At 39.0% G+C, this 569,586-nt stretch overlaps 2 protein-coding genes and 1 long non-coding RNA gene across 8 annotated transcripts; 1 reads left to right on the forward strand and 2 right to left on the reverse strand.

The window, feature by feature from the left end:
• The first annotated feature begins 1,870 nt into the window (after positions 1–1,870).
• Positions 1,871–98,510, forward strand: CBR4 (carbonyl reductase 4). Of its 4 annotated transcripts, none has more exons than XM_019441037.2 (5): positions 1,871–2,227; positions 4,230–4,350; positions 4,995–5,131; positions 7,703–7,837; positions 98,197–98,510. In XM_019441037.2, the coding sequence occupies exons 1-5, from the start codon at positions 2,086–2,088 to the stop codon at positions 98,316–98,318; spliced, it is 657 nt and encodes a 218-aa protein (XP_019296582.1). In that variant the 5' UTR covers positions 1,871–2,085; the 3' UTR covers positions 98,319–98,510. The 4 variants fall into 4 exon arrangements, with proteins under 4 accessions (XP_019296582.1, XP_019296584.1, XP_019296580.1 ...); XM_019441035.2 differs by lacking the exon at positions 98,197–98,510 and adding an exon at positions 21,535–22,600 and having other exon boundaries at positions 1,880–2,227; XM_019441038.2 differs by lacking the exons at positions 1,871–2,227; positions 98,197–98,510 and adding exons at positions 2,347–3,408; positions 21,535–22,600.
• PALLD (palladin, cytoskeletal associated protein) lies at positions 77,886–484,809 on the reverse strand. Of its 3 annotated transcripts, XM_019441034.2 has the most exons (23): positions 484,671–484,804; positions 464,472–465,463; positions 314,416–314,594; positions 304,215–304,281; positions 302,622–302,727; positions 299,791–299,865; positions 295,311–295,452; positions 294,762–294,785; positions 280,161–280,280; positions 277,548–277,890; positions 119,622–120,302; positions 108,958–109,093; positions 104,968–105,066; positions 103,936–103,986; positions 102,569–102,790; positions 98,505–98,654; positions 89,766–89,860; positions 87,731–87,863; positions 84,869–85,076; positions 81,898–82,063; positions 81,235–81,368; positions 81,029–81,074; positions 79,885–80,090 (listed from the first exon to the last, which is right to left on the reverse strand). In XM_019441034.2, exons 2-22 carry the CDS (start codon positions 465,380–465,382, stop codon positions 81,061–81,063), a joined length of 4,056 nt encoding a protein of 1,351 aa, XP_019296579.2. In that variant the 5' UTR covers positions 465,383–465,463; positions 484,671–484,804; the 3' UTR covers positions 79,885–80,090; positions 81,029–81,060. The 3 variants fall into 3 exon arrangements, with proteins under 3 accessions (XP_019296577.2, XP_019296578.1, XP_019296579.2); XM_019441032.2 differs by lacking the exon at positions 81,029–81,074 and having other exon boundaries at positions 77,886–80,090; positions 484,671–484,809; XM_019441033.2 differs by lacking the exons at positions 81,029–81,074; positions 103,936–103,986 and having other exon boundaries at positions 77,886–80,090; positions 484,671–484,808.
• On the reverse strand, positions 155,516–167,968 carry LOC128776528 (uncharacterized). The gene is made up of 2 exons (XR_008421637.1): positions 167,647–167,968; positions 155,516–156,646 (listed from the first exon to the last, which is right to left on the reverse strand). It is a non-coding gene; the product is annotated as an uncharacterized LOC128776528 (long non-coding RNA).
• Positions 484,810–569,586: the final 84,777 nt, after the last annotated feature.

A 569,586-nucleotide genomic window follows, 5' to 3' on the forward strand; every position in this document is an offset into this window, starting at 1 on the left:
CGTACAGCTCAGTAGTATTAAGCACAGCCATATTATGAAACCATCACCACCATGGCTCTTCAGAATGCTCCATGTTACAAAACTGAAACATTATACTCATTAAACAATAACTCTCCATCCAACCCCCACCCCCCCCAGCTTCTGTCAATCACCATTCTTTCTGTCTCCATGATTCTAAGTACCTCATATAAGTGAAATCATACAATATTTGTTTTTTGTAACTTGCTTATTTCATTTATCATAATATCCTTAAAATTCATCCATGTTGTCACATGTTGCAGAATTTCTTTCCTTTTTAATCCTGAATAATATTCCATTGCATGTATGTGTACCACATTTTGCTTATCCATCCATCTGTTGAAGATCATTTGGGATGCTTGAACTTTTAGCTATTATGAATAATGGCTGCTATGAAAATGGGTATACAAATATCCCTCTGACATTCTGCTTCTGCCTTTAATTCTTTTGGTATATACCCAGAAATGGAATTGTTTGATTACAGGGTAATTCTATTTTTATTCATTTTTCTTAAGTAGGCTCTATGCCCAACCTGGAGCTTGAACTTACAATCCTGAGATGAAGAGTTTCGTGCTCTACCAACTGAGCTAGCGAGGAGCCCAGGTAATTCTATTTTTAATTCTTTGGAGGATGCTGTTTTACAAAGCTAATGTTTACATTCCCAGGAACAGAGTAGAAAAGTGCCAATTTTCCCATGTCCTCACTAACACTTGTTACTGTCTTTCTTTTTTGTTGTTGTTGATAGTAGCCATCCTAAAGAGTGTATTTTTGCAAGCCATTTCAAATCCCTTTTGGATCTAGGTGGAATACAAATATTTTAAAAATAATGGTCAATTCGCTTATAGTTTTTTTCCTCTTTTCCTTTTATTCAAACTGCATCCAGTCCTCAAATCCAGCTTTTCCATGCACTCCTGCATTTTTTCATTGCCCTCTGTCCTCTTTCTTTGCCCTCTTGTTTTAATATCATTTTGCACTTTATGGTTTCCGACTACTAGCTAGTGTTTTGTGTGTGTTAGTCCTGTTGTTCCAGGTTGTGTATTTTTTAGTAGCAGGGCCCATGAAGCTTCCACTTTTTGAATCATCTAATGCATTAAAATTGTATCAAGAAATGCTTCCTTTTAACAGTATAATTTTTAAGGAACCCTCGACTGTTAGCTAATTAACTCTCAGCACACTCAGCACATCCTCTTTAAAATTGTAGGAACCTGTTTGTGTTTGCAGTAGCCATGCTTGTTTCATCATCCTGCAAGACTATTCAATCATTCAATTAACGTTTCTTGAGTTCCTACTATACATGGTGTTTTTGATGGGGCATCTGCCTTTGCAACACCCTTTGAGATGAAGGGTAGTATCTAGATGGGGTGAGGTCTGCAACTTGGGGAGGGACAGATTTTGCATGACTCTGGTACTTGGCGATCACTTCTTCAATAGGCAGGGCATCTAGGCTCTAGCCAAAAACAAATCCTGGATGAAAGGCAGACATTGGAACTCTGAATAATGTATATTCTGGGTTCTAACTAAGATAATCAATTTATCTCGGTTGACAGCACTCTCCTAATTTTAAAATGTTAAGTCCAGGGTCTTAACCCTTAGTTCCAGGCAAACTGGAATGGCAGGTCATCCGAACTCTAATTCCGACTGCCAGGCCCCAACGGGTATGGAGGTACCCTCCCGCCTTGATTCCTTTGAGTACATTTCCCACTGAGCAGTGCGCCCTTGCCCCTTCCATTCTTGCGTGAAGACTACAAGTCCCAGCATGCAGCGCAACTCTAATAGGCCAGTCCTCTGCGCTCGGGCTCTTTCACGCCCGTGTCTCCCGTAGGGCGCAGGGCCTGGAGGCCTGTGCGAGCTGACGTTGATGCGTATACGTCATACTCTTCGCGCCTCTTCCCCCGCCTTCTGGGTGGCTAAAGTCCGGTGGCAGGAGGCGTAAAGCGGTGCTTTTTCCGAGGCTGTCTGGCGGTTTTTTGGGGGGGAGCCCCCGTGGCTTAAAAAACCGAGGGAATCTGGATAGGGGCCGCCACTCCTAGCCCTCCTTCCTCCGAGTTTGCGACTCCGCGGTCCAAGATGGACAAAGTCTGTGCTATTTTTGGAGGCTCCCGGGGCATTGGGAGGGCAGTGGCCCAGTTAATGGCTCAGAAAGGCTACCGACTGGCCATCATCGCCAGAAATCTGGAACTGGCCAAAGCCGCCGCCGGTGACCTCGGCGGTAGGTACCAAACTAGAATTGTCCACTTGTGGGGCTGCAGCCCGAGAGCCTAAAGTCTCCTCGTTCGTAAAACGAGGACTGGCCATTAAGGCTCTGTTTGGCTTCCCGCGTTCAGTAGCAGCCTTTCCTCAGTGTGGACAACAGACTGGGTGGAGAACCCCTTATCACCGTTTCCCGCAGTGTTTCCTGCCACGCTGCCTGCAGCCAAGGGCAGAACAACTTGGGGTTTTCTTTGAGACTTAGCAGTCTTGTGAGGCCCCATTAATTAAGCACTCACCTCCCTGAGGCTAGTGCTAACCGTGAGTCGCTGTTTTGTTTTGGTGTCTGGAAGGAGGGAGACACAAACTTTCTTTGTAGGGTAAAGGGCTCACTGGTGCCGCGAGGTCCCGGGCGCCGCCTGGAGACTGGGCTGGGTGGAAAGGAGTTAAGGCAGGAAGAATAGGCGTGTCAAGCCTGAAAGGCTCTGTATAGTTTTGCTGTGGGCTGTTTTGGCCCACGTGCAAATACACAAAGCAGTGTTTCATAGACAAAACTCTTTTTAGTACCAGCTAGTTTTGAGATATACCTGTTTTGGCTCTTTACCTCCATAAGCATTTAATAGGTTATTAAATTGTTTTGGTGGTTTTTACAAATGGACAAATGAGACTTCCAGGTTCCTTTTTATTGCATTTAGAATTCTTTTTTTTGTTGTTTATTAATAATGGATTAGTAATTACTTTTCATTATTTTGCAAACTTAAGTCTTTTGATCCTAGGGAGAAGTAGGATGTAGGATAGATGCTAAGACGCTGCTATTGTTTACTTACTAGAACGGACAAATGCTCCTTATTCGCTATCATGGAGGCATTGGGAAGTTTAGAGGCCTGGGATGCATCTGGTGGCTGTAACCTTTAAAATAACAATACTGATTGGTTCACCCTAATTGTGCACATGGGTTGGGAAAATATTAGGCTCTTTAAAGAAGCAAAACAAAAAACAAGTTACAGAGCAGGGAGAAATTCAGTGAATGTTTCTTGCTGCTCATATTCACTACCATTATGTTATTCTGACAAGAGAGTGAGAAAGTGATTTTCCTTATGGGGTCATCCCAAGCCATTAGTGTTTGCTGGAATAGATAAAAACTGTTGGTTGAGCTTCCAAGGGTTATTGTGGACCCAACAGGTTTTCAGATGAATGCCAACGGTGAGTCACAGAGGATGCTTTGGGCCTTTCATTTCCTTGAATTATGTGTTCCATAAGTGTTTGGTTTGCACACTGTTTCCAGAGAAATGAGAGTGCAATTTTAGTGTTAACATAATAGGCAAGGTCAGCCAGAAAATAAGGAATTGTTTAGTTTTCAAAAACCCCTATATTTTAGAGTATTAAAATGATGTATTATTAAATAGAGAATGCTTTCTTTGAAGTGTATTCTTTTGATATTTACGCATTTTTTAAAAATGGACACTTAAAAGGAAGTAACAGTTGTTTTTAGTAAAAAGTTATTTTTTTGGTGTGTTTTTTAGTTTTTGCATTTTGTTTTCTTTTTACAGCTTCCTGCTTTGTAATGGTCAGCCTTGAATAATAGTTATTCTAATATATGTGCCATAGTAAAAAAAAAAAAAAAAAAAAGTGTGAGAAACCCTAGGGTATATTCTCAGGATCAGGAAACCAGTTAAACACAACTGTAACAATGAGACATAAATTTATTTTTTAAAAAAATGTTTGTGTATTTTGAGAGAAAAAGGGTGAGTGGGGGAGAGGCAGAAAGAGGGAGAGAGAGAGAGAGAGCCTTTTTTTGTTGATGAAGAAATATTTTTAAGGTTTACTTCCCCACCGACCTCCATCCCAATTTTATTAGACTGAACTCCATGAGTAGAGGAATCTATGACATAATCATCTTTTATCTGTAGGTTCTAAATTAGCACAGGTGTAGGTCCTAGTAGATGCTTAACAAATGTGTATTGAATAATTTTTAAATTCAAGTCATAATTTATAAGTAGTTCTAATTTAACTTTGTTGTTTAGGAGATCATTTGGCATTTAGCTGTGATGTTGCCAAAGAATGTGATGTTCAAAATACATTTGAAAAGATGGAGAAAAATTTAGGTCGAGTTAATTTCTTGGTAAATGCAGCTGGAATTAACAGGTTAGTCACAGACTTAAGTATTTTTCTAATTGTTTTGGTATGAGTAAATATATTAACTTACTTTACTTCTAAGTGGAAGAAAATATGTATTTTAAAAATTGGTCTATCTATACTTCCTTTTATATTGAGATATACAATAAGGGTACAATTTGATCAATTTTAACATGTAATCACATTCATAGTGAACTGTAGAACATTTCTAGCACTCTAGAAGGCTTTCTTTAGTTTCTTCCCAGTTAATACTTATAGATAACCTCTATTCTGACTTCTGTCACCATTATATAAGTTTTTTCAGTTCATGAACTTAATGGTATCAAAGTAGAGATTTTTTTTCTTTTTAAAAGGTGAATTTAGGACAGAATACTTAGAATAGTATATTAATTTTCTTGTTAACAAGGCTTACTATAATATGATGGGATTTGCTCAGTTTATTTAAGCTTTTTTGGCTACTTTTAGCTGATAGGAATATTCACCTCTCAGCCAGCTTCTAAGTTATCTTTTCTAGTTTATCACTTATTTTAATGCCTCTCAAATCAGATTTAAAATGGGACTCTGTAGACTTTCTAGCTCAAATATATACTTCTTGACTTTTTAAATTTGTTTTATCCCGTTTGTAATTTATATGCCGCTGCTGTTTTTTGTAGGGATAGCCTTTTAGTAAGAACAAAAACTGAAGATATGATATCCCAGCTTCATACTAACCTCTTGGGTTCCATGCTAACTTGTAAAGCTGCCTTGAAGACTATGATTCAACAACAGAGAGGGTCTATTGTTAATGTAGGTAAGTCTTCACCTGTGAAATTGTTTATCTCATAGTGCCATAAAAATATTTAATTGACTAATTTGGAGTTTATTCATGTGTGAAACTTGGATGAAATGGGTCTTTTTATTTGTGGAAAAAGGATTTGATTGGGTGATTTGTGGGTAAAACGGGAATCACGGATTCACATCTTTCTAGTGATCAAAATGTTAACATTTTTTTTTAATGTTTTTATTTATTTTTGAGAGAAAGACACAGAGCAAGTGGGGGAGGGCCAGAGAGAGAGAGAGAGACACACACAGAATCTGAAGCAGGCTCCAGGCTGAGCTGTCAGCACAGAGCCCGACTTGGGGCTCGAACTCACGAACTGTGAGATCATGACCTGAGCTGAAGTTGGACACTTAACTGACTGAGCCACCTAGGCGCCCCAAGCTGTTTGACTTTTTAAGAGAAATTGGACACCCTGATTTTCATGTGAAACCTGGTTTTTAAAATACAGATAAGGAAAGTAGATTGAAAAATTTTAGGTATTGGAGGATAGAAAATGATCCCTACAGCAGTTATGTGTGTCACTGATAAATCTAGTACAGAGGTTTAGGAGGAAGTTTTAAGTGAATAATCTTTTTAGTTTTTTTAGAGTGACTGTAACTAACCCCTAGTTTTCAGTTCATCTGACCCATGGAGTAGTAGATAAACCACATAGGTGTGTTCATAGACCTTAAAACGCAAAATGACTTAGAATTTTATTTCAGTTTGGTAATTTGAAAATAGCATATCATCTGCCTTTTAATTTTAAGTGGTCATACCTTAAAAGGCTGCAAAAGGGGAATGCTGCTCCATTAGAGTAAATGACCCTGTTTTTAATATAGGAAATGGCTGTCCAAGCCAAAATGTAGGGTTTTTCTCTTTTGAAGATGAAACACGAATACTGTGCTAATAAGAATTAGAACTATTTTTGACATTTACCCTTAAAAATGCAAGAAATAGATTTTCTTAAAAAAGATTAGTAAATGATTAAAAAGTAAAAGATTTAGTTGACCTTTGCCTTGTAACACAGCCAGGTAATGATTTTGGATTCTCAGAAGCTGGTATACTGGCCTGTATATATCACCTGATAATATGGGTGTTTGTTTAACTCTAAAATATCCCCTTTTTAGATATATTTAAACAACCCACATCAGTCCTTTGTGTACATGCAAAACTTTTAGAATTGTGCGAAAAGTAAATAATAATTGAAAATAAATTAGGAGAATCTTTTTACAGAAAAGACTACTTTAAACTACTAAAAGTTCATTGATTTAGGAGTTAACACTTATTCACTAGATGAACAATAGTGTGTGGCATGAACTAAAGTTTCCTATTTGGCCTTTCTTCCATGCCTATATTTTTCTTTCTTTTTTGTATCTCTCCATATTTCTCTTTCTCCCAAATACCCATTTCTCTGTCTGTGTTTTCTCTGATGTTTTTTTTCCTCTCTTTCTTCTTCTTCTTCTTTTTTTTTTTTTTTTTAAATTGAGAGAGAGAGAGAGAGAGAGAGAGAGAGAGAGAGAGAGAGAGAGAGAGAGAGAATGTGCACACTTGAGCAAGCCAGGGAGGGGCGCGGGTGGGGTGGGGGGGGAGAGAGAATCCTAAGCAGGCTCCACATTGTCAGCACAGAGCCCAACTCAGGGCTCAGACTCACGAACTGTGAGATCATGATCTGAGCTAAAGTTAAGAGTCGGATGCTTAACTGAGCCACCTATGTGCCCCTCTTTTCTCTCTTTCTGTGCTTCACAGTTCTTTTCATCTGTCATTAACTGGCATGTAATATATAATGTAGATATATTAATATAAAAAGTGTTTGGGGTGTTTTTCTTTTCCTAAAATAAAATTACTTTTTCGAAAGTTTTGTGAAGTTCTTGATTAATTTTTATATCATAAGTACAGGTCACTGGTGCAGAAAATTGTTTCCCCACTTCTGTTTTACCAGAATTTATTTGCATACAGTTGATATTTGAATTATAAATTATTCTTTCATATTCATATAAATGAGACCACCCAAGAATCTTTAGTAGGCAGTACTAGCTATAATACATCACTGAAGATAACTAAATTGCAGTTTTACAAAAAGCTTATAATGAACCTTAGTTAATTTAGATTGATGGTAGTTCAAACTTAGTGAGATTTATCTTCAGATGAACTATTTTTTTTAGTTGGAAATGAATATGTCCTTGTAGAATCATAAAATTAATCAGCCTTTGTCTGACTTTTTCTGGTTTTACTGGAAGCCTTTAAAAATACTATAGGATTTTCACCATGTCTCACCTACTAAGAGATGAGATTGGGTTTCTTTCACTTAATGGATCAGTTCTCAAGCCCTTGCCTGACATAAGAAGTTTTACGTAAGCTTCTTTCAGAACCTGTTTTCTGTTTGTATCTGGAGCAGATTCCAACCCTAAGTCTTACCACTCAAATGATGCTGGTTAGAATTCCTAATTTTAGCAAAGGACAAGGTAAAATGCTTTGTGCCTTGGTTTGTTTCCTGTAAGATTATCTAAATATTCAAGTAATCCATTAATTGGTTTGAATTTGCTTTCATTTTATTTTTTCTAGGAAGTATTACTGGTTTAAAAGGCAATTCTGGCCAGTCTGTGTACAGCGCCAGTAAAGGAGGATTAGTTGGGTTTTCACGTGCTCTTGCTAAAGAAGTAGCAAGAAAGAAAATTAGAGTGAATGTGGTCGCACCAGGTCAGTGAAAACTTTTTTCTTTTTTTTTTAAAAAATTGAAGCATAGTTGATATACGCCATTATGTTAGTTTCAGATGTACAACATAGTGATTAAAAAATGATGTATATTATAAAATGATAGGTGTAGCTTTCATCTGTCAGTATGCAAAGGTTTTACAATATTACTGACTATATTCTCTATATTCTACTTTCCATCGCTGTGACTTATTTATTTTATAATTGGAAGCTCGTACCTCTTGACCCTCTTCACCTATTTTGCCCATCCCTTCATCTTCCTCCCCTCTGGCAGCCATCAGTTCTCTGTATTTATGAGTCTGTTTCTGGTTTTGTTTGTTTTCTTTTTTAGATTCCACACACAAGTGAAATCATGCTATTTGTCTTTTTCTCTCTCTTATTCACTTAGCATAATACCCTCTAGGTCTGTCTATGTTGTTACCAATGGCAAGATTTCATTCTTTTTTATGATTGAGTAATATTCCGTGTGTGTGTGTGTGTGTGTGTGTGTGTGTGTGTGTGTGTGTGTGTGTGTATCACACCTTTATCCATTTATCCATCATGGTTGCACATTTAGGTTTTTTCCATTTCTTGGCTATTGTAAATAATAGTAGATTAAACAGGGGGGGCATATATTTTTATGAATTAGTATTTTTGTTTTCTCTGTGTAGATATCCAGAAGTGGAATTACTGGCTCATATGGTATTTCTGTTTTTAATTTTTTGAGGAACCTCCATGCTGTTTTCTATAGTGGCTGTGCCTTCCCACCAACAGTGCTTAATGGTTTCCTTTTCTTCACATCCTTGCCAATACTTGTTATTTCTTGTCTTTTTGATACTAGTCATTCTGAAGGTATAAAGTGATATCTCCTTGTGGTTTTAATTTGCATCTCCTTGATGATTATTGATGTTGAGCATCTTTTTATGTGTCTGTTGGCCATCTGTGTGTATTCTTTGGAAAAACGTTGAATCAGGTCCTCTGCTCATTTTTTAATGGGGCTATTTGTGGTTTTTTGGTGTTGAGTTGTAGAAGTTGTTCATATATTTTGGATATTAATTCCTTGTTGGATATATCATTTGCAAATATCTTCTCCCATTTAGTAGGTTGCCTTTGGTTTTGTTGATAATTTTTTCCTGTGGAAAAGCTTTTTAATTTGATGTAGTCCTAATAGTTTATTTTTGCTTTTGTTTCCCTTGGCTGAGGAGACAGATCCAGAAAAATATTGCTAAGGTGAATGTCCAAGATGTTACTGTCTGGCTTTTCTTTTTTTTTTTTTTTTTTAGAATTTTATGGATTCAGATGTCACATATAGATCTTTAATCTATTTTGAGTTTATTTTTATGTATTGTGTAAGAAAGTGGGCCAGTTTCATTCTTTTGCATATAGCTGTCCAGTTAACACAATTTACTGAAGAGACTGTCTTTTCTTCATCGTATATTCTTTTCACCTCTGCACAGATTAATTGACAATGTAAGAATGGATTTATTTCTGGGCTCTCCATTCTGTGCCATTGATCTATATGTCTGTTTTTGTGCCAGTACCATACTGCTTTGAATACTGTAGCTTTATAATATAGTATAAAATCTGGGATTGTATTACCTCCAGCTTTGTCCTTCTTTCTCAAGATTGTTTTGGCTATTTGGGGTCTTTGGTGATTCCCTATAAATTTTAGGATTCTTTGTCCCTAGTTCTGTCAAAAATTACTATTGGTATTTTGATGGGGATCACACTGAATCTGTTGATTGCTTTGGGTAGTATGGACATTTTAACAATATTAATTTTTTCAGTCCATGAACATGGAATATCTTTACATTTATTTGTGGCATTTTCAGTTTCTTTCATCAGTGTCTTATAGGGTTCAGAGTGTAGGTCTTTTACCTCCTTGGTTAAGTTTATTCCTTAGTATTTTATTCTTTTTGGTATAATTGTAAATGGGATTGTTTTTTAAATTTCTCTTTCTGCTGGTTCATTATTAGTGTATAGAATTGCAACACATTCCTGTATTGGTTTTGCATCCTGCAACTTTACTGAATTCATTTATTACTTCTAGTAGGTTTTGGTGGACTCCTCAAGATTTATATATATCTATATAGATCATGTCATCTTCAAATAGTGCCAGTTTTATGTTTTTCTTTTTAAATGTAATTTATGTATACTTATGGCTTTGTACAGTAATAGCAAAGATTGTTCCTGTGTTTGTAAGTACATCAGCATCATCAGGCACTTCTGAGAGAGTATCAGAATAGGAGCATGGACTCTTCACTATTAATAAATTCTTTTTTTTTTTTTAAGGTTTATTTATTCATTCTGCAAGAGAGAGAGAGCGCACACACATGCGTGAGTGCAGGGGAGGGGCAGAGAGAGAGGGAGAGAGAGAATCCCAAGTGGTCTCCACTAAGCACAGAACCCGATTTGGGACTTGATCCCATGACTCTGAGATCACAACTTGAGCCCATATCAGTAGTCTAATACTTAACCAACTGAGCCACCGAGGCTCCTCATTAAATACTTGGGTAGTCAAATTTGTGAGGGTATGACTATATCTTGACAGGACTTAAATGGCTACATCTGGCCACACTGCCAGTCTGTGCGCCACCTTCAAGAAGGAGACCAAGAGTAATGCCAGTTTGCTTGCATAAATCACATTGCATTTTTAAATAAATGATTACTCTCAAACTGAAATCACAAGAGAAACTTCTCATTTAAAAATCAGTTATAAATTAAGAACTCTTAAGAGCTGAATGTTAAGAATTTCAAGGTAGGTAGGGGGTGAGTATTGGTAACATATCCACTAGTTGAACAATTCAAAATGGTATACTATTGGAGAACTATTTCCATTTTAAGTGTCCTCTCTCTTCTTGGAATATTCTATTGATTTATTGCTCACTGGCATACATTTGCTAGTTAATTTAGACTTTGTCAGTGTCAAAGCAGAACTTTCCAAGTAATGCATCTATTACCTAAATATGTTTCTTAAGTTTATCTTATGGGAACAATACTTATTTATATTTAAAATATTTGAATAGGTCTATAATATGCTTTTAATAAAAGTACAAACCAGAAGGAATAATCAAACAAGGATGCATATGTGATGTCATTTGCACATTTAATCAAGCAGTCATGTACTGACATAGTAATTTCTCTAGAAAGTCAATATTCAGACAGAAAAAGAATTGCTAGGGATCACATGTTTGTTTTCAAAATAGACAAGATGCTCTTCACTGGACTTCGTTGTACCCCAGAGAACAACCCAGGATTCATGTTAGAGTTTCAAAACAAAGAAAAACTTGAAGGGTAAAAAGATATTTACACAGACTCAGGGAAGAAACATCCTTTTTGAAGTCAGTCTATGAAGTAGCAAGATTTTAACAGCAATTTTATTTGTGGTTGTTTCCTTAATGAATGGATGGGGGCTCCGAGGCTCATTGTGCAATGGCATGGGAGGAGGAAAGTGGTAGGACATGGTAACAGAAATGAGAATGTGAATACCCTGGCACCAGAAAGTACTATTACATATGCATGAGGCACTGCTTAGAGGAACTAAGGTTCCTAACATCAGACATATGTTGAAGTGGCCAACAATGAAGATGACTGTTTAATAGATGTGGCTTTTTAATAATTTTCAAAATAGTAGAAGTCACAGTGGGAAACTTATAATAGAGCTAGCCTTCTGTAGGAAATCTATCAGGAACACTTGTCTTTTTGTTAAATATGTAGGAGAAACCAAGCCAGCAGAGATGCAATTCACTTGTAAGACAAAGCAAGTTTGATTTGGGCTAAGTACACAGAAATCAGAGACTTCTCAAGAAAACAAGTAGAACATTATTGTGCACCTGTTTCTTTTAATGTGCTGACTTTGGGCATTCCTCATGGCTTGAAAATACTGGTGGATTAAATGGGATGCAAAGCCAATTAACTTGGTCTGTCAGTTACAGGTAATTGGGAAATATTAAAACAGTGATTAGAATTAATGTAGTTTGGTAAAGGCAAAACAAATTTTCCAATTCTTAACTTATGCTAAGGGTTTAAAATATAAATTCAAATATACAATTTACATCTGGTTTCTCGGTCTTCAAATTAATTGCCTGAGATTTTAAACAAGTTCTATTCAATAGCCATCTGTACTCATGAACAAAAGCATTCTACAGATCACTTAAGTCCCTTTTAAAAATTTCCTCCAATTTAAATTTCCACATTATGCTAAATAATCTGTAAGATGGAAAGGGAAAGAGGGATGAAGTGTCAGTGTGTTGATATAATCTTCAAGATAATTATAAAGCCAACTTTCACGATACCAAATGCGAGCACAGAGTTATAAGAGAAAACTTTTGCCAAAGCTTATCTTGAAGTGGTTTAGTTGCTCAGTTTGAGAAAGGGACCATATTATAGATTCTGGTCTCTGTTCTGATCTACAGATGTTACAGGCCTCCCAGAGGGGACTGAAACAATGCAGCATATAAGCATCTATCAGAAGACTCAGTGCTATGCAGTGTGTTTAGTTCACAGGATAATAGAAGCAGTTGGAATACCTACATAAAAACATATTAAGTTCCTAAACATGAACTGAAAAATGGTCATAACTATATGTCAGTCTTCAGCCAAAATAGGGCCAGAAATGTTGAATAGGTAAGTATTAATTACAATGACTTTAAGATTAGTCAGAAACCTTCCTCAAGTACCATCCCAAAGTGTACAGACCAGTTAAACATGTATAAAATTAGTACTAATCCAGCTAGAAATCCAAAAATGAAAATTATGGATGCTGCATCAAGTATCTGGGATTCCATAAATTTATAAGCAGACAGTATAACAAAATAGACTCTAGTTTTAAGAAAACATTACAGTTCAGTATCCCAAAAATATGAAGAAGTCTCACAATAACATCAAAAATCATTTTATCTGGAAGTTAGAACCATTTAAATGTACAAATTTGAAAATAACAAAATGAATTAAAAAATAAGAGCTGTACAAAGTTGATGTTTAATCTTTTTAAAAAAAGATTTTGACAAGTCCATTATTTCAGCAGATTGGTTAACAAGCTGTTAGTTCTCATGTGAATTATGTGGCAATGCTGTTCACTGGAGGTGCAGAATGGAGAGCTTGGTTCTTTGTGATTTGTCGGTTCAGGAGATCGTAGGTAGTACAGACAGAAGTTTTAACTTACCAAGGACATGAGACCATGGCATTATTATAAAAAGTGTAAACTATCCTTGGACCAAATGGATATAAAAAAACCAAAAACATACACAAATTACCTGGATTAGTAAAGAGGGTGATAAAAAGGTGCTAAAACTCAAATCTACATTATCACTGTTTGGTATGATAGAAGCTTTGCATAGATATTTCCTTGGCTTTTGGATAAAATGATTGTTTTTGTATACCTGTGCCAGTTAGCCATGGGATCTTTGTCCTAGCTTACTGTAGGTATTGAAGAATTGATTATCTATATGAGAAAAGACATTTTGGTTCATTGGTTGGTTGTTTGAGAGTGTTAGGTTGGAGTAGATCTTTGCCACTTTTCCATTTCAAGTCACTAATGACTCCAGCTTGTATATTGGAATTGGTGTTTTATTTGTCAGTGATGCTGAACTAGCAGGGATCAGGGAATTGTCAAAATGTCTTGATAACCCTTGTGCTCTGTAATGTGACTTCATCTCAATGAACATTTGATAAATGACTGTGGTTTCGATACAGCCATTTTGGGGGGGCAGGGGAGGAAAGAAAAGAAAATAAACTAAAACCTGTAGTCATTTTGACACTGCTTTCTGTTTGTGTATGCTTATGTAACCTGGTTGATTTTTGTGTTAGCTTAGTTAAACCATATACAGAATTACTTGATTCTCGATTACTTGAGATTTGGGATGTATGTATTTGCTTCCCTCCTTTAGGGATTGCAGTAGTGTGGGTGGTGAAGAGTTAGTTCTAGTTCATGATGATCTAAAAGTTGAATGATTTAAGGGTAATGCAAGTGTTTCTAACTCATAATAATAACTCAGCAGATTTCCTGAAGTGTCTCCTATATGCAAGGGTTCCAAACTTATAAAAAAAAAGAGTAAGATATTTCTGCTACAAGGAGCTAAGTACAGTGACAAAGACTGACATGTAAACAAATAATTACAATGCCGTATGATGAATATAAAGTAGAGGAACATATATATATATGATGCTATGGAAACACTGAAGAAGGAATGCTTAATTTTGTCAAAGTGAATCAGTCGTCAAGGCAACAGACTAAATAGTGGGAATCCAGTTTGTATACAAAGGGAAGTTTTATGAGTGTTAATGGAAGTGTGTTTGTATAGCCTTTCCTAAAGATTTTACTTTCCAGTGCCAATTTGTACTACAGAAAAAAAACCTTATTGCTAAAAATGTGGCCATTTCATAGGGTGACCTTTCTTATGTTGGGGATACATATTTAGCAGGATTCATAGTCTGAATATGTTTATTGGTCAGAAGTGAAGTGTAAGTGGAAGTAGAAGAATTAAATTGATTCTATGGATTATTTATTTATTTTGGGTAATAATTTCAACCAGATTTGTCATGTCTTTTAATAGAACTGACAAACCTCAGAATTAACAAATATGTTTCTTCTTATGTCAGTTTTCCTGGTCACCTTCAAATGGAGTTTCCAGTTAAGGAAAACAATTAAGAAGCAAATCATAACAGAAAAAGCAAGAAAGGGAAAATAATAAATTAGGCCATTAATCCCTGCCTAATATTATTGACTTTTTAAAGATCAGTTAGTTACTAAGCTTTGGTATTCAAATATAAAATAAATTTCTCATCATGGATAAATCTCACTGATTAGAAAATACTGAATATGAGAAACAATATTTGATAAATTGAAACTATAATGGGTGCATAACTTTAAAAACGTGTTTTCAGTAGATAACACAAACATGGTACAAAATTCAAAAGTATAAAAAGGCATAGATTGAAAAGTGAGTCTTCTCTAATCATCTAGTTTCTTTTCTCAAAAGCAACCACTAGAGTTAACTAGAGTCTTCAGTATTTTACACAACCCAATAAAGTATGTGTGTGTGTATAAATACATATAATATATAAAAATATAAATCTGTATTTATGTGAATATACAATATGTGAATATATAAATATATAAAAAGAAAACACAAATTGTATCATGCTGTTTGTAGAGTTCTGTACCTTGGCTTTATTCATAGTGCAGTAGTGTATCTTGGAGTTGATTCCATATTATTCTATATAGAATTGCTTTACATTTTTAAAATCTCAGCTTTATGGAAGTATAACTCATATGTCATGCAGTTCACCCATTTAAAGTGTGCACTTCAGTGGTTTTAGTATAGTCAAAGAATTGTTCTGTCATCACCACAATACATTTTAGAACATTTTCATCATCCCAAAAGAAACCTGTAGCCGTTAGCATTCACTCCCCATTTCCCTCCAATCTCCCCAGCTTCTAGCAACCACTAATAACCCACTTTCTGTCTCTGTAGAGTTCCCTATTCTGATACAGTTCATATAAATGAACTCATACAATATGTGGTCTTATGTGACTGCTGTATCACTTTTAGTGGCTGAATTAAAAGACAATAATGTCTGTCTTAGGGGTGTACCATAATTTATTTAACCTGTTGCCTCTTGATGGGCATTTGGGTTGCTTCTGATCTTTTGCCATTATAACTAATAATGTGGTGACAGTACCTGTGTGCAATTTATCTTGTACATGTATGAGTATATGAGTATGATCCTGGGAATGAAACTTCCAAGACTCAAAGGGTATATGCATTTTAAGTTTTGACAAGTAGTACAGCATTGCATTTATTTGTGTAGGATACCTTAAGTGTCTACCCTTCCCCCCCTTTTTAAGTTGAAGAGCTTTTACATTTACTGGTTGGAGAAAATCTTGTTGACAAATGCTTGCATAAGCTTTGCAGCTACTCAAAACAGATACTATTTTGGTGCTCTTAATATGCCACTTGATATGGAGATGATTTTTCACACTGCTTTCCTATATGCTTTTACAAACATAATATTAAGACACATGAAGTTTGTTCTGGTTAAAATCTTAGTCTAGTTTCTGACAACCTTATTTGTTCTTCTTTAAAAAAAGTGTCTGGGGTTATTTTAATTCTTTCTGTATACCAAAGACTTGATACCTGAGCTGGTAGGTGTATCAATTAGTTTATATCCCACAATTGTTAATACTGGTGATAGGCTAAAATCCTGGCATCTTATTTAAATACATGGTCTGTGCTGTACATAAAAGCTTTCAAAATTAAAGTAGTGACCAACAGATATGGAAATGAAATGCTGTTTATTTATATAGCTAGCCAAAAATGGATAAAAGAAATATGTTTTCTTTAGAATTTATCAAATATAAATTCTCATCGGACAAGAACCATGTACATGATTTTATGAGGAAGAGTATATCTGTACCTTTTTAAAAACAATTTACTGAGTGTGCTGTCATGTTTGTGGAACTAAAGTGGAAGACATGCACTCGACTTAGTACAAGGATACATTTCAGTTATCTGTTTAAGGAGTGACAGCTTTGTATTTAGCTGGAAACCCTGAATTGCCCAAGTGATCAGTAACATCATTTGCTAGACAGTGGCACCTACTGGTAGTTTGTAATTTTTATAACCCAGCTTGAAAGGCATTGTAAATACATATGTAGTAAAGCAAGTAGGAGAGCAACATTTCCAGAACTTTATAAATAAAGTGATAATGATATGGAAGAGAAGCCTGTGGGGCCAAGGGGAGAGCACAGTTTGTGCAATACAAGCACAAAAATGAGCATGTTTAAGGACTACGGATATTTCTGCTCAGTCTTATGATATATGATAGAGAATCCAACAGGCTGTTTATATGCAGTCAGTGTCTTGGGTTGTGAATATATTTTTAAATGAGGATCCCATGATTCATGAGCTATAGCATAAAATGACATTGAAATTTGGTAGAGCCTGGAGTAGCTTATCATTAGAGACTAGCTACATGTTTTTTATTTGATTTCTGATAAATTTGGGGATGATCTACATGAATTCTTAAAAGCTGAAGGCAGATTTTTAGGGCAATAAAATTATTTTATTTTCTGCTATTGTATGGTGGATACAATTATTATATTGTATGGTGGATACAATTATTATACCAGCCATATAGTGAACGCTAATGTAAGCTACAAACTTTACTTAATAATGTATCAATATTGGATCATCAAATGTACCATCCTAAGGCAAGATGGTAATAATTGGGGAAAAATGGGGTAATGTGCTCAATTTTTCTGTAAACCTAAAGCTGCTCTAAAAATAAGTCTGTTAATTAAAAAAGCTGCTGATAGTGACGAGAGAAAGGTTCTTGTTCTTTGAACTTGTTCTTGGTCTCAATATCAAACATCATATTCAAAGAGGAAAAGCCAGTATTGGTGAATTCATCCCTTCCTTTCAACTTGGCCTCTCACGCCTACTTTATTTTAGGCTTTCGGTGTAGAGTTCAGGGATGGCTATGGGATCCTCAGGGATCCCGTGAGGATTGTCATTATAACTATTCATTCAAAGAGACTCTTAAAACTGAGAACAAACTGAGGGTTGATGGAGGGTGGGAGGGAGGGGAGGGTGGGTGATGGGTATTGAGGAGGGCACCTTTGGGATGAGCACTGGGTGTTGTATGGAAACCAATTTGACAATAAATTTCATACTTAAACAAAACAAAACAAAGACCTGGAGAGAATCTGTGTAGACTTCCCTTCATGAAATAACACACTTATCCAGTCTTGAGCAGTAGAGGGAAAATCTTCACGTAAGGTGGGTGTTTGAACATCATGATCTCAGTTCTGGACTTCTTGCGATCATTGCTGGATTCAGGGGACACACATCTCTCTCCTTCTCAAATTCGACCTAACATGGACACAGATTGTAGCAGGGCTGAATCCAGGTTGTAAAGTTGAACAAGATCTTATCAAAAGCTTCAAGATACTTTTTTCTGTTCCATGTATCTCACTTACCTGGTTGTTTTTTGGAAGACTATAGTCTGCCCTCATGGCCCATAACTGTGGCATAAGACTTCTTTTCACCTCACTGGAATTGTCTACTGTTTTGGGGTGCCTGGGTAGCTCAGCTTGTTAAGTGTCCAACTTTTGATTTTGCCTCAGGTTATGATCTCACTCATGGGCACGTAGCCTGCTTTAAGATTCTTTTACTCCCTCTCCCTTTGCCCCTGCCCTGTGCGTGTGCTAGTGTCTCTCTCTCTCTCTCTCTCTCTCTCTCTCTCTCTCTCTCTCTCTCTCTCTCTCTCTCTCTCAACAAAACAAAACCCAAAAAACCTTGTCTCACTATTTAAATCTAAGATTTGCTTTTCAGTACCTCATGCTCTGTTCTAGATCTGTCTTTTTTTTCCAAGGCGGAATGCCTTCAAATGGCCTCTCACAGATTGTGTGGCCTTATTCTTTGTCTCCAAAAGGACAGACCCATAAGGACTGATATCCACCCGGAAGCTGGGCAAATGAGTTTCTTTCCACACAGAATGAATAAAAACCTAGATTAGCATCAGCGCTTCCTGAATTGGAGCTATTCTACTTGAGGGTCCTTGTAGGGGAGCCCACTTTCCTAATCTTCAAGTTAAGTAGTCATTTAATGAGGCATACTTTTCGTCTTTGAATCATAGTTTTGTAGAGCTAAAGGAAATCTCAGAGGTCCATCATTTTCAATCTACTTATTATATGATACAGAAATAGTCATACAGTTTTAGATAGTACATGACTTTGCTTGGGTCATAGCTTTGATAGTATTAGCAGAGCGGGGAACCAGAATCTAGTTTAATGTGTCCTAATCCAAGGGTCTTTTTTTACCACAAAATGCTGCTTTTGAGAAAAAGTTACTAGAACCAGTTAGAAGTTGAGCCTGGGATTTGCTAACTGATTGTCACAAGGTCTTTCTTGCAAACCATTTTTACTGTAGTTTTTTTGAGTTTTTTCTCTTTCCTTTCTTTTTTTTTTTTTTTTTTTTAAGATTAAAACACATTATTGATTTTCTGTTGAGGGCTTTGAGAGTTAGTGGAGAAACATGCCAGTTTTGCCAGAATTAAAACAACCTTAGATTAAAATAAGTGTATCATGAACTCTTTGAGAAAATAATGTCTTTTAAATGTTACGTTCATAATTTTAATTCCTTCAGCTTTTTTTTTTTCTTTTTTCTTTTTTCTTTTCTTTTTTTTTTTTTTTTTTTGACAGAATGAGCGTGAGTGGGGGCAGGGGGTATAGAGAGAGGGAGAGAGAGAGAGAATCCCAAGCAGGCTCCACACTGTCAGCACAGAACCTGACAGGGTGGCGGCGGGACTCAAAATACAAACCATGAGATCATGACTTGGGCTGAAATCAAGAGTCAGGTGCTTAATCAACTGAGCCCCTAATGCAGATGCCCCTAATGCATTCAACTTCTTAAACATGTGAGATAGTTTTTTTTTTTCCTAATACACTCTGAGGTATCTTTGAAAATAAGTGTGTCCAAAGACCTAAAACTTTGGATATCAAGCAGTCCCATGATAGTGCTTTTTAAGGTAATTTGGATTGCCTGTTGATCATTCTGACTCTTCACTGTAGATGAAGTTTCATTTACAGTTCACTTGAAATTCTGCAGAGGCTGGTTATCCAGTGTTATCTGTGTCAGCTGCTTCTCTTTATTCTTTTTTCCTCTGGCCATCTCATTGTTCTTAAAGATGAAAGGGATTGAAGGAAATGTTGCTGACTTTTTAAATAAATGTAGTAGCAGAAGAGGTCATATTTTACAGTGTAATCTCACAATGAAACAGTGAAATCTCCAAATGTAAAATTATTTTGTTATTCCAGGCCCTCATTACAGACCATCTGAAGTTAGTACCGTGCATCTTTTTCAGTAACTTTTAATTTGAATACCAAAATAATATATATCTGTTGTAGACGATTTGGAAAGTACAGACAAGTACAGAGAAGAAAGTAAAAATCATTACTTGTAATGCTAGTAATTAGTGATAACCACTGTTAATATTTTGGTGGGGCTTTTTTTGTTAGTATATATATTTTTTGTTTTCTTTTTAATAATGGGATAATGCATTTGTAACCACCTTTTTAATATGCAAATATTATTTTCCACTTTTAAATGTTCTTCTATAGCATCTTTCATAGATACATATTGTTCTATCATGTGGATATACCATGATTTCTTTAAACAGTTCCTTTTTGAAAGACATTCAGTTTGTTTCTGGTTTTCCCCTAATAAAGTTGTCACTGTCATAGGCCTTGTGATGGAAGAATCTATGATTATTTCTCATAAGACTTTTCAGAAACTGGATATTTATGAGTGAAATCTAAGGCAAAGAACAATTAAATAATAACATAGTATTACATAATAAACCAGTGACTTAATGTTAATTTTCAGTATAGTGTTTAGTTCACATTTATCCTTATAGTTTAAAATGTCACTGTATTTAGGTTGATTTACAATTTGAGTGACAAATGATTTAATTTTAACATAAGCCACTTTGAAAACTGTATTCTTGAGATTGCACGTTAAAGTTTCACTTCACATGTCTGACTTTTAGTCCATATATTTTTCATGACCTTAACATTTTAAAGATCTTTTCTGTTGTTAATTTCCTGAGGGTTAATTATTTGCTTTCTTTTTAAAAGTTTAAATGATTGAATACTATACAGTATAGTGATTATGTAATTGAGCACTTTATTGGTAATATGTATTTGTCTGAGACTAATCTCACAAGATTTTCTTAATAAATTTAGAATTCTTGCATATATCTACAGTATGAACCATTGAGAATTGGTTGCATAATATATAGTACTTTATACTATAAACCTCTACACGTTAGAACATGTTCTTTTTGAGCTTTATTTCATATACCAATGCCATGTTAAATTTTGAATTTTCAATGTATTATACTTGCATCAGAATTGGATCATTTCAAGGATGCCTGGGTGGCTCAGTCAGTTAAGCCTGTGACTCTTGATTTTGGCCCAGGTCATGATCTCATGGTTCATGAGCTCAAGCCCCACATTGGGCTCTGCCCTGATAGCTGAGAGCCTGCTTGAGATTCTCTCCCTCTCCCTCTCCCTGCCCCTCCCCTGCTTGTTCTCCGCCCCCCCCCCCCCCCGCCCTTCTCTCTCTCTCTCAAAATAAATAAATAAACTTTATAAAAAAAAGAATTGGATCATTCCATAAGATTTTTTTCTTATGAATATTGGAAATATTGGTCTTTCTGATCAACTATCTTAGCTATAGCAAATGAAACTAATTTTTGTCAGAACTGTCGAATCAGTTCATGTCACCACCTTTCTTCCCTCTAACCCTACTACCCCTCTACCCTCAATCAAGTAAAAATTACTTTTTTGTGATACTTTATATATAAGGATATTCATCAGATGTCCTTTTATTATATTTAGGGGTACAAGTGAGTGTTTCTTCCATAAACTACAGGTTCCCCAAGGAATTAAATTTTTATTCATGTTGTATCTACCCACTTGTATTGTGCTATGAATTGGGCGAAATAATTGGGAGTCAAATATTTTGGTGTTATTCAGTTAAACTTAATGAACATACTTGATTGCTAGCGGAACTCTGTATTTCCTAAACAAGTTTATTGATAATCTCAAACTTTCTGATGCAAATTGATTTTTATTTAGAATTGCGCAGATGTCTTAGTGTCTCTAAGTGTCAACTAAATAAACATTTTTCTTTTAGGATTTGTTCATACAGATATGACGAAAGACCTGAAAGAAGAACATTTAAAGAAAATTATCCCTCTTGGGAGGTTTGGAGAACCTATTGATGTGGCACATGCGGTTGTGTTTCTTTTAGAATCACCATATGTTACAGGGCATGTTCTGGTAGTGGATGGGGGATTACAACTCACGATATAATTTACAGATTATTCAATTAAAATAGTGATTATAATCAAAGGCACACTTGGGCTGTTGATTTATTTGTATTTGGGCTGTTGATACCTACATGGGTGACATTTGCTAATCAAACTTATTGATGCTACAAATACTATTTCCATTTTTATATGAATATGTCTAAAAAGATCAGTGTGTGACCAGTTGTGTTTTCTAAATGCTAAGAACCTTATAGGCTGTAGCGATCTTAACATATAGACATTTGCAAGTGCTATAAACAGACATTATTTTAATTTACATATTTTGTTGCAAAAGTGGCAAGAATTATATGGTCTAATGGTCATGAATTACTTCATTGTATCAGGCAAAATTCTCTAGAAGTTAACCTTGTGAGCCATTGCTAAGATAAGAGTATTTATAGGGCGTTGGTTAGTTGTCAATATTTTAGCAGTCCTGCCAAAGTTAAACATTGTATTCCTTTTACATATGCCTTAGAAGATCAATTTTTATACAGGTTGAAAAAAAAACATCAGTTAGATACAGGCATAAATTTAGAATCCAATTTCTTTGAGTGCATTACTCCTGATTAAGCAGCTGGACAAAATAATTTACAAATACAAGTGTAGTACAGTTGATCCATCCTATAGAATTTCTCAAAGTGATGTGTAATAATAACCTTTAAGGTTTTAATATCTCGTATAGTAATGAGCTACATAGATATTATCAACTTAGGAAATAGAAGTAGTTTTTTTGTGTGTGTTTTTTTATCCTCAAAACACTAATTTTAGCAAACTACTTAAAAACAGTGTAAGAAATTATGACATTTTAAAAATTCAGAATATTTTGTATGAGTGAATGTAATAATTTTTATAAAATTTTAGAAATAATTACTTATGAATAGCATAAATGATACTTTACTTATGAATAGCATAAATGATACATAAATGATAAATAGCATAAATATGCAGTAACAGTGAATAAGATGTCTTTATAAGGAACAGTTAAAGCATTAATTTTAAAAGAAAATATTTGCCCGAGAATGGAAGACACAAACTGAAATATCAGGCAACATCTATTTTCCATTGAACTCTTTTCTGGGGAATAGTGTGATATTTTAAATGTCACTGGATTCATGTTGATTTTTATTATTTATCATTTTGAAATATGGTTTAAATATTTACTGCACTTTAAAAAGTAAGTTTTATTGGAGCTGAACATTATTTTATGTAAACAGATTTTATTTTATATTGCAAGTCAGTGCAAAGGTGTGAATTGGATGTACTAAATAAATGCAATGTGATAAAAGTAATAAAAATAAAAAATAAAAAGTAATAAAGTCAGATCTAATTTCTATGTCAAGCTTCCTGATTCCTTAAAAAAAAGATTTTAAATTTATCTTCAACATAATCTTTACTTAAAGAAGTTTAGGAAGTAGGAAAGTTAATTAGTGTGAGTAAAATGAGTGTCACTAATCAAATTGTTTACTAAATGCTAGCATGGTAATACTTGGATTTTATCAGGCATTAACAGTTCCAGGTGCATAAAAGAAATGGAGCAGTCTGGATGGTTTCCAGTGTTGTAGCTGATGCTTTTAAGGTAGGAGAGTTTATGGAGAGGAGTAGGCCATTTTTCTAATGCTGCCTCACCTGCAGGCCTTTAGCTACCTGCATTTCTTCTTTATAACATCCCACGTAGGTTTGAGTTTCTTTCTCTGGATATCACATCTTCTGAAATCATCAGTGAGGGTGATTTGACTGGTGATTAGGAAGAAAGCAATACATTTCACTGACTTAATGACATTAAAGCTACAGATAGGTTTAACCTTTAAGTGTGTGTATTTGTACTTCAAGAAATAAAACCTTTTTAACTGTTACAGCCCCCTCACCCAGGTCATAACAAACTAGTAGAATACGGGAAGAGATCTTGAAATAGGTAAAATAAGCCTTTACTGTTCCATTCCAGGCGAATTCTCCTACTCCCTCTGACCTGGTAGAGTTTGCAATTTAATGCATGCATCCTGTTGCTCAAATCAGTTGGCAGGTGTTTTTTATGCGCAGCCATTCAAGAACTTCAGTGAATTCTTAACAACTTGGCAAATATACAGTTGACCTTTGAGCAACATGAGTTTGAGCTGTGTGGGTCCATTTATATATGGATATCTTATAGTATAGTACTGTAAATGTATTTTGTGATTTTATTAACATTTTCTCTAGCTTTATTGTGAGAATACGGAATATAATACATATAGCTCACAAAATGTTTTCACTCACTGTTTATGTTGTTGGGAAGGTTTCTAGTCAACAGTAGGCTATTAATGGTTAAGTTTTTGGGCATCACAATATGTGGATTTAAGACTGTGCAGGTGGTCAGTGTTCCTAATCCCCTGCATTGTTTGAGGGTCAACTATATTCAAATTATCTAATAATTAAGTGTTTTTTAATATTCATTTCATCTTTCAACTACATTGTGAGCTCCTGGGAATAAAGACCATATGGTGTTTTCATTCATTTAGTTAATTAAGAAACCAAATATTGATTGAATTCCAAGCAGGCTCCAAGCTCAGCGCAGAGCCTGACTTGGGGCTCAACCCCACAACCACGGGATCATGACCTGAGCTGAAATCTAGAGTTAGATGCTCAATATACTGAATCACCCAGGCTCCCCTAAACCACCATGATTTTTTGGTTTAAGATCATTAGTCCATTACTTTGTCCTGTTGTTGGTGATAGTCATTGAGATATATCTGTTCTGACTCTTAGTATGTATCCTGGAATATTCTTTTTCGATCAAATCCCTATGATTTACTTTTTGGTAATTTATCTTTTTTGGTCATTTATTTCTAATTTTGATGCTTACTTTCAATTTAAAACTTAATTTGCTGTGGGGCACCTGGGTGACTCAGTTGGTTAGGCATCTGACTCTTGATCTTGACTCAGGTCATGATTTCATGGTTTGGGAGTTTGAGCTCCCCATTGGGCTCTTAGCTGAATGTGAGGAGCCTGCTTGGGATTCTCTCTCTCCATTTCTCTGCCCCTCCCCCTGTTCTCTCTCTCTCTGTCTCTCTCAAAATAAATAAACATTAAAAAAAAAACCTGAATTTGCTATGCTAAGCCAATCAACTATTTTCTCTTAGGCAATAGACCTTAGTTTGAATAATTACCAGAAATTTAATTTAGAATTCTTGGGCTAATAGTTGAGATAAGGGTAGTATCAGTATTACCTGCAGAACTTTTTTTTTTCAAAAGAATATTTTTAATTGAAGTATAGTTGGCACACAATGTTATGTTAATATCAGCAATTCAACATAGTCATTCAACTACTTTATATTCACAACTGTAGCATCTGTCACCATACAACACAATTATAAAACCATTGACTATATTCCCTATGCTGTACCTTTCATTCCTGTGATTCATTCATTCTGTAACTGGAAGCCTGTACTTCCCACTCTGCTTCACCCATTTTGATTACTTCCTCCTATTAGCTTGACTTCTGTATTTAGGGGTATGTTTTATTTTTTGTTTGTTTTGTTTTTGATTCCACATATAAGTGAAATCATGTGTTGTCTTCCACTGTCTTATTTCACTTAGCATAATACCCTCTAGGTCCATTCATGATGTCACCAATGGTAAGATCTGATTCCTTTTTGTGGCTGAGTGATCTTCCAGTGTGTGTGTGTGTGTGTGTGTGTGTGTGTGTGTATACATACCACATCTTGTGTATCCATTCCTGTACTGATGGGCACTTGGATTTTTTCTCTATTTTGGGTATTGCAAATAATGTTTCAATAAACATAGGGGTGCATATATCCTCTTCAATTAGTATTTTCATTTTCCCTAAATAATTACCCAGTAGTAGAATTACTGGATAATATGATATTTCTATTTTTAGTTTTTTGAGGAACCTCCATACTATTTTCCACAGTGGCTGCACCCATTTACATTTTCACCAACAGTGTACAAGTGTTCATTTTTCTCTACATCCTTGTTAACCCTTGTTATTTCTTGTCTTTTTGATTTTAGGCATTCTGATGGGTGTAAGGTGCTATCTCATTGTGGTTTTAATTTGCATTTTCCTAATGATTAGTGATGTTGAGCATCTTTCCATATGTTTGTTGGACATCTGTATGCCTTTTTTGGAAAAATGTTGAATGTGTCCTCTGACCATTTTTAATGGGATTATTTGGGATTTTATGTTGAGGTGTGTGTGTGTGTGTGTGTGTGTGTGTGTGTGTGTGTGTATAATAATAAAATCTTTATCCATTTATCAGTCAGTGGACATGTGGGCTGCTTCCAATCTGGACTGTTTGAAATAATCCTGTTATAAACATAGGGGTGCATGTATCCTTTTGATTTAGTGTTTTTGTATTTCTTGGGTAAATAGTACAATTGCTGGATCTTAGGATAGTTCTTTTTTTAACTTTTTGAGGAACCTCCATACTGTTTCCCAGAGTGGCTACACGTACAGTTTGCATTCCCACCAACAGTGCAGGAGGGTTGCTTTTTCTCCACATCCTCACCAGCCCTTGTTTTTTGTGTTGTTGATGTTAGCCATTCTGACAGGTATGAGGTGATATCTCCTTGTAGTTTTGATTTGCATTTCCCTGATGATAAGTGATGATGAACGTCTTTTCATGAGCCTGTTGGCCATCTGTATGCCTTCTTTGGAGGCATCTTTTATTTTTTTACCATAACCATAGTGGTTATTTTTTTATTATTCTTTAATATTTTATTTTTATTTATTGTGAAGTTACCTAACATACAGTGTAGTCTTGGCTTCAGGAATAGATTCCTGTGATTCATCACTAACATACAGCACCTAGTGCTCATCCCAGCAAGTGCCTTCCTCAATGCCCATCACCCATTTTCCCACCCCACCAGCCCTCATTTTGTTCATTGTATTTAAGAGTCTCTTATGGTTTGCTTCCCTTTCTGTTTGTATCTTATTTTTCCTTCCCTTCTGTGGTCGTCTGTTAAGTTTCTCAAATTTCACATATGAATGAAATCATATGATATCTGTCTTTCTCTGACTTATTTCACTTAGCATAATACCCTCCAGTTCCATCCACATTGTTGCAGATGGCAAGATTTCATTCTTTTCATCACCAAGTAGTATTCCATTGTGCATTTATACCTCACCTCCTTTATTCATTCATCAGTTGATGGATATTTGGGCTCTTCCCATAATTTGGCTATTGTTGATAGTGCTGCTATAAACATTGGGGTGTATATGTGCCTATGAATCAGCACTTCCATATCCTTTGGATAAATTCCTAGTAGTGCTATTGCTGGGTCATAGGGTAGTTCTATTTTTAACTTTTTGAGAAACCTCCATACTGTTTTCCAGACTGGCTGCGCCAGTTTGCTTTTCCACCAACAGTGCAAGAGGGTTCCCCTTTCTCTGCATCCTCGCCAATGTCTGTAGTTGCCTGAGTTGTTAATTTTAGCCATTCCAACAGGTGTGATGTGGTATCATATTGTGGTTTTGATTTGTATTTCCCTGATAATGAGTGATGTTGAGCATCTTTTCATGTGTCTTTTTGCCATCTGGATGTCTTCTTTGGAAAAGTGTCTATTCATGTCTTCTGCCCATTTTTTCCCTGGATGATTTGTTTTTTGGGTGTTGAGTTTGGTAACTTCTTTATAGATTTTTGATACTGTTTATTCAATATGTTATTTGCAAATATCTTGTCCCATTCTGTAGGTTACCTTTTAGTTTTGCTGATTATTTCCTTCGCTTTGCAGAAGCTTTTTATCTAGATGAGGTCCCAATAGTTCTTTTTGCTTTTATTTCCCTTGCCTTTGGAGATATGTAAATTAAGAAGTTGCTGTGGCCAAGGTCAAAGAAGTTGTTGCCTGTTTTCTCCTGTAGGATTTTGATGGTTTCCTGTCTCACATTTAGGTCTTTCATCCCTTTTGGATTTAGTTTTGTGTATGATATAAAAAAAGTGGTCCAGTTTCATTCTTCTACATGTCATTGTCCAGTTTTCCCAACACCATTTGCTGAAGAGACTGTCTTTTTTTTCCATTGGATATTCTTTCCTGCTTTGTCGAAGATTAGTTGGCCATACATTTGTGGGTCCATTTCTGGGTTCTCTATTCTATTCCCTTGATCTATGTGTCTGTTTTTGTGCCAATACCATACTGTCTTGTTGATCACAGCTTTGTAATACAGGCTGAAGTCCGGGATTGTGATGCCTCTTTGTTTGTTTGTTTTTCAACATTACTTTGGCTATTCAGGGCCTTTTATGGTTCCATTCAAATTGTAGGATTGTTTATCCTACCTTTGTTAGGAATGCTGGTGCTATTTTGATAGGGATTGCATTGAATGTGTAGATTGCTTTGGGTTGTATCGACATTTTAACAGTATTTGTTCTTCTGATCCATGAGCATGGAATGGTTTTGCACTTCATTGTGTCTTCTTGAATTTCTTTCATAAGATTTGTATAGTTTTCAGCATACAGACCTTTTATCTCTTTGGTTAAGGTTATTCCTAGGTATTTTATGGTTCTTGGTGCAGTTGTAAATGGGATCATTTCCTTGATATCTCTTTTGGTTGCTTCATTATTGGTGTATAGAAATGCAACTGATTTCTGTACATTGATTTTTATTTCCTACAGCTTTGCTGAATTCATGTATCATTTCTAGCAGTTTTTTGGTGGAGTCTTTCAGGTTTTCCATGCAGAGTATCATGCCATTCGTGAAGAGTGAAAATTTGACCTTTTCTTTGCCAATTTGAATGCCTTTTATTTCGTTTTGTTGTCTGATTGCTGAGGCTAGGACTTCCAACACTATGTTCAACAACAGTATGAGAGTGGACATCCCTGGCTGATCTCAGGGGAAGGCTCTCAGTTTTTCCCCATTGAGGATGGTATTAGCAGTGGGCCTTTTATATATGGCTTTTATGATGTTAAGGAATGTTCCTTCCATCTGAACTTTCTTGACGGTTTTTATTAAGAAAGAATGCTATATTTTGTTAAATGCTTTTTCTGCATCTATTGATAGGATCATATGGTTCTTATCCTTCTATTAATGTGATGTAGCACACTGATTGATTTGCACTAATCAGTATACTAATCAATATATTAATTGAACTAGCCCTGTAGCCCAGGAGTAAATCCCACTTGATCATGGTGAATAATTCTTTTAACATACTGTTGAATTCAATTTGCTAGTATCTTGTTGAGAATTTTTGTATCTATGTTCATCAGGGACATTGTTCTGTAATTCTCCTTTTTAGTGTGGTCTTTGTCTAGTTTGGGAATCAAGGTGATGCTGGCTTCATAGAATGGGTCTTGAAGCTTTCCCTCCATTTCTATTTTTTGGAACAGCTTGAGAAGAACAGGTATTAACTCTCCTCTAAATGTCTGGTAGCATTCCCCTTGGGAAGCCATCTGGCCCAGAACTCGTATTTGTTGGGAGATTTTTGATAACCAGTTCAATTTCTTCACTGATTATGGGTCTGTTCAAATTTTCTATTTCTTACCTTTTGAGTTCTGGTAGTGTGTAGGTGTCTAGGAATTTGTCCATTTCTTCCAGATTGCCTCAGTTTGTTGCCATATAAATTTTCATAGTATTCTCTAATAATTGTATTTCTGTGGTATTGGTTGTGATCTTTCCTCTTTTGTGATTTTATCTATTTGGGTCTCCTCTCTTTTTGAGAAGTCTGGCTAGGGGTTTATCAATTTTGTTTATTCTCTCAAAAAAACAGCTCTTAGTTTCATTGATCTGTTCTATCTTTTTTATTCTATATTGTTTCTTTCTGCTGTTATCTTTATTATTTCTCTTCTGCTGGCTTTGGGCTTTCTTTGCTGCTGCCTTTCTAGCTCTTTTAGCTGTGAGGTTAGGTTCTGTATTTGGAACCTTTCTTGCTTCCACACATCGGCCTGAATTGCAATGTATTTTCCTCTTAGGACTGCCCTTGCTGCACACCAAGGGTTTGGACTGTCATATTTTCATTTTCATTTATGTCCATATATAAATTTCTTCTTTAATTTCCTGGTTGAGCCATTTATTCTTCAGTAGGATGTTAACCTCCATGCATTTGGAGGCTTTCCAAATTTTTTCTTGTGGCTGATTTCAAGTTTCATAGCGTTGTGGTCTGAAAAATGCATGGTATGATCTCAATCCTTTTATATTTGTTGAGGGTGACCTAGTATGTGATCTGTTTTGGAGAATGTTCCATGTGCACTTGAGAAGAATGTGTATTTTGCTGCTTTTGGATGAAAATTTCTGAATATATTTGTTAAGTTCATTTGGTCCAATGTATCATTCAGAGACATTGTTTCCTAATTGATTTTCTGCCTAGATGATCTGTTCATTGTTGTAAGTGGAGTATTAAAGTCCCCTACAATCACAGTGTTATTATCTATACATTTATTTATGTTTGTGATCAATATATTTATATATTCGGGTGTTTCATGTTGGGGGCATAAACATTTACAATTGTTAGCTCTTTGTGATGGATAGACGCCTTAATTATGATACAGTGCCCTTCTTCATCTCTTGTTACAGTCTTCGTTTTAAAATCTAGTTTATGTGATATAAGTATGGCTACTCTGGCTTTCTTTTAATTTGCAATAACATGATAGGTGGTTCTCTGTCCCCTCACTTTCAATCTGCATGTGTCCTTAGGTCTAAAATGAATCTCTTGTAGGCAGCATATAGATGGATCTTGATTGATTGATTGATCTTTTGATTGGGGCATTTAGTTGATTTATATTCAGAGTGATTATTGAAAGATATGGATTTGGTGTCATTGTGTTACCTGTAGGTTTTGTGCTTGTGATGATGTCTCTGGTCCTTTGTAGTGTTTGCAGCATTACACACACAGTCCCCCTTAGGATCTCCTGTAGGGCTGGTTTAGTGGTCGTGAACTCCTTTTAGTTTTTGTTTGGGAAAGCCTTCTCCTATTCTGAATGATAGCTTTGCTGGATAAAGGATTCTTGCCTGCATATTTTTCCTATTCAGCACATTGAATATTTCCCGCCACTCCCTTTTGGTCTGCCATGTTTCAGTAGACAAGACTGCTACTACCCTTGTGTATTTACCCTTGTAGGTTAAGGCCCATTTGTCCCTAGCTGCTTTCAGGATTCTCTTTGTATTTTGCCAGTTTCACTATGATTATGTCATGGCATTGACTTGTTTTTGTTGATTCTGAAGGGAGTTCTCTGTGCCTCTGGACTTGGATGTCTGTTTCTTTCCCCAGATTAGGGAAGTTCTCAGCTATAACTTGTTCGATTAAACTTCTGCCCCTTTCTCTCTCTCTTCTTCTGCAACTCCTGTTATATGGATATTATTTGCTTTCATTTAATCATATAGGTCTCTACTTCTCTCTTCATGGTCTAGTAGTTTCCTTTCTCTCTTTTTTTTCAGCTTCATTATTTTCCATAATTTTATCTTGTATTTCACCTATTCCCTCCTCTGCTTCCATCCTTGCTCTCACTTTGTGTAGTTTATTTTGCATCTCATTTACAGCACCTCTTAATTCATCATGACTCTTTCTTAGGTCTGTGATCTCTGCGGGAATAGATTCTCTGCTGTCTTCTATGCTTTTTTCAAGCTGAGCTCTTAGTCTTATGACCATTATTCTAAATTCTTGTTCAGGTATATTGTTTTATCTGTTTTGAGCAATTCTCTGTCATTTCCTCCTGGAATTTCTTTTGAGGAGAATTCTTCTGTGTCATCATTTTGGCTATGTTTCTGTCTTTTAAGTGTTTTAATATCTTGTTATGTGTCCTGTACCTGCAAGTACTACTATATTAAAAAGGGGTCATAGACTGTCTAGGAAGTGTTTTTGGAGTGTGTTGTGTGCACTAAGTTGTTGTGTATTTGGCTTCTCTATCCCACTTCTCTTAGTGGTGGATTGTTTGGACTTTCCAGCAGGTGTGTTTGTTGAAGTAACCCTGGAAAGAAGGAAAGGTGTTGGTGGGGGGGAGGGGGGGACATCCCATACAAAGAGAAAAATGAAAGGGGCAAAAAACCGAAACAACACAAAAACAAACTAACAACAACACAGGCAGAGAATCAAAGAAACTATAAGGCTTAATACAGAGAGAGAGGAAAATAAAGAAGGAGGTACAGAAAAGGTATAAAAAGAATAATGCCTGATTAAACAAACAAATAAACAGAACACAGAAAGAAAGAAATAAAGAAATAAAAAATAATATAGGTCTGAAATTAAACATATAATAAGAATTGACCAAAAATCAAATTAGAAACTATGAGCCTGATTCTAAAGGAAAAAAAAAAAGAGTTGAAAGAAAAGGGAAAATAGAAGAGAAGGAAAGAAAAGAGACAGAACTCAGACTAATATACAAAACTGCAGGACAGTTGTCTGTTGATGCCTGGGACAAAGGGCTGTGCTGGTCTGGAGGAGAGGCTGTCTGGTTTGGTCAGTGTCAGTCCCACTCCAGTAGATAAACAGTTACCAGGCAAGAAGGGGCAGGGTTTGGTGTAAGTGGTCCCACTTTGCTTTTTTTTTTTTTTTTTTTTTTTAAGATTGTTTTGGCTATTCAGGGTCTTTTGTGTTTCCATACAACTTTTAGGATTGTTTGTTCTAGCTCTGTGATAAATGCTGATGGTATTTTGATAGGGATTGTATTAAATGTGTAGATTGCTTTGGGGTAGTATGGACATTTTAACAATATTTGTTCTTCCAATCCATGAGCATGGATGTCTTTCCATTTCTTTATGTCATGTTCAATTTCTTTCATCAGTGTTTAATAGTTTTCAGAACACAGGTCTTTCTCCTCTTTGGATAGGTTTATTTTTAAGTATCTTATTTTTGGTGCAATTGTAAATGAGATTGTTTTCTTGATTCTTGGTATATAGAAATGCAGCAGATTTCTGTTTACTGACTTTGTAACCTGGAACTTTACTAAATTCGTTTATTCTAGCGGTTTTTTGGTGGAGTCTTTTGGGTTTTGTATGTATAACATCATGTCATCTGCAAAGAGTGAAAATTTGATTTCTTCCATATCAATTTGGATGCCTCTTATTTCTTTTTGTTGTTTGATTGCTGTGGTTAAAACTTCCAGTACTGTGTTGAATAAAAGTGGTGAGAGTGGACATCTTTGTCTTGTTCCTGACATTAAATGAAAAGCTTTCAATTTTTCACCATTGAGAATGATATTTGTTGTGGGTTTTTCATATATGGGCTTTATTATGTTGAGTATCTAAACCTACTTTGTTGAGGGGTTTTTATTATGTAAGAATGTTCTACTTTGTTACGGGGCGCCTGGGTGGCTCAGTCAGTTAAGTGTCCGACTTCAGCTCAGGTCCTGATCTCACGGTTTGTAAGTTCAAGCCCCGCATCAGGCTCTGTGCTCATGTGGCTCAGAGCCTGGAGCCTCCTTCGGATTCTGTGTCTCCTTCTCTCTCTGGCCCTCCCCCAACTTGTGCTCTGTCTCTCTCTGACTCCCAAAAATAAATAAATGCAAAAAAAGAATGTTGTACTTTGTTAAATGCTTTTTTTTTTTTTTTTTGGCATGTATTGAAATAGTAATATAGTTCTTACCTTTCTCTTATTCATGTTATGTATCAGATTGATTGATTTGAGAATATTGACCCACTCTTGTAACCCAGAAATGAATCCCACTTGGTGAGTGATTTTTAAAAAAAATGTATTGTTGTATTCAGTTTGCTAGTATTTTGTTGAGGATTTTTACATCTATGTTAATCAGAGATATTGGCCTGTAGTCCTCTTTTTTTGTGTGGTATCTTTATCTGGTTTTGGTATTAGGGCAATGCTGGCCTCATAGAATGAATTTGGAAATTTTCCTTCCCTTTCTATTTTTTGGAATAGTTTGACAAGAATGGAATAGGTATTAACTTTTCTTTAAAATTTTGGTAGAATTTGCTTGTGAGGCCCTCTGGTTCAGGACTTTGTTGGGAGTTTTTTGATTATTGATTCAATTTCTTTGCTGGTAATTGGTCTGTTCATATTTTCTGTTTCTTCCTGTTTCAGTTTTGGTAGGTTGTATGTTTCTAGGAATTTATCCATTTCTTCTAGGCAGGTAGTTTTTCATAATATTCTCTTATAATTGTATTTCTGTGGTGTTTGTTGTTATTTCACCTCATTTGTGATTTTATTTATTTGGGTCCTTTCTCTTTTTTTCTTTATTACTCTGGCTGTAAGTTAATCAGTTTTATTGTTTTTTTTTTTTCAAAGAATGAGCTCCTGATTTCATTCATCTGTTATGTTGTTGTTGTTTTAGTTTCTATATCCTTTATTTATGTTCTAACCTTTATTTATGTTCTAACCTTTATTATTTTCTTCCTTAAGCTGGTTTTAGGTTTTTTTTTGTTCGTTTTCTAGCTCTTTTAGGTATAAAGTTGTTGATTTGAGATTTTTCTTGCTTCTTAAGGTAGGTCTATATTGCTGTAAACTTCTCTCTTAGAATCGCTTTTGCTGTATCTCAAAGGTTTTTAACCTTTGTGTTTTCATTATTATTATTTTTTTTCTGTATAACCCATTCATTATTTACTAGCATGTTACTTAACTTCCATGTATTTGTATTCTTTGCAGATTTTTTCTTGTGGTTGACTTCTAGTTTCATTGCATCATGGTCAGAAAAGATGAATGGCATGACTTCCATCTTCTTGAATGTGTTGAGACCTGTTTTGTGGCCTAATATGTGATCTATTCCGAAAAATGTTCCATGTGCACTTGAAAACAATGTATATTCTGCTGTTTTAGGATGGGATGTTCTGTATATGTCTGTTAAATCCATCTGTTCCAGTGTGTCATTTAAAGCCATTGTTTCCTTGTTGATTTTCTATTTAGATGATCTGTCCATCAATGTAAGCGGGGTGTTAAAGTCCCCTACCATTTTATTATTATCCGTTAGTTCCTTTATGTTTGTTTTTAGCTGTTTTATGTTTTTGGATGCTTCCATGTTAGATGCATAAATATTTATAATTGTTATATCTTCTTTTTAGATTGTCCCCGTTATTATTCTATAGTGTCTTCTTTGTCTCTTGTTACAGTCTTTGTTTTAACGTCCATTTTGTCTGGTATAAGTATTCCTACTATAGCTTTCTTTTGACATCCATTTACATGATAGGTGTTTCTCAATCCCCTCACTTTGGATCTGCAGGTACCTTTAGGTATGAAATGATTCTCTTGTAGGCAGTATATAGATGGGTCTTATTATTTTTTGTATACATTCTGTCACCTTATGTCTTTTGATTGGAGTAGTGAGTCCATTTACATTCATGTAATTATTGATAGTATGTATTGATTGCTATTTTATTACTTGTTTTGTGGCTATTTCTGAAGATGTTCTCTAATCCTTTCTTGCCTTTCTGTCTTTCATGGTTTGCTGGTTTTCTTTAGTGATGTATTTGGATTTCTTTCTCTTTATTCTTTGTGTATTTATTAGTAGTATTTTCTTTGTGGTTGCCATTAGGTTATATATAACATGCATATGGCCATCTATATTAAGTTGATGATTATTTAAGTTTCAACCTATTCTTTACTCCTCTCCTCCCCACATTTTAGGATATGTGTCATAGTTTACGTCCTTTTATTTTGTGAGTTCCTTGATTGATATTTTACAGAAATATTCATTTTACTGATTTTTTGTTTCCTACCTTCATATTGCAATTTTTGGTCTTTCCTTTCCACTTAAAGAATCTCCTTTAATATTTCTTGCAGGGCTGGTTTAGTGGTCATGAATTTCTTTGGGTTTTGTTTGGGAAACTCTATCCTTCCTTCTATTCTGAATGTTAGCCTTACTGGATAGAGTATTCTTGCCTGCAGGTTTTTCCCATTCAGCATTTTGAATATATCATGCCACTCCTTTCTGGCTTGGAAAGTTTCTGCTGAAAAATCCCCTGATAACCTAGTGGGGTTTCTTTTGTATGTAACTGTCTTCTTTCTTTTGCTGCTTTTAATATTTTCCCTTTATCGCTATACTTTGACATTTTAATTATAATATGTCTTGGTGTGGATCAGCTTTTGTTGATTTTGCTGGGGGTTCTCTGTGCATCCTGCATCTGGATATCTGTTTTCTTCCCTAGGTTAGGGAAGTTTTCAGCTATTATTTCTTCAAATAAATTCTCTGCCCCATTTTCTCTCTTTCTTCTTCTGAGACTCCCATAATACGAATGTTATTATGTTTCATGGAGACACTGCATTTCCTAAGTCTATTCTCATTTTTTGTAATTCATTTTTTTCTTTTGTTCAGCGTGGTTACTTTCCATTATTCTGTCTTCTAGGTCATTATTCATTCGTTTGCCTCCTCTTGCCTACTGTTCATCCCATTAAGTATATTTCTCATTTTGCTTATTGATCTCTTTATCTCTGCTGTGTTATTCATTATCTCTGTTAATGGTCTCACTGATTTTCTCCACTCTTCTCAAGTCCATTGAGTATCCTTATGATTACTGCTTTAAATTCTCCATCAGGCACGTTATTTATATCTGTTTTCTTATATTTCTGGCCATGACCTTGTCCTTTTATTTGGGAGTAATTTCTCTCTTCTCTTATTTTGTCTATGTTTCTGTGCCTGTTTCTGTGTTAAGAATGTCAGCTATGTCTCCGGTTCTTGAGGGTAATGGCTTTATGAAGAAGACATCCTGTAGTGACCTGCATTGAAGGCCTCAGGGCCTGGCATTTCTGGGAGTGTTTCCAATGTGTGCTGCATCTGCTCTGCTGTTGTGTCATGACCACTTTATCCTTCAAGCCAGTTGTCTGTGGAGGCTCTTTGCCTATTGTAGTCAGTGTTTGGTTCCTGGCCTGAATGTGGTGTGTTTTACTAGCTGTGCTTTAGTCTGCTTGTGAAATGAGACCTGTCACCACCTCCACTGGGACCAAGTCCTTGCAAAACTCCTGGGTTGGGAGACATGACATGGGCAGGAATTTGTGCCTGTCTTTTAGGGGGGAATGCCTGCCATGCTGGGACTGAGGCAAGTGAGACTGGGAAGGGTGGTTCCACCGGAGTGTGGGGTGGGGTTTGATATAAGCAAGTTAAGTAGCAAGTGTTTGTGCTATGCAGTTGGCTCGGTGTTTACACTCAGGGGTGGGGAAAGGAAATGGTACCTGCCAGTTCCTTTATTTCCAGAGGGGGTCTCTCCATGAATATTACCTCTGTGGGATAAGCTCTGAGATTAAAAACTAACCTCCCCACTGGTATCCCAGGTGCTCTAAAGATCATTGTTTTCATGCTATACATCCACAGGCTGTTTGCCCTGCCTTTTCTCCAAGAGCAGCTCTAATGTCCTCTAAGCTCTCCCAGAGCCAAGTACACTGATGTCTCTTGCCCTTCTCCGTGACCACGGCTCTCTCCCCATCCCTGTCACCGTGATCTGTTCCTCCCCCAAACTGCATATCTGCACTTCCTACCTTCTTTCATGGGACATCTTTTCCACCTTTAGTTGTGGAGTTTGTTCTGCCAGTCTTCAGATCGATTTCTGGGGTATTTTGGATGATTTGATAGTTGTCTAGTTGTATTTGTGGGATGAGGTGAGTCTAGGGCCCTCCTACTCTGCTGCCATCTTCCACTTCATGGAGCTACTTGAGATGATCATGATTTTTATCCTTCTTTTTATTAATGTGGCATATCACATTGATTTATATGTGAATATTGGGCCAGTCTTGATTCCCTGGAATAAATCCCACTTGACCATGGTAAATGATCCTTTTAATGTATTGTTGAATGTGATTTCCTACTATTTGGTGAGGATTTTTGCATGTAGGTTCATCAGGGATATTGGCCTATAATTTTCCTTTTATTCTGTGTTTCCTTTTTGGTTTTGCCATTAGGGCAATGTGGTCCTCATAGAATGTATTTGGAAACCTTACTTCCTCTTCTGCTTTTTGGAATAGTTTGAGGAGTATAGGTATTAACTCTTCTTACTTGTTTGATAAAATTAAACTGTGAATCCATCTGGTCCTGGACTTTTGGTTTTTGGGAGGTTTTTGCTTACTCATTCATTTTTGTTCCTAGTAATTTGTATGCTGAGGTTTTCTCTTTCTTCCTGATTCAATTTTAGAATATTCTAGGAATTTATCCACTTCTCAGTTGTCCAATTTGTTGGCATATAATTTTTCATAGTAGTCTCTTATAATCCCTGTCTTTCTGTGGTGTCGGTTGTTATTTCGTCTTTTTCCATTCTGATTATATTTATTTGGGTCCTCTATTTTTTTTCTTCATTTGCTAAAGGTTTATCAATTTTCTTTATTGTCTCAAAGCTGTAGCTCTTGGTTTCATTGTCTCTATTTTTTTTTTTTTTTTGGCTCTGTTACATTCACTTCTTCTCTGATCTTTATTATTTCTTTCCTTTTACTGAACTTGAGCTTTATTGGTTTCTCTTTTTCTAGTTCCTTTAGTGTAAGGTTAGATGTTTAAGATTTTTCTTGTTTCTTGAGGTAGGCCTATAATCACTATAAATTTCCCTGTTAAAACTGCTTTCACTGCCTCCCAAAGATTTTGGACATAGTGTTTCTATTTTCATTTGTCTTCATGTATTTTTCTAATTTGATTTGTTGTTTGACTCATTGTTTAGTAGCATATTGTTTAGCTTATGCATGTTAGCGTTTTCCATTTTTTTTCTTGTGATTGATTTCTGGTTTCATACCATTGTGGTTGGAAAAGATGCATGATATGATTTCAGTCTTATTAAATGTATTAAGACTTCTTTTGTTTAACACGTGATCTCTTCTGGAGAATGTTCCATGTGCATTTAAAGAGAATGTGTTTTCTATTGTTTTTGGATTGAATGTTGGCTCTATATCTTTTAAATTCATCTGATCTAATGTGTTACAGGTCAAAGGCACTATTTCTATATTGATTTTCTTTTTTTTTTTTTTCTATATTGATTTTCTGCCCTGTATGATATATCCATTGATGTAGGTGGGATGTTAAAGTCCTCTACTGTTATTGTATTTCTTTCAGTTTTTCTCTTTATGTCTGTTAATATTTGCTTTATGTATTTATGTGCTCCAGTGTTGGTTGCATAAGGTATTTATAATTGCTGGCCTGGCCTGATTGTTATACTAATCCTCTTGTTATACTGATCTCTTTATCATTATATCATTCTTTGTCTCTTGTGACAACCTTTGTTTTAATTTCTATTTTATCTGATACAAGTATTGCTACCTAGGCTTTTCTTCTTTTCCTCCACTTCCTTTTGCATGGAGTATCTTTTCCATCCTCTCATGTTCAATCTGTATGTGTCTTTAGGCCTGAAATGAGTCTCTTGTAGGCAGCATAAATATGGGTCTTTTTTTTTTTTTTTAATCCATTCTGTCACCCTAGGCCTTTTGATTGGAGTACTTATACCATTCACATTTAAAGTAATTATTGATAGGTATGTACTTACTGCAGTTTTGTTAATTGCTTTCTGATTGTGTTTGTAGTTCTTCTTTGTTCATTCTTTTCTTTTCCTCTTGTGATTGATGACTTTCTTTAGTGTTATGTTTGGCTTTCTTTATCTTTTGTGTGTGTGTGTGTGTGTGTGTGTGTATGTGGTATAGGTTTTAGGTTTGTGGTTACCATGAGGTTTATATATAACATCCTAAATATATAATAGTCTGTATTAATTGATGGTCACAAGTTCAAACACTTTGTAAAAGATATTTTTTAATCCCTATTCATGTTTACTATTCCCTCCCCTCCTTCTAATTACGCCCTTTTCTTTTTCACTTAAAGAAGTACCTTTAACATTTCTTATAAGGCTGGATTAGTGGTGATGAATTCTTTTAACTTCTGTTTGGGAAACCCTTTATCTCTCCTTCAATTCTGAATGATAACCGTGTCAGATAGAGTATCCTTGGTTGTAGATTTTTTTCCTGTCATCACTTTGTGCATATTTTTTCCCTATCATCACTGCCTTTTGGACTGCAAAGTTTTTGCTGAAAAATCAGCTGAAAGCCTTAGTGGGTTTCCATTGTTCATAACTATTTGGTTCTCTTGCTATTTTTAAAAATCTCTATTTTTGACATTTTGATCATGTGTCATGGTGTGGACCTGTTTGGGTTCAACATGTTTGGAGCTCTGTGTTTCCTAAATTTGGATGTATGTTTCCTTTCCTAGGTTAGAGAAATTTTCAGCTATTATTTCTTCAAATAATTTTTCTGCCCCCTTTTCTTTGTCTTCTTATTCTAGGACCCCTATAGTATGAATGGTTTTTTTTTTTTTAATTTTTTTTTAACATTTATTTATTTTTGAGACAGAGAGAGACAGAGCATGAACGGGGGAGGGTCAGAGAGAGAGGGAGACACAGAATCTGAAACAGGCTCCAGGCTCTGAGCTGTCAGCACAGAGCCCGACGCGGGGCTCGAACTCAGGGACTGCGAGATCGTGACCTGGGCCGAAGTTGGAGGCTTAACCGACTGAGCCACCCAGGCGCCCCGAGTATGAATGTTTTTGTTTGCTTGATGTTGTCCAAGAAGTCCCTTAATCTATTTTAATTTTTAAAAATTCTCTCTCTCTTTTTTTTTTTCTGTTTAGCTTGGGTGCTTTATATTATCCTGTCTTTCAGAGAGCTGATCTGTTGTTCTGCATCTTCTAATCTAGTGTTGATCCTCTCTTCTATATTTTTCATTTTAGTTATATTCTTTAACTCTGATTATTTTTTAAAAATATTTTCTATTTCTTTGCTATAAGTGAGTTCATCCACTCTTCTGTCTAGTCTGCTGAGGATCTTTATGATCATTTCTTTAATTTTTTTTTAATGTTCATTTATTTTTGAGAAAGAGACGGAGACAGAATGCAACTGGGTAAGAGGCAGGGAGAGAGGGAGACACAGAATCCAAAGCAGGCTCCAGGCTCTAAGCTGTCAGCACAGATCCCAATGTAGGGCTTGAACTCACAAACTGTGAGATCATAACCTGAGCTGAAGTCTGCTGCTTAACTGAGCCATCCAGGCTATGATAATTTCTTTAAACTCTTTGTTAGGCATATTTTTAAACTCTGTTTCTTTAGGTGTTCCCCCCCCCCCCCCCCCCCCCCCCCCGCCCTGAGGTTTTGTCTTGTTCTTTTTGTTTGGAGTATATTCCTTTGTCTCCTCATATTGCTTGACTTTCTATGCTATGTTTATTTCTGTGAATTAGGCAGAACAGCTACTTCGCCTAAACTTGAAGGGATGGTGTTATGTATACTGTTCTTTGTATAGACTGTGGGTGCTTGGTGACTTAGGCTGGTTGGCTGGAGCTATGACTGGTGTGGGCTGGGGATCAGGTCACTTCTTGCTGGGTCTGCCCTGGTGGGATAGCTGGAGCTGAAGTTGGCATGGGCTGGGGTGGTCCCAGGGCTCTCTGCACAGAGGATGCTCTAGCAAGACAGCTGAGGCTGAAGTAGGTGCAAACCAGGGTATCCTGGGCTATCCATGTAGAGGATGCCCAGGCAGAGGAAGCTGAAGTCAGCACAAGCCAGGGAGTCCTGGGGTGATCCTCACAGAGGCCAGGATGGTAGGATAGCTGAAGCTGAAGTGGGTGCAGACTAGGGTGTCTTGGAGTGCTCACTACAGGGAGAACCTTGGCAGGGTGACTGGAATCAAGGCAGGGTGCAAGTTGGTCCCGGGGCATTTCGTTTATGTAGCGCCCTGGTGGGGCAGCTGGAGCTGAAGTGAATGGCTGGGGGACTTCTGGGGCACTCTTCGTAGGGGGCACTCCGGCAAGGTGGTTGGATGCAAGATGGGGCATGGACAGGTGGTAGTCCCCAGGTGCTCTATACAAGGGTGCCCTGGCAGGATATCTCTAGCCGAGGTGATCTTGGGCCAAGATGCCCCTGGGATAGCTGGAGCCAGTGCAGGTGTGAGCTGGGATGTCCAGTAGCGCCATGTGCCAGGGTTGCCTGTGCAAATTGTCTGCAGCCCAAGTGCTGTGGGCCTGGGGTATTCCAGGGGGCTTCAGGCTGTGGCTTTCTGGTGAGATGGCTGGCACCGTCGAGTGTGCTGGCCAGTGGTGTCCTGATATGCACTGTGCCAAGGCCGCCTGAGTGGGGTGGTTTGGGCTGTGTCACCAGGGACCCAGGGCTTGCTAAGGTGATCAGCTGGCTTGTGTGCTTGGACCCTTGTTCACATCCTGGTTATCGAGCTGGAGGAGGAGCAGAAACTAGCGCTCCAGGCCTTCTGACCCCGAGAGAGTTGCAGCAGTTCCCCTGCCAGCTGGCAGGGCTCTAGGGCAAGTTCTTTTATATTCTAGTTGGCCTTTTAAATCACCAGCTCCAGGGTGTCTTGGGCTGGTGTGGGCTTTGCACCTGGGGCTTGCTGAGACAGCAGGCCAGCTATGACATTCATACCATGTTCCAGTCTGTGCTATCAGGTGGCAGGGGAATGGAAACCGGGACACCCGCCAGCCCTTCTGACCCAGACAAGAGTTCCAGCATCTCCTCTGACATCTGGCAGGGTTCTAGTTCCTTTATATTCTAGTTGTCCTATAAACTGCACCTTTTTTTCTATGCCCCAGGACAGATGAGTCTGCTCACGTTCCTCAGTACTAGCTCTCCCTCCCCACTGGAGTTTGCAGTGTTGGGGGTTTATTACTTCATTTATTACTTCATTACTTTGTCTTTATTACTGTGTCTCCTCCTGCCATTCTCTGTGTGGTCTCTTTTGTTGTGCAGGGGCTGTTCAGTCAGCCATCGTTCTTCAGGAGGAATTGCTCTATAAATAGGTATAGATTTGTTGTGCCCTTGGAGGAAGGGAGTTCATAGTCTTCCTATATTGCCATCTTGGACCAGAACCAGCTTTTTATCCCCCCCCTCCAATTTTAAACACATAACAGGAGCCCCATTTCTGGAAATTTTGTTATGTGTCTGATAGAGTGAGGAAGATGTGGACATCTTTTAGAAAGAAAAGTTTTCAGTGATTCAGAGTGTTCATTACTTCATTAAATAAATACTTATTCATTCTTACTATATACCAGATACTACTAGTCATGGGAAGTACAATGGTGAGAAAAACAGAAATGAACCCTGGTTTCCTGGATCTCACAGACTAATGGGGTTGTGGTGGGGGGCAAGCAAACCTTAAACAATAACACAAATGGAAAATGCCTATTGTGATAAGCATGACAACAATGAGAAGCTCTTGTTACTATTAAGTCATCTGACTGGGGAATTTGACCTATTCTGGAACGTTAGGGATGGCTTCTCTGCGGCAGGGATAGTTGAACTCAAACCTTCCATTTAGAAGGAACAGCATGTGTTAAAATCTTTGGTAAGAGGGAACATGGTGAATCAGAGATTGAAAGGCCATTCATTATGCCTGGAATGCAGAGCAAAAGGGAGGGTGGTGTGAGAAGAGGCTGTAAGTCTAGTCTGTACAGATCTTTGTAGCTCATGTTAAATGTTTTGCACTTTATCCTAAGAGTCATTGGAGGATTTCAAGTAGGAGGGAAATGTGATGCATTTTGAAAAGATCATGCTGGTTTTAGTGGGGAGAAAGGGTTGAAAAAGAAAATAGTGTGGGGAGACCTACATTTGAGGTAATGCAAGTGAGAGATAATAGGAAGTTGAATCTAGGGGTAGTGGGAATAATGGAGGTAAGTGGTCAGAGAAAATTAAATCAGCAGTACTTGGCAATGGATTGATTATAGGAAACAGATGCATTTCTGATTTACAGACATGGATGAGTGGTGGTAGCATTTGCAGAAAAAACTGAGTAAGACCAAATTTTATGGAGGGAGGAGAGAGAAGATCATGAGTTTAATTTCAAACATGCTGAATTGAGGTGTCTTGGAGATATCTAGGAGGAGACATCAAATAGGCATAAATTAGGAACTCCAAGGGGGATGTCTGGGCAAGACATACACTGTAAATCATCCCTGTATAATAGTACTTAAAGTCTTGAACACTAAGAATTGAAGAGCTTGCCCAGGTAGAGAGTTTAGAGTGAAAATATGATGATGATATTCCCCAAATACTTGGAGAGTACTTACTATGTGCCAGGCACTCTTCTAAGTGTGAACATAGGGTGGAGTATTGAGTAACAATGGCATTTACTCACTGGTTAGAGATAGATGAGCCTGCAAAAGAGTTTTGAGGACTAGTCAGAGTGGTAGGTGGGAAATGAGGAGAGAACTGTGTTTTAGAAGCCACTAAAAGAAAAATTTCTTGAAGGAGGGAGTCCTGAATATCAGTACTGCTGAACATGTTAAGTAAGGAAGTAAAAGATGGATTGCTAATATGGAAATGATTGATTTCTTAAATGAGAGTTATTTTTGTGGAATGATGGAAACAGAATCCAAAGGCAAATGGGGAAGGAAATTGAAATTGGTTCTTTTACTTCACATTAAATACAAAGATAAATTCCAGAAGAGTCAATATCAAGAATATAAAATGAGTAATAAATCAGTAACAATAACCCTGTAGGAAAATATGCAAAAGTTACAAAACAGGCATTTTATGGAAGAAGAAACACATAGTCAACATATGTTGAACTTATGTTCTAACTAATTAGAGATATACAAGTTAAGACCACAATGAAATTTCATTTGGCATTTGAGTGGCAAAAATTAATGAGTAGGATAATACTAAGTGATAGTGGGACTTCTCAAATTTTAATATGAATTACTTAAAGATCTTTGAAAAATGCATGTTCTGATTTATCAAATCTGGAGTGGGGTCTGACATATACTGGCTTTCTAACAAAGTTTTAAGTGATGCCTATGCTGATGGTCTTGTGGACCACAATTTCAGTTGCAAGGTTGTAAAGGATATAAGTGAATGGGCGCGTTAAATATGACATTGCTGAAATGAGTATTAATTGGTACACAGTTTGGAAAATAGGCATTACTAATAAAGTTGAACACACACATATCCTATAACCCTACTATTTATACAAGGGGAACTCTTGCATATGTGTACCAGGAGACATACATGTAGCAGAACTGTCAGATCTCTCTTTTTTTTAAACATGAAATTTATCGTCAAATTGGTTTCCATACAACACCCAGTGCTCGTCCCAACAGGTGCTTTCCTCAATGCCCATCACCCACTTTCCCCTCCCTCCCATCCCCCATCAACCCTCAGTTTATTCTCAGTTTTTAAGAGTCTCTTGTGGCTTGGCTCCCTCCCTCTCTCTCTCTCTCTCTCTCTTTTTTTCCCTTCCCCTTCCCCACAGTCTTCTGTTAAGTTTCTCAGGATCCACATAAGAGTGAAAACATAGAACTGTCAGATCTCTATCCATCTCTCTTTGGAACCCTTTACCATACTTGTGCATGTTGGTCCTCGTGTACTTTTCATTCCCAGTAGCCACCACCGTTTTCTTTCTGTTGACCGGCTATCCTAAGGCTGCCAGGACACTGTTTGCCTGCTTGCACAGAGAGCTAAAAGTGCCAGGGAATTTATGTTCCCTAGAGTTATATCCACTAGGGAGTTAGTGTTTTCATTTTGTTCAGATAAATCCCCAGAAGTGAGATTGCTGAATCATAGTGTAGTGCTATTTTTTGAAGAGCCTCTTATTTACTACAGTGGTTGCACCAATTTATATTCCCACCAGCAATGTACAGGGGTTTCCTTTTCTCTATATCTTCACCAACACTTGTTATTTCTTCTCTTTTTGATAACAGCCATTTGGCAGGTGTGAGGTGAATTTAGTTTTGATTTGCATTGCCCTGATGATTAGTCATGTTGAACACCTTTTCATGTGCTGTTCGTGTCTGTTCAGGTCCTTTGCCTATTTTTTTTATCAGATTTTTTTTTTTAACTATTGAGTTGCATGAGTTTCTTTAATATAAAATTTTGGTAGTAACCCATTGTCAGATATTTGCAAATGTTTCCTCCTATTTGATAGGTTGCCTTATCAATTTGTTGATGGGTTTCCTTTGCTATGCAGAAGCTTTTTAGTTTGATGTCGTCCTATGTGTTTATTTTTGCTTTTGTTGCCTTTGATTTTGGTGTCAAACCAAAAAATCATCAAAGAGAAATGTCAGGGAGCTTACCATTTGTGTTTTCTTCTAGGAGTTTTATGGTTTCAGGTCTTACATTCATGTCTCCAAATCCTGAGTTAATTTTTATGTATGATGTAAGATAGTGATCCACTTTCATTCTTTTGCATGTGGCTGTCCAGTTTTTCCACCACCATTTGTTAAAGATACTGTTCTTTCCCCGTTGTATATTCTTGGCTCCTTTGTCATAAATTAATTTGCTATATTTGTCTATTTTTAATTTCTGGGTTCTTGATTGTATTCCATTGAACTATGTGTCTGTTTTTGTGCTGATAGTGTACTTTTTTGATTTCTATACCTTTCTAGTCAGGGAATATGATTCCTCCAGATTTGTTCTTCTTTTTCAAGATTTCTTTGGCTGTTTGGGGTCTTTTGTGGTTCTATGCCAATTTTAGAATTGTTCTGTTTCTGGGAAAAATGCCATTGGAGTTTTAATAAGGATTGCATTGTATTTGTAAATTGCTTTGGGTAGTGTGGACATTTTAACAGTCCACTGGAGAAAGAGATCTATCCAGATCTTTCAAGGATTATTGGGAACTGGGTCAAGCTCACTTGTTACTAGGGGATTTTAGACACTGTAATGATTCCCATGTGTATATGGGGGCATATGGAAGCCAGGTGATAAATGGAGTCCTGGCTCAAGTCTGTCTCACAACTGGGCTCACTGTATCACTAGACTCACTGTGTGGTCATTTTCCCTGTTCCTGAATGTGTAATTATCATGGATACATTTAGTAATTGACAGAACCATCACGTTTAACCTATAGAGTAAGAGTCCTCATGGTAGGAAAAGACAGGTGGAAACTACTGGAACTTCTGCACAAGATAGCAAATCAGAAGCAGTAATCTTTCCTGGTTGAATGGTAGAGATTAACGTTAGTCTCAAAGACTTAACAGTTGAAGGTAGTGATTCCTGTCAAATCCCCATTGAATTAATGAGATTTTTCCCTGCAAAGGAGTGATGGTAAGTGATGGTGAACTATTACACATTTAACCAAGTAATTTGCTGACCACAGCTGCTGTATCAGGTAAGACACCCTTACTAGAGTATAGCAGCACAGCCTGTGGCACTTCATATGCAGCAAGCAAGTGATAATGGAGAATGCCTTCTTTAAGTATCTATCAGGAAGGGGGATCAGAAGCAGTTCATACACACTTAGAATGGACAAAAGTACAGGTTTATGGTTGGTCATGTTCTAGGGCTGTATCAACTCTACTTCCTTCTGTCACAATATATTCCAAAGGGACCTTGATTGTCTGGAAATTCAGTAAAACATTATATTAGATAATAACATTCTTTGACAGTGTCCTACATTCCCTTGTCCTTTTTGTATTTTTATTGCATCTTTCTGGCAAACTCATAAATTTACATGATCAACTCTTGGCTTTCTCTGTGTTTATACTGGAAGAGCTAAAGCCTGTGTTAGGAAGTCATGTAAAAGGGAAAAAATGGTTTTATGTGAAATTCATGACTATCAACCTCAAATGGTGACTTTTATTTTCTCTGTAGAGAAGGTGAGAGACTCTCTAGAATCACCATCAAAGGGGCATTGAGGTTCGAGGAGAGTAGGGGAGGCTTGAATTTGTCATTGTGGAGAGTGAGAATGTGAGGTGACTAGAGGAAGGTAATATAATTGCCAGGTAGTGTTGAGGGCCATGTTTGAAGATTATCTGCTACAAAGTTGAGGAGTATTCTAGAATTATGTTTTTTCCCATCCTCATTTTTAGTGATTTTCTGGAGTTAATAATTGCTTTGTTTTATATTTGTTTGGTTTGAAATATATCCATCAAGGTTCTGTCTCCTAAACTTTTTAACAGAACTCTAAAACTCCTCTCTATAGCATGACCTATTACTTTGAGGTATCTTCCTAGTGCCCCCCTTCCCCCTGCATTGTCCCCTATCCACCTGCTCCAATCTGGACTGAATGCTTTTTAGTGTGATGTACAGTTATCAAACTGGGACTTTCCTTTACCACCACCCTGGAAGTTTCTTTTGGCTTGTTTCTGTCTTGGATGATTTATTATCCTAGGAGAGATTGTTGGTTGTTCTCCAAAGTCCATTATACTCTTCTTTCATTGTAATGAAAGTTTGACACATGGCCTTCTGCAAAAAAACAAAGTATACTTCCCAAACTGCATTGCAGTTAAGTGTAGCCATGTGATTAAATTCTAACCAGTGAGATATAAGCATACGGGTCTAGTTCACTGTAACTAGATCTAGTGTTTAACACAGTGATCAACCCCAATCCACAGTAAATATTTGTTGATTTACTAAATCAGTATGTTGCCTCAGCCTTGGAGCCCCTTGACAGCTCCTTGTCATCTCTTGGCAGAGTTTTTCCCGATTATTGAAATCTTTCTCTTTAAGGCTACTTTCTATATCCTGCAAGAAGCTTTTCTTGTCTGCATTCTTCCCCTATTAGGATTATTTCTTATATTAATGTCTGTACTTGAATTTGAGGAGTTACAGTTGTTAAGGGGTTTCTGTATAGTTGCCATAATGGCTGGATTGGTTTGTTATTAAGAATATGTATTAAGTTCTGTTCTGTGACATTTTTAGCACTGCTTACAACAAAAAGTTGATAAAAAAGAGAAGGTCCCCTGGCTTTGCAGGGGAAAAATATCTTATATTGTATTAATTTAGTCTTTACTTGTCTTCAGTAGTGGGTTGTGTGTTTATATTAAGGGTCCTTTTTTTCCCCTCATTGTTTTGTCCTATGTCTGGCACCATGACAGATTGATTTTGACAAATTTGAATTGTATGGATAATGATTAGGTTAGATGAATACTGTGAATCTTTTCAGTATTTAAGATTACTGATTTCCTGGAAGAAAAGGCAATCAAAGATTAACAGAAACTTCACAACTGTTAATATCAATGAGGGTTTTTCTGGAGAATGAAATAAAATTTTCAGATCACCTTCTTTAAAAATCATAAATGAAAGTGGGAGATGGCTTTTCACAAGGGGGAAGATGGCGGCATAGGAGGTTGCTGGGCTCACTGCGTCCTGTTGACCACTTAGATTCCACCCACATCTGCCTAAATAACCCAGAAAACCACCAGAAGACTAGCAGAATGGACTCTCTGGCGCCAAACATAGATAAAAGGCCCACGGAAGAGGGTAGGAAGGGCGGAGAGGCAATGCACGCTACACAGATGGCGGGAGGGAGCTGGAGCAGTGGAGGGGCAGCCCACCCGGCAAGACAGAGCCCCTGAAGTCTGGCTTGCAAAAGCAGAGGGGCCGGACTCTGTTGAGTTCTGACAGCCAGTGGGACTTAACATCTGGAATGTCAACAGCTCTGCTCGGAGAGTGGGAGGGCGAGAGGACACCGGGAGGGAGAGTTGGTGAGCCTGGAAGACAGAGCTCAGCTTGGCAGGGGAACAAAGGCGCTGGCAAGCGCCATATCCCTCTCCCATTCCCCAGCCAAAATTCCTAAAGGGAACCAGTTCCCATCATCTAACTTGCTTGCACCGTGCAAACGCCCAAGGCTGTGCTTCTGTGGATCCATTCCTCCGATGGGTCTGCCTCCGTCCTGGTGCTGCAGGGCCCCTCCTGCAGGGGACCACCGACTGCAAAGGGAGCTAAGCCTGTCCCTCCTGCCCCTGTGCACCTTGCGGATCCACCCCGGCTAATACGCCAGATCCCATCCAAGCAGTACCACAAGCCTGGCAGTGTGCAAGTAGCCCAGACAGGGGCCACACCACTCGACAGTTAGTCCTGCCCTTGGGAGAGGGGAAGATAAGTTACACACCAGTCTGAATGTGGCCCCAGCAGTGGGCTGGGGGAAGACATTGGGTCTGACTGTGGCCCTGCCCACCAACACAAGTTACTCCAGACACACAGGGGAAGTGCCCTGCAGTTTTGAGCCACCGCAAGGACTACCCAAAATGACAAAACGGAAGAATTCTCCTCAAAAGAAACTTCAGGAAGTAGCGACAGCTAATGAATTGATCAAAAACGATTTAAGCAATGTAACGGAATAAGAATTTAGAATAATAGTCATAAAATTAATCACTGGGTTTGAAAAAAGTATAGAGGATAGCAGAGAATCTATTGCTACAGAGATCAAGGGACTAAGAAATAGTCATGAGGAGCTAAAAAATGCTATAAATGAGGTACAAAATAAAATGGAGGCGGCCATAGCATAGATTGAAGAGGCAGAGGAGAGAATAGGTGAATTAGAAGATAAAATTATGGAAAAAGAGGAAGCTGAGAAAAAGATTAAAAAATCCAGAAGTATGAGGGGAGAATTAGAGAACTAAGTGATGCAATCAAATGGAACAATATCCGTATCATAGGAATTCCAGAAGAGGAAGAGAGAGAGAAAGGGGCTGAAGGTGTACTTGAACAAATCATAGCTGAGAACTTTCCTGATCTGGGGAAAGAAAAAGGCATTGAAATCCAAGAGGCACAGAGAACACCCTTCAGACGTAACTTGAATTGATCTTCTGCATGACATATAGTGAAACTGGCAAAATACAAGGATAAAGAAAATTCTGAAAGCAGCTAGGGATAATCAGGCTCTAACTTACAAAGGTAGACCCATAAGAGTAGTGGCAGACCTATTTACTGAAACTTGGCAGGCCAGAAAGGAATGGCAGGAAATCTTCAATGTGATGAACAGAAAAAAAAAATATGCAGCCGAGAATCCTTTATCCAGCAAGGCTGTCATTCAGAATAGGAGAGATAAAGGTTTTCCCAAAGAAACAAAAACTGAAGGAATTCATCACCACTAAACCAGCCCTACAAGAGATCCTAAGGGGGATTCTGTGAATGAAATGTTGCAGGGACCACAAAGTACCAGGGACGTCACTTCAAGCATGAAACCTACAGACATCACGATGACTCTAAACCCATATTTTTCAATAATAACACTGAATGTAAATGGACTAAATGCTCCAACCAAAAGACACAGGGTATCAGAATGGATAAAAAAAAACAAGACCCATCTATTTGCTGTCTACAAGAGACTCATTTTAGACCTGAGGACACCTTCAGATTGAAAGTGAGGGGATGGAGAACTATCTATCACGCTACTGGAAGTCAAAAGAAAGCTGGAGTAGCCATACTTATATCAGACAAACTAGACTTTAAATTAAAGGTTGTAACAAGAGATGCAGAAGGGCATTATATAATAATTACAGGGTCTATCCATCAGGAAGCGCTAACAATAATAAATGTCTATGTGCCGAATATGGGAGCCCCCAAATATATAAAACAATCACAAACATAAACAACCTTATTGATAAGAATGTGGTAATTGCAGGGGACTTTAATACCCACTTACAACAATGGATAGATTGTCTAGACACAGGGTCAATAAAACAAGGGCTCTGAATGATACATTGGATCAGATGGACTTGACAGATATATTTAGAACTCTGCATCCCAAAGCAACAGAATATACTTTCTTCTCAAGTGCACATGGAACATTCTCCAAGATAGATTACATTTGGGTCACAAAACAGCCCTTCATAAGTATACAAGACTTGAGATCATACCATGCACACTTTCAGACCACAATGCTATGAAGCTTGAAATCAACCACAGGAAAAAGTCTGGAAAACCTCCAAAAGCATGGAGGTTAAAGAACACCATACTAAAGAATGAATGGGTCAACCAGGCAATTAGAGAAGAAATTTAAAAATATATGGAAACAAATGAAAATGAAAATACAACAATCCAAACGCTTTGGGATGCAGTGAAGGCAGTCCTGAGAGGAAAACACATTGCAATCCAGGCCTATCTCAAGAAACAAGAAAAATCCCAAATACAAAATCTAACAGCACACCTAAAGGAACTAGAAGCAGAACAACAAAGACACCCCAAACCCAGCAAAGAGAAATAATAAAGATGAGAGCAGAAATAAACAATATAGAATCTAAAAAAACCTGTAGAATAGATCAATGAAACCAAGAGTTGTTTTTTGTTTTTTGTTTTTTTTTTTTTTGAAAAATAAACAAAATTGATAAACCTCTAGCCAGGCTTCTCAAAAAGAAAAGGGAGATGACCCAAATAGATAAAATCATGAATGAAAATGGAATTATTACAACCAATCCCTCAGAAATACAAGCAATTATCAGGGAATACTATGAAAAATTGTATGCCAACAAACTGGACAGCCTGGAAGAAATGGACAAATTCCTAAGCACCCACACACTTCCAAAACTCAAACAGGAAGAAATAGAAAACTTGAACAGACCCATAATTAGGGAAGAAATTGAATCAGTTATCAAAAATCTCCCAAAAAATAAGAGTCTAGGACCAGATGGCTTCCCTGGGGAATTCTACCAGACATTTAAAGCAGAGATAATACCTATCCTTCTCAAGCTGTTCCAAAAAATAGAAAGGGAAGGAAAACTTCCAGACTCATTCTATGAAGCCAGCATTATGTTGATTCCCAAACCAGACAGAGACCCAGCAAAAAAGAGAACTACAGGCCAATATCCCTGATGAATATGGATGCAAAAAATCTCAATAAGATGCTAGCAAATTGAATTCAACAGCACATAAAAAGAATTATTCACCATGATCAAGTGGGATTCATTCCTGGGCTGCGGGGCTGGTTCAACATTTGCAAATCAATCAATGTGATACATCATATTAATAAAAGAAAACCATATGATCCTGTCAATCGATGCAGAAAAAAACATTTGACAAAATTCAGCATTCTTTCTTAATAAAAATCTTCGAAAAGTCTGCATAGAAGGAACATACTTAAACATCATTAAAGCCATTTATGAAAAGCCCACAGCTAATATCATCCTCAATGGGGAAAAACTGAGAGCTTTCCCCCTGAGATGAGGAACATGACAGGGATGTCCACTCTCACCGTTGTTCTTTAACATAGTGTCGGAAGTTCTAGCATCAGCAATCAGACAACAAAAGGAAATCAAAGGCATCAAAATTGGCAAAGATGAAGTCAAGCTTTTACTTTTTGCAGATGACATGGTATTATACATGGAAAACCCAATAGACTCCACCAAAAGTCTGCTAGAACTGATATATGAATTCAGCAAAGTCACAGGATACAAAATCAATGTACAAAAATCAGTTGCATTCTTATACACTAATAATGAAGCAACAGAAAGACAAATAGACACTGATCTAATTGACAATTGCACCAAGAATCATAAAATACCTAGGAATAAATCTAACCAAAGATGTAAAAGATCTGTATGCTGAAAACTATAGAAAGCTTATGAAGGAAATTGAAGAAGATATAAAGATATGGAACAACATTCCGTGCTCATGGATTGGAAGAATAAATATTGTCAAAATGTCAATACTACCCAAAGCTATCTGCACATTCAATGCAATCCCAATCAAAATTGCACCAGCATTCTTCTCGAAGCTAGAACAAGCAATCCTAAAATTTGTATGGAACCACAAAAGACCCCGAATAGCCAAAGTAATATTGACGAAGAAGACCAAAGTGTGAGGCATCACAATTCCAGACTTTAGCCTCTACTACAAAGCTGTAATCATCAAGACAGTATGGTATTGGCACAAAAAGCATAGACACATAGACCAATGGAATAGAACAGAGACTCCAGAATTGGACCCACAAAAGTATGGCCAACTAATCTTTAACAAAGCAGGAAAGAATATCCAATGGAAAAAAGACAGTCTCTTTAACAAATGGTGCTGGGAGAACTGGATAGCAACATGCAGAAGAATGAAACTAGACCACGTTCTTACACCATTCACAAAAATAAACGTAAAATGGATAAAGGACCTGAATGTGAGACAGGAAACCATCAAAACCCTAGAGGAGAAAGCAGGAAAAAAACCTCTCTGACCTCAGCCGCAGCAATTTCTTACTTGACATATCTCCAAAGGCAAGGGAATTAAAAGAAAAATGAACTATTGGGACCTCATGAAGATAAAAAGGTTCTGCACTGCAAAAGAAACAATCAGCAAAATAAAAGGCAACCAACAGAATGGGAAAAGATATTTGCAAATGAGATATCCGACAAAGGGCTAGTATCCAAAATCTATAAAGAACTCACCAAACTCCACACCCGAAAAACAAATAATCCAGTGAAGAAATGGGCGGAAAACATGAATAGACACTTCTCTAAAGAAGACATCCAGATGGCCAACAGGCACATGAAAAGATGTTCAGTGTCGCTCCTCATCAGGGAAATACAAATCAAAACCACACAGATACCACCTCACGCCAGTCAGAGTGGCTAAAATGAACAAATCAGGAGACTATAGATGCTCAAAGGATGTGGAGAAACAGGAACCCTCTTGCAGTGTTGGTGGGAATGCAAACTGGTGCAGCCACTCCGGAAAACAGTGTGGAGGTTCCTCAAAAAACTAAAAATAGATCTACCCTATGGCCCAGCAATAGCACTGCTAGGAATTGACCCAAGGAATACAGGAGTGCTGATGCATAGGGGCACTTGTACCCCAATGTTTATAGCAGCACTTTCAACAATAGTCAAATTATGGAAAGAGCCTAAATGCCCATCAACTGACAAATGGATAAAGAAGATGTGGTTTATATATACAATGGAATACTACTTGGCAATGAGAAAGAATGAAATCCTGCCATTTGCAGTAACATGGATGGAACTGGAGGGTTCCATGCTGAGTGAAATAAGTCAGTCAGAGAAAGACAGATACCATATGTTTTCACTCTTATGTGGATCTTGAGAAACTTAACAGAAGATCATGGGAGAGGGGAAGGAAAAAAAAAGAGAGGGAGGGAGCCAAACCATAAGAGACTCTTAAAAACTGAGAATAAACTGAGGGTTGTTGGGGGGTAGGCATTGAGGAGGGCACCTGTTGGGATGAGCACTGGGTGTTGTATGGAAGCCAATTTGACAATAAATTTCATATTAAAAATCATGAATGAAAACAATTAAACTGTCGAAAGGGCCACAATAAAGTTGAGGTTAAAGGAAAAAGTTTGAGAGAACATATGTATGCTCAAATTTCTCAGATCCTTATTTTCCACAGTAGCCTAAATTCTGATCATACAGTTGGCTAATCATGGAACACAAGCATGGGGAATGAGTTGAATAGGGTTAATGGTCAGAGTATTGTGCTATGATGACTTAGATGTCATTACCAGAAAAATACCCATGCTTGTTTGATCAGGCTGTTTGATTAAGCATTTTCTTGTTGTGGTGCTTGGCAGAATAGTTGACATTGGAAGAATGATTACTGCATTAAAAACAAAAACAAAAGTGGTTCAACTTTCATACAATATATTGTAATGAAATAATGATTCCATCATAGAAATTCACTTTTTCCACCAAATACACTGTACAAAAAAGAAAGGAAAATTTCTGGTATTGTAGCAAACAATAGGAAATGGGGGAAAATTCCATTTACAATAGTATCAAAGTATTCAAATATTTAAAAATAAATTTAGGGCGCCTGTGTGGCTCAGTTGGTTGAGTGTCTGACTTCGGCTCAGGTCATGATCTCATGGTCCATGAGTTCGAGCCCCGTGTCAGGCTCTGTGCTGTCTGTTCAGAGCCTGGAGCTTGCTTCAGATTCTGTCTCCCTCTCTCTGCCCCTCTTCCACTCATGCTCTCTCTATCAAAAAATGAATAAATGTTAAAAAAATAAATTTAACAGAAGCATAAGATCTCTGCATTGAAAACTACAGAATATTGATTGTTGAGAGAAAATTAAGATCTAAATGAGTAGAGAAATTTACTGTGTTCTTAGATTAAAAGATTCAGCATGTCAGGTAATATGTTAGTCTTAAATTGATCTATATATAGCTTCAGTACAGTTTCAATAAAAAATCCAACAGGTTTTTTTTAAAAGATAGAAATTGATAAGCTGATTTTAAGTTTATATGGAACTATAAACAACCTAGATTAGTCAAAGCAATTTTATATAAGGTGAACAGATTTGGAAAAATTACCACCTTATTTCAAGACTAATTATAATGCACCACTAATGAAAAAGTGTGGTAGTGGTAAAAGGATAGATATTATCGATCAGTGGAACTGAAAAGAGAACCCAGGGCTGGATCCACTCAAGAATGCTCAGTTGGTTTTTGACAAAGCTGCCTAGGCTATTGAATGAAGAAAGGGAAGTCTTTCAGCAAATGGTGTTGTGACAACTGTATAGTCTGTCATATAGAAAAATGAACCTTGACCCTAACTTCACACCATACATAAAAGTTAATTTGAAATGGATAAGATCATAAATATAAACACTAACATTATAAAACTTCTAGAAGAAAATATAGAAATAAAAGTTTGTGACCTTGAGATAGGCAGAGATTACATAGGGCACAAAAGGCAAAAATCATGCAGAAAAAAATGGTAAATTAGGTTTTATCAAAATAAAGAATTCTTGCTCTTTGGAAGATCCTATTAGGAAAATGAAAGGTAAGTCAGAGACTAGTAGAAACTATTTGCAATACATATATGAAAAAGAACTTGTATTCAGAATATGTAATAAGCTGTTACAACTAAAAAGCAGACAGCCAAATAAAAAATGGCCAAAAGATTTTATTAGACACTTCACAAAAGAAGATCTATGAATGACTGTAAGTACCCCAGAAATTGCTCAGTAGCTTAAGTGATCAGGGAAATCTGAATTAAAACCATATTGAACCACAGTGAGATATTACTATGTACCCATTAGAATAGTATAGTGAAAAAGACTGATAATACCTATTGTTGAGTATACAGAGTAACCACAACTCTCATATGTAACTGATGGGAATTTAAAAAAGTTAAAAGCTGTTTGAAAACTGTTGGTGGTGTCTTAAAAAGTTATACACTTAGTGTACCACTCAGCCATTTTACTCCTAAATACTTTCCCAGTATAATAAAAATACATGTGCACACAAAGATTTGTACATTATTGTTTACAGCAGCTTTATTTATCATAGCCAAAATTGTAAGCAACTACACATTCATTAATAAGAGAAAGGATAAACAAAAACTGGTATATTCATACAATGGAATACTGCTCAGCAGTACAAAAAGAATCAACTACTGATACACGTGGGTGAATTGTGGGTGAATTGCAAAATAAGCTGGGTGAAATAAACAGACCAGAAAAAGTACATACTATGTAATTCTACTTATCTAAAATCCTAGAACGTATAAACTAATCTCAAATGACAGAAAGTATGTGAGTAGTTGTCTGGGCCTAAGGGTAGATGAAGCGGGGGGGCTACAAAGAGGCACTGGAAACTTTTCAGGGTGATGGATATGTTTTGTGTCTTGTGGTGGCAGCTTTATGGGTGTATATGTCTTCAGAATTAATCAAATTATACATTTTAAATGAACGAATTATACCTCAGTGTTGATAATAAAGAAAAGGAGGATGGTGGGAGGGGGGAATAAATTTGTGAATTTTGGGTGAGAATACAACTCGGGGCATACCCTTTGGAAAACAAAATTTCCCTCCATTTTCACTAGGGGCACAACAACGTCTTCTTAATTAACAGTCCTATAGTAACATGTCATGGATGTCATCTAGTGTGACATTTGCCAGAACAACCAAAGTGATTATTTAGTTTTTTTAAATTAGAAGCCTCCAAATTGTCTTCAACAGTAAATAAAATCACTTTTATTTTAGTCTAAGTACAAGAGTTTAGTATTAATTTCTTCCTTAAAAAGCTTTTGGTGATCAAGTTTTCAAATAATGCTGATGTGGTATTCAGAATGCTGTATATCCTGAAGAAGCAATACAATTCTTCCTTCCTGAGAGTGATGTAAATCTGTGCTTTATTTTGAAATTAGTTTAGCTGACTAACATATTTTGGTATTGTGGGTATTTTTGAAATTAATACATACAGTGCTTTGCCAGGAGTGTAATAGGAATTGTTTGTGTATATCATACTGGCATTTTGAGTGATCATTTTTTTTTGAATTTGGATTTTTTAACATATATTCTCATGGATCACATTGCACATATTCTTTTAAAATTTCAGATTTGTACGTATATAAAGAACCAGGTAAGCATTTCCACTAGTAGTACACAGCTGTTCAACCATGAAGAATATACTAGGCTTTTAAAAAATTTAATTAATTTAATTTAATTTAATTTATTTAATATTATTTTTAAATTTACATCCAAGTTAGTTAGCATATAGTGCAACAATGATTTCAGGAGTAGATTCCTTAGTGCCCCTTACCCATTTAGCCCATCCCCCTCCCACAACCCCTCCAGTAACCCTCTGTTTGTTCTCCATATTTAAGAGTCTCTTATGTTTTGTCCCCCTCCCTGTTTTTATTTTTGCTTCCTTTCCCTTGTGTTCATCTGTTCTGTGTGTTAGAGTCCTCATATGAGTGAAGTTATATGATACTTGTCTTTCTCTGACTAATTTCACTTAGCATAATACCCTCCAGTTCCATCCATGTAGTTGCAAATAGAAAGATTTCATTCTTTTTGATTGCCGAGTAATACTCCATTGTATATATGTACCACATTTTCTTTATCCATTCATCCATCAGTGGACATTTGGGCTTTTTCCATACTTTGGCTGTTGTTGATAGTGCTGCTATAAACATTGGGGTGCATGTGCCCCTTCAAAACAACATACCTGTATCCCTTGGATAAATACCTAGTAGTGCAATTGCTGGGTCGTAGGGTAGTTCTATTTTTAATTTTTTGAGGAAATTCCATACTGTTTTCTAGAGTGGCTGCACCAGTTTGCATTCCCACCAGCAGTGCAAAAGAGTTCCTCTTTCTCCGCATCCTCGCCAACATCTGTTGTTGCCTGAGTTGTTAATATTAGCCATTTGACAGGTGTGAGGTGGTATCTCATTGTGGTTTTGATTTGTATTTCCCTGGTGATGAGTGATGTTGAGCATTTTTTCATGTGTCGGTTGGCCATCTGGATGTCTTCTTTGGAGAAGTGTCTATTCATGTCTTTTGCCCATTTCTTCACTGGATTATTTGTTTTTTGGGTGTTGAGTCTGGGAAGTTCTTTATAGATTTTGGATATGAACCCTTTATCTGATATGTCATTTGCAAATATCTTTTCCCATTCCGTCAATTGCCTTTTAGTTTTACTGATTGTTTCCTTTGCTGTGGAGAAGCTTTTTATTTTGATGAGGTCCTGATAGTTCGTTTTTGTTTTTGTTTCCCTTGCCTCTGGAGACGTGTTGAGTAAGAAGTTGCTGTGGCCAAGATCAAAGAGATTTTTTCCTGCTTTCTCCTCAAGGATTTTGATGGCTTTCTGTCTTATATTTAGGTCTTTCATCTATTTTGAGTTTATTTTTGTGTATGGTGTAAGAAAGTGATCCAGATTCATCTTTCTGCATGTCGCTGTCCAATTTTCCCAGTATCACTTGCTGAAGAGACTGTCTTTATTCCACTGAATATTCTTTCCTGCTTTGTCAAAGATTAGTTGGCCATACATTTGTGGGTTCATTCCTGGGTTATCTATTCTATTCCATTCATCTTTGTGTCTGTTTTTGTGTCAATACCATACTGTCTTGATGATTACAGCTTTGTACTATAGCTTGAAGTCCGGGATTGTGATTCTTCCTGCTTTGGTTTTCTTTCTCAAGATTGCTTTGGCTATTTGGGGTCTTTTCTGATTCCATACAAATTTTAGGATTGTTTGTTCTAGCTCTGTGAAGAATGCTGATGTTATTTTCATAGGGATTGCATTGAATATGTAGATTGATTTGGGTAGTATTGACATTTTAACAATATTTGTTCTTCCTATCTAGGAGCATGGAATCTTTTTCCATTTTTTGGTGTCTTCTTCAATTTCTTTTATAAGGTTTCTATAGTTTTCGGCATATAGATTTTACACCTCTTTGGTTAGGTTTATTTCTAGACATTTTATGGTTTTTGGTGCAATTGTAAATGGGATCGATTCCTTGATTTCTCTTTCTGTTGCTTCATTGTTGTTGTATAGGAATGCAACAGATTTCTGTGCATTGATTTTATATCCTGGAACTTTGATGAATTCATGAATCAGTTCTAGCAGTTTTTTGGTGGAGTCTTTTGGGTTTTCCATATAGAGTATCATGTCTTCTGCTAAGAGTGAAAGTTTGACCTCCTCTTTGCTGATTTGGATGCCTTTTATTTCTTTGTGTTGTCTTATTGCTGAGGCTAAGACTTCCAATACTATGTTAAATAACATTGGCGAGAGTGGACATCTCTGTCTTGTTCCTGACCTTAGGGGGAAAGCTCTCAGTTTTTCCCCATTGAGGATGATATTAGTGTTGGGTCTTTTGTATATGGCTTTTATGATTCAAGGTATGATCCTCGAGGTATGATCCTTCTATCCCTACTTTCTTGAGGGTTTTTATCAAGAAAGGATGTTGTATTTTTGTCAGATGCTTTCTCTGCATCTATTGAGAGGATCATAGGATTCTTGTCCTTTCTTTTATTGATGTGATAAATCACATTGATTGTTTTGTGGATATTGAACCAGCCCTGCATCCCAGGTACAAATACCACTTGGTCATGGTGAATAATTTTTTTAATGTATTATTGGATTTTTAAAAAATGTATTGTTTAATGTATTGTTGGCTAATATCTTGTTGAGGAGTTTTGCATCCATGTTCATCAGGGAAGTAGGTCTGTAGTTCTCTTTTTTAGTGGGATCTTTGTCTGGTTTTGGAATCAATGTAATACTTGCTTCATAGAAAGAGTTTGGAAGTTTTCCTTCCATTTCTGTTTTTTGGAATAGCGTCAAGAGAATAGATGTTAATTCTTCCTTAAATGTTTGGTAGAATTCCCTGGAAAGCCGTCTGGCCCTGGACTCTTGTGTTTTGGGAGATTTTTGATTACTAATTTGATTTCTTTGCTGGTTATGGGTCTGTTCAAATTTTCTATTTCTTCCTGTTTCCGTTTTTGTAGTTTATATGTTTCTAGGAATTTTTCCATTTCTTCCACATTGCCCATTTTATTGGTGTATAATTGCTCATAATATTCTCTTATTATTGTTTTTATTTCTGCTGTGTTGGTTGTGATCTCTCCTCTTTCATTCTTGATTTTATTTATTTGGGTCCTTTCCTTTTTCTTTTTGATCAAACTGGCTAGTGGTTTATCAATTTTGTTAATTCTTCCAAAGAACCAGCTTCTGGTTTCATTGATCTGTTCTGTTTTTTTTTTTTTTTTTTGGTTTCGATAGCATTAATTTCTGCTCTAATCTTTATTATTTCCTGTCTTTTGCTGGTTTTGGGTTTTATTTGCTGTTCTTTTTCCAGCTTTTTAAGGTGTAAAGTTACGTTGTGTATCTGTGACCTTTCTTCCTTCTTTAGGAAGGCCTAGTTTGCTATATACTTCCCTCTTATGACTGCCTTTGCTGTGTCCCAGAGGTTTTGGGCTGTGGTGTTATCATTTTCATTGGCTTCCATGTACTTTTAAAATTCCTCTTTAACTTCTTGGTTAGCCCGTTCATTCTTTAGTAGGATGGTCTTTAGTTTCCAGGTATTTGTTACCTTTCCAATTTTTTTCTTGTGGTTGATTTTGAGTGATCTCTTATACTAACTTCTCATCTACTAAAAGGTTGTTATGTCACTAATTTTTAGTTCCTTTTCATAAATGTTCAAGGTCTGGCCCCAGTAGAGGGTTTCATATCTTTTGCGCTGAGGTTATTGGAACGATAAGGCCCTTGGGGCTAGAAAGTCTTGGTTTCACATTCTAACTCTGTAAATAGTTGAGTGATTTTGGTAAATTACATTCCTCTTTTCAGCCTGTTTACTCACCTGTAAAAGAATAACAATTTCTAGAATTGCTGTAAGTATTAATAAAATAGCATTAGTGTGCTAGTACAATGCCTGGCATGTAGTAGGTGGTTAGTAAATGTTATTTCCATTCCTCCTGAGAGGATTTCTGGTATCTCTTATTTGGATTCTCTGAGTGCCAGAAGCATTATGTTTTGTACTCCAGTGTTTCCACTTTTATTGATGTACTTTCTCAGCTTTATTTTTTCAAGTCCTGTTTTTAAAATTTATTCATCTTGATCTGACACGTATGGGTTATGAGCAATATGATTTTTGGTTTATTCACAAAATGTTAACCATGATCTATATCTCTGAGAATATCGCAGAGAGTGAAAACTTAATCTAAAATCAGTGTCTGCTGTGTATATTGCATTCTTTACATCAGGCACTTTATTCCCCTTAAAGGGGTCTGTTAGAAGTAAATATTTATGCCGTTAGGCCATCAGGGAACTGGCAAGCCATCATGCAACTTTTTCATGGTTTCTCAGAGTCTGAGTCATTTTAATCACACCTTTCTCTGTGATTCTTTTGTATGAGTTCCAATTAATCCCTATGGACATTGCTGTTCCACAGCTGGCAGCTTTTCTGCTCTTGGCCCATGCTCCATGGCTTGCTCTGACCAGTCTCTTGATATGCACAAGAAGTCAGTTCTAAAACTGGGTGGCCTTAAACTTCAATCCATAGTGAGAGTGGGCTGGGGCTAGGACTGAGAATATATTTCTACAGAATATTTTGCAGTGTATCTTCCATAATGGCCCTGCCTTCTTTCCAATTTTTCACAACTGGGAAAACTGTGTATCAGTCTTGTGAGTGAAAAAGGTGACCTAAGCTACAGATTGAAAGCAATCAAAGAGAAAACCAAAGAAGCATAAAATATATTTGAAAGAGTACCTACTGTCCAAAACTCCAGCACTACCATTTTTATGGTTCAGTATTTAAATTTAGTTTTTATATGTGTCACTTACACATTGACAGAGAGTCATTTGATATTAACCTCCTTATTTGTAATTAACATGTTTGTTTTTTTCAGAATTAGGCATTATGTGACAACATCCCACTAAGAAGATGATTTTCTCTCTGTGAGCTGCAAGCACCCCCAGCATTCTGGATGCAAGCACACTTCCCATTTCACCAGTTCTCAGTATAGTTACATCATAATGAGCAGTTACATTATTATAATTACATAAACAGTATTCATAGCTGAGCTGTGTTAGTATTTGGTGTTTACTTTTCTTTCCCGGCACAATATTTTGTTTTCCTTGGAATGGATAATCTTATTTGTTTAGTTTTCTGTGTTCTCAACACTCACTAATCCCAAACCTTTCCCAATTATATAAATATCCTGTTGATACAGTTGGCCCCTGAACAACACGGGGTTTCGGGGCACTGACCTGCCTCCCCCCATGCAGTCGAAAATGCACATATAACTTTTGACTTTCTCAAAACTTGACTACTCGTAGCGTACCATTGACCAGAAGCCTTACTGATAACAGTTGTTTAACACGTGTTTTCTATGTTATATGTATTATATACTGTATCCTTACAATAAAGTAAGCTAGAGAAAGAAAGTGTTAAGAAAGTCATAAAAAGGGAAAATACATTTATAGTACTGTATTGTATTTATTGAAAAAATTCTGCATATGAATGAACCTGCACCATTCAAACCTGTGTTGTTCAAGGGTCAACTGTGTATGCCAAAACACTGGGTAATGAATCAAATTTATGCTTTCAATAAGTCTTTCTTGCCTCCTGATCTGCTAAGTCTTGACTGGTTATTCTCTAGATTTGCTGCATAACTGTTTTCTTGGGATCTTCCCTCAGTATCATCTTACACATTCCCTTTGCTTCTCCCATCTGTTGGATCCCCTGTGGATCTCATATCTTACTTTTTTGATTTACGACTTCTTTGGTAGAACACATCTTCAGGTAACTTCCTGAGAAAAGGTGCATAGGAGATAACATTTTTGAGAACTTCATTCTTTGTCTTTAATTCTTCCTATTTGTTAAATTGACCGAGTATGGTATACTAGGTTAGGAATCCTTTTTCCTCAGAATTTTCAAGGAACTCCTCCAAAGTCCTACGTCTTCGTGTTGGTATTAAGAAGTTTTAAAGAAAACCTGTGTCTTTGGTATCTATATTTCTCTCTGGAAGTGCTTAAGACCTTCTTTTTGCCCATAGCATTATAAGATTTTATTATGGTATGCTTTGGCATGGGTTTTTTCATCTATTGGTGTATGCTTTCAATCTCTCACTCTCCTTTTTGCCTTACTTTCTGGGTATGTCCCCCAATTTTATCTTGATACTACATTTCAATTAACAGCTTTTATTTTTATTTATTTTTATTTTTTTAAGTTTATTTTGTGTGTGTGTGTGAGAGAGAAGGAGGGCTGGGTGGGGAAGGGGCAGAGAGAGAGAGAGAGAGAGAGAGAGAGAATCCCAAGTAGGCTCCATGCTGTCAGCACAGAGCCTGACTTAGGGCTCCATCTCATGAACTGCGAGATCATGACCTGAGCCAAAATCAAGAGTCAGATGCTTAACTGACTGAGCTGCTATGCACCCCATCGCAGCTTATTTTCAATTCCTAAAATATTCTTTTTGTTTTCTGAATATTCCTTATTCATAGCATCCTGTGCTTGTTTCCTAGATGCAGTGTTTTCTTCTATTTCTCTGAGTTTATTAATAATAGAAATTTTCTGCTTTAGGTACTCTATTTCTCTGAGTCGCTTTACTTTTTGGATTCTTAGCATATTAGATGCTGTTCTCAGATCTTTTGTGATTTTTGGCTGTTTGTTTATACTTAACAGTGGGATATTAAAAACCACAATGGATTGAACTCAGGGCTGATCTACCTCCAGAGCCACTTGCTAATTTGCAGGAAATGCTGGAGACAGAAGAACATGTTGAATTGCACCATGAGTAGCACTTGACAAAATCCAGTCTATAAAACATGGTATAGCCCCAACTGTTTGATTTTTTCAATAAATAAATTATAAGAAAAAGAAAGATGAAAGGAAAACTGTAGATTAAGAGAGACTTTAAAAACATATTAAATTTAAAAACAGGGCAAACTAAACTTTGCACTTAAAAAGATAAAACAGTAAATTTTATGTTGCATCTATTTTACCACAATTTAAAACAACAACAACAAAAACAACAGGGGCAAGATGAAATGATAATATTCATAGGACATGTAGAGGGGCTTCTGGGGTATGTGGCAAAATTATGTATCTTGACCTGGATGGTGATTTTAAGAATGTTAGCCTTAGAAGAAACCACTAATCTACATATTTGTTTTATTGGTTTTTTTTTTCTTTTGGTATATGTGTTTTATTTTGAAATATGAAGGTTTTTTTTAAGTTATTTTAAAAGAAATAGCTTCTTGTACATAGGTGGGGATTGTTGGCTATGGTCTTCACCATGGGATGATGTGGACATTTTCACTGGCAGAATCCCAAGTCAGTTTTTTTTTGCTCATTGGTTCTCAAATGTTTTGGTCTAGGGACCCATTTATGTGCTAAAAAGGATTAAGGACCCCAAAGAATTTGTTTATGTGGGTTACATCTATTAGTATTTGCCATGGGTTACTTCTATAAGTAATTTCCAGAATTAAAACTGAATATTAAAAACATTTATCCATCAAAAATTGTATTAACATTTCATTTTAATATAAATATTTTTATGAAAAATGATGTTATTTTTAAAACAAAAAAAGAAGTGACATTATTTTACATTTTTGTAAATCTTTTTAATATCTAGCTTAATAGAAGACAGCTGGGCCCACATTTTTTCTGCTTTTAATATTTTGCAATATCACACATAGTGTAGTCTTTGAACACTTGATACTTTTGAGAGAATGAGAGTGAAAATGGAAAATAACATTTTAGTATTACGTTGCTTACTCTCTGAGAGGATCTAGGGACTCTTAGGGGTTCTTGGACCATAGTTTGAGAACTAGTATTTTAGCTGGTTTTCTCTTGAGCTGGTCAGATTCTCCAGGAAGATATCTACTGTCTGGAATGCTGGCTGTCAGTATTCTGGAACTGAAAGGAGGGAAGAAAGCTATAAACTTTTACTTGATTCCTCAGTTGTTGGTATTCTATCACTATGGGTGCCTGATTATCTCTCAGACCAGTCCAGAAAATTTGTGTTTTACCATCTAGTCTTGTGTGCAAAGTGTAGGAGAGGATCAGAGAGTCCAGTTGCTTCTAAAATATATTTTCAACCAGTCTTGCTGTTATAAGCTATGCCATCGTCTTGACTTCCAAAAGTACCAAATTCCCTAATTCTAGAAATTTTGTGGGGTCTCTCATGGAAATTGGGTTGTTTTTCAGCTTTCTCATTCTGGCTAGAATTCAGTTTTGAGTCTGCTGTTAAGTTAGTGCCCAAATTCCATTTGTTTCTAGTTATCAAAATGTTCTTTCATTGGTCTCCTCTCCTTTCGCTTTGTCCCTTTGGATTTATACCTGAACAAACAAACAAACAAACAAACAAACAAATGCACCCTTGAAGTATTTTGCTTTTGTTGTCTGGGGACATAGTGGTGCTAAAAATATGTGTTTAAAGTACCATCTGGAATTGGAAATCCCAACAGTTCCATTTATAAGGATGTTTCTCTATAACTTGTTCACATTTTGCGATAGTACATTATTTTCATGAGGTGAATGGACATTCTTAGAGTTTACCTCTTTCCTCAGATAATCCTCTTTCTCACATTGGGAAAGATTCTGGTGCTACCTAGCATCCTGAAGACCCTGAACAGATAGTGAGGCTACCTCTACAGGAGCAGCAACCACTACTTCAGCAAATTAAGACAAAGTTCCTGAGGCCTCTTAAAGATACTCTCATTGGCAAAGAGCAGACTGTCTTATTAGTCTTTTGTTACCAGGTACTGTGAAGAACCACATGCAAACACCACTGTCTTCCTGAAGGAAAATTCTTGCAGAGATTTTTACAGAACACAACAGAGATTCTGTTCAGAACACAACAAGTAAGAACAGCTCTTAGAATCAACTGAGCAGGTAGGGAATTAGGATTTCTGATCCCTCCTAAGACAATGGTTCTTAAGCTCTAGTGTGCCAGAATCATCAGGAGGGCTTTTTCAGCCTCCGATCGGTGGGTCCCACCCTCAGGGTCTGATTCAGTGGGTATGGTGTCAAAAATTTGCACTTCTAGTAAGTTTCTGATGATCTGTGCATCACACTTGGAGAACCATTGCCCTAAGAGGTAAACTTCCCAAAAGAAGGAATTTAGTGAAAGCATGTTAATTTTTTTTTTTTTTTTTTTTTTTTTAGGTTGGTTCCAATTTTTATTAGTACTGTTAAATAATAATGCAATAAACATGCCTCAACCAAACATTCCCCTTTATTTCTGACAATCCTATCCTCTTTGCCTAAGGGTACATCAATCATTTTTTATAAAGCATGTTAATTTAAATATTTAACGTGGAGTTGTTCCTCCTGAAGTAGGCAAACTCTTTAATTAGATAAAATTTTAACATAGAATACAGATCAGTGTGAATAAAAAAGTATCTCATAACATGGGTGAAATCTGAAGTGTTGCATGCTCTGAACAGCACAGGTATTTATAATGGATTTTTCTGGTTTTATATGCTTGACAGACTCTATTTATGAGAATCAGTAAGCAAACATTTGAGAGCCATACCACATAGGAATATAAATGAATACACATAAATTCCATTGCACTTTAGAAGCACAGTGGCATTAAATATCTATCACCTTGTCCAATGCTTTGTTTTATAGATGCGAAAAGAAAGATCTCTAAAATTTTTCCTATTAAATTCTTCAGTGTCCTTTTTCTTTTGAATAATTAACAATTTGTGACAAAAATATAGTCCAAATTCATAATTAAACTATCTCTTGTGGTTGAGGAACTTAAAATCTTATGGAAAAATAAAGTTGAGAGACTAAAAGTGAAGTGAACCCATGAAAGTCCTATAAATAATTTTATATTTACTAAAAAAGTCAAGAGTGTTTTTCAGAAGGGAGTATAAAAATTGTAATAATGTATTCTCAGAGGCGTGGTTTAGCACCTCCCTTGCATGTTCACCTTGTCTCTGGTGTTTTGACTTGAAGTTGTTGATTCCAAACATACTGTGATACGTAAGATAAAAAAAGCGACTGTTTATTTATTTTAATGTTTATTTTTGAAGGAGAGAGAGAGGGCATGAGCAGGGAAGCAGCAGAGAGAGAGGGAAACACAGAATTCAAAGCAGGCTCCAGGCTCAAAGCTGTTAACACAGAGCCCGACTCGGGGCTTGACCCCACGAACTGTGAGATCATGACCCGCACTGAAGTTGGACACTCAACCGACTGAGCCACCCAGGCGCCCCTAAAAAAGTGACCTTTTAAAACTTTGTTCTGTGTGGCGTTGTATTGGCCAGTTTACCAGCGGGCTAGCTTTGTTTTCTCAAACCCCCTTCTATGTACAGGATTATGTATGGCTTTCGATAGCTCTATCTAGGATAGTGGCGTGTGACAGTCTGTAAGAGCAGAGTACTGACATCTGGTGGCAACCATTTTCCAGGTTCTTCCTTCCTGTGGCTCCAAGGTTTTACTTCCGTTTCTTTTATTTTTCACAAGGCTGCATTGCCAAATTCTCTGTTCTTACTCAGGCTTTTATTTTACACCCCCTTTTCTAATTATCCCTTACAGGAGTGATTTAACATCTTTCATACTAAAGCTAAAATTGTCATGGTTTAGGAAAGGATACTGGGTATGATCTGGTTATAATAAGAATTTCATGGGTGGGAAGGTTTTACTGCATCTACAGAACATTTTTCTCCTGACACATTTTTTTCTTATTTTACACATCAAAGGCAAGTATGTAAAATCAGCCAAATAGTCAACAACTTATGTCCATTTCAATCAAGGAGGGGAATTTGTTCTGAATTAGATTATGGTCAATTTATTTGTGACTCCTTTGAGTGTTTTTACTCCCCTTTCCCCATCAATTGTTTTTTATATACAACCTATGTGGAATTTTGTTTTCATAATTTTACTTAGATGTTTACCTTAGCAAGCCACCTTGCCATATTCAGTAATTGAAGTATTATTCCACATAAATTTTTTTCCGAAGATCTCAACATCTTTGGTCATAGGTACACCTCCTTGTACGAATAATTGTTATCCTACTTTTGGTTGAGGTAGAGAGTTGGAGAAATTATCTAATGACCTGCTAACTGGCTCAGAGATTAATCAGTAGCTGTACTGCCTATCACCTAGCACAACCCTTAGCCTTCATATCACGTGACAACACAGTCCCCAGGCTTTAGGCCATAGATCTCTATTTCCAAGTGCTTTCATAATCAAAAGAGCTTATTAGTTTGAATTGTCACCTTTATGATATGTGGTGATAGGTGATTTGCACTTTGGGCAGAGCACTAATTTGAGCCGTTAAATGTCTCAGGCTGGTGTGGTAGCTTCTTAAGTAATAGTGTTACCAGCAGCCCACCTCGTGCCCACATAGCACCACGCTTTTGTATTGTGTTCTTGTCATGTATGTAGCAACTCCCTTGCAGTGATAGAAACACTCTTTCCTAGTGAAATGTCAGTTGATGGTACTTAGGATGAATGAAGAAGTCTAAGAAGATGATGATCATTCCTAGCCTGAGAATCAGAAGTTTTGTAAGGAAAATTGTCCTATATGACATCACTTACTTCTTCAAGCATTTTTCCCAGGATGTTGATCTTATCAGCACTGAATAAAAAGAAAGCTTTTATGAGATACGTCTTGAAAAACATATCCTGTGGCAATTTCTTTGGAATACATTAGATTGAAAAAATTTCTTTATTGCAAGATTTATAATGTTTCATATATTGATGTATTTAATTATTTAATTTCATTTTTGTATCTTGTTATTGAGGCATAATTGACATTTATTACTGCTTTAAGGTATACAACATAATGATTCTTTTTATATTGCAAAATGCTCACAATAAGATCTAGTTAACCTCCATCACCACACATAATTACAACTTTTTTTTCTTGTGATAAGAACTTTTAACATCTACTTCTTTTAACAACTTTTTAAAAAAATATTTATTTTATTTATTTTACTTATTTTTTTAAGTAGGCTCCATGCCCAGTGTGGGGATCGAACTCACACCCTGAGATCAAGAGTCATATGCTCTACCGACTGAGCCTGCTAGGCAACCCTTCTTAATCAACTTTCAAATATGCATCACCATGCTGTATATTACATCCCAGGACTTACTTATTTTATAACTGGAAGTGTATACCTTTTGACCACTTGCACCATTTTGCTTACTCCCTAGCCCCTGCTACTGGCAACTACCAATCTCTTCTCTGTATCTGTGAGTTTGATTTTTTGTTTTGTTTTTGTTTTTTTAGATTCCACATAGAAGATCATACAGTATTTGCCTTTCTGTGCTGCTTATTTCACTTAGCATAATGCCCTCAATATTCATCCATGTTCTTACAAATGGCAGGATTTCCTTCTTTTTTATGGCTGAATAATATTCCATTGTGATATATACCACGTTTTCTTTATCCATTCATCTATTAGTGCACACTTAGGTTGCTTACATGTCTTGACTATTATAAATAATGCTGCAAGAAATGTAGGGTGCATATATCTTTTCTAGTTAGTGTTTTCATTTCCTTTGGATAAATACCCAGAGTGGAATTGCTGGATGATATGGTAGTTCTATTTCTATTTTTTTTTTTAGGAACCTTCATACTATTTTCCATACCATCTGCATCAATTTGCATTCCCACCAGCAGTGCACAAGTGTTACCTTTTCTCCATATCCTCATCAACACTTGCTATTTCTAGTAATAGCCATTCTGACCGGTATGAAGTGGTATCTCATTGTGGCTTTGATTTGCATTTCCTTAATGATTAATGATATTGAGCTTCTTTTCATGTGTTTCTTGGTCATCTGTATGGGGTTTTTTTGGCTAAAACGTCTATTCAGATTCTCTACCTTGTTTTTTTTTTTTTTTAAGATTTTATTTTTAAGTAATCTTTACACTCAACATGGGGCTTAAACTCACAGCCCTGAGACCAAGAGTCATATGCTGTACTGACTGAGCCTGTCAGGTGCCCTATATGCCCATTTTTTAATAAGACTTTTTTTTTTTTGCTATTGATTTATATGAGTTCTTTATAAGTTTTAGATATTAACCATTATCAGAGAATAAGATTTACAAATACTTAATGCCATTCAGTGGATTGTCTTTTTGTTTGTTGATCGTTTCCTTTGCTGTGCAAAAACTTTTTAATTTGATGTAGTCCCACTTATTTATTTTTGTATTTGTTGCCTTTGTTTTTGGTATAAAATCCAAAATATCATCATTAAGACTGATGTCAAGCTTTCCACATAATGTTTTTCTTCTAGGAATTTTATGGTTTTAGGTCTTATGTTCAAGTCTTATTCCATGTTGGGTTATTTTTTTAAATGTATGGTATAAGATAGTGGTCCAATTTCATTCTTTTGTATGTGGCTGGCCAGTTTTCCCAGCACTGCTTATTGAAGAGACTGTTCTTTCCCTAGTGTATGTTCTTATCACCTTTGTCATAAATTAATTGACCATATATGTGTGGATTTATTTCTGGGGTCTGAATTCTGTCTCATTGATCTCTGTGACTGTTTTTATGCTAATACTATGCTGTTTTGACTACCGTAGCTTTGTAATATAATTTGAAACAAGGGCACATGATGCTTCCTGCTTTGTTCTTCTTTTTTTCCCCACTTTTAAAATTTATTTATTTATTTATGTATTTATTTATTTTTAATTTTATTTTTAATTTTTTTAAATTTACATCCAAATTAGTTAGCATATAGTGCAACAATGATTTCAGCAGTAGATTTCTTAGTGCCCCTTACCCATTTAACCCATACCCCCTCCCACAACCCCTCCAGTAACCCTCAGTTAGTTCTCCATATTTATGAGTCTCTTCTGTTTTGTCCCCCTCCCTGTTTTTATATTATTTTTGTTTCCCTTCCCTTATGTTCATCTGTTTTGTCTCTTAAAGTCCTCATATGAGTGAAGTCATATGATTTTTGTCTTTCTCTAATTTCACTTCCTGCTGTGTTCTTCTTTTTCAAGATTGCTTTGGCTATTCATGGTCTTTTGTGATTCCAGACCAATTTTGGGATTATTTGTTCTATTTCTGTGAAAAATGCTGTTGGAATTTTGATGCGAATTATGTTGATTTTATGGATTTCTTTGTGTATTATGGACATTTTAACTATTAACTCTTAAAATCTCTGAGCATAGAATATATTTCCATTTATGTGTGTCTTTTTCATGAAAGTTTCTTCATCATTGTCTTATAGTTCTCAGTGTATAGTTCTTTTACCTTGGTTAAATTTATGCCTAGATATTTTATTCTTTTTGGTCCAATCATAAATGGGACTCTTTTCTTTTCTTTTTTCTTTTTTTTTTAGTTTATTTTATTTAAGAGAGAGAGAGAGAGAGAGAGAGAGAATGCATGTGCACATGAGCAAGAGAGGGGCAGAGAGACAGGGAGAGGGAGAGAATCCCCAAGCAGACTCTTCACTGTCAGCACAGAGCCCCTTGTAGGGTTGGACTCATGAACTGGTGTGATCATGACCAAAATCAGAAGCCGGACATTTGACCTACTGAGCTACCCAGGCACCCGAAGACTGTTTTCTTTATTTCTCTTTCTAATATATAGTGTATAGAGACACAACTGATTTTGTATCTTGAAACTTACTGAATTCATTTATTCTAATAGTTTTATGGTGGAGTCTTTGGGGTTTGTACATATAGCAGTATGTCATTTGCATATAATGTTAGTTTTTCTTCTTTTCCAACTTGGATGCCTTTTTTTTTTCCTTGTCTAATTTCTCCGGCTAGGTCTTCCAGTAATTTGTTGAATAAAAGTGGTGAGAGTGGGCATCTGTGCCCACTAATCTTAGAGGTACCTCTAATCTTAGAGGTAAAGCTTTCAGGTTTTCCTCATTGAGTATGATGTAAGCTATGGGCATGTCATACATAGTGTTTATCATATTGAGGTGCATTCCCTCTGTACCTACTTTTTTGAGAGTTGAAAAAGTCATAAATCAATAATGAATTCTGTCATATGCTTTTTCTGCATCTATTGAGATAGTCATGGGTTTTATTTTTCATTTTGTTAATGTGGTACATCACATGGATTTGTGGATGTTAAACCATCTTTACATACTTGGAATAAATCCCACTTGATCATGTTGTGCAACCCTTTTTATGTATTGATGAATTGGTTTGCTAATATTTTGTTAAGGATTTTTGCATCTATGTTCATTAGGAATACAGGCCTATAATTTTCTTTTCTTGTGATGTCCTTATCTGGTTTTGATACTGGGTCAGGCTGCCCTTATAAAATGACATTAGAGTCCCCTCCTCCTCTTCTATTTTTTGGAAGAGTTTAAGGAGGATTGGTATTAATATTTCTTTAAATGTGTGGGTAATATTCAGGACCAGCCATCTGGTTCTGCACTTTTGTTCGTTGGGAGGTTTTAGATTACTGATTCAATCTCCTTATTAGTATTTGTTCTGTTGAGATTTTCTATTCCTTCATGTTTCATTCTGGTTAGGTTTTATGTTTCTAAGAATATACATAATTTTCTTCTAGGCTGTCCAATTTGTTGGTATGTAATTGTTCATAGTAGTCTCTTATGATCCTTTGTTATTTCTGTGGTATTAGCACTATGTCTCCTCTTTCATTTCTCATTTTATTTGAGTCCTCTCGCTTTCTTGGTAAGTCTAGCTAAAGTTTTGTCTATTTTGATTATTTATTCAAAAACCCAGCTCTTTTCATTGCCTTTTGTATATTTTCTATTGCCTTTTTTGTCTGTATTTATTTTTGCTCTGATATTTGTTATTTCTCTCCTTCTACTCACTGTGGGCTATATTTTGTTCTTCTTTTTCTAGTTCCTTGATAATGTAAATTAGGTTGTTTGAGATGTTTTTGGTGTCTTAATGTAGTCATCTATTACTATGAAATTTCCCTCTTAGAACTGCTTTTGCTGCATTCCATAAGTTGTGATATATTTACATTTTCATTTGTCAAGGTATTTTTTGATCTATCTTTTGATTTCCTCTTTGACCCATTGGTTGTTCAGTAACATGTTTAATCTTCACATACTTGTGAATTTTCCAGTTTACTTTTTGTAATTGATTTCTAGTTTCTTACCATTGTGGTCAGAAAAGATGCTTGATAATGATTTTAATCTTCTTAAATTTGTTAAGACTTGTTTTGTGGCCTAACCTATGATCTATTCTGGATAATGTTCCGTGTGTGCTTGAGGAGAATGTGTGTTCGGTTACTTTTGGATGGAATGTTCTGTATATATATATATCTGTTAAGTCCATCTGGTCTAATGTGTTGTTTAAGGCCACTGTTTCCTCACCAATTTTCTGCCTGGATGATCTATCTGCTGATGAAAGTGAGGTATTAGTCCTTTATTGTTACTGTATTGCTATGTATTTCTCCCTTTAGATCTGTTAATATTTGCTTTATATCTTTAGTGCTCCTAAATAGGTGAGTGCATAAATACTTGCAAATATTATATCCCCTTCTTGGAATGACCCCTTTATTACTTATAATGACCTTCTTTGTGTTTTGTTACCATCTTGACTTTTATCAGAAACAACAGACTTTACCCCACCTTTCCTTTGGTTTCCATTTTCATGGAATGTCTCTTTCTATCCCTTCACTTTCAGTCTGTGTATGTTCTTACATCTGAAGTGAATTTTTTGTAGGAAGCATACAGGTGGGTCTTGGTTTTCATCTTTTCAGTGACTCTTGTCTTTTTATTGGATAATTTAGTCTCTTTTCATTTAAAGTATTTATTGATAGGTATGTACTTATTGTCATTTTGTTAATTTGTTGTGGTTGTTTGTTAATTCTTTTTCCCTTTCTTTCCTTGCTCTTTTCTTTTGTGATTTGATGGTTTTCTGTAGTGGTATGTTTAGCTTTCTTTATCTTTTGTGTGTCTATTATTGGTTTCAGCTTTGTGGGTACCATGAGGCTTATATAAAACAACTTCTGTTGTTAAGTCTATTTTTAGTTGATAATGACTTAAGTTTGCATACATTCTACAGCTTATTTTTTTACTCTCCTCCACCCATTTTATGTTTTTGATGTCACAATTTATGGCTTTTTATCTTGTGTGTTCCTTAAACAATTATTGTTATTATAGCAATTATTGTTGCTTTTTAACCTTTATTCTAGCTTTATAGGTGATTAATCCACTACCTTTGCTGTATTAAATTTGCCTCTGCCAGTGTGATTTATGCTTTCATATGTTTTTCTGCAACTAATTAGTGCCCTTTCTTTTCACCTTAAGTAAGTCCCTTTAACCTTTTAACCTTTTTTGTAAGTTTGGTTTAGTGGTGATGAACTTTAACTTTTGTCTGGAAAACTTCTCTCTCCTTTAGGTCTGAACTGTGACTTTGCTGGGTAGTGTAGTCTTGGTTAGATGTTGTTGTTGTTGTTCTTTCAAAACAAGAAACAACAAGATGATGTTTCTTTCATCATTTTGAATATATTATGCCATTTCCTTCTGGCCTGCAAAGTTTTTGCTGAAAATCTGATAGTCTTATGCGGTTTCACTGGTATGTAACAAGTTTGTTTTGTTTTTAGATTTTAAGATTTTCTCTATACCTTTAACTTTTGACACATTAGTTATAATGTGTTTTGGTGTGGGTCTCTTTGAGTTCATCTTTTTTGGAATTCTATGGGCTTCTTGGGTCTGGATGTCGGTTTCCCTCCCCTGGTTAGGGAAGCTTTTAGCCCTTAGTTCTTGAAATAAATTTTTTCCCTCTTTCTCTCTCTTTTTTCCTCTGGGACCCTATGCTGCAAATGTTGATCAGTATGATGTTGTCTCATGAGTCCCTTAAGCTATCTTAACTCTCTCATTTTTTCTTTTTGCTGCTGTGATTGAATGAGTTCCTGTGCCCTATCCTCAAGTTCACTGATCCTTTTTCTTCATCTGGTCTTTTTTTGCCATGATCTTTTCTAATTTTTTTCATCTAGTCTGCTGTTGAACCCCTCTTGTATTTTTCAGTTCATTTATTGTATTCTTCAGCCTTGTGACTTCTGTTTGGTACTGACTTATATTCTCTGCCTCTTTTTGAAGTTCACACTTTGTTCATTCATTCTTCCTCTATGCTTGGTGAGCATAATTATGAATGTTATTTTGAACTCTTAATAGGTAAGTCACTTATTTCCATTATGCTAAGGCCTTTTTCTTGTTTTATCTGGTTCTTTCTTTGGAATGTTGTCTGTGTTCATTTTCCTTGACACTCTGTATTGGTTTTTATGCTTTGGATAAAGTGGCCACCTATCCCAGTCTTGAAGGAGTGGCCTGGTGTAGGAGATGAATTTTATTGTCCAACCTGCCCTAGCTCGAGCCTTTGAGATTGTCTAAGCAGCCTACTTCATCCTTAGTGGCTCCTAGTAGTTGGGGCTGGTGCCAAGGCTTGTCATTGTGCCAACTGTAGAAGAACCTCAGTCAGCACCTAGATTCAGGCTGTTTGGAAGCCAGATTCTCAGCAACATTTGAAGTATGCAAATATACCTCTTTCAGCGGAAGACTGGGAGAAGGGCATATGTGCTGCCTCTGCACTGAATCCTGGGGCTATAGCCAGTTAAGAGCTATTTCTTTGTGTGCTACCATTCTGTTGAAGCCCTGCTGGTCACCAGGGCTGGGCTAGGCTGTCGAGCGATGTGCCCTCTGGAAAGGAGCCAGAAAAGCAGGGGTACCAGATGTGTATACGAGCTCCTTTCTTGGAAATACCGGTGAACTGGGGCTGGGTGGAGGGGGAGTGTGAAGATAGTGCCTGCTGGCCTAGATGTGTATTTAATTACAAGCCTCCCCTCAGGGCACAGCTATGATGACAAGCTAATTGTCCTCTTTCACAGAGAGACTGGCAGTGCTTTTCAGTCTGCTGTCTCTGTGCTGTGTCTTGTGGGAGGGATAGCTGGTTACGAATTTCCTTCATTACAGCCTTATAGGGCTCCTGAATGTAAATCCTATTGGCCACCAGAGCCAGGCTGTTGAGGGGTGTCCTCTGGGCAGCAGCTGCAAAAACCGGGGCATCAGACATGTGCCCAAGCTCCTTTGGGGGCGATACCAGCAATCTAGAGTGAAGCAGCGGGAGAGTGGGAAGTGATTGGCCTTGCCTTGGAGGTCGTCTCTGGAGAGGATTATAGTTGGCTCTTAGGTGTGTGTGTCAGAAGCCTGCCCCTCTGGCTGCAGCTATGACGATAAGCAATAGTCGTCTCTAGCAGAAAGACGGTTTCATTCTGTCTCTGCTCAGCCCTCAGGCAGTAGGTGGTTGAGAACGGTTTCTCTGTTACGGTCCCATGGGATCTGCTTCCACTAGCCACCACAGCCAGGCAATCAAGGGGTGTTTCCTGGGTGGCAGCAGCAAAAATCAGGGTGCCAGGCATTTGCATAAACTCTTCCTGGGAATACTGGCGACCTAGAGTGAGGCAGGGGGTGAGCAGACAGATGGCACTTAACCAGCCTCCGTCTTTGGAGATTATTTCAGTGGGCCCCTAGATGTTTGTTAAATCAGGTGTCCACCCCTCATGCTGAAGTTTTAAGATGAGCAAATAGGCTTCTTTCACAGAAAGACTGGGCACTTTTCAGCGGGCGGCCTCTGCACTGGTCTCTAGTGTGGGCAACCCCATGGGAGCCTTTTAACAAGTGTTTGGCGGATTGCTATAGCCTTATGGGTCTTGTGGATGTTAAGTCCCGTTGGCTTGTGAAACTAGGTGTTTTGGGGGCTTGTCTCTCAGGTGCTGGTCTTAAAAGGGTGCTCCTGTGGGTTCAGATCCTTTGATCCTTGAAGCACGATTTTGAGCTCCCTCCTGATTGTAGGTTGCCACACCAGGGGTGGGGTTTATGGCAAGATTGTTTCATCCTCTTCTATTTGTTTTGCTGTGGGTTGTCTCTTGTTTGCCTAATGTGTAGCAGTGATTCGGCTAGTTTTTCGATTTTAGAGGAAATTTTTATATAAACTGGTGTGGTAGGCAGAATTCTAAGATGGCTCTCAATGTCCCCACCTCCTGGTGTATACACACCTTCTCTCAGTTATCCAATCAAACACAGATTGAGGTGTTGCTTTGAAAAGATTTTGCATATGTAATTAGATAAAAAAACCAGGTGATTTTCAGGAAAGAGAGGTATTCACTTGGTTTTGATTTAATCAGGTGACCCCTTAGAAGGGGCTGGGCTCCTTACAAGATCAAGGCGTGGGATGGATCTGTCCTGAGGGAGAGTCTGCTGGTTTTGAAAATGGAGGAGACCACATGGCAAGGATTGCCGGTGGCCTGTAGGAGTGGGGACTGGCTCCTAGCTGAGAGATTACGTTGAGACCTCTGTCCTGCAACTGCAAAGAAACGAGCTTGGGAGAGCTCTAGATGAGAATGCAGTCCCGTGGATCTGTTGATATAAGTTAGCCTTCTAGACCTCTGAGCACAGAACCCAGCTCTTCTGACCTATAGAACTATGAGCTAATAAACGTTATTTTAAGCTTCTAAGTTTGTACTAATTACAGCCCCAATATAAAACTACACCAATGGAATGTTTTGCTTCACAAAATTGCAACTATTATTTGTTAAATATTTATTGATGTTAAATCCACATTACACCAGCACAACAATCCAAAGTAGTATGATAGTACTTTTTTTTATAAATACAACATAAAAGGTGGCAAATAATGCTACTTAACCCCAAACCCAGCAAATTAGCAAACAGTCACATTCAGAAAAATTTGGCAAGTAAGATATGACGTAAGTCATAATTCTACAATGTAGATAGGTCCATGAAAGACTTTGTATGGTGTCTTAAATTCCATATTAGCAATGCATATTAAGTGTGGTCAAAGAAACTTGCACCACTCTGCAAAGAACATCTGCCACCCAGTGATTAAGCCTATGAATCATTTAAAACTTGGTTGGTTGGTGTTCTTACAAAGAAGTAGAAAGCTGTACATGTGAAGCAGTAATATGAAATATATGGGGTGGTACACGGATATAAAATTATTTTAAAAAATACTACGTATTGAATTAACTGAGCTAAGACAGTTCAACGTTTTTATTATAAATAATGAAAGATATATGTGTTTTGCATAAGGAATACAGTGTTTTCTTTTCATAGCAAAGTACCATTAAAACCTCATGTCTTGTAATACCATAATATCCGGCCAAATTGTTTTTTCTCCTTTCTAAAGTTTATTGGTTCCGACTTAAAGCCATCAAGTCTGGTCAGAATCCTCTCAATCTAGCTGTTGCAAGGATCAATATGCATTCAAAAAGCAGTCTGTCTTTGCAGAGATGCCTTTACAAACTACCCAGAACCCAGCACCTTCTTAAGGCAAGGTTTCATGGCAGCGTGGAAGTGAACCAATGTTTTTCACTCACCGTATTGGTGTCATTGGGAAAAAAAATAGATTATGGCACAAACCTGTTTTTGTCTCTCCCAAGAATCCATCTCCCTCGAGTAGACTAGCTCCCACAGGCAGTTTCTCTTTGATGCCAATCTTGCAGTCTCGGCCCATTTTCCACTTGCTCAACACATCTAACCTCTTCAGCTACTACACAGACTTCAGACACACTGAAACTTCCATAGCGCATGTGCTCCAATCTCCCAGCTGCCCCTAGATCCCCTGACTTTTGAGTGGCAGTGTTTTTCCACCTATACTTGAATTTTGAGGAAAACCAAAAAAAAGCCTGGCCTCTATCATGTCTCCCGCCCATCTATTTTTATCTCCATGAATACAACGTAAGTGTGCCGGTAGCATTTTCCTTCATTCTTCCTACTCCTTCCAGGCCCGTCTTTCCTCTGAATACTATATGCCTTGGCCATTTGGGTGAGTGGGGTGTCTTTCGTGGAATGGACTGTAATATAGTTCTGCTTTATTCAGAATACTTTATATTATTTATATTTAAATTAGCCTTTTAATATGGTCTGTAAGTAAGCTTCCTACCAAGGTAGCATGAAAAGAAAATACTACACATAAAGAAAAAGAAAGTTAAAAACTAAGGTATCAACCTTGTTAGAAAACTCTTGATATTAATAAGATTTAAGGCAAGTAATTCCTTCCTTATGATTTAATATAAAACAATTTGCAAAGACAAGGCATTTACTTGGATTTGTCATTTCCTCTTCCTTTTCAGCCCCACATATTGCACTTGGTTCACTGTAGCTGTCTGAATACGCTGCCCATTTCGAGTCATTTTAGTATTAACTTGTACAACTGCCTCGTGTTAAGCATTCCACACTGTCATGCTATGTAGCACCTATAGCTAGTGTTTAAAGGCACGTCTGAAAATACAAATTCTGGTTACCTTTGAACAGTGGATTTCCATTAGCATTTTGGCATTTCAGATCGCTTTCATCACAGAAATTCCAAAAGTTTTAAATTGGATGATGAATGTGAATTTTCTGTGCAATGTGTACATTTCTATTAGCATCACCTACTTAAACTCTAAATTTGGTATATCAAGTAAGAAAAATATTATTTTGGTGTTTATTTCTTACAGTCAAAGGTATGTTTTTGCCCTTTACGTAATGTGACAAAGGAGTATGTTGGTCAAGGCAATGGCTGTTTCAGTGTCTCAGCTTTAACAAGAATGTTGGATTACAGGTCCTCACTTTCCACCAAGCCAGTGTTCAGTGTCAGGTGAGACGGGCTGGCTTCAGGTTGGAAGGCTGCTTTAATGTCCAGTCCCTGGTCCGAAAGCGCTGCATAGCGACTGGCTGAGGGCCGTACTTTTTTTGGCTTGGTGCTCTGTGGCTGCTGATGCCACTGGGCTACAATAAAAAAGGAAAAAGTAAAAATAAGATTTTTAAAATAAACAAGATGTAATTGGAAAGCACTTAAATGTTTCAAGTAAATACAGTATGTCTTTATATATGTACCAGACACACGTTCTTTGTCATGGTAGAAATCCTAAAATTTAAGCACAGTTTTGCATTTTCCTCATATGCTGCGGATTTACTGCAGGGTAGTGGGACTATAATAGCTATGCAGTAGTTTGGTGTAGTTTGTTTTAAATACTGCAGCACAGGAAATCTTTCGAAATAGTCACTCAGATTCCTAATTCTCAACTCTTCCCCTCTTAAAAAAATCTTCAAAGCTCAAAATGTATAAATGCTATAATAATTACAGTAGGTGTATTCTGGATGGATGTTTTTAACACTAATCAATTGAAAAAAACTGGGCAGTAGGGAAGGTTGAGGTCACTCAACCTTGAAGAACCTCACAAAGTTACTTCCTATTCAAGAAGAGGTAAAGTTTGAAAATCAGTTCTTAATTTTTTCTAGTAGTTTTCTTTACGTCAACAGATCGCATAATGCTATTGTACTAGTCCGTGAATTCAATAGAAATAATTTTAAATTCAGGATGCATGTACACAAATATTCATACACAAACACAAACCTATTGCTAAGCTGCTTAATGTATATTAAGGAGGAAAGCGCTAAGCCACAAGAAGTATGCATTCCAGGATCAATGGTACACACATTGAGAGTGCATGAAGACGCTGTGATAGGATTATAATACAGGAAGAAATGTTAAGAGGCAGTCATTTGCAGAACACAGTAACAAGAAAATGTGAACAACATGGTTATGTCTTTGCCTACTGTTAATTCCTAAGGATGCTTGAGTATGGAAGCCAACAACTGACTAGCCAAAGTCAGAGAAATAAACATGCATATTTGGCTACTAATGCAAAGTTCCTGAATGATACTTGGGTATTTGTTCTCCTGGTGTAGTTCACTATTAATGTTGAGAAACTATAAATAGAAAGAGAAAGAGCAGTATGAAATTTTTGGCAAATAAAATGCTAGAGTTGTTTATAAGCTTATATAAAAGTAATGTGATTTGCTGTCCCGATGTCTAATTTTTCATGATTTAACGAATAAACGCAATGAGATGAGATGAAGCGGCACTCACTGTAAACGTCCAGCCTGGCAGTACAGGACACAATCCCTGCTTCATTCTTGGCTGACACTGTATACCACCCAGCATCTTCTTTTGTGGCTCCCTGAATGAGCAGGCAGATGTAGCCATGATTATCCTGGTGCATGCTGGAGAAATGGATAAAGTCATTAGCGTTCTAAATTTTTAAAGAGTGGCTTTGGACACGAAGCATCATTTTTAATTAGATCATTAGAAACAGAATTGTGCAAGTAGCAGATAATAGGGTCATACTTATTCTGGAAAGGCTGCTAGCCCCATTAAAGTTAATGGGAGAGAAGAGCAGACATCAAGAGGTTGAATAAATGTGCGCACTTAATTTCTAGTCGAGGATCCGCCTTTACAAAGCCCACTGAATAGTTTCTGTATCGCCACTGAAGCGAATGAATTCATCTTTTCTTTTAGACATAACACTCAAAAATCACGATGAAATTAAGTTAGAATGTGCCTCATCACATGCCATTAGAGCTTCCTTCCAAAAGCTTAATCATACATTAGGGTGAAGAGTGATTTTTGTCTTTGATATCATTAATGGCATGACTCTTACACAGATTTATGTGCTATATAAAGTGCATCTTTATATATCCTTAGGGCCTATTGAGCAGGTGTGGATTAAGTTAAGTCATCGTGTATTCTCACCTTACTCGGTCAGTGCTGTGAGTGAGTGATTCATTTTCTTTCTTCCAAAATATCTGAGGCGGTGGCATGCCCAAAACACGGCATTCCAGTCGCACGGGGTACCCATCCGCAACTCCTGTGTTTTGCAGCTTCTCGAGAAACACAGGGGGTTTGTGTGCCTCTTTAGCTAAGGAAACATGAGATGCGTGATGTATCAGTGATATACAAAAGTGGCACTATAAAGAATCCAGAAGCTTTTAGAACTATCGCTTAAACAGACCTTTTATTTTATGGTACCATTTTTCACTTCAGGTGGTTAGGATGCTAGTCCTCTCTCCAAATTATTCTTTTACCAAGAAAGGTTCCTATGCTTCATTCCACTCATTTATTTCCTCAATTAATTCAAGTCTGACAGGCCCACACAGTCCACTGGCCATCTGGTCCACAGAATGCCTGTCTGACAGGCTGCATGACACTCCTAAGTCATCGCTAGCATCTGGGATGGCTTCACTACTAATTATGTCACCAAGCACTCGCAGCCTTTACCAACCACCGCCACCTAGTGACTCTGAGGAGAACAAGTCTTTCTAGGAATTTGATCCACTCAGATTCCCTTCCTGCAATCTGAAATGTCTGCTATGAAGATTTGTTAAGTCTTGGCTTAAATGAGACATACCATAGGATTTAAAGGGGGAAAAAGTGGGGGACACATCTTTATCTAAATTTGGCAGCTTTAAATTGTTATGTATAAGCTAGGAATATACATCTTCCAAATTATAAACTCCGTTTTGTATTCTCTGAAGAAAGCTATAAAAAGACAACTTTATTATTACCTTGAAGGAAGGAAGCCATAAGAGACAACTTTATGACTTAGACTGAAAAAGTTAGAACTATTTGTTAATAACACTCTGAGTATTACTATCCAATGGGAAATTGTTTTCTTAGATCTGAGGTGTAAACAATTTCAGAAAAAGAATAAAGTTTAATTATTTTCTTCTCAGCTCCCAATAATGAACTTGAGGATGCATGTTTTTATCAACCACCCTCTCCTTTGGGATGACAAATATATCAAGGCAAAACAGCTAGGGGAGAAACAGGTGAAGAGAATAAAAATTCTACCTGAAAATTTCAAACACCTAAGACTCTCTAAGACCTTGAATGATGTAGAGGATTATACTTTTATTTCATTAACCGTATTTCATATGGTTTCCTGCCCTAGGCTGTTTGAGGGAAAGTGGGACCAGACCTCACTCAATATTCTTTTTCTGGATCCCAGTTTGAAAAGAGCATACAAGGCATAAAATGAACCTTAACGTCAAAGCCACTCTCCAGTAGGAAGAACATCCACCATTTGGGAGCATTGCTACACAGGGAACTGATGATACAGAGCTTTGCATGATTTAATCCTTATAAATGACATAATCCTTGGGGCGCCTGGGTGGCTCAGGTGGTTGAGCATCCAACTTCAGCTCAGGTCATGATCTTGCGGCTTGTGGGTTCGTGCCCTGCGTTGGGCTCTGTGCTGACAGTTCGGAGCCTGGAGCCTGCTTCTGATTCTGTGTCTCCCTATCTGTCTGCTCCTCTCCATTTCACGCTGTCTCTCTCTTCTCTCGAAAATAAACATTTAAAATGACATAATCCTTGTAAAAGTTCTGTGAGGCATTATGGTCCCTATTTTACACATGGCGGAATTGGGTTGCAGAGATGTTATATATGTGCCAAAGGACATAGCCAGCGGACGAGAGTGGGGATTAGAACTGAGATCTGACGCCAAAGACATGACACCTGTAATCGCTGTGCACCGCCACCTTTCTAATGCAAGTGCTGACCAGGCACACCAGGATGCCTGTGTCTTTCAGACCTTCAAGTCTCATCCTGAGGACAGATATGACCCAAGGGAACATTAAACAGGAGAACGCTGAACGGTTTTGGTTGGAGGAGGGATGGTTAGAGGAATGGATGAAATTGATCCTAGTTGTGTAGGAATATCAAATACTTGATGTAAAATTTAAAAGCACGGTTAAGACATACTACAACAGCCCAGGTATTTATGACTTTTGTGTGTGAAAAATGTCCTGGTGCCTTAATTAGCATCATTATCCAGGATTTTAGCCACGACCTCCTGGGCTTTATTCTCATTGCTATTTTATTTCTTGAAAGAGAAATAAAGACTCATCATGTGGGGAAGAGCACTAGGAGTCAACAGACTATGGGAATCTGGCCCTCAGTTAATTAAATAGGACCCTGGGAGAGTCGCTTACACTCCCTCATTTCCACACCTGTAAAATGAGGAAGAAAATTTGCTCTAATTATCTCTTAGGGCTTTTATGAGGACCAGGTGATACAGTGGTTAGGAAGCACTTTGCAAATAGGGATATGAGAAATAAACACTGTTTCTTTTTTAAAAGAGAACAGATAATAGATGCTCAACTCTTAAGGATACTATAAACCTTCCTTATCTAAGGGTAAAACTTTATATAACATTATGTACTTCTACAAAATTTAATAGTATGTAATTCATTAAAAAGCAAATCTGAATATGACTGTGACACTGGGGGTAAATGATAATGTTTAGAAGTTTTGAATTTTGAAGCCAATGCCTCTTACTTTAAAAACTGGGTAGCACTTTATGCATCAGCCAAATCCTATATATAAGTTTGGTTCTGGAATCCATGATGCCATTGCTCCTTCTCTATGGAACACTGGAGGCCAACTCACACATGAGACACAGAATGACCAGAACAGCTGCTAAATTCCTCCTCTCTCTTGGCCAGGCTAATGGGAGAAGGGAAAGATAAATAATGATGGCTACACTGAAAACAAGTAATGTTTCTGATCTGGTAAGTCTTGTGTCCTAATTGGCTACTTTGGTGATACACTATTTTTTTCAGCAGTTTTATGTGTTCTCCATACTGGTTAATAATGCAGGATCAATTTACATTTTTACAGCCGATACTCATTCTGAGAGAAAAAAATTCACAGACTTGCTTACCAGCAACCACAAGCTCCAGGCTGAATGAGTTTTGTCCTGCTCGATTAGTGGCTATACATGTGTAGATGCCAGCATCTCGTGATGTGACTGGCTCTATGATCAGAGAGTGCACCCCGTTCTCACGCACGAGCATCTTGTGAGCGCTGTCGGGGCGTATAGGTTTTCCATCTAGTTGCCAGCTTAGATCTGGGGTTGGTAACCCACTGACCTAAACCAGAAAGGAGCATATAAATTTCTCTAATACTGAAACAATGAAATCGTTAATAGCTGGGAAACCACCATGATTCCTCCTTTGGTACTACAAGGATGGGTTTTAGTGTCGGCTCATGTTACTCTTTTGCTTAAACCTTTCAATGGCTTACTGAGCAATCATGGACTCCCTTCTAAACATCTCTTGTATCTCTTAGATCTCTTATAAGATATCTTAGATCTCTTCTATTTCCTAGAGAAAAGGAAAACAGGGGACTTAAAAAAATTTGTTGTCTTACCTCACCAGGGTTATGAAGATTACTGGGATCAGGGCGCTGAGCTCTTTGGAAAAAGGTGTCCAACCACAATAACACACTCAGCTGGCATTTATACACTATAAAGCTTATTATCAAAGGGTTGCCATAGCTATGGAGACATCAGTTAATGCATCCATCAGCACACAGAGCTATTATTATTTTATCATCTTTGAAATTAAGTAACAAGAGCAATATGAAATTACCCAGAAAGCCATCTCAACAAATTAGCATCACAATGGAAACATAAAATCCTGAGAGCATGACAGTTGTGTTGACCAGAGACCAGATAAAAGCACATTTAATTGCTAATAACACATTGTGCTGTGAAGGGGTAGGGATGGTTGCCATCTGTCAGCTCTTTATAGTTTTGCCCTTGATTGTCCAAGGGAAGAAAAGCACCATTAAGGAAGGCTTTTTTTTTCCCCACCCCCACCCCAGATTTACTAGTGGGAAATTGCATACAAAAAGATGTCATTTGGACTGTAAAATAATTCTTTTGAAAAACCAGCTCTGCCAAGTTCCATTCTTGCCGCGTGATACTCTCGTTTAAAAGAGTGTCTATAAGATACCCATCTCTGCACATATAGCAAAGTTCTCGAGAATTTAAGGGAAAAAAGTAAGGAAACTGAAATTACTGGCTAAAAGGATGAAGACAGTTTGGAAACAAACAGCAGTAGTTAGCTTGGCTTTGGAGAGGGCAGGCTCTCCGTTCTCCATCTGGGCACCTGCTCTCCCTCAGCTCTTCACATACACTGCTTTACCTGTTTGGAGGTCACTAGAGGTGAGAGGAGGAGGAGGAGGGAGTGGACACTCCTGGTCAGGCTCCAGGACTTTCCCAAGGTTAGAAATAAGGTGGCACTGCTCACTGCCACCTTGCTAGGTTAGATCCTGACTGAGGTCATGGTATGTTTAGTAGGAGAGTCCTTCAAAGTGACTGTGCACTCTCAAACCACTGATCCACGTGTATTTCTGCCAGTACAGACCTAATCACATTAAAGGCAAAGGGAAAATGCCCACTTCTTCTACCCCTATTCTAATTCCAGCTTTTCTGGTTGTGTAAAGAAGGCCTGATTTCAGAAATTTAAGGTCATTATAAGCAGGTCATAATTTGAACAGATACATGCTCTGAGCTCATATGGGGATGGGAGGCGGGAGATGAGCAGATTTGTTACTAGAGGGATTGGATTAGTCATTTTCCCTTAGCACTTAGCACCAGGTCAACAGTAGTTAGTGTCTAGGAATGCACCTAATGGGTTAAAAGCAGGGGAGTGGTGCTTTTTTGGGGGTAAATCTATCTGTTGCTTTAGTGATATAAGGCTTACTTTGATTTTTTTTTTCTTAAAGCTTACATATACTGATAATTTTTTTCTTTAAAAAATGTAGATTTTTTTAGACCTTTTTACACATGAAGTAATAATCCCTTGGTATCATCTAATAACTAAAATAAAATTTACTCTGTTAAATGTCATCTTACAGGTAGTCTATATGAATTAATTATAGACCAAAAATATACATATAAATACACAGATGCTGAAACTCAACTTTTGTACTTATACTGTAGAGAGAATTATGTTGGAAAATAAAATACTTCTGTGAAGAGTACTTTTTAAAACACATTTCTATAAACCTAGATTTAATACTCAAGTACCTTACATTTGTGTTCTGCAATCCCAGACGGAACCAGCAGAGGGACCCCAAATAATTTTAAAAACCTTTTCCATGTTTAAGAGCTAAAACTTATAATAAATAATGGGGCAAAAAACCAAAACAATCAAAAAAATTTTCAGAGCAGTGGTAATTAAACATTTCTGGCCTTGAGCTCTTTTGAGAAATTGGTGAAAGCTATATCATATACATAATTTTGTATGCAATTTCAAAACTCACACACCTAATGAAAGCTGCCTCCCCAAGGACCCTGGGTTAAGAAGCCTTGCTGTAAAAAGGGTGAGAGAAGGATGTCACTCTAACCTTGGAAATGGGAGGAATAAAAGAGTAGATACATGACTACAAAATTTATATGAAAAAAGAATGAAGATAAATTATTAGGACATGTAACAGATTTAACACATTTACTACTTCAACAAAATTGGAAACTTAAAGGGAAAAAACCTCCCAGTGACTTTGTACAGTATGCTATATAGAGTTCTAAATAAAGAAAACATTTAGTAAAAATTTAAAAGAATGACAAAACAATATATAAACATCTAGTATATTTCATTTTTTTCCCCGATGTATGCTGGAAAACATTTTAAAGATGTATGTATACCTTACATAATTTCCCTAAAAGGAATTCAAGAGTCATGTCAGTGAGGGGAGAAGGGAAGCCAGAGATTTGCAGGCAATAACCAGCTCTTACTTTACAATCCATTCTGCAGAGTTTTCCTTCTTGAACAGTTAGGTCTCCAGGAGCCTGTAAGAAGTGAGGTCTGAAGAATCGCTCCTGAATTGGTTCGTTTTCATCTCCACTGTCCCTTGATCTAGAACGAGGCCTTAGCACAAGACAGATAATAAACAGATAGAAAGATGAAAGGAAAGGAAAGGAAGAAAACAAAGAGGGAGGGGGAGGGGAAGATAGAAGTTATTTTCAGACTCTCAGTCATTTATTTTTTTAATAATATGTGGAGCAATAATATAATTTCCGTACCTAATTCTTACTCCTACAGTTTACACATAAAGTCAAAAAAGCAAAACCTTGTTCATTTCCAAGTTTATTAGAAATTTAATAGTCTGCTACTTTCTGGTGTTAAATAACTCTGCTATCCTAATTCTTAGAGCTAATATGAATAATAAAAGGGGAAATGGGAAAAAATGAAGTACTCTATATTAACCTATTTTTTTCCTAAATCCTTTCGAAAGCTATATGAGAAGTAGCAGCAACTGCTGCTCATTTTTTGCCAAATCTTTTTCAGTAGTAATTACAACTTCCCACTATGATTTTAAATTTATAGGAAATTAACATTTCTTATTACTTTGTAAGAATTTCAGATCTTTCTAATCAAAATTCCTTTTCATATTAACCAGGAAAACATTATGTATTTTTTAGCTTTAAAATAAAATTGTGCAAATCTTCCAGATTTTGTGTACCTCTCTCACTTTTAAGTATGTTGCTAGAGGCACCTTTAAGAGCAATAAAATTTAAAGTAATTGCAGGGAAGATGTAAGAAAGGAACAAGATTGTCACTAATCACTAGAAGAGAAGTTTAAAAACATTTGACCAGAAAAAGTAGAACAAATGAAAGAGCAGTATAATTAATAGGTCAGTAATTCCCAGTTTTAGATAGTTTCCTCTTCTCTAACTACAGGTCTAATTTATGAACAAAATGCTTTCCTAGGCGACACTGGCACATGGACAGTCTTAAATGTATTGAAGACACAAGCGAAGCAGAAGAAAAAAAAATGCAAGAGCATGGATGTGGTACTAACTATGTTGTGTTTACATTCACACATACAGGCACAGGTTCCTGTGAACAGACACTGCCACAAACAAGTTAGAATTAGACCCATGTGTGTTTCAGAGCCAGAATCGTCTTCCAAATTGTTGAACAAAGGGCTCTGTGCATCCAGTCACGAGGAGGTGTAGAAACACCACTTGTTTGGTGCTTACCTTCTGTGAGCCTAACTTAGTATGCATTCTCTTCACCAAAAGTGTTTGCATCTGTGGCCTGTAGTTTACTGTCTGGGCTATTTGAGCATACTGTGTAAAACACCTAAATAGGAACCCAAGATGACAGGCTGGTTGACTTACCATATTCTTTTTTTAAGTGCAATATCCTTTCCTTGTCTCTGCCTACTGTTACTCCATCAACATCCTTGCACAAACTCAGGGTTAACTAGGACTAGAAAGCACACTCTATTGTTAGCAAGTATTTGTTGAGCATTTAAGATAGGACACACCTTACCTACAAAACTGTCATCTAAAATAAACTCTTTAGAAGTGACTGAAATGTGAACATTAGGAAACTAGCTGATTTTAAGAAATCCAGTGGCAATAATTTGTCATGGGCAGTCTAGACAGCTGTTGGTTGGAGAAGTTTGGTTTTGAATATCTGTGTATCGTTTACTGGTATTTTCACATTAATGTGCTGCCATTTAAAGGTGTTGAGTCTTGATATCTTCATACATAAATTGGGCCCCAATTAACAAATTAGTGATAGTATATCTAACTGGGCTTAGCGGCATTGGCAACCGTTTGTTCCTTTCCCGTTTCTGAATTGCAGACAAGAATAATCAGGGAGCTGTACAATGTATCATTTTAAGATTGTATTCACTTTCTTCTGTCTTGCAACTGTGTTCACTTTTGGGGTCCTATCACGGTTCTAGTAGTGTTGAATTTATAGTAATAACTGAAATGAAACCGTAGTAACACCTATGAGAAGCAACGTGTGAAATACCTTCTGACATGAGGATGGCCTGAGGGAGAGCGGGGACTGCGACCTCTTTGGTTTACAGCCTGTACCATTAGCCGTCCCGTACAACTGATGCGGCCCTGTCAGAGACATCAGGAAAAGAAATGATTTGCAAGCAAAACAACTAACCTCCAAGCACCACCGTGTTTACTGTCCTATTCTCCATAAGACATTATTTCTTAACCAATAAATAGACCATATTAGTAATGACACCAATCCCTCTCAGAAATGTACTTTCCCTGAGTTAAACTCCTCAGTGCCCTGTATTTAAGGAACTCAGTGACTAGGTCTGATTTAGGACTCTTAAAAAAGCTTTACTGTTTTATCTAGAATGGTCTTTAAATGACAATCCTTCATGAATTCGTTGTAATCTGCTATGGTCTCCCTAAGACACAATGTTGGATCGTGAACTATGGCAGGGGGACATTACTCTCTTGCGATAATTCCATTTTCATGGTCGAATATCTATTGGTTGTAGCTAATTCTGAAATCAAATGAGATGATTTTAGTTTTCTAACATATCTTTTTAGTAATATATTTTTTAAATGTTAGTAGTGTCTCTTCCAAAAACCATACATTAAAGAGATGCCAGCATGATAAAATGAACATTATGTGAGAATACACATGGGGGTGTCAAGGAGAGTATAATGACCCATACATAGGTCATCATATTCGCATGAAATGAGCAAAATCATGACTTAAAAACCAGAAGTAGTTAAATATCTAAAATATGTGTGTGTGGGGGGTGGTCATATGATATGGGCCTGTGTAATGAAAACCATATTTTCTCTTTCAGATTTTCTCTCTTAAAGTTGCTTGTCAAATTCAAAAATTGATAAATGTTCTCCTAGGATAGACAAAAGTAATACTTAGAGGACTCAGATGATATGAATAAATCACCACTGTTACTCTGGCTTTTTGGTTTAGCCCCTTCTTTTAATTTTTCCCCGATTACTAGCAGAGTGGCAAAATCAGTGATTTTCTTCTCTCACATCTTAGGAGAATGTGAGCAGCTGTACTTCTAAATTCTGATGATGGCCGGAAGGGAACGGCAAGAGAGGAAAAATGATAAGCAGATTATTAATGATCAGACTCAGTGATTTCTAGCTCATAGTGGATGAGCTGCCTTCATGTGCACTTAGAGTCAGAACTGACAAGTGAATCTCCTTTTCATTCCAAGTTGCCAGTACTGGCAGGTAACAGGAGCAAAGGTGTGCTGTATGCTTTGAGGAGCTGCTTTCTGAGTTCCAGCCGATGATGAACTACGTGAGGGGGGCATGGTGCTGGAGGGGACACACAGAAACCCCACAGCAGGACTCAGCGAAGGGCGGGAATCTAGTCAGCAGGGTTGTCAGGGTCTCCCCGCAGACTGGGCTTCTCTGGGGACTTGACCGCTCCGAAAAGGCAAAGACACATAGTGCTGTAATACAGACAGGAGAAGAACCGGGGGCTATCAGATAGAAAGAGGTGGTCGTAAAGAAAGAAAACTGAAGAAGTGTTACCCCACTAGATATGTAACTTCCCCTGGCATTCACAGTACTTGCTACTGAGGTCATATTTAAACATGGCCTTTCTTGAAAATTTCCAAGGAGACATGAAGTAGAACATTATGAGGGGAATTCTTTAAGAAAAAATTTTTTAATGTTTGTTTGTTTATTTGTTAGAGAGAGAAAGATGGAGCACAAGTGAGGGGCTGAGAGGGGGAGACACAGAATCCAAAGCAGACTCTGAGCTGTCAGCATAGAACCTGGCGCAGGGCTTGAATCCACGAAAGGTGAGATCATGACCTGAGCTGAAGTCACACACTTAACTCACTGAGCCACCGAGGCACCCCGAGAGGGATTATTTCTAATTTAGATTTGTTGCGTCTGAAGTTCAGGTCAGTTCTCTCATGCTAATCTCTTGCCAAACCCTTGGGAGGCCCCCCTAAGCCAGCCTGAAATCTGAAAATTAATTTTCTCTAACCCCTCTAAGTCTTATGCCTGCTACAGAAAATCTAGACGTGACTTGTTTAGAAGACCCCCATTAAAATTATGCAATCGATGCATTGTAGTAACTGATTTAACAAGTCAACATGTAAGATCCATGGTTCTTTTGGAAGCCAAAGGCAAGGAATTTTATATTTTGTTTTATACAAATAGCTTCAAAATTGTACTGATATGGGATATGACTTTCTTAGTATTTGCTTTGCTACTTAAGCAAATAATTTTAATCTGAATATCTTAAAATAGATTTATATAATTTGTATACACTTTTCCTCGTTGTGTAAAACCCAGAGGACCCACAAGGGAAGTTAACATTAAGTTATCATTTCTGTGGTTAGAGAAAGATGTAAGTTAAATTCAATCTTTAACTTTGAATTTGAGGAAGCAGAGAAAAAAATTTTCTCTAACCTGGATTTGAGTTTTGACTTTCCGAAGACTTTGGCCAAATCACCAAATTTGTTCAAGCCTTTGTTTCTTCTGTAAAAACCAGCGTACTATATTTGTCTCACATGGATGTTGTAAAGATTAAATGATGTAACCCAAGATGATCTTCATCTTCCAAATATCAAATGGTACTCGATGTCATAAGTTACCAAGTTACCATTATTAATCATTGCTGGTATTTTTACTGTGAGTCTGAGACATTATACATGCACAGACATGCACCAGGATGATTTTCAGGGGTCCCAACAGCTTGGTTGACTGCAGTAAATTTTTCCAAGTGGTTATACTTTGCCTGAGTATGCTTTTACCTCCCCCCCCCTTTTTAATTCCTTAAAATAACTCTTTTAATGAGTGTCTCCCCTGCCCCTCAGTGCTCTTAATGCTGGGATGAGCCTCAGACACCTTTGTATGACACTCCTTAGCTCTGGGGTCAGTCTAGGTTTGTAAACCAGTTCTGTCCCTTATAATTGAGTGACTTCAGGCAGGTAATTTAACCTCCTGAGTTTCCTCATCGATAAAGTAGGACCATATAGTTAATCAATCCTGCAGGGGTTCTTATGAAGATTAAATGAGTTAGTAGGTGTAAAGTACTTAGTATTATGTTTTGTACACAGTAAACACTCAAAATGTTAAATTATTATAGCACTGAATATGGATATAATTATCATAACAACCAGATGGACATGAAGCATCCCTTAGAATTGTTTTAAAAACATTTTTTTTCAAAAAAAATATTTTTTCATATGCAACAGGTTTTCTTTCTTCTTTCCTTCTCTCTCTCCCTCTCTCTCTTTCTTTCTCTCTTTCGGTATTAGGATATAATTTACTCCAAAGGAAAAACTTATGCTGTTGTTTGAAAGGTGCCAAGCACACTGCTATAGTCACTGTATTTATGTAATGGCTGCATTTGAGGTATGAGATAAAAGTTGTCCTACTCAACTCTAACCACTAGACTCCACTTAGGATAAACCCTGCCTCTTCTTCCATCTCCAAAAAATAACAACAGGTTGGTATACTGCTTTGTCAAGATTACACATTTCTACAGTGTTTTCAAGATTTCTACACTACCGCTTAGAACCATATACACAAATAGTGCCACAGAGTATCTTCCTAACTACCCAAATTTAAGAAAAAGGAATATGTCACCATTTGTCACGTTTTTAACTCCTACACCATCTTCCACTTCTGAACATAAAAGGGGAAGTCATGACCTTCAGGAAGCAGAATTGTTAGTTTGATAATACAGTATTATTGGCTAAATACATATCACTAATCAGTAAATGACCAGGAGCATTTAGAAAGCATCCAGGGGCGCCTGGGTGGCTCAGTTGATTAAGCATCTGACTTCGGCTCAGGTCATGATCTCACAGCTCGTGAGTTCAAGCCCCGCATTGGGCTCTGTGCCGACAGCTCAGAGCCTAGAGCCTGGAGCTTGCTTCAGATTCTGTGTCTCCTTCTCTCTCTGCCCCTCTCTGCTCATGCTCTGTCACTCTCTCTCTCTCAAAAATAAATAAGCATTTAAAAAAATTAGAAAGCACCCAAACTCATAAGCTGTATAATTTTGATATTTTTAGTTAGAAAAAAGATCCCAGAATTCACTGTAACACTGTTGAAAGGATGCCTCTGGTGTATGCAATTGAAAGTTCAGATTTTTAAGTCTGACCATCTTATTTATGAAGGTCATACAAAATTTTAATCATATTAATGTGCAAATGAACCCCAGTAATCCTTGTGACTGCTGGGCTCTGATGGACATTAATGCTGCTGCATTTGCTTTTAACTTTCTCATTTCTATCTACTTTATTATTAACACATGAAGGAGTAATGGAAGTGAATGTTTAAAGTTTGAAATGAGCCAGGAAACCTTATAATGCTAAAACAAAACACAAGCAAACCAACTTCTTAAATTTAATTCAGCTGTGTGTTACTTTTCTATTCCAAACAAATCCACAGAGTTTAAAGCTATAGAACAAGTAATAAGCTTGAATTCTTAAAGTGATTATGTATTAAACATTCAGCTTGTAAAGATTATTCATGCCTCACGCAAAGCCAATTATTTGTATAATATGGAAATAACATTTATATTTCCTAGCTTATGAAATTTAACTGTGGCACACAGGTCTTTATATAAGCTTGCCACTTGTATACATAATGCAACTTGAGGAAACATCAAATTGCAAAACAGCCCTTCCAAACTCCAAGTGCAACACAGCGTAACTTAGCAACACAACAAAAAGTAAAACATTCATGTTTAGATTTACTTGCGTCTTAAACCGAGTGTGCGATCCTCATTTTGGCATTATGTTTGGTGTCGCACCGCACAATCACTCATTGTTTCACTAAACTATGTGACTGCTTTGGTCTCTCATGAATTGCCAGAGCCGCACACATGGCGTGTGATACACAGTCCAGTATGTGCTTGGAGCTGTGGGTTCCATCCCAAGTAGAATTTGGATGCAGTCAATAATATCTAACGTGTTTCTTATTCCCCAAAGATTAACCCAGGTGGAAAAATATTCTATAAAATATTCTGGTAACCTTTAGTATTTCTCTCTTTCCTTGGTTCTCACCCTTTCTCCCGGCTGCTTTGTGTAATTATTTTCCACTGCTCAGGAAAGCCCTGCCGTCTGTGTTTCATTACTGAACTCATTTTTCCAGGCCAGCCTTTTCCTCTTTCCCTTGGTCATTCCACGTCATGTACAGTCCAGTGTACCAGAAAAAAAAATAGAAGGAGCTGTCTCCCTTTCAAACCAAATGTTTTTAAAATGTGAAAAAAAAGTTTAAGGTAACTAAATGGCATCAAGGAATTGGGGAATCAACTTAAGTTTTCTTTTGACTATATGTTATGCCTTCATGATTAGTGTATCCTGAGAAATTCAGCTTTGACTCTGTAAATGTTTTCCAGTGCCTTATTATCATGCTTCTTTTAAATCAAATTACAAGAATGGCAAAATACTTCAATATACAATAAAAGATGTTATAAAGTAGAGATGAAATAAAACACTGTTAGACATTTCTATTATGGTATTCCTATAGCAACAAATGATAATGGTCTGCTGTTTGTCATGGTTTAAATACCTCTTTGTCCTTCTAATGAATGGTAGAGTTTGTTCCAATTTCTAGGTGATAACTCACAAAACCTACATGTGGCATATTTGCACATACTTGCTCAGTACTGAAGACGCCAGGAGAGGAAAGGAGTTTTACTCTCGAAACTAAAATCAACCAGGCAACATGCTGAGACTTGGAATGGCATGTAATACCAAGTACCCTAAATCTAAAAATTCTCTCACAGCAATTTCAATCTGAGGCCTGCGTGCCCACTTTAGGATTTCCTCAGATTCTCTTCACAAGTTCCCCCTCCTATGCCTGCCCCTGGTCCTTAGGTAGAAAAGGAGACTTAATTTAGCCTCACCCTCTTTAAGTTAGAATATTGGGTGGATCAACTCACACTGAGAGGTAGTTGGAATTCTTGGTATCAGGAAGTGCTCTGGTTACTGTGGCCTCGGAGCTCTTTGAATCTTTTGCTCCCTCTGACAGACCCAGGGCAGTCACATTACTGTTTGCTGAAATCCCAGGTGAGATGGGACATTCTGTTAGAAGGGCTGGGCTTTTGGCAACCTGATGTAAACTGGTGCACTTCTCATTCCTTTGTCTCCTCTTCAAAGGGTAGAGGCCAAGATTGAGAGAGAGTTAACGGAGGGACTTACCCCGGGGCTTGGTTAAAGCAGCAGAATTCGCTGGGGGCTGGGGACTGAGATGAGGGCCCTGAGCGTGCTGGGAGCAAAGCCACTTCCCAGCTTCCTGTGTGGCTCCCGTCAGCTGTGCTGTGGGTGTGGCCGGGTCTCCTGCTCCCAGCTCCCTCCACCCAAGCCCACAGCTGTGGCAGTTGTGGCACGGTCACATCTGCTGCCTGACTCCTTTCCCATGGGGGTGGTAAGGAGGAGAAGCCAGGAGGTCAGAAGACCACACACCAGCAACATGTTGGGTAGAAATTCCATCCTGAACTGACTTGCCTACTCTCTAACAGTTCTGTAGGGGAGTATCTAGAAACAGAACTGATCCTTCACATCCTGATTCCACAGGCTCCTGCCAACGTTTAGGGCTGCTGCTTTAAGACAGGGTTATTAGTGTCTCTGAATTAAAATAATGACAATAACTAGCTTTTACCGAAAGCATATTATATGCCAGGTAAACCAAGTATATTATTTAAATCCCTATTATCACTCTTATTTCACAGAAGAGGAAATAGGCACAGAGAAATTATGCCACTTGCTAAAGGTCACATAGGTGGTGAGTGGCAGAGGTAGAAATTCAACTCAGATCTGTCTGATGCCAGAGTTCATGCTCTTAAACCCTGAACGACACCATTTAGGCTCTTCGGTAGCATCAACCCTGTCCGACATTTCTGGCCTTTGTGGTGTTATTTCTTTCCCTTCCTCCTCTTCTGTATTACAAAGGGGATCTTCAGCAGCCCTCCTGTATCTAATGACTTCAATAGATATCGAATGACTTCAACTAGTTTGTCAGTAGTTTAAATGCTCAGAGGCTGGCACGCAGTCTCCAACTCTGCACCCTGCCATTGGCCGTGAGCAGCAAGTCCTTCCCCGTTTAGAACTTTTCCATATGTAAAACTAGGTTAGTATAATTTGAAGAAGACTAGAAACAGACTCATAATTGCAATTTTACATTTATGTTCTTTGTTCTATAAAACCGCTGACTCCAGTAACAGTTTAAAACATTCGCTAGGAAAAATGCCTCAAAATTAACATCGGGACCAGCACTGGGGAGTGCTGGAACACAGTTAATTCGATCTCCATAATATATCCCAGGCTTTCTAGGGGACAGAGGAACAAAGGACCCAGCATGAAGAAAAAGTCTGGATTTTGTGGAGTTCTCTATTATTTTAATTAAAGGCAGAAAATTGAGAATTGAAATTTGTTAATAATATTGAAGGAAACATACTGAAAATACAATAAGAAAAAAAAGCAAGTTCCACTTCTGTTCCCCTGTTCCCTCAAATCCTCCAAATAGGAACACAAATAAGTATTAAAATGTAACTTTCAGTAAGAGTTGCGCTTTTGACTATTTTTCAAGGTGATGGTCATGTATTCACCGATTGAAAAATTGGAACCTGGAGAAAGTGCATATTTACCATGGAAACTGTGACAGTGAAGTCGGCTGTGCTCCCTCACAACCTGATTTGTGGAGAATTCGAGTTCCATTCTAATCTTAGTAGTATTGCAGAAACAGATGTTTATATATGACAATGTAATATTAGGACAAACATTGCGCAAACTGTTAGAGGTCTGTAAGCTTTGCTGAAATTATTTGTATCATTTTCTAACATTTCATGCTTCCTTCTAAAGAAATAATGAAATATGGAATGATATAAATAGATCAGAGATTTAAAAAACATAACTGGACAATCTTCATTAGTTCTATAATTGTTAATTTTAGCTTCTTTTTTTTTTTTTTAAAGTGACTTCTGCTGACTTTGTAAAATTACCCTGTCACCTATGGAGGTCTTAAGGTACAGAATCACTCCTTATTCACTTTTGCATCCTCTGTACCCAGCAAAGTGTATCAAATATATACGGTACTCAAAAAGGAATCTGCAGGCTTGAACTGGGGATTTGGTACCAGTAGCTGCCTGTTAAATTCTAAAGGAGTCAGCTGGTTTTTTGACCCTAAATCTAAGGGCAAATACAAGAGAAAACATTTGGATGGAAACAAATAATCCTGAATGCCATATGCAGGTGCTATCAAAATTATAATTTATCTACACTTATATACGACTTAAATTCCAGTGAATTAAGTGTATCTGTATTTCTTTTAAATATCTTACTTTTTTGAGGATTTTTACTACAACATATTTATATATGGCACTCACTACACTTTTCTCCTTTTTTTTCCTTCATAGAACTTAATCCCATCTGAAATTATATTATTTATGTATTTGTTTACTGGCTTACTTTCTATCTCAGGACTTTCTTCTGTCCAGCACTGCAACCCCATCACCTGCATAAGTGTACCTATGAGGCCCTCAGTAACATTGGTGGAAAGAATGCACGTCTACACTGGAATTACTCATGTGAAAAACACCTGATGAAATAGATACTAATAAAGAATTTTTCTATCTTCTGAAATCAAGATGGATGTAAAATTTGGGAAAATCATTTCAAGTCAAAGAAATAAGATTCCACCTTTTTAATTAAACAGTTCCTTTCTTCAAATAAATGCCTGTAAGCACTATGCACAGAACTGAAGCCAGACCTATACCCTTAATCTTTACCTGAGGGTTTGCAGCCATAATTGTGTAATTGCCATCATCATCTAGGGTGGAGGCTGTGGTATGGAGAGAGCAGGTCCCGTCAAGATCTCTTTGAATGGTGTAGTGATCATTCTTTGGAGAGATCTGCTTTCCATCTTTAAACCAATAGATCTGTGAAAGGAAACAATGATTAAAGATTAAGGATGTGTATAGTATTACTCTGTTTGGGGGACTGATAAGGAATAACTGTGTGGTCTGCAGAGCTGATCTGAGTTTTCATGTTAAAATGTTAAACAGAACATCTGAACAGGAAATTGATTTTTGAGTGAAAAAAGTAGGTGAGAAACAGGTTTAATTCTATTTTAGTTTTTAAAAATGATATATCTTGGGGTGCCTGGGTGGCTCAGTCGGTTGAGCATCCGACTTCCACTCAGGTCATGATCTCGCGGTTCGTGAGTTTGAGCCCTGCGTCGGGCTCTGTGTGGACAGCTCAGAGCCTGGAGCCTGTTTCAGATTCTGTGTCTCCCTCTCCCTCTGGCCCCTCCCCTGCTCATGCTCTGTCTCTGTCTCTCGATAATAAACGTTACAAAAAAATTTAAAAATGATATATCCTTATATTTAAAAAAGTATGTATGTAAGTAGGTATTCACATATTACTCACATATTTTTTTACATATTATTTATCTGGAGGGATCTAGATTGAACGTTGACAGTAATAACTTCTGGGGTGGCTTCACAGGCATTTTCCATTTTTGCTTCTATTTTCCAATGTACTGAATTAAAATATATTACTTGTAAAGGTAAAAAGGTATTTTATTTTATTTATTTAAAAAAAAATTTTTAATGTTAATTTTTGAGACAGAGGGAGACACAGAATCCAAAGCAAGCTCCAGGCTCTGAGCTGTCAGCACAGAGCCCGATGCGGGGCTTGAACTCAATTGTGAGATAGATCATGACCTGAGCCAAAGTTGGATGCTTAACTGACTGAGCCACCCAGGTGCCCCAAAAAGGTTATTTTAGAGAACAGTAACAGACTCCTTACTCCATTCCACTGAACTGTGTTAGACAAAATGGCAGTGAGGAGTGAGCAACAGTTAAGGGTTGGTGGTGGGTGGAGGCCTACTGTTTTCATTCTGGGCCAAGGAGCATATGCTCAAAGTTGAGTGTTTGTCAGTTCTCCCCACTATGTTAAGGAAAACACAGTAGTATTTAAACTTACAATAATTTTCAATAATATTTTAACTTGGTTTGATAGAAAATTAAATGTGAAGAATAAAGTAAAAATAAATCTGGACTAAATAACACATTTTAAAACGGTCCAGTTACCTCTTCCCTAGGTCCTCCTACCTTTTGTCACCTTTAAATAAAATCACTGGCCGGCGGATCCCTCATGATTTAGTTATTATTTTGGACGGCTGAGACACAGGGCCATCATGATGAATCACAGTGCCAGCAGCCCTACCATGGCCTAGATGCAGAACTAACGCCTGCATCATCCCGCCTCCAGACTTCTGGCTAGGGAACTAAACAAATCCCCCTCTCTAAAGCCACAACAAGCTCTCTGTTGTCATCTGTGTTCCTTGCAAACTCAAGCTTTCCTAACTCATTCCTAACAGAAGAAACCTCCTTTAGAGCCTTCAGTTTTTAAAATGAGCTTCTTCCTTAATGTAAATCAGAATGCACATTGAGACCACAACTGGCATTCAAATTCAACTCTCTATCAAAGCTTCTGAATCTGAAAAATCTTTCCAAAACATACATTTCTAAGAAAGGACGGGCTAGAAATATATGGCACTAAATAAGGGCATGAATAATCGGGATCTGACTGCTGTAACTCTTCCAACCCCCATTTTTCAATTAGCTCTAAATTTACAGCCTATATTGTTAATCTGCAGAACTAAAGATGAATCATCAACTAGACTAATAACTCTCAGTCTTAAAAATTAAATTATGTAAAGCATGATACTTCATAATTATCATTCTCTGCTTGGTGGTTTTATTATTTCTGATGGAACCCAGAAGCTGTGATTAGAACACAGTTTCCTCCTTTTGCATTCTGGCCACTATGCCAGTTCTTCAGAACTGTTTCTTTCCTTTAATCCTATTCCTCACCTCTGCTATATCTGGACTGCAACTTTCAAATGAGAATTAGGAAACAGTCCAACAATTTTACCAAGACTGTTGATGGAGAGGGAAAGGGAGGATATACAAGATGAAAACAGGGTGAACTAGAAATGCCTTTCAACCTTCTCATGTCTCAGTCAGAACAAGCATGTAAAAGGCAGAATTTTTTTTTTTTTTTAAACATAAGCTAAAAGAAAGGATGTATTTTTTGGAACATGCTGAATATTCCACACTTTGATAGGGAGGGAAGAAAAAGAGCGGCAGTGAGGACAGGAGGAAGGAAGGGGAAGGAGGAAGGAAAGGTGAAGAAGAAAATCAAACAATAAAACGTTCTTAAAAAATTAAGCCTTAAAGCTGTGAAACATTGAAATTCATACCAGAAATGCAAAATTATGTTAAAAACAACAGCTCATCTTTCTGGTGAACATGGTGTTTTTTCAAATAAGAATCGGTGATCTTAGAACTTAAGCAATGATCTTAAGCCTTGAGTAAGATTTAAAAATAACAAGGGATTTGTGAATATTTTGGAAGCTTAAGATATTTGGAAACAACAATATCTTGTTGAGTTTCATTCATAAGCTGCAAATTTATTTTTAGTATGTGCATTGGATATCATATTTGTGAATACACAGCAATTATCCAAATCATGTCAAGAATAAAGAAGCTTTCTCTAACAACAGTTTACTTTAAAAGTCTCATTTTATTAGGAGGGGGATATGTATGTAAAATTTTAACGCTATTTTCTTTGCTTTTTTTTCTATGACACCACTGTTAAACTTTTAATTTCAGTGAGTGTATTTTCCCTTCTATATGCTTATTGTACAAATTTGCCTGGCCTTTGGTAATGTCCTATTTTTTTCATTGAAGTTTCTATTTCTTTTAAAATTGTTTCAATCATTTTAAACATAGGTATTTTACAGTTTGCTTAAGATTGCCCAACACTGAACAATACTTAAGCTTCTACTGTCTTGTTTCTTGTGCTATTGATTCTCCTTATTGTTGCTTATTTTCTCCTATGGTCTGTAAGTTTTTACTGTGAATTTCTTTTTCCTCCCTCTAACTCTACAGAAGTTTGATATGACCCAAATTGTGAGAGTGTTGTATAGGGCAGTGTTTGCTTGCTTCTGCCAGAAACTTAAGGATTTTAATCCATCCTGGACTAAATTTCGTATTAATTTCTCAGCTTTTGGCTCCATATCATGTGTTGAAGTAAATTTGGAGTTTCAATTTCTCATGGGTATCTTTTTTATTCTTTTCTCCCAAGTTCTAGGGAAAAGTGTAATCTGTGCATTGTTTTCTGGGCTAGTGAGCAGTTATTCTTGTCTCCCTTTAGAGACAGGGCAATGTTTTATCTAGCATTTCCATGCATCTGTAGAAAGAGGGCTCCCATCTAGGTCAGCCTAGACCACCTGAGTGTCAGAAGTTCCTTTGATTATCCTTTCTCAACAGTATTCTGGCCTCTAGCCCCTTTATAAATACAGGAAGGCTTGGTTTTGTAGATAAAGATCTGAAGTTTTTATAATCCATGGTAAACTTTATTTCTTTGTATGGTACACAGCATGGGGTTCGTGTTCAAGCCTGGCCACTCACCAGCTCCCTGACCTTGGGCAAGTTGATTAAACCTCACTGAGCGTAGTTCAGTCATCAGTAATTTGGGAGTGACACTGATAATATCACATGAGGAATAAATGATGTAGGTGTATGAAAAGCTCCTTGTCAATTATTTAATTGTTATTCTCCTATTCTATTCTTTGAACCCAAACTCTACCCTTCTTCTGCTCTTTCTGGTTTCTAATGCCTCCTGAGGAAGGCCTTGAACTTAATAGTACTTTAAACATTTTACATCATGGGTACTGAGAAAGGTAGTCTGTATCTCTTCCTCCTATTATACATGCTGTACTTTTGAAGCCTAACTCTTCCTCAGAAAACAGGACTCTTAAAAAGCCATGTTTTTAGCTTACCTTTGGTTTTGGATTCCCAGTCACTCTGCATGTGAAAGTTACAGGCATTCCCTCAAAGATCTTGTAATGTTTCAGTTTCATCTCAAAGAACGGTGCCACTCCATTTTCCACAGGTGCATCCCCATATTGGACATCATCACCTGATTCATCCACAGGAGACCTTTCTAGCCTGTACTCGATTTCACTGATGAGTCTCTGTTCACAGCTGGAGACTTTGTATTCCTACATCAGGTAAAAATAAAGGTCATGTTAGCAACCTCAGTTTCTTGTGGTACAATGTGTCTCATGAGTCTTACCCTCCCCTCCAATAAGGCACTCAGAAGACAGTGATATTTTTACCATGGAGCCTAAAAACAAGTCTGAGCCCAACTCAGTCCCATACAAAACAAAAAAACATCTGGAAGTAAGTATATATGATATTTCAAATTGTCTTCAAGTCTTATCATCCTCCTCCCCCAAAAAACTATGAAGATGAATTTCTTTCTCTTGTCTCTTGGGGGGTATGGGGAAAGAAAGAAAAAGGCAACAGCTTTATATTCTCAAACTGTTCATAAGAATAAAACCTGATGGAACACTGATTTCTTTCTGTAGAGTAAAAGCTGGTGGGGGGGGGTGCAGCTCTTCAGAAGGGTAACAGTGCATGTGGCCAGCAGCTGCAATATTACATAGCATTTTATCAAATGAATAATGGGAAAAATGGCATTTCTTTTCACTCATAACAGTCCTCGGCCACAAAGCCTCTGAACTCCTCCTCAGCCGTGCAGCTATTAGGAACTATTCTCCACCAATGTTTCAAAGAAAAATGGGATTGGCAGTCTAGTCAAAACTGTGATTAAAAAGACAAAAACAAAGTACCCATCAACATCCTATGGTGATCAAGGTGGACCCTACAGTTCTCTTGCTTACAAAGCACAGTGAACACAAGGCAGCCCATTAGAAACTACTCTCTATTTAATTATAAATAAAAGATGTTCCAGCTAGGTTTTCCTTAAAGAAGTTATTCAACCTTTAAAAAAAGTTTGTCGTCTTGAGGGAAGAAATACAACAGTATGAATAAAACTGCAAATGAGTTGTTTTAATTACTATCAAATGAATCAGTTTAAGAATGGGCACATTTATCCCTAGAAAGGTACAACAAATGAGAAACAATTCACAGAGTGTCCACTAGTGACAGAAGCAAATTCAAGTTCGTAAATGTATGACAAAAATCACACTGCAGTAATTTTGTTCATCTGATCTTAGACACTGGTCATAGTATTTACAATTAATATGTGGCAGGAAAGATAGATACACAGGCAAACAAAGAACACAAGATAACAGATACAGTGAAAGACCAGAAGGAGAAGAAAGGTGAAAAGCTTATTAACCTTTTGACCATCCAGAGGACTCCCTACAGAAGCCTGAGGAGACCCAATTTCCTGTAATGGTAGAAAAAAAGAAGTGAAGACTAGTGACAGAAATAAGAATCTAGCAAGATATCTAGTTTTAAGTGAAATTTTTGCAGTAGCAATATTTAACACAGAAAAATCTTCAGATATTAAAGGCAGATCCATTTTTTAACATCTATAAGAGTTGACTTGATCATTTAAACAGGTTTTAAAACGCCTTCTTTAATCTTGAGACTACATTTGGAAACTCCAAGCAGAAACAGTGCAGATTATAAAACACTTTACATCAAATCCATGCAGTGACTTTTTTGGGGGGAACAAAAATAGCATTTTAGGTTTTCTGCTGATTAGTGACTTACAAATGTATATGTGAAGGAAAATAAAGACATAATTTTTCTATAAATAAATAGTTTACTTTGACTAAACATTCACTGGCTGTTTCAAATAATTTCAGTGAAATATGTTTCTCCACACAAAAGGATTTTGTATGAAAGCACAGGACAGCAAAAACAGAAAGATACTTGAAAGGAGAATAAAGTGATCAACAGGAAGATAAAAAGAACAGTTATCACTGACTGCAGTAACTCTAGCAGTCACTTAACACACTGTTTGGCACATGGTATGTGCTCAATAAATATTAGCTATGACCTTGATTGATGATGTTAATACTGCTTTTCTTTGACTTGCCCTCTACTTCCTACAGAATTGGCCCCAAGAATAGTGGCCATGAAGGCTATGGGGAGAGGGAACAGAGTAATTATTATTTTTCTAAAAAGTCCAGATGGGGGTGCCTGGGTGGCTCAGTCGGTTAAGCGTCCAACTTCAGCTCAGGTCATGATCTCACGTTTCGTGAGCTCGAGCCCCGCGTCGGGCTCTGTGCTGACAGCTCAGAGCCTGGAGCCTGCTTCGGACTCTGTGTTCCCCTCTTTCTCTGCCCCACCCCTGCTTGTGCTGTCTTTCAAAAATGAATAAACGTAAAAAAAAAAAAAAAAGTCCAGATGAACACAGTACCTGATTAGCTGTTTCCTCTTCTGGCTCCTGAATATTAAAAACAGTTGCACTGTCAGCACCTAGTAATCGACGAGCCATTCTTTCTTCATATGTTAACCTCTAAACAAAGTAAGTCACAAAAAAGACAAAATTAGAAAAGTCATAATTATATACTGCCTGATGAAAAAGAATTTTTTTTTTTTTTTTAATTTTTTTTTTTTTCAACATTTATTTATTTTTGGGACAGAGAGAGACAGAGCATGAACGGGGGAGGGACAGAGAGAGAGGGAGACACAGAATTGGAAACAGGCTCCAGGCTCTGAGCCATCAGCCCAGAGCCTGACGCGGGGCTCGAACTCACGGACTGCGAGATCGTGACCTGGCTGAAGTCGGACACCCAACCGACTGCGCCACCCAGGCGCCCCAAAAAGAATTTTATTTATTCTTTTTTTTTTTAAACTGAATTGAGAGAGACAGAGAGACCGAATCTGAAGCAGGCTTCAGGCTCCAGAGCTGTCAGCACTGAGCCCAACGTGGGGCTCAAACTCACGAACCATGAGATTATGACCTGAACCAAGTTGGAGGCTTAACCCACTAAGCCACCCACATGCCCCAAACACTTTTTAAAGTTTATCTATTTATTTTGAGAGAGAGAGAGCAAATGTGAGCAGGGGAGGGGCAGAGAGAGGGAGAGACAGAATCCCAAGCAGGTTCCATGCTGTCAGTAGCGCAGAGCCCGACATGGGGGCATGAAACCACAAAGCATGGGATCATGACCTGAGCTGAAATCAAGAGTCAGAGCTTAACTGACTAAGCCACCCAGGCACCCTGAAAAAGAATCTTAAAAAATGAGTTTTGATATTTTCTGTAACTATTTTCCCCTCAACCTTCAGATACCTATATATAAAAGGAGTCTGTTTCTTTCCCTTCCTTCAGTTGTTCAGTCTGTCACCTTTCCTTCTGGTCTTTGTGGCTTAATATAGTGTTGGGATATGAGGTAACTAATCTTGAGAGCCACTGACTGATACAGCACAAATTTAAGGTGAATATAATAAGCAAACAAGGCAGAAACCACATAGGAAATATGTGTCATATACCAATCCTTAATGGTAAACATATAGAAAAAAGAGATATTCAAATAGCAAAGTATTTTTTTAAGGAAAGGTTATTTTCATAACCATCCACAGCTTCAAAACAGCCTGGTCAGCTCCAAGCCTCTGATAAGGAATTTTAGACAGCTGGCAGTGATGATCCTCTCTGTTTCGGGGTTCTCACCTCTAAAGGCACTTCCCAGGCTGTCTGTGTGGCAGGTGAAGGTAGGCAAATATAATAGTCCACAGAGAATGACTGCACACGGCTGAATTAGCAAAAGGACTGTGAGGGACACTTGCCAAAGCTAATCTCCACAATTTGAGATTCTACTCAGATGCAGATTGCTTGCCCATCAGGCAGAGAAAGTGGTAAAGTTTTCACGTCTAGCAGCCAGTGCTCTGGATCTGGCCAAAACATATTTGCGGGGCCATTCTTATGCCAACGTGTTTGTTCTGTCCAGTGGGCTGTTTCCTGCTTTTGAGTGTTGGTCCTAAAAAATCTTAGAATTGACAATTCTAGGAGGAACTTTCAGAGACCCTCTGTCCCATGAAGGGCATTTTACAAACAAGTGTTTTATTCAAAAGAGAGAATTAGTAAGACAGAATCTTAAAAGAAAAAATAGACAAGTTATTTCAGTAAGCTTCCAAACTTCTGAACATCGATGCAAATTCTATTGGAAACTCTCTAATCAGGAAAATATGTTGACTAAATTTACAGTTTCCAGTAATTGCTGGTTCTAGTCCCAGCTGAAACCGGGAAGTGAAACAAGTCAGTGCCAAATGACAAATAGTCCCGAAGTTCAAATTATTTCATTTACTGAAGAAGAGGCAGAATACAAGAAGAGGTAGAGGCAGGTGTTTCGTGCATGGGCTGTCTCAGGCCACTATGTTATTATTTAAATTAATTTTCTCACATCTGTTAAAGAATCATTGAATTCAAGTTTTCAAAAGGAGTTTTAAATACCTGCTCTCTTAAATGCCTCTAATGTTTTCATGGAGAGCTGTAGCAATATCAAAGGTAGGAGTGGAATATTTTCCACTCTGTTTCTTATAAGCAGAAATATCAGCTATTGATACTAACTCCTTTCCCACGATGTACTTGCTACCATTAAAAGCCAGATTTACTTCAGTTTTGTTTCTAAACCACTAGGCTATATGGCTATCCAAGCCCTGTCTACAGAGGACAAAAATAAGTAACAGAATAATATGCAACACTAGGAAAAAGTTGTCCTTTTAAACTCTCAAATGTGGAAATCCATGGAACTTGTGAATATCATTCACTGCTAAACAGATAAATATAAATATATAACATAATATACACAGTATGATATCACAGCCTATAGAAGTCTTAAGACGCTTTAACCAAGAGAATCTTAGCCCATAAGGAATATTTAAACAAAGGTCCAGAAAAACCCAAAAAACTGGAGAAATGCCTTTACCTGGCTTGAATAAGTTCCCGTAAGTATTTGCTTTAATCTTTCAAAGGCTTTCATTGACGGAGCAGGGAAAGCTTCCTGTGTATGTGTATTTACACATGCAATTACTTATTTCAGGGAAAAAATATTTCCCCTTTGTGAAAATCTTCTATTCTCAATGAAATGAATGACTAACACAAGATCTCATTAGAATTTTAATCTTCCTGAACTCAGATTAGGATGCCCTAATAATTAAAAGCAGCATTCAGCACCCCTCCTCTATCCTCCACCTTTCTAATCAAACATGGTCTGTTCTCACATTTTTATTTATCAATGTGAGATAATTAAAATTCCTGGAAAACATTTAACATAGAGAGCTTTCTACTCTGAAAAAGGTATCTGAGAGGGAGATTTTATACAAAGAGGCCCTTTTCTTCTACTTAAGAGCCAGGCAAATTTTTCCAGTGGCAATTCCAAAATAAAGCCACAAAAGGCTCCTTTCCTTCACCTGGGAAATCTTATTTGCGAGACTTGTTCTTCCTGTCCCCTTAAAAATAACCTGGATGTGGTAAGAGGAGGGTCAGTAAAAAACAAAAAAAAAAAAAAACAACTGATGAGGAAACATTTAAGTCCAGTGGAGGAATTATCTATCAATCTATCTATCTATCTTTAATTTTTTTTAATGTTTATTCATTTTTGAGAGACAGAGAAAGAGCATGAGTGGGGGTGGGGCAGAGAGAGGAGACACAGAATCCGGAAGCAGGCTCCAGGTTCTGAGCTATAAGCATAGAGCCTGACGCAGGGCTCGAACTCATGAGCTGTGAGATCATGACCAGAAGTCGAATGCTTAACTGACTGAGCCACCCAGGTGCCCCAAATCTACCATACAGATACTATACTAAACCCCCTTAAAATGTAATTCTTTTTTTTTTTTTTCTTGAGTTTAGTTGTCTGGCTTTGACAAACTAGAACAATATTGTAGAACAAGCATTACTCCTTCATTACTGAATCATTATCTATTTATGGTCTAGTAGGACAGTCCTGGACTTCAGGGGTTGTTTCCTTAGTGAGGATAGTTTTTCTGTAGAAGCAGTACATGTCTTAGAATCCAGATTCTCCTTTTGGTAGATACAAATCATTCCAGAGCACGCCTTCCCCCTCCTACCCAGCCCAGGTCTGTTCCTTTTTCTTTGTAATGTTGCAATTCCTCCTTTGTTTTACTTCCCACCTTAAAATCAGACTTTCCTCTTTATCTCCAACTTGCTATCTTCACTCCCAGAATGTTTTTCATGAATAGGAGGAAACAGTGAAGGCTGAGTAGAGGGAAGCCTTTCTACTTTCCTCCCTTTCCCCCAGATTCAGGCCATAATGCTAAGACGAACACCGAGGTTTAGGGGTAATGAAATCTTTTCATGGACAGATTGCAAGAACCTAAGTCAGGGAAGAGCTCTCTGATGTGGGTAGCTAATATTCCAAGTACAAGCCCCAAATCTGTCTCTCCATACCGGCTGGCCATTGTTCAGGAGGTCCTCCTTGAAGCGAAGTTTTCGTTCCAGGTCTTGAATGACAGCATCCTTTGTGCCTTGAATCTCCTCATCAGAAGCTATTCTAGCGGTTCTATTGACTTTCTTTGGAAATCCCCTGTAGGACAAAAGCACAAGACAGTATGGTCAGTTGTCAGGCATTCAAGTTCAACAAAGAGAGTACAATGTATCAATGCATCCCACTCTTTTCTAATGTTACATCTATTCCAACTAATTATGGAAGGAACCATGAAAGCTGCTTGCAGTGTTCAGGTAACACTAATTGGAACCAGCTTTCAGAGAAAGTGGAAATGCCTTAGGGAGTGTGTCTCAGGTGGTCAGATACATGCCAAGGATAGGGCAGGCCTGTGCTTCAGTCCCAGGGAGGCAGCAATGTAAAGTGAAAAGACAACGATTTGTAATCACAGGTTTAAAATCTGGCTCTGCCTTGGATTAGGTTTGTGACTTTGGATTAGTTTCTTAACATGTTTTATAAACAAATATAAAATATATGCCATATAGGGCTGTTGAGAAGAGTTCAAAGAGAACATATTTCTTTCATACTTCCAGAAGTTCAGTCCTTCTGATCCTTTGTAATCAACTTATTCAACAAGAGTGTCTAGCTCATTCTAAGCAAATATCGTTTGTTACCTTCCCTTCTATCCTGATTTGATTAGAGGAGGCCAATGTTATAAAAGGTCTATTTTATACTAACGGGCCCTGGAAGGTCTGCAGGCTCCGCTCTGCCTGGCACTCCCCAAGCCTCCTAAACCCCCTGGAGAGCCTAGGGCTCTCAGGTGACACCTCAGAATGTTTCTTTCCAAGGGCAGCAACAACGTCGGAACACGTGAGCCAGGGGTCGCTGGGGCTGGATGCTTGATGGGTGTGGTATCGCTTTTGTTGGTGCTGTAAGCAATTTGCTTCCCACTTCTCTTCCTTTGCCCTCACAGGGCTGTGAGTAAAGATGCAAGAGAAAGAGAATACTATACAATAGTGAAAATGAGTGACTCATAGCTACCCTATCACCAAAGATGAATCTCAAAAACATAATGCTGAGCTAAAACAAAGCCAAGTTGAAGAATACATAAAATATGCTTCCAATTATAAACATGCAAAAAGCTAAGCAGTCTTCTGCCAAGGTAGGGGTTCTCAAAGGGTGGTCCCTGGCCAGCAGCTTCCGCATCACCTGAGAAACTGGTAGAAATGCAGATTTTTGGACTCACTCCATACCTGCTGAGTCAGAAACCTTGGGGTTAGGGTCCAGCAGTTTGTGTCTTAACAAGCCCTCCAGGTGATTCTGATTCATAAAAAAGTTTGAGATATAAACTTAGGGAAACACACATATATAAACCATTAAGACAAGAGAAGGATTAACTCTGAAATTCAGGGTAGTATCTTCTAGGGATAGTTGTGGATACGACTGGGGAGGGTCATGTGGGGAACCTTCAAAGATACTAGAAACAGGTATGACTTTTATTATTATTCTTTTAGACTATATATATACATTGTATATGCTTCCTCATTTAGATTATATGTTTTATGATAAGACATTTCTAAGTTAAAAAAAAGGTTTACTGCAAATAATGAGTCAAGGCATCCTGTGCCTGATACCACCTTGCTGATATGGTAGAAAGCACTAGTAAGGCTGAGGATGTCATTTAACACTGAAGTTCACCAAACCCTCTGCTTCTCACCATTGCACCCCAAAATGCTGGGAACAGCCAATCACTAAATATGCAAGAGAAAGCATAAGCATCCTGTAACAGCTGTGTACTCGGCCCTCATCAGTAATACTCTGAGCCCTGAGGCCTGGGCTCCTCCGGTCTATTCCCCTTTGTTTCCTTGCAGAGCTTCCCCTGATTTTGCTGGGTGTTCACCCCTCAGTGTGACCACCTCCCCAAGGTGACCACCTCCCCAAACTCAGGGGTGAGTGATCTAAGTTAATTTGAGTGGTCCCCATCTCCTGGACGGTGATTAGTGTAGCCAGAGACCTGTGATGGAGCCCTGGCCAGTGAGATTGGGGAAATGAGGGTGGGAGAGGGGGAGGTGCTCTAGTTAAAAATTTCTCATCTCTAAAAAGAAGCACACAGGAAGAAATACGCCTCTTCTTTCAATGGCTGCCATTATGTCAAAAGGAAATGCGCAAAACTGCTGCAGCCATGCTGACCACAAGGGGCTAATGATGACAGTCTGGAAGGACAGAGACCCTGGAGCCCTTAACCCACCGTGGAACTGCCTGACCCCATACTAGTTATGTAAATCAATAAACCATGTGCATTTAATCTTGTGATACCTATAACAGAAACTACCCTGACAGCTTTTCCAGGTCCTTTCTTTCTAGTCACTTGCCCCAAAGTTCAAGTGGGAGGGTGTTAAACATTGGTATTAAAGAAAATACTGTGATATCCTGTGTTTGAATATCAAGAACAAGGTCAAACTTCGTTGTATCTTACTCACTGGGAGTTGATCTTGAATTTTAAGGAGCTGGGCAGTGAAGCTGTGACATATTAACAACAAGAGCCATAGAAATAGTGATTTTTAACCTCAATTTTTAGGACCATATAATCGGTTAACAAAAATGTGCACACATTGCCAGCTTCCCTGAGCTGGAGCCTTTCTCCCTTCCTTTTTTTCTCAAGACAGTGTCATCAGCCTTCAGGCTTCAGTTTTTTGTCTCCTTGGAAAGGAGGACCCTGACCCAGTCTACCCATGTTGTATTGTAACATGTTTGTTTTCTTCATAGCACCTATCAAAGTTTATTAATGTACGTTCTTTTTAAATTGTCCCTCTCTCACCATGCCTTTTTTGTTCATGACAATGCCTGCCAAACAGCAGATCCTCAAATAACATTCATGGAATTAGTGAATGGACGCACTATCTTCACTTCTGACCTCTCTCTCCCCTCCTCAGGCAAGAAAAATTATGCCAAAGCCATCCATATGATCAAACCACATGTAAATAAGTTAGGCTCAGAACAAATACAAATTACATAGTTTTGGGGAAAAAAAAGTTCTACACTGCTTTTGACTAAAGCCTTACATCTGAGAACTGGAAGAGGTAGGTTTTGAAGTCACCTGAAAGGCAACATTAAAGCTAGCTCTGTGTTACATCACTTATTATTGGGAACACACAGGTTCCCATTATTTTACACTTGACAACATAAATGAGTTGCACAACTCCGTGATGATGAGCAGCCTCTGATGACAGAAGCTTCACTGTGTTTCTGCAGGCAGAATACACTGAGAGCCATGTTCCTTGCACCAATAAGAAAGAAAGGGGCAAAGGGCGGCTATCAAGGGCAGAACAGATCATCTAAACAATATAAACAGGGAACTGCTTTTGTAAAAGATGGCCCCAAGTCCCCTTGAACAAGTAAACACCTGTCTATTCACAACAGAATAAGTCCTGTTGCTTAAAAAGCAGTTCTCAGTATCTTTGACTCTTTAAGGGACCTGAGAACACCTGCCCTAGGACATTTCATAGAGAAGCCATTCACCTTGGTTTGGATCCCTGCCACCCAGGTATTTTACTGTTTCAAAGAGTACAATTAAAATTACTCTTTGACCCAAATACAAACCCTGGCCATTCTATATTTCTCTTAACAAGGTGATTCCCTAAATGTATCAAGATCACAAGCATTTAGAAGAGCATTTGCTTCATCTCTATTCCCTGCCATTTTAAAGACATTTTCTTTGACTCACAGAATTTAAGGTACACATAATTTCTTGGTTCTGAACAATTAACACTGAAATCAAATCAATCAACTAAAAGATTTTTAAATGTCTAACAGTCACTGACAAATATTACTGAGTATACAGCAAGGCACAATGCTAGGCAAACATCAATATGAGTTCTGTTAAGCCTGAAATTCAACAGTTGGTTTGTAAGACAAGTGATTGTGTCACCTGATGACATCTTGGAATTCTAAGCAGAAGCTCTATACATAAAAACAAAAAATAATAAAACAAAAGCTACATCACTGGTAGTCCCAACACTACTCTATGTGACAAGAAGATAGCCAAATCCTAACAGGTGGCCTTTGATCTCAAGGGGCTGATAAGTTGGAGAATAAATTAAGGAATAAACTATGTCATGGTGATTCTAGGTGCAATAGGAGTAAAAAAAGTAGGAAAGAATGCTGGCTAGACTGACTGCAGAGGCTCTGTGAAAGAGGCAGTATCCAGGATCTTGAACCATCATAAGGATGTAGACAGGTGGTTGGCGGGGGGGTGGGGGTGGGGAGGAAGGAATTCTGAATCAGCATGACTAAAGGTGTAGAAGGGACAATCTCTTATTTTTTACTCCCTAAAACACTGGGGCTTGGGCTAGTTACTTATGTCTATGTGCCTCAGTTTCATCCTCTGTAAAGTGTAAAATGTGGGTATTAATAGCATGTACCTATAGGGTTATTAGGAAAATGACATAAACTAATACATATTGAGTATTTAGATTGTGCCTGGCATACTAAGAGGGGCTCTGGAGAGGCCAACAGAAACTACCCAGTAGGGAAGTGAATCACAGAGATGAAACTGGCCAAGGAGAACGGAATGAAAGACATAAAGGAGTTTAAAAAGATGCCAAGAACTCTTGACCAATTTCCAAAAAGGTGCAAATAACCTTTATTGATTGGCTTTTTCAGTGTTCAGCTGTGTTCTGAGTGCTAGCAATACCATGTTTATTTTCCTGTAAAACTAAGGGACTGAACTCAGAAAAATTATATTGTATGGTGGGGATGGCAGAGAGAGAAAGGAAATAGAAGAGTGAAAGGAAGGGCATAGCAGGAGGTGGTAAGTGCCATGAAAGGACGGGAGTGTGAGTGGATGACTGTATTACACAGTGCAGTCAATCACAGGTCGGAGGAGATGACAGAACCATTGAGGCCCAAGTGACAGAGTGAAGACTAGAGGGAGAGCGAGGCAGTGCAAAGGTCTCAGGGCCTGAATGAGCGTGGCAAGGTCAACAGGGCATTGTGAACCCTGAGAAAAGAGGGGTAGGACACAATATTTCTCACCCTTGTTTTAATACGGAACCTTTTTTTTTCAGAGAGTATCTCATTTGGACTGACATAATTCAGAAAACACTTCAAGCAACTGTGTTAAAAACTGAGCACAGAGTTAAGGGTTCCTATATAATGTTACAGTAGAAAAGAAAAATAGTTGTAAGTTTTTGAGGCAGAGCTTTGGCAACTGAGTTTGTTTTCCTGTAAGACGAATTCTTTGTTGGAGCCTAATGTAAGATGGCTGTGGCTGGTTCTCCCCAGTGGCACCACTTTTGATAAATGAAGAGCAACAACTCATTAGGAAATTTTAACAAGAGAATTTGATGACAAAGAGGTGATCTCCTTTCATGATGGTTTGTACAATTAAAAATGAAATTGCTTAAATGCTTATTCAAAGTAAACTGTTACTAAAACCACAACTCTTCACAAAAACTCATCCTCAGAAGCAAATCTTAACCAGTAAACAATTCATGCAAGCCTCCCACACGAAATATAAATACTTCAGTGTATACACAATTCAGCCCAACTGTGCAAAAAATATTACTGATCTGTTTACTCTAGCTTAAACAGTAAGTCACTTAACATTTTAAAATAATATTCATGTGGTTGGGGGTAAAAACTTCTTAAACACACACACATGCATCTGGAAGGTAAAATCTTCCAGATTCAAACACCACCAAATCTGGGAGGTTTTCTTTCTTTTTCTTTTCTTCTTGGCTACTGAATAATCTTGAAAGCGTCCTGCCCTTGATACAACTTCTGAAAGTCCTCTTATTCTCCTCTTCTCATATTCAGTGATATCTAATAATAACTAAACTCCACAACATTTCAGAGGAAGCAAAATCATTAACATGTTGGCATTTAGGTATCCCTCATATCCACGAATGTAATATGTGAATTAATATATGAAAGAGCCCAAGATACCCAAACTGAATTTTTGTATATCAATTCTATTTTCTTACTAAATTCTATGACAAAGCCCAAGCTGTTAGAGTACAAATGGATAAACTGAGCTCTTAAAGGAAAATAGGTGACTTTATAAAAATATCAAGTTCTCTTCACGTTACCTTTTGGGTTCTTTAAAGGATATACTGACACATGTGTGTTCACTATACCTACTTGGTACAGAGCCATCTGAGATGAGCAGGTCTGATTCTGACCTGTTCCTGGGGCAGACATTTCAGCAGATCATCAGCAGTCACAGCAGACCCCGAAAACTTGCCTACTCATTTGTTAGGAAATACTTGCTCAGAATTGGATGCAACTTTCTGTGCAATCCTCTAGGATACTAGACATTAATGAACCCAATAATGAGACCCTGGGAAGGTCCTCAACCCCTTTGGGCCTCTGCCTCTGATGGGGAGCGACAAGGCCCCCACCTACCCCCACCTACCTGTTTCCTGCAAGGGGGGAGAAAGACAAGAATGAGATAATGTCTGCAGAGTCCAATGCAGCTTTTGTCTTTTCTGTTAGTTACTATCTAACCACTATCTTGACTTCAAAACTGCCTAAAACACAAATAAATCTTTACAAACTGTTTCTTAAGACTTAGGGGATTTTGTTTTGTTGGTCTGCAGCCGTTTTCTTTAATCAAGAAATAGCAGACATCAGACTTAACTGAGATCAACCTGGGCAATACAGCCAAGGTTAAGTCACTCCCTCTTTGCTTAGGCTTATTCCAGAACCCTGGGGAATCGCTTCACCTCTTGGTGCCCTCACCTTGCATGTAGAGTGATGATAGTGTCCCCACCTACCTGTTTCTTATAAATCAGGGTGAAAGAGAAGGACAATGAGATAATGTCTGTAAGGAGCTGGGCGCCTACAGAATAAAAGCTCTCGTTAATACATGTATATAAAAGCTCTTATTGACACACGATTTAACTTTGGACAAACATGGGGTATCACTTCAAACCAAAGGCCTCCTTATACAAAGGAAGCAATTAAGAGTAGGAAACATTGTAGCACTGTGGCTATATGGCACTCCCTTATGAGAACACATTGTAGGAATGTGAAGATGGGCAAAAAATGCAGTGCCAACAAGCGCCAATCTCGTTCTCGGGGACAGTTCTGACCTGCTTCACCACGAGACTTGGTACAGCCACTCAGAGACCAGCAGAGACAGACCTGCTGCACTATTCCTAGGTGGCGTTCCTGAATCCTCTGGATTGCCACCATTTTGCAGGGCTGATTTGCAGGAACAGGCTTACAGCAGTGGAAGCTGTAAAACCAACTATCAGCGACTGAGAGGGGAATAGAACACACTAATTTTTATCAAAGTGCAAACAGGCTTCTTTCTAAGGCATCTTTTCTCCTCATTGCCTCCATCTGAAAAATTTAGTCAACTTAACATTTGTGTCTGTCAACAGCTTTGAGAAGCTGCTGGTGACCCCAGTAACCCTCGGGAAGAATGAAGCTGTTTGAAGAAAGGAAGGCACCAGGGGAACTGGATGTGCAGAAGTTCCCAAACCACAATCAGCCAACAACCAAATACTGTTGTTGCGAGTCTGACCGCAGCCCACTGTCACCGGCCTTCTTGACCTTGTGGTCTATCACTGGCATCCAAGGCCTTTGTTTCCTGACTTGACCTCTGCTACCCAGACATGTGAGAAACAGAACCTTATCTCCACAGACTATTTAAAAACTTAGTGCGTGACCTTTCACGAATTAAAACAAAGACACTGCTAAACAAACAGAATAAAACAACTAGTATGCAACTGATGATTAAGAAAACTAAGACAAGTGACATTTATATGTAAGATTTTGGTAAAACAAGGAGGGCAAAGAAAAAATACCGTATTTCTGCTTACTGAATCATGTATAATCAATCTACTCACCGGCGCTTGATAAATATGGCAAAACCATTCAACTTGAGAAACCATACATATAAGCAAAACTGAATTTGCTATCATAATCACAAATTCCCAGTGAAGTATAAGTGAAAGTAATTTAAAAGATTCATTTGACAACAGTTGGCCAGTTCTTACAAGTTCAAAGAGGTCAGAAATTCGGTCTTGGGCAAATCATTTGGATTATTGTGAAGGATAAAAGCTAACTTTTCATTTTAAAAACAAAATTTTTTAATTTTTATTTATTTTTGAGAGGGAGAGAGAGAGACAGAGCGTGAGCAGGGGAGAGGCAGAGAGAGAGAGGGAGACACAGAATCCAAAGCAGGCTCCAGGCTCTGAGCTGTCAGCACAGAGCCCGATGAGGGGCTCGAACTCACGAAGCGTGAGATCATGACCTGAGCTGAAGTTGGACGCTTAACCGATCGGGCCACCCAGACGCCCCAACTACCTTTTCATTTTTAATTCAGAATACAAATGAGGGATCCCACAAAATACTAGAGGAAAAAATATGTTCCAAAAGTCACATATATTGAATCAGAAGGGTGAATTCTTCAGATATGTATGATTTATTAGCAAAAGGAAAAATTCCTTGAAGACGAAAGGGTAACTGTATAATAAGGGCTTACTGGACCAGCACAGAGCTAAAAATCTGTAGCCTGCTACTGCCACTTATCTTTGGTGTCACAGTGTCTATCTTTGGGTACAGTTTTCCATAGGAGCCACAAAATTAGCATGGCTTCTCCATTAATTTTTAAGGAATGGCAGGAGCTGCTAGAATTTTTAGTGATAACAATTACACAGTATTTTACTCCATAAAATTAATAACTGTGATACATGTTGATAAACAAATGCTTCTATTACTTGAGGTACGCTCTTGAAGTTGCATACCTTCTTAAGAGAATTTCAAAGATCAGAATAAACTATTATTTCTACTTAAGAGGATAAAAGACTATCTACGATGATAAAAGGCATGACCACCCAACACCACTGAGGAGAAATATTACACAGATGAGTACTTATCTTCCTGGGAAGCAAGGTTTGGTACCATTTCCTAGTAAGAGGGACAAAACAGTGTCCTGCAACAAATTACCACTTTTTGGATCTAACAGTGAGCTTCTTTGTGGCAAGATAATACTTCATTTCCTAGCAGCCAAATAAAACAAAAAAGTAGGAGAGAAAAAGCAAGTTTTCTCAGGCAAGTTGACTCACTCAACTTTCAGTAGAAGCCCATTATCACAACATTACTATACAAACTCTCCTCCTTTATTCTATTTACATATTCATTTGACTGAGGTTTTTCCAATACGGATTCGAGAAGCCAGATTTCAAATATAGAATTCATATAATCGACATTTAGAAAGTGCTTATCAAAACATGATATTGCTACCTGAAGCTCCTTCATACACCTTGTCAAAGTCAAACATAGCAATGCTCATCTCTAAGTTGGTGTTAGTACATCCGAGAATGGAAAACTTTTTCATATCAATGAAAATAACCTGAATTAAGGTCTTCTCATTCTTTTTTTTTCTTTTTTTTTTTTGAGAGACTGGGTGCAAGCATGAAGGGAGGAAGGGCAGAGTGAGAGGGAGGGAGAGAATCTTAAGCAGGCTCCAACGCAGGGCTCGATCTCATGGCGGTGAGATCATGACCTGAACGGAAATCAAGAGTCGAACACTTAACCGACTGAGCCACCCAAGGGATGCCCCTCATTTTGTTCTTCAGTAGGGTTTCCTTCTCTCTCTGGACAATATTGGGATTCTGGGAGACTCTGAAGTAGGATCTGAGTTTATTTCAGAGATGTGGGAAATGTCTTGACCTTTGCTGATGTGTACTTGTGTTGAACTCTTCAGTGAAATGAGCATGTGCTAGCTTTTAGTCATCGACAGTATGTGCTAAACACCTACGTTATATATTTCTTTTGAGGGCTTTAATGTACTCTTGTAGATGTTATCTTATTTATCCTCATGGATTTCCTACTTAAAGATTTCAGATGGCTGCCACATCACTGTGACATAAGGGAAGACAGGTATTTAGATAATCTGCAAATAGAAAGACTGAGTTGGAGGTTCCATGTAGTTTACATAGAGATCACTGTCAGGGACAGAACCGGCACGGTCACTTCTTCACTACATTGCACACGTCCTCACTCACGTGCATCAATCACACAAAGACACGTACACGTTTTCCTCTCTTCCGCTCAATCACTACGTCTACGTAAAGGCTGGCTTTTTAATTCTGTTAATTTAGATAATTCAAAAACATGAAACGTACACTTAATAACCCACCCCCTCCACGGTTATTTTAATACTGATCTCAAATATCTGGATAGTTTGTTGGTTAGTGCATGGATCTGAGGTCAGACAGACAGGAACTCAAATCTCAGTTCGGGGGCTAATGTGCCCCTGAGCAAATTCTTTAATTACTGGAATCCTCAGCCCTAAGTGGGGCAAGGACACCTCTCAGGAGTGTATCAAATGAGGTAACATCCGTGAATTGCTTAGCACGACGTCCTATATAGTAGCCAACGCCACTACCATCAAAATCATAGGCGCACCGCATAGACTGGGTAGTTTCTGAGCAGAATCTTGTATTGCTTAGTGCAGAATAGAAAGTACTGACTTGGCAACGGTAAGGTAGCTGGACAAGAAGAGTCTGGGAAAGCTGCTGTGGTAAGAAGCTAAACACCAGCTGGATGGAAATTCGTAAAAAAGGCCCAGGGCTACCCCTGGGTTGCGGATCAGGGGGCACTGCCCCACGAGCTCAGGGGGCGGGGCAAGCGGGGGCGTGGGGCTGTCACTCACGCGGGGGTGACGCCCTTGGGCAGGCCCAAGGCGTTGACGGCCGCCGGGGCAGGCTGCGAGGGCAGCAGGGCGCTGAGGAAGGCCGCGGGCGTCTGGCTGTGGCCGAAGCGGGCTGCGGGCGAGGCGCACATGGACGCCGGGCCCGGGCTGGGAAGCGGCGGCGGAGGCGGCGGCAGCGGGAACACGTCGGGCACCGGGAAGGCCGTCGTCGGGCTGAAGACGGGGGGCGGCGGCGGCGGGGGCGACGGCGAGGACGGGCACCACGGAGCCTCGGCCTCGGCGCCACCGAAGGGCTGTGCGAAGGGCGGCGCGGGCGCGCGGCCGAACTGCTTCAGGGTCGGGGACATGGGCGACGGGAGGCTGGAGGAGCTGGGGCTGGAGGCCGGCGTGCCGTGGCCCGACGCGGGGCCGAGGTTCTGCGCCGCGATGAACTGCTTGGGGCGCGCGTAGTTGAAGGAGCCGGAGGACTGCATGGCGGGCGCGGAGCGGGAGGCGAGCGTGCTCATGGGCTCCGGGGAGGCGGGCGACGCGCAGGCCGCGAGCTCGGGGAAGGCGGGCGGCGGCGGGAAGGGCGGCGAGGGCGGCGCGCTGCGCGGGGCGCCGGCAGGCGGGGGGTGCCGCGCGCTGGCCTCCTGCTCCAGCCGGACCTGGTTCTGCAGCTGCTGGATTTTCAGAGGGTCCCTGAGGGGAGACAAAAGCGACACCTTCAGAGAGGGAACTAGGGGAACGTTCGTGCGAGGCAGTGAGGATCACTTGTGGACGTAACTCCCCACGAATGGCAGCTCCAGGCCACACCCGGCCGGAGTTAGGCACCGGTTAGTAGCCTCACGTGTGCTGCCCGTTATGGATTGTGGACAAAGCGCTAGGTTAACTAAGCGTAACCGGTTATCTCAATGTCTAATTGAAGTTTTACCCAAGATGATCCAAATCAGTTTACAAATAAATCTCAGTGATGGAAATTTTAGGTCTGACTCCCAGGGGCCGTATTTCATTTGAATAGAACCAGAAATATGAAGAGAAAAATTTCCGACAGGAGTCCTCGGTCCTCTCGTTTGCCAATGTTTTGGAAGAAAATTCTATCATAATGAGAAAGTTAAAAGAAACATTTAAGTTGTTTTTGGAAGATCTAGCTTCATCCAATTTGCCTATTTTAGTGCTATCAACTGCATTTTTTTTTAATTTTTTTTTAACGTTTATTTATTTTTGAGACAGAGAGAGACAGAGCATGAACGGGGGAGGGTCAGAGAGAGGGAGACACAGAATCTGAAGCAGGCTCCAGGCTCTGAGCTGTCAGCACAGAGCCCGACGCGGGGCTTGACCTCACGGACCACGAGATCATGACCTGAGTCAAAATCAGATGCTTAACCGACTGAGCCACCAGGCGCCCCTCAACTCTGCATTTAATAAATACCACATGGTGATTTCCACTTTAATTCCTGCATTTGTTACCTACAAAGACATATGCAAAATTTACTATCACCAGAATTTTAGACTCTGAACTGCCAATTATTTATACAAACCTTAATACACACCGATATTTTGTGCCATGTCTAAAATACACAAATGACACCTATTTTTAATATGCAAGTGTTCAATAAGGAATAAATTACAATAATTATTAATAATAATAAATAATGCAGTTTTAATTCCCCAAGTACTTTCCATCGAGAAGAGATAGTCTGAATTTTAGATTTTACAAAAGAAGTTAGTAAGCAGCTAACAATTAGCTAAAATCTTTTACTCAAGCTTTCCTAGTTAGCTGAATTTTACATCCAAGACATTTTTAATTCAGTGCACCAATGGCTGTCAAAAGAAACTTCAACAGAAGGTGGCACTGTAACAACCAGATAAAGCAATCATGAATAGGTAAAGCTAACTTTGCTCTTAACTTTAAACCTTTGGAAACTAAAACACAAAACCCCCAATTTAATTGTTTAATTAATTTAATAAAATTTAATGTTATTAAACAATGAAATTATTGAATTAATTTAATTATTAATTATTTAATTTTCAAAATCAAGCTTTTAGAGATTCAGAGCAATAAAAGGAATTGAAGTTGCTGACAGTAAAAAAAAAAAAAAAACCCAAAAGGATTTTAGCTCTGTTAACAAGTATCATTAGATGTAGGAACATCCTTCCCTTGTTTTCCATTCCCTTCTATAATTATCCAGTAAACTGATTACACTTAAATCCACAAAGAGAGCAAGAAATACTTTCCTGGGAACTGAAAAGTATATATTAGGTGGTTCTAGTGTGTATATGAAGTATAAGGATGATTCTATATGTTTAATCTGTGCAGAGTATCAAAGATTTCAACACCAAAGAACTTTGTGGGGTCAGTCCTGTGGAACTTAACTGGAGCGTTTTAAAAGGACTTTTAACTGGAGCGTTTTTAAAGCTGGAGCATTTTTAACTGGAGCGTTTTTAAAGCCATGACACTGCTAGGATTCACCAGATGCTGAGTTCCAGATGTCAGTGTGGTTTGGGTCCACTGTCCAGCACATGTGTTCCTGCATTCACGTATTTAGAACTGGCCCAGGAATAGAAGGCATAAAAAACCACCCAACAGCTCTAAACCCCATCATCTAGTGCTCATCTTGAATCCCCAAATCTCCTTTCTGATCTCCCTGCCTGTTCTATCACCTTCTTATTTCCTACTTATGCATCCTAGTCCTCGAATGTTCATCTTCAACGTTTGGCTGAGTGCATCTGAACTGGGAGTCATCCGCATGGCCCTCCTCAGAGGCACTGCTCCCCTACTCTGGCCAGCTGGGCTCACCACAGCCAGAGCCTCCGCTGTGTTTTAAGGTATTTTAAGCTCGGCCTGGCATCAGCAAATAACTGCGTGTGGTGGCTCCAGCAGGGTTGCTACAGACAACATATCGTTCCCTATATCTACTGTGAGGACTCCTCTGCCCCAAGATTAGGGAGTGGCTCTGGGAAGCCAGTCTTCAAAGAAGCCAGGGCAGGAAAGCCCAGACCACCACTGTATTCTAACTCTCCTGGGGTCAAGCCTACTCATTCGGCCATTAAAACAACCACCAAGTTTGTTAACCCATGTGGGCTTAAAGCTGCTGACATGCTTTTAGACAGTTCAGTTCAAGAAAGTATTAATACAGCATTTCACAAGAAATGAACAGGCATTACAGTGATTTGGCTACCGACAGATGCTGCATCAAAGAACTCTGCTAGGGTTTCTACTCCCCCATTTTGCACTGGAAGAAGAATAAAATATGCAGGGAACTGGAGAGGTGGGAAGGGAAGTAAAATAGTTATTCTGAATCAGTAAGTATCTGACTTGATTTCTGGCAGATCATCATATTTTAAAGAATACTGGAGTTAAATGGATCTAAAACCTGGACTCTGAGGTGATGAAATGCACAGTTCTAAGTCATTTTCTTCGTCCTCATTAAGTTACAAAGGGAATGAGAGGTTCCAGAAAAGCCTTTGGAAGTTACTTTAAAAGATATACTATAAAAAGTCATCACTTTTCTGGTTTCCCCATTTTTTTTCTGCTTTTTTCTGAAAATGAAACTTAACTTCTTGGAAATACTGGGTAAAGGTTGAGCTGTTAGGCTTAAAGAGTTCTGGGAAGCCCTACTTGCAAGGACAGCACTTTGAGCATCATATTAAAGTGTTTGGCTTTGCACAACTACTCCATCAACCAACACCTCCCCCGCCTCCAGCCTTTTTCCCCTTCCTGTACCACAACCCTCATTCAAAAAATCTAAGAAATTCTCTACTCTTACCCCTCTTGCAATTCTAAAGGCGTCAATAGTTGAGGAAATGAGAGGGCTGGGCTTTTTGTCATGCACTTGTCACACTCCATTTACAAATGAGGACACTTCAGGTAACCTGCTCAAGGTCACAGAGCAAGTAACCTGTAGAGCCAGGTTAGATCTGTGTCTGTGTCTGGCTTCTTTAACTGCACCAGGCATGTCAACATGGAAGAACCCCGACTTCCAATGTGATTTAAAAAAAACTAAAACATTCTGTGGTCATCGTTCCCTTCTAAGAACTTTTTCTCCTCATGCTTCTGTGTCACTACAGCATGAGGGCCTTAAAGATCTGAATCATCAAAGTTTTAAGTTTTACATATTCAAGAATATATTTAAGAATATTTGACCTCAAACTTGATTCTCTTTAGGGTGAAATGGTGCAAAGATGAGAAGATCTGGGCAGCTCAGAAAGGGAATATATAAATACTAACTCAGTGGATTCTCCTCCTGCATTATAGAAAATCAAGAGCCTCCTTCCCCCAATCCTAATGGTTTAGACACAGATTTAAAATTTTTTTAATATTTATTTATTTCCGAGAGAGAGAGACAGAGTGCGAGTGGTGCAGGGGCAAAGAGAGAGGGTGACACGGAATCTGAAGCAGTCTCCAGGTTCCGAGCTTGGCCAGCATAGAGCCCGACACGGGGCTCGAACTCAAGAACGGCGAGATCATGACCTGAGCCAAAGTCAGACGTTCAACCAGCTGAGCCACCCAGGCACCCCTGGACACAGATTTTAACTAGAACAGTTGTACAGACAATTGGATGGGGCCAAGATTTAGATTTGACAGGGATAAAGAGAGAGAGATGTGGAACACAGTTTACTTTCCAATTCAGTCATCTGTCTTGCCACCAGACTAAAGCAGCCTTGGAAAACGTAACCAGCCAAGCGGCAGTGTGGTACAGGAGAAAGAAGCTAGACTCGAGCTGGACGGTACTGGCTTGAAAGCCAACTCCACCCGCTACTAACTGCGGGGTCATTGCGAGGATAAAATGAGCACAGTGCCTGGTTCACAGTGTGAACTCAAGAAACGTTCCACAACAGGAGAGAGCCACCGCATGGATTCTGGTTACTGTACAAAATGGACCTTTAAAAAAATGGAGACGATGTTAGCCTTACTACAAGGGGATTTTCCTGTTTATCTCTTCCCACTGCAAGTAGTGGCTTTCTCGTACTCAGAAAGCCATAGTAGGGGTGGGAGAGGAGAGACAGCACCAATCATGTACCTGGCATTTTCATCCCCCTTTCACAAATTCCCCATAGGTCAGCGAGGTCAAATAATTTGTCTAAGGGCAGAACCTGGATGTGAAGGGTTGGTTGGTGCGAAAGCCTCGTGCTACACCATTCTCTCTAAAGTGCTCGATAAACAAACAAAAAAGGTTTATTAAAAATGTTAGTTTATTATTACTACATATCAATTTTTGAACTGCAGCCCAAGTTTAAAGTAAATGATGTGAAAGCAAACTTCTGGAGAACAACTTTTATGTAAATTGGGAATTCCCAGTATCTCTCTCCGGAGCAATGTCTGGATCGCAAGAAGTAATTTATCCCCTGCTCATGTTAATAAAGATGGAGTATTTATAATTGTCTGGAGGAACTCTTGGGATCGCGAAGCTGGAAAACATTTGTGCTTTCAGAACAAATATGCTGTTGGCTTATGCATTTTCTTTCATTTTTTATTGTGTGATACAGAAGCCATTGTATGACAAAGCGGGGCCGTAGCTGCACCCTCTGAACGGAGAGCTGTGCTGGTCCTGCTCTTTATATGCACTTTGACAGCCAGGGCTGTGACTTCCAGCATCCTCCCAACACCCAGCCGAACACCCGCATAGGGCAGACACATCACTGTCAATGACAACAACCGTTGTTAATTTCCGGTCGCAATTTCGATACCATGCTGGGTTTATCAGGTATGTTCGGTATATTCAGGCCTACAACAGGAGGGCCCCATACTGGACTGGGGAATTTTAAGAATTCTCAAATGAAAGTAGGTAAGTGAATTAGGGAATAAACTGGGTGTTCCCACAACATTCCTCCCCAGCTGGGATTAGCTCAGTATCAGATCTATGAGAGAACTCAATATATTAATTCTGGGAACTTATAAAACAGAATATAAAACTCCTACAAGGGCTTCAGTTCAGAGAGTACTGATTAAGTTCCATCTACTTTATTATATTAGTACTTCAACTGTCTTGCTCTTGTTTCTATTATTCATACTTTATGTCTTCGTATCCTATAAAAAAAGGTCCACTTGGTGAGCGTTAGTATCTAACAACTTGCTTTGGTTAGGACTAATTTATTATTGCCCTTTGGTAAAAGGTACATAAATCACAGTCTTGAGGACAATCATTTACATAATAAAAACGAGTGAATATAAGCCAAATGAGAATGTACTACATTAGGTTTTGGGGAGGTTGTTAAGTGCAAAAATAACTATGAGTTTAAACACATCCCCCCTAAGGTTGGGGGAGAGGGCAGGGATAAAAGATTTGGATTTTCTACAAAGTACCATAAACAAGAGAATGTTAAAATCAAATTAAAACTGACCACTTCTCAGGAATGTGTGTCTAACATTTATTGCAAAATGACATAGGTTTCTTTACAAAAGCCCTGCTCTTTGATCTTTAATTTATTCTGAGCCTTTTGTAAATCATCCTGACTCTCTAGATAGAGCCAGGACTCAGCACAATTAATTACATAGGAGGGTTCAGGGAATAAGTGACCTGAGTGAAATCAGCACATGACTTCAGTCTCTTTTAGAAAGACTCGTCCTTTCCACTTAGAATAAGAACTGCATTTGGCTCTGCTACAGAAAAACAGTAGCTCTTTATGTCTTCGTATATAAAGCTGATGTCTATTTGAAGTCATTCCATGTACCATGAGAAACGGAGCAAGTGCGGACCAATCCATAATCCTCCCGGGAACGTCTCTGGAGTATCAAAGCACGGCCGTGTCCCTCATGTAGCTCAGGGAATAAGGACTAACAGGTAGGGGTGGTGTTCCTAACAGGGGCGGACACTGACCTGAGCTGTTCCTCAGAACGTGAATCCTGCAGCTGGCTTCCCAGACGCACAGGAGTCTCCTTCAGGAGGTCTGTGGAGATGCAACTCTCTATGGGGCACATAAGTAGCAGTTTGGCTTTGCGAAGGCTAAGGGATTTAGTCCAAAGCATTTACAGTCTTACCAAAAAAAAAAAAAACAAAAAAAAACAAAAAAAAAAAACCCGGATTGTATCCTGACTAAATTACATACGATAAGGGACACACTCGGATGGTGTTGGCAAGTCCTAATGAATAAGCCTGATGGACCTATGGGGTGGAATGCTGGTGTCTCAGCCTTAGCCTTTTTTTTTTTTTTTTTTTTTTTTTTACAGGAGGAATGTGAGGTCAGGATCTAAAAAGCATCAATTCCACATCACAGTTAAATGCCTTAAATAATTTTGATTTCTGTTGCTGCATAGGCCAGTGAAAATAGCCAAAAGATAATAGCCACTGATTCTTATAAAAATTGCTAATATAGTGGACATAACAGAAATTAACATGACTGTTGACAACTGAAAATGTTTGGTATTCTTTTTTTTTTTAAGTTTATTTATTTTGAGAGAGAGAGAGAGAGAGAGAGCACGTGCGTGCACAAGAGGGAGAGGAACAGAGAGAGAGGGAGAGAGAGAATCCTGAGCAGGCTCCACACTGTCCGCACAGAGCCCTGTGTGGGGCTTGAACTCATGAATGGTGAAATCATGACCTGATCTAAAATCAAGAGGCGGATGCTTAACTGACTGAGCCACCCAGGTGCCCCAGTATTAATTCTTAACATAGGCAAAGTGTACTTTTGAAGAGAAATCTGGTTTCCAACCTTTTCTGTCAATACCTGGGGCAGAGTTAGTGATCTCATTTCTAAAGGAAACACCAAAAAAACAAACAAACAAACATAAAACCCATTCCCTGTGAGGCGGATGTTGAGGAACTATTCAGGTCTTGAGCATTACATTTCTCTGAGCTTTTAAATAATTGGGGGGAGGGGCGCCTGGGTGGCGCAGTCGGTTAAGCCTCCGACTTCAGCCAGGTCACGATCTCGCGGTCCGTGAGTTCGAGCCCCGCGTCAGGCTCTGGGCTGATGGCTCGGAGCCTGCAGCCTGTTTCCGATTCTGTGTCTCCCTCTCTCTCTGCCCCTCCCCCGTTCATGCTCTGTCTCTCTCTGTCCCAAAAATAAATAAAAAAACGTTGAAAAAATAAATAATTGGGGGGAAAATGATGGACAGATACCTAGCTTTCAGTCTTATAATGAGATGAAGAATTCATATCATATTTTAAGGTTTCGTATGGTGAATATGAATGTTTGCTCAAATTTCCACATTGTCATTGACAGCCTACTGTGTCATCCATTTTAGGTTATGTTTGCTGAATTGAATATATCTAAAACAGTGGTGTGCATTCTGTACTGGTAAGACTGCATTATTACTAAGGGCAAAGTGTCATATCTCTCAAAAGAAATAACCATTATCTACTCACCAAATGGCTTTAATCCACTCAGAGAACAAAAGAACAATTCTCTCACTTGTCTGCCCCTTCCAAACATTTTATCTTCAATATCTCACTGTGCTCACATGTAAGATCAATAAATATTGGCAGAATTTAACTAGAATCCTCGGATTTTGCTAATGTACAAGACTAGCTGTTCCATCAGGCTATGTGGCACTCAGGACACCCGGGTGTGCTGCTCTAAGGGAGTACAGATACCCTGCAGATAAAGCCACTCTCCCACAGTTCTATTTACAGGTAAGAACACAGAGTCAACTGAAGAGAGAAATGTTCAAAATGGGAACTTATAGGGGGCCTGGGTGGCTGAGTTGGTTCACTGTCTGACTCTTGATTTCAGCTCGGGTCATGCTCTCATGGTTCATGAGATTGAGCCCCCACATCGGCCTCCATGCTAACGGCAGGGAGCCTGCTTGGGATTCTCTCTCCCTGGCTCTCTGCCCTTCTCCCACTCTCTCTCACTCTCTCAAAATAAGTAAATAAACTTAAAAAAATAAAATGGGAACTTACAACATAGTATTTGTAAGGTCCTAATAAACTTTCGGATTTTACGATCCTTACTCTTCAGTCCAGTAACATTTAAACATTATAAAGAAACTGATTTTAAAGGAACTCATAAACAGCTACCCAAGCCCAAGTGTGGTGTTTATTCGTATATATACATTCATCCTATGCATATGCTGTTTTCATGTCCAATGAAACAGTTTTTGAAAAATGAATATGTTATTTCCTGGTAAGCGGAAATAGATTTGAAGGCATTGGAGAGGCAAACTAAAATCCTTCCACAAATGACTCTTAAAAAAGGAAGGATACTTTTTAATTTTTTTTTAACGTTTATTTATTATTGAGAGACAGAGAGACACAGAGGGTGAGCAGGGCAGGGGGAGACACAGAATCTGAAGCAGGCTCCAGGCTCTGAGCTGTCAGCACAGAGCCCGACGCGGGGCTCGAACTTACAAACTGCGAGATCTTGACCTGAGCCGAAGTCGGTCACTTAACCGCCACCCAGGTGCCCCCGGAAGGATACTTTTATGCAGTAAACAATCATCACCTAATTAGTGAACATTAACTGCATTTGTTTCTTAATACAGATAAGTTCTGTCCATAAGAAAAATAGCTTTAGGGTTTTGTGTGTCTCAAAACAGCTCCCATGGGAATTGGGTTGGCTATGGTTCTGCTAGAATGTTCTCCCTTAAAGAAATGTGAACTATTTCAGTGGCTCAGGAACCACTCACCGTTCCATTAATAAACCCTTCTCTTTCCACTGCAAAACTTATCCCTTTGGCTTGATTTTGTAAACCTCCTGAAAATCAAGGTATTTCGTTCACCATAAAGATACAGTTATGCTGTGCTCTGGACCTATAATCTGTCAGTGCTGGTGCTTCCTCCGTCCTTCCTCCGCAGCACCTGACAATGCATAGCGATCACCCCCTCCTTCTCGAAGCTTTTCTGCTGCCATCACTACCACCAGCTTCCTTGTCCTCTTGCCTTTGATACTGTGCCTTTTCCTCCCAGGTTCTTCCCTGGCTCTCTAACTATGGGTGCTCCCCCAACATCAGAACTTTCCGATCACTCCCTAATCTATCTCTGACCCAGACCCTAGTCCTGAATTCCACTTCTGTTGCCCAGTTCATGTGACAGAAACTTAGCATGCCTAAGACAGAGTGCTCCCCCCTTCTCTAATGTCTCCCCCTAAATAACATGATAATTCGAAGATTCCCACAATTTGGCTCCAAACAGCCCTAACTTCTTATCCCTAACTCCTGTTCTATCACCACATTTTCATTCTTCCAAATTAGTCTCATTGTCCCCCACACTCACCTTGGGTTTTCCTTCTTGGTCTTTTCTCTTTTGGCTCACACCCCACCAATTTCTCTCCATCCACTGAGGCTGTCTTCATCCTTTCGTGCCCATTTCAACATCTATCTTTCCTTGAAGTCCTCCCCGATAATATCTAGCAACTCTTTCTCCCTCCTCCAAGCTGTGCCTACCCTCAAGGCCGGTAGGGCACTGTCGAGGTTCGGCAGTGACGCTCTCACACACCCACGGGCCAGATCTTCTAGAGCCAGGTTTGTGTGTTCTGTGCTTTCGTTTGCTCGTCAATGTCCCTACCTGTGAGATCAGCAGGTGTCCTTTTATGTGGCATATGGGAAAGGTGAAATAATCAGAGCTCTCATAATAAGACAGTACTTATACTCTGGTTTTTCAGTATCCATAATATGAAACTCCCATCCCCCAGGGGGGAGTGTTTGTGAAGCTGGCAGCGTAGTTCCCAATTTGGCATCTGTGAGGCACTCCATCATGTTCCAGGCAGCGGAAGCCTGTACCAGTGCCCATTTTCCATTTTATTTGGTTTTCAGTCAGAAACGCCTCAAGTTTATGTTTACCTTGAGGAAAAGAGTCTCAGGGATATTTTCAGGACTCGGTGAGAACTTTAGTCATCTCTAGGCATTTCTTTTCTTTAGAAGGGTGCATTCTGCCCATTGCTGCAGTGTTCTTTTTCAAAGCATGGATTGTATCCTGTGATAACAAAGTTGGCCCCCGTACCGAAAGAGGAAATGGTTCCCTGCGTGTCCGTCGTGAGGCAGGTCATAAAGCCCTAATCCAGTGCTACAAACAAAGCTTCGAGGGATGACTGTGCTGGGTCTGGAATCAGAAGCACTGATGTCTGCCCACAACTTGATGTTGATATCTGGACCCGTTTTTCAAGTATTGTGGAAGCACCGCCGGGAGTTCCTAACGGCTGATACTAAGTTAAAGAATGTGGAGGTGGAGGTCATGCTTTATTTCTGGAAGGAGAATGGGGCCAGTGGTTGGCGACATGGCAGTAAGCATTCATAAAAGCAAGTAATGACTCACTAGTTGGTGAACTGGATGAGTTCCCTCTTCAAATGGGTTTCCTGAAACTCCAAGAAGAGTGCACATCTGTTGTCCTTATCTGCCATTCTTCCTTTCATCTGGTAAAAGTAGTTCATCCCTTCCTTTACAGATCTGCTTCTACTCTATTCCTCGTGGGTCTGCCTGTCATAATCCCCCAAGCCTTGGTCACAGGGCGAGCATATGACCCAGGACTAGCCAATCATTGTTGGCTTCAGCAAATCATTCAAGGATAAATATATGACCCAGGTCAGGCCAGGCCAGTCAGGATTTTTCATACTGAAGATGAAAGGGAAATGTGTCTCTGTCCTTGGACAGCTAACCCAAAGGACAGAATCCCTCGGAGCTGCTGTCTGCCATGGAAGAGCCAATACATAAAAAGAAGCCAAGTGGAGAGAAGACAAGAGAGGTAAAACCGGGATGCTATTTTAGCACCTGGATGTAGATAACTCTCAGATCAGTTTTATCTCTGAATCCCACTGCTCTCTTCCACCTTTTTTTTTTTTTTTTTTGCTTAAGTTAATTCAAATGTTCCCTGACCCTTTGAAGGAAGTAGCCTTGGAGACCAACCAGCCTAATTTCCTTCATTTACCGATATGGAAATGGAAATGTAGAGATTAACTACACAAAGTTATCAGCTGGTCAGTGCCAAAGGCCTGACAAGAATATCTTGCTGGTAAGAATCATCTTAAACGCTACTAGCACTATCTGAAGTTGATGAATCAGTGAACAATGAATGCGTATATTGCTCATAAAATGGTGAAAGAAACCATTGGAAGTTGTAAGAACAAATGGCTAATAGTGTTCCGCTCATCTCTGCATTTGATAGTCTCCGCCATTAGTAGTTTGAGTGTTTTTAGCCTCGTGCATAGAAACGATATAATGTTTGCAATATATACAATTCTTAAGACATAGAAACATATTAACTCTTAAAACATAAAATTGCAGAAGCTTATGTTTGAAAGCAGGTCACATCATAAAAGACGACACAGTGCTACTGTCCGAATAACTCAACACCCTGGAAGCATGAGAACATCTATTCCATGTATCTGAAGTCACCAGGGGAGGCCTCATCCAAATATTTAATCAATCATGATGATGATTACTACCACTACTGATAATAGCTCTTATTGAGCACTTACTACGTACCAAACACCGTTTTAAGAACTTAATCTATATTAACGATATTTAATCTTTATAAAAACCTAGATAAGGCCTCTTTTATTATCTCCGTTTTACAGACGAGGAAACGGAGGCACAAAGATGCAAGTAAGTTGCTCCAAGTTACGCAGCTGGACGGTAGTGCCGACGGGCTTAAACTGAGGAAGCCTGGCTCAGGACTATACGTGGTGGTATCTCTGGTCAAGGCAGCAGGACTTACCCATAGTTCCATGTGCACTACGATCCCTTCAGCCGCAGGGGACCTTTCTAATGTGGGTTCCACCCAAGACCGGTTCTGTCAGTCTTACCCCTTTGTTTCTTCATTACTGGAATATAAACATTGCAACGGAGCCCCAAACAGCCACGTATAGAGACAACTTGGCTACGTCCTGAAGATACTCCATATGGACAGTTTTAGGCACGTAATGCCTCATGTCTCACACGCTGTGCTTTACAGACTTTTATTTCTTGCAGACGCTGCCACTGGGCTACTCAGCGTTTTCCCTGGCAGAGGTGATTGTGCCACAAATTATTTGTGTGGCCTTAACTGAGACAGGTCTCAGTTTTTTCTTGTCTGTGAAAAAGCAAGCTGGACGACTGTTAAGTAGTCCCTTAACATAGGTTTTAAAGTTCCTCCAAGCTATAAAATCCACAATCTAGTCTTTCAAGATTGGACACGTGAATATTAATTTGTTTCATACTCCATTTTTTGAGAGGCTACGTTACTGAATATGCGGGAATTAAAAAAAATAGTATCTTTCACATATTGACGAACAACACTAATTTATAAAGAGGACTTTTTAGATTTCTATGTTGGCCTATCGTGGGGTGCATGGGTGGCTCAGTCACTTGAGCGTCTGACTTCAGCTCAGGTCATGATCTCACAGTTCATGAGTTCGAGCCCCACATCTGGCTCACTGCTGCCAGCGCAGAGCCCGCTTCAGGTCCTCTGTCCCACTCTCTCTCTGCCCCTCCCCTGCTTGCCCTGCTCTCTCTCAAAAGCAATGAATAGACATTAAAAAAAAAAATTAAAAAACATATGCCTATCACTGAAGAAGTGAACCACATTTCTGAATAGATCATAAGCTGCCAATAACATTTTGTACATATTTCAGTCTTGCAAAGGTAAAGAAATGAGTGGAAGGCATGGTTGGACCTGAGTCCTCAAAGAGTAATTTGTTTTCATTTGAAGGTTGGCCATTGCTGGTTTATTTTTTTAATCTTTTTAAAGTTTATTTATTTATTTTGAGAGAGGGCAACAGAGCAAGAACACATAGGAGGGGCAGAGAGAGACTCCAAAGCAGGCTCTGCACTGTCACAGAGCCCAACGCAGGGCTTGAACTCACAAACCGCGGTATCATGACCTGAGCCGAAATCCAGAGTCGGATGCTTAACTGACTGAGCCACCCAGTACTCCTGACCATTGCCAGATTAAATGTTAACGGCCAAGTTATATAAGCCAAGGGTTCCACAGTGTGACTATAATCATTGCCTGATCACCAGGCTCCAGTTCTAACCTCTTATCCACAGAGGAAAAAGGTTCTTTTTTTTTTTTTTTTAATTTTTTTTTTCAACTTTTTTTATTTATTTGTGGGACAGAGAGAGACAGAGCATGAACGGGGGAGGGACAGAGAGAGAGGGAGACACAGAATCGGAAACAGGCTCCAGGCTCCGAGCCATCAGCCCAGAGCCTGACGCGGGGCTCGAACTCACGGACCGTGAGATCGTGACCTGGCTGAAGTCGGACGCTTAACCGACTGCGCCACCCAGGCGCCCCAAAAGGTTCTTGAAAAAAACTCAAAAATGCATTTTGGCAAGCTCAAGAGATGTAGCTTAGCAGCATGCACTAAGAGACTTGTGACCACGGAAAAGAATTGCAAATTTTAAATGGCTCTGACCTCTCTTAGCTTATAACCAACTGACCTTGACATTCCTTAGAGGCCAAAGGAGGAGACACAGTAATGACAGTGCTGACTGACCTTCCCCCTCAGGAGGCAGATCCAGTCCTTCCAGCAGTAAATGAAGCTTATCAAAATGTGTCTTGGGAAGAACTGTAATAAATGAGGTTCCCTCCCTGAGAAATGACTAAAACCACGAAAATAATTCTTAGATAAAACAGCCCAATTACTTAATGTAATTACTCTTAAGAAAAAACGAGACAGATTTACCATAGCTACATGAGGTTTCAGCATGGTTATATACAACTGTGTATAGTCAAGAGGCATTTACCTGGCATTTGATTAAATGGAGTTTTCTACAATATGATACTTATGACCTCTCAATACAATTAAAACCCTGCAACATCTTGCAATGCCTTTTGAAAGAATAAAACTTCATAGTATATACAGCTATAGTACTGAGCTTGTCTTATTGTACTTTCTTAATCTTTTCCAAAACATGTAAATAATAAAGTTTATTGCACACTATACTGGGTTTTATGATTAGATTATAAGATTTTACAAATTAGGTGGCCCTTCATTTAGGGAAGTAGTATAGACACCTGGATGAGACTATTCTTTTTAAAATTTAAAACAAACAATGGAAAAAAGCTACTGGGGTATAAATATCTGTAAGATGAGGGGCACCGGGATTGCTCAGTTGGTTAAGCATCCGACTTCAGCTCAGGTCGTGAGCTCACCGTTTGGCTCATGAGTTCGAGCCCTACAACAGGCTCTCTCCCGTCAGTATAAAGCCCACTTCGGATCCTCTGTCCCCCGCCTCTCTCTGTCCTTCCCTTTCTCGCGTGCTCTCTCTCAAAAATAAACAAACATTTAAAACATAAATAATAAATAAATAAAGATCTGTAAGACGATACAAACAGGAGATTTACAGAATGACAGATGGAAGGAACCCGGATCTTGTCAATATCACGCAGGAGGCCACTGACGGAGCTTCGAGTAGTAACTAGGTTTTTGCTTTCAGCTACTCATGTGAAGACACCAAGGTACAGACTTCTTTCACTAACAGGCTTGCACTAACAATTAAACCAGAAAGCCACTTCTAACAAGAATACAGATAAACAGTCCAAAAACCAAAGGAAAGATATGTTATCAATCAGTCAGGCTCCAACAAGGGAACTGTGTTCTTCCCAGAAGAGTAAGGACTAAGCCCTTGCTTAGGAATCACGCACAGCTGTTTGGCTAACAGTGTTATGTCCTAGTAACACAGTCACAACATTCGTGTGTGTGTGTGTGCGCGCACGTTTATTCCTAACCTGACCTTTCAAATACGATCTTCTATCTTGATCGTGGCCACCAGTAAAAACAGAAGCATATCTGTAATCTCAGAAGCACAGGAGGAGTTCATACGAGGGAACCAAAATTAATATGAATTTTTGTTGTTAATGCCTTCTAGATCAGACAGGATTAATGTAATAAGTATAGAAACATGAGTTATGAATTTGCGAGTGATTTTTTTTTCTGGCCGTGGACATATTTCCTGGTCTCTAAAATATATGAGTAAATTAAAGATCCACAGAATTCATAAAAATGTGAAAATAAGCCAGAGGACACTAGTCGTTTATGGTGTATGTTAAACACACACACACACCCCTCTCAAGAGCATTATGCTCTTTAAAAAGTATTACTTTGTAGCATCAGTAGGACATTAGGCCATTGAAGGAGTGACACTCCATCCTTCACCCTGTTTCCACTTTGCGGGGCGGGGGGGGGAGGGTACTTCCATAAGAAGAGAACCCTTTCCAGTGCATGGAAGGTGCATCTGGGCATGCTCAGATCAGCCCTTCCTTCCTCTTCCCCTTTGGACCTGCTGCTTGCAGGGAGAGTGTGTTCTCCTCCCTCTTGGGAAGCGGGGCCTGCCCCAGTGAATGTATAATGCTGCCTGTGAATCTGTGAATGGGCAGCTATGCCTGCTTAACTGCAGGGGGAAGTATTAGCTCACTTGGCCCATATCTCCTTTCTCCTCTAGTTCTCCCCAGTACAAGTCTGAGGCTTGGATCCCTCTCCTTCTGTCTCCTCAGGTTATCCCTCCAATGGTCCCAAACTTGAAAAGGAAAAAGGGATAGCACCCTCCCTACCACCACCGCCTCAAATAGAAATCATTCATGCACTTCAGTGGTCCGAAAGAACCTTCGATATATGGGCTCCCTTGCTACTTAGTGTATTTTCAAACCATTAGTCATTATTTCTCCAGCCCCAGCTCTGCTCAAGGACGGAGAAGGTGTGGTGGCCTCTGATGGGCTCAGTACAACAAAATAGGAGCATTAAATAGATGCATTCCCCCTTGGAAGGCGATTTGATGGCAGGACGCCACTCCTCATCTAAGGGATATGGAAGAGCCCTCTACATCGTGCTTTCCCTGAGGAATTCTGGCAATCACAAATTTATCCATAACCTTTCGTTTCCAGTGAAGTTTTAGTACCCCACCTTCTCCTGGAGACAGCAAGTTTGTCTTTATAACCCCTTTCCAGTCAGCGGATCTAATTATGTAGTTGAAATTTACTCTTACAAAGGCCGGTAACATTTTTAGTTTCTTACCCATAATAAAATACTGCCATCAAGTTTTGATTGGGAAACTGGTTGGAAAAACAAGGCATCAACATAATCTTTTTGACCAACAGAATTTAACTTGTTTGGCTTAGAGAACTAAAGCACAAGGATAATGATAGTTCCTGAAAATCAGCAGGGTAGTCAGAACGAAACTTTTTCCTTTTAAAAGTAGATTTGTAATTATAATGAATAGCTGCAGACATTTCTGTACACTGTTCCCTTTCATCTCTTTTGGAATTAAATTCTTTATATTAAAGTGCACATGATAAAATGCAAAAATATATCCTGCTTGATTTCCATACGCAAAAAAAAAAGAACCCTGACCCCAACTCACACCTTATATGAAAGTAACCGATACGTATCTTCTAGCTAAATTATGAACCTAAAGTATAGAATTTCAAGAAGAAAACATAGGAAAATCTTTGTGACCATCAGTAAGGCAAAGATTTCTCAGGTAAGACACCAAATGTGTGATCTACAAAAGAAAAACATCTGCTAAACTGGACTTCATTAAAAGTAAAAACTCATGCCCTTCAAAATTCAAAAGATACAAAAAGGACACTATGAAAAGGTTCCACCTGTTTCCCTCCCCAGCATCAACTAAATACTGTTAACCATTTTCTGGTTGTCTTCTAAGCCAGGTCCTACACAAAAAACACAGATACACACTACATGGTAGTTCTATTGCATCTTTATAATAAGATATTTTTCAACACAAAACTTTCATATTCCGTACACTTACTAGATTATTCCGTTAGTCCCATATCTTGACAACATTCGCTGCTCATGCACATAGTTGAGACCAAATTCTTTGGAAGTACTTAGTTTTGAAGTTTACTTAAGCAAATGAGGAAAAGGAACAGATAAAAAATTTTAATTTGTTTGCCTCTGTTAAAACAAACATAAAAATCTTTCCTAAATTATCAGTCTCTCTGTGTATTATTTAGGCCATACTTCATATTTTAGCTATGTCAGCTGTTATATCCTGGGGGAGAGATGTTGTCATCTGGGGCCTGGCCCTAAAATATTATTTGAAGTACACAGAAACCATTTTTTTCAGTGGCTTCCATTTCTTTGGGTACTGGTGTTTTTCAATAATGAAATTCTCTTTTAAAGAAAAAAGAGAATCTCTTGAGTCACTTTGATAATTAGAGGAAGTATTTGCCTAAGGCTGAACTAAAAACATTTTTCACACCACACAGCCCAATTCACTTCCTAAATGACTCATGTAATACTCAAATGAGCAAGAAAAGGACTCCCACGTCGCTCTAATTCATTATCCTGTTTTATTTCTTCACAGCATTTACCACAGAATTATTACATTTCTGTGTCTCTTTTTATACTTTCTGCCTGAACACCTAGCCCTCCGGTCCACCCTTACTCTAGCCCTGGGAGGTCAGTGCCTTGGGGGTGGGGTGGGGGGGGAGACCTTTTCTGTCCATTTGTACACAACTGTGGTTCAGGATGTGAAGTAGGTCCTGACACACAGTAGGTACTCAACAGATACCTCTCTGCTAAGTGAACTCCATTTCTACCACCGGGATCGGCTCTTATTCCTGTCATATGGTTTGTAAAATTCATCTCCAGCTGTGAAAAGATGGAGATGACCATTTAGAATACTGAACGCTGTTTCTGCTACACTGATTTAGAGTGTATACGCAATTTATATCCTCTAGACCTGTGCTGTCCAAACGCGGTAGCCACTAGCCACATGTGGCTATTGAACACTTGAAATGTGGCTAGTCTGAACTGAGATGATCGATACGTGTAAAAAACACACCAAATTTTGAAGATTTAGTTCAAGAAAGGGTGCAAAAAATGATCTCATTAGTATATTACTTACATGTTGAAAAGACATTTGTAATTTATGGGGTTAAATAAAAGGTATTATTAAAATTAACTTCACTTATTTTTTTTCTTTTTTTTTTTAATTTTTTTTTAACGTTTATTTTATTTTTGGGACAGACAGAGACAGAGCATGAACGGGGGAGGGTCAGAGAGAGAGAGGGAGACACAGAATCGGAAGCAGGCTCCAGGCTCTGAGCCATCAGCCTAGAGCCCGACGCGGGGCTCGAACTCACGGACTGTGAGATCGTGACCTGAGCTGAAGTCAGAGGCTTAACCAACTGAGCCACCCAGGCGCCCCTTTTTTTCTTTTTAATATGACTATGAAAGAATTAAAACTGCATTTGTGGCCTGTATTTGTAGTTCATATTATATTTCTCTTACACAGCACTCCCCACAGGCCTGGTTCTAAAAGTCCCCTCACTTCTTCTCACAAGAAGATTCTGGACAGGAATCATACTGCAGGGCTTTAGAATCATGGGGGAGCGGTGATGGATGTGTCCATGGTGGTGGTGAAAAGCTGTTTTCCAAATTCTTATTCATTTTCTAACATATTTACTGATTTCTCAGCAAGTGATATCAGAAATTTTTCTAAGATTGTGTTTCTCAAACTGTCCCACTCTGCTGAGACATTCACACAGGTAGGCCTGTTTGGGGCACCCTTGGTGCTACTCATCATGATAGATGAGGGCACTCTACCATCTCGGACAGCATTCTCCTTGGCAGTAAGAGGAGTCTCCAGCTCCACAGAGAGCCATATCCTGTGAACACGCACACTGTAAGGCCGTGGTTATGTGGGACAGTCAGCCCTGCCAGCCGCAGTGAGCGTGGGTATCGACCAGCCACGGGGAAGATCGGTGAGATGCAAGGCGGAGAGAGCAGGCTTTGGGATGGAGATGAATCTGAATTTTCTCTCATATGAAATACAACCTAAGCCTTGGATCATCTGACGAAGCAAAAGCAAACATCATATAACACATCAACAAGACAGGGAATGACCAAATTACAAAGCTGATATTTAAATAAGGCTGCAAATTTTACTTTTTTCCTCTGGTTTATAAAAATGTTTAAATAAAAGTCTCAATGCCAAAGTACAAAAGTCACAGCCTACTGTCTTAAAATGCACAGACTATGCATTCTAGTTAGAGAAAGTTTAGTGGATGGGAGAGAATCTAGATTGAAAATGGCCAGACAGGAGACAGAACATGGCTCTCTAACATGTATGATCTTACTTCTGAAAGACTACAGTCACCAGCTCTTGCCTCCTTAAATTCCATTCTGAAAAACTGAGTCATTTCAACCATGGGATCATCATTAATTATCTATCTTTTCACCCCCCAAAACAGCATCTCACAGAAAACCTGCCAAGTTAAAGAGAGACTGCAAAAGATACTTTCTTCATCCTCAAAGGAGAAGATAAAAATGTAACTAAAAGTATTATTTATCCTTAATCAAACTATATACAAACAGGATGCCTGGAAAAAAACATCATATAGTACACTGGTGAGTATATAATTAAAAAAAAAAAAAAAAAGCCTTCTTCTGGTGTTACTTACGGAGCTTGGCTAAATATAGTTAGCAGCCCTCATGCTTCGTAGCACATTTTCCCCTGGAATTCAGCTAATATAAATAAAACAAACGGAGGGAACCTGGCCCCCCTCCATACACATTACATCATTCTTCCTTATTAGGAAAACTTCTTCAAACCTGCCATTTTGCTCTAAACAATCAGTGTTGAATTCTCAATGAGCAACTCTAGATAGACAGCTGCCCTACCAGCAGAGGGCTGTTATATGGCAGGAGAAATGTGGGTGACACATAGGCTCATTTTCACAATGGTATTTTAATTCTCTAAACAACAGCACCATTATGGAAAACATTAAAAAGGTGCATATAATGCTCCTTGAAGAAGATACCTTTAAGAAAGCATATTAATATTAATATTAAATGTTAATATTTAACATTCCTCAAATTTTTGCTTTCTATTTTTTTGATATATATATATGTTGTGGTGAACAGACAGAGAAGTCAGAAATTGTTAGATTCTTGATTTATCACAATTGCAATATTGGCTGTAACCAAAGATTTTTCTATCTGATTCATCTTACGGTAAAGATGTGGAAGTTAAGAAGCCAAGAAATACCTCTCTTTCGCTCTCCTCAAACAGTCCTCAGTGTGATGTTTACTGTGTTACACAACTTTGGATGATCTTTTTTTGCTCTGAGGCATTACCATATTAACATCATAATCTAGCTACCACAGCAAAAACGAATGAGGGAGATTCTATCAAACTAAAAAGCTTCTGTAGCAAAGGAAACTGCCAATAAAATGAAAGGCTGGCAACCTAGGTAATAAGAGAAAAGATTTACAAATCATATATCTGATTAAGGGGCTAATATCCAAAATAAAGGAGGCACTCATGCAACTCAATTCCAAAAAATACACAGACTCCAGTTAAGAAATGACAGAGGAACTAAATAGGCATTTTCCCAAAGAAGATATCCAAATTGCCAACAGGCAATGAAAAGATGCTCAACCTGACCAATCATGAGGGAAAGGCAAATCAAAACCACAAAGAGACATCACCTCACACCTGTTGGAATGGCTATCGTCAAAAATGCAAGAGATAACAAACACGGCAAAGAGGTAGAGAAAAATGAGCCCTGGCGCACTCTTGGTAGGAACGTAAACTGGCGTAGCCAAACAATGCAATGGAAAACAGTATGGAGCTTCCTCAAAAAATTAAAAATAGAATTATCATATGATCCAGCAATTTCACTTCTGGGCATTTATCTCACACAAATAAACCGCTATCTCAAACAAACACCCTCATGTTCACTGCAGCATAACTGACAACAGCCAGGACATGGGAACAACCTAAGTGTCCATCAGTGGATGAATGGGTAAAGAAAATATAGTTAGTTATATGTATTATGGACGACAGAATATTATTGAGCCACAAAAAAAGGAAAGGCTGTTATTTGTGACAACACGGATGGACCTCGTGGGCATTGTGCCAGGTGAGATAAGCCCGACAGAAAAGACAAAAACTGTACGATTTCATTTACATGTGGAATCTAAAAAAACTGAACTTGTGCAAACAGAGAGCAGATGGGTGGTTGCTAAAGGAGGGAGTGGGGGATGGGTAAAGGAGGTCAAAATGTGCAAACTTTCAGTTATCAGTAAATTCTAAGGATATCATGTACAGCACAGGGACTATAGTGAACAGTACTGTATTGCGTATTTGAAAGGCACTAAGAGAGTAGATCTTAAAAGTTGTCAGCACAAGAAAAGAAGATGTAAGTTTTTGAGGTGATGGATGTTAACTAAACTTAGTGTGGGGACTATTTTGCAGGAGTATATAGGTCAATTCATTATGTTGTATACCTTCAACTAACACACTGTTCTATGTCAATTATATCTCAATAAAACTGAAAAGGAACTGAATTTTGATGTGTTACATAATAAACTTGTTTGCAAAAACAGAAACCATGTCAACTGATCTAGACTTCTTGGTATGAAAGGTAAGATTGATGAAGATGGGTAAAGTAAATACCAATCAAAGCAAACCCTTCCCTGAAACAATTACCTTTCCATGAATATAAATAGGATTATTCATCAGTGTGCTGATTCTAGCTGGTATTTGACCTTTCTTTCATCTTGATATAAGGACTATTTTTATGAGAAATGAGAGAGAGTAGGAAAAAAAAAAGGTTTAAATCTAAAGTCCACAATGGTGCCCGGGTGCTGACAAAGCTAATATGATACTGTAAAATAATTAATTTATAAATGAACAACCCTGAGATGCAATGGATCGTGAGAGTAACGTGCTAATGTGAACACGAGGCCTTCTTTTATAGCCTTCAGCAGGTAGTAAATAACAAACCTCTCAGTTACTGTTCATTTTCACTTTGGTTCACTAACAAAATCAGATTTACCACAAGATCACGAAAATGTGGGAGGTAAGGAAAGGCTTCCAGAGAAGGGTGTAGAGAGAGAAGGAAGGCCAGCCTGGAAAATGAGGGAGGATGGTTCGAATACTTCCGAGTTTATACTTCTAAATCTAGCCTCCTCCAGAACTTTTTTCTTTTAAGTTTTATTTTTTCAAAGGAAAGAAAAACAAGTTCACCTGAGTCTTCTGTGCTCAGTAAAACCGAAACTGGACTGTGGACGGTCCTCGCTGTCTCCATAAAGTACTCAGCACTGGCAAATTGGGAAACCAATTCCATTTAAGAACTCAAAGAGCTTTCTAGTCTAACAGGTGCTACCATCTCCTGGGAGTTTTATCTACACACTTCTTACTGACTTTGGAATTAAAGGTAATGGTGTACTTCTCAGGAGTGTAGACGCCTGAGTTAAATCACCTGTGTTTAAATTAGTGGCTGAGTGTCCTTGATCACTTAATCTTTCTGAGCCTATTTCGTCATCCCTAAATGGGGATTGTAATAGTCCTTCCCTCTGAGGCTGTGAAGATGAAATTCCTTATTACATATGAAGTGTTTAGAGCAAAGCTTGACCCAGCCTTCAATAACTGTTCGTAATTAATATTCAGGATGACCCTGTAATTTAGGGTCCAAATGTGGACCCTGGACTCTCAGCCAACAGGCAAATTGAGAGTCCTGGGAAAAATGGAACTTGTAGTCCTCCCACTAATATTATATAATGTCAAGGTCACATAATGTAGACATAAACTAATGTATAAATTTAACATAATCTGTGCATCAGCAGGCACTAGAGAGTAAGAGATTAGATGGGTTAAGAATGCCTTTATAAAATGAAATCGCTAATAGCAACTTAAAGCATTTATCTGAAAAGAGACCTAACAGTAATATGTTAGTCCATTTTACTGAATTGAGAACATTCCTTTTCAACATTATATCCCAAATATATTGTAAGGTTGAGTTTAAATCATTTCAGCCATGTTTTCATTCTTCCACACAGCCCCTTTGCCACAGACATCAGGGGATCTGGGAGCTGGGGAAGAGGAGCAACATTAAGTAAAAAGGGCAACAGTATCATCGTATTTACCACGGATCCAGTCTGTGCTCAGTACAGACGGACCCAACTGCAGCTCCACAAGTAAGTGAACTGTTTCCCTCCTGACCTAGGGAACTGTCCCCCGGTACACTGTCATTGCAGAAACAGAGAAAACACATCTGTTAAATATGAGCTTTAGTGGAAAAAATTCAGCTGGCATTCTCTTTTCCTCTCTGTCGTCTTGTTTTAATAGCACTCTTATGTAAGTTCTTTACTATATATAGTTGAGAGTGGGGAGCTGTGATTTGACCTGTTCAGAGGCAGTCCGACTTGGGCCATTTCCTTCCACCTCGTGCCCAAAGGCAGCTGTTCTTGAGGTCCAGCAGGAGCGGCCAGGATGCAGAAACCCGTGTTGCTTTAGACCCTGACACTGTCGTGTTGCGGTCTCTCCTTGGAGCTTCGGCCGCCCCACCTATACGACTGGCACCATGCCTATTTCTGACCTAACTCGCTGGGGTTGCCTGTGGAACCTCGAGAGGACATCTGGGAAACATTTTTTTGGCCTAGTCAAAACGCGTATTTTTTCCCCTGTATGTCCATCCAAGATTTATGCAAGAGCTAGAATTCTAACTTTTCAGTCTAAGGGTCCTGGACCATCCTACCAACCTGCCCAAGCAAGATAACAGTTGGTTTATTTATGGTCTGTTTCCTCTACCGGGCTGCAATCTCCCTGAGGGCAGGGTCCCCATCTATTATATTCCCCAGTGTATTTTCTAAAGCTTGGCACACAGTCCATGAATGAATCCAAGAATCAATGGACAGGAAGAGGAGGTGATCTCTAACATTTACTGAATACTTAATAAACGCCAGGCACTGTCCTCTTTTATATGTATGCTTCCTCTCTCTCTCTCTCATATGCATGTGTTTTCTCTCTAGTTCCCGCTAGCTGTATGATCTCAGACTACTTAATCTTTCTGTACCTCAGTTTTCTCATCCACGGGATGGCATAATAGGACCTAGGTAAGAAGGCTAGTGCGAAGATAAAGTGAGACCAGCACTTGGCACAGAGGTGAGCTCTGTTGGCTGTTGTTAGAACCCTCTCTTCCTCCTGAGTAAATGGTACCATCACTGAGCCAGTTTCACAAGTCAGAACCCCAGGAGTCAGCCCTGTCTCTCACCTACCATAGCTAAATTTTTTTTTTTTTTTTAACATTTATTCGTTTTTGAGAGACAGAGAGACAGAGCAAGAGTGGGGGAGGGGCAGAGACAGAGAGACAGACGCACGGAATCCGAAGCAGGCTCCGGGCTCTGAGCTGTCAGCACAGAGCCTGACGTGGGCTGGAACCCACGGACTGTGAGATCATGACCCGAGCTGACTGAACCATCCAGGTGCCCCTCACCGACCATATCTACATCACCACCAAGTCCTGCATTTCTCTCTCCTGACGTCTCCCCTGCAGGGTTCTCATCACGCAGCCCAGAGATTTCTTTTCCAGTTGCACATCTAGTCCTGTGACTCTCTCACTTACCGGGACCCCAGCAGCTCTGCTTGCTCTTGGGATAAATTTTGAATTCTCTAAACGGGCCACCGGGCCTGCTCGCCTGGCTCTAGCCTCTTGTCACTGCCCCCATTCTCAGAGTTTCAGCCTTACCCTTCAAGGTGCCAATCCTCCTGCCTTAATGGCTGTCCCGTCCCCCATTCACCCTTTGGACGTCAGTTCCAATATCAGTCCCTGGGGAAAGGCCCCTTCTTCAGGCCTCCAAACTTTATCAAGTGCTTCAGCCTCCTGTCCTCAGAGACCTGGGCACGTTTTTCACAGCATTTGCCACATGAGCATACTCTGCACATCTTTTATCTAGTCTGATGGTTCCACCTGCCCAGACCCTCAAGGCCTCTTCCCGCTTCAGTAAAATGAGAACTGGGAGGCCACAGGCTAACACAAAGAAATGACAGCTGGTCTAGAAAACACCTGGGAATTGGTGTGGACTTCTCCCAGTGTGGTCGTCTCTGGACTTCATTGTGGTGATCTGTAAAATAACCTGTACCAGACTTTCGAGGCCAACATTTTTTTTAAGTTTATTTATTTAGTTTGAGAGAGAAACAGAGCACACAAGCAGGTGAGGGGCAGAGAGAGGAAGAGAGAATCCCAAGTGGGGGGGGTCGAACTCACAAACCATGAGATCATGACCTGAGCCAAAGTCAAGAGCCGGACACTAATGGACAGAGCCCCCAGGTGTCTGAAGGGCAACATTTCTATTAAAAAACGTTCTCTGTATATACATGGGAAAAGCTAGAAATTATGCTGCATAAAAGCTAAAGTTACTACATGAGATGCTCACATATTAGGTTCCCCCAGGTGCCCCTACATCAGCTCTCATTTTTCTATTAATTGGCTGGTTGTCACTCTTCTCCCTCCACAGAACACTGTGGTCTTTTCTGTTTTCTCTCAAAAGACGAGAATTATGAAAACTGACTTTACTAATTCTAAAAAGTAAACCTGACATTTTTTGCAGAGTTTATCAGTGAATGAACAATTAATATCATCAAAAACAAATGAGGCAGAAGAAAAGGCAATTCTAGTTCAAAGTCCTACTTTCAGGACTGTTATCATTGAGTCATACCTATTCCAAATATGGTATATAATATCCAAACCCAGAAAGCACTAGAGGAAATCAGAAGAAATCCTGGCCACTTAATTCACCTAATAGTCCACAAAACACAGTAAATCCAATTATCAGGGCAAAATTTAATGCCCCCTGGAAAATAACAAAAAACTCCAGCTTAAAGAGCAACTATAAGCTTCTTGTACCTACTATTAATTTTGGGGATGGCCTTTTATTTTTTCATTGTGTCTTCTTACCCATGAGCTTTACCACATGCTGGCACTAGGCTCAGTGCTGAGAATCTAATAATGAACAAAAAACAGACGTGGAGCTTGCCTTCACTGAAGCTACAGGAAGCCAGCAAGCATGGCATGGACTAAAATGGTGTTCGGCTGCATTAAAGCAGTGTAATCACGGGGCGCCTGGTGGCTCAGTCGATTAAGCCTCCGGCTTTGGCTCAGGTCATGATCTCACAGTCCGTGAGTTCGAGCCCCATGTCGGGCTCTGTGCTGACTGCTCAGAGCCTGGAGCCTGTTTCCGATTCTGTGTCTCCCTCTCTCTCTGACCTTCCCCTGTTCATGCTGTGTCTCTCTCTGTCTCAAAAATAAATAAACGCTAAAAAAAAAAAAAAATTAAAAAAAAAAAAAGCAGTGTAATCATGGGAATGCAAGCTGGTGCAGCCACTCTGGAAAACATGGAGTATGGAGGTTCCTCAAAAAACTAAAAATAGAACTACCCTATGACCCAGCAATTGCACCACTAGGTATTTATCCAAAGGATACAGGTGTGCTGTTTAGAAGGGACACGTGAACCCCCATGTTTATAGCAGCACTATCAACAATAGCCAAAGTATGGAAAGAGCCCAAATGTCCACTGATGGATGAATGGATAAAGAAAATGTGGGGTGTGTGTGTGTGTATACATTTGTATATATATACATTGTGCGTGTGTGTATATATACATATATACATTTCCATATATATACATACACACACAATGGAGTATTACTCAGCAATCAAAAAGAATGAAATCTTGCCATTTGCAACTACGTGGATGGAGCTGGAGAGTATTATGCTAAGTGAAATTAGTCAGTCAGAGAAAGACCAAAATCATATGACTTCACTCATATGAGGACTTCAAGAGACAAAACAGATGAACATAAGGGAAGGGAAACAAAAATAATATAAAAACAGGGAGGGGGACAAAACAGAAGAGACTCATAAATATGGAGAACAAACTGAGGGTTACTGGAGGGGTTGTGGGAGGAGGGGTGGGCTAAATGGGTAAGGGGCACTAAGGAATCTACTCCTGAAATCATTGTTGCACTATACGCTAACTAATTTGGATGTAAATTTTAAAAAATGAAAAATAAAATTAAAAAAAATAAAAGCAGTGTAATCACATCGCTGGGTATAGTCTGTATTTCTTCACTACACAATTTATTTAGCTTTAAACGTGTGCAGCACTGTATGTCTGATGTAAATACCTTTGGCATTCCCAGTCAGGTACTGGGGCCCTGTCTGTTCTGTTCCCGGCACTTCACCAGCCTTGCCAGGCAGCTTCTATGTATCTCACTCAGGAGGGCAGGTGATTTCCAAATCAACTTCAATGTCAACAAAAGCTAGATTGTAGCCATAAAGCTGGTGTAAGCTTTGCAAGACCTTGCTCATTACACTCCCTTTCTCTGCTCTTACCAGCAACTCGCTACCCCCATTTTCCAGTTTTCCAGGAGACCACCGCACGTTTCCGGAAGACATGAAAGGTGGTGGAAGGGCTCAACATTGATTAGTTTTCTAGAAAGGGCTAGCATTTAGGTTTCCATTAGTGTCACATGTGCGTTTATCCGATGGGCATAAAGGAGTCATAGTTTTGTTTGTTTGTTTTTAACACCCAGCATTAATGGCTTCTGATAAATTACTTATTAAAATGCTAAGGTATAAGTCTTTCAATAGAAATGGGTTCCGAGGAAAACAAGAAAATCCATTGAATTTCAATTCAATTCCCAAAACTGCACAATTGTCCTGTTAATGTAACAAACAGTTTTGGGCGGCTACTTTCTCCTATTTTACAGAAAATGCAGGTTTACTTCTAATTTATGGGGGTATGAGGGAAAGACATATTCCGGAGACGGAGAAAGGTCAGCAGTATCCAAAGTAGAGAATCCATGCTGGTGCGATTGGCAGGCTTGGAACACGCAGGAGGAAGGGAAGAGAGGCTGTAACGATGGAGACAAAGCAATGAAAGAGACCCAGCATAGGCAATGGTGCATTACATGGCTGGCCTGGCACATGGCCGCCCCGCTAACCTGCCCTCTCTCAGTGTCCGGGCCACACTCACTCTTGCTGTGCATGCGTCTTGCCCACCCACGGTATGCCAGGTCCTACGATCACATCTGGGGACATTCGTGCTAAGCATAAGTTAAAAGTGTACGTTTTGTACGACACCTGTCTTCTTCTGATCTAGATCCAGGAGAGCATATTACAGATGACAGACTTAGAAATCATACCATTAGAGACCATATAAGTGACAAAGAGACGGACTTTCCCCAGTGGTGGACTGGATTTTCCAGGCTTTTTGAACAGCTTCGGAATGTGAGGAACTGTCATCTTTTAAAGGACTTTTATAAGGAAGTTTAACACTGCAGGTCTAGATACATTAAAAATAAGCCATTTTATGGTCAGGGAAAGGTTTTCCTCTTATCCTCTGAATTTTTGGAAGGGGTGGGGAGGGAGAGCATCTGTTCCCTCCAGGAGCCAGGTGACAGACAGCAGGAAGGTCTCTCACTCGGGAGGCAGAAAGGCCGCAGGCCTCACAAGCTACCACTCACACTCAGGTTCCAGCAAACACGGATACCTCGGGAGCTAGGAAAATTAAGTTTCCTGGCTCTGCGGCCAGACACAACTTCTGCTTGTCATCAGATCCTCATTTCTTAGTATGCCTCAACTCTGAGGGAGGATTAAAGGAATCGATTGCTTTTTAGAATTAAATACATTGAACAACTGGTCAGGAGTTTATTCACTGTATTTTAGGACACCAAGTTTTAGCAAATTCATTCATATGTGTACATAATAACAGAGAATAAATATGCCCCAGGATCTCTCTTTTAGTGGCGGGGGCGGGGGGCGGGGGGGAGGGCGGGTGTGGGCATGAGAGGAGGGAATGGAACCCGCGGCTTGGTTCTCCGTGCTTCTCTTACCACATGCGGTGTGATCGGTAAGCCACGTGTGCTCTGAACCTCACCACTGCCAGCTACTTAACCTCTCCACGCTTCAGTGTTCTCTTCAAGAATGGGAATGATACTACCACTGAGCTTTCTTATAAAGTTTCAGTTTTATTCTTACTTAAAGCCTGTTTTAAAGTTTATTCTTAGGAAGTTTAAATGAAGTCCTGAATGTAAAAGTAACGCCAAACCTGGCTTCCACAGAATTTTAGTTTCCTTTTCCTTTCCTTCAACACTGATGAAATGTAAAGTTTGGTTTGTACCGAAATCTCTTCTAAGATCTCAGAATCTAGCAGGAATTCAATTCAGACTTTTAAGAGCAGACATCAGGTTCTCTGCAGCCCTGTCCATGAATTCAGCGTTGCTACAGAAACTGTCACATGTCAAAACATACTGTCTCCTCCTTCCTCCTTTTCCTCTCCACAGCTAAGTGCGCAGGAGCATGAGACATCACCTTAAAAATGTATACCTCGTCTCTGGCTGCAGTTTCTACAATGAAGCAAATCTGATCTGGCTGCTTGAGCAGCAAACAACAAAACCTCCCAAACACTTAACGTAACCCCGAGTCTTCAAAAGAAATGCTTGCGCAGAGGGCATGTCCAGGTCTGGAACCCATTATGGCTCAGTTCTCCAGGGGCGGCTTATCTCTTCCTCTGACGCTATCAGTTGCCAAGGAAAGATAAGGACGAAAGTCTACTGCCGTGCCCGGTCGGAACGTGAATATATTCAAGAATAATATAACAGGGGTTGGGCTGCGGCCGAGAATGAAAAGAGAATGTTGTAATACACTGGACTCATTTACGTTCAGATGTTAAGTGGCTCTCATGCTGAGGACTGAGTTGTATACTCTGATTTAAGGGAAAAAAAAAAACTTCTTACACCCTACAGGAACAGTTGCAAAATAACCTATCCCTCTCTACTGAGTGCAAAGTACTCTTCTGTTACATTTTAAGGGGAAGTTCATTTGTGTCTGCAGTGACCTCAAAGGTTAATCATATTACAAGGGTGCCTGGGTGGCTCAGTCAGTTAAACGTCTGACTCTTGGCTTCACCTCAGGTCATGATCTCAGGGTTCATGAATTCGAGCTCCTTATCAGGCTCTGTGCTGCAGTGCAGAGCCTGCTTGGGATTCTCTCTCTCCCCCTCTTCTCTGCTACTCCCTCACTCTCTCTCAAAATAAACAAAGAAAGAAATAAACTTCAAGAAATTAATAAAATTACAAATCACAGTGGAGAACAAATATCTTGAAATTCTTTCTTTCTTCCGGAAATAAGAGTTCCAAGAGGGTTTGACATTGATGAAGTTCAAAAATGAAATATAGTCACAGAGTAGAATCTTTTCATTCCTTTGCTAAAGACTATGATTCAGGACAATTATTCAGCACAAAACACATTTTGTGAATCTAAGCCTTTCCTTTCTACTACTAAAGGTACAGAACGAAAGTATATTCCATACTGAGGGTTTGAATTCCACCAGAACGCAGAACTCCGATGAGCTTAATTCTAAGTTTGACAACTACCTGGAGTTTTTACTTTCAGAACTGTCTCTTTCCTATACTGAGTTTGCTTACATTTTCTTCAAATTATTTTATCATCTGTAATGATATGAGAAGCCTTCATTTAAGATGAGAGGGAGAGGCGGGGCGCCTGGGTGGCGCAGTCGGTTAAGCGTCCGACTTCAGCCAGGTCACGATCTCGCGGTCCGTGAGTTCGAGCCCCGCGTCAGGCTCTGGGCTGATGGCTCGGAGCCTGGAGCCTGTTTCAGATTCTGTGTCTCCCTCTCTCTCTGCCCCTCCCCCGTTCATGCTCTGTCTCTCTCTGTCCCAAAAATAAATAAAAAACGTTGGAAAGAAAAAAAAAAAATTTAAAAAAAGATGAGAGGGAGAGGCAGTGGGAGAAGAGAGGAGTTCCAAGTCAGGTCGTTCTATATGGTATACTTGCCGGGTTGAAAGGCAGTTAATGAATACTGGTTCTTGCTCAGTAGCCCTGGCTTCCAGTCACCACCCACCAAGATAATAAGTACATTCAATCTTTAAATTACACAAATTTCTGGCTTTCGTTATTAGTCTTGGAACCCATCAAGGATAGGCCCTAAGAGGAGACAAAGCGGGAGGCTCATATTCAAGAGTGACCATGAATTTCAAGCATGATGCCTCCCTTTACTTTGATTCACCTTCATGTCTCCAGGGGGTTGGGAAGGGCCTCTACTTGCTTCCACCCTCAGCCACAATCTGAGGAGACCCCTCTCCATCACTCAGCCCCACTAGGCTCAGTCTCCTACAAGTATAATTAGTAGATTAGGCTACATTCTTGCTCTAAAATTCTGAGTAACTCCGATATGGGGAAGTGAAAAATAATGCCGAGCAACACCTATCGGGAAGTAGATCAGGGTGCCAGAGTTTGTTCTACTGCTAATTAGCTCTCTCTTAATATTCTGAGGACTTAGTTTCTTCCTAATTATTGTCCCCAAAGGAATACATACTCATTGTGGGAAATTCAAGTATAAGAAAGTGAAACTACTTGAATCATAAAGTAAAAGTGAAAATTCTTCCCCATCACCACCCACCAGGGAAAACCACTGTTAATACTTTAAAGCTCTCCTTCCAGAACTATGCAAATATAAATACATATAACACATTTATGTTTATAGTTTGGATTTTTGTTTGTCCACAAACATTGGATCGTGTGTCTGCATTTTCCCTCAGGGATCTTTTATCTTTCAACAACGTATCATGGCTATCCATGCACGTCAGCACACACAGATGCACTTCACGATTTTCAATGGCCTCACGGCATTCCATAGTACAGATATGCCATTCTTTATTAACGACGGACATGTTCTCCTCAAGGACTCATTAGTACAAATAGTGTTAACAATGACGATCCTTGCACAACTTGCATATTTGTTTTGAGTTTTCTGTGGGAAAAATTTCTAGAAATTGTCAGGTCAAAGGGTATGTGAATTTTACATTTCAATGATTACAGCCAAATTGCCCTCAAAAAGATCTTACGACTGTATCTTTATCTGAAAAAGGAGGAAAGAATAGATGATCTTTTTCCAACTGAACTTTCAAGTTAATTAAGAAGCTTTTAAAACCAGGATGGAAGATGGGGCAGCTCTGAAAGCCAGTCTGCTTTTAGCTAGTCCACTAATTTCAGGCTTTTTCTTCATTAGCAAGCATTAAAACTTTGTTTGGCTTTGGTCTTAATTGCCAAATTGACATTTTTTCGCGGTAATACGGCCAGCCAAAAATGAAGGTACTGTTGGGGCGCCTGGGTGGCGCAGTCGGTTAAGCGTCCGACTTCAGCCAGGTCACGATCTCGCGGTCCGTGAGTTCGAGCCCCGCGTCAGGCTCTGGGCTGATGGACGGCTCGGAGCCTGGAGCCTGTTTCCGATTCTGTGTCTCCCTCTCTCTCTGCCCCTCCCCCATTCATGCTCTGTCTCTCTCTGTCCCAAAAAAAAAAAAAAAAAAAAAATGAAGGTACTGCTTTGGGTAAGAAATGGACGTCCTGGCATTTGGTAGATCATCATTTTCAAATCTTACTTATTTAAGGAACAACATACTCCTTTCCAGGACTGGTTCCCAAACGTTTGTAGGCATCAGAATTATCTAGAAAGGTTGAGAAACCAGATTGCTGAGCCCCATCCTCAGAGTTCCTGATTCAGTAGATCTGGGATGGGGCCCAAGAATTTAAATTGCTAACAGTTTTCTAGGTGATGCTGATCTTGTTGGTATGGGGACCACATTTTCAGAATCTCTCCTTTTCAGAATAGTCTTTAATTACTGGCACAGACTTGCAATGAACAGACCATTAGCTTACTCAGGGTAGACGGTGCCTTATAGGAGTCTGAATGACAACCAGTCACTTTAATTACTGCAATAAATCTTCTTTCTGTTGCAGTTTCACTACCATGACATACAGGCCACCTGCAAAGAGCAAGCTACAAATTCCACATGATTGCTCCCCAAGGTTATATCTTATGCCCCAGACCCGCTCTCCCTACAGGACCAGTACTTAAAATTCACATAAGACAACTACAAAATAATTGTACCTCTTTCTCCCTCTTTTTTTTTTTAAATGCTTATTTAATTTTGAGAGAGAGAGAGAGAGAGAGAGAGAGAGAGCGAGCAGGGGAGAGGCAGAAAGAGAGGGAGACAAAGAATCCCAGGCAGGTTCCATGCTGTCAGCACTGTGAGCCCGATGCGGTACTCGAACTCATGAACTGTGAGATCATGACATGAGCTGAAGTCAAGAGTTGGACACTTAACCAGCTGAGCCACCCAGGCGCCTCTTCTTTCTTTCTCCCTCTTATAAAGGAAACTCTTTGTTGATCAGATACTACTACTATGGATACTGATGCCTTGTTTGTTATTTAAGGCCTTAAGTTTAAGATGATCACCAGGTACTTACAGCCACTTACATTACACATATCAAATAGAAAAATTTAGCTCTCAGTTATTCAAGTTATAAAAGAAAACATGAGAAAACAAATGACGTATGAACTTGAATCTTCACCATGACTGCATATAGTGGATCCACAGAGCACTTCCAATGTATTTTCCTGTTCTGGATCTTATATCTAAGAATGAAAGTGGTAAAGCGTGTAGAGGTGTAAAATTGCACCAAATGTACAAGTTAATATCTGCACATTCGTGATAAAAGAGTGAATTTTGTTGGAGAAGGGAAGGAGGGAGGTTGCAGGAAGTACTGTTTGAAGAAGAGATCTAATCAGGATGTGTTGTCAAACTAGAGGCTTTTTCACCAGTTGTGCTATACCTGGTTCATGGGGTGTTTTAAGAGTGAAGTCATAGCATTAGTAGTTGAATTCAGGTTAGAGCAGATAATTTAGTAATGAACTGGCCAAAGGGCCCACCAGGAAGGGAAAGAAGTGAGAGGAGTAAGAACAACGATCCTGGAACAACTATTTGCTATCTCCAACTACAGGAAGAGGAAGCTTCACTCATTCAGATTACTTTAATTTAAATTTGTGGTACCTCTGAGAGTTTTTCACAAATCACTCTGAAAAGGACTCTCAAGTCCTTTGGAAGAATACATCACGTTAATATTTAAAACCATGGCTCCAGTTCCCACCAACATTTGTCGAATTCTTTATATAATCTTTCTTAAGAAAGTTATGATTTTAGAGTCTCTTAAACTCATAACCACCTGTCTTATGGGTAATCAAAATCAGATAATGTTACTGAAAGAAGAATAAAGGGGTTAGTAAGAAGTGATAAACAGGCCCTAAAATACTAAAATAAATACTTTATAAAAGTATCTGGAAAGATTTCTCACATTATATAGACATATACGATATATTTTGACCAATCTGTGACTGTATCCCTTCACAGAAAAAGTGATTTGCATACTTTCCATGACACTTCAGTGTGACAGGCAGGGCCTGTCTCTCTCTGGTGAAGCCTTCCCCAGCTCCATCCATGTGGGATCCTCTCCAGCCATACAAGTGCCCGCCACCCTCCAGGCACATAACCTTCTCTCCACCTCTGAGTTTTTGGGTGTGGAGCCAAGCTGCCTTTTCCACCCAGCTTCAGCTTCTTTCAGACTGGTCTGCGGTCAGGTCTCAGCTGTCTCCTGAAGCTTCCCCTGGTGCTTCTGGGGCTGAACACGCACCCTTTCCTTTGAGGGCTTTGCATCCCCTTATCCGCTTCAATGCATAGTCCTCACCAATGCATTCTGCTGCAGGCTCGTCTCTCCCCCAACCTAAGAGAAGGCCTGGCCAACGTTTCCTTACTCATTCGGGGACCTGCTGAGTGCAGGACACATTGAGTAAGTGTTTGCTGAGTAAATGAATAATACCGGATTTATTTGCTAGCTTTTTAAAAAGCATATGGAAAGATTTTAAAGCATGTCATACTCCAATGGTAACTTTTTAGTGTTTGGAACTCACCCTTCATTTATTAGGAAGTTGGCAGGGAAAATTTGCTGTAGGATGTTTTAGTTCAAGTCCCTGTGGCACAACTTTTTTTTACCTCATATATTCTAATAAATCTTAGATAAAATTAGAATTCTATGGGTTAAAGAATACCACAGCAGTCACACAGTCTTGTACATCGAGGGTATGTGGTTGTGAGTGGAGTCTAGGACACGGTGAGGGAAGCTGAGTGAGTGAGCTCTATGTTACCTGACCACTCTGGGAAATACTTCCCCTTCTCAAGGTTCGTTTTTTCCTCCTCTAAAACAGAGGTGTGTGTATGTATGTATGTATGTATATGTGTCTGTGTGTATTTTATCCTTTAAAAATGTCATATACATATGAATTTTCACATCTATATTCATATATATATATGTGACATTTTTAAAGGATAAAAAGGATTTCACAGGATTGTTGTAAGAATATAGAATGTATATAAAAAACACTTTGAAAATTAACAGTACCATTAAATATTTATTGAATGAATGAATAAAGCTATTCATGTGGATTTGGGTAGAGAGAAAGACCAGTCAAAAGCAATCTTGGGCACCTGGGTGGCTCAGTCCGTTAAGCGCCCAACTCTTGGTTTCACCTCAGGTCATGATATCATGGTTCGTGAGCTGGAGCTCCACACTGGGCTCTGTGCTGACAGTGTGGAGACTGCTTGGGATTCTCTGTCTCCCTCTCTCTCTGCCCCTCCCCTGCTTGGGCTCTCTCACACAGACACAAAATAAATAAATAAACATTAAAAAAAAAAAAAAGCAACTTTTACTTCCAGGCACGGTCATGATTATTAATTTTTAATGGTAATGTAGTCATTGTTTTCTGGAGGTAATTGTGGTCTGAAACCAAACAAAAGACAAAGCTATTTGATTCTCACAGCTAGATACATTACTTTCTCATGGATAATAGTTCACAGTAAATGCACACTGTAAAACCCTCATTTTTATTTATTTTTATTTATGTTTTAGAGAGAGTGGGGGGTAGGGGCTGAAGGAGAGGGAGAGCGGGAGGAAGAGGGAAAGGGAGAGAGAGAGAGAGAGAGAGAGAGAACGAACCTTAAGCAGGCTCCATGCTCAGCACAGAGCCCGAGGTGGGGCTCAATCCCATGACCCTGGGATCGTGACCTGAGCTGAAATCAAGAGTTGGATGCTCAACCGACAGAGCCACCCAGGTACCTCTAAAAGCCTCACTTTTAATGGGCAGGGGAAGCACATCTACACTGTCCTCTAGTCTGCTAAATTACAAGCATGACTGATTCCTTCTTCACTTTCACGGAAGTTCTTGGTAGATGTGCTGTAAAGCTGTGATTATTCTTGAGGCAATAGGAGAGGTACCCATGCTTGGGCAAGGTGTGGTAAATTTGGCAGGGAAGTTCCATTTCCGTAACATTGTTTCCAGCCCAGGAAATGTCTCAGGTGGCCTGGTATGGGTAAGCTGCTGCCAGTTTTTCGGGCATGGGCTTGCTTCTCTGGGATGACATCATTTGACTGAATTCTTTACTCTGCTTGCCTCTGCATTCAGTTAGGCTCCATTTTTCTTGAAGACCTCATGTGTTCCCCAGGATGGCTGTGTCTCCAAAAGCCTAATATGGAAGACCTCTAATTCATGTGATGAACCTACTTGACTATTAAAACAGCAAAAGCATTTACTCACGTACAGTTCAAAACCACTGTACAATGGGAAGACTTTCTGATTATAGTATAATTATTACCTAGAATAATGGGCTATGGCTGCAGCCTTATGTCAACATAACTCACACAGTACATAAGTACTATATGCAGTCTGTTTATCCTGAGGTCTAGGAACTGGGATCGCTGAAAATCAAATGTAAACTATAAATGCTCTTTCTAAACTATGTAAATTTCCTCTGACTTGAGCTAAACAGAAGATAAACTGACCAGATGGAACCTATGATTTTTGCAAGCTAAACTTTCTGTTACCCTAGCTCAGGGGTTGCTCCAACTCATTAATTATCCTCCGTTTCCCAAATTACAGTATACCCAAAGGGTATTATGTCCTGAAATATAAATTAGCATACAAAATTCTAAAACGTTTGTAAGGAAATCTTTTATTTATGCTACATGGCCTACTGATGGTAAACCTTGCTGCCTTTAGAATCCCTTCCTGGCAAAGCCACAGAAGCTAGAGTGAGGTCAGATGACATTATATACTTCCCTGGTCTTTGAGTACTATGATATCTACACAATCACACATTTGTTTCAACATCTCTATCATTTTGGGGGGGGGGGGGGGGCGCGTAACTGGCACCTGGGATTTCTGTGAAGCTTTTACATCTAATACAGTTTTACTGATCACGCTCAGGCTTATGATGTAAACAACAATGTGTCATTTACTGATGTCTGAGATACAGCTTTCTACTTCTCCAAGACTAGGGAATCACAACCCATCAAGTCATCAACTTCTTAAATGTTTTAATCATGCCCTCCAAGAGATCATGGAAAGAAAATGAAGAGGAAAGAGGCCGAGTTGGATGGGAATGCCCTTTTGTTTCTCTCCTCACATGGCACCGGGAGAGTAAAGCTAAGGATAGTGAAGCTCACCTCCTCTAGTCGCTAGTTTAATGAGAGGCCAGCAGAGACCCAGGGGCAACATGGGTTGCCTGGGAAAAGACGGCTGGCTGTGAACAGCTTGAGCGAGAACCCCCAGCACATCAGAAGACAGACGGGATGACTGCCATTTCCTCAGCTAGTTCAGAAAATAAAAGGAGGCAGCATGAAAGCAACAGGCCTGTGAGTCACTGACACATTTCTGAGCCTCACTACACCAAGATGCAGACAACTTAAGACAACTACACCACGATGCAGATTTCTGGGTGGTCAAGGAGAACACCAGGTGTATGTCAACCTTGCCAGGATATGACCCACAGGTTCAGTCAGATCCTGTGGTTTCATAATACTTTAACCTTTAATCTGACTGCCGAGAGCTAGAATGCCCTATTTTTCTGATTCATAATTTTAGTTGAATGCCTCTCGCCAACAAAAGCGATTCTTTTTTTAATGAAAACTGCAGAAGGGATACGGTATTTGAAGCCAGACCAAAAGCAGCAATGAAAGGATGAGCTGATTAGCTCAAAGTCAGAAGAGAATCCATTAAAGCCATCGCGTGAAAGAGAAAATTACACCCACATTTCAGAGCAGAGCCAACCATATCACCAAACTTTGTCTCAAGATAATCAGTCTTCCTCATATTCTTTGCTAATTCTTCAAATGAGTAAATTTAACAATGTACTGTATTACTCTGTGAATGCTACATAATTTATTTTGCTTACTTCGAACACAGTGACCCAGTAATTATCGTACCACACAGGCTGTGAAATCATTCATTATCAATGTCATTCTGAAAGGCGACCTGATTATAGATGTAAGTAGAACATTACAGTAAAATGAAGCAACCGGAGCCACTATTTAAAAGTCCAATCTGATAAGCCTTCTCTTTCATTATCAGATTTGCATTTGGCTTAATGAGTAGACAAAATCAAAATGATATGGTCAGAGAGACAATAAACACCAGGCAGGTCAAGCTCGAAGCCGAGCTGTAGAAGTCACCTGGTGCCTGCCTGGGAGCTCCCGACATTATAGGTACACAGCGGGGACAGACGCGGAGCAGCCAGAGCACCTGGTACACAGGGACTGTCACTCCATGGCTGAGCCGTCCACTCGACACCACTGTGACACTTTCCCCTCAGCTGCCGGCCAGGGCAGGTGGCCAAGTTGCAGAAAGTGTCATTGTGTGGTTCCCTCGGTAACCCAACCGGATTCTTCCGTTGGGATTCTTTTCCCGGGTAAACTGCTCTTTAGGATCTGAAGCATTTAGCATTTACCCTGAAAACCTTTCCTCCTGAACTTGTAATCAGCGTTCTTACATGGACTTTGCCAGATTTGCCATCTGTGCTTAAGCTTTCAGAAAATTCTGTAGTTGCCCAGAGTGCACACTTTCAGATGGTAATATCACCTTGCATCTCAGGATGCTTGGTGTGCTGGAAAGAAAAACAGAGTTGGGAGTCAGGAGGTGCAAGTTCCCACGATAACTGCACCTTCAGAGTCAACCAATTACACACTTTATACTTTTTAATCTGTAGGGCGGAGGGAAGGACAGCTGCCCGACCCACCAACCCTACTGGGATGCAGCAAAAGCCCTGGTATTTTTTTACAGGAATGAGAACTTGGCCCTTATCAAAAGAAATGGATTTCATAAGTCTCAACCTTGGTACGCTTGTGATGGGCCGGGATCTAAATCTCTAAATATAAAATAATTCCCAGTAACTTCCTCGAGTGCACTGCCAGATTTTATCACTTATTTGTCTCCTGAAGCAAGGAAGCCAACTTGAGTACAGAAAAGGTCTGACAGCTTCACGTACCTGGTGGTTTACCTGACCATCCACCACCACCTTGAAGAGTTCTGGAAAAGCAGATGCACTGACAGTAAACAGTAGAATTCTGTGTGTTGCAAACTGACAACTCTTGCTGGTTGTGAAGATGGGCCAAGGAATAGCCTGCACTTGGACAACTGCCGTCTTATCCCTACATGATTTTTCTGCCTTTCAAGGAGATTCGCAAGTTCTTATGTAGCATTGTCTCTTGCAAATACAAGCTTCCCCTTGGAGAGGCACGGTCTAGCTCCTTATCTACTGTCCCTGGGTATCTCCGGTCACTTGCCGGGATGGATCTGTAGTTGCTGATGTGAACAGTATGTGCTCCAACACTCTGTTACACAGCACAGTGACGTGAGGTGTAGGAAAAGTATGGAGCACGTGTGGATTCACTCTATTAATAAGTGCCTAAAATAGATTTTTTTAATCCACCTATCACCTTCCATATAAATGCATCCATGTATGGTTATGAACACAAGTAGGAAATGAGACTTGATCAAGAAAAACTACAAATTCTTCCAACTCCAGTTTTGAATTAGTTCATTTGTGGGTTTACACTGGGATATGCTTAACTTCAATATTCTGTTAGTAGGCAGATGTTGCAGACGACAGCTTAGTCAAATGACAGGATCTTCACTCCCCCCGCCCCCCCCCCCCCCAAATACTGAGTCAGATTTTCTCTTTTCACTCTCTTTTTGGGGCAGCCATCTTCCCCCAAGGCTTTAATTACCACCTGTGGAGATAACTGCCAACTCACTGTCCGCACTTTGATCTCCCAGAACGTCAGATCTAGGCATCTAATTGCCTGCTGGATACCTCCACTTGGTAGGTTCAAAACCAAATTTGCCCCTCCTTCAGAGCTGTCCCACCTTTTGTCCCTCTTGGCCCTATCCAGCCACCATCTGGCAGGACCCTGGGAGGAATCCTTGATGCATCCCACACTCCCTTACCTTTTGCATGCCATCAATACCAAACAAGTGCAGTCAATTCTATCTTTTAACTTTGCCTGGACCCAACTACTCCAATCACTTCCTTTACCACTAATTTAGCTGAGACCACCAATATCTATTTCCTGCATTATTCTAACCATTGCAATTGGTTTTCCTGTTTCCCAGCTGACTACCTATAGTGTGTCCCTGCAGTGTGCTAACCACCCAGCAATGATACAAAAGTAGAAGGCATCTTTATTGCACTCAACAAAGGCATAATATGGTAAAGATGAGGTTTGATTTATGTAGCCACTGCAAGGTAATACAAAAAAAAAAAAAGCATACCATTAAGAGCTCTTTCAGAGTCTAAAAAACTCAGTCTTAATGTTAGAGAGATGCAATTAACTCAGTGAGGGGCGCCTGCTTAGCTCAGTCTGCTAAGCATCCAACTTCGGCTCAGGTCACGATCTCTCAGCTCGTGAGTTCAAGCCCCGCGTCGGGCTCTGTGCTGACAGCTCAGAGCCTGGAGCCTGCTTCTGATTCTGTGTCTCCCTCTCTCTCTCTGCCCCTCTGCCATTAGCGCTCTGTATCTCTCTGTCTTTGAAAAATGAATAAAACCATTAAAAAAATAAAAAAAAAAAAAGAAATTAACTCAGTGAAATAATCAGGAATAGAATAAATTGGTATACCAGTGCTGTTTTAGGAAGTGTATGTATCTGAGCATTTCAGAGTGGAATGAGATTAATGTGATTAGGATAGGACATTTTTTAAAAAAAGAAATTTCTGGACAAGTGCATAGGTAGGTTATTACAGCAGCCAATCAACAACACAAACCACACATATACTAAGTGCAGGGCTCTGTTCCACTGAAGTGATGTGTAAAGAAAAAAACAGTAAGACAGTCCTTCTCATGACTACGGAATTCAGAATTCTGAGGTACAGTATATTGTGGATGCCGAAGTCAGAATTTGACCTTAGGCAGACCCTGTGTGTACATTTCTCCAGCCAAACTCAGGCTTCTCCTCTCCCAAGTGTCTGTTTCACACCTTCCTCTCTCCTCAAAATTCCCTCAAATGCTCTTTTCCCCCTGCCCTCAACTGATGACCATGCTTTCTGAGTTGCATGAGAAACTCAGTTCACTGAGAAAAACAGAAACACGCAGTAGAGAACTGCCATGAGCTCCCCCTGTCTCTTCCGTCCACTTTTGCCTCTGGCCCGCAGACTGCCTTCTTCCCAGGGTGACTATGGGGACACCTCTGTGTCGTTTGCAAAGCCCAAGCGCTCTGCTTGTGCACCAGATCCCTCTGGCCTTTGGACAGACGATGTCAAGCCCTTCATCCTTTGTTCTTGGATCCCTCCCCAATCGCTTGCTGGAGTATTCAGTGACTGATGAAGATGGCACACACTCAAACATTTGGTGTTACAAAATAATATGGCTTGCTGTGAGAAACAATTGTGTCAGCACTCCTGGACTCATCTTGTGGACTTTGAGCCACTTTTCTGCTATATTTGTCTCATCAAGCTGCAACCCCCACCTGGCATTCCTTGTCCTCCTCCCTGGCTTCATTTCCCCCCATAACACATAACTCCACCAGAAGCACTGGGTGTTTAGTTTGTTTATGGTTTGTCTCCCATCCCACCACTGGAAAAGAAGCTTCACAAGGGCAGGGGTTTTTGCAGATGTGTCCACTGCTTTATTCCCAGAGTCCAGCCAGTTCGCAGGGCACTTGCTCAAGGATCTTCAAATTAATGAGGCTCCAGCCCTGCCATTTCTGATCCATGTGACTCCAGGCAAATTACCCTCTTGAAATCTCCCTTTTGTCATTTTTAAGATGGTGGTGCTGACAGTACCATGGGATTGTGGGATTGGGTTAAGGATTAAACGACAAAGTGTGTTAAACATTTTAGCACATTTTCTGGTGTGAAGTGTCCAACAAATGGTTCTTATTATATGGTTACTTACAATATAATAATTATACATTAGCATTCAAGGTTACGCTAAGTTTACCTAGTCCCAAACAGGTACTTGTTTGGGAATTTGGTGGACTGGCATCAAGAAGAAAAATAAAAGGTCTATGAATATGTTTTCCTCCTATTATTAAAGACTCCATTCAAAACCTAATCCTGACTTTAAAAATAATGAGCATATGCGGTGCCTGGGTAGCTCAGTGAGTTAAGCGTCCGACATCGGCTCAGGTCATGATCTCACGGTTCATGAGTTGGAGCCCCGCATCAAGTTCTGTGCTGACAGCTCAGAGCCTGGAGCCTGCTTCGGATTCTGTGTCTCCCTCTCTCTCTAGCCCCTCTCCTGCTTGCTCTCTTTCTCTGTCTCCCTCAAAGATAAATAAAAACATTTTTTAAAATAAGAAAATTTAAAATAAATAAAAATAAAAATAATGAAATACAACTCAGTAGTACTAATGTCTAGACTGAGGTTCTATGGTAAAAATTATGTTCAGTAAGGAAATAACCAGTAGGCATCTCGCATTGACTGGCCATCCAAAATAGGTCCCATAGCTGACAAATGGGCCTCACTTCTGCCCTACTGCCTGGGCCCTTTTCCCATTCTTCTCTTCCCCCTCTGCTGTTAACAAAGACAGCTATTGCTGGGACCCTCTCTTCCCGTGGCTCTGCAATTCCAGGGTGGGGTCTCTTGTTAGCACAAGGGGAGTATGAAAGGAAATGTACTTCTCCGTACCTTTATTTTCCCTTTAGGGTTTAAATGGAAAAAGAGAAGGTGGGGTCCTTTCAGCCATTGTTGCTAGGATTAAAAACCTTGGGAAAAAAAATCAAGTTGGAGCTTTGAGTGCATGTTCCCACAAAACCCATGTTATATATAGTGGCTCAGTTCTATGGTACTATTAATAAAGCAGAATATTTCAGCTATGATTTCTGGGCTGTCCTGGGAACCTAACCACAAAGTGGGACATAATTTCAATAAAAAAGTATGTTCAGAATTCTCAGCAACTAATTTACAAATCCACATTCAGAATCTAACCCATCTGAAAGGAGAGGGTTGCTAATTCTCAGTAGGGTTGGCAATTTCACAAAGATATCACAAATGTCATGAAAAGGAGGATCAAGTTGAAGAGTCTTATGTATGGTAGTCGAGTGGAACTTCATTTCTATTTGGATGGGGTACCTGATCCTAGTTCTGTAATACCAGCAAATGTGTTGGGTCTAGCTCAGAGAATTTTGTGAGAACTGAGTGTCGTAAAAGAACATAACATGGGGAGCTTGGGTGGCTCAGTTGGTTGAGTGTCTGACTCTTGATTCCAGCTCAGGTCATGAATTTGTAATTCGTGAGTTCATACACCCAACTTTGTGCTGACAGTGAGGTGCCTGCTTGGGATTCTCTCCCTCTCTCTCTCTCTGCCCCTCTTCTGCTTGCAAACTCTCTCTCCCTCAAAATAAATAAGTAAACAAACAAACAAACAAAAGAACCTGACGCATCCGGCAGAGCCTGGTTAGTGATAGCTATTTAACAAAAGTTAGTTCTCTTCCTTCCCCTTGGTGAAACTTCAGTGTCTATTCTTTTTACTTGGTTTTGTGTGTCTTCCTATGAATCTATTTTTAACACTTACATAGAGAAAAAAAATGCAACATTTTGCCAATAGAAACCAGAAAATGGTTATTTGCTCATTTCTTCTGGCTGACACACCTTGTCTGCAAATGGCAGCTTCTCCCTCAGGAGGAAATCTTTTCCATCAAATAAGCCTTTATGCCTTCCAAAAGTCCATGCCAAACTGTGAAAATCACCATCTTAGCTTCCCAGAGTGGTGAAGCTTTGGCAGTTGGGCCAATGCTCATTGAGTGGGAGACCGGGAACAGACGTTAACTAACCATCCCACATTTTCGGTTTCTGTCCTTGCAGTCGTTATCCAAAATATACAAGTAAGGGAGCTCGCCTAACTGGAATGGCATATGTTACATATTACGGTTAACCCTAAAGCACATAACCATAAGACAGCGAAGACTTACTGCTCAGGAAGAAGTCTGTGCCATTAGTAGTTAGTGGAGTTGGGCAGAAAGCTGTAAACGCCCTGGTGTCAGAATGGCGTTTCTCCTTCCTGGACACCTCAGGCTTTCCTTACTTCCACCATATCTCCAGACCTTCCCCACAAGAATGGGCTACTGCATGTTATTCATAAAATCTCCTTGGATGAAACCTTTCTCAGCTAATTCTTTATCCTTTGACAAAATCCTTTTTAAAACAGCTCTTGAATAAGTGCAGCCTCACAGGGATTTTCTAGAGCCAGAAACCTGGGACACAGAACTAGGCAGAATTAAGTGCCTCAGTTTTATCTTTGTATGATCCTGGACAAAACTCTTATGTTCCCTACACCTGTCTTTAAAGTCTGGTAGAGTTTCACTTCTTGTTCTGTGTCTCAAAAGAATATTATTAGGATGAACCAATATATTTGATGTGTTTAATTATTAGGATGAACCAATATATTTAACTTTCAAAAAAGAGTTGAGTGCTCTTTTAAAATAACTTTAATTTTTAAAGCTTATATTTAGTGTCTGTCCTCCTCCCCCCCAATCTCCTTGAAGAGAATTATTTTGCAAGATACTGAACAATAGGCAATTTTAGAAGCATAGTGAACTTTGATTACCCAATGTTTATCTGGATCTTCTGAAAGAAATGTTGAAAAAGTACAATACCTTTTGATATGAAATTGTTTATGTTGAAACATACACCGAAGGGAAGATGGTGTCTAATACATATTTTTACAGTTCTCAATGATTGTGAAAAAAGATCTGGAAAGTGGGAGTAAAAATCAAACAACTGTTGAACAGATTAATAACTTCCTCTTGAAATAATATCCTCACCACCTTGAGCAGTGCAGACTCCTTGACAATTTCCAGGAAATTTCAGTAATACATAGTTGTTTCAAATATAGTAGAGTAGAAGAATTACTACAGTCTAGGGAAAATAATATTTTGGGGGTAGAAAGAAGCAACTATTCTCCAAGTAGGACAAATACTACAGCCCTTCTACAGAGATGACAATATTGTACGGTATTTGAGATCAACCACAGAGCAATGTGGTGAGTGGCATTCAAATTTCATTCTGTTAATCTTAGAAAGTCTTAAAAGTCAACTAAAGCACACAAAGACATACTGAAGCATACCAGGGCTACTCCACACAGGACATTTCCCTATTGTTTACTTAGTCAATGTCCTCACTTGCGACAGACTGGACATGCAGTCATTACACTATTCAAAGCAGGTGAGCTACTTTATTACACGAGCTGTCAAATTAGGACTCATGGATTCCAACAGTCCCCCAAAAGAAAGCTATGTTACTTTCTTAACCATCTACCCATGCTCTTCACTCGGATCAAGTTTTCACACAGCTGAAGAGATGGTTAGAATGCTGGCACGTTTGTTATCTGCTGTACTTGCCTAGTTTCTGATTAATGGATGTGGCATGGGCACTGGGCAACCCTCATTCTAAAGACAAAAAAAGATAAGTATCAAACAAATCTTATTTTATATAAAATAAATAAAAAATAAAGCTCAGGAATTAGTTGAAATACCTGCTGGTTATATAACTCTTGCCTATTTAGCATACATTTATTGTTCAAAGTACAAGAAGGCACTCACTGTAAGGCATACGGATGCGTATACTTCATACTGTTGCCCGTATCAATCAATGTATACAGACTAGGAGGAAAAATTCACTTATCACGAAATCGAAGTCTGCCAGATCTTGCAAGTAATATCCCCTTTCCTTGAGGACGTGAAAATATAGTAAAAAAGCTAATGTACTGTGAGCTCCAGAAGCAAACCAAACCAAAATGCCTGGACAATTAGTGGGACAATTTTTCCTTAGTGGCTGTTGTTGATGCAGTTCTGACAGGAGCCTCATAACACAACTAAGAAGGTGTCCTGAAAGGCAAAACTTGGCAGTTTCCAAAGTTGGTTAAGACCAAGGCTGAGCCTGGAGGATGGGGGAGGTGGGGGAGTGGGTGTGATGGTTAGTTTTTCAATTCATGCCTCCAAAAATCGGGTCCGTTCATTTCTGCCTTTCTCATACTAGTTCTCTTTGACTACAAATCAAAACGTAGATCCAGCTAGCACGGGGCTCTAGAGACTCCCGGGTCTGAAGAATGCATACCCTCCTGGTGTTTGGCCTGCAGACCAGCAACTGGGCTAGGCTGGTCCCAGCTCAGCAGGGTGGAAAGATGCCTGTGCGCCCCCTTCAGTCCCCAGCAAGTGCAAAACTCGCTAGCCTGACTCAGGGCTCAAGTGGCCAAACTCTCCCATTCTGGAGTCAGAACCACTCACCATTCCAGACAGAACCTCCCCGAATGTTAAATAAGGCAAACAGGGAAGAAGCCCCCAGACCCAGGGTGGGGTCCGTTTCCTCCGGAGGCCAGCTCCCAGCTCTGCAGACTTCTGAACACACAGCATACCAGAGTGGGCCAGCCTGACCGTTCACAGAACCCTTTCTCGTTGGCCCCGCCGTGGCCGTCGCTGCACGCCGCTAACTCTGCAGCCACGTCCAGGGGCCCGCGCCCGCGCCCGCCCAGCGCAGCTAACAAAGCAGCTCCCACCGGGAACTGCAGGGGCGGAGCTGCAGACCCCCTCTCCACCAGCGAGCCTCGCAAGACCAGCCTACTGCCTTCCAGCCACAGCACCCTGGTCGGGGGAAAGCCCTCAAGTGACAAGCAAACTTTCTTTGAATGGTACTGAGGTGAATTCCCCCCAAAGAAAGGAGGATGGGGTTGGGGAGGGGCAAGGGCGCAGTGCTCTGGTATGGCTCCAGATGAACGGACCCTATGGACCCTTTCTCCCCCGCTGCATCCCCCTCCAGCGGCCAGGGAATGAGGTCATCCCCTCATCCCTTAAATCTCCGCCAGCCTCGCTTTCTCTGCCCTTCCACAACAGGTTTGATCCCCGTTTGAGTGGGGCCACGATAAGCGAGGGATGGGGCCAGAAAAGTTTATGAGGGAGGGATCATCCGTGGCAGCAAAGCATCTCCAGTCCCGATCCTGTTAAGATGAAGCAAAATTCCCATCTGGAACTGTTTTCAGTGATTCTTGCTCTGATCAGGCATGGGGGAGGGAGAGGGCTCCGTGAAAGGACCCTCCTCGGGTGGAAAGTCTGCATTTAGAAGTTACTCTGCCTCCCTGCTCCCCACCCCCTCGTCCACTTTTAAAGCCCTCCCACCCTAGCTCGCCGACCACCGAACCCTCCGCTCCTTTTAATTCATACATTTCTACCAGTCAAGGGGCCAACTCCCCCCGCGCCTACCTCGGGTCTCAGAGCCTGGGGCCCCGGGGCTCCTTTACTCCCAGTCCTGCCGGCTCAGCGGGCTGTGGCCACCAGCAGGTACCGGCGCTTTATACGGAGCTGCACAGCACCGCTGTGTGACTCAGTGAATCTCTGAAAGGCTTGTGTCTATGGTCCTTCAAAATAAGAGTCCTCAGAGGAGGCGTGGCTCGAGCCTAACTAAGCTAGCGGCCCCAGGTTAGCCAAGGCTTCCCGCCCCCTCCTTCTGGCCACCCTCCTCCGTTTGCATCTTTCTGGTGCCCCTTCCAAGGGCAGCCAGCGATGAACCAGGCTTTCTCAGAAATTTCAGGAAGAATTGATAATGGGAAAGAATTTAACTCCCCCCACCCCCGCCCCCAGGCCAATGGAGATGTTGGCTGCCAAGTCAGGATGATTTCCCCCCAGTTTATGATTGTTTTTCCTTTATAGACTAAAAAGAAAAGAAATGTCCAATGACTCTGACTCCAGGGCAACATTCCCCGGGGCCAGGAATGGAAGCCGGAGGTGTAATGGAAGCAGCCCCGAAGGAATGAATCCTCCGGGCTGGAGCTTGGGGTAAGGGAGGGTCCAGTTCCCGAGGGCTACTCATATTTAACTGGGGTGCTACAGATTTGCAGGTACAAGCAGAACGTGCAGCATTTAAATTAAAAAGTACAAAGTAACCTGTGATACGCTCTTTTAAAGTAAAAGGATAATTTCTAGATTTCCATTAGTTTACTCTGTTCTGAGTGTCAATGAATAACTAAATTTAGGAACCCTTAGGGTAAGAAGTGTAACTCATTCTGATTTAGCAACATCTTAGGAACGCGTTCCCTATCGGCCTTTTTCTTCTGTCATAAACTACAAGAGGCCCTGAGTCACTTGTTTTAACCTACGTGGGGATGACTCTAGAGTGTTTTAAAGTAGGAAATGGACACATTAATTCCCAAATTAATTTCCTGCATAAAATTTGTTTGATTTATTGTGGGCCCAAACCTAAAGCCAGCCAGATCAGCAATTTTTCCTTTCACCAACCCTCCCTCTGTGCGTAATCCTCCAGTAGTCAGTTTGGCACACGATTATTTCTGTCCTATTTCTCCTACAAGCTCCTTGACCACTGTGACCAAATTTCTTTTACACACAACAAGCTGTCAGTAAAATAAATGAATGAATGTTAGTACCTAACATTTACTGAACATCTACTGTTGGGGCAGGTCCTTTCAAATAACTGCCAATAATGCCAACTAGATTTGAATAGCCAGTGGACTGCATATTTAAAGTACCCAGTAATTTTATCCCTACCTTCATTATTAGTATTGAGCAGTCGGGTTTCTAGGTTCACAGCCCTGAGCCAGATATTCTACTTTCCTCTCTCTGAAATAGATCTGTAAATTTAAAATATCTGTAAAATATTCAAATAAACCAAAAGTGGATATTTCACCGTAATTCTACCAGAGATAAACACTGTTAACAGCCTACAGTCTTTGCTTCCAGACTTTTGTATGTGTATTTAAACACATTATAAAACCGAGATGAGATCATCATTTACATATGAATCTGTAACCTACTTTTTTTTTTTTTAACCTACAATATAATGCAGTCCTCTTTCTAGGCAGAGCCCGAGGCACTGCCATCTTTTCAATTTTTGAGAAGATGAGCAGGTAAAAACCTCAGTATTTCACTATTTAACTTTGCCTTTGACTTTCTCGGGTGCTCATTCCCGTGTCAAATGGCCATGAGGGCGGCAGCAATGACATCACTTGGCGCATCACAGGGTTTTCTTTGCAGGCTGCAGTGGGACAGTGAAGAATGAACTCTAAAATGGGAGTTAGGATTTAGTGATCTGTGCCATTAACTGTGGAACTCTGTGAAGTTTTCTTACTTCCACCATAATGGGATTAATTTGATGAATTTTAAAGTTTCGGTTCTTAAATTTTAAAATATTATGATCTAAGAGTCCATTCTCAGCAAGAGCACAGAAGGAATAAATTAGATAAGCATGAGTTACTACCACCTCACATGCTTCCCCACCACGGGAGGGTGTGGAGGGTGGAACAGACAGGTTGATTAGCTGCAAGAAAACATCCAATTCCTTTACTCTCAAGAGGCAGCATAAGAAGGGTGACCCCTTAGATCTGCCATCTCTGCCTTATTCCTTCCATAGGAGCCCAGAAAGCAGCATTCGTGTGGACCAGTTTTCATTTCTCAGAGCTCAAATCCAGGGGGATTTAAGGAACTGGTGCAAAACACTGAATATTTTAACGTTTTCAACTTTTAAGGCTCTTATGCATGAAGCGTGGGAGGCGTGGATACATCTTAGCTATCACTCTGGCAAGTCCCAGAACTGTGAAAACTATTATCTGTAGAAGCACTGATAGGAATTTCTGCCGAGCCTGAAAAAGAACACTCTATCCTCTCGTGCATAGTGAGGATTTTGATCAACAACCTTCTCTTTAGATGGTTCTTCTTCATTCTCCCTTAGCTAAACCTTAAAGTTCTACGGTTTTAAGGTAAGATGAAAGGCATAGAGAACAAGTATGCAATCAACTTTTATTTGACCAGGGGCTGCACTCTTTGGATTCTGTCTGGCCACACTGGAAATATTTGACATTTAGGACTTAAAGGGTTGTGTTTTAGGACTTTTGACTAGCTTCACTGTTAGCATGCTTTGGCTCACAGACCTATGGCTTCAAATGGGCAAATTTAATTGTGGAGATGAAATAACTTGCTCAAGGGCCTGGTTGTTTGGGGAGAAATGTGGAACGGGTAAAAGTAATCCTTCAAACCATTCCTTTTCATATTCTTTTCATATTCTCTCGCACAAATGAAAAAGGTGAAACATAGGTGGTTAAAAACTAACAGAATGACAAAAGACAACTAAAAACAAATGGCGTTCACTGAACAAACAAGATCTTGGCGGTGAAGCTAAACCATAGAGTATATATATAGATATACAGATATAACTGCTAACTGGTGCCACACAGCACCTATCTCAGATATGCACAGCATAGGGAACAATAGTTTATAAAATGGATAGCATCAGCAAATGCCCATTCAAGAAACAACAACAACAACAACAAAACTACCAACTCTACACTGATTGCTCAACCATGCTTTTCTAACATATAAATTAAGGCCAAAATCTGTATTTTCATTCCCTTTATTTACATGTAGCAATAAAAGAATGTTAGTATATCTTCAGGCATTTTATCTAAAATAATATTTTAATGAAAATTACCCAAACCTTGGGATTTTCTTAACTCTTGGCTTTGGGGTTGGCACATTTTCTATATGGAGGCTTTTGCTACGTATTCTCTCAGAGTGATCAATGCTGTGCACAATACGTTCTGATATCAATTCAGCATAAGGGAATATTTCCATTCATTTCTGTCACTTTGATATTATTTTTAAAAAGTTGCTGATTTGGCTGTTGCTATACTTTTAAAGGTACAAAATCGTGGCTGAATGGACCATTTCTTTCATTATAGGTAACTACTTTTGCAATGCTTCCCAATCACATACAGCCAGCAAGAACAAGCCTAGGAAAATAGTATACAGCCAGTATAGATTTTATCTGATGTTGGTTCCAATTAATATTATTTCTGTGAAAATGTTTCTGGGAGTAGAATGCTTCAGATTAACTTTAATCTGTATTCATTTTAAAAGATGTACACCTTTAAAAACTCTTGGACCACTTTGAATATGGACCTTTTCTAATGAAGTGCAGCATTTTATACGAAACACATTTGTTTCCATAACAACAACTACCAAATTATTTTAACAAAAGAAATCTTTAAACATGAAAATGTGCATCTTCTCAAGAGGCTAAACACTGTGCATTATTTGATCATGAAGACAGACCATTAGGGGAGGAGGTACAGGGCAAGCCTCCAAGGACAATTCATAGTTTCAACATAAAAACAAATTAATGTATTTCATTGGCCAAGAGAACTTTCTGGCTCTTTGGTTTGTACATAGCTTTTTATTAAGAGGAGGGAGAAGGGGAAAAGAAATGGACTGTTTGTACTTGTGTAAATGTGACTAGAACCCAATGAACATAAAAGAGCATGTGAGAGGGAACACGACAACCAGAAGGTCTGCAGTTGTGGAATGCAAAAAAAATTAAAAAAAAAAAAAAGATCCTGCAATTGTAAACAAAAGAACGGATCGCATTTGTGTGAGCAAAGTAAGCCTTGAGCCTCCAAGCAACTCGAGAGGAAGCACAGAATCTGAGCCAGCAGGGGCCTGAAGGGATCTACTACAAGGGTACCCTGTAAAGGGCATGGGCTGTGGAGCCAGACAGATTGGGGTCAATCAGAGGCCGTCTCCATGACCTTAAACTCACAGAGCTTTTGTTTTCTCATCCGAACAATGGAGGTAAATGTATTTACCTTGGAGTAGTGTTGAGAATATAAAGTGAGAGGCTGCGTGTATAGTGCCTAACATGGTGTTTGATATGTAGAAGGTAGAGGCTGGTGTTCTTCCCCTTTTAATGTGTATATTTATAACCTTCTAGTGTCTCAGGAATGTATTTTACACAATACAGTCTTTAGTTAGGAACGGACTAGAAAATAATAACCCGAACTTTACTTTGTGCTGACACTATGCCAATTACTTCACACACGTTCTCACATTTTATCTTACTCTACAACCCGTGGGGAGATATGGTTGTTATGGCCATGACCCTCTTCATGGAGGAAGAAGGTGAGCACAGGGAGGTTAGGTAACTTATCCAAAACCAAACAGTGGGTAAGCAAGTGGAGGAACAATGAATGGCATAAATTGTTAACTCCAGAGAACATAAATCTGGAGTGAAAAGTGCATAATTATGGTGAGTCCACTAACAATCTCAGGACACTACGATGTCCAACAGTAAATCGGCAATTTATTACTACAAAGTTTAACTGTACACAGTGTCAGTGTGACCTGAAATAGTTAAGGCAGTTTCTAACCATGTCCTGCTTCACCCACAGAAGAATCTGACTCATTATTGAGTATCCTTTTCCAAATCAAATGAGTTATGCTGGCTCTGATGGAATCATCCACAGATTCCACGTGGATTACTGAAAAGGCATAGTTAAGAGCCGGAATTTGACTTTTATGCGACTCTCCTGAGTCAATGGCGAAATACTGTTATCAGTTGACTGGTTAGTTTAACTTCATCCTACATTAGAAATACCTTAAGCTGTGCCTTAAAAATACAGTGACTGATAATAGATAAATATGACATAATCAGTTTAAGATTACACATTTTCAGATTTTATACTAATCCCAACGGCAGCTCAGGAGGTTATGGGTGAGATGATTCTCTTGATACTATTACTTCTGGTGACAGCAAAATAAGGAAGCTTGTGTTACATTTCACATAGATGCTTTGGACACTTCGAAAACAAACAGATCAGCCAGCATTCCATTGTTGCTCCCAGAAACACAGGAAGTGAAACTACCTCAGTAATGGAGCTGCTGTGAGTGTTGCAGTGCCTTTCTCAGGAGGACAATTTAAACGCAAACGTTTGCCAGGAGGAGGGCACTGGGCCTGTTTTCCCTAACTCCGAAACCTTTCCTCGACCAAATCCTTTACATCCTAAACTTGAGCATCCATCCCCTTGAATTAATAAACTAATCCTTTGGTTCATATTAATAGGATTATGTTCTCTAAAGTACTTAATTTTTCTCATTAGGGAAATACACAGGGATTTGGTTGAGGGCAGCAATGAAAAGTCTGTGGGCAAAGATACCTGACTACTAAGAATTGGGGAGATTATTTTATGGTAGAGTAAAACTTTGGTTTGCGAGCATCATTTGTTCCGGAAACATGCTTGTAATCCAAAGAACTTGGATATCAAAGCGAATTTCAAGAACCATTGGCTCAGTTGTGATCATGTGACATTCGACATATATCACTTGTTTACCAAGTTAAAATTTATTAGAAATGTTTGCTCATCTTGTAGAACACTCACAGAAGTTACTTGCAATCCAAGGTTTTACTGTATACATCTTTGACACAATAAAATGTGCAAACCAAGGCTCTAGCACAGAAAGGGAATGAGACAAGGGAGAGAATAAGGGGTAAATATTCTAATTAAATTTTCTTTAAAAATAAAAACTTAATAGACGCATTTTACAATGGAAAACTCTTTCACTGTAGATCATAAAACTCATAAGAGGAAATATTTGGTAACTAAAATATTTGGTAATTAAAAGAATGAATTTATCTGATATACAGTTTATATGATGGACAGTTACAACAACTGACAATAACATTGATACTGCCTGTTATAAGCCTATTAAAGGATGGGTCCATTATACTGTGTTGCCACTGATACAATGAAGTAAAAGATTTCAAGAGATAAAAATAAAGATTTTTATGTATGAGTTCACTAGATGCGAATGAGAGTCCTATGGTCCCAAGGAATTAAGATCATTATTCTTGTATCAGTATATTTGTCTTTTTTTTTTAATGCTTTATTTATTTTTGAGACGGAGACAGAGCATGAGCAGGGGAGGGGCAGAGAGAGAGGGAGACACAGAATCCAAAGCAGGCTCCAGGCTCTGAGCTGTCAGCACAGAGCCCGACGCGGGGCTCGAACTCACAAACCCCGAGATCATGACCTGAGCCAAAGTCAGATGCTTAACTGACTGATCCACCCAGGTACCCCGTCTTTTTGTTTTTAGTAACCCAAGACAAAGGAAACTGATTCTGAGGTAATGTGGTCACTTGATCGGGATGATATCAAGTGACATTTCAAAGTAAACTTTGGTTCAATCTGCTTTATTCAGAGAAACTAGCGACCTATTAAATGTTTTCAAATGGCCACATCTTTCATAATATGTGACGAAATTTAATGAAATGTGGCACATAAATAAAGTTCAAAGAGAGAAGATCTGTGCTGCGAGTCATCGGAGCTGAGAGCACCAGTTTAAAAAGTGTCATTTCTGTGCAAAGTTGACAAGGTTAAGATTCAGAAAGTAAAGTTTTCAATTCAAGAAAGAAAAAGACAGGGGCGCCTGGGTGGCTTGGTCGGTTAAGCGTCCGACTTCGGCTCGGGTCATGATCTCGCGGTCCGTGAGTTCGAGCCCCGCGTCGGGCTCTGTGCTGACAGCTTAGAGCCTGGAGCCTGTTTCAGATTCTGTGTCTCCCTCTCTCTGACCCTCCCCCGTTCATGCTCTGTCTCTCTCTGTCTCAAAAATAAATAAACGTTAAAAAAAAAAAAATTAAAAAAAAAAAAAGAAAGAAAAAGACAGCAATCATAAGGACTAAATTCAGTCTTGCCTCCTGAAAACCAAGCCTTCTGCCAATCATTATCTCAATTTTTGAAAAGCTTCAATAGAGATTAATTTATTAGCAACAGGTACATACATGTTTAGCACCACAGCTGCATTTAGTTCATTAGCTTATAGATGGCAACATTATTCCATCTTCACTTGTGGGTGGCACGGAAGAAGCCTGACATAACTTTGGTGTCATTGTTCCCTTGTTTGTTTGCCCAAGTGGATGACACTTAACAAAACCTTGCGTTCCAGCAATGGATAAACTGGTCTGACAAAAATGATCCTCTCAAGTTGACTCCATATCAGAGAACAAAGGCACAGTCTTTCAGCATCACAGAAGGATTCATTCTGGATTCAGTTACCTGCCTCACAGTCATCACGACATGGCTGAAAGACCGCGTGAACAGCTCTAGCAGGGTGCAGGCTGCGGGGCAGCCTCCGGCTTTTCGGGGCCACCTGGTGCTACTTAAGGAGAAGGGAATTGCAATCCTGGAAATCCCTGAACCACCTGTTACTCAGAGAGAAGCATCAGGAAAACCAGAAGAAGTTACAAGTGGCTAGCAACGTTCTTTACTACAATGACAGTAAAAATAGATAGATGAGGACATTTGTGGTTTATGAAGCTCCTGCATCCATAACCTTAGGGGTGGCCAATATACTCATCAGGCACTCTGGACACAGTGGCTAGGGCCCACAACACTTTTGGCAGCCCACAAGAAACCTTTTAGTTTTAAGTATTTTTATACTTAGGAAAAACTAAATGTAAGAATTATAATGAGGACTACTATACAATAATGAACCTAACTTGGGTTACATTCATCTCTATACCAATGCAGTTAACAATACAATTCTAACTTTTTTTTAATGGACAAAGGGACACACCAAGATAAAAGAGCCTAGGGCCTATAAAAGTCATAATGTAGCTCTAATCTTAGGTAGCTGATGTTTGTCTGAACTCTTGACACTTTCCTTTCGTCAGATATAAAGACAAACTCTACCACTTAGTCTCTATTCACGGCGTATTCTGTGTGAACCTAAACCAGTAGGTGTCACAAGGTTTTAAAAGAAGAAAACACAGTCTCATATGCTCAAGCTCGTTATAATCCAAGTGAGGAGACAAAATCAGCTGTTAACAACAGGTGCTTTGCAGTTGTTCATTCATTCGGACATTCCTTTTACGAGTTAATTACTCATAACTCGCCTGTGAACAGACTGCACATCTGGGAAAATAAAACTGCCCACTGAAAGTAAATTACGGGAGTGTAGGTAAAGCACACTAGTTAATTCATGTGAATACCCTTAAAAGGCTCAACAAAAATCCCTAAGCACTTAGAAGTTGGACTTGCGTCTGAAGAACGAGTTGGCCTTGCGTCTGAAGAACGAGTTGGCCTTGGGTTGCAGGCTAACAACATGGTGATCTGTCATTCCAAGTTAGCATTGCAGCTCCGGATACTTCCTGGGTTACCACGCTGTCAGTTACAGTTATACAGCCACTTGGCCCACAGCTTCTACTGATCTGGTGTCATTCAACCTCATCTGCAAAATGTTCTACCTTTCACTTTTTAAGTTCCTAAGGAGTTCTTTTTCCATTTCCACTGTTCATGGTGAGCAAAGAGCTCTTTTGCTACCAAAAAAGCTCAGCTATTTGCTAAAGCAATGGCTACACTCAGTTCATTGTTATCATATACCTACTCAGACTTATTTTTTGAAAACTGATTTCTTTCCTAGCCTCATTGACCTGTGATTGGTAAACAAAAAATTGTATACATTTAAGGTACACAACATGGTGGTTTAAAATTTTTTTTAAGGTTTATTTTGAGAGAGAGAAAGAGTGTGCATGTGTGTGAGCATGAACGGGGGAGGGGCAGAAACAGAGGAAACAGAGAGAATCCCAAGCAGGCTCTGCACTGTCAGTATGGAGCCCAATGTGGGGCTCGAACCCACGAACCATGAGATCATGACCTGAGCTGAAATCAAGAATCCGTTGCCTCACTGACTGAGCCACCCAGATGCCCCTTAAGAGCTACCACCTTAACAAATTTCAAGTATACCAGGCTCTAAATATAACAAATCATCTCATCAAGTGCTTAGAAATGAGATATTCAGGCAAAAGTCCCTTAGTCTCATGGTCTCTTCATCTATTCATTGAAGAGGCTGAGCTGCATGTTTTCTTCAGCTAAATGGTTCTAAGATGAGGCCTAAGGTCAACCCACCCTGAGCTTGGTGTAGGATTTTTGTGGCAACATTTCAAATGGGTATTGGGGCATTACAGAGAGCAGTAGTTTTCAATGATAATCCACTGAGAAGTAAAAAACATACTAAAATCTCTATATTCATCTTATCCTTTAAACCTTTCTATCTTTGTGTATATTTACAACATATGTCATACATAATACGTACATATTTTTTTCACATACACATGCATGAAATACACCTGTATGTACATATTTGTATATAGATGTACACACACATTCACATAATATATACAAAATATTTTTCTAACAAGGATAAATGACCAAAAAACTTAGTATCTCATGGTTTTAAGCAAAGATAGAAAGGGGTGGAGAACAAACAGGTAATCAACTCAATTCACCAGACACTATCTGGCTGAGGGTATGCTTCAGACTTCCATCTCCAGCTTTACCTTTGGCACAATTTGGTTCATAGATACATAGCTTCGAACATGAAAATTTAAGATGAAGCCATTTGGTCCACGCTAATTTGGGGAGGGGTATGGAATGAGTCAAAGTAATTCCTTCCAATTATTCCCTTATAAGAGATTCAACTAAATATTCCAGACAGTTGAAGACGAGAAAGCACAGCAGGGGTCTAGAGTTCCCCTGCCACTGCCTGGACCCCCTCCCATCCTGTAAGTTACAGAATAATTATAATTACAGTAATAATGATAATTATTATAGCTTTATGTCTCCTATGCTTGGAGTTTGGAAGTTGTACACAAGCAGAACATTTGACCTGCCAAATCTTTTTTCCTATTGATGTGGCAGGGCCCGTAACATAAGAAGATGCAGAGACAATCAGTTCTCAACCATTTAAACTGAAACCCTCCCTTAATACAAAAAAAAAAAGTATCATTTCATTGCTTCATGGATTTATATTTCAAATTTTATGTATCGACTTCCAAATTTTTATTCATGCAGGTAACTTTTGGAGCTGTCTCTGTAATTATCATTCCCATATTCAAACTGACAAACTGCCATTTGGATACCCGGCTTCTTGAAGCCCAAAGTTTTATTTTCTGAATTAAAGTGGAAGTTCTTTCTCATACTTGTGGTTATTTTGAAGAGAACTGCCACCTGCTCGTGATATTTTAAGTGTACCCTCAAAGTTTTCACTGAAGTCATACAATTTCATATTCAAATGCCCATGCTTTGGATATGAATCCCAACTCTGTCACTTGTTAAGCAGATGTTTTTGGATACCCCATTCAACCTCTCCGTGCCTCATTTTCCCTCTCTGTAAAATGGAAATAAAGCTGTGAGGGTTCACTGAGACGCTGTAAATCATTTGGCACAGTGTGCACGGTACTGTTGCAGCAGTTTAGCAATTTCTATTGTTATTACTAAGAAACATGGCCATCAAGGAGTCTATATTCTAAATAAGAAACTAGATGAAGCAAGGTTGCTTCCACCTTGACGAAGGTACCACCTTGACTAAGAATATAGATTAAAGCTCCTTCCAACTCTTAGTCTATCAAAACAAAACTGATGGAAGTGTCATTTAAGTTCACCACAGGAAAAGAGCAAGAAGGGAAGGGCAATAGAGACTGGACAGAAAAACATCCATTAGGGACTTAAATACTATATTCAACAAACGAATGGGCTCCACCATTAACTCTCTTCGAGTCCTGTGTCTCAATTTTCAAATGTGCACTATAGGGAGTTGGATGAGATTATAGCTAACATCTCTAATTATTATCCGGTTATTATAAATCATCACAGGAAATTCTATAAAGATAGATTTCTTGGCTTCTCTGCTTTTTGACACCTGGGTATATAAATAATTTGTGTACTGTTTCCTGTGAATAATGCAAATGAGTTGCTTTATGCAAAGTACTTCCTCAACACTTGGAAGTCTTTATAATTATTTTCAGTAGCAGAGGGATCAAAAACGAAGCACTGAAAGATGAAATGAACTGCTCTGAGGGCAGAGACTAGAATTCTGAGCTCGTAATGCCAAGGTTTGTTACCGGGTACCATCCAGTGCTTTGAGAAGGAGATCTCTGTGGGGGTGGGTCCAGTGTCTTCTCTTTCAACTGGAGCACCGTTGGTAAGGCTTTTGAATCCTGTACCAACTCTGCCAGAGCTATTCTGGAGAGATCACAGAGAAATGGTCCAGGAGCCTCTGAAGTTATATTTTGTCTGTGTCCCTCTCAGAGGACTACAGCTGGCTCTGCTGTTTTGCAGATAAGTGACAGATCGGGTCAGTACATAAAGCAGTTCTCTAAATCACTAACTTTGTCACAGTATCATGATGCGCACTGAGCTCTGTGATTTATATTTGCTGTACAGATAAACTCTGAAGCCTCAGTTCTTTCTTACCCTGGAAATTGCCTTAGTTTTTTTTTTTTATCATTTTTTTTCAGAAATGTTTATTATGAAAACATACAATAAAGGCAACAAAAAATATATCCATAATCAGAATACACTAGCATGATTCTTTTCCCCATGTTCTTTTCCAGTCTTCAAAGCATAGCTACACTGAGAGTATTTAATTTTATAAGCTAAATTTACACCCTCATTATATTATTTATCATTAATGTTTTCACCTTCATAGCCTTATCATTGCTAGTTTTAGTGGCTGCATATTATTTACTTAATCAAGACAAGAGGACTAACATTCTGTGTGTTCTTTGGCTCTATGTTTCTTTCTTTGTTTTGAAATTTTAACAAAATGCTACAGTGAACATTTTCAGGCTTATACATCTTTCCTCTTATGAATTATTTCCTCAGGGCAAATACTGAAAAGTATAACTTTGGGGTCAAATACTGTTTGTATAACTCTTGACACTTATTGCTAAATTGCATGTTTTTAAAAATTTTAATTCTTTGCTAGTAATGATAAACATTTTTCATGAGGCTGATATCTTCCTGAAGAAACTGATAAATTACAGTGGCTTATTAAATAGGGCTTGGGGAGCCTGGGTGGCTCAGTCGGTTGGGCGTCCGACTTCGGCTCAGGTCATGATCTCGCAGTCCGTGAGTTCGAGCCCCGCGTCGGGCTCTGTGCTGACAGCTCAGAGCCTGGAGCCTGCTTCACATTCTGTGTCTCCCTCTCTCCCTGCCCCTTCCCTGCTCATGCTCTGTCTCTCTCTGTCTCAAAAATAAATAAACATTAAAAAAAAATTAAATAGGGTTTAAATCTAAATTTAAAAGGACTGGTTATTCTTGGGGACGCCTGGGTAGCTCAGTTGGTTAAGCATCCGACTTTGGCTCAGGTCATGATCTCGCGGTTCATGGGTTTGAGCCCCTCACTGGGCTCTGTGCAGACAGCTCAGAGACTGGAACTTATTTCAGATTCTGTGTCTCCCTCTCTCTCTGCCCCTCCCCCGCTTGTGCTGTCTCTCAAAAATAAGTAAACATTTAAAAAATTAAATTTTTTTTTTTTTTTAAAAAGAGTGGTTATTTTCAGAAGTAGATTGCACTGCATTCTAAGATCACCTCCACGCAGTGGTCAGTCTGCATGCTGTGGTGTTCCCCTTTTCTGCCCTCCACTTAGCTCTACATGCAAATTCTCCTACTTACTAGTAAGCAGTGTTCTGGTAGTTTTTGATTCAACTGAGGGCTAGCCAACTGTGTATTTGGGGTAGGAGCAGAAGGGTAGGTTCATTCACTTATCTTACCCTAAAGTTGTTTAAAACTTAGTTAAGATTTAAAAAAATTCTGATACAAGATTAATGCCCTCTATCTATTCCTGGCTATGAACATAAATTAAATGATTTCTTGGTTATTGGAAACAATTTCTCTATGTCGTTTCTATAGCACAAAAAGGTGTTTCTAACTATGTTTAGGAATGTCCTGAAATTCTTCCAAATCTCTGTTCTGCTCCACCCACGCTACAAAAAAGTATCAAAATAAAATCAATGTTAATTCATATTATTGGTAACAAATATTATTTGCCACTATAGAGAATTTGGGAGATGAGACTGGGAAGATTAAAACAGGCACTGACAGTTTCTCTGCATAATTGCCTCCTTTGACATCTTCTTCAGTAACTATCAACATATTTAATTAGACAATATGTCTAATGGATATTTAATGAACTTGTTAAGAGGTAAGCTTTTTCTCAATGGACACAGTGGTAACTCAGTGTTCAGAGCACATCTGAAAATGGGATTCAAGATATTTTTGTGGCTTCTTGGAAACTTTTATCATCTTTGACAAGTTTCATAAATTATACATAAAAGGAATACTAGAGTGCTTCTAATGTACAACTTGCATTTTTTCATGTTTAACAAAAAAATGCTTATTATTTCAGCTGCTCAAAGAGTTTCTAAACATCTCTTCAGACACATGTCTACAAAAAGCCAACAGAAGGGGAAAGATATGCTTTGCATTTCTATCACTGCTTAAGGACCAGAGATACTTTTTTCCTTCTATATTTTGTGTAAGTGGAACAAAAATCCTTTGACATTTTTCTTTGCTTGTTTTTACTCTCCCAGATTGCCTTGAGTCTCTGACACACTTCTATTCTGAAATCCTTCGGCGCTGACTTCCTTATTTGGTTGCTGGAACTGCTCTTTGTCTTGTTCAAACATTCTGCTAAGCTTGCAGCCTCCCTTAACCCCCGCCCCTTGCCCACTGCTCCCCCCTCCTACACACACACACACACACACACACACACACGCACGCACATGCACACATACACACAAGCACACACACACACACACGCACACGGACACCCGGCTGGCTTCAGCAGGTCACTCTGACTCAGCCTTCTCTGTTGTTCACTTGCCAATCACCCATCAGTTATGCCCATTTAAGGAGTACCTTTTGGAAATCATAAGAGACCAGAGAGCTTTCAGCTGTTTGGAAGACTGCTCTGTTGCGTACACTCTAAGTTACCACAAAGCATGCATTTCACACAACTGCCCTCCTCATGTGGCAGGGTATGTATTTAAAAAGAAACAAAAGCCCAGAAAAAACTCCAGGCTGCCTAACTTGTGATTATTTTATTCTTCTGCATTCTGGCTCTTCAATTTGGCTCATAGAGCGGTCCTGTTTTGTTTTCAACTTTCACCAACCTATATATAGCAAATGGCAAATACTCCCATCTAATATTCTAAGAAATCTATAACATAGGCTCAAATGGATATTCCAATTAACATGTAGAAAAGCTTCCTAAGTAAAGAACACACCCCTTTCAGTTACTGTTAATTCACTTTGCTCTCCGGAGTTGAAAACAACCAGGCATTTGGAGTGTGGAAGGGTCTTTTCTGGTTTCTCTGTGTGTGGGGAAAGTACAGCTCTCTGCATTCCCTATTTAAGAAAGAAGTTGCAATGGCTCCATCCAATAAAACAGAGCAGTGTTTCCTTACATATAAACAACTGAGAAATTCCTTGGGCAAGCACATAGCCTTTTGGTTCCTGGAACAAAGCGGATGGTGGTATTTATTATGTCAAATAAACACATCATCCACACTCCAAAGGGAAACCTGAAGCAATAAGCTGAACAAAGCAGTTTTCAAGGTTTTAATCCTTTTGCAATTAGCTCTTGTCTAACTCGGCAGAGAAATTAAGAATGAGCTATTTTCCCAGAAGTACCCTTAAGTGATTAAAGAGCCACAGTTTGTTCCCAACACTTGCCCTGAAAAAGAATCAGCGCTGGTTTCCAAAGGTAAGTAATATAAACATACAGGATATCCTATCGCTTAATGTGATTTCTCATTTAGCCACTGAAAATAGTCAGTACTTTCCCTCGTCCATTGTGCTAATTACCGAAGCCCTGTTATTTATCAGCCATTGGACTAGATGTTGCAACCAGCCTTTATGGTCACCACTGATCATTCCTGAGAACAGATCAAATTCTATAGAAAGCACATTTTCTTTCCGCCTTGTTACCATTCCGTCAATTTTGCTTATTTGTGTTCACCATGGTGACCAATGTGGAAATAACATTCAGCTTACCAAATTCCCAGAGTGTATTACCCTCTGATTTTGAACAGTTTCAAACCGGCTTGGATGAATTCTTGTTGACAGAAGCCCTAAATCTTTCTTGGATACAGGCAGGATGTACGTTATAGACGTACTTTCTTCCATCACTCCCATTGGCTGTAACCTTAAGGAATCTGGATGTGCCATACAACGTGGCTTGTGAATTCAGACTCGTTCAGGTTTTACAGCACATGGAATTTGTGACACTCTACACACCATTCTATTTAATTCCACCATAGGAACACCACGCAGTTCTGCTAAAAGAAACCGACTTTGCATGCCTGCAGTACTGAAGCACAGTCACAGCACATGTCCGTGAAAAAGACATCTGTGAGAGTCTGTTTCCGAGGTTTTGAAATTAATGTTTACATTTGCACATTCATCTTGTTGTCATTAAGAAGGAAAGTGGTAGCAGTCCTTAAAACATCAAAAAATTCATTGTTTTATGGGAGAAAAATTCTAAATTGAGAACATTCTATCAAGATTTGGGAAAGACCATCATTGCTCACTTTAAGCCCAATGTTCTGGGAAGTATCAAGGACAATCACTGACATCAAGAAACTAGCCCAAGACTGGGCTTGGGGACCTGTGTTCTGGAGCCAGTTTTGTTGCAAAGCAGCTGTATCACTTTTGGGGAAGTCATCTCATCCCTCTGAATCTTACTTTCCACATCCTTAAAACGCAGATATTTTAAATCAGAATTCCTGATGTGGTAAGAGTTCAACAATCCTCAGAAGCCCAGCAGAAACCGTATATTTGCTCAAGACAGACGATCTTAGCCATCACTTAATGGATCTCCACCTCCACTGTCCCTGCTTTGCTGGTAGACACATTTGGTACATTAGTGAAGGGATTTAAAATAAGAGTTCTTAAGTGAAAAAAAAAATCAGGAATTACTGGATTAAAATAACTTCTAATAATTTCTAAACTTCTAACTCTCAGAAATAAAAAAGTTATTGGTTCCTAGATTTTGATTCGTGGTCTTGACATGAGCGATTCCCAAATTCAGCCATAAATTTGGGGTGACTTGACTGACCTTCCTCTTCATGTTCTTGGGATCATGTATTTTCTGAGACTGGTCTGGAACTTCTAAAAAATGCTGGCAAAACCTATTATTGACAGGCTTAAATACATTTTTTTGTTGTTGCCTCATCCCATACATTCCCGACTGGATTCAGAGTTCGCTTTAGCTTGGTTCTTTCTCTGCCCCATCCCTGAGCTTCCCCGACCTCTCATCTTACCTCTGGGCTCACGGCACACCATGAGGTGGAGCTTGGAGGTGGCAAAGAAGGTTTCTGATGAGCACACATGATTTGGTCATAACAATAACTTTCAAAACAGCTGAAAGGATGATTTTTTTGTTTTGCAGAGGGGAGTCAAAATAATACATACGTCAAATTTGCCATTTAAGTATATATTTGAGTTTGCTATTAATTTTTCATCCTAAATTGACTGTAACCATCTTGCTCTGAGGCAGGGGAGGATTCTCAGAACAGGTCCTTCTTGTACGTTCCTACAAGAGTGTTCGTGGCATGATGCAGTAAGAAGAGCACTAATCTGGAAGTGAGAAGACAATTCCATGGTTCCAATAGTCAATAATATCATCCCCTCTGCAACCCCCCCTCCCCAGGCCTGAATCTTTACTTGGAGTTACCATTATTTTGAGGGGGGGAAAATGCATCATTTGGACCTTCCCCCCTGGGGCAGGAAATGGATTCCAATTTATGTTTTTTCAAAATGATTACCTTTTACAAAAGAAAAAAAATCTACCCCGAAAGAGCCCTAGAGACAATGAGACTTTCCACACTAGCATTCCAACCATCTATTTGCCTTTAGGGAGGTCCCTCCTTGCTAGCCTTTCTCCCAGAGAGCCTGGCATTCAAACCCTTAAGTGGATGTGGGGGTTGGGAGTCTGTGCAGTTTTTAGGCCTGCTGTAATTTCCACACCCGTATTTATACTCCAGGTTTTGATGGGGAAAGAAGGAAAATGGTTGCCATATGCTTCTCCACATTTGTTTCAAATGCAAAGAGAAACACACACATAACTCTTCATTATACAACTTCAAGTAAATGAGTATAATTGGAAGCTGATTCCTCAGATTTGACTCTGAACCTAAATACTCATCAAGGAGGCCTAATTGTGAATGTAACAAGCTCATAACATAATGTCTTCACATTAAACTACTATTAGGAAGAGCTGCAGAAATCTCCCCTGAATTGGAAAATCTTTGCAAACTAGCAGGCAGGAGAATGAGAGAGAGTGTAACTTAAATTATTACCAGCAGTGTGTTGGAAATGTATTCTCCCCTTACATCTGGTCATGACTCAGACTGCCATCCTGGACGCTTCCTTGTTGAAATTTCTGCTAAACTATGTTCCACAGACCCCGCCCTCCTTTTCTATCCAGGCAGATCAGCTCTCTATTTGACAGGTTCTGTGATCAACCATATGAGGTCCGAGAGAGATGTTTTTACATACACAGTGTCTGGACAGATGAACGTAAACTAACGAGCTTCATGAAATGGCAGACAGCAGGGAATCTGAGCACACGCCGGATACCTCTTATTAATGGTCTGTACTGACATATTTCTAAGGAGCTGAGATTTGGACCGAGAGGGTCAAGAGTAGTCCTTGCTTGGCTCTTAACTGGTTTCAAGCCACAGTTCGAGGTTAGTGTCCTGTGGACCGAAGTCTGGCTTTTGTCTCACCAATCTAACAGAACAAGGAGAGTTTCATGAAGTCATTTACTGACACGTATCTCATCTGTCGTCATAACCATTTTCACCTCATGCTCTTCCTTTCCTTTTATTGAAATACGTTTTCCTACTCTTTGATGTACCACTTCATGCCTTTGGGCTTTTCCATGTTGTCTAACAAACTTCCTGAAAACAGCTCTATGGCAACCACCTCTCCTATCTCATTCACCAGATCTTCAGCATGTAGCTTAGGGTAGGACTGTCACCTTTAACCCATATTTCTATTTGGTCTTTATACTCCTACTCCAAACCCCTAACACCCAAAGCTGAACATATCCTTTTCTCCTTGAAATCTTCTTAATATTCTGAATTTCCCATTTCTTTTCGATAAGCATTTTTTGAATACCTATTGGTTAAAAAACACTTCCCTATCTACTGATGACAAAAGTGGATCAAGATACTTATCTTCCCTTCCAAGTAGACAATTCCACTCAGGTGAGTACTAATGGAGAAGTGAAGGAACAAGAACGTGTTGAACCCAGCACAGCTGCTATGGGAGTACTGGGGAAAGACCAAGTAAGAAGATCAGAAAGGCATCCTGGAGAAGTCACATTTCATTTTGTTAGCTGAACCATAAACCCAGGCAATTCTGTCTCTTTTGGTTACTCACAATCTTTTGTTTTTGGTACAAAGTTGATTCCTTAAAAGAGTCACCATAATAGATGTTGTTCTCCTCGCCCATTCTCCTCAAGGTACCATCTCTCTCCCTGTCCCTCCACACCTAGTCCATCTAGGAGGTCACTCAATTTTCCCTCCTCAACCTCTAACTTGGGAGGGGAAGTGCTTCCATTCCCTTGAAATACTATCCAAGCCCCAACTGGTGTTCAAGGTCCCATTCCTTCCATCTCCAGGGCCCACATCCAGCTATCATGCTTTCTTGAACTTCCAATCTTCAAATCTCTTCCTCTTGTCAATGGGAAAATGTTTCTCATCCTAAGGCCACTTCCCACTTCCTCAATGACCTTTGGATCATTGAGACACCATTTTTTCTCTTTCCTTCCATCACCAAATATTTTATTTACTAATTAATTTAATGTTTATTTATTTGTTTTGAGAGAAAAAGAATGAGAAAGCAGAGAGTGGAGAGAGAGAGAGAGGAGAGAGAATCTCAAGCAGGCTCCACACTGTCAGCGTGGCCCAATGCAGGACTCAATCCCATGACCCAGGGATCAGGAACTGAGCCAAAACCAAGAAGAGTCAGTTGCTCAACCGACTGAGCCACCCAGGTGCCCCCATCACCAAATGTTTTAAAAGCACAGTCTCGATACTTGCTGTCTTCACATACCCCTTTTCTATTTTCTTCTCACCCTCTTACAATCTTGCTTCTTCCCTTTGCGCTGTACTCAAATGGCCTTGAAGAGGTCTTGTGTGGCCACTGAAGCACCAAATCCAATAGCCTCTTCCTAGTGCTCCCCCCCACCCAATCTTAAACCATGTTAGGAATGAGCCCAGCCCTCCTCAGAGGCTGACACCAACCACTATTGTTTGCTACAACACCCTGTTCTCCCAGTTCTCTTGTCTACTTATCAGACCACTCCTTCTTAGTTTTGTTCACTAACTTCACTTTTTCCTGCATCTGATCCTTAGATGTAGGTTTTTCTCAAGTATCTGCCTTCAGCCTTCTTCTTTTCTACTTTATAGACCCTCACTGGGGTATTTCTCCCATTCCATAGCTTTAATCACTCTGTCTATGTGGATGACTGAAATATGTCTTTAGTCTCAACCTTTCTTCTGAGTTCCAGAAACATCTTTCCAACCACATATTAGGTATGTCCACCAGGATGCCCACCAGCACCTCAAACATAAGTCCAAAACTGAACTTGCCATACCCTTGTTTCTACTCCAAGTGCCTTGTTTCAGATCCCCATTACTTGTTATTTGTACTATCATAATTATCCCCTAATTTTTTTCTCCCATATATCCTCTACATAGCTAATTACCTAAAATGCAAATCTTATTTTAGAATTTCTGTTTCACGTAATAGACCTGCCTGGGTATCTCGACCCTTCACTGAAAACAATAACAAAACAGATGATAAATTGCAAAAATCATTTTCTTAAAACACTGTAACACTATCAAGAAATAAGAATTTATAAGGGGAAATTTAAATAAAGATGGGAACATAGAGTGGTAAGCAGAGTACTTAAAGGTGCTTTACCCTGGGGGAATTTTTCAGAAGCTAGAAAATGAGCTTGAGTCTTCATGGCCTCATAAAAACAAGAGACAAAAGAAAAAATCCCAAGGCTGTCCTAATAACCACAGACTCTTTCACGTTGAAACTCCTCACCAAAAAGCCCTCAGTAGAGGGTATACCAGCAGGTAAAATGACCTACAGACACATCTAAGGCGAGGGCGTTACAAAGGAAGTTACCTTGGTATCAGAAGACAGGGGAGAAAAATAGTCCCAAGAAGCTGAAAGTTACAGGGGGCTGTTTTTTTGTTTTTTTGTTTTTTTTTTCTTGAAGATTTACAACCCAGATTGCCAGCATCAGGATGATTTAAAACAAAAACAAAAAAAACAACAACAAAAAAACACCCTCAGGCCTTGGATTTAGTTTAAAATAGCACCAGACTGGTGCTTTCTTTAGACATCTGGCAGGACAAATTCTCTCTGGAAGAAGGCACCTTCATCGCAGGCCTCTAGGAATTCTCACACTTTCCTAAGGAATACCAGTGGCTTACAGCAAAAAAATTTTAAAAAATGAAATATATATGTATTTATAAATATATAAAATTTTTTTCTGAATGTGTCACACAAAGTACTTGCACAGTGCTTTCTATACAGTCAGAAATCGACATGTGTTTGCAGAATTAGGTTCAGTTAAATATCACTCACCTTGCTCAACAGTCCCTCACAGCTCTCAAATTCTTGCAGCATAATATAAAATTTTGCTATTTACAGCTTTTTATTGGCCCTCAAATAGCTCTATAAAACCTTCAATCTTGTCAGATTCCTCACTGCCCTTTGTAAACTCCATGCTCATTTTTTAACTTGTAACGTTTATTTATGTTGTTTTCCCCTCTTGCTAAGCTCCTCCCCTTCTGTCTGCCTCTGGATCACACCATGCACTACACTGGTATTTAAATGTTGGGGCCAGGCGCCATGGTATATGCATTTGGATCTCCAGTGCCATGTGGCACAGTTCCAGCCACATGGTTAGCACTCCACATGCACTTGCTGAAAGAGCAAGTAAAACTGTATATATGTAAGTGTATGTACATAGACACACACACACACACACACACACACACACACACACACCCTGTCAAACAAGTTGTAAGCTCCAGGAAAGAACTATTTTACTTTTTTTTTTAATTCTTCAACTCTAACTGCTCACTTCTTGATAAAAATTATCCATGTTCAATGACCAGTTCTCCCAGTTGGAAGGAGACCCTTTATATCACATACATACATATACATATACATACATATATATATATATATATATATATTTTTTTTTTTTTTTTTTTTTTTTTTGAGAGAGGGTGAGAGAGCAAGCATGAGAAGGGGAGGGGCAGAGAGAGGGAGGGAGACACACAATCTGAAATAAGTTCCAGGCTCTGAGCTGTCAGCACAGAGCCCCATGAAATGTGAGATCCCATGAGATGAAGTTGGACACTTAACCTACTGAGCCACCCAGGCGCCCCTTAAATTATATTTTTACTCAATTTGGAGCAAACAAGAATAAGTGAATAGCAGCCTGATTCTGTATTCAAAAATGATAGTTGGGGCACCTGGTCACTCAGTTGATTAAACGTCTGACTCTTGACATTGGCTCAGGTCACGATTTCACAGTTTGTGAGACAGAGCTCCACACTGGGCTCTGTGCTGACTGTGCAGAGCCTGCTTGGGATTCTCGCTCTCTCTGCCCCTCCTTCACACTCTCCGTCAAATAAATAAACATTAAAAAAAATGATAGATGATTGGATCTCAAAGGACTACACAATCAACATTTACTGAATATCTATTACGCTGTGTTGGACCCTGGGCCAGGTTTAAGGGGTACAAATATAATAAATGAGATAAAATCCCTTCCTTCAAAGATCTCACATTCTAATAGAGAAACAGAGATAAACTATGCCCTATAATTATAAGGTGCTAAATGCTATAACTCACCAGGAGGTAAAACAGATAAGGTCAAAACAATTACCTCTGTAGGGGGAAGAAGAGGGAGGGTCTCAGTTCACAAAGGTCTCTTTTGAGTCCCCAAAAGATGAGTTAAGTAGGAGTTTAAAGGGTTGGGTGGGGGAAGGGGCATTCCAACTTACGGAAAAACTATGCACAGAGAGGCACGAAGTTGTGCAAGAGCCCCGCATGCGCAGAACTGTGAAAATGAGTTTGGACATAACCCTAAAGGAAATTTGGGCAAGTTTAAGCATTGGATTGGACAGAGGAAGGGAAAGAGTGCTTCAGGCCTCAAATGGGGGGAAAATTCTCTAAATATTTTTATTTGTCTTACTCTTATATTTGTGTTTCCTTCCAAACAGTGCCCATGCTCAAGTCTCCCTCCCTTAATGCAAAGTTTCCTCCAATCTCACATTCTTTAGGAGAGAGTGTACTTAACTACCCACTGTATTAGAGACTCCGCCTACAGCCTAGGAAAGGCTTGGTTACCTACTGAACACCAACCCTTAAAACGTATGGCAGAGTGATGTTAGCTTCCCACCTCGATCTGTCAGCTAATGCTCTCGTTTTGGAAACGAGCCACTCCTGGTCCTTTTTCTTCACAGAGAAAACACATAGCATTCATTCACATTTCTTCTCAATATGTGGCTCTTGGCATGAAAACACAATTCCTTTTAAGACACTGACAAAGATTTGATGTTGTGCACCATCAAATACAATACTTACCTGATCACAACGAACAGGAAACCTAATTTATATGCTTATTTAATAATAGGACAGGTGTGGGCATATGGCTCTATAAACAGATATTTTGTGACTGTTTCACCACTGCTCCCCAGAAATGCAGCCCCAATTTAAGTTCAAGTGGGGATACTTGGTTTTGGGGCTCTGCATCCACATTTGTCATCATCATGAACCAGAGAGATCATACATGTCCAGAGCCACAGAATCTTACAATGTGAAGGGACTTTAATTATTAGTTTTTTAAAGCTACTATGTACTGAAAGATAATGGTTTTGAAATTCTGAAGATTGTCCTGAAACATATCTATTTGTTGACCCTCAGCTAGCTTCTAGATGATTACCAGATCTGTGATAAGCCAATGGTTTGCCGATTTATACAACTTTTGGACAAATATGGGAAATTATCCCAGGAACCTCACTAGTGAGCTGTAACGTACAGCATGTTAGTTTCCGAGTTAATGTATTTCCAAATGGCTTCACTAAGAAGTAACACACTTCCTTTTTTACTTCCATCAGAAAAATAAAATCTGCAAAGATAAATTTCCTACCCGGTGCTGTTTTGGGCAATACTGAGCAAAGCAATATGCATGTCATTAACATACGCTGTTCCCACACACGGTGAGTAATGATTTAAAAAGTCCAGGCTGTTTACACCTGTAAAAGCTATATACTGTAAATGGAAAAGAGAAAGATGACAGCACATCACCAGCAGGGACATGCCTGAACAGCATTCCCAGGAATCCTGTAAGCACAGGAAAAACAACTCCAAACAAGCAGGCCTCAGTCCCGCACGGGGTGTAAATTAGCTTCCACTGACAGCACACGCTGTTCACCTTTCTGCGCCAAAGTCCTCACCGAGCCAAGGTCAGCAGAGTGCTCTCTCTCTCTTTCTAACAACACAGGCCTTGAAGCTGTTCTTTAAACCCTCACGGTCATGGCCCATGAGGGAGCCGAAAATAAAATTAAAAAAAAAAAAAATCCCTGAGACAATTCTCAACTAAAGAAATCCTTGTTTCCCTGGTGAGCCAGAAAGCAGTTTCGTAGGTCAGGTAGATTCTTTTTTATAGATCCTTACTGTTGAGTGGTGTTTGTTCATTTGTGTTGCTGGAACAATGAACTCTTGTTCGGGACCTAGAATTGAGGACCTAGAATTCAGACATTGGGACAGTCACTGTGCAAATAAGTGAAGCAGTTTTCCCCTTCTTAGAGAATTCCTAGTAGGTGACTCCTCACTGCTGTAGGCAGTGAATCGGTGAATGGCCAGAGGGGAGCAAAGGAATTTTGCTGAGGTTGCTGGCTGGGAGCCAAAAATCCATGTTTCCTTCTTCTTCATGGGCACAGAGTTCGATTACTTTCCCCAGCCTCTCCTATAGTTAGAACTCCTATAATCAGTAAGAAAAAGGCGGTACCAACCAAGCATTGTCTAGATATTGGCCATGCTGTTCTTGCCCCCTGCTTCTGGAAGAAAGTCTTCATTTGCTCGCATGGACCCTATTCACAGCTGCTGTTATTGGTATAGTGATGAGGCGGCCACAGAAGGTTTGCCAGAGCGCCAGCCTCCCTGAGCACAGCTGGGTGTTACTAGTAACAAATGAGACAGATTCTAACTCTATTACTTTCCTTGGGCTGCAGGTACTTAGTGTAGCCTAATGTATCTGGGGGCTCTGGGGGATAGCTCTCTCTCTCCCTCTTTTAAGTAATTCTTAAATTTGTTTTCTATCTACATGTCTTTTTAAAAATTGTTTAGGGCTCAACAAAGCTTTATAAAGCAAAGAAGTCATGTAACCTTTGCCCAGGTCAAAAAGTAGAACAAGTCAGGCACCTGGGCACTGCAGAAATGTCCTGCATGTGCTGTCCCCATCAGACCCTTGGCCTCCCTTAGTACCTACAATCCTGACTTGCAAGATTTTCTTTACAGTTTTACTATTCCATGTATGCACCTCTTTGTCTCTCCCCTTTTTGGGCATTATTTAAGTGGAGTCATACTGTATGTATCCCTTGTCTTGCTTCTTTTGTTCCATATCATGTTGGGAGTATGGATCCTTGTTGTTTTGTTTAGGTATAGTTCATTTATTTTACTCGCTGAATAATACTGAACTGGATGACTCTACCACAATTTCCCTATTTGTTCTACTGTTAATGGACTTCTGGGATGCTGCCAGCTTCTGGCTGCTCTGAGCATTCTGATCCATGACCCTGGGTGCACACCGGTAAGCACTGCTTTGAAGAATATACTTAAGAGTGGAATTGCGAGGTCACAAGGTTTGTGTAACACCGGGTTCATCAAATGATGCCAAACTCTCCTCCAATGTGGTTTTTACCAATTTATACTCCCACTGGCAGCATATGAAATATCCTGTTACTTCATACCCTTGTCAGAACTTGGTATTGTCAGACTTTTAAATTTTTTGCCAATCAGGTGGGAGTGTAATGATATATCTTTGTTGGTTTAATTCATATTTTCCTTATTACGAATGAGGTTGAACATCTTTTCATGTTTCTTAGCAATCTGAATTCCCATTCCCTCTATGGGGAAGCAGCTGTTCATGTCTTACACCTTTTTTTGTTTTAAATGCCTGACTGCCTTTTCCTTTTGTAAGAGTTATTTGCAGGCATTTTTTATTTTGTAAGCTACATATTGTGGTGGATGGAGGTCTGGTATTGTCTACAGGATTTAAAAATATTTTTCACTCTGTGTCTTTTTACTCTCTTGTAATGTCTTTTGATGATCATAAGTTTTTTATTTTAATGTATTTGAATTTATCGAACTTTTCCTTTTATGTCTTGTGTAATCAATCTGGAATTAATTTTTGCATAAGGTACAAGGAAGAAATTTATCTTAGAATGTAGAAGCTTAGAAGTTAGCAGCTAATATTTATAAAAAGAGGAACTTTTAAAGCAAGTGTTTTATATTTTCTTCCTTTATAACAGACATGCACTCTGCCTCTGATAAGAGGCACACAGATTATATGCCTTCTTTAGGGACAACAAAGTGCCAATCTGCTAATTCCCTTAAGAAGTAGGAATGTTACAGAGGCACCTGGGTGGCTTGTCTGTTAAGCATCTAATGTTGGTTCAGGTCATGATCTCACGGTTCGTAGTTTCGAGCTCACAGAACAGACCGTGAGATCATGACCTAAGCGGACGTCGGAAGCCTAACCGACTGAGCCACCCAAGTGCCCCTACATATGCTCTTTCAAGAATTTACCTGTCAAACAGACATGCTGATTTTCAATTACTTCACATGTGCTTTTTATACACACACACACACACACACACACACACACACACTACTACTGGTTACTTAAGAAGTACAGAACTACATGGGTGCCTGGGTGGCTCCATTGGATGAGCATCCAACTTCGGCTCAGGTCATGATCTCATAGTTCATGGGTTGGGGCCCACCATCAAGCTCTGCACTGATAGCTCAGAGTCTGGAGCCTGCTTCACATTCTGTGTCTTCCTCTCTCTCTGCTCCTTCCCAGCTTGTGCACTCTCTCTCTCTCAAAAATAAACAAACATTGAGAAAAGAAGAAAGAAAAAGAAGTACAGAACTACATTGAAGTACATGGTACACACTCTTCCATTAAGAGACAGAACTTGAATTTCCAACACCAGTCCCAAATTCATTATCTAAATAAAAGATAGGTTAGTACAAGTGACAAGGAATTTGCCTGTATGTTCATGGTGACTAGGAATAGTATGGTTTAAAGAATGTTTTAGAAAATTTTTTAAGGTTAAGGGGCTAGGATTATTTTTCAATTAACTGCCTACTCTGGATGAAGCAAAGAACAGGGGTTTTCTCTTTTTCTTCCATCTACATTAGCTGGACAATTTAGCTGTACTGGAATGATGATTTTTTTCATCCTTTAAGAAATGAGCCCCTGTATTTCAAGTTTGAGAACAATAGAAAGCAATGAGTTACTTGAAGTATTATAATTGCAGCAGAATAAGTTAACTCCTTCCAAAACTACCAGAGGACAGTACAACAGCCAAACTGAATGTCGGTCATTAGTCAACACTGACTGTGTTCTCCTTGGCTGGGCCCTGGGAGAAGCCCATCAGAAATGTAAAGCACGTGCTTTGCGCCTCCTGTTTTGGGGTACACAACGCTTGTTCTTAAGAAACTATTAGAACAATAAAATGGTTCGATATTATCCACAGATTAACTACATTCAGTGCAGAGACCTGTGAGAAACAAAGTGCTCTATATTCCTTAGAGTTTATCAACACACCCACTTGTTTTAGTAAGACCACCCTGATTCTCTCATGTTAATTACTAGGGAGGAAAACTTCATGTTTTATTAAACATGAATTTAAACAAGAATTAACAAAATTTCTCCTGTTAATTATTGTGGAGGAAAACTTCAGACCCTGTTCTACAGCCTGGTGGCTTTCAAATGTTTTTTGTTTTTAGTTTTTAAAACTTTTTTTTAATGTTTATTTATAATTTTTGAGAGAGACAGAGCACGAGTGGGGGAGGGGCAGAGAGAGAGGGAGACACAGAATCCCAAGCAGGCTCCAGGCTCTGAGCTGTCAGCACAGAGACTGACTTGGGCTTGAACTCACAAGCTGCAAGATCATGACCTGCGCCGTAGTCGGGCACTTAACCGACTGAGCCACTCAGGTGCCCCTCAAATGTTTTTGATTGAAACCTATAACAAATACATTTTTTTAACTAAAAATTTTTAATGTTTATTTACCCTTGAGAGAAAGAGAGAGGGCACAATCAGGAGAGGGGCAAAAAGAGAGAGAGGATCCGAAGCAGGCTCTGTGCTGACAGCAGAGAGCCCGACGTGGGGCTTAAACTCACAAACCGTGAGACTATGACCTGAGCTGAAATCGGACACTTAACTGAGTCACCCAGGTACCCCTATAACAAATACATTTTTAATCACAATATATACATACGTATGTATACATATATATATATACATACATACACACACACACACATACACACACACATATACATATACGCAGATGGATGACACACATTTATTTAAAAACAAGAATTTTGCAAAATGATACCTGTTTAGACCAGTGTATTCTTGATTTTTCTTTTCCTACTCTTATTTCATTTAAAAACTGCCACTTGAGAACCTTTAAATTGATTTCACAACAGTGGTTATATAAAACACGCCACAGACTATATTTTTCAAACTATGGTAAACCTATATACATAGTAGAGATTTTACAAGACCAAAAGAAAAACTACTATTGCCAATAACAATGACAGCTAGATTTACTGAGCATTTACTATATATCAAACCCTGGGGGTTAAGTGCCCTCACATTTACTACAGGATGTTAAATGGCAAACCTTTGAGCTTCAGTTTTGACTAAAGCCTCACAGGCTCTGAACAATAAAATAGATGCCAGATAGATGCCCCACACCCTGAAGGCAAGTTTTAAACCACCTGCCACGAGCCCAAAGGCCTGAGTGTAGGATGTGTCTGGAGACTGAAAAACCAGTTCTGCCACCCTTAGCCATTGATTGCCCCCTCCAGCCAATGAAAAAGTGGGATCAAGGCTGTCAAAGGAGAGAGAGAGAGAGAGAGAGAGAGAGAGAGAGAGAGAGAGAGAAGGGGGTGGGGGAGGGGGAGAGGGAGAGGGAGTTAGTTTTGTCTTTAGACTTCCACCCTGGGGGAAGGGAGGGTCACATTCCCCTAACTTTCAGATAAATGAGAGGGGCTTCAAGAGCTCCTCTAGAAGGGCTTAAGCCCCTTGGAACTTCAGGCTGTGGCAGGAGAGGGTAGCACTCCCACTGACCACTGGACAAGCATGTATGAAGTCCCCCTTGGTCCCAATAAGCCTGGGAGGGAGCCTGCCTGGATCATTATAAACAGAACCCCCCTTAAGAAGACTGACAGAGTGAAAGAACCTAACTGTGTGGAGTGGCCTCTAGAAGCCCAGACAGTGAGGCCTGGAGAAGAGGAGGAGTCTCCTGTGTTTGTAGGAGCAACAGCAGCTAGGAAGTTGGGGAGCAGGTAAGGGACCAAGAGCCAGAGAGGGGAGGCCAGTCCTGTGCCTCCCTGACCACAGGTGTCCCAGGCAGAGTTGGGCCTCACTTGAGATAGGGTTGGGGGTAGGACAGATTTTATGTAGGACTGGACCCAATTTTGGATTATTGTAACAGACAGGATTTTAATTACTATACTGAGAATGTTCTAGTTTGTGATGAGAAAACTTGTAAAACTCTAAAGCTATGGGATCTTGTGTGATTTCACCCAGTGCAGGGGAGCACCAGAAAAACAGAGCAAGAGCTTAGCAATCGAGGAGGGGAAAGATTAGTTATGTCCTTATTGAACATGTTCAACATTTACTGAACACATTATAATTTTAATCCTTCTAACAACCCCATGACATAAGTACTTTGCTACCACTTTCTGTGATTAGGGAAACTGATGCTCAGAGAGAGGTTAAGTAATCTCCAGCCAGAGTTTCATACTAATGAGTAGCAGAGCTAGGATTCAAACCCAGGCAGAGTCACTTAAATACTCTCTGATCCTTCTTTTTGCAGCAGTATGATTGGGGTGGGAGGCAGCAGGAAGGCGAAGTTAAACATTTTAATTAGTATACAGTGAAAGTACCAGGGTCCATTTTATACATTTTTATTTACTTATAAAATACATATATTCCTGTACTATTAGGTACATTAAAAAATAAGTCCTCCCCCTCATAAAGTTTAGAGTAGTAAGATCAAATATATACTTTTTTCTGCTGGGTACACACACTCAATGTACTCGGACAGACCTTGGAGTAGGATTCTTGATTGTGGCAGATCAGTTTAAAATCTGTCCCTAGAGTTAGTTCCTGCAGTATAAGGGCTCACCCCTCTCCTCTGTTTGGGTTTCTTTTCTGGGAAAGTCTGATAACTGAGATGTTTAAATTGAAAGATGAAGGAAACCTTCTCGGAATGGAGAGAACTTAGGTCATCTTAAGGGTACCCAAATTTGGGGTAGATTTAGGAAGGCAGAAGGATCACAAGAAAGACTCAGAAAGTGGGGGGGGGGGCTGTCAACTAAGGACAAATTTCTTTCACTTGGTTATATTCCTTCGTTAGTTTTTTTTTTTTTTAATGTTTATTTATTTTTGAGACAGACAGAATGTGAGCAGGGGAGGGGCGGAGAGAGAGGGAGACACAGAATCCGAAGCAGGCTCCAGGCTCTGAGCTGGGGACTGGAACCCAGGAACTGTGAGGTCATGACCTGAGCTGAAATCAGACACTTAATGACTGAGCCAACCCACGTGCCCCCCTTTGATTAGTTCTAGTAGTTTTCCTTACCTCATTAAATATCATGTAATTTATGATTTTTTTTTTTTTTTTTTAGCAACTCTGTTCTGAACAAATTTCTAAATTTTCTAAATATTCTAAAACAGGAGTGGAGTAACTTTTGGGAGTTAGGCCCTAAACAGTGGCCTCTGTTCTGTGATGCAATATTACGTGTGACATGGAAGCTGAAAGCAATAAAAACCTCCACAAGTATCTTAATTCAGTGGTATGTACCTTACAAGACACCAATTATGCACAGACCCTGATCTCCACTGGAGTGCAGTGACCTTGCTTCCCTGAAACTACACAAAACTGTGTGTCTATGTGCATTTTCAGGGGTAAGTGTCCACAGTTTTCACCCAATATTTGAAGAGTTCCTTGATCCCAAAAGAGAAGAATTACTGGACTAGCTATTCATTTGAGTAGTTCTTCCTTTAAAACAGAACTCATCGTGAGAAGGAGAAGGCATTTTTGTTTAAGACTTTGTATTCTCAAAGAATACCTATTTGGAGAAAAAAATGAAACAAAACAGTAGGGAAGCATACAAAGTAAAGCATCCTTTCCCCCAGAAGGCATTTTTGTTAACAGTTTATAGTTTGATGTATGGAAGCTTCAAGTAATCTTCAGAGGAATTATTTCAATCAGATAATCAATAAATACCTAGCTTAAAACCCACAAGAGTCCCAAAGGGGAAATTGGAGCTTGACCTTATGGTGGTACTAGGAGAATAAAAAAGGGCTGCTCTGGAGAGGGACACCTGGTTAGGATTCCAGGGGGGCTTTGGGCAGGTGGGAGATCACCATGTGGAGGAGATGTTAGCTCAGAACGATCAATGCACCATTCTCTGCAGCCCTGGTGGCAGTGGGAGCAGAAGGCTTGGGGATCACTCCTGTGGCCCTGGATGCCAGTTGCTGATGGCAAGTGACAGGCCTGAGAGTAACAGAAATATGAGACATACAAGTTCTATATGAAATCTACAAAGTCTATACATGGGGGCATGATTTTTTTTTTTTTCACACTAAACTTTACCAAGGGAGTCAGAAGAATTAATGGAGGAGTCATCTTTGCGGATGGTAAGATTCAGTGACCAAAAGATGTCAATTCTCCACAAAACCAATTTAAAATTTTAAGTCCATACCTCTAAATCGTAACAGAATTCTTTACTGAAACTGACATATATATGCAAAAGCTTATCTGAGAATAAAGAGTAGAAAAAGAGGAGTATTCAGTGTATGTGTGTATATGCCCGTTAAGGTATTTGTACTAACAGATACAAACAGGTACAATAGTTAAAACAGTGTGATACTGGCTCAAGTGTAGACAGAGGTCAGTGGAATGGAAGAGAAAACCAGAAACATCCACAAGCACACAGAATTTAGAGAATGATAAAGTTGCTGTTTCAAATCAGTGAGAAAGTATGGATTATTCAATAAACCACAGGAAATAATAAATTTCAATCTGTACCTCACACTATATGACAACACAAATTCCAGATGGTTTAAATTCTTGAGTTAAAAAAATTTTAACCACAAAATCTCAGTTTAGAGCAGTAGCATAATTTTGAGGCTTTTGCATTCCTGGTCCTCACAAAACTGGAGAGAGCCGGGCCTGGGTTATTTTGCAAAAAACTGTTTATACCTTTAGCCAAGAGCTACCCATCAATAATATGATATTTAAATATCATTTAAATCTATCATTCAAATTTATGCATTTCAAAAATCATGCCTCTTCAAGGACAGATAGTGTTTACTTATGAGAAGGCAGTACATTTTACATAATAATTTAAAAACTACACGAGTTTGGGGCGCCTGGGTGGCTCAGTCGGTTAAGTGCCAGACTCTTGACTCATGGTTTATGAGATTGAGCCCCACATTGGGCTTTGCTGACAGCACAGAGCCTGCTTGGGATTCTCTCTTTCCTTCTCTCTCTGCCCCTCCCCCATGCATGCATGCTTACTCTCTCTCCCTCTCCCTCTCTCAAAAAAACAAAAGTAAACAAATTTTCTACTTAAAAAAGTAATGCTGTATTTTTTTAAAGTTTATTTATAATGAGCGAGCACAGAGCCTGATGCAGGCTTTGATCCCAGGAACTGATATATCATGTCCTGAGCTAAAATCAAGAGTCGGATGCTTAACCAACTGAGCCACCCAGACATGCCAGTAATGCCATATTTAAGCACAAAGAATATGCTATGTTTAAGAACAAATTAATAACTGTCATATATTCTGCTTTTCTAGACATCTTCCTAAGGAAGATCCAGTTCAATGTAAACATAAGGAACTTGTGAAAATTCTTGGGTAGTTATTTAATCTTTAAGTTACTACTCAGAAAGTAGAAATTAGGTCATTTCTATCTATGGGGGTGAACAACACTTGTTAAAAGTTTGTGAAATTTTAAAAATAGTTTGCTATAGAGCAAAACCAAGTGAAAGCTAGCTATTTAACAAAGATGCTGGATTATAGTTTAACAGTTTGACATTACCAAACATGTTTTAAATTAAAGTTATACAGACTTTTCTGTTGTTCCTGCAAGCCTCAAATCTCATTTACAATCATTTCAAGTTAATATTTAATCAAAAGTACATACATATACGTAAGTGTGTAAAGAGACTGATTTGGCTTTTGATGCCTATTCTCGGGAGCGAGTGCTAACAAATGTTGAAATTCTCAGAAGCTTATCGTTTAGAGAGCTTGCAGTAAGAGCGTACAGAAAAAAAAAGGAATAAACAAAAGTAGTTACCTACAAATAAACATCTGAATTTTAATAAATGAAGAGAAAAATTGTGAAAAATGCCCCCATACACACGAGTTTCTTACCAATTAAGTTTAGACCGGCACTGTCCAAGGGAACTTTCTGAGACAGTGTGCATGTCTTATGTCTATACTATCCAATATGGTAGCCATTATTCCCATGTGGCTATTCAGCACTCGATACGTGGCCAGAGTGCCTAAAGAACTGAATTTCTAATTTAATTTAGACTTAAATAGCCACACGTAGTTAGTAGCTCCTGTATTGGACAGCACAAGTTTGTCCTTTCCTACTGAAAAAATAGTACATTTAAAATAACTTCTATAATATTTCTGGAGAAACCACAAGTACCATAAATCAAAATTTGTGGTAACTTCTCTTGATGTCTGCACTCAAGAGGAACACAAAAAAGATGATCTCAAACAGAATTCTTGAACAATGAAAATTACTGTGGCTGTTTTATTGTAGGATTACTACCATGCAGTTTAATAGTAGGTTCTGAATAAATTTTGGGGAGAAAACGAGTAAGTAAGTTCATGAATGAATTGGCAGGCAACTTCTTTCACTCCTTGATTGGAGAATAGAAAACCTTATGGCAAAGGGTAAGAATTTCTATGAAATTTAGAGCCATTATCGGTCAGTTCTTTTTTTTTTTTTTTTAATTTAAATCCAAGTTAGTTAACATATAGTGTAATACCAATTTCAAGAACAGAATTTAGTGATTCATCACTTAACTATAACACCCACTGCTCATCTCATCCAGTGCCCTCCTTAATGCTTACCACCCATTTGGCCCATCTCTCCATCCAACACCCCTCCAGCAACCCTCAGTTTGTTTTCTGAATTTAAAAGTCTCTTACAGTTTGCCTCCCTCTTCATTTTTATCTTATTTTTGCTTCCCTTCCCCTATGTTCATCTGTTTTGTTTCTTAAATTCCACATATGAGTGAAATCATAAGCATTTCTCTTTCTCTGACTTACTTTGCTTAGTATAAAACACTCTAGTTCCATATCTCTCATCTTTTTAAAAATGAGTTTAACGGTAACAGAGGTGGATGGATAGAAAATTAGCTAGATAGACTGATAGCTAGTTTGATATATGGACCTTAGTAAATGATTTTTAAATGCAGAAACTCCCACTGGGATGACTCTATCTTGCTTTGGTACTCTATTAAAGGTTGCAAGCCAAGACTTTACATGTTCTCTCAACCCCTACATTATTTTTTTCTGCTTCAGGAGAAGGGAGTCCATTTTATATAACAATTTTAAAATTACACAAATTTTCAAAGCCCTCAAAAGGAAAATAAAACCATCTGCAGTATCAGGACCTAGAGATAATAGTGGTTATAATTTTTTTGTCTATCCATCACTTTTTTGTTTTGTTGGTTGGTTGGTTGTTGTTTTCTTTTTTCTGACTATACATACATGTGCATGTAATATTCTAAAATTAAAATTGGATTGTACTTAATAGTTTAACTTGTTTTTCAAATGTTCTAATACTGGTGAACATATTTTTATGCCAGTCAGTACACTATTTTAATCAATTATATTATCTGTACAGCATTCCACTGCCAAAATATTAATGTGAATCGCAATCTATCTTTTCCTTCTATGCATTTTTCTATGTCGTTTTTCTTTTTCTTTCTTTCTTTTTTTTAATGCTTATTTGAGAGAGCACGCACGAGCGAGGGAGGGGCAGAGAGAGAGGGAGACACAGATTCTGAAGCAGGCTCCAGGCGCTGAGCTGTCAGCACAGAGCCCGACGTGGGGCTCGAACTCACAGACTGCGAGGTCATGACCTGAAGTTGGACACTCAACCAACTGAGCCACCTAAGCACCCCTCTATGTAGTTTTTCTGATACTACTTCAACAATTTCGTCTAACCAAATTGGTTTTAAAACTCTACGTAATTCTCCATAATGCATTAGAACTGACTCTACCCTTTCCCCTTAGATTTCCCAATTATGTTACCATCTTCCTGTGAGATGATAGGACTTCAGATTTGAGACTGAAATTGCTAATGGGGTTTTCTCCCTAACCAGTAGGGGGTTGGTAAGCAAGACCCAGAACATCAGCTGCCAGATCTCCCAACCTAGAGGTGGGATTTGGGAGTAAGGAGGAAAACAGTTTTGTCCCTGGAGCATATGTGGGAACTTTAATAAGACTCCTGTGGAATTTCCAAGGAGTTGCTGCTTCCCAGAGTATTGAGGAGTCTCTGCATCAAAGAGTAAATGTTCAAATTGCTCACTATCGTTCAGGGCAGAGTTTTTGATCTGACTCTGAAAGTCTGTGTTCATCACCATGAAAAATGAATTTCTGCTGGATTTATTCAGAAACCCAGCCATATTTGTACAGAAGATAAGGGTTTGATGATGCACAATTTGTTCTAGCCAAGTCACCAACCTGGAACCAGAAGGCAGGAGCAAGGCTGGGATTCTCTTTCATCTTTTAGACAAACAACAAGGTTCCTTGTACTGCACATTCACACACATAGCAAGCATTTGGAAACACACAGTACTCCCCTTGTTAAAACGGAATCCCACTGGCTAATTGATTCACAAGTCTGCTAACTAATTCCATACTAACAGCTTAAATTAAAAGTTAATGAAACACAGTCAGGACCCCATTATGTTCCACTTGTAACAACCTTTCTTTTTTAAAAAAAAAAAAAAAAAAGAGGGAGAAAAGAGCTGGTGCTTCATTAAAAGGAAAATGTCTGGGACATCATCCTGAGCTGGAATGCACCCACAGCCAGAAGCATTCCTCAGACGGGTCTCTCTGCCAAGTCCTGGGGAAGCCGTTTCTCTGAGGCAGGAAAGAAATCCCCACAGGTATCCCATGACCAGACTGACCAGAGCTCATAAGGCAGCATTGTTTGCAGCTCTGTGGGGTCTGCTCGAGATGGGAAAAATCTGTTCACATAGACTACTGTGTACTTTACAACTTCACACCCCATTCTTCTATGAAACTCACATCTGACTCACACTTACAAAGTAAAGGGGAGGCAGGGAATGCTGTATCCTCTTTTCTTCCCACAGATCTGGGTTAACAGCAGTTTATTTCTTCCAAATAAATAAAGGTGTGTGTAAGGTCAATAGTCAATGCCCTGTTCTCTCTCTTGATCTGGTTTCCTCGTCTTAAGACCTCAGTGGTCACCTCTGGGCTGATGGTTCGCAGGTTTCCACCTCCAGCCCCAACTCAAGCAATCCGCTGCCATCAGGCTGCCTCCACTTGCATGTTTTTACCAGTACCCCCAATACCATGTGTGCAAAATCATTCTCCATTCTTTCCCATGAATCAACTTTCCTGACTTGGCTTCCTTACAACTTTAGTGGCACTGGAGGCTGGAAACTGTGATTTACCTCTTACATTCCTCACCTACTCATTGTTCATTTAGAATCAGAGGACAATCACAGATGCCCAATGGAGGAGCTTGGCCCTTGTCCAGAAACTAGTTGACACTGCAGATGCTTGACTGTGTAACTACCTGATAACGTATCTTGGGAAAATTATTTTGTTTTCAATTATACTCCATCTTACCATATCTTATTGACCAATCCTTACCTCTAGCATTTATTTATTTGACAAATACTCATATAACATTTACTATGTGCCAGGAATTGTTCTAAGTGCTGTACAAACATCCACTTCTTAAATCTTCAGTCGTAGCAGGAAGCTACTATTGTTATCCCTCTCTTACTGATGAAGGTTAAAAGGCACAGACAGCACAATCCATCACCTTGCCCTGGCTAGCCTGGCTGCCTTGCTCCACTTTAAATATTCGTTATTTTTTTCCTGAACACATAGCCTTTGTTCATGCTCTTCTTGATTTCTTCACCTCTTTCCACTTTACATATACGCTGGCCTCTAGGACTCCTTAAGAGCCACACCTCCTAATGAAGACTCAACCAGTTCACATTAGTCTTTCCCCCTCTGACAGTCTCCTTCACTTATTCTCTGCATGCTGCCTCTGCTGCTGCTTTGCACAATTACCTGTGTCATCACCCTACCACACCAAAAGCTCCTGGAGGTCAGAGGTCACCAAGATACTCTCCCACACCACCGCCCCCCAGTACTGAGTAAAAACATAACCGGTACTCAGTATCTATTATTTAAATCAAAATGATAAATATTGCCTCTATCCAAAAAAAAGAATAAAAATTACCTAAAGGTGTCTTTGGCTCTTTGTGGCTACAATATGCTTTTTTTGCCGTTCAACGAGAATAGGACGTTACATGTATTTGTGGGTAGAAATGCTGTTTTCTTGTTTTCATTAGACCATGGGTCAACAAATGAGGGCCCATGGTCCAAATCTGTCCCACTGCCTATTTCTGTAGATAAACTTTTAGTGGCACAATGCCATGTCATTTATGTCCTGTCTATTGCTACTCTCACAGCACAAGGACATAATTGAATATTTTGCCATAGACCATATGGCCTACTAAATCCCAAATATTTACTATTTGGCCTTTAACCAAAAAAGTTTGATCTCTGTTTTAGACAAAAACTAAACAAAGCGTCTGAATAAGGGACACATCTGCTCACTGCTTTTTATTTGAATTTACTTTTCCTTATTAATTTTCTTGACACTATCCGTATACTTTTCAAATGAAGCATCTACCTATGGTTTGGGATCAAAATCCGTCAGCATAATTTGCTCTGCATCATAATACAGTTGCAAGTACACTAGAAAAAGAGTGTGCCAAGGCAGTGTGCTCTGAAAAGTTTCTTCCCCTTTTCCAAAGTTTCTCTTGAACCTCAGTGTTCTGCTGGGATCCACACCTTTGAATGTTTCACACAACTGCAGGAAAACATGAAGTCTCAGTGACTGTTAACAGTCTGGTCAAATTTGCTTGTTGTTACCTAGATTTTCCATGCCAATGGAGGCAAAAAGAGACATGGTTAATAAAATCTCTAAGCATCGTTACCTGGTTTCCAAAGGCAGGCAGAGACAGCATTTAGCTCTAATGGGTGCCAGGGTAGTTTTTTTCTTTTGTTTGATTTTGTTTAATCAAAAGCAATGACAGGAAGAGTGGGCCAATAATGCAAAGCAGAAAATCACATATTTTCAGTATAGTGATGGAGTGACTTTAAGTTTTTACTTGAATTTCTTTTGGTCCAGCCTCATCCTTGGCCTCTGGGAACTATGATTGCGAACTGTCTTGCTCCTTATTTCTGACTCTCTTCCTAAGAACCTGCCTGGTTACCACTGCTCCTTTGACTGTGTAATCCGAATAGTCCTTGGGAGTTCTGACTCTGACTAGCAGCCCAGTGGCTGGGTCTCTACTGCCTGCTGACAAGTTTCTTCAATGTTGACAGCTTGCTCAACTCTTGCAAACCTCCAAACAGCATCTGCTTCCCGACTTCCTGTCATCATGTCACCACGGTGTGCTGTGATGGGCCACCTGGCCTCTGCCTTTGGCCCTGTACCATGTCGTGGTTATCCTGACTGCTGCACCAGCCATGCTAAGCACCTGCAGCTGTATATGCCCAGTGCACAGCATAGTTCTCTACCTGGCCACTCGCCATCTGCCCTGCCCCACTGCACTCAACTGGGCTCTGCCCAGTGTTGACTGGAGACTGGATGACATGAAGGGAAGGAAAATAGCTCCAAACCCTCCTAAGTCTTCTCAAATACCACAATGTTCAACAATCACAAACCTGCTACATATATAGCCAGAGTCCAGTAGTTTTCCTCATTTTTATTCTACATTGGAGTTATTAAAGGCCCCAAGGACACACTTATCAGTCAAAAATCACATGCAACAATTTTCTCATCACAAAAACTAGAAACAAACCAATAAATATGTGTAGCTCTTTTATTCTGGGTAAATATCATTATGTTGGCATCTGAAAAACGTTTTTTGAATGTTTTCAAATACAGACTCTTCTCTATGACTCTTTTTAGAACAACACATGTATACAACACGTTACACATACAATCTTGTGGGTGTAAGCATTAGCTTGTGGCTGATTCCTACAGCTAACCACTGGGTTTATCCGTGGCCACTCCTTTCTTAAGAACTGGCTATAGGGGTACATGGGTGGCTCAGTTGATTAAGGGTCCAACTCTTGATTTTGGCTCAGGTCATGATCTCACGATTCTTGGGATGGAGCCCTGCATCAGGCTCCACAAAGTCAGCTTGCTTGGGATCCTCTCTCTCCCTCTCTCTCTGCCCTTCCGCTGCTTGTATTCTGTCTCTGTCTGTCTCTGTCTCTCTCTCGTCTCTCAAAAATAAATAAACATTTCAAACAAAAGAACTGGCTACAGAAAGGGAAAAGGATGAGGTAGGGTAAGAGACAATACCGCACAATTTTGTGTGAAAGAAGAAATCGCAGAACAGTAAAAAACATGACAGATATGAGTAATATACCGTAGCAAGAAAAAGCACATGTTTATCTAGTTTCATGAAGAATAGGAAAATTGTATTAAAATCTTCAGAGAGTGAAACTACCAGTGAGGGATTGCAGCTTCTTAAGTGACAACTTGGTCACTCTCCTGGTACAGGGGAGACAGTACAAAAAGCTTCTAACAGATGGATTAACAAGACCATATTAAGAATTTACAGTACATTAGAAATAAAGAAAAGGAGGCATAGAAAAATATATACCAAAATAAAGAATTATAGAAGAAATCTGAAGATAAAGTGGTAAGGGTATTTATTAGAAGAGAAAACGAATCTCCTCGGAGTCATTGCATACGAAGTATTTTGGAGAAATATCAGAATCAAGTAGTTGGTGAAGAATATTCCAGCAGTGTTCACATAATTACAGGCTTTAGTAAGTGGGTAAGAACCAGAAAAACATGACAGAGTGGCTAGACTTTTCCTATGCAGTGCATTAAAATCCAAATAGAGCACAAAATCTAATAATATGTGTTCACAGCTATGCCAGAATCCGGAAGTTAGATGAAGAGCATGTAGGAGATACTCAAATTGAGTTTACACCTGTGAACTTTGAAGCCAGACACTATTCACTATCAAAATAAAACAATGTTTTCTCCCCAACATTCTTTATATAGGAGAGTTCAAAATTAATGGTTTCTGAAGAAAAACAAGTGATTTCAGATCTGTAATGAGGTACACAAAAAGCAAAAAGACAAAATGGCTGTAGGATTCTTTTATTTCCATAGAGTAAGAAAAGCAATGATGCTCTTTTAACTAAGAAAGGTGATATAGGGTAAGGGCTATGCTGCAATAAACATATGACTACTAAGGGATCAACCAGATTGTAACCAATAACCTGTATGTAATTTTGGAAGAGAAGATATGTTCTGACGTCTGGTGCTTCATTCTTTTAGATCAATGAAAACTTCGTCTGATCCTCATTTTTCATGCTGAAACCATATCACAATCTCATAAGCATCAACATTAATGATTAAAAATTCCATATCAATATATTATTAGCTAAGTGTAAGAGCCAGTCTGCTTGGGATCAAATGCTAGCTCCTCCCTTTACTAGTTGTATGACCTCAAATTGTTCCATCTCTCTGGATGCCATTTTATCATCTGTAAAATGCAGGTATTAATAGCATGTTTCTTATAATGAGTAAGGAACAGATGAACTTACATTTCTGAGTTATTTAGAACAGTGTTTGGTATATAATCAGTACTATGTAAAGGTTTGTTATGTAAACACTTATTGAGTATCTATTGCCCTAAAGGGATTCAACAACAGCTCGATCATAGTTATAAGGCACAAAAGAAAGACGAGTTTAAGTCTCTACTTTGATTTTAAAAACTTATATTCTAGTGCCCATAAATGGGCCAAATACATTGAATATAGTAATTATATAAGGTACTTCATCCATCTTATGGTTTAACATAAGCCTATGAACAATTTGGATTACCTCCTTAGAGACTGGGATGTTCTTTTGGAGAAGGCTGGGTGATGCATGTCTGCTAAAAAGTGTCCAGCCTCCCACTGTCTTCTAGTGCTAAGATTCTGTGAGTTAGAAACAAAAATATTCTACTAATCATTTTTTTTTAAAAAAAGCAAAACAAAGTTTATTTTTTTATTTTGAGAGAGAGAAAAAGTGCACAGGCATGAGTTAGGTAGGGGCTGAGAGAAAGGGAGAGAGAGAATCCCAAGCAGGCTCCATGCTGTCAATGCAGAGCTCTACACAGGGCTAGATCTCACCAACCATGAGATCATGACCTGAGCTGAAGTCAAGAGTTGGACACTTAACTGACTGAGCCACACAGGCACCCCACTAATAATTCTTTTAAAAAGCAGAGACTAGAGCATTCAGAGCCTTTTCTAGAGAGAACAAATACAAAAGAGGTTAAGAGTAAGGAAGAGCTCTCTTGGCTTTGGCTTTCCTACTCATTTCCTTTTCCTTGTTCATCCCTCACTGTGCCCTCTCTCAAACACATGAAGTTCATCCATGAGGGAGAAAAATGGATACAAAAGGACAGTCTCAGGTGGAGGGGAGTCTGGTACCCTCTCTGGGTTCTTTGGGCCTGATTATAAAATCATCTGAGATCATTATGAACTGTTGGCAGAGGTATGTTCTTTTCCTCAAGCCAGCTGGCTCCCTGACTTATAGTGCAGGACTGGTGATTCAAAGGACAGGTGAGGGCCTAGAAGTGAGTGCTAATTAGACAGTGTTGACTGAACAGGGTGGTGAGAGTCCCGGGAAGTGCAAAGTGCCATTGTGTGTACTAACCTAAGGCTTGAACATGTGTGATGAGGCATTATTTTCCAAGGAAATAAATTATGGCTAAACTTGGGTGGGAGGGAGTATTTTCTGATCATACCGAGAGAAGAAAAAAACAAAACAAAACAGGGATGTTCTTGAATTAACAGTCTCATCTGTGAACTGAGGGAGGAGGTAGGTTCGAAAGTTTCCGTGGTCCCTGCTCCCACTGATACTCTCTGAATCTATGCATAAAACACACTGGAACCTACTGAGTTTGTCTCCTGCTTGTCTTCTAATTTTTGCCTTCCAACTTCTACTGTCACATGGATATCATATTATCACTTACCGCTTCCTGCTTAAATCTACAAATCTTGAGCCTAGTTCCCCTATGGTCAGAACCTAAGTCGTATTGAAATATACTGATGTTTGTTGATAAGCTGAAGACAACAGCCAGAGGGCAACCCTCTAGTCTAAGGTAGCATTTGTACATTTTTCCTAAGGCCTGTCTCCTCCATCACATTTACCTTGGGACAGGGACTCTATTTCAGTCCAAGGCAGCACGAAGGCTTGTGTCAAGGATGGCCTATAGAGCAATAAATGGATGACACAGTATTTACGGTGTTACCCCAATCAGACCCTCTATGAAACTCAATCAGACCCCCTATGTGAGATTGTAGAAATTACGTGTGTGTGTGTGTGTGTGTGTGTGTGTGTGTGTGTGTGTGGCGGGGGGGGGGGTCTCCTTGATTTTCAATGGTCCTAGGTCAAAATCACATAAATATTTAAAGCAGAGGAAAAAACTCTTACTTGTAGCCATTAAGTAAGCTCTGGCTAGCTTAGCTGGAGTTTAGTGCACAGACTCATAAACCAGATGGGGGGCCCCAAATTATTAATATATGGGAATATTTAAAACTATAGAAACTAAGCAAAATTATAGCAAGTCAAACCCAATAATATATATAAAGGATAATATGATGAAATGGGGTGGTCCAACATTTGAAAATCAATCAGTGTAATTCACCATATTTTAGAAAACTATTTGACCATCTCAACAGAGGTAGAAAAAGCATTTTGCAAAATCCAACATCCTGATACAAATTCTCAGTAAACTAGGAAAATGAAGGAATTTCCTCGACCTAATGGAGGATATCTATTAAAAAAACCACAGATAATACCATACTTAACAGTGAAAGACTGAATGCCTTCTCCTTAAACATCAAGAATAAAGCAAAAATGTCCACTCTCACCACTTCTATTCAACATTAAAGGCACTGCCACTACAATATGGCAAGAAAAAGAAATAGTAAACAACTAGTTTGTAAGGAGAAGTAAAATTGCCTTTTTTAATAAAACACTAGAGTCTATGTAGAAAATCTTATGAAAGTTCAGAAAAAAAAAAAAAAAAACAAAAAAACTAAGTTAAGAAAGGTTGCAACTTACAGGACCAAAATATAAAAATCAATTTTATTTCTGTACACCAAGAATGGACAATCAGAAATTGAAATTTAAAAACAATTTATAGTAGAATAAAAATATAAACCACTTAGGAATATATCTAACAAAAGATGAACAAGTCCTATACACTGAAATTAGACCTAGTTAATGGAGAGATATACTTTGCTTATGAGTTAGAAGACAATGTTTTGAAGATGTCGGTTCTCTGAAATTGATCTACTGATTCAACACAATCTCAGTTCAAATTCCAACAGGATTTTAGACAGAAATTGACAAAATTCTAAAATTCATACAGAAATGCAAAGGACTAAAATGACTGGTTTCAAGATGTACTATAAAGCTACAGTAGTCAAATCAGTGTAATATTGGCATAAAGGCAAACAAAGAGACTAATGGAAGGGAATAAAAGCCCAGAAAGAGACCTATAAATATACAAACAACAAATTTTTGACAAAGTTACAAAGGCAATTTAGTGGAGAAAGGATAATATTTTTTTAAGTGTATTTATTTATTTTGAGAGAGAAAGAAAGAAAAATTCAGTCTATACCTCACACCATATACAGAAAATAATTCAAAACAGATCATAAGGGGGGGGGCAGGCTGGCTCACTTGGCAAAGCATGACTCTTGATCTTAGAGTCATGGGTTTGAGCCCCACGTTGGGAATATAGAGCTTACCTAATAACAAATAAATAAAATCTTTTAAACAAACAACAAAGTAGATCACAGGTCTGAACCTATGTATATTATCCATGCCTCGAAGAAAACAGGAGGAAATCTTTGTGAGCTTGGACTAGATAAGAACTCCTTACATATAACATCAAAAATATGACCCATTATGATTTGACTTCATGAAAATTAAAAACTTCAGCTGTTATTATTGAGAGAATTAAAAGGGAATTCATAGATAAGGAGAAAATATTTGCAAAGCATAATCTGATAAATGTCTTATACCTAGAATATATAAATAATACAATGAACTTGATAATAAGAAAATAATAAGGAAACAATTCAATTAAAAAATGGGCAAAAGATGTTAACAAGGTCACTAAGGAAGATATATAGATAGCAAATAAGCACACGAAAAGATGCTCTAGTCATTAGGGAAATGAAAATTAAAAATCACAATGAAATATGACAACACACTTATGAAAATGATAAAAATTAAAAAAAACTGATGATACCAAATACTGGCTAGGATGTAGAAGGACTGGAACTCTCAAATACTGATAGGAAAGTAAAATGATATGCCACTTTGGAAAGTAAAAGTAAGACTTTTACTTGGGGTAAAGGTTTAACATTCACCTACCATATAATTTAGCTTTCCATTCCTAGTTTTTTATTTAAGAGAAAAGTATAAATCCATTTAAAGACTTGTATACAAGTACTTTTGTTTGTAATATTAAAAAACTGAAAACAATTCAAATATCAACTGAATGCATACACTGGGATATATATCACATATATAGATATATGTGTCATATATATGTGTGTACATATATATGTAATGGAATTCTATTCATCAATAAAAATAAATTATTCATACAATGCAACATAGATATATATTTTAATAATGCTGAGTAAAAGAAGCCAGGTCAAAAAAAAAAAAAAAAAAAAAAAGGAAAAAGGTACATACTGTATGTTCTATTTACATAAATCTAGAAAATGCAAATAAATGCCTAGTGACAGAATGCAGATCAGTGGTTATCTCAAAGTAGTGAGTAGAAGGAGGAGGGGATTCCAAAGGGTAGCAAGAAACTTTTGACAGTGATGGACATATTCATTACCTTGGTTGTACGGATATACAGACATATGTCAAAACTTATCAAATTTTACCCATTAACTATGTGTTATTGTCAATTAAACCTAAATAATGTTAAAGAAATGATGAAATCCAAAAAAATCAACTGGAACATGAATACTGTAAATTAAAGTAGAGTAATAACTTTGTGGGATGGTGGGGAGTTGGGTACATCACATAGACGGAGGTTCTTGGGCTAGTAGCAAAGTTCTATTTCTTGACCTGGTGGTGATACCAGGGCACTTGCTATAAAAAGCAAGCCATTCATTATATGTGAAATCATCACGTATACAAATTATATAATAAGCTATATTTCTCAATAAGTATTAAGCCACATATTTGTTTTGTGTGCCATATATTCTGGATCTGTGTTTTATTTTACAATAAAAATATCTCTTAACCCTAAAAAAAAAAAAGTTAAGGAAATAGTGGCTTGAGAGGAAGAGACACATAAAATATGACTCAGCTTACGATAGGCACATTTCCAACTTTTATTCCCAGGACTATACAATACTGAGGAAAAGGAAATTGAAATGATACGTGGTTAAATTGAAAATGAAGTTAAATAGACTTGTTAAATGGCTGGAGCATTTAACGAACATTTCCTAAATGTGAGAGGGAAGCTTGCTTAATGCTATCTCAAGTTGGGTGTGTACCTGTGACCTTTCGGACCTGAGTGGGAGAACTGGCTGGGAGGTTGGCAGGGGCGCAGGGTGGGGCTCAGCAGATGCCATTGAAGCTAGGGAACAGACATTAGTGAGAAAGAAAGGGAAGGGGCCAAAGATCAGCAGGTCTTGGCATGTTCTAGATGAAATCCATCATGGGGTGGTACAGGACAACAGTTTACAGTGAAGGCTCTAGAGTCAGATTGCCTGGATTTCTAATTTCATTCTACACTTAGACAAGTATTTTCCTGGTGTCTGCCTCACTTTCCTCATTTGTAATGTCCTGACAATGATGTGAAATGCTGTGAAATTTAAATGAGATAATACCTGTACGCCACTTAGAAATAATGCCTGACAGCCAGTAAGCAAGTTACCAATTGTTACAGCTAAACTTACAAATCTTAGTAGCTAACTGAAGGAACATGAGTTTAAAAAGACCTTATTGCATTCAGGCTACTTCTAGGACTTGCCATGATAAACACCTGCTAGGAGCTCCTGCCAGGAAATCCGTTTAAAGTATGTTTCGTTTTGGGCTTCCTCCGACACACCAGCACTTTGAGAGACAGGAGGCAGGCTGAGGTGCTCAAATCACATATGGCTTCATAAACAGCGATTCACTGCAAGGCAATCTTTCGGTGCCTGGATCCTAAACCTACTGATTTCATTTGTTACTGTTATTTCCAAATAATACTCTTATACTCTAAATTCTTAGGAGAATGTCACAGACAAGCCAGCATGGAGCCCTCAGAGATGGGATGCCTCATTTTGAAACAATAACTGTTAAGGAATAATGTAAACCCACCATATGCGCAGTCAGCGGATTCTTCTGGATTAGGAACAGCTAGATTATATGGTAGGTGAATTCTACACACTCTTTCCCCTTTCTTTTTTTCTGGGGTATGACAAATGTTGGCCTTTTATTAATACCTTTATTCATTCATGTGCTCAGCACATTTATTGAGCACCTTCTAATGCTAAGCCCTGGAAACACAAAGATGAATGGGATGCATGCTTCCTGCTGCACCGTTGGGGTGTCAGGTCTGTTAATATGACGAGGACGTGTACAGGCTGCAGAGAAGACAATTTGAACTATATACGTGTATCATTCACAGAATATAGGAACTATCTACTTATAGGCTTTCAACTTAAAAGCTTCCATAGATAAGATCAAATCTCAGCCCCCTAACTATGTGACCCTGATTAAGCATGGTCTTTTTAGTCTGGGGCATCATCAGTCCACTGTTGTATGTGTTTTGAGGATGTTTCATAAAGATCAGCTCCATTTTGCAAAGTGAGAGACTTGAAAAAGACATGTAAGAAGAGGTACACAATTAAGTTGAAAATAAGAGCAGAGACAATATAAAAATTGGAAGAGGGAGATGATGGCGAGTGTCTTTTGTATGGGATCACTTTGGCGCTAATCTGGCATGCTATGTGGTGTTAGGAGCCTACACTCTGACGCCCCACAGCCTGTGTTCAAATCCTAGCTCTGTCATTTGCTAACTCTGTAACTTTAAATATGGTATTACCCTGTGTCTCTGTTTCCTTATCTGTAAAATGGGAATAAAAACAGGGCTGACTCATAGGGCTTCTGTGAGGGCCAAATGCTTGCCATATACTATTATTGATAATACACTTCAGAAGAAGAGATTCTATATGTCAATCAACCACAAACCGACAGAGTGTGCCTGTGCTAAAATTTTTGCTGTCAGCAAAATGGCTTATTAATGGAAAATATATTTCTATCTATAAAAATATATACTGTTTCTACCCTGCCCCCCCCCCCCACATCAATCTTAAATACCACTTTTCAGAGGGGCTGTCTTGATTAGCAAGTGACAGTGGCATTGTGCTGTCTTCCCTAACTTTCAGGGGACACAGAGTAGATACCAAAGACCAGATGACAAATGGAACTTCAAAGTGTCCCAGGACACGATTCTGGGCAGAGGCCTCCGAACCTACAAGCAAGAGGGACAGAGGGTAGCCCTGATGGAACCAGATGGTAAAGAATCCCTGTTGGGAGTGTTTGGGGGCAGAGAGTGATGGCTGAGAATGAGTGTAGACAGGCCCTCATATGTGTGTGTACCCAGAGTTAGGAACAATCCCCCTGCAAAGAACTGGACTGCACTATATTGACTCATAGGAGGTCAATTCTGGGCCTGGTGATCTTTGGGAAAATGACGTAATATTTGTCACTGTGAACGTGGGGGTGCCCACCTTTTACTCGTCCTGGGAAAGACACTTTTGAGCAACAATTGGGTAAGCAGGACCACACAATGGCAAGGCTAGTTGAGCCCACCTCCCGAATGTCTCTTCCAGGCTCTGGGCAAATACAAGTTTTTAAAGTTCAGGCCAGAGACTTTATGTTGTCTTCATGTTCTAATTCTGCATATAAAATAGGCTTAATATTGAATGTGTCATGCTTTGAATATTTTAAGTACCTCTGCAGGAGGGGGTACTCAGAAAATTTTCTATTTATTACATTTTACACGCTTTCACCAGATATTCATACAAATGCATGCCAAAGGGATATGCAAATCACATATTTGAAATAAAAGGTGTATTTTGAGGTAAGAGTTCTAGGACCTTGGGAGGAATATCTATTTGCATAGTTGGTTTTAGAGACTACGTTTTGATTGTTGGGTACTTGTTAATTGGTTCCTGAAGCTCTGGCTTCAGAGATTTTATAGAATTTTGAAGATGTTCATCTAAAGTCATGGAGACCCACTTGATTTAGTGAAGAGCAGAAACATCAATGGAAAGAAAACGCATAAAAGTACGGAAAAGACTTAGTGCTCCGTGAAAACCAGAGATACTTTCTTCTCACAGGCCAAGCTGAACATTCAGACTTAAGTGGGTTAGCTTTGGGGATTCACATGGCACATCAACCCTGGCCCCTTTCTGCAAGGACTCATCAAGTCAGGAGGCAGTGTTGGAGAGCTGCCAGGGTGTGTGGCTCATTGATTATTGATCTCGAACCTTCTATAGCTCAGCAATCAGAGCTGAGCAGTGCTCACAGGAGGCACAGGGCATGGCCCCCACTTGAAGGGATACACACTTCTCTGCTCTAAGCAGCCATCGAACATCTGAAGTCATACCAAATCCTCGAACTGAGCTTGTGGGTAATCCAAGTCTGAATATTGCTAGAATGGGCCTAACTCTGAACAGCTGGTTTAGGAGTCTATGCTGTTAGGGATAGAAAGGAACCACTGTGATTGGTTTCTCGGTGTGTTAATTTTTCCCTCTCCCTGGGCTCATCCTTGACCTTCTTTTAGGACCCCTCCTCCCTGACCCCCACCCTGTCTCCCACAGAGATAGTGCCGTTTAACTTCAAAAAAAGCAAGAGTAGACTTTGGATGCCTTCCCAAGCTGTGTATGGATGTTGCCGAAAGTCCTGCACATAGAAGGAAGTTTGTGCAGGGCCTCATCTGGGAGAGATGAAATATTTTAATAGCAGTGTTTATGTTCTCAGTCTGCAGATAACCAAAAACCAGCAAGATTTTACATCAGGCTTTGAAATGAAAAATGTCACCCACTCAATGGAAACACAAATTTCATCCCTTTTGCCCTCTGGCCCTCTCAACGCTATTAGTGTTCCTAGATTTTCCTGCTCTCCTTGAGATTTCTGAGTCACCACAGAGGGAGACCCAATGTGATGTCTGGCCAAGTTTTGCAGGTTTTGCGTTCTCAAGAAAAGCAGACTTAAAAGGTTTCCTTTCTGAGCTCCCCAGGCTCCTCAGACAGTCTGGAGCAGAAACTGTCTTGGGACCCGTGATAGAGTAGAGACCAGAGTTGTAGCAGGCAGGGGGAGTTCAAAAGGGCACCGCCAGCTCACAGTTAAATTCTAGGCAGCAGCTCTGAGATCGGCGATCCTGCCTCTCACAGACCAAGGGAGAGTTCCCAGGCTCCACGCTCAGTCTTAACCTTACAAGTCTGGCCCTTTGAGGGATTCAAGCCTGTGATTCCCAATCATTTTTCCTCTCCCTAAAGATGGGAACTTACACAGACAAAGCAAATTTTTCAATGTCACTGTGAGGACAGTTTTAACGAATGTCTCTGGTTCCATGCTTGTGGGCAGACATATGCACATGCACACTCTTCTAAGATTAAGTGTGCTTGAAAATCTGATTTATAGAAGCAAGGAAAACAGCTCATTTTTAATAATTGACTGGGTTAAAATGGATGTTCTTCACTGAAAGAGTCACCAAAGGCACACTCAAACAAAACACATACCATTCAAATGAGCTGCTTTGGCTGAACTTATTTTTATATTAGTCTGTGCTCTCCAAAAATAAATTGAGCCTATGATACACATTACTAATGAAAACAATTTTAATCAACAGACTGTATGCATGCGAATCATGAACACACAAGAGTATAAATGTTTGTAAGAAACAATTTTTTGAAACCCACTGCCTTGAGTCTCTCAAATAGAACATATCCTTTTCTCTTCCCTCTAATGTTAACCTTGACCTTTATTCCAATATCTAATCTGCCACGTCTTAGAGCAAAGTGTCTCAGGGATAGGGTAATTAACATGAACATCAAAAGAGCAGCCATAACAGGCAGAGAAGCTGTCTTAGCTCTTTCTCTTTTGACAGAGTTTTTAGACACTACAGTTTAGATAATTTATATAAGGCTCCCAGGGTAGGACATAATCTTCGTCAGGGATCTCCAACTATACACTTGCATGTGCTGTAAAAGAGTTGTGTCAAAGATCAACATACATATAGACAAGGGAACAGTGAGTTCTCATGGAATGGGGATGGGAGAGGAAGTCAGGTAAACTTCAGGGAAGAGGTAATATTTGAGCTGTCTCTTAACTGATGAATAGGCATTTCCCAAAAGGACAAATGGGGGCAGGAGGGCTGGCAAAGATTCTAGGAGGTTACAGTACATATGGAAGTCTGAACCGTGGCGGGCATGGGTAATAGCTGGGCAATGGTTGGAGACAAGGCTAGAAAGAGAGGCTGCAGTAGGGTAAAACCCAGCTTTAGATTGAGGTCCTCTGCTCAATGGGCTATAGGAATACTCAGAAACAGAATGATATGCCAAAATCAGAGACCAGGAGTGATACAAACATCAGCATGTAAGAAAAACCATAAATGCTGATATTTTTCTAAAAAATAATTTACATGTGTTAACGTAAGAAAATTTCACAATGTTATCTCCGGGTATTGCAATTTCAGAGGCTATTTTTCAATTTTTTAACATTGCTAGGTGTATGTATTACATGTATAATAAAAAGGGGGGGATTACTCAATGTGCATGTACACAACAGGGGAGAAGAACTGGCTGAAGAGCAGCTCATGTGGAAAGAACCCAGTGGTTTTCTGTAGCTGGCCACAGACACAGCCTGTGCTAGGGAATGGTTATGGCAGCTCGAACACCTGTGTTAAATGCAAACTTAACTAAAAGCAGCACACGGTCTAGATAAGGACGCAGATGAAGATGGTTGCTATAGTCCTAATACTTCCTGTGTTTATGAGAACGGTTCTGAAATGTTCCATCCAGTTCTGGGGACCACAATTTAAAGAGCTGAAACTGAGTTTGTCCGGAAGAGGACTATGAGAAAGATAAGGATGCCCAAAAGCCAAGTCATAAAAGAAAGATTTATGGTATCTTGAGATGTTTACACTCAAGAAGGGACAACTTACGAAGGTCACTGGAGCCATCTTCAAATACTTGATGAGCTGCCATGTCAATGAGAGAGAAAACTCATCCCCTAGAATTCTCAGAGTCAGAACTAATACCAATAGCCAGAAGCTACAGGGGGCCAATTTTGGCTGGACATAGAAAAAACAATTTTAAATCACAATGTTGTGGCTAGAAGTGACTGAGATCTACCTAACAGCCTCATAGTTGACAAGAGTGACTCATCTTGGGGCACAGTGACTTATCCCTAAGACCCTTCAGTAGAAGAACAAGAGCCAAACTAATTCTCATGCCTCCAAGTCTAATATTCCCTCACACCATGCCCCACCCCACCATCATGCTGCCTCCAAGCCACTGCAGACACCCAGCAATGTTTGATTCTCCCAGGAAGTGGGTTCCCAGTTTCTAGAGGTTTCTCATGAGCACAGGCTAGATGACCACCTGTGAAGGGTGCTCCCAGGGAATGCCTGTGATAGTCAGGATGTTGGAATGGATAATCTCTAAGACTGCTTTCAAATTTAAGCTGCTATAATTTGAATTTGGGGAAATGACCTGAAGATTAGGGTTGTGTTTAAAAAAGGGCTCTAATATTCAGTAAAGAGAAGTCTAGGAACTTTGGAACAGTGGCTGCAAAATGAAGGTGGAAGACACTTCTTAGTAGTTTTCCAGTGTCTAGCAGGGCCCATCATGGTTATTATTACTCTCATTACTTCGGTACATCACTCCCACACCTCACATTTGGCAGGAACCAGGGATGTGTTGAGTGGGGAGAAAACTATCTTTTTGCTTTGGTCCCTACCCTGCCAACTAGAAAGTGTGATATCCCTACAGAAAAGGATTGAGTCCATATGGGTGTGCCCAGAGTAATGGCAGAATGCCACCTGGAAATCGTCACAGAACAGACTATAAAAACACTCAAAGCATTTTCATTCATTTTGGCCCATGCCAAGAAAAGACTCACCCTCTTCTGCTCCCCACCTCCACCCACCACACTTAAAACAAATCCACATACCCATTAGTAAGTCAGCCATTTATTTGGCTCACAATCATAGGAAAAGGGCTGAATTGCTTACCTCACTAGTTGCATATCCAGATCCTGAATCTATACTTAAAAGAATGTTCAGTACAGGATTTCCCTCATTACCAGTGAACTGTAGACGACAAATTCATTAATTAAAAGCTATTTTCTGGCTCCTGGTATGTCTGTTCTTTGGGAAAGAGATTAAGATCTGTGGTGCACAGTAAGTTGGCCCACAAAACCGGAACCTACTTCTGCAGTGTAAACTGGCCCCAAGCTTAATGTCCACGAGCATGGGACTAAATTAGTCTAAGACAAAATAGATGCTATTGCGATATGATATCATCTTCACTCTGCACCCCAGAGAAACCATTCTTACTTGCATTTACCTCGAGCCCTTTTTATAGTACATTCCCTTTCTCTACTAAAATGTAGCCATTCCTAATCTCCCCTCCTCAGGGCCATGCCCTAGGCCTCCCAAGATGGCTACTAGTTACTCAAAGCAACTTTCTCCTCCGTCTTCATCACCACCTTCATCATTGCTTCTATTTACTGAACACCCTCTTTGTCAAATGTTGTGCTATGTATTTTACATGCATTATCTCATGTATTCATTACTTTTTTTATCCTCATCTTTTAGATCATTGAAATAACTCACACAAATCAAAACTATTAAGTGCTGGAGATAGGATTCAAACAAGATTTTTCTGACTCCCAAGTCTGTTAACCCCCACACTACCCTACAGGACTTGGAGAGAAGCCTGCCTACCAAGATGAATAGTCTTTTCTCCAATATATATTGGAAAATGTATATTAGACACTGTATCCCTGTTCCAAGTGAGGCAAAGTGAGACTTGATGCTAAAATGAGGCTTGACAAGAAGTTAGCTTGGAGTCTGCTCTGATCAGGAGGAGGGCAAGGGAAAGACAAGACAGAAGGTGGTGCTTATGAATAATGGAGGACAGGAGAGGTGCAGGGACCCCAGAAACAGGTTAGAGGGAAAGGGGAACTTGATTAGAGATGGTATGATTTTTTTGAGGCCACACAGGATAGTTGGAGAAGCCTGGAGAGAATCTTTCTGCCTGACACACGGAAGTCAGCTAGAAAGGGTTTGAGGTAACATTCTGAGGGGAACTTTTTTTTCTTTGGAACAGAAAAAAAAGTACAAAATGTTCCAAAGGGCCAAGGTATAGAAAAAGGTTTCTAGCCTAGAGATGATCTATTTACAAAATATATTTTACATTAAATATCACGTATACTATCGAAATCATTCTCCTATAGGGAAATGACATAGAACAAATTGGTCCCATTCTAAATCATGTTATTCTGGGTCAAGGAACAAGAATTAGTCACTCATTCCTCTATTAATTTATTCACAAATATCTACTGAATACTTACTATCTCACTATTTACAACATGCTTTATCTGTAAGAAGATACGTAGTAAATGCATTCCTTACATAGAAAATTTGTAGTATCTCCTTCTTTCCCCAGTGGGACTGCTACCACCTGACGATATGAAAGAGTATCCGGATGTGAATTTGATAAGGAGGCTCTGTGGCTAGCCTTTGGGGAGAGGGGAAAGGCAAGGGTCTTTGAGAGCCTGACAGTGCCCTGACCTGAAGGAACCTGAGCAGAGTGAATTTCTCTTTGGTTCTGCACTTCTATAACTGGTGCGGACCTGAAACAAAAACTTTGCCCAGGCTATAAGGACCCCCTGCGCCAGCATTCAACCTAATCTCTCTCCCTAGAGTAGTCCTCAGGGTCTTGACTCAGAGGAGAATATGGCTTGTCCCAACTCCAACCGATGCGGCACCAACCCTGTGGCTCCCCCAGGGTAATAAGATCTTCAGCTCATCTACTAGTATTTTTTCTGTAAGCATGCAATTGTTGAAAGAAAAAAAAAAGTTTGTCATCTACTTCACATGTATTAAAATATTTTATATGTAATGTGGCTTAAAAAAGCCCCTTACTCAGTGTATGACCTGGAGCTCTGTGATGGCTCTGACCCTGAGTTTCCTCATACATGCAAAGGAGAGAATGTGTCCAGTTTGCAAGGTTCTTGTGAGAATTTGATTGATGACGGATACCAGTTAGAGTAGCTGGCACATAATAGGAATCTACACTGTCTGGAGATTGGGTCCAAATTCCATGGAAAGACATTGAAATAATTTTACATATTTCAAAACAATGGCACTACAGATTTCAAGCTCCAAGATTAAAAAATATATCAAAATCTTTGTGTAAAGAATGGCATTTTTATGTGCTTTGAGGTCAATGTTTAAATGTTCAATAAATATTAGTGAGCATATTATTAAGAAGCAATTAAAAAATTTTTTAATGTTTATTTTTTGAGAGAGTGAAAGAGACAGAGCATGAGTGGGAGAGGGGCAGAAAGAGGGAGACACAGAATTGAAGTAGACTGAAGGCTCTGAGCTGTCAGCACAGAGCCCAGTGTGGGGCTCAAACCCATGAACCGTGAGATCATGACCTGAGCCAAAGTCAGATGCCTAACCGACTGAGACACCCAGGTGCCCGAAGAAGCAATTTTAAATCATTAGAATTTGTAAGTATACGTATTTGAGTCTTAAGTTACCTCACCAGTGTTTGCAATTATTATGAAATGAATTTTTAAAAAAATTTTTTTAACGTTTATGTATTTTTGAGACAGAGAGAGACAGAGCATGAACCGGGGAGGGGCAGAGAGAGAGGGAGACACAGAACTGGAAGCAGGCTCCAGGCTCTGAGCCATCAGCTCAGAGCCCGACGCGGGGCTCGAACTCACGGTCCGTGAGATCGTGACCTGAGCTGAAGTCGGACGCTCAACCGACTGAGCCACCCAGGCGCCCCATATAAAATGAATTTTTTAATGATTCCTTAACATAGACTTGTCTTTCTCCCTCCCTCTCCTTCTCCCTCTTTCTCCATCCCTCCCTCTAAATAAAAATCATGGGGAAATAAGACTTCTAGTTTAGAGAATGGATCAAGAGAGCATTACAAAGTAATAAAGCCTAAACATGGTTCATTAGGGAAGAATGACTAGAATTCTAATCCTTTGCAGGTTAAGCATTAGGAGAGAAACAGAAAGAATACCATATTCCTCTTCTGTCACCAGGCAGAATATTTCCTTAAGCCATTTTCTAGCTATCTTACAAAGAAAGGTGCCACGTATGATACTGTAATTCATGAAAATCAAGTGACTAATTTTAACCCAAGAGAAAGAATCCCTAAGTTTTATGTCAGGATAAAGCAGAGACTGAAGAGTGTCCCTACAGGAGTACAGAAACCCGGGGGACTCGTTGGTGAAACTTCCAGTTGGAGAAACGCTGTTGCTTCAGAGCCAAAGACCAAGTCTTTGGAAAATATTGTGGGAAAAACATATTCCATGGAAATGTGTGTCCTAAAATTTTTCCGTATGAAAAAGTAAGAGTGCTCCTTCTTACCCAGCAATGATCTAATGTATAAGTAGCTTAAGAATGAGAGGAAAGAACTACTGTGAGATTTTAGGTTTTGGTTCAAGCTTAACTTTTGTGAATCCTTGGACTTCTGATTTGTTCTTTAGTTGAAAGAATGTCTGAGAATTAAAAATGCATCAGAGGATATTCTAAACATTATGTGGCACATTTTCCTCCTTGGTAATTCCTATTGCCCTGTGGAGGGTGAACCATGCACACGTCTCAAAAAAGGCAAAACTCAATGCATGACAAGAAAATCATTGCTCAGCTCTGACTTTCAAAAGAAAATTTGTAAAGTTGTAAGAAAAACCCATAGGGACAACTGTTCTGGATTTCAGTTCTAAGAAGGCACCCAAGGGAGAAAATCTAAGTTTTCTTGGTCTCCCATAGCTGGGCAATGAATTTCCAGACCCGATCTTGGGACACAGAGGATTAAGAACTTTCCAGTATGCTCATGAGTGAGGCAGATGTTAGATCTGGTTGTAGGGGGTAGCTTCTCTCCTCAGAGGTGGTAAAAGTCTCTCCTGGGCAAGGGGAATATTTTCCTGAAGAAATTTAGAAGTCATCAACTAAGGTTAATTTGCTATTTCGGTCCCTTTTCACATAGCAGTACCCCTTGCTCCCCCGGGCCTCATGTAAGAGAGGAGGAAAAACATGAAAGACATATAGAAATCTCAGACAGGTTGAGGGGAAGTCCAAAATCAGAAAGGCCCCACATCGCAATTTGGTACTTGGAAGTAGGTCACCCAGCCTCAAGCCAAAAGGAATTAGTCACACAGAGTAGCAAAAGCAATCGTGTGTTCCAGCCCTACACCTGCTCCCTCAGGGCCGAGAGCCAGAGCATGGCATGAGGAAGAGTCAGAAGTTTCCATATGCTCCAGTGGATGTGAGATAAGCAGGCCAAATATCCTGAAGATCCTGGAGTCAAGATGAGGAGGGCAAAGGATGTGAAGGGTTTGAGGCTGGAAGCCAGAGTAGGTTTCCAACAAGGACTGAAGCTAATACCCAGTGAGCAACACAGAGGGAAAAGTCATCTCAATGAAGGCCACATCAGACCGGAAGTGTCTTCCTCTGCAACCACTATGCTGTGTGGCTCTCCTCCTGTCACAGGCTCCTCCTGCCTCACAGTAGAGAGGACAGGATGGATGGGGCGGGTCCTTTGAGCCTGAGTATTTACCCCCTAGAGATCAAGTTAACCTGGAAAAGTCTACATTTGAAAAAGGAAGTGACTGTTTACTTTGAATAGGAGAGCTGAGGTCTAAGTCCCTTCTCATCAAGTAGAGCAAGTTGTGTTCATATGGTATAAATAAAGGTGCTTTTCTACAAATGAATGGTTGCAGATTTAAAAAACCTAGTACATATGATTATTTAATGGGTTACTGGAGAACTGGAGAAAGGATAAGATTGGTGGGGTATCACCAGCACACACTGTTTTTGGATTCTAATCTAAGAAATACATTTGCATGGGCCGAACCCATTGATCTGCAGTCTAGCATTTATTTTTCGGTGAGAGGAACTAGGGATTTAAAGTATGCACAAGTGGGGTATGTGGGAGGAAAAAAAAAACATTTAAAACCTTTTAAATTTACTGTGCGTGGTTACAAGTTTCCTTAGGAGACATAATATTTTTTTTCTCCCGTCTAAAAAAATGATTTGGACCAACCTCAAAAAAGCTGGGTTTAATGTTTCTCAGACTGTTTCCAAGCAGACTAAAATACCAACAAATTCATATCCACAGGGAGAGGTTTACGGTTCACCAATTTTGCATCATTCCTGCTGAAGAGCTTATGGGCCTGAGAGACGCAGGATGAACCTTCAGAATGCAATGTATGGAACGCATACCAGAGCAGAGGACTCTTTACCAAGGCTGCCTGACCCGAGGGGGGTCACTGTTCAAAGTGGAGTCGCTTCTGAAAGGGAGACCAGGGCAAGAGAGTGGGCAATATTTCCTAATCACTTCTGATCTGCACGGGGAAAAGCATTCTGGTAGCAGCTTCAGAAATTCGAGTTAGATCAATCTCAGGACCAACAATTTCAGATGCTTATTCAAACCTTCTCTGAAGCAACGGTTCTTGAGGTTGAAGACATGAGTTGTGAACTTTTTTTTTTTTTTTTTCCAAGAAGGTAAAGTCAGGAAACAGTCATCAGGAGAGCAGAGCCGTGCTCAAAACCATCAGAGTTAGAGAATTTAAGGTATATAAAAGGGCATTTTAAATGGTCCATAGGGGGGGCGCCTGGGTGGCTCGGGCGGTTAAGTGTCCGACTTCGGCTCAGGTCATGATCTCACGGTCCGTGAGTTCAAGCCCCGCATTGGGCTCTGTGCTGACAGCTCAGAGCCTGGAGCCTGTTTCAGATTCTGTGTCTCCCTTTCTCTCTGCCCCTCCCCTGTTCATGCTCTGTCTCTCTCTGTCTCAAAAATAAATAAACGTTAAAAAAAAATTAAAAAAAATAAAAATAAAAAAATAAATGGTCCATAGGATTACATAATTTTGTGAAAATTATTTCAGAGTAGTAGGATATTACCAGTTACTATTGCTATTATTTTCACTTTCAGTCATCGGCAGCTACAACAGGCCAGAGATCCCTGGTCACACTTCCACCTGCTGTGGTCCATTTGGCCATGGGGCAGTGTGGAGGCTTTGAGGTCTAATTACTAGCACATAGCTCTGCTCTGAGATTGACCCTATTATATCAGAAAATGTCACAATACTTACTTGAGTCACAGAAACGGCTGTAAATAAAGTAATGGGTGTAAGATGTTCTGATAATAGAATATTCAAATCATGTCTTAAGGTTTGTATTATTATCCCAAATCATTACATGGGCATCTGAAGCAAATGATGCTAACACGATCCCTTGGCAACGATGATGCCATTCAACTGGGGCCAGGAAACTGAAAGGCAGTTTAAGCCTTTCAGGCTATTACTCCAAAGATATTTAACTGAAAAACATAGTCTGTTGGCATTTAAAGGTCATATAAAACCTCTCTCCTTGCAGATAAGAAATGTAAGGAAATCAACCTTTCCAGGTAGGTACTACATTATTTTGCTATGTGTCTTCACGGCACATGCTTAAACAGACTTGTTTATGTTCACTGTGTCTAGCTTCTTACCTTCCCTTTTCCTTCCTCAACACACTTCACTCAGGTTTTTGTCCCCACAGTCCTTAGAAGCTTCAATTGCCTATGTCAATAATGACCTCCACCTTGCCAAATCCAAAAGATAATTCTCAGTCCTCTGTTTTTTGTTTTTTTACCACTTAGCAGCACTGACAGAACTGATTGTTCATTTCTTTTCTTCTGGAAACACTTTCCTCATTTGACACCCCACTCTCCTGGGTTTCTCCTGCCTTACTGTGTATTTCTTCACATTTCCTTCCAGACCTCTAAATGTTGGAGTGCTTCAAGGCTCAGCTCTTAGACCTCCTCTCCATATACATTCACTCCCTTATAAGACAACACATAGTCTCATGGCCTTAAATGTTACCTTTTTGGTGGGATCTCTCAGATTGTTAGCCCTACTTCCACATCTTTGTGATTTGTATTTCTAACTGTCTACTTCACACTTCCATATGGAAATGTACAAAATACGCCAAATTTAACATGGCCCAAACAGAACACTTGATTCTCTCACCTTCCAAACTGTTCCTCCTTTACTGTTTACCACATCCACAATGACCACTTTTGCCCTGTTCTTAGACCCAAAATCAGGAGTCATCCTTTTTTTCTTTCCCTTACATGCCAGATGTTACCCAGCAGAAAATTCTACCACCTGTCTCCTGAATCTCCATCACTTCTATGCCCTCCACTTTCTACCATCATCCTCACAAGCCACCATCATTCTTTGCCTGAACTACAATAATCTATCAAGTGGTCTCCCTTTTTGTTTTGGCTATGTCCAGCCTATTCTCCATGCAGCTGCCAGAGAGATATTTTAAAAATTAAATTAAATCACGTAACTTCCTTAAAATTTCCCTTTAGCTTCCCACCATACTTTGAATAAACACCAAACTCCTTACTCTGGCCTGCAAATTTTCTCTTCATTTTTCCAATTTCATCCTCCACTTCTATCCCTCTTTCCCGTCATACTCTACCTACTCTGATGGCCTTTCTATAATTTCTCTTGACTCTGAGCTTCCACACGTCAAGCTTCTTTTCACCTCAGGGCTTTTAAACTTGATCTTTCTCTGCTGGTTAATGTTCTTCTCCAAGATCCTTGCATGATCTACTCTTTTCACATCACCCAAGTCTTAGCTCAGTTTTTACTTCCCTGACCTTCACCTAACATAAATCCTTATAGGGGCACCTGGGTGGCTCAATTAGCTGAGTGCCGACTTTGGGGGTTTGGGCCCCATGTTGGGCTCTGTGCTAATAGCTCAGAGACAGCAGCCTGCTTCAGATTCTGTGTCTTTCTCTCCCTCTGCCCCTCCCCCAATTGTGCGCATGCTCTCTCAAAAATAAATAAACATTAAAAAAAAATAAATCCTTCTATGTGTCATTCTCTTTATATCCCTGCACTCTGCCTTTTTCTCCTTAATACTTGCCAATATTGTTTAGTATTTGTTTATCTATTGTCTCTCGGACTAAAATGTAAGCTTCATTCAGGCAGAGAGGCTTTGTCTTGTTCACTGTTCTACCCTCCAGGCCTAGGAACAGTGCTCAGCACAGCTGAGCAATGAGTCATGCACATTAGGTCCTCACCGAACATTTGTATAGTGTATGTAAAATAAAGACTGAATGACTTTGAGCCAAACATTGTTTAGGATGATGGGAGTGAGTCAGTGAGGTGGGTATAACACATTTTACTCTGAGGTACTCCATGATATTTTGGTTGAATCCTGGTTTTTGGTTCTATCTAAAATCATACAAGTGTTTTTCTTTAGACTGTTCCCATATAAAAATCATCACCATGTAATAAGCTTAAGAAGCACCAGAACGGAAAATAATAGTCAGCATAATTTAACAGTATTTGGAAAGCAATATTTGGAAAACCACAATTATGATCTTATCTCAGATTTGTTCTGGAAGACATTAATAGTAATTTCACTTCAGAGCACTGAGGAATTTGCATTCAGATCAACTCATATGAATAAACATAAGTGCAATCACTACTTAGGCATATAAAATAAGCATTATGACAAAAGGACATAAACTAAACGTTATACTCATAATAATCTTAACTAAGTAAGGATGACTAAAACTTTAAAAACACAGAAGAGATCAGCATTGATAACTTGCCAAAAAAAGTGAGTAGTGGAGAGGCTTTTCAGATACAGATTAGCAGTGATTTCTTATAGAGCGTGTATACATTTCAGTTTCTTCTAACAAACACAGAGAAAAACACGGAGGCAGCCTTCTTAGATTTATACAAAGACAGTTACTTAGGCTCCAAACATTCGAGGGAGATACAATTTTTATTAAATAAAAAAAAGTTTTAGACTTAATCCTGTATTTCTGAATTTTTCTTTCTTTTAAAGTATTTTTAGCATTGCTTATTTGTGTGTACATATTGTGTAAAATGTATTTGTTGTATAACATTTCCCCAAACTGGCTTAAAATCACGATAAACACTTATTATCTCCTTGTTTCTGTGGGGCAGGAATTTGGCAATGTTCTAGCTGGTTGATTCTGGCTCAGCGTCTCTCACAAGGCTGCAGTCATGATGGCCAGGCCTGCAGGGGACACTTCCAAGGCGGCTCATCCACATGGCTGGCAAATTGGTGCTGGTTGTGGGTGGGAGGCCTCAGTCCCTATCCATGTGGGCCCCTCCAACTGGGCTGGTGAGTGTTCTCACAAAATGGAGGCTGCCATGGAGGGGTGAACCAGGGGGCCACAATGTCTTCTATAAGCTAGGTGTGGAAGTGATCCATTGTCACCTCTACTACATTCTATTGGTCACACAGACCAACTCTGAGTCAATCTGAGAGGAGACAACAGAAAAGCATGAATACCAGTAGGCAAAATTCATATGGGTCCATCCTGAATGCTAGCTATCACAGTTAATATGAGCTCATTCCTCTCAAATACCTCCCAACTGAAAAGGAGGGAATATAGGAACAGAGAGAGAAAGAAGTAAGGGGGGAGGGAGTACTGGGGAGAAAGAAAAAAGGGAGGGAGAAAGGGAGGAAGGAGGAGGAGGAAAGGAAAAGGTTACTGGTAGAAATGCTGAGGTATCTGAATCTGGGACCAAAATGGACTTTCAAATGCTAAAAGAATTAACTATATGCAAACTCCATATTTTCTCCTTCCACTTAAAATGGCATGATAAATTGAGACTTATGTGATTAATATTAAGAGGGGAAGTCTGAAGAGTCTATCTAGCATTAGCTAGTTTTTAGTAGTCAAGTGGTTGCCATATGGCTTCTAAGGGTAAGCGATGAGAACATTCTTAATTTCAACTGAGATTTGTCAAAATTCTTGGTTTGTTCACTTTTCCTCTACACTATTAATATATTTTAGTTTAGGGTTTTCATCCTTATACCAAAAGGTTTGGTCACAAGTCTAGGCCACTTCCTCTTTCTCCTTCTCCACTTTCTTCCTGTCTCACTCTCCAAATTCCTCCTCTAAACTATTTTGTAATTGTTTACATTGTAAGCAGTAACAGCCAATATACATTGGGAATTTAAGTAAGTTTTGTGGTCACTAAAAAGCACTTCTGAGTTGTGGAGGTTACCAGTAGATGTAAATGGCAAATATATGTATGTAAAATAAAAATTCATATATAAGTAAAACCATATTTTCAAACCATATAGATGCTGATGCTAATATATCCATTGGGTAGTTAGCAAGGATCATTTACAAGTGTCTATATAGCCCTATCATGTGAAAACAGGAAAAAGGGAGGGGGTGGGACCACAATCTCACCTAACCCACAAGCACAGAACTCTACAACAGACTTTTGAAAGGCACAAATTCAGAGTCATTTTAGCACCCACACCCTCACATATCCAATTTGGCCAAGAAAACACTTCCTCCGTTCTAGGGAAAAACACACTAACATTTGCCTTTTCATTGAGAAAGTTACAGGAACCCATTAGATTACTGCAAGGAATGAAAATGACTTCAGCGTGATACCGAAGCAAAGGACTTTTAAGTTTGAGCCTGACCTTGTGAATTTCTACACTTGGCAAGGCTGCGGGGAAACGCCGTGGGACTCTGGTGTTCAACAGAGAGAGCACTGCTCTGTCGAACATTCCAGCCCTGACTCACTGGAAGCCGCTCCTAATGTCTGTGTAATCCTCAGGGCAGCATTTAGGAAAAAACGCTTATTTCATCTCCCTCGGTTCTCTGAACGGGACCCGTCTTCCCATGCTACTGACCAAAACAGAGTCCCGATATCCTGTCACTCCACCCACTCTTTTCTCTATTCTTCTAACCACTAAAATCACCACCAAAGATGGAGAATATTTATAAATAACCCCCAGAATGATACAATGTCTATTGAGTCTGATTGGCCAGAAAGTCACTATCCTCTCAAACGAGCATGATACATGTGCATGCTATCCTTCCAGAACTGAGCTGAAATTCTAGAGCCCTCGCCCTTGCGTGAACTGTGCTAAGTGTTGTCAAGAAATTTTAATGCCTCCAACTTGGTATTAATAACGGCTTGATATTTATTAGGTAATGACTATATTAAGGAAAGTGAGGTTTAGAGACATTAAGTATCATGCCCAAGGCCACACACAGTCATTAACTGGAGAAGCCAGGAACGGAGCTCAGGGGTATCTGATTCCAAAGCTGCTACTACATACTATTGTACTACATCCCTAATGTGGTACTTTACACTGAAGAGACTTTAGTAAATCAAGACACCTAAAATTAATTAATTGCTTTCATAATTCCACAAACCTGAATAGTAGCATATATTATGCTGCTTGAGTAGCTCCAGAGATGTAAAATGTGATCTCATTTATGTAACATCTATTTGTTCAGTTTCCCTTACATCCACTTAGTGAGGCTTCAATGACACAGAAAAGAATGACAAAGAGATAAATCATCTACCCAGATGACTAGTAAGCCAGAGGAGTACAATAAAATGGTGGGGATTAAAATGAAGAACAGTCCTAGTTAGAAGCATCAGGAAAGGCTTTGTGAAGAGAAGATATTTGAGTGGGGCCCTGAAGAACAAGCAGGATGTGGGTATGGGAGAGCAGGTGGGGGGGAGAGTGTTTAGGTCAAAGCTGGTTAAGTAGGATGATTTTTTTTTAAACAGCATTAAATTTTACTTGTAGTTGGAAGAAAATCTATCTTTGACCTCAACCTGTTAAAACTATAATGAGCAATGACATTACTTTTTCTTTAAAAAGATACACTTTTCCAAATGTGCTTTATTTTATTTAAATTTTTAAATGTTTATTTAATTTTGTGAAAGGGGAAGTGGGAGCAGGGGAGGGGCAGAGAAAGGTGGGCAGAGAATCTGAAGTCAGCTCTGCACTGACAGCAGTGAGCCTGATGTGGGGCTTGAACTCACAAACTGTGAGATCATGACCTGAGCTGAAGTCAGACGCCCAACCGAGTCACCCAGGCGTCCCTCAAATGTGCTTTATTTTAAATAAAAAGTACACTAAAAGTTGTGGTCAATTTCGTAAAAAAAAAAATAAATAAATAAATTATATAATATATATATACATATACATATACATACATATATATATATATATAATTTCTACAGGTGGTGAATATACCCATAAGGTCCACTGTAAGTCACACATGTCTGCCCTGGAGCGCAGGCAGAACCTGTAACTTGTTTCTAACCAACAGAATATGGAAAAGGTGACAGGCAGTCACTCACTTGATTAGATTACAGTTTATGGCAAAAGTGATGGGACGTCCTCACTCCCAAAATTATGTTACCTTATATCCGACTCCATCTTAGCAGACTAGAGACAGACTCTACTGCTGGCCTTGAAAACTTTGAATAAGCAAACTGTCGTACCATGAAGAGCTTTTGGGGTTGTCTGCAGGGCAAAAATTTCAGGCAGCCTCCACTCGGTGGTATGACACAAGGGTCCTCAGTTCTACTACTGAAAAGAAAGGAAGTCTAGCAACAACCTGAAAGGAGTTGAAAGTAAACTCTTCCCCAGTTGACCCTCCAGATGAGAGTGCAGCCTGGCTGACACCTTGGTTACAGCCTCGTGAGACCCAAGCAGATGACCCAGTTGACCTATATGTGGACATCTGACCTATGAAAACTGTGAGATAATAAATATATGTTGTTTTAAGCCACTAAGTTTGTAGTAACTTGTTACATAGCATTAGAAAACTACTACACTGCCGGAATAAAATTTTTTTTTTTTTTTAAGGACTTGATGCATTCACTCTAGTCTTGCTTAGAACTATCTTCTAAACCAATTGTGTTTGTCTGAATGATTCATCTATACCAGTGGTTAAAATCATCTGGTAAGCTTTTAAATTACAGACTGCTTGCTTCCTACCCCCACCCCCCTACCCCCCAGAGTTTCTGATTCAGGAGATTTGGAGCCTGAGAATCTGCATTTCCCAGAAGTTCCTAGCTGGTACTGATGTTGCTGGTTTGGGGGACCACATTTTCAAAACCACTGGTCTCTATCAATTTATTCTCTAAACATATTCTGCGTTAATTTACATCTCTAAAGCAAAAGGACTACAGTATATACTTTTCAAATGTAATCTAAAATACTGAAGCCTTTGTGTCAACATTACATTAACATATTCTCCTGTCCCTCAATCCATCATCCATATTTGTCTTGTGAGGAAACAATTAAATAAATGCAGAAAACCAAACACAGTAGGAATACAAAATCAGAAGTGATGAGAAAAGGGATCCAACTGTTCCCAACTTTTGAGCTGTGACTTGGTAGCAAAGACCCTGCACTACTATTAAATTAGGAGCAAAATATCCATGGCAAAAATAATTATTCTCATTCTAGCAGTTATAATCTCTCAAAATGTTGGAAATCCTTTGATGATATTTACCGTATCTCAACCGTTAGGTTCAATATTCGCTAGAAAGCCTCTGACGACAAGCTAATATGTAGCTTGGGGAAGTTGCTTGCCCTCCCCAAAATTAGGAAAACAGGAAAAATTAGAGAAAATTAGGAAAGATCTGCAGGTCTTTGTAACTCTTTATCCCTTGGCTTAATAGATTGGAGGCTTTGGCCTCTTTTTCTACATGCAATTAAATTTCCCTCTCTTTTCTACATATAGTGACCATACAGCCTCAATTTCCTCAGACAGTTGTAGTTTCAAATATGCGGTCTCATTGTCATAGCATGTGTCTGATTTTTTTTTGACTTCAAAATATGGTCATCTGGGGTCCCTGAGTGGCTCAGTCAGTTGAGCTTCCAATTCTACATTTTGGCTCAGGTCATGATCCCAGGGTCATGGGACTGAGCCCTGTGTCAGGCTCCATGCTTAGCATGGATATTCTTGCTCTCCCTCTGCCTTTCTCACCCACTCATACTGTTTCTAAAAATGTGTGTGTGTGCGTGTGTGTGTGTGTGTGTGTGTGTATGTATACATACATATACGTATGTATATACATATGCATACATACAGTCATCCTACAGTCATCTGTACACTTTTAAGAATAATACCTACAGTTGAAACTAGGCTACATATCCTCTGCCTTTATGGTCCTCTCTTGATTTCCATGCCTTTGTTGAGCCTGGCCACCTTTTACACAGGAGTGAAAACTGCCCCTCAAACTGAAGGACATCTTCACCCAAAGCCTCAACCTCAGGGTAGGGTCCCAATGTGTCCCCTCCCATGGGCCTCTGACCATCTGTCTACTTTTTATTTGTTCATTTGTCTGGCCCGTGAGAGTGGAGCACCCACACCACTATGCAGGAAAGTGTGAGAAACCTCAGGATACAAATGACAAATAGTAATAATAAGCTCTCTGTTACTGTGTATCTGCTGAGTCCCTCTCCCTGTCTATACACTGATGCAATAGGTAGTAAATAGAATCCAACTTGATCTAAAATCTGATTCTTTTCAGTCTTAGCTCCGAAGTCTCTACCTATCAAGTGAACTCTACTTTAGCCATGGTACTTTATGGCTGGCTTCCAGGTGTAAATTGCTTTCTCTGGAGACATCTCCAACCTGAGTGTGGTTACTTGATCATGCAGATTTCTCGCTCAGAGAAATGGCAAATACTTTTTCTTAGATCCTACTCCTACATTACTTTCATTACTCTTCTCCGGCATTCAATTATTATTATTAATTTTTAGAGACAGAGCACAAAGGGAGGGGCAGAGAGAGAGGGAGAGAGAACCCAGGCAGGCTCTGCACAGTCAGCACAAAGCCCAACGCGGGGCTCAAACTCACAAACCGTGAGATCATGATCTGAGCCAAAATCAAGAGTTGGACACTTAACCAACTGAGCCACTCAGGTGCTGCTTTGGCATTCAATTATTATTTCTAGCTTTTTGGGTTGTTTTCCTTTTCTAGGCATGATCTTTTTAATGTTTTTCAGTGGTTATCATTCATATTGTTTGCCCTCTTTATATATCAACTAATTTATTCCTTATTTTTTAATGGATTCTATTTTTTAGAGTAGTTTTAGGTTCATAGCAAAATACAGCAGAAGGCACAGAGATGTCCCATATGCATAGCATGCAACACATGCATAGCTTTCTCTATTGGAAGGAAGTGCTTCCTTTCACCAGAGTGCTACAGCACCAGAGTGCTCCAGCAGAAGGCTACATTTGTTACAACTGATGAACCTACATTAATGTGTCATTAGTCCAAAATCTACCCCACTATTCACTCTTGGTGTTGTACGGCCTAGAAGTTTAGTAAATGTGTAATGATGGGTATCTATTATTATAGTATTATATGGAGTAGCTTCACGGCCCTAAAAATCCTGTGTTTTATCTCTCCCAAATCCTGGCAATCACTGTTCTTTTTACCTTCTCCATAGTTTTGCCTTTTCTAGGATGTTATATAGGTGGAATCATACAGTATACAGACTTTTCAGACTGCCTTCTTTCACTTAGTAATATGTATTTAAGGTTCTTGCATGTCTTTTCATGGCTTGATGGCTCATTTCTTTTTAGTGTCGAATAATACTTCACTGTCTGGATGTACCACGGCATTAATTCTAGGAGTTAATGTCTATGCCATTAAAAATTAAAAAAAGTCTCATACAACTCAATAGGAAAAAAACAAACTGATTAAAACATGGGCAGAGAGGGGTGCCTGGATGGCTCAGTTGGTTAAGCGTCAGACTTCAGCTCAGGTCATGATCTCATGGCTCATGAATTCAAACCCTGTGTTGGGCTCTATGCAGACAGGGAAGAACCTGGAGCCTGCTTCAGATTCTGTGTCTCCCTCTCTCTCTGCCCCTACCCTGCTCATGTTCTTTCTCCCTCTCTCAAAATTAAAGAAACATTAAAAAATAAAATAAAACAAAATAAAAAAGGGCAGAGAAACTGAATAGACACTTCTCCAAAGAAAACACACAAATAATCAACAGGTACATGAAAAGGTGTCCAACCAACATTACTAATCATCAGGGAAATGCAAATCAAAACCACAATGAGGGATCACCTCACACCTGTGAGAATGGCTATCATTGAAAAACATAAGAGTTAATAAGTGTTGGTGAGGATGTGGAGAAAAAGGAACCCCTCATGCACTGTTGGTGGGAATGCAGATTGGTGCAGCCATTATGGAAAACAGTATGGGGGTTACTCAAAAAAATTAAAAATAAAACCACCATATGATCCAGAAATTCCACTTCTTGATATTTATCCAAAGAAAATGAAAACATTAATTCAAAAATATTATCTGCACCCCCATATTCACTGCAGCATTATTTACAATAGCCAAGAATGGAAGCAACCTAAGAGCCTATCAATGGATGAATAAAAAAAAATCGTATATATATATATATATACACGATGGAATATTTTTCAGCCATAAAAAAGAATGAAACCTTGCCATTTGCAACAGCATGGATGAAACTTGACGGCACTATGCTAAGTGAAAAAAGTCAAACAGAGAAAGACAAATACCATGCATTACTTACATGTGGAATTAAAAAACAAAACAAAACACTGAGTTTATAGAAACAGAGAACAGATTGATGGTTGCCAGAGGTAGGGGGGATGTGAAATGGGTGAGTAGGGTCAAAAGGACAAACTTCCAGTTATAAAATAAATAAGTCACATACAGCATGGTGACTATAGTCAATAATCCTATATTTCCTATCTGGAAGCTGCTAAGAGAATAAATCTTAGAAGTTCTCATCACCAGAAAAATTTTGTAACTACACATGGTGATGATGTTAACTAGACTTATTGTGATCATTTTGCAGAATATGCAAATATTGAATCCTTATGCTGTATATCTAAAACTAATACATGTTAATTACCCCTCAATAAAAGAAATAACTTTCACAAGATTCATAGGTTCGTAAATCTTTTATGAGAATTGTTACAACTCATAAACTGGAAATCAAGAAAGGCTTGTTATTCATTCAAATATACATTGAAATGTACTATGTGCTAAAACACTGTGCTAGTCCTGGAAGCATGCCAATAAATAGAAAACTGTTCTTGCCCTTAAAGCTTTATATTTTATGTCGCAAGGGTTTTCCTTCTCAGGTTTTAGTGCCAATGCTAGAGTTTCAAGTCCTTCCTCTTGATGAAGGGAATAGTTTGATGAGAGTACTCTGAAAATCCAAGCAGGATATGCACACACTGCTCTTAAAGGGAGAAGAAAGAAAGAAAGAAATGGTGTCAGATTAGGAGACTTAATCCAAGCTGGTGAGAGAGAAAATTGATAAAAAGCAGGGACATTTAACAGGCCAGAATGAGGTAGGGCTCAAGTCTGTTTTTACTTGGATCCACGATTTCCTGACCTTAGTGTCGTTAATGATAAAGCAAAAATAATGAACAAATCTGAGGGCAAAGATTCAACATTCCTGAGCACATGTGGCAGTAAAAAATTTACAGTTGGGAAGGTTTCATTCAACTGTCCTTTTCTCTCCCGTACACAGTCCTTAACATTTCCCCAAGTAACCAGTTTCTTGGATTTAGATCACATGCAGAACAGCATGAGTAGTTCCTACATCAATAATGCTTTCACTACCAAAACAATCATTTGGAATTTCGTTGGTGGAATGCATTCCATTTTAGCAGTTTACTGTGACAATATTGGAATGAGAAAGGAACGAAAACAGTAAGTAGGAGAGAACTCTTCTTAATACATTAGAGAATGTGTTTTTAAAAGCAAACATCATTAAAATAATAAAGAGAATGCAATATGAAGACATAATTCAATATAAAATTCAGGTTATATTATCTTGATTCTCTAAGTGTTATATCTTTATTTATTTATTTTAGGAATTACATCATCATTTGCCCAGCATCTCATGGTCTCTAATGATATCCCCACTATTTGTGCTTCAACTAATACAAAGTGGGGTCATTCAATACAGTATTGACAATATATAAAGATGATTCACAGAAATGTAATAAAAGAAGTGGTGAACCAGAAAACTTGAGTCCTGGGTTCTGGCTTTGATGGTGGTGATGGTGATGATGATGATGATGATGATGATGATGATGATAAATGGTTGCTACCAACTTGTAGTCACTTACTGAGTGGCAGACCTTATGCTGTGTTTTACATGACTTTCCTCTAAGGTAATCGTCTCCATAATCCTTTAAATGCTATAATGATATCATTTTATAGATAAACCTGAAACTTTGAGTTTGAGAATGAGTATGAGTGACTTATTCAAGGTCATAGCTAAACTAATGAGGTAAGTCAGGATTCATGCTCATTCCTGACCCCGAAGCATGCAGTGTCCTTTTTACCACCACTCGATTATATCTATCAACTCACTGAAGTTCTGTGGTCTCATTTTGTTTCCTAGAAAAATGGAGGAGTTGGACCAGGTGACCTTTGCAGTTCCCTTTGGCTTTAAAATTTTATGAATCCTTTGATTCATTTCATGAATCCTTTCATTCATCTCATGCTGCAAGACCATAAGAATTGAGGTCTAAATTTCCCAAGCCCTCATCATGGCTGTTTTGTCCTGTTCTGTATTATGGAGAAACTGGGGTAGTAGGTCTATAACTCCAAGGTTGTGGCCATTGTGCTGGTGTTGTAGACAGACTGTGGTACAGAGAAAAAAAAATGGCTGTGAAAGGGACACCTTAGTCTCCCTGATCCATATTCCTACCTAAGCTGATCCAATATGTAAGCAGAAGCAGAAAGGAAAAGAGGGCTACCAGGAGTCATTCCATAGTAGCACCCTTTTCCTGGACACAAAGCCTTCTTGAATCTTAATTAGACACCACTTTTCCCTGACAAGTTAAGTTTTTCTTCTGGGTTATCTGAAGAGGGAAGTGATTTCACAGGGAAACATCCTAGGACTGAGGTAGCTGCCCCAGAGTTGTATTCTCTGAGTTGAGAGCTATCAGGATGGAGAGGTCTTTGCTGGCTTCTGACATCTGGTTGCTGCCTTCCCTCCCCCCAGCCAGGGAAAGCAAAGGCAGAGAACCCTGTGGAGATTTCAGACTTATGTTTTCCTCTGGGATTCCCCCCTCTCTGCAGCAAATATTTCTTAAACAAAGAAAGTAAGTTCCCATCTGTTACAATTTGGAAATTTCCAAATTCCCCCCACTTGTGTTGTGTTTGTTTTGGAAAACCCAGGAGATGTCCACAGATATATGGAGGTCTCCTGAAGGGTGTTTTGAAAAGATTGCAAAACTGAATCACAGCAAAAGTCAAACTGCAAGCACGCTTTTATTTTTAGGCTCCAGGCCAGACCTGAACAAACAAAACAAGCAGAAAATAAACAAGAACAGCAAGTTAAAAGGTCCAGTCAGCAACCTCATTCAAACTCTTTATCTACAACAGGGATTGGTAGGACCATCTCTAACCAAAACTCTAAATTTAAGCTACTTACAGACCTAAAATCATGGTATTACTCACTTACTAGAAATTGAGTAAGACCATAGACTCATCACAATTGAGTGGAATTTTGGGCAAAGGATCATCTTTTCATAGGACTGCCTAGTGATAAAATAAGAATCATGATCACTAAATTCTTTATCAAAATCTACAGTGTCCCCATTTTTTAAAATCTCAACTGTAGTTGAATTAAATTTCTGTCCTAGATATAGTGCTAGTTGCTGGGGATTAAAAAATGATTGATACCTCCACAGGTACCATACTCCTCCAGAATATGATCGCCTAGTGATGGAGTCAGTCAAGCATTCAAATAAATAAATGCCACTCAGTTTGACAATGAATGCCATCTAGCCATTAAACCCACTGATATTTATTGTTTATGATGTGCCAGGCACTGGGGTAGGGATAGGGCAAAGTGAAGAACAGGAGTGATACAAGCCTGATGTCACAGAACATATAATCTTGTGGAGAGACAACCCTAGTGAGTAATTACATGGGGGTTATCATGGGAGAAGTCCTCAGTGCTGGTGGAGGACACACAGGATGACCTAATCCAGTCTATGCCTCCTGAAAAGCAGGGCATGGCATTTGCAAAAGAAGAATAGAGGAGAAACAGCAGGTGGGAAGTTGGGAATCTAGAAAGAGAAAATCAATCCTTGAAAATAGAAAGGAAGGAATGAAATAGGCAAGGCATTTTTTATAGTTTAAAGGAAATCCAACTACATCCAATAAATTACTTAAAGTGTTTTCTCATTTAGTGCTAAACAGAGACTACACAATTATCAATCAGCATACGTTGGGTTACCATAATGAATTAATATGATTGCAGCTAAATGGAAATAAATCAGTAATTTCAGTTGACCTGTGCAACCTACTAGATGTTTTGAAATACTGGAAGCTATTTAAAAACTACTATTACTAATTTTTTTAAAAAACCATAGTTGGGAAACAGGATCCTGGTAAGTTAGGGTCTGGAGCATCAGAATGATGTATCTGGTATGTTCACTAAGGAGGAAGTGTTCTTGTCCTCAAAACACTATGCACTTGGCTTTCTTTCCAAATGAATTATTTGTAAGATATTAAGGGAACATCTCAATACTACCATAATACATTAAACAAACCTTTCTTTAAAACACAGAGTCTTCTTCTCCACCTAACTTCTTTCCAATTTACTTTTTCCTTCTCCAGGACAAATCTGGCCTCAATACTGAGCCAGAGGTCAGAGAGCTAAGGTCACCTCATTTGAGGTTTAAGTAGGAGCTGGCAGAATGAAACCAGCCCAAGTCAGATACAGAAGACAGATTTTTCAAGAAACACTGGGTATGGAACTCAAGGAAAATGAAGGAACCGGCAGCACTTGCCAGGCTGAAGCAGAGAAGCCATGTAAAAAGTGACTAATTAAAGCTCATTAACTCCTCTGAATAGAAAAATCAGGTCTAGTACAATCCACATTGCTTTCTCAGAAACTACTTAGAATAGCTAAGCACATAGGGGTAAAGGCAGCTGATCTGCCAGCTTCTGTCCACTTTGGAAAGCCAGAAACCCAGTAGGCTTTCTCTAGTGAAGCCAGGACATGTTGAAATGCAGCTATTTCCCTTTGTGCCCTGATCTCAGGGCAACCGGGCTGTTGTGTGCTCTGGCAAACAGAAAAATACAGTCTGTTGTTGATTTAATGCTCTGCTTTGCCTTCTAAGCCATGTCCAGTATGAGCTTTCTAGGACCACTGAACCACAGCAAAAGAGGCATTCATGTCCCAGGTTTTTACGGGATGTACTGACCTTTTTGTCCCTCTTTCTCTTTCAAGACAATTATTCTCATCAAAAAGATCACCTTCATTATAAGGAAGGAATAGTTTTCACAACTTGACACCCTCACTAGCTCAGAAGCCCACGAGACCTCATATAATAGAGATAAGGACAGGAATAGTTTCTGAACTGTCACTATTCTCTTTGAAATTTCTTCCATTTTGCCATCTTAGAAATATGACTTTGGCACCAGCCAGATCAGAGTATTCCACCACCCTAAGTTTTATCTGGTTGTACAGAAATGAGCCATACAGGGGAAGAGACCTTGAAGCCAAGGGGAAAAATCTGAAACTTGGGATGAAGTTAATCAAGCCCATATTACACTTAACATTCTTCTCTATTAAATAAGGGTCACTTCCTTCAAGATACTATTTTGAGCAAAAAAGATTTCCGCAATTCTGCAAAACTAAAGTTAATCAAACAGCCTAGCAAAAATGGAAAACAGATGTCACAGAACGTTTTAAAAAGGTCATAATGACAGTCAGCTTGTCTTCTTAAACTCATTTGCAGTTGCTATCATTCCCTGTACTTAAGTTCACGAGTCCCTGGAATGGGAGCATTTAGATCAATTTCATATAAACAGCAGTAGAGAGGCGATTCAAAGAGAAGTACGCCGGGCGGGGGGGTGGGTCTTGTAGAGTTTTCTTTTGCTATACAACCTGACCAGCTCTTTTGGCTTAAACTCTCGAACTCTTTTAAATTAATGTTTTCCATCTTTCAAAAGAACTTTCCATACCACCAACTCTGACTGCAGCTTTTTTACAGTCCTTTCCGGTAGTCTCATGTTCAATTATCTTGAAAGCACCTGCAAGGTTAACTAAGAAACTTAATACCTGTCAACTCCAGCTCAGGACAAAAAACATAGCATCATGAAATTTTTTTGAGAAAAAGTCATAGTTAACTTAAGAACGGACATCCATTATTAGACTTTCAATGTATCTTTTAGGATATCCAAAACTCAAAATTACAAAGTTTTCTTGAAATAACCAAAATTTCAAATCAGGATGAAGAAATGAAGCAGGTTTACTATCTTAAAAAGTGCATTCATAAAAAGGAAATGTAGAACTTGTAAGAGTGACCAGAGAGGGATTACTGACAGTCTCATCACTATTTTTCATCCAATTTATCTTTTAAAATATCTTTTGGGATGTCTGCCAGGATTTGAGACCATCTGATAATTGCTGACATATATCCCTAGAATTACAAAATTTACGAATACTTTTTATAGAGTCAGCCCCATTTACTGTAAATGGCATGCACCATTTTTTAAGTTCCTACAGACATGGTAATTATGAGGAAGCAATGAATTGTTATGCTGTCTGTTGTTTATATAAGCCTCCTAACACAACTACAAATCAGGGGCTGTTTCATTCATTCATTCATTCAGTCACTCATTTTTTTTTTTTTTTTAGTTTATTTACTTTTGAGAGACAGAGTTCTGGCAGGATGGGGCAGAGACAGAGGGAGACACAGAACCCAAAGCAGGCTCCAGGCTCTAAGCTGTCAGCACAGGGCCCGACATGGGGCTCGAACTTATGAACCGCAAGATTATGACCTGACCTGAGCCAAAGTCAGATGCTTAACTGACTGAGCCACCCAGGCATCCCTTTATTTATTTTTTAATGTTTACTATTTATTTTTGAGAGAGAAGGTACACATTTACGATTAGGGGAGAGGCAGAGAGAGGGAGACAGAGGATCTGAAGCAGGCTCTGGGCTGACAGCAGAGAGCCTGATGGAGGGCTTGAACTCACGAACGGTGAGTTCAAGTTGAAGTTGGACACTTAACTGACTGAGCCACCCAGGCACTCCAACCAGGAGCTGTTTTGAACTGAAACCATGATCTCCGCTACATCAGGGAAGAGAGGACATAAATAAATGCATATGGACAGGGAAGAATTCTAATGAGAGCATTAATAAAGTAGATGAGAAACAAAAACTCACACAGTAGGTGGGTACACTTATGCTGGGCTTGCTTCTAGTGATGCCCTTCACACGTGTGATGGGAAGGCCTGCTGCTTCTACATTAAGTATCCTCAAAACAGACCATTTTTTCCTGCCTGGACTTTATGCTTGAAAGCCTTCGACTTGTTTTCCAAGAAAGCTTTGTGATTCAAGCTATGCATTCAATAAATGATATACTTATTAATGTTGCCATTAGTAGCTTGTAATATTCTAAGTATTATTTGTAAAAATATAGAAGTAAATAATGAAAACTAAATAAGTGCTCTGCTATTCGCTGGGGTAGGAGCATGCATGTGGGGTGAAGAAGGGTCCACGTGAGGAGAGACCGGAGGTAGAAAGTTCAGTTTAGATATTGTCGGAATACTTGGAAATGAGGTGCCAAGGCCTATAATGAAGTGAGGGCAGCAGAAATGGAATGTCTGGAAAACATACATTAAAGAAGCAAAATGAAAATGACCAGACACTGCAGACTATTCATGATACTTGTCACACACAAGTCTCATGGATGTCCTCTGTCTTCCACAGAGGCTCTCTCAGTCATCTTGCACTCTTGAGGTACCCCCGCACCCCCACGCATGGTCATGTTATGTCTATGTGTGTGTCTTTTGAGAATGAGATCTTAGTTACAGAAAATGACTCCTGAAGGATACTTACTTTTAAACCCTCACTAATAGCAGGTTTTAAGTTTTCCATTGCCTCATCAGTTTCTGGCCACAAATCAACGAAAAATGCACAGAGAAATGGCCTTGAAGGTTGAGGAAAAGGACAAAGGTAATGTGGTTTAAAAATGAGAAAGAATGGTCAGATTCTTTGCATGCTTGGAATTCACTGATGCTACTCCTCCAAGCAGACATCATAGCTCAGGAAATACATTGGGAAACAGATGAGCCACACAGCTGTTGCTGTCTCTGGTCCGCATGCTATGTGTGTTTTGCTCAGTCCCAAACCACTGTCGCAGCATCTCGGAAAATCATGCTGTCTTTGGTCTTTGAAGTGAGACTACGTAACTTCCAATAAGATAGGCTCTTTTGAAGGCTTAGGGGCATGGGTTAAATCATTCCTTCTTTCTCTTACTTGGTCTTGCCTGTTTCATGACCAACAGAGGGTCACTGTAGACATAGGGATCAAAGAGTTCTACCAAACAGGTTCTTTGTAAAGCTTGGTTATCTATCTAGGGATTGACAGAGCTGCCCTGTATTAATGGAAATAACCAGAATCTCACTGAAGAATAGAGAAAAGAGCACAGGGGAAACCAGATAGTATACTTTTGACTTACGACAAAGCACCTTGTTAGTAAAGAAAATTCTTAGAAAAAAAATTGGCATCTGCCACTTGGGTGATCCATCAAGTAAAGTGAACCTTCTGTATGTAGAGAAAATATTTTCCTAACTCCTCATTAGTAACAGAGCCAACAATTTTCTTCTAAATGTGCCTTAATCTTGCAAGTGTGTTTTCTTTAGTTTCTCACTCTACAGATGTCTTCTCCATCTGGCACTCAAAAATATTGTTACTTGCATACAATTTTATTTTTAAAAAATTCCCAAATATGTTTTGTATCAACTATCTTTGAATTATCTTAGAGATTTGAGTATCTGGTTAGTCTCCATTCCATTGTTTGATAAGTACACTCAATGTTTAATCCTATTCACTTTGTAGGTCAGATTAAGGCTGAGTGTTCAAAAGAGAAGGGAATACAAGCTGGCATTCTATTTTGCATGCATAGTATCTTATGTAACAGTCATCAGTTTGCATATTCCACTTGTGCTCCAAAAGGCACATAAAGCTGCCTCTTGAAAGAATGAAGTTTAGAACAACCCAATACAGACAAATCCTCTTTACCCATTGTACACAGATTAAGCTCCTTGTTTCCTACGTTTCAATGTTTCACACTTCATGTTACTGACCATTGTCCTCCCCCCACCGCTATTTCTTCGAATGGTCTGCTCTTCTTGGTCTCTTCATCACAACTGGCAGCATATTTTTGACACCAACGTCACTAGCAAACGGAAGCATGAACTTGAGGGCAACCTTACTGAATGTTCTTAAACATACTGTGGCAGACGATGTTTCACTGTTAGCTCCCTAATGGCCATCCTGTTCCACCCAACTTGAATTCCAATGTTTTCAGATAGTGGGTGAAGAATCGTTTGAATGTTGGGCCCTCTCCAAGCCCCAAGAATGGTTAGGTCTTAGCCAGTCATGGTGATTCCATTCCCCTTTGCAAAATACTCACTTTCTCATCCTTTTTTGGAACGAAAAATGGACCCAAGACACAGTTGTGGTCAATGACGCTCAAGGGAAAATTGGCTGGAAAGGATCTTCTTCAGAATAAAATAAACAGAGACATACAAAACTTCTTGCCTCTCCCCCATAGTTCCTGGTCTAGAAACTGGTGTGAGGACATTTGAGCAGCTACATGGCATTTGAGCAGCTACACCCATCTTACAACCATGAGGGAAAGGCAAAAAGATCCCAAATGCAGTCTGACATCTTGAAGCTCCTTAAATGGGCCTATATTCCCAATACATAGATACTCTATGTGTGTGTGTGCGCATGTGTCTGTAATGTTTGCCCAAGTATGTATATATAGCAACATTAAGGCATATAGTTAAGGCAAAATTTCATACAAAATGATGCCATTTTTGAAGAAGGAGAAAAGAAAGAAAAATTGCATCAATGAATAGAGCCAAATTAAAAAGTAGCCAGACTTTCCACAGCAGAACTCATCCACTGATACTAAATCATTGGAGAGTTTCTGGGTCATTCTCTCCTGTTTCCTTTCAGTAAAGTTTATGTTAATCTATGGGATATTAGTCAAATGTACAGCATTTAGTAGGAATAACTATGTTTCACATAGTAACAATAAAAGTAATTGTAAATGTGGGTGATAAAAGTGAAGGGAAAGAGAAAATCAGAGTCAAAAATGATAAGCATCGGACTCTTGATTTCAGCTCAGGTCATGAATCTCATGGTTCGGTTTGTGAGATCAAGCCCCCAGTCATACTCCATGCTGCTTGGGATTCACTCTCCCTGCCCCCCCCCGCCCCTCCCCCACTTTCATGTTCACTCTCTCTCAAAATAAATAGCCTTTAAAAAACGATACAGGGGCGCCTGGGTGGCTCAGTTGGTTAAGCATCTGACTTCGGCTCAGGTCGTGATCTCGCACTCCGTGAGTTTGAGCCCCGCGTCGGGCTCTGTGCTGACAGCTCAGAGCCTGGAGCCTGCTTCTGATTTTGTGTCTCCCTCTCTCTCTGACCCTCCCCCCATTCATGCTCTGTCTCTCTCTGTCTCAAAAATAAATAAAAAAGGTTAAAAATAAAAAAAAAAATTTTAAAACAAACAAACAAAAAAAAACAATACAATTAATCCCTGCTTTTCTACAAGAGACACTTCCAGCAACCACCAGGCACAAAGACCTAAAGCTGAAACTTACTGCTTCCAGCCCTTGCAAAAATATTTCCACCAACATGACTGTTGGTTGTATATACAATGAGGCAGACTACTGTTTTAAAAATTAGAGAAAAGGAGTGTTGTGTTTTTTTTTTAAGTTTATTTACTTTGAGAGGGAGAGTGTGCAAGCCAGGGAGGGGCAGAGAGAATCCCAATTTCTTCGAAATTGCCAGCTCAGTGTCAGCACGGAGCCTACCATGTGGCTCTAACTCACAAACCGTGAGATCATGACCTGAACCAAAATCAAGAGTTGGATACTTAACCAACTGAGCCACCCTGGAGCCCTGAAAAGGAGTTTTAAAGTATGAATGGGTTTTTGTCCTCACCCTACATCTTTCACCCTGACTCAGGGGTCACAACATGATAGGAATGGAAGGGTTAGAGGAAAAGAGCCAGATGTAGTCAGATTACTAATTTATTCCAATTTTAATATAATAGGTGGTTAATATGAGGAAGAGAGGTCTTCCTTTCTCATGGTTGTTCTCACAGCAAAGTGAAAGACCTCTTCTAAATACCTTCCTTATTTCTTACTGACAGCCTGGGGAGAAATACTAAATGGAACTGATGAAGTGAGGGCCAGGACCCTGGAGCGAAGGGCAGGGCAGCAAGGACAGTAAGGGAGGGACAGATGGGCTTCCTGATGTAAAATGGATGGTTTGTCTGTTAATGAGAGAAGGCACACAACTGTTTTGACCTGTCTTTTGACCTCAGTGGGTATGCTGATTGTGCAGGAGGAAGATCTTGTTTAGGGGCCCAATGGACCTAAATATTATATTGTCAGAGCTCTTCAACAGATAACAGGATTCATCTCTGATATTCATGAAAATGATCCTGGGCCTCCAAGAAAAGTTTCGGCTACACAGAAGGGTAGACATTTCAGAACATTTCTATCATTATTACACTATTACCACTACTATTATTCTCCACCCCGTCCTGCCCACTTCTTTCCTCTTCTACTTCATTTTGGTGCTTAAGGGAATAGTGTCGGTTTTCTGGAAAGTTCACTTTTGTAGAATAGTACATTTTGTAAGGCTGATTTTTAAAAACCTTCACAGTAGCTTATTCATTAAAAAAGGCTAATAAAGATGGAAGACAGAGATGAAATAATATGAGGATGTGGGTCCCTTGAACTGAAAGGAGGTCGAGCTAGTAAAATGCTCTAAGTAGGAAAAAAGAAAGGTGGTGACTATGCACAATCTCAAGCTGCACCATCCCTCCTCCATGCTCCCCAAACCTTTTATAACAAAAACAATGCAGGAGACACAGAGATTATGGCCTCTGAGACACTCTGTGTTGGATGTTTGATTGCAGCTGTCGAACTACTGATTAGCTTTGTGTGAGCAGGATGTCTACTTGGTTCCCTCCACCTATTGAACACAGATAACTTTCTCAGCTGAAAAATAAATGCCAGGGCTTACATCGCTACTTAATATTTAGCCTTAAAACAGTAAATGCTGTTTTTAGAAATAAACGAATTGCTAGAGTTAATACTGGTCTGCCTCATTGAGAGCTGGATTCAAATCCTAGCTACAATTTTGAAAAATGTTTCCAGAGCTCACAATTTTCTAAGTATATTAAACTGGTACCTCAGATAATTAGGATTTGAGGTTTTGCGGGCAATAGTATCAGTGATTAAAGCATTTCATTTTGGCTTAATTGTTAATGACTGAAGAACACTAATATTTTACAATTAAAATTATTGCATTGGTCAAACTTTTCAACAAATCTCAACAACTTAAAAAAAAGAATTAGTTGGGGCACTTGGGTGGCTCAGTTGGTTAAGCATCTGACTTCAGCTCAGGTGGTGATCTCATAGTTAGTGGGTTTGAACCCTGCACTGGGCTCTCTGTTGCCAGAACTGAGCCCGCTTCGGATCCTCTGTCTCCCTCCCTCCCTCCCTCTCTCTCTTTCAAAAATAAACATTAAATTTTTTTTTAAATGAATCAAATAGTTAATAAAATACAGCTAATATTCAGCACTTTCCATAAGCAGTAAACTTATCAAATTTCAGGATCAAAAACAACAGTATTTTGTATTTGAGTTAAATAATTTAACAGGTTAAATTAACAGGCTCTGGTTCAAGATGGTGACATATGAAGACCCTGAACTTACATGCTCCCACAGAAACACTGAACGTACAGTTGCATATGGGATAATCTCCTGTGAGAAAAATTTAAAAAACGAGCCGAGCAACTCCTACACATCACACTAATGAGAAAAAAACCCCACACCGAAACAGGTAGGAGAGTATGAGACTCGGTCTCACCATAAACCCCAGCCCCCCTGCCATGATCCCCGATTGGGAAGGAACTAGAAACTAGGAGATTCTCCCTGAGGAGTAAAGAGCTGCAACCCCATGTCACGGACCGCCCCCCCCCCCACTTTAAAACTTGCACCTGAGAGATGAGCCCCCAAAATTCTAGTTTTGAAAACCAATGGGATTCCCATCCACGAGATCCACAAGGCTATGGAGAGCTGGGAAACAGCACTAAAAGGGTTCACTCAGGGACACAACTCTAGGGGCCTACCTGCCACCATATTCTCCAGGGGTAGAAGTTCTGCCTCACTCCAGCTTACCAGCCTCTCCCCAAAAGAAGCTTGTACCCTGCAGTGCCTAATTTTCTGTGGCTGCCACCAGGGTGCATCTCTTGATCCCCCGACCTAGTGGCCAGCAAGACTTCCGTCTGCGGTTCCCACAGAACTGTAACCAATGGAAAGAAAGTTCTTAGCTGGCCACCACCCCCAAGGCACAGGCAACAGAGCAAGGAACTCAGTCTATGAAAGGCCAATCAGCTTATCTTCACAGCTGCAGCCTGAGGGGCGGGCCTCTAATTAAACACACACCTAAGGCCCTACTATAATCCTATACAGAGACCTCAGCAGGCAGCTATTTTGGCATTCTCCCTGTGCCACGCTCCAAAGTGCCAGCATCTCCCAGAAGGGAACTTTTATATGTGTCTGGTGCCCCAGTTTCTGCGGCTGCCACCCAGGGAATGCATCTTGATTGCCTAGCTCTGGTGGCCAACAGACCCTGCGTTCCTTAGTCCCACAGAACTGTAAGAAATGGAGAGACAATTCTTGGCAAGCTACCATTCCCAGGGTACTGTGCACAGAGTAGACTAAAAAATATCCCCAGTCTTTCTGTAAAAGAGGTCTAATTGCTTGTCCCAGAGTTTCAGCCTGAGGAGTGGTCTTATGGTTTAGTACACATCTAAGTGCTCCTGAGATACACTCCAGGGACAGAGGCTGCTGAATGCATCTTTGTGTTCTCTGTCTTACTCCAGGTCACTGGAATTTCCTGGGGAAGAGTTTATACACTTATCTGGCATCCTGAGTTTTTTGAGATTGCTGCCCATAAGATGCCTCTAGAATACTTAGCTATCATGGCCAGTGTGACTTACTCTTGAAGTCCCACAACACTGCACCTATATTGCCATACTTTAAAAGTGGCTGTCTGAGGGTCTGGCTTCTAATCAGCCTGAATCTAGGTGCTAATATCCATCCTTTTGGGACACTGACAGGTCTTGGACACCCTCAACTACTGGGGGCTGCTAAAACAAAAGACGTTTGCTTAGGCAAAAACAAAGGCTTGAGAGACAACTAGGAGCTGGGGCAGCGTTGAATAATAAGGTTCATCTATGTGAGGCCACTCCTTCAAGAATGGGACAGCTGGATATTTTGTCTAATGAATAAAAACCTCAGCGAGACAAAGAAAATGAAGAAACAGAAAACCACTTCCAAACAAAAGAACAATATTTTTATATTTATATATATATATATTATATATATAATTAAATTTAAAAATTTAATAATTTAAGTTTTTAAATTTTAAATTTTAAATTTAAATTAAATTTAATTAAAATTTAATTTAAATTAATTAAAATTAATTTAAATTTAATTTAATTTAAATTTTAAATTTAAATTTAATTTAATTTAAATTTTAAATTTAAATTTAAATTTTAAAAATTAATTAAAAAATTAAAAAATATATATTTTATATATTTTATAACCTCAGAAAAAGTCCTTAATGAAATGCAGAAAAATGACTTCCCTGATAAAAAGTTCAAAATAACTGCCATACAGATGCTTGCCAAACTCAGGAGAGGAATGGATGAGCACAGTGAGAACTTCAACAAAGAGATATAAAATGTATGAAAGTACCACAGAGAACTCAGAGCTGAGGAATACAATAACTGAACTGAAAAATACACTAACAGGGTTCAACAGCAGACTAGCTAGATGAAACAGAAGGCAGGATCAGTGAACTCAAAATTAGGGCTGTGGAAGTCAATGAATCAGAATAGCAAAAAGAAAAAATAATGAAAAAGAGTGAAGATAGCTTAGGGGATTTATGGAATAACATCAAGTGGACCAACAGTCACAATATAGGGATTCCAGAAGGAGAAGAAAGAGAGAAAGGGGAAGAACATTGAGGGAATAATCGTTAAAAACTGGCTTAATCTGGGGAAGGAAAATTCAGATATCTCCCAAGAGAGTTCCAAAAAAGATGAACCCAAAGAAACCCACTAAAACACATTTGTTAAAACAAAGGACAGAATCTTTTTTTAAAAAAAGTATTTATTTATTTATTTTTGAAAGAGAGAGAGAGAGTGCAAGTGGGAGAGGGGCAGAGAGAGAGGGAGACAGAGAATCCCAAGCAGGCTCCACACTGACAGCACAGAGCTCAATGCAGGGCTTGGATCCATGAACATTGAGATCATGACCTGAGCTGAAATTAAGAGTTGGATGCTCAACCAACTGAGACACCCGGGGGTCCAAAAGATAAGGACAGAATCTTACAAGCAGCAAAACAGCTTGTTGCATGCAGGTCAATAAAGGTAAACATACAGTAGAATTCAGAATCTAATGTTGGAAAAGTGATGGATTAATCACTTATAAAGCTAGTATGAAGATTAAAAGACAAAGACAGTAAAAACAACTATAGCTACAATAATTAGTCAGGGGTGCATAAAATAAAAGATATAAAACCCAAACCAAACAAAACCATAAAACATGGTGTAGTAAAAATGTGGAACTTTAAAATGCTTTCAAATTTAAGTTATCAACTTAAAATAGACTTATAAATATAAATTATTTTATGTAAGCCTCATGGTAAGCTCAAAGCAAAATCCTATAGCAGATACACAAAAGATAAAAAGAATGGAATGATGGCATACTACTACAGAAAATCACAAAATGATAAAGGAATAGAATAAGAAAAGAAATAAGGAACTATGAAACAGCCAGGAAACAGCAAAATGGCAATAAATACACACCTATCAATTAATGAAATGTAAATGGACTAAACTGTCCACACACAAGACACAGAGTAGCCAAATGGATTAAAAAACAATACCTATCTAGATGGTGTTTATAAGAGACGCACTTCAGATGCAAGAACACACACAGACTCAAAGTGAAGGGAAAAGATAATGAAAGTGAAACCATGGAAAATGGAAACCAAAAGATATCTGGAGAGGTTATACTTATATAAGAAAAAATAGGTTTTAAAACAAAGACCATAATTAGAGACAAAGAAGGGCATTACATAATAACAAAAGGGTCAATCCAATAAGAATATATAACATCTGTAAATGTTTACATATCCAACATAGGAGAAACTAACATACAAAATAAATATTAACAAGTCTGTTAGGGAGAAATAAACAGCAAACCAGTAATAGTAGGGGACTTTAACACCTCACTTAAAACAATGGATAGGACTAGACAGAAAATAATAAGCAAACATCAGCCTCAAATGACATGTTAGACAAGACAGACTTAATGGATACATACAGAATATTCCATTCAAAAGCAACAAACATTTTTCTCAAGCACATATGGTACATTCTCCTCAATCAATAATACATTAGGCAACAAAACTAGTCTTAATAAATTTAAGAAGAGTGAAATTGAGCATTTTTTCTAATCACAATAGTATAAAAATAGAAATATATTACAGGAGAACTTGAAAATTTACAAATATGTGGAGATTAAACATAATGCTAGCGAATAACCACTTTGTCATAGAAGAAATCAAAAGAGAAATTAAAAAATACCTTGAGACAAGTGAAAAAAAAAACTCACACCAAAACTTATGATATGAAGCACAAGTAGTTCTAAGAGTAAAGTTCATAGAGATAAATACCTGTATCAAGAAACAAACAAAACAACCTCAAACTGTCTAACTTTACATCTCGAGGAACTAGAAAAAAAAAAAGAACAAATGAAGTCCACGGTTAGTGAAGAAAGGAAATAACAAAGAAAAAGGAGGAAATAAATGATAATAAAGAGAATACAATGACAATAAAAAAGATCTATGAAACTATGAGCAGATTCTCTGAAACTAAAGAGAGATAAACTTTTAGCTAGACTCACCAGAAACAAAAAGAGAGGACTCAAATCAGAAATGAAAGAGGAGACATTAAAACTGTTACTACAAAAATACAAAAGATCAGAAGAGACTACCATGAACAATTATACATAACAAAATCTGACAATCTAGAAGAATGGATAAAGTCCTAGAAACACACAACCTACCAAAAAAAAAATCAGGAAGAAAAAGAAAATTTGAAAAGACCAATCACTAATAAGGAAATTGAATCAGTAATCAAAAATATCCCAATAAACAAAAGTCCAGGACCAGATGACTTCTCTAGTGAATTCTACCAAACATTTAAAGAAGAATTAATACCAATCCTTTGTGGACTTTTCCAAATAACAGAAAGGACAGAAGACTTCCAAACTTATTTTATGAGGCCGGCACTACCCTCATACCAAAACCAGACAATGACACTCCAAGGAAAGAATTTCACAGACCAATATCCCTGAAGCATATAGATGCAAAAATTCTCAACAAAATTAGCAAACCAAATTCAACAATACCTTAAAAGAATCATACACCACAATCAAGTAGAATTCACATCAGGGATGCAAGATCGTTCAACATCCACAAATCAATCAATGTGATACACCATATTAACAAAATAAAGAATAAAACTCAGGGAGCCTGGGTGGCTCAGTTGTTTAAGTGTATGACTTTGGCTCAGGTCATGAACTTACGGCTGGTGGGTTTGAGCCCCACATCAGGCTCTGTGCTGACAGCTAAGAGCCTGGGGCCTGCTTCAGATTCTGTATCTCCCTCTCTCTCTGCTTCTTCCCCACTCACACTGTCTCTCTGTCTCTTAAAAATAAATATAAAAAAAAAAAAAAAAGACTCATGTGATCATTTCAATAGATGTAAAAAAAGAGCATTTGATAAAATTCAACAACCATTTATAATAACAACTCTCAACAAAGTGGCAGAGAAGACTGTACCTGAATATAATAAAGGCCATATATGCCAAGTCCACGGCTAACATAATCACAGGTAAAAGATCAGTAACAAGCAAGGCCCACTCTTGCTACTTTTATTCAACATAGTATTAGAATTCCTAGCTACACCAGTTAGGCAAGAAAAACAAAAAAAGGCATCTAAATTGGCAAAGAAAACGTAAAACCGTCACTATTTGCAGATGGCATGCTATTATATACAGAAAACCCTGAAGACTCTATGAAAAACTGTCAGAAATAATGAATTCATTAAAGTTGCAGGATACAAAATCAATATACGAAAATCTGTTACATTTCTATACACCAATAAACAAACTGTCAGAAAGAGAAATTAAGAAAACAGTCCCATTTACGAGTGCATCAAAAAAGGCTAAAATACCTAGGAATGAATTCCTAAGGAGGTGAAGGGCTTGTACACTGAAAACTATAAGGCACTGATGAAAAAATTGAAGAAGACAAATAAATGGAAAGATACCTTGCTCATGGATGGGAAGAACAAATATTGTTAAAATGTCCATATTACTCAAAGCAATCCACAGATTCAATGCAATCACTATCAAAAGTCCAATGGCATTTTTCACAGAAACAGAATAATCCTAAAACACTCTATAGAACCAAAAAAGACTCAATAGCCAAAGCAATCTTGAGAAAGAGGAACAAAGCTGGAGGTACCACACTCCCTGATTTCAAATTGTATAACAAAGCTATACTAACCAAAGCAGTATGGTATAGGATATTAAAAAAAAGACACACAGAGCAATGGCACAGAATAGAAAGCCCAGAAATAAACCGATATGTAAATGGTCAATTAATTTATGACAAAGGAGCCAAGAATATACAATGGAGGAAGGAGAGTTTCATCAATAAGCGGTGTTGGGAGAACTGGACAGTCACATGCAAAAGAATGAAACTAGACCACTATCTTACACCATACACAAAAATGAACTCAGGATTAAAGACATGACTGTACAACCTAGAAACATAAAACTCGGAGAAGAACACATGGTGGTAAGCTTCTTGACATCTTCACAATGATTTTTTGGATTTGACACCAAAAGCTAAAGTGACAAAAACTAAAATAAGGAAGTGGGACTACATCAAACTAAAAAGCTTTTGCACAGTAAAGGAAACCATCAACAAAATGAGAAGGTAATCCACTGAATGGGATTAAATACTTTCAAGTCTTATATTTGATAAGGGGTTAATATCCAAAATATATAAAGAGCTTATACAAATCAATAGCAAAAGAATAATCTAATGAAAAAATGGGCAGAGGATCTAAATAGACATTTTTCAAAGATGATATAAAGATAGCCAACAGGTACATGAAAAAATGCTCAATATCATTAATCATCAGGGAAATGCAAATGAAAACCAGAATGAGTAGCACCTCATACCTGTTAGAACAGTCATTATCAAAAAGACAAGAAACAACAAGTGTTGGTAAGTGGAGAAAACAGAATCCTTGGGCACCACTGGTAGGAATGCAAGTTGGTGCAGCCATGAGGGAAAACAATTTGACGGTTCCTCCAAAATTAAAAATAGAACTAGCACACTGATCCAGCAATTCCACGTCTGGGTGTTCATCTGATGAAAATGGAAAAACTTAAAAAGATATACCCACTCCCACATTCACTGAGCATCATTTATAAAAAATATACCCACTCACGTTCACTGGATTATTTACAATAGCCAAGATATATAAATAACTTAAATGTCCACCAATGAATGAACGGATAAAGAAAACATATATACACAGCAGGGTATTTTTCAACCATATAAAAAAGAAGGAAATCTTCTCGTTTGTGACAACATGGATGGGCCCTGACAGCACCATGGTACATGAAATGTATCAAAGAAAGACAAATACCACAGGATTCTAGTTACATATGGAATCTAAACAAGCAAACAAACAAACGGGAAAAACCAAAACCCAAAACCGAACTTACAGATACAGACAACAGACTGGTAGCTGCCAGAGGCAGGGGATTAGATGGTGGGCAAAATGGGTGAAGATGGTCAAAGGATGCAAACTTCCAGTTATAAAATAAATGAATATAGATGTAAAATACATAGCTTCGTGACTACAGCTAATAATACTATTGCATATTTGAAAGCTTCTAAAAAAATAGGTCTTAGAAGTTTTTATCACAAGAAGAAAATTTTTCGTAACTATGCATGGTGACAGATGTTAACCAGATTTATTGTGATCATTTGCAGTATATAAATATTGAATAATTATGTTGCACATCTGAAATATAATGTTAAATGTCAATATACCTCAATTTAAAAAAAAAGCTAAATTAAGGATACCAACAACCTATGCCTATATGAGGTCCTAAAAGCTTCTTTTAACCATAAGTTTCCATTTCATATGTAAGAAAATCCACTTTCTCTAGGTAAGACTGAGGAATTTCTACATAAGGTTTCTAATCTATCCCACCACTGAAATTGGAGTGTCTAGTTACATGGCAATATTCTAGTTAGGACTATTCTTTTTGTGAAATTGTTTTAAAAAGCAAACCATGAGCTGTGAAGAATATACAGGCACACCATGTTTTATTGTGCTTTGCTTTCTTGCACTTTGCAGATACTGCCTTTTTTTTTTTTTTTTTTTTTTTTTTTTTTTTTTTTTTTTTTTACAACTTGAAGGTCTGTGGCAATCCTGTGTTGAGCAAGTCTACTGGTGCCATTTTTTCCCAATGGTATTTTTCACTCCGTGTCTCTGTGTCACATTTTGGTAATTCTTGCAATTTTTCAAACTTGTTCATCATATATTCACACATTTCCTTTGTTATGGTGATCTATGATTTTTGAGGTTACTACTGTAACTTTTAGGGCACCATGAACACGACCATGTAAGAGAGGAAACTTAATGGATAAATGCTGTGTCTTGTGACTGTTTCACCCACTAGCCATTCATCCATCTCTTTCCCTCTCTTCAGGCCTCCCTATTCCCTGATATGTAACAATATTGAAATTAGACCAATAAATAACCCTACAATAGCCTCTAAGTGCTCAAGTGAAAGGTATAGTCACAATAAATCAAAAGGTAGAAATGATTAAGCTTAGTGAGAACGTATGTTGAAAGCTGAGACAGGCTGAAAACTAGGCCTCTTGCACCAAATATTTAGCTAAATTGTGAATGTAAAGGAAACGTCCTTGAAGGAAATTCAAAGTGCTACTCCAGAGAACACTCAAGTAATAAGAAAGCAAAACAGCAATGATATTGCTGATATGGAGAAAGTTTTAGTGGTCTGGAGAGATCAAACCAGCCACAACATTCTCTTAAGCCAAAGCCTAATCCACACCAGGGCCCTAACTCTCTTCAAGTCTATGAGGGCTGTGAGAGAGGTGAGGAAACTGCAGAAGAAAAGTCTGAAGCCTGCAGATGTTGGTTTATAAGGTTTAAGAAAAAAGGCTGGCTCCATAACATCAAAGTGCAAGGTGAAGCAGCAAGCACTGACACAGAAGCTGCAGTAAGGTTTCCAGAAGATCTAGCTAAGATATTTGATAAAGGTGGCTGCACTAAACAACAAATTTTCAGTGTACATGAAACAGTCTTCTATTGGAAGAAGATGCCATCTACTACTTTCATAGTACAGAGAAGTCAATGCCTGTTTTCAAGGCTTCAAAAGACAGGCTTTCTTGTTAGGGGCTAATGCAGCTGGTGACTTTAAATTGAAGCCAATGATCATTACCATTAGAAAATCCAAGGGTTCTCAGGGAGCCTGGGTGGCTCAGTTGGTTAAGCATCCGACTTCGGCTCTGATCACGATCTCATGGTTAGTGAGTCTGAGCCTCGCATTAGGCTCTGTGCTGACAGCTCAGGGCCTGGAGTCTGCTTTGGATTCTGTGTCTCCCTCTCTCTGCCCCTCCCCCACTCACACCCTGTCTCTCTCAAAAATAAATAACCAGTAAAAAAAAAAAAAATCCTAGGGTTCTCAAGAATTATGGGAAATCTACTCTGCCTGTGCTCTATAAACGGAACAAGTCCAAGATGATAGCACATCTGTTTAAAACATGGATTACTAAATATTAGAAGTCCATTGTTGAGACCTACCCTGAGACCTGCTGAGAGAAAAAGATTCCTTTCAAAATATGATTGCTCATTGATAATGCATCTGGTCACCCAAGAGCTCTGATGGAGATGGACAATGAGATTGATGCTGTTTTCATACCAGCTAACACAACATCCATTCTGTAGGCCATGGGTCAAGTATTTTGGACTTTCACGTCATGTTACTCAAGAAATATGCTTCACAAGTCTAAGGCTGCCACGGATAGTAATTCCTCTGATGGATCTGGGCAAAGTAAATTAAAAACCTTCGGGAAAGCTTCACCATTCTAGATTTCATTAAGAATATTTATAATTCATGGTAAGAGATAAAAATACCAACATTAACAGGAAGTCTGGAAGGACTCTGAGGGGTTCAATGGAGGAAGTAACTGCAGATACTGTGAAAAAGGCAAGAAAACTAGAATCGGAAGCCTGAACATGTGGCTAAATTGTTGCAATCTTGTGATAAAACCTGAATGGATGAGGAGTTGCTTTTTATGGGTGAGTAAAGAATTTCTTGGGGCACCTGTGTAGCTCAGTCGGTTAAGTGTCTGACTCTTGATTTTGGCTCAGGTCATGATCTCACAGTTTCATGAGTTCAAACCCTGCACTGGGCTCTGCGCTGACAGTGAGGAGCCTGCTTGGGATTCTCTCTCTCCCTCTTTGCCCCTTCCCCACTCACACTCTCTGCCTCTCTCAAATAAAATAAAACTTAAAAGAAAGTGTTTCTTGAGATGAAATCTACTACTGGTGAAGAGGCTGTGAAGATTGTTGAAATGACAACAAAGGACTCAGAATATTACATAAACTTAATAAAGCAGTGGGGGGCTTTGAGAGAATTAACTCCAGTTTTGAAAGAAGTTCTACAGTGGGTAAAATGCTATCAAACAGCATCACCTGTTACAGAGAAATCGCCCCTATAAGGAAGAGTCAATCCATGAGGCAAACTTCACTGTTGTCGTATTTGAAGAAATGGCCACAACCACACCAAAGTTTAGCAACCCCCACCCTGATCAATCAGCAGCCATCAACATCAAGGCAAGACCCTCTACCGGCAAAAGGATTACAACTCTCTGAAAGCTCAGATGATGAGCTTTTTAAGAAATAAGGTATTTTAGCATTTTTTAGCAATAAGGTACTTTTAAATTAAGGTATGTACATTGGTTGTTTTGTTTTTTTTTTTCAGACATAATGCTATTTAAGTCTTAACAGACTATAGTGTAATCATAACTTTTATATGCACTGGGAAACCAAAAAATTAATTTGAGTCTCTTTATTTGCAGTATTTGCTTTATTGCAGTGGTCTGGAACCAAACCTGCAACATCTCTGGAGTATGCCTAAACTGTCAGATGACAATAAATCTATATAATATACATTTTAATGTTCTGATGAATCAAATTCTAAATCAGTTTAACACTTTGATTTGCCTTTAGATAGTTTCTTCTTAACAACTGAATTAGTGGGGCACCTGAGTGGCTCAAATGGTTAAGTATCTGGCTCTTGATATTGGCTCAGGTCATGATCTCACCATTGATGGGTTCAAGGCACTTATTGGGTTCAGCACTGACAACATGGAGCCTGCCTGGGATTCTCTCTCTCCCTCGCTCTCTGCCCCTCCCCCACTTTCCTGGGTGCAATCCCTCTCTCTCTCTTTCAAAATAAATAAATAAACTTAAAAAACAAAGAACTGAATTAGGACTAAGAAAAGGGAAGAATTGTACTTTGTGCTCATGTTTACTTTTGGAACCATTCTTAAACACCCTATGCTTTTTTGAATTTTCTGGTCATGATCCCTGGTCTGAAGTAACCTTTCTACACACACCTGGCATGATTCTGAACTTCTAGTGATGTTGTCTGGCTTAGCAGCAGAGAAGAGTGGAGGAGTGTTTGGCTTTTTCCAAGAAAAGGCTACTGGATTCCTTCACTGTCAATTCAGGTTGTTCTGGGTTTATCCCAAATAACACATATTCATTTTCTTTTTGTGTATAATGATTCAAGCTGTCTCCAGATCATCTCCAGATTTGATTCTCAAGTTATATACTAGTTATATCTGCCTCTAAGTCAGTCAAATACCTAACAGGAGGGGAAAAGGAAAAGTGGGAACTTTAAGAGAATGGGAAAGAAAAGCATTAGTTTGCAGGAAATTCTGTACACATGATATTGTAGAATAGGGATTTCTTGGATGCCAGACACTTGGATAGAAATTCTAAGTATATTTTATTTTGCACAGTTCTTTGTCATAGGAGAAGATGTCTCCAGGCCTCGGCACATTTACAAACATCTCCCTAATGAAATCTCAGTTGGTTATTAAAATAAAATGTTTTGAAGTCTCCAATATTTCAAAGCAGAAAGCATGGTGAGTATGAATTTTCAGCCTTTAGCCGTGAGTATGTAACATATCACACAAAATGGTCTGTCAACACTGATTTCTGCATGGCTGCATATCTAAGCTTATACAAAAGAACAAGATGTCTATCAACATTTTGTAGCCTGACATCTGTAGCCTACTATTATCACTACCCCCATTTCTGATATTTAGCCCACTGGAGTTAATACGTATACGTTCTAGGAACCCTAGGGTGATGTGAATGAAAACAAAAACTTGTAATTGGTCAGTGGTTTTGCTGTTAATATGTTTTTTTCCCTTACCATCTTTTTAAGGTAGAGAAAGGAAAAAAGAATATAAAGAATTCACTTGTAGTTTTTTGCAAGCTTTGTGAGTTGCTTATTTCAGAAACTTTTTATATGTAAGGTAACAATGGATTTATTGTTAACATTCTCTTATAATAAGAAAACAATGATAGCTAATATTAGCTGAGTACTTGCCCCATGGCATGTTCTAGGACAGCACATTATTTCACATGACCACCATTCTATGGAGTAGGTACTGTCATAATTCCCTTTTACTGAAGAAGAAACTTAGGGGCAGTGGGATGCTTATCCAAGGTCACCTCGTTTGTCAGTGGTAGAGATTCTGTCTCTGTCCTATACTGCCTCTGAGGCAGAAAAAAATCTTCCTTTAAAAAGAAGGTCCATTCTACATAGCAAAGGAAATAATGAGACTAAAATGCGATCTATGGAATAGGAGAAGATATTTGAAAATGACATACATATCCAGTAAAGGGTTACTATCCAAAATATATAAAGACTTATAAACTCAACACCCCCAAATCAAATAATCCAATTAAAAAGTGGGCAGAAGACATGGACAGAAATTTTTCCAAAGAAGACATACAGATAGCCAACAGACACATGGAAAGATGCTCAACATCACTCAACACCAGAGAAATGCAAATCAAAACTACAATGAGATGTCACCTCACACCTGTCAGAATGGCTAAAATCAACAACACAAGAAACAACAGGTAGGTGTTGGCAAGGATATGACGAAAAAGAACACTCATGCACTGTTGGTGGGAATACAAACTGGTGCAGCCACTCTGGAAAACAGTATGGAGGTTCCTCAAGTTAAAAATAGAACTACCCTATGATCTAGCAATTACACTACTGGGTATTTCCCCAAAGATTACAAAAACATGAATTTAAAGGGATACATGCACCCCAAGGTTTATAGAATCATTATTTACAATAGCCAAGATACGGAAGCAATTCGAGTACCCAACAGTTGACAAATGGATAAGGAAGAGTTGTATGTATATACAATGGAATATTAATCAGCCACCAAAAATAATGAAATCTTGCCATTTGCAATGACACGGATGGAGCTACAGAGTAAGATGCTAAGTGAAATAAGTCAAAGAAAGACAAATACCATATGATTCCAGTTATATGTGGAATTTAAGAAACAAAACAAACAAGGGAAAAAGAGAGGGAGGGAGGGAAAGAGAAAGGAGAGAGAGAAAAACCAAGAAAAAGACTCTTAACTACAGAGAACTGATGGTTACCAGAGTGAGTGGGGGATGGCTGAAATAGGTGATGGGGATTAAGGAGTACATTTGTTATGAGCAGTGAGTGACATATAGAATTGGTGAATCAGTATATTGCGCACCTGAACCTAATATAACATGTATATTAACTATACTTGAATTTATTTTTATTTTTTTATATATATTTTTTATACTCGAATTTTAATAATTAAAAAAGAAGGTCCAAAGCCATAAATTTGCATCTATTTAAAAATGGTGGACTGAGGGGCGCCTGGGTGGCTCGGTCTGTTGAGCGTCCAACTTTGGCTCAGGTCACAATCTCGCTGTTCATGAATTCGAGCCCTGCATCGGGCTCTGTGCTGACAGCTCACAGCCTGGAGCCTACTTCGGATTCTGTGTCTCCCTTTCTCTCTGCCCCTCCCCTGCTCATGCTCTGTCAAAAATAAAAAAAAAAAATTTTTAAATAAAAATAAAAATGGTGACTGAATGGATGCATTTATTTTTGCTCATTCCCTTAAATCCTAAATAAAGGGAGGGGGGAGGGAGGCAGAGAGAGAGAGAGAGAGAGAAAAGAAGTAAAATGTTGTAAGTCCATTGGAATAAAAAGTGAATGGATGAGTCGTCATCAACTTAGCAGGAGTGGAAAATGGAAATCTAAGTGCTACAGAAGGTGAAGCACACAAGAAGGAAGCTAACTTGAGCAACAGAAAACTTGATCACTAGAATCCTCTGAAGGTGGGAGAAAGGGATGGAGCTGAATTTAAGAGGATTGGTTCAAAGTCTGTAGGAGACCAGCCATCTCCACTCATCCCCCTACTCTTGCAGCTGGTCCACCATTCCTCCTCCACCATGTTAGGAGACAGGAGGCTTCCATTATAGAGTCACAGAGCCAGTGGGAAACAGATCCAGAAACACCTGGTACAACAGAATGAAGATGCAAAAGAAGAGGTTGAAAATGAGGACACAGAATTAAATGAATGCATCTACTAAATGATGAAAGACAGCCCCTTCCCCTCTTCAGCTCCCAAATGCTGTCCACTGAGCAAATACCAGTCCTGTCCACAGTTTCCCAAGGAAGAAAATCGAGTGCCTTTCTTTCTGGCACAACTGATTAACCTCTGAGAAAAGACCTATAGATATTAGCATCTGGGGTCCTTGTTCAATCTTAGGGTAATGCCTACCAGCTGACAAATCCCAACCAATCACAGTTCCCAGTCAATTTGTTGGTGCCAAAGACCCTCAAACATGAAATTCAGTCCAAATAAATACTGAGAAGAAAAGGAACTTGAATAGAGACAATACATGGAATGGAGTGAGGGAGCTAAATTATAACAACAGTCACCCTACCCCAAAAAAGTAAACTCCAATGATTGACATCTGTAAAGAGATGGATGCCATAAAAAAATTAGACAATGAAAGAAAGTCTTGGGGAAAAAATAAGACAGAAATAAATTCAGCAGAACATTTGGAAGACAAAGGTGAAGAGATCTACAGAAAGTGCAGTGAAAATTGGCAAGAAAACGAAAACATCAGTTTAGGAGTTCTAGCATCAGGGTAACATACAAGTTTCAGGAAGAGAGAACAGAGAAAGTGAAGAGGAAATAAAATATAATAAGGAAAATTTTCCTGAATGTATACATAGATTTAAGATTGAATGTATACATAGCTTTAAGATTGAAAGGGCCACTAAATATCCTCTACCGTATCTGAAAAATACTGTATATCTTCGAAGAAACTTCAGGGTACCAGGGATAAAGAGAAGATTTTATGTATTCTAGGAGGAAAAAAAGTCACACACAAAGGACCAGAAGGCAGACTGTCACTGGACTCCTCAAACACAAGAAACTGTAAGAATCTAAAGCAATTCTTTGAAAATTCTTGGGCCAAATCTAGAATTCTAAACCCAGCCAAACTATCACTTCAGTGTGAGGATAGAATAAAAAATTTTTCAGAGAAGTAGGGTCTAAAAAAGACTTTGTCCTACACTCTTTCTCTGAGAGCTACTGGAAGGTGTGCTTCTGGTAAATAAGAGAATAAAACAAAAAAGTGAAACAGATGGCCTTTAGGAATCAAGTGAGCTGGCCTAGGAAAAAAGGGGAAAACCACTTCCAGGATGACACTTAAGGGAAGTTTTAGGGTACCGGCTGTATGGCTGTGCGCTAAGCCTTGAGACGGTCAAGAAGGGGCAGAGGATGGGGAATTCCAAGAGGGAGACCTTCTGCATTTCAGAGACACTCCTTTTGCAGCAGGAAGATGTCATGAGAAAAACAATATTTAAGAAGATGCTGACTAGGGGCACCTAGGTGGCTCAGTCGGTTAAGCATCCAACTTAGGCTCAGGTCATGATCTCCTGGTTTGTGGGTTTGCTGGGCTCTGTGCTGACAGCTCAGAGCCTGGAGCCTACTTTGGATTCTGTGTCCCCCACTCTCTCTGTTCTCCCCCGCTCATGCTCTGTCTCTCTCTCAAAAATAAACAAACTTAAAAAAAAAAGGCTGACTAGGTGCACTGATGGTCCCAATGAGGCCCGACCAAAAACAGAAAAACAAAAAAAAAACAAACAACCAAAAACAAAACAAAACAAGACCAAGACTGGAAAATAAAGCAGAAATGTGCCAAATATGTCAATAATAATTAATAATGATCGCTTGTATTTGTACAAAGCCTCTGAAGTAATTTTTTGTACTAAAGGAATAATCCTTTATTTTAAAATGTCATATCAATATGAAACATGACCAGGTTACATAACCAGGAGCAGTAAGAGTTTCTGGAGAAAAAAAAAATGTCAAAAATGTTTACTTGTCCTAAATACAGGATGACAACAATGGCTTCTATCAGAATAAATATCCAAACTATTACTTGCCTTTATTAGGGTGGAGTGCTTGGTTCAAGGTAAAATCTCTTGGCTTATGACTGTATATAGTGGTTTCTCAATTTTTATAAATTCCATGATAATCCTATTCTACCTTTAAACAGTGTACTGAAGCACATGCTGAATTCACCAGAACCTAGAAATGAGTAGTTTGTTTCCTAGAATAAAAAATACTGATGTTTATAAATTTCCTCTGAAAATAGATCATGGAGGAAATTTGACATGAGGGGGGAAAAAAGACCTATTCATCTGGGCTTATATCTGACAGACTGCTCATAAACCAAGGGGAATGCAGTTAGCAAGAGGAACATGTCTATTTTCTCATATCATCTGAAATTTACTTATTCTTGTTGACCTGGAGTATATAATTCAGACTGATATGGATCTGGAAGAAGGACATGAATTCAAAATTTTCATTTATACATCCATAGACATCTACAAAGTTGGGGTAACTTCTGGTCCCTTTTCAGAGGTTACACTCTTACGAAAATGTCAATTTAACTCAAACCAACCTCCCACCCAGCCCCATGACACAGACTTGGAGTCGCAGCATGGGCTCCCCCCAAATACTCCAGATTCTCAGATGTCTCCCACTAGCATGGACCCTTTGCATTCTCCTCACTCCATCCAAATCCAGATGTCTATGTTTGATGCCCTGAGCTGGACCTAGGTTCCAGTCTGCTTATTTGCCTGCCTGCATTTCATCTACTCCAAGATCTTCCCGTATGAGAAGACAGCAGATCAGCTACAGCACCAGATACAAGCAAACGCAGAACTGCCGCTTATGGGATAGCACCAGGCAGAACTGTAGAGTCAACAGCTTTTGTTCATTAGTTATGATGCAAAATAACAACATGCAAATTTCTCTCCAGCTAACAGCATGGTGAAATGGGGACGGGGTCCCTCAAGTAAAAGGATGTTCTGGAGCCATCCAGTTGCTTTTAGAAACCTCTGCCAATTTTTGGTAAAAACAAAAAATTCTTTATTTCTAATAAGGCAGCTGTTTAGTATCAGAAAAATTTAATGACACAACTAAATATAATTCTGCTTTCTAATGGTAGAATAATTAGAACAAACATGCAGTGAAACTCTTGATGTTATTCCAGAATGCTTCATCATGAATAATCCTCTCCTCTATGTGAAAAGTTGCTTTGTGGTAGAATACAAATAAATGTGAACATTTTGCATTTCTTTTAAAGGATGCCCTTTGAAGAAAGCAAGAGCTATGAAGGAAAGAAGGGCACAAGACATGAAAACACAATCATCCAGAGCAAGGATTTACCTCTGTGGCTAAAAGTATTTGGAAGTCCAAACTATAAACTCTGTTTTAGAAAGTACAGAGAAGAAAAGACGTTTTTACTTTGCAGTGCTTTGTACTGAGGCCATCTTTTATGGCTTTTTTTTTTTTTTTTTTTGCTATAAACATTGCATTTAATGATACATTCCTGAAACCAGATGGCATATGAACTATTTCAACAAAGAAAAAAACAAGGACAAGAAAATATTTTGCAGTCTTTCCAAAAATCTTTCACAACCTTCACATTTAATGGCAATTACTAGGAAAGCAGCAAGTTTAAAATTATAGCTGAGGCATATAATTACCCATATTTGACCTATTTACAAACTCTTTTGAAGAAAAAGAATACCAGATAGCTGCACCTACTCTTTTTGGTTCCTGACATATATAATGAAGCAAAAATATTTGGATGGTAGGTTAGTGATTCCACGGTTCTACTAGCCTCATATCAGGAGGCTTGCAGCTGGAGTCCCTCACTACCTACTGTAGATACATACATCATTCAACTTAAATAAAAAAACAGATGTAAAGAACATTGTGAAATGGAGGAGGGCACAGAGCAAATACATTTCTAAGGTTTCTGAATTGAGATGGGGTAGAGAAAAAGTGGGAATGTGGATGCAGAAATTAAATAGATGGATATATTTCCTAAGGTATTTCGCTGAGTGTCATCAAAAACCTTTACAATCAATGTGTGTACTTAAAAAAATTTTTTTGTGATGTTAATTTTTCAGAGAGATAGAGCATGAGCCAGGAAGGGGCCGAGAGAGAGGGAGACACAGAATCTGAAACAGGCTCCAGTCTCTGAGTTGTCAGCACAGAGCCCGATGCAGGCCTTGAACTCACGAACTGCAAGGACATGACCCAAGCCAAAGTCAAAGCTCAACCGACTGAGCTACCCAGGTGCCCCTACAATCAACATATATACTAACAAAAGCCTTCATAAACAGAGGAGGCAGTATTATACCAGTGGGAACCTTCACATCCAGAGGTCAGAAGACATGAACCTAGTTCAGCAAAGTTCGAGACTCTACAATTAATGTACAGTTCTCTTTTGAACAATGAAGCAAATTTATGTGCTCAATTTTGTATGTGATTTATCCAGCCACCTCGTTTCATGAAAATCTGCATATTTTGTTAAATTAGCTTCATGTATGAATTATTCTTAAAACCAAATGAAAGAATATCTAATTCCTTGCCACATATGGAAAAGGTTTTCAAAAATCTGCATCAATTCCAGTGTTATCCACAAGGTTTGTATAGTCATAACTGTAGTCAAGTAAGGAAGCAGTCATTCTTAGGTTTGTTGAGAAAGTGAATAGTCCGCTTTTACACATGTAATAGAAACCAACTAAAATAAACTTCCCTATTACTAATGTTCTCACCATTAGGTGATGTATTAGTTTGAATGAGAAACTGACATGTTCACAGAAAAAATAAATCCATGGTAAAAAATTGGCAACCTGACATATTTTAGCCTAAAGTGCACGGAAATAAATTCTCCAATAGTAGAAACTGAAGACACAAAGTGAAATTCAATATATATGGCTCAGAGACTCATTAATTGAGAACAATTGTTTTAAAATATCCAAATATAGGAAATAGGCTTATTCAATAAAAACCCAACTCAAGGTCTTCCTTGGATAGAAAAGGTTAGGAACTCCGAAATGGATCATGGTGCTGAAATGTAACTGAAATAAATAGGGCACTAAAAAGAAGTATGAATTATACTAGAAATGGCTCTATCAGCTTCCAACTACAAATAATCTTCATGAAATAACAGCAAGTGATCCCCTGGGATATTCTTGTTGTCTTATTCTCTCACCTCACCTCTCTGGATGTAAACCTCTACTTAGAGCCCTCTTGTGGTGTTTCCTTCTTCAGCTGTCCCCCGGATCCTTCTCCAGATTCCTTCCATTGTCTATGGGCTTCTTTCACTATTTCTAACCAATATCCTCCGTTTCTATTTTCAATAGAAATGCTTTTGCCTTAACTGAAACCTGTCTTTCCTTGATGTTGTCACTAACTTCATCAGGACCTTCTCTGAGCACAGAGGGCTCTGCATGCTCCCTGTTCCCCAAAGCTATTCTTAGAACAGTTTTGCCATCATCACCCAGCATCTCTTCTTTATTGAAGTTTGTGTGCTCCACCTATAATCACTCTTTCTTCCTTGCTTTTCACCAACAACCTCTGCCATTTCCTCACTTTTCTCAATGACTTTACTATTTAGCCTTTCATTTCCTGCCATCACCTTTGGCCATCATCCATGTTAAGTTCTTCTAGCATCTTGACTTCATTTCCTCTACTCCTGTGACCTTAACTTCCACTTAAACAGACATCTGTTAAATTCCTTTATCACTTGAAGGTTCGTTCTTTCTTAAGGTTTTGAACTTTCAGAGTCTTCTGATCACAACCACTGTCCCCTTTTCCTATTTTCCCATCTCACCCTCCCTTTGAGTCATTTTCACTCTTGGGATTACTTCCACTTTCTGAAGTCAGATCTCTTTCCCCTGAAGGTCCTGAATTTGCCTAATCTGCCTTCCCTTCTGACTCCACACACTGCTTGAGTGATGATTTCTTTTTTAAATTTTTGAGTTAAAAAAAATGTTTATTATTTTGAGAGGGAGCAGAAGGGTGGAGAGAGAGGGAAAGAAAGAATCCCAAGTAGGCTCTGTGTTGTCAGCATGGAGCCCGATGTGGGGCTTGAACTCATGAACCATGAGATCATGACCTGAGCTGAAATCAAGAGCTGGCTGCTTAACTGACTGAGCCACCCAGGTGCCCTTTAAAAATAAATTTTTCTAGAGTTGTTTTTTTTTTTAAACAATGATAGATATCAGTGACATTTCTCAAGGATCATAACATTAAATATTACAGTGTCCCCATTGTTCCAGCTCCTCCCTTCAGAGTACAGTCTATGACTGAAAGAAAGTCACAGAACATGCTCACTGAGTCTAGTATGGGTTTTCACTCTTGCTAAGAAATACGTGATTCCTTTCTATGTACTTGTGATCACTTCTCAGAGTTCTCTTCAGCCTTTTCACTCTTATTTTTTATTTATTTTATTATTTTTTAATGTTTATTATTGAGAGACAGAGAGACACAGAGCATGAGTAGGGGAGGGGTAGAGACAGGGGGAGACACAGAATCTGAAGCAGGCTCCAGGCTCTGAGCTGTCGGCACAGAGCCCGACGCGGGGCTCGAACTCACAAACCGCAAGATCATGACCTGAGCCGAAGTCAGTCGCCTAACCAACTGAGCCACCCAGGTGCCCCTTTCACTCTTATTTTTTAAGCTATTTTTAAAATTTATTTATTTTGGGAGATAGAGTGCAAGCAGAGGAGGGACAGAGAGAGGAAACAGAGAATCCTAAGTAGGCTCCATGCTGTTGGCACAGAGCCCAGTGTGGGGCTTCATCCCACAAACCATGAGATCATGACCCGAGACCAAGAGCCAGATGCTTAACCGACTGAGCTACCACGGTGCCCCACTTTTTCACTCTTCTTAATCTCATGGTTATCACAACATTATTCCTATTTCAGCAGGTGCCTTCATCACATATTTTACTGATAATATTGTTATTTGACTTGGGATCTCAGTTTTCTTTTACCACATCTCTTCTCCTTCACTGCTGTTCTTGAGGGTAACGTTTTCATCCTACTTTCTGTGCAAGGCCTTGTATGGACTATACATTAAATGCTGGTCTTTAAAATAGCTGGCTTATTTTGAGCTTTAAAGTGAAAAGTTATTTTATTCCTGTCACTTTTGAAATGTGCAACTGAAAGAAAGTTTTGGTTGGTGTGGGGGTGTTAAAGAGAGTGTTTATGGAGAAGTGAAGTCATTTACGAGTTTAGGACATTGTCTGTGGAGAGCTTCCCGGGGTGTGTTCTAGAAACCCATGTGGAATCCTGAAGTCACTGGCTTCTAGAAGAGAGGAGCTCCAAGAGGGGAAGCGAGAGCATTAGATGCCAGAACATCCTGCTTCCAACTGTGTGCAAAATCGAGCTTGGTTACTGTTAAGGAGAAGGGAGCATCTATGATGAAGAGAAAAATGAGCTGAGGTTAAAGCAAAAGAGACGATGGAGGAGACAAAATTGGAAGTGCTTATTTCCTTCAAAATAATTATTTTTGTTTAATTACAAAAATAATAAACCTTATTGTTGAAAAGTTGGAAAATCAGGACTAGTTGACAAGAAAAGATAACCTGCTCAAAACTCCACCAAAAAACCACTGGTAGTATTCTGATGTACTTCCTTCTAAGATAGAATACACATTTTAGTTGATTTAGGTGTTTATTTTTCATAAAGTTCATATTAAGCTGCACATATAATTTTGTTTCTAGTTTCTTGGGGCTTAACACTATATTGCTATTTTGACAGGAGATCCACAGCATAATCTCTGGGCATACTGTTCATATGTGGCTCCCTCTTATCTCTGAGCTGAGCCCCTCTCTCTTCAAAAAAGCCTCTACCTAGTAGGGACTTCTTTCAACTTACTTTGTAATCACTGAAGGAGCTCTCGCACATAATGAGACAAGATGAGATGCAAATGTTAAAGAAATATTACGCCATCATGTTACTCTTTCATGGAAAGCATCTAATATTTGAAATGTACATACAGTATTTCTTATAGATGGTTGAGCACCACTTTGAATGTACATGGGGTATCTGTAAGTATCTCCAACTATATTTTAGACACCAAATAAGATGACTAGCCATAAAAGTAAGGACTCAACCTCTTTTTGTAAGTGTAATGAAAACATTACATTCACCGAAACACCAGCAGAGCAGAGCACCGTTATCCTGATATCTAAGAATGTGACACTGAGAGCCAATTTTTACATGAAAAAAAAAACATGAGGAAGAATACATCAAAATGTTATTCCTTAGTTAAGTTTCACACTTCAGGAAATTCCTTGATTGAATTTTCCATTTCAGGGAGGGGTTGTTTTTAAAGTGATCCAACACCAACAGTGTTAATGCAAAGTCATCATTATACTGTATTTATGAAGAGCCCATATCTACGTGCACAGCCAGGTGCTTCAGAAGAAGGCCCATGATCTTGCCTACATTCCTTATTCACTGTTCTCCAATGTGCTTGGTGAGTGTGAGCATGAGTGTGTGTGTTTGCAAGCATGTGATTTTATAACAAATTGAAAATACTTTCAGCCCTATTTTTTTTTTTGCCCTAATATTATTTTGAAGGCCCAGCTGATTCCGTAGTTTGCACTTTCACTATTAAACTGCTTTGCTATTTGACTAGACTCAGCAGATAACAAAAATCACTTAACCAGAAACAGAAGCTGATGCCTATTAAGTTTTCAGGATCAAAAGCAGAATGGCTTATCTTCCAAACATTAAATGGGAAAAGAAGGCAACTGGATTGCAATGCAATTCATCTAGGAATCCGTCATTTGTCTACAACATTGACATGATGTTAAAAGATGGGTAGAATTTTTGTGTATGTGCTTGCCAATATGATCTTAGAGATCACTAGATTATATAGATTATTCAAAGGCGATGCTTTTGTCTTTTTCATCTTTGTGTCTTCAGTAGCCAACACTACCTAACACTTTATAGATGCTCAATTATTAATGAGAGGATGAAATGTGCTAGATTTTTAAATACATTTATGTACACTTAAGGACGTCTTCACAACTGCTTTATGATTACATCTCCTTGACCTTTGTTGCTTAGTTTGCCTCAAATTGTTGTGCTGACCTTCTCCTTGCCTGTGTGTGTGTGTGTGTGTGTGTGTGTGTGTGTGTGTGTGTGTGTATGTGCTCGTGCACATAAACCTATAAGGTAAGGCTTGTAAAATAGAGCCTAAGAAACCATTTATATTCTGAGGTCAGTGATATAGTGAGTTCTTCAACCCCAACTAGTAGAGGTGGAAGGATGGAAAAATGTTCAACTTTCTAAGTTATACTGACCAAGCCACACAGTGGAGTTGGAGCAGGAGTCCAACATCAACAGGACAGGAAGGGAGTAGCACAGAAGCTCTCAGCCTTTCATCAAGAGTCTGGCATCTGATGGGGGTGTTAACATGTCAAGTACACACACCTTGAACTAGCAGTTCGATTGTACTGTGGCCAACCAACATTGCAAGTATGTACCAGAGAGGAAAAATGTCCTTCTGGACCTTCCAAATGTCTCACTTTCTCCATAATGTTTTAAAGTAAGATGTTGATCAAATGAAACAACAGGAGAAATGAAGAAGAAGTTGAAAAGGGTTCCCAAATTGAGTAACTTGGCTGGATGAATTTTTCCAATGTAATTCTATTCCATGGGATTTTTACTTAATTCTTCATACCATCCCATTTATAAGGTGAATGATATCAGTTGGAAAAGTATGACACAGTGGGAAAACTCTGGAACTGGTGAGGTTTGAAAACAGAAGTCTTACAGTGTATCTAGGTATGAAGTTAAGTGGAACAAATAGGCTTGCTCTAAAAGTGGGAGAGCTCGCTCTTCCTTTTCGTTGGTCTAGCTTTGCTTCATTCAGTCAAAAATGTTTTTGAGCATACTATTCGTTGGGCCCTGATCTAGGTCTGGTTAAAAAAGCAGTGAAAAAAGGTCAAGGTTCCTACTCTCAAAAAGCTCACATTCTAAGAATGGGGCAAAAGCAATAATACACATGCTAACAAGCAAGTCAACAAGAAGCTATCAGAATGAGTTTCATGCTCTGTGGTAATTAAAGTGGATGATTTATTAGAGAATGGCTGGGTAGCTGCTTTAGTTTGGGTGGTCAGGGGAGGTGGTGACATGTAGCTGGGAGTTGAAAGCAAAAAGGAGCCAACTATTAGTAGCAGAACATTCTGGGGAGTAGAACATTCCAGGCCAGGGAACAACTTGTGCTTGCAGTGTGGAGGAAACCTTAAGGAACTTCCAAATATAGCAAGCCATGCACAGTTCAATCACTGATAAAGACAGGGATACAGGCTGCTATTTCCTCATCCTCGATCTCTCAAACCTATCATCCTCCTTCCTGCACATGCAGTCAAAGGATGGGAGTCTGATTTACACAGTGCTTATTATCACAAAGATGTAGCTTCACTTTGTCAGTCCACAACTGCACTGAGGTGACACATAAAATCCCCACTACCTTCAGTATGAGTTTACAGGACACGCCCCTCTCTTGAGACAAGAAGTGCAGAACAATTAGGTGTCTAAGGGTGGGACTGAGAGAAAGAAGAAAGACATAAACAAAGGTAGTGAAATGCAATTATGTCGAAAAGCCTGATTCAGGCTGAAATCATTTTACCCCTTTCAGATAGGAAATGATGCTGTTTTCTCTTTAGAGGTTAGGCGAAGAGAAAGCAGGAAGAACAGGTGCAGAGAGAGTTAAGTCCCTATCTAGTTTTGCTGTTGATTAAGCATGTAAAAATTCTGAAAACAGTTTACTGCCATCCTTCCAGTCAAAGGGCATGGATTTTTTTTTTTTTTTTTTTGGCATTTAGGAATTTGTTTTATCAGCAATACAGGAGAAAGGGCATGATTTTTCATGCTAAGGTGCATATTACTGGCATCAGAGTGGCAAATGTGTATCATTTTATCTGCTGACCTGTCCTGTTTCTGGGTGTAAAGACTTGTCCATTGATTCATCCTTCAGAAATCTCCCTTTTGACTTCTCATGTTGCTTCTTCCACAAGTTTATATTCTACATCCCTCCCACAAGATGGAGGAAGAATATTCAAAACAAAGAAATAAATGAGATTTGAAAACAGCCTGTTATTCATATATTGTTTGGTCAAATTTAGGAGGTGAGCTCAGTGGAAAAACATGACCATGCTTTTCTATATGCTTTGCAAATCACCTACTAAATTTGGCATTCACAAGTCTCCCTCCACGGTTTATTCCTAGGGATCCAACACATATCCATGCCTTTGAAGGACTATGTTTTGGCAGGAATAAAGAGAAGCAGGGATTTTGTTTCCTCTTAACAAACTGAGCCCTATGTTTATTTTGAACCTTCAGACACAATTTGCAGAGAGTGGGAGGCAACAGGCTCATCTGATGCACTCTGAACAAGGAAAGTAATGTAACAAATACTTCATAAGTTAGGTTTATATTTATTCCTTTCTCTTTTTCTCTGATAAGAAGTAAGATTTAAGCACCATGTTGCTTCTTTTCTTTGCATTGTGACAGAAGATCATGAGTATCAGACACTCGGTCACATAACTAACTCTCACGCATGATACTTTTTCCTGTGTAGTGTTCTAAGTGCACTTCTGTTCCTACAGCAAGTGGTCAGTTATGCCACAAATGCACCGTGCTTAGCATATGGCACTTACTGAATAGCCTATATTGAACTGTGTTAAACTTCTACTTGAGGGACAGTATCTGAGACAAAGACACTGAGAGATGCAGAAACTGAAGTAGAGGCCAACATGACACCAAACCAGGAAACTCACCCTCAGGACGGGTGGGAAGGACTCAGCTGGAGGTCTGGGAGGGTTGCAAAGCTATTGGTGAGGACTTCTGTTGGGTAATAAGGGATTGTGGTTGGGCCTTGCTAAAGAAGAGAATTCATGACATTTCTATCTTTTCCTTTTAGTCTTTGATTTTTTTTTTCTTCTCATGATCAGTATTGGAACTACTGAGAGAAAAAATGCAGAGATTTCCTTTTTGAAAATGATCTTTCCTCAGGAGTCTGTTATGTCAAAGGCGATTTCCAGGTTAGCATATTACAAGAGTAAATGTTTTAATTCCTACTATTTGCCCCCTCCTAAATGTTTCCTATTTGTTTGGTTACGAAGGATTCAGAAGAACAAAATGCCATAAAGCCCCAAAGTAGAAGCCTCTCCTTTCATAAAAGGGAATAAAATCACAGGCTAATGGAAAAAGATTAGAGTGATGCATAGTTTTTCACTGTCAACCATAAGAGGCAAAATTTCATTTTCCCAACATACGAAAAGAGACAGACACATGTAAGAATTTTACTCGGTAGTTACCTGTAGTCACTGTTAATAACTTCAATGCCATTCTAAGTTATTCATAGATGTCATTCAATGGAATGATCGAGCATTCCTCTATCAATGGATACAACTTTTAAACCAACGATAAAACCTTTTCAAAAAAGATGATGATAATAAAGGAGGGAAAGACCAGATTAAACCAGTAACACTGGTTATTTGAAAAAGGCGGGATGGAAGAGGAAGAACAAATAGCATGAACTTTGTCTTTAATTACTTCTGTATTGTTTGAATTGGCACATTGAGCATGCATTTACTTTGTAATTAAAACAAATCCAAAAAAATGTGTTATACCTCATGTAATTTTTTTTAATGTTTATTTATTTTTGAGACAGAGGGAGACAGAGCACGAGTGGGGGAGGGGCTGAGAGACAGGGAGACACAGAATCTGAAACAGGCTCCAAGCTCTGAGCTGTCAGCACAGAGCCCTGATGCAGGGCTCGAACACATGAACCATGAGATGACCTGAGCTAAAGTCAGACGCTCAACCGACTGAGCCACCCAGGTGCCCCAAAAGTATTATACCTCATAAGAAAACTTTGAAATATATATATTTTGAAAGTGTCATCACAAATTATTTTCTGCCTAGCAAACGGCAGGTAATTATACAATATGAAAAGCATTAAGTGATGTTGTAAGGATATATTTAAGCACATAAAAATTTGAGAAAAAAAACACAATGGCAAAACCTGGTATGAGTAATGTTACTTCTAAGCTACCAGGTTTTGTGATTAGGTACTCTGCCTTTCCCTGAATTTCCTTATGAAGGGGGGAGTAACCCCTTTATATGGATATTAAAACACTGAAGTCCATTTCTCCTATAATTTAAATTGTACTGAAAATCTGACTACTAAGCAAATCATGGTGTCATTCCTCAAACCTGTGCTTAAGCTACTCATCTTCTTAATCCACACAGAACTGTTCTCTTTTGTGGACATGTCCGCCCCCGTCACGCACATGAGCATCCCTGTAAAGCAGAGCGACAAGCTGACGAGCTGCTGAAACTCCTGAGATAAGAAGGGCTATAAATGCCTGTTCACAGCTCCTCATGTTTGCTCGCCTGTGATTTATATCCAATTTATGACAGCCATTATGGTCGATACACTTCATTTAATCAAAGAGCACAGTCAAGTCCTCATCATTAAAAGTCTTCCCCTGGAGACAGCAAGTCCCTCATTTCATTAAAAGCACTACAACAAATACATATTCAAAATACAAAGATAAAAGGAGTCAGCAGCGGCAATTAATTTTATGGGCTGGAGCTACCAGGGTATAAATCTCTTTTAAGGCTGCCACTTTTGAGTCCATTCTACCTGTCTGGCATCTCAGGGGAGCTGGAGCACAGGTATTAAATGTTTACCTGGTATCTTTCACAGTACTGCACACAAACCTAGGAGCCTTGCTACCTGAAAAACGAACTTAGACGAAATGCAAAATTAAGCGTGGTGTAGTAATAGATAGATTTTTGAAACTGCAACACAAGATTGTTCAGAAGTTTATTTTTCTAAACCTGTCTGCCCATTTGCTAACTTAAGACATTCATTTGGCTGGTTGATCAGTCTAACAAGGTTCATGAAATCAGTAAACAAAGCAACATACACATGTAAGATATTCTCATTGAAATATCTTATACATTCTGACATTTCTAACAAATGAGCTGATGACAGAGAGAAGAGAGTAGGCTGTTCAGTACCAGAAAAACAAAGAATAACTCCTAGATCCTGGCAAACTCATTCTCATGGAAATATGACCTCACAGAATATATGTACGTTTTATAGGACTCTGACATTTCCAATGACCCCTATCGGGGCAGTAATTCAAGGTCTGTTACGCTATGATAGAACCTATTGAGTTAATTGATTTCTGCCTCTCTCTGACATTGTAATGGCTCCATTCATAACAACTCTCTGCTTGTGTGTGCCAACGGAAACAGCTCATGTCAGATTTATCATGCTAAGAAAATAATGGATATCCAATATGAAGATGGTATTCACAAAAATACGCAGCGCTATGGAATCCCAAAGCCAAGTAGGTTGCGTTGTGAGGGGCACTCTTCTTCCTGACGAGCCTGGTTATCTCTGGTTTTGTTCCCTTCCCCAGGTTCTGCACACTGAATTTCCATCCTGAGCTTTCAGTCTTCCCAGGCTGATCTCTATCCGATTTCCTTACTGATTCTTAAATTTAAAACATTTGGAAGTGTTTTTAATAGAGAGCTCAAAGTAGGTCTCCTTTCCCATCCCCTTTGGGGAGTGGCTACATCCTTGCTATACATTGGAAGGCCAGGCCATGGACAGATATTTTCACAGCTGAAACCAGTTATAGCTTTTAGCAAAAGGTAGATTTGACCAAGCATCTCACTTACCTTCCTTATTTTTAGGTATCTTTTGTATTACTGAAGGACATCCCTCCCAACCCCTACACCCCCGCACTTGTTAGCAAGGTCACATCGGCCAGGGACAGCTTGCCTGCAGAAAAGGCAACTTGCCACATAGTTGAGTCCAGGCAAAAAGTTTTCCCTGGCCAGAAAGGCAATTTAGCAGGGGTATGGAAAGTATTATAAAACCATGCAGAAATACTCACAGTTTGGGTTTGGCAAGCAGAGGTGGTGGCTCCTTAGTGGGTGAAAGGAGGACAGCTGGTGTTGGCAGAGATTTATTACTGTTAGCTTTGCCGTTAATCAGTCCATTTACTCCATGGCTGGGATGGACTCCGTTCGTCTCCCTCTCAGCAGAACTGAACTGCATTTGAAGGGCTGCCATGCTAAGTCCTAATTCCGGGCTGTTCACCTGCTGGATCTCGGATGGCTTCTTTGAAGCCAACTCAAAGGAACTTGTCTCCAAGATGGGAGGGGGAGGTGGAAAGTGTTGGAAGTGATCGCTGTTGGATTCTCCCACTGAGTCATAGTTGCAGTTTTCAGCGTTGGCTAAGGAAGGGGAAAGAGAGGAAAAAAAATAATAAGATGTTACAGTTCAACTGTTATTTTTGTGCTATCATAGACTACCTGAGCATCCCTTGCGCCCCGTTAAGTTGTTTAAACATTGGGAGCTCTGCTGTGCTTCTATGGTACAGAAGCAAAGCCAGCTGGAGGACCTGGTTCTTCCAAACTGGTTTTCAGGGACTGTTAACCTGTTTCATTTCCTGACTGGGGCCACAAGCGGGGAGACCAGCTACCAACTCATTATTAACAAGTTTCAAACAGGATTAAAGACAGAAGTTGGTAAAAAAAAAAAAAAATGACAATACAAATAACATCAATTAGACAAAAGTTGGTAAAAAAAATGACAATACAAATAACGTCAATTAAAGACAGAAGTTGGTAAAAAAAAAAAATGACAACACAAATAACGTCAATGAATAATGCTTTGTTTGCTCACATTTCCGTGCGGATCTGCACGAACCCGCCACCCGTTAGCTCAAACTATAACGGCTTTATGTGGTACATGATGGGTGTGCATTTTATTTAAATCTAAGGAAAGTACAACTCTGAGTTTAAGTAAAATGTCTTATGATCGCATCATGTTTTTCCGATTCAGATAACTGCCACAGCTGTAATTCAGTACAAAAGAAACTTACTTGTTAACTCTCAACAGACAGAAAGCATCTTGCGATAAGATCATGTCATCCTTGGATTCCCCACCTTGCCCAGAGCCCAGCAGAGCTCCAGGAATGAACTCAAAAAGGTTTACTGAGGTCAACTGAACGCTCAAAACTATTTGTTGATTATGTTTGGCTCCCAGCAGATTTACCCCAGGTGAAAATGGGAAATACCGCATGCCAATTTTTGCCACATAAGATGCTTAGAGCCCAGAGTTTTGGCCACATTGCTGGGATACTGCTATGCCCATCTGACGGGACAGTCTTCAAGCCAGCTCTGCAACAAACCCTGCGGGCCTCCCTGCTCTGCAGCTCCAATCACGGCACTGGCGTTTCTGTTGCCCATTTAAAGTACCGATTCCTATCGACTCCATCACCAATCCAGTGAACTTGACATTTCTTAAGGAGACGAGGAAGCATTTACAACTTCCATTTTAATATCCTTAAGCCAGTCTTGTTTGTGCCTCTGCTGCCACCTAGCACCAACTTCTTACTCTTCCAAAGAGATCCAAGTGCAGTTCCATTGTTCTCCCCGAGACTATCTCATGCAGCTACAACCTGTTTCTTGGTTCCCTACTGTATGTACTACGTGCCAGCCTTGGCCAAAGCACTATTTTAAAAGCTACTGTAAAATAACAGAAATGAGGCAATAAAAGCAAGCTAAAGTGGGGCACCTGGGTGGCTCAGTTGGTTAAGCGTCCGATTTCGGCTCAGGTCATAATCTCACAGTTTGTGAGTTTGAGCCCTGTGTCGGGCTCTGTGCTGACAGCTCAGAGCCTGGAGCCTGCTTTGGATTCTGTGTCTCCCCCTCTCTCTGCCCCTCCCATGACCATGCTCTGTCCCCGTTTCTCAACAATAAATACATGTTAAAAAAAATTTTTTAAAAAAGCAAACTAAAGTGAAGCTACTTACTAATAGCAGAAAGTAATCAAGTAAAGTTCTAAGAAAATAAAGGAAAAAGTCGTTTCATGTTATCTTTGCTAGTGGTACATTTCTGAGTTTTAAAAAATATCCAAGCAGTTCTGAATATTGGTTTCAACAGTATAATATACTGCTTTAGTTTTTCATATCAGAGTTATAGCCCACTTTCAATGATAATTTGATTTCTAAGATCTTTACGGCTTCTCCGGGTTACATTAGGTTTATCTTGTATTACCTTTTCAGAAGTTTCAATCGAGGCTTAAATAAGGATTTGTTTGTAGGAGTACCGGCTCTCCAGTTGGAACTGCTGACAGTAGTGACCGCGCCTCTGATGCAGGGGTGGCCTTCTGATGTCAGCATGATTCTAGGTTGTATGAGGATGTTTGGAAACCAGATCCATTGTTTCCAAGACCAAGTTGCATGACTGAGAAAACAGCCCCATGTGTGTTCAGTTGCTGCACTGTCATTATCTTTTTGTTCTTCATCTCCATGTCTACGCCCTCTCCCCACAAAGCCTTTGTTTCCTGACCAGACGTTGGTTTGTCAGGATAACTCCTGGAGTGGCAGCAGGCATTCCTAAAGGCTGAGCTCTCCTCTGCGGTAGTTCTTCCTGCTGTGGTGAGCCACACACTAAATGCTAGGGAGCAGAACCCAGTTGATCTCTTACTGCTCACATACCTGAGGTGACAATCAGCTGGGCAGTACTGGTTACTGAGCCGTAATCATTTCTTGCGGAGCACGTAAAGACCCCTGCATCTTCAGGGAAAGTCTCAGCGATAACCAGGGTACAGATCTCCTCTGGAAGTGAAGAGAACAGAAGAACTCATCAGAGTGAAACCATGAAGTCACCTCGAAGAAGTCGGACACCCTGCCTTTCTAAAACAAACAAATCAGGCAACAATTGGCGTAGAATCTCTTTACCTACTATTCACAACAGAGTCTCTACATTTAATTTAGCAGTTCAGTGTAGCGGCAAAAACCTTGGAGTCAGACCTGCGCTTTGTGATTTTTGGACAAGAGCAGCCTTGGTTTCCTCACCTATAAATTGGGGATAATGTATACCTAATGGGGTATCTGTGAAGATGAAAGGAGATGTCTGCAACGTGTGTATCTCTGCACTTGGCTTGCAGAGATGCTCAGTAGATTCCGGCTCCATTCTCCTCCAGCTAGTTTGGTTCAGTATGTGTGGAAGCTCTTTCAACTACAACGCAGCTGCCTTTTACATCTGCTCAACTGAAAAGCAGTTAGTGGGGAAAATCAACCTTCTCTGAAATGCTGACAATGGGGGGGGGGGGGGAGAACAAAATATGTAAATGCTGGGCCTACGGACAACTACTTTGGAAGCTACCATTACACAGTGTGGCAGTGTTGCACTTGTAGAGCGTGAAAAGCCCAGACTCTGGAACCAGCTGTCAGGGCTTGGATAAGGGTCCTGCGTATCTTGCCTCTGTGACTTTGGTCAACGTTCCTGAACGTCAACATTCTTTCTGTAAATTGGAGGAGAAAATAACAGAACCTACCTATAGGGTATTAATCATGCCTCATAAAATTAAGAAGCATTAAGCATCACAGGGTTATTGTGGGTAATGATGATCATGACCGTGACAACAGCTGATGGTTACACTGCCCTCGTCAGGGACCAGGTACAGTTATCAGCACTGAGAATAGATTTAGACTTAAGCCTTTTGTCAACCTTACAATTTAAATTTATTATAAGCCCATTTTATTGATAGGAAACTAAAGCACAATAAAGCAAATTGGTTTGCCCAAATTGGTTTAGGAGTGGCAAAATTAGAAATCGAGCCCAGTCAAGTTCCAGACTCCACACTCCCACCAACCACCTATTCCTGTGACAGGCTATACGTTGCGCTTAGGCCACTGCCTGGCACATGGTAAATGCTTTGTTGCCAGTACATATTCCCTCCCAGTTAGCATTAGAAAGAAGCTAGATCTAGAATGTATTAACTAATTTCAAGTTGAATAATTATCTATGCTTTACCAGTAAAATAAAGATTATATTGGCAAATGTTAAGAGAATTGATATTTTTCTGATTCCCACACTCTATCGATTATTCCCATATTATGTAGGTAGGGTAAGACTTCGTAGACTTTCTAGAAAAATGGCCGCAATTAACCTCCTCTCTGCATCCACGTCCCTTTGTAATGTGACTTGGCAAATTCTTCCATCACGTGCACCATCTAGTTGCCCTAACCCTTGAATTCCGGCTGGCCTTGTGCGTTGCTTTAACCTAGAATGCAGTGGAAGTGATATCGTTGGTCAGTTCTGAGCCAAAGCCTCAAGGGACCTTGGTCATCCTGCTCCATCTCTTGGAGCTCTACTGAACTCCCAGGTGAGTAAGACTATGCTGGTATGCTGGAGGAAGAGCTACCAAGAGCAGAGGTAAGCCATTTCAACAGGTACCATCCTAACCTAACTCCTTCCCAGCCAACCTGGAAGCTGACCACATCCCGAGCAAGTTAGTCCAACTGAGGTTGGCTGAGCCTGGTGCAGACCACAGAACTGCCCAGCTGAGGCCAAGCCAAATGGCTGACTCCCAAAATTATGAACTAAACGAATAGTTGCTGCTTTAAGCCACTCATTTAGGGGATGCTGTCCTGGGGAGCAATAGCTAACTGATGTAAATGGAGAAGAGAAAATATTTCTCTTCCAACCTCCTTTTCTGAAAGCCCACAAGGGCAGACTTTTGAGACTTGTAGAATAATGTACCTTCCTTCAACTATCAGTAATAAAAACTAGCAAATTGGTCTCAAAGCATATTTTATGCTTTAAACACTGGAAGAAAAAGTGCTAACTGCAGGTTAAAAGGGCTACCTTACAATAAAAACATCTTTACCTATTAAAAGGATCTTTAAGGATCTTATTTTTAAAACACAAATAAAAGTAATAAATGTAGGGGCACCGGGTGGCTCAGTCGGTTAAGCATCCGACTCTTGATTTTGGCTCAGGTAATGATCTCACCATTGTGGGATGGAGCCCCACCTGGGGTTCTGTGGTAGGTGTGGAGCCTGCATAAGATTTTCTCTCTCCCTCTCAGGCTGCACTTACCCCACTTGCTTGCACTCTCTCTCTCAAAAAATACTTAAAAAAGTAATAAATGTAAAAGTAAATAAAAATATAAAATGAAAAAGACTCCCTTTATATTCTATTCATTGACTTTATTCAATTATACCTTGCCTTCTTAATAATGTCACTTTGTTTCAAATGGAATTATTTTCTTTTTGAGATGGTGGTATCCCTTAAGACTTCCTGTGTTAAAAATAGTGAAAAATACTGGTTAATTAAAAACTCAGCTCTGGTGTTTCCACAAGTAACTGGGGTACTTTTGGCAGGCAATATAACGTGATCACACTGGGTTATACTGCAGCAAGCAGTTTTATATATGGCAACATCGGGCCTCAGATGACTTAAGACAAGATGACTTTGATAACTCATTTCATGTCTCACCTCTGAGTGACACACATTTTTGAAATTTTGCAATCAAAATAGACTTTAAGAGGCACATTTGGTGCGCCCAGTACAAATGTAGATTTATACAGAGACCACCAAAGAATTTTCTGGCTTTCCCAGTATTTACCTTGGTGGAAGACAAAGCCAACTGGGCTCAATAATAGCAAACTATTCAGTTCCAATTGCTGTAGTGTTGATATATGGCACAAGAAAAATTCATTCAAATTCTGAACCTAGGTAATATACTATGTTTTATCATTTCAATAATGTATTTCCATAAATCGTGCTCAAATTATGACCGCATCTCATAAAACAGGAGTTGTGGTGTAATGGGTTGGGTAGGTATGAAGTCAGGCATGCTCACCTCTGCTCACCTTTGTCTCAATCAGTGTAAAAGGTTCCCTGTCTCAGGATGCATCTTGGAAACTGGAAAAACACCATGAATACATGGTGGAACTATGAAATGCAATGTATATTTCAAGTATTTTGATATTTTTAAATCAGCAATTTTATTTAAAAAGACGAAAAACTAAAAAAATAAATGACAACTATGAAACTGGCAGGGCTCTGCATTACTCTGGTTTTACTTATACCTTACATCTGGCCTTTCATACACAAAGATCTAGATATAATTATTATTTAAATTCAACTGCATGTCTTAGCTCCTCAATAAGATCAGGCTATTGCAACGGGGAGGAAGGAGGGCTATTCATAAGGTTGGGTGCAGACTATTAATTTTTTTGAATGTTGAATTATGATGCTGTTTCCCAAACCTGTTAGATAAGAATCACCTGGGAGGCTTGTTAAACATGTTGATTACCTAACCCTCTCTTCTCCCCTAGAGATTCTGATGCAGTATACTTGAGGTGGGGCCAAGGATTTAAAACACAAAAAAACACTTTGCAGTTTATTTTTATCTTCAGAAAAGTATGGAAAACTTTGCCCTCAAAAATGGATTTCACACATTTTTTTTTATTGCAACCCACAGAGGGGGAAAATACATTTTGTACTTAACCCAGTCCCATGCATACACACACTTGTAAACGTTTCTCAAAACAATATTTAAGATTATATGAAGTGTACCTGACTATTTTCTTTAAAATAATGGTGGTTGTCCTCTGCTTTCATGGGTCACGATCAGCAGTTTAAAAAACATGCTCTATAGTACCTAGCACAGCTCCTGGCTCAATAAACACCAATAAATTCTGACAGAGGTGTCTGGCACATTAAAAAAGGGGGGGAGGTGGCTTCAGGTAAAGGTTTGAGAGATATGGATACATTTGAAGTGCACAATTATTATTTGATTAAAAAGTTCACTGAATAGAAGAAAAACAAGAGAATAAGAGAAACCATGAGGTAATCCTGTGGGGTTTTTGTTTTTTTTACTGTACTGTACACAACTGTTGGCCTTCCAATTGAAAAGGAAGATAGAGGGGCATCAGTGGCTCAGTCGGTTGAGTGTCTGACTTTGGCTCAGGTCATGACCTCACGGTTGGTGGGTTTGAGCCCCGCGTCGGGCTCTGTGCTGACAGCTCAGAGCCTGGAACCTGCTTTGTATTCTGTGTCTCCCTCTCTCTGTGCTCTCCTCCACTCACTCTGTCTCTCTCTTTCTCTCTCAAAAATAAACATTAAAAAATTAAAAAAAAAGGAAGATAGTGTGGAAATAATTCAAGTTGGAGCTTCATATAAGAGTAATCATTTGGAAAGTGAGATATATCTAGAAAGGTACAGGGGATAGGAAATTTTTTAAAAATTTTCTAAGATTTATTTTTGAGAGAGAGAGAGAGAGAGAGAGAGAGAGAGAGAGAATGTGAGTGGGGGAGAAACAGAGCGAGACACAGAATCCGAAGCAGGCTCCAGGGTCTGAGCTGTCAGCACAGAGCCTGATGTGGGGCACAAACCCACGAACTGTGAGATCATGACCTGAGCCGAAGTTGGACACTTAACTGACTGAGCCACCCAGGTGCCCTGGGATAGGAAATTTTATAACTAAATACACAGGGCTACAGAATGAGTTAAAAGTGTACTTAAACAGAAAGAAAAAAATGTACTTAACCAAAGAAGGGTAAAACTTAGGATATTAGTACCATAAGGGATTTTGGAGTTGTCTAGCCCAAATCTCTCATTTCTTCAGGTGAGTTCTAAAGTGATTTTCTCAAGGTCATGGTTAATTAACATTAAAGTCAAAATGTGGAAGACTGTCATCCTGCCTCCTATGAGCAAGCTTTTTTTTTTCCCCCTCAGAGGACAAAGCCTCTCAGCTTTTTTTTTTCCCCCCTCAGAGGACAAAGCCTCTCTAGTAGTTCTGCATTTTTTCCTAGTTCAGGGCACAAGGAACTCCATGTAAAATGAGGTAAGGAAAGATTTAAGATAGGAAACAAGGAGTTTTCTGAATCTGAAAATTTTAATTACTCTCACTACCCAAGTAATTCAATAGGAAATTCATCTGCACAAGGAGATGTGCCGTGTGTCTTCAATGATAAATTGGAATAGGATATAAGACCAGTCAAAGGGCTTGTAATGTGGACATACTGGCATCAGAAGAAAAACAGCCTAATCTTTTGAGATTTGAGGGAAAAAAAAACCCTCATATACTGGCAGGCCTCTGAGAGATGGGCTTACGGCACAGGTAGGTCACCTCTGTCCCCTGTAGCAGATGCTGCTGGTAGCCATGAAGCCTTCCCAGCTTTCAGCTGCACCGAGGTGCATCCTGCCCAGGGAGCCACTGCCTCAGTCCTACACTATCTCCCCAGTGTTTGGCGTTCTCCGGAAAGGTCTTCTCTCAACCTTGGATTATTCATACCTAGAAAGATGGAGTTTCTGGAGACACTTGGAGAAACTTCCATCACCAGTTCATGCCTGAGAATGCCTTAACTGTAAACATAGACATAATTCTGTGCCTTGAAACCTACATTCAGAAACAGGATAAAATCTTATCTAGCAGGGATGATGTAAAGTGGTTTTGGAGTTGATGATCTTGCCAATTTTAAAGTTCCTTATGCTACCTATGATTTTGTGATTTTTAGTTATGCCATTAAAAAAACACCCTGACCTACTATATATAATTACCCCTTCTAAACCATAGGGCACTTTTGCGAATGAAATTTTATCATCACCCCATCCTTCCATGACTCTGGGGACAGATTACAAATCCTCACTGTGGTCACAGAACCCTAAATGACCAGGCTGCTGCTTACTTGCCAGGTTCCTTTTGTGCCTCTCTCCTTCCTTCATTCTGAGCTTCATGCACTCTGGCTCTCCCCGCAAAGCCACATTTCTTTCCGTCTCTAAGCCCTCAGCCTGATGCTTCCACCTAAACATGATTTTCTCAGAGGAGTCTTTTTTGATTAGAGTTGGTCAGATCCACCATCTATATTGTAATTTTAGGACGGCAAACTCTCCTGGGAGACAGCTCTCACACCTATAAATATTTTTTTGTGAAATTAGCGTGTTCATTTCTGGTACCTTGACTACAGCCCCTGTGAACATGGAAAGCATTTGGTCTGTTGGCATGTTGTCAGCATCTCTCCGTGAATATTTCTGAATAAATGTATGAATGAAATTTAGTTCCCAGGAAAAAAGTAAACATTTGCTTTACAAAAAGACTGTTTCACATTTGACTGAATAAAACTCATTGTATGCGAATTTACAGGAATACTTCCATTGCATAAACGTACAGTCACGTACAGATTGACTAAACTTCTAGAAAAGGCTACAACCTCACTGAACACCAACACCACCACCACCACAGAAGGACAATCATTGGGATGTTCCTCTAGTGATCTTCACACATTGCTATGTCTCAGTGACTTGTACTAGATAAAATTTTAGTCAAATGCCCCAGAGCTTGTTTAGCTTTTCTGCTCTTGGAAAATTTCGTCCCAAAGTGACAGTAGGCTCACATCTTGTTCAGAGAAAGTAAGCATCATGGCTTGTATGGTTCTGACACGACCAAAATGAAGAAAGCCATGAGGAAATGAGACGAGCTAGGCTGTAATATTGCATTTTCATCTGGATGCATCTTATTTGAACAAAGTCCTTTAAGACATCTGTAAAATACATTCTGGTCAGAAATGGAAGTCAAGAGATGACTGTTTATCTCCAACAAAGGTGGTTAGAGGCTTACTTATCTATTTAAAAAACTGTCCATTTTAAAAAATGGAAAAATTTTAAATTACCAGTAGCTCTATGATCCATTTTAATCCATTTTTCTTAGATGAAAGGTTTTGATTGGATGGCATGTGATAAATTACTAAATTGGAAACTTTTACTGGTGATAAATTTTTTTTATAGTTAGCTAAAAATTACTTAATCATGTAAATATCTCTCAGAACTCAACCATGAGTTTCATTCAAATTTTTGGACGTACTTAACACTTTGTTAAATACAAATAACTTTGTTTGCCAAACCTTATAAAATGATGAGGCAGCAAGGATAACATTACTTATGTCCTTTGGGTGATAAGGGGACATTTTCATAAAATGCCTTCTTTCGCCAGCCTTTGGAGTCCAGCCTAACTAAAAAGAAATCCAGCTTTTACCTTCCAAACCCCAAAGTGGGTTTATTTAACACAACTGATAAAAACGAGTCTGGGTTAAAATCAACAAGATGAGATTCAGTGCTGGTAAATGTAATGTTTGCATAAATTTTCATAAAGGATTTTTTTTTTGCAATTGCAAACTGTATCATATATAGAGGATATTTTAAATGCACGGTTTAAGGAATAACAATAAAATGAACCCCTGTGCACCCATCAAGTCTAAGAAATAAAATATTACTAATACTTTAGAAATGCCCCCATGCCCTCCCCAATTGAATCCTCCCCCTTCTTTTGAGATCATCAGTCCTTTGATTATGTTTCTTGTATTTGTATCCTTCAAAAAAATGTGTTTGGTTTTTAAAAATTGAGTCCTAACCACAAGTTTTACTGTGCAAAGAAAAGGCAAACTTGTCAGAAAAAGTTTACAGGAACTATCTTGGGGTATAAACTGACTTCAACCTCCCCATGATGTTTACAAAAACCACCACAGGAGTAATTGGCAGACAAGTAATCCTGAATGAGTCCTGGGAACCTTAAGGCTTACCTCCATGAGGAAGTCTGGTGGGGCTAAGTGTGGGCAGGAACTGGACAGCCAGCACGAATAGCTGGGGAAATAGGTGTCCCCATGCTTTCTGTTTTTAAGTTCAACATGGCCAACTTCCAAATCTCAGCACCAGAACAAGTGAGAACGGTGGCGGAAGGGAGGATGAAATGAGTGTTCTTAGCTGAACCAGGAGGCTGTGCAGGGAGGGGAGAGCACAACAGGCCTGCCACCCTGCCATTCTGTCATCAGGGTAAAGGAGGAAGCAGTGGCGATGAGCTCTTAGTGCCGAAAACTTCAGTGTGTCTGTCTCTTGTATCCCACAACTCCAATCTGGACCTATCCTCCATTCCTGATGCCTAGCTGTCACCCGCCTGCAGGGCTCCCTTTGGCTCTCACCTGCACTTGATCGCCTGCTTCCCATCCACCACATTTTCCTCTTTCTAGGGGAGTTCTCTTCCTGGGTAGAACACATCCCACCTGAAGAGTTGTAGAGGAAAACCTCCGAGACCTTGCAAGTCTGGAAACTCTTGACTGTATCTTCACAAAGAATTGAAGGTATAGCAGGGTGTAGGATTCTAAGTTCGAGGTAATTTTACTTCAGAATTTTGAAGGTTTTGCTTCATTGTCTCTTCATGTCTAGCATGACTTCTAAGAAGTCTGAAGCCATTCTGATCTTGTTTTATGTGCCTTCACGTTTTTTCCCCTGGACACTGGCAGAATCATCTCCTTGTCCTGGATATTCTGAATTTCATGATGCACACTGCTGTGAAGTTATCTTCATCCACTGTTCACACAGTGAGTCCTTTCAATCTGGGAACGGTTACCTTCAGTTTAGGGAATTAAACAAATATTTCATTGATAATCTCGTCCCCTTATTTCTCCTCTCCTCTGAGATTCCAATATATAGGTGTAGTCTACTTAAGCAGGTTCTCTAGTGTATCTATTCTTCTTACCTTTGCTCTTATAGTCCTTTGCTGTCTTTCTGCCCTACTTTGTGAAACATTTCCTCAACTTTTATTTCTGCTACCAGCTTTCCATTCCAAGAGCTTTTTTCTGAATGTTCCTCCCCTCTTCTTAAAGCATTTTCAATTTCACTTTTTGGATGCGCTGATTTTCTTATCTGAGAAGAGGGTTGGGTTTTTACATTTTCTTCTCTCTGCAAGTCTGTTTTATTCAAGTTGCTTTCCAGGGAAGATGCTTCTTTTCTTCTAGATCATCCATGATGCAGGTTTCTTCAGAGGTCTTTTCTCTCTTTTTGTTGACACGGTTCTGAGTTGATTAGATGCTCAGAGGAAGACAGAGGAGCTTGCCCACTTCCCGGTATGGTGATCTAGATGGCCTCTTTGTTGGAAAAACTCCCATATCACACATATGGATTTTTTGTTTCTCTTGGGATGTTCAGATTGCCCAGAAAGCTCTGCCTGGAAAGGAAAGGCTCACAGGCCAGCATTCTAGAAGATCAGTGCAGAAGATGACTGGGAGTAGGATCACGGAGAATTTAGAATTCTAAGAGTCACTCAGTTTCCTTTTTGATGCATTCTCAAATGTGCCTCTCTCCCAAAAGATTAAACCAAACTTTCTTGGTCCATGGGATCCTAAGTGTCTCAGTAATAGTTTTTGGTTTTTTTTTTATGATGCTCCTAAGCCAAAATATATACCTTCATTTGTTACGTAGTTATTTTGAAAGAACACAGTAAGTACTTAGGTCTTAACAAGTTAGTTACTATTTGAAAAAACACATATAAGTTGAAAGAAAAATATTATTTTATTCTTAAATAACCACAATTACTAACTAATGAATGCATGCATCTGTTGGGTACTGCAGAACTCTTGAGATCAGATGGGACACAGCCAGCCTCATTTCATGTTCCACATTGATTTTCACGTGGCACTTACTTGTTTAGCACATGTACACATCAAAAACGCAGTTTCACATAGATATGATGTCATAGAAAAGAATGTGGAGTGACCTCATGTTGAAACCCTGAACTGTTTCAAGCTAATAGCTGTGTCTATCAAATGCTGAGTATCATTGTACTTGCATTAAAACTTTCAAACATTACAGTACCTCTGTCAATCTGTGTGGTGCCCCAGGGCACCTCGTCACACAGTTTGAGAATCACAGGTTTCACACAATCCACTTTTGTTTAAACTTTGTTTAACCTTTAAGCTCTTAACTATGTATAATCTACTGGGATCTCAAACATCCTTACCATTGCTGTCCTACAACTCAGCACCTTAGTACATCTAACAAGTATAATTAACTTCACATTCTGAATCACAGAATCAAAACATGGATTCTATTATAGAAGACCTAAGATGATGGGTGGCATTTGGTTAGCAGAGATTTATACTGAAAGTACAAGGCATCATATTTTTATATGTGTAACTTCCCAGCCAGCAAGACACGGGATTTTTAATTTCGCATACCACCAGACAATGCTATAGAAGTAACTCAATACAGTTTGTGGCTACGTCCAGACAGCTGAGTAAGGGCCTGAGTATTAACAGCTGTCAAATGAGTGTTCTGTGCCCTCCACACCACCTCCACCCCAGACTAGTCTTTGAAGGATTCAATCAGTATAAAGTCAGAATGTCAAGGAAAGAGGCCAGAGCAGGTAATATGACAAACGGATGTTGGTCTTAAGTAAGCTGACTAGCTATTAATTCACAAAACAGTCTGAAAAGATTTGTGATGCAAGCCGACTTCTGTCTAGACAGAGAAGGGAGTGTAAAACACATTAGACAGATACAACACAGTAGTGACAAGAAAAACCTGTTTCAGTCTCTCAAATGCATTAGGAGAGAATCTGGTGGTTCCTTTTTTTATCTGAATATCTAATCCCTAATGGAGCTATATCTAGGTACTAGTGAATTTCATTTCTATAGCTCTAACACATGATTTTAAAAGGGAAGAAGCACAAAGAGATAAAAAGAATGAAGTAGGGAAAAGCAGAGAGGAAAAGAGAGATTGAGCACCAACTAGGGAGGAGAGAGCAAGAGTGAATGTGTCAGAGGACTGGAGAGTAGGAAGAGAGGGTAATAAAACCCAAATGCTCAGATATGTTCCTGAATTTCAAAGACTATTTATGTTTTAGCATTTGGAAAACATCACTGGCCTAGTCCTATAAAACTTATCTCTTTCCTCAGATGTACTGTAGTCATGTCTGTTTTTCTGCTTTCCACTTAGCAGTGGCTAAAAAACGGCGATCAGGGAAGTCAGTTCCTGCATCCACTTTATACAGTTGAATAGTTCAGTGGCCTAATGGATAGCCAATCAGGTCATTTAAGGAGAGTACGCAGTTCAAAATATCTTTTGGGTTTTTTTCCCCCAACAATGTCGATGGTCAACTTTAAGCTCAGGGTAAGGAAAACAATTGGCTACTAGTAAAAGAATCAGAATCATACTTAGTTTTGTCAGGCATGCCAAAATACTGTTTAAATACAAATTATATTTTAACATTTGCTTCTTCTGAAGTTCTCATAGCAGCAGCTCACAGAAGCAGTCCACTTGAATTCATTTGTTTAAAGGGTTTTTTTTTGTTTAAAAAATATGATCATGAGTTTTATTTAACACTACATGCCTATTGTAGATTGCCTGATGGAGAGCATTTTAATGCTCTGGCATAAAAGAGAAATGAGCAATTCTAGTAATGTAATAAATATAATTGTGGAGAAGTTATCAGTTCAGGGAAAACTAGCTGTGTGTGTGTGTGTGTGTGTGTGTGTGTTTTAATGTTTGTTTTGAGAGAGAGAAGGGGGTAAGGGCAGAGACAGCAGGGGAAGGGCAGGGAGAAAAAGAGAATCCCAAGCAGGCTCCAGGTGGTCAGCACAGAGCCGGATGCAGGGCTTGAACTCATGAACCTTGAGATCATGACCTGAGCCAAAATCAAGAGTCAGACATTTAACCAACTGAGCCACCAACGCCACACGGGTTTTGTTTTTAATAGCTCCTGACTGTATACAAGTTTTTTTTTTTTCTTTTCTATTATTTTTTTAATGTTTATTTACTTTTGAGAGAGAGAGAAAGAATGAACGAAAGAACGAACAAGCAAGAGAGGGGAAGAGAGAGAGGGAGTCACAGACTCCGAAGCAGGCTTGAAGCTCTGAGCTGTCAGCCCAAAGGCCATTGCAGGGCTCGAACCCATGGACCACGGGATCATGACCTGAACCGAAGTTGGATGCTTAACCAACTGAGCCACCCAGACACCCCTTTTTTCTTATATTGACAGATTTCATTGACATATTTCTGTACCAAGATATATTTGTTCTCAGCAAATTCTATTATTGTGCTTAGAATGGAAGAGTCCATTTTCTTTTCTTTTCTTTCTTTCTTTCATTTCTTTCTGAGAGAGAGGGACATTGTGAGAAGGGGAGGGGGAGAGGGAGAGGGAGAGAGACAGTCTTAAGCAGGCTCAATCCCACGACTCTGGGATCATGACCTGAGCCAAAATCAAGAGTTGGACACTCAACAACTGCACCACCCAGGCACCCCTGTTTTCTTAAATGCTTCCAGATCTAACTAAAGGGGGAAAAATAAGAAAATTCAGTGAACATGAAAGGAAAAACTTATATTGCTAGGATATGCAATTTAAAAGGAAGTTCCCCTCATTATCTTGCTCTTTTCTTCATGATTTTGCCATGTTAAAAAGGCACCGATGTATGTCTAGAGGTCATTTTATCCACGAAGCTGAGAACTAATTTTATTAAATAATCATGATCAAATCATGATTGTGCTAGAAGCAAAACAGAAAATCATAATTGAAAAAGAGTTTGTAGTTTGAGGGATAAAAGGGAAGAGGATGGAAAAGGGGGGGGGGGTGGTAGCAGACATTTTTGTTCTCCCTCCACACCCAAATTTATTCCTTCTTAGCCAATATATTGAGTATTTTCAATTTTCAAATACATATGTACTCAGAAACTAAACTATGCAGCTTCTAACCAGTGTTATGAGTTTTTAGATGATGGTTAGTTATGAATTTCCAACACAGATCATGGGAGATATTTCATAAATCATCATCACCTCTGTAGGTAACGACAAGGGATAACAACATGATGAAAAAGAATTGCATGAATTTGCACAAAATCCACAACACAACATCAAAAGCAGTAATCCGTTCCAGTAATAATGCTTTTAGAATTTGTGGCTCAAAACTTCAGTTTTATTTGCACATAAAGCATCGTAAGATATAAACTGCCCGTGACTTTTTCACATCAACTTTTTTGTAGATAGAGAGGTATCTGGCTCCTACTTTTATATCAATAAGTCTATTTAAAATAGTAAACACAAGATGTGCCCTAACATCTTAGCTCATGCAGCAGATGGACTCTCAGAAGTTCCATGTATCAGGGAACCAGCAAGATGCAATTTTTTAATTTGTAATTTTTTAGTATTTATTTTGAGAGAGACAGAGACAGAGTGTGAGCAGGGGAGGGGTGGAGAGAGAGGGAGACACAGAGTCTGAAGCAGGCTCCAGGCTCTGAGCTGTCAGCACAGAGCCCAACATGGGGCCTACAAACAGCAAGATCATGACCTGAGCCGAAGTCGGACGCTTACCAAACTTAGCCACCCAGGTGCCCCAAGATGCAATTTTGTATAAAGACCTATCACAGAATATGAAGTTGTCTATGTTTTGGAAAGTGACTACAGTATTTGGGTGATGACTGACACATTAAGTGGGGCAACATCTCTGGTTGTAATCATGACAAGAAGGCACTAGATCAATTCCAATTGTTCCTTAAGGATGCTACTCAGTACCCTTTAACCTTTGGATCCTAAAAAGATCACATCCTATTTTTAATGGCCCAATGCTCGGATGTGAGAGGTCCGGGACTAACCATAGTAACCTGACCTGCAGTAGCCCACTGAGAACTTTCAAGTTGTCCAAGAAGGGACAGAGCAAAGCCATGGCTCCTAAGGGACATGATGGCAGAAGCTGCTCAAAGCTGGAGAAAAGCACAAATCAGCTTTTCAACCTTTTGTCAAGGAGTAAGCGAAACTGTAATTTTGCCAAAGGGAGAAACACAAAAGAAAGTACTCTTGAGGTGGGTGTCCTGTAAAATACACAGAGAAACATTATTGTTTCTTTTTCAAATGTTTTTTAGTTCATGAGGAGTCATAAATATCCACAAAGTCTGAAGCAGAAGAGTTGGATCTGGTGCTTCCAGATAACATAGCACTCTGATGAGGTCAAATGACCCGGTAATTAAGAGAGATCCTAGGGCAAGATGACTTTCTTCATGCTGGGAGAACGGTACAAGTTTATGGCTCAGGCTACATAAATGAGAAATACCGGTGGTCAGTTTTGCTTACATCTCTGGGCTGCTCTCATGTGAGACGCATTTCTAAGCTGGAGGGTCGATCTGTTCCTGGGCTTTGGTTAGCGAAAGTATGTAGCAGATGGTTCTTTTCTACTGGAATTTCAGGACGATTTTTTTTATCAACTCGCTTTGCTTTCTGAATATAAAAGACTATATTTAAAAAAGCCTTAAACCACTGAGCTTGACCTTCTTGTCTGAATGGAACTTAATGTTTTACTAATAAAGAAGTTGATGTAAAATGCAGTGGACACACCCCATGATAAAGAAGATATTGTCTTTAAGGGGGTTTCGTATTTCCAGGGAACTGCAAAAACATTGTTCTGCTTATGGTTTTAAAACTGAGACAAAGAACTATTGAAACCCCAAAGATATGTTACCAACAAACAAAAAGAAAAAGCTTCTTACCAGGTTCAGCTGTAGATCTAGGTTCTGTTTGCCACATGAGGAAAAAATAAATCAAAACAGAGTATTAGAACGGGATTCCATTAATAATAAATCCACCTATCTTTTCTCTGTCTAGGACATGTCTACAGAATATAGGGAACTCCACAGTACAAAAGAGTAAAGTGATAGATCAATTTATATTTCTAGAAATACAGAAACCCAAATTCCACCAGTAACAAACAGCTTATACTAGGAAGTTTTGTAAACCATAATCCATAGAGGGGCTTATAGGAGGCTTATACCCCTCCTCAAATTATTTGCCCTACTTTGAGTTCACAAGTCTGTAACATTTTCTGACGTATATACAACTTTCATTAGACCTTCAAAGGGTTACACAAGTGACCACCACTGCTTAAATACACTGGACCCCACATATTTGCAGGTTATCTGGTCTTACTACTCTCCCAAAAATAGAAACCAATTCATCCAAATGACTAAACCCTTCTTGGTTTTTTGGAAGCTTGAGGGAAGAAAATGAATGAATGTGGGAGAATGGGCACCTCTCCTTACTTTTCTGTAGAATTCTGAAGTCTGGAGAGTCTTGGATTTCACTCCCTTGTCGGAACCACTTGACCTGCAAAGGGGGCGCTCCTCGGACCCGGCACTCCAGTACCACCACCTGACCCTCTGATGCAGCTATGTTTTGCAGTTCCTAAAATTCAAGGAAAACACTCCCTGTTAGACTGGTGCACATGTCCACAATTTCACAACAGACAATAACGCTTCCAAAGCTTCCCGGGGGAAAAAAAAAAAAAAGGCAAAACTTGCATCATAAAATAATTACCACTAACTCAGATAAAAAGAAACACCTTTAAACCCATTGGTTGTCAGCTTTTCATAATCTCCATGTAATGACATTAGTAAGGTTTACTACTGGGCCTCTAGAAACTTCGTGTCTCTGCAAATTTATTGCCACTTCATATTTATGGAATTTTATGGTAATGCCTGTTACCTTTATCTACATTTAAGAGTCAGCTGGTGGAATGCAAACTTCCCCAAACCATTATATTTCATATGAACGTAGATTCCTGGGAAAACCAGACAGGAAGGAAAAAAAAGGCATACATTTGTTTTCACATGCTCCAACTTTCCATGTACTCCTCCCCCCCACCCCCAACACACCTTTGCCAATGGGTTTCCTACGTCAGGTTTATTAACATGGTTTATTAACACAAGGGGCTTGGGGATTTTCTCATTTTAAAGTTCTGAGTAAAACAATAAAACCCGTAGTACATCTCCCTTCATGACCTTCATTTCCTCTTCCTTTGCAATTACCCTTGCTGCCCCGGACCCCACTCCAATTCCAGACCAGTACATTTTTACAGTCCGACGGATTAGAAGTTAATTTGGCTTCACAGATGCAAAGAGGTAAAAGCTTTTATACTTGTTATTAAATATCAAAAGATGCCCAGTCCTCTTCCATAGGTTCTCTACCTTCTTTCTCCAGGAGGACCTAGCAATGGCTTAAACTTAACTTTTGACTTTTTAACTAAACTTTTTGACTTTTTAAACTTCTGACTTCATAGCATGAGATCTTACATAGGTCATGTAGAAATCTTGAAACAATTCAAATATGACAAAGCAATTCACCTGTACATCAACCAAAAGCAAACAAACTCACATCAAGAAGTTGTGTGGTTTTTTCGGTTTCATTTATTATTTATTTAAGATTATCTGAAGGGATGACAAATGGCCTGTTGGGAAAAACAAATGTTGTGGCAAATGGCCTTCGGTGAGTGTGTTAGAGCTCTAAGGAAATTCTCAAAGTTGATGATGTTGGCAGAGGAACTATGAGAATCTAGTGTTAAGTCGGAGAAGGCATTTGATAATTTCGGTAGTTAACAAGAACGCCTTTTTTAAGTAAAAAGGTTAAGATTATTAACTACTTCTGACTGCATTCTTCAACCCCCCCTTTTTTTTTAATGTAGGAAATCTCTGGTTTTAAATGGACTTTTTCACTTTGTGATCGGGTCCAGAGAAGAGCCAATTTAATGGACCACAGCAGGCAAAGTGCTGCTCACAGGCTCCACGTTGTGTGGATTCATTATTAAACACTTCCAGGCTTGTCCAGGAAATTGCTTGTGGTAGATTTCAAAGGGTACACAAATATGTTTCATATTTGACCTTTCAGGCACCAAAGGAGACTCTGATTTATTAGGATTGTGTGTTTTGTTCAAACTTTGGAGAGTCAGAGATAGAGAAAATGGGCAGGATGCCAAGGACCTGAAGAGTCAAAACTCCAGTTATTCCAGGATCACAATTTGACTCCACCTGGAGCAAACTTTTTTTCTGTTTTTAATTTATTTATGCTGAGAAATAGAGAGGGGGGCAGGGGTGGAGAGAGAGGCAGAGAGAGAGAATCCCAAGCAGGCTCCACACTGTCAGCACAGAGCCCGATGGGGAACGCGAACTCCCCAACTATAGGATCATGACCTGAGCCAAAACCAAGAGTCGGATGCTTAACCAACTGAGTCACCCAGGCGCCCTGTAGCAAACATTTTTATCTTGAGAAAAGCCACAGCCAGGCAGAATGAGCCACTAGGAGAACCTGCAGGAACATGATGAGGAGCACTGAAGGAGACTGCATTCAGAAGTTGTGCTTGGCAATCTGCACCACCCACTCTGTAAACTTTGGGACTCCTGAGTGTGTTTCAGGTCCATATAAGGGTATCTCACGTCATATACCAAGCCCACCGGATACTGCGATTCCTTGAAGGGGTCCAACTATTTAGCAAGAAATGCCACATGAGGCCAGCTGCTCTCCCAGTCTCTCATGTGTCCCTACCGCCCAAAGTCCCACAGTCCATGCCAGCTCTGCCGTCCCAAGCAAAGCCCGGTGGCCCACAGGCAGAAGTGCTGCTCCGCCTCTGACCAGCTGCGAAACCTGGGAATCTTTACCAGAGTAGTAGGAGGAAATAGATGGAGGCACCTCTTAAACTGGCAAAGCCCACCTGGCGTTCACTGTCACCATCATGCCCCCAAAGATGCTAAGGGTGACAAAGGGAAAGCTAGTTTGAGATACAAAGGAGATCAGCAGATTTATTTTCTACACCTGCCCCTCCAAAACCAAAGCTCAGGCCCAAAAAGGACCCAGCAAAGCAGGGAGAAAAGATGCCCAAAGGGACAAAGGGGAAAGCAAACGCAAAGAAGGAAGAAAGCAATCCTGCAGAGAACAGAGATGGTCTACAGTCTAGACACAGAGGGTAGAAGGCACCGAAAATGCCCAGGGAGGGGTGCTCTATGCTTCCAGTCACTCCATAGTTTGTGATTCCTTTATAAAAATATAGAATTCCTTTATAAAAATATAGAAGTTTGTTTATGTTTGTTTTTACTACACTGTGTGTTTGGCACACAGTATGGTACATGGTTTTCTTCTGGAGAAAGGGGATATACCACTAATATGTCACTGATTCAGGAGGAACAAGGTTTTGTGTCTAGTTTTCGAGGATTTCTCTTGGTGCCCAGGAGGAATTCCCTAACATCTCCATATGCCAGGCCCCAGTGGTGAAGCCCCATGGGGAGGGAAAGCAAAACCTCACATCTTCTTTATCTACTTAAATCAAGAGGTGCATTGACACCCTCAAAATCAGCCATGTCTTGGGTAGCAATACAGCAGATAACAGATTTCCTGGTGATGATCTGGTGAAGCTGTTTTCAAAAAGCTCTAAAGTCACACAGCACCTGAATTATCCACACCTTGGTAACATGTGCTGTTCTAAGCAACGAAGGACAACTTCATGGACTACTAGAGTGGCACTGTTTTTGGTAAGGTTTCACACAATCTTTTTTTTTTTTTTTTTCTTTTTGTAATCTATCCAGGAGGGGGCTTTCAAAGTTGTTGTCAGATATCATTTGTTGCCATGTCTTAAAGTAAATATTGTTTATGGAAAGATCTTTAATAAAGCTGGATTCAGGCTGGCTTAGAAGAAAAAAAAAATCATTCCCTCCAGGAAGACAAGCAAGATGCTCTTCTCCACTGCCTTGCATGTTTTATGGATTTGCTCTTTACATTTGTCTTTAGTTTACTGGGAGTATATTTTTGTAAAAAGTATGAAATAGGAGTCCAAAATATATATATTTTTTTATCTCTGCTGAGGAATTCATTCTTTACCCAGTGATCTGCAGGTTTCTGTAAATACTGGAGTGTCTTTATGGGCTCTGTTCTGATTACCTGGTCTTACGCCAGCACCATACTGTCCTAACTACTATATTTTTACAAAGTCTTGACATCTCCAAGGACTAATCTCCTGCCTTCCTTACCATCATATGATTTTCCTTCTTCAGGAGTACCCTGGCTATTTTTGGGTTTATCTTAGAGTCAAATTGCCAAGTTCTAATTCAAACAAACAAATGAAACAAGGAACCTGTTAGAATTTCAGCTAGATTCATTAAATTTACAGATTAATCTGGGAGTCATGATTTCTTGACCATTTTCCAGTCCACAGACATGGTATTTCTCTTCACTTATTTAGGCCTTTTTAGAGGTCTTTCAATAAAGGTTTGTAATTTTCTCAAAACAAAACAAAGACAAAAAAACAAAGAAAGAGAGAGAAGATATGCTACATGGAACCATTTTTGAGTTGAGCAGTTGACAAATGAAATGGAGGTCATTCAGCTTGGCAAGGCAAAACACAAACTTAGAACAAACTGAATTATTACCCATTTTTTTTATTTCTATAAAACTTGTTTCTCCCAAACAATTTCAAACACAGCATTTTGTCTGTTTTCCCACCTGTCTTGGCTTTCCCACTCTATTGTAAGCTCTATCAGGTCACTGACCATGCCCACATTTTTTAGACCCTTCACAAGATTATAATCACCCAGCAATTTTTCGGTAAATACCTATCTAGCCCCAAAGGTAACCATGACAGCCTACTGATCTGTTCGTTTTCATTTTTAAAGACTGCCACATGAAGCCACATGTGAATCCATGTGAATGGAATTTCAGGACCAAAGCAAACACAGAGAATGAGACTTGCAGATGTCAGACCTTTGTAAAAATAGGAGGAAAGGAGGCAGGAGTGGTTGCATCAGGTCGGCAGAGATACGAGGTTGGACTGTGAACCTGAAAAAGCAGAGACACAGGGATCAAATTCTGAATATATAAATTGCTGAACAGATGGGCTAAAGAAACCTTTCATTATTGGGATCACTCCACATGAATGAAACAAGGGAAAGAAAACATCGCCATATATCATTTTGCTGGTCTACTCTTACATACAGTACAGACATTGTTCTACACCCTCATTTCACATCTGTTACTCTTCTCTACTCAAAAGGATATTCAAGGTACAAGTTCCCTGGTTCCTTAGGGATCCATGAGCTTTTAAATGCTATTACCAAATGGATTTCTGTGTGTGGGGGTTTCACAGGGGCCTTTTCCAAAGTTCTCACAGACATTATATTTTATTTTTAAACACGGTCTGGATTCATTGAATTAAAAGCACAAGTTACTGGCAGTGGAGGGTAAATTATCAAACATCCCCCTACCTTATTTTTAACTTGAACTCTTTTTTGATATAAGGAATTATAAGAAGTTAAAAAGAAGGATACTGTTTTTTCTTGATATGCAAAAAATAAAGGTGCTGAAATACTTACTGAATGGAACTCATCTCTGGGGAAATAGAAGGATTCCAGAGTAGTGAATGGAAATGGTTTCTCCTTCTACATTCATTTATTTTCAAGTGCTTTGGGTTTATTCTGCTCTATATAGGCAATTGTTAGCTTCTTACCCCGAGATGATAGTGATCTGATATTATGTGTCTAAATATGACAAGATGTCATCAGGAATGTTGGCAGTTGTAGAGATGCTAGGATGGAAAGGGCCTATTCATTATCCTTGTAAGACTTTTCATTGGCTTGTGATTTAGGATTGGGTTTCACTTTTCACTGTCTTTTTATGTGCATACACTATTTGAATGCTTATACAGTAGATAGTCTGTGCCAGCCGCTGTTCTAAATGTTATGTGGAGATTCACTCACTAAATCCTCATGATAATCCTATGAGATAGATAGATGGTATTATCTTCAGTTTACAGATGAAGAAGTTAGGCATAGAGAGGTTACATCACTTAGTCAAGGTCTCTTCGAGTTAGTAAGTGGTAGAGCTGGGATTTACACCCAGGCAATCTGGTTCCAGGGTGTTAAAATTTTATATGACCGTTGCTGATGATAATAAAGCAACGGAGTTTCTGTGAGCCCTTCAGCCTCCTGCCTATACTGTCGGAATAGATTAGATTACCTTCCATTTAGTGCTCCTGTAGAATTTAAACCACTTAAAATGTACTGTTTACGTTATTATGGTTTTACATATTTAAATACGTATTTTCTGCTCTTAGGCTTTTTTCTAAATTTTTTTAACGGTAATTTATTACTGAGAGACAGAGAGACACAGAGCGTGAGCAGGGGAGGCATAGAGAGAGGGGGAGACACAGAATCTGAAGCAGGCTCCAGGCTCTGAGCTGTCAGCACAGAACCCGACACGGGGCTCGAACTTACAAACTGTGAGATCATGACCTGAGCTGAAGGCGGATGCTTAACCGACTGAGCCACCCAGGTGTCCCTGCTCTTAGGCTTTTAATGTGTTCTGCAATATTCATATTTTTATATTTCCTATTTCCCCATAGGAAATAGGATTAGCATAGTCTCAATATTCATGGAGTTTTCTGAAAAATTCCGGTAGGTTTTATTTTATTTTTGCAAAAACTTAATTATTAATACCAATTTACATAATAATTAATAATAATTATAAACTGGGAATGAAGATGGTGACAGATTTTTTTTCTCCAATGAAATGCCTAGCATGGTGCTAAGCATTCATCACTTATCAATACTTAAATATCAAACACCAAAAAAAAAAAAAATCTACATATAATCAGATATATTTCTATAGGTTCCACTCTGATTTAGGGATTTAAAACAAATATTTAGACCATCTTTAAGTGAGTTATACTGGCTGGTTCTTTTCAAGTTTCAAATGTCTCTTCTCTATGGTTTCTACATACCACAGATCCCAGAGTATTACTCTACAATACCTGAGTGCTCAATAGATAGAAGGCCTGGTGATGATGCTCACAGAACATAGTGATTAGTTAGGAATTAGTTTACACTTCAAGGGTGGGGGCGGGGAAGGCTTTTGTGAGTGTTGTTTTTAAATATACACATCATAGCACAAAGGCAAAGTAACATGCATCTAATTAAAACATTTAAAGATTCCATTTTTTTTTTTTTTTTAATTCCTGTTGTATCTGCAAAGTAAGCTCACTATTACCTCAGTAGTTTGTACTGTTGTTCTTTTTTGGACACGGCAGTCTTGTAATGAAATAAAAGCAGGGTTAAAATGCTTGGTTAAGCCAATAATAATAATAATAATAATAATAATAATAATAAAAATTATTATTATTATAGCATGATTATGTTTAGCTCCTGGAAAAACTTTTGTTGGTATGTCAACTTTTCTTGCTTCTATTTTAAATGAGCTAATAAATTTGGCTAAATGGAAGAGGGCACAGTTGTGGAAGAATAATCAAATAGTCATAGCTCAAAGAGAGAGCGTATTATCAGGTTATTGGCTGTTAGAGATGTTCCCAATGGGAAAGCAGATGTTGACTAACTGGTAATAGGTTTTTGATTAAACATTATTTTTAGTGCTTAAAAGGAAGAACTTTACCTACCGTTTTCTTTCCTCCCCCCGTTGTGCTCCCACTTAGGAAAATATTGCAGGGAGTGTACTAGTTGGAATCGAAGCTGTAATCATGAAGTCTGCTTCACAAAGTTTGCTAATGAGTTTGACTCCTTGTGGTTTCAAGTACGAGGACTTACCTGTTGAACAGGGATGGATAATGGCTGAATCACAGCTGTGGTCACTCCTGTCTTTGGAGATGATGATCCTATTGTCAAGGAAACAGAAGTTGTTTTCTTTTGAGCTCTGGAAAATAAAAAGGCAAGTGGGTTCCATCAGAAATTTTTTTTATGTTTATTCATTTTTGAGGGAGAGAGCATGAGCCAGGGAGGGGCAGACAGAGAGGGAGGCACAGAATCTGAAACAGGCTCCAGGCTCTGAGCTGTCAGCACAGAGCCCGACACGAGGCTCGAAACCATGAACCGCAGGATCACGATCTGAGCCAAAGTCGGACGCTTAACCAACTGAGCCACCCAGGCACCCCAGAACTTTTTAAAATCAGGAATTATTCTTTGAAAGATTTCCACAGAATATTTCAGTTTCTTTTTGTGTACTCAGTCCACTTCAATTGTAAGTGCTTCAGAAATGGGAAACCACAACCTACAGTTAGAATGGCTATAGTCAATACATACACAGAATGGGCCTTATAGATTTTACCAAAATAAATACACGGGTAAGAGAAAAGGAGCTATATATAATTCAGCCATTATCAGAGAACCTACAGTTTGATGTTGGAAATCCTAAGAGAAAAGAAAATGTCTGGAAAAAGTCCTAGGGTTTGGGTTCTGTATTTAGTTCATGGTTTTAGTGGTCTATTTTAAGTCTAGCAGCTCTTCTTTGTCCTGGTTCCTCATTTTGTTGAGAATGTCTTGGCATTTTTGTCTCTTCTTACCCATGAAAGTTAGTGAGGTGTAGAGAAAGGTTAAGAACAGTTGGTTGGTAGGCCCAGCTTTGCTAAGAGGTTGGCTGTACAATCTCAAGCAAGTCATGTAACTTTACTACGCTTGAGATCTTTATCTGAAGTCAGAGGTGGCAGAGTGTGTGTATATATATATATATATGTATATATATATATACACACACACACACACACACACACACACACACACACACATATATGCTCCTGGATAGATATAATTGTCATGTATATACTAGCAGATCAAAGAAATTGATTAGCACAGTCTCAATATTCATGGCGTTTTCTGCAAGATTCTGGTAGGTTTGATTTTATTTTTGCAAAAACTTAATTATTAATATCAATTTACATAATTATTATTTTGGGAAATAACCCATCTGTCTTCCTAAGAATAACTAAATTTTACCATTTTCATAAGATCTAACCAGTAATAGACTTTATCCAAATGGAAACCCATTTCTGGCTTAATCAGACATTTTCCAGTTTGTATCAATAAAGTGGTCCTCCTTTATATTTTGGTAATGATTTAACTAGTTTCCTCTCGATGTGACTGTTAGTTTTACATATTTATAACCAGTTAGTTGTCATTGAGACTAACATTGTATATGGTTTGATTTTGGCATCTCAATGATGAAATGCAGACTTCAAAGTCTACATTCCTAAGTAAAAAAAAAATGTGTTCACGTTCAGATATTTGATCTTTGACTGACATCAGCAGACCTCTTCCTTCAAAGCACAATGCATGCTGCTTTGTACCCCAACGATTCTCGTGACATTCTTTGTTATACAGACAATTGATGGGATCATAGGCACTCACTGTGGCATGGCTCCAGGTTTTGATTTGAAAGCTAAACTTTCACTCTCTGAATCTGTTGAACTGGCACCTGAAAAAGTAGAAAATGACAAAATTAAGATTTGAGGGTATCTAGAACTGCTTCAGAGAGTACTATTTTTCATTTTTAAATAACATACAATGTCTTATTTTGAAATAGGGAATGATTCAGACCATTTTTATTTGGACTGTTTTTTCAGAAAACTACTTAAAGATCTACTATAAAAAGCTTTCTTCAAAGCAATTGTTTTGAATGCCAAATTTACTATTAATTTCATTTCTTATCACTTTGGCCACCACAACCAAATTTCTAAGTGGCTTATAAACTATGAAATAAATGTATGTGTCTGTGTAAAACATCCAAGGTTTTAAACTTTAACCCTTTCTTGGGAGATTACATTGTGTGGATTCTCAATGTCTTCATTACTCATTAATTAGGAGATGTTTTCTGAGTCTTTGATAAATTAGAACAAAACAGTGGCTTCATTCTTGACTAAGAATGTCTCCAATTTTGGATCACACTCTCCCAAATTCATTCGCTTCTTTACTGTTTGTGAATTGAGGGTCACCTTATGTTTTTAGTCAAAATACAAAACGTACTTAACATTTTAATGCTCATGTGTTTTGTCACAAGAGATTTTAGGTGACAGATTTAAAATAAGCGTGATTAGAGGTATACTCTTGGTATTGCTTTTATGAGATGTATTTAACTTGAGTTAAAGATACCTTAATATAAAATAATACATGCTTACAGAAAAGTAACCAAAGAGAGAATTGTGTGACATAATACTACAGTATCTTCCTTAATGCCATTCTGCACATGCTAATGTATATTTGTCAGATAAACTTATTAACATACATTTATGTATATGTCTATACAAATGGAATCACACTTGCTAAGTGAAATAAGCCATACAGAGAAAGACAGATACCATATGGTTTCACTCTTATGTGGATCCTGAGAAACATAACAGAAACCCATGGGGGAGGGGAAGGAAAAAAAAAAAAAAAAAAAAAAAAGGGGTTAGAGTGGGAGAGAGCCAAAGCATAAGAGACTGTTAAAAACTGAGAACAAACTGAGGGTTGATGGGGGCTGGGAGGGAGGGGAGGGTGGGTGATGGGTATTGAGGAGGGCACCTTTTGGGATGAGCACTGGGTGTTGTATGGAAACCAATTTGACAGTAAATTTCATATATTAAAAAATAAAAAAAATAAAAAAAAAAAAAAAATGGAATCACACTATATGTACTCTTTGCAGTATATTTTAAATACATTTAGAATATATGCATTAACGTAATTTCTTGGATGGCTACCCCATGCTACTTTCCATGACTGTATTTTTCTAGTCTTTTATTAATGTTTTAACAGTCATGTTTAAGTAACTCTGCTGCAATGTTTGCTGTCCCTTCGTATTTATTTAATACTTAGTATAGACTTTCTTCACTTAGTTCCTGCACTACCACAATAGATTCTTATCTTGTCTTCTTAGGTCAGTCTTCAAACTCTTTATCATTTTTTAATGTAACATGTTAAAAAAAAAAAAAAAACTAAGATGATGAGTTTCTATTCCGTAAATTTAAAAACCTAAAACCCTGCTATTTAGTGACTCGCATGATTTCCAACCAGATTTTCTAGCTCTATCGGCCAAATTCCATGTCCTAGAACCCCAATGCAAAGAGTTGAACATAATGGCGTGCACTCCACTAGGGAATGGGAATATAGCAGCAAATACCCACCCACCAACCCACCCCTGCCCTTGTGGAGTTGACATTCTTTTGAAGGCACAAATGACAAGATAAATACATGACATGGCATTGAGGGAAATGAGAAAACACACATCAGAATAGGGAAGGAGGGAAGGAGGGAATGGAGCGGGATGCAATTTGAAGTAGGGTAGCAAGGAAGGTTCCATCAAGACGGGAACTTTGAATAAAGATCCAAAGGAAGGGAGGGCTTTCCCTTCTTGGTCTTTTCTTATGTTTGTATGTTTAATTCTATTATTCACTCTCATAGGAAACTCTTACCTTGTCTTCTCTCGATAGTGTTTTAAGATCAGCCCAGTAATTTTTTCTGTGCTTTGTCTTCTCTGAACTCCCCATGTTCTTACTTTACTACTCAGGTCCTTTATAACATCCTATATGCTAGAAAATTGTAAGTTCTTTGAAAAATTGAGGTGGAGTTAGTTACCAATTTTTGAGTACTTACTACTTGCCTGGCAATCTGCTTTGCACTTTATAACATTATATATATATTTTTAATGTTTATTTATTTTTGAGAAAGACAGCACAAGCAGGGGAGGGGCAGAGAGAGAGGGAGACACAGAATCCAAAGCAGCTCCAGGCTGTCAGCATAGAGCCTGATGCAGGGCTCGAACTCACGAGCCGTGAGATCTTTACCTGAGCCGAAGTCACATGCCCAACTGACTGAGCCACCCAGGTGCCCCTATTACATTATTTTAAATGTTTATTTTTGAGAGATACAGAGAGAGACAGCATGTGATCAGAGAAGGGGCAGAGATGGAGGTGGGAATAGAGGATCTGAAGCAGGCTCTGCACTGACAACAGAGAGCCTGATATGGGGCCCAAACTCACGAACCGTGAGATTATGATCTGAGCCGTAACTGAATGCTTAACTAACTGAGCCACCCAGGTGCCCCAACATTTAATTACAATAACTCACCTAAGAGGTGAACTATGTCCAATTACACATCAGAAAATTGAGGAACCGAGAGATCAAGTAATTTGCATAAGGTCACATAACTAGAAAGCAGTGGTGAGAGGCTTTTTGAACTTGTGGTCCATGACTTCCCTCGTACCGTTATGACCTTCACGTGCCATGGAGGTCTGTAACTCCTCTGAGGGCTTATTTTCATGCCTCGCTAATGGCAGACCTGCAACTTTTTGTAGAATGAGTGAATGGAACCTTGGGAACTGCGACACTTGTCTGGGGTTGGAAAGTGAACTAAGCAACCACAGAAGAGCAGCATGCTAGGGGGCAGCAGCGGGAGGCAAGTCTAGAAATGGAAGGTGAGATGTAGAAGACAGGGCCACAGTGTTTGGACTTCGTTCTAGGCACTGAGATCGGTGATGGGGAAAGTCAGTCATGCAGGATGAGCTGCGGGAGTAACAAAATGAAAGAGCAGCACAACCAGCCAACCGTCACAAACAGATGACAGAGGGGCACCTGGGTGGCACAGTCGGTGGGGCTCTTGGTCTTGACTCAGGTGGTGACCTCGCAGTTTGTGAGTTCGAGCCCCTTGTGGGGCTCTGGCTGGTGGCACAGAGCCTGCCTGGGATTCTGTCTCTCCTCCTTTCTGCCCCTCCCCCGCTTGTGTGCAAGCTCTCTCAAAATTAAAAAAAAAAATTTTTTTTAAATAGGTGATAGAGATGGAAGGAGGAGGAGGTATGGGAAGGGAGCTGGGGAAACGTGAGCAAAAATCAGTAGACTCCATTACCAGAAAATCATGGGTCATCTGAGATCAATTTTACTAGAGTCACCGGAGTTTTAAAGAGGGAGAGGGTAGCAAAAGTCCTACAGAAGTTATCACAGATGCTCTCAAAGTGGCTAGAAATTGGGGACACCAATAGTTTTTCATCTGATTCCAAACATTTAATAAATCTTAAAAATAAAATCCCCTGATTATCTACTTAGAAAGTCTTTCTTTTTTTCAAATTCCTTTTTTCCAGCTGATTTTCAGAGAAAGGTAAAGGGCCAAAAAGGTTTCAACCCCTGGAAAAGAAAACCCTTGCTAGTTTTTGCACACCTGTCCAACCCTCGTGAAATCTCAAAGTCACCTTGTGTCTCAGGTGTCAGAGCAGCTCTTGCAGACGGTGGTGGATCAAATCTCCCTCTCTGTGCCAGCAAGTTCCCTTCCCCCCTCAAGGATTCTTCCCTCCCTCTCTCCTTCTGTCTCCTCCCTTTGGTCATCTGCTTTGCACCTGCTAGTCAGGAAAGGACATTCCTGACTCTGGTTAACATTTTCGTATTCATCGAACCACCACTTTCAGTTTTTGATGGAAGCTCCAGTCTGACATGTTCCAGAACTTACAATTACTATCCGTCTATCTGTTCATCAGCCTAAATGCTATTTCTATATTGCTCCCCACACAGAGGGAGGGAATCAAATGCCCATGATCTCTGCTCTATTCTGAAGATACAAGTGCCAGTGCAAATGTCACAAAGATACACCTGCTATCTTGCCTTTAAAAGGTGTTCTCTTTTCACTTAAAGAACGTACCCTATTTAATACTTCCTCACAGGAAAAGGCCCAGAAAATGCCCAATAGCAACAATTAAAGAAAAAAAAATCATTTGGAATACCACCACTCAAGATACTTTGGGGTATATCCTTCCAAAGTCTTCCAAAGTCTGTCTAAAAATGCATAAACATTTTAAAAGATGATGTTATGCATATTGCTAAGTTATTGCTCGTTCCCCCTACTCAATACATTGTGAAACACCTTTCTATGACATCAGATACCTACTTTATAATTTTCTAATGGCTGCTTTAAATACACATGGGCAGCTTTACAATAATTTTATCTCTGCACTAGGAATGGATATATTATTTCCATTTTTAAGTATTCTCCTAGAAAGGTGTGTAGAATAGCAATACATCAAAATGCCCATTTGCCTCACCCTCATGAAAACACTAGGTTTTCATTGTTTTTGTCTATTTGGCATCTTCCTTGATGAAGGAAAAAAAAGCCACATTTCTAGGTGGAAGCAAGCTGGAAGTAAATGATACAGCTTCAACTTCAGCAAACAGGAAGTCTTCATGAAAGCAAGTATCAACCATTTGAAACTATATATTCACATATTAAATATATATTTGAGACCTTGAGAGACTTTAGTGAAACCAGCCTCACAGAGAAACTCCTGGAGTTCAGCCCGTGTGCATATTCTGCCTTTCAAAATTTAAGGAGTGACTATACTCTGTCCCCATACGAGTTACTCATTTTCTCCCTCCCTACTCTCTCAGTTGCTATAATCACCAGTGCAGCAATAATCATTTAAGACTCAGATAAGACCAACGGAAACAATGCCAAGGGTTTAAAATTTTATAAATGATGAATGACTATAAAGACATTAAAATGATTTTTAAAGATTGTTTAATGCCATGGGTAGATGTTTGTGACAGGTTAAGTTTAAAACAAGGTACAAAGGAATACGTAGAGTAAAATATACACATAGAGGATAAAGACTGGAAAGATCAAAATATTAAGAGTAACCGTCACAGAGCAGTAGCATTACACTTGATTTTTATACCTTCCTTTTATGTGTGTGTTTTCAGTTTCTAAAAATAAAAATGTGCTATTTTTATAATAGTAATCATAGCTCACACTCTGTATCAAGGCACTGCTCTCAATCCTTATAGCAATCCAATTTTCTCCCAGAGGAGATGGAGGAAATGAAGCATAGAGCCACTGAAAAACTGTTCAAGGTCATGGAACTAGAAGCTAAGCTAGCCAGAAAATATTATAGAAATATTTAAAAATAAATAATGTGAAAAATGGCCAAGGCTGTGCTTAGATTCCTTCAGCTTCTCTTAGTGTATTTTTAATTTTTTTAAGACATTTATTTATATTTGAAACAGAGAGAGACAGAGCATGAGCAGGGGAAGGGTAGAGAGAGAGGGAAATGGAGAATCTGAAGCAGGCTCCAGGCTGAGCCATCAGCACAGAGCCCGATGTGGGATTCAAACTCACTAACTGTGAGATCATCACCTGAGCCGAAGTTGGATGCCCAGCTGACTGAGCCACCCAGGTGCCCCTTAGTGTATTTTTAAAATCCAGGAGAAGAAACCATGTACTCAGAGGGGCTTTACCCTGCTGAGATCAACAGGAGCCACTACTCATACAACATCTCAGCATGTTTCAAAATGTCCCTTAAAAGGGGCACATGTTTTACCTGATTACTCGAAGCACTGAGAACCTATAAATGTCACACAAGATCTGCCACGGTGCATTACACTCGCTCAAGTATCCCTGCCTCTTCCCCACATTCCTGCCCTCCTCTCCGTCCAACTCCTACAAGGCCAGGTTTAATCCCACTTCCTTCATCCCAATTTCACGACCACCATCCTATCCCGCCTTCTTTGCAGTTCCTAAAGCTGTAATGATCTGTGTAACCCATTTTACAATCAGAAGAGGGTGACAATGATGGAAACTGGAGGTGTCTGGATTTCACATGCTGACATTTACCTTTCCTGTTTATATTATGAATTTAAGATTATCTCTTTGCCATCTAGTCCTGGAGGGTACCCTCCTCACCATCTAGGCCAGATTCCATCTCCTTTCTCCTTTTCCAAGACTTTGGTCTCATTCTTTCTTGCCCTTCTACATGATCTAGGTTTTCCCTCTTGGATTATTTGCATTAGCATAGGACACATACTCTAGTTATTTTGGTATGAAAACAAATAAGCAAACAAAGTGAAAGAAAAAAAATATTTTTTACCCCACAGTTCTTCCCAGATTCTGGCTCACACCTCTGCTGATGGTTGAACAAAACTTCCGCAACATGATCTATTATTTGTTGCTTCTCTTCCCATATTTTGCACACATTTTCTCAACTCATTCCATTTGACCGTTGTGCTCTCCAGATTCCCCAAACCCCTCTTGTTAAAATCACCAACAACATCCTCAGTGGTTTCCTCCTTGTCCTCATCTCATTTGGGCTCTCAAGCATCTGGAGAGCGAGCTGGCATCGTCCTCTCTCCCGAAACAGGTCTTCTGCCTCCTCTTACACCACCCTGACTAGTTTCTCTCCCATCCCAGGGCCATCCTCTTGGAAGTTCAACATGTAGGAAAGATTATCCCAGGCGCAGACTGAGATTTAAGCTGTAATTTATTTTGTGTCATTCTAAAACTTGCTGCAGAAGACAGTGAAATTTAGACAGTTTCCAACCACTACATTAAGTTTTTAGAGGTTTTGTTGAGACTCTGAAGTTCTATAAAAATATGTCCTACCCTCAGTAGATCCTGCAAATGACTGCATGCTGACACAGTAATAGCAGCGTGGCTTAGGATACAATTCAGTAGGGATGTGTCTGAGTCTAATTCAGTGCTGGAATGAGTACATATAAAAATTTCTTACTTTCAGTCATAATATGAGCATAAGAATTTATGTGAAATTCTCTTCTATTACATGTAATTGTTCTTTGGGATGAAAATACACAAAAATCTCATTTTTTTTCCCTGTGAATTATGATCCAAACTTTACAAGGCCAAGGAGCCAGTTTTCCGAAGTACCTTGCATTAGGCTTAGGAGACTAACTCCTAATGGATCTTTATTCTTGCTCTGCCCAGGTCCCTCACCCTCTCCTCACACACAGTCTGTCTGAACTCACAGATACCTGCTGGCTGGTTGGCTAAGTAAGTCCACTGTTACAGCGCACTGGGAAAAAAATCCATCATCTTTGTTAAAGTCCTGACACGGTATATAGAACCAGAGATTACTTCTCACATATTGATAACTCATCCAAATGATTTCAAAGGCAGAAGTGGACCGGCAGTTCAGGAGCTTCCATACAGAAGAGCCCAATTTTTTTTTTTCAATATATGAAGTTTATTGTCAAATTGGTTTCCATACAACACCCAGTGCTCATCCCAAAAGGTGCCCTCCTCAATACCCATCACCCACCGTCCCCTCCCTCCCACCCCCCATCAACCCTCAGTTTGTTCTCAGTTTTTAAGAGTCTCTTATGCTTTGGCTCTCTTCCACTCTAACCTCTTTTTTTTTTTTTTTTTTTTCCTTCCCCTCCCCCATGGGTTTCTGTTAAGTTTCTCAGGATCCACATGAGAGTGAAACCATATGGTATCTGTCTTTCTCTGTATGGCCTATTTCACTTAGCATCACACTCTCCAGTTCCATCCACATTGCTACAAAAGGCCATATTTCATTCTTTCTCATTGCCACGTAGTACTCCATTGTGTATATAAACAATTTTTTTATCCATTCATCAGTTGATGGACATTTAGGCTCAGAAGCGCCCAATTTACTGAAATAAAAATACAGACTGTGGTGGGAATGTTTTGGGTCTACCAGAGTTAGATATTAAAACTGATTTTAGAGGTAGAGAAATATTTCCTTTCATTATATGAAAAGTAGGTTTATCTTACATATCTTCCAGTTAACCTTTTTAAGCTAATCTGTATCCCTGTAACACGGATACATTTTTATTATATCACTTATTATAACATCACTTAGAATCTAGTTATTTTTTTTTAACGTGCCCATCTCTGCTGTTAGATTGGGAACTCCTTGATACTTGAAGAATGGGTCTTAATCATGTTTGTACCTGCATTATCTGACCACAGGAGGACATTCAATGCAGGCTGAAATGATCTGGTAGTCCATTCAACTGCATGTGATTTCACATAACACCTATAGTATAACAGCAATAAACTCTAAAATTCACCATATTTCACCATATTTCACCATATTTCAGCAAACCTAAAAGCAAATAAAGCATTTGATTTTAAGAGGCTCTATCTGAAGTCGGATTTAGAAGACAAATCTGATCATCCTTAGCAAACAGGTTTCTTAGGCAAGTTTAAGTTCCCTTCATTGTATTCTAAAATACTTTACCATGTCTGGCACACAGCCCACCCATGGCTAAAACCGTTAACTTATTAAATTTTAAGTCTTTTTGTCATTCATTTAGCACTCTGAAACATGTATGACACAGTGGTTAAAAATCTGGGCCTTGCTTGGAGCAAGACTGCTTGGGTTCAAATCCCCAGGGGGCTTTGAAAGAGTCGCTTTAACCGCTCTGGGTCTCAGTTCACCATTTATAAAAAGGAGATACTGTACTAATAATATCTCATGGGCTTACAGAGAGGTTTTGATCATTAGGCATGAGTATGTACACACTTATAAATGCCATGTAAATATTATTTATTGTTCTATAAAAAGTGTTTGCTTTCATTAACAGGGCAAGGTCCCTTGAGCTCACAGATATTCAAAGACAGTGCAGAGGATCCTTTTACTGAAAGTAAAGATACACACTTTTAGTCAGTGGTAATAGTTCCTCTAAAATTTCTTTTGTCAATTCTTGAAAGAGTCACAAATTATGATTCATATCTTGATTTCTTCTACTTTAAATAATAAAGAAATTTAGTGATATTAAACAGTTAAAAAACATAAAAAGATGAAGAGTAAGTTCATGAAGACCTCAAGGATTTTAATCTTTTTTTTGCATTTCAACTACTATTTTCTCTTCTGATTTTTTTTCTTTTTTTTGAGAGAGAGAGAATAAGAGGGAAAGAGAGAAAGAGAGAGACAGAGAGAGAGAGAGAGCCCGCACGCAAGCAGGGGAGGGTCAAAAGGACCCAGACAGAGAATCCTGCGGGAATGAGGGCTGGATCTCAGGATCTCACTACTGTGAGATCATGACCTGAGCCTAAATCAAGAGTCGGACGCTTAAGTGGCTGAGCCACCCAGACTCCCCTTAACTACTACTCTGAAAAGCAACCAATTAACAGAGTACTCACCAATTTATGGATATAGAAACAAAACATGTACTGTGGGTGCTTAAAACGTTTCCAACTTAAATTATAGGTATTGATCAAAATCCAATAATAGTGTAAAACTATATACTTTCACGTCAAGCTTTCTAATTCCCCACAGGCTGAGTCTTGTCAAGAACAAAAGAAATATTCTACTCTCTGCCTACCCGTTTTCTAACACAACACTGATCCTTGAAGTTTTTTCATCCTGAGATTGCAAGTTCACCATACATTTAGCTGGAATAACGGAATTTCACAAAAGAGGCAAAAATTCTAGAATTGAATACAAATGAGAACATTTAAAAATATTCAATCATTTAGCATTCCCATGAATGATTTCCCAAGTCATTTATAGTTTAACTCTATCTGGTCGATAGACACGGTTTTTCTAGATGTTCCCATTCTCTCTTCACTAGAGAAATCAAAAATGAGTTAGACACTTTACATTTTAAGTAAATTCAAGTTAACGCAGCTGAAATGTTTTCAATTAAAAGGAACAAATATTGACATTAGCTGATGTATGCCCAAGTGTCAGACTGTTCATTATAAAATTCTCAGGAGAAATGAGGTTTGAATCACGCCATTATGCTGTTTGCATTGGGAAGGCATGTTCATAGGGAAGCTCTACTCAAGCTATCAGACCCCAACCACCCCTTTAAATCATGCACCTCTCCTTACCTTCGATGAACACCTCGGCAGATGTTGTGTCTGAGCCGCTGGGGTTTGTAGCCAGACAGGTATAGCGACCTGTGTCGTCCTCAAAGGCCTCGGCTATGACCAGGGTGTGGAGGTCCCCACCCTCACAGCGGATCTGAATGTCGGGAGTGTCCTGTAGCTCCTTCCCCTCACAGAACCATCTGCAGGCCAAATGGAGGTCAAAGGACAGGAGAGAAAGAAAGGAAATGGTGATGTTTAAAACAATAAAGCAGAAGTGAAAGGCTGTAATAAGATGCTTGTTTGATTAAAAAAAAAAAAAAAAAAAGATCTGTGCTGATGTTACTGAGGGAAACCTTAGAGACCGTGAAATTAATGACTAGACATTGCCCATAGGTTTTCTTTGTAAAGCATCTTGTACATTTTATCAACTTCAAAATAAGGGATATCACCAAACTTGGAAAGACCGTTTTAGTTACAAAATAAAAGGAACAGAAATTCAAAGTGTCTTCTTATAAAATGTTTTATCGTAGATGCCTCTTACAACTTTATGATTCTTACCTAAAGAAAAATATGAAATCTAAACATTATGCTCAAAATATCTAATGTATCAGGGGAAACTAGTCATCATGTTGAAAAATCGTAGGCAGCACTATTTTTGTTGACCCTAAGACTCCCGATCAGCTGAGCAATAGCAGATTTAATGGCTTCCACATTTCTGGTATTTACAAACCTTTCTAGCAGACCGCCTGGCCTCCACGAGGTAGAGAGATGCTGGCTGTGCTGTAATTCATTCTTGCTGGTCAGCACTTTTCCTCCTCCAAACAACCAGGACCTGGGTGTAAGAGGCTGCAGGCTGCCAGACTGTTTTAGCACATGCTCTCTCTCTCACACACTTGCCTTATTCCCCCAGCACCTCATACTCTCAACAGGATTTTCACAAAAAAAACATGAAGCTGCCCTAAAACCTCCCCTAAATGTGATTTATTTTTAAAGAAATATGTAGGAATGTACCACTTGCAACCAAAAGCAATGAAGTCTCTGGGACAGTATTGTCCGCTTACCTCTTAATCAGCACTCAGATTTCCTCTGAGTCTCATATTCTATGAAATTCTTTGGATTTTGCGTCCTTTTATAAAAATAGGGCATCAGAGACTTTTTTCTATATTGAGATAGAATATAGGTATTTATATTTAATCTGAAAATAAAACCAGTTTGCTAATACTACTCAGGGGATTAATTCCAGAAACTTAAAAATTAAATATGGGTTAGTCGTAAAAGGACAGATAAGACTTTGGGAATTAGAAAACATTTACCACCACCACTCAGTCAGCAGAGCATCCTCAGCAACAACACACACACTACTTCTGAGACTGTTGAGAAAGGCAGGATTTCTTAATTCTAGGGCATTTTCTCATTTCCTGTGTCTTCATACAGTCCCAGAGAACGTTCCAGCCTAGAGCCAGCTTCCAGTTCATTCTATCCTGTTCTCTTTCCACAGTCCCAGACCAGATCTTCACCCATGAGAACTGACTGTGGATTAAGTTGATTTCCCCATCTGCAGTAAACTATAGATTCTTTCTCTATTCTATATCAGAATAAAGCTCTTCCCTACATACTTCAGTCTTTCAACTTCAGACCTGTCATTGAAGCCATTCATATACCTGGCCCTGATTTTACTTTTTTATCATTTTCCTATACTAACACTCTGCTTCTATTAAATATTTGCATGAATTTATTATTTCCTACATAGTCCTCATGTATCACTTGCTGATTTTCCTTTGCCTATCCTTTCCCTTCCTTGGGATTCTCTCCTCCCCTCTTCATTAAACCCACCTAGGAACCACTCTTCCTCATAGTCAAGCTATAGGCTCCTTTAACAGACTAAATTCTACTGAACACATGCTTGCTGGGCACCTTCCATGTGGAAGGCGCTACATTACATCCTACAGGTAATGCCTGGTAAACTCTGCAACTAGTTGAGTTTATACTGTCAATAAGTGTCCTTATCTTCCATGGAAAAGATACAAACCAACATTTGGATGTGAAGTTAAGCATCATAAGTACAGTGGAGGTTTAAGAGAAGGAAAGAGTAACTGCTTTGGTTAGATATGCTTCATAAGGAGACCTCTGCCTAGTACTCGAGGAGTGTGATATCTGGTCCTCTAACTCCTGGGTCTGCAAACCTACAGCCTGCAGCCCCCATAACCTGTTTTTGTATGGCCCATGAGCTGAGAATGTTTTTTAGATTTTTAAAATTTTTAAGAAAGAGGATAAACTTGTGATATATGCAAATTATAGAATGTCCAAATGTCAGAGTCTATCAAGTTTTTTGGGGAACACTGCCACGCTCGTTCACTAACTCATGGTCTCTGGCTGCTTTTGCATTACAGTGACAGAGTTGAGTAGTTGCATCAGAGCACATGGCCCACAAATCCTAAAATATTTACTATCTGGACTTTATAGAAAAACTTTGCCAACTCCTGCTCTAACTTCTTGCTCCTCAAAGTGTGATCCTTGGACCAGCCGCATCAGCATCATTTGGGAGTTTATGAGAAATGCAGAATCTTGATCCTCATCCCAAATCTACTCCCGTCAGTTCAGATCCTCCAGGAAACTCATGTGCATGCAAAGGTTAAGCAGTTCTGGCCTTTTAGGTTTTGACCATGCTAACCTGCATCACTGGGTCCTGGCTTTCCCTCTAGGATGCTCATTTTTTTAATATAGCAACCGTATTTGATGGGTCTTGTACCTCCAGTCCCTTGCACAAAAATGCATGCAGAATTACGTTGTTTCTCCTACCTCTGTACTAAACACATTTGAACATCTTTCCTTTGACAGTTGATCACACAGCACTTTGTGATAGCTTCTATACTATTTCCTCATACTGTTATTTGAGGCCTACTGTATTCGTGCTTTATTTTCCCACCTAGGAAATAGGCTTCCTCATGGCAGAAAAAAATTCTTAACTTTTTTTATTGATCCATTGTGTATTGTATACTTGATGCTTTCAAAATACTATCTGCCACTTGTTATTCTGGAATATGCTTTCCATGAAAAACCCAATAGTGAAGGATCTATGGACTACTAGATCTGGAAGATGCTATATATTCTCACTTCTTGGTGTCTGCAATTCCCATTTTCTCATTAAAGGCCCAGAAAGTCTTGCGGAAAAGAAATTTAACGCTGTCTAATCTAGTATTTACTCAACTTATTTGACCATGAGATTCTTTCTAAATTTAGCATCTACTTTCTGAGTATATATTGCAGAATGCTTTCTAGCATACTTATCCCATACAATCTGTAGTTTTTGAAAAATGAAGACCATTTATAACCTGAGCAATGAATACGTATACGGCTGAAGACACTAATCTGTAAGCACAATAAAATACTTGAAATATACTTTAAAAATGGCAGAAGGAGTAAGGCATTTTCTGCAACGGTCTATTTTGTCTTCTGAGATGGTTCACCCTTGTCTTCAACAATTGCATATGGTGACACGGTTGGTGCTTTGCTTACAAACCATTAGATTGATCTGCTTCTTGCTTTCTAAACACTAATGCTATTTGTTCTCCAGCTCCATGAATAAAATTTAAAAAGCATCTCCGATTGTAAAATACAGAAGACCCAGTGCAGAGAAAAGATGAAATTTGTCCCATTTCAGCATTAAGTACAATAATGAATGTCAGTCATTTATATTGCTTTGACACTCAGGAAAGTCAGATCGTTACTGATATTAAGTACCTGTCAAGTGACCAGTTCTATGTTGTTAAAATGTGGTTAAGATAGGGTGTGACTCAAGAGGGGGGGAAACTGCAAATATTTAGATGGCAGACTCCCTGTAGCAACAAGAAGGGCAGCGTGGTTCCTGGCCAATATTTAGATAAATGTGTTTAATTTATGATTGGAACCATTTGCACGCTGGAGCCAGCAAGGGCCTAGCAGAGGCTCAACTGTGACTTTAGGGAAGTTAGCTAGCCTTCCTGGTTCAGGTTCCTCATATATATGAGAACATGAGACTTTATAGCTGTAAAATTTCATGATTCTAAGGTTCTTGGTGAAATGGAAGGGTTTTATATTTAGGACTACATTTGAAATCTTTCCAGAAGTGATACAGAAAATTTTTTGATGAAAGGTCCAAGTAATTAATGGCTTCGCTTCTATGAAATATACTAAATGCAATAGCACTTCTAAGATTATATACCCACATTGGGTCCTTAAATGTGTCAAGGGACTTAGCACCTTGTCTTTATCACTACTGTGGTACTTGACTTCCAACATTCTCTTGAAATCTGTTCTTCATGTGCCTCTCTATCCTACTAGAATACAACTTTTCCCAGGGTAGAGGCCTGGCCTTTTTAACTTATAAGCATACTATATGTTCCAGCACAATGTTTGGTATATGGAATGTATTAATCATACCTTTTTATTTTCTGTAATTCTGAGGCTTTGACATCTGGGCCTTGCTGATCCCAGAAAGACCAGCCATCCCAGAGCTAGCCCATTCTTCAAAACGGTAAATGACTCCTCTGGGTGCACATTCCATATGAAAGCTAATCCTTCTAGAGCCACATTCCCACCACCCCTTCTATTGGGCTCTCACACTCAGGGACACAATTGCCCTGCTCTAATCACCCCAGGGCCAGAGAGCAAAACACTAGGGGCAGCCCCTATGCCCAGGAGTTCCCTGTGATTATTCAAACTAGCCAATCTTAAATCTACTTACCCTGCTTCACCTCTTCCTACCTGCAGAAAATCCATAAAAGCTCTTACCCATGCTTCCCTCTCCTAGGGGGTACCTGGTGATTCCCCTGTGTTCTCCCATGGTGTAGCTCCTTAATCTTGGGAACTATGAAAAACTATCTTTCAATGGCAGTCCTGTCCTAGTCTATTGGCCTTACCATACCTGATATAAAATGCAGGTTTTTTTATTATTCTTTTAAATGTTTATTTTTCGGGGGGGGGGGGGGAGGGGGCAGAGAGAGAGGAGACACAGAATCTGAAACAGCTCCAGGCTCTGAGCTGTCAGCACAGAGCCAAACGCAGGGCTCAAACTCGGGAATGGCAAGACCATGACCTAGGCTGACGTTGGATGCTTAATCAACTGAGCCACCCAGACACCCCATAAAACCTACATTTTTTTTTAAAGTTTATTTATTTTTGACAGAGAGAGAGACAGAGACAGAGACATAGAGACAGAGCATGAGTGGGGGAGGGGCAGAGAGAGGGAGACACAATCTGAAGCAGGCTCCAGGCTTTGAGCTGTCAGCACAGAGCCCGATGCAGGGCTCGAACTCACAAACTGTGAGATCATGACCTGAACCGAAGTTGGATGCTCAACCGACTGAGCCACCCAGGCACTCCAAAACCTACATTTTAAAGCACTGAACTGATCAAAGAATTAGATTACACATGAAGAAAGGATTGAACCAATAGTTGAAATAATACCTATTATAGTTTTTGCCTTAAGGCATATACAGAGAGATGTCTATCTACCCTCACTTGCTCATTCCGAAGTACATCTTAAAAATACAAAATTAAACTCAAAATCATCTACTTCAAAACAGGAAATCAGCATTGTCTGATTCTTTATGTAATAGACAAAATACAAATCACTTTCTTGCCTAACCTAAGAGAATCCTGGAGATTTTAAGTACTGGTGCAACAAAGGAGATGGATGAGATGTACTCATGGCATGTTTGTTTTGCTAAGTTTCTTGAAGGTCATACTTCTATCAGCTTTCTGGAAAGGACTTAAGACATTCAGTATTCTTTAAAGAACAGGTAAAAGGTCTGTTGATTCATTTCTGACCTGAAATTTTTCCTATCTTACATTCTGGTTGCCAGTACAGTTTAGGAAAGGCAATACTGGTGTGGCAAGCCAGAAAAGAGAACAAAAACACAGGTCTGGTAAATGCGTGGAACAGGTAATGACACTGTGTTCTTTGCATACCCTGTGGCAGACATCTCTAATTGGTCGGAATATTCTTTGCTAGCGAAACTAGAGGTCTCAGGATTCTCAGCATGGCTGTTTGGGCAGGCAGGGTACAAAGCAACTGAAGTTGAAGTCTTCTGAAACAAAACACATTTGTCATACTCAATGTGGTGCCTTCTTGGAAGATACATTTTTCCCTTTCCTCCAGATCCTGGAAGCTGTTCCTATTGTAAGAGTGGGGAGAGGGTTTGGTGGAGAGAGAACACGTGTGGAAGTGTGTAATATAGCTGGGAGAGTCTACTTAGGTAAAGTTCCACTGAAAGACACCCCTGGACTTTTTTTCATTCTATTCATTACACCTGGAAGTCATTTAACTAGTGCGTAAAACACTGGTTAGTATATTGGAAAATCAAAATGCTAATTATCTACATTCCCATTCTGTACTTCTAATAAATTTCAACTTGAATCAGACCTTGTCCATACTTCATTTTAACTATTAAATGGTTAAAATATATAACTACAATCTCATAGTTAGGATGAGGATGCAATATTTGGGAACCATGATAGTCATAAGGACTTATACAAATTCAAATCGAGAGAGTAAATATGTATATATTTAATGCCTATTTTATGCCATGCACTTGGTAAATATGGCCTTATTTCCCTCAAAACCTTGTGGAGTAGTTCTCATTTTATCTTTAGATAATGGCTACTCTTATTTATGTATAGAAATTTAAAAAGGAAACAATGTGGATAATTAAATCCGGATAATCTTCACAATTTAATTTTCTTTAATACATTTAGTTTCATCTTTCATCAAACTTTTTATTATAGCTATAAACAAATTTTAACAAGTTTTACAGATTCTTCCCCTCTAATCAGGTGGAGCTAAGCAACCATGTGATTGCCATGTGATGGGGAGCTAAGGCGCAAACACTGAAAATTAGTGGAGTAAATCTCTATTCAAAAGAATTAAGAGTTGCTCGTATAGGAGTAAGCCAGTTGAGACTGATTGCCAGATTCCAAGGTCATAAACAGGGCATGAAAAGAATCTTGCATTAATCGGAAATAAAATGTAAAAAGGATTAGGAGATACAGTCATATTCATTCATTCATCAATCATTTATTCATTCATCAAGGGGTTGATGGCACCTTGACTCCAATCTAGGAATTCCTCGAGGGTACCAATGTCAGCTAAGTTGGATTTCTTATTTCATGAGGCCAGTGCTAGGCAAATAGAGAAGAAAACCCAACTATAGACCTAGGAAATACTGAATACACTTCATCTAATGAACAGAGGCTCTTCTATCACATGGAAGCACGTACGGCTTTCAAAAATTTTTAAAAATTGGCTATACCTTGATACATATAGATTAGAGGTTAGTTTTGGATAGAATACTTAGGTTAAACTTAGTTTATTAGAGAGGGGATAATGTTGATGAACTTTACAAGACTGGAATTTTTTTTTGTTCATAAGAGATGACAGAGAAAAAAGGATCATAGTATTTAAAGGTCTGTAAGATGGCACATTTCTTTATATTACTCGTGCTGGGATTTTTTTTTTTTTGAAATCTACATTGTTTTAATAGATATATTTCTTTTTGTTGCATAATGTCTTTTTTTTTTCCGAAATTTTCAGACATTCCAGACTAAAAATGAGACAGTGCCAAAAATTCAAGGATCATATTATAGCACCAGCAGGATATGGCAGGATTGAAATTCAAGAAGGTGTTTTACATAGAAACGTTCAATATTTAATTGTTCACTTTCTACATTTCAAGGTGAGGTCAAATGTAACCTCTGATTTGGTTAGAGTTCGACTGTTGGAAGAGAGTGGCTGTATCTGACTGCAGTCACAAGAAGTGCTTTGGTTAAGGATCAAAAGGGGTCACAAGGGTAACTAAAATCAGGGGGATCACAGCTGCTTCTGAACAAGAGACCTCCTTTGAAAACTAACAATCGTTTCCATTCTTGGGCAGTGTAAGAAAATTTTTAAGTTGACCTCTCTGATGTGGCCTTCCTTTTTTTCTTCTTAGGACCCTGGCAACTGGCAGTGAGGCTCAGAACTGTATTTAGGAGTGGGATACACATGTGGGAAAGCCCAGAACACTCTGGTTCTCCAAAACAGGACAATACTGTTGATTTTTTGATAATAAATTCAACTGTTAAATGGAAGGGACTAGCAAATCCACAGGCAAAGTGGAATATGTACTACCCAGCATGATATACTAATACTTTGTTTAAAAAAATCACATATGGCATCGCTTGGTTTAACCGTTGACTAGTACTATCTATTCAATACACAAACAGAAATACAGATTTTATGATTGACAGCTTCAGTATCTTTCTCATTTTGAACAACAACTATGTATTGTGGAAATTTTCTGTGCCCTGTATTTTAAACATCAACAAATTTTAAGATGGAAAAATCGGATTTATAAAATTTATAATGCTTCATCAATGAATCTTGGCTAATACTTTCCAACTCTAAGGAAAATGGTAAATCTTGGAAGCCAGTTAATAGAAAATTGAGTGCTTATTAAATAAAAGCCTTTAAGAATAGTTGAGTTTTCATTTTCTTCTCTAAGTCACGTTTCCGAATAGTCATGGAAAAACAAAGTTATGTTGAAAGATGTGTCTCCACTTTTACTTCCCAACTCCACTGATTTGTGCTTCCTACAAAAATTTATCTTCAAAGGGATAGCAATGATTATAGGAAGGCAAATTTAGCCTGCAGCTGCCCCTTTCTCCCTAAGTACAAGCAGCCACATGACTTCACAGAAGCACACGGTCAAAGAAAACTAAAGGAACTAGTTTTTAAGATGCTATTATAATGGAAATCAAGGGGCCAGGGTGGGGTGGGGGGGACCAATGGAACAAAACCCAGAGACATCAGTGGTTCCACAAGGGGTTCTATTTTCTAGGTGTTCCTTTCTCCCAAAAGAATGATAGGAATGACAGTGCTCTCCCATGAAATGGGCATAAGTTCCCAATTTTGGTGATTGTCCAAGATGAATTTTATTTATGCCTGAGCTCAAAGTCAAGCCATCCATAAATAGTGCATTTCATACATCCTCAATTAAACACCAATTAATTTTTATGGAGTATTTTTTGTCTTGTCACCAAGTATTTCTTAATTTTTTACACATGTTCACATTAACCACAAGACACACCATGTTTATTCTGTCATGTGAATTTATAGGCAGACCAAAGTGAAATTAGTCCTTGTCTAAATTTACTAGAGTTATCATTTCATGCCTTCTTAGCTCAAAGGACAACAGCTAAATTTGTGTGGACAACAGATGTACTTTAACCTTCTGGTCAAAAAGAGACCAATAGACTGAGTTTTTGAAATTCAAAGCCCAGGAAGTGATAAAATGGCCTTTGAACCAAAACCAGACTCATGTCTACCAATTTTTTCCTCTCATAATCATTTATCTCGTAAGAAAGAAAGATAAAATAGAGAGAGGAGTAAATGCAGCTCAAATAAACCGAACTTCTAAAATGATTTTATCTTGTTTTGACCAGAAGAGGTAGCTTCTTCATATCTGGACTCAAGGAGCATGTAGGTGTTAATCAGTATCCCTAAGAAACAGCATAGAAGTGGGCAGGTAGAATCTACACTAAGTATGTGTGCTGAAGCTCTTAAAATCTTAGATTATGTCCAGTATTTTCCACGCTGGTGATGTAGTAGAAAGGGCCTAGGGGCCGGGAATCAACAGTCCAGGATTCTGGTTTCACCTGGTCAACAGACCAGCTAAGCTGAATGAAATCCAGTTGTCCTCTCTTTTAGGGCTGGAGTTGATTTGTGAAATGTGAGGCATGAACTAGACCAGTGTTTCCTCAAATGTGTCCCAGAAAACTATTTCTGCAGCAAGTTAACAGATAGCATTGAAAAAGGGTCCTGTGGCACAACAGGTTTGTGGAGCAAGGAGTTAAACATCTGTCTTTACTATAGAACTTTCTAGAACTTTGACTATGCCAATATACACTAAATTTCCAAGAGAAAAACTGCAGGCATCATTCTCAATCTTATTTGACCATAGAACATATTTTGAGAATCACATTGAAAGATTAATGGTACATGGAACACATTTTGGAAAACACAGGGTTGAATTATCACTAAGATCCCATCTAACTCTACAATAGTGACACTGAATACCTGCCCTACACTTTACAACTACCTCTTCCAGTGCTCACGACAGGCATCAGTAACGAAGCAAAACTTCTCTTTCTCACTGGCCCCAGACTTAGTTCTGGAGTCCTCCAGCAGTGCTCTGGGCAACCACTACCAACCATTTAGACAGAGCTGGCACTTGAGTTGAAACATATTGGCCATGTCTGATTTAACAGTCTATGTTTACGTATTATTTTCTTAGATAGGAGTCAATGTGAAATGATGACTGCTGGCTCTGTTAACTCTAAGAATTTTTTTTTTCTGTTTTGGACAAGCAGCCATTTTGCCATGGCACATGGCATTACTGGGCCCTCCCTCACCCCCCACCTTTGGAAAATGCTCAGGGTCAATGTACAATATGATGTCCAAATCAGGTCATTTCAAAGAATGCAACAGGCTACCATTATAATTACAGGAATCAATAGGAACATGGCTACTTTACTTCATTGCAAGAGCAACTCGAAAATGTGATTTTGGCTTTAGTGGATATTTTGACTCTGCAAATGTGATTCATCCCCATGAGTAGACAAAAGTAAACTTCACAGTCTATGAGGGGGAAAAAAGTTCCCACCTTCCTGTCACTCATTCACAAGTTCTTGTTACACCTGTTAAAAAACAGATTCATCCTTACCAGTCCTCTATGCGGGCAGACAAATAAGTAAGCATGACCTGACAAGTCATACTTCAAAGTCACCTATACTGTGAAAATTGGTACTGAATGTTTCCAAGCCTTCACAGCGTTGAGGGAAAGAATGGATTAGAGAGAGAGCCCGAGAATGAGAAATTGCATACATAAAACAGCTAGAGGTGCACATTCAGCTATTCTGTTGTTACAGTTATGGCAGGTAATTACTAGCCATTGTTGTAACTTGGATTGCATTCCAAAGGAAATAAAATGGGAGATGTTTTATTAGACAATGCTGTCAGTCTTCTATGCTTTTGGAACCCATCCATGGAGATACAACGATTACCTCAGACTTACGAAACCCAGAAGGACTAAAACCAAAGTAAGGATAGGGAAATAAGACTTCTTGGTATCTTCAACTCGACATAAATACAGAAACCCACATAAAACAGTTGATGTATAGACCGTTAGCAAGCCCAGTAGTTTTCTCTTTGCATGTGACAAGCAATTACATTGAATACAACTGTTCCCTCAAGAGTGGAACATTCTTCCCCCAAATCAAAGTACAGGAGGATCATCTATAATTTTTCCTAGTTTATCAGTACCTCCATTTCTTGCTTTAATCCCGCTGCCAGCTAACCATGATTAGGGGTAAGGGAGGAGAAAACAGGTGAAAGTGGGGACAGAAAATGAGTGGGAAATATCCCTCTTTCTGAAAAAGCTAGAACTTCAGAATTCCAAGGGCTTTGCTTCTCTCTCATCCCCTCTCCACAAGAGCTTTCAGCTAATACTGCACTGGTTGATAAGTCCCCATCAGCTGAACCAGGCTCAGCAGGCAAAGGTGGGCGCTTCAGCCTCTCAGATTTGGTGGACAATCTGGCTGAGGTGGAGGGGAGGCTTGGTGGCCTCCTCGCACAATGTTCTGACCCTAGTCTAATGGCGTTCAAGCCTGGCTAGCTAGTGTGGTCCCGTACGAACCACAAAACCAACACCAAAAACAGAGCATGCGAGCCAGCAAAGTTCAACCATACACTGGTCCCGTCAGTCCGTAACTACTTACAGAAACTGGTGTTCTTTCTTTTTCCAAGATTTTCCCAGCTAGCTCACATCAAAGCCACCCCCCTTTTCTAAGTGCTTTTCCCTTTTTCTTATTTTGTGTTCCTTCTAGAAGTCTACACTTGGAGGTCAGCTTTCCTAGAAGAACTGTAATAAATGAAGCATCCACCAAGCAGGGAACTGGGAATGAGACACTGAGGAGGTAGGTATAGAGGGAATTCCAGGGCTGGCACACAGCACTCACATGCCTGCACCAACTATCTTAACAGCGAATGTTTTCATCAAAACGTTGAGCCACATTTTATACCCACACACACAGAAACCTGAATTAAACATCTGACGCGCTCCTGGAATCAAGTTCCTGAAAGAGTCACAAACACCCAGCAAACACTGCTGTGCAACTACCCTTTCTGACTCTGATTCACACAGGTAATTCCCTAAATAGCATCTGTCCTACCCCCATCAACTGGGATCAGATACATACTTGTGAGTCTGTAGAACGGTGAGCCATTTCCCAAGAAAGCTGTCTCCACTGCTTCCCCTTACATCCTGGGTGTGTGGAGCTGTGGCTGGAGCAGGGAGGGGCCTCAGGTGTGTGAGCAAGAGCAGGAAGTCAGGACTAATTATACTTTGTTTTATTTGGATATTTGAATAACAAATAAACTGGCAGGTTTCATTTCAGTTGCTTTTTCAGAGCAAATGACCTCAGGCTGGCATTTCACTCCAATCGACTCTAAGTTTTCAAGTGTTAAAATTAATGTTATGATTAGATACAGACTTCAATCTTTTTCTTTGAAAAATATGGATTTTCGTGATGAAAAAAACCTCTTTGCTGATTAGAAGTTGAGCACCCACCTGGCTCCATTCCATCAGTCAGTGCTCACATCCTGCGTGCCCCAAAGCTACTTTGATGGCACAATACACAACTTTTAAAAATTGGCTTCAGAAGTACTTAAAGACTTGGCAAAAGACAAAACCAAACAAACCTCTAAAACTATTATGTGGTACAGGGTAAGGGGTGGGGGAGACTTTAGCATATTATATTTGCTAGTTAGAGGAAGTTATAATAGTTCCTTCGCTTGCATAGCAAATAAAAATACGTGTTTTTGTAATTTTAAACTGTCCCTGATAATGGCTACATATGTTTGCTGTGGCTGAAAAGAACAGTATATTCAAAGTTTGCCTTGGGGAGCCTGGGAGGTGCAGTCAGTTAAGCGTCTGACTCTTGGTATTGGCTCAGGTCACGGTCTCACAGTTCTCGAGTTGGAGCCCCACATTGGACTCTGTGCTGATGGCACGGAGCCTGCTGGGGATTCTGTCTCTCCTTCTCTCTGTCTGCCCCCGCCCCCATCTTGTGCTCTCTCTCAAGGTAAATAAATAAACTTTAAAAAATTTTTAAAAATACTTTATCTTGTGGAGGATTTTAATTCTCAGAGTTCACTATGTGCATATCCAGACATCTAGATAATACTATCTCCAACTCAGCTACTCCTTTCTTTGGGGGTCCTCAAGAATTGCTTGGGACAAGGAAGAGTTTTGGCCAACAGTTCACTCTTTCAAGCTGTGCACGTTAAGAGAAAGCCTTTCTACACTACCTTATCATTTTGGCAATTTGTGGATGTTGAGAAATTTCTAGCACAGTTACCCTGTGCTAGAAAAAGACAGAGGGAGTTCATGCTGTATGTAAATGCTGTTTCACATTCATAGTCTTTTCTCAATCCTCTTGGGCAAGAAAATCCTAGTGTCCCTCCAGATTTTAATATTCTATTGATTCATAGTTTCTCCAAGTTATCTGAAGGTAGGCTTAAAAAATATGTGTCCAGGTACTGTGTTAAGTCAATGTTGAAGGATCTAAAGCAATTCCCTGAGGTTTCTTATGACTAAAATTACTCCACATGCCCAAAGATGGAATGGATTGGAATGAGTGGGTTCCCGGTCACTAGATACACTCAAGATGGAGGAAAAAAGGTAGGAATCTTGTAGAGAGAATTCAAGAACCAAATGGCTGATTGATGGAGAGTCTACCATGATGACTGGTGCCATGATCTTTCTTTTAGCAAGCAACTGACAGCTGACGCATGAAAGTGGGACAAAACATCTAAGGCCTGGTGTGCTGAATACTAAAGACTGGCATAATCCTCTTAATTATGATGCACTTATTAGATTAGCCTAATTTAATCAAGGTAACTCTTAAAGTTTCCAGGGGCTTTTTAATTAGAATGGTTTATTGGGGATATATTAGCTGTTAAATGGAACTTATGTTCAGCACACAAAATGCTACATTTCCATGTTTGCAAATAGTCTGTCACAAAATATACTTTAAAAAACAATCGAGGCGCCTGAGTGACTCAGTTTGTTAAGCCTCCCACTTCAGCTCAGGTTGTGATCTCACAGTTCGTGAGTTGGAGCCCTGTGTCAGGCTCTGTGCTGACAGCTCAGAGCCTGGAGACGGCTTCGGATTCTGTGTCTCCTCCTCTCTATGCTCCTCCCCCATTCACCCTCTCACTCTCGAAAATAAACAGTAAAAAAATTTAACAAGAAAACAATTTCACACTTCATACAAAAACCTGGGTGAATACAGGATACTGGACCATTTCTTCTAAAAGAAAGACTTCCTAAATTTAATCACCTTCATCGCTAACTTGCTTTGTATTAAACTTTCTACTTTCTCTTTGCTCAAGTTCACATTTTAGCCTTATTAACGTAGGACCTCTAACTTTCAAAATGTCTGTTAGATAATCACATACTAAACTTCAAATCCAATGAGGTATAATTACATTTTTCAAAAGCACGTTTGAGAGCCTTAAAGGTAGATTTTTAAAATTTTGTCATTTAACTAAAGACTGATTTTCATGAAATTTTGCAAATATATTCTGATAGTTTTCTGAAAATCCTCCCATTTCCTACCTTTTGATATCCTTTTGCATTTTTCAACACTCTTCTTGGAGAAGAATCACATACCACCCAAAGGGTGAAGATAAATCATGATTTCTGCTGGGGACTGGCACTCACATAAAAATATCCGTTGGGAGAGGAAAGCACAGTTCTCTACAGAAGGAGATCTCTGCCACAGTCATGCTGTGTAGGACTCTTCACAGCCTCCGTCTGCTTCCTCAACATTTCCACCCTCAGACCCAAGCCTCTGGAGGGTGTGCCCGCCTTCCAGCTCCTGTGCTGTGTTTCGTCTGTCTCTGTCCCATCAGGTATGGTCTATTCTCAGTGTTGAGAAATAAAACCAAAACCAGAACAAAACACGAAAAAGAAAACCCACCCTTTAGCTAAAACCTGTGATTCTGTACAACCAGTTATTTACTTTTGTCCAAAAGCAACTCTCCTGAATAAGACGTAAAATGTGTATTTTTGCTCAATATACATAATATGCGGATATCCGATAATCCTGACCTCCCATTTTTCTCATTTATCCTCACATCCGTCACTGAGGTGGAGCTCAAATTCCTCCCTCTTTCCCCACCTCTTCTTCCCACAAAGAAAATATCCTATGATTTCTAAGTGACTAAGAATTGAAACACTAAATAGCTCTAAGAGTCTGGTGGCATTAGAGATTTTCTGGCCAGTAACTAAAGAGTTAATTTTGGACATTACAAAGAAAATGTTAAATCCGTTGCCAGGTCATTTACTGCAATGTTAAAAGCTAACAGAATGAGTTTGCCCAGCACCCTGGAGTCTAATAATGTAATTGTAACTAGTGCACGGAGAAGAGGGAATAGTCTTCTAACACTGCTTTAGAAGTGATTTATTGATCCCTACACAATAATTCTTCAGCGATTCACAGAACCAGAATTTATAGATTTATTCCCAACTTCAGGAAAAATTGACTTCACTCTTGAACCCTTTGCCTTCTTCCATCAATCTCCGAACTGCAATTAGCTAAGTTAAACTGTGATCCTGGAAAGGCATTCCCTCACCACCCACCCCCAACAAAATGTATATACTTTACATAAAGGAGGAAAGAAAAGGATATTCAGACAGCATTACTATACACGTATGACTATGCAGAGTATGTATGCTTAGTGGAGGTGGGTGCAGGTGGTTTCCAAGTGGGAGCTCTATGAACATCTAAAAAGAAAAGGAATACATTTAAAACATGAGCTAAGACTCCTGTATATGGAAAGCTGTTGAAACTAATGGGGAAATATGAACTGGTATGACCTTTCAAGAGAAGGATCTGGCAATACTAACATTTAGAGTACACATGCATTTGACCCAGCAGTTTCGTTTCTAGGAAGTTATGCTCTGCTATGCTCATACAAGGGCACAAAGACCCACGAAACACGGTTGTACAACAATGTTCATTTCCGCACTTTGTGAGTAACAGAAAACACTCATCTTGCCCTAAATGTCCATCAGCGAGGAGAAAAGGAGCAAATCAATTATGGTATTCCACCCAGGGAAATACTATGCAGCCTTCAAAAATAATGTCAGGTGAAGCTGTCAAAAAAACATACTGTGTCTAGTAATGCCACAACGGTGTTTACCTGAAGAGTAAACTTCCGGAGAGTCTTATAAGAAACTTAAAACTCTGAAGTTATGTGGAGGGGAGGAATGAAGCAGAGGCAAGAGAGAGAAGTTTCACTTTTCATCTTGGAGCTTCCTGCAGGATTTTTTTTTAACCATAAGCAAATATTACTTTATATATGCTAAACTTATTAAAATTACCAAAAAGAAACCTACAGAAAAGCATGAATTTGAAAAGCCATCTATGCACCATTTCATTTAAGTTTATTTTTGAGAAAGCGCACATGCACAAGTGGGGGAAGGGCAGAGAGAAAGAGAAGGAGACAGAATCCAAAACAGGTTCCAGGCTCTGTGCTGACAGCTCGAACCCACGAACCGTGAGATCATGACTTGAGCTGAAGTCAGAAGCCCAACCGACTGAGCCACCCAGGTGTCCCTATGCAGCATTTTAAAAGCTGAAAAAAAAGGATACGCTTCGTAGGGCAATTGTGCTCTATTAAAAGATACTTGTATTACCACTTTATTATTCATTAACTACTAGGCTTTTAACCCCTATTTTATTTGCACCACCTCATAACGTTGTTAGGAAGATTAAACACAGCAATGCAGTTCTAACCTTTGGCTCGGGGCTTCATTCATTTTACTCAAAAGATTAGCCAGTTATTCCTTACAAAAGCTAAGGGAAGGGTGCATTGTGGGGGCACAGAAAGCAAATTAAGTCTCGGGATATATTCAATTACTTACTAGTCTTTCATTTTTGTTCCTTTTGTTCCTATTCGAGAGCTCCTCCACTTGATCTGGGTTATAAATATGTTTGTAACATGTGCCCTTATTCCTTTGTCTGTCCAGGAAGGTTCCCCCTGCTATGAGAGCCACTGTGCCTTCTAAAGCCATAGTCACGCTAAGAATTAAATGGACTTGATTAAAGAAAACAAATGTTGGCATATTGTCCTATACACTTAAGTATTTAATCCTAAAACTCGATCTATTAATGCAAAAAGATGTTAAAAAAAAAAAAAAAAAACAAATTCACACCAGCCAGGGATTATCTCATCTTGCTTCAGACAGTGGGTGAAAAATATCACAGTGTATCACAAATTAGGATCTGTAGAATGTGACATGTTAGGGTTGTATTCTGTTGTGTTTCCTTAACGACCAAGCAACAGCTTATAGGAAAGTTCTTGGCTCTGCTGAGTCAGTGTCCCAACAACAAAATGCCTTTTAAACTATGAAGTGATTCTTGCAGAGGTCAAATGAATCAAAGTTCCATCCCTCAAGCATCCTCTGGGTTGGAACCTGAAAATCTTGCTGGAAGAAGAGAGAAGCTAATTGAGAGAAGCTAAAATGAAGACCTGGCTACACAGGAAAGGACCAGATGTGCCTACACACATGTAGCTTTTACTCCAGATGGGGAGAGACACAATAATCACTTAAATTATCACGTAAGTAATTTCAGATAGGGCAATGCCATGAAAAAAACAAAACACAGTGGGAATGATCAGAGCTACATTTGGTAGGGTAGTTATGGAAGAGAGTGAGGTCATTTCATACTACCCCGCTACAGTATTTTTCACCAAGATTGTGTAAGGAAAAAGATACCAGCACATAAAAAGAACATTCATGAAGAGACCTTGAAAGCAGATACTTGATGCAAAAGTATTCACGCCAAGACATTCTCCATTAATGAGCATCATGTCACCTATCTCCAAAGGGGCTCCTCTCCCTCGTTGGATTTATTAGGACTAACTGGCAAATCTCTCACCTTCTGGGCAAACAGAACTTACACTTTCCTGAAAGCATTCTCTCATATTAATTTATACCCATAAGGACCAAAAACTTTTCACTTAGATGACTTAATACAGAATTCGAGTCCCTCTCTACAGTGAAATGGCCCATTTTCTCCCACCCTTATGCCACAGAATTCTAATTTTTCTCTCTCAGACTGTAAAACAGCTGTTTCTAATACATATGGACAGATTTCAAGTTTAAGCTATTACATTGTGAGCATTTCTCTAGTAGTTTTTACAAACTGTTCAGCATTCTCCTCTGTCTTAAATGTTGGGGGTGGGGGGAGCGGGGGGACTCTGGTGAATGGGAAAAGAAGAAAAGTAGCTTATAGGATTCTTGGTTAAGGACCACCTCTGGTACTCTCTGGAGCACATTAGCTCTTTAGAAGAAGCAGACAAACCAAAACAACAACAACAACAACAACAAACCACACACCAGGATAGAATTCATGTCAAGGCCCCAGAGAATGGCCTTAATGACCTGAAAGGGGAAGAGCAAAGAGGGTAATGATTGTGCCTTGTTCTAAGTGTACAAGTTGAATAAATAAGGAAAATAATGTAATTTTTTTTTTTAGAAAAGTGCTAAACGCATGAAAGTTCCTTAATCTGAGGGGTACACTGGAATACATGGAGGGGCCTCTGAAAACCCGCGGGGTTTTGTCCCCAACTGCTTCTGAGGGTATGTGCCACTGTCCCATGCTCAAGAGGTCGTTCACACACAAGCATATTATTGTTGGGGTTGACTGTTAAGATATGCCTCCACAGCAGCCTTAGAAAACATCTTTTTCTTTCAATATTATAATAACTAATCCTGATCTCTGAAGAAAAAAATATATTCCATTGTAATAATGGGGCCAGAATATCTCTATATATTTTGCACTGTAGTCAATGCAGTCTGCCAAACCTTTCCAAAGAACCTAACCAAGCTAGCCAGATCCTTCTAAAATTTTAGATGTCAGAGAAAAGAATTCTGATCTTTACTTTTCAGGACTTCTAGGTTTAAAAGGCTACTGAAATGTTCAAGCCTTTTCATATTTGATGATACCGTTTGAAGCTAGTTGCAGAAAGGAACACGAGAGAGAATCCTATCTTCTTGAGTGGTGGACCTTTCACAGTTTCGTTGTTTCTCAAACTGTTCTTGCTATGCAAACTGAGGGCAGGCCAGGTTTTCACAATATTTTATGCATAAGTATCGTTTAATGTGTTATTTACATAAATGCCTTAATTGTTTTAGTTTTAAGGACTGAGATCCTATGGTATGTGTACCACTATGTAGAGAAGTTATCTGTATTTTTAAACCGTATTGTTACCAGAAAAGTATAAAGGTTATGTGTCGTTAAGTGCTGAATTCCTGAGTGATGAGACTTACGTAGGTATCCTGATCTTCTGAGACTTCATAATGAAAGATATCATGGCTGAGATACTATTTATTTTGTGGCAACGGGAAATAGGCTGTTTCTATAATCACTGCTTGGAGCCATGGAAATTAATCTTATGCCACTTCTATCAAGGGGAAACCAGAGGCCTTAAGCTATGTGGTGGCGGTGGGCCAGATCTTGATTCATTCTTGGAAGCCTCCTATACACCATTTCACAAGTGATACCTGGAGACCACTTTAAGTAGATTTCATTTTGGTGTTAGCATTGGTTCTGCAGAGAATAACGTTTCAGGGGTGGGTGGTAAAGTTGTAAATAGGGACTGATGGCCTGCTATCTCCAAAATTACAGAGCTGTGTGCTCTCACACACTTGTCAAAACTTGGCAACAGAGCCCTGGGCTTGGCCCAGATGGGGACTGGAGTCCTGCTGTGGAAGCAGATCGCTGGTGGCCCCTGAGTCACCTGCACTGGTATCAAAGGGAATTCAGCATCAGCATTCTGCTCCGTGGGTCCTAACTTAGAATACCACCTCTCAGCTCTCCTCAAGGAAGCCCCTTGGTGATGGTACACAGGAGGTCGAGTGGGGGCAGCGGGGGGGCGGGGCGGGGCACTGGCTTGTGACCAGGGACCCTGGCCCTTCTTCTTCCCAAGTCTGTATGGGAAGGTTGAGATGCCTGCAGGCAGGGAGAGGTTGTGGATGACCTAGGATCTGCTGAGGTGAAGCTACATGCCGCCGTCCCGTGAACAACAGCCAGGAGACCACTTTGTCACCTGGTGATGAAGTTGGCTTCCTGCCCCAGTTTCTTCTTAGAATAGCAAATAATATACAAGGCTCAGCATCCCTGTGAGGTCGTCTCCTAGTTTTTAATAATTCCTTGTATTTATTTAGTGCCTTTTCCTCTCCCAAGAGCTAACTGTAAGAGTTTTCCATATGTTACTTCAATAATCCTCATTACAGCCCCGTGCCTGAGCTGGTTAGAAAACGGTGCTAATGGGGCCAAGGTCAGCACTCAGCCTCTCACGAGCCCCCTGTGAGCAGCCCCATTTGCACTGAGAAAATCTGTTTCATGGCCTCACCCTGCACAGCTAACCATAACCAATTATTTTAAAAAGCTTACAAGGGGCCACAAAGATAACAGGTAATAATAACGACATTTAATGAGTGCTCACCCTGTGCCAGTTATTTTCTAAGTGCTTATTATATATTAACTAATTCAACTCTCCCAAAAACTCCTTGAGCAAAGTGCCCATTGTTAGACCCATTTTAAGGAAGAGGAAATGGAGGCCTAGGGAATTAAGTAACTTGCCCACGGCCACACAGGAAATGGCAGAACACAGATTTCAACTTCATTAGTCTCCTTAAAGGGATCATTCTCTTAACCACTACTCAATACTGCCTCCGTATAAGCAACATTGTGGATGGCACAACTCAGGACACAAATTCCTTATCATATCAGTATATTAAACACAACTCAGTAATACAGACTACAAGGGCGTAGAGGAAAGGGACACAGCTAACATTTAAAGGTCAGTAGTCATAACACCCCTCTGGTGCCGTGCTATGCACATCACAGGCATTGTCTCATTTTAATCTTTACAACACTTAGAGATAGGTACTCCTGCCTCCATTTTACAGATCAGGATACAGAGGATCAGAGACACTAATTTGAATACTGATTTTTAGTTGGAAGAGCCAGAATTAGAAAAGAAATACGTCTGCTTCTAATGCATATGCTATTCCCACAGAACTTCAGGTGGCACTCTCAATTTACATAAAGGAAACAACTGTGAGTGAATAAGAAATAGAGGTCTAGAGCTGAAGAGAGCTATCATGAGCTATGGTATCCAGGATTAGAACCACGCTTTTGGACTTCTATTGCTGGGTCCTCTTTCCTGCAACTATCAAAAGCCTATTTCTTCTAGCCCTACTCATATACCACAGCCAAACAGAAAATGTGAACCCCTATGGCCATGGAAGCCGATTTGTTTATTGCAGGGTATTCAATGATGTAGCCTATCTAAACCCTTGGGACAGTCAAAGCTCAACAAATGTTGACAAGATGTCAACATCCAAAGAGCTCCTATCACTTGAAGCAAATGGGAGTAACTACTTAACTATTTTCCTCTGTGGAAGCACCAAATGGCTTTTTAAGTTTTATTTGAGAGCGAGCGAGCAGGGAAGGGGCAAAGGGAGAGGAAGAGAGAGGGAATCCTAAGCAGCCTCTGCACTGCCAGCACAAAGCCCCATGAGGGGCCCGGACCCACGAACTGCGAGATCATGACCTGAGCCAAAGTCAGACGCTTAACCAATGAGCCACCCAGGTGCCCTACCAAATGGCTTTGAAAGAATGGCCTCCAGATAACATGGGCTCTGGCATCAGTCACACCTAAGTTAGAACCATGGCTCTTGTCATTTCCTCCTTGAGTTTGGGTGAGGTACTTAGCCTCTCCGAAACGGTTTCCTCATCTGGAAAATGGGGACAATAATTGTACTTATGACATGGAATTACTAGATTAAAGGAGAAACTAAATGGAAAGAAGCTCCCAATCAGACCTTAGTAAAGGCTAACTTATTAAAGTGAAGATCTTCATGAGAAACTACAATATAAAACTCGGCTTTTATTTCCCAGTGTTCTCAAGATCACCCGCAACCTAGAAATGGGAGCTCACTTGTGTTGTCACTCTGCTGCTTCAGACACTTGTAACCAAGTCTTCTTTCCTAAAAGAGTTCATCAGTGGAGGGAAATTTTTCTTTTTCAGCAGATAAAGTTTCAAAGTACATGGGCAGGGCGTGCTGGTGCTCTGACGAACAGCTCAGTAGCTATCCGTATTGGTAGTAATAACCAGCACGTGTGTATTAGAAATTGTCCACGGAATATTGTGCACTCACAGTAAGACAAATAGCAAGACCTTAAGCGGGGCTATTCTGGCTAGTGCACCGTGGTAACTGATGATGCTACAATATCAGTTTCTGGATCAGCTTACGCAAAGGAAGAAAACCCCCAACTGCTTCCTGTGTATTATCCTCGAGTCAGACAATGCAATCTGGATATGAATTCCACCTGAAAGTAATACTTCCAATGTGGTTAGCAAACCAGACTGTTTTTCCTTTTCAGTTTAACTTGACCTAATTAAGGATGGGGGTAGAATTTTGCCACAATACGCAGAGACCCTTTACCAAGTCATTTAACATTAGTCTTATTCCATAATTTGCCAAGTTATAACACAAGGTAATGGGATATTTCAGCAAAACCTCAGCTTTTATGTATGGACAATAATCCTAAGGCTCTAAGCCCAGGCTCCAAAAAGGCTTCAAGCATCCCTCTCCCTCCAGCACCAAATATTCTGCTATAATCTCAAAGAGCTCTCACATCTACTAAACATAAGGCAAGGTATACATCTGACAATCAGGAGGTTTATGTTCAGAAATTTTTCTTCAGGGTGTCACAAGATAGCAGAGACCAAGATGGAGAAAAAACACATTTCTTTGCACTGTGTCATCTGCTATCAAAGTAGATTATTTCCTGCCCTCACTATCACAATCTGGATACATTTCTTAAAAAGTGTGGGGAGAGTCAAGCCTGTAGAGTAGAAGATGCCCACTCTTGAAAAGGGGAAGACAGAAGAGGCAGTGAGTGGAACATCTATCAAGAGCAGGAATCCAGTTGGGTTCCATATAAATTTTCAACCACTGTTAGTCTGCTTTGACCCCAGAAACATTTTTCTTCAGGACTGGACTTCCTCCTCAATAAATCAAGAATTTTATATATTACATATAATAGTTCAAGAATCTAGCCAGGGATCTCTCATAGGTTTGGGGAGCCTGAAAGACTCAAGTAACTTGTACACAGTAGGACTCAGTATTGATAATTCAATAAACACATAATCCCGAGACTGGGAAATGGCACCATGCATAACCATCCTGGATGTGCTAATCAGTGAAAGGTAGGTAATAAGACACAACCCATGAAAAGGAGTCAGCACAGTACGTGCTGTGTTGGGGGTGTTCAATCAATGCTGATTGTATCACCCATTCCCTAACCTACAGGAGTAGCTGGGTTTTCAAGTAAAAAAGAATTGTGAGCTTTATTGGGTGGTAGGAATGTAAGAACCACAGTGTCTCTAAGGGGGCTGGCTGTGAATCTTTCCCCTAGAAAAGAGATGCCCAGCTAGGGTACAGGTGATTAGAAGGTTCCCCAGATAAAGACCTCCTGGGGAGTTATCAGATTCCCTCTCAAGATTTAGTGTTCAAGTCTATTATATGGTCGCGCCTGGAAAGACCTCAGGGAGATATGCTTTCTGATCTGGAGCCGTAGAGAATGACAAAACCAGGGGCCAGAGGTTACCAAGAGCTGAGTGGGGAGTCAAGACAGATCACTTGGAGGAAGGAAAGTTAAACAGGTTGGAAAAGTGAAGGGGTCAAAGGCAGGACCGAATAAGAGCTGGGTAGCAGGTTCTGAGAGCCACAGCCATGGGTCCAGGGTGCCTTCTTGAGCAACTATCTCATTAGGAGAGGTCTGTGGCTGGTTTTCATGCAAGAGCTTTGTCACAGTACAAAGGCAGATCTGATGCATTTAAAGATTCTGTTCTAGAAAGTGTAGTTTAAGAGAGGGCTTATTCAAATATAATCTACTGACACTTGCCCTCAGAACCCTCTGAAGTGTCACTTAAAATGTAGATTCCAAGATTCTACTCAGTCTTCATGAATCAACAGGACTTGGAAAGAGGGCCCCAGAATCTGCATTTTTGTAAGCATTTCTCCACCCTATCCACTCAAGATCTTTAAGAATTCTAAGCTTTTAAAAACACTAAAATATGGTAAAGTGTAAGAATATGTTTAATTTATTTTTGAGAGACAGAGAGAAAGTGTGAGCAGGAGGGGCAGAGAGAGAATACTATCAGGCTGTATACAATCAGCACAGAGCCTGATGTGAGGCCTGAACTCACAAACTGGAAGACAATGACCTGAGCTGAAACCAAGAGTCAGATACTTAACTGACTGAACCACCCAGACACCCCAAAGCATAAGGAATTTAAGGACAGAAATCTTGAGTTCTAATCTTGGTTGTGTGATCTTGGGAGTCACTTGACTCTATTGGGACTTTGTCTCTTCATCTGTGAAACACAGATAATGTATTTCTTCAGAGGAGTTGCTTAAGTCGATGGAGATCAATGTAGTCTGTGAAGGCAAATGTTTGTAATTATCACATTTCTGAGCCAAAGTGAAATCTTGGAGACCCCTGCCATTGTACCTAGGACAGATCTGGGTTTGGTTAGTTATCTCTGAATTGGCCAGTGTTTTGGCCTTAGCTAGGTGTCCCCTGGAAGGCTCTCCAATGGAAGTGCTTACCATAGCCAGAACTTAAAAACTGTCTGATGGTTTGCGGGCCTGGTGTTGGGAGGCAGACTGCTTGCTTTTCAGATCCTGGAGTCATGAGGGAGAAGTGCTTTGAGCAGCCAGAAGTCTCAGGGGTCTGCTTCTCAGGGGTGAATTCCAGGGACATTTAATGTGCTAAGCTACTGGGGACAGTAGCTGGGTTAAGAATTAAGCAGTAGGATAGGATCAGAATCCCAAATGAGTTCATGAATTGGAGAAGTAATCAAGAACAAACGAAAAAAAAAAAAAAAAACACTCAATAGGAAAAGCTCTGAATAATACTTTGAGGAAATGATTATCACAAACACAGGCTAAGAAATGTCCAGCCAAATGAGGATAATAAGCTGAAAATGATCCAGTGAGGTCCGGCTGTCACTTAAAACATGAACATGAAAGCTGGCTGCACTAACTGAAGCACAGTTTGAAGGAACTGTGAGGTAATCGTCACTTTATCATACCTTTATGAGACTTCTTTGTCCAGTTCTGGACTTCACAGCTTGAGAGGCATGGAGTCCTTGGACATAGTTCAACAGATAGAAATAAAGATGATGAAATTGTTGGAGAACAAGAACTATGAGAAAAAGCAAAAAGATCTGGTATTATTTAACCTAGGGAAAGAAAGCTAAGGGGAGACTTAACTCTTCCCATCCATGAATTACAGTTGAGAGTGATCAACTGTTCTTTGTATCCTGTTGAGGAGTAAACAGGCTTAAGTTCAGCAGAAGGGATGCATGTTGCAGAAAGGAAAACTGTTCTTGTGTTGAATGTTAAGGGTCTGAACAGGCTTTTGTAGCAAAAGAAAGACTTATTTCCAAACACTGACCAAAGGGCCACACCAGACTACGGTAGGTGGATGTGACAAAATGCTAATTTACACTATTTCTAAAGTTGGGAGGAAGGATAATATTGACTAGATTTGGCATCAGCCATGGCTCTGGCCCAGAGCTACGATTTGGTGCTGGCAATTCTCTGGGCCTCAGTTTCCGTTTTTTGTTTTCTTTTTTAAACACTTATTCTTGAGAGAACGTGTGCGCACGCGCACTCACACAAGTGGGGAGGGGCAGAGAGAGAGGGAGACGCAGAATCTGAAGCAGGCTCCAGGCTCTGAGTTGTCAGCACAGAGCCCGATGTGGGGTGCCAACTCACAAACCGTGAGATCATGACCTGCGCTGAGGTTGGATGCTTAACTGACTGAGCCACCCAGGCGCCCCTGGTTTCCACATTTATAAGATGACCTCCATTGCTTTCTTTCTCAGCTCTCAAAATTCATTCTGTGATGTTCTAGAGTAATGTGGTAGCTGTATTTAACAGGTTAAGGTTTTCTTTCCAATGGAGTGAAAACAGTAAGCCTGCTGAGGGGGTGGGCATTTGATCTGGACTTGACGGGCCCATGTCATGGGTTGGGGCAAACTGTAGAGAGCTACAAGGTCTTTATGGGGGAGTATCTGGTTCTGAGAGAAAGCTGAAAAGAAGGCAGGATACTCCTGAGGAAGAATATTGCCTGGAGCAGGAGGAGAACATAGGGGTTCCCTACAGGCTACCTAGGAATAAGAAGATATAAAGGACAGAAGACCATGGGGCATGAATCAGGATAAGCTGGTGAAGATGAAGCCTTAGCTAAGGGATCCAGCCAAGCCTAAGGAACTGATCTAGAGTCAACTACTGAGGAGGCCAGTCAAGCAACTGCCTGATCAACGCAACCTGAAACCAAGAACACTGGTTCTGTATTTGGGTAGCGAAGTCCTCAGTTCTCAAGGTCTGAAAGCACATTGGCTTTAGAGCCAAACAGACTTGGTTTCCATTTTACCTCTGTTATTTATTGGCCATGTGATCTTGGGCAAGATGCTTCATTTTGTTAGAACATAATTTCCAGATAATAAAACGGGGATAAAAGGTCTACTTTATAATATTTTGGTGAAGATTAAATACATGATCACATTCCTGACACATAGCAAGTATGGAAAAACTGCTGTAATTCTCACTTGGGCCTGGGAATGGAATTAAGGCAGAATAAAAAGAAACTTCAGTGACCTCACGATTTACGGAAAGGGCCTGACACTACCACCACTACTCATGATCCAAACTAACTTTCACAGCATGTTTTCCTATGTTCCTCCATCGATCCTCAGGAATAGTTACCTTTAACGTAGGTATTATTACTACCCCATTTCAAAGATAAGAAATTAAGGCTTAGAGTAGATAATGCCTTATCCAAGCTCAATCTGTAAGTTGTGGACTTGTGGTAGTCACTTAACTCTTCTGGCTCCAAAGTCATCGCTTCCCCCCCCACTCCCCCACCCCCACTAACATCTACTTCATGGGAGAGAAACAGGAAGAACACTGAGAAACCAAGGAGTGTTTTTATTATAATCAAGTTAGCGGAGTAATGGAAGCCAGGATTTGTAATCTTGTCTGATTGCTGGTAGTTGCCCATTGACAGTTCACGGTCTTTGAAAGGCTGCCAGACCCTACCTGGAGCTCCAGCATGCAGAGAACAGTGCTGTGAAGAAAGGGAGACACTGAGGTAAAGGTCTCAACTCATAGGTTCAAGGGTACCACCTTTCCAGAGAATGTTCTTCTCCCATCCCTATTCTTGGGCCAACCCCACCAATACAAGCGAAGTCAGAACTAGATCAGCACAGCTTTCTGTTGGTCACATTTACTGAATGAAGAAGATTCTTCTGTTTGTATCTTTAAATAGAACCATTACTGATTTGAAGTCACTCTGTCTCCAGGAGCCCTTAATAAACTTTAAGATCATTACTGAGTCACCTAGCTCTTTCTTCCTCTTAGCAGAGTAACCACGTCTCTGATCTCTCCTTACAGAATTCCTTGCCAACCAGCGAAGCACGCCTGTGACTCTGATCTCTTACTTTAGACATCAATCCCAGGACTGGACATTCACTTCTAGTGAGGCAAGCACTGCTGCTGATCCTAGAGAGGGCTTTCCCCATGAGGCACTGACATTGTAGCTCCTTTTTCCTTTCTTACCCCAGAAGGCACTCAGATACCTTCCAGGGCCCCTTCCTGTTCTGGGTTAAAACACACATACATACCACCACCACCAACACAAAAAAACAAACCAAAGATCTGACATTTTCTTCTCAAAATAGTTTAGACAGTGTCCTCCTGGAAGCAAGGAGTATGACTAAGTGATTTCTTAAAGTCCCTTCCAGCCCGTGATTCACCAGACATAGAATTTTAAGCTGGAATGGACCATTATATTCTGGGCCAAAGGCCTCATTTTTGTAAATAACGAGAGTGAGGTCCATAGAGGTTAAGAGTTGTGGAAGCTGCTTGCTACAGTGGAAAGAGCGAGCATTTGAAGTTAGAAGTTTTGGATGTGAGGTCAAACTTTACCAGTCACATGCTACGTGACCTTGAGCAAGTCATTAACTTCTAGAGATTCAGTTCCCACAGCTGTAAAACACAAGGAACACTACCTACCCTACCTGCTTCCCAGTGTCGTTCTGAGCATCTTATGACATCACGTTTATGAAGGACACGATAAACGTGACCAAGCAGCTTTATCTATGTGTTGCACTCATACGGTGGCAAAAGGAGGACCCTCAATTCCAGTGTAGTTCCATACCCTTCAAACAATACCACCTTCTTGACCTTTCTCCAATTCTCCAATTATAAGAGTTTCTCATAAGCCACCACACCAATTTGATCTCCATACATTTTCCTTTTAAACCCTGGATAGGCACAGTCTCAAACCGTGGAAATCCAGACTGGCACGGATGGCTTATAGGCCAGCAACTCTGAAGGCTTTTGGGGGGATGCCTCAAGCAGCCTTCCATTACATCACAGTTATGGCCCTCAGACCCTGGACTGACAGCTTCCAAGGGACTGGGGACATTCATGAGCTACCTTTCCCTGCAGTTTTGCTAGCCAGTTTCATAGAGATGGCTACTGGATAGTTTGTAATGGGCTCTCAGGCTATAGTATGTACCCTGAAGACTGAGGTAGAATGAGCCACAAAGTGAAATGATAAGTACCTGAAGTTCATGCTGGACAGAGATTCAGGAACTTGTTCGGTGGAAATAGGGGACTTACTGTGCCAATTTGTGTCCACAGAGGAGAAGCAGGAGATGGTAGCTTAGGAAGGAAGTGTGGACCTAAGGGTTATGTAGTCCCATGGATGACTAAGAGACATGGTCACTAGGCTCTGAGTTCTATCATCACTATTAGTGCACTGGAAATAATCGACTCCATTTTATTTGGCCCCATTATCAATCACAGGGAATGAGTCCTCAGTTATAAAAATCAGCTCTCCTACTCATCGAGAGATATACATGCCCTGCCAGTACTGAGATTCTGTGCTCCCTCTGCTATCATGGGGTGGACTGACCACATGTCTTTCTTAACTGATGCCTCCCCAAGAGTCACATGGCATAACTTTCTTCAGTTACTGAAGAGACTCCAGTCTCTTCTCCAACAATGGTCTTTGGCTCTTGAAGAATGCAATGGAGAAATCCAACTTTTACTGTTTTCTTAGGCATAGAAAAGGTTTCAAACTTTCAGAAAAAGTGGTGAGATCAAGCCTACAATAAATAGAAAGTATACTTCTTTGCTCTAGGCAATAAAAAAGAAAAATGGCGGGGGGGGGGGGGGGGAGACACTGTGAGCCAGTTCAGCCAACAATTTCCATGTTAAAAAAAAAAGTTCAAGTTGGAGCCATGTGGTCTCAATAAAGTAGTAAAATATATTTTCTTTACCCTACACTTCATGTGCCCATAACCTTCCTTTTAAATCATCTCTAACCAGCCCCAAATCACTCTGACCGCAAATCATTTGGTGGCTTTGGTCTCCAGGCAATGGAATGTGCTGGAGTAGACGGGGAGTCGCTACCAAGAGTGCTCAGAGGGAGCTTCCACTCCCTTTGCTCAGGCACACAGACCCCAGCAAAGCCCTGAAAGGGTTCCGCGCTGAGATAGCACATGACATCATAGCTCAATCATTCAGGAAAAAACTGCAAGGGCTGCAGAATAGCACAACATGCCACAAACCACAGTGGGCAGATAAAGCCGAAGAACAGCTTTTCTTATGAAAACATTCACGAATACCACAGGCAGCTGGCAGAGACGCGTTTAATTACATTTACAGAAACCCATTGTATCCATCAACCCCACCATCTTTGGAGCTGACCAACAAATGGGAAGGTCACTGAAGCCCGTCTTCAAAATGAGAAAGCCAGGAGGGCCTGAAGTTTAGGTCACCGCATTTCATAATGTGTATTACAACTAGATTTGACCCAGCTGTAAAATCGTTTGATAGGCTTTGAAAGCGTTTCCAAGTGAACTAGACCTTAATAGTAACCTATCTTTAAATTTACAGCTGGAGATTAAGAGCAGCCGAAGGTGTGAGAAATCAATTATTCAATTCATGATTAATTTAAGAGACACCGAGCTTGTCCTGGGCATAAACAAAGCTCAAAAGACTGCCATCTGCCGTCACATCAGAGGACCCAGCCTTGTATTTTGTAAGTGCCATTGGAACTTTTGTTTATTTATTTATTTTTTTTTAAAAGGAACTGCTCAAAGAGTTAAGTCTATAGACTTTGAAGGGATGGTAAATGGATTGGGGGTGCCCTCGGGCATCTCAGAGAAACAAAGTTCAGCATGCACTGGTAAAGTATGATTAAAGCTCAAGAGGAAAAAAAAAACTGTCCAAATAAAATGCTTTAAAAGGAGTACTTAAGCATCATCTTACAATAATCTCTAAAGTAAGAGTTTTAAAGGAGACTGCGGAATCTGTGTGAGACAAGAGAGATATGCCTGAAAAGCCCCATGGACTTTTCTAATTTTAGCCCCAGAGAGCTATCATTGCTGCTAATTCTAGTCTGTGATTTCACCTAGAAGAATGGAGATTTTCAATAGCAAAAAGAAAAGACCCAGCAAAAACCGCACAACAAATAAACAACAAATGAAAACACTATGATGATCAAAGTAGGTCTCGTCCCTAAAGGAACAATGAAAAATTATATAGTAGCCAGTGACCACTAATGTCTAATAGCCATAATCTTTTCAGAAAGATGGTATTTTGTAGCCTGGTATCATATCTGGCAGTAATCTTTTTCATCAGACACCCAAGGATAACTTTCCATTTCAGTTGGGGGGTGCGCGGGAGATGAAAGCTCAAATGCATGCTCATAGTATGTTCTGTTCCTGTAATGGTCGGAGAAAATTCGAGGCTCTTGGGTTACTGAAAATAACCTGTTTGCCATTATGTGTGCAATTATAAGCTAGGACCTGCTTTTTTAAAATTGCTGGTTTCAGCAGAGATTTCCCATGGATTTATCAGCAACAGAAATAAACAAGCATTCCACCGAGCTCCACTTGGAAGTGTGAGAAGGGCTATTGAAAGTCTTTTTCATCATGTGGACAAGAATTCAACTTAACCTACCAGGATGTTAAACTGCATTCCAGTATCCTGAAGACTTTCTTCATCCTCTGAAAACTGAAAACGAACTTCATCCCCCTTCCCAGGTGGTCCTCCTCCCTGGCCCTTGCCACAAAACACATCACCTATCTGTTTCATCAGTAGTCTGTCAAGTGAGAGGTGACTTCAGCATCCCTGGAAAGCACTGGTGTCAGGCAGGGTCTTTATGTTCATACTGCAGGTAGACTGGGGGAAATCTCTTTGCAAAGGTCACGCTGGTGACCTGTGGATTAGCAAATTTCAAGACTTCTCCAAAATTGAATATTTCTAAAACTGCAACAGCAATGCTTTCCACAAAAACCACTGTAGAATTGTCAGTTTTTCACTTTAGTCTTTCCATGGTAGACAAGCCATCAGGAATGCATTCCTCCTTATTGTATTCTGCCTGCCACTTGTTCCCCCAAGAACCACGGCCAACTGAATGCTAACGAAGGGGACCCCATCCAAAGGGATTCCAGGAGGAGAACGAGAGAATGAAAACGTAGCATTTGATTTTGTTAGACAAAAGACTGCAATCAAGTGAAACCCAAGAAAACAAACAAACAAACAAACTTTCAGGCAACTGAAAAGCAACAGGTGTGAAAACGCCCAAACTTCTCATGGGAAAAAACACCAAACCCTTCCGTTGAAGTGTTTCCAGCTAAAATTCATTCAGCAACTGATCAGCGATTAGAGGCTGTCCTACTGCTCCCTGTGTGAAAGTTTTCCTTCTACTTCAACCAGGGATGGAACAGATTACAAAGAAACTAGAAGGAATACAAACTCGGCGCAAGTCGCTCCAGGCATATAAACGCCTGAAAGAGAAGCTTCTCTCAAAGTATCATTTTTTTTAAATGAATAAAGGCGGGGGGGGGGGGGGAATTCCACCCCGCGCCTCCAGCCCCTCCCCCACCCCAACTCTAACAACAGAGAAGTCGCGCGCGGAGCTGGACCCACCACCCCCGCCCCCTAAGAACGATCCCGGGAAGAATTAGGAAAACCGTGGCGAAAGACGGTCTTCCGAGCCCACGACAAGCAAACACCCACAACAGTACGTTTCACTGAAGTACCTGCCCTCCACTGCGGGGAAACGCCGCCAAGCAATATTTCCTGCCCTTCTACATGGTATTTAATGCTCTCACTTACCAGTTGAGCAGGAGACACGCTCTGCCCCCTGAAAAAAGCTCCCCTCGGGGGTCTTTCAGATCTCAGCTATTCCCAGCTTGCAACTTCGGGGCTCGGAATTCAGCCTAGCTTGCTGAATACAACGGAGAAAATGAACGGGCAGCTGAGCCGCCCACAGCCCGGCCCCTCGCAGGCTGCGAGGAAGACGTCTCGGCGTGCCGGGGCTCCCGGGAAGCCTCCCAGCGGCCAGGCCCTCGCGAGCAGGCTGGACGCGAGGCGGGCCGACTGCAGCCGCGCCGAGTGCGCCGCGTCTCGCCGAGGGGCCGCGTGTGCGCCGTGCGCGTGTGGCAGAGAGGGGGCTGCTGGGGAGGGGGAGAGGGTGTGTCCTGGCGAGGAATGCCGCTCACTTCCACAAATAACCCTGAGCTGGGACGCGAGGCGATCAGCTCCTCTCGCTCCAAGCCCTTATCACGCTTAGGAAGGCTTTGACTTTGGTCGGGGATTGCAATCACCGGTGGAGAGGGTAATAAGCAAGTTCCACCCACGGTTTCTAAAGCCCGCTCAGCTGCGGTTTGAAGCATTTCCCAAAGACCTCGTTCCTATAGTCAACACCGCGTCTCTGAACACACCTTGGGGGGAAATCCAGGTGGTAACTAGTAGTGTATTTGTAGTAGTTATAAAAGAAATCAATTCCTATCTTGCTCTTCCTTATGTACCTACCCTTTCACGCAGGGGGTACCTCTCAATTACATTCTCCATCTACATTCTGGTGAACTGAACTGTTTTCTCTGATGCTGCCTTACTGTAAAGCTATAAATTAATTACTACATTACACATGAAGCCCCCAGGAAAAAGAAGGCTGAGAATAAATCTGGTTTTTGTTCTTTTTTATGTTGAACAAGTCTGCCATTAATCAAGTCTTTCCACCAACATCTAGGGAACAGACCCAAGATTGCGACTCATTGAGAGATGAACATGTGCATACGTCTGGTTGTTTTACAGTCTTTCTCTGCTGCATTATGTCATAGTGACTCAGTTACCAACCACACAGACAGATATAATGGAGAAACAATAGGAGAAACAACACCAACTATTTAATAAAGACCTACCTACTTGCCAACTGTAACAGATTTCAGACAGGGCCTAAAGTTTAAACATTTTTAAGGATTATTTCACCACTTCCATTGTTTCCCCATCTTAGAGTCACAGAACTGCTTCTCATTGGTCAGTCGGAGAAACAGAAACCCAGGATTGTATTTGGAAGTTTAAGGAAGAAACTCATAAGGGACCCATGACGCTATTAATTTTAATGTAGCATGTAAAATGTCAACAGCATGACAGATTCTTGAAGTCAATTAGAAAACATCAGAAAGTGTCTTCCAGAAATAGAATAATCTTGAGAGGCCCAAATAGAGATAGTGCAAAAAATGTTTTTTGAAATGGAAATAAAATGTTGAGACTTTGGTGTATATCTTTATTTTTAGCATCTTGAGGAAGTAATGGGTCACAAAATAATTGAACTTTTTCCTCACCTATTAAATTTCCCCCTCCTTTGAGAATCAATGTAAAGTTAGTAAGAATGAGTTTGCTTTTCAAACTGAAAATATTCTGGGTTTGGCAGGTTCAGTCCCTTCTTGTATGTTATTAGGTTCTTTCATTTGTTAACTACACTTCATTTATAGAGTTTTGCTGGAGTCACTGAATAACAGAGGCAAATACTTTTGTTTGTCTGAAAGGCATCACTGTAAAGCAGGGTGGCCTAATTGGGTGAGTGTCTCTAAGATACGTTTCAAGTCCTCACCACCTTTCTCATCTCCAGCAAAAGGGTGGTAGAACAATCCTTCCTCTGTGAATTAGGGGGAACATTTTATTGATTAAAATGCCAAGGTGAAAGAGAAGGAATAATGGGGGCAGGGGGTGGTTAGTATATGATCACCACGAGCACAAAGACCTGAATATCCCTTTTAACTGCCTGTGCTAAAACTCTGAACTTTTTGAACTCTGAAGTTTAGTTGAAATATCCAACATGCATAAATATCTCAGGCAAAGACGGCACCCCTTTCTCATGGCTCTGTGTGTGCAGATGAGACTGAAGGAAAGGTGAAGTTTCTGCAGGCCTTCCACATCATATACCAAAGGAGACCACCTTTTGAGTTGCACCTATTAGTGGTCCCAGATGTTCCTGGAAATTGCTTTTTGTTTCTGTGATCTGCCCACTTGCTTGTGCTCCAAATGACAACTATTCCAATGTTGAATGTTCCGCAGGATTTCTTGGGTTAGGAGAGGGAGTGGTGAAAGCGTTCTCACTGTGTGTGGTCCTTAGAGCACCTGTCTCAGGAGTGGGGGGAGGGGAGCTTGCTGAAAATGTAAATTCCCTGGGCCCTTCTCAGAGCTCCCAAATTAGGTCTTTCTCTGGGGGCTGTGCCATTATTCTGTGTGTGTGTGTGTGTGTGTGTGTGTGTGTGTGTGTGTGTGTGTAATTAAAGGTTTTGAATAAGTAATATGTTCACATAATTTGAAAAGCAAAAGGTGTGAATACTTTTATTCAAGGTATATACCTTGAGTATATGTTCAAGGTGTAACCTCCTTCCTACCACTGTTTCCCATATGTCCAGTTCATACATCTCCTCCAAGGCAGGAGTTTTTTCCTGTAGATTTTCAGGTTTCTTTATCCACCTACCAGCAATTATAAATTCTTACTTTTTTCTTTATTTCTTAAAAAGACTGTATGCAGAACAGTTACTGTCCTTTACTTTTCTCCTTCTCTTAAATATACTTTAGGATCTTTTGTCTATATCATATGTTCGATTATTTGTTAACTTAGAGACAAACACTTATTATGCACCTACTATATGCCAAATACTGTTATATATGCTGGGGATAGAGGTGTGGACAAAATTGACAAAAATTTCTACCCCGCAGCATTTTTTTAACGTTTTTTTTGAGAGACAGAGAGAAACAGAGCACGAGAGGGGGAGGGCAAAAGAGAGGGAGACATAGAACCTGAAGCAGGCTGCAGGCTCTGAGCAGCACAGAGTCTGATGTGGGGCTCGAACCCTGGAACTGTGAGATCATGACCAGAGCTGAAGTCAGATGCTTAACTGATTGAGCCACCCAGGCACCCCTGCTCCATAGCATTTCTATCTTGGGAGAGGGTACATGAAGCAGACAACAAACATGATAAGTAAATTATATATTGTATTAGAATATAATCAGAGCAATTGAAAAACTAGAACAAGATAGTAGGGATTGGGAATGTGGGGTGGCGGATTGTAATTTTAAATGGAGTGGTCAGAGGTGACCTTATTGAAAAAATGAGGGGCGCCTGGGTGGCGCAGTCAGTTAAGCGTCCGACTTCAGCCAGGTCACGATCTCACGGTCCGTGAGTTCGAGCCCCGCATCAGGCTCTGGGCTGATGGCTCAGAGCCTGGAGCCTGTTTCCAATTCTGTGTCTCCCTCTCTCTCTGTCCCTCCCCCGTTCATGCTCTGTCTCTCTCTGTCCCAAAAATAAAATAAACGTTGAAAAAATGACATGTAAGCAAAGACTTGATGGCAGTGAGAGAGTGAGCTTCGGAATCCTTTGGGGAGTATGTGATCCAGACAGAGGGAACAGGTAGTGCAAAGGCCCTGAGGTGGGAGTATGACTAGCATATTTAAGGAGAAACAGAGGCCAGTGTGACTGGAGCAGAGAAAGTGAGGCAGAATGTCACAGAGGGTCAGAAGGGCAACAGGGGGCAGATCACATAGGCTCTTATAAGCCAGTTTAAGGATTTGGGCTTTTACTCTTAGAGCAATGGACAGCCATCAGGTGGGTCTTGAGAAGAGGAGAGACGTGATACAATTTACATATATATCAGCACACAGGAAACATGCTCATGTTTAAAGTTGCATAGTATTCCCTTGGATAAATACACTGCAATTTTATTCCATCAGGATGCAACTGATAGATGTTTGAGTTGTTTCCAATAATCAGCTCTGAAACAAACTTCCACATTTGCCATTTTACACTTGTGCATCTATGGTATTAACATCCACAAGTTGGATTATTGGATTATGGATTTCTAATTTTTGATAGATACAGCCAAATTGCCCCCCAAAAGGCCTAAGCCAATTGACCCTCCCACTAACAATATTGACTTGTTCTTGTTTTCCCACAGCCTTGCCAACAGAGTGCATAATCAAACTTCTGGGAGTGTGCCAATCTGATAGGTGAAAAGGATGTCTCACGATGGTTTAACTTGCGCTTCTCTGATTCGGGGTGAGGTTGAGCAATGTCTTCGTATGTTGAGGCTCCAATTCTATTTCCTTTGTTGTGGCTTGTTGTACTTTGCCCATATTCTACAGGGCTCTTGTCCTTGTTCTTTACAGATTTATTTAAAGTTGATACATATTAAGGAGATCATCTCTTTGTGTATGAGCTGCAGATTGTTGGCTCCTTTGGTCATCTGCCTTTCGACTTGGCTGATGGTACTTTGCCATGTGAAAGTATCTCATTTTTATGTAATAGGAGGAAGTATATAGAAAGGCCTTTTCCATATCATCTACTTTGATGATTTTATTTTTTGACATTTAGATATTTGACAGATGTGCATTTTATCCTGGTTTAGTTGATAAAGTATGGACCCTGCTTTATTTTGTTCCAAGTAATGATCCAGCTGCCCCACTACCACGTTTTAAAATAATAATTAAAAAAAATTTAATTGTGGTAAAAAGCAGATAACATAAAATTGACCATCTCAACTATTTTTAAGTGTTCAGTTCAAGGATGTCAAGTATATTCATATTGTTGCTCAATGGATTCCTAGAACTTTTCATTTAACAAAATTGAAACACTATACCCAATGAACAATAATTTCTAATTTTCCCCTCCCTTCTGCCTCTGGCAAACACAATTCTTTCTTTTCTTTTCTTTTTTAATGTTTTATTTAGTTGTTTTGAGAGAGAGAGAGAGATAGAGAGAAAGGGTGTGCACTTGAACAGGGGAGGGGCAGACAGAGACAGAGACAAACAGAGAGAGCAGGAGGGAGAGAGAGAGAGAATAACAAGCAGGCTCCACGCTGTTAGACCAGAGCCCTGCTCGAGGCTCAAACTCACAAAACCTGAGATCATGACCTGAGCTGAAATCAAGAGTCAGGTGAGTAACTGAGCTACCCAGGTGCTCCATCTACTTACTTTCTGTTCCCATGAATTTGATTATTTTAGATACCTCATATAAGTAGAATCATTTTTGTGCCTGGCTTATTTCATTTAGGATAACGTCTTCAAAGTTCATCCATGGTATGGCATGTGACAAGATTTCCTTGCTTTTGAAGGCTAAACAGTATTTCATCGCAGGTTCAGAGCACATTTTCTTTATCCCTTCATTTGTTGATGCATTTGGATTGCCTATACCTCTTGGTTATTATGAATAATGCTACTGTTAACATCAGTCAGTCAATGTGTATTTGAGGTCCTGCTTTCAATTCTTTTGGATATATACCCAGAAGGGGAATTGCTGCATTATTTGGTAAGTCTATTTTTAATTTTTATTTAAAAATTTTTTTAATGTTTTATTATTTATTTTTTGAGAGAGAGACACACACAGAGCACAAGGAGGGGCTGGGGGTGGGGGGGGTGGACGGAGAGAGAGGGAGACACAGAATCTGAAGCAGGCTTCAGGCTCCAAGCTGTCAACACAGAGCCTGACACAGGGCTTGAACTCACAAACCGTGAGATCATGACCTAAGCCAAAGTTGGACACTTAACCGACTGAGCCACCCAGGCTCCCTTATTTTTAATTTTTTGAGGAATCTCCATACTGCTTTCCACAGCAGTTGCACCATTTCACATTTCTACCAATAGTGCACACAGAGTCCAATTTTCTTTTCAAAGTTTATTTATTTATTTTGAGAGAGTGAGAGAGCACAAGTGGGGTAGGGGCAGAGAAAGAGGGAGAAAGAGAATCCCAAGCAGGCTCTAAGCTGTCAGCTCAGAGCCTGACATGGGGCTCGATCTCAGACACCATGAGATCATGACCTGAGCTGAAATCAAGAGTCAGATGCTTAATCAACTGAGCCACCCAGGTGCCCCTGGGTTCCAATTTTTCCACATTTTCACCAACACTCGTTAACTTATTTTTTTAAATTTCTTTCTTAATTTCTTTTCTTCCTTCCTTGCTTCCTTCCTTTCTTTTTTCTTCCTTCCTTCCTTCCTTCCTTTCTTCCTTCCTTCTTTCCTTCCTTCCTTCCTCTCTTCTTTCCTCCCTGCCTTCCTTTCTTTCTTCCTTTCTCTCTTTCTTTCCTTCTCCCCCCAACCCCTGTCTCTTTCTTTTTTGATGGTGGCTCTCCTAATAGGTATGAGGTGATATCTCATTATGGTTTTGATTCGAATTTCTTTAATTATTAATAATGGTGTACATTTTTTCATATGCTTATTGGCCATTTGAGTATCACCTTTGGAGAAATGTCTATTCAAGTCCTTTGACCATTGTTTTTATTTAAAAAAAAATTTTAATGTTTATTTCTTTTTAAAGGAGAGAGAGACAGAGTGTGAGTGGGGGAGGGGCAGAGAGAGAGGGAGACACAGAATCTGAAACAGTCTCCAGGCTCTGAGCTGTCAGCGCAGAGCCCGACGCAGGGCTTGAACTCACAAACCGTGAGATCATGACCTGAGCAGAAGTTGGACGCTTAACCAACTGAGCCACCCAGGCACCCCTCCTTTGCCCATTTTTAAGTCAGGTTGTTTGTGGGGGGTTTTGGTTGAATTGTAAGAATTTTTTATCTATGAGATATTAACCCATTGTCAGATACATGATTTGCAAGTATCTTCTCCTATTCCATAGGTTGGTGTTTTACTCTGTGGTTTGTCTCCTTTGATACAGGAAAGTTTTCAATTTGATGTAGTCCCACTTGTCTGTTTTTATTTTTGTTGCCTGTGCTTTGCTCTGCTACCACTTTATGATGATAATCTCCTACCTACTGTTTTGAGGTGTCATTTTTAACATGTATTACATTCCTGTATATAGTGAGTCTATTTCTGGACATTTCATTCTATTTTCTTGGTTGATCTTTTAATTTCAGTGCCACTACCACACTGTTTTAACTATTGAGGCTTTTAATTTTAATATCTAGTGAGCTTAATTCTCTCATTGCTCTTCTGTTTCCTGTGTTTCGTTTTTGTTTATTTTTCTGCGTGAATTTCAGACTAAATAATAAATAATGATAGAAATCCTTATATTTTTATTACTATAAGTGCACTTAGATAAATAACAGAGAGAATCAACAGCTTTTATGTTGTCAGGTTTTCCTAGCCAAGAAGGTAGATCTTTCCATTTGTTCAAATCTTATTTTGTGTCCTTCATCAATGTTTTATGGCTTTATTCAGATGTGTCCTGCAACATTTATTGTTACAGTTATTCTTAGGTATTTTATCCTTTTATTATTATTGTAAATGTGGTCTTTTCTCTCATTACATCTTCTTACTGGATATAATCAATTTATTACAGTGTATTCATTTTGTGCCATTTCATCTTACTAAATTCTCTTATTGTTCATAGATATTTCTCAATTCTTTTATATTTGTAACTATATAATGATATCATCTAAAAATAAAGATTAACTTTCTGCTTTCCATTTTTTATACTTTTCACTTTTTTTCTAATTTCATTGTCTATTAAATCTAGTACGATGTTAAATAGCGGTAATGATAGTGGGCATTCTTGTCTTATATTTGATTTTAATGGAAATGCCTCCACTGTTTTCCCAGTAGATATAGTATGGGCTTTGGGTGGGGAATGATATATTTTATTATGCTAAGGAAGTGTTAATTTATCTTTATTTCCTTGAGGCCTTTCTCTGGGGTCAAGTATGATTACTGGCTTTTGTGCAAATGTTTTTTTCTAGTATCTTTAGAAATAATCATATAATTTTTCTCCTTAGATCTATAAATTTGATGGAATATAATAAATTCCTTAGTAATGAGTTATCCTTGCATTCCTATAATAAACTCCACTTAGTCATGGTAACTTTTTTAATGTGCTGGTAGATGCAATCTGCTAATACTTAATTTGGAATTTTTCCATTGATATTCATATTCATAATTATATTCATTTATATATATATATTACATAATCTATATAATATATAAATATACATACTCAAATGGCCAATAAGCATATATTATATTATATATACCATTACATTATATTAAATATAATATATATTTACACATATAAGTGAATATAATTATGAACATGAATATCATTGGAAAAATTCCAAGTTAAGTATTAGCAAATAGCATCTACCAGCACATTAAAAAAACTACCATGACTAAGAGGAGTTTATTACAGGAATTATATTTATATAATTACATATATTGTATAAATAATTATATTCAATTATATTCATAAATGAGATTTTTATAATAACTTTTTGTTTCATTGCATTGTGATCAGAGAATATTGTTCATAATGTTGCTATTTTTGAAATCAATTATCTTTTACTTTGTGGCCTAATTTATGGTCAGTTTTCATGTATGTTCCTTAGTGACTTGAAAAAATAGTAGTTTCTATATTTTCAGGATACAGAGTTGAATAACATATTTTATTATCAATTTTGGTATTTATGTCTACTTCAAAGTTCATGTATTTTTACTTTATTTGTCATAGACTGAGAGAGTTTACATTCCTTTGTATTTGTCCTCATATCTTTTGTAATTTCTGCTTTATAGGATGGCTTCGATATTTTTTGATTACTATATATTCATAATTGTTACAGCTTCATTTCAAGTTTTTTTTGCTTAGCATTACAAAGTGCCCATTTTCTTACTCATTTTCTGGCTCAGATTCCACCTTATCTGCTAATAGGGTCATAACCTTACTTTATTTGCAGTTCCCGTTGCCTGGGGTGTCTTTTCTCAATCTTTCACACTCCTACTTTCTGAATCACTTTGAGCTACCCGAGTACCTTATGTACAGGGTTCCATTCCGTGATGCAGTCCACTGCCTCCCTTCTTGCTCGTCCAGTACCTGCACCAGGCATTATAAAACATCGTATAGCTTCCGGGTTCTGTTCTTCAAGTGAGTCCCTCATCTTTAGGGAGAGAATTTCCTTCTGGGGGCTTTGGGTGATCCCCATACCTAGTTTGCTTAGAGAAGTATTTACATGCTAGTTCATAGACATAAAGTTTGATCCATTAATATAAGCTTATATTCACAGTAATTTTTTAGGAGTTCATATTATTTCTATAATAGACTAAATTTGAATAATTATTTCCAGATTCAGTTTAGAATGATTATTTTTTGGTGGTGATACAAATAATACCTTACTTGGGCAGCCTGACACATGATTTCTTTTGATATTCCTAATAATACTGAGTTTGGAAGAACAGGTATCTTTATTAAACAGAGATACTGAGACGAGATTTCTCAAAATTTCACTTCCTCATCATTTCTCATACAAATAGACGATTCAGCTTTCAGATACACTGCAGAAAGACCTTGATACGGGGAGGGATGTTTTCTGGTGCCCAAACGACAAAGTTTCAAATTAATGATAAGTCATAGTAGATTTAATTCTCTTCTGAAAATGCTAACGTTGTTGCAACACTGGACAGTTTACTTAAGGAGGTCATGGAATCTACCTTCCTTGGGAAATTTTAAAAATATCTCTTTCCAAAAAAAAATCTCTTTCTAACAGTTTGAGTGTGGTCCTTCCCCAAGGCACAGATGACTGGATAAAAACCTCTGGTGTCCCCTTCCTCCAGAACACTCACCAAGAACACCTCAGGGGTCTGGATGATTCATTTTCAGACTTAAGCCCCAGAAGTATGATCTAGCAGGCGATTGTTATCAATGATATTCAGATTTAAAAGCATAAAGTATTTATGTAACAAGATGCTATCTGATGGAGAAATTTAAGTAAAGACCCAACACAGCACAATAATGCTGCTTCTCTTTCGGGGTTAGGGACAGGGAGATTACAATCAAATTCAAATTGCCTCATGTTAAAGGAAACATAAGAATTTCCACATTTCTTTTTCTGGACTGAAAGAAAAAGGGTAAAGGAGGAAGAGACAAGAAAATCTTTCACATTGAGACATTTCGGGATTATGTTTTCTTCTAACCAGAAATTCCCGAGTTGTCCTAAGTTTCAACGTCTGAATCCTGCTGACTAGCGAGACATTGTTTGAGCAAGACTGGAATTCTGAACATTCTTAGAGGCTTCATAAAAATCCCAAAGTGATGGACAAATGCTTATGTTGTGGTCATGCAAAGAAAAGCCCCCTCGTGATTTGGGATTGAGTTTGTTCACTTTATATTTATAGTATCCACACCAAAGGAATGTAGAATTTGGCATGGGGAGAGGATGGGGAAGTAGGGGGAAAAGGAAAGAATGGAGACCAGGTTTTGTCTGTTTGCAAGGGGTGTATGTTGTGACCTCGAGCCTATGGAGTATGGGGAGAGGGAGTGTTTGATAGTTTAGTTAGTTTTTAAAGCAGAATCCTCTTCAGGTTTCTTGTGTCGGAGAACGACTGAAAGAATTTTTAACTTTCCTTATTAGCAGCACCATCTGTTTACAATGAAAGCTTGGCTTCTGTGTTTTGGCCCAAATGAAAGCCGTAGGGTGCCCATAGAAGTCAAACGGATAAAGCATGTGTTCACAGACCTGAAGAATCACCCTCTTTTGCCTGTACAAGGCTTTCATGGCAGATTTACGCAGCATCTCATCCCTACATAAATTCAAGATGATAAGCTTCTGAAAAGCAAAGGTGGGTCGTAGGTCACTGCAATTCACAGTCCAGGCACCTCATCTGCCACCCAACGAAATGATGGACGTCTTGGGTCACACTTGCCGAGAGAGGGGGGCAAGTGGCAAAAGAGCCATGCCTTTCACCATTTGTCGTGGGATTCTTATATACTTGGGACAGGGACTTCTGCATAAACACAGTCTTTACATAATTGCTAAAATTGGGAACCCGAGTTCCAGATAAAAACAGCAAAGGATAGAGTGAGTGAATAAGAAAAACTTCCAGTACCGAAACATCAAGCCTGGGGTGGAGGGTAGAGGCTGGAAGGCTAAGGAGTTGAAAATAGCAGTCAGGTCTCCCCGCCTCTCTCATTCTGATTTGTGTTGTGTCCTTGTTGCCAGGTGGGATTCCACAGCTCTCTTCCTGGAGGCTAGGAGTTTTCTCCCTTGCCCCAGAAATGAACTTTATTTATTTAAAAAAAATTTTTTTTAATGTTTATTTTCGAGAAGGAGAGAGACAGAGCATGACAGATAGATAAGATAGATAAACCAAGACATTATGTCTATGGGTGAGGGGCAGAGAGAGGAGACACGGAATCTGAAACAGGCTCCAGGCTCTGAGCTGTCAGTACAGAGCCCAATGCAGGGCTCAAACTCACAAGCCATGAGATCGTGACCTGAGCCCAAGTGGGATGCTTAACCGACTGAGCCACTCAGGCGCCCCCCACCCCCAGCAATGAACTTTAGATGAGGATTTATAGGACAGTTACAACAGTGAATAAACTGTAAGTCTTGAAAAATTTGGGTAGTGATGAGAGAAGTTTCCCATAACAATGTGATTTGCATGCCGTTAGATAAACCAAGTGTTTATTGAACCCAGCTTCTGCTGGATTATCTGATGGAAGGCCCAGGGCTGAACTTTCAGAGGTTTATCAATGGCTGGGGAAGAGGGAAAAAGTACAACAAAACAAACCCATATGCATCTGAAACAGCTGCAGAACAATTAAGTATGTATAGGCATACCTCGGGTTCACTTCCAGACCATTGCAATGAAGCGAATATCACAATAGAGCAAGTCAAATGAAATTTCTGGTTTCCTAGTGCCTGTAAAATTTATGTTTCCATTATACTGTAGTCTAATAAGTGTGCAATAGCATTATGTCTAAAAAACCAATATACATACCTTAATTTAAAAATTCTTATTGCAAAAAAAAAAAAAGCTCACCATTATCTGAGCTTTTAGCAAGTTATAATCTTTTTGTTGGTGGAGGGTCTTGCCTCCATGTTGATGGCTAATGACTGACTGATCAGGGTGGTGGTTACTGAAGGTTGAGGTGGCTGTAGGCCTCTTTTTTTTTTAATTTCTTTGTTAATATTTTATTTATTCTTGAGAGAGAGAGCGCGTGCGTGAGAGAGACAGAGCATGAGTCGGGGAGGGGCAGAGCGAGAGAGGGACAAGCCGTGAGATCATGACCTGAGCTGAAGTCAGATGCTCAACTGACGGAGCCACCCAGGCACCCCTGGAGCTTCTTATTAAAGTAAGTTAGCAGTGAAGTTTGCCACACTGATTGGCACTTCCTTTCACAAGACTTCTCTGTAGCATGCAATGCTTTTGGACAGCACTTTACCCACAGTAGAATGTCTTTCAAAACTGGAGTCAGTCCTCTCAAACCCTGCCCCTGCTTTATCAATTAGGTTTATGTGACAGTCTAAATCCTTTGTCATCATTTCAACAATCCTCACGGCATCTTCACCAGGAATGGATTCCATCTCAAGAAAACACTTCCTTTCCTCATCCATAAGAAATAACTCCTCATCCATTATAGTTTTATCATGAGATTGCAGCAAGTCAAATAATAATGAAAGCACTTTGAAATATTGCAAGAATTATCAGAATGTGACCCAGAAATACAAAGTGGACAAATGAGGAAAATGGTGTCCACAGACTTGCTCAACACAGGATTGCCACAAAACTTGAATTTGTGAGAAACGTGATATCTGCAAAAGTGCAGTAAAGCAAAGCACAATAAAACTAAATATGCTCGTATATGCTAGTCTGGAATGTGGTTCTCAAGTACTGTGGATCAGAATCAAATGGGTCTTGAACAAATGCAGATTCCTGGCTCGACCACTTGAATTCAGAGGTTCAGGGCATGGACCAGGGATTTGTATTATATTTTATTAATTTTTTAAATGTTTATTTATTTTTAGAGAGAGAGAGAGAGGCAGAGAGTGGAAGACAGAGGATCCAAAGTGGGCTTAGCACTGACAGCAGAGAACCAGATGTAGGGCTCAGTCTCACAAACCATGAGATCACGACCTGAGTTGAGGTCCGACATTTAACCAACTCAGCCACCCAGACACCCCAAGGATTTGTATTTTAAATTAGAATGCTCAGTGATTTCACAGAAATGAATATCAAAACCTACTTTGAGAATTGCTGGTGTACAGTATTCTATCACTTTATTCAAAAAGAGGTAGAAGTTTGTTGAGTTCTTACTGTCTGCAGGTTTTGTAAACACTATGCCATTTAATTCTGTCAGATGTTTTATGAGGACAGTTTAGTCAGGAATTTAGTCAGGGTCTGCATCTAAAGTCTGCACTCTTCTGTTGGCAAGCATGTTGTCGCTTCTTTCCAAGATGGGAGAAAGTCAGGGTGTGCAGGAACAGACTACACAGCCTGGGTGTGGTGTTTCTTGTCCCAGGCTGTCTCCCTAAGCTGGCCTCCCCATGGCCCCCAAAGTGATCTAGCAAATGCAAATCCAACCATGGTATAACATTATACTCTCTTCATTACACTGTGGCTTACTTTTTGCATTAAGCAGTATAATTTAAACATCTTTCGGGTTGGGTTCGCTGAATTTTGGCACATTGAAGGACATTTTTTGGAACTGCCATCAGCATAAAAAAGAAATATTGTAGCATTAAGTCTATTGACTACATTGTAAGCATGGAGCTTGGGTGGTTTATGTCTTAGATTCAGTTAATTTTGTTCTAGAGTCAGGAAAATGTGTGGATGGATTTGCACAAATTCATCCTTACCACTGGAAAAGCTTCAAATACACACTCTACTGCCCATTGTTTAGGAGAACTATACTTTTCATAATGAAGCACCATATTTTTGTTTAAGACTAAGTTTGCTCACAATTACGTCCGATGTTCTTGAAAGCTTGCAGAAGATAAGACCTGGCATGGCCCCAGACTGGTGGATTCTGTGCTTTGCTGCTGTTGTTATTCTTTTAAGACATCCACTAGCCATAGGAGATTCAGAAGTGTCAGTTCAACTTAATCAGACCGATTGTATGTGTAAGAACCCTGGAGCTTGTTATAAATACTCTTCCCTTAGTCATTCTCATCCCTCACTTTTAAGCACCATAGATCGAGATGGTTCTACTCACTGGAAGATCTCCCACTACCATGTGAGAAATGGCAGACCCCAAATTTCTCCAGCTCTATTGCCAGCCCAGTCTGAGCCACAGTTCTTTCCAGTCCAGACAACTGAAGAGCCTCCTATTTGGTTAGCCCCACAACAGCCAGTATCGCCATCCTTTTTTTTAAATATACTTAAGAATTTTTAAATTTATTTTCATTAATTAATTAATTAATTTTTAGAGAGAAAGCATGATGCGGGAGGGAGGCAGAGGAAGAGAGAGAGAGAGAGAAAGAATCACAAACAGGCTCCGACTCAGGGTTCAATCCCATGACCCTGGGATCATGACCTGAGTCAAAATCAAGAGTCAGACCCTCAACTGACTGAGGCACCCAGGCGCCCCAGCCAGTATCACCACCTTAACATGCAGATGGGGGTAGGTCATTTCCTTGTTTAAAACAACTAAGTGGCTGCCCGTTTTGATTACATTAAAAACAAAAGTCACTTAAGTGACATTGAAGTCATTTAAGGCCATGGGTGATGCGGCTGCTGCCTACTTCTCCAACCCCTCCATCTCCCATCTGCATTACAGTCTGCTGGTTTTCCTTCAGCTCCTGGTCCATACTGACTGCTTTCATACTTATGGCCTTTGATCCAGTTTCTATGCATCCTTCAGGTCTTAGTTCTTAAGTCATCTATCTCTTCGGAAGGTCTTCCTCCATCATTAGACTTTGCTTTCCCACCTCTTATCAAAGATACTTTGCGTCTTTGTTTAAACTGACTTTCCTGCAGAAGGGTGGTTCGTGAGCATGTTCTTATCCATAGCTCAGTACCCAGTGGAGACATGGCACATATCAGAAGCTCAAAAAGGAGGAAGCAGTCAGGGCCTGGTCATGGCTGACATGCACCTTATTAAAAACTGCATATAGTGCACCAAACATCCAGATATGCTGGATGTTGAACTAAGAGCATGATACAAATTACTGTTGCCTTCTAGAAACCTAAAAATGAATCTGAGATAACACACCGTGTGGGGAAAAAGGTGTACAAGAACTTATAGAGACCTACCAAATAATGCAACTGGGGAATGAAGCAGGAGTAAAGCTCATGAATAAGCAAATACATATTTCATAGCAGCCAGTATTACCTTGGAGGAAAGAGCTCATTCTCTTGGCTAGGCAAAGGTGACAGGTAGTGTGTTTGATCCCTGATGTTAAGAGCTTCAGATCACGATACAGTAAACCCCGTCATGTACTCCCATCATATTTAGAAGAGATTTCTGTATCTCTTCCTATTATTTGAATATGGCTGGCCTTTCAGAACTCTCCCTGTGCCAGAAAAGGAATAAAATAGTGACTAAGGTGCGTGTGTCACTGAAAAATTTCAGAGATGTAGTTACATTTTATTCTGGTAGGTTACCTGTAAGAGTATGGCCAGTACAGCCTTGGAAAGCTAGCAGCTGGAGATGTCCAAAGTCTCTGTCGATAACCTATGTCAGAAGCACAGGTTAGTTTGCACAGAGAAGACTTAGACTTTGGAGAGTTCCTGCCACCCCTGGGAATGGAGTGTGGAGTCTAAATATGTAATAAGACCCTACGTATCCACCATTCTTTGTAATTTACAAGGCACGTTTACATGGTTGTTTCATTTGCTCATCTCAATTATCCTGCGGCATAGCTATAGTGATCACCATCCTACAGAAAAGGAAACTGAGGCTAGGAATATAAGTGACTTGGTTGAGACCATCCAGCCTGTCAAATAAGTGGAGTGCTCACATCCCTTTTTTTTTTTAAATTTTGTTTATTTATTTTGAGAAAGAGAGAGAGAGAGTGAGCGCACAAGCAGGGGAGGTACTAAAAGAAGGAGAGACAGAATCCCAAGCAGGCTCCAGACCATCAGCGCAGAGTGCAGAATCTGATGTGGGGCTTGATCCCATGAATCGCGAGATCATGAGCTGAGCTGAGTTTAAGAGTCAAACGCTTAAGTAACTGAGCCACCCAGATGCCCCTCACATCACTTTTTATAGCTGCCTCTCATTTCCCTTCCCTGTTCTCATTAGAGTTACTTCATTTTCTTCCCTGAGAGCAACACAGAACTTTACTGGTCATTTATTTGCATTGCAATAGTAGGAAATTCAAAATCTTATTTAAACATCTCTTTCTCCCTCCAAAACTCAACCCCTTACAGTATCTATTTTGCAAGTTTGAAGAAAGTCAGGCTGTGAGGGAGGTGGTAGAGGGAACTTCCTAACTATGTTTCCTGATGTTTCGTTTTCTTCTTACTATTTCAAAAATAACAACCACAATAGTTACTTACTTGGAGAAATTACTACTGATATTTTGTGTCATCTACTTGTCATTATCACATTGTCAAGTTGGTTTTATAAGTGTCTTCATTTTAAAATAAAAAAATGTTTGTTTATTTATTTTCAGAGAGAGAGAGAGAGAGTTGGGGAGGGGCAGAGAGAGAGGGAGAGAGAATCCTAAGCAGGCTCTGTGTCATCAGCACAGAGCCCGACACAGGGCTCAAATTCACGAACTGCGAGATCATGACCTGAGCCGCAATCAAGAGTCAGATGCTTAACCACCCAGGTGCCCCTGTCCTCATTTTATAGTACAGGACATGCTGTCTGAAGGAATTGGATACCTTGCTAAAGAGTACATGGAAAATTACTGAGGGGCCAGGACCCGACCCAGGGAGTCTGACTCAACCTGTAGGCTTTGCTCTTTGACTTCATTGTACTCTTTCTGGACTCCTATGGTTTTCACAAGGTTGTGGAGCACCCTACCCCTGCCTCAACTTTTGATCAGCCCGTTTCTTCTCTGTGACCCAGGAGCTGCTAAAACTGTGTGTCCCAAGTGGAGGAATCCATCGCCAAACCTCTCACAACAGGTGCTTGCTTATAAGAAATCAGCTTATTAGGGGCACCTGGGTGGCTCAGTCTGGTAAGCATCCGACTTTGGCTCAGGTCATGATCTCATGGTTTTTGGGTTCTAGCCCCACATTGGGCTCTGCACTGACAGTGCGGAGCCTGCCTCGAATACTCTCTCTCTCTCTCTCTCTCTCTCTCTCTCTGCCCCTGTCCTGCTCTCACTCTCTCTCTTAAAATAAATAAATATACTTAAAAAAAAAAAAGAAATTCGTTTATTGGTAATGGGTAGGCTCTAGGACTGTTTAGGGGAAAGAATATTTTTCTTGGTGTGTTTATCACTTAGGATTAGGTTCAGCTTCATACAACATCTATCCTACCCCACCCCATGACTAAAAACAAAATGAAACACAAAAATGAGTGATTAAAGAGGACATCATGTAAAAGAGATGTAAAGTTAGCATGTTTGGGAGCTCATGATCATCTGCTCATGATTGTCAGGGACTCAAGCTTCCTTCTCCTCTGCTAATTTGCCCTTATTAGCATATGACCTCATTTCTAAGGGTGGCTGCTGGTGCACCACCATTGCATCCCCCTTCCAGCCAGGAAGAAGGAAGAAGCAGTAGGGGCCTGTGTCAGCTGTCTTTCAAGTGCCCACAACACTTCTGCTTACATCCCCATGGTGGTCTGGTCTTAACTGCCCCATCTAGTGGTCAGGATGTCATACACCTTGGTAAGACGCAGGCTATTATTTGAGGAATACTGGGGTAAACAACAAGGAATCCTGCCACTGTCTCCCCACGGCAGTCATCCCCCAAACTTAGGGACTTAAGAATCACCTGAAAGCTTGTTAAAAAGTCAGATTCTTGGAGCCACCGTTAAAGATTCTGGTAGGAAAGGGGTGCCTAGGTAGCTTAGTTGGTTAAGTGTCCATTCTTGGTTTTGGCTCAGGTCATGATCTCATGGTCATGTGATGGAGCCCCACATCAGGCTCCACGCTGGGCATGGAGCCTGCTTAAGATTCTCTCTCCCTTCTCTTTCCTTCTGGCCCCCCCCCCCCATATGTGCATAGGTGTTCTGTTGCAAAGGGTTAGGGACACACCTGCCCCTTGAGAAATATCATATGGGGTTCAATCAGAAACCAGGAACAGAGAACGGATGGTATGGTATGATGTAATCTGGTGAACTCGGTTTAAAAAATAAACCCCATTTGTTTCTCCTGTAGTTAAATGATATACAGTATCTAACCTGCTTCTCTAGTAGCTGCAGTGAAGTTTCCAAGCTGAAAGAAATGCAAGTAAATTTTCTTTTGTAAGAAAAGGGGGTGAAACCAATAAATTATTTTTGTTTGTGTTTTTTAGTTTTTAAAAAATGTTATTTTATTTATTTTGAGAGAGAGAGAGAGATTGAAAGAGAGAGAGAGTGAGTGTATGCATGCATGTGAGCAGGGGAGGGGCAGAGAGAGGGAATCCCAAGCAGGCTACACGCTGTCCGCACAAAGCCCAGCACAGGGCTCAATCTCACTTACTGGGAGATTGTGACCTGAGCCGAAATCAAGAATCTGGCATGTAACCGACTGAGCCACCCAGATGCCTCCATAAAATATTCTTTTAATTCTATGAACTACCCTACTCTGAATTAATTTAGGATATTTTTCAAATTTCGGATTCATTTTTTGGAAATGATCTAATGTAGATAAGGCCTTATCCTTACGGCCTGAAATGAGAAAACGTTTAATAACCGTATCAAAAGATGGCATGCAGCTATTAGAATCCTTTCTCCACATGATTTAAAACAAAACAAGTTAGAAAGAAGACAGGATGGGGAGTATACAAAATGAAGGCAAGATATCTATGGTTACAGATTCTTTGGTCACAAAATTAAGGTTGACTCCTTGAAACATGACCCAGATTGCTCTCACAGCCAAAAGCAGTATATGAAGAGTAGGCAAAAAATACTGTGGCAGTCATGAAAACCCAAGACCTCTTAAACAAATTTTTTTTGAGGAAAAAATGGTAACATTATCATTCCTTCCTTAACAATCACATCATAAATAACCTTCCTCAGCTAGCAACAAAGTCTTTTCATCCAGAACTTGAAGGCAAAGACCTCATAAATTGACTGGGATATTCCTCCCCTGTTTGACCACAAAGCAGTGATTATTTGAAACTATAGGTTCCTGCTGGTACGTTTTTCAGAGCAAGTCACTGGTGGGGTTGAGAACAGTTGACATTCATTGCTTTGGTGACTGGCACCTCAAAGACAATGTGAGAAGAATCACAAGTACCCCTTTGGCGAGGGATGCAGCGGAGTGGGCTTTCAGATGTCATCTCAGACCCCTCTGAGATTCGCCTTTGAGGATCCCTACCATTGCCTCGCATCCAATCTATCCCTCCTGGAGGTGGCAAGGTGTGGCCACACGTGTGTTTGATTATCTAAAGAGAGTGAATATAAGAAACAAAACCTAACCCAAGAAGGAATGTAAATCCAGTCTTCTCCTGCCTTGTTGAAATGTAATGTTAGTATTTAAGAATTTTTTTTTGCCACTAAATACACTTGGGCCAGAAACTAACACTCAGACCCCAATTTCTGCTTTTTTTGTTCTTGTTTTTTTTTTTTTTTTTTTTTTTTGTGAGGCAGTAAGAAGAATGTCTTCATGATTACCAAAAGTATGTGTGGATAAGTGGCAATGAAGATCAATCATTTTTCCTTTGTTCAGTACCCAAGCTGTTTGAGGTATAGATCACAAAGTAGCTTTTTTTTTTTTTAATCACACATGTATTTCCATGACTAGACAAGACAGAAGGCGTGTGAAACTGAAGCATGTTTTATATGGATTTTTAAAAGTAGTGTCTTATCAAAGTTTTTTTTTTTTTTTTAACTTAGCATCTTCCTTAGGAATGAGGGCAAAAATATCCAAAAGGTACATTACAAGAAATATGAGCCATTCATTCTCTTAGTCTATTCCTTGAATCATGTGACCCTAATCCACCAACTTCTTAACATCCCTGCATTAGCGCTTCTTGGCTCCAGCCACCTGTCACTTTGAGATATCTTGCTGCCATTGTATTTTAAAGACCCACAGCCTATTGACAACATTGCTGCTTTGCAACATTTCATGTATGCAGTTTTGGACAATTCGAACAGCTCATGGAAATGGCAGTGTCCCACACTGATGTTAACCCTGCAGAGCTGTGGATGAACACATGTTTTGGAAAGAAGAGTGTCCTTTGTTACTCGGGTTGATTTCATTTCATTGTACTTTTGGTTCCTTTTTCAGCACTAGGTTCTTATGAATTTTTTAACAAAATAATTAATGGTGAAAAATATACCCAAGTTAGTGGACAGCTTAGGGACCCAACCACATCTGGACGTGTAGATGAGCAATGAGAGTTCGCTATTCAAAAGCAAAGGCAAAATGAGACCATTGAGTCAACACTTGTAAAAGCATGCACAATATTTATAAAGGATTTTTCACCAGAATTCCATTTGTTTATTGCTGCTTTATGGTTTTCCAAATTGGAGAAAACTATTTCAAACATGTATGATACACATATGAGCAATTTCCAGAGAGGAAATCTTTGCCAAAAACCACCTAGCAGCCAGCCAGGGAAGCTGCTCTCTCTCTTGGTTTGAGGGCTGTTTTGGGGGGCCTGCAGAGCTCCCCAAGTACAGCATGGGCCTCCTGTTAATTTATGACTATTATTACATTTTAAATATGAGTAACAAAGTACACATGTCTTTTTTAATAATAGTAAAGTCCAGGACTTTTAAGAAAAGACGATTAAGACCAATGTAGCACTCAGATGATAGAAAAAAATAAAAATAAAGACAACAAGGGGCAGAAACCAAGCCAAGAGGTAGAGACTTTGCACTTTCTTCCCGAGACTGGAGTTTCTCCATGAAAGTAAAGGCGTCATCCACATAGACAGAGTTACATCTGATCGACATTACTTGTGACATTACTTAGGCAGAAAAAGAACAGCCGAAACCCAGTTCTCCAGCTTTTAAATGAATTCCCAGCTATAAACCAGAAGAGTAACACTGTTAGGTTTTCAGGGCAGCTGGATTGGTGCTATACTACTCAGGTTTCTTTTCACAATGTTGGCATGACTTTGTGGGATCCGTATATTATTTATGTGGCACCACTACCATGTTTTTAAACAATCTTTGGACATATGCCCATGAATTAGTTTTATCTAATTCTCCCTCTTTTATCCATAATGAGTTCTAGCCTTCATAGCCAGCATGACTTGGGCACACTCTGTATCCCCTGGAAGACTTTGGGGTAATCCCAGGGGCTCATTATTTCTAATTACTTCATATCTGGATGTGTAGGGCTGAGCTCACTCCACAAACCAGCCAAAAGAAGTAGGATTCTTCTACCACTTTCCTCTCAATTATAAATATGTATGTTTCACAACCAGTCCCTTGCAGCCAAAACCTAAAACCTACATCAATTTCTGGCATTATCTGGAATACAGGATGTAGCACAATTAACTCTAGGGAGTGTTGACACATACCCAAAAGATGAGGAAAAGATGATGTGGACAGGTAAAGATCAGGACAGGATATAGGGCTGGAGGAGTTCTGAAAAGAATTATGGTACATGCTCCTTGGTGCAGCGTGGCCATCAAAAACATGATGCGTTAGTCGAGACATTTAGCTTAGCAATATTTCAGTGGGCTTGCAACTAGGGTGACCGATTCCTCTGAGTTTGCTGCAGATTTTCTTGGCTTCAGCACTAAACATCCTACATCCCAGGAAACCTCTCAGTCCTAGTCAAAACTGGGATGATTGGTCACCCTATAAGAAACATAGACATCGGTGTTTGAGAGATGTAAGTTAATACAATGCACTTAAAAATGACATTAGAAATTAGTTGTTTCTGTCATGCCACCCCTGAGACTATTTCCATTATTCTCCACTTGTTACTGAAGGAAGCTAGCAAGAAAGAGGCATTCAAGAAGTAGAACTTTCAGCCATTACACTGGTAAGACGGACATTTTTACAACTTAAACTCAGTAGTTCTGAATATTATGAGAGAATAGTGCAGAGAGTTTTTTGAATTCCATGGTTTCAGAGACATCAATCCTAAAGTAGGAACATTCATTTTTTTCCAAACCCCCCTTTCTAAGGAGGATCCTGTGCTGTGCGGTTTAGCTCAAGGGCCCTATGAGAAGATTTCTAGGAAGTTCAGCTCTATGGAACACTGTGCAAAACCCTCCACTCCATATCTAAAGAGCTTCTGGTAAAATAGGCAAATATTTTTTCATTAAGATATTTGGGGAGACACACCTGTTTCTCTTGGATGAGTCGCCATATCGAGACAGACTTTGCAGTAGGTACGTGGCAATCTGGTTTAATTCAGCTTGCATTTGGAGCAAATGCCTTGTATTTGGGACCCAAAGAATAATGCATTGCTGCACCTTGCATAAAATCATTATGCCAGAATTCAGCCAAAGAATACTTTCATCATTGTTCAGCTGTTGAAAATGTGGAGCAAGCGAGTGGAGGGTCAATTTGGCTCAAGCTGTGATGGTTCTTGAAGTATCATCCCCAAATCAGAGATAACGATGGAGAGTTCTCTGGGATCAGTGTTGCCAATATGTGCTGAGGCTGGATAAATCATGGGAACTGCCACATGCAGATGGTGGCATATGAGTTCCCTTAATTAGGAGGGGTTGAGAAGATGATTTTAGAAATTATAGGCTGGTTTTTTTTTTTTTTAATCCAGACTTCAAAGACACTGCTAGGGACTGAATGTTTGTGTCCTTCCAAAATTCATATATTGAAACCTTAATCTCCAATGGGAGACGAGACCTTTGGGAGATAATTAGGTCGCAAAGGTGAAACTTTCATGATGGGTTTAGTGCTCTTATAGGAAGAGACTGGCGAGGGCTTGCTTCCTCTATCTCTGTGCAATCTGTGTGATGTGGACACACAGCAAGAAAGCAGCCATCTGCAAACCAGGAAGAAGTGTCCTTAGCAGGAACTGACCACAATGGCACCTGAATCTTGGACTTCCAGCCTCTAGAACGGTGAGAAATAGATGTCTGCTGTTGAAGCCACACAGTGTATAGTAAGTTGTTATAGTAGCCTGAACTAAGACAGACGCCTTATGTCTTAACAAAATTGAGCCATTTTAGGAAGCAGAGAAGTTTGTAGTAGGCATGTTAGGATTGGTGTCTCTGATTTCATTAAATGAGACTGCACCCTCTTAGGTCTTTTGGTAAGGCAAAGAATCAAGCAGACTTTGAAACCACTGGTGAAGGCTAGCTACATCCTACCAGAAATGAGAAAAATCTGCAAGGAGTGTCAGACCAAGTTCCAGGTAATCATGCATTAAAATGGCATTGGAAAGGCAGAACCTCAAAATAGATCAATGCCAGAAATTAAATGTAGCCTGTATGATTTATCATTAGGATGTGGGCATAGAATAAGACTTTCTAGACCTCAATTTTGGTTATTGGCAAGTTAACAGTCCTGCAAAATATACATATCAAGTTGAAGAGTTGAGGAGATTCCTATGTTGAAGGTTTTTTTGTTTATTTGCTTTGTTGTCATTTTGTCATTGATAAACAGGATGGGGAGAGAAAGGTCCTACTTTCATGTTTGTATTTCAAGGACTCTGGCAGATGGTCCCCTGGAAAAGTATGATGGAGCACAGCTTATAGGATCTATAGGAACTGAGACACTCAGTTCAGGCCAGTGGGTAGTGATTTACAGCAAAGAGTTTCTTGTCAAGCTTAGACTTCACCACCAATTGGTGAAATGACCTGAATTTTCACTGTTGGTGGAGCTCATGTGAGGGAAGAAAGAGAATGAAGTGACTGTGGCAACCTTCAGGAAAACAAGATCAGATGATAGAGTTTGGCTATAGCTCTTGGAGTAAACTTGGGAACTAGAATAGAACTCAGTTTGCTGTTATCAGATTCATACTAGCAAGAGCCTGGTCACTGGTGACCAAGGGGCCAGCCAGAGTCATCTTTACCTAGTCACAGGTATTTCCCAGGATTGATCACAAACTGGTCAGGGGCTAAACTCTAGATATTCGTTGGTGGGAGACAGATATGACAATAAATCTGTGACCGCACAAGATTTGGGGAAATGGAGTCACACACATAACCACCTTATTTGTGCTAAGGAGTTTTCATAAAAGAACTCCACTAACGCATGATCTTCCTTTCCTTACAGACCTGTCAGAACAGGAACTAACCCAGGCTGCTCATTGCCACTCTGGAACCCGACTCTGGAGATGCACAGAAATGGGGAGGGGGATATTGAACCCAGAGTTAACATAAAAACTGGAAGAAAGCCCCTGGGAGCCAGAAGGAAGCTGGATCACAACATGTGTGTGAAAATGTTGACCCAATATGGAGGAAAGGCTGGACTCCATGAGGAGGACCTAGGTTCAGGGAGCAATGCTGTATCTACCCCTTTCAGTCTTGTAGCTGGGATTGAGAACACTTGGTGATGTGACAATCAGCTGGGGTGGGGAGCTGATAACCAAATAGTCAGGCCATCTGGCCAGCTGTATGCGTTGCCTCCTTAACAACCCTCCACACAGAAGCTTCCATGGTGAAGGGAGAGTCCCCAGGGGCAGGGTCACCTGTTTGAGAAGGAAGGCAGGCTAAACAAAAAGTGACTGTGTCCAGAGAGTAACATTTAGGCATTCCCAGCCCTAAGGCAGCTCTCTGGAAAGGGTACAGACTGAGGTCCTGGCCTCTACCCCTCTTCCCAGAGATGCTTTATCCACCAAGGAAATGAATGCCCTCAGAATAAGCGCTCTCAGGAAAAACACAGAGACTGCTGAGGAGAATAAAAAGGAAAATCCCAAGTGGAGAAATAATCCCAGATGAAACATACTTGATGGACTGGATAAATTAAGGGGCTTAAAATAAAGACGCATCAAATATTCTCAAAGGTGAAGGAAGATATTGAAGAAAAGAAGAACAAATACACAGTTACACGTAACCAATTGGAGATACTAAATAGGAAAATATACTAGTTTAAATAAATAGCGTAAATGAATCAAATGACGAATTGGACATAGATTAAAAAAAAGAAGTAGTGTACAAGGAGATTGGGGTACAGAGCTTGTTTGAAGGAATTGGAAAGGAATAAGGAAATAGAATCTATAAAATAAAATGAAGCATTGTGGAGGACACGATAAAGCACCCTGGTACAGAAGCGATCCCAGAAGGAGAGAATAAAGGGAGGGGATGACGGAGAATTTCCCAGATTTAAAGAAGCATGTAAAAATCTCAAGTTCAGAAGATTCTGAGCTGCATGAGGCACGTCTTGGGTCCCACATCACACCATCATAGGCTACCTTTTACTCCAGCCAGTGCTTGCAGCTCCCTGCAAGTATAACTCCCGGGACAGCATGTTCCCTAAACTACCCTGAGTTCCTCTTGCTTGCAGCTAGCAGGCCTGTGTGAGGCATGAATGAGGGCCTGCAGGAGCCCTCTCAGCAGCTGGAAGTACTGATCCCACCCACCGAGTGTGGGTAGGTGGGGACTGACGGATAAATGCGCCTTTCTTTCACCTGCTGGTTGGACAGTTCTGAGTTAGAAAGTTCAGATATCTTCAAGGGGTCCCGGTAGGGACAGGCCCTAGTCATGCAACTAGAGCACGCTTCCTTGCACCAGCTTTTGGTCCCCACCCCCTACTCCATTCCTATATTCTGGGATCACCGTTTGATGAGTCAAGCTGCTTTGGAATCAACACCAGCAGCTCCCTCAGGTCATACTTCTTGTTCTTGGAGAAAACAAAGCCCCTATTGATTTAAGCCACCGTAAATTGGGTTTTCTATTATTCACAGGTGAACACAATTGTAGCTAGTCTACATTTGACAGGAGACGCAGTGGCTGCCTGAATGGAGGAAGCCGGACCCTGCCGTTGCATGTTTGAGTTCAGGATTTGATTCCCTGGCTTTACAGAGAGGCAAGACTCTCAAGGGCCTTGGAAAGAATTTTACTCAGCTCAGCAGAAGACAGGAAGGAAGAGGGGGTGGGTGTTGAGGCAAGAACTGGAAGAAGCCCTGGGTGCCTCCTGGGATGGCCCATTCTTTGTGGAAAACTGCAATGATTTCAGCAAGACAAAATTTGGTAAGGCCAAAAGTATTTCCAGCTTTCCCCTTCCTCATCTGCTATCCTATGCCTGTTATACTGATCAGAGCAGGGCGTGGAGAAAAATGACAGATACCCAAAAATGCCAGAGTGATTCATATAAATCGGGGCATAGAAAAAAAATAAATGAAAAACCAAAATAATAACAGAAACAGCTGTGGATGTGGGAGAAGGACTAAAAGAAAAGAGGGAGGTTGGGAGAAGAAAAAGAGAACTATCTAGTGAGGATTTTTAAAAGTTTTGATGTGTATTATATGATGTCATTCCTCCTCCCAGCTGCTCTTGGGAGACTTCGGTAACCACTTAATTATATTTCAAGGATTTGGGTTATGGATTTATGGATTTGTGTTCGAGTGGCAATATCACGGTGATACAAGTCATGAAGTGTCAAGTCTCATGAAGATTAACAGTATAATATTTCATGAACATTAGAGCATTTGGGAGGAGAAAATTAAGCCATCTTGAGATATAGATGTGGGCTCACCAGGTGAGCGGTGAGGCTTGCTGTGGGCATGCTTCAGACTTGTGCCTATGAAACACTGCAGACCACTTTGGTTATAAGCCATGTAGGTACAGTAATGGACTCAGTTGTTCACTCAAGAGCCTCTTCCAGATGCCATATTGATAGGTGCTGTTCCTGATATAATGTGATCCTGCTTTAAGGACCACAGCTAGTTAGTTGAGGGATGGGAGCCTGATGAGATGGACCAACCAGAATCTTCTTTCTGGAATTGTAGAAATAAGACTCACATAGAAGAAGATGACTCTTTAAGTGGTATAATATGCAAACTTGGGAGCAGCTCATTAGCTCAGCGTCTTCCTATGCCTTATATCTTTGGAACTGAATGTTATGAGCAAGAGAAAAATCTCAGCTTATCCTCTTAAGATATTTCCTTTAATCTTCTCCCCCCAGGCCTCAGCATTGTAGGTTTTACAGGATGGGTATCAGTTACCCCTAGTGTGTGTAGTCAATGTTCCTAACCCCTGTACAACCCCAAGGGTTCAACCCCAAGCTCTCATCCTTTTCTTTTCTTAAATGTTTATTCTATTTTTGAGAGAGACAGAGAATGAGCAGGAGAGGGGCAGAGAGAGGGAGACACAGAATCTAAAGCAAGTTCCAGGCTCTGAGCTGTCAGCACAGAGCCCAATGTGGGGCTTGAACCCACAAAACATAAGATCATGACCTGAGCCAAAGTTGGACACTCAACTGACTGAGCCACCCAGGTGTTCCTTTCATCTTTTTCTAGAACAAATAGTTTGTGTGAGAAAACTGACTTGGAGGGAGCCTCATTTAGAATTATGGAAGCCTCATCCATTCTAGCTGAGCCAGGGCAAGTAGATCATAGCCCAGATGGTCGTCTTGGGTAGTTAAGAGCAGCAACAGCCACCAGTACTAAAATAGGTAAGAGACACCAACAGGCAATTAACAAAAAGATGGCTGCAAATCACATTTAAGGCCACTCAACTTCCCTGATAACCAAAGAAACACAAATTAAAACAGGCTTTTATTTTTGCCTCTCATACTGGTAAGGATTAAGACAAATTCTACTTTGTAGGCAAGAACATGGAGAAGAGAAAGAGAAGTACTTTCAGGCATATAAGCAACTACAATGATTATGGAAGGCATTTTGGCAATTACTATCGGAATTTAAAACAACTATACCCTTTAATTTAAAAAATTACATTTCTAGGAGAGCCTGGGTGGCTCAGTGAGTTGAACATCCAACTCTTGATTTCAGCTTAGGTCATGATCTCACAGTTTCCTGAGTTCGGGCCACAAGGAACCCGCTTGAGACTCTCCCTTGGATCTCCCTCTCTCTCTGCCCCTCCCCTACTCATGCTCTCTCCGTATCTCTCAAAATAAATAAATAAACTTAAAAAAACTACATTTCTAGAAATTTGTTCTAAGAAGATAATTAGGCAAACTTAAGAAATGCACAAGAATCTATGCATTTGCACAGCAAAAAGTCTGAATATGAATTCATATTTTGAATTCATAATATGAACAGTATGTTCCTCTGGTAGCAGGAATTTATATTTAATATATTTTATGCTATCTAAAATTGCTTGTGAGACAAAAAAGATTTGATTTTATTTTGGGGGGTAATAGTGGTGCCAAGAATATAGTTGGTAGCAGCTACAGAGACCAGGGGAAGTGAAAATGCCATTACAGCCCCTGGATGTGTGAAGTCTAGTCTCGAGAAAGTTCTGTGGGGCCCTTCCTTGGTCCAGGCTCCATTGTCTAGTCTGTGGATCATTTTCTTGGATTCTACTGACTAGCATTCATCATAGCTCTCAGGTTCTGTTGCTTCAATACTGGCCTCATGTTGGTTCCCAAGCAACTGACTATATACTGACCATTGGCTGGCAGCATTTTCTTCACGCTTAATTTTTTGAAATTTTTTGGATCATTCGTCAGAGACTAGGCAACCTACTTACTCACCAGTCATGAATGAACAGCAGCTTTTGGAGAATCTTGACTTTTACTTAGAATCACCTAAAGAACTTTTAACAGATACAGATTCCATCCCCAGAGAGTCTATCTAACTGGTCCAGGATGGGGGCAAGGCATGGGTAATTTAAAAAATCTCCCCAGTGGATCTGATGAGCCACCAAGCTTGAGAACCTCCAAGGAGGTTGCATCTCCAGAGGAGATTGCATAGACCTTTCGAGTGATCGGCAGAAATACCCCATTAAGGTGGGTGATTACCTGCTTGATCATGCTCTGAACCGGAGGAGCAGTTTCGACAAAAGGATAGTTTCAGAAGTATCTAAATGAAGGATTTTAATAGTAAAAAAAAAATTACAAAAACCCCTCCTCACTTTGTGGTGTTCTTCTGTCTTCTGATGACCAAAGTGGTAGATGGCAGTCAACTAATCATTTGACCAAGATATGCCATATCTCGACTTGCAGGAACCACACGGCGTCATGGAAAACTCTATCAGTTGAGAACTTTTGTTTTTTACCCTCTATTTGCCTCACTGAATAGGACTGAGTCTGCCAGGCATTCTCTCAGAGCCTCATTAGGCCTCTGTCTGAATTTTGGATGAGTCACCACCGATGGCATTGTTCGGTAGCAAGCATTTCCCCAGCAAACTCTTTTGCAGTCTCTCACAGCAGGAATTCTCAGAGACACGCACTCTATTCAACCTTTTTGCTGTTAATGTTCATAATGCAGCACAATAAATTTCTACTTTATAGAAATACTCTCTTAGTTTCCCCTAATTTCTCTGTGCTTACCCAAGATTAGTCTACTAGTGTAATTATTCTTTATTTGTTACATCTCGAGATGCTTAAGTTCAGATACTATTGTATCATTTTGTTCAGGTAGTGGGGCTTACTGTTAAACTGGCCATGTTAAGTTTTCCATGTGTAACATTTTAGGAGATTTCTCTGGGTGTTGGTTGCTTCAAAGATGCCTCCTTTGATTGGCCTCTGATCTTGTTTAAACCAAATGAGAACTCAGAAAAATCAAGAGGATGGATGTATAGTTTGCACTTAGTTCCTGTGACAGTCCTTTACTGAGAGAGAAATTTGGCTTGAGATAAAGAGTCTTTTTGTTCTTGGTTTATGCGACTCTCCTGAAGTTACTGTCTGAGCCTCAACTTCTATGGCATTAGTCAGGCTTGCTTGCTTTCTTCCTCTCCTTGTTTCTCACTGTAGCCCTCATAAACTCATTTCTTAACGGAGGGTTTTCAGTTATTTTCTTGAATTACTATAAGATAAGGAGCCTCAGGTAGGGTAGCATTACCAGATTATGTTCCATGATTAATCGTATAAGATACTTCTGGGTATCAAAGATTTCACGCTCAAGCATGTTTGAAAATGCTGCAGCCTCTCTCTCCTTGGAGATTTACAAAGCACATTAGCACATATCCATTCTCCGAAATGTCTGCAGTGTAAAAAGAAAAAAAAAAAAAAAACAAACTATCTGGCTTTGTTTAATTCCAACATTTCCCAAACTACTTTGACCACAGAACCCACCCCCCTTTTTTTTTTGCATCCTGTGGACATTTGGGGAGACACTGAAGGAGCAGACCAGTTCAGCTTTTTTTTTAAGTTTATTTATTTTAAGAGAGAGAGAGAGAGTGTGTGTGAGCAGGGTATGGGCAGAGAGAGAGGGGACAGAGAATCCCAAGCAGGCTCTGCACTTTCGGACTGCACTTTCTCACAAACTATGAGATCACGACCTGAGCCGAAGTCAAGAGTTGGACGCCTAACCAACTGAGCCACCCAGGCATCCCCAGTTCAGCTTTTACCAGCTGCACAGTATAAGGCAAGTCACTAAACCTTTTAAAACTTACTTGCCTCATAAGCCTATGTGTGTATGTATATGTGTGGCTATGTGTGCACGTGTATATACACACCTCTCTCAAGCCCGCCTGTGCATTTTAAGTCCCACAGTCACAGCTAGTTTTCAATGGCATCCTTGACTGAGCAGTGGTCTCCTGTCCTCACTGCACATCTTGGAAAACCTGGCCCCCCTGGCCCAGCTAGATATTCTGACACAGCAAGCTGACCTGACTTAGCTGATCCTGTGCAGTATTAGCGGGCCACTTGGTGGGAGCCCTGCAGCGACTCAGCCCAAAACACCACACTAAGGGCACAAAACCCCTCCAAGAGTGTGTACTTCCCTGAGGTCAGGAACCACTCAGAGGGGCTCCCATCTAACCACGCAGGAGGTAATTTCCCCTTTGGGGAGCCCCCATGGATGTGTTGTAGCATATTTGAAATCAGGCCAATCCACACTATCCCTCCCCAACCAGTTTTAGTGGAAAAAAAAAAACAACTAAAAACCCCCCAAAACTTACTTGCCTCATTTGCAAAGAAAGGAATAATACCTCACCCTACCAGCTTGTGAAAATGCTTTCTAACCTGAGGATTAGTATAAAAATAGTAAGAAACATCCTAAACAAAACATAATGAACAAACTTAAACTGAGTTAAGAGGTAGAATTTTTTTATATTTTGAAAAGTAGTTCTTTTCTGTAGTTGTTGATAAGATGTAACAAAATTATTGATAAAAAGATATATTCATAATTAATGAGACACATTTTCATTTGATTACTCTCCTGTAAGTCTAGTCAGAAGCAAATCAATAGCCTTCAGAATACTTCAGAATACTTCAGAATGTAAAGTTTACTGTTATGTATTCTGAGATGAAGAAAAACTGCTATATATTTTTTTCTTGGGAAAATAAATCCTGAGACATTTTGCATTGTAACTTAGGTCAAGAATGTTTAACCGGCCTATTAAAATGTTGATAAACGCTGGAAGTTTCCAGATGGCACTGGGTTGCACAAGGTCTTTCAAAGATAGTCAGTCCGTAAGTTAGAAATAAATGGACTTGATAGGAACAAAATTTCTATTTAGAGTGGCTAATCTATGCCTGGGATATCACTGCATAGTTGAATACATTCAGCCAGGTACGTTTCTCCCCAAAGCTGCCCTCCGGAAACCACATATTTTTTTTTGCAGTTCTTTGGATGGTAATAATTCCTTATTTTTCAAGGTAATTTGTATTTTTATTTTCCTTACAGTTCTGAAATGATTGAAAAGGAGTCTAGACACGGAGCATAATAAAGAGAGGTGAGGTTGAGGTGAGCAAAATTGTTGGAGTTCAGCCAACACAGTGGTAAATCCATTTGTGTCTTTACATCCAGTAGTATATCTATGTGGGTTCCCTTCCCACTTCGCTCTGTCTAATTATTGGAATGTAGGGGCGCCTGGGTGGCTCATTCGGTTAAGTGTCTGACTTCAGCTCAGGTCATGATCTCGCAGTCTGCAGGTTTGAGCCCCGCATCGGGCTCTGTGTTGATGGTTCAGAGCCTGGAGCTTGCTATAGGTTCTGTGTCTCCCTCTCTCTCTGTCCCTCCCCTGCTCATGCTCTGTCTCTCTCCTCCCTCTCAAAAATAAATAAACATTAAAAAAAAAAATAATTATTGGAATGTAGCTCAAAGTTCACATCCTACAGAAAGTCTTCTAGATTCCTTGCTTCTCTGGGTTCCTACACACCCAATACATTTCTCTATAGCAGTTGTCACACTGGATGATATTTATTTACCTGTTTATCACCATCATTAGACTCTAAGCTCCTGGAGGTCAGAGAACTGTTGTGTTGATGTGTGTTTATTTCTAGTATGTAGCATTGTGTTTAACACTTAGTAAACATTCAATGAAATGATTAAATGGCCAAGTGAACGAGTGGTCTGCCCAGAGCTTTCCAGGCAAGTACATTGCCCTCTTTTGACAGATACTTGTCTTTTCCAAACCTCATTCTCAAGGATCTTCAATGCATTGGTGCCATACTTTGTACCTTATGACAATGTTACTCTTGCCCCGCTGGCCAGACCAACTCTCTGACCCAAACATTGACCTCTACAGTCTTGCCAGTAGCTGCAAGAATGCTCTATTCTGAATTGGGACTTTCCTATCCATTTGCCCCCTCTTGTCTTGGTTTGATTCAGTGGGAAGCACACAGAAAGTACAGAGGGCAGAGGGCAGAAATGGAGAAGTTCTGAAAGATGGCCCCTGGAAGGCAGAAATCATGCTGTGGGACATGAAGTAGAGAGCTATTGCTGAATCCTATAGCCCTGATGTGTTTTTTTTTTTCCCAGCAAGGAATGAATTCCCACTTCTCCCAACTGGGTTGTGCAACTAACTCCCAAAGCTTTGCTTTCTTTTCTATCCATTTGTGTCCTGGCATTAAATTTCTATCATTTAAACTAGCCTAAGCACTTTAGGTTACCAGACAATCCATTTTCATTCCTATTTTTACAGATCGGGGAGCAGGAGCAAGACATGGTGACTTTCCATGGGGTACACCTAAAGCTCTAAGGCAGTGTGTTCCTGAACCATGTGTTGTTGTTGGTGGTTCTTTCTAATAAGCTCTGTAAAACGTTCTTACACATGTGGAGTTTAAGAACCAGTGCTCTTGGGCGCCTGCGTGGCTCAGTCGGTTAAGTGTCTGACTTCGGCTCAGGTCATGATCTCATGGTCCGTGAGTTCAAGCCCCGCGTCGGGCTCTGTGCTGACAGCTCAGAGCCTGGAGCCCACTTCAGATTCTGTGTCTCCCTCTCTCTCTGCCCCTCCCCCGTTCATGCTCTGTCTCTCTCTGTCTCAAAAATAAATAAACATTAAAAAAAAAATTAAAAAAAAAAAAAGAATCAGTGCTCTCTAATGACATGTAGATTGAGCTAAAGCCCCAGAGGTTTTCTGGACCAAAGTGACCAACAGCTAGTCTTGTTGCCCTGGGAGCCATTCATGCCCAAACAGTTCCTCTCTGAAACAAGCCATTCCATCTCTTTTATTCTTTCAAGCTACAGACCCATTATGTATTGGATTTTTTAAGTAAATAGTTTGTCGAAAGGCTAGAGTTCTTGGACCTATGTTGTAACTAGCTAAGATTAAAAAAAAAAAAAAAGTTCTATGGCAAATCCAAACTTGCAGAAGAGAAGACATTGAGACATAAGGAAATAGTGATAAATCACTGATTTCTTAATATCCTTGCGTCATTTAGTAAAGTATGCTAAAGACGGCTCACAGGCAAGCCTGCACGTTCCCCTGTCTCCCCAGGCAAAGTTGACATTATGTTATAAATATTATACCCTTCTTTAGGAGTTACCTTTTTCTTTTTAAGGAAGGCTCTCTCGCAAATGTTCTAGAATACAACCATCACTCTCTCCTGAGATGACTGTGAGTTTTCTGGTCTCTTGTCCTCCCTTAGTAACCACTTGAAGGCTAGAATTTCTTTATATCCTCTATTTGATCATGATGTCTACTCAATATAATATAATTTCAGAACAAAATACCTTAAATCATTCTGATCACCCAGTCAACCATATTTTATTCCACTAAGGCATCATTCAAGAAATCTTGACAAATTCTGGGTTTGTATTTGTCCTAAAGTTCTGGTCGCAAGATTGAGATTAATACAGAGCAATCAGAAACAAAACCAAAAATAAAAAAGAATAGCTAAAACTCAGGTCATGTGCAAGCAGGGATTCTTGAAGAAATACCCTTTCATTTTAGGTTTTTAAAAAAGATGAGTTTAAAAAGAAAAAGTAGTAATTGATGCACGAGAATCTTGAGCAGCAGTTGTAAATATTTTTTATTATAAAAACGAAATATTATGTTTAAAAAAGGAAGGGAATAGTATTAAAATATACAAAGATTTATAATTAGAAGTTCTCTGTCCCCTCAGTTCAATCCTTAGAAGATAAATAGTCCAGAAATTTTCTACATAAATATAATTACATAGGAACTCAGTTGTGGCTGAACTCTATATACTGTTTTACAATTTACTATTTCCATTTAAAATATAATTTGGGTGTCTATGTATATATAATATATATTTGTGTATATGTAACTTATTCTTAATTATTCATTTAATAACTACACAGCATATCATAGCATAGACATCTATAACTAAGTTTACTAATCCTGTATTAATGCTTAGAGTGTGTCTGTTTTTTCCCTCTGTTACAAGGAATCCTTCAGGGAATATTTTTGAAGCATAAAGTTTTGTTCATTTGTGAGAGTCTATGTAGAATGAGTGTAGAATGAGTAATTAGACATGGAAGTGTGGGACCAAAGGATGTGTGATTCTAAATTTTGGTAACACATTGTTCTACAAATATATGATTAGAATTTGTACTTTCACCATGAGGGTGTGCCGAGGAGTATTTACAGCAAGCTAATTAATCTTTAGCTTCAGATTGCCTCGCTTCCATGGCCTTCGTCCAAGGCCTGGGATCTTGAAATGTGTAGATGTTTCTAATAGTTTTATAAAATTAGCAAAAGTAAGATATTTTAACGACAGTTGATTATGACTACTGTCTCTTTACTTTGACTTTCCTGCTGTCATACCCGTCACATGCTAGGTGGAGTTAGATTGACTCTTGGGTATTTTGGAGATCAGACTTAGGGAAGATTGAGTTGGGAATACACCATTTTAACTGAAATTTGTAAAGACCTTTTAGAAGATTTCGATATAATACATGATAAATTATAGACTCCTGATATTGACATATAGGAAAAGGGTTTTTTTTGGCCATCTTTAAAGTTATTTATTGAAGAAATAAAATTAAATTCAGATTAAAAATTAATGGAATATGAAACCAAAGCAATAAAGATGAGTGGTAAAACCAATAAAAGCTATTTTGAAGTAAAAAAGTAAATTGTTTAGGAAATAAAAAAAGGAGACATTCAAATCACTCCAAAAGCAGTAATTCATTAAAAGGCCACAATGAATTTTAAGTAGGAGTAGTGAATTGGCTATTGGCTTATTTGATGATTGAATTTATGAAGAAGAGTGAATCATAAATACATTGAAAATGATTCAGTTTCTTGTTGATTTGACAGGAAATACTGGCATGGAAAATAACAACACATACCACCATGACAAAGATATCAACTACCAAAGAGTCATTAAGATTGATTAGTCACTATGTAACAACATTTGAAATTCCCTGAAATATTACAGATCTTATGTGAAAGAAACTTTCTAGATGTTTTTGAAATTTACAAATTTAGGTCTCCTGGAGATTTATAGGATATTTCCAATAAGTTGTGAGTCTGAAAGAAACTTTTCTGAGCTATCAAAAATGAAAAAAATTTTTGATCAACCGTGACTTATATTTCCATTTTCTTTGTATAAAATGTTATAAAATTGTCACATGAAATGATAATCAGAAAGTATGCAATAAAAAAATATATAGGTAAAAAGGTACTATAGAGGGGTGCCTGGGTGGCTCAGCTGGTTAAACGTGTGACTTCAGCTCAAGTCATGATTTGACAGTTTACAGGTTCGAGCCCTGCGTGGGGCTCTGTGCTGACAGCTCAGAGCCTGGAGCTTGCTTTGGATTCTGTGTTTCCCTCTCTCTCTGCCCCTCCCCTGCTTGTGCTCTGTCTCTTTCTCTCTCAAAAATGAATAAACATTTTTAAAAAAAGGTATTATAGAGATATCCCAGACAGTAAATTAATACAAACATTGTTATTTTTCTAGATTTTGCAATGTTTGTGGTGTTTGTCATCTTTTGAAAGGTTATAGTTCATTGGAATTTTTCTCTTTATAAGTAAAATTTTAAGGTTGCACTTAATAGTGTAAAATAGTTATTTTTCTCAAAGAGGCCTCCCAAATTGTATGAGCTTTAGGCACAAATGCTGGATCCTCCCCTGAGTTTATGAAAGAGACTGTTTCCCTATGTTCTTGACAATATTGGGTAGTATTAAATTTTTGTACTTGCTCGGGCACCTGAGTGGCTTAGTAGGTTGGGTGTCTGACTTTGGCTCAGGTCATGATCTCATGGCCTGTGAGTTCGAGCCCCATGTCGGGCTCTGTGCTGACATCTCGGATCCTCTACCCTGCTTCAGATTCTGTGTCTCCCTCTCTCTCTGCCCTTCCCCTGCTCATGCTCTGTGTGTCTCTCTCTCAAGAATAAATAAACATTAAAAAAAATTGTTTGTAAATGTTTAAAATTTTGTACTTGCCAATCTTTTTAATATATGGTATGTACCCAGTGTATGACTATTATTCTAATTTATATTTCATTATGAGTTAAATTGAGCATTTTTTTTGTATGATTATTTTCTCTAGAATTTCTTGCTCATTATCTTTGCTTTTCACTTGTCTGTATATATATTTTTAATGTTGTCTGTGAGAACTCTGGGTATAGCACAGTTCTCCACTCTGCCAGTCATATTGCAAATCCTTTCTCCAGTTATATTTTTGTCTTTTAAAAAATTTTTTTTAACGTTTATTTATTTTTGAGAGAGAGAGAGAGAGAGAGAGAGAGAGCACACGCAAGTGGGGGAGGAGCAGAGAAAGAGGGAGACACAGAATCTGAAAGTGCCTCCAGGCTCTGAGCTGTCAGCACAGAGCCCAATGCAGGGCTTGAACCCATGAACCGTGAGATCATGACCTGAGCCAAAGTCAGACACTTAACTGACTGAGCTACCTAGGCACCTCTGGAGTTTTGTTTTTTAACTTCGCTTAGGGTGTACTTTTATTCTCTCATTCAAAAACATTTCATTTTTATTAGACATACCAACTGACAGTGGCAGTTTGAAAACAGTAAAAGTGCTGCATTTAATATATTGAAGCTCAGGTCAGGGTTGACTCAATTAAACACCTTTAGTGTTAAATGAGATAAGTATAATTTAAGAAACATCAATAACCTGGATACTTTGGTTACTTTCTTCAGGCGGAGAGATGGTTAAATGTATTTCCTTAGAAATCAAGGATTCTAGCCATTTCCTCACCTTCATTTCTCTACAAGGTCAAGTTACTCTGTACTTGGAATGATGCAGAGAATAGACCCAACATATAGGACTTGCATTTTCATTGCTAAGGGGTGACCTTGAGGAAATACTCCTGCCTTTATTCTCTCTGGATGAAATGTCCAAAGGGCACTTCCCCAGGCTTTTAGCTCTGTATGAATTTTGATGAATGAACAACGCCAACCTGATACAAAAGACAAGAATGCCTTGCACGGACACACATTCTGTTTATTTAGCAACCTCCCCCAGGATGACAAATGTTTGTTGTTCACCTGACTTACAAGCCACTTCTCACCTTTAAGGCCCACTTTAAATGCCACCTCAATAAAACTTTTCTGGGTCCCTAAGGAATAATTAATCACTCTCTCATTGATGTTTTCAGGGCATTTGGGTCCTAGTATCCCTGTAGCACGTGAGATGTATTACAAGATAATACACATTATGCATATCCTTTCTTTATTCTACCCTGAACTCCTTGTAGGTAGGAGTGTGTCCCATTCATCTTTAAAGCCATAGAACCCAGTATAGGCTTTGGCACATAATAGGTACTCAAAAGACATTTTTGTGGAACATGCGTACAATCTACAAGTGTGATTTCAATGGAGGATGAAATGATATATACCCAAACCACCAAAAAATCTTATTTCAGTTCCATTTATAACAAGAGAAGTGTAGCATGGGTTGTTCTGGTGATAAACAAAGTAAGGATACTCTGTCGAGTAGGCAAAAGTCACACATTGCAGGGCAGATTTTTATTCTTAGGTTTACCAGATCCTGCACCCTCATGACTGAGTACATATCCATACTCTCAAGTTCCAAGGACCACAGAAATCTGGAGACACTGTCTTGCTTCACTGTAAGTGGGTTAATGCATTTACTCGAATATAACCACACTTTGCATTAAGTGAAAACTGCTAGCATTTATAGAGAGGCATGGTTTGGGCATTAAAATGACAGCACACTTACTTTAATAAATATGCCTTTATTTAATTAATAAATGTCTTGGACAAAGTCTTCAGAGCCTTTTAAGCATTTGTAGTAAATGATGTGATCTATAGAGGAAAGAAGGTCTCTGGGGGAACCACCATCCCATGTGCTTCTGGCGTCATCCCATCTGTTTATTATGTAGTACAGATCTTCTCAATAAATCATTGTGCTTTGGAAGTGTAAGTTTCTCATTTATTCTGCCACACTTGCCAAAGTACAGCAGAGTTAGGAAAGTTATAATAGCCTGGTATTTCATTGGTTCTAGACGTACGAACTGACAGGTATTGTTAAAGAACCCAAATCACTGATTCAATAAAAAGAGCAAATAACCTCAGGATCTAACACTATGCATCCTCATGGAGGTCAAAGACAGATACAGACTCATTTTAGGTCTTTAATGACATCCAGTCCATTTATCTAATCCACAGCCTTTTGCTCATTTATCATTCACTTGAGAAAATGAGTCTCACAATGACAAGTTCAAATGCATTTGACCTTTAGCTATAAAAGAGATAATTCGTTTACTTGGAATAGATAACTCTCTGAGAAGATTCTATTAATTAGGATTCCTTTTGAAATTCAGAAGCCCAGCCAAATTTCTATAGCAACTCCAACAATCCCACATAGAGTGAGTTATATTTATTGTGTTCTTGATCTACTATGCATTTAAATATATTACAGGATAAAAATATACTGGATTTGGTACAGGTTCCAACACCACAGGTAGATCACTGAACATATAACCTGTCAGGCATTACTGGCAAATTTCAGAAAGCTGATAAATGTCAGTTATTGAATGCTTGTTCACCAGCAACATAATGTCTAGTTCACCAGCAAACATAAAACCCTCACAGTGACATTCTATACTGATTTGTAATATATCCCAACTGAGGATCACAGGGGTTAGACCATTCGTTCAAGATGACATAACAGAGCTGCAATTCAAATCCAAGTTCGTGTGACTGCAAATACATGCCCTTTCCACTCTGCTGGTTTCATGAAGTTCTATACAAGCTTATCAAAAGGAAAAAAAATTCAGTTCCTGTGTTACAAATGTCTGATTTGTGAATATTTTATAGGACACTGCTTCCCCTTCCACTCCGCTGCTTTTTTCAGGTTACACCTTAAATACCATTCTGTTTACTCTGCCTAGTAACTAAATAGGAATGGTGTTGTCACCTGGAAACCAGGGTAAGGAATTGACCTCTTTTCCTAACTTTTCACATGCCTTGCCTTGCCTATAACCAGGTGCCTTTCTTCAACCTCTCACTGATAGGCAATAGGTGAATTCTACCCTCAGTCTCTTTTACTTGTATTTGCATCATCAGTAAGCAACTCCTTACTTCCCTCTTTTTTTCAAAGCTTGCCCAGTTTTTTAAAAATAATCAAACAACCCCTTTTCCCATAACCTCTACCTTGCATTATTTAACTTGTTATTTCAAGAGTTTTCCCAATTGTGACCGACAAATGTAAGAGAGCCAATACCACCTAAAACCAAGGGGCCATTAATGCCCAATGGTCTGAAACTACCCAGATGTCCCCTTCCTGCAAGCCTCTGGTAAAATTTTCTAACCCAGTGTCGTTCCACAAGCACAGCACTTCTGAAAAATAATAATAAAAAAACACTTTTATGTCTTAAAAATTTGTAATGACAATAATTGGAACGGCACTGTATTCTTCTCTTTATTTCAAACTGAACATAATAAATTAGATGGATTTTGGGGATATGCCTGCTTTGTAACATTACATCTAATGGGAAATATATTCTCATTCCAAACAACTGACTGACAAGTAAACTGTAATGTGCTATTTTTTAAAACAGGGACTCCTTGTATTCTATGTTATTAGAGATGCATATTTCCACTTTGATTGTCTTTGGATGATCAAGTTGCTTTCGGTACCCTCCTGTCTTCTGGCCTTTCCCTCCTCCAGTTCCTGAGTAGATGATAACTTCACAAAAGAGACCTAGCTGGGAAAGATGGAGCTTGCACATGGAAGAAAACATGTGCTTTTTGTGTGCATTTCAAACCTAAACTTTTGATTATCCATGGCTTTGTCTATACCATCTTCCCTTTCCTTTTGCTTGGTGATTAGTAATCTCTTTATTAAACAAAGTATACTTTTCTTGGCTGAATAGACATATACTGAATAGAAAAAGTAAGCCAAGGGATTTCTCTTACTGCCTTTAATTAGAACAGACCCAGCGGAGAGAAGCCGGAGTGAATGGCCCACTATGTTTGAAAGAATTCAAGAATCTAACTATAGTTGAAAAAAAAAAAAAAAACCTTTGTAAAAGAGATGAGAATTTATAAGAATGGTGAGGGAAACCCTTATGAAGGCATTAGATTAGATTAACCATAAACATTTTTTAAAATGCATTTCATGATTTTTAAAAATCCAGAGTTAATAAAATAAAACTTACAGAGAACATTATTTGAGAATCAGTAATTTTGCTGTGTGTTATACTTCATTAAGTCTCTTGTAGTAATCTTTGCATAGTTGACTATTTTTTAAAGGAAGGGGTCAATTATATTGCATTTTACTCAACTGTAAATCTCAGAAGCAAAGCCTCAAATCACATGACTACTTGGCATGGTTCTAGACATGTAGGTGTCTTTAAATATTAAAGCTCAGATCTGTCAGAACAATGACCTAGATTCCTCTTCAAGTTTGGTCCTGTAGGGCTCATTGCCTCATGCAGTATAATAGCACTATTCTTTATACCTTGGCTTCTAGACAGATCAGACTAAGTTAGAAAAGACATGTTGTAGATTAAGATGAACTTAAAAGAAATACTTCAAATTGCCACCTCTACAATAGTGACTTGATATCTAAGGAATTAACTACAATAGAAGAAGTGTCAAATGGCAAAATCAAATAAGAGATTTTAACCTGATTTTTTGCTATAACTTGGTGATCTCCATGCAGTGAAATCCCTGAATTTTAGGAACAGATCGGTTTATTAAATTGCATTTTCCTCTTCAAAAAATTGGGTTTTGAGGCACAGTTTAGCATGACTCAATCAGTTTTTGAGGTGTCAAAATAAAAACACTTCCAGTACTTTAGGTTCTGAGTAAAGCTTCTCTTCTGTTTGGACAGTATTGTTTTCCCCGCGCTGTAAACATTTCTTTTATATACATTTCCTGTGGTATTTTGGGACTCCTCTCTCTTCAAGTTCATAATGATCTACAATAATACTATTAGGAGCAGTATTTCCATGGCTTATTTCAATCATCCATATTTTCAAAATTATCTCTCAAATAAATAAATGACTTCTTAGGATTATATACTTATTACTTTGAAGTCTTGTCTCTTACCCCCTTCTCATTCTCCATGGAAAACATTCAACATTTCTTTAAAGCTAAATGAAGACTAGTATTTTCTGTCACTGATATAAAAGAAGGTTTAGTTATTATTATTTTTTTAGGAAAGAAGATGTAATAACATTTTTGGCCAGGAGTTTTATACCAAAAAGCATACCATTTTGGATTTTCTCAAAATACAGTTTAAAAAGATATACTAACATTACGTGGAAATAGAAGTAATCATACATAAATGTACAGTTGATATTATTGAGATTATACTTAGGGTTATAAGTGAGATTTTTATGAAAAGTTGTCTGTACTGTTGACGAGAAAGAATCTGCAGTAGTAAAACTTGTGATTGCCTTTTATGGAGTGTCTGCTATACCCTAGTCTATGTTATACACCTACATCTCTAATTTTCACACCAATTTTGTAGGGAGATATCATGATCTCTTCATAAACTGAGAAATCCAAGCTTAGAGAGGACAAGGACTCACTTAGAATTAAATGGTAAGTATCTGGCTCACTGAGATTTAAACCCATCACCTGACTATAGAACCCCAGAATTTTTGTATAGAGCCCCATTTAATGCAGATTCATGGTATTACGAAAACCTCTTCAATGCCATTCACTGCGTAGGAGGAGATGTTACAGTAACTCTTCTGGCAAGAAGCCGGGAGGTGCTTAGACAATGAAATGGTGGAAAGTATATGCTTTCTAGATCCCCTTCTGAGTGAACAGAAAATGCTCTCCATCATTTATTTCATCCCACTCTTTGCTCCATGATGTTCTGTCCTTCTACACTGAAGTGTAGTTTTGCCCAGTAATCAATAAAATCAGTTAAATCCGTTATTACCAAGACTACGTTGTGCTATAAACATCTGCATGCTTACCCAGTCCTTGAACATCTTCTTCCTGGTGGTCTAGGCTGGTCACCAGGAAGCATTCCTTACTCCTACTGCCAAAGATAAAATTCAAGACCACATCTCCTGATACTTAGGAGGCACTAAATATTTGATTGGTAAATAGAGGACATGAATTAGTTCTGTGGCATAGTTAAATAGAAATCCCCAGTGCTATCCTTGTGAATTCCTAATGATATTGTAACAAGGATGATACCAACTGGTCTCAAAATTTCTCTGAGGAAGAGAACTATATGCAGGAAGAGATTTAAGACAGATAGTAGGAGTTTGCTACATTAGGACCTCTGCAGACAGGTCAAGACTTCTGGTCAACCAGGGGAAAGACCTTGGGGCTAAGTGTGCCAGTCCTGGGGGCTACAGCAATTTCTATCATCATGTGACGTTTGGTGCAAGGGGACTTCCTCGCAAAAATTGGTGAAGGGCTGAGTTTCATGCTTGGGTAGACCTGGAGCCAAACTGAGGCAGCACCCATGTATGCAGAACAGAAGCAAAGGAGATCATGTGAGAAGGAGATCATGTTGAGAGTTTTGAGAGAACTTCAGGTGTTTAAGTCTTTCCCAGGCATGGCACTGGGCAAAGGAGCCCATTAGGCTTGATTCTCTCAGTTGCAAGAAGTCTCAGCTAATGTCTGAATTTCAATATAATTTAACAGCTAAACGTCTCATCCTCAATAACCCCCACAACCTCTCTTTCCTATCTTTAATATGGAGTGTCAGTTCTGAACAGAATTTTTAACTTGATCTCCTCAGTCTTGAGCTTTCAAATATGAAGGGATTGGCTCAGCAATACTTTTTTTTTGGTAACGGGGGTAGGGATACAGGGAAGAGTGGACTGGGTTATTCCAGGAAAGAAGATCTCACTGCTGTAGAACACTTGACTGTGAAGCATGGGCACAGGTAGTCACAGGAGGAAATGAATAGGGAATCGCCTTTAAAAAAAAAATGACTCAGAATTCTGACTCAGAGGGATTTGGGCCAATAGCTGATCTCATCGTGGAGCTTCCTAAAGCACCTGGGCTTTCCTTGGAGGTCTCCTACCTAGACTGGGGCTAAGGCCACACCTGTTTGGCCCTGAGGGAGTAAGCTAACAAGAACCCTGCCTGCGGTATGAAGCAGCTGGTCCCATTAGATCAGACATGGATCAGAGCGATAACTTTTCTAGAAGCATAATTTACCATATATTTCAATTATGAATGACAAATTATGGCACATTAAAGTGCTTTAAAAATGATGCAAACTTTCCCTGCTCAGGGAGCCAGTTCTGGGAACCAGTAAGTTTGTGTTTGACAATAGCTAGCTTTACTCTGGCTGTCTCGTAGCTGTCCTACTATCTAGACTTTTACAGAAACCTGTTTCAATTTCAAGTTTTGATCCAAACATGAAAACTCACTGTCAGGAAAAAAATGAAAGCTCCACAAATTAAGAAATGAATTTTACCAAAGATCGTAAATCAAGCTTTTCATAGGAAATACTTGAAAGAAGAAACTGGCTGAAGGAAAATAATATTACTTGAAGGGATATTTGATAGAGACTGAACAGGCTATTCCTTAATATATCTTGTTCTTCCTACATCAAAACATTTTAATTTAGTGAAGTAACCTGAGAATTATTAACCCAGCGTCTGCTTAAAAGAAAGAGTATCTGAAACTATTTCCTTTTCTCCATAAAAATCTACAGACAATCTATCTGGGGATGATGAGGTGGGCAAATAGACTTTAAGAAACTCCCATCTTCCCTTTCTAATATTTCTTTAACCTTTGAAGATTCTCAGAATAATGGGCCAGTTTTATAGCTCATGGGGTTTGGCTCTAGGGAGTTTTCACAAATTCAAATTCCCAAACTCCCAAGGCAGCCAATGATCCTGGTAGGAAACTGGGAATGGGGTCAGGGGAGAAGAAAGCAAATCGGTGACTCAGAATTGCACAGACGTGTGAGATCACCACTGCTAGGAATGGACACTCCATAGCGTTTTCAGACCATACTCAAGGCTGACCCAAATCCAACAGTTAGCACCAGATTCATCTTAAGAATGACTCAACCAAGTTTCCAAATAAATGAATTTGGCTCTCCAGATGAGCAGCAGGAAACTATCTTCCTGTGACAATTCTCGCAGTGTTATATCCTCACCCTTCCCTCTCCCCTTCAGTCTCCCCTTGCCATTTGAATCTCCCCTCACACACCACACCCTCTATATGCTCTCCATTGCCTTGTAACCGAGCCTTCTGAGTACAATTAGGCTAAGTGGTGACTCTTCTTTGGCTATTGAGAATGGCAGGAGAGTTCCCCCAACTCTAGAGTAGATTCCCATGTGGAGAGAATGCTGGCATGGGGTGGGGGAGGAGCCAGTGAAATTCTTACTCCTCAGTGGTGCTAGTTAGAGAAATGGCACGCTAGGAGAGAAGTCGAATAGGTAAGAAGGCAGCTGGTGAGGGCTAACCTCAGCCATGCACAGGGCAACCTGATTTGGGAGAAATTGGCAAAACGGCCCCTGGCAATCCCCTTCACCTCCACTCTCCCCAGCACCAAAGCCTCCCTGCACTTTGGAGGCCCTGGCAGAACCTGTGCTGGGTAGACTTTCCTGGGAGATCTGGTGAACTGTCTGCTGCTTCAGCCAAGCAGGGCTGCTACTGGATGATGTAATCAGTTCCTGTTCTTCAAGGGCAAAGGGTGTGTTCTAGCAAGCTAAGTAAAAGGTGAAAACTATTTTAAATTTTATGCAATCATTTGACCAGATGCCACCTATATGGCCTTCAAGTTTTTTTTTTCCTATGGTGATACATTATCATGACTCTAGAATTTTCCAAATTCCTAGACTTCTGAAGACCTTCCCAGCTGCCATCATTTGAAAGACGAGCAGGTTGTTGTTTCTATCTACACACCCGGGTTTCTCAAAGTCAGCACTATTGACATTTTGGGGTAGAAAATTCTTTGTTGTGTAGACTTCCCAGTGTATTGTTGGATATTTAGCAGCATGTCTGGCCTCTACCCTGCAGGTGCCAGTAGCAGCCTCTTTTCCCAGTTGTGATAACCAAGAATGTCTTTGGACATTGACAAATGTTTCCTGGGAAGCAAAATCCCCCTGACATTGAGAAGCACTGCTCTATACAGGTACCATCCAGGATGTTGCACTTGGTCTTTTCACCTACCCTCTTGCTGTAAGGGGTTCCTGGCCATAGCGCCTTGCCCTGAGGAAGGCATTTGATTTTTTAAAAGGAAATCCAGGAGAGAATATCTTTAAAATTTGCAAAAAAAAAAAAAAAAAAAAAAAACCATTAATGGGGAATTGAGAGACTGAACTGATGATTTGGTGAGTTAGGGTTTTAAAGACTCCTGGTATTTACAATTAGGCCCATTTCACATAGCCCGAATTGCTCTCATAAGCATGGCTGCTTTGAACCCAGGAAGCAACAAACTCTGCTAGGACCAGTGGCTTGGCTGATGATCAGAAACTAGGTTTATAATTAGAACCTAATTCTGGATTCTAATCCATACTTGGACACTGATTCACCTTCCATTTTAGCTTGATAAGTCTATAAATTCCTGTCTACTTCAATTTTACCAGTTCTGAAGTAAAGGTAGAGAGTTGCCACTCTCCTCTCCTCCTCACAATTCCTAAATCAATGATCAACTCTAGCTAAGATCAATGGGGCCTGCATCCAGACAATAGTCAATTCTGGGCTATGCTGGGTGAAGAAATGTCAAATTGAGGCTCAGTTCAGAAGTCTAATGAGGTGTATAAAAAATGTGATCTGCATTCTAAAAAAGGAGTGGCTACATAAATTTGGGATGCTTCCAGTCCATGATGGTTTGCCATGAGTGTGGAGAATCCTAGCATCAAGGAGTGGAGAAGCTCAGCTTTCTTTTTCATGGGGTTGGAAATAGAATCCTGACTGGCACTGCTTGGATAGAAAGCCATCTTTCTTTTTCAGGTCTCTTGAGGACTGGGAGAGATGATGTGGTATACTAGACCTATCTTATAGTGCTCACTCCAGCTAAGCCAAAAAATTTCAAAGACATTTATTCCCAATTGCAAAATTACCAAAATACAAGCCAAATTGGTAACATCTAAACACATCTTTAATGCAGTTAGACTTACAATAGTTAGCAACATTACTCTATTGGGTTTCAGGGAAAGGAGCTTATCTAGCCAATGCTGTTTTCTTGACATTCTGCTCAATAAAGGACTCGAGATCCAATATTTTTAAATAGTATGTCATAGTGTGAAAATCACACAGTCTGGTCTCCGAAGGGTGCCGAGAGGATTCCCCAAGTCAACTCTTAAATTGTTCTAAAAACCCTGCTCACATAGGTAGTGGGTAAGCCACTTGGATCCACCCTCAGGTGGGGAGCTTTTCATCAGTTGCTGTGTCCACAATGCTCCCTCAGCTGGTGTCTCAGAAAACAACAGGCTGCTCATCAGACTGGCCCTGAGCTCCTAGAATGAAAATGCTCAGGTCAGGGGCACACATGGTACCTGCACTGGGAACTGGATTCCGGTCTCCCTTCCCTTTCTTCTTCTATGGAAGGGTGCTTGCATGTGTAGTCATTACTGTGTAGGTGACCTGTGAGATGGCTCTAATCCCTACTTCATAAAGAATCTTAGAGCTTTTGGGTTAGTGGAGAGAAGTGGGGTGCCAGTGCAAGACTGGTTTCAAATCTTTTTTCTGGGACCTACCAGTACTACTGAAGTTACATTGTTGGTCACACTTCTAATGCCCTCATCTATGAAATGGGTTAATAATGTCTTGTTCCCCCTTCCTTCTCCTGCACACATGCATATGCCACAACACATTCTCACATATTCATGTACACTCACATATTCTATTTATATTGATAACACAAACCACTGTCAAGGATGCTGTGAGAAATGAACTAGATACTGGTCACGAAACCACTTGGAAAACTGCAATGTGCTATAAACTCAGTATTATATTTATTATGCATCATGGATGGCGTATCCTTTGCTCCTTATATCTTTCAGAGGCTTCTCAGTACATTAGGGATGCTGTTACATTTGTTATAAAATAGATTTTTGTAAATTTATTTAGTTTCTGTTTTACTTAGTATTTATTTTTATTTATTTATTTATTTAAAAAAATTTTTTTTAACGTTTATTTATTTTTGAGACAGAGAGAGACAGAGCATGAATGGGGGAGGGTCACAGAGAGAGGGAGACACAGAATCTGAAACAGGCTCCAGGCTCTGAGCTGTCAGCACAGAGCCCGATGCGGGGCTCGAACTCACGGACCGCGAGATCATGACCTGAGCCGAAGTTGGACGCTTAACCAACCGAGCCACCCAGGCGCCCCAACTTAGTATTTATTTTTAAAGAGAAAGAGAGAGAGAGCACATGAGCAGGGAAGGGACAGAGAGAGAGAGGAAGACAGAGAATACCAAGGAGGTTCCACACTGAGAACACGGAGCCCAATACAAGGCTTGATCCCAGGAACCATGAGATCATGACCTGAGCCAAAATCGAGAGTCAGATGCTCAATCAACTGAGCCACACCCAGGTTCCCCTCAAATAGATTTTTTCTTCTAAAACCTGAATGTCTGTCTTCTTGTCAATTCAAAATTCTACCATATTAGCTAATTTTAATTTTTATCATAAAAAAGTTTACAGTTACATTGGAACTGGTATAAAATAGATAATAGAAGGTGTGGGGGGGGACTCCAGTAGGAATTCCAAATAAATGTACTCTGCATGTATGTGTGTGTGCGCATGTGTGGTACTTTATGGAGGGAATATTTTGCTCACCACCATACTCCTAGTACCTGAGCCAGAGTAAATGTTAAAGAAATGAATGAATATACACAATGACTTTCCATCAAACTATCCATCAAACTATCCAAACTATCCATCAAACTATCCCCCCCAAGTCTATCCACATCCTCAGCCATCAGAGAATTTTCCATCACACATGGTCCACATTTGACTGTTCATATTCAGAAAACAGCTGGGTGTTCCTAAAGTTTATTCATTTTTGGATGGCAGAGACAAACCACAGATTGAAATAGAAGACATTTAAATAATGTCTCTGACATGTTTTGGTGATTAAGATGGCAAACAATTCTTTAGATGCTTTAAAAGTGACTTTATTTTATATATCCTACTTTTCATTAAGCAAATCATACAAATTAAGAGTGTTAACACATACTCTAATGAAGGATTAAGTTGAAATCTAAATGAAAAGATGACAAAATATAAAATAACTGCTTGGGGTTGAGATCCAGGAAAGGTGATTCATGATCATGTTTCTTTAAAATTATATCTATTTAATGTGAGAGACCCAATAAAGGTATCACCTTTGTTATTTGACATTAGATCCATATCTGCTAGTGTTCTAAATCAACCTAGACTATAATATTATAATTGTTTAGTAGAGGGATGTTTATAAGGTGTAGAAATCAGACTTTAAGAATATTAATTACTATAAATTAAAATTGAAGAAAAGAGGTGAAAAAAATCTCGATGGTCTCAAGCTAGGGCTAGAAAGTACGTGATGTCTACCTGTAATGGTTTAAGATTATGCAAAAGCACATTAGAGTGAAACAAGACAAGGGGTATAGGGATGGGATCTGGTACCATTTGGTACCAACTTTGTGCCAGCCATTCTGTAGGCACTTTACATGTCTTGTCCTTAACTTCATGTACTCCCAGTCTCCTTATTTCAGTGAAGAAAAGTTTAAGGCTCAGTAAATGAAAGTATGCTTACAGGACTGGTGGACAAAAGATTGGAACTGTGACTTTCCCAGGGTTAGGAACCCTACCACCTCAGTTTGGATTTGGAAGGTTGGGTGGAAGGAAAGAGACTGCAGGATAATAGACAAGGAAGATAGGTTTGGTTAACAGGTGAGGCCACTGAGCAGCAGCAGGAATAAATACACATTGGTGGCTGGGTGGCTTAGTTGGTTAAGGTTCCAACTCTTGATTTCAGCTCAGGTCATGATCTCATGGTTTGTGGGATCGAGTCCCACATTAGGCTCCACACTGAGCATGGAGCCTGCTTGGGAGTCCCTGTCTCCCTCTCTCTCTGCCCCTCCCCTGCTTGTGCTGGCTTTCGTTCTCTCTCTCATATATATGTGTGTGTGTGTGTGTGTGTGTGTGTGTGTGTGTGTGTGTGTGTGTCTATCTCACTAATATCCCAACAACTGATATGTGTAAAATTCAGTCCAATTAGTTCTTTAGCCTTACATGGAAGATAGATGTTTCTTTTAAGCAGGTTCAGTCTAGACTCTCCTTTAGCCAACTCAAACTGATCAGTAGATTGTAGCTTTTACTTAGATAAACCCAGATTAGGAAATAAATGGTCAACACAAGATAGCAGCTTGTGTGCTTTAGGGCCTTACTGCTCAAAGGGTGGTCTGCAGACCAGCGGCATCAGTGTCATGCAGAGTCTTGCCAGGAATGCAGAATCTCAGTCCCCAGCCTGGACCTACTGAGTCAGAATCTGCTTTAACGAGATCCTCAGGTGATTTGTATGCACATTAATGTTGGAGAAGCACTGATCTGGGAGATAACTTCTTAGTTTCAGCATCATCTGTTCACACTGACATTTTTTTGATAACTTTGGGTAAAACCTCACTTGATTCATTCACAACATACACTTAACGAAATATCTAGGAATAAGGTCAGGTTTCACTGCCTCTCATCCTCCTGCCTTTCCCTAAAAAAACACAAAGAAATGTCTCTATATTTATTTTAGTTTTGGACATCTCTTTTTTTTAAGCTTGTTTATTTGTTGATTGAGAGAGAGAGAGAGGGAGAGAGAGAATGAGCAGGGGAGGAGCAGAGAGAGAGGGAGAGAGAGAATCCCAAGCAGGCTCTGCCGTCTCAATGTGGAGTCCAATGTGAGTCTCAATCCCATGAATCGTGACGTAATGATGCGAGTAGAAATCAAGAGTCAGATGCTCAGCCAACTGAGCCACCCAGGTGCCCCTAGTTTTAGACCTATCTTACTTGTCTTTTCTCTTGTTCCTTAGGCAAGATGATACGTACATTAGGATTGAAATATACAGAAAAGAGTTCAAATCCTAATAGGGAGGGAAAAAAGAGAACATTCACTAATGAGTATCCTTTTATTATCAACTCCAGGCATTTGTTTGCTCCAGTCCTTTCTGGCCTTCAATGAATGATAAAGTACTAGAACCAAGTAGTATGAAATCACTCAAGAGTGGAAAGTCTTCCATGCTTAGGCACTGGCTTCAGTTGGAAGCAACAATGAGTATAACATAATATTATGTTTAAAATTTTTTTTTAACATTTATTTATTTTTGAGACAGAGAGAGACAGAGCATGAACGGGGGAGGGGCAGAGAGAGAGGGAGACACAGAGTCAGAAGCAGGCTCCAGGCTCTGAGCCATCAGCCCAGAGCCTGGCGCGGGGCTCGAACTCACAGACCGCGAGATTGTGACCTGAGCTGAAGTCGGATGCTCAACCGACTGAGCCACCCAGGTACCCCGATAATATTATGTTTTAAACAACAAGTAAGAAAGTATTTTGAAATAATTTTCTACATAATACAAAGAATGCCTCCTTAGGCTACCAAAGGTTGTTCTTCACAATAGAGGTATAAACGTAATTCTGGTGTTTTAAAAAGAAAATTGTTGTTTTTTCACTATTTAGTTAAGGAACACTGCACTATCTTTAAACATCCAATATTATATTCACATGTATCTACCTGGAAACACATTGATTTACATCTGCTTGTGCATGTACATATTGCCGTGTATAAAAGGGATTGATGAAATATCTGAGTATTTCCATGTTTCCCAAATTCAATTCTGAAACATTCATCTATTGAACCTTAGCCATTGGTTGCATTTGATGATGATAGCTGACAGTCATGATTACTTAACTCTGTGCTTCAATATGGCATTTCAGTTAATATTTGCAATGTCCCTCTGGGGGAGACATCCTTTTCACCTGCATTATACAAAGGTAGAAACTGAGGCTTAAGGAGATTAAGTAACTTTCAAACAACTGGACTTTACATGGTGTGACCAAAGCTTGTGTTAGTAGCTATCCCGTTCAACTATTTTGCCCTCCCACTGTCGGGAGACTTAATGGGACTTCCAAAGGATTGAAAGCAAGGTCTGCCTCAGGCAAAAGTATAGAGCTGAAGTTTATTTTAGATGCTCTTGCCTTTATCCCTTTCTCTGGGCTCCATATGCTCTTCTTTTCCAATAAAAACCCTTTCCCCAATTTGACAAATAGAAAACTGCTAGACATTAGTTAAAACTGGAAATTGAGATCTACAGAGGGCACCAACTGGAATTCTACAGAACAGTGTTACACTGAATGTTAATGAGTGTGCATCTCAGTGTTCTCTGCTTAGTTTGAAAACACGAAGAACTTTCTCTACCATATGTGTTTTTTTTTCCTTAACACTAGGAATCTGTATCTATCTATCCATCTCTGTCATCTGTCAATCACCTATTTATCATCTATGTGTGCAATTTTCCTAGAAAACACCGATTTGGAAAATCCTTTGTAATAGGCTCTTTGATTCAGGCTTACATTTTCTGACGCTCTAAATTAATGGAGGGTAAGTTCAGCAACAGTGTTTACCCTAGAAGATAATGTTGAGCAAGCAAATGTTATTTTTCAATTTTAAATTAACAAGTTGTTTGTGAATATTCCAGACCACCTTGTCTCAGTATGTGCACATTGAAAGGAAGCACACTCTAAGCTTAAAAAACTTTGAAAAAGCCCAGGTCTTTGTAAAAACTCCTTCAGGAAGCGAGGGGATTCATAGTGCCTCCACACATCCCTTAACTTCCTCATGCACACCTCTCCTCCTCCCAAAGTTCCACTTCCCAGGCCGGTGCAGCTCGGCTTTCCTACTGCCCATTTCCTCCTGCCAACTTTCTCCTTTTACCTCCCTTCTTTTTTCTTTGTCAAGGCTCCTTCAAGAGCCCCTGGCACTGAATTTCTCTTTTAAAGATCAGTGTCACCTCTCTTTTTCCAAACTGCCTCTTTACCCTTCACTCCTGTTCCTAGAACCACAAATATCCTCTTTCGTAGAAAGAGAAGGAGAATTGCAAATGCTTTTGATGTTTTTTTAAACTCTCATATAAGGAAAATCTGAATTAAACTATGCCAAAAGATATTGTTATATTATGGGTAAGACCTGCTTATTATTTTTTTTTAATTTAAATTTTAGTTAACATACAGTGCAATATTGGTTTTAAGAGTAGAATTCAGTGATTCATCACTTACATACAACACTCAGTGCTCATCACAATAAGTACCCTCATTAATACCCATCACCCCTTTAGTCCATCTCTCACTCTTCTCCCTCCATCAACCCATAGTTTGTTCTCTATCATTAAGAGTCTCTTGTGGTTTGTTTCCCTCTCTTCTCTTCCTCCACCTTCCCATATGTTCATTTGTTTTGTTTCTTAAATTCCACATATGAGTAAAATCATACGGTATTTGTCTTTCTCTATTGAATTATTTCTCTTAACATAAGACATTCTAGCTCCATCCACATCATTGCAAGTGGTAGATTTCATTCTCTTTGATGGCTGAGTAATATTCCAGTGTGTGTGTGTGTGTGTGTGTGTGTGTGTGTATGTATACCACATCTTTTTTATCCATTAATCGATCAATGGGCTCTCTCCATAGGTTGGCTATTGTTGATATTGCTGCTATAAACATTATGGTGCATGTACCATACCTCTTTGAGTCTGTATTTTTGTATCCTTTGGGTAAATATCTAGCAGTGCAATTGCTGGATCATAGGCTAGTTCTATTTTTAGTTTTTTGAGGAATCTCCATACTGTTCTCCAGAGTGACTGCACCAGTTTGGAATCCCACCAACAGTGCAAGAGGGTTCCCCTGTCTCCATATTCTTGCCAACACTGGTTGTTTCTTATGTTGTTAATTCTGACCACTGTGAGGTGGTATCTCATCATGGTTTTGATTTGTATTTCTCTGATGATGAGTGATGTTGGGCATCTTTTCATTTTTCTATTAGCCATCTGGATGTCTTCTTTGGAAAAGTGTATATTCCTGTTTTCTGCCTATTTCTTAACTTGGTTGTTGGCTTTGGGGGTTTTGAGTTTGATAAGTTCTTTACAGATTTTGGATACTAAAGGTTTATCAGATATGTCATTTGCAAATATCTTCTCCCATTCCATAGGCTGCCTGTTAGTTTTGTTGATTGTTTCCTTTGCTGTGCAGAAGCTTTATATCTTAAAGTCCCAACAGTTCACGTTTGTTTTTGTTTCCCTTTCCTTCAGCGATGTGTCTGGTAAGAAGTTGCTGTGGCGGAGGTCAAAGAGGTTGCTGCTTATCTCCTGTAGTATTTTAATGGTTTCCTAAGACATGCTTGGGTTTCTTCAAATCATTTTAAACTACTGAATTTTGCAGAAAGTAAGAACTCCCTTATTTTATCTACCAACCATTTTGTGTACCACAGAGAAATAAAATGCTACCAAATCTTGTAAGCACTACTGATTGTAAAAGGTCTTCCAATTTTAAAGATATTAAAATATGGAAAAATATATCTTAAAAACAATGAAATATAATAGTATTTCTTTATATATTCTGTAAGTAGTTTATATATTTTTGCAACAGTTGTGTTTGTATAAAAATTCCACAGATGAGGGCCGCCTGGGTGGCTCAGTTGGTTGGGTGTCCAACTTCATCTCAGATCATGATCTCATGGTTTGTGAGTTCGAGCCCTGCATGGGGCTCTGTGCCTGGAGACTGCTTCGGATTCTATGTCTCCCTTTCTCTTTAACCCTCCCCAGCTCACATTCCGTCTCGTTCTCTATCAAAAATAAATAAACATTAAAAAAAATTCCACAAAAGCTTTTATTCTTTCCAGATCAGTTTTCCTCCATATACAGACCATGGATCGACTATAACAGAATCATCTGAGGTTGCTCATTAAAAATGCTGGGCCCTGAGCTAAATCTATTGAAATAGAACCTTGTGACAGCATCTGGACAGCAATATATTCTAAGCTTTTCAGATTTTAGTATGCAGCCAGAGAAGAGAACTTGTCAAAAGTCATCCCTGGACCAATAGCCATGACACCACTTGAGTGCTTCTTAGAAAGGCAGAGTCTCAAATCCCTCCCCAATCTTCAGTCCTATTGACACTAAGTCTGAATATTGACTAGATGCCCAGGTGATTCATTATTGTTACATCAAGGTTAGAGAAGCATTGTACACCAGGGTTTCTCGAAGTGTGGTTTCTGTATCAGCAGCAGCATCTCCTAGGAACTTGTTTAAAATGCAAATTCTTAAACCTCAATCCAGATATAGTCAATCAGAATATCGGGGATGGGGTGGGGTGGAGCTCAAGTTATCTGTGTTTCAATAAGCTTCCAGGTGATTCTGATGCATGCTAAAGTGAGGGAAACTCTGCTATAGCCCAGCCTTTTCTTAAACACACCTAAAGGCAAGTTGCTCATTAGGTTAACTCAAGGCAAAGGGATTCAGCTGGGGACAGATACCTGTTTTGTTGTCATGATGATTAAAAGACATTAACTAGAGTCTCAAGGGCTAAGTAAGCCATTGATCCTGAATGCTAAAATAATAGCAGACATAACAGTTGGGAAAAGACAGGTAATACAAAACAGATGAATGTCAATCTCTCATTTTTAAGTGAGTCAGAGAATGATAAATACATTCTAAGGTGGAGAAATTTTTCTAGCTTTAATCTTTTACTTTATCATTTTTTCCCTAACTCTTCAGAGCATCTATTGACAAAGCCATCATATCGTGAGCTCTCTCTTGTATCTAATAAGTTCTTTCAAATGCTACAAACCTTCGACTCAAATTTAGGGGAAAAGATTGGGTATTGAATATTTCCCCACTTATACAAAGGGGAAAGTTGATATGAACGTTTTTGGGAATGACTCATCATTCGACTGATTATCGAACACCAACCATAAGACAGATGATACTGGATACTAAGAATTCAAAGACAAAAAGGCAGTTCCTTCCCTCAAGGAGCACACAGTCTATTAGGGAGACAAACACAGCAACTAAATTGTTTTATTGCAGTATGATGCGCGGTATATGGAGGCATGAAGTGATCATTTATTGTAAGCACTGGCCTAACAGCAGTTTGAAGATGGATTTGCGGAAGGTGAGAATAACAAGGAGAGAGATCCGTAAGAAGCTACCGTAGGAGTGTAAGCAGGAGATTGAGCAGTAGCAAAACATAGAAGGGACATCCATATAAGTGTCTACTAAAACACAAGTACTTACAATCAGCCATTGTTCCGTTACATTCACTAGGGGTATGAAGTGACTCAGGTGATTCAAAAAATTTTTAAATCTCTGACTTTGGAAGGTTTTATAAAAATCATATTTTAACCTATCCAATAACTGTCTGATGCTTTTCAACATGCCCTTTTTATTATCTCCAGCATTCCATGACTATATTGTTTATGCCAGTATTACGCTTAATTAAGCACCATGACACTATCAATAAGAGTCAGAAAGCAAGATGTGACACAGACCATCCAAAAATGCAGCTATCCTGGCAAGCTAAAGATAAACCTTATAAAAGAGGGAGATGTTTCCCATAAATTGTTTTCCCTTTAACTGATAGATTCAAAAGTAAGACATTATATTCCAAGGATAGTTGAGCATAGTGATGGTGATTGTGTTAGTAGTCTCCAGCATTTAGAAACAGAGTATCAAGGTTTGTATTCCACACCAATGATGTTATGCTGCCTTGTACATTTTAAGAAGGATACCCTTATGCTTTCCTGTTACAAAATGAACAGACCTCAGGAAAGAGGGCCTCCTATAAGTACTACTTTCTCCAGAGAGCCCTGACTGTTCTAGCCTGAGGTGGTTCCTCCCCAACTTGCCGTATTCCCTTGGAAGTCTTTGCATCATGGTGCTCATCCTTCTTAACTGTGGCAACTGATCTATTGTCCTTTTCCCCACAGATCAAAGCCAGAGGGTTTGAGGTTATATTTACTTACATGGCCATCAATCTTCTCATTCATTCATGCATTCATTCATTCTGTATTTTAGGTGCTGTTTTAGGTACTGGGGGTATAGCACAGGAAAACACAAACTATCAGTTCTTAAGGAGCTAAAGGTCTTGGGGAAGGAGATGGATAAACACAGAGGATAAATAAGTAATTCTAGATGGCGCCGAGTGATACACAGTTAACAGAAAAAGGCAATGGGATGAAGAGAAATGGGGTAGAAGAGGGATCCTTTAGCCAGGGTGTTCAGACAGGCCTTCCCGAGATGGTGACTTTTGAGTTGAGACTTGTGATCATAAGAAGATAAGGGCTTTAAAGAGCATTCCTGGTAAAGGGAACCATAAATGCACAGGTCCTGAGATTTCCTGTGTTTGGAATCCTAAGGCATGGAAAGGAAATCAACTTACTCAACGCATAGCGATAGGAGTAAGATGGGGAAAAGGGTGTTAGATGAGGTTGGAGAGGTGGATCGGCTCTAGCTGGGCTTTACTTGTCGACCATACTGAGAAGAGCAGGTTTGTGCTAAAAGCAATGAAAAGCTTCTGGTGGGTTACAAGCAGGTGAATGTCATGATCAGATTTATATATTTAGAAGACCACTCTAATTATGCATGGAAGACAAAAGGAAGAATAAAAAGGCTATTATTGGGGTGCCTGGGTGGCTCAGTCGGTTGAGCGATCGACTTTGGCTCAGGTCATGATCTCACAGTCCATGAGTTGGAGCCCTGCGTCGGGCTCTGGGCTGACAGCTCGGAGCCTGGAGCCTGGAGCCTGCTTCGGACTTTGTGTCTCCCCCTCTCTCTCCCCTCCCCCCTCATGCTCTGTCTCTCTCACTCTCAAAAATGAATAAATGCTTTAAAAAAATTTTTTTAAAAAAAAGGCTATTATTTAGGAGGTAGCTGCTGAGGTCCAGGGAGGAGATGATGATGTGGAGCAGGGGTGGGCAGAGGAGTGTTTACATGTGGAGGGTGTACCTGTAGCCTTGCTGCTGGAGTGGACTGTGAAGGAGGGAGAGCCTGAGTCCTAGGCTCGGGTTAAGCATCTGGGGAGATGGTGATGCCACTTAACTGAGACTGTATAAGGAAGGGGTTGGGAAGTGGATGTCAACTCAAGTGTTCATTTTTGGACAAATTTAATTTGAGAGGGCTCTTAGACACCCACGTCTTCGGAAAGGATTCCAGACCTCAGGGCAAATCAAATGTGGACAGTCCCCTTAGTATTTTTCTATCACTACAGAAAAGTAGTTAAGATCCTGGCCTCTGGAGGGAAACAGACCTGAATCTGCACCCCAGTTTTCCTATTTAATCAAATATACCATCCCGGATAATTACCTTTTTTGAGTCTTGGTTTTTCAGATCTGACAAATACCTGCCTCATGGGATTTCTGTGAAGATGAAATTAGACCGTGGGTGCGAAATGCTTAGTGGAATGCTTGGCTCATAGCAAGTGTTCAACAGTGATACCCCCAAACTGATGATTATAATCACGGTCACGACGAACTGGGTAAAGGGACAAACGCGGTGGGGAACTTCACTGACAAATAGAGAGAGACTTGTGTCCGCCGCACTGACAGTGGCATCAGGAAGAACAGGAGGTCTCCTTGTCAGTGAGAAGAGCCTTTTTCCTCATGCTTTAAGTTTCTGTTATTTCAGGTCTTATGAGGACCACACTTATCCTCCAAGTTACTATACTATGTGTATCATGTGTTCTCTGGTCATGAATACAATATTTCTCTTTGGATACGAGATTTTTAAGAATGTTGCTAAAATAGACCTAACAAAAACATACCATGTTAACCTTATTTTAGTGTGCAGTTCAGTGGTATTACGTGCACTCACACGGTTGTGCAACTGTCACCAGCATCCGTCTCCAGACCTCATTCCATCTTCCCAAACTGAAACTCCGTAACCATTTAGTAGTAACCCCCATTCTTGCCGCCCCCAGCCCCAGCAACCACTAAATACTTGCTGTTTCTATGAAGTGACTACTCTAGGTACCTTATATCAATGGAATCTTACAGTATTCGTCCTGTTGTGACTGGCTAATTTCGCTTAGCATCCTATCTTCCAGATTCATCCACGTCATAGCATGTGTCAGAGTTTTCTTCCTTTTTTATGGCCAAATAATATTCCTATGTTTATCCGTTCATCTGTCAGTGGACATTTGGGTTACTTCTACTTCTTGGTCATTGCGAGTAATGCTCTTTTGGATAGGGGTGTACTGTATAGGAGGTTTTATGAGACACTATGAACATTCAGTTGCTTATTAATGCATTTACTCATTTTCTCCCTCAGCAAGTATTTCCCGAGTGCTTACTGAGGCTGGCACTGAGGATGCTTATACGTGAAAGTGCTGTAACTCACTTGTTTGCAGTACTCTCAGGAGGTAATAGAATTATTCAGCACATTAATTTATCTCCATGTTTAAAATGTGCAGAGGAAACTTTAAGATCTTTTGGTTTGGCAATCCACTCAGCAAGCAATTTTTGAAGATTGATGTTGTACGCGGCATGAAATTTGCCTCCAAGAATCTTGCATTCTGCCCCACAAAAACCAGAAAATGAAGTACAAGAGAAAAACGCAGCAGTGGTAATAAAGAGAAGAAAGGAGAAAGGAGAAAGACATGGCAAAGACCAGAAGGGTGGATAGGATGAAGTGCAAAGTAAAGTCATGGCCCCAAAAGGTTTTAAGATCTCTGTGCTGCTTCCTTCGAAGAAGAATCCTGCGATCATTTTCAAAGAATAGAGCCAAAGAAATAAGCTCGAGAGAGTAAAAATCTAGATTACAAAACTGAGTCAGGCATAAAGCCTATATAAATGCTTCCCAAGGCAGACATTTCTATCCACCTCTTTGTTATCCCTGCAATGTTTGGATGAGAAAACATTTCCAATTTTAGGTATGTTGCAGGGTAAGAACTGATCAATATTTAGGAATTAACGGAGAGTGTCAACCCAGGACAAAAATGAATGTGAACAGCTGTGTTCCACAATCTGACCTCAGGCCATTGGATCTTTAGTATTTCCATAATATGACTGTAAAAAATATGTCCCTCTAGCCTTATTTGCTTTCCTTAATGGATAATGCTTCTGGCTTGGATCTTTGTGTGGAAAAAAGGATCTTTTGTCTCATAAAATGTTACAGATGCTGCTATGGTAACACACTTTAATTTTATTCCTATCTCAGAAGATAAACATGGAAAAATGCAATTGGCAATTTAATCCAATATTTAGCATTAGCTTTACATCCACAGAGCATTTGGGTTTTTGTTTTTAAGGAACATTGGCACTTTTGTTAACCTGCTGTACTCAATTAAGCAGAATCCTCAAGCGCTGTCTAAAAGGTATTACCCTGCCAACTCAAAAATACCATGTGGCCAAGTTTCAAAACCCACAAGGGAAAGAAAGCATGCTGCTTCTATGACAAAATTCTTAGGTGGCCAGAATGAGTTTGCATTTGTGGGAAGTTTCTTCTGGACGAAAAACAAAAACTGAACATCCCAGCATTTACAAGGACAGTATCAATTTGTTTGAAATAAAACTCATCAGTTGAATAGAGACAATTATTCAACTTTTTTTCTGTTAGGAAACCCTGTGACAGATTGCATTGAAACCTTTAATATTAGAGCGAGTTGTTTACTTTGCACTCAGTAAATAACCAAGGTTATTGCACCCTGAGGACGTAACTTGAAGCCCTGATTCCCTGCCGAGTTATAACCATATACATTTACGCAGGAGGTAGAAGCTTCCAAGCTTGCCAGTATCATAAAAACAAAGCAAAAAAGCACAAGTAGAAGGAAAGACACAGGAAACACAGTCAATGTTGTGCTGTATGGGTTTAAATCCTGTGACATTTCCTTTAGGATTGAAAAGAAAAACCAGCCCCCAACTGTGTTTTTTAAAAGCTCATCTCTGCATTTACTCTCACTTCATAATTGTTATTATGTTTTCTCTTCTGGAATATAAAAACTTGGCAGCAGAAGAGTTAATGAAGGGTGGGGTCAATTTACACAAAGTTTCAATTACAAAACAGTGGAGGTCAAGTCTAATCCTGATTCACCATGTGTCACTCCAACCCATTAACCTGCTGCAGAGTTATTTTCTGGCAGAAGTCTCAGAACAAGGTGCCTGGTTCATTTATTAAGTGATTAGAAAGCGTGCTGTATGCTTAATTTTAGTTATTCTAGCTCTTTCTATAGTAATAAAAATCATCATTCTTATTAATTCATACACTAACATTTAGATATATCCATAAGGAATTTACTAACACTACAATACTTTTCAAATACCACAACGTATACAAATTGCTAGTAATTCAACTAAAGTGCCTACCTAAGCTGTTCTTGAAGCAAACTTCGGCACTTTGTAATATTTTCCCTTCATAAAAGTCCCCAAGTATTTACAGTCTGTAGATGAGATCATACTCTTGAAACGGTAAAGATTAAATGTGAGGAGAACGAGAGTGAAAGAGAGGTTGTTCACCCTAACACTACTTGTATTGAAAAGATTCGACTGCGCTGTCGTGGTTCTCATTGGTCACTCAGGGGCTGGAACAATATTTGCCCAGTTGCTATGTAGGGAGCGGTGGCTGCCAATTCACTTCACTAATAAGCCTGAGCCTGGCCTTTGCAGATAAGAGTGGTTATTGTTTGAGTTCATGCGTTTGCTGATAAGATGCTCTCCGATGAAGGTAAAAGAGGTATGTTTCTTTGTGGTGAACTGTGGAACTACTACAGACATTTCTGCGATCGTCTCTGAATTCTAACAGCTGTTGCAAAAAGTAAACCAGCAGAGATGATTTATGTTTTGTTGTTGTTGTTGTTGTTGTTGTTTTAATTAGATTTTCCCCTTTTCGGGATGCACATATAAAAAGATTACATTTACATGTTTTCTTTAAAAGGATACTACACCTGAAATATAAAATAATAATTCACCGACTCTAACTCTGAGAACCCATTAAAACATAATTAAAGCAATCCATGATGCTTTTGTGTGTATGTGTGTGTGTGTGTAAATGTATTATATGTACCTATATAATAATTATTATTATTTTTACTGGAGGTTTACATTAGGAAAATTTTCCCCAGATTTCAGTTTGGATTGACAGGTGTGCGTGTGTGTGCGTGTGTGTGTGTGTATGTACACCATCACTAAACTGTGAGCACACAAAATGCACACATATGTATGTATGCAAGTTTGAACACTATGGGACTAATGTAAAGCACATGCCAATTTAGGCAGGGTTTAAACAAAGGCAGATGATTTTTTTTTTTTGTATTTAGAGAAATACCCTACTATTTCTTCAATTTACACTGAGTGTGAGTGCATTTTTTGTGAGATTGTGTAAAGACTATTTAGACTCTGAATTTAACTTCTTGAAATGAACAGAGGCTCATGAAAACAAACGTATCAGATGTACCTTTAACAAATAGTTTTTTTTTGTAGTGATTTTAGTGTGCCAATTACTAAGAGAAAAAATGGAATAAATAATTTATCTTAACAGGTAAGATGTTTGGGGCACGTATCTGCCTCAGTTGGCAGGGCACGTGACTCTTGATCTCACAGTTGTGAGTTCAAGCCCCATGTTGGGTGTAGAGATTAAAAAAATAAAATCCTTAAAACAAAATAAAAAACAGACAATTTCTCAGGACTAGTATTAACTATATGACAGAAATTATCTGTGTGCCTCTAATTTGCTCTTTATCACCAATGGATTTTTTGCTATATGCAGTAAAACCTTGGTTTGTGAGCATAATTCGTTCTGGAAACATGCTTGTAATCCAGAGCACTCGTATATCAAAGCAAATTTCAAGAGCCATTGGCTCAGTTGTGATCATGTGACACTTGGCCTCACATACTACTTCTATTGCAAGACATCATTTGTTTATCAAGTTAAAGTTTATTAGAAACATTTGTTCGTCTTGCAGAACACTTGCAGAACAAGTTACTCACAATCCAAGGATTTCCTGTATTTGCTTATTGGTTATTAATAGAAATAAAAACTAATAATAGATTAACCAAATTTTTCATACAGCCAGAAGGGATCATACTGCCTTAAATTGTGCACTAGAGGGGCCCCCTGGGTGGCTCAGTTGGTTACGCATCCGACTTCAGCTCAGGTCATGATCTTGTGGTTTGTGAATTCAAGCCCCCATGCCCGGAGCCTGTTTCAGATTCTGTGCCTCCCTCCCTCTCTCTGTCCCTCCTCTGCTCATGCTGTCTCTCTCTCTCTCAAAAATAAATTAACATTAAAGAAAAAACTTAAAAAAATTCTGCACTAGAATACTCAACTTTCATCTTGGGTAGTTTTCAAAATTAAAATAAAAAAATTAGATAACTGAAAATAACCTCAAGGACAACTCAACAGGTTTCTGGCATCTAAAAAAATAATTTCTTGAACTCAAACATATGAAGATCATGTGATGCTATTAAAATTTGGCTATTTCTAAGATGGAGCTACAGGAAGCTACTGGCAGGGCAAGTGAGAGGATGTGCTCACAGCTAGAAAGAGTGTTGCAGAATACGGTTCCAGTTGTTTTTCTGAGTTGCCTCCCCAATTAAGACAAGATGTTTCTTTCCTTCTTCTTTTTTTTTTTTAAATGTTTATTTATTTTTGAGACAGAATGCAAGCAGTGGAGAGGCAGAGAGAGATGGGCTCCGCACTGACAGCACAGAACCCATGCGGGGCTGGAACTCTTGAACTGTGAGATCATGACCTGAGCAGAAGTGGGAAGCTCAACCAAGGAGCCCCAGGGCAGTATGTTCCAAAGGAACAATGTGGTGAATCCCTAGGCTCAGTGCATTTACTTATCTCTGCTGAGCCTGGCCTATCCACAGGGACTCTATGTGGAAACGCTTCATTTTGTGTCCATGAAAAACACATATGTAAATGATCCCAATGTTTATATCAATATACAAATTTCTTTTGCTTAGCACTCCACTGCGATATCTGGTTAAGACTGAAGCTAGAAGAAAAGAATAGGTTGGTAATCCTTACGTCATGTGGGAAGAAACATGCTAAGAAGCAATATATTTTTGAAACAGAACAAGTTTATATTTTCATGGACTCATGAATCATACAATTTCTAAAATATATATACCTAGAACTGGTAATTATAGGTAGGAGTCTTCCTATAAAAACAAAGAATTTTATTCTTTATAACAAGGTCTAAATCTAGAGAAGAGTGTGAGCTGAAGTTAGAGTCTCTAAAATATATTACTTTTTAGTAACTAATACTTTTGCACTCCCAGAGAAAATTTTCTGTTGGATGATGACCAAAAAGATTAGCTAAATGCTAAGAGACCATACCCTTTCTCTTACATTATCTCTGATCTATTTCACACTATTATAATCAAAATACTCCCTTTGTGTCCAGAATTTGGTCATAGGACAGGTCAAAAGTTTTGTGGGTATTTTGAGGAAGAAGAAAAAAAAAAACACTATACAACACACACTACCCTAATTCTGTGACAGACACTGGCATTATTTGGCTTGACTTAGAAGACAAAATTTTCTCAAGGCTAAAAAATTTCACAGAGAATATATATACATATATATATATATATATATATATATATATATATATATGGAATCTGCTTTTTGATTATGACAGCTTTTCCTTTCAATTCAAAGCAGGTTCCCTGAATTTTTAGGTTTTTTTTCCCCATAAAGTAGCCTGACGGTGACAAGGTAACAAATACAGGTCCAATAACAAATAAGAAAAAATAAGAAATGTTGTGAAACAACAGCATCTTGCATCTAGGAAAGGTCTTTTCAGAGCATAAATCTGACCATGAGCTTTTTTTTCTTGAGGCCCTCATGGCTTTCCCTTGCCTTCCAGACGACATTAGAACTGACCACCCCCTAATTCTCCAAGTCTTATCCCATCCCTGTTTCTGGAGCTCACCCTGCTTCAGTCAAGTTGGAGCGGTTTTGGAGGAATGAATATGTGGTATTCTTCCTCACCCCCAGCTTTCACACATACATTCTCTTGGCCTGAAACATCTTCCTTCCTTATTCCTTTTCCTGACTTTTCTCTAAGAGTCCTCCAGGTCTCAGCTTGGGTGATGTATTTTCCCCTTGTTCCATGTTGCCGTAGTACTCACGCAGCATAGATCACGTGTCTAATTGCTTGTGCACAAAGGACAGGAATTGGCTCTAAACATACCCTTCCATATCCCCAGAGCCTACTATAATATCCACTGGCATATAGAAAACACTCAACAATTATTTGTTTAGCGACCACGGGTTTGAACAGGAATAGATGCTTGTTTTGGTAGCATTGGTCAGGGAAAAAAGTGAAGGACTAAAGATTCCTCGAGGGTAATATCATATTGACTTTAGGAAGATGCAGGCATCTTTTTGGGAGCAAAGACGACCAGGGTGGATCTGCTTTTGATCCATCTGGAGATCTATGACTTAGTCTTAATCTGCAATGATTTTCTCTAAAAACATGAAGATACAGACCTAAAGCTAATAATGACATAAACCCTCTTGGAATCCTAGAGAGACTAATTTACATGTAGTATATATCATTAGCTAGGCTGCTGTTTTCATTTATGGCCATTTCTAGGGTCAGCCCCTAAACTCCAAATTCCTCCATGGATTTCTGCCTATTAATCTCAGTCATGAATTTTAATAAGCAAGATATATTCCCTCCTTGGCCATATATAGATAATATCTTGTGTCTATCCATATTTTTAGATTATTTCATCTTTTTGAATAAGCTCTTGAAAAGTAACATATCTCATGTGTATTTCTATCTGTGCCTAACACAGTGTTCTTCTCTGGAAATTCCTCAGATTCTTACTAACTAGATGAATGAATGAATAATAAGCAGTTATATTTGTCTAGAAGGAATTATAAAGAGGTGAAATGTTGAAACTCACCGTAGACTGAGGGGAGTAGGTCACCTCACTTGGGACCTGGTTATTTTGGAATCTACATGGCCTTACCTAATCTCACCTTAGTAAGAAACACCGGCTTTATTAACATTTGAACAAGAGACCTGGAAATGCTAATTCAGCTGTCTCAGTAAATGCTGAGTGAATTCCCTGTGAGTCACATTTGAATAGTGTGAACTATGATAACGTCATAGTAAAGGACAGCAAGGCTTAGAATGGAGCTTTCATCCTCTCCATTTTGGTGAAGATCAGGTAAATTTTCTTTCATGGTGCTTCCTTCTAGAATTGCTTCACAATTCTTTTGCTTCCGTGGAACACGGACTGCAAGAGCTGCCATAAGGCAGAGCTACCTAGTTCTGGGAAGACTTTAGTTTGCAACCCACATCACAACAGGCAACAAATTTTTAATGTGTTGTATCTATAAATAGGGAACACCACCACCTCCTTACATGCACATTGAAGATGAGTTGTTTTTCTTGCTATATTTAGTCACACGTCAAAATCTACATTCATTTAAAACACACATGAGTTAAAATCACTAACACAAAGAAAAGCTGAGGGGGAAAACTTATAGTTTCATAGGTAATATTTTGGGGGTTTCTCAGTATACTCAGTTACACTGAGATTTGACTTTAGTCCTTGAGGTGGGTGGCGGAAGATATCTGAATAACTGCATGGTGGCTTGGATTTTTTTCTATGTGTCCTTAAATAATAATTTCATTTTCTAGCAGATCAGATTCGTGTGATGCTATGACTTTAAATGCTATCTCCCAATCTTTTATTTCTAGCTTTATCTGTTCCACTGAGCTCCAGATTCTTATGCCTAACTGCTGAGATAACTGGTCAGAACACTGATCTGTAGCTCCGGTTTAACATCTCTGAAGCATAAATCTTGATTCCAACTCTCTTCTTGGTCATCCACCTGTGATACATGCCGACCCCCCTCCCCCCGCATTTTTCCCATTTCAGTTAGTAGATCTACTATCCACTCAATCGTGTAGGCCCCACATTCTCTTTTGTTCTCTCATCTGTCAATTCCTACAATCAGCCAGAAAGTTTTTCCAGCTATACCTCCAAAAATATCTTGTAAATTCTACTTCTTTTCACCATGTCCATGGCTACAACAAGTCATTCTATTTTCCTGTTGAACTCACTCACCTGTCTTCCTTCATATACTCTCCTATATATAGTCCATACACAGAGTATATGGAGCCACAGGCATCTTCTGAAAGCAAAACTCAGATCACTTTCTTTCTTAGAATCATCTAATGACTTTTTGTTGCAATTAAATAAGAGTCACTACTCCTTTTCCATGGCTTAGGACCCCACATGGTTTGGTTCTCTCCATGCTCTAGCGCAACTGGGCTTTCTATTCTTCAAACATGCCGCTCTCTGGATCTGTCTCCACTGGTTTCTGCTTCCAGTAGAACTTTCCTCTCTCAGGAGATTGCTCCCAGACCACACCATCTAAAGTAATCCTGCATCCCTTGTTACTTTTCAGCCTATATCTTTATCTTCCTCAAGCACTTAACATTATATCACTTAAAATTATATCACTCACTCATTTGTTTATTTGCTGCCTTCTTCCTCTTCCCAGAGCATAAGCTCCCTGAAGGCAGGAACTTGACCCCTGTTGTTAATAAGCGTATCCCCAGTGCCTAGAATACCAACTTATTTCTAAGCCTCCTTTAATAATGAATGAATGAATCTCAGGCATTACTTATGTCCTCTGTGCCTCTGTTTCCTACTTTAAGTATTGTAAATTTTGCAATTATATATGTAAATCACCTAGTATAGTGCCAGAAACATAAAAGACACTGAGCAGATATTTGGTGATTGTAGTAAGAATGTTCTTCCTGTAATACTCAGCACGTACTAGGAGATAAATTAGTAGAGTGAAAGAAATACTTGGAGTTACAAGTATTGGGTTTGAATTCCTGTTTATTTTAGTATCTATGTGACCTTTGAGCCAATCTGTTAACTTTTCTAAGTCTCAGTTTCTTCACCTGTAAAATAATAACCTGGTTGTAACGACAGTAAGTGCTTAGGCAACATCTGTAAAAGTGGTCTGCAAATTGTAAAAAGCAAAATAAAGGCATGCAATTTAAATGTTATTATTGTGGGGAAATGTCTATAGATTAAGGGTAGGAAGGAGTGAGGTAGATCTTATTCTTTCCACTGACATTTCTCCTAAAATAATTAGGTGTACATGCGGCAAATCTCAAAACTGATCCCATTTCGGATAGACTAGTCCATCGAAATGGATGGAATCTCCTTTAATTCAATGAAAGGGAAGCTTTGGTAATCTCCTTTAAGAGGTTGGAAAAATAATACAAGTTTGAGCGATCTGTGAGTTGTAAACATGAATGAAGGTTTTTAATAAGTTAAGAAAGAAGCTTATGAATATGTTTTGAACTTCCTTTTTCTAACTTAAAAAAGATACTTGAAATTAGTCATTTGCTTATCATCCTTTACCAGGTGGCCTGCTTATTTATGAGTAGCCCGTTCCAGCATCTGTCTGTGGCAACTCTGGGAAAAGGGGTCCCGGAAGTGATTTGGGTTTCACTGGCTCATCCTTGACCGCATCCAGAAAGGCCTGGGAGCAATGGACTCTAAAGGAAAGGGTAGACATTAGAGCCTGCCTGGGTCTCACTGTCATCTTCCTGGCTCCTGGGCAGAATAGCAGGTACCTGAAATGCTTCCCTCTAGACAGTCGATGTGTTTTCCTACTTTTCCACTAACAGTGCTTCCTCTGTTATGGCAGGTAACTCTGCTTTCCAAAGCAAATGAATCCTTACGGTCTTGGTCAGTTTGGGCTGCTATGACAAGTTACCATACACTGAGTAGCTTATAAACAAATTTATTTCTTACAGTTCCAGAGGCTGGAAGTCCAAGACGAGGGTGCCAGTGTGGTCTGGTTCTGGTGAAAGCCTTCTTGGAGGTTGCAGACATTTCTTGCTGTGTCTTCACATGGTGAAAGGGCAAGAGATCTCTCTGGGGTCTCTTTCACAAGAGCACTAGTCCCATTCATGAGGGCTCCACCCCCATGACCTAATCACCTCCTAAAGGCCCCACCTACTAATACCATCACCCGGGGCATAAGTTTTCAGCATATGAATTTTAGGGGGGACACAAATGTTCAGACCATAACATTCTGTATGCAGTAGTCAGTGTTCTCCAGAGAAACAGCCAAGAGGAAATATGTAGACATATAAGAGGAGATTTAATGGATTGGATGATTCTAGCCCACAAAGGTGAGGGCAGATCTCCTTTACTCAGTCTCCTGATTCAAATGCTAATCTCTTCTGGCAACACTTTCAGGAGACACAGCCAGAAACAATGTTTTATCAACTATCTGGGCATCACTGAGCCTAGTCCAGCTGACACAAAAAATTAATCATCATAATACCCAACAGCCTAGTTTGCTAGAATATTTGTGTGGGTATATACTTTTTTTCAATAGAATAAAATCTTTGTCCATTTCTAGATGGATATCCAAATGGCAAATCAACTTTCTGTGGAAATGTATTTGAGGACTAAAGTTCCATTAGGGTAGATTGGGTCTACTTTCCACAATGCTAATAAGCCTGGTGCTTAAAAAGTACCTGGCATTTATTAGATGCTCAATAAATGGTGATTGAATGGATGTCCAAATGGTTTAATGAGCTTTTTTTCTCTGATCCCCTGACAGCTTGATCACAGAAACAGGGACTTGGGAACACACACTACTGGGAAGATACTATGAATGACTTAACTCATTTTATTTTCATTTAATTCATTTTGATTAGCAAGAATAATTTCTTTCCTGATAATTGTACTCTTTGCCTTCCAGCTAAAGTAAAACCTTTTAGAGAAAGTTTCAAAAGAAATCTGTCTGTTTCAAATTATGTGTGAACCTGATACTAGAAACTGCTGAGTAGTTTCAGATTACACTGTCAACACTGTGTACAATTCTAGTGCTTTCTACTGTCTGCCTGCTTTCCAGCTGCAGTTTTACTGGATGAGAAGGACTTCATTCTTAAAGGATTATGTAAGGTGATGGGTGTCATTGTGGAGAGCTAGTGAATGGCTTTATAGAATGAGAGGGGAATTTTTTAAAGGTCAGGTATTTATTTTTGTAATTATTTTTTTAGAGGTCAGGGTTTGTTTTTTTTTTTCCAATTTTTAAAGAATGTTTATTTTTGAGAGAGAGAGAGAGAGAGAGAGAGAGAGAGAGAGAGAGACAGTGTGAGTGGGGAAGGGGCAGAGATAGAGGGAGACACAGAATCCGAAGCAGGCTCGGGGCTCTGAGCTGTCAGCACAGAGCCCGATGTGGGACTTGAACCCATGAACCATGAGATCATGACCTGAACTGAAATCAGACGCTTAACTAGTACCACCCAGGTACCCCAAAGGTCAGATGTTTCTTTTAGGATACCTAAACTATTTGATTTCAAAGTAAACTACAAACCTAGTTATTGGTCTTCAGAAAGAACATTCTGTAACCTGTTTCAGTTCATGCCTATCATGAAGTTACTGCATTGATAATCCCACTCTTTCATATTCCACCTGACTGTATTTTGAGGGCAACTTTTATATTTGAAATATATGTTGAAATCTATAAAAGATGTTATTTAAATTTTATATGAACTCAAACATAATTTTAATACGTGTCAGATAAAATGCACTGGTTTATAGATCATTTTCTTTAAGATGCTTATTAATTACAAATGGCTCTTATGTTATCATTGCAATAATGTTTCTTTGTTAGAAACATGCATATTTATTTATTTCTAATATTTTTTTAAATGTTTATTTATTTTTGAGAGAGAGAGAGAGCACAGGAGGTCGTCAGAGAGAGAGAGAGAGGGACAGAACACGGAGCAGGCTTCAGGCTCTGAGCTGAACACAGAGCCTGATGCTGGGCTCAAAATCGCAGACCATGAGATCATGACCTGAACCAAAGTTGAATGCTTAACCAACTGAGCCACCCAGGTGCCCCCAAAACATGCATATTTAAACATGCTATCTTAAAATATTTCAGGTATGTTCTGGTGATCAAAACCAAGTGTCAAAGTAGGGCCATAGTTTACCCAGTTTGGAAGTAAATAGTTTTTGTGTCATCTGTCAAAAGGTCATTGCCCATGCTCTGTACCCTTAATGACCCTTCTTTTCAGCAAAATTCTTCTGAACTTCTCCATTTTCTTGTAGTCTTGCTCTGATGTTGGCTGGTTAACTTGTCAAATAATTTGAGCTTTAGAGATTAAAACCCCGGTATGAAAAGAACCTTAATAAGGCTGATACTTTATGGGCAAATATAAAGTGCTGTGAAAAACCCAAAAATTCAGGGTTCCTTTTGTACTTGACCACATTCTTCCAGAGAAAATATTTGTGCATTTGTTGTCAACGGCTTTTGTGATTCAGAGTAAGTCAAAGGGGGGATTTGTAGCATCTAAAATAAGGAGCTATTTTAGAGTAAATCAATCATATGGGCAGTCCATCCACTCTAACCTAGTCCTGTAGTAACCTCTTAGTCTGGGATTTCAATTGCTACGTGGAAAGTTACATTACAATGTGAACCTTGGCATTTGATAAACACAGAAAGAAGACACACCTAGGTCATGTTTCACAATAAATGGCAGATCATTATTGCTTCCTTTGGTATTTCCTTTGTAACACTGATTATGATGAACTGGCACCATGACAATAAATGCCATTCCAAAGAAATTCCATTTTCACTTATGTAATAGGATGTTCGAATGGGGCTCTTCCAGCCTTTGCCTCAACTGAAGCACAAATGTGGTAGTAAGGGGGATACATATATCCACATATGTAAAGAAAATAATTAAGAACCAGTTTCAAGACCCAAGCCCTTCAGGTAATGAAGTATGTAAACAGTGGTCAGGGTTCGGAGAGAGAGACAAGACTGGGGAAGAGATTCATTTGAAGAGGGCTGTTGCCGGATGCGTGTCTCCCTTTGTGAAGGGGGTGATGGAAGGTGCCACCTCCCCACCGCAAACCTGGTGATGGGGGAAAGTGCCACCTCTAGAACTCTGAAATGTGCTCCTTACACCGGGGATACACAGATGATTGGTACCTGACTTGTGCCTGAGGAAAGCTGAAGTACACTGTGGAGCCTATCGTGTCCTGGAAAATGTTATGGAGGCAGGAGGTCCAAGTTTCTGCATGTGCAGGAGCCAAGGAAGAGCTGATCATGTCTTCACTCCCAGTTTGTGGGCCTGGGCCAGCGGGCTGTGTACCTGGGGGGCTTGTAGAATGGAGCTGCAATAGGCCCCACCTCATCCCGGAGGGGTGAGGGGAAACCTCATCAGTACGGGGCTGGAGATGAGTAGCCTGTTTGCAGGGGATGAGGAAGGAGTCACATGTGGCCACCGGACAGGAGGAGACTGCCTCGGCCTGGCTGTTGCGACCGGAAGAGAGAGGGTCAGCAGAAGACTCCAGTGCACACAACTCTCCGGTGAGAAAAAGAGCTGACTGTAGCCATCTACGGGCCCAGAGAGAGCAAAGTCACCCAGCCGAGTAAGGACCATCTTCTCCTGTCTTTCCCATTTCTACCCTGGTGGGAAGTATAACCTGAGGGGGAGGGAAGGAGGTGAACACGGAGAGATTAAAGAGCAGGTGGGAGGGGCGTCTCGGTGGCTAAGCCATGATCTCATGGTTCATGAGTTTAAGCCCCCCTCCCCCCCCCCCCCATGGGGCTCTCTGCTGTCAGTGCAGATCCCACTTCAGATCCTCTGTCTCCCTCTCTCTTGGCCCCTCTCCTGCTGGTGAATGTGCATGCGCTCTCTCAAAATAAATAAATAAGCTTTTAAAATTAATTAATTAATTAATTAAAAAAAATAGCAGGTGGGAGTCTCCCTCCCCACTGCTTGCTTGAAATAGGTCCTAAATGGGGGAGAGGAGATGATGTCACACTGTGTCAAGCTCAGAGGTTTGATAGTTACATCAGGTTAGGCCTTCTTTTCTTTTTTTTTTTAATTTTTTTTAACATTTATTTATTTTTGAGACAGAGAGAGAGAGAGAGAGTATGAACAGGGGAGGGTCAGAGGAAGAGGGAGACACAGAATCCGAACCAGGCTCCAGGCTCTGAGCCGTCAGCACAGAGCCTGACGTGGGGCTCGAGCTCACGGGCCGCAAGATCATGACCTGAGCCGAAGTCGGCCACTTAACCGACTGAGCCACCCAGGTGCCCCAGGTTAGGCCTTCTTATTACCGATAGCAACTGTGCTTGTGACTTCAAGCAGATGTGAGGAGTCTTCCCTAGGAGTGGCCAGTGTCTCTGGAGTTTTCATCCAGGGACAAGGGAGCATCACCCCAGTACAATGGAATAAACTTAAAGGGACAGTGGAAGAGAAGAATACGCTGTGATACGGTTGCACCCTGTGTTGGGCTAGATCAGCATATTGCTTGTGTCTAGGATGAATATGGATATAATCGAAGGGCTGTGGTTTCAACGTTAGTCTGCCCCTAGGGAAACATAAAAAATAGACAGTTCAATAGAGATTCTGTTTGCAATGGACTCAGATCTAGTGAAACATCCTCAGATGCATGGAACACTTTAGGGCAACATATATTAAATAGCAAGTGGAACTATGAGTTGAGAGCCCATTGGATATGGATGCTTCCTGGGGAGGATGGTCACAGAAACACCTGCCCTGCTGCCTCTAACCTGTGCACGGCAGGTGCCTTCACAATAGAACAGGGCTGTAAATTATTGACGGTAGTGGCTCATTAGACTTTACGCTTTGGTCACGAGAGTATGGAGCATCCTATACTTTAGGAGCAAGAGAGCATCAGGGCATTGCCTCAAACTCGGAAACTTTTCCTCCCTAGCATAAATTTCTGTGCTTTTCTGTTTTTTCAGAGTCTTTTTTTCCCCAGCTACTTTGAATTAGGATGTGAAGACTGATATTGACAGTGATGTTCCTCTTAGACATGACTTATGTGACTTAAAAAATAACACAGGGTAAAGGTTTTAGGCTTGTAGTGGGGGGTGGGGGTGGATACTTTTGGCTTTTTAAATTCAGTCTACCAAGAGATTCATTTGCACACATTGAAAGCATCCTGCTGTGCTCTGCTTGCTCTCCTGTAGGACTTTTACTTTCAGAAAGCCTACTTTTAAGAAATGGAAAATATATGTACATGCAAGGAGGAAAGTACTTCACCCTCTTAGAAATTCCCTATTTTGAGAGGTATTAATAATGTGAGCTACCATTTATAAGCACATGATATGTGCTAAGAACTGTGCTAAGAGGTTTTAAGCATTTTCTCTCTGATCTGATCTTTAAGGTTGTTCTGGCTCCATTTTACAAAAGAGGAAATGGAAGTTTAAGAAGGTTAAACCCTGCGCCCTAAGTCACACGACTTATTTACATCGGAGGCTGGAATTGATCCTGTCTTTCTGACCGGATCCCCAGCTCTTAACAGCTATGTTATACAGAGCTTTTGAATAAATTATTAATAAGGTGTCAAGACAGGCCGTGATGCTGAATACATAGATGGATAATGAGGGATTAAATCAACTGCCTTGGAATGAACTGCATTTTGTTTCCAAATCTGTTATACTTGGCAGGAGTGCTCAGACATGGAACAGCTGCCCTACTTACTCGTGTGGCGAGCTACCTCACCCCCTGGTTTAACTGTATAACAGAAAGCAGGGATAGAGATGATTGATCTGCTAATACTGAATCTTTCCTTCTAATACTCATACCCAGACTTCTAAAATAATTTGAACATAGCCTTGTGGCCGTTCTGGAAGAAACCCAGCAAGCAGCAAGATTTCCCAGCAAGCAGAGTCAACGCAAGGCTGGTTGCAATGCAGTGGTCTCAGTAAAGTGGCTCCAAACCCAGTTATACCTCTGCCCCCTAGGCAGATCCTGGCATCTCCCTCCTGCTTAGGCTGCACACCAGTGAGGGTTTTTCTCAGGCCTCAGACTTCCGGAGCGGTGTTAGTCTCCTTTGTTTCTGTGATTCCACTCGCTATGCTATGCTCTGTTCCTAACCAGTATTAACATGTCTCCACATAGCACTTAGGGCAGGTATTCAGAACTTATCAAGTTCAATTCATTGGGGGAAAAAAATGGGAGAAATCCTTAATAATGCTAGATCTACATGTTCTCCCTTATCTTTTATTCCTCTTTAGAAGAAGACTGGACCCTAGTAAAAGAAACTAAATACAGTAAAACCTTGGTTTGCGAGCATATTTCATTATGGAAACACGCTTGTAACCCAAAGCACTCGTATAACAAAGCAAATTTCAAGAACCATTGGCTCACTTGTGATCATGTGACATTTGGCATCATGTTACTCATATTCCAAGACATCACTCACTTTATCAAGTTAAAATTTATTAGAAATGTTTGCTTGTCTTGCAGAATGCTTGCAGGACAAGTTATTTGCAATCCAAGGTTTTACTGTATTTTTATTGTTTATGTTTTTCTCATGATAATGTATCTTATTGCATATAATTTAAAAATATAAAAACATATGCAGAGGGGTGCCTGGCTGGCTCAGTCAGTAGAGCATATGACTCTTGATCACAGGGTTGTGAGTTCAAGCCCTACATTGGGTGTAGACCTTGCTTAAAAACAAAAAAAAGGTATGTAGAATAATCACTGAAAATCATGCTACCTAGGGACAAACACTGTTTTTAATTTGATGTATTTTCTTCCAGTTTATACCATTTATATTTTACTTAGGGATCCCTGGGTGGCTCAGTCGGTTAAGCATCTGACTTCAGCTCAGGTCACGATCTCATGGTTCTTGGGTTGGAGCCCGCATCGAGCTCTGTGGTGACAGCTCAGAGCCTGGAACCTGCTTCGGATTCTGTGTCCCCTACCCCCTCTCTCTGCCTCTCCCTCACTCATTCTCTCTCTCTCTCTCAAAAATAAACATATTTTACTTAATTGAAATCATACTGCATAAAAGGATATGCATTGATAAGTTTGCCCTTTAAATATCACTGAAGCTCTTGAGATAACCTGAAAGCTGATGGTTTATTTTGAGAAGCTCCAGAATTAAATTCTGGTACTTTCTGGAATCAGGATTATTATTAAAAAACTATAAAAGCAAAATATTAAAAAAATTTCTTTACATATAAAATACTGAGGACTCTCATATTGCTATGTAATATAAACCATTTTTAAAAATTTAATTAAGGGCTTACTTAGCCTTAAATATTTCAATCTGTTTATATCCCCTCCACCTTCCTATAAATGTAGAATACGTTTTGCAGCAGAGGTGTAATAATAGATTCGCAAGTCTGTTTAATGATTTGTTAAATGATAGTGATTTTTATTTTTCAAAAATTCTAAAGATATCTCATAAGTAACACTATGAGGCTATGGATGTCTGCAGTGACAGTGGAGGGAGAGACACGGAAGCCTTTTGCTGTAGCTTTTATGATACAAATTTCACCATATTGAGTTGTTGCAGTGTTGGTAACACTGTTAGTAAGGATTTTCCCACTAACTGTTAGTGACTTGAAGCATGAGAGACGCTGAATAAGGCACTGGAGAAAGTGAAAAGTGGGCGAGCATTCCTTGCCAATCAGGAATTACAAGAAGTGACATTTTCTTTCTTTTTTTAAGAAAAAAAATTTTTTTTAACATTCATTCATTTTTTGAGAGAGACAGAAACAGAGTACAAGCGGGGGAGGAGCAGAGAGAGGAGACAGAATGGAGAGCAGGCTCCAGGCTCTGAGCTGTCAGCACAGAATCCCACATGGGGTTCGAACTCACGAACCACCAGATCATGACCTGAGCCTAAGTCAGACACTTAACCAACTGAGCCACCCAGGTGCCCCACGACATTTTCTATACAAGGGAAAGTCACAAAAATAAAGCAAGGAACAAGGAATGACCTAATAACAGGTTTTCAAATACCATATATTTTATAAAGAATGCTGACTTGATATTTCCCATCCCCATAAAATGTTGTTCATCTGCAAGTTGAAGGGTGTCTTGCATTTAACAAGGTTTTAGTGACAATACACTGTGTTCCAAGTGCTGTGCTGAGCACCGAGGGGGCAGGACAGACAAGGTCTGTGCTGTCATGGGCACTCATATGCAGACAAGTTCAAAGGATAATCTTAAAAAATCACCATTGTCATAAATACCAGAAGGAGAAATACACTCAACAGAGATTCTTCCCAGAATTTAGGGTTGTCTGATTTAGCAAATAAAAATACAGGATGCTCCACCTTACCCAGAAGACCTCCCCATTGAATGATAGTGGGGGGAGGGGTGGGAGGCAGGAGGGGAGGGTATTTGAGACAAAGGGAAATGCATATTCCAAGGCATCCAGTTGGGGAAGCAGTTTTGTGCATATAGAAATCTAAGTTAAATATAAGAAGAAAAAATTAAAAAAAACAACTCCAAAAACAAAGCCAGGCCAACTGGAAAGAGTTGGGTAAACATACCTGGTTATAGTTTTTAAAAGGATAGATTCAGGGTGCGCCTGGGTGGCTCAGTCAGTTGAGCATGTGACTTTGGCTCAGATCATGATCTCACAGTTCGTGGGTTCGAGCCCCGCGTTGGACTCTGTGCTGACAGCTCAGAGCCTGGAGCCTGCTTCGGATTCTGTGTCTCCCTCTCTCTCTCCACCCCACCCCTGCTTGTGCTCTGTCTCTGTCTTTCAAAAATGAATAAATATTAAAAAAAAATTGTTTTAAGGATAAATTAAGAAACATCACACAGAAACTTAATTTTATTCACCCTAGTCCTCCTTTCCTGATCCAAGGGTTCTGTTGTGGGCAAACATAGTGATCTGTCTTTACTGCCAGCCCAAGTGTATAGATATTCTCTCCAGTAATCTTGTTTTCCTCAATCCCTTGACCGCAAGTATGTTGCTTGTTACTTTGTCTGAACATTTTACATTTTAAATATTTTTCAATTGTTGTTATCCCCTGCATTAATGACTCTCAAGAGGCATTACCTTCTTCTGGAGTTAGCGCCCTCCCTTTGCCTTAGCTTTATCCGTCCCTACCTTTTGTAGAGTTTTACAAGAGCCCTGGTGAAGCTCTCTCTTTGTAGACTGACTTACCCTCCTCACAGTCTCCTCAGGTCCCTTCACGGATGTGGTTCCCCCTTCTATCACATAGGAGGGCAGTAAAGGATAGACTCAGTCTGGTGTCAATTCCAAACTCCTTGCTTCCTGTCTGGGTAAAGCTTGGCCACTTACCTAATATCTCTGAGACTCAGTTTTCACATCCTTAAAATGGACCAATGATACCAAAGTCTTACCTCATGAGAATGTGTGGCTTTGATAATTCGATACAACATGCGTGGTTGTTAGCTTGATTCCTAACACATATTAAATACCTAATGATGATTAGCTTTAAAATTTTTCTCAAGATTTCCACAGCTTCCTTACTGCAGAGGTGTTGTGATTTTGTTCCGGCTAGGATAGTGTGTGCCATTGGGTTTCCAAACAGGAAAATTTAGCTAATAAACCGGATGGATTTTTGCTGGCCAGCTAGTATTCAGAGCTCACATACCAACCTAATGGGTGGTTTTGGACAGCCCATAGGTTTGAGGGATTCATTGTTTTGCAGTATTAAGCTTCCTTAAACACGTAACCTTGCCCTTGTCCACACTTACGTCTACCTGCCTCTGTTCTGCCAACTTAAAAAACCAAACAAACCGACTTCTCCCATCTGCCCCACTTGAAAAGAAAGCTCATGGGAGCTCAATGTTAGCTGCAAATTGGATGGAAATGTTACTGCGTACCTCACCTTCCAAATCGTTATCACAATATTAAAATCATACGTTTGTAGCAGTGGTCATAGAAACCCTACTAGTTAATTCCACTTCATTTGTCCTTGGCTTCCTACCGTTAATCAGCTCACTATTTGCAGAAAGCTGTTTGAAGTCCATGATTCACATCACCTGTTTCTCAGCAAGTTACAAACTGTAGCTCACAACTTCCTGATCCAATTAAAAGAAAACAAGGCAGTAAAAAACAAAACAAAACCACTTTTTATTATGAACTGCTGTCAAAGGACTTTGAAAGTCTTAATAGATTTATCTTCACTTTTACTTTTATCCTCATGCATATCTCCTTCAGCAAAGAGTAGGTAAAGAATTAGTCATGGTTCCTATTTTTGAAGCTTTACTGTGTTTCTCTTAATAACTAATATACAAAGTACTCAAGAATTTTACTACATGCACATGTAACATTGTGACTCCTGAGTTTCTAGTTATGAGATACACTCATGGAATCCTTCCTCTGAATGAGGTCATAGTTCTTAAGCAAGGTAAAAAAAAAACACAAAAAAAAACCACGTAGTCAACAGCTTCCTAATTTGGGCCTTGAGTTTCTTTAATTTACTGAAGTGATTGACAGAACACCTGAGCAAACAATTCACAAAGAGAAGAATCAAATGATTGATGAAAAATTTTTAATGTAATTAATGTCCAAAGAATGAAAATAAAAACAGATTTGTGTTTTGTCTGCCAAATTATTAGAGTTTGAGAGAATAGATTATCCAATTCAGGCAAAAAGGCAGTGATTAGGCTTTCTCTCGTACAGGCCAGCGTGAGAATACGTTTGAATAACCTTTTGGAAAACAGCGTTTGCAACAAGTACAAACATTTGAGGCACAAAAATGTGTCATGTGTTACAAAGACACAAATTATAGTGCATAGATAACGCCACACCTTTGTTCCTGGACTTACAAAATGTAAAACTTCCCGCAGCATTTGAGAACTTTGTAAGAGATACATACCAGTGTTGGCAAATTCTCCACTAATTCAAAGTTGCCCATTAGCACTCATAGCAAGATGTATAGTTAGAAGCCATTTTTTCCCCTACAAGATAATGGTGGCACGTAGGTGAAAGGTTACAGTTCAACGAAGGAACATAATTTGGAACAGAATATCAAACCGAAGAACAAATCTGAACTGATAATTGAAGAATTCATGACATGTGTCCTTAAGCTAACTAAACACCGACATCTTCCTATAAACGAGAATGATTTCTTGTAGAGCAAAAGTTTGACTTTGAGAGCCCAGTGTGATTTGTAAAGTTACAAAAGAGTATACCCACATGGTGAATGATGAATGTAAACTCAGAAGTCCAGGTGAATGTCTGGCAGAGGGGGACTCTTCTAGTGCCTCTATAGAAACTCATAAATAATCTCAAGCTTGATGTCCAGCCTGGTTCTAGGGACTTACTGTGTTTTGTCATTTTGCCAAAGAGGCCAATTTTGCTTCAGTTCTACATTTGGTTTTCCCTGTGAATCTTGCAAGGTTTTACTCTATTTTATCCCAGAGGAAGATAGAATACAATAGCTGAAATATTGTAGGCTTTGGGGAGGGAGTTCAGATGACTTGGATATGGTAACTCTCCCCACCGGATGGTGTGATTAAAGTCCTGTGTGTTTTACTTTATTTTCATGTTCTGTTCTGATGAAGATTTTGTGGTTTCATACTGTCTCAGAAAAAGGAAATTCATCCTTTTAAAAATGACGATAATCTCTGAGGACCTCTTCTTTCCCTTTTATTATCTAAGCCCTTTTCCCAATCCCTCTGGAATCCTAGGCTCACATTGATCCTAGGCATTTAATAATATGTCTTTATACCAGGGAAAATAATATGTCTTTATACCAGGGAAATTGTTTTGAAAGAAACAACCTTGAATTTTAATCTCCAATGATTTATATTCTCTGTGGCTAATGGGTAAGTTATTTAATTACTCAGACTTATTTTCTCTATTCATGAAATGATTACACAAGGATGTTGGGAGGAATAAATGTACGGAAGTGTTTTATAAATAATATAATTCGACATAAGTGGATTATCATCAGCATCATCAACTTCATTTAGGGGATAGAATTTCATTGCCCTGCCAAATGCCTCTATAAAATAAGATATTTAAAATTCTCTTGGTTTTCTGAGGGTTAGAGAGCTCTTTTCTAAATTCCAAGTCTCATTTTTTTTCCTTGAACGAATGGCCACAGATGTCTAATAGTTACCTTCTCTAAAATTGAATAACCATTTGATGGATATCTTGGTTTTGCATCTCTCACCAGAATATTGAAATAAATTGTGGGATATATTTTTCCCTAGAAACAGGATACTCGCTGTTTTTTGGGGAAATAGTTGGGTGAATAAAGCGGAGGGATTGGTTTAGGTTAAGAACAGCAAGATTCTGCGCTACTAGATGTTTGAAAAATCCATAGGAATAAAAGGTGGAAAAGATCAATTAATCAAATAATTTATTTTAATAATATGTGGCTTGCCTAATTGACATTATCATATCAAACAGTGAGCATTTAAAAATACAAACTGTTAGTTCGAGTCTGTGTTTTGAGACTATACAAACACTTACACAGAGACATCTGACTTAAAAAAATTGTTTTGAACACCCACCAGGATGAACATCTGTTTTCCATTGACTGTCCTTATGCTCTTGGTTTAGATGCTCTAACACTGATTTTTTTTTTTTTTTGAGGTGTGACATTGCAATCGCTTGATAATTTTAATCATTACAGTAATATCTTTGTGAAAGAGGAAAATTCATGACTCAAGAAGCATCTGTTTAATTAAACAGATGGTAGGTAATAGTCATTTGGTTTAAATCATCAAGTGGGTATTTTTTCTGGGATATTTTCTCAAGCTTTAATAAATAATAAGTTTCCTTTTACTTACTATGTTCCCCAAATTATATTTAAATAATTAACTCCAATAATAAAAATAGTCAAGGTAATAATTTTAAAGAAGCTTTAAAAGAAACCAACATGTAAGACCATGTTTTATAAGAATTTTATTATATCTTTATTGTCTCACATCATAGGACTTACATCCAGAGAGCTTCCAACTTAAACTTTTGCTAGGGCTTTATCACCTATGCAGTGATTCTCAATTGGGACCTCACATTAGATTTCCCTGCTGATGCCCAGGCCCCATACCAGATCATTTCAATCAGAATTTCTGGGGGTGGGAATCTTACATCACTATTTTATTTGTCTCTTCTGATACTCAGCCTCAAGGAATCTCTTTAGATCAAACTAATCACTAGGTGGGAAGAACTTAGTTTTCAAAAATCATCTCAAATGGTCATTGCTTTTCTTCTTATACATCAAAAAAAAAAAAAAAAAAAAAAGCAAAAAACAAAACCCAAAAAGTGTAAAGATAATTTAGAAGCAATAAGATCTGCTGAGAGCATTAGTTTTTCCCTGTTTATTTTTTTCCTGAGTCTGAAGGAAATGATCCCTTTTCCCTTTTTTTTTTTTTAAATCTGATAAGAGCAGAGAAACAACCTTTTACCTCTTTAAGTCAGAGCAATAATAGTAAACATTAGCTCCTAGTGGCTCAACTCTCTCCTCCTCTTTCATCTTTCAGAATTTCTTATCCTTAGCTTGAGCTAGGACACTTGTGTCTTGCTAATTTTTGCATATCAAACACCTGGTGCGTTTGGTCTGGTATATAGAAGGCGCTCAAGAAGCAAAAACGGGATAATTGTGTGTATCAAGCATTCACCTAGAAGAAGATTTTTTATAATTTTACTTATTTATTTTAAGTAATCTCTACACCCATTGTGGAGCTTGAACTCATGAGCCCAAGATCAAGAGTCGCATGTTCTTCTGACTGGGCCAGCCACGCACCCCTGAAAGGAGATATTTATAGGTATCCCAGAGGGCTTTATATTCTTCATAGCTGTATTGGCAGTGTAATCTTTTTTACAGAATACAGGGATGATATGCATGTTAAGAATACATACATTTACATGACAATTATTTTAATTCAAAAAGCTGATTTTGCAAGTTTGTGTGTATATTTTTGTGCACACCCACACATATCACTTGATTTTCATAATAATCTGAGGCAAATTTGCCAGAGATTGATTGTCCTATGTTACAAGTGGGTAAATTGAGGTTCAGAAAGGTTAGGTACTAGCCCAGTGTATGCAACACCCAGCTAGCGGTAAATAGGGGTTGACAATCTAGGGCTTGAGATTCATATTCCCTTTCTTTTCCCACAACACCTTATAACCCCTTGCAGGGTGAAGGCATATGGATCAAATCTGCAGCTGACTCAAGGGATGATAGAATCAGAACTCTAAAATATTTCAACAGGTTAGAATGCTGGCCAAGAAAACCCAAAAGATGAAATTTAATAGGGAAAAATATAAGGTCCTAAGTTTAGATTATAAAAGAAAATTCTCAAGTGCAGATTTGGGAGGGGAAGAGGGGCCCTAGCTTGTTCATGTGAAAAACTATGATTATGAGATAAGCACACTGTGGACTAAAATGCATGGTGCAAAGTTACGTTGCTTTGATAGCATTGTCAAAAATATAGTATGGTCTGTGAATGAGAAGAGTCCCACGTTCCCATGTTCTTATCCATGTTGGAAATAAACCACTTAGAATTTTGTAGTCATTTTAGCCACCATATTTTTTAAAAAGTTTATTTATTTTGAAAAAGAGAGAGAGGGAGAGAGGTAGAGAGGTAGAGAGAGAGAGTTCCAAGCAAGCTCTGTGCTGTCAGCACAGAGCCCCATGCCAGGCTCCAACTCACAAACCAGGAGATCATGACCTGAGCCGAAATCAAGAATCTGATGACTGAGCCACCCAGGAGCCCCTTAGCCACCACATTTTAAACAAAACAGTGACAAACTGATGTTTGTTTGGAGGAAGGTGACCATTGTCACCCACACGTTAGCTGACATCCTCAACATGTAGATCATCCTGGACCACCTCCTTCCAGTCCAGGATTCATGGGCAGTTTAATGGCCTTAAGAAACATTTATGAATTCACAGGGGCTTAAATTCTCTTGTAACTTCTGATTCTAAGTTCCTGATTCTTTAAATATAAATAACAGTATTTTTTCTGTACTACCCTTACTCTATTCTTCATGAACCCAGCTAGATCAGGGTTGGTTGTTTTTTTTTTTTTTTTTTTTCCCCACTTCCACAGAATTCCACTCACACAAGGCTTTTAGGGGCTAAGAGATTTGCTGGCAATTAGGGGAGAAAAGGAAGGTTTAAGGAGCAGGAACAATAAAAATTTTAAATTGAAAAACAAACATTCCCGGGGCACCTGGGTGGCTCAGTGGGTTAAGCCTCCGACTCCGGCTCAGGTCACGATCTCGCGGTCCGCGGGTTCGAGCCCTGCGTCGGGCTCTGGGCTGATGGCTCAGAGCCTGGAGCCTGCTTCAGATTCTGTGCTTCCCTCTCTCTCTGCCCCTCCCCCGTTCATGCTGTGTCTCTCTCTGTCTGAAAAATAAATAAACGTTAAAAAAAAAAATTAAAAAAAAAAAAAGAAAAACATTCCCTTTGTTAAAAGTCCTTTTCTTTCGCTTTTTTCTTCCTTCCTTCCTTCCTTTCTTCTTTCTTTCTTTCTTTCTTTCTTTCTTTCTTTCTTTCTTTCTTTCTTTCTTTCTCATCCTGCTTCTGGAAATTTCTTAACATCTGCTGATATGTTCTCAGCACTCTGATCTTACTGACTGCTCTCACTCCATTTCATTTTTGTTCTTCACTCACTTCCTCTTAGATTTCTTGCAGGAATTCCATGTTTCTCAGATTACTGCATACACCAATTCACTTTTTGTCATTTCTTACTCTTAAATTCAGTTGTAGCCAACCTATACATATACAAAGAAGGCTAAGATGCTGAGTTAAACAAAAGGGCCACTCCACGATTTCTTCCCTACCAGAAGCCCTCCTTTCTAGAATAGAATTGTGCATTTAACTAGCGTTTTATCTGTCTGTTAAATCAAGTAAATGAAGGGTTTGAAAATGGCAGCTTCCTAGCACATATTTTAACTAATTTAAAATAATTAACTCATTTAAAATTGCTGTGAGGGCTCATTCTACCTTCCCCATCATAATTTATATGAATAGAAACTATTCTTCTTTTTGACCAGAGATAATGCATGTTATATAAACTCAGTTGCTTTGTCATTACAAAAAAATACTGTTGGTTATGACCATATCAACATTAGGTTAGGAAAAGAATAGTGTAGTAACTGTACAAATGGAATGGATCTAGGACAGAGAAGTCAATGACATTTGGAATAGAGATCATGTGGGATTTGCCTTGTTATAGAAATGAATCAAGGGATTGTTTCCAGTGTTCAGGCAGTAAAAATAGAAAGGTTATATATATAAGGCAATTATTTTAAAAACATATGTACATTTCAGGGGCGCCTGGGTGGCGCAGTCGGTTAAGCGTCCGACTTCAGCCAGGTCACGATCTCGCGGTCCGGTCCGTGAGTTCGAGCCCCGCGTCAGGCTCTGGGCTGATGGCTCGGAGCCTGGAGCCTGTTTCCGATTCTGTGTTTCCCTCTCTCTCTGCCCCTCCCCCGTTCATGCTCTGTCTCTCTCTGTCCCAAAAATAAATAAAAAACGTTGAAAAAAAAAAATTAAAAAAAAAAAAAAAAAAACATTCCAAAAATTAAAAAAAAAAACAAAACAAAACAAAACATATGTACATTTCAAATACATGTGAATACATGAATATATCTATACATAATACATGTGTACACCAAATTCATTCATTTACCTTCCACAATTTTAATGAGTAAACACAACTAGAATAATCTCTTCCTTCATGGACCCTGCTTTCTCTCTAAAGATGGTGGATTTTTTCCCAAAGATGCTAACATGCCTGGTGAGAACTAAATGTTTGTGAGACTTTAGCAATGAAATATGACCTGCAAATGTAGTATTTGTTAAGACTACTTGAAAGATTAGAGGAAACCAATGGTGTCTGTAAGGCAGGGCAACTTTTCCTCAGCTCAGATGGGTGTGGGAAGGCACCCTTCAAACAATGACTCAGTCTCTTGGGACAGAATATAATAAGTACCATATACAATGACTAATAAAATTAGGGCTTTAGATCATCTCATCTACCTCGTTATGTTGGTGGTAATGCTTGTTCCTTATAACAGCAGCAAAGGCAGAGTAAGCAAACTTCCTGAAATCATGTTTTCTACATTAAACTAGCTGTCCCATTTAGTAGCACAACTTGCCTAGCCCTGGACATTGGAGGCAACACTATGTGGAGAAGGAAGACATAAAAAAGAAGAATGAAGATGATTTACATAGCACATACTGTGAATCAGACATTGTCCCAAACAGTTTTCGTCTATTAACTCATGCATTCCTCTCCACAATATTATCACCTGTAGAGGCCACTTTTAGGCAATGGACTTGAGCAATGGAAACCCGAGTGAGGTAAAGGGGCCACAGTGACCACTGGCTGAATGCAAACAGGCCCATCAGGCGACCCACCTCAAAATATCCACTAGCAGTAGCTCACCAATAGGCTACTTACAGGTGCCAAAAAAGGAAAATTCCATACATTCCCATACCTCTTCACCTCCCCCCCTTTACTACAGCCCTCCTCACCACCGCCTTTTGGCAGGTGGTCTCTCCTTTGCTGTCCTGGCCGCTGCTCCCTTGCAGCGTGTTCAATAAACTTTTATCTCTTTTGTTCTGCCTTCAGTAAATTCTTTCACTGCCCGAGCCACGACCTCCACCCAAGCAAGTCACAACGCATCCTATCCATCGTTCAAATGAGGAAAACGAGGCGCACACAGACAAATGATTTTCCAGTGTCCCATGGCTAGTAAATGGTGGAGCTGGGAATTGAGTCCTAGCTGACAGGTTTCAGGGATGTACTTTTAACTACTATGTTATTCTTTCATTTAGAAGTAGTCGACGTAGTACCAGCTCACAAGGATCTAAGCTTTATTCCAGTAGAAGTGGCACAAAGTCTTAGCATAACTAAAGACAGTGTATGAATATGTGATATGGAAATGGTAGAAACAAGAGGTCTGAGGAGAAAGGTGAAGCAAGGCGGGCTGGTGGAGAAGCTTACTGGAAATGGTTCTTGGTCTCCATCCTGAAGAAGGAAGCATGAAGCTGCATTTTGGCCATCTGATTTGGTGAATGTGTTCAGGATGCACTGAAGGCATTTATTTACCTCCCCTTATGCAGTGTACAAAGTGTGCTTTTGTTTTATTATTTCATTAAAGTAAAATTTTAATTAAAATAAAAATTTGAAATTTCACTTGATATGCAAAAGAACTCGCAGAGGTATTATCTCTGTGTTTTCCAGATGAGAAAAAAAATGGCATCCCTTTGTCCCCAGAAGTACCAAGGTTGTGGCCTGATTCTGGGCCAGGCCACATCCTGGGCGGAGGGGGGGAGGTGGGGCGGACCATGGTGCAAGTTGGGAGGCTGTTATATAAGTCCAGACTTTTCTAAGAATGTGAAAGATTCTCACCCAAGGTTGCTGTCTGCCTCAGTTTTTCTGATATAAGATAAATCAAAAGAATTAACTTTAGAGTCACAGGTTTAATTCCTTTATTTATAGAAACTGCTGGGTTGTGTTTTATGCCGAGTGTCAAGGTCGGTAAAAGACTAGCTTCCCAGGCGAGACCACTTAACAAACTGCTTCAGAATTCTGTGCCACTAAAAACCTGCCACATAGTGATTAATCAGAGAAGGGCAGTTTTATTAGGGTAAAAACACACACGACAGGGTCAGATTGTTGGGCTGGAATCCTGGCCTTATCTCTCACTACCTGTGTGGTGTTGGACACATTACTTACCCTCTCTGTGCCTTAGTTTTCTCATTTGTAAAATGTGGACAATTACCGTGTAATTTTAAAGGTGTGTATGCGTGTGTGTGTGTGTGTGTGTGTGTGTGTGTGTGCTTAATGATGCTATGAGCTTAAGAATTTGAGCATATAGTAATGTTAAAGGTGTGTTAAGTGTTGTATCCAACCCCACCTTCCCCCTTCTTCCCGCAACTAAAATGTCGGTTCCAGGAGCAGAAATTTTTGTGTGTTTTGTTCACACTGTATTCCAGGCCCCTTGAGCAGTGTCTACACTTAGCAGTTGCTCAGTAAATATCTGTTGATTGGGAGGGTCTCTTTTCAACATTTTTTTGCAGGAAGTGAATTGGGTAAACAATTTACTTAAAAAAATGTATCTAGTATCAAACATGTGAAGAAAGGAGGAAACTAAATAAAAATCCAATTCGTAGATGTTTTTAGTTCACAATAAAATTTATATCACAATTAAGACAATGAAGAGAGGACATTTTTCTATGATAGGAATCTGAATTTTGTTGTTGGAAATGCTGTCATCTGAACAATTCACCTATGAGAGAAAAGCAAAAATAAAGAAAAAAGCAAAAACCTAAGTAACAGACAAATGGACAAAGAAGGAATGCAGTTGCCTCCCTGACTATTTATTCCCGTCTTAAGTCCTGCAGAATAAGAAATGAACTACTCAGTTCATTGACTCCTAACAGTGAGTCAACATATTTGCATAAACACTGCAGTGTGTTTGTACCACATTTTCCATTGTTTTCTTTCAAGTATAAATTTTGTTGAAATGAACTGTATTCATTAGTGGGAGACTTTGCAATCAACTTTGTCCCTAGGGAATTCTGAGACCTAACTGCCGTCTCCAAGATCAGTCAGCAATTTAGAGTACATCTATGGTCCTTTCACAAAAATGTAATGGGAGATGAAGGCTGAAGTGGGGAGGAAAGAAATGTCAAAGAAAAACTCCAGAGCCTTGTGGTTAATTCAATAATGTTATGGTGCAAAATGACCCTTTATCATTCCAGCAGCAAGTGATTTTCTCTTCCAACCTGCTGGAAATTTTCCGTTCAGGGAGAGGGATCAGAGACACAGGAGAATGTGTGATGCCCACAATGCTTCTTGGCCAGGAAGGAATTTATCATCTTTTTTTTTTAATTGATTTCTTTTGAGAGAGAGAACGAGAGAGAGAGTGAGCATGAGCAGGAGAGGGGCAAACAGAGAGGGAGACAGAGAATCCCTCTGTGTTGTCAGTGTAGAGCTCAACATGGAACTCAAACCCACGAACTGTGAGATCATGACTGGAGCCTAAATCGAGAGTTGGATGCTTAACCAATTGAGCCACCCAGGTATCCCTGTTTATCATCTTTCAATACTACTGAGTCATTACAAGGTAAGACAAGAAGACAGAGAATGAAGAATGCGAAAACAAACACAAAAATACTTCTACTTGTTTTTGTTAAAAATGCGTATACTAAGTAAAAACTGAAACTCATTTTAACTTCAGCTTGAACTCAGGCTCTTGGCTAACTGAAATAAAATTGTCATCATTTGACACGGCCCTTCACTCTCACAGCCTGTTTCAGGATGAAAACATCATTAGGGCAATCTTGAAGCAAAGAAGAGGGTGGGGTGCTTTCTGCAGTTTTGTGTTTCAGAAGCAGAGGAGGAAGCCTGGAGAAAGACAAAATTACTGTAACAGACACAAATCAAACTTAATCACCCACTCATATAATGTGAAAGCCTTTCTGATCTTTTAAGCTTGCCTGTAATTTATCTTTGGAGTCTCTGCCTGTGAAAGTGAAAAGTTGAGAAGGAACCTGATAGAAGACCCTATTAAGCTCAGTAACTGTGGAAAGCCTTCATGGAAACCAGCGAAAGCATCTGCTAAAGAGAAAATCATAAAGGCTCATGTTCCCAGACAAAGATTGGAATGACCCGGTCATATTATGGTGTCACAATTAATGTTCTTTTTAAGCTTCAGGTGCCTTTAAGGTTCTTGGAGTCCAACATGGTTTCCTTCATAAAAAGTAGGACAAAGCTGAGTATATGCAGCTGTGTTTTAGTTCATAAGAATCAACAGGGAATCAACAAAGATGACAAAGGTAATTTGGAGCCCTTAGATGATGAGACTGAGTGCGGCATTTCACACAAATTAACTGTGAAAAGAAATTGTAAGAGGCCTTTATGGAAACCTTAGGTTTCCCAATGAATCCTGATTTTTAAAATTTTATGTATGTATGTAATCTCCACACCATACATAGGGCTCGAACTCATGACCCAGAGATCAAGAGTCACATGCTCTACAATGGAGCCAGCCAGGTGCCCCCAATGAATACTAATTAAACTGGAACAGTGAAACAACTTGACCTGGGGTCTGACGACTAAGATTTGAACTCAGTTTTCTCATTTTCTACCTGACAAACTGTGGGAAAGTTACTTCATTTCTCTAAGCCTCAGTTTTCCTCATTTGTAAAATGGGATAGCACAGTTGTGAGAATTAAATGAAATAGGTATAAAAACCCATCCTCTATTTTGTAGGTACTCCATATGTTTAAAAAGACAAACCCCAAATTATAATTCTGGAAACTAGCTTTATCACACATTAGGAATTTATCTACATCTGTGAAATGTCTGGTTTTTTTTAATAGTCCATAAGATGACTCCTTTTTGTGGGGACAGAGGGAGGGCTAAACTCTGAACAATATGAGCATGAAGCCATAGCATCCCAAACTTGGGAGATTGTTGTAAAGACAGATTCTCTTTATTGTTTACCTTTTCACTTGAAAGGAAAGGGCTTTAAAACATGTTACTGTATTCCAGATAGAAAAAAGGGAGTGGATTGTTAATGTAGAATAATTAATTGACTGGTTCTCTACTTCCAGTTATGAGGCACATTTCATAACTATATACAGTATCAATATATTCACTCCCATTTTTCCCAACTCATAGTTTTTTTTTCTTTATCTTATTTAATACCCTACTTGCTTAAGTAAATATTTCAATAAGTATTTATGTACTATGTCTATATAGTAGGGCAATTCAAATAAAAACACAGCTTATTTTGGTATTGTCACTCTTGTGTGTTAAAACAGGGAAAGGATCCAAGAATATAAAATATCTCACATAAAGTTTCTTGAATGGTTATTCTCACTTTAAGAGAGAGAAGTCCAATTTATGACTATAGTAACAGGTTCAACATGAATGTGGCAATAGATATAAATTATGTTGAACTGGTTTTAAAGAAAATAAACTGTTCCTTCCCATGAACCTTCACCCATTTGAAGCTTTTGAAATATTTAGATAAAATTTTCTCTCTCATTTTCATCTGCCTTTGTAGTCTGACTTTGAGCCAGGACTTGAAGCAGACATACTGGGCTCTTGCGAAAAAGCTTGTTCCCACAAGATTGCCAGCCAAATTTTGCAGACTCAAGATGTTTGGAGAGTTTGAATAATCATCACAATTTTTGGACGTCTATCTGAGGTAAACATAAATGCCAAACCTTGAGGGTCTCACTATTAGTGTAAGTATGATTCAGTATGAGGTATTTCTGTCCTTGGCCGGTTGATAGAAGATAATTATAAGATTCCTTAATTGAAATTTAATTAGAAATACAAAGTGATACATGTTAGTTTATAAAATATCACAGTGAAACAATTTGCTCCGGTATACCAGATGAACAGAAAACAAATGAACACATTCTTAGAACTAAGTGACCCTCCAATCTTTGGAAAGATTTTATAATTGATTGATCGATTGACTAAAACATTTGTTTGTTATCACAAGTAACACTTTAAAGGGCTATAGCTGTTTTACATTCTCCCCCTAAACAACATAACAAAATTCCCAAAGGCATATCCTTTTAAGAAATGTGTCTGTAGTAAAGGCAATTTGTAAATGCTAAAAGTCGAGGACATTTTTTTTAATGGTAAATATTTTAAAAGGTAATACAAGGGAGGTAATAGTGGGAAAGGGACTAAGAGGGGTGGCTTCATGTCTTCAAGGCCAAGAGTGCTTTATCCTGACCGGGATAAAAGTTGTTAGAGAGTTTGTGGCAGTGAGAAAAAGAGCCTTCTCTAACATGTCATTTCCCTTCATTTTGTTTTGCTGAAAGGGCAAAGGGAATCCATTTGGGCTAAAGAAGGGCTGATGTGAGGCATCAGAAGTCAGGGGTCTTCTATGAAAGTCCTGCTCAGGAGAGAGTTATATGTCTGAGGTAATTCAATTATTAAAGCTAACAGTCGAAGAAAGAGGAGCGGGAAGCTTCCAGCCTTAAGAAAAGTTTCAGGATACTTCTACGTAACTGTCCTTTCTATTAAGAGAAGTAAAGGGTGATTAACAAGTTAAAATTTAAGTGAAGCCTCTAACTGACACCTTGGTGCTTAGAGTTCTTTAAATCTTGTAAATTACACACCACGCTGCTTATGTGATTATTTATTCGATAAAGCAGTAGTTGTATTTTTACGTAGAAAGAATATGAGCCTGGATTGTGTGCTGAATTCCTGCTTTTGCTTAGTTACCTCCTGTAAGACTAATTTTTGGACTTTTGCCATTCACGTGTTCACCTTCTTTTGTTTTAAGAATAATGACTAAAAAGCTTTGACTTTTACTTTATAGATTTTTGTTATGGATCTCAAAAGGGGAGATTATAAACTTGAAGAGGTGACTATAATTCACTTTGCCTAAACTTGCTGAGTTTCTCAATAGAAGAGCAATTGGTATTCAGATGGGTTAATTCTCATTGTGCTGTAGCCAGTATTGCAAGATGTGCAACATCCCATCTCATTAAATGCTATAAACGTTTCCCACCCACTGTGGTAATGTGCAGGGTAATAACACCGTACATTTCCAACTGGTCCTTGAAGAGTAGTATATGCATAGCACTCCAGTACCTGCCCCACCCCCCACTCCAATCTCCCTGCCACAACCACATAAAAACCACTGGCAGAGGATTTGTAGGTTTAGTTCTTCGAATCTCAATTATTGTAGAAAATTAATGAGCAGCTCTGATACTAAAGGAAAGACCCAATTAAGAATCAAAAAATTCAGGGGTGCCAGGGTGGCTTAGTCGGCTAAACATCTGACTCTTGATTTCGGCTCAGGTCATGATCTCACGTCATGAGACAGAGCCCCGAGTTGGGATCTGCACTGGGGGAGGAGCCTGCATAAGATTGTCTCTCTCCCTTAACCCCTCCTCTGCTTGTGTATACACACACATGCGTGTATGCACGCCCTCTCTCTCTCAAAAAAAAAAAAAAAAAAAAAAAAGAATCAAGAAATCTAGATTCTAGTTTTAATACTGAATCTGTTGGAAAATCTTTGAATTCCTTGAATGTCAGTTTGCCTATCTATTAAATGGTAATCAACTTTCCTATTTAATAAATTCTTATGAAAATTAAGAGATCTTATGTACACTAAAACACTTGTAAAAGTATAAAAATCTAGGGGTGCCTGGCTGTCTCAGTTGATAGAGCATGTGACTCTTGATCTCAGGTTGTGAGTTCGAGCCTCACATTGGTATCGAGATTACTTAAAAAAATAAAATCTTAAAAAAGTATAGGGGCAGCTGGGTGGCTCAGTCGGTTAAGTGTCCACCTTCAGCTCAGGTCATGATCTCACGGTTTGTGGGTTCGAGCCCCGCATCGGGCTCTGTGCTGACAGCTAGCTCAGAGCCTGGAGCCTGCTTCAGATTCTGTCTTTCCCTCTCTCTGCCCCTCCACTGCTCTGTCTCTGTCTCTGTCTCTCAAAAATAAAGAAAACATAAAAAAGTTAATAAAAAATTATAAAAGTCTATATAAGTAAGTATTACGAATAATCCTCAGCAGTCATCTTTTGGTAATGTAATAAATGATAATCAACTTACATGAAGAACATGTTATGTTTTAGACATTGTTCTAAGGACTGTAGAGGATTGAAAGGAGAGTAACTCATGAGTCCTGTGTTTATCTCTTGTACTGCAGAAGGGAAGATAGAATGTATTTGCGGTAATAAACAATGAGAGCCAGATATGTGATGTTAGCAATATGTACTAGAAAGGTTTAGAATTACACTATATGTTAACTAACTTGGGTTTAAGTAAGAAAAAAAAAAATAAAGTTTTAGAAGAGAAAACATATTCAGTGAAAGATGTAAAAAGTTGAAAATTGTGAAGGAACCACTTCCCTTATTACAACAATGGAGATATATGGTTCTCTTTCATCATAATACACATTAGGAAAGTATCAATATTCTCCATATGGATATTTGTATAGGTAATAGATCTTGGGGATATAAATGACTAAAACTTTCTTCTGTGGGAAATACTATCAGATAACTAATTTGCACTAATAAGACAGAGAAGGAATGGTTGAAGAGAGCAAACATATTAGAATCAAACACATAGGGCAACAGATAAAATATCCTCTGACTGATTTTCAGACCATCTTGTTGCTCTTGGTGTCCTTGTATTCTCTGTCCTTCCTCTGGCTCTGGTCTTGCCCCTATTGGCTTTGGTCTCTGTGCCCTGGAATCAGTCCTTGCTTCTCCTTGGACTTGGCACTCATAGATATGTAGTTTGACCTCAGCTTGGAACCCTGGAAACCCATCCCTAAGGGGCTGACTCTTTGACTTCAGGTTTCCTTTTGAAATCTAGTATGCACCCTGGAAAGAGATTTTCTACCCTTGTTTGCTAACATGTTAGAAGCCTCTCAGCAAAAAGACATACCCATGTTAGAAAAACCCAATGAAGCATTCAATATACCCTCCAAGATTATTTGACTATTCAAATATTTATTAACCTGAAATTTCTCAATGACATTGTCAGTTGCCAAAACTTGCATTTCTACTCTTCCTTCTTTATCTTTTGATGTAACAAACACTTCCCCTCTTTGTTGAAAATGACCTTCTTTAGCTGTGACATTGAACTCTCCAGATTCTTCTTTGTTTCTGAACACTCCTTCTCAGGTAGCACTGGTTTTTTTTTTCTCTCAGCTACCCTGAGTGCAGGGCTTCCCACAAGTCTCTGTCATCAGTTTTTGTCTCTCTTGTTTATATATCCCATGGCCCAGCTATAGTCACACCTGAAATTCCTCCCTAGCTCCAGCCTCCATTTCAGACCATGGGCAAGACCTTTTATATGAATGCCCTACCTATAGTTCACACCCAAAATAAATGTACGATCAACTTTTCCCTAATATCCAGTATAAATCTCTTCCTCCTCTGTCTTTCCTAACTGGATGGCATTTAGTCGTTCCGACTAAGAATTTGAAGAATCATCTTCATTTCTTTCTCCTTTATTCTTAATTTCAATAACTGACCAAATCATCAAAAATATCTTCAAAATGCTCCTTGAGTCTGGCCTCCGATTTTTATTGCTGTAGCCTTTTCTCCCTCAGTTTCTTGCTGGAAACTAGTGTAACAACAGTCTAATTGAGTTAACAGCCTCTAGTCTCTTTCCCTGGCAATTAATTTTATTCACTGCTACAGAGTTACTATTTTCTTCTAAATTAATTTAATTATGAAAGTCATAAAAGACCATTCTAAAAATTAAAACAACAGCAGGGTAGAGAGGTAAAAGTGAGTCCTTCTCTCTCCTTCCCTCAACTCCCATAGGTTTGATGTATATTCTTCCAGACCTCATTCTAAAACATATACACTCAAATAAGATTTGCATTATTGCCCTCAAGGGTTCAGTACTTCTGTGAAATGTCAGGTGTTAGACAGATTCTCCATTTTGAGTAACCTATTTTGATTCTTTAGAAGCTTTTAGAATTTTCTCTTTCATCTTGAGAGTTTATCAGGAGCCCTGTAAGTCTTTTAACCTATATTCTACCCAATGCTTCCTTCATGTGTCTTTCAACGCAAAAATGCCTGTATTTCTTCAGCTAAGACTAATTTTCTTCTATTGTTTCCTTCAGTAAATTATTTCCCCTCCATTATTTCTTTCTCTTAATGGGAATTCTATTGGGTGGATCTTGGCCTCATGAATGTCCTTCCAGTCTCTACCCTTTTCCTTATATTTGTCATTTCTTTTTCTTTGTGATCTGCATTCTAAGAAACTTCATAGCTTTCTTTCCATATAATTAGTCCTTTCATTTGATTTTTCAGACTATCCATCGAAATTTTTACTTTTTACATTCTATTTTATGCATGTATATATGTATGTATTTAAAGATTTTATTTTGGGGGCGCCTGGGTGGCTCAGTCAGTTGGGCGTCCGACTTCAGCTCAGGTCATGATCTCTCAGTCTGGGAGTTCAAGCCCCGTGTCGGCTTTGTGCTGACAGCTCAGAGCCTGGAGCCTGTTTCAGTTTCTGTGTCTCCCTCTCTCTGACCTTCCCCCATCCATGCTCTGTCTCTCTCTGTCTCAAAAATGAATAAACTAAAATAATAAATTAAAAAATTTAATAATAAATTAAAAAAATAAATAAAGATTTTATTTTTTTATTTTATTTTTTTATTATTTTTTATTTTTTTTTTTATTTTTGGGACAGAGAGAGACAGAGCATGAACGGGGGAGGGGCAGAGAGAGAGGGAGACACAGAATCGGAAACAGGCTCCAGGCTCCGAGCCGTCAGCCCAGAGCCTGACGCGGGGCTCGAACTCACGGACCGCGAGATCGTGACCTGGCTGAAGTCGGACGCTTAACCGACTGCGCCACCCAGGCGCCCTAAAGATTTTATTTTTAAGTAATCTCTACACCCAACATGGGGCTCGAACTTACATTCCCAAGGTAAAGAGTCACATGCTCTACCTACTGAGCCAGCCAAGCACCCCTTTGCCATTCTACTTTAAATTTCACTGTCTTATTCTTTTTTCTTTTGCCAAAATAAACACATTTTTACTTTATCAGAACTATGTCTTCCTACTGTTAATTAGAAGTAAAAAATATATATATCTGTTTTTAAATTTTTCTTTAAATGCCTTTGCTTCCTCTTGAGATTAGCCCTATTTGTTCATCTTTATGAAAAGAGAGAAGGAAAGTTCTTTCATGCTACTTATTTCCCTGTAATACCTGGTGATTCTTGGTGGTTAGATAATACTTATGAATAAAGCACTAGGATGACTGGTGTAAGCAATGTGCTGTGGTTCCTTTGAGTAGTAAAGATCTTATTGCCTTGCAGGTTCTTTGTAATAAGGGTAAGGCTTATGAATGGGAAGATTCCCCTGTAAGACACCCTACCCTTACCCTCAAATTGCCAAGTCGGGAAAGGATTTGCTCCAGTGCGAGAGTACTTTTCTGTTACACATGTCTTCAGTAGGGTAGCTGTTTCTGTTGACCTGATGGCCAGCACCAGGTTTATATCTGCCTTGTATCTGCACTGTATGAGCATTTCTATCAGCATTTATAATTTTCCTGGTAGGTGTTTTTTCAGTATGGCCCAGAGTTTTGGTTCACTTAAAAGCCTCATATCTTGAGTTTCTGAGGCCAAGTTCATTGGAAATGAGACAGAAAATACGTGATATGTGGCATCACCTATTGTCACACCAAGTCATTCACTCCTTCTAACCTTATAGCTCTGCTCCAGACAGCCTTGGCACTTTATCATTCCCCCTGCTTTAAGATGAATTACATCCATACCTGGGACATTTTCTCCAGAGATTTGGAGACAGCCTTTAGTCTGTATAATTTGTTCAAGCAAAATAATCATAAGGATCTGACCGTTGATTTTGGATTTATCACAATCAGCTTAAAAATCATATGTAGTCTTTTGAAGCGATGTATTTTGTTACTCCAAAACAGTCTTATTACCCAATATTCTAATGAACGGTAGAAAAAGAAAAAAATCATCACATAGTCCCAGTTATACATGTTCATTTCTATCTATGTATAGATTTATAAATTTCTCTTCTATAAGCAATAGCTAATAATATAATGTGTTATTTTCCTTTGCCTTGAATTAGGAGTATGTAATAAGAGAGAGAAAACTTTTTAAATATGGTTTATAGTTTGCACAAGAATTTCTCCCAGGGAGAGAATTCTCTGTTGAAAATATCTAGGGGCCAGATGATGCCAAGACTTCTGAGGAGGACAACATTGCCCTGACCGGTAGAGGAAAAACAATTTGGAGCTTCTGCTGCAATGCAGAAGGGAAGAGAAAGTTGAGAAGTAGAGAGGATTAGGGAGAGAGGTGACAGCGAGATGGGGAGAGGAGAGGGCTATGTGTTGAAATCTCACAACGGCATGGTGGTCATTAGTGGCTATCGGTGAACACGGATGTCTTAAAATGGCACAGAGCTCCCCAGATGATCTGCCCTCTTAGCTCACTTATATATATTGTGGATATTCCTGTGATCTCTCACCTGCCTCCTTTGACACCATTTTCTGTGAAGGTTATTAAGCTAGATAATGTGAATGAAAGCATTTTAAACATGGAACTTAAAGAGATTCTGAATTTTCACATCTGAGTCTACTTAGTGCATCACAGAAGCAGCATGTACAGAAACAGTAGCCCAGTTGGTGAGGAAGGAAATGGAAGAAATCTAGGGTACATTTTAAACTTTCACAAACCATAAACTCAGCAAGAGTAGGAGACAGTTATATTTGTGTCTTGAGAGGCAGAAACTTCCAATTACATTTATATGCATTGTCTATCTCCCTCCCCCAATTCTAGGTTTACTGAAGTGATGGACCAAACTGTTGTGGTACCCTCTGACACCTGACAGAACTTTACCCTCAGGGAGTGTTCTATGAATGTTCATCACATGAACAATATATTTCAAATTCATGCAATAGACGTTCAATAACACTATGGGAACAAAAGGGCAAGGGACCTATTTGCAATGAAATATTTTGTTTAGTGAGAGGGTTGAGATTACTGATCTTAAGACCTAAAGATCTTAAGATATTTTTTTAAGTATATTTATTTATTTTGAGAGAGAGTGCAAGCAGGGGAGGAGCAGAGAAAGAGGGAGAGAGAGAATTCCAAGCAGGCTCTGTGCTCTCAACATGGAGCCCAAAGCAAGGCTCCATCTCATGAACTGTGAGATAATGATCTGAGCCAAAACCGAGTTGACTGCTCAACCGACAGAGCCACCCAGGCGCCCCTCTAGTTTTTTAGATCTTAATTAACTACTTTCTTTTGTTGACAATTGCAGTGAATAAATTAGTTAGCTATTGCTGCTCTATTTCTATCACATTAGATACATACACAATTCCAGAAAGTGAATTGTCATCAAGGATTTTTTCCCCCATTTTTTTATAGCATGTAATTATTCCTACATAGAACCTGAGGACCACAGCAAGTTGATGAAATAAAATATTATTAAATTGTATACCATCTGCACTGGTGGGAAACCTGGTTGAAAACATAAAATCAGCTTGAAGTTTTCATTAACACAAAAATACACATTTAAGGCAATATTTTAGGTGAGTACATATGTTTAAACATTATTTTCATTTCTTTAATCTGGTATTTATTTTGAAAAACAAAAATGTCAAAACCCAATAAATTCATATGTAATGTTTTGGTTTAAAATTGCACCTCCCCTTGGGAATGCAAGCTGGTGCAGCCACTCTGGAAAACAGTATGGAGGTTCCTCAAAAAACTAAAAATAGAACTACCCTACGACCCAGCAATTGCACTACTAGGCATTTATCCAAGGGATACAGGTGTGCTGTTTCTTAGGGACACATGCACCCCCATGTTTATAGCAGCACTATCAACAATAGCCAAAGTATGGAAAGAGCCTAAATGTCCATCAACTGATGAATGGATAAAGAAATTGTGGTTTATATACACAATGGTGTACTACGTGGCAACGAGAAAGCATGAAATATGGCCCTTTGTAGCAACGTGGATGGAACTGGAGAGTGTTATGCTAAGTGAAATAAGCGCAGTGAAATAGTACCCCAGTGTTTATAGCAGCACTATCAACAATAGCCAACATATAGAAAGAGCCCACATGTCCATCGATGGATGAATGGATAAAGAAGATGTGGTCTATATATACAATGGAGTATTACTCGGCAATCAAAAAGAATGAAATGTTGCCATTTGCAACTACGTGGATGGAGCTGGAGAGTATTATGCTAAGTGAAATTAGTCAGTCAGAGAAAGACCAAAATCATATGACTTGACTCATATGAGGACTTTAAGAGACAAAACAGATGAACATAAGGGAAGGGAAACAAAAATAACATAAAAACAGGGAGGGGGACAAAACAGAAGAGACTCATAAATATGGAGAACAAATGGAGGCTTACTGGAGGGGTTGTGGGAGAGGGGATAGGCTAAATGGGTAAGGGGCACTAAGGAATTCTCTCCTGAAATCATTGTTGCACTATATGCTAACTAATTTGGATATAAGTTAAAAAAATTAAATTAAAATAAAGTAAATAAAATAAAATAAAATAAATAGGTCTAATCAGAAAAAAATAAAAAATAAAATTAAAAAAGAGAAAAGAAAAAAGAAAAAATGATTTACTGATAAAAAATAAAATAAAATAAAATAAAATAAAATAATAAAATAAAATTGTACCTCTCTTATTCGATTTTGTATCTTCTGCTGTCCCCTGAGAGCTTCCCCCAGAGAAACTGTGGTTGAGCTGGATCTTAGATAATTTTTGAAAATGCCTCAAAAATTTTGTTATATTAAGTGATCATTCTCAAGTTTTAATAAAGCAGATACAACTTCAACAGAGCAATTTACCAGTCTAATTTTTTGGAGGAGAAAACCAGCTCTGGCATTTCTGTGTGCACCTTGGTAATGAGTTCCGTGAGAGTTTGAGGAGGTCATGGCCTTTTTAACTGTGTGATGCTCTGCTCTCTTTCTTCCTCTGGCTCTCACACTGTGTTTACACCATGCTGCAGGCTACATGACTGAAGAAGGGAGTCTGGGCTCGAAGGGCAGAGCACAGTTCTTAAAGGCACTCCTGATTCTTATGCTAGGCATTTCTTCCTTACCATCAATCTGGATTCTCCTTCCCGCCTCTATTTTAACCCCTAATTCAGACTGTAACCCTGTTGTACCTACCACCCTCCTCACCCTTCCCCCCACAGCATCCTGTGTTCTGTACTCTCCTTAGAGTTCACTCAGTCCAGGAGAACACACACAAAAAGGCCTGAGAATACACCTGTGGTAGCCGCTCTTCAGATAGACTAGTGAGTAGAAGAAAATAGTAGGTTGTTGTTTTAAGTCACTAAGTTTTGGAGTGGTTTGTTATGCACCATTAAATACATAAAACACCGCTTCAAATACGTAAGCCATGAACAGTTAGGAAGTCTGCCAAATAGCCAACTTTTGCAGTTAGTAATCCCAGAGACACCACTAACCAGGTCTATGTCCTTGGGTAATTTACTTATCTCCTTGAGCTTCAGTTTCCTCAAATGTAAAATGGTAGTACGATAATAAGAGAGCCCACTCTTTAGAGCTCTTGGAAGGATTGGATGAGAGAATGGATATAAAATCCCTAGAAAAATGCCAAGCATATGGAACGCCCTATTAAGTTTAAGTCATTATTGTTCTCATTGACAGAGAATGCATAAGGAAATTCCACCGATGATATAAAATGTGTTTTTGCACCTTCACATCCTTTATCAAATTTACAGAATTGGAATTGGCTTACTTAAAAATCCTTAAAGCAAACAATGAGGAGTAAAAGGGAGGATAGGGTTGGAAAAATAATTTCCAAGCCAGATAATTTGCCGGTGAGTAATCTAGAATTTACCTTAGCAATTTCAGGGTAAAGCATTTCAGGAATTGGTCATGATCCCTTATCTAGATTTTAAGGATTATGGGTCATCTTATCTCAAAGGTGTGGGAAAAATCAGAAGATGAAGTTATTAGTTGAAGTTATCAGGTGCCAACTAGGAAGAGAGGATAAACTAAATCCCAGATGACTCAAGGCAGGCTTCAGGAAAGGACTGGATCCAAAGGTGTTGTCAAGGTACAAGGAAACCACAAGGGATAATGTACTGCCCTGGGGCTATAAAGCCATGTTACCATTCTTGAGCCTGCAGAATTAGAAGTAAAAGGGAGGCTGCAGATTCCTGAACACAGAAGAGAGCATCATTCTGAGTAAAGACCTTCTTTTGATGGGGAAAGTTGGCATAAACCCACAGGGAAGAAGTGAGGGAACCAAGTCCCTTGAACTCCCACGACCTGTCATGGCTCCCCGGGGCTGAACCCAAACAGAGCCTGAAGGAATCTGTTGAATTGCACAGGTCAGCTTCTGAGGGCAAGAGTGGGATGGAGGAGAGCGGAAAGAGAAATCTATCGGGCCTCAGAAAGATACCAGTCAGAGGATCCTGGGGGACAAAGTGACAAGAGCAGACTGATAGATCCTCATATTTAAATACTCGTATTTTCATAACCTTAATACAATTTTGTGGCAGCTTGGACTAAAGGAATATTTTCAAATTTCTTTTCTGATCCATTAAGAAGACATAGGGAGCCCAAAGGAGGTATTGTCTTCATTTCCTTCCATACGTAATATTCCAAGTCATAAGGAAGCAATCTGTGAGCATTACTCTTTTCAGCAATGACTCATGTCACTTCAGGATTGCTGTCACATAAATGTTGTGGTGAGCAAACAACTATTGGTTCACAAACAGCTTTGTCACAAACAGACAAATGCCACAACTGGTCAGCAAAGCAGGGGACTCTTGTTTATTAATTTGTTTCTCCTGGTGGTTTGATCTGGAAATGTTTTATATATGGCTGTCTTGATGGTCTCTAGCACTCAGCCTTCTTGGAACAGTGTCGGATGTCATCTGCTTCAAATCCTTCAACCTTTTTTCTTTCTCCAATTCTCTTTGTTGAGCCTTCGTTTGTCTATAATTTTTTAACCCCCGACCTCAAGCTTGCTGACTGCTTTGATAGTCTAAGATCTGCTTACTGGGTTTGGTTGACCAAACATAGCCATGCAGGTGAGGTTTTGAGAAAACACTACATGCCAACAGCCTCAGGTAATTTCTGACAGTCATCACCCATCATCCCGTGGACATTAAGTAGAAGAGATTAGTGCAGGTATGGCATTTTATGTGAATGCTGAAAGGCAAACTAAGTTGGGATTCTAGAAATCCACCCAAGGGATGAGCAGTCCTGCTAGACGAAAGTGCAGCAAGAGGGCAAAAGATACATTAGGTGAGGCAATGTGAAAAAGAAGTTATTTGCAATGTGGATGTGAGTGAGAGAGAAGATGAACCCAACTCATCTTTCAGTTTGGATCATAATTTACTTTAATTCCATGCAAGTGAGAAAATTTAACATTTCAACTAGAGCAAACTGTAATGAAAGACAGGTTCTCGGCTGGGTTTGATCTTTTTCTGATTTGTCAAAATCTGAAAGCCTGAAAACCATCAAAAGAAGAGAAGAAACACATGTGGGCAGTTGAGGCCTTGAGGAAGACCCCATGGGGTCAAGAAACTGCTGAGACCACATAGTGCATTCTGAATCGGCACTAGTCTTGTGTTCTGAGGAAAATACGGCTTTGTGAGCTCTTGAGGTATGTGTGGGAAGCTGAACTCTGCTGGAAGGCAATGAGCTGCTTCTAGCTCTTGTTAGAAGGCACACCTTTAAATTCCAGAGAGCTAAAGCCATGTTACATAGTATCCTAGATGAATAAATGTTAAGATTTTAAGATTTACAGATGAAAGAGACTAGGTAAGTACGAAACATTTTAATTGGCAATGTAGGCTACAGGTATACATTATCTATTATACAGTGGTAGTAAAATTACTTTGATTTGGAGTAGGATAGGCACACCTCGTTATAATGGATTCATCATTCTACCTGCATTGGCCTGTTAGGAATTGAAAAAAAAAATACAATCAAAACACAACAATTCTCTCATATGAGAGTGATTTTATTTGTTGTTTTTCTGTGAACTATCTGCTATTTAACAAAGAGTGATGGCCTCTCTAGTTTGAGGTAGCACATTGGCATGTTCCATTAATCAATAGTTAAACAAATGGGTACTTAAAACATACGTCCCAGTCCCTCCAATTAAAATTTTTTTTCTCAACTATTAGGACCTAGGATAGAAATGAATGGGTCAAGATATTTGTAGAACTGACTGTGTACACGTGTTTCCTGTAAACGAAACTGACTCAGCCCTGAGGTAGGAGGGTGCTTTTCTAGAGAGCTCTCCTGATTACGCACATAATGCCCACCCCTCTGTAATCACCACCCCACGTGGCCCCTCATGAATTCTCTGGTGAGCTGAGGATTATCTGCCATTTTGATGTGTGCATTGATTTTCAACGCTGTAACAGCACTCATCCTACATACTGTCCAAATGTCAGTTTGATTTCTTCCATACTGATACTTCCCTTTTAATAGCTGCCTGTTCAAAGTTAAAACTGTGTATTCTGTAAACAAAACAAAACAAAACAAAACCCCAAACCCTATTGTATTGTATTTTACAATGGCCTTTTGTTGAAGATGTCTATCAGAAATCAGTTGAACTAACACGTTGTTGGTGTTGTTGGGGCCCGTTCCTTATTTCAGGCAGTGATAATTTGTCCTTGTTCTTGGAGCACAGAATGATTCCATGTATCAGGAGTCTGGCCAACATATGCCAACACATTCTTAATTAAAATGCTGGCCACTACGCACAAGAATTAAACAGTACCACACCGGATTACAAATCATATCTGTTATGTTCTGTTTGGGATTACTGCTCTGTTTACGAGAGAAAGAGAGAGACCCGGCTAACTGGCTCTGAAAGTGGAAGTTACAACCCATGTTTTCACAAGCTGCAGCAATGGAGATTGCTCCTGTTAATAAAGATGCCCAGACTCCCTCATATTGACAATACAGAGTGGCTAGAAGTGTATGTGATGTAAGGTTTTGTCCCGAGGACCAGGAAATCATTGGTCATGGCTCTTTTCTTTTCCAAGTTTTTTGTCTGGAGCAATGGAAGGAAGCAATTCATGGACATTTCACTTTTCAAGAGATAATGGCTACCGCAGTAGGTGTTTCTAGTGGCATGCTGGGGTTCACCTGAACTTTATTGGGGCACGATTCTGTAAGCAAGGCTGTGTGTCCCTCTGATTTTATGGACACTAGAGTAATAATGGTTGAAAAGTAAAGACTCTGGGCAGTTGGATGATTTTTGTAAGCTATTCATCCTTTGTTTCTTGTTTTAATTTTATTTATGTATTTATGTATTTAATTATTTATTTTGAGAGAGAGAGGGGAGTGCAGGTGGGCAAGGGTCAGACAGAGAGAGAGAATCTCAGGAGGGGCAGAGAGAAAGAAAATAAAAAAGAGAGAGAGAAGGAGAGAAGGAGAGACAGAGAGAAGAAGAGAGAGAGAGAGAAGGAGAGGAGAGAGAGAGAGAGAGAGAGAAGCAGGGCTCACCCGATACGGGGTTCGTGCTTACCCCAAGTGGGGCTCAAGCTCACCCGAAATGGAGCACAAACTCACCCGAAGCAGGGCTTATGTTCAACCAATGAGGGCTGGAGCTCACCGATGTGGGACTTGAACTCTCAGACCCTGAGATCATGACCTGAGCCAAAGTCAGATGTTTACCAACTGAGCCACTCAGGTGCCCGTCTTGTTTTTATTTTTATTTTTATTTATTTATTTATTTATTTATTTTTAATTTTTTTTTTCAACGTTTTTTATTTTTATTTTTGGGACAGAGAGAGACAGAGCATGAACGGGGGAGGGGCAGAGAGAGAGGGAGACACAGAATCGGAAACAGGCTCCAGGCTCCGAGCCATCAGCCCAGAGCCTGACGCGGGACTCGAACTCACGGACCGCGAGATCGTGACCTGGCTGAAGTTGGACGCTTAACCGACTGCACCACCCAGGCGCCCCTTATTTTTATTTTTTTAAATATTTACTTATTTTGAGAGAAAGGGGGAGATTTCACAAGAACACATGCATGCATGCACTAGCAGGGAAGGGGTAGAGAGAGAGGGAGAGAGAGAATTCCACGCTGACAGGGCAGAGTCTGAAGCAGTTTCGATCCCACAAATTCTGAGATCATGGTTCAATCCCAGGAACCATGAGATCATGACCTGAGCAAAAATCAAGAGTTGAATGTTCACTGACTGAGCCACCCAGGCACCCCTATTTCTTGTTTTTAAAATGGAGATAATATTATAGCTTAGTGAAACTAATATACCATTCATTATAAGACATCATTATCTATTAAGAAAGGAAAAAACCAGTATGTAATACCAAAAGGCAAACAACTCAATTAAAGTGAAAAAAATAAACAGTTCTGACCAAATTTGTATATGCACAGGTAATCACAACCATATCACAACTAGGGTCAGATAGTGACTGTAAAATGCTCTCCACTGCAAGAGGCATTCTAATTATGGAGATGCTAAAATGTGACAAAATATATGTCTTAGAACCCAAGAAATATGGTAGCATCTACCTTGTAGGAATAGTGAGTTTATATGTGGGAAGAATGTCTGGCATGTGCTAAGTTCTCAAGAAAGTCAGTTATTAATATCATTTTTTCCATTATTATTATTAGGAGAATGACAACAACATTCATAAGGTCTCGATTTCGGTAGTTCTCTAAGAAAAAGAAAGAGGAATTCTTTTAACTTGTGACTTTAGCACGATAAGCAAAGGGTTTAAGAAGAATGGAAATGACATTCTAGCATAAGCTTCCTACAGTTTAGTGGTTTAGTGATGACTTCATAGACATGTATGATGTGGTTGAATGCTATAGTAAGTTTCTGGTGTTAACTTCCAAAGGCTCCTTGTGAGGGGATGACAAAGCCTGTAGACAGGAGTGACAAGGCCTAGCTAAGTCCTTGGCCTTGACCAAATCCTCCTATTGGTGAATTATACCTTTTCAGTACTATTAGTCCAGAAAGCTTACTGGTCCATGATAGTTGCTTCATCATAACCAACTTCATATAATGATGTAGAAAATTCTTAATCTCTGTCTGTGGTGGCTCAAAATCCAAAACTGAAACAAATATTTTCTACCTATCTCCTTAGCCTTCATCAACTATGTATCTATTGCCTTCCCTATGCATAAGCACAACTGAAGTGTTCTCTGCTAATGAAATTGGTCTGTGATAACTTCGGTGATGGTAAAAATGATTTTTTTACCACAATGTGTATAACAAGTCTTTTTTTTTAATTTGTAATTTTATTTTATTAAAAAAATGTTTTTAATGTTTATTCATTTTTGAGAGTGAGAGACAGAGCACGAGCGGGGGAGGGGCAGAGAGAGAGAGAGGGAGACACAGAATCCCAAGCAGAATCCACGCTCAGCACAGAGCCCGACGCAGGGCCTGAACTCAAGAACTGTGCGATCATGACCTGAGCTGAGGTGGAAACGCTTAACCGACGGAGCCACCTAGGCGCCCCGAGTCTTGTTTTTTTTAATGTTTATTTATTTTTGAGAGAGCTCAAGTCGGGGAGGGGCAGAGAGACGAGGACAGAGGATCTGAAGCAGGCTCTGTGCTGACAGCAGCAAGCCTGATGCAGGGCTTGAACTCATGAACCGTGAGGTCGTGACCTGAGCCAAAGTCAGACGCTCAACCAACTGACGGAGCCATTCAGGGGCCCCCGTATAATAGATCTTTCAAGTAATATCTTGTTTCCTTAATATATAAATGTTTATCAACTTATGTGTAGAAGTGTATGGAAAAAGCCCTGTGTTTAACTCATTGAACTACACTGTGTATAAACCATCTTTCAAGGTTTCAATTAACATCTTCTTTCATTAAGATGCAAGTATTTGTAAACTTAGGTATAGAATGTGAAGTAAAAATGATTTTGAAGATCTCCCTGGCTTTTAAAGAAAGAACCAATTAACTTCAAATGAAAATTTTCTTTCTCTCCCTCCCTTCCTAACTTATTTCTTCTCCTTTTCACCTTTATCTTCCTCCCCCACTCTCCCCACACTCCTCCTCCTTCTTCTCCTTCTTCTTCAAAGATTCTCCTTCAATACTTGGAAATCCTTTTAACCAGACTTACCTTCTATTCTTCCATTAGAAAATACTTTTCCAGTTCCAGCAACTAAGGCTAAAACTTCACCTTAGGGAAAAAGAAATCCTATTCGGTAGGGTATTTTTATTTAGGTTATCTGGCCCACATGTGGACCGTATAACCATTGATTAGAAACTTGTTTTATGGCCTGATTTCCCATATGCTATTATACAGAATCAGACTTCACTGTTAGAACTCATAATCAAGAGAACAATGTTTCTACTCAGAATTAATAATTTTTCTTCCTTCCTTCCTTCCTTCCTTCCTTCCTTCCTTCCTTCCTTCCTTCCTTCCTTTCTCTCTCTCTCTTTTATTTTTAATTTTTTACCAGGAAAGGCTTTTGATTGCCGGGAAATGCTTTTCTCTATCAGTGCTCAGGTGACTAGCAGTTTACTCCTGTTCCAGCAGATATTAAATATGGCCCTATTTCTTGGCTCAAAAACATTAAAACTGCATAGGAGAGAATCCTTTCTGTTGCTACACATCATTTGAACATGCCAGCTGGTAGAAAAATTTTGCATTTTGGTCAGCAGATTCAGCTGCATCAAGTTTCAGACTTATAATTGTATTTGCTACACTTATACTTATAAAGTAACTCCTTCTAACCGTCAAAAGAATGCAACATGGAAGTGGAGTGCTTGAATTGCTGTAATTACGCCTAAACAGGTTCAGTGATCCGTGAGGCGGCACTGCCCTAAGGCAAAATGAAGAAACAGTCCAGAAGTACTTTAAGCAACTCTACAGAAAAGACTTGAGGTGTTGAGCAGTTTTGACTGAAAGTATCCATCCCAAACTTCAGTCAAATTCTTTCAAAACAACTGTTTCACAGGATTTTGCATAATAGTAAATTAAACTTCCAAAAAGCACATTCTTTTCCTTTTGAGAGCTTTGCTGTATGGTATAATACTTAGCAGGAAGAAAATACGAAACCAAAGCCAATATATCTAGCTGGGGGAAAAGCCTGCATTTGTTACTCAAATTATTTTTAGAGTTTTCTTCCTGCTGAAATTATTGGAATACAAAAACAGGGAGTGGTTAGTGTTGGGGAACCACTTTCAATTGGCTTTGGCAAATATTTAACAAGGAACCATGAAGTTAACTCAGGAAAATGGCTAAACAATTTAAATGCAGCAAGAAAACAATAGTCAGAGACTTGATTTTTAGAAGGCTTTCCAAGTTGTCGGTAGTCCACAAGAAGGCTGACCTTCACAGCTTCAAAATTTAGGAAGAGAGGATGGGGAGATAATTAGTTGTAGGAGGGAGGGGTAGAGATGGAAAGAAATGACTTATCTTTGGCTTTGATCCCATCCTTTGAGGCTGTGAAGGAACAGAAGGCCAAGTGAGGTAAAAGTTACTAGAAAATGACAATAGCCAGAGACCAGGGCACAATATCCCAACACCCCAAGGCAGCCTGGGTATTGATTCTGACCTTGAGATACAAATCTAAGGTTCATGGTCCAAACAGGATCAGAAACACCTTTCAAGATATATTGTATTCCTTACAAATTATGGTTAGTCTATAAAGTTGAAGTGTTCCTTCTCTATAAACCCTCTACCACTGGGAATACTTAACAGTACAAGAGGGAATTGTAGCATGAAGATTTTGAAGAAAGGAAATAGATTTAAAGATTTTTGAGAAGGCAGAGTGTAGGGAGCTTATAGCAAATCAAAGAAAATAAACAATAAAGGTGAACACTTTGTAATAATAATTACTTTATAACAATACCTTAGTATTTATTAAGCTATTACTATGTGCAGGCAGAGTTCTAAACTCTTTCCTTGTGTTAATTGACTTAACACTCATCATAACACTAGAGGTAGGTACTTTTATTATTCTCATTTTGCCAACAAGGAAACTGAGGCATAGAAAGTTTAAATAACTTGCCAAGGTGACTGGACTGATATGTGATAGAGGCAAGATTCACACTCTTGCTTCAGAATCTGTATTGTCAGCCCCTAAACTTCTGCTCTTTGTTCCATAGCATTTTTTTTAAATGCACAAGCATTATTTTTAATTCTAAAGGGATTCTCTGTGACTCCCCTTATTTCCTCCGAGAATTTATGTTGATGTTTGTTTATTGACTGCTTTTCTTATAAAATCCAGAAACTTGGCCATTGAGATGTTAACTTGAAATGATGGAATCAATTCTTAGAACAGATGCTGCTGTCTGATTTGGCTACTGCTACCTCATGCTATATATCAATACTGTTATAACCAATTCAAATTTATAACCGTAATAACATTTCACACTTGCTGTGAATATCAAGCTTGCTTCTTGATTATTTCTTGAGATATCCCTATGAGCAGCATTATGTGCAGTGGAATTGGAGTATCCCAGCATCATGGCATCATGGGTTGACCAAGAACAGGTAATAAGGTAGTTGCTGTTACTCTGTAATGTTCAAATCAGTAAACAACAATTCCACAAAACAGGCAATATTTCCTGGGTTCAGTGATACTGAGTTATCCTATTTCACTCACTGATCTATAGAAGCAGATTCTATATTCGCATTAATGATGGTTTTTTGGCAGTTAAAGCATCATAGAGGTATAGCTCACTTTTCAAGTGGGAATTACAAGTGGGTAGATATTGGGATGGAGATAGGGGCTGAGAAAGAATGGAAAGGATAGGCAAGAGGACAAAATAGCATGATAGGTCATAGTGCCTTAATTTATTAACTCACAGAAATCACCTGTGAGGAGGAATCAGCGATAAGGTTTTCTTCATCTCAGTGAAATTAAAGGTGGTATTCTGTTGTTTAATCTCTTTTGGTTTCTAGTTCAATAGTAATTTGATGTCCTAGGAAACGTTGTCCTCTGTAAAATATAAAAGACTTAGTTTTTCGAGTCAATGCAAATGTACAGAAAAAGAAAAAAATTAAAAGATTTAGAAATGAATAAAGGGAAATGATAGAAGAAAAAGAAAAACAGGAAACTATAAAATTAAGTGGTGTTGTTTCCTTTGGATTCTACTCCATTTTGCTTGCTCCCATTTACCAAACATGATATACATTGAGTATAAAATTAGCACAATTTACATCTGTGTCTCTACTACCCATCTTAAGCTATGAAACGTTGCAAACACAGTTGATGCCCTCTACACACCCCTTACTAATCACGTTCCTCTTTATCTCTACTATTATTGCTATCTGGATTTAGTATTTGTTATTCCCATGCATTTCTCTATACTCTTATCATATCCCCAGGCCTGGAATAGTACTGTTTTGCAAATTTAACTTCATATGGATGAATTTATTCATGTAATCTGTATCCATTTTTTGGCAGCTTTTTTTTTTTTTTTTAGATTGCTATTATATTTGTGAGTTTCACACCTACTGACTCATGAAACTAGTTCATTCACTGTGTGAATATATATCACAACTTAGCCATTTTATTATCTTTTTTCTAACTTGATTGAGACACAATTGACCTATAACGCTGTGTAAGTCTAAAGTGTGCACTGTGATGATCTGATACATCTATATATTGTGAAATGATTACCACAATAAGATTAGTTAACATATCCGTCATCTCACATGATTACAAGTTCTTTTTTTTTTAATTTTTTTTTAACGTTTATTTATTATTGAGACAGAGAGAGACAGAGCATGAACAGGGGAGGGGCAGAGAGAGAGAGGGAGACACAGAATCTGAAACGGGCTCCAGGCTCTGAGCTGTCAGCACAGAGCCCAACGCGGGGCCTGAACTCACGGACCGTGAGATCATGACCCGAGCCGAAGTCGGACGCTTAACCGACTGAGCCACCCAGGCGCCCCTACAAGTTCTTTTTTATGCGTGTGGTAAGAGTGTTTAAGATCTAGTCTTTCAGAAATTTTTAAGTATACAATACAGTATTGTTCACTGTACTGTGATATACGTTAGATCCCCAGAACTTATTTATCTTTTAACTGGAAGTTTGTATTCTTTGACCAACATCTCCCCATTACCACCATCCCCCAGCCCTTGGAAACCAGCATTTTAACTCCCTGTTTCTGCAAGTCTGCCTTTTTTTAAGATTCAATGTGTAAATGAGATCATATGGTATTTGTCTTTCTCTGGTTTATTTCACTTAGGGTAATGCCCTCAAGGTCCATCCATGTTGTTGCGAATGGCAGGATTTCCTTCCTTTTTATGGTTGAATAATATTCCCTAGTATATATGTGCCACGTTTTCCTTATTCATATAGCAATGGACACAGAGCTTGTTTTAAAATGGCTACTATCAAGAAGACAAGAGACAATAAGCACTGGTAAGGATGTGAAGAAAAGGGAACTTGTATACCGTTGGTGGGAATGTAAGTTATAGTCACCATGTAAAATGGTATAGAGGGTCTTCAAAGAATTAAAAAAATAACTACCATATGATCCAGCAATCCCACTTCTGGATCTATATGTGAAGGCAATAAAATCACTGTGTCAAAGAGGTGTCTGTTTTCTTTTTCATGAATATTTAGTTTATTTCCAGTATTTTGAAACAAACAATGCTGGTATGGACATTCTTATATATGTATCCTTATACACATGAGCAAAAGTTCTTTTCGGATACGTAGCTAGGAGTGAAATTCATTTATTCAATACATATTTATTGAACATCTGTTATGTGCCAGGCACCATTCTAGGCCCTAGGGATATAATAACAAGAATCAGATGGCAGTCCCTGTATTCAAGGGTCTTATATTTTACTCAGGGAAATGGACAATGACAAAAACAAGTAAAATGCAGAGTGTATCAGATGAGGTCTATGGAGAAAAACAAAACAAGAGAGAAGAATAGAGAATAAGGTGGGCAGGATCTGTTCTTTTACATCGAGTAATCATGGAAGGCCATACTCTGAAGGTGAATTTAAGGAGAGATATGAAGGAGATGAAGTATCGAATCCTGCATATATCTGAGGGAAGAGAACTTCATAGAGGGAACAGAGAGGAAACAGCATGTGCACAGGCCCGAGACAGGCCTGAGACAGGAACATCCTGGCATATTGGAATACAGTAGGGACACCATTGCGTCTGGAGTCGACTGAACAGGAGTATAGCAGGGGATGAAATCAGAGAGATGGTGCCTAATTATTAACGTTTATAAGGCCTACAGATTTTACTCTGGGTGAGATGAGAAGGCACTGGAAAGCTTTGAGTTATTGATCATAGTTTTATTAAAAAGAGTCATGCTAGGTGCTGTATAGACTGTAATGAGTAAGGATGGAAACAAGCAGACAGATCAAAGAGGTAATACAAATACCTTAGGGGAAGATGATGGTGGCTTGGACCAGCTAATGATGACAGCCTGATTAGTGCAGGTGGTGTGAGGTGGTCTGATTCTAGATTCTATATCAACGGTTGAGCCAACTGGATTTGCTGGATGCATTGGATGGTGTGAGATGCGAGTAAGAGAGGAGCCAAGGATGACTCTAAGGTTTTTCCCTCGAACAGCTGGAAAGAGGTTTGTCACTTGTTGACATGGAGAAGACTTAGAAAGAGAAGGTTTTTGGAGAATAACCAGAAGTTCAGTTTTGGATATATTAAATTTAATAAACCTATTAGATATCCAAGCAGATATATCAAGTAGGCAATCGGTTATTAGATAGAAGTTTCAGGTATGTACATCTTCAACTTTATCATGTATCACAAAATTGTTCTCCAAATTTTGCGTATCTATTTACATTTCACGTTGCTGTAACAACACTTGTATAGTCAGTTTTTCATACTGATAATCTAATGGTATTATCTGGTGTTGCATTGTGACAATATTCTTTAACAAAAACAAACAATACGCCTGGAACTAAGCCATCTGGATCTTAATAAGCACCGCATATTCATAACCTACTGGCTAGTGGTACTGTTGCCATGCTTTCCCAAGCCAAAGCAATCCATGACCAGAATATACTGATGTCCTTAGGAAGAAAAGTGAATCGGTGGTTTGTTTCTATTTCTAATTTCTTTTGAGGAGATGGAAATTTCTACAGACAGCGTTGCATAGATTTGATGTGGTTAATTCTCTTGTTTTGGCTTTTGATGATGATCAAAGTCTCACTAATGTAAACTAATTGGAAGCATTGGAGGTACTGGGTTTTGATTTTATAAAGAAAGAATTTAATTACTTTTAATTACATATATTAATTGAAACTTTACTAAGCTAATAATGATGAACGAATAGGCATCTTATGAGATACGAGTAATTGTACTGAGAATATTCGATATGTTTGGACAACTGCTGGATTCACTTTTTTTTTTTAGAAAATGTTTTTAATGTGTATTCACTTTTAGGAGAGAGAGAGAGAGAGAGAGAGAGAGAGAGAGAGAACGAGTGGGGGAGGGGCAAAAAGAGAGGGAGACACAGAATCCGAAGCAGGCTCTAGGCTCTGAGCTGTCAGCACAGAGCCCGATGTGGGGTTCGAACCCACAAACCGTGAAATCATGACCTAAGCTGAAGTCGAACGCTTCACCAATTGAGCCACTCCGGCACCCCTGGATTCACTTTCACTGCAATAAGTCGATGTTTAAAAGTGTTTTCCTCCCTTATGAGTATGTACACAGTTACCTCACAATACAATTTGAATATGAGGATGGTTTGGACTAATGTTCATAAACTGGGAATGATTCGTTTTGTTTGTAGTTATTTGATGGAGAATATCTACTTCCCCCCACATCCTAACATTTTTTGGTTTATGTTGATTGACTTACTTTGCAGTATTACCTTACTGCAAATAAACAGAATGACCATGAATGGCTATTTTTTTTTTAACATAGAACATATTGTGAAAATTATCAGGGTATCATTTTCTTTAAAGATATTTGGAATATGAATTCCAGATGGTAGCCCCACTCATGTCCTTTTCTGGAGCTTTTCAGTAATCACACATAACAAGCAAAACAGCAGTGACAGTGGCTAAATCTTCTCATGAGTCACTCAGTGTCTGATTAGGAATCAGAAGACAGGAGTCTGGTCTCTATGGTTAATTAACTATTTTTCTGTTACTAGGCAAATAATCTCCTAGTTTTCTGAGTTCCCTTATATGTAAATGGTTTGAAATATATGGTTGCCATAATAAAATATTTTGAAAAACATAAAGTGAAAATATGAGGTCTCATTTTAATAATACTGGAGGTACTTTTGAGCTAAAATTCTTCATGAATTTTTCACCAACTCACAAAAGTGGAGAGAGGAGGGAATAGGCAAGGCGATGTCTGCATACTATTGTAAAAAAGTACATGAGAAATGTGAACCACTGGGACATAATCACAAAAATTTATGAATTCTGACTCAATTTTATTTAATGTAGTAATTCAAGTTGTTAACGAATAATTTGTGGGTAATTTGAGTAGTATCTAAATTGTATATGACCTCAGTTATACATAAGCTTTTCTTCCATTAGTTTTTCTCTTTTGTTGAGGTTTTGTTGGAACTTTGCAAGAATAAAGAAGGCAAACAGATTTTTTTCAGTCCTCTTTGTGGTTATAACTGGTATCTGTGCCAGCTATATTTGTGGGAGGGTGAAGTAGAAAAGCCTCGAAATGACTGGTCTGGCTTCAATCCTACTGTTTTCACCAGGCCTCCTTTTTAGTTGGGGTCACTTTATCTACATCTGCAAGTTTCACTATGTCCAGGTTCCCAGACCAAATGGTTTCTATTTAGGCCACATTTAAGAAGCTCCAGGCCAGCAGCTTAGTAGCCCAGTCTTGTCAGTGTAACAATTTGTTTCCCGATTCTGAACCCAGCATGAGTTTAGTCCCTAAAGTCCTACCTCATTTAATCATACCTGAGTCTCTATTTCCTGCACTGTCCTATTGTTCTTTGGAGCAGCAGCCTCACCTCTTCCTTAACCAAACTCTTGAAGGGTAGAATTTTCTACCTGGGCTCCTGTCCCTGTGTCTGGATCCTGATACCTGCTGCCATATTTTCCTGTGGTGCATTCCTTTGAAGTACGTCTGGACCTTACCATTGGCAATGGCTCCACATTGTGTTCACCTGTCGTACGGTTGCTGACTTTTCGACAGCTGAATGTCTCCATGCTTACCAGTCAGTGCCTGTTAGGCCTTTGCTGATTGCTTGCTTTGGGTTCCTCTGACATCCCCTTACTCTCTATGGGTTCTGTTACCTGCTTCTGGGATCTTAGACCAATCAATAGGTCTGTGCAGTCTCTGGGTTTAGAGTCACTTGGACTGAGTCTGAGCCAGGTTCTAAAATGCCCCAGTATAGCATATTAATATTTTATTTAAGGTTTTCTTCTATTTTAAAAACAAATTTTTTATTTGAGAGAGAGAGAGAAAGAGAGAGAGAGAGAAGGAGAGAGAGAGAGAGAGAGAGAGAAAATGAGCGACAGAGGGTCAGATGGAGAAAGAGAGAATCTTAAGCCCAATGCAAGGATCAATCCTACAGACCCTGGGATCCCAACCTGAGCCAAAATCAAGTCAGACACCCAACCGACTGAGACACCCAGGTGCCCCAGGTTTTCTTCTTCATGTGAAATTTCCTTCAAAGAAGGTTATTTCTATAGACCCTCAAGTCTCATGTGGAAAAGGAACTCAATGTTCCTAGGCATTTGGTATACTGACAAATGCATGGAAGAGAGTACCAAGATCTTTGGAACAGAAATTAAGAAAATCCAGCACCCATGTATACTCCCCTCTCAAAATACAGAACAAAACAAACAAAAGCTCCAAAAGGATATAAAAAAGACCAGCTAACTTTAAACAATGGAGCATTTCATCAAGGACTTAATTACTCTAAAAGGGCATAATTTGTAATCTCTAATAGGCATTGGGCATGGACTTTGGTAGACCAGGAGATGACAAGGGAAAACTAGTTAATAATCCTGTGGTTACTAGCTAAATTAATGCTCCCCCTGCACACAGCCTCCCCCCACCCCCAGCAAAAAGGAGACATAAGCATGAATTTGATGTCCTCCAAATTATTAAATAGTTCAATGAACTTTAATATAGTAATTATGGTCTGCTCACCTAAATTAATCCTTTAATGTTAAATGGATTGTTTTTTGTCATTTTTGACAGGGTGTGGTAAGTCTACTTGCCACGATAATACGTCTGAAAGGGGCTTGTTTGGGTAAGGCAAATGTGAGTGGAGTCATATGTAGTTTGAAAACCTGTGGATCTGTTTTGAAGGACTTGTGAAAGTATTTCTCCTGCAGAATTATTTGTCCCAAGATTAGTAGGTTAAAAACAACCCAAATAGAATCCAAAAGAATCACACGATTTCATTTCCATCATAGGCAAAATGATAAGGAAAATTCTTTGTGGGAAATATACATAAATGCAGAATTTAGGATCACGTAATGAAAGGAACCCATTAAGAAGTTTTTTACTGCCCCCTGCTGTCAGTTTCTAAGAGCAATATTGTAAAATTACTGTAAAGGGTGACTCAAGAAGAATTAGTTGAACAAATTGGTTGGAAAAAAATTCCCTGCCTTTAATTACACCACGTTTTAGTCAGTAATGCTAATGCTTACTTCATGTTTGTGAGCAATACCCTGTCAACCCAAGAAACCAACTCTCGCTAAGCGTGTACTAGTGGATGTAGGGTAAGAGGCCAAGTCTGCGGCTTGTGAAATGCTATATTGATAAGAATGTACCAGCGTTACAATTTTTAGCGGATGAGATCTACTTTACTGTTTGTCCAAATTTCACAACGTCAAATTTACTGTTTAATATTTACATAATCTAGGTAAAACACTCTTCATAACAGCAAAACTTTCAAAGTAAATGAATGAATGGCTTATTTTTGTAGTGCAATCCAACTTGAAATGTTATTTTCACTTTGGCATATAAAATTAAGACATGAGAAACAATAAAAATAATAGATAATACTAATGCAGCCGTCACTAGATGCAAGGCACAGTTTTATTTTTTCACACGTGTGATGTCGTCCTCATAAAATAGAAGGAGGGAGGTATTAGTTTAATTCCCATCTCACAGATGAAAAAACTAAATGACAAAGTAACTTGCCTAGGTGACACAATTGATAAAAGGTGGAGCCATGGCTGGAAACCCTGCAGTCTGACTCCAGAGTCACTCCTCTTAACCTCTTTGCACAGAAAGTACGAACTCGGCAGTGAGGGAGGAAGAACTTAACAGAAATTAGAATGGTCATGGTGACGTAAGTGTATATTGCCTCCAACCAACCACACACTCGTCGAATCGTGACCTTTTTGCTACAGCCATGCTGTAGTGGCCGGAGCCTGTGTATAAACATCACACCTGCATTGTTTTCAGTTGGCTTTATCTTTCTTTGTTTCCTTGGTTGCATTACACTGAAGGTGCGTTGGGGGTGCTTTTTTTAAAAGTGAATATGTGGCCCCTTAGCCCATGCCTTAGGTCAGTTTATAGAGTTGAGGGTTAATCTTGTGGTTGGCCACTGCACACCTGTGCCTTTCATCTCTATACAGCCAGACAACTTCTAGTTTTAGCCACACTTTCAACCATCTTCAGCAACTCGTATTCAAATTATGCAATAATTTTCACACTTTCACAGTGCTTTGAATACATGAGTTGCACATTTTAAGTTTCCTTGGATGCTATTAATTCTGGAGTCCTGTTTAACAGGACATTTGTGCCCCTCTATGCCTGTCCAGTCCTTTGCCTTACCTTTGGTAGCACATGGTTCATGACAACAGATACATTCCACCCATGATAACTGGCAAAGCTACTATTTGCGATTCTAGGATGCTTTTGCCCGGCAGCTGTTTGAAAACACGACTTCAGGTTCCAGAGGGCTAACTATCCAGGAAATCTCATTCCACATTAAAGTAAAACCAAAAGTCAACACAGATCATTTGATCTTCATAATAAAAACGTTCTTACCTGACCCGAGGAGTTGGGTTTCCAGTGACTCTACACTCCAAGTAAACTTTACTTCCTTCTGCCACTTCTTGGCTCCGAAGCTTCTGGATGAATCTTGGAGCTGAGGGCAAGCGGAGTGCATTCTGAGGCTGTGGGTGAGGCATGTTATTGCATGGCACTGCCTTGTTCTGGTCTTTCTGGTAACGATGCCTGGCTTCAGGCAACTTGACCTCTGCTTCCATCTCCTGTTGGTCTCCAGTGGGGCTCTGGCTGGCTGAGGCACCCATCAGGGCTGATGGCTGATTTTTAGGAGACAAGTACCCACTGTCTGGTGATGAGGACTCCCCATTTGGGCTTCTATTTCTCGGCTTTGCTGCTTCTCTAAATATGGACGTCAGCTCCTCAATGAAATTAGCCGCCTTGTCACATAGCTGGCTCTGGGGGCCAGTCTTACTTTGATATGCTGGTTTGGGCTTTACACTTGGGTTGGGAGTTTTTGCACCACGTTTTCCAGACTTTCGGAGGCTCCGGATATAGCTGGGGCTGGCAAGCAGGGGTGATATGGCAGGTTTCCTCTTTGAAGCAGGTGAAGAGATAGGAGCGGTTTGTTCAGGCAGAGGCTGGACAGGTGTTGACCTATTATCATGAGGTCTTCCTGAGGAGGTTGACTCACCAAACTTGGTCTCCTTATGGGAAGGGTTTTCACAGAGGCTTACAGGAGAGGTGTTGAAAATCTGCGAGATCTCCTTTTCTGAGTCAAAATCTTCTGTTTCGGAGTTGGCGATAGATCTCCGGGCCAGGTCAAGACTCTTATTTATCTCTTCCTGGCTGAGAAAAGCAGATAGCCCAGGGAAGAAGTCAGCATTCTTGCTTTCTTCCTGCATGTCTGATAGGGAATCATAGAAGGAGTCATGAGAGGAAGTCTCTGACATAGTTGAATAGTCTTCATACACTCTTTGTCTGCTCTTAACAGGAAGGCCAGGGGCACTGGAAACCAGTTTACTTCTTGTGTTCTGAAAAACAACACCAACAGAATTGCCATTAGTAGTATTGGGTGTGTGTGTGTGTGTGTGTGTGTGTGTGCGCACGCGCGCGCGCGTGCACACGCACGCGCAAACGCTCACGTGTGCGTCTATTATAACACTACTAATCTACAAGTTGGGAGAAACATGAAAGTGAAAAATACACTTTTGTAAAAATCATTTTTCTCTATCCTTTCAGTTGGAAGAAACATCAAGTATACTTGTGTTTATAATTTATCATTTTAATTTAATATTTTCTTTGTGAGTGAATATTAAGTGTCTTACTAACCAGCGACGAGTAATTCAAAAAGAAAATATCTGCAGTAGAGTCTAAAGAGTGTAGTAGGGCACTCTGCACTTCTCAGAGCCTCCTTCTTTTCTGTCTCCCCCTGCCACTACGCACCTCATTAAAGCTCTAATTTCATTAATGTATGAGATTAGTAGCTTGTTGATATTTTAGTAAATCTGATTCTGCTTATCTCACCATAAACCACAAATACATTTTGATTCCAACTCTTATTTGTTTTCAGTTTTCAGTGAAATATTTGAAATCTTACTGGTTCACTTTTTCCTTGTGTCCACCTGTGTGCATTCATGTTTATTCATTCAACAGTTATTTCAAGACATAGTTAATAATCACTTGCTGAGTTTCAGGTGCTAGAGGTATAGTTATGTTCTAGACTGGAGACATAAAATGTTTTGTAAAGGGCCAGATGTGAATACTTTTGACTTGATGAACTGTCCTGTCTCTGTTGTAATTATTCAAATTTGCATGGCAGCATGAGACCAACCATAGGCAATACATAAATGAATAAGCATGGCTATGTGCCAACAAAACTTTGTTTATGGACACCGGTATGGTATTTGAACTTTATATAAGTTTTACATATCAAAAATATTGTTTTTCTTTCGAATTTGATTTTTTTCAACAGTTAAAAAATATATTAAAAAACATTGTTAGTTTGCAGGCCATACAGAAATAATAGTAGGATGGATTTGGCCTAGGGGCTAAAGTTTGCTGACTCTTGATCCAGACTAAGGACATAGTCCTTATGTTGAAGGAGTTAAAAGTCACGTGAAGTTGTGAAAGCAGGGAGGTGGAAAAGATATTAAACAAATAATATAAAATTTGGACAGGGTGTCAAAGGAAAGTGAAAAGAGCTTCATTGCTATGAGTGCCTAACTTAACCTATTAAGGATATATGAGAGTACTTTGTGCCTTGTATAGGACATTTATATGGAAATACCACCAGCATTTCCATTTTCATTGTATGGAAATACCACCACTAGTTTCATTATCTGCAAAATAATTGGGCAAGAATTGAAATTCCACTGCATTTTGAGCTTCTTTTTCTGTATATTGTTCATAGAATGATAGAGGGAAGATCTGGAAAACTTCAGAAGGGAACTTTGCCTCAAGATTGAGTCTAGGAGTTAATAAAGGAAGCTTCTTGGATGTGGTAAAACTCAACTTTATAGGTTGGGTCAGGCGTAAACTTAGACATTCATTCTCCATAAGGTAAGTGGGCTCCATTAGGACAGAACTGAGTTGCTTATCCAGAAGCAGTTTCCCACCTACGGATTCTGCTTAGAGTGATGAGATTTTGTTTGATTAAGTGAAATGTTCTTTTCTCTCCTATGACCAAAAAAGAGCCAGCTTGCATTTTTGACCCCTAAAAGTCTCTAATCTCAAAGAGCATTATGTAGAGGCATTCCAGAAATCTACCTTGAAGATTTACCATCACATAGGATGCAGGGATTCATAGAATCTATCAATTCAACAGAAGATATGTAATCAGATTTTAAAGCTCAATATTAACCTATGACATCTTCTTTAGTTTAAATTTGTACTTGTGTCTTAGATGTCCTCTTGGAAAGTTACTCTGTTTTGTGGGCATCATGAGATTCTCCACATTCTAGTCCTAGTGTACCTACTAAGATATATTACCCTCTATTCTCCTAGTAAATCTTACAAATCCATTAGAGTGGTCTTGTCACTTTATATAAAGACATTATAATGTCCTTATAACATGAATTTATTTGTCCTGTCTGTGCTCCAGAATGGAATCATTCTGATTCCTTACCAGTTTTTTAAATTTTTTTAAAACATTTTTATTCATTTTTGAGAGACAGAGAGAAACAGAACATGAGCAGGGGAGGGGCAGAGAAAGAGAGGGAGACACAGAATCCAAAGCAGGCTCCAGGCTCTGAGTTGTCAGGGCTTGAACCCACGAACTGGTAGATGATTTAGGAGCAGCCAACATAGGGGCCAACTCTTAAATTGTGTGAGGGTTCAAGTCATCAGGCAACATTGGCCCAGAAGAGACATGAAAACTGGAAGAGATATGCTTGGGCCAAAAGTATACAGAAGGCAAAACACCACATTTCCATTTCTTTCTTTTTTTTAAAGTTTATTTTTTGAGGAAGAGAGAGAAAGGGAGAGGGGAGAGAGAGGGAGAGAGAGAATTCCAAGCAGGCTCCATGTTGTCAGCACAGAGCTCAACGCAAGGCTTGATCTCATGAACCATGAGATCGTGACCAGAGCTGAAATCAAGAGTCGATGCTTACCTGACTAAGTCACCCAGGGGTCCCCCTATTTCCATTTCTTGCAAATTTTATTTTTCTTTGCAAGAGAAGCTATTGGGCTATTGGTCTGTTTATTTGTTTTTGGCCTTGGAGAAATTAATATTTTATATTGAACTCAGTGTGAGAGAGATGGGGAAATGTGATTTTGAACAATATGGGTTTCTGCCTTCATGGGACTTAGTCCATGAGGGATACAAATAAGTCATAGCATATATAATTTAGTGTTTCAAGTGCCATGATGAGAGAAGAACAAAGTGCTATGTTAGCACCTAGAAGGAATAATAGGATTAGGACCAAGACAAGTTTTACAGAAGATGAAGCCTATTGGATAATATGTAAAGGGCACGAAAGAGTTAGGCAGGTAAAGAGGGCAGCGGCAGAAGCATATACAAAGTCTTGGATCCCAGGGAGAGTATGGCAGACTCAGGTGACTCAGCTCCAGTGAAACAGAAATCTATCTGGAGAGGGGAGGTATCACCAGAGACAAATTTAAAAAGCAGGAGTGGGGTTAGAGGGTCTGAAGCCATGTGAAGAACTTGAATTTCATCTTTGGTGTGGTTAAAAGACACAGAAGACTAAGTATGTGGGAAACATCACCAGAGTTGCATTTTAGAGAGATAACTCATGGTAGCCTGACTTGATGACTGACTCAGGGGAAGAGGAAGGCAAGTTGAAAGAAGGAAGTCATTGAGAAGGCTTTTGTCCTATTCTCAGAGTTATGTACATTTCTCATTGCTTTAACTTTGGCACTCATCATCTGAACCTCCTTTTTAGTCTTGGATAATTCCTCATATTCTGAGCCTCTGTGAGAAAGTAAGCTCACTTATCATAATGGAATGTGAAACCTCCAAATATTTGCTTTCCCAGCCCCTTGGAGCCTGGGTGCAAGTCTTGGCACATGGCAATTACATGCATCCGTCTTGGACTTTGAGGCAGGTTCCATGGAGAAAACACTCTAGTTTCTGGCAGTGGTAATGGATGCAGCAGCATGGAGTACGGAGGGGCAGCTGTGGTGGCTGTGCAGAGGGCTGGAGGTGGAGCTGAAGTGTGGACCAGTCAGCTGTGACAGCAGTGGTAGCCACACGTGAACCTTTTTCTGGCCTTGTGGTCTTCCCTCCAGAATACACTCTGGGCCTCATTCTGTGAATTGCCGTAGCTCCTATCAATCATTCGCTTTGCACTCAAATTGACCAAAGAATATTTCTGTCACTTGCCACTAAGGAATATGAGTGATAGTAGATAAAAAACATGACAGAAGTCAAAATAAGTGACATTGGGAAGAAAAACAGTGGACTAAAGCGATAGAGAGAAGATAGAACAGAAACGTGTGATTGACTAAATACCAGAGACAAGATTATAGATTTCTTATTCAAACAATGGGATGGGTGATGCCACTAACTTGGCATGACACAATGGGGGACGTTTTGAGGAAAAAAACTTTAATTTTGATTTGCACCTTTTGCAACTGGGAACTCTGGTATTGCGTGGAAGGCAAGGTGAGATGCTGGTACGTGAGAGAAGAGAACAAAACTAGATTGGGAAGTATTAGCTAAGGGTGGCACTATAAGACATGGGAGTGGATAAGGTCAAGGAAGAAAGAGAGAGAAAAGGAAACAATCCTCCAGAGAGTTGGGGGGAAACCAGGAGACAGTTGTTAGGGAAGCTAGGCAAGGAATCTCACAAAGGAGCTCCTTTTTTCCTTCTGACTTAGCAACTGGGAACATTTAGCACCATTGGCCACAGCAGTTTTGATGTATGTGACAGAGATATAAGCCAGATTCCAGATACATTGAGAAATTATGGAATGAAAAGAAGTATAGATTGCAAGTGCTACAGACTATTCTAAGAAGTTTATAGAAGGGAGGACAGATAGGGGTAGTAGGTGGACAAAAGTATGAAATCTAATGGGTTTATTTGTTTAGGATGTGGCACAGGTATGTGTTTCAGTGCTAATGGAATTAGCCAATGGAGAGGGAGAAGCAGAAGAACCATGTAAAAAAGTGGGGATGATGTATAGACCAGGGCTTCCAGGATGTGAGATGAAACGGGTTATTATAGTACAAATGACTTCAGGTTGGAAGGGAACATTGTTCTTCCATTGTCAAAGGAGAGAAGTAATGGAGTAATTAAAGTGTGTGTGTGTGTGTGTGTGTGTGTGTGTGTTGGAGAGAGAGAGAGAGAGAGACAGAGAGAGAGAGGGAGAGAAAGGGGGAGGGAGAGAGAGAGGAAGAGAGGACCAGGGGGAATCTTGATACATGTATAACTGAAAGAAAGGAGAGTTCCTAGCTTGAGACTTCTGAGGATTTGGAAGTTTATAAGGACAGGAGATGATTTGAAATAGCTGTTGTAGAGAAAGGGAAAAATTTCCTTAAGAAAGATTTATGGGCAGTGGTGAGGGTTTAGTTGAAGTTAAATGTGATGTATTCTAATGTCATTAATCAGTGTGATTGCTCACTCCTCTTCACTGGAGCTCAGCAGTCCAGGTGAAACTGTGCAAGTAAGATGCTCCAGGTTCTGAGGCACAGGTAGGATGGAAAGAAAATGGACAAGGTTGTTGAGAATATCAGCAAGATAGGGGTGGATTCTAAAGTCTATGCTGGATTGGGATTCATGGGTAGGAGTTTGATCATAAAGAGATTAAGGGACTGAAGGCCCAATGAAAGCAAAAGAAAGATGTAGTATGAATGACTGAGTGAAGATCTGGAAAGATGTATTGAGATAGTGAAATGTCTGAGTTGATCATTTCAGAGTCACAGCCTTTTGACTTCCGACTGCATTTAGAGTGTGGCCACCTGACTGTTTTTGACTGTTTTTGTGGAAAAATGCAAGAGTTTAGTAGTCTTTATGATTGACAAAACCTAAAATATTTATGCAGACTTTACCAGGAAAAGTTTGCCAACTCCCGCTATAGAAAATCAGCTACCTAATAAATTCATCTAGCTTAAGCACTAATAATACTAATCATGATAATGATAATGGCTAACAATGTATGGCTCACCATAGGTAGGAATTGCCTCAAGAACCATTATGTAGATTATTTCATTTAAAATTCCCACAATAGGTCCCAGTTTATAAAGAAGGAAACTGAATCAGAAAATGTGACTAGGAGAGCCAAGATTCAAACCCAGGCAATGACTTTAGAGCTCATTATCTTAACCATACACTTTCCTACCAATATATTATAGCTTCACAACCAAGAATCCTAAGCAATATTATCAGACTCATAAAACTGGATCAGTTTTCTGCTATTTCTGCTAATATCAGAGTTCTGCCATTAATTTAATTATACTTAGTGCAAAGTGAACATGATAGGATAAATTTTAAGCCTTCATAAAAAATTATATGAGATAGTTTAAAGGAAACTTATGAATGCTGAAACACTTTTTAGTTCCTTTTTTCAAATAGGGAGTGTTTGCTGGAGGCAGATTAAATCACCTGCTTATTAACTTATATTTTGGTTTTAAAGAGGCGCCATCTGACAGGATCCAGTTGTCAGGATTAGGTGTAGCTTAAAAACTGCTTGCACAGTGAAAAAGAAGATAATAGCTCTATGGCATACATGGTTTGGGTTTAATTTGCAACCCAGTTATTGCTGCTAGAACATGCACAGGGTCTAGGGAAAATGCTCATTGAATGCGGATGAACAAGGGAGGTTTCCAGGTGGCCCAAACTCACTGGGAAATCATGCTTCAGAGATTTTCATGTCAGTCCACACCCCAAAATTAAAAGATTGTAATCAAAAGAAATACAACTGCAAACATCTCCATTATTTCCCTCAGATTATATGTTTTATTTCAAACGGTGTTTTCGGTAATTCTCTGCTGGTGTGATAGATACAGAACACGAAATACACTGAAGAGAACTAATTATACTGTCTTTAATGAATAAAGAAGTGAGATGAATGCCAAAAACCTTAACAAGTTCCAATTTAGCAAAGAGAATTGAAAGATATTGAAATTTTGAGGAATAAGGTATTCTCCTACATCTTTAATTCTTCCCTGCCTCCCGCCTCTATCCTCTTCTGGAATTTGAATTGCTTGGAAATTCTTCTCTCCATCTTTTTCTCTTTCATATATTCTTCAACCATCATTAATAATTTATTTTAATTGTTACTTCCCTTAACGCTCTCATATGCCACAGCTATTTCCTAATATCTTGGAATTTGTATAGTTCTAGCTTCTTCCCTTTGAGAGAAAATGGCTCTTTGCTAGCCCTGCACATTTTATAATTACTCTTCCTTTCTTCCACCTCCCTTTCCTGGAAAGGTAACTTGAACGTGAAATCAATTGAATGCTGTTTATTTATCACTTAGTATGTTCCAGGGAAGTTTCAAGGAGGGCAGAGATGAACCAGGCATAGTTTCTCTCCTTTAATGTTTTTGTAATCTAATAGGAGAGATTAGAGGGATAAGACAAGAGTAAAAAATAACTCAAATACAAGGAGAACCATGATAATTGTTATTAAACATAGTTTAAGCATACTGCAGTAAGAGATCGAAGATGGTGGGAGAGAACATGTTTACAAATTTGGCCATGTCATTCTTTTGGTATCTGTTTTCCAATGGTACAAGCTCCATTGGATAAGAGAAGGTCCAAAACGTGACATGCAGTTTATCTGTGGGCTTCCAGACAGCCTGCCCTGAGGGAAACTCTCCAGCCTCAACCTCTATCTTCATACTGACACATGCTGCAATCATGCCCTACTGCTTTCTGTGCTATTCTTTGAAAATTCCACGTTCTGTCATGTCTTCGTGCTTTGCACATGCTTCCTTTCTGTTTTTCTGTTTCAAACTCCAGTTTGTCCTTAAAAACTTGATTATTTCACTTGTTTTTGGTGCTTTCTGATTCCCCAGTCCGTGTACTTTTTTCTTCCAAACGTGACACTTTGCATAGTATTTTAACATTCATCTTATTGAGTTATTAATATGAGTTAGAGAACCCTTTGTCCATTAGACTGTGAACACCTTGAAAGAAGAGATGTAACTGACAGTCTTTGAATGGCGAATGCTTGGCACAGTGTCTGGGTCATGGCAGATGACGAAGAGAAACCAAGAAATACTTGGTACTTGAGACATGGATTGAACCCTTCCTAGGATTTGATGGGAGACAGAGCCATGTGAACGAAGACAGGAGGCAGAAATGTTTCATTCCCTCCCCTTGCTCTCAGCCATCCAGGTCCCACTGCAGGATTTCTCTGGGACCAGCTGTCCTCAGTGAAACATTGTTCTTTTTACCCAGCTGTTTCACCTGTCTTACCAATAGTTACTCACGCCCTGGGCTCTGTTTTCTAGTAAGAACTTGATAAAGTAATCCATGCTATCTGTAAATAGCTGTTAATGTAAAAATATAAAACACACACAACATGCTCGTTTCACCAATACAAGACAGTAAGAGGTCTGACACTACAAAATAAAAACCTTGTCTCTAAAGACATTGGTTTTTGTGTTTCTCAGTACTGGCCAAGAAAGTTTCTCATGAAAAAATTCAGAACCAGAAAAACATTTCTTTTGTTTTTTGGCATTCTTACTACTAGACAAAGAGGATTCTGTAACCCTTGATAATGCTCTTTGGCATGATGCTAGCAAGCTCAGAGTTAAATTTTGAATCACAGAAATACAAATCTTTTTAGACGCCTCTCCCAATTTTTTTTTTTTTTTTTTTTTTTTTTTTCGTTCTCTGTTGACTTATTCAGTCAGCATCTTTGCTGTGTGCCCACTGTGTTAGGCACTTCTACAGGCTGGGACACAGCTGTAAGACAGAATTCTCTGCCCTAAGGAGCTAACATTCTAATAGGAGAAAAGGCAGAAGTAGGAAACTGAGAAAGTGTCAGATTCTGAATTTCTTATATTTGATTTATCTTAAATCTTTGAATTGCTTTCGGGCGGTTGCACTGTGCTTTTATTGTATACAGCCTCAAATTATCTTGCAAGTTGTTAAGGTACAAATGAAAAAAAAATACTAAAAGAAAAGAAAAGAAAATGCATATTTGTATGTTAATATTGGTATTTGCAGACCATGACTGTTTTATTTTATCTTTTTTAATGTTTTATTTAGTTTTGAGGGGGAGTGGGAGCACTAGCAGGGGAAGGGCAGAGAGAAAGGGGGACAGAAGATCTGAAGCAGGCTCTGCACCAAACAGTGAGCCTAGGGGGTGCTTGAACTCACAAACTGTGAGGTCAACCTGACTTAAAGTCTGACGCTCAACCAACTGAGCCACCCAGGCACCCTGACCATGGCTCTTTTGGAAGGCATGCTGTTAGTGGGAGGGTGGTGACAGTCACAGGAGGAGGACACTCTCAGGCTAATGGTGCTTTAGGTTCTCTCAGATTGTACCATGCAGGCAGCTGCAGGTATCCTCATGGCGTTCTGAAGGTAAAGTCTTCCAGGTGAGCTTTGACATTTACGCATGATGCCAGACTTAAGCAAATATTTGGTGAAGCAAAGTTTAGGAAGGTCAGCAAATGCTATGAGGCATTATAGATGTCCTTCCACCTTGAACTTCAGTGGACAGCTTATCAGCATCTTGACTTCTCCCAAGCAAATATTGCTTTCCATTATAAACTTCCATGGTCGCCTATTTTGTTCAATCCCTGTGCATATTTCATCCATTCTGAAGAATTTTATGCTGCTTAATTTATGGATTATTTCTAAATATAATTTTATGGCTTACAACTTCTTCCTAAGTTAAGCATTTGAATTCTGTTGGACTCTTGATCTATGAAATATAGAGCACTCATGTAAGTTTTCATTGAACATTTTAAATTTGGTATGTACATCACTCATTCTAACACAAGCCATTTTATCATCTTAAGTTGTCTTGGCCTTACTACCCTAGTATTTGCAAAAGTATTTACTTTTGAGTTCCTGAATATAAACATAAATAAATATGTATGATTCACAACATATATGAATATACAGAAATAAAAGAAAAGAGAAAGAGAGACAAGTTTAGGAACTATGAATAACATGTGTTTTGAGACTTGCTGACTTTTGGTGATAATTATGTGAAAACCAGATCTATGACAATCAAGATAATCCTCTATTTTGTCGGTTAAAAAATATTTGTGGAACACCCTGTGCACGATCCCCATGAGACAAGGCACTATAGGCTGTTGACATGTAAAGATTTCCCGGACTGGGACCGGGAAGGCAAGGCATATGCATGAGAAACAGCAGAGTCTAGTAGAAAGAATTCAATTAGAAACAATAAAAGCTAGCACTTCCTACACGACAGCTTCTGAGTGTGGCCTATTGCCTGCTTTCATGTAGTGAACTATTTGATCCTCAGAATAATTGATGGAGTAGTCATTATTTTTCTTTTTTATTATTTCTGTACTCAAAACTTCAGCATAAAAACATTAAATTATTTGGCTAAAGTTGAACTGTTAGGAAATGGTGGATTTAGGGTTGAAACCTGCATTTAACCACAGTTTTCTTTTCCTGTTGGAGATAGTATGGGTATTTACTTTAAGAATTTAGATAAGGGGAGGGGCGCCTGGGTGGCTCAGTCGGTTGAGCGTCCGACTTCCCCTCAGGTCATGACCTCACGGTCTCTGGGTTCCAGCCCCGCATTGGGCTCTGTGCTGACAGCTCCCAGCCGGGAGCCTGCTTCGGATTCTGTGCCTCCCTCTCTCTCTGCCCCTCCCCTGCTCAGGCTCTGTCTCTCTCTCTCAAAAATAAATAAACATTTAAAAAAAATTTTTTTTTAAATAATAAAAAAAAAGAATTTAGATAAGGGGAGAAATTTTGCAATCTGCTTATGCAATACCTTGTAGAGACGTTGAGAAGGTACTATAATTTTGAAAGAAAAAATATTTGATGTTAGGAAAGTACAGATGGGGTAGTAACATTTCGATAGGCATTTTAAAATGCATATTAGTTAGGAATAATTACACGAAAAAGATTGGAACAGCATGAACCAACAATTAATGTTGATTATCTCTGTGGCAGGGCTTGGGCAGAAATGCGGTTCAGGCGTGGGACATTTAGGAACATTTTTTGTTGTTTATTTCACATTCTTTGAAAAACAAACCAGTTAAATTATGAGTGATTTTACAATTTAAATTAAGCATTTTAATTTGTTATTTGTTTAATTATTTTAATTGTTTATTTAAACAATTTCTAAAAAAGTAAAAAAAAATTGTTGGTAGCAAATTCCAATGCTAAAATATTTCAAAATAAAAACTACACCATGAAAACAAAAGTTGAAAAAGACTTAAAACTTTTGTTGCTGTTATTTTGAAATCACAGACAATTCTTAGACTAAGTTTCTTCCTTTCATTTTTATTGTTTGTCTTTTAATATTTTTCATTTATTTATTTTTTAAATTTCCAGTATAATTACTGGAAATATACAGAGTTATATTCGTTGTAGATATACAATATAGTGATTTAACAATTCTATGCTTTCCCGGAGCTCATCACGATAAGCATCACAATGCTTGATCCCCTTCACCTATTTCACCCATCTCCCACCCACCTCCCCTCTGGTAACCATCAGTTTGTTCTCTATAGTTAAGAGTCTGGGTTTTTGGAAAAACTACAAAAACAACCACAAAAAAAAGTAACAAAATGGCAATAAGTACTTATTGATACTTATCTATTGATATTATTTTGCATGTGAATGGACTAAAAGCTCTAATCAAAAGACATAGGATGATAGAGTGGATAAGAAACAAGACCCATGTATATGCTGCCTACAAGAGACTTCATTTCAAACCTAAAGACACCAGCAGATTGAAAATGAGGAAATGGAGATACATTTGTCATGCAAATGGTGTCAGAAGAATGCTGGAGTAGCAATACTCATATCAGACAAAACAGATGTTAAAAAAAGACTGTAACAAGAGCAAAGAGGGACACAACATAATAATAAAGAGGACAGTCCCACAAGAAGATATAACAATTGTAAATATGTTTGCACCCAACGTGAAAGCACCCAAATACATAAAAACTATTAACAGGAAACATAAAGAACTAATCAATAGTAATACAATTATCGTGGGGACTTTAGCCCCTCACTTACACTGATGGATAGATCATCCAAACAGAAAATCAGTAAGGAAACAGTGGCTTTGAATGACACACTAGAACAGATAGATTTAACAGAAATATTTTAACAGCTGTGGATCCTCTCTCTCTCTCTTTCTATGCCCCTTCCCTGTTCACTCTCTATCTCTCTCTCTCAAAATAAATAAACATTAAAAAAAAGTACACACACACACACACACACACACAGTATATATAAACAAGCAAGCAAGCAAGCAAATCCCAGAAAGGTTCTGGGGGTCCTGCAAAGGTTTGGGGATAGTTATACTGGGTGGCAGTCATTACGAGACTCACAAAGCTTGAGGTGAGTTCACAGCATAAATTACTGGGGTTCTTGGGAAAATAAATTAAGATAAGAAATGAAGACTGTTTAGACCATCAAAACCAAAGTCTAAGTAGGCACATGTAAAAGCCATTATGGTGTCTGCCATTATAAAGATATCTTGTAAAAAGAATAATAGATTTATTGCAAATGGGAAACTTGGAAGCCAAAGCCACAAAATTGGAGGGCAGGGGTGCCGTTATCAGCACTTACCACCTAATTCTGAGACTCCCAGGCTAGGATAAGTTGGTCATGGACTGTTAGATTGATGCTATTTTACCAACCAACCTCAAGAAAATTTTTGTGAAATAAGGCATATTAAAAACACCGCAAAGCTCCCAATCCAGTGGCACATCACTCTTAGGTTTTAATTTGACTCTGAGAGAACCAAGGCTGAACTAAAGAAATGAGATTCTCAAGATTCAAAGAACTGAGCACACCACATTTTGGCATAGATACATATTTAATGTCTAAGATTTATGGTCCTAGAAATTATAGATATCTAAAAATATGACAAAATCTTACTAAAACAGCCTGGAATTACAATGGCCATTATGGGGAACATTCCAATTAGACAAGATCATTCATTTAAGAAGTGTAATTGAAAGCAAGAGTTTCCAAATCAACAAACAGAATAAGATACCTATTTTAATTGGCATGCAGAAGTCTCCAAAATGTTTCAAGATTCCAAACAGCTTCATTGAAATATTCACTGCAAAAGTCTAATGAAAAATTATCCCACTTTACCTAGGAGAATTTATCCTCCGTCTCTGAAGAGACCACAAAACTATAAAAAGTCTGAGCTATTAGCATTATGAATGCAATAGCCCTAAGGCTAGAAACCTAAAACAACTGGGCCTTTCCTATTGCATTCTCCTTTGGGGGGCCATAATCAAATCTCTGGCCTAGAAAATGGTGTCTCATTTGCAATCAACTGGAACACTGGAAAAATGAATGTTCTTGAAGGTATGATAGGAAAAGATAGGATTCAGTAGGCAGAAAGGGAAAGATTAGGACCTGAGCTACCTGGGTGGGAAAAAACATAGATTTTGGAACAATGCTGGAAGTGTCTCACCACAGCAAACCTCCCCAGACATAAGGTTCCTCTTAAGGATGTAACAGACTCCATCTACTTCCACTCAGATTTCCCACAAGAATTTGACAAAAGACCTAAATATGGCCTTAGGCCACCTCTCATACAATGGAAACAAGCCAATCAGGAATGGACTACTCAGCACCTAGAGTTATCCAGCCAATGAGGGTAGGACCTGAGAAGGAACAAAGGGGAAGGGAAGGCGTGGGCAACCAGAACCTTATAAAACAAGGACCCTTGCCTATTGTCCAGTGGACATTCACTTTTGAACATCCCCTCTCTATAAAGACAGCTTTTCTACTATTCCTTTCTGATCTTATACTCTAATAAACTTTTGCCTGCTGCTCATTTTGTGTCCACCTCTTCATTCTTCAAAGCAGCAAGACAACGGATCAGGTATTGAGATAAAAAATCCTGCAACAAAGGTTTGTCGAATCCTTGACACCAACTCAAATACCCCCATATTTACCCTCAAAAGAGGGCCTCCATATGGGCCCCTCCCAGGATTGAGGGACTCTTGAGAGATTCTCTAGTCAACTGCTATCACTTATCCCTTAAACAACCAAGGGGAAACTAAAATGAAAATGAATGGGCTATGATGAGGGACCATAAGGTAAGCTGAGGACCAAGCACAAGCTAGCACAATTCCCACCCTCCACCAAACCGCCCACCAAGTGGGATATGTATGATATTCCTTAGGCACTTCTGGCTCCCCAGGAACAAAGGAAAGGACAGAAAACAAATGGTTAAACTGATAAGAATCTCCATCAGTTTACAAATATCTTAGTACAATTACAAAAAAAGGGGCAATCTTATCAATAGCCTAAAGTCCAGGAACTTCCTACTGTCTTAATGTTAATGCTTTGCTATAGGGAAAAACAACCTTAGCTTCACAATAGCTAAGCCTCCAGTAATCTGAGTCTTCTTTAGCATATGGAAATCCATTTAAGAAACTTCCTCTTGACCCTACCTCCCCCAACTCCATAGTATGTAACCAGTCACTCTTCACAACCCCAAAGCAGTTCTTTCTGCCCACGGGTCCTGTCCCTGTGCTTTAATAAAATCACCTTTTTGCACCAAACACATCTTCAAGAATTCTTTCTTGGCTGTCAGCTCCAAACCTTACCATTACCCCAAAACCTCATCAGGCTACACTTTCCATGTTAAACTTACTCACTCAGGAGCTCACAGAAAGAATTCTGGGGAAACTGGAAGAAGTTGGTGAAGGGTGAGAATTATTAGCAGAATCAGCTTCCTTGGAACTCTATAGTGCCAGTCAGAGAGGAAGGTAAATTTCACACAGTTTCTTCCTTTCCAAATCCAGACCCATTGGTTATTGATCCTTTTGATGAGGAAGCATGAGGCAAGCTGAGGGCAAGTACAGGCTAAAAATACAAGCTAACAACCCCTCCCGCTCAAGGTGGGATATGTGTGATACTCCTTGGACACTCTTGGCTACCCAAGAACAAAGGAAAGGGCTTTAAGTTTTTGGCATGGTAATGTGGGAAATAAAGGCAAATGAAAAATTAAATTCCTTTACTGCCTACAGCTCATTGACATGTCTTTAAAACCAGCAGAGTGACCTCCCTTTAAGAGCTCAGCTGCCCCAATGATGACACTTTGCTAGGGGTAAAAGGGAATCTTAGCTTGACATATCTCAACCTTGAGGATCTTATAAGTCTACTTTAACATGTAAAAATTCCTTGGAAACTTGCTTTTATCTCAACTCACCTGAGATATATGCTGACAGTCATACTCCAAGTTTATGGCCCCCTGATATACATCTAAAGGGTTTCATGACTGAGGTTTTACTAAATGGTAATAAATGGTGTTTCCCTAGCAACAGCTAGCTCCTCAAGGTTCTGGAAACCTTGCTTCCAAACTTCCTTAGAGACTTACTCTATCCTTAAACCCCTCCCAGCCTGAGGGTGTAACATCAGTTACCCATCACAACCCCAGTGCAGCTCTGCTGCCCATGGGTCCTGTCCCTGTGCTTTAATAAATCACCTTTTTGCACCAAAGATGTCTTCAAGAATTCTTTCTTGGCCATCGGCTCTGGACTACCCCTCACCATCACCCTAAAACTTCATCATTTTCTCTCCCAGGAACAACTATTGCCTTCTTGTTTGTCTTGCTTTGTGATCTGAGAATTTGACTTGGCAACTATCAGTTTGTGGGCCTCCAAAATATGGTCAGACGGAAATGTGTGTTGCACTCCAGTTTGCAGCAGGGGTCTTACTTATTGTAGCCAGCTTTCAACAGAGTTATCTAAGTCTTACTTTTGGGGGGGGGGCTATCTTTAGGAGTGGCTGTGGAACTTGCATAGTATCTTTTGCATCCTCTTTGAGGGTACCTCTTGGGTCCATGATGTTGTTCGATACTTCCAGGAATATTTACTGTTTTTCCAGCTGAAACCCAACAAGATATTTGAAAGGATTTTTTTAAGTCTGTCTATGGTCAGAAGTTGGACAATTGAGAGCTAATATTCAAATCCCGATAAGAATGTCTTCAAAGGACTTTTCTCCTAAGCTAAATAAAACTATGTTGGGTGGGGGGGCATTCCAAGACAAACAGCTCTAAATCCAGGACATAAGAAACTTCTGGTTTGTATCTTAAAGATCTCTCTGATATAAAGTAGCAAATTGAACATAATGTAATTGACTGGGTTGATCAGTGCCTTGACATATTCAAGTTGCAACCCAATCCTTTGAGGAATTAAAAACAGCCGTACTGGGGCGCCTGGGTGGCTCAGTTGGTTAAACGGCCGACTTCAGCTCAGGTCACGATCTCGCCGTCCGTGAGTTCGAGCCCCTCATCGGGCTCTGGGCTGATGGCTCAGAGCCTGGAGCCTGCTTCCAATTCTGTGTCTCCCTCTCTCTCTCTGCCCCTCCCCCGTTCATGCTCTGTCTCTCTCTGTCTCAAAAATAAATAAACGTTAAAAAAAAAAAACAAAAAAAAAACAAAAACAACAACAACAACAAAAAAACAGCCGTACTATCAATTGAGGGCAACTTGTACAAATGGTCTTACACGCGTCGGGCTCTGTGCTGACAACTCAGAGCCTGGAGCCTGTTTCAGATTTTGTGTCTCCCTCTCTCTGACCCTCCCCTGTTCATGCTCTGTCTCTCTCTGTCTCAAAAATAAATAAACGTTAAAAAAAAAATTAAAAAAAAAATGAAATGCAAAATTCAGAGAGATAATTCTTATCAGAAGAGAAAAACAAACAAAAAGGAAAGTCTATTTGGAAATAGAAAAATCATAAAAGTCTTCTCCACAGATATCAGTAAAAAGTTTCAGCCATCTGAGCAGATAACTTATTCCATCTTCTAGAAACACTATTTGGACCTAATTGCTCTTTTATAAACTCATGAGTTTTGCATTATTATACCTGTCTCATGGCTAAAATTAAAAAAAAAAAGCTATTAAGATTTCTGTTTGCATATGTTTATATGTTTATGTATGTCTATGTACCTATGTTGCAGATGAATCAATTTTTTTTTACCTCCTGATAGCATTGCCAAAATTAATTTGTAAAGAGCTCTACTTAATGGGCTTACAGAAAATTAAGTGTTTATATAAATCAAGTATATTCTTGAAAATATAGAAAGTAACCCTAATATTTTTTAAGTTCACATTATTGAGGATGATCTTCAGGGGGGAAAACAACCCTGCTATAATTAAAATTGGTTTAATTATAATAGGAATGTCTTTTGAGTTATCAGCATTAAATATAAGGGGACACACAACTTTTATTTCACCTTGATTTACAAAAAAGTCAAATAATCTGTTAGCAAGAAAGATAACGTGATGGTTAGCTATTTAATGTCTCATGAAATTTTCACAAATAATCTAAACATAATTGTTAAGAAGTAAATTAAATATACATAAGATAAAAGTTTATAAATGAATTTTAAACCATAATTATGTTTTATGGCATGTCTACTTAAAAATCATTCCCAAAATCTTTTTAGTAACTTAAAACCTTAAAATTACACTGAGATAAGTTAAACGATGATATGCACTGAATATCTAGATCAATTCCCAATAAGATAAAATGCTGAAACATTAAATTACTGAACATAGGTTTATACACTTTTGGCCTTCTTTTACAGAGGAACTAAAAAGACTTGGGCCTATTAGTAAATAAACATTTTTTGTGCCACTCTGAAAAATTTACTATGAAGAATATACTTCTAGAAATCATAAAGTATCTTTATAAATTTGCCAACCCATAGAATGCTAGTGTTATAGCTAGTCCACAATTACTTCTTACTTTTTATTAGGAATTAAGGATCTTAAATGTTAAGAATTCTAATTAGAATATGTCATTAAAACCACTAGAAATATTAAGGGAAACATCTCTATGCGAGGAAAGTAGGATGTGTATTTGCTAAGCAAAGGTGTGAGGTATGCAGGTTGTTTTGTAAAGGGGGAAAAAAATTTTTTGGTCCTAAAGTATAACTACTAATTGATTGTTTCAGAAAAAGAAAGAAAGAAAAAAAAAGGGACAAAACATGAATGAACATAAAAAGTTGAGGTCTGTAGAAAAGGAATCTTGGGAAAGCAATTTTATGTGTAGTCAACCTGGCTTAGGTTGGAATGGATTTATTTAAATTAAAAAAATAAGTTTTAATACCAAAAGTATGCAGGTGAAAAATTATTTACCAAATTTGTTTCTCTATCCTCTAATATGATTTAACAGTTACAAATTACAGTCAGAGTTGCTTTACTCAGTATTTGTTTTCTTTGCTAGAATTTAATCGGGTCGTAGCCATTAACTAACTCTAGATGACTGAAATTCCTGACTGGAATGCCGTTATCACAATACTCTTTGATATTCTTCACACATATTATTAATAATGAAGTGGAGTCTCTTGTCTTGTCCTTGCATATTTCAGTTAGTATATCTTTAAGAATGCATCATAGTGTTTGAAACCTGACCAGTGTTGCCCCTCTACATTTTTTTTTTCAATGAAGAAATCAAGGCAGTTGTAATTGTCCAGTATAAACTAGATACTTAGTCTATTGTGAGGTATGCTATAGGAACCCTTCAATTTTCAGTTTTAGCAATAAAACAGAAGCTCAGACCGAACTGACATAAGAGTCCCTAAGAAATGAACCCTAATCCATATTAGATGCTGGAATGTGAGGGCTAATTTGTATTCTAGGAATGTGCAATCACATATTTAAAAAAACATTTATTGGTATAAGAGAAATAAGATAAAACTCTTATACCTTGTCTATTGTTACCAGTAGTTTGTCAAATACACTCTGATTTTTAAAATCTGAGTAATCCAAGTGAACATTCAACTTTGTTGAGAAAAAATACTGGAAAGGACAATTATCATGTAATTTCTGTACATACATGATCAAACAGATTTTGCGTAGTATTACATTGTCAGGGCTTTCTATGTGGTCACATTATTCATACTAGAAGGCAATTAGTATTTTTAGCAAATGTTAAAAAAGTAATATGAGCCTCAAATCATTCTGTATCAACCTCATATATTGGATTCAAGACAATTTCATACGTAACTTCAAACAACATGATATAAAATCATACCGTGATGTTTAAATTTGACTGTAGTTTCCCTTAGTAAGCTTTATCTTTTTTAATAAATAAACATGTAAATTTTATTCATAGGTATAATTTAAAATGTCTGCTATTACTATCTAAACTGATTTTAAAAATCCTTTGGAAGTAGAGTTAACAGCTTAAAATGTTACTAAAACCTAAAGAATATAATTTTAGGCCATCAGTATTTAGCTTAAGTATGGGTGAGGTTTTAAATTAACTATATTCATATTTTCTGTGAAACATAACATATATACAATCTTGACAAAGTTTGCTTCCATAATTACATTTAATCCTTTTGGAACTGATAGCACAAACTTAGCATGCTTAAGATTATAAGAGAAAATTTAGTTCTTTGATAGTGTAGGTAGAAATAAAGCCTATAGGTAAATCTGTATTATCTGTTTCTGGAAAGACTACAAAATTCCCATTAGCTTTTCTCTCCAAATAAAAGAAAAATCAAGGCATCTTCTAAACACTACTATAATTTCAGGCAAACTATTATATTTTTAGCTTTTTAAAAAAAAAGTTTAAAAAATGTTGCCCTAATAGTTTATTAAGAAATATGTTACAAACCTTTTCAAGCCTTGGTTACTTTGAAGACTCTGAAAAGGTGATGGGTTTCAGATGAGCATTTCTTCTTTTCTGTGGGAGCAGAGGTTGGTCTTGCCTATTCATTAGAGACTGCTTGGTCCTTGGTCACTTTGAGGCAACTGTGGCCTCAGACTTGCATCTGTCCTCTTACTCCACTCAACTATATTTGGTAACTGAACTCATGTTTCAGCAGACTGCCACGATCAGGAATTCCAGCCGCGGACTGGGAAGCAACCCTGGGTCTGAGGGCTGGGTTCTTAGAAATTAAAGGCACTTAGTGTAGAGAGAACTGTATTTATAGATCTAATAAACATAGGATTTACACATATCCTTCTACACCCTGACCTTGTGGCTGGAAATCACCACCTGCCCTTTTAACATATTCTTAATCAATTAGAAGTACAGTATGTGATTCTAAGTAGAAAAAGTGATACTCATAAGAAATGCTCTTCTTATAATCATCTGCTCTGTGCATTCAACGTTTAGTCATCTGGAAGATTGTCTTGAAATAGTAAATCAAATTAACTATTTAAAAAATTAGCCACCTGTCAAATTGAGTGGAGAGTCCCACTGTTCTCTTACTTCTAGTTGTTAATTAAAAGTTATTATGGGACTATCATGTGTATTAAAGGCACAGTCCATAGTAGGTTAAGTAGGCATAAAGATACAGGGACTGAATCTTATAAACACTGTTACACTGAGTTCGTAGCTCAATGCCTAACACATTAGGAGCATCCAATAAATATTTGTTGAAGAAAAAATAAAAGTTAAATGAATATTTTTCAGGACAATCATGAGCCCTCTCACACTTGTAAAAGAAAATCTTCACAGCCATTTTATTACTTATTCGATAGCATCTCATCGTAACGTATTCTAATATTTTGAACTTCCAACTAACAAATAGAGCTAACAAGAACAGAAAGTGTTTATGTGGCAAGGTCAGGTAGCAGAGCTGAATCTAAGGGGAAAGTAATCACAAAACCTTCCAGTTAAGTTCAGTTGGAAATGAAGCGCTGCATCTTCTTTGTCTAAATAAGACCATCAGAGTAGGTCCACTTTCTTATCTCAAGTTTTTTCTGATGGTGGAAAACTTAGGAAGTTCTGCTCTTGTGCTTTTTCTTCACAGGCAAAACTGCCTCTTTATAAATGGTTCTTGAAACTGGATACTTTTGTGGGCTGTATCGGCCATTATACTTGTTAATAAGTGTTTTTAAAATTTATATTTATGGGGAAAGACCCTCGGACTGACGAAATACATGCACTTGTCTTCTTTTTACTAAAACCCTGTAAGATAGTAGGAAAAATCTAAAAGGACCTTCTCCAGGTAGAGAAGACAGTAGAAGATGCCAGAAATGGACAAAATTGTTGGAAAATGGTTAACATAAAAATGAGTGGTCTAATATCATTGGAAAACTTAAGTGTTTGCAGAAGGATATGCCTATGAGAAGCAGTGATCAGCCCCACAAAGTCCCGGAAAGGCTCAGGAATTGTGGGCACTAGGTCCCTCCTTGGAAATAATTTTCATTGGCAATTTTGGATATTTCTGGAAGTGAGATAGGATCTGACAACAAGTATTGGTTTGAAGAATCCCTGAGGAAGAGTTAGATGCTACTATCCCATATCCACTTCAGGAAGCCAGGAGACTACCCTTTCCTACACCTGGAGAAGATGTGAGGTATATTCTCTGGAAAATTTAAAACAGACAATCTCCAGCCTCAGGAACACAAAACACAGATGAAAAGGATGAGGCACTGGCAGAAATTTCTGGGAGGTTGGGTTAGAGAAGGGACAGAGGCTCCAACTGTATTAAGCGGTATTATTTCTAAAAAGATAGCAATGATAGGAAAATATGAAAAAGTGGTAAGATTTGATACATCTTGGTGTGGGTGTTAGTTACGTTAATATCTGTACTCTTTGTGTTTAAAAATGTCATAATGAAAAATTAAACAAAAATCTCTATTGTGTCCTAACGTAAACTGAATATGGAAGGGATTATAAGAATCAAAATGCTGTAACCTCTCCATGATATTACCTTAATTGTGGACAGAATTGCTGAGATTAACGAGGCAACTTGTTAAAAATGACATGTAAAACAAATATATTAATGCTATTAAGATAAATGGATGCTAGACATATAACTCACCATTCATCTCAATGTTTTAAAAAATTTTTATTGTTGTATTAATAGTAAACCGTGCAGGAGTCACCAAGTATATTACTTCTCTAGACCAAAATGTATCTAGAAATAACTTTTGTATATCCCAGTTTAATTTTACAATCCCACCTAAAGTGTATGTTGAGGACATGCACACTTGTGCTAATATTTTTCTCTTATTTAAAGACTGCATATTTTAAAAATGCTGAGAGTTGATTTTAAAAGTTCTCATCACAAGAAAAAAAATTGTAACTATGTGTGGTGATGAATGTTAACTAGATGTATCATGGTCATTTCACAATATATTCATATATCAAATTAGTATGTCATACCCCTAAAACTAATAGAATGTTATATGTCAATTATGTCTCAATAAAAAATACCAGAAAGATAAACATTCTTGAAGTTCCTAAAAAGAGAAGAGATGGGCATGCAGTGCAATAAATATTCACTGCACAGAATAACAAAAATAGAGAGTTATGAATAAATTAATGACTCATTCTTTTTTTGTTGTTGTAGAATCATTCACAAATAAAAAAAATGTAAGTTTCCCCTTCCTTTTTCCAGGAAGGATAGCCAAATTTTGTTATATTTAGTGTTCCTTTGTCATAAGAAACTTTTTATAGAAATAAAAGGTTTAAAGTGTAAAATCTCTCAAAGTGATATTGATTTGCATGTATTATTAAAACAAACCTGTTGAATTATCTATAGGGAAATGAGGGCTAGTGTTCTTAGGAAAAGATGCTGGTTTCAAGCCTGGGAGAGAGTTGGGTTCTCAGAACCTAGAAGGACAGAGGGGTGGTGGGTTCTGTAGTCAACAGTGATGGTCATGCAGGGGAGGACAAGCACCCATTCCTTGAGGGGCTGATTGAAGACACCTGGGACTGAGATTAAGCATCATGGTTTTTGGGGCTGCATTGAAAGAGGTAGATGTCTCTACTTTCTAATGGTCATAGGGGCTAGAACAATAAATCTCACAATGAATCTCAATGGTGAGCATGTTGGTCTACTGACCAGAAGGGGTCTTTCCCACATGTGCCTGGATTGCCTGGTTCCTATACCCTGCTACAGCACCACTGTAACACCAGAGAAGTGATGAAGTCATAAGAAGGAGAAAATCAAAAAAGGTAGCTTGTGGTCCTGAGATAGGCCTCCAAGCTAGATAGGATTCTATTTAAAAAGATACAGAAATGTGACTCTTCTGGTATATTGTGAGGAGTGTAGCAAATCATGCTTGTTTTAAAAATATTATAAGAATCTGAAAATCAAACCTTCTTTTCCCTGGCAAAGTCTCTTAATTTATTATAACAAGGTTTCATTAATACCAGAGATGAGATTAGTACATAAACAGTAATACGGTTTCTCTTGTACTTTTATTATTTACCCCCAGAGGCCATTTCTATGTGTACCAAGGTTGGGAAGTGGGGTCAGTGGCCCCTTCAGTGTGTCTCAGTTCAGCTTTCAAATGATTACTTTTTTTTCTCATCAAAATTCCTGCTGTTTTGATTTGAAGTGCATCTTCCATCCATGTTTTTTTTTTCAGTTAAGACTTTGGATCTAGTTGGGGTCTTGATTCTCTTTACTTCGAGTGCTTCCATCATCCAGAGCGAGGTCAGCATCTATTTGTTTATTTACTCCACACGTAGCATATTGGTCCTTTGACCTGCTTATTTCTCATGATCTTCATCTCCATTCTTCTTCTTATAGATGTTATAAATGGACCTGCTCCATTCTAACTAACTCATTCCAACTAATACATGATTCTCTCAAATCATGTATTAGTTCTCTACTGTTTCATAACAAGTTATTGAAAAAATTAGTGTCTTAAGGCAATGCATATTTATCATTTCACACGGTTTCTGTGTGTCAGGAACCAGTAGGGTCTTAGCTATGTGATTCTGGATCGGGGTATCAAGAGATTGCAATCAAGATGTTGCCCATGGCTACTTTTGTCTGAAAGCATGACTTGGCCTAGAGATCTATTTCCAGGGTGGCTCACTCGTGTGCCTAGAAAGTTAAAGCTGTGTTGGAAGGAGCCTTGTGGACTTCTCCATATCATCGCTTGAGTTTCCTTAAGAAACTGGATGGCAGCTGGATTCCTCTAGAGTTCATGATTCAAGAAAGAGGAAACTGTAAGTCACAATACATTGTCTTTTATGACCTAGACTTGGAGGTCATGTTCTATCTTTTCTGCAATATCCCTTGGTTACACAAGTCAGCACTATTCAAAGTGGGAGGGACTTCACAGGGGTATACCAATTGGTGAGATCATTGGTGGTCATCTTGCAGGCTCTCTAACACACCTTTAGTCCATTGGCTACACTTGCATGCTCCATTTTCAAAACCGTAAACTTTCATCCTCCAGACCTCTCACTCAGTGACTACACTGACTTTTCTTCTGTACTGAGACTTCCAAGCTATAAACCACTCTATTTTCATGTTATCGATCAGTCTGCCTTACAGTTTCTGATTAATTAAGGACATAGTATATTTTAGTGCACTGGTTTACAAATGTCCTTTTAGAAGATGCAGACCCTCGTTGTTCAGACAAACAATACTTCTTTGATGAAAGGGGTATGAAAAGCAGTGTGCAGACTTGCCTCCCTCGTCTCCCCTGGTGGCCCAGGAAGCTCTGAAAATCCTCTGGCTCTCAAGGAACTGAACTATTTACCTCCACTTCTGAACATTTTACTCCCCTCATTCCTGGCACTCTCTACCAGCAAATGAGGATTGTGGAACAACAAATAAAATAGTAACTGAGAAATCTGATCAAGAAACAAACTAAAAATTGAGGCACAAAATGCTCAGTTTAACACAGAATTGTCCTAATGAGCTGCTTATTGGTCTATCTGGTGATCCTGGTGTGTTTTAAACCACGGTGTCTTCCTTCTACTTCTTTCTCTTACTTTGTTTTTATTTTTTATTTTTTAAGTTTATTTTTGAGACAGCGAGAGACAGAGCATGAATGGGGGAGGGTCAGAGAGAGGGAGACACAGAATCCGAAACAGGCTCCAGGCTCTGAGCTGTCAGCACAGAGCCCCACGCGGGGCTCGAACTCACGGACCGCGAGATCATGACCTGAGCGGAAGTCGGCCGCTTAACCTACTGAGCCACCCAGGCGTCCCTTTTCTCTTACTTTGTATCTGGCTTGGACACATGCCACAGAATCAGCGATGCCCCCAAAGACTTGTTTGATTAAATGTTATTTCCATCTCTTACATATTTCCATTATCTTACATCCAACTACCATGATGTAAGGAAACTCAAACAATGATTTGGAAACAGTAAACTTCAGATTTGTGTCTCATGAGTTTTATTTTATAAGCTGTAGTTAAATCTGCTGCACATGTGTAGCCCAAGCCTACGGGTGGTCTTTTGATCACAGACTTTCTGCTAATCAAGATATTTGCAAATTTGTGTATGTGCACAAAAATGAATAGAGAAAAATAATTTCATAACAGTAAAAAAAGTAGAGTTCATGTATGAGAATAGATTTAATAATCCATGTTTTCATATGAGTATTTGGGCACTATTATAAATCTTAATCTGAAATAATCTCATTTTCAACTTGGGTTATAGGGCCCAAGTATAAAAGTTTTTCTTCTGGGATTAAAAGCCAGTATCACTAATTTTAAAAGCACCTTTGTTGAATTTAAGCAAACTAACTTTAACATTTCTTTATAAAGACAATAACATAGATGTCAAAATGAATAAAGAGAGAAAAGTACAGATTGGTGTTTTGAATATAATATAAAATCTGGAAAACTCATTAGTAAAAAGAAGTCAGTAGTATATTAAAAGAATATAGCATGGCCAGTTGGGTTTTATATTAACATCTGAAGATCTAACATTAATTCCCACATTAATAAGTCAAAAGAGAAAAGCGATATGGCTATCTCCATAGATTATTAATGAGTCTTTGCACAAAATTTAACATCCACCCTAGATGCAGAAAACAAAAACAAACCTTTATGATCCCATAAAGAAAAGAATAGGAAGAACTGATTTTGTAACAACTCTTTATAAAAATAATCTGTAAGTGTCATATATTTCAATTAAAGCAACTTTTTTTTTTTTTCTGGTGGAACTAGAAAAACAGATATAGGGTTTATCTAGAGGAATTAGCATGGCAAAATACCCAGGACAATTGTCAGAAAAGAAATAGTATTAGAGGAGGAGCCTTTCAAGAGTGCTGGAGTACTAACAAATTCCTTATGGATAAGCAATAAGGAATGGGAAAATGGGAAGTGGAATGACAGATCTTATTCTTGTATAGGAAGAACATTATGTTGAAATGGGAGCATATATTAAATAACTACATGTATTTTGGTCTATTTCCTGGCCTTGTTCAATTTCACAGATGCCTCTGATAGTTTAAGGAAACTGGATTCCTATTTCATTTCATTGAGCAAAATAAAAGTTGTTTAAGCTCACACAAATTGGAAAAAAAAAAAGAATGTAGAATGAATAAGTGTGCAGTTATGAGACTCTAATAAAGATAGAATTAGGATAAAACCAGTATACATAACTGTGCATAGTATCATCATACATATCTATGTGTAATTCTATCTATATATCTATATCTACATCTACATCTATATCTATATCATCTATGTCTTTAATTTCTCTTATTTTTCTGGCATATGAAGGAAAGGACTTTACTCTAATGTGCATGTATTGCTACTTTTAAAAATGGCATCAGAGTGGGGCTCCTGAGTGGCTCAGTTAGTTAAGTGTCCAATTCTTTTTTTTTTTTTAAAGTTTATTCATCCATCTTGAGAACGATTGAGAGCATGAGCAGGGGGAGAGTAGAGAGAGAGAGAGAGAGAGAGAGGGAGAGAGAGAATCCCATGCAGGCTCTGCACAGTATGGAGCTCCATGTGGGACTGGAACCCATGAACTGTGAGATCATGACCTGAGCCGAAATCAAGAGTCAGATGCTCAACCAACTGGGCCACCCAAGTGTTCCTAAGCGTCAAACTCTTTTTTTTTTTAAATTTTTAATGTTTATTTATTTTTGAGAGAGAGACAGAGACAGAGTGTGAGTGGGGGGAGGGACAGAGAGCAAGGGAAACACGGAATTAGAAGCAGGCTCTGGGCCCCGAGCTATCAGCACAGAGCCTGATAGGGGCTCAAAGTCACAATCCTTTGAGATCATGACCTGAGCTGAAGTCAGGCGCTTAACCAACCGTGCTATCCAGGGGCCCCCTAAGTGTCCAACTTTTGATTTCAGCTCAGGTCATGATCTTGTGGTTCCTGAGTTCGAGCCCCGCATCAGGTTCTGTGCTGACAGTGCAGAGTCTGCTTTGGATTCTCTTTTTCTCTCTTTCTCTCTCCCTTTCTCTCTGCCCCCCCCCCCCCCACCCCCCGCTCTAGCTCTCTCTTTCTCTCAAAATAAATAAATAAACTTTAAAAAATGGCCTCAGAGGGAAAAATTGGCATCAGAGTTTATCTTGACCATTACTCCTTGTACTCATTATATTTTTCCTTATTAATAATAATAATTTTTAAAATGTACTTTCTAATATAATATAAGAAGAAGTGATATAGAAACATATCCCAAATATACTATTAAATGAGATAAGCACATTGTATGTTAGTTATTGTATCTGGAAGATAAAATTAAAAGAAACTTCCAATTAATCTTTTTTTTTCCTTTTTGTATTTCAAATTTGTATGTGCTTGATATACTCACCATTAAAAAAATTTAAGACAAAAAAGTTAACCACATAATGAGCTTACAGTCATTTTAATCTTTTAAAATCCTTTTTTTTACTGATGAATCTACTACAGAGTAAAAAATTTTTAAAGTCCTTTGTGTTGTAAATAGAGCATAATTAATCAAAGAAATTTTGATTCCAGTATGTTTTAATTCAGACAATTAAAAATAAATTTCATTGACTTTAAATATCTTAAATAAGGTTTCTTCTAACCTTGGTCCGCTTTTGCCTGCTGATTGGCAAATCATCAGATCCATTTATAAAAGGACCGTATTCTGCACATATGAACATTCAACTTCACCTGGCTAACTTTAAATGTCATAGCCTTTAGATGGTAGCCTACACTTGTGGTGAGCACAGCATCATGTATAAACTTGTGGAATCACTGTCTTACACACCTGAAACTAATGTAACATTGAGTTTTAACTGCAATTTTTAAAAAAGTCATAGCCTTTGGCCCAGTCTGTCCTAGATCTGCTTTGAGAACATAATCTTAACTATAGGAAAGGCTTTATGTAAAAACACTCCAGTTTCACGCTGCTTATAATAGCGAAAAACTGAAGCAACTTAAATGCAATTTATGGAACAGCTTAGTAAACTCATGGAATTCTCAAGTGGCCATAAAAACTGATTTTTCTAAAGTGTTTATATCAACTAAAAAATGCTCATATTACGCTAAGGGAAAAAGAAAGAAAACCAATAGTTTTTATAGTTTGACCATAACTTAAACTTAAGAACCTTTGCATGGCTGAAAATTTTAATGATTCGAATTGAGTTGGGTTGATATTTAACAAAAAAATGAAGTCTTCACCAAATTGTATGAAGTCATTTGATTTTTTTTTTTTTTCTCCATTTGGAGGGAAAGACAAAGCCACCAAAATAATTGACTATTTAAAACTGGCTTTGAGACTCATTTGATCTAAATAAAAACTGACAGCCTTCCATTTGTTTCTCTTAAAGTTTGCATTTTAAATGCCTCATGGAAATATTTAGTGAGGGAATATTAAACTTGAAAGTGCTCACTGCCAGACAACTAGGGACAGCTGTAGAACAATTTCAGAAGCTGCTTACCAAAGAAAGTCTAATGTGGAAGGGTGTGGCTGTTATTCCCTGGGAAAACAGAAAGGAAGGAAGAATATGACAAAGGAGGAAATCAGCTGTTAGACCAAAGGAGGATTTAAACACTGAAAAAATGCCAACCGTTGAAGACAGTTGCTCTGTCACACAAAATCCTGAGGTCTGTCCATCCTCTACTTCTGTTGGCCTAGCAATTTGCTTAGCTATTGCTATTTTGGGAAGGAATTTCCACAGAGCTGGCATGCCTTCAGCCCCTGAGGTTTCCTCTGATTGACTGATCAACAGGTGTTGAAAAAGCCTGTGGCAGAAATATCACAGACCCAGTGTGCTCATCTGACTTCTGTAACTGTGACTGTAGTTTTGCTTGAGTGTATCATTGCTTTACCAAGGAGCCTCTCTGTAAGAGAAAACCTAAGCAAATCATTTATGACATTTTTAGCTAATTGCTTTTCTATAGATACAGCATATGCATTTGTTAATTCTGTATGTATTTCTAATTTAGAAATTAAATATTGTGCTGATGATTATACAACTAAAACCTAAATATGATACAGAATGAACTTTTCGAAGAAATGCTGTCGACATTATAATCCTAAAAAATATTAAACTATCTTGACTTAATTTCGTCTTGCAAGCAAATTGTCAGAAAAGCTATGAGAACAACGGTCATATTGGTAGCAGGGGGAAAAAAACCAACAAAAAAAGAAAATAAAAGCATATATAAAGTACTAGGTTCTCAAACACTTAAGGAATATAATTGGTTACACCATTTTTATGCTAAACTTCATTTGATTTTTTTCTTTAAATTTTATCCAAAGCAAAAGAAACATGTATACATGAATCATTCCAAGTTTCAATAAAAATAAGAAAATTTAAATAAGGCCCAAAATTTCAATGTATTCACCATGCCATGACTTTCTATTGTATTCAGAGTAAAAGTCAAGCTCTTTATTTAGATCTCTGGGGTCATACATAATCTGCCTCCTCACTTCATCTTTGTGACTTTATTTTCTCCTACTCACCCTGATCTTTTAGCTTCAGCCACACAGACCCTTCTGCTGTTCCTTGAACCCATGGGGCTCATTCTACCTTAGAGTTTTGCTGTCTCTCAGTCAGGCATGGTGTTTCCCAGATAACAGAATGGTGGGACCCCTTCCTTCCTTCAGATCTTCAGTCAGTCACCTTCTTTGCAGGACTTTCCCTGTCTATTCTAAAATTTAACCTTTCTCCATCAGTATTTTATATCCCTTCTTCCTTCTTTTATAGCTTATCTTTAACAAAATGTTCTTTTTACTTCTCTTATTATTGTTTATACTGTCCACTAGAACGTAAACTGTGAAGGAAGAGATTTTATATTTTGTTTACTATTTCATTGTCAGTGTGTAAAAAGCGCCTGGGACATACTAGATCCTTCATAAATGCATGTTTAGTGAATGCCTAAAAAGGAATAACTAGAAAGTTATGATGTTTGAACGCAGTCGGTTGGTACCACTGCTCATAACTCAGGCAAGAACATGGTATCTAGTGCTCCATTCAGCTTTCCCAGTATTTACTGAAGATAATAATATCTGTACCCTATTGCTTTGTACTTGACTTCTTTATAAAAAAACGAGTTCATTTAATTCTTTAACAACACTTTGAGTTAGGTCTTATTATCCCCATTTTACAGATGGGAAATTGAGGCTTGTTAACTATAATTCACCATGTTGAAGCTAATATGTGGTGGAATTGGTATTGGATCATGTGAATCAAAATACTCGTTTGTCACCATAAAGCTGTGGAGTTTGGGAGGTCTAAAAAGCGATGAAATGTGAATAGGCAGAGCTAATCTGAAAGCAATGAAGTCGTGTTAATGGATTTTATAATTTTTTTTTTTTTCTCAACGTTTTTTATTTATTTTTGGGACAGAGAGAGACAGAGCATGAACGGGGGAGGGGCAGAGAGAGAGGGAGACACAGAATCGGAAACAGGCTCCAGGCTCCGAGCCATCAGCCCAGAGCCTGACGCGGGGCTCGAGCTCACGGACCACGAGATCGTGACCTGGCTGAAGTCGGACGCTTAACCGACTGCGCCACCCAGGCGCCCCAATTAATGGATTTTAAATCGGGGAACGACAATTAGGTTTACCTGCTAGAGAAATTACCCTGGCAGTAGAGTAGAAAATGAAATGGAGAGAATAGTCTGGAGTCAGGAAGTGAACAGATTGTTGCAATAAGCCGGATGACAAAGCATGAAGCTCACTAGTCAGTGGAAGATGTAATAGAAAAGAGAATATACAGAGGCGCCTGGGTGGGTAGCTCTGTCGGTTAAGCAGCCAACTTCAGCTCAGGTCATGATCTCATGGTTCATGAGTTTGGAGCCCGCGTCAGGCTCTGTGCTGACAGGTCAGAGCCTGGAGCCTGCTTTGGATTCTGTGTCTCCCTCTCTCTCTGCCCCTCCCTCCCTCTCTCTCTCTCTCTCTCTCTCTCAAAAATAAACAAAAAAATTTAAAAAAGGAAAAAAGAATATACAATTTAGATATGTCATGAGCTAGAATTCACTGAGTGTTGAGGAAAGTGAGGCTTCCAGGTTTCTTACTTAACTAGTAAGAAATATATAATGGTGACATTAATCCTGATTAGGAATATAAGAAGAAATATAGATTTGGAAGAGGATAGTGTAGCTGAAATCAAGAGATACTGGCATAAAATCTTGAATATTGCCAAGATGCTAGTAAGTCAGTACTAAACAGTGTTGTTTGGATTTGGCAACCAATAGATCATCAGTGGTACAATTTGGCTGATGAGCTGTAGGGAAGATTTTGGTCTAAAGGTAGACCAGATTAATCACATTTGGGTATCTGAAAGGGACAAAGTTGAGATGGTGAATGTATACTCCTATGAAATATCATGACGGAAAGGAAGAGATGAAATAGGGCACGGGGTCATTCTTATCATTGTTGCAAGCATGAAAGTGATTTGATTATTTTAATGGAATGGATGATAAATGCCAGTTATACTGAATTCCTGTTTCTGCTGTAACAAATCACCACAAACTCATTGGCTTAAAACACATAAATTTGTTCTCTTATAATTTTGTAAGTCAAAAGCCTAAAATGAAGGTCTTAGCAGGGCTGTTACTTCTGAGGGTTTCAAGGGGGAACATGTGTCCTTACCTTTTCCAGCTTCTAGAGGGTTGCCTGTATTTCTTGGCTTGTGACATCCCCCTCTATAAGCCAGCAGTGTCTTCTCTCCCCTCTGACCTCCTCTCTAAGGATTCTGGTTCACCCTCAATAATCCAGGATAATATCTGCATCTCAAAATTCTTAATCACATATTCAAATTCCCTTTTGCCATGTAAGTTAACATATTCACAGGTCTGAGAATTAAGACATGGACATCTCTGGGAGAACAATATTCACCCCACCACACCAGTAGACAGATTAATGATGTGGGACCGATTAATGATATGATTAAAAGATAATGGGGTGAGATTCTTGAGAAAGCTGGAGTCAATCAAATCCAAATCAAAGGGGGGTAGTTGTTTTGTGTATGGCGTACCATATGATCTTCTCAGACTAAGTAAGGATATAGAGGAAAGCATCAGACAGTTGAGAGGATTCTCTTTGAAATAGATATGCATGCTGAGGGGATTTGAAGAGAACAGTAAAATGCTGTAGAGTTTTAAGGACCACTATAAAAAAATAGAGCAGTCATGGTCATAAGCAATAAATTTGAGGTGATAGCTATTAGGCAATTTCTCTCAATGTCCTGGCACAGGAGAAGGATGGTTTGATTGGTCCAGATGATCAAATTGCCCGTAAAGAGGAAAGTCACAGGGTGAAGCAGCTGAGGATGTTAATGAGAGAAAGGTTAATGAGAGAAAGAGCGCCCACCCCGCAGCTCTTCAGGTCACAGGTGAGGAGTGGGGGGTGCCCCGGGGCTCCTGGTGAGCTAGTGGGAGGGTCAAGGTAAAGGGTGTCCTTAGGGATGGGCCTGGAACAGAGATGTCCTGTGGGGGTTCTATATCTTCTTTGTCACTGGAAAGATTCAACGCGGAGGTGGCCCGAGGCTGCTCTGGGGGCTCTGATGGGGCAAGGTGGGGGATCTGGGGGGTGCTCACTAGGCGAGTGAAGGCCCTGGAGGCGTGAGGAGAGGCAGAGGAAAGGGACGCAGGTGAGGAGCACAGGGTCTGGAATCAGAAGGAGAGGGGCGAGCGTTCAGGCTTTTAAGGGGACCTCTTCAAAGAAAGGGTGCTGGGATCTGGGGCCTTGAGGGGAAACTAAGGGAGGTCGGATCTGAGCAAAACCAATATGACCTAGACATCGGTAGCAGCAAGCAGCTTCCTCTTCCTGTCCTCGACATAGATCTTTTTCATTGCGGAAATGAGCTTTTATCCGGTGTTCTCCCTCTCTCTTCTCTTGTGTTTACAAAGTTGCATTTATAAATTCATATTTAATTTCCCAAGGTTTTCCATAATCAAAGAAGGTGACATCAACTACGAAGGGGCCTTGGGAATGGAGCGCCTAACAAACTCTTCTGGAAGAAGCAGGGCAAAGGAGACTACCACAGGCAGAAGCAGTTCCTGTAAAGGCAGAATTAGAGGTTCGAAAGATAACACGGAGGTAACACGGATCTTTACGGTTTTGAGTAGTTTCCCTGAAAGCCATAACAGATCAGTCAGTGAATCTTGGGTTTGCAGTTTGAAGTTTAGTACAGGTGCTGGTAGTTGAGGGTGCTAAAATGATTCCAGGATGAGTTTCAGCTTCCAAGGTCCTTACCTCTCTGCTATATCCAAAGCTTTTGGGAATTGTTTGGGATGTATCCTGCCTGATATTCTACTCAGAAACAGGTTTATGTATATATAGCTTCTCTCATTCTCTCTCTCTCTCTCTCTCACTCTCTCACTCTCTCACTCTCTCATCTATCTATCGTCATCATCTATCCACTTACCCATCCATTTTCTTCCAAATACCATCACGTGGGGGTTAGAGCTTCAAGATATGAATTTGGGAGGATATAAACATTCAGTCTTCAATGTCCTCTTTGGGTGATATTTCTGGACTCCCTGTTGTAAAAAAAAAAAAAAAACAAAAAAAGAAAAAGAAAAAAAGAATGCTAGAAATAGCATACTTACTTCTTTTTCCACCACTCTTTTCTTTTTATGTTTCCTAAATTGGTTAGTAATATTGGTCTCTTTATATTGTCAGTGTTTAAAATATTACATTGCATTCTCTTAAGTTCATTGTTATTTTCCTATAAATTGAGTCTAAAACTTAAAAAAAACAATAAAAATCACTATAACATTCTAACTATATACACATTCATTATGGAGTCAAGTTTTGTAATTAGACCCAAATAGTAGGAAATGTATCCTATGTCATGAAAACTTGCTTATTGTAGACTTTTCAAAGCATGAAAGGATGTTAAAGACATTGGTCATGTGTCAGAGCTTTCAGTGTTCATCATGATGATAAAAGAGCTTACATAAATCAGCTCAAATTATGTCCAGGTACTCTTTAAGCAATTTATGTATTAACATATTTTATCTTGACAATTCTCTAGAACAATATTATTCCAAATTTGCAGATGGGGGGAACTGAAGCAAAGAGAGTAAGCAACTTGCCTCAGTTCACACAACCTATTAGATGGAGAATTAAGAATTCACTTCAATCCAGACATCCTGGTTTCAGAGTTCATGCTCTCATTTGCCTTACTGTACTGCTTCTCATTTCTATTCCTTCATAGCTAAAATGTCTATTTGGAAGATTTTAGATTTTCTCTTTATTTCTGGTGCACTGAAATTTTACCAGGATGTATCTAGTTGTGGGTTTCTTTTTTTCATCAAATGTGCCTTGTTTTACAAGAATTTTTAAAATCTAGGGACTCGTATCTTCTTTTAGCCCTGGGTCAGTCTTCTTAAATTACATTTTGTCATATTATATTTTTGATTACTTTTGTTACTCATTTTGGTATCCCAGTTGTTTCCTCCCGTTAAATGGGTTATGTATTTCAATCTATCCTTCAAATGTCCAAATGTTTCCTTGGTTTCTATTTCTTTGTCTTTTCCTCTGTGTTTTGGGAGATTTCTGTACTCTATATTTTAGTCCCCAACATGGGACTCAATTTTATTGTTCAGCAAACTATTTTATATCTACAATTATACTTTTACTTTTCAAGAACCCTTTCTTCTTCCTGTATTTTTTCTTTTCACTAGCAGTATATTCTGCTTCCTATATTCAATATCTTTTTGTTTCTCTATGAGACTACTAGTTGGAATTTTCTATAGTTCTTTTCTGACCTCTAAATCATCTCTTTTCTTATAAAGTAGGTGTTTTTCAATATGTTTACTTATTTTGCTTCTCTTTATTTTTGGTGTTTATTTTCTGTCTGATCATTATTTTCTGTCTGACGATCCTTTTATATTCATATTATAAATAAATGCAGTGGTTAGTAAAATGACTGACTTGGGTTTCCCTAACCTGTTTCTCCCTTAAATAGGATGAAGGCTAATTATGGACTCTTAAGTGTGTGTTTGGGAATTTTTAGGGAAACTCTCCTGTAGATTGTGTGTTTAGGACCCCAGATCATCACACAGAATTTAAAGATTAGCATAAATATCTGAAAATAATTTTTAACATAAATTTTTATAATGGAAATCTTTGAGCATGACTAGAATAATGATGTGTTCATATATTATACTTACATTAGTATTATCATGAATTTAACAACTACAAATGGACTATACTGGTATTTCAGATACCTTGGGTCACTTTATAGTAGATGTCGTAATATTTTGAAATGGTGAACAACTCTTGGGTTAAGTTCCAAATAAGACAAAGGATAATCTTCTTTGGTGTACACAGGATTGCATAAACTCCATTATATCAAAACTGTGTGAATAAGCTGTATTTATAAGTAATATAAGGTTTAATTCTAGGATTAGAAAATTATGTCTATTTGTAATCTACATGAATGTCCAGTGAGGCAGTCAAAATTTGTACAAGATACAGGGAAATTCTTTACAATAGGAACTATCTGTGATTTGCAAGACATCTAATATTTCTGTACCCTACCATTAAATGCCAGCGTCACTTGGAAAATTTTCTAAAATGTCCCTGTAGGGCATTGCCATGTTTGGGAACTGTAAGGCTATAATTTTATCTCCTCCTGTTTGTCTACCAATCTTATCCCATTTTATTTTCTATGGTCCAGGAATTCCTTTTTATTTCCTGTACAATTATGAATACATAATACTAAACATGAGTACATTTTCTGAAATTTCAGTGAAATCTTGGGAGGAAAGGGAGGCAGAAATTTCCTTCATCCTACAGAAAGTCTTCTGTATCTGTTCTTCCCTCTATCTTCCTTCTCCTCACAGACTGCCCAAACCTCAAATGTGCTCAAGTCTTTTCCATCTTAAAAAGACTGGCATGGATTTTGTACTCTCCTCTGCCTAGATTTCTATTTCTATACTTTAACTTAAGGAACAAACTTGTTGAAAAAGTAGATGAGGTTTAACATTTCTGCCTTTTCTCTTTCACTTTTTCTTCAAAACTTTCCTCTTTTACTGTCAGTTTTGCCCTCCATATAGCCATGCTACAAGGAACAGCCAATGTCATCTTTCAAAAATATAAATCAGATCATGTCACTCCCTCTCTCCATTGTGCCCTGAACTCTGATTATACTTAGAATGAAATTCCTACTCTATGCCCTATCCTGATGAGTCAACCCTGGCCTAACTCTCCAGTCTCAGCTTATGTCACTCTACTTATTTCCCTCTGCGCCAGTCACAGCCGACTTCTGTCATTTCCTAGAGCATAAGTAGCGTTTTCCCTACTGACGTGCTATTTTGAGTTTCTTGCTGAAATGCTCTGTCCGTGGCCCTGGGCATGGCTGTTCCATTTTTTCCTTCCGTTCTCATCTGAAATGTCATTTTCTTGGAGGTATCTTTCCTAATAATCCCATCTAATTCTTTATAACCCTCTTATTTATTTATTTTTTCATGGCACTTAATAGGGTTTTTAAAAATGTAAATTTTGTTTATTTTTTCCTGTTCTCTGACCGCAGGGACTGCTTTTGTCTTTTGTGTCACTGTATTCTTATCCCCAAGCACAGTGCCTGCCATAGCAGTTGCTCACTAAACAGTTGTTGAGTAAGTGCATTCCGTCCCTTCTATTTCACAGAGCATGTATTTGCTTTGGTATAAATACCTTCCTACTTAACTCTTTCATTTCTTCGTGGCATTTGCCACTATCCTTTTGAAAAGTCTTTCCATTCTGTACTTTTCTTGGGCTTCATTTTCTCTTTTCTGTTTAATCTCAATGACTCATCTTCCTCCTCTAGTCCCTTAAGCATCTGTGTCCTGAGGTGGGGAAGAGCTTAGTACAATTTGAAGAACTAGAGGGAGAACAGCATGGCTAGTCTGAAGTGAGAAAGTGAGTTCTCCCAGAAGCAGATCCCAAGACAAGGGATTGAGTGCAAATAGTTTATTTTAGGAGTGGTGGGGAATTTATTTTGGGAATGGCAAGGAGTCATCGGTAGGCAGATGAGGTAGACAGGAAAGGGAAGGCAGCTTTTAACAGTTTTGTCATGAAGCAGGTTTCACAGCGGGTAACTAATCCTTAATCCTACTGGGAAACTTTAGAAGCCAAGGTAGAATCTACACCACACAAATATTTCACCTGGGGATGAGGGAGCTGGGTTATTTATACGCGGAATTCTGTTAGTGACCCTTTGTACAATTGTGAGTAATTAATTTCCCACGCTTTTTGTCTGAAAGGCAAGCCCATATTCAGAATAGATATCACTCCCAATAAGGAAGAATTGCTGCTTTTATCAGTGTGGAAGGGATCTAATGGAATCAACTTTTCCCAAGTGGCTGGTTGGTCTCCATGGAGGGTAGTACCAGATCAAGGGCTCTACTTAGGTCTCTGCTGCTGGTAGGTTTCATATTCAGCAGTGGAAACAGCCAAAGCACTGTGGTGGAAGAGGGCACATTCTGTTGGGCACTTGCGTAGCCTCCCTCATTGCTCCTACAACTACTCTGTTCACGGCCCATTGCGCAAGCTCTAGGAGGCAGAGGACAGAGACTGGCTGCTATCTACTGGATGTATCATCCTATCTACTTGATTGTTTAGGCTCCTGACTAGGGAATGATCTCTAATGGGTGTGAACTTGAGACACAAAGAACTGCACAGTTTGTATCCACTATCGTAGTTTGAGCCACAAACTTGTCTCCTAGATAACTTTGTCTGCAATTTTTCAAACTTGCTTCTTCCAGGCCCCTGATGAACTGGCCAAATTATTTGTTTGTTCCTGCTTATGAGGATGTGTGTATGTGTACCTCCAACCACTTTTCCTTCCATAATCAAATGATGACCAGAAGTACTGCCAGAATCCTGTCCACCAGGAGGATTTCCCCTCAGCACTGTCTGTCATGGTTACTGCTATTTAAGCTTGTCATGCCAACACCTGTTCATCTTGGTTTACAACAACATATTGAACTGATAAACCAAGAACTGGGCTCAGGCTTTTTCCCTTCTTCTCTGTCAGCTAGGAGTAGGGGACCCCATATTAGGCCAGAGGTTGACCTGAAAGAGAGAGAGGAATCAGAACAACAGAGGTGACACGTGTTATCTGTTTGTGTAACCCACTTATGCCCCTTGGGTATATTTGGCCATGATCTTTAACGTATCATTTCCATCATTCAAGTGGATACTGTACTGCCTGCCTGTGATTTGGAAGATCTGATGACATTCAGCCTTTGATAGGTGTCTCTCATTGCATAGTCACTTGATATGCCATGGTAAAAAACAAAAACAAAAACAAAAACAAACTCAGTTGCATTCAGGGCCAGCAGAATACCATGAGTTGCTGTGTAATAACTTTATGGTATTCCCTAACACGCCCCAACTTCCCAACACTTCTTTGAAGCTCCCCCTCATCAGTGCAACTTTCCCTTTAAAAATTAGCAACCAAAACCCGTCCTCTGATGCTTCTAGTCTGATGATGGCACTCCTGCTCAATGCTCCTGCAGATTTTTGTGCTATGCTACTTCTGTCAGAGTCTTCAGTGGATTGTACTATAATGGTTGATTTGCTTCTCTGTAAAGCTCATGCATTTTTCTTATTTTTTAACAAGCACAACACTCAGCAAAAAGTAGGTGTTCTGTAAATGTTTGAAGGGGGATAGACGTATGAACAAGGAACCAAGCCCAAATGCTGCGTCTATGAATTATTCCCCAACCATCCCAGCCCACAGTGATTTCTTCTCTTATCTACACCAATTTCTGCAATTATCTTTAGTACTCAAGTGACTCACATATTTTTATGTCTGAACCTGAAGCTGGCTCTATTTTCAGGGTTCTTGGTCCCAAGATCCACCATGCATGCTGTTGCCCCAGCTGGGATCCAAGGGGTCATCCTGGATACCCCCAACTCACCCCTCCCTCTCTATATGGACTTATTACCAAGTCATGTCAAATTTACCTTCAAAATATCCCTCAAATAAATCCATATCTCTTAGTTTTAAATATCATATTAAACGCAAACCACCATCATCTTTCCCCAGAACTATTTCAATAGTTTCTACACACCTCCCCATCCAATATGTTCTCTGAATGGAAGCCAGAGTAATGTTTTCCAGATGCAGTACTGTCTAATCAAATTACAACTACCTTAATACCCATCAATGGCTTATCTTTGTTCTTAGGGTGAAAACGAAACACCACTGTAACATTCCTCAAAAGACTCTGCAGAGCCTCTTGTCTCATCTCTGACACAAACTGATTCTTCACTTTCTCTGCTGCAGCCACACTAACTTCTTTTTTGAATCTAGTACTTTCCACCTTGTTTCCTGTCATAGGAAATGCTGTTCTCTATGTCAGAAATACTTTTTTACTGACTTTTTTTTTTTTGACACATTAACTATAAGGCAGTCCTGATTCTTCAGACCTTAGCTCAAGCATTAATTCTTTAGGGAAGCCACCCGTGATCTCTGTGCATTTTGTGAATTTGTGGTTTAAAATTTTTGGTATGATTATTAATGTCTGCCTGTGCATTAGATCTTTTGCTCTGTGAAGGATGTTACCATACCTTTTTTTGTTCATTCTGTTTGTTGTAGGAATAAGTGCATTTCTTATTTTTCTTCTTTTATTCCAGGGCTGCCATTTACATAAAATATAGCCATCCTAGAGGTGCCAGAATAAAAGACATTAGCCATATTTAGTAATTGTCAGTTCTATTCTACAGCCCCAATAGCAGTAACAATCAGTGATTTTCAATCTTGATATTTACACTTTATAAAAAACAACAATCTTGTAAGAAGCTCTGATTCAATATATTAAAAATAATTGGATTGCCATCTCTCCTTTCCCTAACAGTAACTCATAATTAACTTCATCACATAATTAACTCATCATTAACTTCATCACATTGCAGAATCTTCTAATCCTTAAAAAAAGAGACCATTTTGAACCCTCAATATGTAACAGATATATAATTTAGAGTGACATGTTGCCAAAAGCTAGGTAAGTGCTGTTGAAATAAAAAATAAAGAGCTCTGAAATTTTATATTGTGTATTCATATATCTGTAAAGTGACATCACTGTAAAGTGATAAACATATATAAGTGATAATTCAACATACTTCTGGGAGCAAGTTAGTGATGGTGGGGAAAACATCCTTTTTTCTGTATTTGTCAATAGCTGTCAATGACCAGATTATATCCTAAATCCCTTGTGCAGACTTGCACACTTGGGATAAATGTCACTTGGTTGTGGTGTATAATTTTTTTATTCACTCTTGGATTTGATTTTCTAGTATTCTGTTGAGGATTCTTGAATTTACATTCACGAGAGAAATATTGGTTAGTAGTTTTCTTATAGTGACTTTGTTGGTTTTGGTATTAGGGTAATGTTGGCCTCATGGAATGTGTTAGGAAGTATTTCCTCTGCTTCCATTCTCTGAAAGAGATTTTAGACGATTGGTATAACTTCTTCCTGACCTGTTTGGTAGAATTCACCAGGAAACCCATTTGGAACTGGTGCTTTCTATTTTGGGAGGTCATTGATTATGGATTCAATTTATTTAATAGATATAAACTTGTCCGGATTATCTATTTCTTCTTGTGTGAGTTTTGGCAGATTGCATCCTTTAAAGATCAGTCCATTTCATCTAGGTTCTCAAATTTATGAGCACAGAATTGTTAAAGGTATTCCTTGATTATCTTAATCTCCACAGGATCTATAGTGATGTCCTATCATTTCTGATATTAGTAATTTTTGTCCTCTCTTTTTTCTTAGCTTGGCTGGAGGCTTATAGGTTTTATTGATTTTTTTCCCCCAAAAAACTAGCTTTTGGTTTCATTGAGTGTCTCTATTAATTTCCTGTTTTTAACTTCATTAATTGCTGCTCTAATTCATATTCTTTCTTTTCTTTTGCTTGGTTTGGATTTACTTTCCTCTTCCCTTTCTGGTTTCCCATGGCTGTGATATATTGACCATAGCCAAAATCAAGAGTTACATACTTAACCTACTCAGCTACTCAGGCACCCCAGTTTTATTCTTTGTTCAATTGTGGTTATTTTATGTTCTATGTACTTTCACATGAATTTTAGAATCAGCTTGACAATTTCTATTTTTAAAAAAAGTTGAATGGATTATAATTGTTTTTCATTAAATCTTAGATCAATTTAGAAAGTTTCAATTCATGAATATGTTATACATCTGCATTTATTAGATCCTGTCTTTTTTCATCATTGTTTTATAGTTTTTAGTGTGGAAGTCTTGCACATCTTTGGTTATATGTATTTATAAATATTTAATGTTGTTGATGTTATCTATTAAATTTCTAAAAAAATTTTCCTTTTCTGCTGTTAGTATATAGAAATATAATTGATTCTTATTGACCGCATATTCTGCAATTTTGTTAATCTGTCTTATTAATTTTAGTCACTCATTTACCTTTCTTAGGATTTTCTACATGTCTTCAGTGAACAAATACATTCTTATTTTTTCTTTTTTGATTTTGTGTCTTTATTTCTTTTTCTTGCTTTATTCCACTGGTTGGTACTTCCAAAGGGTTGAAGTAGAGTGAGTAGGTATCTTTATTTCATTCTTTATCTTAAAGGGAAAGCTTTCATTATTTCCCCATTAGGTATTGTGTTAGCTGTAGTTGTTTTGTAGGTACCATTTACCAGATTGAGGAAATCTTTTTCTATTATTAGTTTTCTGAGAGTTTTTTCATGAACAAGTGTTAAATTTTTTCAAGTTATTTTTCTACATGTATTAAAATTATTATGTTTTTCTTCCTTTATGTTTTTTAACTTAGTGAATTACATTGATTGTTTTTGAGTATTAATTCAACTTTTTTTTCCTGGGAAATTTTTTTTTCAATATATGAAATTTATTGTCAAATTGGTTTCCGTACAACACCCAGTGCTCATCCCTAAAGGTGCCCTCCTCGATACCCATCGCCCACCCTCCCCTCCCTCCCACCCCACCCATCAACCCTCAGTTTGTTCTCAGTTTTTAACAGTCTCTTATGCTTTGGCTCTCTCCCACTCTAACCTCTTTTTTTTTTTCCTTCCCCTCCCCCATGGGTTTCTGTTAAGTTTCTCAGGATCCACATAAGAGTGAAACCATATAGTATCTGTCTTTCTCTGTATGGCTTATTTCACTTAGCATCACACTCTCCAGTTCCATTCACGTTGCTACAAAAGGCCATATTTCATTCTTTCTCATTGCCACGTATATTCCATTGTGTATATAAACCACAATTTCTTTATCCATTCATCAGTTGATGGACATTTAGGCTCTTTCCATAATTTGGCTATTGTTGACAGTGCTGCCATAAACATTGGGGTACTAGTGCCCCTATGCATCAGTACTCCTGTATCCCTTGGGTAAATTCCTAGCAGTGCTATTACTGGGTCATAGGGTAGGTCTATTTTTAATTTTCTGAGGAACCTCCACACTGCTTTCCAGACCGGCTGCACCAATTTGCATTCCCACCAACAGTGCAAGAGGGTTCCTGTTTCTCCACATCCTCTCCAGCATCTATAATCTCCTGATTTGTTCATTTTGGCCACTCTGACTGGCGTGAGGTGATATCTGAGTGTGGTTTTGATTTGTATTTCCCTGATAAGGAGCGACGTTGAACATCTTTTCATGTGCCTGTTGGCCATCCAGATGTCTTCTTTAGAGAAGTGTCTATTCATGTTTTCTGCCCATTTCTTCACTGGGTTATTTGTTTTTCGGGTGTGGAGTTTGGTGAGCTCTTTATAGATTTTGGATACTCGCCCTTTGTCCGATATGTCATTTGCAAATATCTTTTCCCATTCCGTTGGTTGCCTTTTAGTTTTGTTGGTTGTTTCCTTTGCTGTGCAGAAGCTTTTTATCTTCATAAGGTCCCAGTAATTCATTTTTGCTTTTAATTCCCTTGCCTTTGGGGATGTGTCGAGTAAGAGATTGCTACGGCTGAGGTCAGAGAGGTCTTTTCCTGCTTTCTCCTCTAGGGTTTTGATGGTTTCCGGTCTCACATTCAGGTCCTTTATCCATTTTGAGTTTATTTTTGTGAATGGTGTGAGAAAGTGGTCTAGTTTCAACCTTCTGCATGTTGCTGTCCAGTTCTCCCAGCACCATTTGTTAAAGAGACTGTCTTTTTTCCATTGGATGTTCTTTCCTGCTTTGTCAAAGATGAGTTGGCCATATGTTTGTGGGTCTAGTTCTGGGGTTTCTATTCTATTCCATTGGTCTATGTGTCTGTTTTTGTGCCAATACCATGCTGTCTTGATGATGACAGCTTTGTAGTAGAGGCTAAAGTCTGGGATTGTGATGCCTCCTGCTCTGGTCTTCTTCTTCAAAATTACTTTGGCTATTCGGGGCCTTTTGTGGTTCCATATGAATTTTAGGATTGCTTGTTCTAGTTTCGAGAAGAATGCTGGTGCAATTTTGATTGGGATTGCATTGAATGTGTAGATAGCTTTGGGTAGTATTGACATTTTGACAATATTTATTCTTCCAATCCATGAGCAGGGAATGTCTTTCCATTTCTTTATATCTTCTTCAATTACCTGCATAAGCTTTCTATAGTTTTCAGCATACAGATCTTTTATATCATTGGTTAGATTTATTCCTAGGTATTTTATGCTTCTTGGTGCAATTGTGAATGAGATCAGTTTCTTGATTTGTCTTTCTGTTGCTTCATTGTTAGTGTATAAGAATGCAACTGGTTTCTGTACATTGATTTTGTGTCCTGCAACTTTGCTGAATTCATGTATCAGTTCTAGCAGACTTTGGTGGAGTCTATCGGATTTTCCATGTATAATATCATGTCATCTGCAAAAAGCGAAAGCTTGACTTCATCTTTGCCAGTTTTGATGCCTTTGATTTCCTTTTTCTTGTCTGATTGCTGATGCTAGAACATACAACAATATATTAAACAGCAGCGGTGAGAGTGGGCATCCCTGTCATGTTCCTGATCTCAGGGAAAAAGCTCTCAGTTTTTCCCCATTGAGGATGATGTTAGCTGTGGGCTTTTCATAAATGGCTTTTATGATCTTTAAGTATGTTCCTTCTATCCCGACTTTCTCAAGGGTTTTTATTAAGAAAGGTGCTGGATTTTGTCAAAGGCCTTTTCTGCATCGATTGACAGGATCATATGGTTCTTCTCTTGTTTTTTATTAATGTGATGTATCACGTTGATTGATTTGTGAATGTTGAACCAGCCCTGCAGCCCAGGAATGAATCCCACTTGATCATGGTGAATAATTCTTTTTATATGCTGTTGAATTCGATTTGCTAGTATCTTATTGAGAATTTTTGCATCCATATTCATCAGGGATATTGGCCTGTAGTTCTCTTTTTTTACTGGGTCTCTGTCTGGTTTAGGAATCAAAGTAATATTGGCTTCAAAGAATGAGTCTGGAAGTTTTCCTTCCCTTTCTATTTCTTGGAATAGCTTGAGAAGGATAGGTATTATCTCTGCTTTAAATGTCTGGTAGAACTCCCCTGGGAACCCATCTGGTCCTGGACTCTTATTTGTTGGGAGATTTTTGATAACCGATTCAATTTCTTTGCTGGTTATGGGTCTGTTCAAGCTTTCTATTTCCTCCTGATTGAGTTTTGGAAGTGTGTGGGTGTTTAGGAATTTGCCCATTTCTTCCAGGTTGTCCAGTTTGTTGGCATATAATTTTTCATAATATTCCCTGATAATTGTTTGTATCTCTGAGGGATTGGTTGTAATAATCCCATTTTCATTCATGATTTTATCTATTTGGGTCATCTCCCTTTTCTTTTTGAGAAGCCTGGCTAGAGGTTTGTCAATTTTGTTTATGTTTTCAAAAAACCAACTCTTGGTTTCGTTGATCTGCTCTACAGTTTTTTTAGATTCTATATTGTTTATTTCTGCTCTGATCTTTATTATTTCTCTTCTTCTGCTGGGTTTAGGCTGTCTTTGCTGTTCTGCTTCTATTTCCTTTAGGTGTGCTGTTAGATTTTGTATTTGGGATTTTTCTTGTTTCTTGAGATAGGCCTGGATTGCAATGTATTTTCCTCTCAGGACTGCCTTCACTGCGTCCCCAAGCATTTGGATTGTTGTATTTTCATTTTCGTTTGTTTCCATATATTTTTTAATTTCTTCTCTAACTGCCTGGTTGACCCACTCATTCTTTAGTAAGGTGTTCTTTAACCTCCATGCTTTTGGAGGTTTTCCAGACTTTTTCCTGTGGTTGATTTCAAGCTTCATAGCATTGTGGTCTGAAAGTATGCATGGTATAATTTCAATTCTTGTGAACTTATGAAGGGCTGTTTTGTGACCCAGTATATGATCTATCTTGGAGAATGTTCCATGTGCACTCAAGAAGAAAGTATATTCTGTTGCTTTGGGATGCAGAGTTCTAAATATATCTGTCAAGTCCATCTGATCCAATGTATCCTTCAGGGCCCTTGTTTCTTTAATGACCGTGTGTCTAGATGATCTATCCATTTCTGTAAGTGGAGTGTTAAAGTCCCCTGCAATGACCACATTCTTATCAATAAGGTTGCTTATGTTTATGAGTAATTGTTTTATATATTTGGGGGCTCCGGTATTCGGCGCATAGACATTTATAATTGTTAGCTCTTCCTGATGGATAGACCCTGTAATTATTATATAATGCCCTTCTTCATCTCTTGTTACAGCCTTTAATTTAAAGTCTAGTTTGTCTGATATAAGTATGGCTACTCCAGCTTTCTTTTGGCTTCCAGTAGCATGATAAATAGTTCTCCATCCCCTCACTCTCAATATAAAGGTGTCCTCAGGTCTAAAATGAGTCTCTTGTAGACACCAAATAGATAGGTCTTGTTTTTTTATCCATTCTGATACCCTATGTCTTTTGGTTGGCACATTTAATCCATTTACATTCAGTGTTATTATAGAAAGATACGGGTTTAGAGTCATTGTGATGTCTGTATGTTTTATGCTTGTAGTGATGTCTCTGGTGCTTTGTCTCACAGGATCCCCCTTAGGATCTCTTGTAGGGCTGGTTTAGTGGTGACTAATTCCTTCAGTTTTTGTTTGTTTGGGAAGACCTTTATCTCTCGTTCTATTCTAAATGACAGACTTGCTGGATAAAGGATTCTCGGCTGCATATTTTTTCTGTTTAGCACACTGAAGATCTCGTGCCAATCCTTTCTGGCCTGCCAAGTTTCAAAAGAGAGATCAGTCACGAGTCTTATAGGTCTCCCTTTATATGTGAGGGCACGTTTATCCCTTGCTGCTTTCAGAATTTTCTCTTTATCCTTGTATTTTGCCAGTTTCACTATGATATGTTGTGCAGAAGATCGATTCGAGTTATGTCTGAAGGGAGTTCTCTGTGCCTCTTGGATTTCAATGCCTTTTTCCTTCCCCAGTTCAGGGAAGTTCTCAGCTATAATTTCTTCAAGTACCCCTTCAGCACCTTTCCCTCTCTCTTCCTCCTCTGGGATACCAATTATCCATATATTATTTCTTTTTAGTGTATCACTTAGTTCTCTAATTTTCCCCTCATACTCCTGGATTTTTTTATCTCTCTTTCTCTAAGCTTCCTCTTTTTCCATAACTTTATCTTCTAGTTCACCTATTCTCTCCTCTGCCTCTTCAATCCGAGCCGTCATGGTTTCCATTTTGTTTTGCATTTCGTTTAAAGCGTTTTTCAGCTCCTCGTGACTGTTTCTTAGTCCCTTGATCTCTGTAGCAAGAGATTCTCTGCTGTCCTCTATACTGTTTTCAAGCCCAGCGATTAATTTTATAACTATTATTCTAAATTCACTTTCTGTTATATTATTTAAATCCTTTTTGATCAGTTCATTGGCTGTTGTTATTTCCTGGAGATTCTTCTGAGGGGAATTCTTCCGTTTGGTCATTTTGGATAGTCCCTGGAGTGGTGAGGACCTGCAGGGCACTTCTCCTGTGCTGTGGTGTATAACTGGAGTTGGTGGGCGGGGCCGCAGTCAGACCTGATGTCTGCCCCCAGCCCACCACTGGGGCCACAGTCAGACTGGTGTGTGCTTTCTCTTCCCCTCTCCTAGGGGCGGGATTCACTGTGGGTTGGCGTGGCCCGTCTGGGCTACTTGCACGCTGCCAGGCTTGTGGTGCTGGGGATCTGGCGTATTAGCTGCGGTGGGTAGGCAAGGTGCACGGGGGCAGGAGGGGCAGGCTTAGCTCACTTCTCCTTAGGTGATCCACTTCAGGAGGCGCCCTGTGGCAGCAGGAGGGAGTCAGATCTGCTGCCAGAGGTTTGGCTCCGCAGAAGCACAGAATTGGGTGTTTGCGCGGAGGAGCGAGCAAGTTCCCTGGCAGGAACTGGTTCCTTTTGGGATTTTGGCTGGGGGATGGGCGGGGGAGATGGCGCTGGCGAGCGCCTTTGTTCCCCGCCAAGCTGAGCTCTGTGTTCAGGGGGCTCAGCAACTCTCCCTCCCTTTGTCCTCCAGCCTTCCCGCTTTCCGAGCAGAGCTGTTAACTTATGACCTCCCAGACACTAAGTCGCGCTTGCTGTCGGAACACAGTCCGTCCGGCCCCTCCGCTTTTGCCAGCCAGACTCGGGGGCTCCGCTTGGCCGGCGAGCCGCCCCTCCACCACGGCTCCCTCCCGCCAGTCCGTGGAGCGCGCACCGCCTCGCCGCCCTTCCTACCCTCTTCTGTGGGCCTCTCGTCTGCGCTTGGCTCCGGAGACTCCGTTCTGCTAATCCTCTGGCGGTTTTCTGGGTTATTTAGGCAGGTGTAGGTGGAATCTAAGTGATCGGCAGGATGCGCAGTGAGCCCAGCGTCCTCCTACGCCGCCATCTTCCTGCACCTTTTCCTGGGAAATTTTTACTTGGTTAAGTAGACTTGGCAAAATTCCTGGGAATTTCCTGGGGAAATTCTACTTGGTCAAAAAAATGACATACTTTTTTTTTTTTTATACATGGCTGGATTCCATTTCCTAATATGTTGTTAATATTATATTATGGTTCCTAATATTTTGTTAAAGTTAACATATATATTAATGAAGGACACTGATCTGTAATTTTCTTTTTTTATAAAGTCTTTGTCTAGGTTTGGTAACAGCATGATGCTGAGCTAGTAAAATATGTTGGGAAGTCATTCCTCCTTTTCTGATTTCTTAAAAGTCTTTGTAACATTGATATTATTTTCTCTTTTGATAAATTTGATAAAATTTCCTGTGAAACCATCTGGGCCTGAAATTTTCATTGTGTGAAGATTTTTGATAAAGAATTCAATTTCTTTAATAGATACAGGGCCATTTACACTTTTTTCACCTTTTGCCCATTTTGCTAATTGTATATGTCAAGACTATTCATCTTATCTAAATTGTCTAATATTTTGCCATAAAATTGTTTATAATATTCTCATATTTTCCTTTTAGTGTCTGAAGATTTGTAGTGATGTTCCCTTTTTCATGTTTCATATTACTGATTTGTGACTTCTATCTTGTTGATTAAATTACATAGAGGTTTGTCAATGATGTTTTCAAAGATCCAGCTTTGACTTTGTTATTTTATTTATTATTTGTCTGTTTTTAAAAAAGTTTTATTGATTTTCTCTCTTATCTTTATTATTTTTTTGTTGAAATTTATTTACTCTTTTCCCCCTACCTTACTAAATTGGAAACTTAAGTCAAGACCTGTCTTCCTTTCTATTATGAATGTTTAAAATCTCTTTCTAAGCACTGCTTTAGCTGCAAACCACAAATTTGCATCTATTGTTTTCTTTTCTTTACTATTTAAGTAGAAATAATTTGTTATATGTCTATTGTTTTTTTCCCTACTATTTAAGTAGAAATAATTTGTAATATCTCTTTGCAATCCCTTTTTGTAATAATTTGTAATCTCTCTTTTGATTTTTCTTTGGCAATGAGTTATTTTAGAAGTGTGTTATTTTAATTTATACTTTTTTTCAAGTTATGTTATTGCTATTGATATCTAATATAATTCAATTATGGGAAGAGAAAATATTTTTGTATAATATCAGTTATTTAAATATATTAGGGCTTGTTTTATGGCCCAATATATGGCCTGTTTTGGTGAAGGTACCATGTATTCTTGATAAGAGTATTCTGCAGTTCTTAGATAAAGAGTTTTGGAAATGTCATTAAGTCAAAGTGGTTGATAACTAAAATTATTTTTTTAAGAATTTGCTTTGGTTTGATCATAAAGATTTAGAATGTGATATTTTGGGACACCTGGCTAAGCTCGGTCGGTAGAGCATGCAACTCTTGATCTCGTGGTTGTAAGTTTGAGCCCTATGTTGGGTGGAGCGATTACGTAAAAAAATAAAAATCTTTTAAAAAGCTGAATATGGTATTTTTATTTTTGTTTTTTAAGAAATAATAGGTAGGCATTAGTGTTTTTATATTTATTATATACAGTATACATATGTTTTATATATTAACATTAATGTTTTTAAATTTTTTTTATCTTTATTTTTGAGAGAGAGAGAGAGAGACAGACAGACAGACAGAGTGCAAGCAGGGGAGAGACCCAGAGAGAGGGAGGCACAGCATCTGAGCTCCAGGTGCTCCCGGCTCTGAGCTGTCAGCATAGAGCCCAACACGGGGCTCAAACTCACAAGCTGTGAGATAATGACCTGAGCCGAAGTCAGATGTTCAGCTGACTGAGCTACCCAGGTGCCCCAGTTAATTTTTATTCATTGTGATGGATGTTTGTTTTAAGGGCGTCCAGGAATATGAGAAATGAGGGGCAATTTTACTGATAGCCTTTTTGCTCTCCAGCTACCTATCCTTAAATTCTAGGAAACACTTTAGACTTTAAAACTCAGCAGGAGTTTCATTTACAGGTCAGTAGAATGTCAAATTCAACCAAAATACTAGGCTTCTTGTTATTTATTCTATGTTAAATATCCCCAATCAGGTAATATATATAGCTTTTTAAAATTACAAATTGAATAGATTCCAATTTTAGTAAATCTCAATCCAAATACAGAATTTCTCCTATCCTACTCCCTGGAAGCAGTTGTTATTCTGTTCTTAAGAATTCTGGCTTAGGGGTGCCTGGCAGTCTCATTCTGTAGATCATGCGACTCTTGATCTCAAGGCTGTGAGTTCAAGCCCCACATTGAGTATAGAGCTTACTTAAAAAAAAAAAAAAGAAAAGAAAAGGAAAGAAAAAGAATTCTGGTGTATATGTGTTCAATTTTTATTTATAAGGTTTTGTTTTGTTTGATTGGTTTGTTTTAATATTATTTAAAGATATAAGCAATTTTCTGATTGATACAGAAAAGTTAGGCTTCTTCTGTAATTGACAATCTAGACTACTTCTCTTAAAAATGCAAATATTGATCTCCTGATTAAAGACTTAACGTTCTTTAAGGATAAATGACATTACCTGAAACATTACATTTTATCTAGTGATAGAATTCACATTAGCTTCCCAACTGTGATAAAATATATTCATCCCCTTGCTACTTTTATCCAATTTTGAATTTGGAGAGTAAAAGAATTTGAAGGTGCAAAGTGAAATTGATAAGTACTTTAAGTAGTGTGTGCCTGCTTAAATGAAGAAGACACTTGATTTAAATCCAAATTTTGACCCATGGCATACACTTGTGGTGAAATGATAGTTAAGGACTAAAGCCTAGATCTTATCTGCAGTTCAGAGCAAAACAATTGGGCTGTATATCCTTCTGTTCTCCAACTAACAAAATTAACAAAAATTAAATGATGATTTCAAAATAGTGTACTTTTTTCCCTCACCACAGGAGACTGTGCATATTTTGATTTTCCTGAATTTCTTTCATTGAGAACTGCTTTAATTCTCCATCTTCAACATAATACTAACTTTGGTGTTCAAACAGGATTTTTATTAAAAAAAATTTTTTTAATGTTTATTTATTTACTTTTTTTGAGAGAGAGACTGAGTGGGGGAGAGACAGAGAGAGAGGGAAACAGAGGATCCGAGGCAGGCTCTGTACTACAAGTACAAAGCCCCATGTGGGGCTCAAACTCAGGAACCTTGAGATTATGACCTCAGCCAAAGTCAGTAGCTCAGCCAGTTGAGCCACCCAGGTGCCCCTCAAACAGGTTTTCTAGATGCTTATCACTAGATTGGAAATTATTCTTGGAAGAGCATTACCCATATTTTCTGATAGTTTCAGAAGGTCTGAGTGATCTTTTCTCACTTCCTTTTTTAAAAATTTTATTTAAATCCAGGTTAGTTAACATACAATGTAGTAATGGTTTCAGGAGTAGAATTTAGTGATTCATCACTTACATATAACACCCGGTGCTCATCCCAACAAGTGCCCTCCTTAATGCCCATTGCCCATTTAGCCCATCTCCCCACCCAACACCCTTTCAAGCAACCCGCAGTTTGTTCCCTGAATTTAAGAGTCTCTTATGGTTTGCCTCATCTCTCTTTTTATCTTATTGTTCCTTCCCTTCCCCTGTATTTGTTTCTTAAATTCCACATATATTTTCTTTTTTGAAAAAGAATCAGACTTGTGAACAGTTTTATGGGAGATCATTAGAATCAATCTCTTAAAAAAAAATCATTGTGACTTGAACTATCCAGTACAAAGAGGATTCCAGTACAGTTAACAGTATAATATTACAGTTAGGTTCTATATATTTTACCTAATTTTTTTAACATTGTTTTGTTTTCCTTGCCCTGATGTTTGTTTGTGTCCTTGGAGGTTTTTTCCATGCTTTTCTTTCTTATGTTTTTTATAAAAATGAGTTTTTATTTTACTTATTTGACATTAGAAATTCTAAGAAAATTATATAGAATTTAGTATTTTATCCTCCTTCTGATAGTAGAAGATAGATTTATCTGATAATGAAGGTAAATCATGAAAGGATTAGGAGCTTAAATTTACAAATGTTAAATTCAAGGGGTGCCTGAGTGGCTCAGTCGGTTAAATGTCCAAGTTTTGCTCAGGTCATGATCTCACAGTTTGTGGGTTCGAACCCTACATTGAGCTTTGTGTTGAAAACTCAGAGCCTGGAGGTTGCTTTGGATTCTGTCTCTCCCTCTCTCTCTGTCCCTTCCCCTGCTCACACTTTGTCTCTCTCTCTTTCTGTCTCCAAAAAAAATAAATAAATAAACAGTAAAAAAAAAAAATTTAGAGGCACCTGTGTGGCTCAGTCAGTTAGGCATCTGACTTCAGCTCAGGTCATGATCTCGCAGTTTGTGGGTTCAAGCCCCACATTGGGCTCTGTGCAGACAGCTCAGAGCCTGGAGCCTGCTTTGGATTCTGTGTCTCCCTCTCTGACCCTCTCCTGCTCATGCTGTCTCTCAAAAATAAATAAATGTTAAAAAAAGTTTAAAAGAATTTTAGAAATGTTAAATTTACATTAAAAGAAGCATTTGTTTATTTTGCTGAAAGTCTTTTACATATAGTTGGTAAAAATTTGTCTAATATACTCATCAGCTTTGTTATCTTGCTTGAATTTTGAAAATTGTCTAAACATTTGAAAATTACTTATGACATTAATCTTTTGGGGACTTTTGTTTGGATTGAAGATAAGAACAGTCTCCTTTTGTAAGAGTGGGGCTCTTCCATACCCATTTTCTTTTTTTTTAAGAGAATATTCTTTCTGTTCTCCACCAAGGGCTATAATTGTGGATAAACATAAAATCCCTGTAATTAAAAAAAACAAAAACAAAAACTAAAAAAGATAATGCAGAAAAAAAGTATCAGGTAATGTAACTATGTTTAAAACTGAACAAATGGCTAACTTTATGACTTTGCTTGTGATGGTGGTTATGACTTTGGTTGTAATTCCCTCATGGTTGGGAATTAAAGAAAGACCTTTGTTTCATTAAAAGTCCCTTCTGAGGTTGGCAATGCTAAATATTTGAGAGAGCACATACCAGACTGATGACCAAAGGAATTCATTACAGCTGCCTTATCAAATTTGAGTAGGTATGGAAATCTTTTGAGAAATGAAGAATAAAAGCTTCAGAGAAAAAAAAAAACAAATATGGAAATAATTCCCCTTGATACGAATTTCAGGAAATTGGTTTTTTTTTATTTTTTTTAATGTATTTATTTTTGAGAGAGGGAGAGAGAGAGAGAGTAGGGGAGGGGGAAAGAGAAAGGGAGACACAGAATCCAAAGCAGGCTCCAGGCTCTGAGCTGTCAGCACAGAGCCTGACGTGGGGCTCGAACTCACGAACTGTGAGATCATGACCTGACCTGAGCCAAAGTCGGATGCTTAACCGACTGAGCCACCCAGGCACCCCCATTTTCAGGAAATTCTTAATGAGAACTCTACTCTTCCTTTTCCTTACCAGACCTGAAACTAACAGAGTAGTCTGAGAGCAAAAAGACTCCAAGGAAACACATGTCATTTAGAGAGAGGTTTTTTGCACAAAGCGTTTCTGAATTGGTCATGACCAATTACACTAAAATGTTCTTGGCACTGCTTTGAGGTCTGTCTCCTAAAACTGTTTCAATGGTCCATCAAGTTGTCTTCCCAGAGCACCTGCTTTTTTGGCTACAGAGACTTCACCTCAGCCCATAGATCTCACCTCTTCCTGATTGAGAGTGGCCAGATGAGGCACTCTGGGTTAGAGTTACAGGCTTTGCTTTAAGCACAAGGACCAGAAGGAAACAGTGCAGAGGACTTGCTTCACCTCCCCCTGCCCCTGAGGCTGCCCTTTGACACATGGTTTGAGGGCCCAGGCCACTGTGCCTCACTACTCTTTCCCATGAAGTGCTGAGTGTACTGCAATTCACACAATATGGGAATTAAGTGTTAGATCCAACTTTTGGGGAGGTGGGATAAATTACAACTCCAAGAGTGTGTGGGTCCTTCTTTGCATATCGGGATTTCTGTTTCTTTCTTTCCTTTTTTTTTTTTTTTGAGTATTCAGTGAGACCATTTTTTAAAAAGTATTTAAATTCCAATTAGTTAACTTACAGTGTAATATTAGTTCCAGGTGTACAATATGGAGATTCAACACTTTCATATATCACCCGGTGCTCATCACAAATGAATTCCTTAATCCCCATCACCCATTTAACCATCCTCCATCCACCTTCCTTCTAGTAATCATCAATTTGTTCTCTGTAGCTAAGAATCTTCTTGGTTTTCTTTTCTCTCTTTTTTTCCTTTTGCTTTTTTTTTTCTTAAATTCCATATATAGTGAGGGATTTCTATTTCTTCAATAGGAAATTTTATTTCTTCTCTTTGCTTGATATCTGCTTAGAGACTCTTGGCATTGGATCTCTATCACCAGGGAAGGGACTGGTCAAAATGCTTTGTGGGGAAAAAAGAATGAATAAATTAATGAATAAATAATCCATAAGAATATTCCCTATTGTCAAGCTCAATGACAATTCTTTCTCTTTTTAATTTTATCACATTTAGTCCTTTATTAATAATTTATATCACTCAGAAATGTAGAAAATTTTCTGTGAGAGACACTACTTACTTTATGTTGAAATTTAAGTAGGTCTGCATTGCACAGACTTTAATTTTAAGAAAAGTGCATTGAAAATATGCCAACAATAGGATGATGATCAAAATCATCAGTAAATACATGAAAACTACTTTCTCACTAATGAAATGTTATCTAGGAATATTTCCACTTTTTTCATGTTATGTTCCTTTTCTTACTGAGCAGGTTGCTAAATCTGACAAAATTGTTAGAAAGAAAAAGAAAAAGGCCAATTTTCAAAGAAGGTCAGAAAATAGAATAACAATGGGATGATCTGCTATTTTCTATGGAGAAGGAGTTGAAAGAAAATTTAAACTCTGGAATAAAGAACCTGGTAGATTAAAAAGAAATCATGTAAGATAACTCAGTGAAATCCCAAGTTGAAATGGGTAGGGTTAATTACATCCTTTAGAGCATGGAAAGAATATTGCTGAGGTGAAGATAAATGACTATATTCTGTGGGTAAAGAGTAGTGATAAAAACATTAATTACCCAGTACAGCATAGAGAATACAGTCAATAATATTGTTATAATTTTGTATGATGATAGATAGTCACTTACTATGGTGAGCATTTTATTATGTATGTAAATGTCAAATCACTATATTGTACATCTGAAACCAATATAATATCATGGATCAACTGTAATTCAATTAAAAATAAAAAAAAAGACTTCTGGGGAAGATGGCAGAGTAGGAGGACGCTAAGCTCACCTTGCCTCTTGCATACAACTAGATAACATCCATATCAGTGCAAATAATCAAGAAAATGACATGGAGACTAGCAGAACAGCCCCTCCACAACTGAATTTAGAAAACAGCCCACATGGAAGAGCGTAGGGAAAGATGGAGATGCAGTTGGCAGACAAATTGATCTGCAGGACAATCTGTAGGAGGGAGAGATGCTGCAGGCACAGGAAGGAGAGAGAGGCAGACCCCATGCCAGCCATCCCAGACATGGGGAACCCACACTGAGAAAGCAGATCTCCATAGCATTTGGTTTTGAAACCAGATTTTATAAGATCTCACAATCTGCACGGCTTACCACTTGGAATTTTAAAATTCAGAGGGCTCAGGTCTGGGAGAGCTGGAGGAAGAGAGGAGAATGAGTCTCTGTCGATAAAGAGCACAATGAAAAGCCCCACTCAGATACAGTATAGAAGCAGCAGTTTGAAAAAAAACCCCTGGGGTATATAGATAGAGATTTGTTTATTAATATCAGAGCATGTGCTGGAGGGGCAGGGATCTTTGGGAGACTTTTTGATTAACAAAAGAGCTGGCAGGCACCATTTCCTTCCCCTGCCTCCCAGCCTACATATGTGGACGCCTGCAGGAACCAGTACAGTGGGAACACTCTCCATCTAGCTTGCTATCAGCATGCTCCATCTACCCCCCTTCTGTGGATCTGCCCCCCTCCAATCCATGGGCCTTAGCAGTTTTCCTGGGAAGCTGCAGCTCCTCTCCCACAGTGACCTGTGTGGACCTTGTCAGCACCTTGTGCTCAGCCACTATGCTATCCTGCAGACTTGCCCCATCCAGTCCAGTGGCAGGAGTTTTCTAAAGCTGTTGCAGGTCCCTTCCCACAGGAGACAAATATAAACCTTACTAACATCGTGTGCCTGTCCCACATTCTCCTGTGGACCACCCTCAACAGGAGTCCATCTTAAGCGGCACCACAAACCTAACAGTGTGCAACCCCAATGGGCCAGTACCACTCCAAACTAACTCCTGTTCCAGGGAGAGGTTAAGATAACGACAGATACCAGTCTGACTGTGGCTGCAGCAGTGGGCTAGGGGCAGATATTCATTATGAACTGCAGATCCTGCCCACCAATGAAAGCTTCTCATAGGACAACACAAGGAGAGCACCCTGTAGTTTAGTGCTCCTGCAGCTCTTAGTGCTCCTGCAGCTCTTGCAAATGCCTGGTTTGACTCAGCGAAAACCCAAAGCAGCCCCATAATGGCCCACTAGCAACATAGGGATCAAACCCTGCCCAAAACAGGCAGAGAGCCATTGCAGATGACTGTGCTTAAGGCAAGTGAGTCTCAGCCACGATAGTAGGGTGCACACAATACATGTAGGTGACACTCCTGAAGCACCAGGTTCTGGTGAAGAGGGAACATTGCACTTCAGGGCACTATAAGACTTCTTCTTCATAATGCCACTACTTTCCAGAGCAGGAGATGATCTAACTTTCCTAACACATGGAAATAGACACAGAGAGCTAGTCAAAATGAGAAGAGAGAGGAATACGCCCCAAATGAAAAGGCAAATCACAGCAAGAGAGCTAAATAAAATGAAGATAAGTAATATTCCTGGTAGAGAATTTACAATAATGGTCATAAATACACTCAGGATTTGAGAAAAGAGTGGAAGACTTCAGGGAGATCTTCAACAAAGAGATAGAAAACATAAAAAAGAACCAGTTAGAAATGAAGAACTCAATAACTAAAATTAAAAATATTCTAGACAGAATAAATAGTAGACTAGAGGAAGCAGAAGAATGGATCAGAGACCTGGAGGACAGAGTATTGGAAAGCATCAAGAAAAAAAAGAATAATTAAAAATGAAAGTAGATTAAGGGAACTCAAGAACACCATCAAGTGTAATAACATTCACATTATTGTGATCCCAGAAGGAGAAGAGAGAAAAAGGGGGCATAAAATGTATGTGACAATGTAATAGCTGAACATTTTCTGAATCTGAAAAAGAAAACAGAGCTCCCAACAAAATCAACCCAAGGAGGTCCACACCAAGACACATAGTAATTAAAATGGCAAAAAGTAGTGTTAAGGGAGAATTTTAAGAGCAACAAGAGAAAAGAAAACAGTTACATAAAGGGGAAATCCATAAGGTGATCAGTAGATTTTTCAACTGAAACTTTGCAGGCTAGAAGGGAGTGGCATGATATATTCAAAGTGCTGAAAGGAAAAAATCTGCAACCAAGAATATCCAGGAAGACTATCATTCAGAGTCAAAAGAGAGATAAAGATTTTCCCAAACAAAAGCTAAAGGAGTTCATGACTGCTCAACCAGCCTTACAAAAAATGTTAAAGGGGACTCTTTAAGTGGAAAAGAAATACCATAAGCAGGAGTAAGAAAAGTAGGAAGCACAAAGGCAGTAAGTATATCTATAAAGATCAGTCAAGGAATTCACAAAATAAAAGGATGTTACTTTTACCATTTGCAATAACACAGATGGACCTAGAGGATATATTGTTAAGTAAGATAGTCAGAGAAAGACAAATGCCATATGATTTAACTCGTATGTGGAATTTAAGAAAACAAAAATGGACAAAGAAAAAACAGACAAACTGAAAAACAGACTCTTATACAGGAACAAACTGATGGCTACCAGAAGGGGTGTGGGTAGGTGGATGGGTGAAATAGGTGAAGGACATTAAGAGTATAGTTATTGTGATGATTACCAAGTAATGTATAGAATTGTTGAGTCACTATATTGTACACCTGAAACTAATGCAATACTCTATGTTAATTATACTGGGATTAAAATTTTAAAAAGATAAAATCACAAAAACAAAATGCAGAGTCTGACTCAAAGGAAAAAACATTTTTTCAAGTTTATTTATTTATTTTGAGAGAGAGAGAGAGCACAAGCAGGTGAGGGGCAGAGAGAGGGAAAGACAGAATCCTGAACAGGCTCTGCACCATCAGTACAGAGCCTGATGCAGGGCTTGAACTCACGAACCATGAACTCATGACCTGAGCCAAGATGAGGAGCTGGACGCTTAACCAACCAAGTCACTCAGGTGCCCTGCAAAGGAAAAAAAAACCATTAAAAATGACTAGCATATTTATTGAATGCTAAGTTATGTTAAAACCTTCATATACATTATCTGATTGTATTCTCAGTACTATCCTCAAAGATAGTTATTATTATCTCTGTTTTGCAGATGAGAAATAGAATTGCACAGAGGTTCAAAGAGGAGGTCTCAATGGGGAAAAGTGGCACATTCAAAAAGACATTGAGGAAAGTGTAAAAAAAGGACTCTTTCCTAAGTTGTGGACAGAATTCAGGGGATCATCAAAGCGGGTGAGGCACTGCAATGGAAACATGGTGGCATCAATGAAGGGAAGCCATCACTACCCGGGAGACAGGAAGTTGCTGTTGAGACGTGATTCTCTGTGTGTCTTTTACTGTTCTGCATGCCTCTCTTCTTGTTCTGCATGCCTTGAGAGCAAAAGCACTGACATATTTTGTTTCATTATGATTTCAAGGATGATGTACAGTGAACAGCCTTGGGGGATAGTTTTGTATTCTTCTAGAGTAAAAGCCAGGTTTGGTTACTCTCCAGTGTAATAGAGATAATGTCTTCCTCCAGTGCAAATGGGTAGGTTGTCTTGAAGCCCCTTATAGAGGACTTGAGTTTTTTAAGGTGAGGATTCCTTACTTGTGACATAAACCCACTCTATGTGTAGCTTGTACCTGGGCTCTGTATCTCCCTTGTGGAGAATATGGACACAGGGAATTGACACACATGATGTTTATGCTGTGTTAGCAATAATGTGAATAATAAAGTCATTTGTTTCTAACCTAAGAGTTTCATATCTTTTGCCAGTACCAATGAAACTAAGGCAGAGGTAAAGATTAGCCTACAGATAGGATGAAATCTCAGCCCTTTTATAGTTCTTGACAGGAAGAGGGAAGGACATGGTTTTCAGAACTCTTTGAGGACTGTAGCTATTGGGTAGTAGATATCCAATAGCAACTATTGAAAAAAACTATGGTCTAGTAGAGAAGGAGTTGCGTAGAAATGGGTCCTGCCTGCCTAGCATTCTAAGGGCTCCTTGAAGATCCTGTGGCTCCCCGTGATCTTCTTTATCAATGTCTCCAACAGTAGTAGAGTCAATTTTATGAAATATCAGGAGTATTTGTGCATTACTATTTTCAGGCATTATTTACTCATGTGACTCAGAGAGTCTGTGCTTTTATTCTTTACTTTCCTGAAGATTGAAATGTGGAAGTGACAGCTAAAGGAAAAATTAGAGAAAAATGGGACTGAATAGATACATAATTTTGATAGTGGATGAAATTACTACATATCTTTACATTTCCAAACTGACAGTTCTTTTCAAGTAGTTCTATTTAATCATCCTGTCTTGAGTGTCTCCTACTCATGTATGCCTAGTGTACCTTTGTTCACTGGTACATGGGTGAGGGCAAGGAGGACGGAGAGTTTTTTGTGGCCCAGGAGGACATGGCTGCCCTTGAGAAGGATTATGAGGAGGTTGGTGTGGGCTCTGTTGAAGGAGAGGGTGAAGAATAAGGAGAGGAATACTAATTACCATTCCTTTCAGCCCTGCAGCATGTCACACACACCAGAACTTTAGCTTTAACATTAGCTGATAGGCATTAAAGATTTCTGGTTAGATTGTCTTCACTTTTAACTGTGATCATGCCTTACTTTTCCAAGATTTTTCTATCATGTCTCAAAATAAAGGCTTTAAGGAAGGAAAAATAAAACAACAACAACAACAAAGAACTGTGGGTACCTTGATGGAGTCACGTAGACATCTGTGAGTCGTATTAGCCTAAAATAGCTTTCAAATATTGCCTATCACCACAGAAAAACTAGTATGTAGGTATAAACACATACAGGGAAATTTGGTGATCTAAACTGGGAGTTCATATCTAGGTTCCAGAAACACTGTCTATGACTGGATAAGAAAGATAACTCTGATTGTGCATTCTTTCCTCTTTGGTTGCTAGTAATACAAACTGTCACTATGTAATTTGGGCATTTTTTGAAAGTTAACTTTTTCTAACGTGATCAGTCAATTTTGCCTTGGATTTGCATAGAAGAGTTGTGGACAAATGGGCTAAAAGTTTCAAACCAAACAGAAAGATGTGCAGAATCCATAGACGGTTGTACCCTGGACTCCCACTATCTTAGCTGTTCTAAAATTTATTTAAATAAAAAAATATTGATTAATGAATTGGGACTAAAATATCCATGTAGGAGGTCAGAACTTGATTTTCTTTTTTGCCTAACGCAGGAGGAGCAGTTCTTCACTATAGATCACAAGACACCCACAATCTTCATTAGTCCTAGGCACATTGTACTTCTTCTGATCAGTTCAGTCTAGCATGTCTCTGGGACACATCCTCAGAAGTCCTCAAAGGTAGTAGGTTTTCTCCTGTGTCCAGAGAATGTAACTAGAGAATGATGTTTCATTGTCTTTTTTCCTTCTTGACTTTTTTATTTTCATCGCCAGGAAAAGATATTAATATCTATCTGTACGTGAAGTTAGGCTAACATGGCATTATTAACTTCTTGGAATTCAGTTTTGCAAAGCTTTTTCTGTACTTACAAAATGCCAAATAATTAGAAAACCAAAAAGGATGCTTCACTTAGCCTTCCTTTCCATTTTTCAGGAAGAAACCCCTCCCTCCAGGTCTAAAATGGAAAACAAAATTTCTTTTCTAATTTAATAACTTCAGTAATCTGGCAATCTCCTGTCATTTCTATGACTGTTTACCACACCTAATCTTCAGAGATTCAAGTTTCTCCTGGATGTTGCATAATTTAGGTGAAGAAGAAAAAGAATACAAATGAGATCCTTTTGGTTTTGGTAACATGCTCTTCACTCTCTCAACAAAAGATGGTGCCCTGGATCCTGCAGTGAGCTCTCTGATGTTTTGGATAATAAGGAGTCAGCAGAGACTGCTGCCCAAAGGACTTCAGGCAAGACCTATGCTTCCTACTCCCTTATGGAGAAGGTGCTGAAGGAGAGCAATGAAGGGGTGGTTGTGCATGTTGCACTAGAATTTTCTCTTTCCTTCCTGAATCTCTCCCTTCAAAATAATTCAATTGTGTGGTAGATTTAGTTCACTTTCCAAAAAACTAGGGATGAGAAAAAGTCTTTCTGGTCTTGATGTCTGCTCTCAGATTAGGCTTCATGCTTAGATTCAGAGAAGCATCTGCCTTTACTGACTCACAACTTTTCTTTAAGCTTGATCATGTGGGAAGTTTTTTCTGATGTGTGGAGATCTTTTCCTGGATTTTCCTTTGATGAGGCTGTGTTTATCTCCATTTTACTGTTGACTAAGTGTTATCACCTAAGCCTTATTTGCTTAGTCAAGTAGCTCAAATCCGTTATTTAATACTGAGAGATAGGAGAGAGGTTAAGCTTTCTAGACTTATGGAATAATATACCCACAGACAGATTCTACTGTCTTTTGAGGTCTTTACGACTGTTCTCTATTAAGTGACTAATGGGTCTTTTTTTCTTTCAATCGGGCCCTTCGTCAAGTAGCAGCACTATTGAGCATCATTTTACCAAAAAGTTATCATGTGGTAGAGCTCTTTGTGATCCTTTCACAAGAGATTACCCTTAAAACATCCTACACCATCGAGTATGGCATATTAATGAATTTATAATTAAATTGTACAACAGTACTCATATATCTCTTTTACTGGAAATCTACAGAATCTCAAACCCTTGTGGAAATAATTTCACTGAATTTATAAAAAATGGAATTGCTATAGGGAAAATGTAAGGTTGTTCTACTCTAAAGAGTAAGAACGACGATCATCATTCTCTATGGACACTTTGATTAGGACTTGAAATTTCAAATAAAAAGTTATTTCCTCATTCTAATTTATAAAGGGATCCAAATAGATTTAACAAACACAGTACCTTATAAAATAACTACCGAAGCTCTCTTTTCCATTCAAAATTGCTTGTTCTTAGAAGAAATATTTAAGGATATTCAAAATAAAAGTTACCTTAAAAATGTTGTGTTTCTGTTGTTAGGTAAATCATAGATTTTTTTCCCTTACTGAACTTACAGTTAAACAATTAAGACTAAAAAAATGTAAAGCAACCACTACAGAGCATAAGCTTTTTCTAGTTTCATTAATCTGAATCCTCATAACAAAAAGAACTTAAATTACAAATATCAAAGATATATTGTGATCTTAATGAAACTTAATGAAACTTCCCTAAATAGCAATATTCCATCCTAATGATCAGTAAGTACATATAGTGGGTGATAAACTTGTAGTTTTTAGTTTCTTATAACCATGTCTGATAAAATAGATGCTCAGTAAAGTTAGCTACAGTAATTGTTCATATTTTTAGGTACTTATTAATTATGGTGCTTGCATGCTTTGAAATTCTGCTGCTTCCTCATCATTGCCAAAAATGGGTGAAAATGATTAGATATGTTATATTTGATGAGGTAGGTTCAATGTTATATTTCTGGGTTGATAGCCTAGTGTGCATATGCTCTAAAATTTCTAATTTAAAAAATGTCGGGCTCTGTCTATGATGGTAACTGTCTACATTGTTGTGTCAGCCATTGTACCAACAGGAAATGGATTGCATATTCAAATTGGCATAGGTTTTACAGAAGTATTTTTCCAGAAACTGTTTACAAAGGTTTGTGTGAGGAAAACTACAAGGTAAGTGTGGTAATCCAGAAATAGTACCGGCTCCACACTGTTACTATCTGTAGCAGTGAAGGGAGGAGGAAGCAGTATGGAACTCAAAAAGAGAAGGAGTCTGTAAACATGCCTCTTTGGAAGAGCAATGACCTTGATGGAGGAACACAGCCACCCAAAGTTGACTTCCTGGGGAGAGAGACAATAGAATAAAGACCTTGACCTGTTTTCTCTCCTTCCCTTGTCTTGCCTGAGTTTTCCACTGGCCAAACCCAACAAAAGCCAGAGAATGAGTAAGTTCAGTTGAGTCAATGCCCAAAGTCAGACTCCTTGGTCAGAGAGCAAAATGGAGAATGGTATAGATCTGGGGAGACATAGCGAAATTATTATCAATGTGAACTGAAGAAGATGAAGTACACAAGTTTATATTAATCTGTTTGAAGAATTTTTAATTTTAAAGAGAACAAGATGACAAACCTATAGTGAGTCTACTTTTTCCTTGTGTGAAATTATGAGCAGGCTAACATGCCATTGTTCTGCTTTGTTTAATTCTCAAATCCTCTTTCTTTTTTATTCACTGGACTATGTTCTGTCTTGGTGACCTTGAATATTTCCATTCTAAATGGAAACAAAACAAACCAAAGCCCTTGATGTTTACAATCTGGAAGCTTGAATTGTAGTCTCATCTCAAAATGCATGAGCACAATTATGTTAAAACTTGGTCAGCTCTACCCATTTTTTAAGTGGATTGTTTTTTTTCTTTTTGGTATTGAATTATTTTAGTTTTTCATATATTTTAGATATTAACCCCTTACTGGATATATCTTCTCCTATTCAGTAGGTTGCTTTTTTGTTTTGTTGATGATTTCCTTTACTAAATCTTTTTATTTTGGTGTAGTCCAGTAGTTTATTTTTGCTTTTGTTTTCCTTGCCTAGGGAGACATGCCTAGACAAATGTTGCTATGACAGATGCCCAAGAGACAATAACCAAGATATGGAAATAACCTAAGTGTCCATTGATAGATGAATAGATATAGATGCGGTATATATAATGAAATGTTACTCAGCTATAAAAAAGAATGAGATCTTGCCATTTGTGACAACATGGATGGACCTAGAGAGTATAATGCTAAGTGAAATAAGTCAGACAAAGAAAGACAAATACCTAATGATTTTACTTATATGTAGAATCTGAAAAATAAGCAAAATAAATGAACAAACAAAACAAAAGAGATACAGATTCATAAATACAGAGAACAAGGTGGTGGTTGCCAGGGGGAAGGATGGGTGAAATAACTGAAGGGTTTTAAGAAACACAAACTTCCACTTATAAAATTAAGTCACAGGTATGAAAAGTACAACATAGAGAATATAGTCAATAATATTATAATACTGTTATATGGTGACATGATAACTACACTTGTGGTGGTGACCACTGTGTAGTGTATAGAATTATCAAATCATTATGTTGTACACATGAAACTAATATTGCATGTCAACTATACTTCAATGGTAAAAATTTTTAAAAGAGGGGAAAAAAACTTGGGTAACTCAATTATTCTCATTTATGCATGTGTGAAACTTGCCTATAGAAAGACTCTACAAATTAATGTCTATTTTAGAGAGTTTGGAGAAATTGCTAGCTGGTAAAAAAAAAAAAGAACAACATTTGGTAAAGTGGTTTATAATCTCACCAGATCAAAGACAGAAGGGATAAAGAAATATACTGCCTTCCTTATTTATTTATTTATTTATTTATTTATTTATTTATTTATTTGGCTCTGGTAGTAAATCTCCAGTTGGGTCCCAAGTGTGTTAATTTATTTTGTTTAATTAAAATCAAATTTTGAGCTTCCTCTCTAGGTCTTAATTTGTATTGTTTGGTGAAAAGTAATTGATGCATTCAACAAATATTAATTGAGTGCCTGCTATTTGTAAAGCATGCTTTTTCCTTGGTATACCAGCAATCACCTTTTGGTTTAGGGAAAGAATAATTAAACCAGGAAACATAACAATGAAAATGTAAGTAGACACTGTGATAAGAACTGTGAAGGAAAAGGTTAGTCTGTTGTGACTATGATAATGGTAAAATGGGAGGTAAGGACAGCTTGACATGGATGCTCAGGAAAGGTATTTCTGAGGGAGTAACTGACCATCACTTGAGATTTGTGGGATAAGTAGGAATAGTCAGGAAGAGAGATGGGTGAGGGTTTAAGTAGAGGGAGTGGTATATGTAAAGGCCCTGAGGTGAGACAAGTGTGTTCAAGGAATGGAAGGAAACAAGGCCAGTGTGTCCAGAGCAGGGCGAATAAGGGGACAGAGCAGGCTGAAAAGAACTTGGCAGAAAGGGGAGAGGCCAGATCAAGCAGGGTGATACACTTCCAGTCAAGTGGTTTACGTTTTGGTCTAAGTTCATTAAAAAGACATTGCAGGGCTTTAATTAGTGGCATGGCCTGATGTGACTTATGGTAAAAATCCCCTACAGCTACAAAGAAAGAGTGGAACCAAACAAAACAATCAGGAGGCTATTGTAGAAACCTAGGTGATGATAGCTTGAATGCCAATAGGGATGGAGAAGAAAACAGGGCTTCACAATCAGTTTTTACGATTGGAATTTATATGAATTAATGATAGATTAGTTGTAGAGATTGAAGAAGAGGTAAGTGTCAGTGATTTGTATTGCCTGACATCACCCTTCACTTTATTTAGGCTTAATTATATGAAACTGTATGACTATTTTCTGCTTCTGTGTTTTTTCCATTTATCATTTGCAAATCAACTTTTCAACTGATATATATTTTTTTCTTTACCAGGTCCATATTCTTTTTTTTTTTTTTAAATGTTTATTTATTTTTGAGACAGAGAGAGACACAGCATGAGCAGGGAAGGGGCAAAGAGAGAGGGAGACACAGAATGTGAAGCAGGCTCCAGGCTCTGAGCTGTCAGCACAGAGCCGGACGCGGGGCTCGAACTCACGAACTGTGAGATCGTGACCTGAGCCGAAGTCGGACGCTTAACCGACTGAGCCACCCAGGCGCCCCTACCAGGTCCATATTCTTGACAGAGAGATTGGAGGAAAACTTTGGGAACATTTCTTTGTCATGATCCAGTGTCCCTTTTTATTTTTTTCAGCTACCATAAGAAACTCTAAGTTTCTCACTAAGTAAGTATAGGTTTCATTTTGGACAGAATTGTTATTATATATTGAATGAATTATACTAGCTATATGGTCTAAAGTCTTTAAGGTTATTTCCATAACATTTATAACTTTCAGATAAATCTATTGACTTATCTTTGAAACTTAGAGAATAAACTTCTTTAAACATTTCTTGAACATATATTTCCTGGAAGGCAGAAGGAAGACCTCTTCTCCAAAAGAAAATCAAGGTCTCCCACAGCCAGGTCTGAAACTGTAGGAAAATTTCCAAACATTCTCAAAGTCATCTGAAGTGATATTGTATTCCCTATTCTTTGTTCTCACCCAAGAAGTAAAGCCACAGCAGAAATAACTGGACACAGCCATTGACCTTGAGGCTTCTTAACATGATACCACCTTGCAGATGGTGATCATAAGAGCAACAAAGCCATAGTTTGGATATCAAGTATTGTTTTTTTGTTTTTTGTGTTTTTTTTTTTTTACCAAACTTGATTTTCCCTAGTATATAATGACCATAATGATAGAAAAACAATGGCAAAACCCTTACATAGTATTTCCTATGTGGCAGATATATTAATTCACTTAATTCTTAATAACAAACTTAAGAGGAAGGTCTTATTATTATCCTGCATTTTAGGATGAAGAAATAGGGAATAAAGGTCATATAGAGGTTAATGAACTTGCCCAAAGTCCACAACTATGAAATGATGAAGCTTGAATTCAAATTCATGCAGTTTAAACCCTAAACTCATGTGCTTAAGTATAAATTTTAGATCTAAGGAATTATCTTTGCTTAACTTGTCTAAATTCTTGGTAACTGGGTCCATATTTTGCTTAAATAATCTGCATATTTATTGTTTAAGGTGACTGCAATCAGTATAACAGTCTTGTAAATAAGCAGACAAGATTATGAGAAAAAATTTATTTCTGAAATAAAGTCTGACAGATGTATCAAGTTTCTTGCACATAAATCAATCATATGAAGAAGTCAGGCTTAGTAAGCCTGATATAGAAGGTTTTTATATTTTCCTTTAAAGTTATCTATATTGCAGTCATTATGTGTCCATTAATTTGGATATTCTTTCTTTTTAGTGCTCTATGAAGAGAGGTACAGTGATTTAGAGAAGCACGTACATTCAGTAAAACATGATGTTTATTTCGATCATTTTCACTTATGTGCTGCACTAAATATTTTAAGTATAAAGCCATATTTGTCCTATTAGAGGAATTTGATTAATGTATATCACAACTGGAAAGTGGTTCAATTAATTTTCATAGAATTGCAGCATGTATTTTTTATAGTAGATAATGTTAACCTTAGGTCAATGAACATGAATATGGCAATCAGTCATGCTGAGCAGGCATGCTAAACATTCATGGGAGACTGTGACTCTCCCTAACAACTTTGCATGTGTACATTTTTCTAGACTGTAGACTAGAATCTCAATGTTATCTGTGACATTCAAAGTTTATTTACTACCTCTAGAGAAAAAGTAATGGAAAATTCTAATTTGGGTTCTTTGGTTAGCTTATTATGATTTTTTTCCTAGACATTGTCTTTCCGTACCTAGCTTGTTCTTAGCACCCATTTCACTCTTTAGCTTTTCTGTGACTAACAGTGCAGCTACAACTGTATTGTCACCTCTTGTTCATGTCAGAATGGGATCACTATTAAATGGTCTAAACAAGGAAGAAGACACGTCTCATTAACATGAAAATCTTGACATGATTTTTCATGCTTGATTGAGAAGTTGGAAGCTTTAGAAGATCTCAGTTAAGACAATGAGTTGTGATTGTGTAAAAATTTATTAATTTCTTTTGCTTTTCTCTCCTTTTCCATCTTGTTCCCTGACTAGGCTATTTAGGCTCAACTTACCTCTTGAAGGTACAGTGATATTAGCCAACAGCTGATCTTTTCATTGTGCTATGTTCAAAATTCTACCTTTCCACTCATCTTCCTAAAATATAATTCTCATCCTCTCCTTCTTCTACTAAAAAGCCTTCAATATGCTTTTCTGGGAACAAGTACATTCCTTACTTCTTAGCTTGGCATTCAAGGTCTTCTCTAGTCTAGATTCACTAGATTCACCTGGAAGATTTCACGATATATATTATATCTAGAATGCTTCACCTCAGATGCTAAAATATAGATTTACAGATCTTATTCATCTTCCATGTCTCTGCTAATGAGGGATTTTCAGAAGTCTTTCTATGATCTCTCCTTCTGGAAGTAATCTTGTTTTCTGAGAACATATAAGTTATTTGTATGTATGTACGTATGTATGTGTGTATGTATGTATGTATGTTTTTATTAGAGACAGAGCATGAGTAGGGGAGAGGGGCAGAGGGAGAGGGCCAGGGAGAGAGAATCTTTAAGCAGGCTCCATGCTGAGTGCAGAGCCTGACACAGGGCTCGATCCCATGACCCTGGGATGATGATCTGGGCAGAAATCAAGAGACAGATGCTTAACTGACTGAGCCACCCAGACACCCCTAACTTATTTGTATTTTAAAAAATGACACCAACTGTGGCCAGCCTGCTGCTGTAATTTATTGTTTTTTTTTCCATGTCTTTTTTTAAAAACTAGATTCCAAACTTTTCGATAAAAAGTTTGGTGCTTTTCCACTTCTGGATTATCTTATAGCTAGCTCATAGTGCCATGGATCTAAAGGCTGCTCAATATATTTTTGGAATAACAATGACCAACATGGGTTGAACATTTAACTGTGTGGCCAGTACTTGCTAAGAATTTATATGTATTTCTCTTTTCATTTTCACAAAATCTTGATAATAAGTATACTATGATAATCCTCAATTTATAGATGAGAAAAGTAAGTGGGGGAGAAGTTAAATAGTCCAAGGACTTATAGTTAGTAATTGTCTGGCTAGGATACAAATTCACATGGTCTGATTGCCAGGCTTAATGCTTTCAGCTTTAGGGTTTCATTGAACAACTTGTAGATTAAATGCCTGAGTGAGTGACTGAAAGGAAAGGACTTTAAAGACTGAGCTATGATGATCAAGGGTGTGTGAAACCTAGTTGAAGTGATTCTATCTCATGGAAGTTTTCAAATAGAATTTTATTATGTAACTTTTCATTTGCTTTGCACTGACTCAAACTAAATTCTATAACACACGTTCCGGCCCCTCATGCCTCTCTTCATCACCTACTTCAAGCCTAGAGAATAGATATATGATGAACACACATCATTTTTAAACTTTTCCAGTGATTTTTTGAATTTTCTTTTCTTTTTCTTTTTTTTTTTTTTGTTTTTTTGTTTTTTGAGAGAGATAAAGAGGGTGCAAGTGAATGAGGGGCAGAGAGAAAGAGGGAGAGAGAGAGAGACAGAGAAAGAGAGAGAGAATCCCATGAGGAGAGAAGCAGGGTTCGCCCTAAGCAGGGCTTGTGTTCACCTGATGTGGGCTCGTGCTTACCTGAAGTGGGACTTGAACTTAAGAACTATGAGATCATGACCTGACTGAAGTCATATACTTAACTGACAGAGCCACCTAGGTGCTTGATTTTCTGGATTTTCAACATAGCATTCCCAGTCACTTATATTTTTTTTTAATTTTTTTTTAACGTTTATTTATTTTTGAGACAGAGAGAGACAGAGCATGAACGGGGGAGGGTCAGAGAGAGAGGGAGACACAGAATCTGAAACAAGCTCCAGGCTCTGAGCGGTCAGCACAGAGCCCGACGCGGGGCTTGAACTCACGGACCGTGAGATCATGACCTGAGCTGAAGTCAGAGGCTTAACCGACTGAACCACCCAGGTGCCCCAAATTTTATAATATTTTTTAATGGTTTACTCTGCTTAGGGAGGTTCCAGTCAGGTTATCTTTAACCACCTGTGAGTACAGTGGCTAGTAGTACTTGGCAAGAATATAATTTTGGGCCACATGCCTTCCTCTATTCTCAGTAGCTATTAATGGAGTAACTGGAAAGCAAACATAACCTCTATAGTATCCTCTGACCCCACATGACTTCTGCAAGGCTGTACTGTTGTGTCAAGTCTTCTTACATCTTGACTCTTATGTCTGGGGATACATGCAAAGACTTGTACTTTATTTTATTTTTTAAAGTTTATATATTTTTGAGAGAGAGAGAGAGAGAGTGAGCAAGGGGGTAGGGGCAGAGAGAGAAGGAGAGAGAGAGAGAGAGAGAGAGAGAATCCCAAGCAGGCTCCGCACTGTCAGCATGTGGGGCTTGAACACACGAACAGTGAGACCATGACCTGAGCCGAAATCAAGAGTTGGATTCTTGGGGCGCCTGGGTGGCTCAGTCGGTTAAGCGTCCGACTTCGGCTCAGGTCATGATCTCACGGTTCGTGGGTTCGAGCCCCGCGTCGGGCTCTGTGCTGACAGCTCGGAGCCTGGAGCCTGTTTCAGATTCTGTGTCTCCTTCTCTCTGTGACCCTCTCCCATTCATGCTCTGTCTCTCTCTGTCTCAAAAATAAATAAACGTTAAAAAAAATTAAAAAAAAAAAGAGTTGGATGCTTAACCGACTGAGTCACTCAGGTGCCCCAAGACTTCTGCTTTTTTAAGTGTTTAGACAACTGTAGTTAAGTTTCTGAGGCATGCATTTACATTAAACTATCTTTGAGCGCCTAAGGTAGCGTTACACAAAAGAGAGAGAAAAAAGCTGAATAGTCATCACCACGAAGCTGCCTGGCTCCCTGAGAGATTGTTAGCACCAGATGGTCCTAGAAAGAACTGCTGTCAGCCTCTTTCCATTTACCAGCATCTACAGCTTTTGACTCATTATTTTATTTTTGGAAAGTAAAATCAGAGCACTGTGGCATGAAACAGTTGTGTTTATGAATGAAGATCTAGTGGATAACTAGTGATCTTTTATGTATCATCGTTCTGTATCACTTTATACATCATCTGGGTTGGTTTAAAGCATAACAGCTAAGGAACAGAAGAGAACAACTGTGTTTGATACCCTTTTAGTGGCGGTGTTGATAACCTGAAAAAAAGAGTGTCTACACGTTGATAATCAATCACCTTTATAAACGGGACACCAAAAAAGCACCAGGTATTTTAATAGTGTGTTCTATATATTTGGTCCTCACAATAAACCTGTGGCACTGGGGTAATTATCCCCATTTTAGAGATGAGGAAACTAAGGCATCTGTGAAAGGATGGCAGACACTTTGGAAACTGCATCACTCTTATTCCAGAAACCAAAACAAAAGTGTAACATCAGTCAGAACCTGAAATTCTTAGAAAACTAATTACTTAAGTAAGGGATAGTCTCATCTATAGTCAGACTATGTGGTTACCTGCGAGATATAATTTAGGAGATTCTGAAATTCTTACCTCTTCCAAAACATTGTACACCTACTACACATTGTGCACGAAAGTAGTACTTACCATTTAGCTAATTCCGTAGATCCATTCCAAGCATTGTTAAATGATCTTTAGATAAATCTTTATGTAAATAAAAGAAATGTTCATATTTATGTTGCATAGTATAGTATAAAAAGAAAATCCCGATATATTTAATTCTTTTGGATCTTACCACAATCCTGAAGGACTACAGTGTAGATAATATCATTCTCACATTATAGATGAGAAAGACCAAACCCAGGGAGCTAGCAATTTAGAGGTATGATTAGAACTTCAAGTGTGCTACACTTTCCACTGCACCAAACACTTCTGTTCTTTCCAAAATGTTTTATCTTTGGAGTGTGTCCTTTAGTATTTCTGGTCTTCTATGAACTAGTAATGCGTATTTTTTAATGCAGGAGTTCCTTCTTCAAATAAGTTGGGGAAAAGCATAATGCCATATCCCTTTCTTGGAGATTCACAGTACACATTAACATAACCGAAGTCTTCAAATAAAGATGTTTGGCTAACTGTGTTTAATAGGGTATTTCCCATAGATTATCTACCCTTAAAATTATTTTCAAAGATCATGGTTTCAGGGAGATTATTATAGCCCTTTTTCACCCAATAGACTAGAAGTAGTGATATTTGAAGCCACACAGATCTATGGTGCACACTTCATGAGGGCAGGATTTATTTTCTTGTGCCTGAAACAGTGCTTAGCATCTAAGTAACACCAAAAGCATTTGTGAGAGGAGTAAGTAGTACACATGTTCTAAAGGCTTAAGATAGATCCTGGTCATTGTCCTGGGTAGCTCTTGGGAGAGAAATTTCTTTGAATATCTGAAGGTTGTCTGGGAACCTTTGTCTTCATGAAGTTGACTCAGCTTTTATTTTGAATCTCTAACTAACAAAGATTTTTATCTTTTTTTTGCATGACTTGGTACCCATAAAATCATAAAATCATCTTGATATCTAAGTACATTTCAATTTCAGTTTCAAAGAATATTAGATATTCCGTACATCACCCAGTGCTCATCACAAGTGCATTCCTTAATCCCCATAACCTATTTCACTCATCCCCTCACCCTCTGCTAACCATCAGTTTGTTTGTTCTCTATAGTTAAGAGTCTGTTTCTTGGTTTGTCTGTCTCTCTCTTTTTCTCCTGTGCTCATTTGTTTTGTTTCTTATATTCCACACGAGTGAGATCAGATGGTATTTGTGTTTTTCTGACTGACTTATTTCACTTAGCATTATACTCTCTAGCTCCACCCATGTTGTTGTAACTGGAAAGATTGCATTCTTTTTTATTCTTATGTCTATGAATATTATTATATAATATAAAACACACACACCACATCTTCTTTACCTACCTATTCATCTGTCAATGGACACTTAGGCTGCTTCCATAGTTTGGCTATTGTAAATAATGCTGCAATAAATATAGAGGTGCATATATCCCTTTGAATCAGTGTTTTTGTATTTTTGAGTAAATACCCAGTGGTGCGATTACTAGATCATAGGATAATTCTGTTTTCAACTTTTTGGGAAACTCCATACTGTCTCACATAGTGGCTGCACCAGTTTGCATTCCCACCAACAGTGCATGAGGGTTTCCTTTTTCTCCATATCCTCTGAAACACTTGTTTCTTTTGTTTTTGATTTTTAACCATTCTGACAGGCATGAGATGATATCTTATTGTACCTTTGATTTGTATTTCCCTGATTATGAGTGATGATGAATGTCTTTTCATGTGTCTGTTGGCTACCTGTATGTTTTTGAGTAATCTCTATGCCCAACGTGGGGCTCAGACTCACAATCCCAAGGTCAAGAGTCACATGCTCTACTGGTTGAGCAGCAGGTGCCCCTGTTATGTCTTCTTTGAAGAAATGTCTGTTCGTGTAACCTGCCCATTTTTAATTGCATTATTTGTTTTTTGGGTATTGGGTTTTATAAGTTGTTTATATATTTTGGATACCAACCTTGATCGGATTTATCATTTGCAAATATCTTCTCCCATTCTCTAGGTTGCCTTTTAGTTTTGTTGATTGTTTCCTTAGCTGTGCAGAAGCTTTGTATTTTGATGTAGCCCCAATAATTTATTTTTGCTTTTATTTCTCTTGCCCTAGGAGACATATCTAGAAAAAGTTGCTATGGCCATTGTCAGAGAGTTACTGCCTGTGCTCCCTTATGGATTTTTATAGTTTCAGGTCTCACGTTTAGGCCTTTAGTGTTTTTCCTTAATTGTAAAGTTCAGAAAGCGTAGTCTTTTTGTGTTGTATATAAGGCTCTTCATGAGTTGGTCCTTGCTTTCCTCTGTGTCATTTCCTGCTACCCTATCTGGTAAGATTCAATTTTTTTTGTTCTCCATGTATGACATACTCTCTCCCACCTGAATCTGTGTATCTGAGGGGTCTTCCTTTCTGTTGGCTCATCCATCTTATACTCAGGATTAGCAGAACTGCATATAAGAATCAGTAGACAAAGAAGGGACTTGGGAAGTCTTAGCCTTCTTGTGCTGGCTGAATGCGAACATTTATTACTTAAAAGTTTATTTATTTATTTAAGTAAGAGCATTGGAAAAGAGTAGGAAAAGTCCAGAAGGTTGAAAATAAAACTAACATATGAAGCTGAATATATTAATTTCTTGAAGAATCAGAAAAAGATTCTGGAGATCCCTGAAAACTGCTTATATGCTGATGTCAGTGTGCTCTATTCTGTGATCGGGACGGAGACTGTCTCATTATGGTATCTTTGAATTATTATTATCTCTGTATGTAATTTTGTTTGCTTTGCAATAATTATCTATATTTCATGTGCTAAATTTCTATAGGTGATGTCTTCTTGCTTAGTCGTTTGCCTGTGAGAGTGTCAGTCTCTTCTTTTATTTCACTCTGCTATCCTGGATTACTGTATGGCCTGATTCTAGAATTGAGTCCCATATGGTATATTTTAATGCTCATCATATTTGGGTATGTGTGGTAAAATATATTTTAAGCAATATCTTCAGAATGTCTCAGTCTCAGAGACCTTCTGTATGACATCCACTACATTAAATAGATATTGAAATATCCAGAGATGGTATGGCATTTAAATAATTTTTTTTATTATGCAAGTACGTTATGTTTACAGCAAAAATAGAAATAGCAAGAATAAAAACAATGTCACAGCTCACAGATATTCACTGTCCTCATAGATTTTCTTCCTGTGGAAACATACAAAAAACCCCATACCCATATAGACATTCCATATCTTTATTTATTAATAAAATAGTATCATATTATATAAATCAGTCCGTAATCTGCTTTCCTCACCTGTTCATTTTTCTCAGTAACAATAGAACTACATCATTATTTTAATAACCTTATAGGGTGTATTGAGACGGGTGGCTAATTTCTTTAACTAGTCTTCTTATCCTCAGCTGCATAGGTTATTTTCATAATTTTTTTCTTGTTCTTATAAGCAGTGTTACCTTTGATATTTTTGCCACTCACTAGATTTTCTCCCTAGGATAAATTCCTAGAAGGAGGATTAAAAGGGTATAGACATTTTTAGAGCTTTGGATATAAGTGGTGAGTGATTCACAGTAAGTTCTCTAATCATCTAGGTTAAGGTCCATGCTCTGCTTTCTTGAAGCAGAGTTCTTCCTGCCTGGGAAGAACTCTTAAGTTTTCAGGAGAGAACTGATCTCTCTCTACAGCAGCAGGTCGGAACTTCCCCTGTCTGTGGCATCTTGTTTACTGCCTTAACAGCACCTTTCTCTCTTGGTTTATGAGAATCTCTTCTCTGAGACAGTTTGTTCCAAAAACTGGGAAGATTGCTTCTGTAGTCACAAAATGTTCTTACTTACATAGCTTTAATGTAAAAGAACAGCCTTACTTTGTGCAAGGTACAAACACTGCGTTCATGCAAATAGCCTTTGATTCTGTTTGAAATCAAAATGAGTTAAAACAAATTATCAATTTTCCTACAATTTCTTTCTCATAGACTTTGAAGGTGGTGTTTAAACAAGTACAATTTAAAAAAGGCGAAGAACTGACGGCTTTAGCATAAAGGGGTGTTAGATATTGTCACAACTCTAAGTATTTTAAAGAAAAGGTGTCAGTTCAGATACTCTTTGTAAAAGGATTTTTCAGGGTAGATAGTTTTTATTTGTTTGTTTGTTTTTTACATTAAAAAATAAAGTTAGGCATAGTATTGAATGTCAGTGAAAAGTGAAAAATTATGCCAAATGTTTATTTCACCTAACCAAAGTGTCATTTTATTACAACTCATGTTAGGGAAAAATCTGTTATTAGATGACAGGACTGATAAGGGAATTCCAGTCCTTGCCAGAAGGCTCCCATTTTGGGATTTCCTTCCTACCCCCCTGCCTCAGGTGCCAAATTACTACTAATGAGGGAGGCTGAAGTAACAGACTATAAATTGTCCCCTCTGTTGAGGCTCTGGGCTCAGATCTCTGGAGAATCATCTCTGGGCCCACCAGTGTAAAATAAACCTTCTTCCTTCCAAGATCTCTGAGTACCCCTTGGTTCTTCTGTCAGGTGATTCCAGACCAGTTTGCATAACACTCATTTGACCTCTTTTCTGCTTATTCCACTCATTAGGAGAGTTTAAAATTATTTCTATACTGAAAAAAATATCTATAATGAAATATTATAGCTATGGTAATTAGGCATACTCCTCTTTCTTTTCTTTCTTTCTTTTTTTTTAAACACATAGTGCCTAGGACATAGTTTTATTTTGTCCTACAGATTTCCTGAGGATAATTGAGATATACTTTGGGTCAGACCTTTTTCTAATGACATAGTCCCAACTAAGAGGAAGGTATCTCTCTTCCAGGAATGGAAAAAAACTTGTCCTAGACTTCTGGAAAGGGCCAGCGACCTCTGTGGGGAAGTGCTAAGTAAGAGAGGAAAAGGTATGGGGGTCAACTTTCACAGACGAAGATCCCATATGCCTCACTCATATTTTCCTTTATTGCAGAGTCAGGCCAATTACAAATCTCGATTTGCTGTGCACAGGGCTTACAACATTTCACACATGCAAAAACAAAGTGTGCATCACTTAAAGGTGGACAATCACAAGAGACTAATTAAATCAGAGATATACCGCAAGGGTCTAAGTGTCCTATTGTTTTGCTCCACTTTGTATACAATGTATAGATCAGGGAGTGGAGTTCCGGAGGAGTTCTGAGCTCTGGGAGGATTGCAGAAACACCTGGGAGGGTGCTGCCCCAGGGTTTCAGCAGTCAGGGCAGTTACACAGGCCTGCAACCTAACAAGAGACCCACGCCCCACCCAAGTTTAACTGCAATCCACCGGTAATCTGTAATCTCCTGTGACATTTGAGCTAGCCAACCATTGTGTATAATCTCATCATCCTCGTAATAACCCCACCCCTACAGTAACAGTTTCTAGGCAGAGTTAATAGGTGTGGTACCTTTTTTTTCATAGTAAATTTTTAAAGAATGTTTATTTGTTTTTGAGAGGGAGAGGCAGAGCGCGAGAGGGGAGGGACAGAAAGAGAGGAAGACACACAATCCTAAACAGCCTCCAGGCTGAGGGCTGTCAGCACAGTGCCCAGGCAGGGATCAAACCCAAGAACCTTGAAATCATGACCTGAGCCAAAGTCTGACACTTAACTGACTGAACCATCCAGGCGCCTCTAGGTGCGGTACCTTTAAATGAACTTGAAAAGAGTAGGATAATCTTGTATGGTTTACAAGCAAATACTAATAGGGAAAAATCTGTTATAAAATGGCCGACAGGACTGGAAGGGGAATTCCAGTCCCTGCACGAAGACTCCCCTTCCGGGTTTTTCTTCCCACTCCACTTGCCAGGAATGCAGAAGTAACAGATTATAAATTGTCCCCTCTGCTTACGTTTTGGACTCAGACCTCTGGGCTGTGATTTCCCCTGAGTCACCCCCCCTGTGAAATCTACCTCCTGCCTTTCAAGATCTCCCAGTGCCTCTTGGTTCTTCTGCCGGGTGATCCAGACCAGGTTCCGTAACAATACTTCTTAACTTCTTGAATAGTGTGTCTCAGAAGAATGCAATATTCTATTTCTAGGTGAGCATAGGCTCCATAAATTCACCAAGGATATTCATAAAATTACTTTCGTAGTTTTCCTTTTGAGTGATTTATAAAAATAGGCACTAGCTTTATCCTTTTCATGCACATGCACACGTGTGTATGTGAAAGGTTGTGTAGAAAGGCAGTCATACTGCCATTCATGATGTTTATTTTTGTGATCTCAAGAAAACTGAAGAGTATAAGTGTAAATAAAGGTTATTACTTGGCATTTATCAGAAAAAAAATACCATGAACAACTCTGCTTAGTTTTCCTTTTAGTGTGGTGTATGTGCATGTATGCAATATACAATTTATACAATATATAAAAACATAAGTTGGTCATTTAAAAGGGAAAGAACCAGAGAAAAGAGTTTGTATAAAGATTATTGGAGCACCTGGGTGGCTCAGTCGGCTAAGTGTCCGACTTGGGCTCAGGTCATGATCTCACAGTTTGTGAGTTCAAGCCCGGCATCAGGCTCTGGGCTGACAGCTCAGAGCCTGGAGCCTGCTTTGGATTCTGTGTCTCCCTCTCTCTCCTCCCTTCCTCTACTTGCACATTAAAAAAACAAAAAAAAAACCAAAAACAAAACAAAAAGATTATTAACTGAGGCCAAGGGCCATACTCATTTTGTTCTTCACACCCACTATTGGAGAACTTGTCACATGTTTGTTGCTCAGTAAAAGTTAAAGTGTGAGTGAATGAACAGATGAATGAATGAATGAATGAATGAATAACCAGACTGTTACAAAAGGGTTATTCTGAAATGGTGATTCCTATGGAAGCAAACGAAAATGAAAATCCAAATGCTTTGGAATGCAACGAAGGCAGTCCTGAGAGGAAAATACATTGCAATCCAGGCCTATCTCAAGAAACAAGAAAAATCCCAAATACAAAATCTAACAAAACACCTAAAGGAAATAGAAGCAGAACAGCAAAGACAGCCTAAACCCAGCAGAAGAAGAGAAATAATAAAGATCAGAGCAGAGATAAACAATATAGAATCTAAAAAAACTGTAGAGCAGGTCAATGAAACCAAGAGTTGGTTTTTTGAAAAAATAAACAAAATTGATAAACCTCTAGCCAGGCTTCTCAAAAAGAAAAGGGAGATGACCCAAACAGATAAAATCATGAATGAAAATGGAATGATTACAACCAATCCCTCAGAGATACAAACAATTATCAGGGAATACTATGAAAAATTATATGCCAACAAACTGGAAACCTGGAAGAAATGGACAAATTCCTAAACACCCACACACTTCCAAAACTCAATCAGGAGGAAATAGAAAGCTTGAACAGACCCATAACCAGCAAAGAAATTGAATCAGTTATCAAAAATCTCCCAACAAATAAGAGTCCAGGACCAGATGGCTTCCCAGGGGAGTTCTACAGGATGTTTAAAGCAGAGATAATACCTATCCTTCTCAAGCTATTCCAAGAAATAGAAAGGGAAGGAAAACTTCCAGACTCATTCTATGAAGCCAGTATTACTTTGATTCCTAAACCAGAGACCCAGTAAAAAAAAGAGAACTACAGGCCAATATCCCTGATGAATATGGATGCAAAAATTCTCAATAAGATACTAGCAAATCAAATTCAACAGCATATAAAAAGAATTACTCACCATGATCAAGTGGGATTCATTCCTGGGCTGCAGGGCTGGTTCAACATTCGCAAATCAATCAATGTGATACATCACATTAATAAAAGAAAAGATAAGAACCATATGATCCTGTCAATCGATGCAGAAAAAGCATTTGACAAAATTCAACATCCTTTCTTAATGAAATGGTGATTCCTTTGCTTCACAGAAGTTTTAAATACAGTACTCATAGTTAAATTCTAAATTTTAGTGATGTGAGTCTGTCTTTTTTCTTCCTAATGCACTTTTTGAGGTGACCAAATAATGGGTTGAATTTAGATGGGTCTATGAATATCATTTAGAAAGTATTTTTGCTTTCTCTATCATTAAATGATTAAAATAATTATGGCATGGATTACTATCAGTGCATTTGAGAGGAAGAGAGGGCAATTATATGTACCCAGTATTAAATGGATGAGTGGGTTCCTAGCTGATGTTAGGAAAGTAAGGGAAAAAATTTAACTTTATTATGTTCAGTTACTTGGATCAGTTATTTGTATAAATTAAACCTTCATAAGCAAAGCATGAGGATAGGATAAGGTGATTGTCTAGAGTATGTAAGGAAAAGTATTATTTTAAGGAAGGTTGTATGCTGTTTTTTAATTCATTCATTCGTGTATGTATACATAGTTATTGCACATCTACTGTGTGCTAAATACTCTTCCAGGTACTGGGGATGCAGCAGTGAATAAGACAAATTGATGTCACTGTCCTCATGATCCTTAAGGTCTAGAACGGACAGGTGAACATGGTTAGCTTGGAAACTGTGGTCCTGGAAGTCCTTTTCGACATTTATATAGAGATCAGAAAGAGCCTACAAATGCAGATTTGAGAGAAACCATTTTAGGCTAAGCAAACAGAAGTTAGACCCTGCAGTTGGAGTATATTTGTTTATACTCAGGAACTAGAAAGAAGAACCATGTGGCTGATATGTTGACATCAAGAGCCTGTGGGCTAAAGTTAAGCGTTTTTCAGTGCCTGAAGCAGAAAATAGATCCTGTGTCTTTATAAACGTGCTATACTTTGAATTAACTCTTATTCTTTCTGTAGGTAATCACAGCTGCCAGAATACTTGTCTTAGGAATCTACAAGCCACGTTAGTCTATTATTTTTGTTCAGTACTCTGTCTACCCAGGTGTTTTATAGATAGGTCATCTCTACTTTCACTGCTGAACGATGAGTGTGAAATAACGAGTCATGTGGCACTTCCATCTACAAACAGGCTACTGTTTGTGTTTTTCCCTTTGCTTCCTATGTGGGCTAGCAATTTTGACCACAGTTGCCTTATATCTTCTTGCTTCATGCTGTGTGATTTGTCCGTGTCACTCCTTTCTCACAATTCGCATTAAATGGCTTAATAATGTTAGTGTAGTTATCATTATGTTCCTGATCCTTCATGGTGCCCCTTTATTTTTCATGGGAATATAGAAAATATTTTGACATTTCTTGCATCTTGTATTTCCTTTCATTCATCTTTTTTCTGTGTGTGGCACTTGGTATCATCAGTTCCTGGGTCTCGAGAATTCTGCCATCAGGTGAATTTTGACTTCCTTATTGCAAGTTTAGTATTGACTATTTGGGGATCATTTACCTTCTACTTTACGAATTCCAAAATTAAAAAAAATTTTTTTAATGTTTATTTATTTTTGAGACAGAGAAAGAGCATGAATGAGGGAGGGTCAGAGAGAGGGAGACACAGAATCCGAATCTGTGCTGGCAGCTCAGAGCCCGATGCAGGGCTTGAACCCATGGAGTGTGAGATCATGACCTGAGCTGAAGTCGGACGCCCAACCGGCTAAGCCACCCAGGTGCCCCTAAATTCCAAAATTTTATTGCCATTCACCCTGTTGCTGTGAGTTTGTGCTTTTAAAAAAGAAAGCTTATTATAATTTTTTAGTGGAATTTTTGGAGGGAAGGATGTTGCCCGGAGATTCCCAAGTAACTTTTTAAAAATCAAGAATAGGGGCGCCTGGGTGGCTCAGTCGGTTGAGCGTCCAACTTCGGCTCAGGTCATGATCTCAGCTCAGTTCGAGCCCTGTGTCGGGCTCTGTGCTGACAGCTCAGAGCCTGGAGCCTGTTTTGGATTCTGTGTCTCCCTCTTTCTCTGACCCTCCCCTGTTCATGCTCTCTCTCTGTCTCAAAAATAAATAAAATTTTAAAAAAAAATTAAAAAAAAATCAAGAATAAAAACTGTATTCTGGGTGATGGGCCTTGAGGAGGGCACCTGTTGGAATGAGCACTGGGGGTTGTATGGAAACCAATTTGACAATAAATTATTAAAAAACAAACAAAAAACCACACCGTATTCTGTACTATCAGGCAAGGGAGGAAAGAGAGATAAGCAGAAGAAAAACAGGAGTGAGAGTGAGAGAGAAAAATGAGAACAGGCCTATAGCAGACATTCAGAGACAAAGACAAAGATGAGGTCTTGCAGCATCTGGTCATTTACTGTATGGCACAGAAATGTGGAAACACGTATACAAGTCAGAGGGAAAGAAAAACTTCCACTTCTCCACACACTGCAGAAAAAAAAAAAAAAAAATTTACGAAGTCTTAAAATATAAATTTTAGTATTTTGCTTATTCTTAACCATTTCCTCTTTTCTCATTTAAATATTGATCATGTTAATTCTCTCAGAATTGGGATGTGGAGGTTGTAATTTTATAGATAAAAGGAGTTTATCTCCATTTCATGATCTTTTAGGATATTGCTATTTAAACTTTAAAAGACATGTAGCCTTTTTCTCAGGCAAGGGAATTGTCCCAGGGCCATCAAGCTCAGTGGTCAAGAAAGAATTCTTGAGAGGTTTTATGATGCAACTTTGTAAGTTTATTTAAGTAGCGCCGGGATGGGATCTGTGGATGGAAAGAGCTGCACTTTTTGCTGTGTGAGGCTCATGGTTAATATGCTTAGTGCTCAAGAAGGGGGGCGGGGCATGCAGCCGGTATAGGATCATAAATGTTTCTTCGAATTTATACTCCTAAAGCTACTTCCACAAGATTTCTCTTGCTTACCATTTAGTTCAATATTAACTATTAATGAGATATGAGACCCTTTAAGGATGTAGCAACCAGCATGTATTTGATCCTTATTGAAACTATGCAGGCTGTAGTCAGCCTCCTGGATGTACATTTTTCTGTGTCCGTCCCTCATCAGTATGAACCAGATCACCTTTGGGCTGAAAAAACCCCTAGGTTGGAACTTCTTGGTCTTACTGTTTCCGTGCAGTGGATGACGTTTCTCTTTAAGGGACTCCTGATTCTCTTTAACATTCGAGTCCCCTTTTCTTCTCCTTAAAATCTCATTCTTGGAAGAAATTTAGTATCATTCTTTTACTATGGACCTTAAATGTGAATGATTATTCATTATCACATTATTTTGTTATCCTACCCTGATGACTTGGCATTTTCTTTTCAGGGAGGGAAAATATCTTTTCTCCCTTTGGATTTTACTTGTTTCTAGAGAGACGGGTGGCAGACCTTTCTGGGAACTTAAACCATGAGCTTAAACTCATCTGAATAACTGTCTAGTCTTCCCAAATGTGAGGTAGCCTGTGTTTGGAGAAATTCAGTTAAAGCAGAAAACTTTAATAACATTTCTAAGTTTTAAAAAATGTTTATTTATTTTTGAGAGCGAGAGAGCGTGAGCAGGGAAGGTGCAGAGAGAGAGGCGCACAGAGTATCTGAATTGGGCTCCTGATAGCTGAAAGCCTCATGCGGCGCTTGAACTCAGGAGCCATGAGATCACAACCTGGGCTGAATTCGAATGCTCAACCGACTGAGCCCCCCAGGCGCCCCTCTCTCTATTTTTTAAAAGGTCATGTCATGTATTGAGAATGAGAAAATGTTAATTCTCTTCCTAACATGTGAGAGCACTTACCATTAATTATACCAAAAATATTTTAAATACTTCAATTTTATCATAATCCCATATCTACAGTCTTACTTGAACTTAGTTGTCCTAAACTTTCACTGTATTATTTTTATGTATATGTGTATGTATGTATTTATGAGTTTTTATTTAAATTCCCATTAGCTAACATACAGTGTAGTAGTAATTTCAGGTATATGCAATATAGTGGTTCAGCACTTCCATACATCACCTGGTGCTCATCACAAGTGTACTCCTGAATCCCCATCACCCATTTAACCCATCTGGTAACCATCTCCCTTCTGGTAACCATCAGTTTGTTCTGTATAGTTAAGAGTCTGTTTCTTGGTTTGCCCCCCTCTCTTTTTTCTCCTTTACGTGTTTGTTTGGTTTCTTAAATTCCACATATGAGTGGAATCATATGGTATTTGTATCTCTGACTGATTTTGCTTAGCATAATGCTCTCTAGCTCCATCTACGTCATTGCAAATGGCAAGATTTCATTCTTTTTGATGGCTGAGTAATATATATATGTAGTAATATATATGAGTAATATATATGTATATGTAATATATATATATATATATATATATATATATATATATATATATATATATATATACACACTACATCTTCTTTATCCATTCAGCAGTCAATGGATACTTGGGCTATTTCCATAATTTGGCTATTGTAGATAATGCTGCTGTAAACATCGGGATAACTGTGTCCCTTTGAATTAGTATTTTCGTATTCTTTGGGTAAATACCTAGTAGTGCAATTGCTGGGTCATAGGGTAGTTCTATTTTTAACTTTTTGAGGAAACTCCATACTGTTTTCCAGAGTGGTTGCACCAGTTTGCATTCCCACAAACAGTGCAAGAGGATTCCTCTGTCTCCATATCCTTGCCAACGCCAGTTGTTTCTTGTGTTGTTAATTTTAGCCATTCTGACAGGTGTGAAGTAGTACCTCATTGTAGTTTTGATTTTCATTTCCATGGTGATCAGTGATGTTGGACATCTTTTCATGTGTCTTTTGGCCATCTGGATGTCTTCTTTGGAGAAATGACTTCTGTCCATTTTTTAATTGAATGATTTGATTTTTGTGTGTTCAGTTTTATAAGTACTTTATATATTTTGAATAGTTAACGCTTTATTGGATATGTCATTTGCAAACATCTTCTCCCATTCCATAGGTTGCCTTTTAGTTTTGTTGATTGTTTTCTTTGCTATGCAGAAGCTTTTTAATTTGATGAAGTCCCAATAGTTTATTTTTGCTTTTGTTTCTCTTGCCTCAGGAGACACATGTAGGAAGAGGTTGCTGTGGCTGATGTCTAAGAAGTTACTGCCTGTGAATTCTTATGGGATTTTTATGGTTTCAGGTCTCACATTTAGGTCTTTCATCCATTTTGAGTTTACTTTTATGTATGATGTAGAAAAGTAGCCCAGTTTCATTCTTTGCATGTTGCTGTCCAGTTTTCCCAACACCATTTGTTGAAGACACTGTCTTTTTCCCATTGGATATTCTCTCCTGCCTTGTTAATTGACCATATAGTTGTAGGTTCATTTCTGGGTACTCTACTCTGTTCTGTTAATCTATGTGTCTGGTTTTTGTGCCAGTATCATACTGTTTCGATTACTACAGGTTTGTAATTTAACTTGACATCTGGAATTACGATGCCTTAAGCTTTGCTTTTCTTTTTCAAGGTGGTTTTGGCTATTCAGGGTCTTTTGTGGTTCCATACAACTTTAGTATTGTTTGTTCTAGCTCTATTAAAAATGCTAGTGGTATTTTTATAGGGATTGCATTGAATATGTAGATTGCTTTGGGTAGTATAGGCATTTTAACAATATTTGCTCTTCCAATCCATGAGCACGGAATGTCTTTCCATTTCTTTATGTCATCTTCAATCTCTTTCATCAGTGTTTTATAATTTTCAAAGTATAGGTCATTCACCTCTTTGGTTAGGTTTATTCCTAGATATCTTTTTGGTGCAGTTGTAAATGAGATTGATTTCTTAATTTCTCTTTCTGCTGCTTCATTATTGCTATATAGAAATGTGAGAGATTTCCTCACATTGATTTTGTATCCTGTGACTTTACTGAATTTATTGATCCGTTCCAGCTGTTTTTTTGGTGGTGTTTTGGGCTTTCTTTGTACAGTATAATATCATCTGCAAATAGTGAAAGTTTTACTTCTTCCTTACCAATTTGGGTGCCTTTTATTTCTTTGTATGGTCTGATTGCTGTGGCTAAGACTCCCAGTATTATGTTAAATGGCAGTGGTTAGAGTGGCCATCCCTGTCTTATTCCTGACCATAGAGGAAAAGCTGTCAGTTTTTCCCCATTGAGGATGATATTAGCTGTGGGTTTTTTGTGTGTGCTTTATTATGTAGAGGTATGTTCCCTCTAAACCTACTTTGTTGAGGGTTTTTATCATGAATATTGTACTTTGTCAAATGCTTTTTTTGCATTTATTTAAATGATCATATGGTTCTTATCCTTTCTCTTATTGGTGTGGTATATCACATTGATTGATTTGTGAAGGTTGAACCACCCTTGCAACCCAGGAATATATTCCACTCGACTGTGGTGAATTATTTTTTTAATGTATTGCTGGATTTGGCTTTATAATATTTTATTGAGAATTTTTGCATCCGTGTTTATCAGGGATATTGGCCTTTAATTCTCTTTTTTAGTAGAGTCTTTGTCTAGTTTTGGTATCAGGGTAATGCTGGCCTCATAGAATGAATTTGGAAGTTTTCCTTCCATTTCTACTTTTTGGAATAGCTTGAAATGAATAGGTATTAAGTTCCCTTAAAGTTTGGTAGAATATGCCTGTGAAGCCATCCAGTCTTGGACTTTTGTCTGTTGAGAGTTTCTTGATTATTGATTCAATTTCTTTGTTGTTTCAACTTCTTTGCTGGTTATTGATCTGTTTAAGTTTTCTCTTCCCATTTCAGTTTTGGTAGTTTATATGTTTCTAGGAATTTATCTATTTCTTCCAGATTGTTCAGTTTGTGGCATATAGTTTTTCATAATATTCTCTTTTAAGTATTTGTATTTCTGTAGTATTGGTTGTTATTTCTCCTCTCTCACTTTTGATTTTGTTTGAGTCCTTTCTCTTTTCTTTTTGATAAGTCTGGCTACAGGTTTATCAATTTTGTTAAGTTTTTCAAAGAGCCAGCTGCTGGTTTCATTGACCTGTTCTATTGTTTTCTTAGTTTCTATATAATTTATTTCTGCTCTAATCTTCATTATTTCCTTCCTTCTGCTGGCTGTAGGTTTAGTTTTCTTGTTCTTTTTCTAGCCCCTTTGGGTGTAAGGTTAGGTTGTTTATTTGAGATTTTTCTTGCTTCTTTAAGTAGGCCTGTAATGCTATATAGTTCCCTCTCAGGACTGCTTTTGATGCTTTTCAAAGGTTTTGGACCATTGTGTTTTCATTTTCATTTGTTTCCATGTAGTTTTGATTTCCTTTTTGGTTTCTTGGTTAGTCCATTCATCGTTTAGTAGCATGCTATGTAACCTCTATGTATTTGTGCTCTTTCCAGATTTTTTCATGTGGTTGGTTTCTAGCTTCATAGCGTTGTTATCAGAAAGGATGCATAGTATGACATCAATGTTTCTGAATTTGTTGAGACTTGATTTGTGGCCTAATGTGTGATCTATTCTGGAGAATGTTCCATATGCATTTGAAAAGAATATTCTGCTTTGTTAGGATGGAATGTTCTGAATATATCTGTTAGATCCATCTGGTCCAATGTATCATTCAGAGCCATTGTTTTCCAGTATGGAGGTTCCTCAAAAAATTAAAAATAGAACTACCTTACAACCCAGAAATTGCACTACTTGGTATTTATCCAAAGGATACGGGAGTGCTGATTCGAAGGGGTACATGCACCCCAATGTTGTTTATAGCAGCACTATTGACAATAGCCAAAATATGGAAAGAACCCAAATGTCCATCGACTGATGAATGGATAAAGAAGATGTGGTATACACACACACACACACACACACACACACACACACACACACTGGAATATTACTCAGTGATCACAAGGAATAAAATCTTGCCATTTGCAACAGTGTAGATGGACCTCAAGTGTATTATGCTAAGTGAAATAAGTAGTCAGAGAAAGACAAATATATGATTTCACTTATATGTGAAATATAGGATACAAAGCAGATGAACATAAGGGAAGGGAAGGGAAGGGAAAACAAGATAAAAACAGAGAGGGAGACAAACATAAGAGACTCTTAAATACAGAGAACAAACTGAGGTTGCTGGTGGAGTATTGGGTTTGGGGGCTAAAGGGATGAAGGGCATTAAGAAGGACACTTGTTGGGAGGAGTACTGGGTGTTATATGTAAGTGATGAATCACTAAATTCTATTCCTGAAATTATTATTATACTATATGTTAACTAACTTGGATTTAAATTAAAAAATATATAAATAAAATTAACAAAAACCACAAAGCTATTGCTTTCTTGTTGATTTCCTATTTGGGTGATATGTCCAGTGATGTGAATGGGATGTTAAAGTCCTGTACTTTTATTGTATTATTATCAATGAGTTCCTTTATGTTTATTATCAATTGTTTTATATATTTGGGTGCTCCCATATATGTGAATATTGCTAACCAGATGTGTGACTTAGGGTGGTATATCCAAACTGTTGGGTCCTCCTTTCCCATTTTCAGAATGGAAGTTATAGTCCCTACCCCACAGTATTTGTAAGGATTAAATGAAGTAGGAAAGAAACACATTGAAATTACTTGATAAACATTTCCTTATCCTTTGACTGTACACACTTTACCACTCCGGAGTTGCCTTTGATGCTTCCTTTTCCTTTTGCTCTTGATAGTCATTCTGTTATAAAGACCATCAATTACTTTCCTATAGTGATCTCTCAGATTCCTGACTCAGAATTTCTGTAGGCAGTTCCTATCCTTCATCTCCTAGAATTTTTGCAGCCATGATCCATCCTTCATTCTTTTCCCTGGGTTATTCTAACAGTCCCCGTGATTCTCATTTGCTCATATCCTGTTCTGTTCTGAAAATGACTGACACCCTAGTTTTTTTTTTTATCTAATTTTCCTGCTTAGAAATATTTGGTGACTTATTCTATCCTTGGATCAAATTTCCAAGTATCAGCCAGTATTCGAGCTCTTTATCAACAAGTTCTCCTTCTCTTTCTACCAGTCTAAATTCCTACCTTCTTACTCTCACAACCCTAACCAAGTTAGTCTTTTTACTCTTTACTAGTCTCTGTCTTCTTGCCTTCTTCTGTGTGATTTTTCTTTGCCTGAATTATTTACTGTGTGATGTTCACGACTCTCCTCTTTAGAATTCTGGAGGCAGGCTAATATGGACCTGGGGAACACACATGTGGTAATCAACATGTCAGGGATTGAATCTTGCTATTTCTGAGTTGATGTACTGTGGATAAGTTATTTAGGTTTTCTGTGCTGTTTCCTCTTCTTTAGTTTGGGTGGCAATGCTATCTACCTCAAAGGGTTGTTATAAGGACTGTCTAAAATAACTTGCATAAAGGCCCTAGCACATATTAAGCATTCAATAAATGTCTGTTAATTCTTCTTTAAAGGATGGGTTATTGACATACTTCTTCCAAGAAGCTTTTCATAACATCATAGTGAGTTTACTTGATTTGTGTCTCCAAGAGCTTAGGCACATTGATTTTATTTCATTAATTTTAACTCTACTTGTAGTTTCTACTTCTGTTCATTCTTTCTCTCTCTGTCTCTGTGTTTCTTTCTCTATAGCTCTCTCTTTGTGTGGGTGGGTGGTAAGAGAAATGGCAGGGGACAGAAAATGCACTGTAAATTTCTTGAGTGTGGGAGAGTCCATGTTTTGAATTCTTTTGCATAGCATCTTATAATGCCAGGTACAGATATCTGTATGATATGTTAAATATAACTGCTTGTCCCGCCCACTGAATTTCCTAAGTACCATGTTAGCATAGAGTAATTTCAGGTCTTCATGCACAACTAACTTAAGCCAATCTAGGATAACAAGTATAGTCTTAGCTCTTTTATCTTATTCATAGGAAATTATTTAGACAAGTTTTATTTTGTGATTCTCTTCTGGTTTTAAATGTCTGGATGTATTAGACGATGAGGTCAAGACCTGCTGGAAGATTTATGCCTTTGCTATCCCGTTGCCCAAAATATAAAAACTCATGAAATCCAGTGTTTCTGTGCTGAGGGCATAGTTCCTTCTCAGCATAATCCTGGTTCTTAGATTCATGCTTCTGGCTTCCAAGGGAGATGACCCAGAGGATGCTAAGGCAAAGGATGCCCTCCTTGACATTGTGTGAGTTTGAGTTGTTATTACTAGCCTATGTATTAGTCGGGTCTCCTGTTCTTTTGAAGTCTATAGCTATAACTCTTCGTTTCATCGATCCTTTAATACTTTATGTTTTCTGGCACGTTATAAGTTTATTAAGGACGGGAAAATGGAATAATTATTTTAATAACTCAATTAATTATAATTAGTTATATAATAATAATTAAAATAATAGTTGTTTTGTTTCACCACCAAAGATAGCATTTAGGACAATAAGAGTTACCTGGCATTGTTTTAGTGTGTGAGAAACACTAAAGGGGGGTTTAGTTTAGAAACTAGAAAAGGGGGTTAAAGCTTAGAAACACTAAACTTGATAAGACTTATCAAGGTCTGGAATAGATCCTGGGTTCAACAGTTTACTGACTAACTTTAGGGAAGGCACTTAGTTTCTCTAAACCTCAGAGTTTTCAGCTGTAAAATGAGAATAATCATGGCAACTATAGTATGTAGTAAGAAATAATTTAACTAATATAGGTCAAGGACTTCTTAGTGTCATGTTTGTTTCATAGTAAACACATATGTATCAGCTATCATCATCATTATGGTCTCAATTGTCAAGTTTTTTTATTGTTGTTTGCTTGATTTTTGTTTTAGTCTTCTTTTTTTTATTAAAATGTTTTTTCAATGTTTATTTATTTTTGAGAGACAGAGACAGAGTGTGAGTGGGGGAGGGGCAAAGAGAGAGGGAGACACAGAATCTGAAGCAGGATCCAGGCCCTGAGCTGTCAGCACATAGTCTGAGTTGGGGCTTAAACTCATGAACCATGAGATCATGACCTGAGCTGAAATTGGATGCTTAACGGACTGAGTCACTCAGGCGCCCCGTGTTTTAGCCTTCTTTAAAGAGAAGAATGGGCAAACAATTTGCTGGTTTCTCCATCCTTTTTTTTTTTTTTAAAGTTTTTTATTTATTTAAGTAATACCCAGTGAGGGCTCTAACTCACAACCCTGAGATAAGAGTTGCATGCTCTTCTGAGTGAGGCAGCCTGATGCCCCAATTCTCCATCCTTTCTAAATGTTGTATTTTATGTTTCCTTTTTTAAAGGAGATCAAGTATAAGTTAGAACTGGTAACAGAACTTGGTTTGCGACTTTCTAGATTTGTTTTGTGGCATAGTTGATTTTCATATATCTTAAATGCTGTTACATTGTCAGCATTTGCCCTTAAATTAGTTCTTTAAGTTAAGAAATTTTTACATTTTAAAAATCGCTAAAAGATGTATAATTGAAATTAAAGATTGATCCTACTCTCAAAACATATCACTCTTCTAAATCATAGATAAGGATGAAGACTACAGTATTGCTATTATTAAAATAATATTTTAAAATAAAATAATCCATTTGTTAAGGAATATTTAGACAGCATAGAAAAGTTGAAAGAAGAAAAAAATTACCCATACCTAGTTCCAATACTCAAAGAAAACTTCATTAAACATGAATGGGTGATTGATTTTTAAATAATTGGCCCATTATTGATCTTTTTGATATCATCTCCTACTTTTCTTGTAACTCAAGACCTTCTATAACACTGTCTGGTTTCCTGTTCCTTAATGCCAGACATCCTCCAGTCTTTGATCCTTATTTTTAAATCTTCCTTCTATTAGGAATTTGTTAGAATAGGAGTGCCTGGATGGCTCAGTTGGTTAAGTGTCTGACTTCGGCTCAGGTCATGATCTCGAGCTTCATGAGTTCGAGCCCTACATGGGTTCTGTTCTGACAGCTCAGGGCCTGGAGCCTGCTTTGATTCTGTGTCACCCTCTCTCTGTCCCTCCCCCACTCACACTTGGTCTCTCTCTCTCTCAAAAATACATAAGCATTAAAAAAAAATTAAAAAAAAAAAAGAATAGAGCCTGCTACATAGAAAGAATTTAGTAAAACTTGTTGAATTAATGGTAAGTTCTTAAGGTGATACTTTCTTTTGTGAAAAATTCATTTATAAACCCATGTTGATTTTTACCTTATTTGAACCTATTTCCTGTCTTTGACATACATCATAATTATCTAAATCTTACAGTTTGTCAAATGTATAGTGTATGGATTTCTTCAGGACTCATGTTTTGTTCACTTAGGATTTGTTCAAACATCTTTTACTATCTACATTTGGATAGTCGGTTGATAGACACTGCTTCTAGTCCAATTCTCAGTGTCTAGCAGGTTTTTCTTTTTTTCTTTTTTTCTTTTTTAAGTTTATTTATTTATGTTGAGAGGGACAGAGAGTGTATAAATGTGGGGGGGGGGGCACAGAGAGAGAGGGAGAATCCCAAGCAGACTCTGAGCTGTGTGCTGACAGCCTGAGGACATGAACTCATGAACCTGTGAAATCATGACCTGAACCTAAATCAAGAGTCAGCCGCTTGACCGACTGAGCCACCTAGGTGCCAGGTTTTTCTTCAGTATAGGTTTGCCATATTGAGAGTGACACTCTTCTACATCCATTTCCTGGGTCACTGAGTTGTTGATGATAAAGATGTCATTAATCACTGCAATATCGTGAATGTATTGCTCTGAAGATTTTTCTGTTTTAGCAACACTATTGTTATAGATCTATTTCTAAGGATGAAATACGCTTCCATGACTCCCTCACCCAATAGTCTAGCCTATTGTTTTCTTATAGTTGCAGCCTCTGACTGAGAGTAAGGAGGGGACTTAAAGATGTGGGGAAGGGCATTTTGGCTTCTCCAGAAAAGGGGTGACTGCCTATTTTAAAGTCGATACAGACTTCCTCTCTTTCTCCTTCTTACCTTCCTTTTTTATCTATTGGCCTTATAAGAAGAGGAAATTCTTCCATAATTCTGAAATCTATCAGCCTAAAGACTGAAGCCTATCTTTTGAAGAAATTGGGAAGTTTTTGGTAATTTTTTGAGAATGCATGGATATTTTATTTAAAAAATTGAGATTACCATGGTGACCAGGTGGTTGCCATTTTCACTAGAAACCAAGCAATAGTTCTATTCTGTTGATTATAATCTATCTAGTTCTATCATTTTTGGTGGAATATCTCAGGATTCAGAACAATATAATTACACAGCTTGCCTTTAGAATGGCTTAAGGGAGCTAAAATTGTGAATTGGATTGGCTTTCATGCTTTATTTATTTATTTATTTTTAACGTTTATTTATTTTTGAGACAGAGAGAGACAGAGCATGAATGGGGGAGGAGCAGAGAGAGAGGGAGACACAGAATCGGAAGCAGGGTCCAGGCTCTGGGCCATCAGCCCAGAGCCTGACGCGGGGCTCGAACTCACGGACCGCGAGATCGTGACCTGAGCTGAAGTCAGACGCTTAACCGACTGAGCCACCCAGGCGCCCCTCATGCTTTATTTTTAAGCTCACTTTTGGTCACCACTATTCCAGAGAATTACCAGATTTCTTGCCAATATGTGTTATTTCTAGCAATTCTGCTTTATATGACCTATTTTATTTAAGAAGCATATATTATGTAAAAGCACATTCAAAGAAATAATATAAAATCAAGTGAAATTACTTTCACATAAGATATATCCTAAGAACATTATATATTATCTATATTGTTTGTATGTATAATATGTATCACTTACCATTATTTACAAGTACTGGATAAATTAAAGTACTCCTCTTTATGAGTGCTGTCAATGCTAAAGCATTCATAGCTGTGCTTTAATTGACCCAGAGCCCTGGAAATTTGGAAACTTTACCTTTTGTTTGAAAGGTATGATTGTCCTTTGGCTTTTTGTTCTCTGTGATTAATACTTTGTGGATTTCTTACCATGCCAAACCACTTGAAGTCTTTATAAGCAGCATGCAGTGATTAATGTTACTTACCATTGACGTAGTTATCAAATGAGGTCAAGTGTTAATCAATCACTCATACTGGTATTAAATGATATTTAAATGCCTGGTAAATTGAATTAAACCACACATTTCTTTTTTTCTATTTTTTGCAGGGATATTTAGGTTGAGAAGGTAATCTGCTGAGATTTGAAGCATTTTCATCACATTTACATGGTCACGAAACTTCAAATTTTTTGTGTCAGTTTTCTTATGAGAGTCTTTTGCATAATCTCTGTAAGCCAATCACAAAAGGTGAGCTTCAGATTTTATATATGTAGTCCAAAGACAACAACGTATTAAAAATTTTTTTAATGTTTATTTATTTTTGAGAGAGAGAGGGAGACAGAGTGTGAACAGGGGAGGGGCAGAAAGAGACAGAGCCTGCCTAAGCAGGCTCTAGTCTCTGAGCTGTCAGCACAAAGCCTGATGTGGGGTTCAAACTCAGGAGTTATGAGATCATGACCTCAGCCAAAGTTGGACGCTTAACCTACTGAGCCACCTAGGTGCCCCAACAACCTATTTATAAAATAGCCCAAGCCTCAGAAATGTTTTCTTTCTTCTTTTTCTTCTCCTTATCCTACCCTTTCTTCTCTTTCTTCTCCTTCTGTTCTACAAAGAAATGTTAAATGTTCAGATTTACAGATGCCCTCATAATTAGATACTGATAGTGAATTTGTTTTTATTACATGTAATAATAACAAACATTAGGGAAATATTTAGGTATCACTTAACTAATTAAGAATATTTGCAGAAGAGGCAACTGAGATAGACACATTGAGGTTGAATAACTTTGCCATGGTCACATGGTCTGGTTAATTAAACCTAGCCACCTCTTGACAAGTATGGTTTAGTGCTCAGGTTTTATGAGGAATGGAGAGTAAGAAAAGATGACCAGAATCTAGATCCAGTGTTGGGAAGTATCAATAGGTAAGGCTGGGAGCTTAGTTTTAGGCTGGATTTTGAAACACTAAGCGGCAGTTCAAGGAACCTGCAATTTTTTGCTGTTGTTTTAATTAGGCATTGAAACTCCATTAGAGATTTTGGAGTAGAGGAGAGCCATGATCATAATGCTTTGGGAAGTTTGATCATTCTCAAGGATGGCCTCAAGTGAGGAGAGTCCAGATCAGGAAACTAGTTGATAGGTGTTTTGTTGGTGGAACTAGGGTGAAGGTAGCAAGAATTAAAAGGAAGCACAGAATATAAAACTGCCTGCCTTTACTAAAAATAAATGCACACATAGCATAGCAGATATGGTCATTTTCTGAGGTGTATATTTACCCGAAAAATTTGTCCTTCACAAAAGGAAATGTATCATAAAAACAAACTCAGGGAAGGAATCCATGGAATCAACATTTTTTCTTATTTACCATAATATCTATCCTTTATTTGCTTAAGCTCGCAACAATTTTCTTACGATGTGATGGAAAAACTCATGTTAGTGTTGGCAAATTTGTTTGGAAGAAAATATATTCCAGCAAAATTCCAAGATGTGAATTTAGGTTTTCAACAAAAGGTGAGATTTGTGATACTTATAATGATACAATACTGATAGTCATTAAATGTATGCTATTATAAAGGATTCAATACCTGTAGGGTTGAATTAATATAAGATATTCCATTTGTTTTTATAATGTTAAGTTGATTTTTCTATAATCAAAATCTATTTAAATTATTATTATTATTATTTTTTACACTTGCAACAATTCTGAAACTTTACCATTGAAAATTTTGCAATATTAGTTCATAGGTAAAAATGAAAAAAATGATCCTTGTTAAGCTGCTTACTTGAACATTGTTATGCCTGTGGCCCAGTTAATGATGCATGTTGTGAACAAGAGTTGCTAAAAAGAGAGGTGTGTGGTTTCTGAAATGCTCCCTGACCTCTGTGGGTGCAAGATATTTATTTAATTGTAAGAACAACTCTCATTACTGTTGCAAATGTTACTCACTTTTGCTGTTGGTAAAATTCTCCAATTTTGTTTAGATTTGACTTAATTAAAAACATTTTTTTAATGTTTATTTATGTTTTGAGAGAGCGAGAGAGACAGATAGAAAGAGAGAGAGCGAGAGAGAGCTGGGTGGGGGCAGAGAGAGAGGGAGACACAGAATCTGAAGCAGGCTCCAGGCTGTGAGCTGTCAGCACAGAGCCTGACATGGGGCTTGAACTCACAAACAGAGAGATCATAACCTGAGCCAATGCTGAATGCTTAACCGACTGAGCCACCCAGGCACCCCAGATTTAACTTAATTTTTAATTCAAACATCTTTCCCTAACAATCTAACAAACAATATCTAAAATTTTGCATTTCTTGGAACAAATCAGAGCATTCAGTGGCAATAGAGAAGATGTAGACAAACAGTCATTTAAATAAAATGACAACTCGACAGCTGAACCTTTGAGATTGTTTTACATCTAGGACTGGGAGTGCAGGAAGGGGAATTAGACCAAGAGCTTGATGTCCTCTTGAGAGGATATTGAGTTGGTCACCTAAGAAAGAGTACCCTAACTCAAGGTCTGTTGAAAAGAGTAAAAGCAGGAAAATAATTCAGAAAATTATTTATTTGCAATAATAAATTTATTTATAACATTTTCCTTGTTCCCAATTTCTTATTAAAAATAAACTATAAGAAAAACAATAGTCAACAAATCAAGAAAATCTCCATAGAATCTGACAATGTAGAAGCTTGTTTCTATCAGATAACCCTGATGAATAGATTTAAAAAAAGGAGACTAGCACTAATTTATGTTCTCTAACCTCATGGTATACCTCTGGATATACCTCCAGACCACTGAAACTATAATTTTTTCTTAAATAGACCCATTTTTATAGTATTTCAAAAGGAAACTTCATATATACTGAACTGTAAGTGGATAGCCAAGATCTCTGATTTCTGATCTTAAAACTTAAGATAACTATAAAAATAAATATAATTATCATGGCTTTCAGCTGAAGCTGCTTCTTACTAAAAAGAAAAAAAAAAGAGGCGATTAAGTTCTAGAGAGATATTAGAGGCCTACCACTTCCAGACTTTCTGGGATTAGCAGAAAGAAGTAAAGAGATTTGGAAAGGGGGTGGTTTTTATTTTTAAAAACTTCTTTAATATTATTTAATGCTCCATCTGTGTGTCATGTTAAATTCTCTCACGTGCTTCTAATATTACACGTGCCACAATTTGGGAATAACTTTTGTATCTGTCAATTAACAAAGATTTGAGTAATAACTATGTGAAAACTGTGTAGAAAAATCAGAGTTAGAAGGTGTGATTCCTGCCTTCAAAGAGCTTACCTTCTAGCTTGTAATATATGGCTTGCACATCGGAGAAGATGGCTCACAATGCGAGGTTATACCTGGCAAGTAGCACACACACCCCTAGCACAGTGTTCAACACTGGCACAGAAGCAGGCAAATGGAAAGCACAACAGTCGGTTAAGCATCCAACTTCAGCTCAGGTCATGATCTCACAATTCGTGAGTTCGAGCCCCGCGTCAGGGTCTCTGCTGACAGCTCGGAACCTGGAGCCTGCTTCAGATTCTCCCTCTCTCTCTCCCCCCACCCCTGCTCATGCACTATCTCTCTTTCTCTCAAAAATAAATAAACATTAAAAAAAAAGCACAGCAGTAATATTTGTACAATACTGAGTGAAGACACATTAATGCATTACTTTGGCTCCTCTGCAGAATTGAATTTATTGCCCTTTTCTGTGGTCTTTGTTCATGCACACATACAGAGAATCAGATGAAAAAAAGCCCTGGGAGAATTGTCACATTGTCCATGTAAAGATTTGGCTGGAGGCTTTCTTCATCATATTCACGCAGTACTTTTTGTAAGAATCCACCAAGACATCCTTATGTGGTTTTAGTGCTGAAATAACTATGTATGTCACGGACATTGTGAAATGTGTTTGTTAAGTGATGAGGTTTTCTTTTTACATTTGGTTGCTAGAAATCTTCGAGTATAATTTGTGGCCTGTTTTATGCTCTTTCCCTTGTTTTTCTTTTCTTTTACCACATTTTAATTTATATTACCTTGTGTTATCTTCATCCTTCTAACGTACCTTAATTCTTGAAATAGTGCATGGTATGAATAAATTAAATGAAAGAAAAAACCAAGTGAATAATTAAAACAGTAGTTGTAGCAGAAGAAAACTAAGAGTATTTTTAATGTCACAGTTTTCCATTTATGCTATTTTAGTTACATAAAGAAACTTCTAGCTTTGATTCTGAAAGAATTCTTGCTTAGGTATAAAATTTAGAAGCTAATCTAGCTTATAGTACCAACAACAGCTACTTCTTTACTTACCCCCTTGTGTGACTTAGAGCAAGTTTACCTCTGTGAGGTTTAGTTCTCTTATCTATAAAATGTAGATGAAAATGCCAACCTCATAGGCTGTTCTAATAGATTAACTTGTATGAGGTAACAAACAGGTGCTTCACAAAGGGCAGCAAAGCATAATCAGAACTAAATAATGAATTTATACTGTTATCACTGTACTGACTTGTTACCTGTTCTCTAAATATGCCCCTAAAGTCTTTGAAATAGATACAAGTTTAAGATTAGCTTAGGGCATGCATCTTAGTAAATGGTGATTTTGATTAGATAGAGTCAAAGTAGATTTTTAAGAGGAAAGATACTTGAATTTATAGATGTTGGTTGAAACCAAATGGGATTTTACTTTAATTTCACAAATGAATAAAGTAAATGCTGAATTCAGTGAATGAACATTCATCTACAAAACTGTGATGCAGTCATTTTACCAAGCAGTTTAATTGTCTAAATAAAATCTTTCTGAGAAATATTTTTCCTGTAGGTGATCCTGAATGAACTCCTGAAGCATTTTAAGGCTGCTTTACATGTGCGTAACTGAAAAGTGTTAGGGAACTTTGCCTCCTTTGCCTGCTTCCAAGTTGGCAAACATGAGAAATGAATATCGACTTCCTTTGGCAAGAATCAGTAAGCAAAATTTAATTCCAGTTTGTAATAATGTAAATAAGTAACCTTGCCTAAGAAAGTCTCTGGATTTGGATGCTTCAAAACTGGTAGAAGAGGCTCATTGTAGAATAGCTTTATTACCTTGAGTATTTAAAGGTTTGTTTTTTTTTTTATGTTTCTTTTTGAGAGACAGAGACAGAGCATGAATGAGCGGGAGACACAGAATCGGAAGCAGGCTCCAGGCTCTTAGCTGTCAGCACAGAGCCCGATGTGGGGCTTGAACCCACAAACTGTGAGATCATGACCTGAGCCTAAGTCAGACACTTAACCGACTGAGCCACCCAGGCGCCCCTAAATGTTCCCACTTTTAAAAGTTCATATCCGGGGCGCCTGGGTGGTGCAGTCGGTTAAGCGTCCGACTTCAGCCAGGTCACGATCTCGTGGTCCGTGAGCTCGAGCCCCGCGTCAGGCTCTGGGCTGATGGCTCGGAGCCTGGAGCCTGTTTCCGATTCTGTGTCTCCCTCGCTCTCTGCCCCTCCCCCGTTCATGCTCTGTCTCTCTCTGTCCCAAGAATAAATTAAAAAAAAAAAAAAAAAAAGTTCATATCCTTTGATTCATCCCATCCTACTCTACTTTGAAGACCTATATGATATCATGTTTATCCAGACATTTTTTATAATAGCAAAAAAATGGGTAACACCCTAAATCTCTAACTGATGAAATGGTTAAATAAACTCATGGATTTTTAAAGTGGTCATAGAAAGTGATGTTTATGTTGTGTTTATAGAAAAAAACTCATTATAGAATACTAATGGAAAGAAAAAGAAGAAAATCACTTGTACTTACAATATGAATGCATTATTAAAAAATGTAGACATCTTTTTAGGGCTGAAGATTTTAATGTTTTAAATTGAGTTGATACAGAGAAACAAAGGCTTGACTGGATGAGGCATTTTGATTTATTTATTTTATTTTATTTTTTTACCTCACCAGAGGGGAAAGGCAAATCTACTAAAGTAATTGGCTATTTAAAAATGGCTCTCAAACTTATTTGATCTAAATAAAAACTGAGAGCCATCTTTTTCTCTTAAAATTTGCATTTTACATGCCCCGTGAAGATATCATCAGGGAGATACCAAGGGAATATCAAACTTGCAAGTGGAGTCATCACTACCAGACGACTAGAGACAGCTGTATAACAATTTCTAAAGCTGTTTACCAAAGAAGTCTAATGTAGAAGGATGTGGCTGTCATTCCCTTGGAAAACAGAAAGGAAGGAGAAATATGGTAAAGGAGGAAATCAGCTGTTGGACCAAAGGAGGAGTTATATATTTAAAAAATTCCAATCGTTGAAGACACAGTTGCTCTATCACACAAAATTCTGAGGTCTGTTCAGTGTCTACTTCTGTTGGATTAACATTTTGCTCAGCACTATTTTGGGAAAGAATTTCTACAGAGCTGGCATGTCCAGCCCCCAGTGTTTCCTCTCACTGACTTATCAACAGGTGTTGAAAAGCCTATGGCAGAAATATCACAGACCCAGTAAACTCAACTTAATTTCGTACCTGTATCTCTGATTTTGTTGGAATGTTTTATTTCTGGAGGATAAAGAAGTAAATAAATTATTGTTGATGTGATTACTCTTCTATATGTATACATATGAATTTATCAATATCATATGTTTATTTATGATTTGTAAATTTAATATTGGGGGTATGATCACATAATTCAAATCTGAACACATTTAGTAGAGAATGCACTCTCTTTGTAATGAAATATGCTACCATTATGATTTTAAGAAAGCATGTAACAATCTGGACTTTAAAAAAATTTGTTACATCTGGAAAAATAATATTGAGATTCTTTACAAAGCCATGTCAGGTAAGCTTCAGAAACAACAATCAGATCATTATCAGAGAAAAAGTAAAAGACAAAACAATGTAGTATTAAATTGCTATACTCTTGACAAGTAATTTTCAGGAGTTTAAGCATAAGACAGAATTATATGTGACCTAATGAATGAAGGAAGGATCATCCTCACTGCTTCTCCATTTAGCAGCCTAATTTAGCATATTCTTAAACCTGAAAAGAATGAATGGCTTCTTACAGTGGATTACCACAGCCTAATGCTGTGGACCTCATAAAGGCCCTCATACCCAATAGTCAATGGTGTTAAAATTACTGGCTCCATCCAAACAGCAGCCACTAAATAATTTGGCATTGTAGAAATTGTTAATATGTTCTCATCAGTGCCTATTTCAACAGCCTCTTAGACATTATACACCTCTACCAGCTACCCATGGGGTACCTCAGCAGTCTTTCCATTGCACATAGTCTTTGAAGGCAAGGTCTTATCTATGTCCAATTATGGGGAAATTAATTAATTCATTTGAAATGCTCATTCAGGACATGCAAATACCAACAAAGTGGCTTACAAAAAAGGGGATGGGCCATTGCTCCACATGTAGTGCAAGGTCCTGCCACTCAGATGAAATTCTTGAAAATTATGTGGTGAACTGTGCCATCTCAGGCAATGTCATGACCCAGCTATCATCCCTCTTAGCACTCAAAATATTAATACAAGTCCAACAACTTTTAGTTCTTTTGGGGTCTGGAGGCAGCATATTCTGCATTTCCTTATTTTTTTTAGTCTCACTGATACTTTAACTTGCAAGTCAGTCCACCTTAAATGGGGTCCCCTCCAACAAAATGTTATGAAATCTGTCTAAACTGAAATCAAGGGGCACCTTCATTAAGTATCCTCAGAGACTCTCTACTGTAGATGCTGTACTGACCTCCTTTTATGACTCCCAGAGTTTCTGGACCACCTATAATGTCCATAAGTTTCCAATGGACTTCCGATACACAATACTGCCCTTCTTCAATTCTGTGCTATACACTATTAGAGTGACATTTACTGGCCACATGCTGGGATCTCCTGGAAATAGAGACTTTTATAGACCCTGAACATATGACCTTGTGTACTCAATTGCCCATTATACTTTGGGTCATGGATGCCATACTTCACAAACCTGGATTGGCAACCAAGCCCTCCTTGCTATAGCATGGAGTCGCACGTGGGCTCTCTGGCATATCCTACTTGGACAGGTCCTCATTATCTCCTTTTCTTAGTCCCTTGCCAGGAGCCACTGTGTTGGAGGAGGTCACCCCTCTCCCAGACATTTTGGCTACCTAAGGAACAAAACTGAGTGAACAAAATTGGGAATTTGTAGGTTTTATAGATGGAATCACCACCACTCTATGTGATGGAGCTCAGTGGGATGCTGTTGCTTTCCCATCTCTTAACCAAGTTTCCCTGATAAAAGAAGAGACCCAAGGGTCAGCAAAATTGGCCAGACTTTAGACAGTCATCTCAGCATGGATGCCCAGAGCAATAATTTGGCCCCATCAATACATTTTTATGTATTCTTGGGTGGTGACCTAAGAGTCTCTCCCTTTGATAGAGAACTTTGGAAATCTTTTGCTTCACAGATACCCCAAATATAAATTAACATAACAGGTATCTCTGCATATATCAGAGCCACAATACAACACCTCTGGAGGACATTCTTTATCCATTCGAGTTCCAGATATTACTGATAGTGACTGAAAATTCATTTCATTTCTTAGAAAACAGTGGTGGGCTCTTAAAAAGTGCATTCAATGGAATTTCCACCTTCCCTATATGCCCTTTGCAATTTAATTGGTTTAATTCAGAGGTCCAATGAACTCTTCAAAGAGCTCTTAAGTAACAAAGTAGCAAATGGATTTCCCATTGGGATCCACTGTGGCAGGGATTTATTAAACTAAATTCAAGCCTTCTGGGGACATGCATTGCCTGCATCAGTGTCACACAGATTCTTAGCTGACTCTGTTGGCCATAAAGAGGGCACCTCTAAAATTTATGTTTTTGGGACACCTGGGTGGCTCAGTTGGTTAGGTGTCCGACTCTTGGTTTCAGCTCAGGTCATGATCCCCCAGTTTGTGAGTTCCAGCCCCGCATTGGGCTCTGTGCTGACAGCGTGGAGTCTGCTTGGGATTCTCTCTCTCCGCCCCTCCCCTGCTCTCTTTCTCTCAAAATAAATAAATAAACTTAAAAAAAAATGAAAATTATGTTTTCAATGATCGCCTCTCCATTTGGCTCCCTCCCTCCTGGTCAAGTGTCTACTTTGTTTCCTAGGGAAAAAGTCTTCAATCATCACCAAGGCTTAAAACGATGCCAAAGCATTGTATTGTAAGTCCTAAATTTCCATGTGCTGCTGTAGGGGAGGAAAAATTCTCCTCTACCCTCTTTGGGTCTCTGGCTGGGCCTATGAATTAAACTGACGTAAGACAGATTAACAGGAGGAAATCATATAAATCTTGTTGAATTTTTATATGTACATGGGAACCTAAACAAGAGAATAAAGACCCGAAGAAGGGACCAGAGCAGGAAGCTTTTATACCTTTTAGAAAAACGAACAATAAATATGTGAAGAATTGACAAGATAAAGGTATTTGGGCTATGAGCAGTAAATGGCAAAAAAGTAACAAAGTTACTGGGAGTCATATGTGGAGAGAAGGGTTCCTTACTTAGCCAGTTCCTTTCTCAGCCAGAACAACTGCATTTACCTAACAGTTTCACTTCCTTGTCAGCCAGCAAAAGTAATTAAACATGTAATCCTGTCTTCCCAAGGGCGCCAGGGGTCTCCCCACTTCTGATTGTTACAAAGTTTGCCTCCCACAGTCCCACCTTGTTTATTTTGCTCCTGAGTTCAAGCCCTATGTGTATATATATATATATATATATATATATATATAGCCTTACATGGTGTGCAGGGCTGTGAGTATACATAACTAATAAATTGTGGTTAACCACATCTATCCAGTGTTAGATGTCATGTGTTTGCCCATCCCCATAACTCTAGGGCAAGTGAAAGGAAGCATATCAGAGTTGGAGAGTTCTCAAAGGAAAGGGAATACTACTAGGTAGATTTAATCCAAAAGCAATGAAGAAATGTTGGAAGTGGTTTTTTAAAAAAAAATTTTTTTTTTTTACATTTATTTACTTTTTGAGAGACATAGAGCACAAGTTGGGGAGGGGCAGAGAGAGAAGGAGACACAGAATCCGACGCAGGCTCTAGGCTCCGAGCTGTCAGCACAGAGCCTGACGTGGGGCTCAAACTCACAAACTGTGAGATCATGACCTGAGCTGAAGTCGGACGCCCAACGGACTGAGCCACCCAGGCGCCCCTGGAAGTGTTTTTTAACAGGGACTTGATGTGCTTGGTTTTACATGCTAATAAATAACCCTGGTGGCAGGTTAGAAAATGGAGTGGAGGGACACACTGGAGTCTGGAAGGGAATACGCTGTTCCAGTTAGCCAGATGAGGAATGGTGGTGTTTGCTCTAGCCTTTGGAAAATGAGAGAGAGAAGAGATTCTGTAAGTATCAGGAGTTCCAGTTCACTAAGGTTTGAGGGAGGTGAAGGTGCAACAATGATTCCCAGACTTTTCACCTGAACAGTTGTTAGGTGATAATCCATCCATTTTGATAGTCAAGGTGGGAAGAGAATAGATTTGAAGAATATTGTAAGCCAAGAGAAAAGAAGCTCTTTGGAAAAGAGAGATGGGTTAGATATCTGTCAAGCATTTGAGAGAGAGAGAGAGAGAGAAGTAATGGATCATGGACTAAACAAGCACAAGCATTGTTCAGATTTCTCAATGATTGGATCATCATCGGTGATCTTTGACAGAGCAGGTTCAGAGCACATCTGGACTAAAAGGGCCAGAGGATTTGGAAGAGGGGGAAGAAGTGTTGGAGACAATGAGTGGACTCATCAGGTTATTCTGCATAATGCCACAACTCAAAATCCTTAATTCTGCAAAGTACCTTTTGCCAGAGAACATGTTCATGGGTCGCAGGATTTAGAACACTGACTTCTTGACAGGAGGAAGGAGAGGATTATCATTATTAGAGATGTTAGAGAAAGACAGATATGAATATAATAGAACTTTAGGCCAGTCATGTGTCAAGTTCCAAATTTTTAAATTTCCTTCCTCAGTTTCGTCATCACAAATTTGTAGATAAGTGAATGAATGAATGGGTGCCTGATGGATGTGAGCAATGTCCAGTCTCTCCGTCCCTACCTTTTTCTTTAACTTGACTCTTCAATTTATGACAAGAAAATATGTCACGCACTGCTCTGTTTTCTGTGGGACAGTGTCTGCCCATCTGTTCTTTACCTGCCTTGCAGACAAAGCAGCTGTGGCTCTCCATTGTTGCTAATATTACCCAAATCCACTGTCACCTCCACTTGCCTCTTCCTAGAATTCGAGTATATTTGCACATGAATCTAAGCACATTAAGAGACTAGAAGGAAAGAGAGGCTAGGGTTAAAACCCAAATTGACAATAGTTTCTGCCACGACGGGCAGACATTTAGTGAAAATAACATGAAGGCAGAAGTAA

The sequence above is a fragment of the Panthera pardus genome, unplaced genomic scaffold, assembly GCF_024362965.1.
Source record: "Panthera pardus isolate Hobbes unplaced genomic scaffold, ASM2436296v1 HiC_scaffold_13, whole genome shotgun sequence".
In the NCBI taxonomy this organism is placed as follows: domain Eukaryota; kingdom Metazoa; phylum Chordata; class Mammalia; order Carnivora; family Felidae; genus Panthera; species Panthera pardus.

Excerpts from the sequence above, each read along its gene's own strand:
- CBR4 (XM_019441035.2), top strand. The coding sequence starts at position 2,086 with ATGGACAAAGTCTGTGCTATTTTTGGAGGCTCCCGGGGCATTGGGAGG. Across the intron at positions 2,228-4,229 it reads CGCCGCCGGTGACCTCGGCG|GAGATCATTTGGCATTTAGC; the intron begins GTAGGTACCAAA and ends TTTGTTGTTTAG. Across the intron at positions 7,838-21,534 it reads AGTGAATGTGGTCGCACCAG|GATTTGTTCATACAGATATG; the intron begins GTCAGTGAAAAC and ends TTTTTCTTTTAG.
- PALLD (XM_019441032.2), bottom strand. The coding sequence starts at position 465,382 with ATGTCAGAGACTTCCTCTCATGACTCCTTCTATGATTCCCTATCAGAC. Across the intron at positions 103,987-104,967 it reads AAGAGGAAACAGCTAATCAG|GAAATTGGGTCTCCTCAGGC; the intron begins GTACTGTGTTCA and ends CTACCATTACAG. Across the intron at positions 89,861-98,504 it reads TTATGGCTGCAAACCCTCAG|GGCCGCATCAGTTGTACGGG; the intron begins GTAAAGATTAAG and ends TGTCTCTGACAG.